Source organism: Pongo pygmaeus, chromosome 3, assembly GCF_028885625.2.
Source record: "Pongo pygmaeus isolate AG05252 chromosome 3, NHGRI_mPonPyg2-v2.0_pri, whole genome shotgun sequence".
NCBI classification, from domain to species: domain Eukaryota; kingdom Metazoa; phylum Chordata; class Mammalia; order Primates; family Hominidae; genus Pongo; species Pongo pygmaeus.
Window position 1 is genome coordinate 19,339,354 of NC_072376.2, and position 576,716 is coordinate 19,916,069.

At 37.1% G+C, this 576,716-nt stretch overlaps 3 protein-coding genes across 34 annotated transcripts in view; 2 read left to right on the forward strand and 1 right to left on the reverse strand.

Moving 5' to 3' along the window:
- The first annotated feature begins 11,145 nt into the window (after positions 1-11,145).
- SLIT2 (slit guidance ligand 2) lies at positions 11,146-379,580 on the forward strand. Of its 2 annotated transcripts, XM_054486451.2 has the most exons (37): positions 11,146-12,625; positions 15,303-15,374; positions 16,498-16,569; positions 27,414-27,485; positions 227,669-227,740; positions 240,191-240,262; positions 245,709-245,780; positions 248,341-248,504; positions 251,122-251,260; positions 270,139-270,210; positions 270,708-270,779; positions 278,489-278,560; positions 282,865-283,008; positions 283,119-283,282; positions 284,256-284,279; positions 288,073-288,223; positions 291,132-291,206; positions 292,720-292,863; positions 298,613-298,756; positions 300,624-300,790; positions 301,664-301,796; positions 305,079-305,147; positions 307,534-307,605; positions 308,109-308,180; positions 309,883-309,954; positions 312,853-313,016; positions 326,327-326,451; positions 326,583-326,680; positions 327,932-328,071; positions 348,753-348,846; positions 354,653-354,790; positions 355,368-355,608; positions 357,198-357,328; positions 368,971-369,125; positions 375,929-376,217; positions 376,463-376,674; positions 377,802-379,580. In XM_054486451.2, the coding sequence occupies exons 1-37, from the start codon at positions 12,447-12,449 to the stop codon at positions 378,041-378,043; spliced, it is 4,590 nt and encodes a 1,529-aa protein (XP_054342426.1). In that variant the 5' UTR covers positions 11,146-12,446; the 3' UTR covers positions 378,044-379,580. The 2 variants fall into 2 exon arrangements, with proteins under 2 accessions (XP_054342426.1, XP_054342427.1); XM_054486452.2 differs by lacking the exon at positions 284,256-284,279.
- A 76,132-nt stretch (positions 379,581-455,712) lies between these two features.
- On the forward strand, positions 455,713-512,194 carry PACRGL (parkin coregulated like). 27 transcript variants are annotated; one of them, XR_010126023.1, is made up of 13 exons: positions 455,729-455,925; positions 457,069-457,194; positions 457,451-457,531; positions 457,988-458,053; positions 459,749-459,816; positions 459,942-460,096; positions 463,096-463,163; positions 464,996-465,086; positions 468,136-468,270; positions 468,780-468,887; positions 478,324-478,404; positions 480,788-480,900; positions 511,855-512,194. XR_010126023.1 is itself a non-coding variant. In XM_063663566.1 (12 exons), exons 5-12 carry the CDS (start codon positions 459,765-459,767, stop codon positions 480,842-480,844), a joined length of 747 nt encoding a protein of 248 aa, XP_063519636.1. In that variant the 5' UTR covers positions 455,728-455,892; positions 457,069-457,194; positions 457,451-457,531; positions 457,964-458,053; positions 459,749-459,764; the 3' UTR covers positions 480,845-481,782. The 27 variants fall into 27 exon arrangements, 13 of the variants coding, with proteins under 13 accessions (XP_063519630.1, XP_063519633.1, XP_063519627.1 ...); XR_010126012.1 differs by having other exon boundaries at positions 455,742-455,925; positions 457,964-458,053; XR_010126017.1 differs by having other exon boundaries at positions 455,742-455,892; positions 457,964-458,053.
- KCNIP4 (potassium voltage-gated channel interacting protein 4) overlaps positions 482,030-576,716 on the reverse strand; it is a 1,227,081-nt gene continuing 1,132,394 nt past the window's right edge. For all 5 annotated transcript variants that reach the window (XM_063663554.1, XM_054486457.2, XM_054486456.2 and 2 more), the window contains 6 exons: positions 518,123-518,192; positions 508,938-509,008; positions 487,944-488,051; positions 485,998-486,102; positions 485,331-485,393; positions 482,030-483,450 (listed from right to left, as the gene is read on the reverse strand). In XM_063663554.1, coding sequence (XP_063519624.1) covers positions 483,403-483,450; positions 485,331-485,393; positions 485,998-486,102; positions 487,944-488,051; positions 508,938-509,008; positions 518,123-518,192 — 465 coding nt within the window. In that variant the 3' untranslated portion in view covers positions 482,030-483,402. The remainder of the gene's footprint in view (positions 483,451-485,330; positions 485,394-485,997; positions 486,103-487,943; positions 488,052-508,937; positions 509,009-518,122; positions 518,193-576,716) is intronic.

Sequence of the window (576,716 nt, forward strand, 5' to 3'; positions counted from 1 at the left end):
TGAAGTGATAACTCCCAAATCATTAAAAAACATTTTACTCTTTGTTATTATCAACATTCGAATAAAGAAAGCATCTAAAATATTTTGCTTCTTTGTTCCATATAAAATATTTTGCTTATTTATAAAATATTTTCTTCATTTTCAAAACATATAAAATAAAATATATAAAACATTTTCAAAACATATAAAATATTTTGCTTCATTTGTGCCATATGACAGTCTATGGCAATAAAATCATAGACTGTCATAGCTTGAACAACATTAGCAATTATATAGAGCATCCTCACTATTTCATAGATCAAGAGCCAAACATTCAGCTAGTGTAAATGACCTGCCCAAGTCCCCCAGCTAACTGAGAATGTTTATAGGAATAACCTCTAGTTGTGAGGAGTCCTAGGTAAAGATACATTCTCACTGAAAGCTGTTGGTCCATCTGTAAAATTCCTCCTCCCCCACATGACTGAACCACAGCTTTCTTTCTTGTTTATTTCTTTGTGCATATGTCTCCTTGAGGTCTCACAGCATGCTTCTGGTTCCCCTACTCTCACTCATAATGGCCAATATCCTTTTTCCCTTCTGGAAATCCTTCCTGTGCCCTGTGAAGAGTTCTTCTCTCATATATACACCCTCGTACACTCCTCACATTCTTCCCCATCAGTCTTATCCCCTTCCTCCAATTACTGCCACCTTCATATCTCAATCTTCCCACTTCTCTATAAATAGCCCCTTCTCTGGATCTTCCTTACCCCTCCCTCACAGCTCATAACCCAAAACCCATACTTATTAATCCTTAAGGACTTTTCCTTCCCCACCCCTCAGTATCTGTGTAGCAATCTTTAGCCCTCCATAGGGTTTAGGAATAACGCCTTTTAGTTTGTCTTGTTGTGATTTCAATTATGTTTTACCCTTAAAGTGTACAAATTTAGGTGCTTGGTTGTTTATCTTTTTAATTAAAAAAATTAAATTCACAAGAAGTCGCAAACAAATGTACAGGGAGGTCCCATGCACTCATCACTTAGCTTTCTCTGATGTTAACATCCTGCACAACAAGCGTACGATATCCAAACCAGAATACTGACACTGGTACAATCCACAGAGTTAATTCAGATTTTACTAGTTTACATGAATTCATTTGCGTGGTGTGTATGTGTGCGTGTGTGTGTGTGGCTCTGTGCAATTTTATCACATGTGTAGTTTCATGTAACCACCACCACAATCAAGATATTTATCTGTCATCCCACAAGGCTCCCTCATGCTACCCACTTTCAGTCACACCTACTCTCCTCAATGCATGTCCCTAGCCTTTTTCAAACACTAATCTATTTCTGCCTCTATAATATTGCATATGCATTTTAAAGTGTCAAGTTTTCTTCATGGATGGACCTTTTTTTTTATCATTACGTAATATTCCTTTCTGTAGCTACCTTACTTCTTTTTTTCTTTTTTTTGAGACAGAATCTCACTCTGTCACCCAGGTTGGAGTGCAGTGGTGCAATCTCAGCTCACCTCCTGAGTTCAAGCGATTCTCCTACCTCAGCCTCTCAAGTAGCTAGGACTATAGGCCTGTGCCACCACATCTGGCTAGCTTTTGTATTTTTTTTTTTATTTTAGTAGAGATGGGGTTTCACCATGTTGACTAGGCTGGTCTCGAACTCCTGACCTCAAGTGATCTACCCACCTTGGCCTCCAACCTGCCTTCTTTTAATTAATGTTTTTATGGTTTATATTTTTCATCCTTTTACTTTCTACTTACCTATATTGTATTTTCAGTGAGCTTCTTATAGCCAGTATAGAGTTGGGTCATGGCTCTTAATCTTTGCCAATCTATTTTTTTAATTGTTGTGCTTAGATCACTTACGTTTAATGTAAAAATGTATATGTTAAGGCTTAAGTTTGCCATTTAATTATTTGTTTTCTATTTTTCTCTGTGGTTTCCATTCTCTGTTTAAATTTATCTGGCCTTGTGAGAGTTATTTGAACAGCTTTTAGAATTCCATTTTGATTTATCTCTAGTGTCTTTCAGTGTATCTCTTTGTAAAAGTTCTTTTAGTTGTTGTTCTAAGCATACATTGTATATATGTAACTTATTACAGTCTAATAATGTTGATATTCTGCCAGACTGAGTGAAATGTGGACACTTGACTTCCCTTTCCACCCCTTGATTCTCATCTGTTTAAAATTGTCTTCAATATCTCTTCTACTTACATTAAGAACCACAAAGATGCTGTTATTATTTTGCTTCAACCATCAAACATAATTTAGAAAGCACAAGAGAAGGCAAATATATTGTATTTACTCATATATTTACGCTATCTATTCTTTTCCCTCCTGATATTCCAAGATTCCTTATTTTATCATTTCCTTTTGTCTTAGAGAACTTCCTTTAGCCATTTTCTTAGGATAGTTCTGGTAAGAAAAATTATCTTAGATTTTTTTTTAAATCAGACAATGACTTGATATCCTCTTCCAACATCCAGTTGGCATCAGTTGAACATCACCTGATTGTTTTTTCTCATTCAGGTTGTGAATTTTCTAGGTTCTTGGTACAACGAGTGATTTTTCTATTATATCTTGGACATTTTGGTTACTATGTTAGGAGACTTCTGCTCCTATTTAGACCTTCTATTTTTGATTGTACTCACCATTTTTAGGTTTAGCATGTAGGCTGTGGCCTACTTCTGTGGGCTTTAATTCCAATGACAGTTTAGTTTTGGAATTAAGTGACCAATTGACAGTCTAGTTTGGAATTGCTATCCTGGTTCTGCTGGGGCCCCTGCTTGATTCCTATTGGTGCTGCCTGCGGGGTCAGAAGAAATATCCTGGGTTATCTTCTGCCAGAGGGTAGGGGAGGGGCAGTGGAGAGCTATAAGAGCTGGGCCTAGGTCTCTCTATGACACTGAATGGAAGGCAGGGAGACACTGGGCTGGGACTAGGGGAACTCTGAAGCGGCTATTTAAGATAGATCTCAAACAGCTGGTCTCTTACATCTGGAGAAGGTGTTGGGCTCCTTACCAGGTCTTTCCTGGGCTTGCCCCTCCTAGCACTATGTGAGATAGAAAGAAAACTCAGGGAACTCACTTTATACTCATAAACTCCCTACTCAGTATTTCTTCTTCTCAGCTATTTGAGTCCTATTATCATTGTGTTCTGAATTACTTCCAGGGCATTCAGTCATAGATAGAAGGATGGAGCATGGAAACATGAGCTATGGCATCTTGTTCCAGAACTGAGCTTTCCAAGTGCATTTACTAATTTATGTATTTTAATCTTGGCAATTACTTTGAGGTAGATAATACACAATCTTTTATTTTCCACATATGACAGTTTAGGAAAGAAAAATTAAAATTAATAAGATCCTTGCAATGTCACCAAGGAAGGCAATATATATATAAGTGAATCACATACACAGCTGTACAAATGTGTGCCCATATATAGTAAAAAAAAAAAAAAGATAGTTATGACTGTGATCCTGAACAGACTTACAGCTATATTATCTACTTTAATCACAAAATAAAGCAATTCGGAATGAATGAAAAAGCTTTTAAAAGTCACTTTAATTTATACACTTTTTTTCAAATGTCATTATAAATCACATTTCATTTTTCATAATTTTTCATGGCATTGCTGGGGAATCTACTTAGAAACATTTTTCAGTTGTGTTATTTTATAATTACAATAAAGAAAAAACAGCTTTACGAATTGATTCTTCTTACAAAACAAGATATCCCTTGTTAACAAGATGCAAAGTAATTGAATTTACTAAAAAGTTAAACTTCTTTGTGTATATTTGGAGATTCTTCTTCATATAACGTTTTTTCTTAAATTCTCAGACATTTTAGAATTTCCATGTTTCGGTGGGAAATATTCCTTTGGTTTTATGTAACTAAGGAGAGTGTATATCAAATCTTGAAAGAGAAATGAAATAATCCTATTAACATGGAAAGAAAGGGATAAAAAGAGTTGGCTGAAGTCAGATTATATTCACTGCAGTGATTCTTGACTAAATGTATACATTTTTTGCATTCACTATCTTCAATTTAAAATAATCATCATAATGCAAATAGAAATGTTGATACTTTATTTTACAGTTCGTTTAATTAATTCGCATATACCTTTTCCATTTTATTACCAAACATTTCCTTTGATTCACGAATTAGTGAGTGTTCCAGTGCTATGGTCCATGGTTTCCTGGGTTTAGATTCTAGCTCTATCCTAGCCGGATGCCTTTAGCAGGTTACTTAACTTCAACCTTTCTGTCCCTCAACTTTCTCATCTCAAAGGTAATATAGTTTTCAAGGAAGATTAAATGAGAAAATAAAGGAAAACACTCAGGATAATGCCTGCACACAATAAATACTTAATAAATGTTACTTATTGTTATCTCCATTTTATACATGAGGACCATCTGGTTCAACCGATAAGCATAGCTCACATGCAAGAAATGGATATGCAGCATATCTTGTAGTAATTTATTTTGTATTAAAATGAAATGGATTTAAATTTTCTTTAAATGCTTTTGCAGAATTGCACTTCAGAGCTGAAGAAATAGGGAGAGCTGATAGATAATACTAGGAAGACCTTTACTGCTTGTCACAGAGCAACCACTTTGGAGCTCAGAACTCTTATCTTTACAGCATCCCTTTGAATATTAACATAACCCCTTAGCAAACTATGACCTCGTACATTGATAATCACATCTTTGGGCAAAGGCAGAGATCTACAAAATACAGGCAGCAGGCCAAATTGGACCCATTGCATGTTTTTGAATAGTTAGAAAGCTAAAAATGGCTTATAAAATACGAAATTTGCAATCCATTTGAAACACGTACTTTGAAACCTAATTAAATGTTATCCTTCTCCTCCAAATTCCATAATTCTCATTAGTAGACATGTCTGACCCCAAAATTATAAACAATTGTTATGTTTTTAATTACATCAGTAAGACACATGTGGAAATATGTTTTCTCTCTTTAATAGATTATGCATGTACATAATGGTCTTGATTTTTTTGCCTATTGGCCTATGAAGCCTAAAGTGCTTACTTACTAGCTGGTTCTTGACAGAAAAAGTTTTCCACCTCTTGTACTAAGATACTAATGAGACTCTTTGTATGAGAAAATGGCTTTTTGGCCATCACGGGGGCATTTACTTTGAACTATATTTTTCCAGTAGTGGTTATGAACTGCCTCTGTTAATCAGAGTTGATTTTTATCTACAATATATAATATTTAGCTTTGGGATTTGAAAATATTTATTTGAGTTTCTATTAGACTAGAGTACATTTCTTTGTAATTTTAGCCTGATACTATGACCCTATAGCAGGAAGCTCAACCTTTTGCAATCTAGCAGAAGAAGCCTGCAGGAGGTGTGAGAGGTTCCTTTCCTTTCCTTCCAAGTAACCCAGAAAGATTTTTCTTTTCTTCTGTGAAAATCCAGGATGCACATTATTAGACTTCATAGAGTCAAAAGATTAGGCCATTCAAAATCATTTACAACTATATTTCCTTCTCCTCGATGGTTAAAGGAAATCGACAACTTAACAATTTGTTTGAAACTCATAAAACTATTAAAATTTTTACTGTGTATTTTTGTTTGGGTGTTTTGATATTAAGGTATTTTTAACCTGCATCGAGTATTAACTATCTTTTGCTTTACTTTTCCCACTATCATTTTTCTATTATCAGCATATTCTCTTTTGTTCTTGCTGGAGTATCTTACACATTTAATACTCAAATGTCACTTTAAACCACTGCACTCTTTCCTCCCCTAATACATCTTTGTCCTCATTATATATAGAACAAGTCATTGCATGGTATACTCAAATCACAGAATTTGAAAGGTAGGGTATTACAATGTTTGTGAAACAGAGTTTGGGATTGAACTGGAATTCTAGTGCCTACTTTTCTGCTTGCTAGCTGCATGAACACAGCCAACTGAATGAATTCCTGTAAACCTCAATTTTCTTCACTATAAATCAAGGATAAAAATAGTATCCAAGTCAGAGGATTGCTGTGAAAATTAAAGAAGCTAAGATATATAAGGTGACCAGCCCAGTGTTTGGAACATGGACACTGCTTAATCAATATAGTTATATTATTACTAATAACAGAAGGATGGATTTATGATTCAACTGGTCTAATCCCAACAATGTATAAAGGAGGAAACTAAGGCGAGAGCTAAGCGGCATATCCAAAGCTACCCAAGCACTCCCACTTATCAGCAGATCAAGGTTTAGAACTTCTCCTTTTAATTTCACTGCATAATCAACAAGCAGTTATTCTGGCAGAGGGAAACCAACTTTACCTCTTCAAAGATTAGTTTATATTATGTGACACATATAGCACGAAACTAATTATATCTATCGCCACTCTTTTGTTCATGGGATACTGTAGGTCTGAGCAGGGCTTGATTATTGGAAGTTGATTTGTTCTCCTTGTAAAGTATCACCCTCAGCCCAGCTCTTCCCAGGACTCAATACAAGAAGTTATTGGATCATAGTAATAACTAAAGGAAATATGTTATCTATTCTCATAATACAAATATAATATTTTAGAAAATTGCAGATATTAATAGTAATAATGAAATACCCTTTATTTAATAAGCACCTAACTCTATGCCAGGCCCTGTGCTGTTAGATTGAAAAACAATATCTTAATTTTCACAATAATCATAAGAAATAGGAATCAATGCATCCATATAAAAGTGGTATTAAACTGGAAAAAATCCCTATAAATATAACAGATTTTTTAAAAGGGTTGAGACACATTCGGGCAGGTTGCTGATGTAATAATTAGGAAGCCCTTTCTACTTCTGAAAGCCATTTCCTTGGAAAATAAAACTAAAGTTTTACTGCCTCTGAGGAGCTGTACATCAAAATATTTTGGTGCCCCCTAGAGGTAATCAGTAATGTGCAATTGTCAACCCCCAGGAATGAGAAGCTGAAGACAATTCAGCAGGTGTTTTCTATTATTCTTTGCTGCTTCATTCTCCGTACCAATGTGTCTCAGATACAAACACAGAGCAGCTCTTGAGTAATGGATCTCAAATTTTAGTGAACATTCAAATCTCTTGGAGGGCTTGTGAGAACACAGCCTTCTGGCTTCTGTTCCCAGATTTCCTGATTCTGTGGGTTTGAGTTAGGGCCTGAGAAGTTGCATCTCCAACTACAGTCCCGGTTACTATGATGCTGTTGGTCCAGGGACCACATGCTGAGAACCACTCACCTAGAGAATCATCTCAAAGTCAAAGCTATGTCCAGAAGCAGGTCAGGTTTCAGCATTCTTGAAGTGCTGGTGCTAAGGACTCTAGCTCTTTACTGCTCCCTGTAGATGCCCTTAAGGAGTGTGTGCAGAGACATGACCATCTCCTGTATGAGGGTGATCATTCCTGAGACTCTACAGATTCCTTGATCCCCATGAGTTCCAGTGGATCTACAGATACAGTTGGGTGAAGAAGAATCAATTGAGAATTGAGATCAGAGAACTTAGGTTCTGGTTCCAGCTCTGCCATTTAATAAGCTGCGACTTGCATGAAGACCAACATCCTCTACTGTAAGGAGTGAAATAGCAACCATCACTGTGGATGTAACTCTATCAAATAGTTTGGAATTTAGTAGGCTTGAAACAAATTTTGGTTAAATCTTAATTTCCATTTTATTAGGGTTCCATGTCTACGTTTCTAATACAAAGATATTGTGAGAAATATCAGATAATTAAAATGAAAGAAATATCAAATAATTAAAATGAACACATATTGCAACAATGGAAAATAGTAACATGAAGGCAGTTAAATTCAAGGAATTAAGCTATAAGTTTCATGAATTTGATCAACGCAATTACTGTTACCTACCTTTGTTTAAAAAGACAGAGAACTATAATTTTTACTCTTCTTTATCTCTTTTTCATAAATTCTCTTTTCTTCCTCCCTTTTCCCGTATAACCCAACTTCACAACCTTTTTATTTCAAAAAAAAATGCAAAGTTTATTAGACATTTAATAACCTACACATTATTCCAATGCTTTTTATTTCTTTGCTGCACAGGTGATTGTCTACATTGTTTCCAAATTATTGTAGGAACTGGATTTTTTTTTTTTTTTTGCAAGATAATAGGAGACTCGGATATTGGCTATAGTGGATTCCACTTCTGCTTAATCCAGGTCAGGATTTATGGAGACCTCATGTGGTGACAAGAGGCACCACAGAAGGCTTTCTTCAGGCTGGGTTTAACAGTCAAAGAGAAACTCAGAAATTCATATTGGAGCAAAATAATCCATAAAGAATTAAGACCTAGAAGTTAATGTTACTGAAGCCTGCAAGGCCTTCAACAAACATCCTGCAGTAATACTAATGGAATAATACAGTAATATGTTAAAGGACAGGAGACCTGGTTGTTTATGTATGTATAAAATTCTCCTTATCAACTAAAAAGTTCATAACACAAAAAATAATAAGATATGCCTCTCAAGAATTAATTACAGTCTTTCTTTTTTCTGAATGAAATCCACTGAACATAGCTTCTTATTTAAATTGGCATCAAATTTAAAAAAGATGTTTCTGTAGGCATGTTGCTATGTATGTTAATTTCTCCTTGGTTTTACACAAAACAGAAAGTGATCAGAGATAGAATCAAACTTGAACTTATGTCTGTGAATTTCACGTATGCAACAATATCAATAATATTATTTATAAATATTTGGAATGCAGGACATGTTCTTGCAATTAAAATATAGAACAACAATTCTATGTGGTGCACAAAGTTGAACACAAATACCTCTTGTTGCTGACAAGATATTAAAGTTGTGAAATTAAATAAATTAATGTATCAGTAACCATATTTAACCACATAATTTACTGGTACACACTAAGGAAAATTCACTGAGGGTTGGGGGAGCTCCTTCCTCAATGACAGGTACTTGTTCTTTATCTCATTTTCCTTACAAGAAAATGTGACAAGGACTTCTTTTTTCTTCTTCTCAAGGAAGTTACATAACAGACCTTTAAGCTAAAATCTAGAAGGACAAATGAGTTAATAAATGTCAAATGTTTTTGAAGGTTTTAAAAGAATAGAGCAATATAAATCTGTGGCATTAAAATGAGTAATCCTAAGAGTTCCAATTCAGTTATGAGATGGTACCCTGCCTTTGGGCATGTCCTCGAAAAGGCTTACGTTTTCCAAGGCAGGCAAAATGAGGTAAGTAGGGGTAGCCATTATGAAAGGACATCTTAGAAAATGTTAACTAGGGAAAACGTTAATGAGGATATTGCAGAGATTTTAGGTTGAGCATACTCTTCAGTTAAAGAAATCGGTTACTTATAAGGAAACCTACTATGTGGCAGGCATAGATGCTGGAAATACAAAGAGTTGGACAGGTCTTGCTTTCAAGGAAGCTTCTAATAATTATACAAATGACTACTACAATATGAGGCTGGTATTAGGCGGGGACTTGCACAAATTCCAGGGAAAGCTTCTTAACGTGGAAATGGGAGGAAGAACAACAAGATGATGCGTATTAAATCCAAGAGAAGGAGTAGAGTCATTTAGATGTCATTTCAAACTTACAGTGACATTGGCTCTTGCTGTGGGGGGGAAAGGGGGCGAGAGAGGCAGCTGTTGCCAGACGTACGTCACACTAAAGAGACAAGATGAAACAAGGAAATTCTCTTTCAAAACATAGCGGGGGAAAAAAAAATATCCAGAACTGCCCTGAAATAAAGAAAACCTTCTGGTATAATGTGCGTTGCTAGGGATTTATTTTTTCCCCTCCTTTCTCTCATAAGAGAGTAAAAAATCACACAGATACGTTCAAGCCCTTAAGAGTTTTGTGAGCGTATTGAATATCCAAGACATCAACTGACCATGGTGTGGTTAAGTGTGTGTCTACAAAGGAAGGGTTAAACGGAAGGGGGTGGCTTGGAGATAGAAAGGCAAGCAAGAAGGTTTGAAAATGTTGTTTTCCAACTTGCAAAAACTGAACTTTTCAAGCTCCCCAAAATACACGTGTGTGTCTGTAAGCGCAGGCAGATCTATTTCGGTAAGATTTTTCTTAAATTTAAATCATAATTTCTCTGTTTCTGTCTCTCTGTCTCTTGCTGCGCTGCAAACAGTGAACAGCCCCCTTAAGGATCGCGTGGCAAAAGCTGCAGGAGAGGCACTGGCAGGGCTGTTTATTTATGAGCCGCGTTCAAAGCCGACCTCTCCCCATTCTCCCACTGCAAACGACTATCTCCGAGCCCAGGTCACCTCTGGGGCCAAGGAGTTGGGGGCTGGGGCTCGGGTGGCTCCTTCTTCGGGCAAAGTTTGCCCGCGCGTGGGAGCGAGGGGGCGAGCCAGGGCGCACGGGAACGCGCGCCGCCAGGCGCCGCCTCCGCCCAGCGCTGGCAGCCCTGGCCTCACCTCTCCCCTCTCCCCAGCGAGGTGCGGGCTCCCAGAGCTCAGCCAGGGGGCGGGCCTGGGCCTCGAGGGGCGGGGTCAGGGGGCGGGGGCTCGGGCGACTATATAAGGCCCGCGCCGGCTCAACTTCGGACTTGGTGTTATTTATTTGGGAAGCGCCCGGACGGCGGAGCTTGGCGGCGGTGGTGGTAGCTGCCGCAGACTGTGGTTAAAAAAAAGAAGGCGGCGGCGGCGGCGGCGGAGGCGGAGGCGGCGGCGGCGGAGGCGGAGGCAGCTGCGAGGGATGGGAGCGCCGAAGCGCCCAGGCGCAGGCCGGAGCTGCCGCGCTTTCTGGGCACGGCGGGAGTGCTGAGCAGAAAGGGGAGCGCCGGGGGCCCGCAGCCGGCTCCGGAGGCGCGGGCCGGGTTTTTGTTTGGCTACGCTGAGCGCCAGTCAGCCCCAGCGAACAACTCCAGTTACAACAACAACCCACCTTCCTTCCAGACAAGCGAGACTTGGGCTGCTGCGTCCGTCCTATTGTTTAGACACTTGCCAGGGGCTCCGGAGTCGGCAGAGCCACCGAGTCCCCGCTCTGAGTCGTCGCCCTCCCTCTCCCCCACCTCGCTCCCTGGAGCGGGAGGCCAGGAAAGCAGCGGGAGAGGGGAAGGGGCTGGAAGGAGAAGGACTACCCGGGACTGCGGCCGCCGCGTCAGGTGCAACGCCAGGAGCCGGGCGGCGTCGCCACGCCGGCAGGGGTACCGCCACTGTGGCCTTGGGGGACGGGATTCAAAGCCTGGGAAAAGTTGCTGCACTTTGAGAAGGAAGAACCACTAGTGGGAGACCGCCGGGGGCCCGCCGTGGCTCTGCGCCCTCCGGGACCCGGCTCTTGTTTCTTCCACCTTTGCCATCAGGTGTCTGCCCCGGAGCTGCGGCGTATCCGGGAGACGAGCGGGGTTGACACGCGCGCACACACGACTGCCATTCAGCTGCCGCCTGGCTCTGCCTGGAGTAGTGGATCCCACCCGCCCACCTGCCACCGAGCCATTCTCCAGTACGCCCCAGCAGGACGCTGACACCTCCAACCTTGGCCTTTGCCTTTCCACTCCTTCCGGTCTGCCTGGTTTTAAGTCCGCCCCCAGTCAGTCCCCACTCAGTCTTCGCAGCAGCTCTCGTCCTCCACTTGGCCTCTTGGAGTTCCTCGCCGGGGTGCTGACTAGCGGATATTTCTGCCCGGCTGCGGCGGCCCGACTGCCCTTTTGTCTTTTCTGCGTGACCTCGGGGCAGGTCCTGGTGCAGAGCGTCGCCAAGGACGCCGAGCGGGAGGCGGGATTGCCCAGACATCCTTCAGCGAAGTGCATGTGTGTTTGTAAACCATCCTTGGCTGTCGGGAGACCGCGAGGACCGGTCCAGGCTGCGGCGGAGCCGAGGGCTGGGGAGAGGCCGCGTGAGTGAGCAGAGTCTAGAGCCGTGCGCCCCCAGAACTGCGCGTCCGCCCTGTGCGCCCCCGCGCGCCATGCCCAGTTGCCCCGCGCGCTCCGCTACGGGCCTGCTGGGCTCCCGTGCCTTCTAGCTTCCGGAGTCCACTTTGATAGGGGCTAATACCTACTGAGCTCCCCTCTTCTGTCTCGTACCTTCGCCACTGGCATCGGATTTGCAGAAGCGTGCGTGGGATCAGAGGACTGCCCTCCCCCCCCACAACCGGCCCCTGCATCTTAGCGGCCGTTGGAAGCCCCAGCTCTTTTACCGCCAAGTTCATCCTTGGGAGACAGAAGACGCGTGATCTCCCCTCCGCTGCTCTTGGGGTCTCCTTGCAGCCCTGGCCAGGCCGATTCATCCTCAGGACCTAAAGTTGCCCAAGGAGCTCCCGCTCTGCCAGAGGAGGGTGGAGAGGGAGGTGGGAGGCGTGTGCCTGAGTGGGCTCTACTGCCTTGTTCCATATTATTTTGTGCACATTTCCCTTGGCACTCTGGGTTGCTAGCCCCGCCGGGCACTGGGCCTCAGACACTGCGCGGTTCTCTCGGAGCAGCAAGCTAAAGAAAGCCCCCAGTGCCGGCGAGGAAGGAGGCGGCGGGGAAAGATGCGCGGCGTTGGCTGGCAGATGCTGTCCCTGTCGCTGGGGTTAGTGCTGGCGATCCTGAACAAGGTGGCACCACAGGCGTGCCCGGCGCAGTGCTCCTGCTCGGGCAGCACAGTGGACTGTCACGGGTTGGCGCTGCGCAGCGTGCCCAGGAATATCCCCCGCAACACCGAGAGACTGTGAGTATGCGCTCTTCGTCTTCCCCTCTCCCCATCCGGGCCGCGCACCCCTGCCTCCACTGGAGGAACCTGCCAGCTCAGGGTCCTGTGCCTGGGGCAGCCCTCGCTAGCTTTCCCAGTGCGCATCCTGGGGTGGAGCTCTCCGGGAGGGCACTGGCCAGGGAAGGGCCACTGTCCAAGGAGGGGCGGGTCCGCTGGCAGCTGCGCTAGTTCTCCCTCCCCTGCTCTCGTCCCGCCACTCGCACTCCTTGCGGGCTAGTTCTCTGGGGCTGGGGAGCGGGTAGATAGGGGACAAGTACTGGAGGATGCCCGGGGCAAGTGAGACGCCACTTTGTTCTCCAGACTCCATAAACGGAGTCACCTTGCGATTGCCAGCACTCCAGGTCTGTTTCAGAGCCCAGTCCCCGCTCTTGTCGCAGGCTGGCGCGGAGGGGATAGCAGGGAGACTCAAAAGAGAAAAACTTGCCTTCCCCGATTTTGTGTCACCCTCCTCGGGGCGAAGGGTAGGAAGAAGGGGTCATGGAGTGCCTGGGGGTGCTTCTCACAGGTCGCGGGGAGAAGGGTGCCCCAAGACGGCGACACCTCGCATAGTAGCCGCGCGCAGCCCCCCCGCACCCCACTTCTGCGGGGAGGGGAAGACGGCGTCAGGCCCCTAGGGACTTGTCTCAGCGGGCGACTGCGAGGGAGGACCGTGTCCCATCCGTTAAGCGAAGTTAGCACTGGTTCTCCAGCGCGAACCAGCCCAGCCAGGTCTTACCACTGCGGCGACCCAGCGGCGCCTGGCCGCCCCCTCCGGCCCTTCCTGCTGAACCTCTGCGTTTCCATCCACCTTTCTGGCAGTTTCTGCGCCCCTTCACGTGGCAGCAGCTCCCCTGCCTTCCCCTCTTCGCGCTCCGTTGCCCGCAGACGTCCCCGCCTCCCTGTCTTTGCGAGTCTCTAATGAAGAAGTAAATGCAGACCCGGTGTTGATGGCCCACGCGCTCCTGATGGGGCGCTTCCAGAGTTCAGCGAAGTGGAGCATGGAGGCCGTTCTCTTTGTGAACGCCGAGGCCGCCGCCCCGCGCCAGTCCGGCTGCCCTAGGCACCTTCCGCTCTCGCGGTTGCGTGTGGGCCAGGAGTAAGCGAAGGGCGCGGGGCTAGGCCGGCAGGGGCCAGCGCGTCTGGACTGGTCCCGCGGCCTCTTTGCCCCCGGGGTGTAAGGGTTTCGGGCCGTGGAGAGGAGGAGCTCCGACCCGCACGTCTCCACCCGCGCAGCCCATTGCACTTCAAGTCGCCCTTCTTATCCAGCCCATTTCTCTGGCCCTTAGTTTTAAGGCCCAAGTTGAGCCCCCTTTTGCTTTGCAAATGGCTCTTCTACCCCCAGCCTCACCAGGTTACCCCTACTCCTTCCTCACCTCTCCAAGCTGGCCAAATCGGGGCTCTACTAGGGGTGCCTTGTCAGGATTCGATCCACATTTGTGTAGGGTGGTTGGTGGAGATTCATGTTATATCGAATAGCCCAACAATTTTAGGAACAAATGAATGGTACTCTGCTTAGCATGGAGAAGTGAGTTGAGTAGAAAGGAAGAGAAGCCACGCAGAATTCTGTTTTAGCACTTGTCATTTCATGCTATTCGGAACAGTTTAAAGTTTAAGCACGAGCATGTCTTACTCAACAAAAAGGGAATGCACTTGGGGAGGGGGGGTGCGTAGCAACTGAATTTCAGGTCCTTGAAAAAATATACATCCTTATGAGAGATGAACAAAAAGTTTCCAGAAAATAGTTTACTGGGTGCTGACTTGTAAAATTCTATCATTGAAACAGTTTGAATACAGATTTCAAACATGATGTCGTAGAGTCAAAGGTGATATAGAGCTTACTTCTATGAAGAGCGTTCAAACCGCAGCAAAGCCTGGTTTTACTTGAAATGATTGGAACCAGGGCAAGTTTAGATCTTGACCTGAAATGCCAGAAAAGGAGATCGTGACTCCTGAAGGAAAAGTGCTGCAGAAATCTGAACAAAAATGTCAGGGCCTGAATACTATTTCCACTCTTGCCCCTGTTAGTAGTTTTCACTTTACAATCACAGCGGGGTTCCCTGAGCTGCAAATGAAGAGTTAAGTTTTAATACAAACAGAATTGTTGGAAGGTAAATGCCTATAAATGCAAGTCTTTGAAGTGCAGTTGTTTTGATGGCACTAATTTTTTTCTGTGCCTTAGGAAGTTTCGCCACCATGCTACCTAAGGATAGTGTTCTGAATTTTTATAAAATTTCTTCCTGAATAGCATGAGAAAATTGGGCATTTAACCTCCTGAAGGGAACTTTTTTTTTTGGGGGGGTGGGTTGCCTAACAATTATAGTAAAATAGCAGAATACCTGTGAAATTAATATACAATCCTTATAGAAACAAAAATGGAAAGGACTCTCCCATACACACAACACAACAAACGAAAACTTTTTTGTGATAATGTAACCACTTCATTTTCTTGTCATATGCCAGCAAGAATGAACTTTGTAAATGTGTTGAGTCATTTTAAAAATATCCTTTTAAAGGTTATCCTCTTCTCCTTCCTACATACTTTGTATACTACTTTAGTAATTGAATTAACTTTTAGTTCTGATTTACTCTAAACTTTACTTGAAGCAGGTAAACATAGAAATAAAATGGAACTTTCACTTTCTGGTTTTTCTCTTAGGGATTTAAATGGAAATAACATCACAAGAATTACGAAGACAGATTTTGCTGGTCTTAGACATCTAAGAGTTCTGTAAGTGCATCCTCTGTATTTTTAAATAATTTTTTAAGGTTGCATATTTTGAATCATTACTAGTCTCAGTTTTTATAACTATTCTGATGACAGTAACATAAAAATTTTAAAAGGTCATGGTTTCCTTTTTTCTGTGTTTATCATTGTACTACAACATTTAATAAGAATTGGGACTTTTATTTTAAGGTTGGAAGCATGCCATAGAACCAATAATCCAGAAATGACCTCAGATCTTTGTTATACCATACCCTAAGCGCTTTATGCATATAAAAATATTGAATAATTGTTTTCACAAAATGAATAAGTAATAAGAAACATTTGATACTTTTAGGATTTGAAATTAATAAAATATTTAAGTGCATCTGTATTTTATTATTAATAACAAAAGGATTCTTATTTTTTGCGAAAATCTAATATCAAGCATTAAAATCAACCATTCAAATTTTCAGCAGAGTTTATAATGGTATGTTGGTCATATTTTGAGTTTTTTATATTTTGTGTCTTTGTAGCTTCTATAAAATTGTTGCAATATGATTACTTCTTTAATTAGTGGGTTAAATTAGCTGTGAGTAAACCACCACTTGAGAGTCAATGTAATGTTAAATTGTTCTCGCCCACAGGATTGTAAATATTGACATCCCAGTAGCCATACAGTTTTGACCATTGTGCATTCAGTGTTCTAAGTTTTAAGAGACACATTTTGGTCATTACAAATTATTCCAGTTGCTGATGTGTATCCATGTCAGAATTGAAGTATGTGTATGATGAATTACTGTATTTTGATTCTTTGGTTAAGTTGAAAACCAGTGTACCAAAGAAAGCTATCAAAGCTTCAGTGTCAAGGATTACTCTTCAGATACACTATTAGTTTAAGGGTCAGAGTTTTGACCAGTAAATCTCATGAGAAACTGCATTTGTATTAAGTTTTGTGATACAGATACTGCTATTTCCCTTCCATGAGTTCACTAAGATATATTATTATTAAATTTGATATTGGATCTCAAATCAGAGCAAAATTTAACTTTATAAAGGGAAAGAGTTTACAGGTTTTCAGTTGCTGAATTGAAATTTATTCAGATGGTGAGTGGTAACATTAAGAAGCATGTTATATTTTGCATTTCAGTCAGCTTATGGAGAATAAGATTAGCACCATTGAAAGAGGAGCATTCCAGGATCTTAAAGAACTAGAGAGACTGTAAGTATTTTCAATTCCAAAGTTATGACAACATAACTGTGTTTTTTAAAAATACTTAAATTTCAAGCATCATGTCTTCAATTTCATGTCTTAGGTTTTGAAATTTTGCAGAAAAAGGAGGATGAATGAGTGGTTTTCAGGCTAATTTATGACAAATAGAGTTCCTGAATAAAAAGTTCTAACTTGTAATTAAGCTCAAAAATACAGTTACTTTCCTGAGACGTATTTCCTTGATAATCATTGCTTTGGTACTTAAAGATGTACAAGCATTTCTTATTCTTCATTTGATTTGTTTTATTTGCTCATATAGGAAGAAAAGTGGTACTTTTATTTGCATTAATGGTGCATTAGGGAAGAGAGAAGTTTTGCTATTGTTATTTTCATTTTCATGGTGGTGCTTTGTGTGTCATCAGTGACATTTGATGAAATATTTTATATTTTACTGATAAAAATTTACTTTTTTATATTTAGCGTGGTGAACATTGTTATTGTTAATAATTACTTTTCACAGTTTTATTTTATTCTGCACTAGCTTTAAAAATATTTATTTTGGAAAAATAATCTAAACATTATGAAAGTAAGAACTGTGTTATCAAATTGTGGTCATTCAAAGTTGGTTTTCTTCCCAAGAAGATTAAATGTAGACTTCAGATTTTAAGATACGTTTTTTACATATTACTTGAGGACTTTAAAAATGTTTACAGTATATATCTGCAAAAGAAAAAACCTCTGTCTGAAATAATTAAGATAAATTACAGACTTTGTAATTTGAAGTATGAATTGTATGTCTTACATGTCTTGATTATTCAGGTTTGATATGTTTGCATTTTGAAGGCAAAGAAAAGCTCTAGTAAAAGAAGCAACAATTATTTTAATAAGTTTTCATGCCTGCCTTAATAGTCACTTTAAGTAAAAATATTTTTTTTCAAAAAATAATAAAATCTAATGTTCATTTTAGGCTTAACACATATTCAGGTTCACTGGGCAAAAGGGCAGAAGTTAATTCCCTGTAATTGTCCATACGTAGAAAAATGGTTTGTCCCCTTCCAAGATATTTATAAATATATAGACTATATTTTTATCACCTCAAGTAAAACACAGAAATCTCTACTTTACTATTGATCTTTCTCTATGTTAAATATTACAATACAAGGACTATAATTGTGGAATTCAAAATAAATTTAAAATCACTACTTTCAACTAATTTTAGAGGGAAATAAAAATTGGTAAACATTTGGTTGCGTTCATAACAAAGCTTATAAGTTCATAGCCTATCTCTAAATATATAAAAAATACTCTGAAAATATTTATTCTTTGATCTCCTCGATAGACTATATGATTAGCTAATTCGTAGTAAGTAACTTGCAAAGTTATTTTAATCTTTAAGAAAGCGTCAATATAATTCAAATGTTTGGTAAAATGAATAGATAATTTAAATTGTCATTTAAACTTTATGTTTTCAAGAATAACTTTTAGTCATTACAGGAAAGTATCTTGAGTTTGGTTGTTAACTTCCAAACCATTGAAGGAGTTTTGATGGCTTTTTATGCAGTCTGTTTTGGTTATATTGTTGTTTTAAATATTTTCAGGAACACTAGAACTAAACAAACTTTCTCATTCTTTTTCAAGTCACTTCAGAGTGTTGTCTGAACTTTCATCTTGAATAAATTAACTTTTCCTAAAACTTATTAACCAGATGCTATATGCTCTGAAATTTGATTAGAGTTGTAAGTAGGTACTATTTTTTGACTTTTACTTCCTCTGGGAATGTCACTTCATCTCAGAACAATTTTCTGTTCTACTAAGACTAAGTCAGATGTTTCAGAGTGGGAAGAGGATTTGTAATTCTGAATGAAAACTAATATATATGCAGGACTTCTTTAAATCACCCCAGCTGTTGGCCAAGAACAAATATTTCATATTTGTGAGGAAAAGCTGAGAAAATTCCTTTTGTTTACAACTGCCAAGTCCATCTGATGGAAGCACATTGTTATCTGACCGCCAATTCATCTCCTTGGGACTCTGGAATTCAAAACCATTTCTTAGGAACATTGTGGATACACTTTTCAAATATTTATTTTTTTAAAATACATTAAATGGCAAGGCAGGTTTGCTAAGGAATGCATTCAAGTTATTGTGAAACAAACTATTTTAAATTTTGTTCAGTGTATTGATTTAAAAAATAAATACTAAAAAAAAAAACAAAACTACCCAGAGAGTTCCACAATCAAACTGCTATGGCCTATGGTATATATCTTTATTTTAGTCAGTGTCATTAACACCAAAAAATTGCTTGCTTTTTCAAAAAGCTGCAAGAGACAATGTGAGAAACAAGAAGAAATCAATAAATTAACTTTTTATTACATATTGTGTAAATTTATATGGCTTTTAACAATTTAGTTGTGAAATTTAAAATTGGAACTCAATTATGAAAAAGGTATAAAATTAGATTTATGTTGTAGATCCCATTTATATACTGCATAGTGATTTAATTTTTATTCCTTGTATGAAGAACAAAATAAAATAAAAGCATTAATTTTATTCTTGTGTAATTTATGGTTTTAAGTTATTTTCATTTTAAAATGATAAAACAATTCTAAATTACATTTTGTGAATATTTCATAGTTATATGTTTTTCTTTTTATTTTATTTTTTGTTGATGGACTTTTAACTTGATCTATAGAAAAATCTGAAAACAGAACATAAAGATCTGTACCTTTTTAAAAATTCAGCTTTTTAATCTGCAAGAAACAGTCATGTTGTTGATTTGAATTTAATTGTAGCATGGAATGGCAAAGTCATTATTTGCGAATCAAAGCATTATAGCTATAAAAGATAGTTTTCACTTTCAAAGAGTGGATGAAATACAACATTTTCAGATAAACTGTCAAGAAGGAGTTAATAGTAAAATACCTCCTCCTTTCTTTCCTCCTCCTCTCCCTCCCTTCCTTCTTTTTTTCTTCCCTTTTCCTTTCTTTCTTCCTTACCTCTCTAACTAGCTCCTTCCCTCTCCTCCCCTCCATTCTCTTACAACATGAGATGACACATCATTGTCAGAATGTGGTTATGCATCACTGTAAAAGGAGGAAGTTGTAATCATGTCTGCATACCATGAGCACACATTATTTTCTGTTTTGACAGTTTGTTTCTGCACTCTCAGACCTAACATGTGCAGAGTCATATTTCCTAGAATGCTCTGTATTGCCAGCGGTACCTGTTTATCTGGGATGAAAATGAAGCCTTCAGAATGTGCCTTATATAGACTGTATTAGCAGGTCTCCTGTTGTTTAATTAAAAAATTTTTCAAATGAAATATACTCTACCTAGATGACCAGTTAATTCAATGGAAATTCGGATAAAAAAGGTCACAAATAAGCTGCAGTAAGAATCAGCACACTTAGGAAGTATATTTCTTTTATATACCTCAAGGAAGATACCTGTGTATATCTGCAATAAATTCTCCATGCAAAATTATTAATTTGAGATTTTTTTTGGATGCTGCATAATGTCCTAGAGGGTTAAAAAAATAACACTGGGACCCAGGAATGCTGTGGGCTTGTGTAAAATTCTCTTGTTCACACACTGTTTATGGGATTAGATACTACAGTCATTCACTTCTATTTTATGGCCTTTTAGGGGGACCCAGACCATGTCAGGGTTCCACTAGTGAAAATCATCTTCTTTTGAAAGTTCCTTGATAATACAAATGCAAAAGTATGAGAAAGTTTTTGAAATTTTTTTAGGGTTGTTATAGGACGTTTTATTATTTACTCCAAGACTGAAAAGTGAAATGCATATATGCCTAGGTTATGTTGGTAAGAATCAGTAGCATACTGTGAAAAGTCTTGGATATTAGGCTTTGTGTGAACACTGCAACCATCTTATACCCTTAAAATAAGAAAATTGTGGAAATAATAAAGGCAGGCATGTGGAGTGTTCATCTTTTCCCACCAATACTTGGTAAGTGTGTGCTTTTAAGACAAATATTGCTTTAACTTCTCCTAGTGTTAGTATAATTGGGTTTGAAATGACATTTTTTCCCACTAGCTTTGTCATTTGATACTCATTTATGCTTGAAAATGAGCTCTGAAAATATTATTATGATAAAGCCATGTAAGGAATCTTGAACAGTCAAGCTGTTAACTTAGACATTTAAAGTTTCCACCAAGTTGATAGAAAGAACATATTCTTTTTAAATTAGAAAAGTCTAAGTCCCTTTACAGTGGAGCCTACATTTGACTAAACAGTACATTCTAATGAGATGGTATGTAGAAGACATTTATTTTTTTAAGATGTTGCTGAATTAGTTCTCCCTGCATACACATACCACTCCTAAGCATGGGACAGACAGTGTGAGTGAGGCTGAGGAAGTATGATGTGGCAGGGTTTTTGTTGTAGGTCTTTACACATGAGTTCAAGTAGAGAATATGTTGTGGAACAGGTCTGAAAGAAAGCATCATTTATCCTCTGTTCATCAAGGATCTGGATATATTCTCTGTTTATCAAGGATTAGTCTCTTCTGACTAATCCGACAAGTTTATAGGCAACACATAACACATACCTTTTCTTAACAGAATGACAATCTAACGGTGCTAATCTCCTTGGAAAAGAATTCAAGCCCATCTCAAAAGAATTGTTTTCTGGTATCTTTCCACACAAGTTTAAAATCACAGCAGTCATTTTCTTGGAAAGTCTCTTTAAAGGACACGTCAAACTCTGTAACAAAGGCTGAGTATGCACATAGCATAAAATATAAATGTTCCAAAAGATATAATAGCCATTATATGCCAATGATGTTCACCTATTTGTAGCAATGTGGTCGATTTTAAATTAGGTTTACTGACGCTGGTCATAGAAAGCTTTAATCCCTGTGCACTGTTACAAGTTTAGCAGAACATTGAATCCATCTGAGAGAATTTCTCATGCAACAATTTTTATGGGCCTTGAAGTTGAACGGTGGTAAGAAGGCCCGTTTGCTCTTTGTGGACCATTTTATAAATTCTGAAGCAGTGAGGGTGTTTATTTTTCCCACATCTGTTTTGGGTCCTCTTTTGTGACAGTGTTTGCTGGATGCCATGTCCTTTATACCTCCCCTGAAATGAGTAGTTTAGTTTGCACTGTTACAATGTATTTGTGGAAGCAGCCAATGTCAAATATTTTACATTTAATTCCCTCTCTCATTTCTTTTGGATACCTTTCTGCTTGAATTGTGTCTTCTAGACTGAATTTCACAACTTCACATGGAAAGAGAGACATTTCTGCATGGACTTCATATATATTGCTGTTATCTTTTTTCAAACCAAGTGTTATCTGCTGGACTGGAAAGCATATTGATGAAAATGCTTTCAGAACGAAAGCTTGATAATAGGGCTGTGATTTGATCTCATCAATATTGCTTTATGATAATATTTACAGAAAATTATTTGGATGTCCTCTCTGCAATGTCCATACACTGAATACAGATGGACAGTTCTGGAGCATTGGCTCTTTGCTGCTGTTTGAGGTTCTAGAGTAAAAGCACAGAGTGTGGATTATCTAGAAATCCCTGTTCTTCAACATCTTATTTTATCTGCTGATGCTTGGTGTCTCATGGAATACCAGGCAAATACACATTGATTGTACTGTTAATTATGGTTTCTAACCAGATACAAGCTCCCCTTTCTCCTTTTAAAATCAGAAACGTTAGAAAAGAGTGATATCAGAAAACCTTTGGTTTTAATTCCACTGAGGGATCTTGATCACCTTGCTTCATCTTTCAAAACTTCAATTTCCTCATCTTTAAAACAGGGATAATGATTATATCTCATAGTGGCAATAAATAAGATAATGTACATAGCTTCACAAAATGCTGGGCACAAAACACTTAAATAACTATTATTCTGCATTTCAACATACCTCTCATATTTCTCAATTGCTGAGTTTAGGAATTATTTTATCTTAGCTGCTAAAGTGTATATATGATCCATTTGACTTTTTTACGACCATATTTACATTTTTAAAAAATGTTCTTCCTAACGTAGTATATGGTCAACAGAAGAGATGTGAAGAAAAGCTTAACAACCCTTCAATGGTTATTTCAGAGTGTTTCTCATAGTCTCTCTGAATATATAGAAAAATATCGGGAAGTAAGGGGATAAAAGAGGGAGCAGTATTTTGCTAATAAGTATTGACATCCCTAGCAAGGAATACAAGAGATTAAGTTATCATTGATATCACTGCTGAAAATGTAAACTTTATTTTATTTACATAATACAAAATAAATTTTAAAATCTGTGCTTTAAAAGTATTAAAATAAAAACATTTTTATAAGAGAAGTCAAAATTTACCTGAGAAGGTGGCAAAAGAGGGGGCTAAATAGTTTTATGCTTGATCATTCATGTGGGAGAAATAGGAGGTTAGAAATGGTAGGCTTTAAGGCAGCACTTATCAAACATTTATTACAGACCTAGCACGCTGCTAGAAACACCTTATATTTACATGTAAATATGGAGCACATATTTTACTGGCTTTGGTAAAACTGTTTTCGTATTATGTTTTGAATTAGATGGAAGGTTGTGAACATTAACTGAATTGAGGTGAAAGTTGCAAAAAGTAAGAGACTATAACCTCTGCTAAAGGACAAGAGTCACAGACGCAGCTGGCAGATAATAATTCAAAACAATGTTTGTCAATATGTTCAGGCTGCCCTTCAAATTGAGGTTGTTAAGAATCAGTATTTCAGAGGCCAGTGGTGTTTTGTGCAATGCAGAAAGATCATTCACTCTTCTGAAAGTCAAACTTCAAAAATAGGTGGTAGCACAGAGCAAACAGTTACTGGAATCCTTTCTCATCTTTGCCCTTGGAGAAAGTATCTCAGAGACATACATTACACACCTTTCTGAAACTGTGAATTGCCATCTAGAGAATTATCAAGCATTTCTGGGATGTTGTGGGCAGATTCCATCGAGGGGTGATGACACATGACTTAGATATCACTATATCTCTGTCTCTCCTTTGATACCATCGAGTGTCTGTTCTCTGAACAATGATAATTGACTCACCTGGTCTGTTTAACAAAGCTAATTTATGTTGGCTCCCATAAATAATCCTCTGTGATATCTTTAATTCACTACATGCTGTTTCCTGTTCTGGAACCATCAGATTTAACTTCAACTCATTTACATTAGAGATCTTATTCTGATACGATCATCTTCAAGCTGTTAAGCAAATTTCTGTCACAATTAGAAGCTAGGCTACTTTTTCTCTAGCTCTGTTTAGTAATTGTTATATACCTTAATAGTCTTTAAAATAACTTTAAATTTTAAATAAATGCTCTTTATTTTAAGGATTTGATTTCTGGTGATTGTATAAGCATCTATCCTTTAAAATTTTTCTTTAATATTTTGAAAGTTTTGCTTTTTATGTTAATGTTTGTATAACCATTTAACCTTAGTATGGATGGAAAAGAGAATAGAAAAAGTGGAGCCAAATGTGTATTGATACTGCTTTAATGACAATAAAAAGGAAACATATACTGTTTTGTTGTATCCATATTACAACATTACTTACTGTTATCTGTCTTTTTTGTGTGATACCACCTTGTCTTATCCTAAAAACAGAAATGTATCTGGTGGGTTTAGACATATAAAGATCACTCATAATAACTTTTGTGAAATAATTATAAAGTACTTCAATTCAGAGAAGAATGCTTCGTATATATTTTCAGTTTTTTTTCTGAAATTTAAAATACCTAATTTTCAACAGGTGTTTAAAACCATGAGCTGAACGTAGAGCTAGCTTTTTTAAAAAATAAAACTTTGTTTTATTTACAATTGCTTAGTTCATAGATATTTAAGAAATGGATCAAATAAATCTATGTTTTGCCTCAGGGAATATAGGTGAAAAGGAAAGCTTCAGCATTATATTATTCTGAATTATTGTTTAGGAATGTTTAGACTGTATTTTTTCCAGAGGAGTGATTCAGAGGGTATGTTTTAGTGTCACACCACCTTTATTCAGGCCCTAGCTTTATGCCTTTGAACTGTGCACTTCTCTCCAGAACAGCAGTGAGAATTGTACTTACTTATGGAGATGTGGTGAGGAGTGAATGAGATAACTTGTATAAACCTCTCAGAATAGTGACCATCACCTAGTAAGCTTATTACTTACACAGTGAATTAGAACACATGTTAGCTATTAGTTACACAGTGAATTAGGAACCACTGGGAATAAGAAAGGGATAATAATTAAGAAAAAAAAAACACTTCTTGTATCCAATCTGAAAAATCTGCTTTCTCACAATATATGAAACTATACTGATGTAGACCCGTTAACAAGAAAGCTGGTAGCAGCTGTTACTCGCTTATATCTCTGAATTTGTTTAAACACATTGAATTCTTTCCAGCTTCTAGGTGATGCTGAGAATCACATCACCAAGGATGTTGATGGAATGGAAAGGAGGAAACTACTGTCTGGGGCATGTGAAAGCAGGTTTGACAGCCAGAGAATGGCATCAAACCCAAGGCAGGTGCCTCAGGGAGGATGCCAGAGGAATGTTGGCTTAATATAAAATGTAAATGCTAGGGCCTTGCTGAAATATATCAAAATACTAAGAGAACAATCTGTTCTCATTCAGCATTTCCTAAGAACCTACTAAGGGCCAGAGATTAGGAAATGTTGACTGAGAGCAGGCTGCTCTCTTTGGCTTTTCATATGGTTCAAAACTTACTAAGTGCCAGGGAAGAAGGGAGGGAATACAAAGATTTAGTCTATGCTTGAAGAGCTCACAGTCTAGTGGGAAAGAGACCAGTACATGAATAAATAGTACACAGTGTAAGGGACTCTTGCTTATCAAATGCTGTGGGGACACAGCCAAGAGAAGCACTAACTTTTTGTAGGAGAATCAGGGGAAGGTTCACAGAGGATGTAAGAAAGCACCGTTTGGAGAAAAGGAGAAGCACTTCATAAAGAGAACTGCCTCTGCAGGGCCCAGAGGCTTGCTGAGAATGCTTGCTCTGGCTAGAGAATAACAAATGAGGCTGGTAAATCTCGTGGTTTGGATTACATCATGAGAGCTCATTCCTGGTGTTTTAGAAATTGGAATTGGCTCTTTGGACAATGGAGGTCCTTCCAAGAGTGGTTTCATTCCTAGAAAAAAATCTCATTACCACCATTGCAAATATTTGTAATATATTTTTAGAGGGAAATACAACAAGGTAATCTGCATTTCATTGAACTTGTATAATGCTAGACTCTGGAAGTAAACTTTCTTCAGAATCATACATAACAGAGAACAAATAAATGAAAGCTTTTGATTTGACTTTAGATTTTACCTTGTTATGTGCTTCATTTAAAAAATTAGCGTAAGTGGGAAGTAAATTCACTCCTTTACCACTAATTTTACTATTTGCCCCTACTTGTCTTGGCGTACTTTTTTTATTAGTATGCATTTTATTAAGGCCTGAGAATGTTTCTGTAGATGACCAGCTTCTTTCTGAGTTCACATAAAGTTATGGTGCCATCACTGCTTCATGGCATTCTTAGAATGGAAAGAGGTTCTGAAGTTTACCTGGTCTAGCTTCTCACTTACAGGATTTTAAAAAATTATATCATTTTCCAAAAAAAATTCATAGCCTCTGCTTGAATACATTTTGAGATAAGGAGTTGAGAGTTTCCATTTCTTAATAGCTAATTCTTAGAAAGGTCTCCTGTATAATCGAATTTCCTAGGAGTTACAATCAAAGGGCCCATTTCTGCCCTCTGGAGACTAAATAAGTGTAATTCTGCATCTACCCGATGACCTTGCAATATGTCAAGATTGATGTGCCCTCTTTTCCTGCCCCTTTTAATATTTATCTTTAAAACTTAAGAAATACCTCTGGTTTCCTCAGTGTGACATTACTTTCTGGAACTATATCCAGAAACTATACTATATAATATGCCTCTCCTCCTCTCGAGCTAGGCAGCTTGTAAGTCATTTGAGTGCAAAATGTTACATCAGCTCTTTATCATTTTATTTAGATTTGGGAAAAACAGAGAAATAGACAGTTATTTTAAATTAAATGTTATATTGTACACTGAAAACAGATGGGACTGGGATATGACTACATTAGAGATAGTATTTGCCCACTCTTTTCTTTAATAGGTGTGCATACCAAGCATCAGGGCTTAAATTCAGTTAGAGTTGCAATCACACTCTTTTCTAAAACATTTAAAACATTCCAAATTACTTAGACATTTTAAAACATTACTTAAACAGATTTGACGACACTGTTAGTTATAATACTGAGCCTTAAATTCAGTTAAGGGTTGGAAGCTGTGGGTTGAGGTTTGAGCTCTGGGTTGGTATTCTGATTTTGCCTATGGGACAAATCATGCTGACAATTTCTCACACCCCTTTTTTTTTTTCTTCCAACTAAATGAAAAGCTAAGAAAATTGAAATTCCCATCTCCCCACAATTCCTTGGCTGAGCTTGTAGGCCAATTGGGACTGTGTATGGATTATTTTAGACACCATTCACTGCGGTATTTCTGCTGGATGTTGAAGTCACCTACCTTAGGCGCCTAAGACTGAGTCTCAAAAATCCTTTATTATTGTGTATATTCTGGTTGACTGATGTTGCACAGGATTTCAGTTTAAAGTTTAGACCCCAGTAATCATCATCTTAGTAAGCACAATGGAAAACTGCATTAAAGAGTCATGTAACAAAAGGTGTAACCAACTTTTGATTTGCAATGCTTGAATTCTCTTGAATGTCATTTCATTCTTTTCTGAAATACAGGATGAGGCATGACACTACCAAATCACAGTCTCATTGTTGGGTATTTTCTATGTAACATAAGCTTTGTTTTTGTTTTGTCAAAAGGCGTTTAAACAGAAATCACCTTCAGCTGTTTCCTGAGTTGCTGTTTCTTGGGACTGCGAAGCTGTACAGGCTGTAAGTAGACGCAAATAGTTATTGTTGCTTTGGGTAGTACCTTGTGTTTTATTAAATGTATTTTGGATCTGTTTCTGTGTGCTTTCCTGGAATCTATTCATCAATAGATTATTCGATTAAAAGTTTGTGTTTTTTCTTTAGGAAATTTATGATTTGTTTTCTAGTGGTTCCAGTTGTTTTATTTGGTTAGGATTTAGCAGTTTATGTATGTGTTACGGAAATTGGATTATTATTATTATTTTTGGTAATGTGATGATGGCGAGATTTACCTACTTTTTAATGGAAATGTTTGATTAAGTTCTGAAGGGAGAAAATTGCTACTGTGCTTCCTCTTAAGAGGAAGTTGGCAGTGTGTTCTTGTAAAGTTGAGATTTTTAATGTCAGCTTTTTTGGTATTGTTTCTGGGCTCAAGTAGTAGTGTTTATTAGTCCGAAAATATTATTATAAGGTATTTAAAGAGGGCTGTAAATTTCCTCTTAAATGTTTCCTTTAAAGCCACAATTTCAGCCTCTGCAACATGAATGACTGTATGGCAAGGTTTTCATATCAAATACGTCATAGACTATTAAAGGAAGTAATTCCTTAAAGGAGCATAATGTGAGTATTAGGGGGAATCACTTTTTCCTCCCTGGAATGCTTTTGCACTGATCTAATGTGTAATAGTGAAAACACATTTTTGAAAGCATTTAAAATGAGATTTTCAGCCATATGAATGACTTTGTGCAGATGGGAGATAAGCTACAAAGTTTTGGAAAAATAAATGGCAATGATTATTGAGGTACATGCATGTTGTGAAAAAAACTGCTGGGATATATAGAGTAAATTGCTCCATTAGCCCCCACCTGGATGGTGGGTGTCCCATATGGTACTGTTTGTAGAGAAAGTGAGCATATTTCCTTTTTCTGAACTTGTCTTTGTAGCCTACTAGTTCAATGTGGTTATCAATTCCAGAAGTGGGAGGACTGTCCTCTCACACCCTTCACCCCCAGGAATAGCCAGGATCTTTGTTACGTCCTCCTGAAACCTTAACAACCTTAACTTACTATAGGGAGATATTCCCCAGCTGACATACCAGATCTCTCCAGAGGCTTTCCTGACTGTGTTCCTCTAAGGATAGCTAAAATCACCTGGTATTTTTCTCTTCTTTTTTGTGTTCCCTGCTGCACAATTGGACCAATTTAAGTAAATTTAAAAAATAAAATGAAGAAACCTCGGAATTGCGTTTTTAACAAAAATTATCTAATAACTATTTTTACTTAGGAAATAGGATGTAGGTTTGCTATAAAGATTATATGTGTGCATATCAGTAGATAATTCTATCTAAATATTTGGGCTTAGTTTCTAAAAAGGGCCATAGAGTTGGTTTTGATAGTATTTCACTTTCAGCTTTAGTTATTGGTAACTGAGGAGATTTTTAAGGAATCGACTTGGATTAATTGCCCCAGTTTAAGGTAGTTTAATCCATTGCAGAATCCCTCATCAGCAAATTATATTCTGCTTGACATTTTGCCCTCTTTGACAGTATCTCATAGCAGACCAAGAGATTTTCTTTTATGTTTTGTTATGATTTTATAACTTTATGCAGCTGCTGTATGAAAAAAGACTTGAAATCTTTAAGTGAATTAAAGAAACAGAATCCATAAACCTATGACAGCATTTCCTAATTAATTAAATGCGTGTTGGAAAATGGGGAAACAGGCAGCTAGAAAATGTGTTCAGATTTTTTTATGTGTCTTTCTGGCTCAAAGGATTTGTCCTGGGGACTAATAACAGCTAAAACAGTGTTTGTTAGGTGGAACTAGTTACAAGAGGGATGTGAATATTTTTATGTTTCAGAAGTTGTATAACTTGATGGCCTAGCACTCAATATTGACAAAGTGTATCCCTTAACATGAGATTTGACATCAGATTTAGGCACTGGATGTACATAGAAAACTAGAGGTGGAATTTTCATTTGCATCCTCACATCAGGAATCTTGAGTTAAGGAACTGTTGCTTCATCTGAATGAGACTTAGGTGAATTGTTAAGAGTGCTTTTTCTCTCGAGAGGATAAGTTATAAGCTGCATGTGACCACTTGTTTATGATGGTGATAATTAATTAAACAACTGCCATTGGAAGTCTTTAATAAACAAAGGAACACACGCTTGTGAAGCTCACTACTGGCTGGTGTAATTATGAAAAGCAAAGGTACAAGTTCACATTTTCTTCATATGATGCAGATGCCAAGTAGCTCACCTGAAACAAATATTCTAGCAGATGGGAAAATGTGCACAAACCTATATGCACAACATCCTTTATAATGCTCATTAAAAACATATTTTTTTTCACAAGAAGGACAAGTAACAGAACAAAGGATATGGAATTTTTGACAAATAATGGGGAAAAATGATAGGACAAGGAAAGTATTTGATAGTTGATATATATATGATTGTTTTATAAATATATGTAAAACAATATATAAGTATTCTATAAATATACAATATTTATAGAATATATATTTTGACATTTATATAATATATAATTATACATAATATATAATATATATTTATATGTAATATAATATATAATTAATTTATATATAATATTTATATATAATTTATATTTATATATAATATACATTTATATATATATTATATATATGTATATAGCAAGCCATAGTTGCCCCTACTGTCTAATGCAGTAGAGGCATACTATATGCAGAACTCATAAAAAAACAAATTTAGGATTTACTTCCTCTGTATAGGTTGTTCCGAGATACGAATTAATGTTTCAATTTCTTTATTTTCTTAGTTATTGTATACTTTATTCATACTTAACACTATGTTTTCCCAGGTATATCACTAATAAAAAAGGTTACTGGTTTAATACATAGTTTATACACTGAAGTTTGATTTTTCGCATTGTTTGCTTAGATTAAAGCTAGTTGGATATACTGCACATTGTGTTGCTTTTCTTTGAGCTTTGGAATAAATAATCACCATTTGACTAGTGGCTGAAAATAAGATGCCAGGGGAAGAAGCACACATGCTTTTCATGGACTCTAAATGCAATATAAAAGAAAAGGAGGGTATAATGTATATGAATTATGATTCGACACGCTTGGTTGCTGCTAGCGGCCAAATATGCTTTTCCTTTGCTGTCTGCTCCAATTTCTCTTTGGACGGGTTGAGAGAGCACTACATGTTCAGGTCAAGATGTTTGCTCAGAAATAGTAGTACAGTTGCAGCTGTGTTTGTTGGAGTAGGAGACTAGTTTAAATAGCATTACCATTTATCCAGTCCATTAACAGAACTCTGTAAAATAATACCAACTCTGCATAAACTACAGGACAGTGTAATAAAATTACAAGCACTTGTTGACAGATGGAAAGTGCAAGTAAAGGGAATCTAAAATAAGGGACGATAGGTTGGAGGTTAAAAAAAAAAATAAGCCAGCATGAAGTTTTCTTAACTTATAGACTCTATCTTCCCCCTTTGCTCCTCCTCCAAAATCAAGGTTGCATTTTTATTATGAACCTAAGAGTAGAGGAAATTATTTTTAAAGAAATCTGGAGCTGGTTAACTGAAGAAGAGATTGAAGGGAATTTTGAAACAGTTGATTATAATTGATTGAAATGTATGAGTACTAATACAAATCTTCCTGATAAGTGTAACCTTAAAAGAGGCTTAGGAGTAAGTGATTCACACTTTTTGATGAGTTTGCAACTACTAATCTGGACTCATTAAAGAGGAATTTCATTGGTAGTACTGCGGTTAGACATTTGGTTATAAATATTTGTTTTGTGGTTTTCGGTTTATTTCTTTGAGTATATTATATTTACTGAGACTTCTAACATAAGCTTAAGTATCCAAAGCACTTTTTAGAAACTCATTTTTCACTTTTATCTGCCAAACCAAACCAAAACTAAACAAACAAACAAAAAGAACTGCATCTGTCCCAGGGACTCATTTTCTCTACTTCTTTGAATAAAACCTTTTTATTTCTGGTTCTCAAGTGCCATTCATTATTCCCCAGTGAGTTTTGGAGCGACTAAATTATCTGACATTAGGAATGGTATTTTTAAGGCCAAGGACTCTCTTTATGGCCTAGTGAATACTTACCTGAGACAAATAGATTTTGACTGCTTAATTTCATTGGCCAGGTCATAATTCATTATCTGTCAGATAGGATCTCAGATTCTCAAAATTGCTTTTGATAACTATAATGAGACTTAAGAGGAAAACTTAATTTTTTTATTAAGATAATCAATTAATTTGTTCAGCATAACAAATATATATAATTAAGCTATCTTTATTTTCCTTTCCATCACTGCCACAGAAGGAGACTTAGCTTTTGTTTGTTTAATAGTTATAAGAGTAACACATGCTCATTGTAAAAAAGATCTAGGAAAATCAGAAAAAAAAATAGAAAATAGGAAGTAAACATTATCTATTATCTCACTACGCAGATATAGCCATTATTATACTTCTCAATTATTATCTTAGAATTATTTTTATGATTATATATATAAATGCTACTTAGACGTGTATGATGAAAACTTTTTTTAATATCCCCAGGGTCTAGTATAAGGCTTGACCTTTAGAAGCTCTCATCAAGTGTTTGATGTATTGAATTAAATCTCTGTTGGGTTCAGGGTTTGTAACTTGAATGAGCAAATAGTAACTCTGGGACAGCTTTATAAATAATGGAGAACCAAATTAAATTTAAAGGATAACTTGGTCAATTAAGTGTTTGATTCCCCTAGGTTTCTCAAACATTGAAGTGTTTCAGTAGACACAACACAATCAAAATGATCCATTTTTCACCTAAGCAAAATATACCTTAATTTAATAAAATGTTTTATAAAACTAACTCCCTAGTTCTTGGATGTCAGTTTAGTCTCATAGGTTTCTTGGAGTCAACCATGAAAGCAGGATACAACAGAGGAGCCCATGTACAAATTTCTCTTGAATTAATTTCTACCAGCTCTGATTAAAGTGTGGACTACTAGAGGTGTCAGGTGCCATAGTTTCCTGCTTCATTTTACTCTTGGCCTGTTTGGCCCCTGCCACAATAAATCCGACTGTGATTGTGCAGGAATTGCAGGTTACAGTTGCTACGGTTACTGTTGTTCAGCCAGACCCACATCATTACTCATCTAGCGTGCTGCCATGATAGCTACCGCTGATTTCTGTTGCTGAGACTGCCAAAGAGCTTCATGTGCTACGGGTGAAAGTTCCGTCGAAGGTGGCGTCTGTGATCTAATTTGGTGTAAGGAAACACTATCTGAATTATATACTGATACTTTGCTAAGGGGAACAGATTGACTCTGTATCGAGAGAGAAAACTTAGAAAAGGGTTCACTTTCAGTGATTAAAACACCAAGTCCTTCATTACTAAGGTAACTTTTTAATTACTTATTGGGCCCAAGGGACTCTGTTTTTGCCACTTAAAAAATAGAGGCATACAAGGAGTATTGCATTTAAAAAAATTACCACTATATAACCAAAACTTTATTTTCAAATAGATAGACAACAGACTTGATATATGGGTATCTGAACACAGCTCAAAATAGCCATTACCACTTGTCATGAAAGAAAGAAAAGTGCAAAGCCCTGAGCAGGACCTACTTTTATTTTATTTTTTAAATCAACATGTAATCCTGTGATTTAAACGTCCTAAATCCAATGAAGATTAAGATCATATTTGAGATTTTGCCAGATCTAGTGTTGATGGTTTTTACTTCAAAGGGATTACTAATAGACTTGTTGCTAAAGAAAGCTAACAATTGTCCGGTTTCTGCTGTTACCAACACACGGATTGGACCTTCAGAGTGTGAAATCTACAGCATAGCTCACAGAATAAGAAAATCAAATGCAAGAATGCAAGAAGGTTTTTGTGGGTTTTTTTTTTTTCACTCAGCTGTACTTATTTAAACGGCTGCTTTCACAAATGCAAATGTTTCTAACTCCACCAACAAGTACTCATGGACTGCCAACTTGAATTTGTAGAATACTATGATCGATGCTCAGAAGGGAAACTAACAAAATATGTGGCTCCATATAATATGTGGTATTTGTGGGCCTCAGCTGTTGCTAACAACTTACCTATACTGCGTGAATTAATGCCTAGAGAGTTCATTGAGAGTGATCAAATATGTGAATTTAAGTCTATCATGTTCATGTAAAAAATATATCATATACACATCATCAGGTAATATTTTAAAGTTTTTAAATAATGAAATTGCCACTACAATCTCAAGGTTACAATTTTGGGGACTGAAATTTACATAAACATTATTTCTAGGAATAAGGGTTGGTAGGGTTTTAGTTATATTTAGGTAATTTTAATGTATTTGTATTATGTTTTAAGACACTGAAATCAATTTACTTTCTATCTTAAGGGAGGTTGTGTAAAATGATAGTGTTTAAATGCCTACTCAGATATTTGCGGTTCTGTTAATTTTGGAAGTCAGTAGACAACCACATTGTTGAGTTTTCTTATCTGTAAGATGGGAAGGGTCACACTATTTACTTTCTGGGGATAGCACAGTAAAATTTAGATTCCGTATTCAAAAGAACATTGTAAATTTTCAAGTATGATAGAAATTATATTTATATTATTGTCATGCTTTCATTGCAAGCAAGATGGAAATAATAGTCACTCAGATGTCCTTGCAACTTGCCCTCAGTCAGCAAAGTTCCTGATACGATTGCACAGCCCTCTTGCATTTATCCTTACTGTAGTAACACATAAATATGTGTAGTCACATTAATTATCTTACCACAGCAAATTGACCTAAAATGTGCATTTGTACCATGTTATTTCTCTTTACTTGGCTGCAGAAGGTACATTAGGGCCAGGATATTCTTAATGAGATCTCTTCATGCTCTCCCAGTTGATGATTCATATAGTTTTAAAATTCATCTATAAAGTAAATTACAGATAGAAACAAAAAGACTGTGACTCAGGAACTATTTGTTAGTGCATATATTTAGATTGCTGTTTTAATGATGTGTTTTTCTGAATGACAAATGAAGGAAAAATACAAATGTTAGAAAATGCTGAGTAAACTCCTTAAACTATAGGTAAAGTATTCTGAAAGTTGTTCAGAAGATTTACATGTGTTGCTAAGGAACATTTTCACTACTAATAAAAATTTTGTTTTTAAAATAATATAAGATTAATCTGTTAGCCTTATAATACGTACATATGATTTGATCTATGGAACATTGTCATCTTTATATAAATTGCATAGGTGATTTTAAGTGTATTTTTAGGCTACTAATTATGTCAAAATCCAGTAAAAATTGCAAATCTTTTAGCACTTTAAATCTAAATAATGTTATATTATGAGACAAGTTTGAACCAGAAGTCATTTTGTTTTGTTCTTTTTTCCACAATTCCAGTACTTCTCAAAGTAGCATAGATATATATGGTGTATATCCACTCATTACATGTTACCTATAATAGAGTTGATTATAATCACTGAATTTTTTATGGAGGGTTAACCTTAAAATATTTTATAAATTTTGATATAAGAAACCTTTGGATGGAAGTTTTAAAAGAAACTAAATCTTAGAGAAGGAAGCAATGAAGAGTAAAAAGACCGGTCCTTGACAACACCCATGGCCTAGGGTACAGCATAGAGGTGTGAAATGTTATTAAGAGAACATCCGTGTCTCTTGAAACATCCCCCAAATGAAAGTTTATAGCAAAGTATGGCAACTTGATTTAAGTGTTTAAAACAAAACAAAACAAACAAACAAAAACTTAAAAGAGAAATAAGTAAATCTGGAAACAGAATTGGAAAAAATAGCTTTGCCCCATCATGATAGGTTTCTTCTACTAGTGAAAGATTAAAGCTCGAAGTATGTGAATAGCTGAGAACAGCACAGAGAAAGGTTGATTGCTTCCCCTCCGACAGTTCCAATTGATTGAAAAAAGCCTAATTTAAAGTTCTGTTTGTTCTATGTCTTAAACCATCAGAATTCTCTTTTGGGACCCGAGGAATGCTCTGGAGGAAAAAGAATCCAAGGATAAAAAGTCATTGCAAGCCAACAATTGTTCCTAATCCTCACAAAATGCTGGAGAAATTAAATTTATTCTTTATTGCTCAAAGTGTTACCTAGGTCACTGGGCGATGGGAAAATTGGACTGGAAGTCGAGTAGGCGCAAGCTTTGTTTTGTGTCTAGATGCTTAACCTTAGACACGACAAGGCATCTTAGAGTGTTGTGGGAACTTGGTTCAGAGCATTAACACCAAGACTTTTATTACCCCGGATTTATAATAGGCTGTGCTGTCAGGAGATGAAAATGTTGTGTTTACATTTCAGTGTTAAATGATCATTTAATTAACACCTAAGGGGAAAAAAAACTTGTGAAATTCTTAGCAGCTTTTATTGTTGGTTTCCTGGGAGGTTTTAATATCCAAGTTTCATTGAGAATTTTTTGTAAGTAAAGACACAAAAGACATTATAAACTTTTAAAGGAAGACAAACAGTTTAACCTTGACCCTTTAAAAAAATATTAATTTAAATTAAATTTTAAATCTGGTGTTCTTCTCATAAGTTTCTAGACTAATATATTAAAATACATTTTGATTGGACACTACTTTTGTGTAAACAGTATATAAATATTATTGAATTTACATTATACATTTTCTAGGGTAAAACATTTGAAATTACTAATTAGTTTATCTTAAGAAGTTTAAAATGTTTAGAACACTGACTTAAACATTTTGCATCTGTTAAACTACCACTGTAGTTACATTGTTTAGAATCTGCCTCAATGTAGGTATTCATATGCAAGCATATTCTATTGGTAAGTTATGTCATTATTCTATTATTTTTAATCATTAATTTGGATATAGCTACATCATGATGAAAGATATATATATATCTTTCATCATGATGTAGCTATATCCAAATTTATATACACACACACACACACACACACACACACACACACACACAATAGGGAAGAATAATGCCATTAACCTTAAAACTCAGATTCACTTAATTAGAAGTAACTAAAAGATTAGCTGTCATAAAATGCTTTTATTTACTCTTGCTCTTTTATGAGACAGTTAACCAAAAAGGAATGGTCTTGAGGCAGAGTGATAACATTTGGAAGATGTAATGTGTACTGTCAAGAGTAGCTGCATAGTTAGTAACACTTTAAGGATACCTTTCTAAAACTATCTTTAAAGTTTACATCTTTTTTATTCTCATTTTATCTGAATATGAAGCTTTATGTTCAAATATATGAAACTTAAAAAAATTTACCGGTTTACATGCTGTTAAAGTAAAATCTTTCTTAATTTTTCCAGAAATGAACATGTCATTATGATGTAGTCTTTTTCTAAATACACTGTTTATATTCACACTGAAACAGAAATGCTTATCTGGTTTTTTGTTGTTGTTGTTTAAATTCAAATGCCTCAGGATAAAACCCACTCTCTGTCTTATTCATGATAAAGAAGTGCATGGAAAATGGAATGTTGTTAAAATCTCTCAATAAAAAGCCCTGCTTTTAACTAAGGATTATACCCTCACTTACAAAACAGTACTGAGCATTATGTAGGCACTTTGTATGATGTTATATGCTCTACTTACTTCTATCAAGTTTCAACCTTTCTGCAAACTTTCCTCATTTTTTTTAACACACTTTGATCTTTTTCTTCCAAAAGAGACTTTTCTACCCAGCCTCTTGTCACAAAAACCCAGAAATAGGAATATTGCTTTAAACATTTTATCTTCTTTACCTAAGGACCAACCTTCTGGTTGAGTTAGTTGCAAGACAAAACAAACAAACAAAAACAAACACAAAACATTGTCCAGAAGTATAAAAGAGTGAAAGACAAGAGAAAGAGAGGAGTAACAAAACCTGGTTATTTAATATAATGGATAGCCAGGGTATTCTAAATGGTATAGTTTATCATACCAACTGATATTCCAAGCCAATCGGGTGATGCCAGTGGTGGGGGGCGGTGGGGGGAGGGCATGTGGAGGGGGAAGCGAGAGGTGGGCATACTGAGTGCTTAAGAAATGTACAGAGGAAGAATAAGTATTTAGGGAAATTATAGGAAATTCCATTTAACGTAGATAAATGTGTTTCTTTTATATTAAGGAAGTCAATGCTGTGCTTTTATACGAAGAAAGTCAGTGTTAAAATTTCATACATTCCTTTTTGGAAATCTCTGCTCAGAAACTAAAAAATATTTCAGTATTTATTTTAGATAAACTCTCCAGGCTTGCCTCTTAAAAAAATAGGAATAACTTCTAAATACAATCTGTGCTAACAAATATATTTGACACTTACTCTAAGTCATTTCATGTATTGAGGTTGGGAAATAAAATATCTAGAAATACTCTGTATTGTACTTGGCAGTGATTAGTTAAAATTAACCTCCCATTCATATCACACTCTTTCACTTGGCTTTGATGACCCACCCTAATGTAGTTCTGCATTACCTCTTCAACGTTATCATGCTATCACAGCAGATCTACGGCATCTCAAGCAAGCAGATTTTCCTGTGGCTGCCTGGAAATTCCCAGCATTATTTCTGGACTTCTTTCTTTCCTCCTTCCTCCTCATATAGGCCTCAGCTCCTCTACTAAAGCTTTCTCAATGGTTTTAGTTACCTCCACATGATCATTCATTATAATATGGTACAGACTATTGATTCTATGGTACAGTATAATGTGGTACAGACGATTGATTCAGACCGCCTGGGTTTGAATCACTGAATGTGTCATCTTGGGAATATCACTCAATTACCTGCCAAGTGCCTCAGTTTTTCCTTGTGTAAAATGAGGATACTAGGAGTATGTTTCTTATGGAAGTGTTGTGTGGAGTAAATTATTTCCTAAATGAACTGAGCTTACTTTGGTACTTGGCATATAATAAGTGGCATGTACTTACTTTTTTTGCTTCCTTTTATCATTAAAACTGTATCACTGTTTCCTGTCCCATATAATGGGTTGTCACATATAATTCTTTAATCGTAACCTGTGTGTTAACTTTGCCGAGATTCCTGTCTTATATTTGTCTTTGTTTCATATGTAGCATCTAGCCTAGTACAGGTTGGCTAATAAATATCTTTTTGATGGAATAGTTGGAAATTAAGCCTGAGAAAGACACTACCAATAGATTGAACTTGGGATGATATATGTTGAGGTGTGAAAAAAGCACTGAATCAGAAGTCAAAAGGCTTTTACAGCCGGGCAAGGTGGCTCACGCCTGTAATCCCAGCACTTTGGGAGGCCGAGGCGGCCATGAGGTCAGGAGATTGAGACCATCCTGGCTAACACAGTGAAACCCCATCTCTACTAAAAATACAAAAAATTAGCTGGGCGTGGTGGTGGGTGCCTATAGTCCCAGCTACTCGGGAGGCTGAGGCAGGAGAATGGCGTGAACCCGGGAGGTGGAGGTTGCAGTGAGCCGAGACTGCACCACTGCACTCCACCTGGGCGACAGAGTGAGACTCTGTCTCAAAAAAAAAAAAAAGAAAAAAAAACAAAACAAAAGGTTTTACTTGTTACATTCCTAGCTCTGCTGATCACTAGCTGCAGATGCTGAGCAAAGATACTGGCTTTTTTTTTGAGGATCAGTTTCTTTGTTTATATATAAGTATGTAGTAAGTCAGATAAGAGAGGGACCTTGCCTAATGTGTTCACCATCATATTACCAGAATTTAGCAGAAGGCCTCTAAGCCTCTAGGGAATGTGTGAAGATAATTGAGGGAAAGGAAGGAGATCAAAATACATCTAAGATGTGTTCTCTCTGTTTTTCAAAAATTTACAGGGAACTCTACACAGGCCCTGGAATAATTACGGTAGTGGAATTGTTCATGGTAGTAAACCAGGAATTAGATAATTAGGTTGTGGATAAGTGATTTGAGATTATTCTCTCTACTATTAGCTTACATTTTGAATGGCTTTGCTATTAAATGTGAATTGTTTGAAGGCTTATATTAAAAAAAATGTTTTTTTTTTTTTTTTGAGACGGAGTTTCCCTCTTGTTGCCCAGGCTGGAGTGCAATGGCGTGATCTTGGCTCACTGCAACCTCCGCCTCCCAGGTTCAAGTGATTCTCCCGCCTAAACCTCCTGAGTAGCTGGGATTACAGGCATGTGCCACGATGCCTGACTAATTTTTGTGTTTTTAGTAGAGACGGGGTTTCTCCATGTTGGTCAGGCTGGCCTCGAACTCCTGACCTCAGGTGATCCACCCGCCTCGGCCTCCCAAAGTGCTGGGATTACAGGCGTGTGCCACTGCACCCAGTCGGTTAAAAAAATGATTAAAGGAGATTTGATGCTTATGCCTTATTAAGTGGTGATCTTGATACTTGATAATCTCTCAATATGAGGTAAGTGGTGTACAACTGAGGTAGTTTTAATAATCACCTGTCTCTCAAACATCGCTAGTGGTGGCATGAAGAAATAAGTTAAAAATTAAACAGGGCAAATCAAGATAATATAATGGATTTGGTTAATAAAGGTTTATATGTTCATATTTGTGTTATAATATTTTTTGTAATAGGTTTGAAGCAGGGACCATCATTTTCTGTAATTCTCCCTAGGAAATGCATTGTGCACCCTGGACAATTAATTTTCCTGACCTTTTGAGGAGAACAGAATGTGTGGAACCTGAATACCCTGAAGGCAAAGGAATCTGGAGTCTGTTTCTAAGAGGAGAGCTTCCCTCTGAGTTGGTGTGGGTTTTCTTTCCCTCTCTTGAAGGGGAATGAATTCCACACCTAATGAATAGTTTCAAGGAAAGTTGTTAATCAGGTACTCCAAGTGACCACCCTGGATTTTTCTTTTATTACACAGGAACGTGAGGGAATGAGAAAGCAACATAGTTACATTTGATAAAAGGAAATACCCTTTCTCCTCTCCCCTCCCACCACACCATTCCTTGGAATTTAGTTGATGTGGGAAATTACTGCAGCAAATAATGTGTTTGAAAAAGCAAAGTTGTGTGAATGAGAATAACGCTTGTAGCTACAATAATTATGTTAAAAAATCACAAGGTATATCCATCATCATATTTCAGAGCAAGAGTTTTCATCTAACGAGGTTGGAAAAGAATTTTTCCTTAGTTCTTGTCATCTCCCAGGGAAGCATGACATGCAGGAATTACTGTTGTTACCAACATTATATTTTGTTCTTTTCTGATTCATCAGAACCTTTCTGTTGCCGTAAAATGGGAAACTTCACCAAAATCAGATGAAGAACTTCAAGTAAATGTGACAGAGGGGTAATAATGAACTATAAATATAATTGAATTTTATTCAGATGGACAAATGTTATTCTTTAATCCTTTCCCATTTAGAAGCCATACTCTAATTTAAAAAGAGAAAAGTGGTCTCTAATTTAAAAAGAGAAAAGTGGTTTAAAACAACAACATTAGAGTCCAGATATTTCTCTATTTTCTAAATTAAGCCACCTGGGTTGAAGAACACTATTCAAGTGTGGGTAAACATGTTTTGATAAAAAGTTTTGTTATTTCCAAATAACTATTATACCCCCAATCATCAGTGTGATATCTATTACCAGATACTCACTTGGGTTGTTTTTTTAAATAATATGATTCAGTTTTAGGTTTTTAAAAGTATAGTTCTTATCTTCAATTCTCAAGAATATGTAATACCTTTTATTTATTACTATACTAATTTTATATTATATTTCAAAGAAGTGATACCTACAGTGTGCACTCCAGTGGTTCAAGAGAAACGTGTTCTGTGGTCAAATGTGTTGGGAAATAATGAAAGTCATATCACCTGTGGTGGCTACAGTGTACACTTGTGTGTTAATCTTAAAGGCATACTACAATAAATAAATCTGTTTATCCTTTTAAAATTTGTTTTTCAAAGTTATTTAACTATAGAAGCCTCTCTTCTTTCTTAACTATTCCTATTTATTCTTGTTAATCCAGAGAGCAAAACCAGTCTTTAGCTTTTCCAAAGAATAGTTTCTTTTTATTACTTCTGATTGAGATTTTATTAAAGACCATTTAGGACATATGGGGTTGACATATATATATATATATATATATTTTTGTGGCAACGTTGTCACGTGTAAGACTTTTAATAGTGCATTGGCTTATAAATCTATTCTTTTCAATCCATCTTTGAAGGTGAACTTGGCATTCTGTTGTAGCCTTGAAAAATAGAAGAACTTAGCATATTTTCTAACAATTTCATTAACTTAGCACCACTATTTGCTTTAGGTATTTGTTTATATGTGTGTGTTGCCTGTGTGCATGCGCGCACGCACACACACACACACACACACACACAAAGCCATTCAACTACTATTTTAAGGACTTTAACATTTTATAGCTTAACTCTCTCTCTCTTCCCTGCCTCAGCCAACTGAAGCACCAGAAGTCCTTTGTGGAACACCTGCTGTGCACAGCATTCTTTAGCAACACAATGAGGTGTGCATCATCTAAGCTGGTGTGAACTTGCGGGAGTCTTTCTCACTCTATAGAGAGGGTGTTGGAGCCAAAAGCTTTTATGTACAATTCGGAGATGATTGGTGGACTTTGAAATCATTGCAAAACTAATTTGTTCAGTATTTTTGCCAAGACCAATCTTTCCAGTATTAGAAGACAAAATAACTTAGATATGAAGGTTTAGACACAGGAATAAAAACAAATGGAAGAAATGATTATAAATCTCCAAAGGCAACTTTTAAAAATACACTTGAATGATGCTTCTCACCAGGACACTTAATATTAGTCATTACTGAAAATTACCATCTCATCTCTTAGTTCCCCCCAGTAAGCTGCTTTGGGGCCACCAATTTTTATTTATCGTTAATATTGAGAGAAAAGATACAAAAGAAAACAGAATCATAAAATTAGAGTATGACTCAATCAAAACTATTTCAAAGCTTGATATTAAATAAACTATAAATAATTTACTTCAAATTATACCCAATATTTGTACACATATTTAATCTTCAGCTTTTACTGTGCCTAAAGATCTATTTTTAATTAGTTTCGGCTCCCTCTTCTTAAAGAAGCAGAATACCCAAACCCTCCCATTCCCCTTCCCTGATCTATTCTTCTTCTTTGGTTTCCATACCATGTATATATCATAGTGTGTATTTTGCTTATGTTGTCTGTCACTTCCAATTAATGTGGAAGCATTGTGAACGTAGACAGTAACAGTAGATGTACAAGAAATACAGGTTAAGTGAGTGAATGAGGGCCTTGCAACAACCTGCCAGAATTGGAATCCTAGCTCCAGTGTTTACTAGGTGGGCAACTTGCCGCCATTCAGAGAGTGCCACCACCCTGCCTGGAGAGTGGGGCCCCTTTCCTTGTGTTGCTGTGCAGTACCAAATGATGGACGCCTTCCCATATGCAGATGTTTTCACTTACTTTTTAGCATAGTGAATCCACAAACCTCTAGCCTAGGGACTTAAAAATGTGCTGCTTTAGCATATTATAGAAACTCTAGCATATTATAGAAACTGCTAATTCTTATATTGTCTTGATTAGCTTACTAACCAAATTATTAGCTAATAATTGTCATTATTAGCTTACTAACCAAATCCCTTCCATAGGTTATACATTCTGTGAGGGTTTGGACATACATATGCCACTCCCTTCACCACAGGGCAGTATTCACATGCACTGGGTGCTCAAATATTCGTAGGTTGAAGGAAAAGGGTAGGGAGAACAAAGGAACCACGGAATCATCCTTCATGGTAAATAAGCGAAAGACAGCATTTGAAGCATTATCTTTTTAATATCTTTGCATATGTTCTTTCTTGATAGTGTTTAAGTTTAAAAAGAATAGCCAAGTGCACTTGTTCAGTCAATATATCTAAGCACTTATGCATAGGGGACTTTTTGTACCAATTTCTTCACTGTAATATATTAATTCTGTTTACAGAATCCTGAAGAAAGGGCTGTCCTACAACACCTTTTATATTATTTGTCAGTTCTCTTCCAATATTTTTACCCATTTATGTGTGTGAGAGATTTTGTTTTGCTGAATTTGCAAATAAAACAATATTACTACAAAGTTGAAATTGTTAATGTAGTAGGAAACAAATGAGGCAGATGGTTTAGTCTCATCATTTTGTGTCTTTACATAGGTTGCTAAGGGATAGCTTACATCATTTAGTGTGCCTCCACAGTTCTTTGCCATTCTAGGGCATGTACTTCTGACATTTTTATTAGGCTTTTGTGTTTGGTCACTGTATTACATCCAGCAATTTATTCCTTTCCACTTAAATTGTCTTCCCTGTACAAGGGGTGGAGAAGAATTCAGTGTCTGCACATAAAAGGCCATTATCTTATCTTAGCAACTCCAGCCATTCACTCCTCTGTGAATCATGACAGCTCAGCTGGGAAATACAGAACTATATCATAAGAGGGCAAGATCATGGGAGTGAGACAATGATGAGGCCTATGACATTGGAAGGTGGTGAGTTCATCATCTGCAACAAAGATTAACAACCCTTTGCTGAGCCTGACCTGATAGGCCATTTAGTGGAAAGACCAAAGCTTGCATCCAGGAAGTGTGCTCTGCCTATGATCTTGATTTACCTGTAGCTTGTAAAGACTACGCAGGTGATCTCATTGTTATTTTTCTTGCCCCAAATCAGAACACCTCCTTTATCAGAAAACTGAGATAAGCACACTGACACTGATACTTCATATGTATTGCAGCAGGCAGGCTGTAGAGCAAATACGTAGAAACTTTTGCACTTTACTCTTTTATTTTTATTTTTTCTGAGACAGTGTCTTGCTCTGTTATCCAGGGAGTGCAGTGGTGTGATGTCAGCTCACTGCAACCTCTGCCTCCTGACTCAAGTGATCCTCCCGCCTAAACCTCCCAAGTAATTGGAACTGCAGGCACACATCACCACACCCAGCTGATTTTTGTATTTCTTGTAAAGATGGTGTTTCACCATGTTGCCCAGGCAGGTCTCAAACTCCTGGGCTCAAGCAGTCTACCTGCTTCAGCCTCCCAAAGTGCTGGGATTACAAGCATGAGCCACCATGGCCAACCTGCGTTACTCCTAATACAGTCTTCATTCTACAAAGAGAACTATTTTCTGACTGGAGGAAGTGGCGATAGTGAGGATGGAGTCAGTTGTGTAGCTCTCATAAAATGAGAACATGATCCAGAGGCTCTTCCAAGTGCCTTATTTCTATTAATAGTGCTTCATTCGTTTTTCAATAATTTGAAGGAGAACTAAATTACAGACGAGAAAACTGACACCCAAAGAGATGATGTAATGCCCACGTGGCAGGCTGGCATTTGAATACAGTGCAGTGTTCTTTACCATGTATATTAACTGTTCTGGGGATAAGAGGGTCTTTTAATTAAATAAAAACACTATACAATGTATAATCCTCATGGTAATCTCTTTTAAGTCCTCACCTCACTTTATGTATTGTTAATTGTGCATAGGTGCTTACAGGGAGCTTGTTATCTCCTCTCTCCTCCGCCCTCATTCCATCATTTTCCAAACTTGAAGTTTAATGTCACCCTTGGCTCCTTTTCCCTTCCTTAGCTCCACTTTCAACTTCTGTCAGTTCTACCTCCACAGTTGGTTCATCCGTCTTCTCCTTTCCCTCTCAGTAATTTGCTTCCTAACTGTACTTCCTGCTCCTGTATTTCTTAATCTATACAGTCCTCTGCCTAATGGCCAGAAATATCCTCCTAAAGTACAGCTAGGAGGCCAGGCGCGGTGGCTCATGCCTGTAATCCCAGCACTTTGTGAGGCCGAGGTGGGCGAATCACCTGAAGTCAGGAGTTCGAGACCAGCCTGACCAACATGGTGAAACTCTGTCTCTACTAAAAATACAAAAAATTAGCCAGGCGTAGTGGCGTGTGCCTACAGTCCCAGCTGCTCAGGACTGAGGTGAGAGAATCGCTTGAACCTGGGAGGCGAAGGTTGCAGTGAGCTGAGATCGTGCCATTGCACTCCAGCATGGGCAGCAGAGCGAGACTTCATCTCTAAGTAAATAAATATAGCTAAGATCACGTCCCTTGCCCAAAGATCATTTTGTATACAGGCACAGCAGTTTAGATTTAATAAAACATTTTTCCATGTATTACACTCAAAGGTACTCTGATAAATATGTATCACCATCTCAGTTTTATAGATGAAATAACTGAAGCCTAAAGTGGGTAACCCACTTACTAGCCCACCTTTCTAGGCCTAGTAAATAATAGAACCATTATTTTCCTGTAAACTTACCCAGCTGCTGTTATCTAAACTCCTACGCTGGCCTTCAGGTTCTCTAAGTGGTCTCAAGCTATTGTTCTTATTTCCTGGTGTTTTCTCACTGTACATGGACTCGAGGAGTGACTCAAGGAAGCTAGCTACTCTTGAGCCTATGGGCATGCCTCTGATATTTCTTCTGCCTTCTTCACCAGTAAACGTGTATTCACTGCCCAAGAACTAGATCCCGCCTTCTCTGCTCTACTGACCTACCTGATGAACCCAAGAAACTGTGACCCCATTTATGAAATCAATGCCACAGGCAAGCAATGCTCCCCATTAGGAAGCCTCTCACAGCGGAGAGTCTAGCAGAGAATATCCCTCTTCCCTGGAGTGTTTCTTCCTGCTCCTTCACTGCCTGACAACACCTCCCATCCCCTTTTTTGTTAATGGGCTGTCTTATACATCTCAAAGGAATGTTCTAACAGGGTTCATATTTATTTATCTCATTATCACCTTAGGTCTTGGTCCTTAGTTGGAACTTTTTTGTTGATGGAAAAACTGTACCTGATAAACTCAAATGTGTTTTTCTCCTGTGAGGCTTGTTTGGAGGGTGTGATCTGAGCCTATTCGCTCTTCAGTTGTGCCTAGAAGCATCTCTCCATTGTCTCCATAGTTTTATGTAACAATGATCGTATAGTGAGTATATCCCTATCTCTCTCCTTCTAGAATTCAAGCTACTGGTGGCAAATTCTAAGTATTTTTCATCTTTATGCTTCCCACAGCACGTAATATAGGGCTAATAAGCACATAGAGCTGGATAAATACTTGCTAAATAAATTCAATAAGATCTTCTCTTAAAAACAATTTTCTTTAAAAAAAACTATGTATTGATATTTAAGTTTTATAAAGACTTTTCATTCTTTTCCTCCAAGTCAAATTTCTTCTATTGAAACAGAAAACTTGCTTTTGAAATGAAACAAAATTTCAGTAACATGGTATCTGATTTTTAAACAGCCCATATAGTTGGAAATAAGAGTGTGTTTATGTGTGTAAATTGGTAAGTCGATAGAATTTCCAGGTAAACAATCATGGCTGTTATTGTATGCCATCACGTTTATTATGGAAACATATTATTGTAATTTATCTGGGAATTTAAAAAAATGGCATGTGAGTCAGCATGCTGTGGTACAGAGCCAAGTTTTTGTGGGCAAACAGGGTGGGATTCCGATCTTGGCTTCAGCAGTGTGGTGTGTAGGCCTCGGTTCCTCACCTGTGGATGGACGCTCCTTACCTCATTGGCTTGTTGTGAAGATTGAATGAGTCTGTGAGGTCAGTGAAGTGCTTACACTTAGTAAATTCTCAATAAATATTCGCTATGATGTTTTTTATTAGAAACACTGGCACATTACTGAGTGCATGTGCTCTGCACATGTGCATGACAATGAGGAAATTTCCCTTTAATTTCTGAAATGGTGGGTGATGATCTATACCCAGGATAATTTTTCTAGTAAATCAGCTTATTGGGGATGCCTATGGATAAAGCCCTTCACTTTTAAGGTATTCCCTTTAATTTAACAATAAGACATAAAACATTGAAGTATACAAAATAAATGGCTATGGTTAATGGATTACCTGCAAATAAATGACACCTGTCCAAATCTGGCTTCAATAATAAGGGAATTCATCACTTTACAAAAACAAGAAGTTCAGAGGTAGGTCAAGCCATGGCTCTTAGTTACTTTCTCCCTCTTCATTTCTCCAGCCTCACTGTCAGTGTCCAAAGGCTTTGCTCCTGGTGTCAAAACAGCCATCAGTGTGCCTTGTGCTTCCTGGTTCATAGTCAGTGAGACAGAGAGGGGAAGAAGGGAGGGCTAAAGAGAGCATAGGAGATATCGCCCCTCAGGGTGGACTTCAAGTCTCTTTTTTCAATTGAATTGAACCAACTTAGGTGAAGTTGCCAAAGAAAGGGCGTGCGTTGATTGATTTAAACTAGTTGAGATACGTCTCTAGACTTTTGCATGGTTGTGTAAGTGAATCAGGTCAGGACTCTAATAGGACAGAGAAAGGTGGGGCAGGGGGTGCTGATGGATGTGGGGAAGTAACCAACAATGTCCATACTCTCCAATTAAGAACTTAAATTTTAATGTTTCATCTGATTTTTGCCACAGGAATTTGGATCAGTTTTCTGTTACAGCATTTTTAATTTTTGTGAATAAAATGGAACCTCTTGCAATTTGGTTTCTTTGTGACTCATTTCCTCATAGAGGGATAATAAAACCCACATTTCCAGTTTTGAGATGACTATTAAAAAAAAATCTGTGTATGACCCAGTGCCAGCAAGCCCAGCTTGCTTTTTGAGTAGTTACTATTGTTGTTGCCATTGTTATTTTCTTGGTCAGGATGTCTTAATTTTATTTTGTCTCGTCTAGACTCCAGTTTTCTCTTCCCATATTTTTACATTATGAATCCACATAGGTGCCTTATCACCTCATCCAAGAAAAAAGCCCATGAAGGTGTGTTTTTTTTTTAACATTTTATAAATTATTTGCTCATACAATCTCATAGAGTTCTCACAGAAACCCTGTGGTGTAGATACTATCGTGCAATTTTAGAGATCTCTTTATCTTCCTCCTTTAAACTATGAGCTTCATGAGGACAGAGACTTTGTTTTGTTTGCTGTTGTATCCTTAGTATTCAAAATAGTATATTGCACAAGGTGGACTGGTAGATGCTCGATCAGTGTTTTCTGAAGAAAGGGAGAGAGGGGAGGAGGGAGGAGCCCTTTGTGACCTACAGAGGTTAGAGGGCTTTCCCAGTTTGTGACATTCTAGTTAAGTTATAAATCCTCATTCGTAGTGGGCCTCTGAGGCCTGTATACCCTGCCTCTCTACAGCTTCATCTTGCTTTCTTCACTCTCCTGTCTCTCTCTGTGCTCCAGCTGCACAGGCATATGCAGTTCCTACGATATGCCTCCCTCTGCACCTCCACAGGGTCTTTGCACATGCAGATTCTTTAGCCTGTGGAACTGCTTGCTCTACCTGCTCATCTCCCATTTGCCTCCCTACACCTGGCCATTCTCCCATATCCCTGCTTTATTCTGTTTAGATCCTTCATATTCCAGCTTGAACATCACTTTTCTGGGAACCCTTACCTAATCCCCCAGGTTAAACCACGTTCCCTTTATACATCCCCACAGCATCAGGATACTTTCCTCAACTGTTTTTTAATACAGTCAGCCTTTCATGTCTGTGGGTTCTCCATCTGTGGATTCAACCAACAGCAGATCAAAAATATTTGAAAAAATGAAAAAGAAATGAAAAATAACCATTAAAAAATACAAACAAAAAACTATACAATATAATAACAATTTGCATAGCATTTACATTACATTAGTTACTATAAGTAGTTTAGAGATGATTTAAAGTCTATGAGAGGATGTGTTAGGTTCTATTCAAATACTAGGCCATGTAAGGGACTTTGGCATTCTGAGAGTTTGGAATCCCTGTAGCCTAGAGCACGAGGTCCTGGAACCAGTGTCCCATGGATACCAAGGGACGACTGTATGTGTGTATTTGTGTGATTACTTACGAATACTCTTTCTTCACTAGAGCTTGAAAACGGATAGGTTTTCACTCATCATTGTTTTGCCAATGTCTGGCATATGGTGGTTGCTTGGTAAATATGTGTTGAATAAATGCCAAAAAATACTGTTTTGTCAGCCTATTTTCATTTTTTTTTCTGGTTACACTCATGATTTGCAGAAGAAAGGTTAGCATTTGTATTAATATCTTATTTTTTTCCGTATCATTTTTCATAATAACCTATATATCAGAAAATCATAAAGTCTGCAGAGACAGCTTCTGTGTCCCTAGCTTAAATTATTATGCCCGTTTCCTTCTTTTAGGGCTAAGCTTAAAATTTATCTTCACCGGCCTTTACTCAGTCAAGCTGGATTGGGTGTCCCTCCCAATCCAGGGGTGGCCCAGCATCCTGTTAATGTGGTCAGCACCCAACTATTTTTTTTTCACCTGGCTCTCCACTGAGCTTAAAATTAGAGACTGAATTTAGTTCGATATGTTTGCCCATTGCCCAGCGCAATGCCTGGCATATTAGACACCAGAGATACCTTTCCAAATGAATGAATTAATAAATGCATGTCTTGCACTTGTGTGATATTCCTCAGATATCTAAATCGTTCCTGGAAAAGCATTCAGTAAATAGTTGTAATGTCATTCAGTGCGTTCAGTGTGGTATGCACATTCTTCAAGGATTGTCCAAGTTAATCCACTTTTTAGTGATCTTATCACTGGAGTGCAGATTGCACACTACATACGAGTGTTTGGCTGAGGAGGAGGAGAATGGGGCCTGAAATCCAGCATGCACTCTGACCATTATGGTATGTCTGCCCCTAAGAAACCTCCTATTTTTTTTTTTTTTTATAGCAATGCTATGTGTAATTGCATGGTCCTAAATGTAGGAAGAAAAATGTTAAGAATTTTCTATTTAAGTTCTAGTCGCATTTCCTCTCAACTTTGAAATATCTCTATTTTAAAAATTGTATCGTATATTGGTACAATAATACTAATCTATATAAATAGAAGTAATTTATAAATGGTGAAGGCGTATGTTCAAAAAAGTTTTGCTGATGCAGTAATATGTGATCAAAACAATTATAGAAAACTTTGATTTAATCTCTAAGCCCAGTGCCATGGTGGTTTCCAAAAATAATTTACAGCTTCGTTTTGATCTCATTTTGAGATGCCTGAGGAAGGGGCTGAATGATCTTAGGGTAGAAACATCCCAGAGCTCCTGCGCACCTCTGTGTGTGTGTGTGCATGTGTGTGCATCAGTGAGTCCTGTGTGTATCAGGTGTTCCTGCGTATGTGCTGAAGAGGAGAATGGATAGACTATGGCTGGACTATGGCTGAGATTTGTCTTCAGGTTTGATGCAAATCCATCCCAATGCAGTCCATTTTAGGGAAAACAGATACACTAATTTCAAGATTCATTAGCCAGTTCTCCTTTCAGATGAGTAGTTAATGATGAATTCTCTTTTCCCCATTCATTGGCTTTCTCTAAATTGTAGATATGAAACAACCTCTTCATGTCTGCTCTGCCTCTGGGATAGAAATAATGAATTGTAGGTTTCTAATAAAAGAGACACGTTTTGTGTCAGAACATCTTGATTAGAATTGTTGCAGCCACTTACTCAACGTGTGACTATTTAGGAAAAATAATCATTCTGAGCTTTAGTATTTTCTTCTGTAAAATGAAAGTAATATTAATTAATTCATAGATTTGTTATAGCTACTTGGGAGGCTGAGGTGAGAGGATCGCTTGAGGACAGGAGTTTGAGAGTAGCTTCCTGGCTGATATAGTGAGACCTGTCTCAAAAGAAGAAGAAGAAGGAGAAGGAGAAGGAGTACTGAGAAGGAGAAGGAGAAGAAGGAGAAACACTCTGGCATAGTACTAGGTAGACAGTGTTTATGGAAGTTTTTTAGTTTTGAGCTTTAGAAGTCTTTTTTATTAGCAATGATAAAATCACAACTGTTTATGTGCTGTCTGATGTGATGGTTACTTTAAAACACATGTATTATTTCTCTATATCAAACTCGTTAAAATAAGATTATTTGGTTAGGAATTAGCTAATGTATTTGTCTGTCTTTTGAAGAGTGACAGCTTCCTAGCTTTTTCTTTTTTCTTTATTTTTTGGTCTACTTGAAGCTGCCATATTTATTATATGATTGAGTAAGGATACAGTGATAATGTATTATATGACCGAGTAATGATACAATGATAATGACTCCATCCCATGGTCTGAGTAATTTTGCAACATGTGGGTGCCACAGGACCGTAAAGCAAAAATCCATTCTGAATGGGGTATCTGCGAAGGCAACAGAGACTTCACTTTAAGTGGATTTCTGTAGTTTCCAAAGGGATGAGAGGGGGAAAAAAGTCTGTATAGAAAGAGGGGGGAATAAAGTCTGTATAGAAAGGATGACTTAGTTGACATGGTTAAAAGGTGTGCTCATTGACTGGGAAAAAGTTCATAAGTTTGCAGTATTAGGTTAAGGAAGGAAAGTCCATTCAAGCTATTTTAAAGACTCTGACATGCCAGGCTAAGAACTTCATTCAGACGTTATTTGATAGGCAGGGGTGATCTGATTAAGATCATGCCCTGGGAAGATTATGACTATGAATTGAAGGAAACAGACTGGAAGCCTAGAGATTAGTTACAAAAATAATACCATGGTCCAAAGTCATAATTCAGGGTGTAACTGTTAGGAAAAGAGGAAGGACATTTAAAAAGATATTTGCAATGAATAGCTGTTGTATATCGTATGGTGGGTTTGGGTGAAACTAGACTAAAATTTTTAATAAAGCCTAAATAAACAGCAATGAGCGCTGGTTCCCTCAGCGTTTTGTTTGAGGTACTAGTGATTGTCAAGTGAAGTTCTTAACACATAGTAACGTGAACTCGAATCAAGAAAGGAAGAGCATTACTATTTTTTCAGGGTTTAGAATCAATTCTTAGCTTTCTTCCTGAAACCATTTCCCATCTTCTACTATTTGAAGAACTAGAGGCATAGATGTATTAATGTGGCCTTTATTTTTCTTATGAGAATAAGAAGGATAATACACTTCTCATGCTGGAAACTACCTTATAAACTTAGGTGAAGAGACAGGTGTCAGATATATTATGTGACTTGCCCAAGATCGCCTGGCCCGTGGAGGGAGAACCTTCACTGGGCTCAGGGATGCGGGCTTCCTGTGTGAAGGTCCTCCCAAGACTCCGTGCTGCCTGGTCTTTACCTGGTCCACGGACACCAGTCCTTTTTTTCCTTCTTTTTTCTACCATTTAATGGTGTTTGCATTTGTCAATATTTAAAGACACCTACCTGAAATTCACAGAACCGTATATGATGGTTCTCATTTTTGTTTGTTTGTTTTTCATCTTTAGAAAGTACCCACGTATTGTCTGGGTGTGGTGGCTCATGCCTGTAATCCCAGCAGTTTGCGAGGCTGAGGAAGTTGGATCACTTGAGGCTAGGAGTTTGAGACTAGCCTGGCCAACATGACAAAACCCTGTCTCTACTAAAATTGCAAAAATTAGCTGGGCATGGTGGCACATGCCTGTAATCCCAGCTACATCATGAGGCTGACGCACAAGAATTGTTTGAACCCAGGAGACGGAGGTTGCAATGAGCCAAGATCACACCACTGCACTCCAGCCTGGATGACCGAGTGAGACTCTGTCTCAAAAAAACAAAAAAAAAACCAAAAAAAAACAAACAAACAAACTAAAAAAAACAAGAAAGCACCCACATAATAAAAATGTTGCGCTGGGCACTATATAAAGCCAGGTAAATATACAAAGGTCTCAGCCTCCACTGTGTATCATGTTTCATACACAGAAGATTATATCCTGAAATCACTGGAGTAAATGTCGAAGTATCAGAGTGTCAGTTTCTCCCCCATAAATTCTCCGGTTACACTTAGAAAGTTTTTTGTTTTGTTGTGTTTTGTGTTTAGTTTTGGCTAATAGTTTTGGCTCTAAGAGGAAGGAAAGGAAATTCACATTTTGTTTGACACTTTTACGAGAAGTTATATATGGCCTTTTAATTTATACATGTAAAATTAATTTGTAAAAGCAGCTATGATGTAATTTATGGATGAGAAAGCTGAAGATTGACTAGCCTTGTTAATGAAAGGTAGATAGCCGTGGTTGGAATTCATGTCTTCTGAGGTTCATAAAACAGGCCATCTTTTAAATTGAGAAGTGACATCATAATAGCAACATGGGCAACCTGAAAGGCAGTCAAAGAAAAACAAGGAGGGTATTAAAAGGTCTGAATGGTATATCACACGAGAATCAGTTGAAAAGACTTGCACTGTTTAGAAGAAAGAGATAAAATGAGGTGCTACTTAATCAAAAATTTTTAAACAACTGAGGTGTTATCCTTTCAAAGAAGTATCAAAGACTAGTTAGCTCAAAAAGATGAAAGTAATTTGATATTGGAAGTGACTTTCCTTTCCAAGGCCCATGTCAAGGGTTTGGGGCCAGGTATTTGGCAGGACTCCACTGTTGGGAAGATTGCAAAAGAACCTTGCCTTAAACATTTATAATTTTAACCTTTCTGCCACTGAATTCCTTTTAATAGTGAATCTGATACAAAATAATTACTTATAAAATAGATTAACTGGAATTTCTTTGCTTAAAGCAAGGATGATAAAGAGGCCCCTATTCTTGAAAGTTTTCCAGGGCCCCTCTCTGATACACTGTGAGTACAATGATTTTAATTTGAAAAGCTTTGTTGGTAAAAATGATTTCCAAATTCCATTCCTGTGGAAAGATGTTAATTTAACTTTAATTTGAACAAAGTCGACTTATGCTAACAACTCTTAATTTGGTCATGACTTTTGGAGGAAATCTTCACTCAGGTTTGGGCAGTGAAGTTACTGCTAAGATAGTTGCTCAAGTGAAGGGCAGATGACCATCAGCTATCTTAGTAGTAAGTCAGTCCAACCCAACTCATTTATTGCCAATTAATCCAGTCCCTGCCTCATGCCCCTGGAAAGGTACTTGGGCTTGCTGAGAAGTTATTCATCCTGATAAACTGAAATAAAACAAAGCAAACTCATAATATTTTCAGGATTTCAAGGAAATATATTGAAAGATTTTTGCTGTGCACAATGATTTATTTCTTTTAAAAATTTAAAATTGATTCTCTGCCGAAAAGGCATAATTATAAGGGAATCTATAATTGCAGCCTTCATTTCTCTTGAGTACTTTAAAAAAAAATAAGAAAGGAAAAATGGAAGGACAGATATTATTAAATAAAGTGTTACTAGCATCACATGCTCAAATTAACATGTTCTTTGCCACAGTGCTCTGAAGGAGATATTTGCACTTTATCTGTATGATGGCCAGTGCCATATATGAAATATATCCAATCCAAGAAAATGTCTGGGAGTCAGAAGTATGTTCAGACAAGTTTTCTATCATGTGTTGTCTACCAGCCTTTTACATACTGTAGATATTCTAGAAAGACTAACAAGCTAGACAAATTAATTTCTCCTTTTGTTATGCTTATGAGAATAAACTGATTAAACAGTTCTTATTCTCTCTGTGTAAATAGAGACATAATAGTTAACTTACTGCTTATTTTATTTTCCCACATACTTACAATAATTTCAAATGTTGAAAAATGCGGAGAGCAGAATATGGCATTAAGCAAAGAGAATAGAATGAAAAATAAAGCAGTGATCTGAACTAGAAAAAAAAGTTTTAAAAATGTAATTTTTTCAGTTACACAAAAGTTACCATGGCATTACCTTTCCTTTTGTGTCTGTTGGTGATTTAATTTAGTAGTTTTAGAAAATGCGTCTATTGCTGTATTTAAAAATTCTAATTACAGCAATTGGTAAAGAAGTTTCCAAGTACAAGGGGTATTTGTAGAGAACCTGTAGGACTGACAAGTGATTGACAGGTAAACAACCCCACTGTGGCCTTATATTCCATTCTGTGATGTTGGGCTATAGATACTACATAAGCCTCAGGAAGTAACCACCTTCCAATTTTTATTAAATGCTTGGCGTCGTGGATGTAAACAGTATTGTGCCTTAGTTGACTAAATGTGCCACTTTCTTTTACACCGCCACACCATCCTGACTCAGTGTGATGGAATATCTGTGAAAGGAACAAATGGGAACTTTTCTTTAATGCGTTTAACTGAATGTATCCTCCGAAAGAAAGCAAGTGCAGATTTCATCAAATAAATTGAAACCGTCTAAAAGTGAATGAAAGAGGATAGCATTTCTAACTTGAAATGTTCTGTTTATGACTTACTACTGCCAGTGTGAAATTGCCCTTTCTTCTCTGCTAATGCAAAGGCTGACAGCTCAGCATGCACACACACATTATGTTATGCGCAATCGGAAGCTCTTGAGCTTGTCCTTGAACATGCTTTACAGTTAATATATCTTGATTTTCAAAGTGCCATTTTTTCCCCTGTTTTGAACCCAGACTTTCTTTTCCTTGCTTCTTTACAAATAGTTTCCTTAATTCATATGCATTTCTTACTGTACTTCTTGGTACTCATTTCTTTTTTGAAAAATCTTTATAATAGCCTGCTTTAATAAAATATTTTAAAATAGTTAATAAAATTGGATGAATGCTGTCATCAACTGTGATTCTTTAAGAAATAGTTCATATGTTTACTAATAAATTCAAAATTAATGGATTTGCCTCATGTGAAACTTTGTTTTCCTGGATTTTAAAATGTGGAAGCAAGTCTTCTTTTTGTAACCATTTCATATTTTTAAGATGTTCTAATGATTGCCTCAGAGTCTAGAGGAAAAATCTTATGAGGGTTTTCCCCCCTTCCACTTGAATGCTAAGAACTTGGATGTTTTGAATGAGCTATTCGCCAGCAGATGAAAAGTCATTCCAGATAAATGAGAAACCAAGTACAGTAAAATCTGTGTTTTCTAACCAGCAAAATCTGGAAAATCATAATTTTTTGATTCCACAGGCAAAAATGTCAATCTAATAAATAGGCTAACTGAAATAGGGTTGGGTGACTGTGATGAAATTTAAGTTGTTAAGAGATGCAATATGCGTTCTTATTACTAATTTTTAAAAAAATCTCATGGGTTTTTGTGAACAAAAATGATATATTTGTGTAAATCATGGCATTTTCCTTCCTTTTCTAGACCATGAGGAAAAACAAATAAGAGGTAAAAAGAGGAGATCAACACATGAATTAACTCTGAGTTATCTGTAATGGATACCTTGTCTTCATAATGTATCTCATAAAAGTTTTAATACCAGTGTATTCCAAAGGTTTGCAAGTTATTTAGTACTTGGAACATGTTTTCCCATAGAAACAATGTTGCAAATATTGGTTCAGTTTCCAGGCCAGTGCACACAGCCTATTTAATCCATATGTATCTAAGAGACAGTAGCAATGTTTGCTTGAGTACTGGATCCTAAAGGCATATGTGCAGAAAACAGCATAGTGATGGGTATTTTCTGTTAGTTTTTTTTTTTTTTTTTTTTTTCTTTTTGAGACAGAATTTCCCTCTTGTTGCCCAGGCTGGAGTGCAATGGCGCAATCTCGGCTCACTGCAACCTCCACCTCCCAGATTCAAGACAGTCTCCTGCCTCAGCCTCCTGAGTAGCTGGGATTACAGGCATGTGCCACCATGCCCGGCTAATTTTTGTATTTTTAGTAGAGACGGGGTTTCTCCTTGTTGGTCAGGCTGGTCTTGAACTCCCGACCTCAGGTGATCCGCCTGCCTCAGCCTCCCAAAATGCTGGGATTACAGACATGAGCCATCGCTCCCAGCCCTATTTTCTGTTAATTTTATGGAAAGGAAATGGTCTTATAGGAATTTCCAGAAGGCACTAATTTTGATATTTGTCATTTTCTTTTGTGCCTCTTATTCAAAAGTCACCAGGGTTCTCTTGTGGACCTATGGGAACAGCAGGACCCAGAGTTTGCTATGTAACCTGCTCTTTAAAGGAAAAGTAATCTCCTTCAAGGGATTCCTGTAGGTTGGGGCATTTTGGTCCCTTTATTGCTCTGGACTTGTTGATAAGGCTTATTAACCTCAATGTTCTAAATGGTACAGTTAAAATGATTTACTAAGTCCAAGAAACACAATGAGGATATGACAGAAACATCTTGATATGTTGCTGGAGGTTTAAGAAAGTCTTGTTGCTTAGTTGTGATTTTTAATTTATTTCTTTGTTTTCCCCTTCAGAATGTCTTATTTCAATAAAAACTTTATAGTTTTTCACAGTAGCTCTCATAGCGATGGTGGCAGAGCCTTTGCTGAGCTGAGGCAATATCAGAGAGGTTGATAGTAAGCCCTTTGTTTGGAAATTGGAGATTGTAATTTATTGCATTATTTCTAATAATTGAAAAATTACCATTATTCATAGTTGTAATTTGACATTTATCTGTCATTAATTTTTGCAATATGTTTTTGTATATTGCAAAAATGCAGTTTGACAATGTCATTTGACATTTATCTCAGACTGTATGACTTTTTACAATATGTTTTCCCCAATATTTTATATATTTAAGCAAGCAGGGCCTGTATGATTTTCTTTGCTCTCGCCACACCAGTTGTATTCAAGCCAAAGACAATCCACCCAGTGGGTGATTTATAACATAGCTATTTTTTAAAGAGATATAAAGCGCTGTATTGCTTTATCAGGAAGAATATACAGACTTTTAAAAAACATTATTTCTAATATATTTATATATCAACAAGGATCAAAACAAATTTTGTTACCAGAACTTTATCTCAAACCACGTTTTTAGTGAAGAAATAGCTATTATACTTTCTTGTACAGTTTGTTCAAAAGAGGACATGTGTTTTGTCAACAAGGAAAGAAATCAATGCTATTTGTGATATTATATACCTCATTTGAATATTTTATCTATTTCACTAAATTGAAAATGAGTTCCTACTTTCTTTACCATATGCTGATTTTCATGATTTCTTTTTCTATAGAGAAGAATATAGCTGAGCAGATTTTTAAATGCAGTGTTGGCAGTGTTACAGGTCTTTAATTTTGTTGACATTGTTCATTTTGCCTTTTTTTGTTTTTTTTTTTTAGTTTTGTGATGTGAGGTGATGTGATGGTCAAAAATGTGGACTTTTTAAGGCCCGACAGGGGGAGCCAATTCCATATTCTATTGAGATTTCCTGGCATTATTGCAGTTGTCCATTTGTCACAGCCAAAATACTTTCTTTAGCCTTGGCTGTCCATAGGGCTCCATAACAGATACTCTTTGCTAAAAATAATACAGTATTTTATATTAATTATCTTTTAGTCATTAATATTGAAATTATTAATCTATTGAGATCATGCCTAGGAAACTGAAATAGGGTCATTATTTTAAAATGTATGATATCTTTATTCAAGGTAAAGTTAATCATATAAATATAACCTTTTCACAATAAAGATCAATGTAGAATATATGGAACATTTTAATGCTCACAAAAATTATTTAGTACAATATTTTATGATTAGATTAATAAACATGGGACCATCTCTTTTCAGATTTTTAAGGTAATCAAATTTATAAAATAATTAAAATCACATGACTCTATTATATGACTTTTTTAAAACCACATACCTTACTTTGAAAAAAGTAAAGATCCTAAACTAAGTTCAAGGTCTACCACAATGAATCATTTAGGGTGGTATTGAATTCCCATAACTGTTTGGTTCTGTGTTTTGTTCTCAATAAAGAAAGTGGAATGGTTTTACTTATTTGAATTATATAGGGTATATTTTATCAAAAGACATTCTAAGATTACCAAAACATTCAATATAATACATTTATCTTGACAAGGAGCATGGAATTATATGTGCAAGAACATTCATTTGTTTTCATAGTTTACAATATATAAAATTTTATAATTTCTGTGCATGTATCACTTTGTAAGCCTTAATTCCCTAGCTAGCTATATATCTATATGTTCTAAGATATAATATATGATGAGTGCATTTTAGTTGTCTTACACATGTAGACATGTGCAGACATGCACACACACACACAAATATAGACATCCTCTTTGTTTTTATTTCCTGTATATTCACTAACATGGTAATGGACATATATTATGTGATAAATTATATTGTGTGTTAAATAACTACCATAGATTACCTATTTTAAATTTCAAGAGAAATAAATCTCTGTTGCTAAAATCAAGCACTAGGCTTTTATGGAACTCTTCCTATTTTTTAAAAAACTTAACTTTGTTTCTGCTAGGGCTTCATTTGAATATGATTATGCTACCAGGAGCCTAAAATGCAATAGCATTTAATGAATTTTCAGTTTGATTTTGAAAAAAAATTGGATATGGTATCCATCGTTTTCTAATTTTAAAAAGTAATGTCATTAACCTTTGTGTTACCTTAACATATAGTACAGATTTTGCCTTATGCTAAAGACTTCATACAAGTTGGATAAATGAATGAATGAATGAGCAACTCTTTAAAGGCTATGCTCTCTTGAACAGTATATGTACCTGTTTTCTCATATATTCAATGAGATGCTAATTCTTTGCTTTATTCATATGGTTAATAGGGAAATCAAATAAGATATTGAAGAGCTTTAAAAATATATTTAAAAATTTTAAATTTTAAACTTATGAGCAATGATAACACTACATTTTTATGATTCAAAATGCTGGCTATTTGGGATACATCTTTATTTTTATCTTAAAGAGACAAGCATGTTACTGGCTATTTGAAACTTTCTGTATGAGAATGTCTCTCTTTTGTAATGCTGCAGTGAATCATGCTTGTAAGAATGGCCAGACAGACCTATGTTTGCTAACGTTAGATTCTTGTTATACCCAATTACCCTTTTGTTCTTCATGCCATTCTGAATGTCATTTTGCACCAATGGCCAGGCATTAATGGGGCATATTAACTCTATTGTACTTGCCACTTATGTAGTATTAGTTTCAGACTCCCTACTTTTAACTGAAGAGCTATGTAGTTAAATTATCATGTCATGAATTCCAATTCACTAGAAGAGCTAAGGAAGAAAACGCTATTGAAAGCTTTCCCAAGTAACATTTCTTTTGAATTGATGAGTCTTTAGACTAATGAGATATTAGTAGAGGAGGATGTATTTTCATTTGTAAATAAAATTGAGATTAAAAAAATGTTAAAGAGAACCATTTTAGAATAATCCTCTCTCTCCTGAGAAAAGTTGTCTTGACAACAGTACCATTTATAATTAGAAATGATGAATATTTTATTTCTCGAAGGAAAATTCTCCCTAACTATGCTAGACAGTGATCGGGCTAAATGTTCATCAGGCTCAATCATTTTTTGGTGCAAAAATATACTATCCATTTTTTGGCTCAGTAATGATCAAGCCTTGCCTTGTAGTTTATAAGGACTGGGTTTTCCTATGCATTTCTTAATAGTAACCTGTGAAATTAAGAAAAAGAGATCTTATTGACCTAATTTTATGGAAAGAGTATGTATCTAATAAGTGGCAAAAATAGAACTAGAGAAACGAAGATTAATTTTTTTGCTTTTCATCATTTTGCCAAAGGGGCAGAAACATGACACATTTCGGAGTTGTGCTTTCACTCATTTTCGAATCTATTCTTTCATATCATGGAATTTGTATTTCTTTCAATTTATAATATTTTATTTTCTTTGCCTATTATAAGTGAAGAATTGGCTTAAACTTAAGATATCTGATGTAGATTTCGGTCTTTCTCTAGTGTTCATGAAAATAAAGCCATTTAAACAAATGACTATTCAAATTAAAAGATGTGATGGAAACTTCATTTTGTGTCATCATTTATTCCATCAGTTATCCAGTGTTTGCTACATGCCAGGCAATGGAGGATGGAGAAGTTAAATAAAACATAATTTCTATGGGAGGGATGGAAGGACACATCTAGAAAGCAGTGACCAGCCTTCAGAGTATTGAAATTGAAATGGCTGCATGATGTCAGAGGCTAGAGCATTCACTTTGAGATAAAGGGTTCATGAGGACTGTGGGAGGAGATGGCACTTGAGATATGTCATGAAAAAGGGGGATATGTTTAAGGAGGGAGATTAAGGAGAGGGTGTAACATCCACCAGAGGAAATGACTGTGCAACCCAGTGTGGTCAGGGAGCAAGAGAGGAGAGCAATCGATTGGAGGATGCATTGGAATGTTAAATGGGGCTTGACTCTAGAAGGCCTTGGTGCAATTTTAAAGCAAACGTTTATCATCCAATAAAATCTATTTCCTTGAATTCAGTGGCTTAGTGAATTACACAATTGTTTGTATCTGACTGTATATGACGTGGAACTTTCATGATATAAATTTACGTTCTATCTTCACTTTTATGACTTTGTTAAAATCCATTCACTGATGAAATCTTATCCCATTATCTACACTAAATCTTATCCCATTATCTACATTACACTTTAAGTTTAAGACATATTTTATTATTAATTCAAATAATATACTTTTGAAACCTTTATTATCTATATCTGTGATGACCTCAAAGTTCAAGTAGTGTTACATGGAAAATGTTAGTTTTATGCTGTGCAAGACTTACTTTAATACAGATTCACTGTTTGGATTCCATTTGTAAAAGAGTAGAATTTAATTCAAGATTTCCTGTGGCTGGCTGGATTTAGAGAGCCACTGTCAGTGCCCTTACGAGCCAGGCACTTTGCAGATTACAAGGCGTTGAAACAAGGACTGAAACAAAGTGCAGTGGCTCTTTATATTTATATTTTACTTGTTTTATTGTTTTCATTGAAAAGGAATTTATTTATTAGCTTCCATTTATCATTAGAACACATTTCATCTTGGAGAAGCTCTGAGGTCTTAAAGCTAATATGGAATTACAGTTTTTTTTTTTTATTTTGAAGATCATATATGAATGACAGTACATTTCATAGAAATGAAAGACAGATGCCTCTTCCTGTCTTTCTTTCTTTTCCTCCTTTGTACCAACCTCTGTGTTAATAGAAAATGCCTTCTGGTGTGGCCATGAGCATGATGGTCTTCAGGAGCCCACACTCCACTGAATGGATAAACAAACAACAGTGACACAGCATCAGGCTTAAGTCAGAGGTAGGATCACCGTCTGTGTAGGCATATGTATGTGGTTTCTTCTTTCTGTCTATGTGGGTGCCTCATAGAAGAGTACATGAATGTAGCTCTTAAATAAAATTATATGCGCTGGGAGCTTAGGACTGAGGAAGAATATTCCAGCTAGATGGAATGGCAAAAATAAAGACATAGAACTACAAAGGTGAGTAGGTGATAAGTTCAAGGGAAATGATAGGAGATGAACCTTGGAAGGCTGGTCTGTGCCACGCTACATGAGGTGATAACTGAGTTTGAATCACACCTGCTAGGCTGGGAACAGCATGGAAAATATTTAAGCAATGTTGACACATGTTGAAATCTGTAAAATAGAAATATAATTACCATTTTGAGGGTGGGTTTGAGGGCCTAGAGGCTTATGTGATTTTCTCCTGCAGAGTTTTAGCTATGATAGCAGAGGAGGTGTTTTCTGCAGTATCTCTTGTGTCACAAAGAGTTCCTACCAGTGTATATTATTGTAAACTACTCAATACACATTTGTTCATTGGATGAATGATGCTACTTATCCCCCTACTCTTAATTAAAAGCTCAACTAGATAACTTTTTTAAAAGAAAAGAAAATGAAAGAAAGGAAGGAAAAAATAAGGTAAGAGAGAACTAAAAATTGGACTATAAGGCAGTGGAAATGGGTAATACAGAGTGTATTTGCAGAACTCGAAGATACATGATTGTGAAGGAAGGAGAGGAGTTGTAATAGACTATTACTTTGACTCCAGGGAAACACACCTCTCAATTTTCATGCCCTTGTGTAGTGCCTTTCCTTGAATCTGAGCTTGGCCATGTGACAAGCATTGGCCAATGAGACATTAGCAAGTGAGATGCAAGCAGAGGCTTGACAAATGCTTACATGTTAGAGATTGTCTTCTTGCTTGGAATACTTGTGGTTAGAATGCACCATCTTGGAACAGCTACCTTGCTATAAGGAAGCCCGAGAAGTGATACAAAGAGATGCACATGAAGGAAAATGGAGATGCAGAGCTTACATTCCCATCTGTGCTCCCAGCCAGTCCCAACACTCAGGCCATTTCGTAACTTCCAACCATCCCCTCACCCCCACCATACCATACAAAACGCAAAAACTGCCCACTCAAACCACCAAATTTTAAGAAAGAGTGATTGGTGGTTGTTATTTTAAGCTGCTATATTTTGGGGTAGTTTGTTACATAGCAAAGTATAACTTCAAAATGAATGAAGAATGGTTTTAATATATGCCAGGTTAATTAGTTGGTGGATTGTGACACCTTCATTTATCTAAGATCACAATGCAAGGAAGTAGTTTGGTTGCTAGTACACTAGACTGTGAATTCTTCAAAGAAAGAATATATATTTTTACTACATTTTGGCAAATAGGTATTCGAAAATATTTGCTGAATGTAATATTGAAAGCAAACCATGCTTATGATGCTATGCCATTTAGCTGCTGCTAAACGGATAACTCTCCATGTGGCTCTGCTTTTTATTTTCGCTTTTGGTTATCATGAACCCCTGTGACCCAACATACAGAATGGTAACAGGAGGTGTAAATACACACACACCCAACACAGACATATATACACCAAAAAAGAAGGGAAAATAAATGTTTGATGAACTGGAGATGGCTAGATCACAACACGTGGGAAAAATTAAGGTCTATGTCACCTGTTAAAAAACTGAAATTAATGAACAAATTTCTGTAACATAAGTCAGACATTCTTTCTATTAAATTTAAGCTAATTTATTTAGAACACCATGTATGGGAACCCCCTATTCAAACCCACAGCTTGTATACTTGGGTAAGAAAATGTGGGTTACCATTAGAATGAAAGGCAAGTGATGTATTTGGAGTTTAGTTATTACTTTCTTGTAAAAATGTGTAATTAAGCAATCCTGGCTGGGCATGGTGGCTCATGCCTATAAATCCCAGCATTTTGGGAGGCCGAGGCGGGCAGATCACTTGAGGTCAGGAGTTCGAGACCAGCCTGGCCAACATGGTGAAACCCCATCTCCACTAAAAATACAAAAATTAGCCGAGGATGGTGGTGCTCGCCTGTAATCCCAGCTACTTGGGAGGCTGAGGCAGGAGAATTGCTTGAACCTGGGAGGCAGAGGTTGCAGTGAGCTCTGCAGTGAGATAATGCCACTGCACTCCAGCCTGGGCGACAGAGTGAGACTGTCTCAAAATAATAATAATAATAATGATAATAATAATAATCCTAAAGAAGTTATGGTGCCCACATAGGGTAGCTTAAGGGTATGTTAGATTTTCAAAGCTGTAAGTTACTCCTATGAAGTTATGCATAATTCTTCCATCTTCATTGCTTCCAATTTGGTCAAGAAAGAAACCCTAGAATCTTGATCATTCTGGAAGAAAAGGGAGAAAAGGGTAAAGTGGTAAAATTGGTTAAATCATTGAAAGATAATGAAAGCCTTTAAAAAAAAATTCTGAAAGTGAAAGCAGCAGGGGGCAGTAGAACATTTTGAGTATGGAACATGGGGAGAAAGGGAACTGGTCAGTGGAGAAGGACGCTGGCGTCTCTGAAGAAATGTTTTCGTTTTATTTTTAAGTACACAGGACTATCTTTTGATCATTACATTTCCTGTTTTCATGATCCTGCAAGCTAGGGATAGTCACCTGTGGTCAATATTAATATCAAATGAAACCTGTCCATTTAGAAAAGTAGCTTATGCTCCTTTCCCAACATCAGTAAGTAGAATGTGCATCTGTGCATAATATATAGCAATTTATATTTTAATTCTCTTTTCTTCTTTTGTATAATGTGGCTTGAAAATCCTAAGATGCAGGGTAGAGGGACTCAAATTAGGAAGCTAGAGAATTATAAGCTAGGTAATCCATTGAGTATTAATTTTTCAATAGATTTATTTCCCTGCAATTTGAGGTCCTTATCCCACTGCATTTTCGTGTGCTATTTTTATTTTGTTTTGTTTTATCAAGTCAAAACAAACCAATTTTTATTTCGTGGAGAAATCTTGCCTCTGTGCCTTTGCCCAGACTGTACTTTTACATAGGATTTCCTTTCTTGTATATCCATGACTCCAAGTTATAATCAGTTCTTCAAAACTTATTTCAGATTCCAGATTATTGGTGACCACTTCTGGTATTTCCCCAACCAAAGAAAGCTGAATCCTCGCTTGCATTCTCCATAGCAGTATCCATGCACTTAATTATAGTACTCAATTTTCTATCTTAAAAAATATATATAAATAAATTTGTATTTTTCTTATAGGATTGTCAACTTCTTGAGTGCAGAAATTCATTTCTCTGATATACACAGCATCTACTACAGTTCCTTTCCTCCCTTCCCTTCCTTTTTACCTCCTTCTTTCCTTCCTTTGTTCCATGTCTCCCTCCCTCCACCCACTCTATTTCTTTCCCTCCCTCCCTCCCTCCCTCCCTCCCCTTCCCTCCCTTCCTCCCTCCCCCCCTCCTTCCTTCCTTCCTTCCTGCCTTCCTTTCTTCCTTCCTTCTTTCCCTGCCTCCCTCTCTCCACCCCCTCTATTTCTCTTCCTTCCTTCCTTAAACTAAGGGTCTTCTTGTCACTCAGGCAGGAGTGCAGTGGTGCCATCATAGCTCACTGCTGCCTTGAATTCCTGTACTCAAGCCATCCTCCTGCCTCAGCCTCCCACGTGGCTGGCACTGCAGGAGCACACCACCACACTCGGATAAATTCTTAATTTTTTTTCATAGAGACAGGATCTCACTTTGCAGTCCAAACTTGTCTCAAACCCCTGACTTCAAGTCCCTCCTTGGCCTCCTAAAGTATTGGAATTATAGGCATGAGCCATTGGGTTCAGCTAGTTTCTTATTCTTATTAGACATTTGATTAATACTTGTTCAATCTATATATGGGGTTACTCTTTTTGAATCTTATCTAAGCTGCATTAAGACATTCAAGACAATGGGGTGAAAGGACAGGAAACTAATATTTAGTAAGTGCTTAAGTGTATACCAGGGACTCTAATTCTTTGCATCTGTTCTTTTAAAATCCTATTAGCAACTGTTTAAAATAGGTAATATTATGTACATGCATTTAAGGACATGAATCTCACAGGCAGTAACTTGCCCAAGCTCACATGGATAGTGTGAGGCGGAACTGGGATTTGAGACCCATTGCCTCTCCCCTGAGCACCTCCAAAGCCAGTGTCGTTTTCACAACACAGCAGCTATTATCCATTTGGTGCTACACATTGCTTTAGGAACTGCTGATTCTACATTGAATAAAATACTCTACTGTCTTTGAAAGACTCACATGCCAGCAAGGAAGAGATTAATTATTATGATTTTTAGTGATAAGTGCTTTAAAAATGTCCTATGGCTACCAGGCCAGGGACCATTACCTGTGCCTGGCAAGAGACGCACTTCATGGAGAGGTGTAGCTTGGACTTGGGAAGTGATGGGGCCTTGAGGGATTAGCAGTTCACCAGGTAGAGATGCTAGAAAGGCCAAGGAAGGAGTCTACCATTCAGAAATGGGATGTCATAGCTCACTTGATCAGCTCAGTGGCTGGGAGTTTGTGTACATGGTAAAACGAGTGGAAAATGCCATCACCTCATTATGGGATCTCTAGAGTGCTCCAAAGTGCCAATAACCTGATGTATTAAATCACATGACAACAGAGGTTTATAGTATATAGATTAGATATCAGAGAAGTGATTTATACTGCAGTGGTAAGGTCAGACAGGAAATATAGGAGGGGAAACAATGTGATATAGAAAGCATGAGCTTTGAAGTCAAATACATGAAGCTTTGAATCTCAGCTCTTGACACTTTTCAGCTACATGATCTTGAAAAGTAATCCAGTTACTTTGAGTATCAGTCACTGCCTCTGTAAAATGGGGATATTAACTACTTCAAAGACTCTTGGTGGGACTAGAGAAGGAATGGAGTACTTAATAGAAGGTAGGTATTTAGTAAACAGAGGCTTATGTATACCCTTAATTTTTGTACATATGGGTATACTTATAAAAATGTTGGTAAAGCAATGCTGTTTCAAAGATCCTATTTTAAATATATCAATATATGAAGTAGTGTCAAGTTTCTAGTTGTACGTATGTACATACAAACAAACATATATTTACCTTTATTTTAATTTAGTGACATTCTGATGCTAAAAGGACATGGAAAGTTCACATGCTTTTCATTTTCTTATACTTACTTGGATGAAAAAGACTATGTCATTCTTCATTGAGTCTTATTTTGGAGGTTTTGAGAATAAGCTTAATTTTATGCCATTCCTAAGGTATTTTAGGATTCTGTCATCAGATTCATCATTATTATCATAATTAATTCAAAATTATAAATGATATGATTCTTCTTGTTTGTAAACCAGTTTCCTTGGTTTTTAGGTATGGTCAATTTAACAATGATACTGTTCCTGTTGTTGAAATAACGTTTACCAAAAGTTATATTCTAGATATTCTTAAATTAAAAGAGTAATATTCTTATTGCAATAAAGTTATTTTTATGTATTTCACAAACAACTTTATTGATTATTGAAAGTTTTTAAGTAAGAACACCAATTATAGCATCCTTTGCGCTAAAATCCTCTAGAGGCTCAGATTTTTACTTTTAGTTTTAGAATAAAACAGTGAAACCTCCTTCTGCTTTTAACAGATCTTTTTTTTTTCCTTTATCCACTCTCTTTTCTTCTTTTATAGCGTCCCTTTTTACCAATTATTTTCATTTCTCTTATTTTTTTAACTTACAACTTTTTATTAGAGCTTTTCCTCTGTCTTCAAATATGCTTAAGATTCTTCTGTCCTCAAAAAATAAAAATAAAAAAGAAGCAACAAATAAAATCCTCTTTACTTGTGTAAGATCCTATTTCTCTCCTCTCTCTAGCTAGACATCTTGATATACTTAATTTGCTATACTAATACCTGATCTTTAAATTAATTGATTGAAAATCCACTGTGATAATCTCACTCAGTGCCCTTTACCGTACTACTAAAGCTCCTTCTACTAACAATCTTTGGTAACCCTCTAGTCTCTCTTTTTTGTTGTTGTTGTTGTTGGTTTTTTTTTTTTTTTTTGAGATGGAATCTTGCTCTGTCACCCAGGCTGGGGTGCAGTGGCGCTATCTCGGCTCACTGCAAGCCCCGCCTCCTGGGTTCATGCCATTCTCCTGCCTCAGCCTCCCACGTAGCTGGGACTACAGGCGCCCGCCACCACGCCCAGCTAATTTTTCTGTATTTTTTTAGTAGAGACGGGGTTTCACCGCGTTAGCCAGGATGGTCTGGATCTCCTGACCTCGTGATCTGCCCGCCTCGGCCTCCCAAAGTGCTGGGATTACAGGCGTGAGCCACCGTACCCAGCCCCTCTAGTCTCTTATCAAATCTGGTGGTTTTATCTTCATCAGCTACTTTGGACAAAATTTACCACCATCTCCTTCTCATACATCACTATTTCCTCAAATTTCTTTCTTACTCTTTTTTAATTTTTCTCATTGTACACATGCTTTCTAGACACGCTTGCTAATTTTCAGGTTTTTAACTACCACCACCAGCTGGCAGCACTAGAGTTTATATCTCTGTCTCTTTTTACTATCTGTACAAACCTGGATGAAACATTAGCAACTCAAATTTAGTCAGCAAAAAACCATTATCTTTCTGTACGCAGTCTTCTCTTTCATCCTGCCAAGAATTTGTTCCTTCTGTATTTCTTTGCAGTTCATAGCACCATCATAACCCGAGTTTCCTAGGGCACCAACCTGGGTATCACACTGAGACTTTTCTCTTATCCCCACATTCAGTAAGCCTTCATCCCTGACAACTTTCCCTCTTAAGTGTCTCTTCTTCTCCTGTCCTGTTTAGCATCGTCCCAGGTTTGCCTTCTCTAGATTATTACATTGGTACTAAATGGGCTTGCTGGCTAGAGGTTATGTATGCTTCCTTTCAGTGACTTTGCCCCAATTGCTGCAGAGTACTCTCTCCCAAACCCACGCCCCTGCAGATCTTTATTCTGGAAGCTCTTTCATATTATTTGGTCTCATTCTGTAACTGAATTTCAAGTAAGTTTCCACTCATAAATCTTTAAATGAAGGGAATGTGGCTATTATTATCTGTGTTTTTAGAGCTTATCACAGTATAGATAATCCATAAATCCTTATGGATAAACTGAACTCAATTTTTTAAATTAATTAATTTATTTATTTTCAGAGACAGGCTCTTATTCTGTTGCCCAGGCTGAAGTGTAGTGGTGCAGTCATAGCTCATTACAGCTGTAAACTCCTGGGCTCAAGTGATCCTCCTGCCTCAGCCTGTCTAGTAGCTGGATTACAAGTTCATGTCACCACACTCAGCAAATTCTTTTTTAAATATTTTGTTGAAATGGAGGTCTTGCTATTTTGCCCAAGCTGGTCTCAAACTCTTGCCCTTATGCAGTCCTCCCACCTTGGCCTCCCAAAGCACTGGAATTTTAGGCGAGGGCCATGGTGCCAGGCCTGAACTCAATATTTTATACCAAAATAATTTTGATTTAAAAAACGTATGTGTGGGAAAAGTTGGGAGCAATTAGAAAACAGTTTTAAACTTTGTATCTAATTTTAAAACCATCCTCTTAAAATAAGATTATCCCTCAGATATTTGTGTTCACAGGTAAATATTTTAGCAATAACTTTTGAAAAATGTGATGAAACAATGTTGAATTTCTTTACATTTTTGTGTTTGAAAGTCAGTGTTATAAATGAAAAATTACATAATCGATGTAACAAGTTTAGTATAGGATTTGGTACACAGTAGATGGTAATTCTGATTTTTATTTAATATAGATTATTATGGAAATCTTTATGAAATTTTGCTACAAAAATGTTTGCATATGTGACCTTACTGGAAGTGAATAGTACTACTTTGGTTTAAAAGTTTTGTTCTTAAGAATAAGAACATTTTAGAGTTATAGAAAATAGTCCAGTCAATGATAATAGCTGTGTGTAACTATTCTAAGTGAGAATGGATTATTCTTTATAGAAGATTTGGTAAATTATACAGAATATTGAGCCTTTATTGTTTGTAAAATTAATTTAATTTTGTTTGAAATATACTCTATTAAGCCACTATAAATGTGTAACCAATAAGCTATCTGAATTAGTATTCAGATGAAAATATATTGAATTTCTCAGGGCTTTCAATATCAGTTCTATTTCTGTGAGCATTTTAGCTTTCTAATACAAGAAATGCAATTTGAATTGTTTACTGCTGCAAGCCACTGGTTATTTTCAGACATAATGGAATAATGGTGTTTAGTCACAATGTGGTATTTTCTAAAAGCACTTGAAATATTTCATAAGATTAGCTAAAGAATTTAGTCCTTTTTTTATGACCATGATAGTTTATGTCTGCAACCTGAGAAGTTTTTATTTTCAGAACAGTTTCTCAGAGTTTTATTTTAAAGAAAATGAAACTTTTTCTTATAAGATCAGATATCAGGTTTCCACTAACTGTGTTAAATATTTCGTTTTAAGTTACAGTATGGAAAATTTGAGTTACTCAGCCAACTCAACCAACTTAGGCATTTTATTGTGAACCAAGAGGAGTGTGAGATAATTATAATCAAAAACTATCATAAATACATGGTGTGATTGTAAATTTATTCTTTAGTGAAATACTGAGAACAGATTATTTTAGATTATCATTTTAAATTTATGTTCACAAAACATTTTCATGAATAATTCATATTGATAAAGTGTTATATATTTTGTAGTTATAAGTAAAATTAAAATATATATTAAAGAAAACATATGGCTGGGTGGAGTGGCTCATGCCTGTAATCCCAGCACTTTGGGAGGCTAAGGCAGGCAGATCACGAAGTCAGGAGATCGAGACCATCCTGGCCAAAATGGTAAAACCCCATATCTACTAAAAATACAAAAAAATTAGCTGGGTTTGTTGGCACGCGTCTGTAGTCCCAGCTACTTGGGAGGCTGAGGCAGGGAAATGGCTTGAACCCGGGAGGTGCAGGTTGCAGTGAGCTGAGATTGCGCCATTGCATTTCAGCCTGGCGATAGAGTGAGACTTTTTCTCAAAAAAAAAAAGAAAAAAAGAAAAGAAAACATATTTTAGAGTAGGGCTTTTAATTGATATTTTAGTTCTTTAAATGGCAAATATAAAATAGATTTTCTTGCTCTTATTATTATTTTATCCTAAAGTGATTTTCATGGGGTTTTGTCTATAAGAAATAGAAATAAATTTTATGCTGTGTGATTATGTCAGAATTTGACACAATAAAGATATATTTCAGTTGTATGATTGAGTTAACTGTTTCTAGGCTTGAGGGAGAATTTTGCTTGTAAACGGTATTAATTTGGTAAATCGCATTGTACTGTAGTCTCTTGTCACATTTGTTGGCTTTCTGTAAAAAGTGGCTGTATTAGTCTGTTTCTGCATTGCTATAAAGAAATACCTGAGACTTGGTAATTTATAAAAGAAAAGAGGTTTAATTGGCTCAGAGTTCTGCAAGCTGTAACAGAAGTATGGCACTAACATCTGGTTGGCTTTTGGTGAGGCCTCAGGAAGCTTACAGTCATAGCAGAAGGCAAAGCTGGAGCAGGCACATCACATGGTAAGAGAGAGAGTAAGAGAGAGTAAGAGAGAGGGAGGCAGATGCCATATGTTTGTAAACAACCAGCTCTCATGAGAAGTCAGAGCCAGAATCCACATCACCAAGGGGATGGTGCTAAGCCATTCATGAGGGATCCACCCCTGTCATCAAGTCACCTCCCACTAGGCCCCACCTCCCACACTGGAGGTCACATTTCAATGTGAGATTTGGAGGCAACCAACATCCAGACCACATGAGTGGCTTTCTGATTACTTTCTGCCTTCTTTTTTTCTTTTTTAGTATATCCACTTTACTGTTTGTATGTGTTAAAAGCAGTGGTCCCCAACCTTTTTGGCACCAGGGACTGGTTTTTGGAAGAAAGTTTTTCTGCGGAATGGGTGGGGGATTGTTTTGGGATGAAACTGTTCTGCGCTAGATTCTCATAAGGAGTGTGCAACCTAGATCCCTCGCAAGCACAGTTGGCAAAAGGATTTGTCCTCCTATGACGATCTTACGCGGCTGCTGATCTGAACACGAGGTGGCGCTCAGGCGCAATGCTCACTTGCCTGCTGCTCACTTCCTCCTGGGCAACCCGCTCCTCACAGGCCATGGATCAGCACTGGTCCAGGCCCAGGGGTTGGGGACCCCTGTGTTAAAGTCCATGTTCTTATAGCCATTTTTAAGATTACAAAGATAAATATTTTTATCTCTTATGACTGCAAATTGTATATCATAGACTGTTTCTCAATCCAGGAGCAATTAAAGTTGTACATTAGGTAATAAGCGTTTTTCTGCCAACCCCATATTAGGAATACGTGGTAATAAAACAGGACAACACAGAGTAAAGTACCTGTTTCTGGTGTCAGAAACAACTGACATATTCCAGCTCTCTATTTTTTGGCTGTGTTATCTTGGGCAACTTTCTGAGTTTTAATTTTCTTATCTGTGAAATATAAACAATTAATGAAATGAGATAATGTTAAGATCTGATAAGGATTAGAAACACCAAATGATAGCAAAGTACAAACAACCTTCTTTCCCACTTGGGAAACATATTTCACAGTTGTAGAGGTTTATGTATATATACACATACACACACTTACTCAACGGTTTGATATATTGAGTAAATGTATCTGTAGGTATTTACTGAGTTCCTGATTGCCAGGGTCTGTTCTAGGTTTCTGAGATACATGACTTAACAAAACAAAACCTCTGTCCTTGTTGAGCTTAGTATTTTAGAAAGCGAATATTTCAAGTTTTCCTTTCATGTCATTAATATTTATTTTAAAGCATTCTAGCAGTATTGGCTGTCTATATTCTTGGCTCACAATATATTCATATTCCCATGAACTAATGGGAAGAAGAAAAAAATAGGACAGGATAAAAGTTAGTTGTTTTTCATATGAAAAGAGGTCTTATGACTTTATTTAAAAAGACAAACAATATAAGGGAAATTGAAAAAATGATGTTAACAGAAAATTCACAAAGAACTGCAGATGGTCAATAAATTCATGGAAAGCTGCCCAAACGTACTAGTAATTAGGGAAATAATAAAAGCAAATAAAACCATGGATACCCTTTTTTCCTGCATAAAATTAGCAGAAGGGAAAAATGTTAATAATGCCTAGTGTTGTTAAAGGTGTGGGGAAAATAAGCACATTTCTACATAGGGATATGAATTGTAATTTTTTTGGAAAGCAATGTGTATTACCTAGTAAAATTAAAAATTATAAAAATGTGATCATACCCAAGGTTCTGCATTTTTAGTCATCTATCTTAGAGAGATGAAAGTACCAATATATGAAAGTGTGTCTTCAATACTGTGTATATTATTATTTGAAATGACAAAAAGCTAGGAATAAAACCTTAGAGTTTCTCAATAAAGAGACATTTCAAGACAGAAGTACCAATATATGAAGTTTTGCCCAGAAGGCATAATGTTTTCATCCATGCTTGTGAGAACAAGGACTGCAAAAAGTCATGAATATTCATCAACAACAGAGTAGTTCAACAAATTCTGATGAACTCAAAGTACACAGCATTAGGTAGATATTTCAAAGATAAACTAGAGTTGTTACCATTGACCTAGATGATAGATATCTGTGATATCTTAAGTGAGAAAAGCAAGTAGGCTTGTGATGTGCTTATTATAAGCCATTTGGTTTTAAATTTGAAGATACTTTATGAACATAGAAAAAGAAGGGGAAGAATGTGTATCAAATTGTAAATATTTTTCACTTCAATGTGGAGGTTGTTGAAGGGAGAAGGGAAGGAACACTTGACTTTCTTCTGTGTGATTTATTTATTTTCTCATTGATAAAATTATCATAAAGAAAAAACATAAGAAAGTTAAAATTTCAAGCTGTTAAAAATGTTCTATTTAGGGTAGCATTGGCATATGTCTTACAGTAAAGACAGTACAGAGTTCTACAGGAACTCTTTACATTAGGTAGTAGATGTTTAGTAAATATTTCTGTCACTCATTAATTGAAATATATTGAGAACTCTATAGCCATGGGCTTTTAATACATACACACACATAATCTATGATACATTTATTGTGTATTCTGTGTACTTATTACATATTAATTTATATTTATGATATTTTGAGGGCCATTACATCTAAGGTACCTTTATCTATACATGATTTTCCTACTTACTTTGCAGTTTTATTTTCTTGGTAGTGATAGTGAGCCAGGCAGGGATAGTAATACTCCACAATAAAGACACTTTCCTCTGGCCTCCTCCCAGATTCCAAAAATGTGAGCTAGGCAAAACATAAAGAACTTTATGCATTCATTCACTCCGTTATTCTAAGGTTTATTGCTTGCTAAGTCTTGTGGGAGGAAAAAAGATTTATTCAAAGAGATTTATTCAAAGGTCTTTTACCTACAAAGAGTTTACACTTCTGCAGGTTATAAACGTGTCATCAATTATTTGGCACTTAATTTTTATTCTTCAGCTTAGATTAAGGTTTTATTACATACTTATCAACTACTACACAAAAATCAAAACCCCTCCATAGTTAACTTTTAAATACATCCTCAGTAAAGGAGACAAGACAAGAAATTATTTCACAGGAAATATTTACAAAAATTATAGTCAAGACATAGGAGACAATTTAGATATGCTACACTATAAAAATGGCTACCATGGGTATTTTGCTTGTTGGATCCCAGTATATTTGGTCTTTATTTTAGTTTAACAGGTCTCACATAAAGTCATCTACTAAAAACACTTCCATGTAAAAAACTTTAAGTCCAGAATTCTAAGCAGAAAAAGAAAGCATTCTGATTAATTCACAGGAATCTCTGTGAAAGTATTGCCTTTTATTGTATTTATATATAAATATATTTTATATATTTGTAGTATATCTATATACTCATATGTGAGAAATATGATACCAGAAAAGCTACTATGAATTATTTTACCTATACATTAGTTGTTGGTACATTATGCATTTTTAATTCTTGTGAGTATATTTGGGTAGCATTATTATATTCCTGGCAAGGCTTGAGCTTTTTTTTTTTTTTTTTAATCTCCAGGGATTCTTCCTATTTTCTAATTCAGTTCATTGTTCTTGGTTTACTGTGAGCAAGGAAAGCAAATAATCAAGCTGGCTGAATTATGTTTAAAATAAGTATGAATAAACCCAGAAGGAGGACCTGCAGTATTCTATGTGTAAAACACATGGGATTAGTGGGAAAAAAATGTGTGAAATATTTTGACTGTTTGAAAGATTTAAAAAAAAATGTATCGTTTGGTTTACTTACTAGTTCACAGCCATATTTTGAAGAGTTAAAGTTGTCAGATGGTTTGCTTCTGGATGCATGACATACATAGGAGAGTAATATCTCCTTGAGTTTATTAACATGCTACAATTCATGAGACTTTTTCCCCACATACCTGTTTGTCACGCAATATTAATGATGTCACGGTATATTTACATTTAATTTATATAGACAAAAATGTTTCACTGTTGAACTCATATTTGTTAAAATGAAAGGAAAGAAAAAAAAACAAAACAGAGACTTCAATTTCCTATATTTTAAGGTACCAAAGCACTCAATCTTTAAGTAATAAGAATTACAGTAAGAGCCTAGAGCATAGCAAATTCCATAGGCAGTTTATTAAAATACGTTCAATTATCTGAAACTTTTGTAGTCCTTAGAAGGCACTGTGAGAATTAGAGGTGCATTAGCTGCAGTTTCAGTCAGACCTGAGTTTGAATCATTGCTCTTTTATTAGGTTCTCTAAAGTGAGTTATCTAAGGCTGAACCTCAGATTCTATGTCTGTAAAATGGGATTTAAGCACTGAACTTCTAAGTTTGTTATGAGGAATAAATGATCGTTGTCAAGTAGCTCTAGCCTAGGCCTAGGGTTTGTTCCTGTCAGTAACTGGTGGTTTCGTGCTTAGTTATCATATGCCAAAATTGTGTATAATGAGTTACTACTACAAAGGCCAAAGCTTGACCCTGGCTGTAAGAATGCATTTTTCAAAATCATTAAAAAAAATTCTCATTAGAGGATAAAAGAACAAATACTGAGAGAATCCTAAAGAATCTACATCTTCTTGTTGTGACTGATTCTCAACCAAAGGAAAAGGAATTTTAAATAAAGGATTTCCGTTGGATTTCTAGCCTCATAGAAGAAACATTTTCCAAAATGCTGATATGTTTTAATTTAATGATGTGCTATTTGGGGTCCATTTTTTGTACATTCATCATGATTCTAAAACTGAGTTTGGATGAAAAGCATGTAGTGCTTGCCTTGTTCTTACATCAGAAGAATTTTTTCTTTTGTCCATTTTATGCTTGTTTCCAAAGGCTTAAAATGAAAGCTTTGTTTCTGCAATAATGGCTTAGTGTAGGCTTACATTGTTGATCCCCTCAGTAGATGCAATGTAATCCACTTTGGTAATGTGAATTTTTAAACAATCATCGGCCTCTGCCATTAACCCTTCTCTACTAATGATAATACTCTACAAAAACTACAAAGAAACTCGGGCCTAGCTTAACATTAGACTTGGAGCGCACTTAGCTGAATTTGCATTTCTTATTTTAGCAGCAGTGAATTGCTGAGCATATGTTGAACTTCATCAATACCAAAAGTAGAATAGGTGATTGTGAAACTAATGTTCAAGTGCAAGCATTCAAACACAAACACGGGAAACTAGAAGAAAATAATGATGAAACGAATTAAAAGTGCTTTCCAGTCCAAAATTCCCCTTGAAGGGGCTTCGGCTGCTGTTGCTTTTTGCAATATTTTTTAACTTGACCTGTTGCTTTGCCTAGTTCATTGTAGTGCAAATGTCTCAAATAAAGCTGTACATGAGTCATTTTTTTTTTCCTTCTCAGTTCAGGCTACTTGGATAATAGCTCACTTTGAACACAAGCATGGGAACCTATTGAATGTTTCCTGCATAAAGCCTACAGAGCTTTGCTCAGTAGCTTGACATGTTTCTTTAGGAGAGAGAAATGGTAAATTAGCTAAGAGTAATTTTATTCCATGACTTATTTCCAAACTAACTTTGAGAACACATTTCCACTTAGTGTTTGGATTCCACTCTGGGGACTTAGAACTAAGGCTTCTTACGTATGGTTAAGTAATATATATGGTGGACGACTAAGTTAAGATGTTCCTTAGAGACTTACAGACATTTAAAGCTTTACCTAAAGTAGAGAGGACTTTACTGCAACTCCTATTGAAGCTGCAGTACTGTATGCCTTCAGGGCTGTGGATTTAATAAACAAAAGATCTGTCACCAAGCTTGGTTCACAGTAGGGGGTAGATGTAATTATATACTTTAAAGGGGAAAAGACTGTTGTTATTATTTTACATTTATTGAGTGCCAACATTTTGCAATGTGCTGTACCTAACATAGAATTAGATACAGTCCTTGCCCAGTGGACTATCTATTTAAATTAGACACAATCTAAATATTTCTCTTAAGTAGTTCCTGTGTTTTCAAATTTGTTACCCAGTGCATTGTATGAGTGTACAAAAGTATTATTGTACTTGCAAATGTTATTTAAAAGTATAAAGACTTTTAAAGACAGGTGGTGAAATAAGATGTGATTATTAGACTATAAAATTGCCCATGTTTTTCAGGTCTCTTCCTTTAACAATTATTATAAAACTAAATTTGAAATGAAAAGCAGGAAAAGTATTAAATTTAGAAAATGATGGATGCATCATATTGATTTTTACTTTGGAAAAAAATGGCAGTGTAACAATAATAGCACTTGTTTCTTGCTTAACTAGATTTGGAATTATATTTATTTGTGTGGCTTTTAAGTAATTCCAGTATGGAATTCCACAAGAGTCAAGATCACATTTTCTAGCAGAGTACATTGCACCTAATAGGCATTCAGTAAAAACTGTTAAAGAGTGAATGAAATGAGTTTGCAAATATATTTCCATCTTAGTTATCGTTTTCTCAGGACTCTTCTGATTTTAGAGTCGGAGGAGGCAGTGCTGGACTGGCTTTGGGCCAGCACTAAAAAACAAAACAACAAAAAACAAAACATCCCCAAACCAAAACACCTTCCTGGGAGTATCTTTGAATAGCCCTGGTTTGGAATGCATTCTTTCTAATAAAGATGTTTCTTGTCTCTCAGCAAGAAAAAGCATGACTACCCAGCAGATCTCCGAGGCCCGTGAGAGTCCTTAGAGCTGTCCTGATTCTCGTCAGTGATCAAAGGATCTTTTCACACTGGATTCCTGGTTTCCAGGGATGTAGTCACTGTACAGTGCAGTCAGTTTACTGGTCTGGTGTGTAGTCACACACAATTCTTACCATCTCTATTATAAGTCAGGCTGATATTAGGGGAAAATCTACAGATAAACATGAAGAAGAATCTGTAAGTTGATATATTTATGTATGTGTCCTGGATATTGTGACTATTTTATACCAACTGCTATATTCCCAGCCCCAACATTCTCATTCAGTTTCTTCTTGGTCTTAACAGCGCACATCAGTTCCCAGTTGCATGACTATAGCTATTCATTCAGCAGACGGAAACAAGGATCCTTGGTATCATGGTGGAATCACTCAGCTTTCAGTTTGACTCTCTGGACTCCCATTTACACTGTGTTATCTAAGTTACTCAACTTATTCTGAGCCCCAGCCTCCTTAGATGTAAAATGCAGAAAACAGTTGTACTGAACTTGTCTTCTGTTTGCTTATCACATACTCACTGTTCTCCCTGCCTCTTGTCTAAGATTGTGTTCCAGAAATGCATTTGTCATGTTCTCGTCACTGAATCTGATAGTCTCTTCAGCCCCTTCCCTTTCCTTATCCCCACTATTCCCTTTACTCATCCCTGTTTTGTCACTTAACGGAAGGATTTTCCTGGACAGTTTTAAGCTCCTTTCACTCTCCCCTCCTCTTTCACTAATATCACAAAGAGATTAAGTGTTAACTGTTACATTTTTGTACAGGATGTACAGGTCTGCATAGCCCACTCCAACCTCTATCTCAAGCTTTATGCCTTTCCTCTCCAACTCTGTGCTAGAAAGGTTCATCCTTCTGTTTTTGAGACAACTCCATCAAACACATAAAAGCTAAATTTAGGCCAGGTGCAGTAGCTCATGCCTGTAATCCCAGCACTTTGTGAGGTTGAGGCAAGCAGATCACTTAAGGCTAGGAATTCAAGACCAGCCTGGCCGACGTGGTGAAATCCTGTCTCTGCTAAAAATTAGCCAGATGTGGTGGTGCGCATCTGTAATCCAGCTACTTGAAAAGGAGGCGGAGGTTGTAGTGAGACTAGATTGCGCCACTGCACTGTAGCCTGGGCGACAGAACAAGACTCTGTCTCAAAAACAAAACAAAACAAAACAAAAAAACGAAAGCTAAATTTACCAGCTCTCCTCAAAACCAGTGTCTCCTCTTGCTTTTCCTGTTTCTGTTAATGATCCCAAATTTCTCCAAAGAAGCCCAGGCTACACATCACTCAGTCACTGGATAGTCAATTACCAAAGTTCTGCAGATTTTCCCACCGCACCATCTTTCATATTTGCCACTTCTCTTGTTTCCTCTGTGGCTGGCCCTCACTAACGTTTAGCTCCCCTGCTAGCAGGAAACTCTTCAGGGGCTATACCATTTCTAAGTCTTAAGTAAAAATAGGAGTATATGAGTAAATAAGGAGCCATAAAATTCAAGCTGGTGTGTAGGACCCCAGTGACTAGCTTCTGACCCAGTGGCCAAGAGATCTAAACACATAAAGATCACTTCCTGACTCTAGAGCTCAAGCAGGCTGCAGAAATGAGATGCCTTTCTGAGAGAATCCAGGAGAAGTACTGTGTAGTACTGGTTCACTGCTTTGGAACCATGCGGGAAAATTCATAAAGTGGGTAATGCATGGGAGCAAGTGCCTCTTTGTGTTCCTAGTTGGTGCCACTTTACGTTAGACCTTACCGCCTCATACCCAGATTTTTCTATTAGTCACTTTCATTTTGCATTCTCTCTCCCTGCAAATTATCTGCCAGAATCATTTTATTCAAATCTGATTCCTAAACTCCTGTTTAAACTTTATCAGTGGCTTGATCCTTCTGAAGAGACAGTGGTTCTCAAGTGTGGCTTTCAGACCGGTAGTGTGAACATCATCTGGGAATTGTTAGAAATGCAGACTCTCTGGCCCAGACCAGATCTGCTAAATAAGAATCCGGAGGGGTGGGGTCTTGCAGGTCCTGCTTTAACAAGACCTCCAGTTGATTCTGAGGCACTAACAACTCATTGAAAAGCAGTGCTTTAGCTAAGATAGTTATAAACATAGCTGGGCTTTTAGCATCCTACTCAGTGCAGGCCAGCCAGATTCCAGACTTGTATTTCCTGCTTTCCTCTGTCACCAGAACCTCCGTTTCATATGTGAACTGCCAAATCTGAGACAGGTTTCAGTCCATTTAAGAAGTGTATTTTGCCAAAGTTAACTACGTGCACCCATGACACAGCTTCAGGAGATCCTGATGACATGTGTCCAAGGTGGTCGGAGCACAGCTTGGCTTTAGACATTTTAGGGAGACATGAGACGTCAGTCAACACATGTAAGATGAACATTGGTTCGGTCCAGAAACGCAGGACAACTTGAAGCAGAAGAGGGACAACTCGAAGTGGGGAGGGGTCGTCAAGGTCATAGGTAGATAAGAGACAAATGGTTGTCTTGAGGCCCCCAAATTTATTTTCCTTTCACTCATAATTTAGCCCTTTGTGAAGGCAGACTCCTCTGTGCTTATCAGGTTTTTCATAATTTTGAGGTTTTTTTTTTTTTTTGCTTCTTTAATCCAGCCATTTTTTCACTGTCTGTGTTTATGCCTCACTTCCATGAATCTCTTCTGAAGTGAAATCCTATAGTATTTATACAATAGCAATACTATTTAAGAGTGGTCATGCATTATTCCCTTTGATCATTATACTTTATGTCTTATGCCCCAAAATAAGCTCTAGGAAAAGAAAGTCAGTGTCTCTGCCCCATTTTAATTCCCTGCACTGTCTAGCACAGGGCTTCTTTATAGGTTTCGATGATGAATTTCAGGACTATGGAGACTAATGGTATTGAACACTCTGGGCTCTTTATTACTCCTTGTCAATACAGCTTCACCTTCTAACCGCCAGCTCTTATGGACACTGTTTGTAAAAGGAGTCTTCTACATCAGTGGATTAGTTGAGTACTATTTTAAAAATGCTTCAGAGTTTGCAAAGTACCTTCATAGAAATATGTCATTAGATCCTCATCACAACCCTGTCATATAAGTGCTTTTATTATCTCCATTTTTGCAGACAAAGGAACTAAAACAGGTCATGTTTAAAAGTACTGCTCTCTGTGTGAGAGTGGAAAGACTATGGTGGTTAGAGCAGGAATCTCCTATCTAGGCAAAGATAGTAAAAATTTCAGTTCCTTTTGTAAACAATTTCAGCTAAAAAACGTATTGTAACCTTGGATATGCAGGGTATTTATTCGTATCAAGATTCCGATATCTTGCTTTCCAGGCAAAAGTAAACCAACCTTTTCAGTTAACTGTAGTTGAAGAGAAAAGAGTGGATTCTATCTTTGGATGAGGATGTTAACATTTAAAGGATTGGAAACAATGATCAGAATAAATGCTTATATGTGCACACATGTATATTTAACATTAATGGCAGAGCTTTAAATTGAATTGAAATCAATTTATTGAATGAATCAGATTCAAAAGACTTTATAAGAAATGTTATCATTAAGGCAAATACACATGGGTATCAGTCTAAATCTGATCTTTTTTTTTTTCCCGAGATTTTTCGCAAAGGAAGTGGAGGAAGAAAAGAGTAGAATATAACATATATAATACCGGCCTTCAGCCACAATGCTACTTACCCTTAACCGTCTAAGGAAAATAAATATATATTATGTTCCAATTCAGTTATCTGTAGCCTGTAGTTAGAGATAGAAAACATATCACATTGGGCAGAGTCTAAGATTGGCATAGGAAAAAGCAAACTTGTATAAGCTAAATCAAGTTATGTCACTTGAACTACCATAGATAGTTTCTGATTTTTCCTCTTTAAATATCCCCATGTGCCTTGCACAGTATATTGCTTATAGAATGTGTTCAATTTGTACTTACTAAATTATTTGATGTATACCTAAAACAAAATTTTTAATTTGGAAGTTCATAACATGATCCTGAAGGCACTTTGGACAATTTTTGATTAATGACAACTAAAAATTTTCCAGGCAGAGCACTTAAAAATAAACACTTACAAATGGGGAAGAAATAATAAGATTGTGAACACTTGCGGGGTAAAATCGAAAAGCAAGTCGAGAGCATAGGAGTGGAGAAACAGAGCTTACTGAAGTGTAAGGCTGGGCAGTCATCACAGCACAAGCAAACCAGACTGAGGACGGAATCGTGTGACACTTGAGATCCCTGCGATAGAGTCTTTGGAGCCTGGGCATGACACAACCAGCTTGCTATTTCGACGACCCCAGGGCATTGAGGCAATGTATTGGTGAGGTGCTGATGTTGTATTGGTGAGGTGCTGATGTTGTACTGATGAGGTGCTGATGTTGTATTGGTGAGGTGCTGCTGTTGTATTGGTGAGGTGCTGATGTTATATTGGTGAGATGCTGCTGTTGTATTGGTGAGGTGCTGCTGTTGTGTTGGTGAGGTGCCGATGTTGTGTTGGTGAGGTGCCGATGTATTGGTGAGGTGCCGATGTTGTATTGGTGAGGTGCCGATGTTGTATTGGTGAGGTGCTGCTGTTGTATTGGTGAGGTGCTGATGTTGTATTGGTGAGGTGCTTTGTTGTATTGGTGAGGTGCTGATGTTGTATTGGTGAGGTGCTGATGTTGTATTGGTGAGGTGCTGATGTTGTATTGGTGAGGTGCTGATGTTGTATTGGTGAGGTGCCGCTGTTGTGTTGGTGAGGTGCCGATGTTGTGTTGGTGAGGTGCCGATGTATTGGTGAGGTGCCGATGTTGTATTGGTGAGGTGCTGATGTTGTATTGGTGAGGTGCTGCTGTTGTATTGGTGAGGTGCTTTGTTGTATTGGTGAGGTGCTGATGTTGTATTGGTGAGGTGCTGATGTTGTATTGGTGAGGTGCTGATGTTGTATTGGTGAGGTGCTGATGTTGTATTGGTGAGGTGCTGATGTTGTATTGGTGAGGTGCTTTGTTGTATTGGTGAGGTGCTGATGTTGTATTGGTGAGGTGCTGATGTTGTATTGGTGAGGTGCTGATGTTGTATTGGTGAGGTGCTGATGTTGTATTGGTGAGGTGCTTTGTTGTATTGGTGAGGTGCTGATGTTGTATTGGTGAGGTGCTGATGTTGTATTGGTGAGGTGCTGCTCACCCCGACCAGGCCATTTCCCTGCTCTCTTTGCCACTGGTGTTAAAGCAGAGGAAGTGATTATAGAGATATCCTTTTAAAATTCTTCCTTAAAGTAACAGAACGATGTAACCAAAGGGTAAAAACCTGCAAGTCCCGAATCATTGCTGAAAATGGAATCAGGAATTGAAAAGACATGGGAAAGAGATCTGTTGTACAGCGTGATGACTATAGTTGATGACAATAAATTATTTTCTTGAAAAATGCAAAGACGGTGGATACTGCATTCTCACCACAGAATAACCATGTGATGTAGTTCGTGCCTTTGTTAACTAGCTAGATTTAACCATTCCATAATATATATACTTCAAAACATCATGTTGTAAATGATAAATATATGCACTCTTATACAAAGGACACAAAGGAACTGTTGAAGGTGGTGGATGTGTTCATTACTTTGATTGTGGTGATGGTAAACACAGATGTATGCATATGTCCAAACTCCCCAAATGTGCATCAGATTGGTGCAAAAGTGCCACTTTTAATGGCAAAAACTGCAATTATTTTTGCACCACCTAATATGCTAATTATATTTTGCTTTATGGTCTAGTTTTCAACTATATCTTAATAAAGCTGGAAAAGAAAAGCCATAGGAAATCAGGCAGGCTTTTTCTCACCCTCACCTCCTCTTCCTACTTCTCTCCCTTTCCTTTTTGCTTTCGCTTTTCTTCCTCTCCCTCCTAAGCTCTTTTTCCCTCCTACTTTCTACTTTCTCACCCCTCACCCTTTACTTCCTCTGCTTTTTTCTACCCTCATCTTATCTTTCACCATATGCAAAATCAAGCAATGGTGGAAGATGACTTTCAAACTACTCTCAAGTTGATCTCACTTCTGCTCAAGGGAACAGCCTAAACCCAGTAAGAAGACTCAGAACAATGCTCTTGGAGAAAAATATCTCTGGGACAGCTTTAGTTTTATGACCAACTCTGAGCCACTCAACTGTGGCCAATGACAAGATTAGTAGTAAATGCAAACCCACCACAATGTACTGTAGAAGGTCAGGGGTGGGGTGGGGGTGGGGGGTGGGTAAGATGGAATAAATCTTAAAAAAAAAAAAAAAAAGAATAGAAAGTAGAAAAAGGCTGGGCTTAATAAATGCCCTGGAAAATACCTGCAACATTAACAAATGCCCTTGAAAATACCTACACCATTCATTCTTAACATTCTTACAAATTTTTGCATCAGATTACCAAAAGAGCGCATACCTAATACATGTACTTATTTTAAAGCACTGCTTTTATGTAAGTATGATCAAATATTTTGCCCTAACTTCACCAAAGTTTGTTTTCAGAAACAGCCCTATCTAGAACATTTGAATTTTGTTTTTGCTAGAAAGGACACCATTCCTTCATCATACTGTTTGCTGTCTTTCATATAAATATCAAAACAATAAATACCTCTCTGAGTTCAAAGCCAGAAAAAAAAAGCTCTTGATGAGCTAGTGTTTCTTTTTTTATAGTTGACCATAATTTTATACATGCAATGTGACCAATAAATATTTGCTTCGTGGTGGAATACAGTGATGAAAGAAATATACTTTATTTAGCCCTCCTCTGTCAGCCAAAAATTTAATGCTTAGTTTTGTGTTAAATGGCAGTGGCTTTTCTCAGTTAAGTGTTTCTAGTATATTCTTGTTCACCCTGATTTACTATTTTAATGCTCTTTTATGATTTTCCTCTGTCTGTGCCCTTAAAAAATCTGTTTTGGAAGATGCTGGAGTATAAATAGCATAGAAAGTGAACTGCATATTCTGACATTTACAGTTCTAAGGATAATTCTATTTTAAGGATGATTCTGTCTGCAAGTAAAGTTATTAGATATCTATATACTATATATTTTAGACTAATTTTGATTGTCATATACCTTATCTCAGACTCTAGTGTGTCTTGTTTTTTTTTTTTGTTGTTTTTCTTCCCATAAAAACATGTCTCTTTTTACCCAAGAATGTGTAATGACTCAGTTTGACTTAGTTTATTATTAAATTGATGTTTCAAAGGGCATTTGATTCTTCTGAACCCTTCCATAGGCCCTAAATTTTCTTAATTGTACCAAATCCCATATGGATTTCTATACTCCAGAAAGTGTGGCTACCCATCTTGCTCATTTCCAACTTTGTGCTTTTATTTTTTCTGCTTCTTGTTGCATGTGCTTGCATTTTTTTTCCTTGGTTTTTCAACTACTCCACTTCTGCCTTGTCTTTCAAAGGCTAGCTTAAGACTAACCTCTTTTGGTAAGACTTACTTAATGAACTCTAAGTGACTCTTATTCTGAGTCTTCTTGGAATTATCTACTCAGTTTTTGTTCTATTAATTTGCCCTTGTTTGTTTGACATGTTGAAAGCATTCTGAAACCTTTTTTTTTTTTTTTTAAGTACATGAATGAGTTCTGGCTCCAGTTAGAAAATTTGATAATTGTTTCTTAGAATGTGTCTTCCTTTCCTTTTTTTATTTTCCCCAAACCACAGAGTTTAATGTGCTCATTAAATAATATTGGCTCCCTAATTCTTAGAAAGCATAGAATATTGATTATGTTTGTCGTAGCAAACATTTTATTAGGAAATAAGATAATTATTTTTGTAAAATTTAAATTTCATCTTAAAATTGTGAAAGTCATTTTTGTTGTAGTTATACATTAAAGCATCCCAAACAGCAGGTTTCTAAGCTAGTTTCTTTGTTTCCCTCCTATTATTCATATTCTTTCCAGATTGAGGCATATGGCTTTAATTATCAAGTATATGCTGAGGATATGCAGAGCTACAGCTTTTTTCCTGACTTTTCTAATGAAGCCAGTTCCTAACAGCAACATTTGCCAGAATATTTTGTTGTATTATGACATTAAACATGGGCCAGCAGAGGTCTGGCTAATTGAGAATGATACCTTTCCCCTTCCAACTGCTTATTTACTTTCCACGAAGCTAATTTAGTTCAGTTATAAAATGAAACCTCATAATCCAGTGTAAATGAGTTTGTTCACATAATATCAATTGCTAGGATGGGGGAAATCCTAAAAATAAATAAATAAAAATTCCAAAAAAGTTATTTTCAAAAAATTAATAAATGCAGCTTTGTTGCTTTTATTTACTACCTGCAAGACTGGAAATGACATAGAGTAATTGTTTTTCTTCCTTCTTTTAATAATTGGCAAGCATTATTTGTAATTAGTGGGTAAATTGCTTATAGGCAAAGACTTGCTAAAGAGCTTGAAAATCATAATTTTATTTCATTTCACTGGAAAATAGAATTATTTCTTATGTGAAGTGATAAAATTTTTTAAACTTTTATAACTCAAGTAATAAATATTACAGATATATTTTATGCTTATGATGTATGAAAACTTTAAAACTATTTGAAGCCATACACACTTGCCACCACTGTCCATTCCATTAATTATCGTCATCCATCTCCTTTGAATTACGGCACTCTGATTTCTGTCAAAGCAGAACCTGTGTTGCCTATTTCATACATGTTGAAAATCTAAATGTTGTTTGCAAATTTGGACCTTTGAATTTTGCTCTAATGGCTGCATACTAATTTTATGAGCAATGCCAATGACTATATGGAACATGATGCCTTTGGCTTTTAGAGCATATTCTACATCAATAAGTTATGCAATGGGAGAGTCAACAGGACTCCTGAGAATGCAGTGGTCATCAAAGTGTGTTCTAGGGAACGTAAGAGTTTCTTAGAACTACCCTACAAGGTTTCTGGGAGAAGAAGAAGGTTATTGGTCAAGTTAGAATGTCCATTTCAGTTCTTTGAATGTTTTTAAACAAAATACAGATTCAAATTGTAAGTAAATTTTGAATACCACTGAGTTCAATAACTTCTTTTGTAGATAAGAAATTATTCAAACAAGTAATTTGATGAATGACACACAGGAATATTTTGCTAATGCTTGAATTTGAGCAAGTACTATAAATTCTTAGAGGATTTATCTTTCATTGCAAGTCGAATAAAATTCGCTCCATAAAGATGTGGAATCTATTTTGATATTTTAATGTTAAATAATTAGTTTTTGAATTTAAAAGGTGGAAAAGTACCAAACTCCTAAAATTTGCTATAAGGTTCAAAAACGTTAGTTAATGTGCTCCATATTGTGTTTGTAGATTTTCTAATTTGTAGTCTTTATCTAGCTCTAATTGCCAGTTTTGCTGCAATAAAAAGAATAGAATAAGAGGTTTACAATTTGAAAAAAAAATTATATTTGAAAATTGAGTGTGGGTATGTGGGACTTCAAGAAAAATATTTTTTAAATGTTATTAGATTTTACTTATATCCTAAGCACTCTACTGTATATTGTGGATTTAAAAATGGAGTCAAATAAGGACTCTACAATTAAAGAATTCACAATTCAACAGAAGTGACAATTTAAATATAAACTGTGGTACGACGATGATGCTGTTGTAATGGATAAGTAACTTTCAACTGGGCCTTGAACTGAAAATGAGAATGTTCCAAAATAAATGTGTGTATGTACATGTGTGCACACGTGTGCACATGTCTGTGTGTCTGCATGTGGGAGCGTGGAAAGTAGGGAGAGAAGAGAAAGGCAGAAGAATGACAGACAGACAGAGATATTGATTAATTCATGATGATGTTAATCAAGTTATGGAAGCTGGAGAATAGGACAGAATATGGGGACATTTGAGTCACAGATATCTTCAGCTAACGAATGTCCACTAGATAGAAGATAGCTTAGCATTCAGGCAAGTAGTTAAGCTGTGGATAGTTACCTATTTATTCATTCATTCACTATATATTATAGGGTGTTAACTGTGCCTCAGGCATTGTAGTAGGAACAATATTAGGGAAGGAAATACGTAAGTGAAATGACATGGACTATTTCTCCAGGAAATTTACAGTCCATCAAGGAAACAAATATAAATAAACATTATAACTTAATTATTATAATAAGATGATTATATTAGAATAATTAGATGAAATAAGATATATAATTAAAATATATGATTTACAATCATGTTAGAATAATTTTAATTTTTATAATTCTAAATACCTCATTCTTATTAAATAAAGAGAATTGTTTTACCACAGGTGTTTGTTGAGAGTGTTTATTGCATAAGAGAAAATCAACGTATGTATACTGTCTAGAAGTCTTCACAAAGAAGGTAGCATTTGTGTGAGGATTGACAAATGATGTTGGAAGTCACTGCTAGCATACTAGTAAAATCATGGGACTAGAGTCTATTTAAATATACCAGTTAAGCATATATTTGGATTGGAAAGTGGATTTGGTCACATCTCTCAAAGTTAGGCTTTGAATCCTTGATAGCAAGTGCCCCTCTGGGTAACAGTCTAAGCTGATTTGATCATACGTGTCCATGATGTTTGATGTTTTCGTGGCACTGAAAATAATCAGACAGGTTCTAATAATTTGCTTAGGAATAATATGCTACCATCATAACCAGCCTCACCAGTTGATGATGCTGTTTTTCATTGTATCTCAACCTTCCTGAGAAGTACCATGGGCTAGTTTTCTGAGGCCTTTTTCTGCTCTCATGAGGGTTTTCTTGACCTGCGTGCTCTTTTCATGGCTTTGCCAAATTCTTTGGCTATATTAATTTTATCATTTTTTATTTTCTTCTTTGCTTCTTTTATTTCCTTTTTCTTTAGGTTTTCATTCCATTTTCTTATTGTTTTCCCATGTAAACCTTATACCATAGCACTGTATTACATACTTTCTCATTTTACACTTCCCTTACCACAAATTTAGCAGTATTGATTGTGCAAATCTAGCTGAGTGATCAATTTATTCTCTGATTTTTTTTCTTTATCAACTGGTATATAGATTTTTCTTTTCAACTAGTTTAGAATAAATCAATATTCCAGGAGGCAACATGGCTCAAATTAGAAGGTCCCACCAAACTCCTTTCCTGCATATAACTTATTGTTGGTTTAAGGTCTCCAAACGCCACGGAAATTTTAAATGTAATTGTGCAAAATATGAAATAAAAGTAGTGTATTAGGTGATAATGATGTGGTTGGTGTTAGACTAGCACTGTTGTGAATTACTCCTCACTATAACACAACATCAGTTTTGGATTTTGAAAGATTAGTTATTTTTCATTTTAGTGGTATGTTTGCAAGGAAAAATGAATTAATAGTTTTAAAGCATTTGGAAAGCATGAAGTGTCAAATACATAATAATTACATACTCTCAGAAGATAGATATTTATGTTTGTTAGCATATACACACCAATTCTAATTTCTCACACTTGGTTTTGGGGATTCTTTGATTTGGGAAGGGTATTTTTTTTTCCTATTTCCAGAAAATTGACAACATGGGGGGAACATGGATGTTATTAATTCATACCACAAAGTAAATCATTTAGAAGTTAAGGTGTCAAGTCATGGTCTTACAGAGTTAGAAAAATCTTGCAGATCATATACTTCATTACTTGTTAAGGAAAGAGACATCCTAATATATAGATAAATTCATTAAGTGGCTTAGCCAAAACTGGTTCCCATGTTTTTGTTAAAATTGGGTCTTTAATTGCAGCTCTCTTTAAGCCTCTGAGAAAGTCAGAAAACAAAACAACAGACAGACTTGCTGTAGATAATTAAATTTCTGTATCTAAGAAAATTCAGCGTTTTATTGAGGATGGACACATGACTCTGTGTTGTAAAGTGATTCTGCAAATTTGCCAAAAGCATTAGAGGCAATGTCCTGTTGTTATGCAGTCTCTTTTATGATACTAGACATGCCTTTTTGAATTTTCAGTAAATTTCAAAAAGATTTCTATGAATTCACATAGGAAAAAACAGAGAAATAAATTATGATGGCATAGGAAAATATTGATGCTATCTGTAGGTAAAAGAAATTTACATCAGAAAAACACATTTCCAATACATCTTCCAATTATTGCTATGAAGTGATATTCATTTACAAAAGAAGTCTTATTGATCTTCAGGAGTAAACTAGTGCAACAGTCCATAAGAATGTTGCATTCTTCCTGAGAAAAGGAAATTTTGTGTCTATATTGTTGTTATAATTTTCAACATCTATTTTGCTAAATACATTTGTTTTCAAATAGTAATTACAGATAATTATAGCTAACATTTCTTTAATACTGTGATGTCAGTCACTGTACTAAGGGATTTTCATGAGTTTGCTCACTAATATTTTTTACATCAATCTTTGCCATTAGATTTTTTAAATAAGAGCTTTCTTGAAGTATAATTCAAATGCCATAAAATTCAGCCTTTTAGAGTATGTAACTCGGTGGTTTTATTATATTCATAGAGTTGTGTAACCATCACCCCATCTCATTTTTCAACATTTGCATTATCTAACAAAAGAATCCCAGTACCCATTGCCAGTCACTTTTTACTCTTCTGACTCCTCCTGGCAACCATTTTCTGTCTCCATGTATTTGTCAATTGTGGATACTTTATGTCATTGCAATTGCACAATATGTGGCCTTTTGTGAATGGCTTCTTTCACTTAGCATGTATTTTCAATGTTCTTTCATGGTTTAGCATATATTGGTAAGTTATTCCTTTTTACTGCAGAATAATATTTCATTGCATGGATATACCTTACTTTGTTTATCCATTCACCAGTTAATGATCATTTGGGTTTTTTCCTCTTTTTAGCTGTGATGAATTATGCTGCTGTGAGCAGTCATGTTGAACTTTTGTGTAGAAGAAATTGTTTCCAATTATCTTGTGTATATACCTGGAAGTGTTACTTATTTCCTTTCCAGTCTGGATGTCATATATATGTGTGTTTGTGCACACACATACACATGCACACCCACACTTTTGCCTAATTGCCCTGGCAAGAACAGAACTTTTAGTAAAATGTGCAAGTGAAGTGGAAAGAGCAGATACCCATGTTTTATTCCTGTTATTTGGGGAGGACTATTTTTCATAGACACCAGGATCATGAGCCAGTTGATTTCCAAACCTGCCCTGGAGCTGGAAAGAGGGGAGTAGTAATAGACAAGTTAAAACAAAACAAAGGGCCAGGTGCGGTGGCTCACGCCTGTAATCCTAGCACTTGAGGTCAGGAGTTCAAGACCAGCCTGGCTAATGTGGTGAAACCCCATCTCTACTAAAAATAGAAAAATTAGCTGGGTGTTGTGGCAGGCGCCTATAATTCCACCTATTTGGGAGGCTGAGGCAGGAGAATTGCTTGAAACCTGAGTTGCAGTGAGCCAATGTTGCACCACTGCACTCCAGCCTGGGCAACAAAGTGAGACTCCTTCTCAAAAAAAAAACAAAAACAAAAACAAACTTGCTGTTTTTATTGATATTTAGCTATTTTATTTGAATAAATTATCCTCAGATTGTTGCATGACTGTAATTTTCAGAGATCTGAAAAAGTTGATTTTGATAATATTTGTCATTGCTTTTCTTGAGTAAAGGACTTCAAAATGGTTCTTACCTTACCATTCTGGACGTGGCATAAGTTTTTATGAGACATATTTTAGGGGCAGAAAAGGGAAAACTTAGTGTAAAGAGAGGTCTTATGTAAGTATTATTTTCTGTTTTTAAAAGATAAGACATAATATTTTCTGCAGAAATATTTCTTAACATATATTATCTCGTAATTTTCTTGAAAATTTTAGTATATTTAAGACTATCAGTTTGGAGTTACCACATGATGCAAGTTTTTTGTGCTTTAGAAATTATCCTTTTATTTGCAAGAAAAAGTAGCATATTTGGAGGAGAATACCCTTATACATATTGAAATGAAAGACGTTAAGCTTTATAGCATGCTTTTAAATTCTTCTGGGGGAAAAAAATCAATGGACTAATAATTGACTGAGACACCTTTTATGTTTTATTATGTGAGCTGAGAACTTGGATCTGTGCTAACTTTCTCGTTGTCAACACGCTCTATTTTTAAACAATAAGTTTCTTTGGGTGAAATAAACCTCAAGATAGAATTCAATTTCTTACTGCTAATCCAGAATATGCCCTTGAATCATTCTTTAAGCACTCTTTTTTTAAATCATTGTATGATTATGCTTATGTTTCACCTCCTTGTTTCTCCCTCTCCCTCCACTGGAAACAGATTGACTTTGTAGTACTCTGAAATTTGCTTTGCCAGTCACATTCTAGCAGCTGAAAATCAGCCTTGCTTACTTTGTTCTGAATAACTCTGAACCAGGAATTTAGCTTGTTTTTAAAATCTGTTAACTGACAGATGTTTCTCTATAGGCCCCTGTTGTCACACAGAACAAAGAGAAAGATGCTTTAGCCAGTTCAGTTTGCCAAGAAACTGATTTTTCAGTATTTGGTTCAGGCTTTGAGCCGTAGACAGTTCCTTTATTAATTTGTTTTGAGAAATAACACAGGTCAAGGATACGATGTTGTATTGCTTTTATTTTATGTGTAAAGGTAGCAATTATTTAGGAGAAAACATTATGAAAAATGGTTTTAGAAGAGAACTTTATTAGGGACTAGTTAGAAATGTTTGTCAATTGCATTTGCTTTGGATTGTTGCCTAATAGATAACAAGAAATAGGTACCTACTGCAAAGATTGGTGCCAATTGATGCAATTAGTTGTAGCTTTGAAGTAATTGTTCAGCAGTGTTTTCTAAGCTCACTGTGTTCTCCTTGATTAGTGAATGAGAGAATTCAGTAATTTGTTTATTGTGTTTTCCCTATGTCTCTACTTTAGATCATTTTTAAAATCATCATCCCATCTCTAGAGAGAAAATATAGTTATCCCTCACTAGAGAAATTAAATACTGAGGGAAAAGATTATGTTGCACTGGGTTGAACTTTGGAGGCCACAATCATGGTAATATGTAAGACTTTTGCACCCCCAAGAACTGTTTGCTTCCTTCGGGATGACATTGTCCCTGTTGAGTATGCTTGCCTTGGATTGTCTCTTTTAAAACTATGTTTTAAAAGTTCATGATTTCAAAATAGACAAATGGGATTGCATCAAACTAAGAAGATGACACAGCAAAGGAAACAGTTAACTAGAACTGAAATCCTTCTTGCCCTAGTATCTCAAAACTTACTTTAAAAGGTTGCCAATAAAGTATAATATAAAACTAATTTTTAAAATTGTTTAGGAGAGATATTTGCCATTAACTGAGTGGTTCCTTTTCTAATTGGTATGAACTCAGTTAAGACAAAGTACATAATCCTACACTCAGAGCTAAATCATTTCTGTTTTGTCCCCAAAATATCACCTTCCTTGAATTCATTGTAACTCCCTGAGGTAAAAAAGTCCATGTTGAATTTATCTTTATACTTCCATGCATTCTTTTTCATACTCTTTGTACCTCACTTTTTCATAGTATGGAGTCCAGGAATTAGACTGTCTGGGTTTGAATCCTCATTACACTTATTACTACTAGTATGGCAAATCAATTAAAATTCTAGAAGCCTCAGTTTCCTCATGTGTAAAATTAGGATGATAAAACCTCATAGAATAGAAAGGTAGTGCATGTGAAGTCTTGGCATAGAATCCAGCACACTAAAGTAAGGCGTTTCGTATATATAGTAATTAATAAATATGTTTCAGGGATCGAATAAATAAACTCAGAATCCTCTCATGCAGTGTCATCACCAGTTAAATAAATTAAATACTAGAACTTTCATCTTAGATATATGCAATGGTGTTCTTCCTGTGTAGTCCCAAAGGGCTAGAGAGAAAGCATAGTGTTATCAAAGCCCAGTGAGAGTTGGTGTTGAGGAATGGGGGTGCCACTGCCAGAAAGAATACATGACCAAGAAGCTGTCAGAGATCTCCCACCAGTGCCTCACACTGGATGGACCAAACTGGAAAACAGAGGACTGGGGAGTGTATTAGTCTGTTTTCATGCTGCTGATAAAAACATACCCAAGACTGGGTAATTTAGAAAGGAAAGAGGTTTAATTGACACAGTTCCACATGGCTGGAGAGGCCTCACAATCATGGTGGAAGGCAAGGAGAAGCAAAGTCACGTCTTACATGGATGGTGGCAGGCAAAGAGAGAGAGAGAGAACTTGTTCAGGAGAGCTCCTCTTTATAAAACCATCAGATCTTGTGAGACTTATTCACTATCACAAGAACAGTACAGGAAAGACCCACCACCATGATAAAGTTACCTCCCACTGGGTCCCTCCCAAGTCACGTGGGAATTTGGGAGCTACAATTCAAGATGAGATTTGAATGGGGACACAGCCAAACCATATCAGGGAGCTTGAGTGATTCATCTGCAGAGTCAGAATTATGGTGTACAAATCAGGACACCGAATGGAGACTGGAGCTGCAGGGTGAAGCCAAACAAAATCACCAGTGTGCATAGTCAGTGTCAATACTCTCTAGTTTTAACCACAGAAGTTAAATCAATATAAAGTAGAAATGAAATGGCATGGCTTATTATTCAATGAATGTTTGAAATGTTACAATGCCATATAATTGATTACCTTTTTGATGATATGTGTAAAAGAGGACCATAGTTGTTATTGAGCTTGTATTATGTAACAGGGTGGGATTAAAAAAATATATAAGTTGAAATATTGGAGCTGTGTACCCTTCCAAAAAATTGTTTTCAAGTTGGAGCACAAGATGGAAATATTGCTCCTTAAAACACAATTCAGGAGTCAACGAACCAGCACTGGGTCATCAGATCTCAGGGTGGAATAATATTTGTTGTTTGTGGCTGAGTGTACTAGATAGGGGTGATAAAACTGCTCAAGTATTCCTAGTCTCAAAGCAAAGTAGATTTGAGTATTTAGATGGGGCTATAACCATCAGATGGAAAAATCAGAGAAATATTACTGTCTAAGGACTCATAGGCCATAGTCGTAATACCATTAATAATAATATACAATTAATAATTAACAATAACTACCATTTATGGGGGACTACGTACATGCCTGACATGATGGTATACCTTTAGGTAATTTTATAACACGTGTGCTGCTAATGACAACTGATAGATGTAGAGAGGTAGAAAACTGAGTTTAGCCGACCAATATGTTATTCTTGTTATATCTAGGATAGGGATTTTCATGACAAAAACCTCAAAAGTTATATTCCAGGTGTGTAGGGTGATATAGTATAACTTCCCATTCCACAGTGACATTCTAGGACATCAAAGTGGGCACATAGCCCAAGCACCTTCATCAAAGTAACACAGTCTTTGTGTTGCGTTTCTAGCCACCTCTTCTCCCAGGAGAAGCCTCCCCAAATTTCCATTTTAATGAGCTGAAATTAGTTTTTCCTTTAATATGTGAAGACACACAATAACAAAGACTTGGAACCAACCCAAATGTCCATCAATGATAGACTGGATTAAGAAAATGTGGCACATATACATCATGGAATACTTTGCAGCCATAAAAAAGGATGAGTTCATGTCCTTTGTAGGGACATGGATGAAGCTGGAAACCATCCTTGTGAGCAAACTATCGCAAGGACAGAAAACCAAACACCGCATGTTCTCACTCATAGGTGGGAATTGAACAATGAGAACACTTGGACACAGGATGGGGAACATCACACACCGGGGCCTCTTGTGGGGTTGGGGGTAGGGAGGGATAGCATTAAGAGAAAAACCTAATGTAGATGATGAGTTAATGGGTGCAGCACACCAGCATGGCACATGTATACATATGTAACAAACCTGCACGTTGTGCACATCTACCCTAGAACTTAAAGTATAATAAAGAAAAAAAAAGTGAAATATGAAGACACAGAATATACAGGGAAGGCATAGACACAACTGAGCACCAGTTTGCACATGTTCCAAGTGTGAGAGGGGTGCCTGCAGCCCATGAACCTTTCAGTCACTTACCTTCCTCCCCAGTCATTACCATGGTCATTTGAACTGCATTTGCAACATTTTAATTTAAAAAATGTTGACACCATGTGGGAATTCCATATGATTTTCTAAACATTTTTAGTGCCTGATAAAATTTTTGTTTGGATTTGGCTCCTGAGAATACAGCTAAGAATTTTGTACTTTTCTTCAGGGGTCCAACTGCTTCCTATTCCTCTTATAAGAGTTTTCAAAGTATTTTATTAGAATTCTTTTAGTAAACTACTGCAATAGGAAGTAGTTACATATTTTTATCACTTTTTAGCAAAGGCTAGGTTAAGTAGTGTATTAGTCTGTTTTCACTCTGCCGATAAAGACATACCCCAGACTAGGTAATTTATACAGGAAAAAGGGTTTCATGGACTTACAGTTCCCCGTGGCTGGGGAGGCCTCACAATCGTGGTGGAAGGCAATGAGGAGCAAGTGACATCTTACATGGATGGCAGCAGGCAAAGAGAAAGCTTGTGTGGGGAAACTCCACCTTATAAAGCCATCAGATGTCATGAGATGTATTCACTATCACAAGAACAGCACAGGAAAGACCTGCCCCCGTGATTCAATTACCTCCCACTGGGTGCCTCCCAGTGGGATACCCAGCACAGTCAGTCCTTACCACATAAAGACCTGCCCCCGTGATTCAATTACCTCCCACTGGGTGCCTCCCAGTGGGATACCCAGCACAGTCAGTCCTTACCACATAAAGACCTGCCCCCGTGATTCAATTACCTCCCACAACATGTGGGAATTTAAAATGAGATTTGGTGGGGACACAGCCAAACCATATCAAATAGCAAAGAGCTTAAGTAATTGACACTGGATGAACTAGGTAGATAGTTATAGAGTCAGGACTGAAACTTAGATAACTTGACATTTAATTCAATTGTCTCTCTAGACTAGCTTAGTACTAAAAGGCAATACTGACACTCCACATAAACCAAGCCAAAATTGGGTCACTAAATAGTTTTAGGCTCATATATACATACTGAGTAAGAAGCATAGAGGTTGATCTCAACATGTAGCAGATGGCTTCTATATTCTTAAGAGATAAAACTTTGAGATTTTTCTTTTGCTTCTTGTGTGTTAAGAAGAACCAAAACACTTTAGAGGTCCCAGTCAATTTGTGTTTTAAAAGAAAAAAAAATGATGCCACTAAATATGCCAGATTTTTCAGTGGAACAAACCCTAAGTTCACAGCAATTGCTTGAAAGCTGCTTTAGAAATTAGTCGTAAATCCAAGGAAAAGGAAGGAAACCTGAAAAATGTCACTCATTTGAAAAGGGATGTTCATTTTTGATAAATTATTAGGTAATTTTTCAAGGATATCACTCACAAGTAAAGATTTTTTTGGTATATTTAAATGATTCATTTTCAGTCTCTCATACATTTTTAAATTGTTCTCATTCAAGTTGTCACATCCTGACAGGGTTTCTTATAAGGATTTCTCTTCCCTTGTGTTAGAATTACAGAGGATGAAAGTATTTTAAAATCTCTGTTGCTGAACAGGGACATGTGCTAGGCAGCCTACAATTGTCAGTTCTATTCCATAGGTACGTTAGTGGTCAGAATGACTTCTTTTTTGATGGCACAATTATGTTCACAATATTAGATTGAATTAAGCTGGTGACACAATCTGTCCCTAAAAGATTCAGAACATAATGCTTTGATGTTAGCTTTGTAACAGGGTATTCCCAGCATCACATTTAGTCAGAAATATGGAAAGTATATGTTAACATGATTTACATATCCTACTCTGGTGGAGTCTGACGGTAAATAACAGAAATGGGCAAGAAGCCATGCAGCAAGGCAAATTCACCTTTGTTTCTTGACACAAACAGTGAAGCTTATTTTGGGAATAATGACTATATCTGTTCAGGAAAATTGGGCTCATGAGCCTATTGTCAGAACATTTTTCAGAAAAGAGAAAAATGAATGTACTGCTGGGAGATAGCAGGGAGGGGTTCTTTTATTATATACACAATCTCTTCTTATGAGAACAAATACCAACAATCTATTATTGTTCCCTTAATTAGTAAATCATTACTGTGGGCTGGGCAGAGTGGTTCATGCCAGGAATCCCACCACTTTGGGAGGCCCAGGCAGGAGGATCACTTGAGTCCAGGAGGAGTTTGAGATCAGCCTGGGCAACATAGAGAGATCCCATCTCAACAAAAATAAATAAAAATTAGGTAGGCATGGTGGCGTGTGCCTGTAGTCCTAGCTACTTGGAAAGCTGAGGCAGGAGGATTGCTTGAGCTGAGGAATTTGAGATTATGGTGAGGTATGATCTCACTGCTGTATTCCAGCCTGCATGATAAAGTGAGACCCTCTCAAAAAAAAAAAAAGAAATTGTAATGATTAAATATTTAGAAAAAAAATCACATACACTGTACATTCTGTATGGATTACAAATATTTCTAGTATTGAAAAAAAGCCATTGTATGACTGAAACCATCTTAGTGCCAGGGGTGTACACAGTAATTGAACATACTCCCTGCCTTCCAGATACTCAGAATTTAATATCAAGAAAGGCACAGCAACAAGAATTTCAGGAGCAAAAGGGTATAGTACTAATAATGCTTGGGCTGTTTGGAGGAATCTTCAGAGGAAATGGTTAAAGAGACTCTTAGCAAATGAATTTCTATGTGATTTTCATATGGACTCTAGGGCAAAGGACATTCCCAGAAGGGATAGCAACAAGCACAAGTTTGAAATGTATGAAATGGCATTACTCTTTCTAGGTAACACAAGGGATTAGATGCGGCTGAAGCATAGATTGTTTTGAAGATATTAACAACATGTAAGTTTCTAATCCAAAGACAGGCCATGTTGTGATGATGAAATGGCCTGTAGACTCTCCTAGGATCTTGGATTTCTATCCTGAAGACCCCAAGTCATTGAAAGAAAGGGAAAGCAGTGTGATTAAAAAAAAAAAAAAGAAAAAAATCTAATTGAGTTTCAGAAACACCAATCTGGTTTTTACCACATTGTATATCATCGTATGTCTTTGTAGTATGGTACCTGACACATTGTCAAATTAATCTAAGGATCATTCTAATTGCCTTTAAGTATAGTAATTTGTTCATAGTTCATTACTAATCCCCTCCATCTATAATCTGAATACCTTTCCCATCAATCTTGCCTTCTCCAAAACTTTCTTTTCTACTTTATTCTCTTTCTCTTTTTAAAATTTTGATTTTTTTTCTGTTTTAAATTTATGTGGGAACGTAGTAGGTGTATATTTTTATGGGGTACATGAGATGTTTTGATACAGGCATGAAATGTGAAATAAGGACATGTTGGAGAATGGGGTATCCATCCCCTCAGGGATTTATTCTTTGAGTTACTACCCTTTCTTTCTCTTAATCTAAGTGTTTCCCTTCTGTACTACCTTCTTTACTTAATATTCTTCTAACCCTTGGGAAGAGAAGGAGAAATGATAACCACAAAAACAAAATCAAAAATCCCTGGACATAGTAATTTATGTGTGATCGTTCTTCATTTATGTATTATAATCCTTTTAAACCAAGGGAGTATCCGCATCTTGTTCATTCATTAAATATTTATTAAAAACCTTGTAGTGCTACTTCTCTTCTGGGTGTTTAGGACATATTAATGAACAAAATGATCCATGATACCTGCCCTCATAGAGTTTAATTTATGGCCAGAAGAGATAGACAAAAACGGTAACATAATAAGTTTTTTTTGGTTTTTTTTTGAGACAGAGTCTTGCTTTGTCGACCAAGCTGGAGTGCAGTGGCGCGATCTTGGCCCACTGCAAGCTCTGCCTCCCAGGTTTATTCCATTCTCCTGCCTCAGCCTCCCAAGTAGCTGGGACTACAGGTGCCCGCCAATACCCCCGGCTAATTTTTTGTATATTTTAGTAGAGATGGGGTTTCATTGTATTAGCCAGGATGGTCTTGATCTTCTGACCTCATGATCCACCCGCCTCAGCCTCCCAGAGTGCTGGGATTACAGGCGTGAGCCACCGTGCCCAGCCAATAAATTTTATAATATATTAGAACATGATAAGTTCTATGGGAAGAAAAAAAAAGAAAGAAGGAATGAGGAGGGTAGGGATGGTTGGTTTCAATTTCAAATAGATAGCTAGATAAGCCTTACTAAGAAGGTAAGATGAACAAATACAGAGAGATACAGATGCCTGGGGATGGACCAAAAAGACAGCCAGTGTAGGGGCCTTCAAAACAAGTTGCCCCTAGTACCCCAAATGCTGAGGACCTTGCACTTTGTAGGAGTATGTTGAAAGTATATTGAAATAAAGAGCAAGGGGTCACTGGCCTTCTGCTCAGAAGCATAGACTTTAGCAAAGGAGAGCTGAAGGAATTGCATTCCCCTTCAATACCCATGGAGAATGTGTCCTCTGTTGTGTAAGAAAGCATTGGATGAGATATTATACTGAGTCAATGTTTGTACCATAACACCTTATTTTTCCTTGCACAGACAGTAAAGCAACCACTAAGGGTGCTTAGGCAGCCCCACTTATTGTTTTGTTTACTGTAACTTTTAGTGTTCACCAATCACATCTTCAAGGGCATTTTAAATAGACTTGTTTTCAAATAGAGTGAAAGAAAATTTCCGCAAGGCATTTGTCATTCCCTATTTCCACATGAGCCAGGAGCAGCCAGGAGTGAGTGGAGAAATCCGTCTGCGAGTTAATCTAGTGGAACACCACTGAGCCTGATCATTTGACAGAAGTAATTATATCTAGGGGAAGTATTCAGGTCTCTGCTTTGCCGTAAACATCCTGCCCTCCTAAAACTGTGTGAGGTTGAAAAAGAACATCAACAAAACAGCCAATTAACTCACTATTGACAGATGCAAGTTTTTAGAGAATTAATCACTATTAACTAACTGTATTACATACTCATACTTAATACTAGAAATAATTATAGCTTCTTTAGGTATGAAGTAGATTTGTGTCTTTACTTCTAATTCTCTAATCATTCATTAATTTGCTGAATTTAGATTCTGTTTCAGTTAATGTTTGTCAAATAGGATGTTATAAATCTGCATGAAATTGCATTTGTGTCTAGATGGTTAACTTCCTAGAGTTTGTTCTTTTCTGGTAGTCAAAATCTATGATGAATTTATTAACAATGATATTAGGGTAAAAAAGTCATTGAACATATTTTGTGTTCAGTTCAGTGAGTTGAATTCAGTTGCTAGATTTCTTTGTATAACTGGGCAAATTAGGATGTAATTTTTAGAAAGTGTACAGTTTAGTATTACTAATAATTAATCATATTTCTAGGAAATTAGTGATTTCCCTTAAGTTTATATTCCACTGTGGGATAAAATAATATTAACATCTGTTTACCATTATATGCCAAATGTGGTTGATGATGTAGATTTCATAGATGATTTTACTAATAGACACATTAAAATAAAATAAAAGCAAATTTTCTAATAATTCCAGACAATATATTGATAAATACTAAAGTGAAAAAAATGAATTATAGTGTTGTTTATTTCAGTGTTGATATCTGGAATAATCAAAACCCATCATATATGTTAATAGGGTTTTACCACATCATTTTTCCCATACAGAATCTCACATAGCTTTACATTTGAGAAGAGGTGGAATTTGACTCATGCTATTTCTAAATCTGACCTTTATATCATAATAAATATTACCTAGGATAGAACTTATAGCATAAATCTAATTAATCTAGAATTTAGAATCTAAATTTGAATATGCTACTTTAAAATAAAAATATTGATTATTTATTCCTTTTTTAACCTCTTAAAATAGTTATCTTATAGTTATTTGATTTGATTCTGCCATTCATCGACTATCAGCACTTTTTTTTTTTTTTGCACAAATACGTGTTCTAATGTCGGTCCAGGAGCTGGAGATACAGGCATAAGCAACAGCACAGTTGACTAGCTGTGGATAGTGGTACATGATTAGAATCCTAAATGTGTAAGTCAGGAAACTAATAAGTCCATCCTTCCTTCCTTCCTTCCTTCCTTCCTTCCTTCCTTCCTTTCTTCCTTGATTTTCTTTCTTTTTTCTTTCATTCTTTCTTTTTTCCATTATTTTTGATGCATTATACTTCTACGTATTTTGAGATACATCTGAAATTTTGTTACATGCATAGAATGTGTAATAATCAATTCAGGATGTTTAGGGTATCCATCACCTAAATATTTGGGTCCATTTCCGTTCCTCTCTTCTAGCTATTTTAAAAGTACAGTACACTGTTGTTAGCTGCTAGCACTTATACTCTTCTATAAAAGGTTAGGATTTATTCTATCTATCTTATTGTATGTTTGTACCCATTAACCAACCTCTCTCTTCATCCCCCAACCCACTCATACACCCTTCCTTGTCTCTCATATCTATCATTCCACTCTCCATTCCTCCATGGGGTCAACATTTTTAGCTCCCACATATAAATGAGAACATGCAATATTTTTCTTTATCCCTGGCTTATTTCACTTGACATAATGATCTCCATTTTTATCCATGTTGCTGCAAATGACATGATTTCATTTTTTTATGGCCAAATAGTATTCTATTGTGTATGTATACCACGCTTTATTTATCCTTTCATAACCCTGTATTGCTGATAATCACTTAGGTCTTCATAAAACTTTTCTTTTTCTTGAGATTAAGTCTCACTCTGTCACCCAGGCTGGAGGGCACCGACAGCATCACGGCTTGCAGCAGCCTCAACCTCCTGGGCTTAAACAATCTTTCCATTTCAGCCTCCTGAGTAGCTAGGGCTACAGGCATGTGCCACTATGCTAAGCTAATTTTAATTTTTATATTTTTTTTTTGTAGAGACAAGATCTCACTATGTTGCTCAGGCTGGTCTGAAACTCCGGGGCTCAAGCTATCCTCCCTCTCCAGCCTCCCAAAGTTTTGGAATTACAGGCATGAGTCCTTAAAACTGGAAAAAAAAAAAATTGAATTGACACTCATTCAGTAATTTATTGTTGTTATTATTATTATTATTATTTTGGAGATGGAGTCTCACTCTGTTGTCAGGCTGGAGTGCAGTGGCATGATCTCAGCTCACTGTAACCTCCGCCTCCTAGGTTCAAGCAATTCTCCTGCCTCAGCCACTGCAGTAGCTGGGACTACAGATGTGCACCACCACACCCAGCTAATGTTTTGTATTTTAGTACAGATGAGGTTTCACCATGTTGGCCAGGATGGTCTCGATCTCCTGACCTCGTGATCCCCTCACCTTGGCCTCCCAAAGTGCTGGGATTACAGGCGTGAGCCGCCACACCCGGCCGCAAAGTATCCTTTTAAATACAGTTGAAAACACAAAGGGAAATGTGGTGTTTTTGCTACCGTGGCTTACAATCCAGGAGAGTAGACAGACACCTGATGAGACAGATACCCCTCTGATAAAGCTGGCAGTGATGTAAGTGCTGCAAAGAGAAAATGAGTTTCTCTGGGATTGGGGAAGTGAGAATTCATTTTGATTAGAGCAATTTGGGAAGAATTCTTGGATAAATTTTTTTAGGTATTATACACGATTTCATAGTCTTCTCCAAGATTTTGATATTTCTCTCTGTCTCTCTCTCTCTTTCATTCTCTCTGTCTTTCTGCCTGCATTGAAACACTGCTAGCAAAAATCTTGACATTGCCAGGGCATATAAGGTTTTAAATGAAAGGAATAGCCATCTGTTGTGACTGACTGAGGCAGGGAGAGTGGATAGGTAGTCAATATTTTCTCTTGCCTTTCCTTCTACTTCCAGCGTCTTCACACATGATTTGTATCATTTTCATGTCTCCCTCATTGATACCCTGGAATCTTTTGCTCTGTCCATTTTAGTGAACTGTTTTCTGAATGGTCACTGTTGAACTTCACTTAGTCAAATATGAGAACCTCTAATCATACTAAACTCTTTTATCCTCTGTGGGTTAAGAGACACTACTGATAACCCTAGCTTCTGAAAATCATTTTCTGTCTCATGAGAGTATCTTTCGGTTATTTTTTCTGCACTTTTCTTTTGTTTAAATATGAAAGACATTTTTCTCCTCTACTATAATGCATTTTTGGAAGAGAGCATGGTTAATTTTAAATTCTGTAATGCTTACCTTGCCACGTGTATGTATGTAATAGAAGCTCTATAAAGATACTGAGATTAATTTTGGGAGTGATTATATTGGTGATACCCACCATTAATTATTGATTGTAAAATGCATACATTATGTGGATAGAATTAAACTAATATTTTTATGAAATAATACAAATATCTATGTTTTAAATCAAATTAAATTTGATTTTAAGTTTGCGTCCTATGAGGCAGGTAAGAGATCAGATCTCAATCATTATGGCACACCTCCCCAAAAATAAAATCCTATGAGAATAGAGGATATTGGGTAGTACTCAGAAAATAATGGCAGGTCTTCTCTCTTTAGTGTGTCTTGGTCAGTGCTAATATATTTTTATCCACATCTCCTTGAAAACCTGTACTCTTTGGCTTTGTGCCTCAATTAGAGCACAGGAACTTTTGCCAAGGTTGAGAGCTTGAATGTCCAGGTCCAGCATCCTATTGCACACTTTTCCCTGCAGAAACCCTGCCATTCACTATGGGTACTTTAAAAATCTTTGGCTCTTTCCTGGTCTGGACTACTTTTTTTTCTTTCTTTTTTTTTTTTTTTTTTTTTTTGAGATAGAGTCTCACTCTGTCACCCAGGCTGCAGTGCAGTGATGCGATCTTGGCTCACTGCAACCTCCACCTCCCGGGATCAAGCGATTCTCCTGCCTCAGCTTCCTGAGTAGCTGGGACTACAGGCACACGCCACCATGCCTGGCTAATTTTTGTATTTTTAGTAGAGACGGGGATTCACCATGTTGGCCAGAATAGTCTTGATCTCCTGACCTCGTGATCCACCCACCTCGGCCTCCCAAAGTGCTGGGATTACAGGCATGAGCAACCACGCCTGGCCTGAAATACTTATTTCTATGTGACTCTTCTTGACCCCGTTTCTCCTATCTTCATGGAGCCAGTTTCCTGAAAAGAAGTACCTTGAAGCAAGATTTCTGTAGACAAATTCTGCATTTGCCCTTGTAATCCAAAGTTTCTCAACCTAGGCACTATTTATTTTTGTTGTTGTTGTTATTTTGGAGACAGAATCTTTCTCTGCCACCCAGGCTGGAGTGCAGTGGTATGACCATGGCTACTGCAGCCTCGAACTAGCTGACTCAAGCAATTCTCCCATCTCAGCCTCCCACGTAGCTGGAATGACAAGCACGCACCACTATGCCCTGCTAAATTTTAAAATATTTTTGTAGAGCTGGGAGCCTCCCTCTCTTGTCCATGCTGGTCTCCACCTCTTGGGCTCAAGCTATCCGTCTACCTCGGACTCCCAAAGTGTTGAGATTACAGGCATGAGCCATCACTCCAGGCCACTCTTGATATTTTGGACCAAATAATTCTTGTATATGAGAAGCTGTCCTGTTTAGATACCAGTAGCATCCCTCAATTGTAACAATAAGAAATGTCTCCAGAAATTGCCAAATATCCTCTGAGGGGCAAAATAACACCTGATTATGAACCATTGTTAAAATCTGAAGTTATTGAGATATGAAAGACTGTTAATAAATTATGCTGTAACAGATATAGTGTTGGATTATGTATTAGGGTTCTCTAGAGGGGCAGTACTAATAGCATACATGGATATATGAAAGGGAGTTTATTAAGGAGAAGTGGCTCACACAGTCACAAGGTAAAGTCCCACGATAGGCTGTCTGCAAGTCGAGAAGCAAGGAAGCCAGTGGTGGATCAGTCCAAGTCCCAAAACCTCAAAAGTCAGGAAGCTAACAATGCAGGCTTCAGTCTGTGGCCAAAGGCCTGAGAGCCCCTGGCTATCCACTGGTGTAGGTACAAGAGTCCTAAAGCTGAAGAACTTGGAGTCTGATATTCGAGGGCAGGAAGCATCCAGCATGGGAGAAAGATGAAGACTGGAAGGATCAGCAAGTCTGGTCCTTCCAGGTTCTTCTGCTGCTTTTATCCTAGCCACTCTGGCCCCTGATTAGATGGTACCCACCCGGATTGAGGGTGGGTCTGTCTCTCCCAGTCCACTGACTCAAATGTTAATCTCTTTTGGCAACACCCTCACAGACACACTCAGTAACAATACTTTGCATCCTTCATTAGGATCAAGTTGACACTCAGTATTAACCATCACAGATGATACCAATTATCCTTTGGAAAATATCAGAAAATGAGTCAGATTAGTAGCCAGATGGAAGATGGTAAAGGAAAGGAAGCGGATTGGCACTTAAGTGTCAGCAAGATGTTATTGCCATTTTACAGAGCACTGAGGGATTGTTTGCCATGGATGCTTCTCTGTTAGGTAAAGGAGGCAGGGCTCAAGCCCACATCTATTCAACCTTAGAATCCCAGGACTTTTCATGACACCATATACTGTTCCAGCTATGTAATTCACTTTGCCAAATATTTAAGTACATAATTAAGAAGACTGAATTCTTTTTTTTTAATTTGTATAAATTTACGGGTACAGTGCAGTTTGATTTCATGAGTCTATTGCATGGTGGTGAGGGAGAAGACTACATTATTTACCTTACTTAGTCCTGTGGCATTTTTTAGTGGGCACTGGGTTACAGGCATCAGTGTATTTCACCAAAGGTAAGTCAGAATATAAAACACCATCAGTTCATTCAGATATGAGTGGCAAATATGTCAGGAATCCTTAAGAGTTGTGCCTTTTATAAATTATGTGCATAGAAACATCCATCAGGCTTAGCTAAAAGCCCATGCTATTTACTACTTTGCTAAACTCCCATTCTTTTAAGCCAAGTTAGGCAACTGAGATAGAAGGTGAGAGAGCAGTGATGAAGCAGATATGATACCGTTTCAAAACTACACATTGTGTAATACGGCAGATGCAACAGAAGCAAAGGGTGAAATGAAGAGAAATAAAGCTCATAGATACCCAGGGACTTGGCTCTAGCATCTTTTTATGCTGTGTATAATGAACTTTGACTTTATTCTCTAACACACCAGAAAGCCATGGAAGAATTTTAAGCAATATCATTGTTTCATGAACAAATCTTTGTTTTAGGAAAACAAAACAAAACACTAGTACTGTTACAATTTAAACATTGAATGAAAGTCTGGATCCTGTTGGTATAATCTAATTTTAAAAAGGGTGTGTACCAACACCATAGCAGTGGTGACCATTTATGTATTTACGTATATATTTATTTTTGTATTTGACTAAAGTTTTTAATTTTAATTCATAAGTTTTCGGAGTTTAGTGAGCAACCAAATCACTTGTTAAAATGCTGAGTCTGATACATTGGGTTTAGATGAGGCCCAAGACTCATGTTTTTTGTTTGTTTGTTTTGTTTTGAGATGGAGTCTCACTCTGTTGCCCAGGCTGGAGTGCAGTGGCATGATCTTGGCTCATTGCAACCTCCACTTCCCAGGTTGAAGCAATTCTCCTGCCTCAGCCTCCCGAGTAGCTGGGACTACAGGCATGCGCCACCATGCCTGGCTAATTTTTTTTTTTTAATATATTTTTAGTAGAGATAGGGTTTCACCATGCTAGCCAGGGCTGGTCTCGAACTCCTGACCTCAGGCAATCCACCTGCCTTGGCCTCCCAAAGTGCTGGGATTACAGACGTGAGCCACTGCACCCGGCCCGACTCACATTTTTATCAAGCTTCCAGATGATGCCAATGCCTCTAGTTGGGCAAGGCTATGAGCTGCCAAGTTCTAATGACAGCCACTGTGCTAGACAAGGGGAGAATAAGGTAGTGGCATGTAGTATTGCAACTGTAATGCCAGGTGACTGGAATGTAAGTGCTCTGTCGTTAAGAGTTCGTTTGTCAACCTCTTGATCTTTAAATATCCTGTGTTGGTTTCATTCTGATTTCACACAGTGGCCTTCTGCAGCTCCGGGAGTTCATCCTCCCAGATTTAAGTTTTACAGAAAGAAATTACTTGGCACTTTCTTAGAAATCCCAGTGAGAAGCCTCATTGCATTTGTTCCAGTTAAGTCATATGGCTGCTTCTGAATCTAAACAAATCACTGTGGTGAGAAGACTGTGATGTTCTAATTAGCCTGACTCCACTTTGCCTTTTCCTAGAATCAGTAGTAGAGTTAACTCCATCTGAGGTGCTTGGACTGGTAATATGGAAATTGTGCCATTCCCAAAGAGAAAGTGAAGATGTTGAACTAAAAAGGTGATTGGATATCTATTACATACAGGAATTCGATGTGGACAAGAGTTTTCCATACTTTCTTGGTTTCTTAGGAAATGTTCATGGTACCCTCAGTCCAAAAGAAATGCCTGAGAGTTGATTTATTTGGCAGTTAGTTCCAAACAATGTAAGATTTACATCCTTACTATTAAGTAGCTGTTTGATAAAATAATACGTAAGGACTTGAAGAAAATTAATATTTTTGTTTCCATCTTATATAAACACAATCACTTCCTAATGAGGAAGTGCACACCTATTGGGCTCTACAGAACGTCTTGCCCTTAGATTGAGATTGGATACTGTCACCCTCATTTCCTGTTCTGCATGGATTTTCATGCAGTAGTTTCCTTTTTTATTCTAACGGTAACCACTAAACCCCAGATTTATAAAGATATGATGCTGTTGAAAGAAATGTCCTGTGGGCTCCACGTTTCCTGAAACTGCAAAGTATTTGAAGCTAGTTTTTGATGTGGACTTCAAAAAATGTTCAGTATAATTGTGTTTCCCTGAAAATGTTAAAGTATCATGAAAGCCCCATAAATTCCCCAAATTGCTTTTGTGCACAGATTGAGAACCATGATCTTAGGAATTTTGTATTTGAATTTCTTATTAGACATCTTTGTAGAGATGTAGAATAAAATGGTGACTCTATGGGTTCAGTTCTGATAAGAGATCTCGGCTGGTGAGGCATCTCAGCACAAAGGTCTGATGCCTTTGGCATCATGGCCTCTAGTGCTCTAGGCATGTACTGCACATCTTCCTGTCTCTTCAAAAGAAGAATAACATATGTCTACTCCACTACCACACAACTTTACAATGCGCTGTTTTATTTTTTGATCTGAATCTGTATAAGTAATATTCTACTTGGAGTAACTCATCCTAGTATTTGCATTCTACGTGTGCATTCGCATTTACAATAAACTGCAGTAAGAGTGATTTTTGTCCTAAGCTCTGGATAGTTCTGATATTGGCATAAATGACTAAGAGGTAGGTATCATGTACTTTTTGTTCAGATTGCAAACGCTCTGAAGTTTAAACCTTGTTCCTTAAAACTTAACCATTTGTAGAATAGCTCAATTAATAAGCACTGAGCAGAGCATACTTTTGATTCTGAAGTGATTTTTTTTCTTAAAGAAGTTGATATAGTATTTTCTCAGTGATTACGCTTTTCTCCTTGCTTTTTTTTTTTTAATGCTGAGTACAAAGATCCTCCAACCCAATTTTAAAAATAACTTATATGTAGTCTGGAAGCAGTAGATTTCCCAAAGCATGAGCAAATTCTATTTTACTGGAGTCAGTAATGTTTCAGTCTCTCAAGTCCATGTGTGAGATACAGTGAATCATCATCATCTTATCATTATAACACTATGGCTCATCTCATAAGATCCCTCATCATCTGATGGGCCTGTCATTTCTGCTTATTTTGCAGAATAATATGTTAGTCTCTTCCTAAAATCCAGAAAACAAATGGATTGAAAATATTAAGTACATCATTATTATGTAAATATTTAATTTTTGAAATAAAAATGTGGAAGCTAGTAACAATTGTTCAGTTACTAGGGAAATGCTAGTTAGATTTTTCTGTTTAAATATTCAAATTGTTGGGTTTGGTAGCTCATGCCTGTAATCCTAGCGCTTTGGAAGGCCAGAACAGGAGGATCACTTGAGGCCATGAGTTTGAGACAAGCTTGGGCAAGAAGTAAGACCCCATCTCTACAAAAAAAATTAAATATTTAAATAATTTCAACTTTTACCTATAAAAGGAATATATTAAAATGCGTATTGTTTCTATTAAATTCTCTTTTTAATAACTTTTAATACTGCAAACAAAATATTTGAAAAGTATTAGTACAGCATTGGCCATTGTTCACAGTAGATCTAGAACACACAACTTCATTGTACATGTTTTTGAGGGGTTTGATATAGTCTGTTTCTTTTTTTTTTTTTTTTTTTTGAGACGGAGTTTTCACCCTTGTCGCCCAGGCTGAAGTGCAATGGCACAGTCTCGGCTCACTGCAGCCTCCACCTCCTGGGTTCAAGCAATCTTCCTGCTTCAGCCTCCTGAGTAGCTGGGATTTCAGGCTCCCACCAACACGACTGGCTAATCTTTGTATTTTTAGTAGAAACGGGGTTTTGCCATGTTGGCCAGGCTGGTCTCAAACTCCTGACCTCAGGTGATCCACCCGCCCCGGCCTGCCAAAGTGCTGGAATTACAGGCATGAGCCACCACACCCGGCCTATAGTCTGCCTCATAAATGGCACAAATATTGCTTGGCTGTGGATGTGTAGATATGACATTATAATATATTAGGACATAGAAAGTAACTCTTTTTCTATTGCAATTCACCCGTCTTCATAAATTGGCTCTTTCTGGGCAGTGGGCAAGAAGAACCCACTGGGCAGTTACACTCTCACGACAATTCCCACCCTGATTCCTCTCTACCACAGACAGCTCTCCAGGTTACTCAATTATCATTACTGCCAGGTGACAACCTCCACTCACAAAGATGAGGACACTGACCATCCGAGTCACAAGATCAGTGAATGGGGAAGCAGGGGCACATGGAGGCGGGAAGAGTGGATGGGCAGTCCTGGGCAGCTCTGAAGTGGGACAGTATGAAAGGAAGGCCCTGGGCTTTGTCCCTGTGAGTACCTATCGTGTCACATAAACAATAGTGTGTTAATGGGGTGCTGAAAAAGTCTCTTGCTTAAGCAACTCAGTTTGTTTATGATTATGAATGTCAGCAGAGTTCTATAAATGACAATGCAGTTTATGTTTTGATGATTGTCTCTCTGATGGGGGCTGTTGATAGCTTTTCTTAGTTCTTGTCTTGGCATTTATTCTTGATTGGCATATGACAGTCATATTCCTGGGTTCTGTTGGTGTTTTTAAATCATGCACATACTTGAATTTCTCTTATAGAGTGAGAATGACATTTTATCTGCTGCTTGTTAAATAGATTCTCAGTTTATGCTGGCAAAGTGTCAGTGCTGTATGTCTCTATGTATGCAATTTTTCTTTTGTACAGTCATTTTTCTCTTAGCATTCTAAAGATTGATTGAACTCTTGTGTTATAGCAGTACTTAATGTGTCACTTACTGAACTTAAAATCATCACTGTAACTCAGTGCATAACGCTATTCATCATCTGTTGAACCTGTCACTCCTGCTGATTGTGCAGAGTAAAAGCCTCTTCTCACCTTTTATTTTTTTCTTATTATAACTGATATAGTTCATGCATTTTTCTTCATGTTTTAACTGATTTAATTTTTTTTCCAACCCAGATTAATACAGGTTAGAGACTAGAGGAGTTTGTTAATACTTAACAAATATTAATCACTAAGGCTAGATTTATTACATATAAATATGTCAAATTAGATAAACACTACTTAAAATTTTGGCTGTTGGAAAAATATTAACTTGTACCTTCACATTTATTAGGGCTCAAGGCATATTAAACTTTATAGCAGACTTTGGATGTTTTATCTTTTAAGAAATATTTGAGGCCGGGTGTAGTGACTCACGCCTGTAATCCCAGCACTTTGGGAGGCCGAGGCAGGCAGATCACGAGGTCAGGAGATTGAGATCACCCTGGCCAACATGGTGAAACCCCGTCTCTACTGAAAATACAAGAATTAGCTGGGCATGGTGGTATGCACCTGTAGTCCCAGCTACTCGGGAGGCTGAGGCGGGAGAATCGCTTGAACCCGGGAGGCAGAGGTTGCCATGAGCTGAGAGCGCGTCACTGCAATCCAGCCTGAAAACTGAGTGAGACTCCATCTCAAAAAAAAAATAAAATAAAATAATTTGACTTAGTGAACAAATTTGCAGTGAAACAGAAAAAATAATATAGGTTACACACCTTTATAAAATCTGTTGTATAATCATCTGGAGATGCAATTTGAATGCAGTAGTGTAACAGGGAGAAGCATCAGATGAATTCTCAGAGTATATCAATCTTGCCTTTGTTCTAGATTAGAGCCTGGTTTTTAGCTAGAGGTGCTATAGTAGGAAAAACAGGTTTGTATTGATTCAGATTGTGTGTGCATTCATAGCAGATGTGGAATTACGTATTTCTGCCAGATAATTATCACTTAGCAAAGGGTAAAACATTAGAACACCATGAAAGTTAAAGTTTTAACTTCACAGGAAAAAAAGGAGCTTTATTTTAAAGCATGATGAAAATTATAGTATTTATGCATAACTCAGTTATTTTGTTCTGAACTGAAAGAAGATACTTTCAAAAGACATCCCTAAAAAAACAAGTATAATGACCATAGTATGAAACTTAATTGTGATATAATAAAGCTTTTTACTGTATCCAGACATGTTACACAAATATTCTTTATGAATTACATAAACAGAAAGGCAGGAGCTAGTGCAAATAATGAAGAATATTTATTTAAAAAAAACAAAAAGCAATTATTTTATGTAGAACAGGCTGCATGCATTATTTATTACACTGTATTCAAAATATTTTACAACTCTGTTATGTGGAATTTTTCTTGCACTTGGAGAATACAGGTAAAGACATTAGAGGCTTATAGATCCTGAATGCAGCTGCAGATAGTGTCCCTTAAAAGAAGAAATGCAGGTGGTTTCCTATTTCCCACTCTTTTTTGTGCCAGACAAGGAAGTGACTTTCTTTAGAAAAGAGGATTATAATAGTCGTATCCTTAAATGAGGAAACTAGAACCAGATTTCTTTTTAGAACTTGCAGTGGGGATTAGAAGAAATGTTGCAATAAACTTTAGCTTATTCTAATCTCAGTTTATGAAGTTTTTGGTAACACTGCTCATTTAACATTGGAAAGAGATGGGATCTGCATAATAAAGTATACTTCCCATAACTTAAAAGTAATCATGTTCATTGCATAGGATAAAATGATCCCTTATTCCAAAACCAGAGGAAACTGCAAAAAAAGAGTGCTATGTTAGCAGTGATTTAAGTATCCTCTCAAAGTTTGCTAAAAATTTTTAAGGAATTTTTGCAATTTCCCTCAAATTAACTACCATGCAGGCATCAATTTGTCATTTTTGTATATTGCATTAAAGCATTTAATGCTAAATTAAGATGGAAAGGTAGTTTTTTTTTTCTTTTAACTTTTCCTTTCTGGAAAAAAAATCAAATATTTATTAACTGCTCTCTATTGTTGTCTTTCTCTTAGGAAGGTAATTTGTGGTCAGTGGAGCCCAGCAGGGAAGCTCCTTCTCCTCCAGATGGCAGTGACATTTGAGAAAACCTTGGAGGATTAAAGGCACTCTAGTGAGCACTCACTGCAAAGTCCTGACACAATTTGACAGTCCTAATCTGGGTCCTCAACTGATTGGATGACCAAGGGCACAAAATTTTCATCCAACTGTGCAATCACCAGGCACATTGTTAAGGGCACTAAAAACGTTCCAAAGTTTTGGTGACTGTTTTAAACAAAAATATATAAACCTTTTCTTCATGGCATGTTCTTGGAAAAGGTCTTGGAAGTACCTTGCATGTCTTTTAAAAACTGACTATATTTTTGCATGAATGAGCACAGCATGCTATAAATGTCTTTACTCTTTATTAAGTAGGGTTTGCAAACAATCTAAATGGTTAAATGGTAGAGGAAACTATAGAAATTGATCTCAGTGAGCAAAGCCTACCAAATCTAATTATATATTGTCACCATCTGCTGCAATATGATAACAGAATTAATACAATTACTTTGAGAATTTTGAAGAAAAAACTTTTGAAAAAAATGGACACGTGTGGCAAGTCTGCGTGTGTGTGTGTGTGTGTGTGTGAGAGAGAGAGAGAGAGAGAGAGAAGTAAGGGCAAGAAAAAAAATGCCATCTTAGCTGTTCTTTCTCTGTTTCTTTTTTACCTTTCCTTATTAAGTTATTGCTTAAAATGATTTGAAATATGTTCTCCTAATTTTCGTGTTGATTAAAGTTATCAAGTTTTGGTAAGGTGATTTTATTGGTTTGGAATTTTAATTATATCCACTGCAGCTTCTAAAATCACCATGGCAACAGGTGTGTAATTATCAACATTGCACATAGCTTCAATGTGTAATGCATTTCTTCTGGCTGAATGAATATTAAATCAAACTGCTTAACACCTCCTCTACTAGTAAACAGATAAGGCTTTGGCCATGGCTTGCAAATTGATCTTGCTTCTGTAGATTTCTATTACTTGCAGAGCCATTGAATGGGGTAATTTGTGCCTTTGAGGGTTTTCTGACTTTGCTAGAGCATGACAGAAAGTCCAGTTTTATTTCATTTAATGAGAAAAAAAACATGTTTAATTATTACTCACATTTCCATTTGTAGAATTCTTTCCAAGAGAATATTCTCCTTATTGTTTTCCATTGCAAGGTGTGTATTCAGGACAGATGAGATTTTTTTAAAAAAGACATTTTCTTAAGGAAAGCTTGCATTTTAAATGCTACTTTTCCTAGCAAATGCAGGTAGTCATTGTATGAAGCACATATGAAATGAAACCTTTGATTTAATACCAAACTATAGTCTACTGTCAACTCTAAGAAAACTGTATGATCCATAATTTTAAGTAAACCAAAATGTTACTTTGTTTCTAATGTTCCAGGTGGTCTTTTCAGACTGATTTCTACGTAGAAGTAGGCAAGAAAGTGATGTGATTATCTGATTATCAGCTTATCTTTATATGTCTCTGATTGTTATCAAGCTCAAAATTTTTCTTAAATAGCTATGGAAAGAGATAGCAGTTTACTACTACTACTATTATTATTAGGTCATCTAATGTAATTCAATTTATAAATCTGATGCATACATTTGACTGATAGGATACAGACTTATAAGGACCTAGCATTATAAAAAATATAATTTAAATACATAGATCAAATAGAGCTGTATATAATATTGTTAAATAGGGAACAAGATAAGTGATTATGAAGATGTATAGCTCTTTTAATCATTCAGTGTTTGTTTTTAGTGGACATTTTATTTTGGGATGCCATTCAGTAACTTGAAGTCATTAAATGAAGCATAATCAATATTAGAACAAAAGCCAGCATAAGAAGATTTATTTAAATTTGATTTATTTAGAATTTGGAGTCTGGTCACTAGAATTTTGAGGCTAGGGGATTCTATGAAAGGCTGTATGTAACCACCTTCTACTCTATTCCTTCCTCTCTACCCAGGCCAAATATCCCAGAATATGGTATTATTTAAGTATCATCAATTTTTAATTTTAGTGTGTTTCTATTTTCAAACTAAGACAGGTGCAAAAGTTGAGGTTACCAGCGGTACAAGATCAGATCACCTAGTTAGATATTAGTGCATAGTAAAATGTAGCCTAACACACTCTATTCATAATGTGGATTGACAACTAAGAAAAAAGTGAAGCTTTATTCACACAAATAGGTTAATATTCCTGCAATAGTGTCCAATGCATTTAAAGCCATTTAAAAGAACATAGAGAATACATTGATTATTTTTCTTAGCTTATTTCTCCAGTATTTCTCCTTGTATTATTTACTCTAGCTCATATTTAGACTTTTTGTTAATCTTAGAAAAAGGATAGACACACACAGTGTATTTCTGCAGACTCCCCTTTAATGGATCTCTGCCAGTGTTAGCCATTGTTTCAGTTGCTTGTGGCTGCTCAACTGTGCAAGGTTGCTTGGAAACGCTCCTTCTTCAGTGCAAAGCTCTCCGGCCACTTTCCATACCTCCCAGCCCAGGGCTTAAAGATTCAGGGACTCCAGCCACTGGTGTTTCTTTTTGAAATCTCCTTAGTAAACTAATGATCTTGTAAATGTAGAAAATAGAAAAATTGCTTCTCAGTCTGTAGGACATGCAAGTTTAAAACAAAACAAAACAAAAACTTTGAAAAAAATATGTATTTGTTACAAGTTAAAACAAATACAATTTTTCTTCTCTATTGAATTTGATTTAAAATTTTGTTAAACCAGCATTTTGTAATGTGTAATATTTTTGGCAAATATTTTAAATTAACATCTACCACTGTCTTTCAGCCTGGAAATTGTGTGCTATTCCCATCAAGGTTACATCATGTTTCCATTACTCCTTTAATTGGGGGGAAGTTTCAAAGTCAGATGCCTTGATTTGGAATTTTAATGCTTTTAACAAATTTTAAAGCAAGTACCACTATTAGGTAACAGAATATTATTATTACTCACTTTTTTCCTTGGTTAAATTTGTTTGTTAGTCCTAAGAGGCTTTGGGAATATAAAATGGATGTGATGTTTAATAATATCAATACAGTTGATTTTACTTGGCTCTGCTATTTTCTCTTTTCATATTATAACTTAATAACAACAACAAATTAGAGATATGCAATCTGCAGTTAGTTCAAGTTTCTAATTCTGGAGTATAAGATGGGGATATTATATCACTATGCATGAGTTAAATATATGCCACTACATAATACCTATATATCATTACTAGCTTTAAAAGAAAGATTATGTAAAAAGTGCTAGTAGGTAGTAGGTAGTCTTTTTCTTTTGTTACAAGTGCTTCGAAATTACTGGTTTGTGATATAGGACATGAAAAGAAAGACATACTCAGTGATGTTTGAAAGGCCTACTATTATCAGATACGGCTTACTTAAAATTAGTTATTAGACTCTGGTCTCTTAACACTTTTATTTCCCCCAATATACTTTGAAATTCCGATTTTCAGAAATCTTAATTGTACAATATTAATATTGCTACAGCCACAAACTTTGCTAGTCCTTTATTGGTAGATTACATAGACTACATAGGTTACTAGATCTTAAAGTTTATTAATAACATCATATCCATTCAAATTTATTTTAATACTTTTTCCTTATTTAAGGAATTACTTCAGGTGATACGTGGATTTTAATTGTTACAGAAATGCATTTTATGGTTATTTATAATATTCACTTTAATTTAAAGGCCTATAGGACCTGTGGTTGGATGACTGTATGTATTAATGTTGTTTTTAACATTAAGAACTTACATAATTGGTCAAGAAAATCAGACCTATCCCTTCATGTTCTCTTTCCTTCTGTACTTCATAAGCCTACGTGTCCCGTAGGATAGATTACTGGATCTGCTTGTCAATTGCTGATAGACATTTTTCACTTAAGGTAAGTTATATGTTAGACATCATAGAGTGATCGGACTGGTTTTATTACGTAGCATATTGGGAGCAAAGCAAAAGAATAAAGCAGATACACATTTCTGCATGTTGATGCATGTATCCACTGTATTTTTAATGCAAACTAATTAATTGTGGGCCAAAAGTTATAGTAATGAATAGAGGTCTGTTGTTCTCACTCACATCAGGCACGGAGTCTTACTTTCTTGTAAATTTAAATTGGTGAAGCAGGTAGAGTATCACAATAAGCTTAAAGTGGTTATTTTGAAAAAATTATCAAGAAAAATATTAAGGAAAAATTTGGGTGTCTACTCTTGTGAGACAATCTGTCTCTAAGGTGCTTTACATATTTTATGTCACTTAATCCAAGGAATCACCCTATGATTTAGGTAGCATTGTTCCTATTTTGAAGTTTGACGAACTCATGCACCTTGAGGTTAATTAAACTCAGGGTTGTCTTAATCATTTCTAATTTCAGTGAATATACTTTCTCCTTGGACATTTAACTTTCTAGTTAATGTGAAAAAAAGACAGTATTTCTGATAGCATATACAGTAGTCACTTTAGGGGCAGATAAACATAAGATGCCAGGGATTTGGATTGTTCAAGTCAATAGTGTCCTGAAGAATAATATATTCACTGTGTGAAGCAACAGCAACTAGATACAAAGTTTCTGTAAAATTCGGACAATCATTTTGAGTTCTTAACATAAATAGACAAGATTGATAGATAAAATGATATTTCAGTAGAAACCAGGAAAATATCCCAACTTCGAGAATCATTTCTTGCCAAGCCCACAGTAAGAGTTCTAAATATAAGTTAAAATATGTTCTCTGCCACCATGGAACTGGTACCCAACACATATCCCAATTATAAAACGTCTTTATACTATGGCAATTATGAAGGCAGAGTATAATATGGGAGCCTGAAAAGCTATACTAAAGAGGCGACTTTTGAATGGGGTCTGGAGGGATGTATTCACCAAGGAGTGAAAGGAGGAAAGGAACTTAAGTTGGTGAAAAAACACAGATGGATGTGTGAACAGCTCCACATGGCCAAAGAATGGTGTGTTTTGGTGTGTAGGGAGGGATTTCTGGTTAGCTCCATGAGCCAGTATTACAAAGGGCTTTGCATGGCATGAGAAGGTATTTGGATGCCACTTTGTTCAATACAGAGATCTACCAAGCACTTAAAAATTAGAGACAAATAATATTCAGATTCATATGTTGAAAAGATTGCATTTGTGCCAATGGAGAGGACATAGCAAAGGGAGCTAGATTAGAGTTAGCAGCGTCACTTAGGATGCCATTACCTTTGTCTAGGGATCTTAGACTCGACGTAAGCAAAGCTTAGGGCCTGAAACAAGCAGATAAAGGCTAGAGAAGAGGTGCTCAGAAACGCTGAATCAGTACATTTTGTTATACTTTAAAAATTGTTACAAGGCCAGTGGCTGCCACACAAGACATTAATCTTTTTTGTTTTTGCTTAAGGAATGAGTACAAATGTGGGGGCAGTAAGGAAAAAGGCAGCTCTGAGGTTTGCTGGAAGTTAGCTACCCTCATGTTTAGCAGACCTGTAAAGACTTGAAGCAGGAAGTAGGTTTATCGTGGTGAGAGGGAGATGGCTTGATAGAAGGAGGAAGTGAAATGAAATGGCTCTTCCCAAGAGTGAGAATGCATTTTAGAGAAGATGTGAAGATGATGCGGTTGTTGAGAAGAAGGAGTATTCAGTGAGCAGCACAGTGGAGAAAAGGTATGGTACCTAGGTGGGAAGATGAAAATGAAGGATTCCTCATTTTCTCTTCCAGCTCAGGTCATGTGACAGGACTCTGCTCACTCCCTCTTTACACTTTAATCTTCACTGAAAGATACATAGGGATAGGAAAACTTCCTAACATTCTCTCTTTTCCTCTGTATTAAGTCATTCCATTAACCAAAAAGTTCAACTAAATGCCTATTATCTGTCCCTTTTTAATTTTCTTTCTGCCCTGTAAAAAGCTGAATAGAGGAATGCTTATACGTTAGTGGAAGTTTTAGAAGTCTCTGAAAGTGAGAGGTAAGTCATTTGTCATTTTGGCTAGATCTTCCCCTAGGAACTTCTAAATGGTTTCATGACCTCATTTCATCCTAGATAAATGCAAGAGGGCTTTAATATGAGAAGAGCCTCAGGAATCCAACTTATAGATATAAGCCTTTCTTTTAACAGGTTACTTAGTAAATTAGTTTTCTTTGTACTGTGATTCATTAAGAACAATAACTTTGATTTCATTTCATACTTTACAGGAAGCATAGAGTGACTCAATAGTAGAAAAATTCAATAACATTTTAAAAAATTATTTAAATTAAATAAAATGGTATACATTAGAATTGTGAAAATTGTGTAAATTACATAAAAAATATGTGATTAAATTAAACCAGGATTTGTGGGGTGGCTGAATTAGATTTCTTAATAAAATTTATGAAAAACTGTACGTGGTACATACTATTCTTTCAGAAGCAATAATAATTGTAAGAGATTATTTTTTAAAAAATAGATACCATTTGTTGAGAGCTTACTAGGTGTCAGTCAGTGCTGTATCCACATTACATGTATGAATTCATTTAATTTTGAAAGTCAACCTGTGACTCACCCTGTGAGCTCACTCTGTGAGCCATCACCCTTGTTTTGCAAACAAACAAATTGAGGGGTAGAAATGAATCCATACTCTTATTTTATATCAGCCATATCTCTCAATAAATGCTAATCAGAGCTGATTAACAAATTATAATCAGCATGTTCAATATTTGGTATTTCATTTACCTTACAGGACATTCTTTGTTTTACAGAATTTTTTAAAAACCTTAGTAGAATTTTTTTTTTTAACTATTATTAAGGCTCCTTAGGTGAGTGGTTTTCAAACCATATCCTGAAGGTCTCCAGAAATTTCTTAGAGAATCTCATATCTTCTTCAGCCAGATTCACTTGAGGTATATTCATTTCATATATTAGGTTTTATTATTAGAGCTTTTCCCTCCTTCTCTTGCTCTGCCTCCCATGCATCCATCCACCCATCCACCCATCCACCCACCCATCCACCCATCCACCCACCCATCCACCCATCCACCCATCCACCCACCCATCCACCCACCCACCCACCCATCCACCCATCCACCCATCCACCCATCCACCCACCCATCCACCCATCCATCCACCCATCCAGCCACCCATCCACCCATCCACCCATCCATCCACCCATCCACCCATCCACCCACCCATCCACCCATCCACCCATCCACCCATCCATCCACCCATCCACCCATCCATCCACCCATCCATCCACCCATCCACCCATCCATCCACCCATCCATCCACCCATCCACCCATCCACCCATCCATCCACCCATCCATCCACCCATCCACCCATCCACCCATCCACCCATCCATCCACCCATCCACCCATCCACCCATCTACCCATCCATCAATGAGCTTGATTTTTTTAGCTTTAAATAACTAAAGCATGTACTACTAATAAAAAATAAAGCTAAAATTGGAGGACAGCATATTAAAATATTAGATTTCAGGATCTCTCTTGAGATTGTACACATCAGTTCATGAATGTTAGCAGTAGCATTAAATCCAAACTTATAAAATGTTAGTGATGAAGTAGCAGTGCGTTAAATATAGGCGGGTGCATTACTTTCAATTAAAAGTAATGGCAAAACCACAATTACTTTTGTACAAACCTAATATGTTGGCCTTTCCTGATCGAATGTATATTAGCTACTTTATACATAATGTTACAATGTATAACATTAAAATGGCATATTGAATTTTTAAAGTAGCTAATACCTTTAAAGATTCTACAACATAAAAACAATTTTGCATAAGAAATGTTAGATGTCTCTAAGTATATTTTATTTTTAATTTTTTATTTCTTTTTTCTCTTCCAAAGAAAAAACTCAGATTTATTGATGTATAATTTACATAAAAAGCATACGTATTTTTGGGGTGTACAGCCCAATGAGTTTCTGTGAATATATCCTAAATTTTTTTTAACAATCATATTCAGAAAGTTTAAATTCAAAAAAGTTTAAAATTATTTTCAACCTTAATTCAAAATACACCATTCATGATGTTTCCTGCTCATTTTGCTACACTGTATTAAGAAAGAATTTTCAAAATATGGCCGAGTTCTCTTGGTGAAAAGTACTTTCCAAGGAACAGCCTAATTAGCCCATGCTTTCCCTCCCGCTCCATCTTGTCCTCCTCTCCTGCGCTGTATAACCTTTTTCCTGAGGTAGGTGAGAGTGCCCAGGACAAAGGACACACTGATTTCTTTGGGAGATTTAAACCATGTTATCAAGGATGGTTCTGTCTGCCTAATTTGTAACTTTTGGTTGGGGCTTGGAGTTAGTTGGGGAGCAGAGAGTGGGTGAAGGCAGAGGAGAGAGCTCCATAACAGGAACACAGAGCAGCAAGGTCTCAAGGGAACCTGACAAGGGTACCTCGGAAGAGGCAGGCTCTCAGTGTGTCAACTTTTCATTGGTTCTATGGACTGTGGGGGAAAGCAAAGGGACAGCTTGTTTTTCATGGATTGATTTTCCAAGCAGCTTCATGAATTGTTACAACTTTGATCTGGGTTGCATACATTCAGTTAAATGGATGTTTGTATTAATATAAACATTAATTTTATATTATTTAATTAAATATTTGTGTTTAATTATATGAATTTTTATATTCTGTGCTTTTACTTTTTTGTATTTTTTTAAATAATGTGTATCTTCTTTTTAGCTCGCATAAATATGTTTATTCACTTAAAAAGTAAGGTTTTTATGTTTAAAACTATATTAAAACAAACGCACCAACATGGATTTATCCTGAAGGTTATTCTGGAAGGTTTTGCTTCATCCTAATCTCAAAGACTTTGCTTTGTTGTTTACTTTTTATAAATTAACATATTTTAGCCTAATACTTCTGTTCTAGAACTTAAATATTGGCTGTATTATTTTTCTTAATATTAAAATGTTTCCTTTAAAATTTATTTTCCAAGAGGAATGAAAATATTTTTTTAAAAAAGGGATTTTAATGTTTAAAAACTGCTTTGGGACTGGGTCTGTAGGTTCAGTACACCTTCTGAGACTGAAACAATAAGAGCACTCGTGGCTTATTGAACCATGATAATCAAAGCAACTGAATAACAATAAATACTAGAACTGGATTCTGCTTCTTATACCTAATTAAAAATATATATTGTTTTAAATGGGGAATTTATAGTGAATCTCTGAACAAGTAATATAGGCTAAACAATCTGACATTAAAATTAGAGAATACAAATATTTGTGATTTATGTCCTTTTCTTAATTTGAAACACGTGTGTGATATATAACATGTACAGGAAAAAATAAAAATAAGATTAAGCCAGAATGCCATTTTGAAAACAAAATACAACAAAGATATGTTCCATTAATCTACAGAGATAAACTATAGTAGTGTTTCTGCATTACCATAATTATTTCTGCAGAGCAGGAGAATAAGCAGAAGAGAATTTACATCTATGTTTGCTTAATATTGTTTCTGTCTTTAGGTTTCACTTCTCTCCCACGGTAATGTAAAAGTAGGACCACCTGTTTTCCATTGGGCATTCAGTTTGGGTAAATTCTTACAACACAGCAATGTATTTCTAATCAGAATTTTCTGGAAATCTGAGGGAAGTTAATTATAACAATAATATTTTTAAAAATCGCAGTCAATAAAATTAATTCCAGGAAGACCCCCTTCCTCCCCACCAAAAGAGAAATCTAGGAAGAAACATACACACTTCCTATGCAGATTTAAAAGCTTTGGGAATCAAGGTTATGAATAAAAAAATCATTTCACTTCCATAAGGATCCAGAAGGGAAATATTTAAATGTAAAATTTGATCTATAAAATCTAGGCAGCATGTATTTTCCTGCAACTATTTATAAGAGAACGGGGCATTGTAGAATAAAATTTGTAATAAGTGGAATTATTTCTGTCTTCGAAAGGATTGCTGTAAATCGTGGGAGGTGTAGAAAAACTGCTCCTGCTTAAAAAATTGCAAACGTGATTTTAAGCAATGTTTCTAAGTTTCTATTTTAAGTCAGCAATAGGAAAAGTTATTTTCTTGTATATATGTCAAAAAATATCAAATCAGAAAGGCCATCTACAATTGATTTTTCTACTTGAAAGGAACGAGGAAGGGAAAGTTGGTCTTTGCTCTTGTCCATCAGAGTATTATGCCTGCCAGCTTGTGTGCAAATGATTTATTCTGAAAAGCAGACTTTACACTTAGAGAAATACTGGGGTGGAGCATTTGTGCCCTGTGGAGTGTTTGGAAATGGAATAATGCGTCCACAAAGACAGCTTTCTGCATCCTTTCTGCCTGCACATATGAAAGGATAAGCATTAATTTCAATAATGGTTCAAGTAATTGAAAAAGGGCTTGCATTTCAGGATAGCTGGACAGTTCACCCATTAGCTTTCTACTGCAAAGAGGAAAAGAAAGCTGACCTGCCCATTTTAACATTTTAACAGATAATTAAGAATGATAAAATCTAAAGATGTCAAATAAAATGTAAAACTTAAAAGTCAGCCAGTAACCATACTCTAATAGTTTGTTTTCTAGTTCCTACTTTTCATGAACTCCAAAATCTTTTTATGCTTAATACCTTAACTGCCATTTGGTGTAATTATACTTAATTTTTTTTGTGTGTAAATCATTTTCCTGCTCTGGAGGTTATTTTTAGAAAAACTTGATCCATCTTTTCTCTCATTCACATATATTTGCAAACAGATAGTTTCTGTGAAAAGCCAGGTGTTTTCAGTGATCTAATAACTAATCTAATTACAGGCTTTGAATTTTAAACCCAAATATTCTTAACTTTTAACATAAAACTTTGGAGGTAAATTAAAGGCACTAGAAGGTCACAAAACCAGTATTAATTGTAGTATACTGTGAAGTTCCTCTTGGTTTACGTACTAATGTATAGAGGATTTTTGAAGACTCTTTTTACTCTTATCAGTTGACTCATGATTGTAGCATGTCTTATCTTCACAGATGAAACATTTCAGATGCACTGTATCAAATAAAATCATACTCCTTAGCATGATTTTTCAGATTATCCACAGTCTAGTCTCAATCTCTTTCCAGCTTTGACTCACTGCTTCATGCCCCCCAGTTGCCTAAACTCTATGTTATTTTGAGTGCGCTCGTTCTCCAAGTATTTCAAAGTTTCAGCACAGGTCCCAACTATTCAGGGCAGACATTTGAACATAAAAGTGTTTAACTGCTGGATATCAGTTCCAGTTTTTCATCACACATGCTGTTATTCCTAACATTCCCGTATCAGTTAAGAATGGTTCATGCAACAGAACATACAAGCCTGCTGTTGGTGTTTATATAAGAAAAAGTCCACAGGGAGGCGACTGGTTCAGAGGTAGTGTAACTCCTCAGGGATACCGTTAAGGACCCAGGATCTTTCTGCCTCTCAGCCGTATCATCTTTACTATGTGAACGTTTGTCCTCATGATGGTTGAAGCCTCAGTTGAAGGCTGCTGCACCTTCAACTCTCTGCCATGTTCCAGGCAAGGAAAAAAGAGATGTGGAATGGGGCATGAGTAACGGGCTGTAACCGATTGTCCTGTCCTTCCCCCCTCCCTCCCATCACTTCTTTCCTTTTTTCAGGAAATTACAAGCTTTCTCAGAGGCTGACGACAGCAGTCTTTGTTTCACATCTCATTGGCCAACACCCAGTCATGGCTGCCCCTACCTGGAAGATGGCTAAGGGAAAAAGAAATGCGAGTAGGGACTGGGCCAGTGAAAGAACAGTGCCTGCCACGCTGCTTTTCACTCGCACGCATCCCTCCACTTGAAATGCCCTTTCTCTTATCCTTTATGTGTGTTCATCTACATCTTGTGTGGAGGCTGTCCACTTTCTCCAGTTCTGGGTGAGCTCCTATGAGCTGCTCTTTGTATTTTCCTATGGGATATCATTTTTAGCCTTCATAATAAAAGGCAAAATGACTGTCATTAGCTTTATGTAGCTGTGTCTTAACACTGAGTTCAGAAATTTTGCTATATGAATTAGGAATCTTTCAGTGACAAGCATCAAAAAATTATGTTAATTAGTTTATCCCAGAATTTGTTGGTTCACTTAACTTGGAAGTCCAGGGAATCGCTGGCTTCAGGCATGTCTGGAAGCAGAAGCTGAAATGATATGCTCAGTGTTAACTCCTGTGCCTCTTGTCATTCTTAATCTCATCCATCCTTCCTCCCTCTCTTATTGCTCCTCTCTACTCCTCTTTGTCCTTCTTTCTCTTCCTCTCTTTCTCCTACTCTTTATTCTATATCCTTCTATTTTGCTCATTCTGAAACTGGTTCTCAACACTTTGTACAATGTATAAATGATAGGCATTTACAGCTCTTAGCTTACCTGACTTCTCATTATGCCAGAGTCAAGGAATTCCTTTCTACAAAATGCGTATATCAAATGTTTCTGGAAGGAATATGATTAGCCTTGGTTGGCCACATTTCTGTTTTTTGACCAATCCTACCATGGAGGAGAATAGAATAGTAATACTGGCTATGAATAGGTCCATTCTAGTTGCCCAGAAGTAGATGAGGCAGTGTATTTGATAATCTCACCCAAACCATATGTGTTGTTGGGAGAAAATTCTGGGAATGCAAAATAATAAGTACTTATCCCAGATCTCATTTTACCTGTCATCATTCATTGTATGTGCCTATCTCTATCTAAGTAATAGGAGCTCAGTAGGGAGATGAGGAAGTGAATGGATAAATGGGAGAGGGGAAGAACTGAGTTGACCTATAAGCAAAAGATGAAAATGGCAGTGTTTAGTGTTTTATGAGTTGTATTTAGATCATGAAATAATATTTTAGGGTTTTTTTAGTTTAGTTTTTTTTTTTTTTAATTTTTGAAACAGGGTCTCACTCTATCGCCCAGGCTTCAGTGCAGTGCTATGATCGCAGCTCACTGCAGCCTCAACCTCCTGGGCTCAAGTGATCCTCCAACCTCAGCCTCCCAAATAGCTGGGACTACAGGCACGCATCACCACCCCTGGCTAATTTTCTGATATTTTTATAGAGATAGTGTCTTCTTCTGTTGCCCAGGCTGCTCTCTATCTCCTGGGTTCAAGTGATCCTCTTTCTTCAGCTTCCCAAAGGGTTGAGATTACAGGCATGAACCACTGTACCCAGATGTTTTATGTTTTAAATTTATATAAATCCACAGTGGATACATCATTCAAATTACAAAAATAAGGAAATGCGGTACAAAATCATATTCAAAAAATGCATCTGCCATTGCTCCTTCAGAAAATAGTTATTGCTTGCTTACTCTGTGATAAGGCATTAATTACATGGTGCTTCATTTTTTTAGTGACAATAATTGAGATGCTTCTCTCTGTTCTTAGAGAACATCTTAAGCTGATAGAAAAACTAACAAATGGGGGATACATAGTTTGTAAGTAAAGTATATTTGGGGAACCTTTGTCTTTTTAAAGCAGGTAAAACTAATAGTGTGTTTTTAACTTCAGTGTATGGATGTAAGAAGCTTAAGAAAATGAATTCATATATTTAGCCTCATTTATTTTAAACCATTTATGGAGATATCTGATATATTTTTAAGTCTCCCAGAAAATATCCTAAGCATAAGCAAATAACTTCAAATAAAATGTTTATATTTGGACATACTAGTTCTCTGCTGTCATCTTGACTGATTCAGAAAAGTTCTGAAGTGAAAGATTTTAGCATTTATTTCTCCTGGCTTTCTTCCATCTGCCGGGAATAACTCAGTTCACTGAAGGCTTCTGACAGGTCCCTGACCTTGGCCCCTATCTTTGCCATCAGTGTTTGGGGTGAGGAGAGAATGGGCTTTGAGGATGGTTGCCTCTTTTTCACTGCTGCACCTCCTCATTATCTCTCCAGGAAGCAGGTTGATTCTGGCAGGCAAAGCTCACTGAGGCGGGATCCATTCAGTCCATTCTTACAGGGGTAATAGGGCTTGGGGCTCATTTCAGTCAGCCTTCCTTGGAAGAGAGAGGTCCCTTTCCTTTCCTTTTGAAGATTGATTGGTTTGCAAAGAAAGACAGATAACACCACTGTCATTCTCACTTTCTCTCTTTTTTCTGTTCTTGAAAACTCAATAGTTGTGTACAACAAGTCTTGCTAGACAAATTGTGCCTATGCTTTATGTTCTGTAAACATGATTCTTGAAGCTGAGAAACTTTTAATGGAACCCTTTAGCTACGCTGAAATTACTGATATAATCCAACTCTGTGTTAGTTTTCCTGATTTTTGAAATACTGTCAGAAGATGGCAAAAAAAAAAAAAAGAAAGAAACAGAAAAAAAGAAAAAAGAGAAAGAATGGGAAGTGGAGATGCAAAAGAATTTCTAAGACTAGACTAGTCATTTAACAGACTGACTCAGATGAAAGTTCTCAGTAGCCCTCTGGAAAGAGAAATTTCTAAACACACCTTTTTTTTTTGTTAAAGATAATTGAAAATAATTATGTGTGTGTGTATGGTAAACCACAACGATCTTTCTATATTTTAACACTTAAAGTAGATGAAGAGGTTAATGAGGAGGTTTCCCAGCAACAAGTTTAATTGTAGTCATGTAAAAATTACATAAACTCAACATAAAATTGGAACACCTATTCTGTGCAGGAATCTGAAAAAATTTAATTCTAAGTAATTCCTATAATTTAGACTCTCAGTGTAGTGGTGAGAATTTGAAAAAGTAAAGAATGCTCATGATAAAGTTTGACAGGTGCTCTGAAAGCAGTAAATATGAGGAATTAAGGCAACCTCTACTTTTGACATCATTTGCTCTGAGGAAGTATTGTATATCCTGACTTTAATTTTTTCAGGACCCTGTGCACTTACAGGATGACAGAAATGATATTTCTTCTCTCCTGAAATGGGGTTGATATTTACATGTCACACTGAGACATACAAAAAATACTATTCTGCTTAATTTATCAATAACAAGACCCTGTCCTCAATGATGGAGACAGAAAACAACTTTGCTAAGTTGCGCTATTTCAGCCACTACTTCTGGTTTTTATTGTTTTATTTCAGAGGAATTCAGTTGCAGTTGACTAAATCCTCAGTCAATTTAAAGTTCATATTTCATGTGAGGAATGTTTTTCTCTAAGTGAGTCCACATTCCTTTCTCTTTCTTTCCCAAGATGGTCCAGGAAGCAGGGCTGAATTCCCATGTCCTCATGATGAGAGACGGAGTTCCTTCTGGTTTGTGTGCTGTCTCTGTCCTCATTGATGTCCTCTGGGATATGGTTGCCTGGTATCTTGTGTTCTTGCCCACCGAGGTCTGGCCATTACAGGGTTGTAATGCTCATACATGCTGTTGAGGCAGAGGTTCCTTTTCCTCTGGTTTTTGAGATTTCCATAGCGGGGGTTGGTAAACTACAGCATACAAGGAAAACCCAGCTGCTGTGGGCTAAATCCAGCCATTTAGCTTGTTGGCTAAGGCTGTCAGTTTTCGTTCTACAACAGCAGTTGTGAATACTTGCAACAAAGACTGTATGTCCTGCAAAGTCTAAAGTATTTACTCTCAGGCCCTTACAGAAAATGTTTGCCAGCCCCTGATCTCTCTGAGTCCTTGGATTGCCCACTCTTTGTTTGTCCTTCCTCTTGGCATGTTTCATCTTTTCCAGAGTACACAGGAACCATTGGGTCTCCTGCACAGAAACTCAGGGCAGACAGAGTCACTGTCTAGGGACCTCCCCATCCCTCTCCTATGTCACTGCTTTGGCATCATGCTGTATATGAAAAGGTAGCAGGGGACCAGCCCTATCTCAGCCTGTCTATTGCTCACCATATCTGGGGGTATTTGAAGTTTCTGTGTTTTAGGTTTCCACCCTCTTGCCTGAAGGCCTTTGATATCTTCTTAGAGACTCATGTATCATTTTCAAGCTACCATTCTCCCTTGCAAATCTCATTTCTTCCTTCCTTGAAAGGCTTAGTATCTGGAAAGAACTTTCCTTGTGTGAATGATTCTTGAAGTGTTTTCTGTACCAGCAACCCCGCATCATATGAAAATTTGTTAAAAGTGAAAATATTTGGTCTCTACCCCAGACCAACTGAATAAGATTGTCAGAGGGAGAGGCCCAGCAAGCTGCATTTTAGCAAGCTCTTCGGGTGATTTGTGATCTGACAAAGTTTGAGAACCCCCTACCTTACATCATATCTGCCACTAAAACCAGATGATCTGAGTAGCCAGGTTTCCTGCTTGATGTGTGAAAGGGAGCTTTCAAAATATAGAAAACTCCTTTCCCTTTCCACAAAGATTGGCTTGAGTAGACTCAAAAATTCTGTTTTGAAAATAGAATATTTCAATCGATTATCTTTTTCTTTGCCTTTCTGGTCTACTAATTCAAATCCTCCCTGAGGTGGCCAATGCCTCTGGTTAAACAGAGATTGTATAGGAAGTGCTTTTAAAGAGAAACATCCAGTGATTTAGAATAAATGCTCTTCTATGCACTCATGATGCACATTTATCTAAATGGCAGAGTACATGCCTGAAACCAGCAACACTATTTGCTGAGTCAGAAATTTCAGCCTTAGCCTGTAAGTGAGAGAGAGACTCCGATACTGGAATCTCTTTAGATCTCCATGGACATTTCAAACTTAGCAAGTGTGAAAGGAAATTTACTGATTCTTTATCTTTCTCCTCAAATCATTCTCCATTTCCCAAATTCTTGACCTTGGTAAATGGCTATGGGGAAGTGACTATAAGTATTGATTTGGAAGTGGACTGATCTGGATTCAAACATCAATTTCATCATCCATTGACTTTGTGATCTTGAACAGCCAACGTTTCTAGCTATACATTTTCCTGTAAAACAGAGGAAGTCCCAAATCCCATGGGTAGTTTTTAAGCTTTGGAGAAAATGTATACCTGATATATGATATTTATTATCCTATGCTTGCCCATTCTCAACTCCACTTAGTGACCAAATCACTAGGCATCGTTGTGCATTGTCTTTCAGAAATGTCTTGAATTGATCATCGTATCCCCTTCCTTTCAACAGATTGCCACTTCTAATAAAGTTCATCTTCATTAGGGGATGGCATGGTTTCTTATTTCTTCTTCCTATCTCTAGTTGGGTCACTCCTTGGGAGAGCCACTTACAGTTTTGTGGGTTTGGGAGTGCACAAGAACACCACATCTAAGGGGCACCATTCGGATGTTACCCAGACCTTATAAAGGTCCCTCTGCACACTTACACTAATGCACCAACACACATTCTCACAGTCACACATGCACATGTTCTCACACAGTCGCTCATACACGAACACACACTGGCCTTGATACACACACAGACTTACACAAATGCACATCCTCATACAGACTCAGATACCACTCCACCACACACACACCCACTCACGTTCACACACACTTTTGAGTGTTGTGTATTATTACAACAAAACAGTAAATCATGTTTCTCCAATAGAAACAGTATATTAAAACATGTTGCTGTAACCATATTGAAGAAGGACTATCTTTCTTTAAATCTTTAAAGCACATGGAGGTGTCCTAGGGGCAGCCCTGCTCTCCACTCCCATCTTTTCTTCAACAATTGCTAGGATGATTCTATCTGAAGCCCCCACTTTTTCAGGCTTCCTGTGCCTAAGTTCCCATTTCAGCTCATGCAGACTGCATTTGTGGCCCTCTCACACAGCGCATGGTTATTTATGCCACCTGAGATGGAAAAATCCACTGTGATCATCACTGATAACCACCATTATACCTGGTCAAAAGGAGATGTGTAAGAATGTAAGAAGTTATTTTGCCTACTACATGAATAATTAATGCTCATGGCCTGTTTTCCATATGTATGGAAATGTAGAGAGATTCAGCCAAAAATACTGTACTATTGGATTTTTTTAATTTGGTGATTATCCATTTACCTATTTTAATTACAAGGAAGAACTCCAAAGAAATAGGAATGTTTTAGGAAGAACTTGATGGAATATGCCTAACTGCTTTTTAGGACTCTTCTGTGCAATATGTTTTTAACAAAAAGAGAGATTCCATTTATCCAGCATTATTTTCATCATTCTGTTGCTTCAAGTGGATGAGAGGGTTCTCTTATCTTTCTTATTCTTCACCCACTTTTAGAGTCTAACATCTTACGTTTACTGGGTACTCTTTGTAGGTACGACACATTATACCAGTTGGTTTTGAAGCCTTGGTTTCATTCGATTCTTCAGACCAGTCTTAGAGGTGGATTGATTTTATTTCCATTTCACAGGTGAGGAAGCAATTATTTTGAGAGGAATTTACCTGATATTAAGAGGTGCAGAAAAGGTAGAACATGGCTTCAAAACTAGTTTTGTCTGCTTTGTGAGCCTGTGATCTCTAGAAGCGTGATTATTGGACTTATCCTTTTTTTACCTCCTTAAATTTGACAAAAAACTAAAGTGAGAAAAAGAAACCCAAAGGGAAAAGGTAAAATACTGTTGAATAAAACCTGTTTTTGACTTTTTATTAAAAAGAAATGATTTTATATTATCTATTGTTAATTCTCTAATATCCAAAATTAACTTTGTCCTGTTTGTAAATTGTCTTTATAATTTATATCTTTTACTGTGTTCTATAGCATGGATCCTGCTAAATTCTGACTTTCATGCTGGGAAGGACCCTATTTTCCATTTTTATGATCTTTGTTGGTTTCTTTGCTCCGTTCTTCCAATTTTGCATATGAATTCTAGAAATAACCAGATAGGAGAAAGCAAAGCATAGACAAGGAGACTTTTAAGCCCACTCACAGCTTCAAGCATCATGATAACAAAATTGAAAGCAAGTGTATTGATTTGGGTGGTATTATATTTGTCTCTAGGGCTTGAAAAGACCTTTAATTTCTCTCTTTTTACACACCATTTTTTGTTGTTTACAAAGGAATAAATATCATATTTAATAAACCTAATGGAAAGAAGTTACCTTTAAGGAAACCAACAGATATGAGCATCATGTTGTGAGTGTGTTTACATTTACAAACATATTATTTTCTCATTACCTACTCAGTTATTTAGAAATCATAGGAGTTAGATGCTAAATGTCATTATATTTATATGTGAAGCAGCATTTCTAATCTCCAGTCACTTCTTTCAACTTACACATCTGACTTTGACCTCTCACTTCCCCATGGCATTTCAGAGTTGTTAGAGAATTTGTAATCAAAATTAGTTTGGCAGCTTAGAACTTATTGGAAGAAAAACATCACCTTATTCTGCCGCTATTATCATACTCAAGAAAACTGCTTTTTCACTTTGTTTAAACTGTATTTTTGACTTCTAGTAGATCAATTTCTCCGTATTTCAATTTACAATTATATGTAACATGAATCTCAGTTTTTGAAATACCTAATTCAATAATGTATGAAATGGTTTATAAAACAATTCTCCTATTTGCTTTGAAGGAAATTTTAAAGAGATTAAAATGCTTCCACTTTCACACACAAGTTTAACTCATAAGTTTAATGGTGACCAATATTATATTCTTGGTGTAAATCCTGTAATATTAAATATATATAAATTACACACAGTATGTGTGTGTTATTAATATGCACATGTATATGTGTTAGTGTTTAATAAAGTTGATTTCTACAAAATTTCTTAGAGCTTCCCTTAGCATTAATTTACTCACTTGATAAATATGTATTGAGTCCTTTTGATGTGCTAAACTCACTTCTATGGACCACAAATATATAAACGACTAAGTGAGACCCAATTCCATATCCTGCAGGAGCTCAGAATCTGCTGGTAGAAACATACAATTCAAGAGCAATGGTAATGCTATGTGGTGTTTCTCTGGTGTAGCACATGGAAGAGGCACAGTCCACCCCAGGGAAGGTTAAACAAGAAGCAGGAGTTAGCTTGGAATCACAGGGGGAAAGAAGATTTTCAGGGAGAGGAACAATGAGCAGCTTATAGAAGAAAGATGTAGTAGCAGAACCTGGTGATATTTTGTCTCTTAGAAATTGCTGTCATCTGTGAGAGACAGTGTGTGTAGTGGCTAAACCAATACAATTTAAACTGCCTAAGTGTGAATCTTGGCTCAGCCACTTTTGGATTGTGAGTTATTAGCATCACTTCCCTGTGCCTCATTTTCCCCATTTGTGTAAAAGTGGGTTTTAGAATAATGCCTACTTGATGAAGGTACAGGGAAAATTATATGCGATGATACATGCAGGGTGCCTGGAGGAATGAACACCAGGTATGAAGAGAGTCCTTGTATGTGTTTGCTAGGATTGCTATATCAAAGTACTATGAAGTGCATGGCTTAATAATAGAAATTTATTGAGTTACTTTTTCCTAGCCTGCTTATTATTTGTGTAAAGAGAAAGGCTTCTTAATGAATACATGAAGTAAAATTGTTCTTTAATCTTTTGCTTTCAGTTTTACCCTTACTGCTTAATGTGTTTAGACTTTTTATCTAGATTGTCATTTCTGTTCTTTGGCATTTAAATGGCCTGCTTTAAGCAGTCCAGACCTTTCTTTATTGCCTGAGAGTCAATAGTTTCCTGCTGACCATCTATCTGATAAGTTGAGTCTTCTGCTAATTGTGATCTCATAGCCTACTCCTTCTACTTTCTTCTTGTCCCTTCTCCCAGTTTTTCCAGTCTGTATTCTTTTTCCTCCTCTCTCCTTCTCTTCCCTTTCTCCTTCTTTCCTTCCTTTCCCTTCCTTTTGTCCCTATTTACTGCTTTGTCACTTATTTTCCTGTTTCTTCTGCAGCGGTAAACAGGAAATGCAGCTTCGGTTTGCTACTACATGTTGTTATAATAATACTCTGAAGAAATTAATGCATGATTTCTTCGCTGTGACAATATAAACTTATTAAAGACTTAAGTTCACTCAATACATTGATCATTTTTCTGATAACTCTAAAAACCACAAATGTCAATAAGTCACAGAGTTGAAACCTGTCAACATCACTACAGTTGTTAGATTTGTTGTTTAGCCTTTTTTATTATTGCTTTTTTTTTTCTTGCTTATAGTCTCATTGAAATTCTAGTTAGAAAGAATGGAGCAGTGAGATATGAAGAGACATTAATTAATTTTACATGGCATGTGTGTATGTGTATAAGTGGATTTTAAATAATTAGTCACAGTATGGTTTTTAAAATTTTTAGCTTAGTGATCTAGACCATTATCATCTTGGTTATTATGTTTTTAATGTTCAGATTGTAAGTGGATTAATAGTAGGGTGCACATTCATCCATGGAATAATTGTTGAAGGAAGAATGGTATCATCAGTCTTTTTGAGGAGTTTTGTTCGTCAAGTTCTGCCGTCTCACTGTAAATAATTGTAGAAATGGTACAATGGACGACTGATGAATTGGTAAAACATGGAGATTTCCTATAGCAAGGAATATGTACACCTGTCACTTAAAATCTATGATTTTCTTTTTTCTGGTTTATAAATAGAGGCCTGAAAATAGTTTATACTTAAAAATATCTTAATATGATAATTTTGTTGATTATGAATAAAGAGTATTTTATCTAAGTCGTATCACTTGAAGAGCAAGGGTTAGTAGAACCAGGCTCTGGATTTAGTTTTGTATTAACTAACAGTTTGATTTATGGCAAACCATTTAATCAGTCTTGACCTTCATTTTCTCATCATAAGTTGAAAGTGTTAACTTCTATGTTCCTTTAGGGCCCTTTAAATTTCATCAGTTGATATTTTAATATTTTTAACGACCTGGTCATTACAATAACATCTGCATATGAACCCATCAAAGGATCTAATTTTAGAGTTTAATTTTATACTTTGTAGATGTCTGAGGGAAAAAAAAAGGGACAGTGTCATACATAAAAATGTACTACATGCTTTCATTTTAAAAATATTTTATATCACTGTTCTTCAAATATTGAAGCATCAGGATCCCTTTATATTCTTAGAACTTGTACAGAACCACCACGAGCTTGTGATTATGTGCATTATAGATACCAAATTTAGCATTTTATAAATTTAAGCAGTACATTTAGAGATTTAGGAATTTATTCAAAAACAATAGACCCATTATATGTTAACATAAATAACATATCTATAAAATAAATAACAAATTTTTCAAAACAAAAAACAATGAGAATATCATTGTTTAACTTTTTTTTTTTTTTTTAATAAATCTCTTTAGTGTCTGGCTTCTTACAAGACACCTGGATTCTTCTCTCTGCTTTTACTGTATTCAGCTGTTGTAATATCACACAACATGGAACCTCTGGGAACTCCACTGTACAGTCATGAGAGATTGAGAATGAAAAAGGCAAATGACATTTCAGTATTGTTACAAAAATAGTTCTAACCTATAGGGGCCTGTTGAAAAGTGTCTCAGTGACCCCTAGATTACCCTGGAAATCACTTTGAGAACTACCATTCTATATTTTTTAAAATCAGATAATTCCATTGTAGAAAGCATGACTTCAAAATTCGAAGTTTTGATGTATCTTTCAGTTACTCAAAAATTCAACTTGACTTTTAATGTTGCAATGATGCCAAAATCCCCCGTCCATGCATCAGTTTATTTTTCTACTGCCTATTTGCATGATGGTTAAAAATATGGGTGAAATGATTTTCTTCCCCTTTAGCGCCTTCAAGAGACCTTATTTTTTCATATGCATCTTCTTTACTTGACTATAAACTCTGTAAGAAGAGGGAGAATTCCTGTGCAGCCATAAAAAAGGATGAGTTCATGTCCTTTGCAGGGACATGGATGAAGCTGGAAACCATCATTCTCAGCAAACTGTCACAAGGACAGAAAACCAAACACTGCATGTTCTCACTCATAGGTGGGAATTGAACAATGAGAACAATTGGACACAGGGCGGGGAACATCACACACCAGGGCCTGTCGTGGAGCGGGGGTTGGGAGAGGGATAGCTTTAGGAGAAATACCTAATGTAAATGACTAGTTAATGGGTACAGCAAACCAACGTGGAACGTGTATAACTATGTAACAGACCTGCACGTTGTGCACATGTGCCCTAGAACTTAAAGTATAATTTTAAAAAAGTAAAAAAAAAAAAAAAGAAGAGAAAGTATTCAATACTGTATCCTAATTTCTCAAGAAATATGTGTTAAATGACTGAATAAAATAGAAAAGATAAGAAGCAGCAAATGGAACATATTAACAATATTAACACATTTGAATAAAATGCCAATTCTTGAGAAAATTGGTATTAAATGTCTAAATCATTCTCAAATAGAAAAATGTTATCAAAATTTAATTTTACAGTTTGTATATGAATATATTATATTCTCTCAGGTACAATTGAAAGAAACCCACTGAAAGTGAATACATCTATTAAGATTAAAATTAAATGAACAAAACCTCTGACAATGTAGAAGTATATGGACTTGCCTGAAATGATGGAAATGCTTCTAAGTATATAAAATGGGAGGTATTCTCAGTATTATAAACTAATAATCATAAGCCCTACCCTCCCCTGTCAAGCAGAGTTATAAGTAGGGATCCATAGAAGACAAATAAAGAGCTGCTCATACTCCATTTGGAATTAGACCGCCTGGATTTTGGTGTTGATTGCATATGGCAGTCCCATCATAAACTTACTCAGCCCCTCTGGGCTTGTATATCCTCCCACAGAGAAACTTTGTAACAATGGAAACCTAAAATGTAACAGCTGTTTACTTACATTGAGGGAGTGAATTTCTCACTACACAAGGGGTTCAAGTCCAAGTAGGTAGGACAGTTTCCCAACTCTCAGTTTATTTCATTTGAAGGAGGTAGTTGGTTTCTCAGACTGCTCCTCTTAGTCCTGCCCATATCTAATAGGTGTGGTATCTGTAATGCTAAAAATTCATACAACGAGTAGCAAAAGTTGTGCCTAGAATTTATATGCATAGTTTGTAACATTATTTTAAAAATGAAGAATAAGGAAAAACTATATTGAAATCAATAATCACCATAATGGTGGTTTTAGAAAGTTGTTCTTGTGACCTAATAATGTGGTGAAGAGATTTTGATAAGTCCCTACACCCAGCGTGTGTGGATATAATGTCACTATGATACGTATTATTATACTGAGATGCAGAGATTCGTTTATAATTTGCAAATTAATTAATTATGGTTGGAAAATTTATTTTGGAAGCTGTGTCCCAGTGAGTATACAATTTTCCCAGAATCTCCTAAATGATAAAAGTGACTTATAAAAATCAGTTTTACAAAAGGTGGCACTGTTTAGTAACATATATTAGCATGTTTCACATAATAGAAAAAAATAATGTATTCTTTATTTGAGGAGCCAAGAAATCTATCAGCATGTAAACAGGATATGACATTCCTTGTTGCTAACTTAACAATGTGATTACAGTTTACATATTTCTTCGGATAGTGGTGCTTTACTAGTAAATGACTATTTATCCTTTTGATACACAAATAAGGGCTTATTTTATATGTAGATGCCATAAGGATTACTCATGGAGTTTCAGAAGATTTTGAGCTTTTTTTAATTAGGAAAATGATCAGACATACAAAAATATTGGAAGAATGTATCATCTAGATAGTTATCACATAAACTCAGTAGTTGCTAATATTGTGCCCTGTTTGATTCATCCGTACATTTATTTCATGAACCATTTGATCACCTGTATTTTCAGTAACTGGAAGGTTAATCTAAATATGGGATAACGACCACTTTGGAAAACAGTTAGCCAGTTTCTTACTAAGCTAAACATCTCTGTGCATTGGTATTTACTCAAACAAGTTGAAAACTCATACTACACAATCACCTGCATACATATATTTAAGGAGCTTTATACATAATTGCCAAATCTTGGAAGCAACTAATTTACCCTTCAGTATGTAAATGAATAAATAAACTGAGGTACATCTAAGCAATGGAATATTATTCAGTGCTAAAGACAAATGAACTCTGAAACCGTGGAAAGACATGGAGGGACCTTAAATTCGTATTAGTAAGTGAGAGAAATTAATCTGAAAAGGCTACATACTGTATGATTCCAACTCTCTGACAGAGTACAGAGGGGTTTTAGGCCAGTGAAACTATTCTGTATGATACTAAATAATGGTAGATGCATGTTACTGTAAATTTATCTAAATGCATAGAATGCACAACATTAAAAGTGATTCCTAATGTAAACTGTGAGCTTTGGGTGATAGTGATATGTGTCAACATAGACTCATCAGTTGTAATAAAGATACTACTCTGCATGGGGATATTGATGGCATAAGAAGCTCTGCACGTGTGGGGGCAGGAGGTATATGAGAACTCTGTAATGAACATAAACTGCTCTAAAATTAATAAAGATTATTAAAAATAACTTGACATTTATTATAACATTTTTGACAAGAATACTTTACAGATGATATTATGTACTTTATTTTATGTTACATTAGAGGATATATGTCACCTTATCCAACTATTAATGATAGTAAGTGTGAGCACTTGATGAATCATCTTAATACAACACATAAATATTGATGCTGATTTCAGTTTCTTTGGTAGCAATTTAAATATCTAATCTTCCAGTTATAATTTCCATAAGCAGTAGAAACTAGCCACTGTGAATGTGTGTTCTTTACTGACACAGACCTGCCTTTGACTATTTTGAGTGGTTGGCATTTTAAAGACTTCCAGCTGCGATAGAATGACAGGAATGGGGTTTACTCTCCTACTTTAACTAGAAAATTAATGAAAATATATGGAACAATAGTTTCAGAGATTGAACAATAATAGGCAGGACAGGAGAGAGATTTATGAGAGATGGGAAACAAGGTAAGCTCTGCGACTCACCAAGCTTACTATCGGCAAGGAATTTCAAAACAGTGCGGGGAAGGGGAGCCCAAACAGAGGTGTAGTATTTTTAAATAGAAGAGAAAGACTTCAAAGTTCAGGGAGGACGAGGCAGCTGGAATTTGAGGGGTAAAATAGCATAGAGGAAGAAACTACCTAGAGACAGCTCTGGAACACTGCAGAGGGGTTCAGTCAAGCGTTTGGGAGATTATTGATCTATGCTTGACTGTGATGAAACTAGGTAAGATGAGGGAATTAATCAATGTAAAGGAGTATGTAGAGCAACTTCAAGAGTTCATGCAGGAAGGGAATGACTTTGTTCTTACTGGCAATAGGACAAAACCCTTTTATGCAAGACAGCAGGTAGAGTCCTCAGAAAAGTATTACCTCGGTAGTATGGCCAAATTAGTCCCAGATCAAATGCTCTTCTGGACTTCCCTTAACAAACCTTATAAGCATTTCTCAAAATGAATAAACAAATCCAAATTACTTAGCTATATCCCAGAATATAGTCCTATAATATTTAAAAGGATAAACCAAAAGTCCCCAAATCAACATTGTACAAATTGCAATATCTTACATGCAATAAAAAATTACTAAACATGCAGGAAGCAGGAAACAAGACCCATAAACAGAGGAAGTAAAAATCAATAGAAAAAGTTTCATATAGCACTGAATAGAAGAATAAGAGACAAAGATGATAATTAGGTATTGAATTATACTCCACATGTAGGACATGGAGGAAAACATGAGCTTGATGAGGAGAAAAATGAAAGATAAGAAAAGATGCAAGTCAGGCTCAACAGATGAAAAATACATAAAAATTAAAAATACACTGTATGAGCAGTAATAGATAAACACTTTAGAAGAAAAAGTCAGTGACTTGAAGACATTACACTAGAAAATAAATAAAAATGAAGCAGAAAAAAAGTACTGAAAACAAAATGAACAAAGTATCTTCTGTGGGAAGATGTTATGATGGCATATCATACATGCAGTTGAGGTTCCAGGAAATAAGGGGGACAAGCAGAAAAATAATAAAATACGTGTAAAAATTTTTTCCAAATGTATTAACAATTACAAACCCCCAAACTAATAAACTCAATGAACAAGAAACAGAAGAAACATGAAGAAAACCGTAACCAAAGCACATCAAAATAAAATTGCTGGCTGGGTGTGATGGCTCACTCCTGTAATCCCAGCACTTTGGGAGGCCTAGGCGGGTGGATCACCTGAAGTCAGGAGCTCGAGACCAGCCTGGCCAACATGGCGAAACCCCGTCTCTACTAAAAATACAAAAATTAGCTGAGAGTGGTGGCAACGCCTGTAATCGTAGCTACTCGAGAGGCTGTTGTAAGAGAATCACTTGAACCCGGGACTCAGAGGTTGCAGTGAGCTGAGGTTGCGCCATTGGGCTCCAGCTTGGGTGACAGGTGAAACTCCATCTCAAAAAATAAAAAAAAAAGATAAAATTGCTGAAAACCAGTGATGAAGAGAATATTTTAAAAGCAGGCAGAGAAATCAATGCACATATCATACAGAATAATAAAGATAAGAATAGCAGATTTCTTGTCAGAAACTACACAAGCCAGAAGACAATGGAGTGACTATTAAGTAAATTTCTTGGTCAGCACAGTTTTAGCTGTATTTTACAAACTGTAATGTATTTTCGTTTTTGTGTTCAGTTTGAACAACTTCTGATTTCCCTTTTTTCATGTCTTCTCTGATCCATGGATAATTTAGAAATATGTTACTTACTTTTCCTGATACCCTTCTCTTGTTAGAAATCTCAATTTTCCAAAAATAGATAGCATGTAGTATAACCTGTATTGATTAAAGAAATTGCATAGTTTAAAATCTTTCTACCAAACAAACTAACAAAACTAACAAATGATGAGAAAACAAACTTCAAGGCTGTATGTCTTCATTGGTGGATTCTGCTAACATTTAAAGAAAGTATAATGTCAAGTCTACACAGATTTTTTTAGAAAATAGAAGAGGAGAGAATACTTCTCGATGTGTTTTATGATTCAAAAATCAGAAAAATTCATAACAAAAACAGAAAACTCCAGACCAATATCCTTCACAAATACATAATACATATGTATTTGTATAAATACATATGTATTTACGCATAAATACAAAATTGTATTTACGCATAAATACAAAACTGTATTTATTTATATATAAATACAAAACTCCTTTTTAAAAAATTAATAAATCAGTATATCAATAAATAAAAAATGTGATACCTCATGACCAAATAGGATTTATCCAAATAATGCAAGGTTGGCTTTAAGATTTGAAAAATCAAGCATTGAAATTCAACATATTAACAGATTTTTTTCAAAAGGAAAAAGGATTTGACTAAATTTAGGACCCATCCATGATCAAAGTTCTGAGCAAACTAGAAATAGAAGGGAACTTCTGCAAACTGACAAAGGGCATTATTGAAAAACATGTAGTTAACATCCTCCAATATGGTGAAATGCTTTTCCTCCAAGTTCAGGAACAAGACAAGGATGTGCACTCCTATCTAGCATTTTTCCAGATATCCTAGCCTGCCTAGTAAGTTTTTAAATAACTAATACAGCTTGAAAAAGAAGCAGTAGAGCCTTCTAACATGATTGTTTTTGTAGAAAATCTTGAGGAATTACCCAAAATCTGCTCAAACCTACAAGTGGGTTTACCAAGTTCGCAGTATGCAAGACTAATGTATAAAAAATATATTTTTTGTGTACTGGCAATGTACAATTGGTAATTAAAAATTTAAAAATCACCATTGACAATAGGATCAGAGAATATGAAATATATACACATAAATGTAATAGAATATATATTCAGTCTGAAAACTGAAAGCAGCATTGCTGAGAAAGGTTAGAAAAGTTTCAAATAAATAGAAAAATATAGCATACTATGAGTTGGAAGACTCAATACTGTATCAGTTCTGTACCAAGTGATCTATTGATTCAATGCACTTCCACTCAAAATATCCACAAGTTTTTCTGTGGAAATTGACAAACTAAGTATAAAATTGATATGGAGATGAAATACAAAGTTTGAATAGACAAAGTAATTTGAAAAAAATAGAATAAAGTTGGAGGATGTACAAAACTGATTTTAAGACTTAATGTAAAGCTACAGTACTCTACACAGTGTGACTCTGGCATAAGGTAGACATAGATTAGTGGTACAGAAAAGAGAGTCAAGAAATAGCTCATGTATGACCACATATATGGTTAGTCAATTTTCAAGAAATTACCAAAGTAATTAAATAAGGAAATAATAATCTTTTGAAATGATGTTGAATAATTGCCATCCACGTCTGAAAAATAAACCTTGATTCTAATGTCACACTATATCAAATATGGGTAGCTAAAACCATGCAACTTCTAGTAGAAATAATGGAAGAAAATCTTAACTTTGGTTATAGCAAAGATTTCTTAAATAGAACACAGAAAGCAGAAACATTAAACATTTGTTCTTTCCAAAAGACACAGGTTAAACAAAATAAAAGCCACAGACTGGGAGGAAGTGTTTTAAAAATACATATCTGATAAAGGATTTGTGTTCAGAATATGTAAAGAACTCTTTCAACTCAATGATGAAAAGATAAATGACTCAATAAACCAGTGGGCAAAATATTTGAACAGGTATTTCACCAAAGGAGATACAAACAAACACCTGAAAATATGTTTAACATACTACTCACTAGGAAAATGAAAGTTACAAATGCAATGAGATACCACTAAGCACACACTTGAATGGCTAAGCTTAAAAAGACTTCCAGTCTCCAGGGTTGGCAACCATGTGAAACAACTGGAACTCTCACATATCACTAAGGGGAATGCAAAAATGTTTCATTTATATTGGAAGACATTTCAGCAGTGTCTTATAAAATGAAACATATACTTCCTATATGACCAGTGTTACTATTCTTTTTTTTTTTTTTTTTTTTAGCTGGAGCCTCACTCTGTGTTGCCCAGGCTGGAGTACAGTGGCACAATCTCGGCTCGCTGCAACCTCCATCTCCCGGGTTCAAGTGATTCTCCTGTCTCAGCCTCCAGTGTAGCTGGGATTACAGGCGCTGGCCACCATGCCTGGCTAATTTTTTAGTATTTTTGATAGAGATGGGGTTTCACGATGTTGGCCAGGCTAGTTTCAAACTCCTGACCTCAAGTGATCCACCCACCTTGGCATCCCAAAGTGCTGGGATTACTGGCATGATCCACCACACCCAGCCAGTGTTACTATTCTTAAGTGTTTTCCCAACAGAAAATAAATTTTTGTTCACACCAAGGCTTATATGCAAATATTCAGAGCAGCTTTTTTTTAACAAAAAATAATAGTCAAAAACCAGAAAAGAACTCAGTTGTTCATTAGCTTTTTGCTGTGGTAAGCAAATGTGATATGTATGTACAATGGAATACTGCCTAGCAATTAATAAAAAACAACTATCAATACAGATAACTCTCAAAAGCATTATGTTATGTGAAAGCAGCTAGATGCAAAAGATCCCAGGCTGCATTTTCATGTATATAATATTCCAGGAAAATCAAAATTATTCTGATAAAAAACAAATCCCTGGTTGTCAAGGGTTGGAGAGAGATTAAGAGCAAACAGATGCAATGGAGCTTTTTGGGGTGACAGAAGCATTCTGCATCATGACAGTTTTAGTGGTTACATGACTTGTAAACTTAAAATTCATTAATTTTACTGCTCATAAATTATACCTCAGGAAAACCGACTAAAAATAAGATATAAGAATCTATCTTCAGACAAATCCTAACAATTATACTGACAGTTGTGTCACTAAGAATATTTCTCACTAATTGGTTCAGAGTTGTGGGCTGCTAAATGGATTAAAGCAAACCAAGAAAAGAGCCTAATATTATTTTAGAAAGGAACCGTTGAAAGATAATCCTGGAATATAGCCACATAAGGAGATTAGCACATACTCGCCAAAAATTTAAATCTTTTGCTATTTAATGAAATCAGGCCAAGCAGCAGCACTTGTCAGTAATTATACTGGTGGTGACAATTCATATGTATATGCTTTATGGTTTTGAAAGTAAGTTAAAATATGTAAGCTGAAAGACTCAAGGGCCTGAGACACATTCTGGCCATGGGAGCAAGTAAACAAAACATTTTCATGGGTGCGAGATAGATGGCATCAAAAATTGGAATGCCATTCAGAATGCAAAAGGACTTCCAAAATCCTACAGTCATTCTGCTGGTCTGTCTGCTTTTCCTGCTCCTACTTTCTGAGGATCTCTTCTTGGGTATCTTACAGTCTTAACTCACTGAGACCAGAGTTGCTAGACTAAGTAAGTCACTGTGATATAGAGGACCTCACTGGGGAGAGTTCTTGGATTAGATCACCTTTGCCAGGGTTAGGGGTTGTTTGGGGCCAAGAGTCCTCTCTGGTCTACACTGTTGTAACTAAAATCAAATGGCGAATGAACAAACAAGGAAACATACTAGCATTTTATAATCTACAAACTATTTGTAAATTATTTCATCTAATTCCTTTAACAGATATTATAAACTTTTCTTTAACAGTTGTGTATTTTCAGCTCTTTGCACAGTGAGCTAGTCTTGGTAGATGCTCAGCAAATATTTGTTAAATGAATTCATTAAGAGATTAATGAATGGATTGAGGGAGATGTGAATATATCAGTGATGTCCCCAAAAGTTGTATAGCTTGACCAAGTTCAGAGAGGTTGGCACATGTTAAAGGAAAGGCAGTGGAGGACAGTAAGCAATTAATTTTACAGGTTTTGCAGTCATATCTGCACCTTCACTTGCTGAGCCTCAGTTTATTTCATCTGTGAAATAAAGTCGGTTGCATTTCTCTTCAGGATTTTAAGAAGTTTTAGGTGAGAAAGGGTTGCTGTTTGCAAACCCAAGAGCGCATACCAGCACTTAGGAACTTCTCAATTAAAATTCAGGATCTCTGATTATAATTCCTGTGATTCTTGTCATTACACTCTGCTTCTGAAATATGAGTGTTCATTTTGTATATCAAAAGAAGAAAATGAACACAGTTTTCATCTTAGGAGAAATAAAACCATACAGTTTCTTTATTTCATGTTTCTTCTGCAAATTTTGCTTATTACTGTTTTTCTACTTGTGGTTGCTTATGTAATTCTCTTCTTTGATAACTGAATGGTGTATGTTTCCAAATTTAGTAAAATATAACTCATCTGGAAACTACATAACATTTAAATTCAACTAGTTATAACGGCCAAAGTCCAGGATGTGAAGAAAATAAGCAAAATACACTTTCACCTCCCCCCAACAAAAATGCCATAATGTGTATGATGTATGTATAAGTGTATAAAAGCTCATGCATTTGACTCATAGGAGAATAACTTGGGCTTTACTTAGAGCTTGTTGACTCTTTTTGCATGTAATTATATTAAGCTGAATGATCTGATTTTCCCACAAAGAGCAGATTAAAACTAGCCAATTAAAAGGAGGCAAGAGAATTGACAGCAGTGAGAATTAATAATAATTTCCCACAGGTATTACTCTTCAGTAACTTTACAATACAATGTTTATGGCTTCATCTAAGACGTAAAATATTAATTATGCTTAAAATGCTTCTTTAATAACGGGTTGTGTTTGTGTGACACAAGTGTGTCACACAAGTGACACATTGTATCTTCTTAAACTATCTTAAACATAAATAACTCAGAAAATATTCCTTTGTTCAGCAGCATTTGTGAAGCCCTGCAAATTGAGTTAGACTTGTTGAAATATGGATAATGATGATTCTGCAATAATACCAATGTGCAAGCCTCACTTTTTGATTTTTCAGAACATACTGAAATTCTATTATTCAGTCCTCAACCACTGATTTATTGAGAGCTATTTATATGTGTCATACAGTCCAGTCTCTCCTTAGCACAGATATTGGGACAGACTGATTCCAAGGCATACTCTAGAAATGGGAAAATATAAATGTTTAACAGAATAATCTGTGATTTATAACCTACAAGGAGCAAATAGCTATGTGATGCATGATGACCTCTCTTGTATGCAGACAGTTTTTGTTCTAACTGGAAGAACAGAATTGTAGCATTTTCTAAATAATGAAACATGCTCCCATGAACCACGGGGTATGTGGTGGGCTTTTATTATAGTTTTAACTTCTCAGCCTCTTATGCACATTTCCTTTGGGGGATTCCTCTCAGTATGATTTGCGGTAGAGATGGGGTGTGGCTTCAGCAGTGGTTATCAATGCTGTTCTCTTAGTATTTCCAGCTTTCTGTCTTACAAGATGGAATTACCTGACCGCCTTCTGGTAGGGTGAGCCTATGACTGCTGTGGGTCAGTGAGATGTGAACAGCAGTGATGGGGTTTTTACAGCTGGATTATCCGAGTGCTGGTGTGAGACCCACTAGAGCAGTACTTAACCTTTATTGTTGTTCTCAGTACTCCTTTACACTGTTAAACAGTTTTGAGGATTCTAAAAGGATGTAGTTTACGGTAGTTATATCTATTGATATTTATTGTATTGGAACTTGAAACAGAAATTATAAAAACATTTACTAAATTATTTAGAAGAGTAAAATAAACCCATTCCACATCAATGTCAGTAACATATTCATATAAAAATAATTACGTTCTCAAAAAAACAGTGAAAAGAATAGTATTGTTTACCATTTTTGGAAATCTTAATTTTTAACTCAAAAGAAGACAGCTAGATTTTCGTATCAGCTTCTGCATTCAATCTTGAAATATCTCAGTGTCATGAAGCCTCTGGAAAACTCCACTTTGTGTTAATTAGAAAGCGAATGGAGAAAGTGCCATGGGAAAATACTAGGTACAGCAGCAAAAGAGGCCAAAGAGATGTGGTAACATGAGAGGAACTTGGCCAGACAGTGCTGGTTCCCAGATAGAGGCCCACGGGCAACAAAAAGAGAGGCCTCTGAGAGCAAAGGATGGCTCCCAGCTGACACCAGCAAGACAATGAAGACCTCAGCCCTAGAACCACGTATAACTGAATTCTGCCAACAACCTAGATGGGCCTGGAAGTGGGTTCTCCCCTATGCCTCCAGTAGGGTATGCAGCTTTACTGACACCCTGATTTCAACCCTGTCTCTACAGCATTGTAAGGTAAGAAAGAGGTGTTGTTTTAAGCCGCTTCCACCCCAAAGCAAGCAATGTATAATAATTTATCATATTAATAAACTAAAAAAACAAAAAAACACATGTTCATTTCTATACATGTAGAAAAAGTATTTGACAAAACCCCAAATCCTTCCTTCATAAAAATCTTCATGAAACTAGGAAGTGAAGGGAATTTCCAAAAACTGATAATATGACATCTATGAAAACCCAACATAGAGCGTCATATTTGCTGGTAAAAAAACAATGCAAAGTTTTCTTAAATATGATATCAAAAGCACAGTCCTAAAAAACTAAACTGAAACATTGGACTTGATTAAAATTTAAAACTTCTACTCTTTGAATGACACTGTTAAAATTTAAGCCACAGACTACAATAAAATATTTGCATATCTTATATTTGATAAAAGACTTGTGTCCAGAATATATAAAGAATCTGCAAAACTCACAAATAAGAGCAAATAAGCCAAGGAAACTCAATGACTTGAGCTAAATTTTAAAATAGGGTTAGGTTATGGATTGAAAAACCAAGCTTAAAGGGAGAAGTGAATTATAAGGAAGAGGAGCAGCATTAAAAATATTAGGGAGATACGGCCAAGCATGGTGGCTCATGCCTGTAATCCCAGCACTTTGGGAGGCCGAGGCATGTGGATCACCTGAGGTCAGGAGCTTGAGACCAGCCTGGTCAACATGGCAAAACCCCATCTCTATTACAAATACAAAAATTAACCAGGCGTGGTGACGTGTGCCTGTAGTCCCAACTACTTGGGAGGCTGAGGGAGGAGAATCGCTTGAACCCAGGAGGCGGAGGTTTCAGTGAGTGGAGATCATGCTCCTGCACTCCAGCCTGGGTGACAGAGGGAGACTCCGTCTCAGGGAAAAAAAAAAAAATATATATATATATAAAAAATATATATATATAAAAAAATATATATATAACATATGTAAAATATATATAATATATAATATGTAAAATATATATAATATATAATATATTATATATTATATATAAAATATATACACACATATATGTATATATATGTCAAAAAATATATGTCAAAATATATATATGTATATAGGAGATATGAACAAAGTCAAAGTTTAAAAATTTATGGTTAGTTCACCATAGTTTGTGCTTAAAATATCTGTTCTTAGTCTTGTAATCCAGAAAGTTAATGGGTATTTGTGGTGGGTAGACATTACTATTTATTTTTCAAATGTGTGATAATCAAATGAGATCATTTCTCTGAGTTTATGACTGTAAATTGCCATTAGAGATATTATCATCACTAATATATTATTGTAATTATTATAGGGTATTATTATCATCAATATATTATTGTAATTATTATTATTGAAGAACTAATATATCATTATAAAAATGCAATAGAAACAGGCAAATAACTTCTAAATATTATTATGAAAATAGTTTTGAACTTGCAGATATCCGGGAATTCCTAGACTCCACTTTGAGGACTGCTACACCAGAAGTTGTTCTCTCTGACATGGTAACTAGATAGAGTGGCTGTCTCTTCTGGAGTGAACACAACGTGTGGCAGAGTTCCCAGCTAATGTATAATGGGACATTTAAAGAAAGTGAGAAATTAAGTTGTTGTGTGGTGTTTATTTTTTTTAACCACCGAGATTTTGAGAGTGTTTTGTGGCTACAGAATAATCTAGTTTTTCCTTTTATAGTTTCCAAAACAAAAATGGAAAGGGCCAGACACTCACTTTTTTGAAGCTTTAGCAACCAGAGGTGAGCATAAGACTTATCTGCAGCCAATTACATATTCCTATCTGGTATTTTGAATGAGGAGTAGATGTGAAGAGGAGGTACAGATGAGAGTTTATTCTAGTAGTTGTGGTAGCTGTAGAAACACCCAGGTACCAGTGGCAGCAAAGTCAGTTATCATTAGCAATGGAGGCTCTCTTGCCAGACATGTGTTAATGTCTGATATTTGACAAAACAAGTATCTTAGTTCTTACCTGCTTGTGACCTTGGTTTTCCAATCATCCAATAAATACTCTCCTTGCTTACATTATCCAGCTTTCTATTCTTTGCGTCTAAGAATCTCAGCTAGCTTTGTGCAGTCTGATAAATGAGGTTTTGCTCCATAAGAAGTTAAAATTCAGAACTCTCCAGGGGTCTCCAGACTTCTTTGATCATAGTCCCTATCAAGAAAGAATGTGTACATGTAACTCCAATATATTTCTCTGCTAGAGACTTGGATCACTTTTATAGGCCAGACAAGTCTTGCTGCATCGGAATACCTTAATCGAAAATGTAACCTCACTATTCCAATTAAATGCAAAGTCAGCTGTCTGATGGAAATGTAAAATATTGTATATAAGTAATATCCAAAAAAAATTGCCGTGCATTGAATAATTGGCACTATTGATTTTGCTTCACCAATAAGCATCTTAAAATATAAATTACAAACATGCGTGAGGCAAGTACTATCACAGAATTTTCAAGACTGATGCTTTGCAGTGGATGATAGGAAAAATAATACAGAGATAGCATTAGGATGCAAGCTGTATAGGCTTTGATATTTTCTGACAGAGGGGTTCTGGGGCATGGACTGAGTTCCTAAAACCACTAGTAGGTTGAGTTGAAACGTCATTTGAAAAATACATCACAAAGTTCCTATGGCACTGTAGGCCTACTGCATTGAAGAATGACTAGTTTCCTTTTTTGTTTTATTCTTCATTTAGAAGTAGTGCTGCTTTAATTGGCATTTTAAAATTAAAATTTATTAAAAGGAGTATGATTAAATGTAAAAGAAAATATCAACACATTATTTTTCAAACTCATTATTTTCAACATTTTAGAAAAAGATCTTATGTTTTTTTAAAAAATATATATATATACTAAGACAATTAGACTCTTCCCCAAATAACATAAAACAGTACCTTTGGTTTTTTACTTCATTGTAAATTATTGAAATTCATTACTTAATTGTATACTATGAAATTCTTTGAAAGTTCATGATTGCTTTCAAGTTGAATTTCAAGTTCATTGGAAAAAATACACAAAGTACCTGAATGCATAATCTTACATAATTTTTTCCAGAATTATACTTTTACAGTGCCCATAAATAATCCACTTAAAGATGGAAAACACACTGTGCCTCAGGGGAGTATGCAGACTAGTTGCTTTTATCAGAAATATCTATTTGACTCTAAAGGCCAAAGAGCCTTTTTGTAAAAACTGTTAGAATTGTTGGGGTAAATCCTTTTACCTATGTAAATTACAGAACTTGTTGCAGAATCATGTATGTGGTTCTCCGGGCTTCTCTGGTGGGTGATAACCTGGTAGTTTTTAAAAGTGCATCAGCCACAATGCACATAACCCATCTCAAAAGCATCTTGATATTCCTGATGCATGAAATAACTATTTTGAATGACTGGCAAAGTGTATGAGATGGAGATACAACAGTCAGGGAAATACACACGAACAGAAACCACCAAGAGGACTGCCAGCAATTTCATTGCACCAAGTGTTTATTCAACTGTGGAAAGATCATATTTGGCATAGAAAGTACATTCTTTACAGAAGCTGACTGCATTGTTCAACAGATAATTTGCCTTTATGGCTGATCCATTTAGACTTAAGCTGGAATTTTCATGACACAATTCATTTGCTGAAAGCATATTGTTGAAAATGTGAACACTTTGAAGTGCCAGGTTAAAAACATGTTTTAGCACGATTTCTGATTCAACCATACAATACTGGATGGTGGAATATTTGAGTAAATGATTGGCGACTTGGTTGTCTTTCTGAGTTGTAGGTTCTGATAGTTCCTAACTTGACTCATGTTGTCAGAAGAAGTTTCTGAATGAGATTATTTACAAAGATAGAGTTAGTAAACATGGCTTGAAATCTATATGGTTCTTTTCTTTGTTTTGAAGACAACTTAGTCTTCTTTTGAAAAAAAAAGTCCTCAAAATGGGTATCATTGATAGTACTAGTGTGCCATCTTCTAGAGGAAGAAACCAGGTGCCAGGTAAGAGAAGAATGTGGGATTTTCAACGATACCAGAAATCACTCATCAGTTCAGTGCAGAGTAGTATACCTATGCTCTTCAGGAGAAATTAATAGTATGCCAGTTGTTAGCATGAGAGATTTTTATATACGGTAATATGACACTTAATGATGGAGATACATTCTGAGAAATGCATCACTAGGCGATTTTGTCATTGTGTGACATCATAGAGGGTACTTACACAAACCTAGATGGAATAGCCCACTCTACACCTAGGCTATATGGAATAGCCTATTGCTCCTAGGCTTCAAACCTTTACAGCATGGCACTGTATGGAATACTGTAGGCAATTTTAACACAATGGTAAGTATTTGTGTATCTGAACATACCAAAATATAGAAAAGGTACGGTGAAAATATGGTGTAAAAAATTTTAAAAAAAGGTACACCTGTATAGGGTGCTTACTGTGAATGAAGTTTACAGGATTGGAAGTTGCATCGTTTATTCAATGAGTGAGTGATGAGTGAATGTGAAGGCCTAGGACATCACTGTACACTGCTGTAGACTGTATAAATATTATATACTTAGGCTACACTGAATTTAGTTACAGTTATTTTTCTGCAATAATAAATTAGCTCTAGCATACTGTAACTTTTACTTTACAAACTTTTAAATCATTTAAAATTTTTGACTCAAAATGACACAGCTTAAAACACAAGCACATTGTACAGCTGTACAAAATATTTTTCTTTCTTTCTATCTTTACTTTTATAAGTGCTTTTCTATTTTTTACATTTTTTTTTTACTTTTTAAAATTTTGTTAAAAACTACAACACAGGCCGGGCGCGGTGGCTCACGCCTGTAATCCCAGCACTTTGGGAGGCCGAGGCTAACATGGTGAAACCCCATCTCTACTAAAAGTACAAAAAATTAGCCGGGCGCAGTGGCGGGCGCCTGTAGTCCCAGCTACTGGGGAGGCTGAGGAAGGAGAATGGCGTGAACCCGGGAGGCGGAGCTTGCAGTGAGCCGAGATTGCGCCACTGCACTCCATCCTGGGCGACAGAGCAAGACTCCAACTCAAAAAAAATAAAAATAAAATAAAATAAAAATAAAAATAAAAAAAAACTACAACACAAACACATACATTAATCTAGCCCTACACAGGATCATCAATATCACCGTCTTCTCCCTCCATATCTTGTCCAGCTGGAAGGTCTTCAGAAGCAATAACACACAAAGAGCTGTCATCTCCTAGGATAACAATGCCTTCTTCTAGAGTACCTCCTGAAGAACCTGCTTGAGGCCGTGTTACAGTTAACTTTTCTTATTAGTAGGAGTACATGCTAAAATAATGATAAATAGTATAGTATAGTAAATATATAAACCAATAACCTAGTCATTTATTATCATTATTAAATATCATATGCTGTAAGTACATAATATTAGGCGCTAGATCCTTAGGTCACTGGTGGCACAGTAGGTTTGTTTACACCAGCATCACCACAGACACTTGAGTAGCGCATTACACTAAGTCACGGTGACTACCACATCACGAGGTGACAGGAATTTTTCAGGTCCATTACAATCTTATAGGACCATCACTGTATATGCGATCCATTATTGACTGAAACATCTGTATGTGGCTCATAACTGTATGATACTTAAAGATACATATCAGTACTTTCTTGCTGATACTGTTTGGATTTCTTCTGATCTCTTCCATTTTGAGAGCCTATGAAGCAGCAAACAGAAGCCTAATTACATTTCTGTTCTCCTCCCATTCCCCCCAGAATCCTGACCCTTGGGAATGGGATCTGGAGCCAGTGGGAAGCGTTCTCCAAATATGATAATGTGGTTATCTTCTGACAAGTGCTTGTTGCTAGTGAGCATTTTTTAATAAATAATTTTTGCTCTTGAATCTTAGAGATCTTTAATATCTTTAAAACCTTGACTAATTGATTTTTATCATATGTTCACTCTCTTGGTTGATTTAGAAAAAACACCAGGCTTGTTTTGAGGTTCACCTGACTCCACGGCATGTATTACGTGCATGTGTACCTAGGAATGGAAAATACATGACTAAGCCCTGTAAGTTATGAGCTTTCCAGACACTATAATTCAGGCTGGCATGCTTTCATCTTGCCCCTTCTTTCATACTTTTCTTTCTGCAAGAGCTTCCTACATAAGAGGATGAAGCCATTGTCATTTTATAGACTTGGAAAGCCTATGCTCATTACTGAAAATTCATGGTTTGTCAAGCTGAACTAGATTGGTTGTTTTGCCTTGCGAGCCACGTGCATTAACACTGGCTGTATTGCTGATCAGCGAGACTGAGGGCGGTATCTTTATTGGGATAGCTAGCAGTGCTGAATCAATCACGTCCTGTTGTGGTTGGATCTGTATGCAGATTGTTTTTGCACAGCATGACTTAATAAAAGATGGCCATGGTGGTATTATTTTATTATAATTATGATGACTTATTTGCATTAGCATCAGCCTCAATCACACAGTAAAAGAATATCTGGTGGCTGAACTAGGAAGTGTGAGAACCTCCATCATTTGACTACTTCAGATGGTGTATTCATGATCCTTGAATTAAAATCAGGCAGGTAAAAAGGGTTTTCAATGAAAAAAAACCATGAAAAAGGAGTTTGAAAATATATAACTACTAAGGAAAGGAAAATAAAGCTTTGAAAATTGGTATAGCATAAGCTTACATGGTATCATTTTGTCATTGAAAAAAATGTGTCTCTCAGTCTTTACTTAGAAATATGTATGGAACTTTATTTAAAAGTTTCCCTTAAATGTGAACTTATATAAAATCCTTGTTTAGAGTCTTTGTTAGGTTGCCATTTCAGAATAATAAGATTTTACCCCCATGCATGTGATCCAAAGCATTACACCTCTCCAAGCCACCTACTAATCTTGTCTATTCAAATGGGGTATTTTTTTCTAAATAGAAGACACCTCTATACTGTATCCTGCTATTCTTCCAACTGCAGGACCTCATGGAGCGAGATATCCAAACCTTTCTGAAGTACTTTACCTTCTACCTTTTTCATGCTACTCAGGATTGAATCAATTAGAAGCCAACAAAGCCATTCTGTGTTACTGTGCCTCCTGACTGTCAGCACACTGCACTGTGCATTTAGATAATTCTGCCAGAAGGCATTTTTATAAAAACAGCTTTCAAAATCTATTCTTGAAAAGACATTTGTATACTCATTATGCCATTCTATCATTTATCCATAGGGAGTTCTGTAAATAAAACACTGAAGTCTAATACTATAGTAGCTGATGGCAGTAATCTTGAACAGAGTAATTTCTTTTTCTTTATTTATCTCGATAGTGCACAGCTGGCTATGAAAAAATAATCACAAGGCTTTGTTGGTGGTGGTGGTGGCTGGCTTTTTTGGACAGTAAGCCATGATGACTCAGAGTCGCTGGTAGAAATAATTGCTTCTTATTTTTTGCATACACCTGTCCCAAACCTCTTTTACTCTAAGATAAACAAAATGGAAATAGATTTACCTTAAATAGATGACCATCCACATATTGCCGTTTTAATTACATAATTATGATTTCTCTATATCTTCTAAACGTTAAGCATTCGTGAGTGGGTGTTTTGCTATATGACAGAATTAGAAGGTAAATCCTGGGCCGAGATGTGAAGGACGAACAGAGCTTTGTTGCCCTCTCCCAGCATAAAGAGGAATACACACAGAGATTTGGAGGATGGAAAGGAACGTGTTTAGGGAAATGTAACTTCTTCAGATGGCTGTTTTGTCAGGTACCTGCAGGGGGCAGAGTTGCTGAAGGTTCAAATGCATAGGCAGGAACCTGATTGAGGGCATGGAACAAAGGATATGGATTTTATTCAATAGGATTAGGGACCATTGAGATATTTTCTTCAGGAGGTATATGATGTGATCTAATTTACCTGTTTTGAAGAGTGTTCCAGCAACAGTATGGAGGAGTGCTATTATTTAATTATCTTTCCTGGTCAGTTTAAATAATCATAGCATCATTGGCTGAAGTGCAAATAAATAGTATACCAAAAAAGCATTGGGCAAAATGCAAAGAAAATATATTACCTTTATAAGTAGCTAAATGCTAGCTCTTAACACAGATCATTATTTTTTAAAATTTAAACTACTCAACTGATCTCATATAGACCAATCTTTAGCTGTTAAAAATATGAATATTATAAGCTAACCCCTAACTTATACCTTTATTAAAACACAAGTATTGACAATTTTAAAAGAAAACTAACAGTAACAAAGACACACATTTTTTCAAGCAATTTATTATATGATGCTGAAATTTTTGAGAGACCTTAGACAATGATTTTTATTTACTAATGTTAAACATTACAATGTAAAACTAATATAAGTAAAATAATATTTTTAAAAGGTAGATCACAAGAATATACTATTAGTAGTAAATATTTAAAAGTACCCGCCCCAAACTACATTTCATTACTATATTCTGTCATCCAGGTGCATACCTTGGAAATGTTTTGGCACAGAGTATATAATAACAAAAACAAAATTGGATAATGGCTTTGTTCTACCTTTGTATCTCTGATTTTTTAACACAGCAGAATTTAATAAATGCTATGTGTCTGCATATAAACGTATGTGTGTATGTACTTAACAAACACCATGTAGGCCTTATTATGTGCCAGATACTGTCATCAGCACTTTTTTTCAGTTGTTCTCATATATTTAAAAGAATAAATGAAGGCACAGATGAAAATAAAGAAGATATGGTAATCATATAGCTCATTAATGTTCAGATATTTTTCTCCACTCCCACAAGATTGATCACTTTGTTGTCTGAATTGCCATGCTGTCTACAGACCCCTCATCTAGTTACAAAACTGGATGAAATGCGTTATGCTTGGTTGTTTTCATATACTTGTCATATAATCCTCATAATAATTCTGTTTCTGGGTGTTGTTATTACCAGAAAGGTTGATAATTTGCAAAATAAGTACAGATAAGTGAAAAGAACTTTCTTTAAAAAACCTAATCTTTTTTCTTATACCCCAGGGGAGAGGCAGGGCTAGAGAAAGAGCAATTCAGGGTCCTCTGAGTGTTCTCTTCATTGCAATACTCATAGAATTAATTGTGCTTTTTTCTCTTTTCTGGATTTTGTATATTGTATGTCTGACAAAACCACCCCTATTTATCTCTTTTTTTTACCCCTTTGTGTATGCATATGTGTTTTTTTTGTTCTCATATATATTTAAATATTTAAATATATACATCTAAAGATATACATATTAAATATACACACCTACTTTATAAATACATAAATTATATATATATTTGTAAATTTATATAAATTTTATTCCTGGTAAATATATAAGATTATTATTCAATCAAAATATGGAACATTAAATGATTAATTTACACATATTTTCCATAATATTAGTCATCTAATTATATATTACTCTTTGTTAAAACTTAAAAGGCCTGGAATTAAATCCTGGCTTGATGTATGCATTAAATGATTAATTAATTCATTTATTAGTTAAACTCATATTTTCTGAAGACCTGTTTCATGCTAGTGGGAGCCCCCAGAGTATCACAAGTTTAGTGGGTAAGACACCGTGTGTATTAAGAATTATTCAAGTGCTCTTGTGCAGGGACCTACCTAACTAACTTTCACAAAATCACTCAAATAATCTAAGGTTCATTGTCTTTGTTTCCGTTTGATAAAGTGAGGATAACAGTATTTGTCCTACTACCTAGGAACAGAGTTCTAATGCTAATTAAATAGGATAACAGATACTACAAAGCACTTCCTAAGCCTGATAGTGCTGTGTTGTATAAATGATTTAGTAGTTCACTGCTTCTCAAAGCTGATTATCTACTAGTTTGTTCTGCATAAGAAACTGAAGGCTGCTTCCCTGGAGTTTCTTCCAGGGAATGCTGCATTGTTTTCATGGGGTAAACCACACACGTCTGCCTTTTCTTCTACAATTTTGCAAGGCAGTTATAAATTGTCATAATCTTCTCTGTCAAGATGAGCATTTCAGGTGTATATACCTGTTTTATACATAATATAGTTTTAAATATCTGCAGTTTTAAATATCCTTTGATTATTCCTAAATTTTAATTTTTTAAATTAAGAGACTATTTTTAGAGCAGTTTACATTTACAGAAAAATAGAACAGTAAGTGTAGAGAGCTCCCATATACCCACTCTTCTCCCACACACAGTTTCAAGTTTGTTTTTTAATCACATGTAGTTTTCGGAATTGTACACATTATCCCAGATGTGATCTAGAACTAACTTTCTGTGATACTAAGTAGAGGGAGGAGTCAAAGATGGTACCCACGGTGTGCAGTGCCATTGGGACGTCAGTCATTTACTCATTTCAGTCTCCAGGAAAAAGTACAGACTTGAGTGAGTAGAGAATGATTTCAGTTTTTATTATGTTTGAGGCATCTGTGAGATACCCATGAAGTCAGGTACATGAGGTACCCGGTGTGAGATTGTGGCGCTCAGGAAAGAAAGCTCTTAACAAATGAAGTGTTGGTGGAGCTATTAGTGCAAAGACAGCTGAGATCCCTGAAAAGTGGGGTTGAGCAAGAGAACAAAAAGGACCCAAGAGAGAGCATAGAAAAAACTGAAGGAACAACAGAGGATGCAGATGTTTCAAGAAAAATCAGAGTTGTATTTGTTTGGTTTGGTTCTCTGCAGAGGCAAAATGAGGAAAAGGGTCTTTGCATTTGATTTGGCCTTACTGGCTTCAGTGGTCTTAGCAGGGCATTAACATCACAGGCTGAAGCTGGTTCAAGAGTCCTGAGACATCAAGAAATAGAGACAGTTGCTACAAGTGAGTTCAGAATTTGGAGTTTGAGAAAGAGAACAAGGTATCAGTGTTTGCAAATAGCACTGAAAATCAGGGAGGTAGAAGTAACTTTATGGCCAGAATCTTGGAAGATGCTTTATGTACTTTCAGCTGAACTCTCTTTTATCATCTCAGGTTTCCTCTAGGCACTTTCCTCTCTAGCTGCCAGACAACATGCTCTGATTTTTACTCAGTCATGTATTGTTTTTGTCTCCCCAATACTAGTAGAAATAAGCATCCCATCCATGTGTATATTGATTCTAGGTTTTAGTTCTTCTGTTTGAATGTATATTTCATTTGCTTATGTGTGGATTCTAGTGTCACTTATCAATTATAATTTCCATTAATCCTGGAATGTTTAATTATATTTTGTTTGACATTTGTGATATATTTTAACTCTGTATTTAGCTCAGTTGATAATGTCTATCCTTTGGACAATACAAAATTCTAATGATATTATAAATTCATTCAGTTATACTTCAAATTAATTGGACATTTAACCCATGAAAAACATATATATAAGACTGTCATTGAATTCAAAATATAGAACATTCAATAAAGGGTTAGTTTTAGGATGCTACAAGTGCACGATGATACAAGCGTACTTTGTGGTATTCAAGCAATCTTGTAAAACATGCCAAGCAGCTTAAATGAGCCTACTAATATAAAAAATATTCAATATGGTAAAAAAATTATAAAAAAGAATTATTTATATCAAATGTTGCACTAATGGGGTAAGTTAAACTTTATTCTTTTATGCTACGGCTGGATTATAAAATAATAGGAGTAGCATAATATAATTTTTCAAAATTATTTATATAAGAAAAATATTTCATTCAAGTTACAGAAGAATTTTAATTGAGATAAGATTATAATAAAAGTGCCTATACCACAGTCTTAAGTCTAGAACCAGTCAGAGTTTCAATCCTGGCTTTGTCATTTAGGAGCTATGTGTCCCTGGGCGAACCATAAGCTCTCTGATCCTCAGTTTCTGCATTTATATAATAGGGCTAATAATGGTAACTACTTCATAGGTATTTGTGAATTTTAATTAGGTTAATATATATAAAGTGATCAGAATAATAATTGAATATGCATTACTTGAATCTAATCTCTCCCCTATTTTTGTTTATTGACTTAGTCAACAAGTGTTCCTTGAGTGCCTATTGCATATCAGTCATTATAATATGGTCTTAATACTTAAAATGGTTACAGGCGTACCCTTGAGAAAGCTCACAGTCTGGTAGGTAAGAGTTATATCAAACAATTAATTGCTACAAGGAAAAAGTTACAGTGATATTTCACTATGTAAGAGGGTATCTCTCCTAGAACTTTATCGCAAAAACCACCCTTACTGAAGAGCTATAGTAAACGGAGATCAAAGAATGAAGGTTTTAGCCACCTGAGAAGGATAAGTTCCAGGGAATGTCCCAGGTAGACAGTAGAGTGTCTGAGCGTTCAGAAGATACATCAGAAAAATGATGGATGAGGATAATGATGTTGAAGATAAATGCACTGACTGAAGAGAAATACAGGTGTGATGTGAGGCAGGAGATGGAAAAGAGAATGATCTCCTAGAACCCAGAGTTCCTGTTAAGGATAGTGACTTACGTACCCTAAATCATTTTGGTTTTGTTATTGTTCTCCCACTATCATAAAGGTGACATTATTAGATTTGTATCTTTTAATGGAGGGGGACTTTCTACTTTATTGTGTGAATTTGGCTTAATGAGCATATGTATGAATCCTATAAGTCTTATTATGATGGTTATTCTGACTGATATGGTCAGAGTATGATATGGGGAAGATTAATTGAATGGTAAAAGTGGGTGTGGAGAAATGAGGAGGCAATTTAGTAATATAGAAGAGAGATTTTTAGCATCCTAGCATAGAAGGATGGCCATAGAAATGAAGAAAAGAAGATAGATTTTAGAATCCCTAGAAGACGTACTTGGTAAAATGTGATGATAGGTAGAAAAAGAGATGAGTATACTATGTTTTCAAGGTTTCTGGTTTACATAAATGAGATAGGAAATATAGGATGAGGTGTAGGCTTAGCTATAGGGGAGTTTATAAGTTGAGCATGAGGCTTTTTTTTTCAAATTAGTTCTTGATTACTCTAGAACTTAGAGCAAACTATGGACTGTCTACATAAATCTAGGAGTCATAAACACAGAGATGGAAATTGAAGACATAGAACTGGATTGAGTTATGGAGAAGGAAAGAATATGGAATAATAAAGAAAAGAGCTTAAGAGCACCTAGTACCCTAAGGAATGCGGGCATTTAATGATCAGTTAAAGAAGGAAGAACTAATAAAGGAAGCCAAAGAGGAATCCATGGGAATGTGGTGACTTAGATGTCTAGGAAAGAGATCAGAAGTTTGAGAAGAATTGAGAATTTCAGATAAACATGTGGATTGCCATGTGTTAGTATATCCCACCCAAGGGTGGTATCCATAAATTTTATACAGATATAACTCAACTCTGAGATTTTGCCATAGTGCTTAGAAGCTAAGATGATTTGTATCTATTTAGGGTTGTAGCTACTTAGGACATATGTAACAAAAGCTTGAAAATATAAACAAGTTTAGGTTAACGGTAAAGATACAGCTGCTTTGATGAACCACTTTATCTAAGTTGGTTGGTCTTTCACCATTATTCTCATCCATCATCTTCTGACTAAGGATAGAATTGAAATCAGAAAGCCTGATAGAAATGAATAAAGTCTAAGTTGTTGGTAAAAGGTGAATGATTTTCCTATCTCATCATGTCTCAATCATAACAAGGACACTGTCTTGAAAGAACGTTGTCTCTACATTCAGTTCTTGGGAAGAACTATAATTAATCATGTTGATCAGAGCTGGACATTTGTTGAAACAAGTTTTGCTAGCAAGCTAAAATATTGTACCTCCAAAGCAAGAGCCAGTTTGGCTTCTTCCTTTTTAACTATCTGGCTTCCTGCTTTGTGCTTCATTTGCTTCTCCTCCGCCTTTGGTGAATGATATTTTGCATCATGTCTCTCTTTGAGAGACAAAGCTTGTGAAGAGGGCTCTTCAGACACAAAACATGCGGATTCTGACCCCTTCATCCAGCAAATCTGCATGCTCAGCCACGCAGCTGGGTGGGTAGGTTCACTTACCTCTGTGAGCAGTTCCAAGACCTAGATTCGGAGTGGGAAGTAAAAGATCCCTTTCAACCTCAAGTCTAAACTACGTTCTACAAGTTGACATAATGAAGAGATTATGAATGGTGTTCCTGCCTGTGTATGATCCCAAATGGTGAGACCTTGACTAGGTTACCTAACCTCACAATTTTTCATCTAAAAATAGGAAATGAATAACACTGTCACAGGTTGGTAGTGAACACTGAACAAGTTAATACAGGGAAAGCATTTACGCAGTGCCTACAGCATCGCACTTAATAAATCTTAGTTTTTAAAAATTATTATTTTATCAAAGAGCGTTTTATGTCAGAGAGTCCTTAGATTTATTTTTAATTTTTTAAAATTTTTATTTAAAGTATTTTGTTTTATTCTTTTCTCATTTGATTGGCAATCCTTGAATATGTATTCCTCCTTTGCTCTAGGGGAAAGAGGGATAGTGGGAAGTGTGGACATTCTGAACCTCTAAGGGTAGTGGAAGAACAAGTGTCCTAAAGGTAACTGAGCAGATAAAAGGAAAAGACAGGAAGTTGGTCCTGGAAGTATGGGCAGAGTGAATATGTACCGTGCTAGAGTCATATAGCTGGGAAGACATGGAACCCAAATTTGAACCAAAGACTCAAAAGGCTCCGAAGTCTTACTCTTCCCCCAACACTATTATTCAGTTGTTTTCAGTGCACCTAAGAAAATTAAGTGGCAGTCATTTATTAAGCCAGAATAAAAAACAAAGTTGATTTATCTACGTGAAACTTGAATTACATCAACTAACTTAATTTTTTTGTTGGAGTAAAAACAAAGCTATAGAAGCAAAGATGAATTCATTGCTTATTTAAAAAACTAGCACTTGAAAATTTCATGTTTGTTATATTTCTTGTTGTAGTATTTTGTAAGTTATCTATATTCAGTTATTTAACTGAGTATATTACCTATTCAGCTAAAATAAATAAAAGGAATATAGTATTATTGTTATACTGGAGAAAATTTATTTATCTAGGTACAATGAATAACTTGGGGTGTTGATTTTAACATGTGCATTACCCAACTAATACAGCTTTTGTTTCCTTTATCACATTTTTCCATGCTTCCTACCCTACACAATTTGCCTCAAGTATTTAAATGTGGAAAAATAACAGGGGGTAATAAGGTAACATATTTTTTCAGCTAAAGCATGGTAAAAGATTTTGATTTTTTTAATAAAGAATTTTACTTTTTTAGTATTAAACAACAAAATATTGAGAGACCTAAGAAGGTAATAGAAGTTGAAGTACTTTATAAGCTCTAAATAGTGTATAGCTGTAAGATGATACTGCTATTAAAAAAATAAGCAATACTATTTATATAAAATTCTCAAATTTCTCAAGAGATATATCTAAATTATTTTCATTATAATAGTGCATTTAATAATCATTCATATCAAATTATATTTAGATCTAAAGTTTGTTGGTTAAACAAGTACATGTTTAAAATAGTTGAGCTTGTGAAAATGAAGTTTGGCTCTATTTAATCTTTTGGAATCCAGATGCAATTTGAAAATGGAAAGAAATCATATTAATTTAAAATATTGCTATGTTATACATTTTTTTAAGTTGATTCAGAAAATCCAAGTGCCATCAAATGAAAAATACATCTAGATTGTAACCATATTAATCTAGATATGTAATAAGGCAATGCTGCTTTTATTTTGCCTTACAATGAATCATTGCTCAGTATCATATATTGAAATATACTATTGGCAAACCATACACCAATTCCCAGCAGTTTTCACTGGAGACAGTGTTACAAGAGGCCATTGAATTTCACTTTTTTGAGCCTCCGTTGCTGGGGCATTGGTTGCTGGATTGTTATTCTGTTAGCATGATGAACTAATTGACCTAGCAGGGCTCCCTGTAGAATAACAGCTTCTGCTTAGTTCATCAGGAGTACAATTTGTTGTTCATTTCCTCTTCTAGTCCCATTGGGGAAATTGCATTGAGAAAAGACTACCTACTGGGAGTGTTCAGTGCTCATGACTGAATAAGTAACTTTATTTATGTATTTATGTATTTATTTATTTGGTACTGTCTTAATTAGCAAAGATGGAATGACTCTATTAGGCAAGAGTCGACTGTGTTTTTGATACAAATGAATAAGCTCTGTTAGCAAAGCATTTGATTCACAGAGACTTGTCATAGTCAGGGCCCCTTGCAGGTGCAGATCTTACATAAAATTTTAATTTGCTATGGTAGAGCAGTTTTCTGTTTTATAATTGTTATTCATTCAATGAAGACATTGAAGACAAGTTAATGGCTGTTAACTGGGCTTAAAAAAAAAAAAAAAAGCAAACACCCACAAGTTGGAAGTTTGGAAGATAGATTCATTGGGCCGCATAGAAACATGAAGTGTCAACTTTGCCTCAGTAAAGATGAATTATTTGTCTAAAGCAGCATCCAAATATGGACTTGAACAGTTTGTCATTAAATTTTGAAGCCTTTACAATTTTTTAGTTGCATCGTTGTTTCATTAGTGTGTGCATTCTTAGTCAACAACAGAGAACATACTATCAAATATAATGAAGAATGAAGTCTGATGATACATTTTACATTTTTTAAGAAGTTATTACTAGTTTCTATTGTGTCTTAGCAAATTCTTAAGTGTATTAAGCAGATGTTCTAGGCTATGATTTAAAAGTCCCCTAGATTACAATCTCACATATTTTCTAGAACACTGTTCAATTTGTTGCTTAGCCTGAGAGTAGAGGAAGAGTAGCATAGTCATTATAAACTCTTGCTCTGAAATAAGATATCTCTAATTCAAATCTCTGCTCTATCCCTCACTTGCTTTGTGACCCTGGACAAGCAGCTTAATTCTCTGAGTTTCATAAGGTTAAGTTTTGGATAACAAGTGTTACTGTAAGGGAAGCTCTTGGAAAAGTGCCTAACATGTAGGAACAGCTCAGTGGGTGTTAGCAGTTATTACATATATTTCCTAATAATCCAGTGCAAAACCTGGTGCAAGGTGTGTGCTCAAAAAAGTTCACCAATGAATGAATGCATGAATGAATGAACAAGGGGAAATCTTGCCCAGAAAACCCAGAATTATTAGAAATCCTTGTCTGTCCTACATATTTAAACAAAACAGCACATTTCTGTATACTTATAAAATTATACCCAAATGTAGAAAAGGCTCTAAATAGCTTGGAATCTGTATTTATATAGGAGAAACTTAATATCCACAAAATCATTACAGTATCTTGTAAAGAATTTGAGAGTTTACTCACAAGATCATATGAGTCCGGATGACTAGAAATAGCATTTAAAGGGTCTACCATTAATACAATATTGTGAAATACTGGTATTTTTTTTCTGGAGTATGATTTATAACATTTTTATGAACCTCTGTAAAAGATTTTATTTGTATATAAGTCTCTGATTTTTGAAGTGAGGGAGAAAAAGACTATTCTTGTGCTAAGTTTGTACATGTTCTATGCCAGATACTCTGAATTTAAAAAATACATATAACACATGATTTCTTTGTCCAAAAAGTTTATAATCTATCTACTTGGGTTGGCAGTTGTGATGCATAATAATCAGGACTTAACATATATACTACACTTCCTATTTTATATATATATATATATATAGCATTAAATAATATATCACATACTCTAAATCCATACATTAGGAATTTAAGAAAATAAGGAAATTTTCTTCAACCACTGAGTATGTCCTGCTTCCCTTTGGAGTGTATTTATGTGAAACTGTTGAAGTAAGATAATTGTCTTATTGGATTTCTTAGAATTCTCAGAAAGTTTTGAAATCTAGGAAAAAAGGTGAAAACACAGAATTTGTATTATGGGAGTTGTTTTATATTATACTAAGAAATAGGAGGACAGAAACATTTTTTTTCTTTTCATGATTGTTATTTAAGTAATAAGATGTGTGAGAGTGTAAAGCTTAGTGTCTGGCACATAATAATCTTTGTGCTTGCCATTCTTCACTCCTTTATAAATCCATGATTATCAACAGGAAAACATGGAGGCTATTGTGATTAAATTTAACCCAAATGGAAGGTGGTATTACTAGACTCAGTGGTCCATGGTGGCCATAATGAAGCTTCCGTAAGAGATGTTATTTGGAAACCAACCAGTGTGGCAAATTATTTCTGGTTTTGGCTAATTCTTCAAAAAAAAAAAAAAAATCTCCATTTGGGTTCTTTCTTTTAGAGGAATGTGGTATTTTTAAATTAATTTAATTTAAAAATTTTTCTCAATATTAGGACATAAGATGACTCAGAATGCACATATTCATATGATAGAAGAGTAATTTTTATCTTTTTAAAATATAGCAGCAGCAATAATATTCACAAACATTACCTTGGCTGTTCTTGGTCTTCTTAAAATTAGTAAGAAGTTGGGCACTGTGACTAGATCTGGACAATAGTATATGATGTGTGTCACTTCTGAGCTAATTCAGCCCTTGTATGATACTACAGTCTCTTTCCCTGCCTTGAGGAAATTATTATCTTCTCAATAATGGTCCCAGGTCAATAGATTTACACACGTAAACAACTGAATCTTCTTCTTTATCTCAGACCTACACAAAAATTAATTACATGTAGATTGAATGTTGAAAGATGAAAGACCAAACAATAATATTTCTTGCAGATATCATAGAATAGTTTCCAAATCCTTGGTTAGGCATTATTGTTTTTTATATAAGACACGTGAAACATCAATTATAAATGAAAAGATTGAGAAACTCAACTTTATTAAAGTTTAAAAACTTATCAACGGTACTATTTCCTGAATAGGAGTGGGAGAAGGGATCTGTAATATATGTAACCACTGAAGGATTTACATACAGATTCTCTATCTTTAAAACCTCTTGCAAATCAATAAGAAAAAAGCAAATAACCCAATAAAAACGAAAGAGAGGAACCGAATTATTGAATAGGCACTCAAAATGAGAATATACAAATGGCTCATAAATACATTAAAAAGTGCTCAACATTATTATCCATCAGGAAAATAATTAAAACCATAGTGACATACCATCACTTATCTATTACTATGACTGTTAAAACTTTCTTAAAAAATAAAATACACTGACATCACCAGTGTTAGAAAAGACCATACAACTACAAGGACTCTCAAACATTGCCACTGGGGGCATAAATCAGTACAATTAGTATGGAAAACTGTTTTGTAGTATATACTAAAATTAAACTTACTCATTCCCTATGGTCTAGCAATTCCACTTCTAGGTATACAGTGAACAAAAGCATCAATATTTGTATATCAAACAATGTACTGGATGTTAATTACAATGGTATTGTTTAAAGCCCAAATGGAAACAACATAACTGTCCTATCAACAATGAAATACAAAAAAATAAATTGGAGAATATTCGAACAATGGATTATCATATGACAATAAACAAATATTGCTACATACAGCAACACAAAGTCTTCCAGCATAATGCTGAACAAAAAAACATCCAGGCACATAATGGCTTCCTTTATATAAATTTTATTTCTTCAAAGTTCAAAAATGGCAGAACTAATCTGTAATAACCATCAAAGTTGCTTTTTCCTTTAGAGAGATAAATGACTGAAAAGAGTTATAGGGGAGGGAGTTGCTAGTAATGTTTTGTTTTCTTGCTGCAAAAACACAGATGAGTTCATTTTGTTAAGCTTCATTGAGCTGTATATGTATGATTTGTGCACTTTTAGGTTTATATATTATACTGTTCTAAAATTCAACACAGTCTCTAAGCAACTTATTTAAAACAGCTCTTTTGATAACTATACTAGAAACAGAAATACCGGTCAATATAATCTGGGAAAAATAATTATTTTTCAGTTCATGAAGAACAAAACTAGACTAACAAATGTTCTAGAAACGCCTGCCTTTTGTTATTCCTCCTTGACTTACCAAATGATATCTTCCCCCTCCCTGGCCCTGCCATCTCTTCGACTACCCTCCTTCAGCATTGCCACTTGGCAGGCATTTGTGAAGAACTTGACTTTGGAGTCTCAGTAGCTTAGTCCCAAACAAGCCAGCACAACGTCAGCAAACTCAATTGGCAGGAACATAAAAGTATCTTCAGAAGGCCAAGGGATATAATGTGAAATCTCTGTTTGCCTACCTTTTTTGTTTGAGTTAAGCTAAATGGAAGTGATTTCAGCAAAATATGAGATGTCTCAGGCTTTTGATTGAATTCTGGATGTGGAAGTAGCTAGGGAAAACTAAAAATTTTTTTGGAAAGTTCAAGCCCCTAAGTTTCCAATGAAAAATTTGCATAGTGGAGGAAAGCCAAGGACCAAAGATAATATCTACTGCACTGTGAAAGGCCTATTCTGTGATCAAAAGCAAAAATAAAACAAAACACTTTGATTGGCAGTGCTCAAGATAACCAAGTCTTTTCAAGCAGATGCTGTGATAGGGGAACCCATATAGAAAAGCAAAGAAAAAATGTGAGAACCGTGGTGATCAACAACTATTGTTATCTCCACCTGCATCAAAATAGTGATAAATGTAAGTAAATTATAAAGTTCCATACAAAATACCGTGAGTTGTATGCTTAATATTAACGGGTTTTACTCATTTGTTTAACAGAGGCTTATTAAACAGTTTTTTCATCTCAGCGATTAGATGGGCATGCAATATCCAGACCATCAGGCATCTAGCTCCAAGGACTCATAACCAGATGATAGGAGAAAGAAGCTGAGATTATAATACTGTGATAAAAACATTTATATAAAAATGTAGTTATTCTACCAGAAGAATGTAAACCACAGCCCCTAAGCCCTTGCCAAACCCCTTCTCAGACCTTGACCTTCCATTAATTTGTCTGTTTGAACCCTAGGATTTTGCACATTTTGATTTTTTGTTCTAGGTGAAAGCTTGAGAGTTCCTTGCCTCTACTCTGCCCAGATCTCAGCCCAAAGCCATCCCTGATCCCCTTTCCCCTGCAGGACGAAATTTCAGTTTGCTGACTCTCTGCTGTGCTCAAAGAACCTTCCTTTTTTGTGATTCTGTGCTTATTTTTTATTTAATTTTTTACCTCCTCCTAGTGCTACTGGATTACAAGTTACTTTGGGATCAAGGCCATTTCTATCTCACTCATTGTGGAAACCCAGCTTCTATCGCTCTAATAGCCCTTGAGTAAACGATGAGTGAGCTGCAGTCTGAGAAGCCTAGGGGACAGAATGACTCAGCTGCTTGGAGGAACCAAGAAAAGCTTGGAACAGAACAGAGTTTGCATCGCTGTGGCTCATGGTGTTGCTCTATAATACTTAAGTGACAGTTTTCTTATACAGACGCTTTGTCCTAGACAATATGTAAATGGAAAGAAAGAATACCATCTACTTCTAAATTAACAGCTCCTGGGGCTTCTTCTCCCGCCCCCACCTCCCATATGCACTTGTGCTCATATGCATTTGCATGTAATTTCTGTAGTACCACAGATCTGCTAAAGCCCATCAGAGACTGCAGCTCACAAAAGCTGCCATGTTTTTCCTTTTAATTTCCAACTTTTGTTTTAAGTTCAGGGGTACCATGTGCAGGATGTGCAGGTTGGTTACATAAATGCCATGGTGGTTTGCTGCAGAGATCATCCCATCATCTAGATATTAAGCCCAGTATCCATTAGCTAGTCTTCCTGATGCTCTCCTTCCTCTCACTTCTCGCCCTACAACAGTCCCCTGTGTGTGTTGTTCCCCACCGTGTGTCCATGTGTTCTCATTCAGCTCCCACTTATAAATGAGAACATGCAGTATTTAGTTTTCTGTTCCTGTGTTAGTTTGCTGAGGATAATGGCTTCTGGCTCCATCCATGTCCCTAAAAGGACATGATCTCATTCCCTTTTATGGCTGCATAGTATTCTATGGTGTATATGTACCACATTTTCTTTATCCAGTCTATCATTGATGGGCATTTAGGTTGATTCCATGTCTTTGTTAGTGTGAATAGGGCTTCAGTGAATATACATGACATGTATCTTTATAATAGAATGATTTATATTCCTTTGACTATTTACCCAGTCATGGGATTTCTGGGTCAAATGGTGTTTCTGCCTCTAGGTTTTTGAGGAATTACCACACTGTGTTCCACAATGGTTGAACTAATTTACATTCCCATCAACAATGTAAAACCATTCCTTTTTCTCCACAACCTCGCCAGCACCTGTGGTTTTTAACTTTTTAATAATAGTTGTTCTTACTGGTGGGAGATGATATCTCATTGTGGTTCTAATTTGCATTTCTCTAATGATCAGTGATGTTGGATTTTTTTTCATATGTTTGCTGGCCGCATGTATGTCTTCTTTTGAGAAGTGTCTGTTCATGTCCTTTGCCCACTTTTTAATGGGGTTGTTTTACTCTTGTAAGTTTTTTTAAGTTATTTATAGATGCTGGGTATTGGACCTTCATCAGATGAATGGATTGCAAAAAATTTCTCCCATTGAGTAGGCTGTCTGTTCACTCTGATGATAGTTTATTTTGCTGTGCAGAAGCTCTTTAGTTGAATTAGATCCCATTTGTCAAGTTTTGCTTTTGTTGCAATTGCTTTTGGCATCTTCGTCATGAAATCTTTGCCTGTGCCTATGTCCCAAGTGGTATTGCCTAGATTTAGGGTTTTTATAGTTTTGCGTTTCACATTTAAGTCTTGGTTTTTTTTCTTTTCTCTCTTTTTTTTTTTTTTTTTTTTTTTTTGAGACAGAGTCTCACTCTGTCACCCAGGCTGGAGTGCAGTGGCGCAATCTTGGTTCACTGCAACCTCCGCCTCCCAGGTTCAAGCAATTCTACTGCCTCAGCCTCCCAAGTAGCTGGGATTACAGGTACCTGCCACCATGCCCAGCTAATTTTTTGTTTTTTGTTTTTTGTATTGTTAGTAGAGATGGGGTTTCACCATGTTGCCCAGGCTGGTCTCGAACTCCTGACTTTAGGTGATCCGCCCACCTCGGCCTCTCAAAGTGCTGGGATTACAGGTGTGAGCCACTGCACCTGGCTCACATTTAAGTCTTTAATCCATCTTGAGTTTATTTTTGTATGTGGTGTAAGGAAGGGGTCCAGTTTCAATTTTCTGCATATGGCTTGCCTGCTCTCCCAATACCATTTATTAAATGGGGAATTATTTCCCCACTGCTTGTTTTTGTCAGGTTTGTTAAAGATCAGATGGTTGTAGGTGTGCAGTCTTATTTCTTGGTTCTCTATTCTGTTCTCTTGGTCTTGGAGTCTGTTCTTACACCAGTATCATGCTGTTTTGGTTACTATAGCCTTTTATAATTTGAAGCTAGGTAGCCTGATGCCTCCAGCTTTATTCATTTTGCTTAGGATTGTTGTGACTATGGGGCTCTTTTTTTGGTTCCATATGAATTTTAAAGTATTTTTTTCTAATTCTGTAAAGAATGTCAATGGTAGTTTAATAGGAATAGAATTAAATTTATAAATTGCTTTTGGCAGTATGGCCATTTTCATGATATTGATTCTTCCTATCCATGAGCATGGAATGTTTATTTGTTTATTTGTTTCATCTCTGATTTCTTTGAGCAGTGGTTTGTAGTTATCTTTGAAGAAGTCCTTCACTTCCCTTGTTAACTGTACTCCTAGGTATTTTATTCTTTTTGTGAAAAAGCCTGATGTTTTGAAGCACTGGCTTCCTCATTTTTTGTGTGCCCAGACACAGCTTGTCGAGGCACCGCATTCAGCTTCTATGTACCTTTAATTAACTAGCAATATTAGTAGATAACACTTACTATGCATCCAGCATATTGTTTCATTTAACAATGGTAACCAACTTACCATAAGAGAGGTCCACTTATCTTCCCAGTATATAGATGAGGACATTGCACTAGAGAGATGAATAACTTGGCAAACACCCACAGCTTTTAAGGATTGGAGCTGGACTTCAAAGCCAGGGAGTCTGGCTTCTGGGTCCTTGCTCTCATCCAAAACTCTAAACTGACACTCTAGAATCTTGGTGCATTTCAGGCTTTGCGTCTTACTAGGAAATAAGTATGATTATATTCATTTTATAGTCAAAGAAACTTGAGCTCAGCAAGGTACAGTGACTTGTTTTAGGTCACCTACATATTAGTCTGTGGTAGAGCTTCAAGATAACCCAGGTGAATCTTACTACAAAATCCATGATCTTTACACTACATTGGAATTCAAAGCATCTGGCACATAGTAGGTGCTCATCTCTGAAAAGGCAAAGCTGGAAAAAGGCAAATGCAGGGTGGACTGAGCCAATATGTTTTAAGATGTTTGGTTTTAGTGTGTCATGTTGACACAAGGAGTTTGAAAACTCTTCCGTGTGCACTTCCTTGCCAGCGCAGGAAAGTGAGGAAGGGAGGACAGCCACATAAGAGGAGAGTGTGGGAAGGCAAAAAGCTACCCTACTGCAAATGGAGAGTTGTGAGGAACCATCATTCATGTTCTGTCATACAACTGAGAGTTGTGAGAAACCATCATTAATATTCTTTCGTTTTATACTATTTTGGATATGGACTTTGGAAGACAATATTTTCAGGGTTATTATGACTCAGACCCAGTTTGTGCCATGGCCAAATGCAGGGATGCACACACACTTATATGTATGCATTTATATTTAACTCTTGAAAGACGGTCAAAAAGATGGTCATTTTCAGTTTGGTTAATTAAAAAAAAAAAAAGAATGCTGACGTTCTTGATTTTTCAATGTTTTTATCAAGAACAAATTTGCTGACTCTTGATTCTCACCTCTACTATACAGTAGGTTTGATGTATAGCTGAATAAAATGCAATATTTGTTATATGATTGATTTATTCTCTTAACTCATTAAGTGTAGTTTAGTGTAAATTAATCATCTTATGAGAGAAATGGTTTTTCCAGCAACAATTTACTGCATATTTTATTTTTATCCTCAACCTGTATCAGAACTGCTGATTTAATATAAAAGAAAATCCAAATTAATTGTTTTGTATGCTGTGATAAAATCTTTCATATTTATACTGTAAACTAACAGAGTAGATAGGCAAACACTATTTTGTCATGCAAGCATCATTTTATTTCAGATATCTGAGGCCTGATAAGTTACCTTATTACTAATAATTTTTTAAATAAAAACTTTATTGAGATAGAATTCATATAACATAAAAATCATGCTTTTAACTTATACAATTTAGTGATGTTATATTTTCATAGAGTTATGTAATCATCACCACTATCTAATTTTAAGACTATTTTCCATAACCCTAAAAAGAAATCTTCAGCCCATTAGCAATCATTATTGAAAGACAATTATTTTTCTATGGAATTGTCTTGAGACCTTTAGGAAAATCAATCAATCATGAATGTAAGGGCTTATTTCTGTACTATCACTTTCTTCTTCTTTTTCAAGTTTGTTTTGTCAATTCTGGGTCTTTTGAATTTACATGTGAACTTTAGGATTAAGATTGTCAATTTCTGCAAAAGCGTCACTTTACATTTTGATAGTGATTATATTGAAACTGTAAATCGGTTTGAGTAGTATTGGTATTGTAATAATAGTAAATCTCCTGATTCATGAAAATGGATGTTTTCCATTTATTTACTTTTTTCTAAGTGCTGCATCCGGTGTTTTGATTTCTCTGCTGTGATTTTGTTTTCATTCACCTTAAAGTATTACATAATTTTCTTTTGTTCTCTTCTCTTAAATCATTGCTTATTTAAGTATGTTGTTCAATTTCACATATTTGTGAATTTCCCAAATTTTCCTTTGTTATTTATTTCTAATTTTATTTCATTGTGTTAAAATAACATACTTCAATATTATTTCAATTCTTTTAAATTGAGACTTGTTCCGGAGATGTTCCAGGTGCATATGGAATTAATGTGTATTTTTATTGTTGTTGGGTAAAGTATTCTATAGATGTCTATTAGGTTTAGTTGATTTATAGTGTTGTTTGAGTTTCTATTTTGTTACTGATTTTCTTTCCAGGTGTTCCATTCATAGTTGAAAGTTGGCTTTGAAGTCTCCAACTATAATTTATAAATTGTTTATCTCTCATTTCAAGTGTGGCCACTTTTGCTTTTTATTTTGGAGCTCTGTTTTTACATGCCATGTTAATGATTTTCATGTCTGCCTAATGTATTGATCATTTTCTAATTATAAAATATACTTCTTTTTCTATTAACAGATTTTTTCCTATTACTAGTATAAATAACTCCAGCTTTCCTATGGGTACTCTTTACACAATAGGTATTTTTCCATCCTTTTATTTTCAATCTATTTGTGTTTTTGAATTTGAAGTCAGTATCTTTATATGACATCTAGGTATATCATGTTTTTGTTTTCTTTTTCCATTCTCTGAAGCTCTGCCTTTTGATTTCAGTATTTAATTCATGTACTTTAATTAGTAAAGTAATATTTGGTCCATTTAATTACTGACAAATTAGGATTTATGTCAGTCATTTTGTAATGAATTTGTCATGTTTTGCTATTTCAATTTGTTTTCCATATGTTTTATGTGTTTTTCTCTCTTATTGCTTCCATAGTCTTTTCTAATGTAAAATATGTATTTTCTAAGGTGCAATTTTAATTCCCTTGTTATGAAATTTGTTTTTATGTTTGTTTATTTTGCTTTGTTTGATTTTCTAGCTTCTGCTCTGCAGATTACAGTTAACATCTTCATTTATAATAATTGGGTTTGTTAAGTTAATTAAATACTAACTTGATTTCATTTGTATACAAAACGTGTTCCAATACAGCTTGTGTCCCCCTAGCTACTTTATGCTGTCATTGTTATACAGATTACATCCTTACCCATCATAGGTCTAACAAGGCAACTTGTAACTGTTGCTTTATGCAGTCGTTTTTTAAATTAGATGAAAAAAAGTTGTGAAAATATATTTATACTATCTTTTATATTTACCTATATGGTTACCTCTCTATTTTTTCATGTGGATTTGAATTACCCTCTAGTGTCCTTTTATTTCAGCCTGAATGACTCCTTATAGTATTTCTCTTATGGCATATCTGCTAGCAACAACTTTTTATTTTTTTTTATTTTTTTGTTTTGTTAAATACGGAAATATCCAAGCTTCTCCCTCAGTGTTTTGGAGGATAGTATTTTTCTGAATGTAGAATCCTTGCATGACATCTTCCCTCCCACCCTTGAAGAATTTCAAATATGTTATTTCATTGCCTTCTGACCTCCATGGTTTCGGATGAGAAGTAAACTATAATCTTCTTGAAGATCCCTTGTGAATGATGGTCCGCTTTTTTCTTACTGCTTTCAAGAGCCTCTCCTTGCCTTTGTCTTTCAACAGATTGGCTGTGATGGGTCTATGTGTGGACTTCATTGATTTCATCTTACTTGGTGTTTGTTGAACTTCTTGGATGTATAGATTTATATTTTTCATCAAATTTTGGAAGTTTTCAGCCAGTATTTATTTAAATATTTTTATTCTATTTTTTCCTCTCCTGTACTTATTGAATTCCCTTTATGCATATTTTTGCTCAGTAATGGTGTTCAGCAGAACTCAAAGATTAATGAATTTTGACTGAATACTTTATTTATATAAGTGTGCAGTGGAAGAAGGAAATATTTTGTTTGAGATAATAAGAAGTCTTTATACTGGCCGGGCACGGTGGCCCGCGCCTGTAATCCCAGCACTTTGGGAGGCCGAGGCGGGCAGATCACGAGGTCAGGAGATAGAGACCATCCTGGCTAGCATGGTGAAACCCCGCCTCTACTAAAAATACAAAAAAATTAGCCGGGCGTGGTGGCAGGTGCCTGTAGTCCCAGCTACTCAGGAGGCTGAGGCAGGAGAATTGTGTGAACCCGGGAGGCGGAGCTTGCAGTGAGCCCAGATCACGCCACTGCGCTCCAGCCTGGGTGACAGAAGGAGACTGCATCTCAAAAAAAAAAAAAAAGTGTTTATAAATATTTAGAATGCTGGGAGGTAAGTACAGCTTGGAGAAATGAATATTTAATGTTAAAATGTTTCAGTTACTATAATTATAGCAGATATAATTTTGATCACTTAACTAATTTTTTCAATATTACCAAATTTAATTCTTTACATAGGAATAACTACGGAAGCATTATTAATAGGTTAAGATCCATAAGGCAATTTGTAAATAAACCTATTTATCTCAAAGTTCCAGGTTGCTTTACTACAGCTTTATTATAGCTATCAGTATGTTTTGGCTGAGAGCAGGGTCAGTGCACTCTTTCCAGAGAGCATGAAAGCTTGAACCTTAGTAGTTCATATGTAGAGTGATGCTGTATTCCCATTTTATAGATGAGGAAACTGAAGCTCAAAGAGATTTAACATTTTTAACATAATTTTTGTTATGTGTATCAAAGATACATAAAATTATGTTCCAGACTGGTAGATTATAAATAGTTCGTGAGCGGGGTCTTTGACTTATTAAATTCTTATCCTCAGTTCCAAGAACATAATAGATACTCAGTTAGTGATGACACAGTATTAGAATCAACCAATTTTACAATATATCCTGGCCATTGTTGAGGCATTTATTTCCTAAACTCTAACTTTATGTGCATAAATCTTTGGAAAATGTATAAACATGATATTTGTATATTGAAAATGTCACTCTTGAATGTATTATTGTCATTCTTTCTGGATTCGTCCACTAGGGCTACCATAGCAAAATACCACAGACTGGGAAGCTTCAAGAACAGCATTTATTTTCTCATAGTTCTGGAGGCTGGAAATCCAAGTTCAAGGCACCAGCAGATTTGGTTTGACATTGGGTTCCTCGCTGTGGCTTGCAGTTGGCTGTCTTCTTGCTGTGTCCTCACATGTCCTTTTCTCTGTGCAAGCATTCTATACCATTCCTGTTGGATTAGGGCCACATACTTATTATCTCATTTAATATAGTTACCTCCTTAAAGGTCCTATCACCAAATACATTTACACTGGAGGCGAGAACTTCAACATATTAATTTTGGGGAGACACAATTTAATCCATAAAACCCTCTTTTGTATAATGATTCTGAGATACTGAGAAAAATACTCCATTTCAGGTATTTTTAAATGAAAAAAAAAATCGTATCAACTCCTGCCCTTTAACTTTCAAAGTTAAAATTCATGTTAGATGATTGTTTGTTTTAACAGTGCTTACTCTGATGTGCTTTTTAAAAGACTATAAGTCCCATTAATGAAGTTGAACATAAGCTTGAAAACAATTAAGAAATTTAAGAATGAGCTAAATTGTTCTCCAAAAAGGGGAAAACTACAATTCCTGCTCAACAAGTCTTTCATTCAGTTCTTCATTCAATTCACATTAGGCTCAATTGCAAAAATGTCCCTGTTCAGTTAAACAAGTTAAGCCTGATCTTAAGTGTATCTGACTTGCCTTCTATGTTCTTCCAGCCACAGGAAATTCCTCCATGCCAGTCTTTCAAAACTGCTATCAAATCTTTTTTTTTTTTCACTCAAGTGCGACACGTTTAAATGTGACCACAAGAACAAATGGAAAGAGATTGAAGCCTTGACTTCAAATGTGAGCTTTCCTCTTTACTAGTCAGTAAGGTATTGAGAAAGTTACTTGATCTCATCCTTCATTACCTTGTCTCTAGAATTAGGAGATCAGCATGTATGGTGATCATGGAAATTAAATAAAATTATATATCAGGGCCTATTGCATTTATTGTCTGAATCATCCTAATCCCCTTCTTCCTTTCTTAGTATTTCTTTGTTTGTTGATTTATTTTTGTCCATAGTCTCATGATTTGGAGATAGGGCTCCAGCTTTCTCTGCTAATGTATTTCCTACCCCTCTCTTCCTCTGTCAGTGACTGGAGAACTATCTTCTTCTGACATGCCCAGCGAGCTTCTACTTCAGGATTTCATATGCCTGCTTCCCGCAATCTTTTTTTTTTTGTTTAAATATATATATATGGATTCTTGCTCTGTCACCAGGCTGGAGTGCAGTGGCGCGATCTCAGCTCACTGCAGCCTCCGCCTCCTAGGTTCAAGCTATTCCCCTGCTTCAGCCTCCCGAGTAGCTGGGACTATAGGCGTACCACCACACCCAGCTAATTTTTTTACTTTTAGTAGAGAAGAGCTTTCACCATGTTGGCCAGGATGGTCTTGACCTCTTGAGCTTGTGATCTGCCCGCCTCAGCCTCCCAAAGTGCTGGGATTACAGGCTGCTTCCCACAATCTTAACCAGTCTTGCCTCATCTTCACATAGCCATCTCCTTCTTATCCCTTTGGTGTGTACAAAAATCACTTCTTCTTGTGGCCTTTATAAATCACTCACATCCTAAATGGCACATGTGTTCCTACTATGCTCCACTGTAGCCCATAACTATCTTTCACCTTGTTAAAATTTCAGCACTTTCCACTATATGAAATGATCTTAAGAGGTTGTCATGTCTCTCCTATAGTAGAGTGTACCACTGGAAGAGGCACAGACATTTTCTGTTTTAATGTTGATATGTAGTGGGGTCTGACCATCAGTATCAGTTGAATTGGCATGAGAATGGATGACTGTACATAGGAGGCCAAACAAATAAAAATTTTAAAACCGCTTATCTGACAGGTTCACGCTTTTTTCACTTCGGCTTTTGTTAGTTTTAATTCTCTGAAGTTATACATGGTTAGATAAAGTGGTCTACGAAAGTCCTGGGTGGTGATGGGACTAGAGACAAAGATTCAAAATGCATTATAGCAAATTTATATGTAGAAAAAAACACGTGGTTAATTAAGACTTGCTTTCTGTCATTTTATGAATGTATCTATATAAGGTCCTAGTTTTCTCCATTATACATAGCTGAAAGAAACACCAGTAATGAAACATTTTAGTATTATTCTCACTCCAAAAGCCTAGTTATACTGAGGGCGGCCACTAGATCTACTATGGGATACAATGAATATTTAATTTACTTTGATGAAAAGGTGTCATAAGAGCCTTTGACAACCCGCAGTGAAAACTTGAGGATGATTTTACTAACTCAAACCCGATAGCATATGTTGTGCAAACTAAGACATCAAAGACTTTTTAAAATACCTGGGAATTTCTTGGGAGAAGTAACTGCATATTCGGATTAAGAACAACTCTAAGTTGTCACATATTGAAATTTGTTTTTAATTACTGAAAAGTCATTTTCTTTTATTTCTGGCTCAGGTAAATAGTAGGAAAAATAACACACACATACACATACACAAATGATGTCAGATTAAAAGAGAGAAAACAAATGTGAAAGGATTATGGTGTGAACTGTTTGCTTTCCAGCATATTAACTCTACCCATGAACTCTAATCTCCCGCCCCACAGAAAAAAACTAATTATTGGAATTTTTTGATGAACAAGATATCAGAGTATGATACTTTCTGTTTCCCTTAAATGCATACCATTTTCTCTATTTTCATAATTTACCAGTTTCCCAGTAGATGGCACCATTGTGACTCACAATGTTGCTCCACCTTGTAAGGAAGTATTACACACACTTTCAATTTCAAAACATTTGTAAGTAGTGCAATATAGTAACACTTGCGGTGGTGTCTTAGAACACAAATACTTCTACAGTATCTGGAAGACATGTCAACTGTTGAAAGCCAATAAATATCACAAGAACCCCCATAATTCCTTTGTATATGTGTGATTGCATATCTTATAATTTTTATACATTTAAATTATTTTAATAAAAATGTGCTTACATACATGTACACACATATATGTATGTATGCTTATAAATGTCTAAAACTGTATAATTATTTAATGATTTTCTTACTACTCTTACTATTTCTTTCTACCTGGATTAATGTGACAAGCCACTCAGAGAAGCTGAAAATTCCCATGGGCTTCTCCAGTTGTTCTTGGGAATAGGGAGAATAGAACAGTGATTTCAGATCTGGAATACACTGGACTCCAACATCAGATTTTCTCTTTGCTGCCTGTATTACCTAAGGCAATTGACATAACCTCTCTGATATTCAATTTTCCCACCTTTAAAATGAGGAAAATGGCATATAGCTGGCTGTGTTGCTGTTAAGGGTAAGTTTTAAGCTGTGTGTGTGTGTGTGCGCACGTGCGTGCGTGCGTGCGTGTGTGTGTTGTAAAAATAAATACAGTGACTTATAGAGTAGAAGTTCAAAAATGCTGGCTGCATTGCGATTACAGCTTGCATTAAAGTTGAATATTAAGAACAGGAGAGATCGATGATGGTGTGTTTTATAACCTTCACACGGTTTTCTATATCGTAGGATAAGTCCTAGCTTTCAGAGATTTCCTTGCGCCTATGTCTACCCTTTCTTTTGGTCCTAGAAAAGGTCACAGATTTAAAGTAAGTCAATGTGGCACATTAACATGGCTCATGGGGGTTCTGTGCAGCTGTCTCTATGGGTTCTTGAAATAAAATAGGGCCAAACCAGGCACTTCAAATGGTAGATTTCAACAATAAATGATAACCACTGTCTCTAATATCCAAATCATTCCCTACTCATCCTTCTTTAGGCTCATAGTTCATTGCACTGTCTTCTTAAATAACTGCCCAAACACAACTCCACTTTTCTCACTTCTAATGCGTACATTTTTAGCAATAGGTTTTGGTTAGGGTCTTCTCTGTCCACATACTACAACTGTGAGTACATGACTGACCCACACTCTTAACTTGGTGCTATTGGATTGAGGCAGATGTTTAGTTCCAAGAAGCCTTTGAGAATCATGCTGTACTTACAGAAGCACTCACTATGCTTCCTTTTCCAAGTGATTAGTCTTTCACTATTAATTCATTCCACAAATATTGATGCAACACTGTGTATGCCAGTTACTATGCAGACACTAAGTTGTGTCCTCATGGTCCTTCAACTTTACCTGAAAATAATATATTTTATTTATTTAATCAATATTAGGTGTCAAGTGTTTTACAAACATTGCCTAATTTTATCCTTGTAGAACCCTAGGAACTAGGGGCCATAGATTAAAGATGTGGAAACTAAGACACAGAGAATAAAACATTTACAGAAGAAGAAGTGAAGGAAGGAGGGAAGGAAAAGGAGAGAGAAAGGGAGGGAGAGAAAGAAAAAAGGGAGGAAGAAACGGAGGAAGAGATTCAAATGTTGACACCCTAACCTCCAATGCAATGGTATTTAGAGGTGGGGTACTTGGGAGGCAATTTGATTTAGATGAGGTAATGGGCCGGGGGCTGTCATGATGAGATCGATGTCTTTATAAGAGGAGACACCAGAGAGCTTGTTCTTTCTGTCTGCTGTGTGAGGATACAGCAAGAAGAAAGCCAGGAAGAAAGCCCTTGCCAGAAACAGATCATGCTGGCACCCTAATCTTGGACTTCTTAGCCTCCAGAACTATGAGAGAATAAATTTCTGTTCTTAAAGCCACCCAGTCTGTGGTATTTTCTGATGGCATCCCTAACAAGTTAAAACACCATTTTTGATTTTATGAAACTGATACCTGGAGGTAGAATAGAGGGAATTAAAAGAAAAGGTAATTAGTAGTGTCAGCATTTTAGCCCAGATATTAAAATGGGGATGACCTTCAGGTTCCTAAATTTGATGAAAGATTTGGTGAAGGATGAGGGATGTCATTATTAAAAAATATGTATCAGACTTTCACCTTTTCCAAGAAGTAAGTCACAGCTTTCAGATCCCAGGTACATTTGAAAGTGACTTTAGTCTGATCTTTACATGCCACTTAGAATTCCCAGGCTTGCCAGTGGAACATTTTGTAGTAACATTTAGAAATATAAACTTTTCATTTCTTGCCTGCAGTGAAGAGAGCTGATTCACGATGAGTTCCCCTGTCCCTCCCTTCACCATATGTCTCTTCTTCATTGTTGATTTCCTGTTGACATTAAAAGGAGCAACATACGAAGGAGTTAGAAGGAAAGCTTTAAATTTAACGATAAACTTTTTTGAAAGCATGGATCAGATTTTTTTACAAAGCCATTTAAAATGCATTGTAAATCATTTCTTTCTTATTTTGTAGAGACTTGTTTTGGAAGTATCAATATTCCCTTCTCCCCAGCCCCCAAAAGATGAAGAAAAATATAAAAAGATTTATTTTTACAATGTAATGAGATGCGAGGGATCCTGTGAGCAGCTGATAAGTCTTGCAATTTACTAACATAGCCTATGAAATCCAGCTCTGATGTCAAGAGGCTCTAAGCATTTTGTAATTCTTAACAGAATGTTTTCTTTGCCTCCCTCCTTCTTCCCTTTCTCCATTTGACAGCACCTGTGCATGCGCGTGCAAGATTACTTTTCAGATCTGTGCTTTGATTTTTTGTTCATTTTTGTCAGAAAATTCAGCCTGTGCTTATTAGGGATCTACAGGAATTGTTTCCACATGGTTCTAATGGATGCATGGACAGAACACCTCCACAACATGTTGCTGTTGGCCCGATGCTCTGTCACTAGCAAGTAGATTTCGAGTTCATTTCTTGGCTCCTTTTTGTTCTTCCTCGATCCAAGTTCACACTGCATAATACGTTTTAATTGTCATCTCAATGAGATGACTGAAATTTATATATTGATATATCTGTATCACAAAAAATTGCAAATTGTGTGCATTGTCAACGTGAATTATTGATAGTATGCTATGAAAACAAAAATATTTTCTAATTTGTCTGACTTTTAGTAGAGAAGTCAAGATGAGATCATAATTAATCCAGGCTTGAATTAACATAGCTGGAATAGTTAACATGGGCATAGTCCCTCATCTGTCTTTGGCTATTTGGGGGAAAAGAAATACATGTTAAAGTGAAAATTAGTGGAGGAACTTTTAATTAGTCATACATTTTTACTCAGTTTCATACACAAGAATATTCGTTTTGGCCGTAGGAAATTGCCACTATTTAATCATTTTGATTGATCAAAAAAAGCTGACAATTTCAAATGGCGCAATACAGGTCATCATCCCTGCTTCCAGGAAGCTTACATCCTAATGTAACAGGTAAATAACAAATAATTAAGAGGGCTTTAGTGTAATGAGAGGCAGTGGGCAGAAGGGGGCATGAGAGGCTCTTTCAGATGGTCTGATCAGGGCAGGCCTCTCTGAGAAGACATTTGCACAGTGGCCTGAATGAGATGGAGCCAGACTGCCATAAAGGTGACTTTACCTCTGGGAGATCTGAGGCAGCAGCAAGACACGATTTTTGAGAAACAGAAAGGAGTCCAGCGTCTATGAAGGAAAGAAGGGTGGAAAATGAGAATGGAAATAGGAGGTTGGAGTGAAGTGGATGTGCAGAATACTCAGTATCATTCTGATTTTTTTTTCCTTATGGCACTATTAACTTTAGCCACTCTATTTAAAATTGCTTATTGTGGTGGGGGGTGGGAGGAGGTGGTTAGAAAATATGTTTAACCTATTCACTTGCCTTTATTTCTTGTTCCTTAAGTTTCTTTATGCTTTCTGTGACATCACTATCCCAATCTCTACTATGCTTCTGTCATCTGGTTTACCCCCATGTTTCTTTCATGCCTTCTCCCAGAGGAGTGGCTCACAGTTGGCATATACTAGACCCAAATTTTTAGAGTACAACCAAAGTAAATCCACGTACAGACATAGGGGAAGCATTGAGATTGGGGATGACCTTATTTTGTTTAATTTCTGGAAAACCAAGTTAATTGAGATAAAGGAGGCATATTTAAAAATCAGAAAAGGAGACTTAGGAAAATGGGAAGATTTAAATAGATACCCTTAGTGAACATAATACAAATACTCATTATTTACATTTTCTGCAACATCTCCGAATATTTACCAAAGAACTTATTAAAAAGTATACTATAATTTATAATTTCAGTAAATTATAAATTATAATTTATAATTTTAGTGTGACTAAATTAGAATTTGAGAAATACGAAGTTGAACGTGTTTACATAAATTTGTCATTTAGGATTTAAATTATATTTCAAGGTGGAAGAAGAGGGTGCTCCTGATTACAAATGGGGAAGTGGTAGAATTCTCACTGGCCACAAGAGGTCTGCCTTTGATTCTCACAATTCCACATGGGACCTTTCTCTGAAACCTTCAGTACTATGATTGGTATTTAAGGGTCAGACAGTAAACATTTGTATACCGAATGAAGGAATCAAATATTGAAGGTAGAACTTATAAACGTAATGCAAATATAAATGTTATATGTTAAAATTATCTTTATGAGTAAGGAAAATTCTAAGCTTACTCTGTATTTACACCACTAAGAATGGATGATTATGAGTTCATTTAAATGTCTGAGTTTTAAGTATCACTTTGCATTACATGTGTTTCCTCAAAGGAATGTAATTTTGGCTCATGTGATCAACTTGATATACGAATTTTATATGGTTAAAGAATCTATTGGCAATCTCTCTCTTCATTGGTTTACTTTTAAAGATTGATTCTTCTGGAAAAGGGAATATTTTAGATTGCTTCATAAAATTAGTAAATTAAATGTGTAAATGAAACCATTTGTTCATTGTCATGTTACTCAGAGTTGGCATAGAACATACATGGAACTAATGTTTTTATTGGCACACTCTTGCATCAACTACTGCCACCTTCCAGGAATGTTAAATTGATCAAGTTAGTACAAACTAGCCATAAAACACTTTTATCTGCTTATCAATTTCAAAGCACCTTAACTTCATGAAAATGACAAAGTTTTATTGTTCTCTGACAGGTCTTCCTTCTGAATTAGATTACTTACCCATCATAATACCTATGGAATTCCAGAATAAAATTCTAGTGTAGAAAAAATGTTTAAAGTAATTTGAGAAAATACGTCAAGAAGTTCAAATGATTCAAAAAGCCCATGAATTTTTCCATAAACTTCAAAAATACCAGGCATGTTATAACAGCTCATACAATAAAATTTCACATGTATGGGTTTTTCTCAAATACTGTAGTAACCATGTATTCACAGAACATACATATCATTTTCTATTTGTTGTCTAATTTTATTAAAATGCTTAGATTTGACAATCAAAATACAGAAATCTAGCATGATTCCATAGAATTCTATTTTCTAGTTGAATTTGTTTTAATGCCAAGTGTGTCACTAAGAAACAAAGTCAATGTGCACATCTGCTTTTGGGCATTTGTATATTTTTATAAATAGTCACAGAAGCATTTGTTAACATTCTGTGAGAGGCCCCCCTGCTTTCAGAGATTTACCAGGTGTTCATTACCTTTTGTTTTCATCTCTAGATATCCCTTAGTGGATATTTCTGTATTTATCAATCCACCACAGTACCGTGGTAACTCCAATTTTAAACTAACAATGAATGAGACTTCACTAATGTCAGATTTGCAAGTCCAAATAAAGTATGTCTATATATTTTTGGTTTACATATTTATTCTTTCTAAATGTTTCAGTTGATTGATAAGGCATAATTTGTTTCATGAAAACCCTTGTCTTTTTCCCAAAGGATGGTGTTTGCTTATTTTCCCTGAACTTTTGGTATGTTTTAAACAGTGTTGGAAGTTTATTATGAGTGCTCATGAAGTTTTAGTTTAGCTGTAGCAATTTCTGGATTGTTTTTGACCTTCAGACTTTGTGGATACACGCAAACCTTATTTTTTTTTATTAATGACTTTGTATTTAAACAGTAAGTTTTAATTTTTTCACGAAGTTTTATGCTTTGTCCTATTTTGTTGTATTTTTGCAGAGTTATCGTTACTGTTTTGTTTAAGGTTTTTTAAATGTCATTTTTAAAAAACTCATTGTCCACATTCCAGCCTGGGAGACTGGGAGACAGAGCGAGACACTATCAAAAAAAAAAAATTGTCCATTTCTCCTGAGCTTTCAACGAGTCTTTTTTTCTATAAATACCTTCCAAGTTTCTAATGGCTATTATTTATATGAGTGAAATAGTCTCAGAAAAAATAAGTTTATACATGTGTGTGGTGTATATCTACTGTAGAGAACAAGGATCCTGTTTAAAGAAATGTCATGTTGATTAGATACAATTTTAACTTGCTGGAAATTACTTTCTAAAAATATTATTTTCTAAATCTTCCTGTCCATAAATCAGTTTGTAAAGGGAAAAGCCACTCTTAATACATAGAAATTCCTTTTAGTGAGTTCGATTGTAAGCCCCTAGGAAATTCTTTAGTCTTTCAAATATCCAAAAAGTTAACAGATTTTATATGAACACTTTACATGAGAAAATGGTACTTTTGCTGAAAACTTAAAGTAGTAAATGAAGAAAACTCAAGTGTAGCATTATTTCCAGCTACTGCAGATTCCATGCTTTTTCATATGTCCCTTTCTCTGCCTGCCTCTCCCTCCTACACCAGTCCTTTGTATGACCATGAGTTTTTCAAGACTCTTCTGTACTATCCCTGACAATTCAGTTTGGGATTTGCTGTCACCTTAGGAGCTTCTCTGTAAACCTGTGATTTTTTTCCTATTAGACTAATGTGTGAATGAGTGTTTTGCTCAGTGCTCCCTTATAGACTGTGAGCTTCTTGAGAACAGGGATGCTGCCTTCTTCACCATTGCATCCTCAGTGTGTAGTGTGGTACCTAACCCATGGCAGCTGACTTTGGCTTAACCAACACATGCTTGAACGAAGCAGCTCCAAACCTGGAATGCGGAGGCAGTAGGGAAGGAAAGGATATCACCAGGACTGCTGGCAGATGAGCACAAAGTTGAGTACAACCTTCACTGTGTAGGAGGCAACATAGAAGGGGAAGATTTATAAATGATGTATACAAAAACAAATTCAAAGCTAGTAAAAGAATGAGTGGAGAGGCTGAGGAATCAGATTCTTTAGAAAATAGGGAGTTTTGTGTAAGAAAATGTGGTAGGGGTAAAACAGTTTTGCAAAATAGTCATATTCCACTAGATTTGGCAGCGTGTTATCCAATCAGAGATGACCTGAAAAGATGCACTGTGTAAGATGGTATTAATGAGAAAGGATCTAGAGTTTGACAGGTACGGCCATTTGCATGCTGATGATAACTAAAATTGTAAGGAACACATATTTAGAGTAGCTTTAGGTTTTGGAAATTGATTGAAGAAGGAAAGAAAAAGAAGGAGAACCTTAAACCGTAACTTAAGAAACAAGAGCTGGGCTCTATAGAGCAGGAAATGATACTTGGCTGAAAAGCTACAGATGTATAATAAAAAGATTACCTGTTATTTGATAATGATGATAAAAAATACAATGATAAGTAGTGCATATGGGCTAGCCTTAATTATTTCATTTAGACCCCAAAACCACTGTCTGGGGAAGATTTCATTGTTTTTCCCAGAGAAATCAACAGTTACAGAGAGGCAGGTAAATTGCCCAGGGTCTCAGAACTGGTAAATTTAAGAGTTAGGAGTAGAGTCCAGGTAGAGGCACTCCAGGATCTGAATCTTATCTGCCCTCTATAGTCTAAGCTTTAACCAAACACTATGTAACATTTATGGTATAGCTGTCCTGAGCTTAAGAAGTATGTTTAGCTCATTTGATCCTTAGAAAATCTGCAAGATAAGCAAATTTCAATTCTCAATTGAAAGGCAAAGACAAACTTAAAGAAAGCAGAGATTTTCCCGGAGAATCCACAGCCTGTAAATGGTTGTGATCTGGCCTGAACCAATAGCTTTTAGTTTTAATAACATCGCAGGTTCTATGAAACCATGCTATTTCCTTAGATGGTGCTCCTTCAGGAAAAGGATATTAATGTCAGTATTTTTATATAAAACGTTAAGAGTATATGTCTCTGTTAATGTACATATACATGTCCTGTAGCCTGTTAGGACCCTTTTTTTCATTTTCAAAGGTCATAGGAAAAATTATATTCTTACACAATAAGTCTGTATATCCAGAGAATCAAAGATATTTGGTGAAAAGTTTGTCACTATGGATTCTAAAAGTTGAAAGTGTATGGCTGCATTTTAAAAACCTATCTATATGATGTGCTGATGAGTATGGTATTTTGTGTCCAAAGTTAATTAGTAACAGCTGCAGGCCAGTGTTCTTGTAGGAGCTCTCATTTTTTCCAACATTGCTGGTGTCTTTGAACAAGTGAAGTGAAGTCACCCAGGGAAAGCTATGAATTTGCATTCTATTTTTTTTTTTTTGAAACCTTTCTAACAAAGGCTGATAATCACTACTGACAATAGTCTTCTAAAAACTTCCCAGTAATGATTAGATACTATGAATAGATTATTGCTTTTTCTCTCCAGGTCTTTTTTTCCCCAACTACATGTAGAATGTTATTTAAATTCATGTCTCTTAATCAATTGTTCTCTATACTTTTCACCATGCCTGTCTTCATTTCTAAGTCTTCTGACCTAAATTACAAACCTGAAGGACTTAGAGGAGAAGAAAACCCATTTTGAGTTCCTACCCCGTGATCCATACTGTGCTAATTACTTCTCAGTCATCTCATCCACACTACCACAATGCAAAGTCAGCACGTTCATAGTCGTTCACAGCAAAGAGAAAACTGAGGACTAAGTCTCACAGGGAGTAAAAGAAGTAGACATAAGCCCATGTTTGACTCTTAATGTCATGTGTTTGATCTCTGTACTTACAGCTCTTGGATTCAAATTTTAGTATGTATTTTTAAAGTGCATATTGTAAATGTAACCATGATCAGAAGTAATTGCTATTTTGCAGAGCACACACACGTACACAGAATATCAAGCATAAATATACAGAATAAAGGAAATGCCTGCATGCCTGCCACTCAGGGCGAGATGGAGCCCTGCCGTCATGCCACATGAGTCCCCTGGTGCCTCTTCTGTCATACCGCTCTTGTCTACGTAGGGGAAAACACTGTCTTGACTCATGCTAGTCACTTACTTGTTTTTCTTTTCCTCAAAATGTGTTTTGAAGTTTTTCATTATTGTGAACTAAGAAAACTTAGTTGTATTCGTGTGAGGGGAATTGATACTCAATAGGAAGATATGCCGAGATATACTTATTATATATTGTTTTCTGTTCTCACACTAAAAATGTTGGGTTCTATAATTTGGACTCAAAAGACCATTTCTAGGCCTTTGAGTGCCCCTAAGTGGCCATAATAGAAAATACAGTATTTTACAACTCTTGGATGATCTCTCCTTCCATCTAACAGGCCATCTAACCCTTTCCATTGGGTTCCTGGCCTGACTTCTGTAGTATTCTGCATCCTTTTTTCCATTAAACAAGGGCTTCCAGGACTATAATTTGACTCTGCTAATGGAAGGGCATTTGTACAGTATTAATTTTAAATGGGAAATTGCTGACACGTTAAAGTGGCATCTATCCTGCTCCCCACTTGAACTCCACTTTAGCCCTGGTCGCTGCAGTTGTCAGTATCAATTGGGGATTAGGAGGGGCTGTGGCCTGAGAGCTGCTGGCTAGCAAATCACATCACTTTTCCTCCATATTCACGGAGCTTTGTGTCTTAGGAAGTAAGTCCATTTGCTGTGGTTTTGTCATGAGCTGTCAGGTCCTCTATGGCACAGATGGACGTTTTGACTTTGACTTTCTTTTGAAGCTGCTTCATGGGGATCAGGCTGCCTCTTAAACACATGAAGTTTGTGGACATATCCTGGGCACACAGAGGTGCTTTTCAAAATAGACGGAAAGTAATTTAATATCATTAAAAGACTTGTTCTCAGTGGGAGTTTATCGGTTCCTTGCTTGATTCATAATCAAGGCAGAAATTATTTTTTCCATATGTTTCCATGAAGTTTCCTATGCAATCCCAATTTTTCTAAATGTTAAAATGTGGATTGTAATTTAAGTCATTATTCTATATTTGGAAAGACACTGTCTTTTCTAATGGTAAATTTAGTTCATTCACATTTCCAGCAAATATTTATGGAGGACCCTATTCTATTTCACAGTTATTGACATAAATGAAGCAAAAAGTTTTCTGTCTTCTTGGCACTTATATTTGATGGTGGAGAACCTAGAAGTAATGATTACGTGCATGAATAAATTTTTAAGAGGCAAATGAGATCATTTCAGATAACAGGAAGTAACAGGAAGTAAATAAAAGAGGGTCATGGGATGGAGTGGGAAAAGGGGAGAGCTATTTTAGATGGGAGGATCAGAGACAGCCTCTTTGAGAATTGGATATTTCAGCTGAGTCCCAAATGCAGAGAAGGAACAAAGAATCAACTGCATTTGAGAGAGAGAAATCAGGAAATGGAAAATCCCTGTGCCATAAATTTATATTGTTGTATCTCAGTAACAGAAATAGCAATGAGTGAAGAAGAGAGTAGTAAGAAATGAAGCTGGAGGGTTAAGAGGAACCAGGTCTACTCGATCTCTTTAGGCCATGCTTGGATTTCATCTGCTGGCAGAGGACATCAGTGGAGAGTATTAAAATCAATCTATCATGTTCTAAATAAATAAGGATAACAAATTATATTTTCATTTAGTGTTTTTGAATAAAAACTAAAATTAAGCTAACCAGGAAACATTTATATGAGTTTTTTTACAATTGTATAGAACATGAGATGTTGGCTGTATCATACTGAAAAAACACAGACTAAGCAGTCCAGAAAGTACATTGTAAGAATTACTGTTTTTAGATTAGTATACATGTCTTAAAAATTCTTTTTTTCTTACTTCTTTTCACATGTTCCGTGTTGTCATATATTACAGTAATAATTTTCAGATTTAGGGTGTATCTTACAAGCTAGACCATTGGAGTTGCAGGCTCATGCTCACCTATGTGAATTTGGTCCTAACATAATCACTTGCTGTTATGCCCTTGACTTTCTTGAGGGATATTCTAAGATGCTGCTGAGACATTTGCTCTTGTATTTATGTAGAAATGTTTTTGAGGACATTATGCACTGTTTTCTCATGTGGCCTCTCAGGCAGATGCACTCTCTACTGCAGCGTCGGGGAAAAAAATGTGTTTTTCCTGGATAGCTGGTATGTTTTAATATCAATGACCGAACATCTTTTCTCTTTGCCAAGAACACAACAAAATGTATAGTTCACCTCTTACTTGGGACAAGGCTTACTGTGAATGAATAACCCTTAACTTAACCTTCACCACAAGTTACTTACCTATTTATTTATGTATCTTGTTGTATAAAACACATTTCCTTAAACTACCTAGAATCATTTCTGCGTCCAATAACACATTGTATAAATACCATACAACTTGCTCATCCTCCTGCCCACGGGGCCTCGTAATTCTCATTACAGTTTACTGCTAACAACGACATCACACTTTCTATAGGCCTTTGCTTTCCTTAAAGCAGCAGGCCATGTGTATCCCAGGAGTGATACACACTTCCTTTTTACCACGGGCTCTACATTGAGATCCACATCTACATCTATACCATCGACACACACACTTGACACTCACTAACTCTTTTCTGTATGCCAAGTAACTGTCCAGAAGAAACCCAACTTTCTGTGTCTTAACAGACTGTTTGGTTGCTAAAGATGGCGATAGATCAAAATAGAAGCACTTAGTATTTGAACCATGTTACGTTGGCAGCCTGAGATCCAGTCTAAGGAATCTACACTTTCGTCATGTTTGTAATATTTTTCTCAGGCCCCAGAAATAATGTTAATGAATGGGTTTTCCTCTAACTCATATCATATCTTCTGCAAGGTCATTTCTAAAACAATACCTTACTATCAGAAAAAAATAATGCAATAAGGAGACACTTTTACTAATGGAAAAAAGTTGACTTTACGTGTCAAGAACATAGACTTTTTTGGAAGGGGATTGAGTAGGCAGGCAAGGTGGACTAGGAAAATTAGATGCTAGGAAGTAACAGTGTGCCTCTATATTTAAAGTAAATCTTTGTATTTTATTTTTATTTTTATTTTTTTAAAGACAGAGCAGCTATCCCCAGAGTAGCCTGCCTAGCAAAAGCAGGAATGGAAGGGCTGAACGCATCTTTTATGGAAGTCAGATAAATTTCATGCTCTTTAACATCGACTCTGACTGCAGGCCTTTCGCTGCAGTCTGGCTCCTTCCCCAGTGGGAACAAAAAAGGAAAAGTGATTAAAGTTCCCTCAGTAATAGACAGCAGGAGGCAGTGGTCTTGGCATCTTCTACAGAGGCAGAGAGAGCTTTAACAAGACTTGCGAGAGTTCTTTGAAGAAAAGAAGTTAAGACTGGAAGGGCTGGTCGAGGTCCACCATAACATTTGTTCATTTCCTCTACTTCATATAGCTTATTTGACTTCTTGGAATAGCGTCACCCTCTTCATTAAAATGTCCCTGATGAAAGGAGGAAAGTGAAGTTGAACTCCTGGCCGGGGCCAGGGTTCAGCATGCTCTACTGTGAGTAGGAGTGTTTGGAACTTGATTATTGTAAGACATTCCAACTGATAGAAATGATAACTAAATCTCTCTCTCTCTCTCTTTCTCTGTGTGTGTTTGTAAATCTCTCACTCTCTCTGTGTGTGTGCTTGTGTGTGTGTGAGATAGAGAGACAGACAGACACAAAATATGAATGAATGAAGGAAGGAAGGAAGGAAGGAATACAGAAGAGAAATTTTTCTGTACGTTAGGTGGCTGCGATTTTGCCTGGCCGGAACTGCCTTTGCCTTCAGTGAACTGGCTAGAGCTGCTCACTGCAACCCCTCCCCATCCCCTAGGACAAAACCACTGGACCTTTCTCTCTTTTTGTCTCTCTCTTTAAAAAGACAGAAAAGAAAATAAGGTTTGCAATCAGTATTCAGACATTCTTATGACTAATAGGATTAGGGGCGTTACAAAGGGATTTGAACAAGATAATTAGTTTACTGCTTAGTCCACAGTGAAGCAAGAAAAATCCTTCTGAGAAAAGGCAGACAAAATAGGTCAGAAAATGTGTGGGAAATGAGGTAAGACCTCTCAACAAGGACCATGATCAACTGGAATATTATGAAAGGACTCCTGAGCCTTCATTCATAGCTGCAGACTGTTTGCCTTTTTTTTTTTTTTAATACTTGGCCACCAGAGGTGTGAAGCTAAGTGACTTACTTAATTTTAGAGTTAATAGGTGTTGTTCCTGGACCCTGAGTATCCTGTTCCAAGTGCATAAATGCTGCCTTCAAAGTATTTCTCACAACGTGATGTAAGGGGAATGTTTTGGAAAATCTGAAGAGCTCTTATCGGGCATTTTACAAGCTGGAAAAAATTATACAATTAGGAGAACTCTTAAAAAACTGAAATTTTCTTGAATAGATTCATTACTTTAATTGCAAAAATAAATCTTGAAAACAGAAATGTGAGGGTGTGTTCTTTGCTTAATTAAAGTACTTAAGTGTTTGTGCTCTAATTTGCACAGTTTTCACTGCGGTAGAATATGCTTAAGAAGAATCATTTGAATTTTAAAAATTCACAAAGATGATATTTTTTTCCTTCGTAGCCACATTGCATTCTCACAGTTCCTCCTCCACTTCCTAAAAACTAGTGCTGTCAACTGTACTGTTGCTATCTGTGAGTTAAGGTATGCTTCCAAAGGAATGCTAGAAAAAATAATATCTTCAGACTCTGTGTATGTGGATACCACATACTTTATTTAGTTAGCTTCTGAATCTTACAGCAACCACCAGCCAGATGAAAGCCACTAGAAGCTGTTAGAATGCCTTTGGCTTGGTATGGGCACTGTGTTGACTTAAGACTGGTAGAGGAAACAGTCGGCATTTCTGCCTAATGAACTACCCAGCGACACAACAGAGGTGGCCTTTCATTATCTATCTGTGGGTGAAAGGTTAACTGACAAGAGAACTTGTTAGACACAAAAGCAATTAAACCCTATAATAACATATTGTTAACATATGACATAATGATTAACTTAAAGAAGCCCAGATATATGTTTTCAGATTCCCAGAATGTGGTGTGTTTATATTCCTGTCTCCCATTTAGAATGGTAGGCTGCACAGTGTTGGACAGGACACATTGCATATTCTTTTCATGTCACAATAAAACGTCATGTTATTTTCCTTCTGTAAATATACGAAGCTATTTTTTGCCATTGTATGCTGAGACCGTGGTTTAGTTTTAGGAAACAGTTTAAAACTAACCTCTTAAAAAGGGAATAGTAATTCAGGGCCATGTTCTATGGTTGGGCAAGTTACTCCCTGAACAAAGGTGCCCAACCAGCCAGTGAGTTTTTAACTCTGGTTTTCCCTCTGTTTGCAGAACCGTCTTTGCAATTTATCTGCCTCTTTGTAATTAACTCATACATGCTCTATATACTATGGTGGATTTTAAGTTATAGGTACTCATCTTTAATTACTGTGAGTGATACATGTGTTTAGAGGGTCAAGTTCCCTAAATGACTAATTCTGACTCCTCAAATATTTCTATTAATAGATGGCTTAGAAAGAGTTGTTTTTTTTTTTTAAGCTTCGCTTAGTGAAGACTCAGAACATAAAATATACTTATCTAAAATTTTAATTGAATTAAAAGGTTCTAGACTCCCTTGTGGATAAAGCTTCGTGTTTTGCATTTGGAGAAATACTCATATGAATAACAGTGTTTCTGACCTCCAGGGAATGGCCGTCGGGGGAAGGCAGATACCGACCCTAAAGGGTATGACACAGCACAGGCTGGGATGCATGCAGGGAGTGGGAAGAAGTGAAATACGAAAATGGGGAAGGAGGCTGGGCATGGTGGCTCACACCTGGAATCCCAGCACTTTGGGAGGCCAAGGCCGGCAGATCACGTGAGGTCGGGAGTTCTAGACCAGCCTGACCAACATGGAGAAACCCTGTCTCTACTAAAAATACAAAATTAGCTGGGCGTGGTGGCACATGCCTGTAATCCCAGCTACTCAGGAGGCTGAGGCAGGAGAATCACTTGAACCCGGGAGGCAGAGGTTGTAGTGAGCCAAGATCGCACCACTGCACTCCAGCCTGGGCGACGAGAGCAAAACTCCATCTCAAAAAAAGAAAAAGAAGAAGAAAATGGGGAAGGAATGGCTTTTGTAGTGTTTCAGGAAAATTGCACTTCACCATTAAAACAAGAAAAGAGTCTTACGACTAGAGGTAGATGAGCAGAAGCTCTGGGAAAATGTTGAGGGGTATGGGGACAGTGGAAAGTATTTTCAGTAAATGGTTGGATTGGATCATAGATAGATGGAAACTGGCAAGATTTAAGTGGAAATGTAGGTAGACGCTTTAATTGGGGGCTGAATCGCAGAGATTTGAAGAAATAAATTGGAACTAGAAAGTCTGTTTAGAAAGCTAATATGGTAGCCCAGGGGAAATGTGATAAGGCCTGACCAAGAGGAGTGACGGTTGAAATGCAAAGAAGTGTATGAAAGCAAGGTGCATGTCCAAGTTATCTAAATTCCAAAAATTGAGAACATATGGCATATAGAATTGTCTTCCACGTATTTGCTTACCACTGTACCATGAGAATATTTCCATATTATTCATTATTTATAGAATTATTAATTTAGTTACTGATGGTACTGACCTATATATATCATGTCTTCTATTAGTGGACATTTAACTTGTTTTATACATTTATTAAAATAAAAAGTTTTTTTGCTCATAAAAATGTTTGGCAACATTGCTCCTTATTTTCTTGGGCTAAATTCCTGAGATCATTCATTCATTATTTCACTCATTAGTTGTGAGAAAGTACTGTATGTGCAGCCCTTTGCTAGGGAAAGGATTATAAATGCTCCCTGAAGTGTAGGTGGCTACAATTTCTAGTTGGTATGACAACCAATGGTCCTTGCACACAGCAGATATTGATTGATCCCCTCCATTCAAGGCACTATCCTTAACTCCACTGGGAGAAAAATTAAAAACATATGGTCTTGGACTTCAAGGAGTTTGCAGTTTAGTAAGACAGTACAATTTAATAATGAAACGAGTATGGCTAAGAGAATACATGCTTAAGGCTTTCGAGATTAGTGTTAAAAAAATTGTAATTAAATGAGTGTAGTTCAAAGGATAGTGCTGTAAGATTTTAGAGAAGGGACTAAACATCATGGACTGGAGTGGTTGAGAAGGGCCACATTGAATTGGCTCTGGAAAAAACAGACATGCCTTCATTTAGTACAGGACAGGAAATTTCATCTAGTGCAGGCGAAGGAAATTTCATATGAAAAGAACATGAATAAAATCTTAAGAAATTTTCCTAGAAAGTTTTTATTTGAAGAATAACAGGGTGTTGACTCTAACTAGATCAGAGCATTCCAAATGAAGTCATAGGTATAAGCAAAATAGGTAAAAATGGATTGTGGCATGCCTAGAAGGTCAGGCTAAATATTAACTTTATCCTGTCATGAAAAGTCGACCAATGTAGATATTGTGCAGATAAATTTAACTTGCATTTGTGGGATGACTAGGAGTACATGTGAGGATTTATAGAGGTCTGAATTATAGAGTGAATTAAAGAGTTGAATACAAGATGGTTTTTGAATGAGTGAGTGAATGAGCTGATGTTTAGTGAGTGCCTGCTTTGTACTTAGTCAATTTTGTTACCTTGGAATCTTCTTGAATTTGGTAAACATCCAAAGGACAAAAGTCCAGATGTTGTAAGACGTCAGTTAAGTAGATTATCAGAAATAATTATTTTCCAGAGTAAAGGATTAAGAATCAAAATAATAAGATTACTCCCCTTGCACAAAATCTGCAGTAACTTCCCCCAAAGTCACACTACCTCTTTAAACATACAATCTAAGTAAAAACTATATGCTTGTTAGGCAAACATTGCTTCAGTACATGTACCTAGCCCGCTTCCTTCTACCGTATTTCCATGGCTAGGCCTCTAATGTATAGAAAATCTGGAGTCATCCCAGGTGAGGCCCACCAGGCCATGTGTTTTCCGGAATTTCCTAGATTTGAGGATGCTCTAAATTTTAAGACCACTGTAGTATGAAATCTGCAAGCATCAAAACTTATTACCCAGAGTGGCTTGCTTACTGGAAAATATTGCACTTTTTAGGGTATTTGTCTTCGATTTTATCAACATAAAACATCAAATTAATTCAAATCAAGTATTTAGATCGAGGTCTACAAACTGTAACCTAAAGTGAAATCCAGCCTTTTTCCTGGATTTGTCAATAAAGTTAAATTGGAACACAGCCACAATAATTTCTTCATGAGTAGTTGATGACTGCTTTCAAGGTACAACCATGAAGCGGAGAAATTGCTACAAAAGATATGGCCTGCAAAGTCTAGCATATTTATTGTCTGGCCCTTTTCAGAAAAAGTTTGCTGACCTTTGATTTAGGGGCAAAATAATTTTGTTGCACTCTTTTGGTCATGATCAATAATACTTAAATTGATGAGTAACAGCCTCCTTTGTAAAACTAGGCAAAGGCCAAAAACTAGAGGGAATGGAAAATGCAAACTATTGAATCACCACAGAGTTAGTTACAAGGATTAATGAGATAACATATGTAAAACATTTAGAAAATTGCTTGGAATGCAGTAAGCACTTAATAAATGTAAGCATTTTGTCTCATTCACTTAGTGATCTCATGTAATTTCTTGATTTTTAATTCTGTAATGACTCCCAAATTTATCTTTAGTCAGGACCTGCTCTCTAAAATCCAGACTCATATACGACTGCCTCCCCCGCGTCTCCATTTGGATGTCTGCTAGGCAGAATCTCCATCTTAACATGTGCAAAACTGAATTTCTGGTGCCATCTCCCAAGCTGGCTTCTCCTGCAAATTTCCTTCTCATGAATGTCATCTTCTCCTTGCTGAAGTCAAAAAACTAGGAGTCAGGCCAGATGCAGTGGCTCACACCTATATTCTTAATACTTTAGGAGGCCAAGGCCTGAGGATCACTTGAGCCCAGGAGTTTGAGACCAGCCTGGGCAACATAGGGAGACCCTGTCTCTACAAAAAAAATTAAAAATTATCTGCGTGTGGATGTGTGCCTCTGTGGTCCCAGCACCCAGAGAAGCTGGGGTGGGAGGATCACCTAAGCCAGGAAGGTAGAGGCTGCAGTGAGCCATGATCATACCACTGCATCCCAGCCTGGGTGACAGAGTGAGACCTTATCTTAAAAAAAACCCAAAACAGGCTGAGTGTGGTGGCTCTCGCCTGTAATCCCAGCACTTTGGGAGGCTGAGGCGGGCGGATCACGAGGTCAGGAGATTGAGACCATCCTGGCTAACATGGTGAAACCGTGTCTCTACTAAAAAATAAAAAAAAAATTAGCTGGGCATGGTGGCAGGCACCTGTAGTCCCAGCTACTTGGGAGGCTGAGGCAGGAGAATGGCGTGAACCCAAGAGGCAGAGCTTGCAGTGAGCTGAGATCACGCCACTGCACTCCAGCCTGGGTGACAGAGCGAGACTCTGTCTCAAAAAAAAAAGTAAAAACTAAGAGTTATCCTTGACTCCCCTCTTTACCTCATACCCCATGTCCAGTTCTGAAGCTAGTCCTGAATACTCTACATTCACAATATATCCAGAATCACTTCTCAACATCTCCATTGCCTGATTCAAGCTACCTATAGCACTCACCCCGTTTCTGGAATACTCTCTTTTCTGGTCTTTCTGCTTCCACTTTACCTCCCTTATGATTCTCCAAACAGTATCCAGGGTGATCCTGTTTAAAACATAAGTTAGACCACGTTACCACTCTGCTCATAACTCTGCAGTTGCCTCTGTATTAGTCCATTTTCATGCTGCTTATAAAGACATACCCAACACTGGGCAATTTACACAAGAAAAGTTTATTGGACTTACAGTTCCACATGGCTGGGGAGGCCTCACAATCATGGCAAAAGGCAAGGAGGAGTAAGTCACTTCTTACGTGAATGGCCGCAGGCAAAGAGAGAGTTTGTGTGGGGAAATTCCTATTTTTAAAACCATCAGATCTCGTGAGACCCATTCACAATCATGAAAAACAGGAAAGACCCACTCCCATGATTCAGTCGTCTCCCACTGGTTCCCTCCCATAACACATGGGAATTATGGGAGCTACAAGATGAGATTTGGGTGGGGACACAGAGCCAAACCATATCAGCCTCCAAGCAGCCTACTGGCTCCGACACCAGCCCCTACCTTAATCTTGGCTCCCACAATCTCCCTGACTTCCCTCTCTGATTTCATTTCCTGCTGTTAACACTCTGATCTCTCTGTTCAACAACACTTGTCCCCTTCCTGTTATCACAACATGTCAGGAATATTTCCACCCTGGGGCCTTTGCACTGGCCATTCGTTCTGTCTAGAATATTCTTCCCTAGCAATGTGCTACCTACTTAATGCGGTTTATGTGCCATTTTCCAGATGTCATCACTGCTGACAAGTCTATATAAAATTATATTCCTTCAACCCCTTATTTTATATTCACCTTCCCTGCTTTATTTCTCTCCATAGTTTCTTATTGTCTGACATACTATATTGTTTACTTATCTGCTGTTGTCTCTCTTCTCTCATTAGAATGTTAGCTCCATAAAGGCAAGTCTTAACAGCTATTTCCCCAGAAAATAGAGCAGGGCTTTGCACGTGAAATGTACTTAATAAATATTTCTTGGATGAGTTATTTCCCTTGTCATTTTCAGGAAACTTTAATTGAACATTTACTATGTTTTAAACACAGTGCCGAGGTATTAATTATATCTTACATGTAAGATACATAGAGGTGAAGTGCCTTGTTGTAGGCCATTGATTACTAGAGCTTTCATAACAAAGCACAATAAGCTTTGTAATGTAAACAAAATAAATTTATTGTCTCACAGTTCTGGAGTCTGAAGTCCAAGATTAAGGTGTCCACAGGGTTGTCTCCTTCTGAGGGCTTGGAGGAGGACTCTGTCCCATGCCTCTCTCTTAGCTGCTGGTGGTTTGCCAGCAATCTGTGGTCTTCCTTGGTTCATAGAAAAATAATTTCAATTTCTGCCTTCATCTTCATATGATGTTCTCTCTGTGGTATCTGGCTCTGTGTCCGAATTATCCCATTTTATAAGGACACTGATAATATCAGATTAAGGCCCACCCTAATGACCTTGTTTTAACTTGATTACTTCTGCAAAGACCCATTTAAATAAGGAGATATGGGGAGAGCAAGTCAAGTGTTGTGAATTGGGGGGTGTGAGGGGAGCACAATTCCATTTATAATAGCCATTGACTTCATTAATGGTAGGCCTTTGATTCAAACTTGGATTCTAAAACTCACAATCTACTAATATCTGAACCCATACAAAGATTTAGTAATATGTATTAAGTGCCTGCTTTGTGCTGTGAACTCCGTTAAGAACCATAGATAAATAGAGTTCAGCTCCTGCCCTTGAGGAACTCACCACATAGCAGGAGAAAAGGCCATCATAAAGTTAAGACCTATTGACTTAAAAGCACACAGAAAGAGGATCACTTGCCATTTTTAATTATATAAAGTTTTCCATCTATTAGGTTTATTTTGCCAAAGCCTTCTAATGAAATAGTTACACCATTTAATTTAAATTTCAGTGGGGTTGCCAGAAGTGCAATTAATTGTTAAAAGTTCCAACTATGAAATTTTGCTTTGGAAAGCAGTCTGCCATATCTTTATATACCATTAAATTTGATCATATGCTTGTCATCCTGGCAGAACATCTTGATATACTTGAAGAAACATAGTTAGGGGAAATAAAAAAAAATTGTCGGTACTAAACTGTAGGGTTTCCAAGTACAAATGTTAGCATGATTGGGTTATACCAATTCATCATTACGTTGCATTTCCCTGGAGTTGAAACTACATCTGGGCTTGGCAGGGATGCATTATCACCAGTCAGAGTGGGGACCATGTGTCAGTCTCTCAAAGAAGATATATGGTCTTGTGTACTATTAGGATTGGATATGCTTATGTTGCAGACTTTAAATCAATTTCTGAATCCTTTCTACAGATGTTGACTGCTGCAGGTCTGTAAATAGCATAGTATATTCTGAACTTCAGCTGATATACACAGCCCTAAAAAAAAAAAAAGCAACACTGAGATACACGGCAATAGAAAACAACACAATGAATAAAAATGGGACAGCTCCAAATTTGCTGAAATAATCTCATCTGTTTAATGACATTGTTTAAACAAAATTACCTCTGAATTTGAAGTTGCCATTTTCTCAGATCAGTGTGGAATTGTAGTAATGTTAAAATTCTAGAAGTTTCTTTTGTAATCTTTATTATTTGATATGTATTGGATTTATTTATAAGATGTCAATAGATTCCATTTCTTAAATATCCAACTAGAATGCATTTAATTGTTCTTTTAACATTTGCGAGTGTGGTGGGCATAATTTTTCAGAGACTCGCCTATTGAGGAGTCATCATACCCAAACACTGATGACCAGGCCTTTACAAAGCATTTTGGCCTTTATTTACATTCCGGGTACAAGATTTTTCACTGCAATTAAAACTGTAACCCCAACTCCACTGACATATCTTTCTGTTACCAAGACTTTTTATTCAGAGCCACATTTATTCAGGGATTAAATGAAAATGGCCGAAGCCTCCAAAAAAAAAAAAATTCCTTCATAAACAGCAAACTTCTAACTAATACCCAATGTGCTTTTAATATTGACTTTAAATCCTCTCTCAACCAGGAACTCGTGAAAACATGTGGTCAGTGTGGCAAAAGGGGACTGCTGGGTCCTGGTTTAGTTGACATTCTCTTTTTTTACAACCTGGATTTTATATCATTCACTGATGCCTTTCTTTAAGCTCATACGTTTCGTGCTTCTGGCACAGGTTACTGTTTTCTTAACATCAAATCTTTATGGCACTGGCAAAAAATTTTCAATCTCCTACTTAAATTTGATTCAACTATACAGTTTCACTATAGCCAACAGTTTGTCTAGATAAGCTTGCTTGCCCCCAGTGTGGATTTGCTGCAAAACAATGACTGCATTAAGCTGAGGAACGTGTTCCCTCATCCAATCTCTCTCTCTCTCTCTCGCCCCCCCACCTCTGTCTCTCTCTCTCTCTCTGTCTCTACCCAGCCATCCCAGATCCAGCCCGCACTTGCAAAAATACATACATAGACACAGTATACAAACACATACCCACAGTCAGCACCCTTTCTGTCTTTCTAAGGCTGTGATAGCCCTTGCGGTTTGCTCTGAAAGAGTCACTTCCAAGATCCAGAAAGGCTTTGTAAACATGGATCCTACCTGCACACAAGTCAGACTGTGATCATTCCCTTGTAGATTATCAAACATTCATCTACTATACAGCAGCCCAGAACTTTGTACTGTAACCATTTTATTCTCACTCTGTGAGGTCTATACAGTACTTTTACTGGAAAAAAACATTATCTGTGTAATTATCATGACCTATGCAAAATTTAGCCTAATAAGAGAGCCCAACACATATTTTTTAAAAGTAATTTTAATAAAACAAGAATATAGTAGCTACAATAAAAAATATTTAATCAAGGTATGAATAGATTGCTGTGTGAGAACAGAAAGAAAAATATAAATATTATAGTTGGGGGTAGGAGAGGAAAAAGGTTGGGAAAAGGCAAACTGGGTTCAAATGAGATCTTGGTGAGTTTCTGTTTCTCCACCAATGGAGAACAGATTGCGGTGGTGGGCAGGCAGGCAAGGGAGTGTGTACAAAGGCTCTTTGCCAGTGCTAGATGAGGGAGGCAGAGTGCGTTTAGAAAGCGGGACTGGTTGGCCGGGCGCGGTGGCTCACGCCTGTAATCCCAGCACTTTGGGAGGCCGAGGCGGGCGGATCATGAGGTCAGGAGATCGAGACCATCCTGGCTAACATGGTGAAACCCCATCTCTACTAAAAATACACAACAAAAAAATTAGCTGGGTGTGGTGGCGGGCGCCTGTAGTCCCAGCTACTTGGGAAGCTGAGTCGAGAGAATGGCATGAACCTGGAAGGCGGAGCTTGCAGTGAGTGGAGATTGCGCCACTGCACTCCAGCCTGGGCGACAGAGTGAGACTCAGTCTCAAAAAAAAAAGAAAGGGGGACCGGTTTTATGAAGGTTATGGAACAAGGAGGAAGCTATGATGTGAAACTCGGAAAGGAGCGAAATTATATTTTGTAGACTTTGAAAGCAGCGTAGGAATGTGGTGACCACATTTGTGTATTAAAAAGTTACTCTCAGTGAGTCACATGGAGGATGAGTTGGAGAGGGTGTGGACTGGAGCAGAGTTTTCATGTTCAGTGATGAGATTTACCTTGAGAGTAAAGAGGATAGACTTGGGAGGCCTTGCTGTATTGACAGCAAACTCTATGGAATTTTCCTTTCAATTGAAATGCTAAAGTTTCACATCTACTTAATGTGTTTCTACGGAGTGTTTAGATGTGTTTTAGATCGAGAGTTTTTCAGATGAGGAAGATGACTAAGTAAAATAAATGAAAGGGAAAATTTTGCTATTTCATAGTGAAATAGAAAAGGGCTTTTTTCCCCCCTTTTTCTAGTAGTTTAAAAGTGACTAGAATAAGTCACATGAATACAAATCTTAGAACTGAATAGAATTTTGTTTCTCATAGGTCATATCATGCCTGGGAAATCTCCAAGTTCTTTATGGCAATATATCAGGGAATGCAGTGACATTTTCAGCATATACTGTTGCCATTATTTGTGTGTGCATATGCATAGCTTTGGTGATTAGAAAGTCTTTTATTAAAAGATGAAGTGTGGAGTAGGGCACAAAGGATTCACTTTGTCTCATAAAAAGGCTACTGGAATTTTGACTTACATTTTACTGTGTGCAGACACAAGCAGATTGGACTTAATTTCTTTCCACATGAGAGATAGCTACGTTCTTGGAAGAGGCACAGGTTTACAATATTTCTCTGGGACAAAACCTTGAGGACTAAAAGTTCAAGGGATTGGTGCTTTAGGGGACAAGGCATGGAAATGATACATTTTCTCATAAACTTTAAATTCATTTTGGCCCAAGCAGATAACTTTTAGCTCAAGGCACTTGAGTTTATTAGTCATTCATTCATTCATCACAAGTTTATTGAACGATAGCTGAAGTATCAAGTCACCAGCTATTAGCAGAGGAGAAAATCTAAAAAAAAAAAAAAAGAGTAATTTAGAACTAGACCAGGAATGGCTTTATAACAATGATTACCTTGTATGGATTGAGCACTTACTAAGTACCAAGCGGTCTTAGGTGCTGAAAGTATTTATTTTAGAAATTATCCTGGAATGTTTGAGCATAACTATAGCCTTGAAAGTAAATGAGATAACTTAATAACCTCTGAAGAGCCTTATCATGTAATAATTTCCCTGGAGAAGAGGAACAAGATGTTAGATTGAAATGAATCACTCAGCATGGCATAAGAACCAGGAGACACAGCCAGAGATTCAAGGAGGAGAAAGGGGTCAAAATGACAGATGCTGGATTGAAAAGTCTACTGGTTTGGCAGGTACAATACCATTTGACTAGAAAGGAGAAAAGAAATACGAGTTAAACAAATGCTGGAAGGGGTCTGTATTAATGTGCACCCAAAGGAGGTTATCCTTGGAGAGGAGGGTACCTGGGACAAAGATTACTGTGTATATTATAGATATTAATACAGAGGTGGAAAGAAGGAAAGGCTCCTTCCTAGAGGGTTTCCATTTTCTGAGTTGAGAAGACAGACTTAACTTTCCTAGACTCGAGGCTAAGCATAGATTGGGACGCTTGAAAAGAATGATAAAACGAAGCATTGCCACCAATTGCCATTGTGGCAAATGGAAACGGATAAAAATAGGCCCATTTAAGGAGAATTATTGGGGCCCAGCTGAAAGTGAACACTCTAATGTGTAAGAATGTCATCTTGTTTTATTTGTATTCTCCTGTTTTGCTGAAGGTTGTTTCTTAAAAAAAAAAAAAAAAATCAATTTAATTGATATTCAGGTGTAACTCTCTTGTGGGTTTTACTGTAGTTGTAGTAGGTTTCCTAATAAGTGAAATTCCTTGTCTCCAGGCTTAGGGGTCACGCAAAGCTATGTTAGAATCCTGTCAAAAGCAGTAACTTGGGAAGCTTCATCAACTGTAAACAGAGAATATTTTGACCGTATCACAGTATTCGTTTTAGTAGTAATGCAGCAGTGGATAGCCCAGTGCAGTATCAGTGCAATAAATCCTTGCTATTGCCACTGTCATTTTTATAACTTTCTTTTAAAAACATAGTGCTTGCTTTTAAATTCCATTTTTAAGATAAAAATTCTTTAAAGTTTTCTTGGCCTGCCAGTTTCACAATTCTCCACCTCTACCTCCTGCTGCATTGCAACACCATTTAATTGTCAGATCCACTTATTCCAGGAAGCTTTCTCGAATACTGCAGGTCTACAGATCTCTGCATGTGCTGCCCAATGCCTTTGTCTCTGTTACATACTTTGCGACTTAATTGCATTCTGTCTAGAAACCCTAACCCATACTTTCTTTGTATTTATAATAATATCAGACCTTTTATTTGTACACATAATAAGTGTCTTCTCAATATCTCATGCATCAAATGGAGCTGCAATGGGGTGATTCAGTTGAGCCCTAGCTACACTGATCACAGTCTTGTCCTACTAACAGTCATGTCAGTTTCTGCCATTCCCCTCACCCCTCTCCTGGCCATTAATTCAGAGAGCTCTGCACCCAACCCTGTTATTAAATTATCTGCTATTAAAATGATAAATTGGTTTCTACTTCAGTAATTCAATGTGCTTGCAGACTACTCTTTCCAGTCTTGTTTTTATATTAATGTGTTACCTTAAATGGAGATGTTTCTTACATGAGCATCATATTTTCAAGAATTCATTATTTTATTAATTTGGATCCATTTAAAAAAAATCTTAAGTGATCTTTAAAAATCAAATGAATTTTCCACAAATACAAATTCTGTAGGGATGCTCATTAAAGAAGATGTTTAAAAGGATATATAGAGGGTCAGAAAACTGAATGAGAATTAGGCCTGTCTCCTCTTTGTTAGACATGGTCATTTCTGCTTCAGGGTATTGTTTTTATGCTGTAATCAGACTCAGTTTTTGCTGTTATTTCTTGATCCCCAGCACACTTTAGTACAGAGGATCTATTAGGGCTCCCTACTTTAGGAACCAGATAAAAGCATGTATCTGATCTTGTGGGTATGTGCATGTATATTTTTCCAAGAAAGGGTCCACAGATTTCAAGAGTATCCAAGGGTTCTAAGCTCTCTTTTTTCTCTTAAAATATAAGAACCATTGTGGTAGTGGAAAGGACTTTTTGATTCTATAACATTAAGCTCAAATACAAGTTTTACCAATTACTGCGTCTGCAACTTTGGACAAATGAAGCGACTGTCTTAATTGTGGTTTCCTTGAGTTCCTGAGAGTGTCAAGTGGGCTAAAAGAGGCAAAGTATGCAAAGCCCTGGCCCACAGTGGATGCATAATACATGTTACTGAGGCTTCTTCCTTCTTGCCTAAAACTTATCATTCCTACCAAAGCACTGTTCATTTCCTCTTGTTCATTCTCCATCAGAGATAGAAACCAGCTGTTCCCATCTCTGTGCACAACAACTGTCTGTGTGCTTAAAGTACTTAAGCACACCCTTACCCCCTTAACTACAGGTTAATTCCTTTGACCTTTCTTCGAAGACAGTTGTCAGATGGGAATTTTCTCAGTGGTTTGCCCACTTAAGGCAGTTTGTCTCTGGAGGCAAGCTGTTGAAGAGGGAAGCTGAGAATTGTTAACAACAGATCTCAGCCATGAGCTTGATTTATTCTATTTTTCCATGGGAGCCCATATTATCTCTACTTTGCGGTTAAGGGAAGGATCAGCTCAATGTGATGTTACATGGTTCCCATCCGGCCTGAACATCACTTCCACATAAAAATGGGGAGTAAGTCTGAGAAATCACCACTTTTTAAATGACAGATGATGTAGAAAAAAGAGAGAAGCAGCAATAGTAAGGGAAGCTTAAAGAAAGTGTTTGGAATTGTATCCAGATTTTCTAGTGTCTATAGCCAAGAAGAGCCAAAAATCAGTATTTGAGACTAACTTTTCAGATGTCTCTTTCCTTACTATCAAAATGAGTCAGGCAGTGTTTAAAAGCACAGGCTTGGCAATTTCAAAATTGCAAATTAAGGAGAAATAAAAGAAAATATCCATCACTGAAAAATAAATGGCTATGTCAGAGAACATCCCTCTGCATATCTCTCTGTTCAAATAATTAACTAAGTTTTAGGTACAGAATATTGCAATCCTGAGTTCAAGACCAGCTATTCACATTATTAACTATTAACTCTATGTACAGACAGATAATAGGAAACTTCATCAAAATAGATAGATGTTCAGAAAATCCCATGTACCCCAATGGTGTTGTAGCAAATGAGATAATGTAAATGATATTATGTTTATGAATGAAATGAAATTATATTTTTGTTTGGGATCTGATTTATTGTGAATATTTTCACTGAACAAAGGCAGCGGAGAAAGTGAAAGGCACAATCTAGGAATCCGTGCTATATGTGGATTGTGAGCAGGATAGAAACATCACAGAAGAGTGGCCCTGATCAATGCTTGCCTCCAGGGAGTACCTTGCAGAAGGGAGAGCGATTCTTCAGTAGGCCATCCTTTGGATGGAAAACATCAACCCTCTTCCTTGTTAGTCACACATTATCCATAAGTTTCTGACTTCCGCAGGCAATTAATAATGAAAATCCCTAAATCTCTTGGCAACAACTTTCAAGCCTAACAGTTTTCTTAGTCAGATGGGAAGGAAGCAGGATCTGCGAGGACCAGGGCAGACAGTGAGGAATTCCTGAGGCTGGTGAGCAAGGGACAAGGATCACACAGATGCAACTGCCTTCATAGAGGAGGTGGAGGATCTCACTGGGCTCTGCAGTGATCAGTCGTGAGGGATGCCCTGAGTTATAATAGCAGGAGTAGCTTTATTTCAAAAGAGGCCATTGTTAAAAGTCTGTTCAAGGTTACACTTATTTTAACATTGCTCTCCTTTTAATTTTAACGTCTTTTTTTGATACAAGGAGCAGGTTGTAGCCTGTGTTTCATGTAAGGAAAAGGGTTGCAAACTGTTTGAGAAGGTCATGAGACCTGCAGCCTGTCTGCAGGAGAGGGGATGGAGCGGAAGAGCTTGGCGTCCATATTGTCTGCGTTTGTCAAGGCCTGGCTAGGTTGAGGTTTCAGAAAAAAAGTAAAACCTAAAAGAGCCTCTCTCTGTTTCTCCTAAACACACGGACACACACAAGTGCACACATGAAAACAGTCAGTGAATGCAAAAGTAATTGCTTTGTGTTAGCAATAAATTGAGAATCATTGGAGTTTTTCAGCTACTTTACTCATTGTACATTTGAGGAGAAAGAAGGGAAGGAAAAGTAGTGTTAAGAGGTATTCACAGATTTTCCTCAGTAGAAAGATGTGGAAACTGAATCTGAAGAAAGAGAAAAGATTGGTTAAAAAGAAATGGATACTTCATAGGCTAGGATTTTACCAAGCCTGTATTTACATGGTAATACTTGGAGCTCAAAAAGTCCATGTGTCAGTCTATTTCTATCTACTTAACTGTCGTTCATTGTGTTTTTGAAACACTTAAGAAATATATTTATTTCCTAATCCTTCGAGATATTAACTCATATTGATATGCTAATAATGCCCTAATTTAAAGGTACTAAACATACTGATTGTTTGTTGAAAAGCCTGCACTTTTATATGACCCAATGGTAATTTAAAGCATCCCAAAGTAATATTATTATTATTTATGAATTTATTTTTTTTGGAGACAGAGCCTCGCTCTGTCACTCAGGCTGGAGTGCAGTGCACCAGGCTGGAGTGCAGCGGCACGATCTCGGGTCACTGCAAACTGTGCTTCCAGGTTCAAGTGATTCTTGTGCGTCAGCCTCCCAAGTGGCTGGGATTACCGACATGAGCCACTACACCCAGCTAATTTTTGTGTTTTTAATAAAGATGGGGTTTTGCCATGTTGGACAGGTTGGTCTTGAATTCCTGACCTCAGGTGATCCGCCCACCTCAGCCTCCCAAAGTTCTGGGATTACAGGCATGAGCCACTGCAGCTGGCCCCAAAGTATTATTATTATTTTATTTATTTATTTTATTTTGTGAGACAGGGTCTTGCTCTGTTGCCAGGCTGGAGTGCAGTGGTGCGATCTTGGCTCACTACAACCTCCGCCTCCCGGGTTCAAGTGATTCTCCTGCTTCAGCCTCCCGAGTAGCTGGGATTACAGGTGTACACCACCACACCCAGCTAATTTTTGTATTTTTATTAGAGACAGGGTTTCACCATGTTGGCCAGGATGGTCTCTCGATCTCTTGACCTCGTGATCCACCTGCCTCAGACTCCCAAAGTGCTGGGATTACAGTTACTTCTACTTCAGGAGTGACAGGAAAAAATATTCCAACCATTTCTAGAGGGACTTACATTTTTTTCCATTGAATTGTGAATGTTTGTTGCTTTTCTTGAAAATTAATTTTTTGTTATACTAATATTTCAATATTATTAAATAAATAATTCTACTACCAATTAAAAACAATTAAATCAGTTGTTTTCAATTAAAGTGATTATTTTTACTATGAAAATAGTAATAGTTATATGCTCAGGGACTGGAAGAAATCCAGGTAGGATTATTTGGAAACCTAGTTTCATTTTACTGTTTATGCTTACTATTTTTTACTTATGGGGATACTTTGCCCATGGGAAATTATTGAATGTTTTAATTGAGTTAGATTATTTAAAAACTGGAGACAATGTATTGGTTTTGTTCTATTCCACTGTTGTTTAATTGACAGAGAAAAAACAGGTTTTTTGGTTTTGTTTCGTTTTGATTTTTATGAGGGAGTCTCACTCTGTCGGGTAGGCTGGAGTGCAGTGGTGTAGTCTCGGCTCACTGCAACCTCCGCCTCCCAGGTTCAAGGGATTCTCCCGCCTCAGCCTCCTGAGCAGCTGGGATTACAGGCAAACACCACCACGCCCAGCTAATTTTTGTATTTTTAGTAGAGACAGGGTTTCACCATGTTGTTCAGGCTGGTCTCAAACTCCTGACCTCGTGATCCACCCGCCTCGGCCTCTCAAAGTTCTAGGATTACACGCATGAGCCACCGCGCCCGGCCAAAAAAACATTTTTTAATTTTTATTTGCTTAAAGAAATAGAACATCAACAGTATAAGTATTAGCTAGACTATTGAGGAATTAAAACTAACTGATAATTAGAAACTTTATGGGGAAAACTCAAGAGGTATGAAAGCTGGAGTACTTACATTAAAAAGTAATACTGTTGAAACTATTCGATTTATAACAGTTGCAAGGAAAATTAAAATACAGTGTGTAATCCACTGCAATGATTTCAAGATTGACAGCTCAGTGTTTTTTTTTTCCCCCCGATTACTGAAAACATTATTTAAAACATCTAACTTGCCAAGAGTATAGTTAGTAACTAAGGACCTGCATTCTTTTTTTCAGTGTCATTAACTTTAGTTTCCTAGTTAAAGGAAAATTACCTTTGATAATGTTATGAACTTGATCAAAATATAATTGAGTAACTTTGAATCTTCATGGTATTTTGATGATGCTTCTTTTATCTCCAGACAACCATTAGAGAATCAAGCACATTTCTGTCTCTCCATAGTAAAATGAGAACAGTGTTGCGTATCCTCTCTAAAGCTGTGACAAGAATGAATATTAAATCCTATTCCAACTGCCTTAGCCATGTGGATGCCCTATGGTTTGGGGCTACATTTTTTTATTGGGACATTAAAAACAGTTTTGCTTATATTGGAATTTTGTATTTTGTCACATCATAGATATTTGCAGTTCCATTCCATTTTATTCCACATGCATTTCCAATGGTATATAACTTTAATATCAGAAAAAGCCAATCCATGATTACCACTGAAGGAGAAGGGACCCTTACGTTCTGCCACAGAACACATGACTCACTCCAAATGGACGAGACCATATCCTATTTTTAAAGATCCACTCTACTGAAAAACTTTACCTAGCAATATTTCTGATGAAGGAAAACTTCAATCCAACTGGGTACACTATTTTTAACTATGCAGATAATACAAATAGTATATCTTTCCACCCTCTTCCAATTTTAGACAGCTTTTCTGTGAGTCAAAATGCTATGAAGAATTGCATAAGATATTTATTCATTAGGTGTATTTGGAAAAGCCATAGTATAAATCCAACACTTGGTTTGGAGTTATATCCCTTCGTATGTAACACAATGAAAGTTATGTTGTGGTACTTTTCAGTTAAGATCTAGTCAGTCCCAGCATCTGAATCCATGTTTAGGATGAAAAAGTTAACTTGAGTAACAAAGTAAAAAGAAAAAGGAGACCCTAGTATCTGGCTCAGAATGATCTATCTTACAACAAATGACAATATGCAAATTCAGTCAATCAGAAGGATAAGAACTTTATAATATACAGGTTTGTGGGTGTGTCTACAGACACATTGTTTTTAAACCTCCACTAAGGACTTTATTTTTCTTCAATATTATAAGTCACCCAGCAGCCCTAGCCAGGGACAGAGCTCACTGTTGTCCCAGTTCCAGCTCTGATGCTCTCTGAGCATCATCTCCGTTACACCTTCCTGAAGTTCATTCCACTGTCAGTAGCTGTCACTCAGTCACACTTAGTGATGTCACCGATGTAACATTTTCCATGGGGGATAAATAAAAACTTTACATTTCCCTCCCCAATGTTAATGTTATGACTTCTTTGGAATTAATCCACTGACTTCTTTTTCCTTCAACTTTCAGTCAGTTCCTACTAATTCCTTAAAGGATGTCTCCTTTGTTCCAGCTAATGCAGCTAAAAGGAAAGCTATAAGTCAGCAAAGGCTATATTGAATTCTTTGAAGATATAAAACATTTTCCAAAACCTTATAAAATGAAATGTATTCACACGTTGTTGGTTAATTTCCTACTAATGCACACATAACATATATGTTGGAGTTATTTCATCAGTGAATATCTCTCAAAAAGATATACTGAGACAGAAAACTCTGTTCAAATATGAGCCTTGAATCTACTGGGGCTAATTATCAGTGTAGAATGGCTAAGTAGAATTTGTGCATATATCATATTATGCAGTACCTTTGTAACAAATTGATTTAAGTGCCTTTTTGGAACAGTAGTTGGGCAGAATTGATTTGGTGGCTAGGAGATTGACTTACACAGCAAAATTGTGTCTAGGTTTATTCTGGCATCTAAATCGAGTTTCAAGCAAGTGGAAGGGTTGGTGGTGCTGGAATGCAGTTCTCCACCAATTTATATTGTGAAGTGCTATGACATACATTGTTAAAAGAGATTCAGTATAAGTATGATGAGTTAAAATACCCATTGACAGCTGGCAAAACAACCAAAGCATTTGAGTTATGTTAAAAATGTGAAAAGTAAATTTTGTGTCATTGAAATCATATGATCTCACATGGTCGAGGTAGAATTGATGAGATGTTTTAATTGCAAAACTTTTTGTTCCACAAGATAAAGAAGCATTTGTGCAAAGTGGATAAATAGGGATGGTGTGTTAAATGTGCATATTCAATGGATTTGTACTTTCTTCTCATTCAAACTCCAAGCATCTTTTTAAGCCAGAGCAAATCCAGCCTGTGTCATTTTGTTTAGCTTCCTGAGGGCAGGGACTTTGTTCTGTCTACCGGTGTCTCCCTATACTTGTTAAATGCTTGGGGCAAATGTGTTCATCTTTCTAAGCTTCCATTTCCTCGTCTGTGTGTTGGAGAATCGATTACTTCTTCTTAATGTTGTGAATATTAAATGAATAATAGGTGTAAAGCATTTAAAAATGTCTGAGAATAGAAGCACCTTCCTACTAATTGTATCAGAGAAATAAAATGGACAGTTTCAAAACTCTCTGCTTTAAAAACTGTACTCTTATTCCTTCTTTTGCACAAGTTGTTCTTTGTTGTATGTTCTGCATCTGCTATCTTTTCTCCTCTTATTCCATTCCTCTCTCACTTAGTCCCACTTTCTCCCCATCACCCTTTCTTTCTCTTTCGTCTTTGTTTCCTAGGATATGGACTGGGTATGGAAAGAAACCCCTGTCTTTCTTTCTTACTCCAACACAGCTCTCAGCCATTTCTTTGATTTCTCATATTGTGTTGAATGCTCTCTGCACTTCAGCCATTTTCCTTCTGCCTATCAAGGTGGTGTGCTTGGGAGAGCAGGCAGCCTGCATTGAGAAGCACTCTCTGCTGCTGTGGGAACCGAGGCCTTTCTGCTGACAGAGCAGGTGGCAGGGATGCTGGAATTGCAGGTGCTCACCCCCAAGACCTCCATTCATGAGGGCCCACCCAGGGTAGACCACCCAATTTAAAACCAGAAGTTGCCTTTCAGCTTTTGTATCTGTGCCCAACTCTCTTTTACATACAGTTCAGAAGTTACGATATCACGAAAATGTGACTTCAGTTCCCTCAAAATATCTGCTAGCTGCATAATCAAGGGTGGTTTGTGCATTTTGTGGAAAGATTAGCTTAAGATTGCCTTTCAAAAATTATAATATGACTTTTTACATTCAGAACATTATGATACATCCGGATATGGGTTTTGAACCTATTATCCTTCTTTGTAATTCAGAAACTGTATATGATGGATTTAAATTTTCTGAATTTAAGATGTATCTTAAAATAGCTTAATGCTTACTGGGATTGTTTAAAGTATTGATAATGACAGCAATATAATTCACAAATACTATGTTTAACTGTGAAAAAGCGTTTTCTATTTTATCTTAAATTGTACTTTGATAGATATAATTGGTGTGTAAAATTTTACCTAAATTGTAATGCATCTCCCAAAACCTTATTTGTTGGTATGTATTTCCACATTAAAATGGTAATATGTAACATTCATTGAATGTTATTAGTATGTGTAAGGCCCTGTGCTTAATATCTCATATAATTTTCCCAGCAGCCCTATGAAATGTGTTCTAAATGTTAATCTTAATTTATAGATTAGGAAATTGAAGCTTAGAGAAGTTTAAAAGAGAAAGAAAAACCGGCTCAAGGTCATAACACTAATAAATGACACAACTGGGATGAAACTCTTATATAATTAAAGCAAAGGCCCAGTCCTCAAGTTATCCCCAAAGTAGAAGGAGCAAACAGAAATAGGCAGTATTGCACACAGGCTAGCATCTATCAGGCAGTTATTCTATGCTGAGCACTTCACCAAGCATTGCACAAGCTCTAGTCGAACATGAGGCAGGCAGTTTTATTATGCCCGTTTTACAGATGAAGAGGTGTAGGTACGGAGAGGTTGAATGACTTACCCAAAAAGCCAGTAAGTGGCGGAGCCAGATGTGGATTCAGACACTCTGGTTTGAGTGACATGGATCTTAAACCCACACTGTACTCTCTTTGTTCACAGGAAGGCATATGATCTTAAGTCACATTGAATTAACATTGAAATGTACTAATTTCCACCCTTCATAACTGTGCTTCCCCTTTACTTTTTTAGAAATAGCTTCCCTGTAGGGAATTCTAAAGGATAGAAAGCACTGATGGTGAACACTTCTCCCAAGGCTTCAGTCTTCTCCCCAGTCTTCCCTGAGTTTCATGCTGCATAACCTGTGTGGTACCTGATTATTCTATGCAAGACTGTACTACGTATAACTAGTCTTTCTCTTGAACGAATACAAATATCTCTCTTTTATGTGAAACTCATTTTTTTCTAACACATACTCAGTTATTAGGATCTTCAAATGCGTGAAAATAATTCTTTTCCCTGATATATATTATTTACCTGGATATAGGAACAAAAAGAGTTTCATTAAGTAAATATACTTTTAATCAAATTAGGAATTTAATGTGTAATGACATTTACAAGTTGGCATACTCATTTACCATCCATATTTATATTTCTTTGCTTTTCTAAAGTTAAAATCTGGCAAATACTCATTTATCATTACTCAGTAGTTTCCAAAGTACTCCATGGAAGTACAGATTTATGATATTTCTTGGTCAGACTCTAAGAGAGGTTAAACCATGAAGGAAAATAAAATTACCAGTAATTAAATTTACAGGCAGGTTTGCCATCTAAAGCAAATTTATTGCTTCACAGTGAAACATAGTTTAGACACTTTCACATAAAGTGAATCCATTTTTACATGATATAGGTATTATACATTGCTGTTTCAATTTATATAATTAAAATTATATCATTGCACTCTAAGGTTAATGGGATACTCAACTGGAAGCCATACGTCATGGGCAATAAAATAGCAGCATTGCAGTATTGGCTCTTTTGTTAAAAGCTGATGCAGTATTTCAACACCATTACATTCTGCCTTTTAAAAATCTTTGTAACAAATAAGAAGCAAAGACATGCCAATTAAAAAAAAATGCTCTTTTTCTCTGTCTCTCTCTCTATTCCCCATTCCACTTCTTGTCTCTCATATGTACATATTCAAACACATACATGTTTAGGATATATACATTATATGTTATGGAAAATGTACATTCAACTCTATTATTAGCATGGATACACATATGTGGTGATAGACATGACAGGAAAACACATCAATTCCCATTTTGAAAACAGTTTTTTCTCAAATTCAAAACAAATTAAAAGGTTCCTATAGTCTGTTCAAATTCTAGCATGATCAAAAGAATGTATCATGCATTGCAGAGCTGTTGTGGATATATGGAGGTAGAATTAAGGGAAGAACAATATAATCTAATGTCTAGAGGTGAACCAGAACAGACAAGACTTCTAAGAGAAGTGTGGTATCTAAAAAGGGTTGAGACATCCAAGGTAGTAGGCATTCTTTGATAGTCATGCTCTAATAAATGGACTCTGATTACACTAAGAAATATTAGACCAAATACAAAAGTGCTGCAAAGGAACCAAAGAGAATAGTAAATATGCTAGTCCCCAGAGGAGATAGTTATTGATTTTAAAATTGCCTTACAGAGTCTGCTGCATTCATCAGCCAAGAAATAGATAAACAAAAATGTGTTATATTTATACAATGGAATATTATTGAGCGATAAAAATAAATGGAGTACAGATACATGGTACAACCTGGGGGTTAGAAAAGGGAGAACTGCTAATGAGTACACAGCTTTTTGGGGGGGTAATGAAAATGTCCTAAGATTATGGTGATGGTTGCACAACTCCATAAATAATCTAAAAATCTATTGAATTGTACAGTTTACACAGGTAAACTTTTTGGTATGTTAATTATATCTCAATAAAGCTGTTAAAGTCATTTGCAATAATTTTCTGTCTCTCGGCCATTTTCTTGTGAAGATTTGATGTTTTACAGTTTTATTTATGAAGTCTTTATTTCTAGGCATTTTTTCAACTGAAGTTGAATACATTTTTTATCATGATCAAGAATCATATTTTAGTTGAAGTCTGTAAATTCTAGAAGGAAGTCATAGTGATTGGCTATATTTATAGACCACTTTTACAAAGTCAGAATTGAGTATATACATCGACATGAAAAAATTGGGTTCAGGGGACAGAAAACAACAAGGCTTACTGTTCTCAAACAGTTCGATGTCGTGCTTTAGTTGTTCTTGCACAAAGATTCCTAAATCCTTTGTTATAATAGGTCTTGCGAAAGAAGGGTTCTCTTAATTTTTTGCTCTTACTGAGATTAACTGAAAACTTCTTAGTCCTCTAGTCAGTGTTTTAGAATCCCAACACAACCTCTTTTTTTCCTTCTAATTGTTAAATGCAGCAAATACTATTTTCTTAGCCCTCATCCCCAGCGATGTCACCCATAACCTTTGTCTCTTCTTTCCATTGTGGTCTCCTTTTTAGAAATAATTGTCCATTTCTTCTTACCAGACCATCCCCATCACTGTCCCTAAGAGCCAGCTTAATGCCCTCCTCTTTCAAAAGCATTTCCTGATTTGCATGTCACCTCACTCTTGTTAAATCCCATTGTTTTATTTACACATGCATTCCATGCATGTCGTCATGGGTTGATGTCTGCTCTTTACTCACATATGCATGGCTGATCTTCCTCAGTATATTGCACTCATTTTGATGAGAAAAGTAGGATCACATTTTTTATGTGTCTTCATAAATGAGTAATGCAATTCCTGACACAAATCATGGAGTCAGTTGTTCAGGAAATGATTATTTCCTGGTTAGTATCCATGCTGTGTTGAGTAAGTATGAAACTCACACATATCCCTGGACACAGTATTGAGAGAATTAAAGGATTTTAAAGTCCATCAGCCGAGACTGAGACTGAGACTATAGTTTAGGCTGAATAAAGGCTTTCGAAGACTGTTTACCACTTAAAATTCACGGTACTTACATTAACTTATATTAACACAACTTTGATATCACCTTTATCTTACCTGATTTCATTAAAGATATTTGGATCATGAAAAAAAAATATTTCTACCCTATCTTAGGGAACCAAAGAGCAAGTCATCATTGTTTTAATTTGCCAGAGTATTAGATGACATTTTCATATAATATTCCCTAAGAAAGACATCAAGTACCTGGTAAATAGGTAATTTTCTTGAGAATTGTAATGTCCATAAGTATAATACCAATTTTCTAATCATTGATGGGCATTTTAATTTCATGTTTTATTGACCACAACCAGGCATAGCATTAGACGTGGAGGATACAATGATGAATTTTTCACTGTTCCTAGGGAAATTTCAGCTCTTGTGGGATATGTCAACAAGGCAGCTAATGATTACAATCCAGTATGCTATCAGTTGAGTATAATATTCTACCAGGGTGCAAGGAAGGAAGACTACTCCAGTATTAACACATTTCAAAGAAAATTGCTGGAAAAGAGAATGTTCAAGCCCCGCCCCAAAGGATGAGTAGGAGGATTAACCAATTAAAGGACATCATGTGAATATTCCAAGCAGAGAGAGAAGGATGTACAAAGCCTTGGCAAGAAAAAAATGTATAGATATTAAAGATATTGTATATATAAACTTAAACTCTATTGCAAGGTCTTTTTTGATGATCATCTGCCATCCCCAACACTTCCAGCAGTAACAGAGTACATTTCCTCCTTTATTATTTCAGGACTTCCTATATTTTCTTACTGATTTTTATTTTAATCAGTGCAGTGGCATAATGATCACTTTACCTATCTACTTTTCCTTTCTGGATCTGAACTTCTTGAGAGCAGGGACTATGCTATTTTTATCTTTTCATTTCTAAGTGTGTTCGGCACATACTGACTTCATAAATAATTCTTGAAGTGAGCTAAATTGAATGAATGGAAGTGCAGAAAGTAAGATGGGCCAGTGCCTTTTTGTGCTCTGATGAAGCACTTCATACCTTCACAAGGAATATATCAGAGCATTTGATCTTCATGGGAACCATGACACAACAGTGTTTGGTATTATTTTTCCTAGTTAGAGAAAATGAAACATGAGTCAAAGAATCTCAGTAACTTGACTAAGATCACTTGGTCACCTGTTTTAATTTTTGTGGAGTGGAGCCAAGGATTTCTATTCAAAATTACCTGTTCTAGACCTGCCCCAGTACACATTATGCAAAAAAAAAGAGGTTTTAGAGTGACTTCTCAAAAAGAACGGCTTTGATGGTCACACAACAGTGTGAACGTACTTAACACCAGCGAACTGTACACTTCAAAGTGGGTGAAATGGTAAATTTCATGTTATAAAATAATGGACTTTCTTATCCAGCTCTCTCCTTTGTCCAGAGAGTTTATTTCTTGGCTTCAATGGGGCGTCCTAGTTTTTATTTTCTGTTGGCGTTTACAACTTCCAACTAGACGCAAATAAACAAATGTCATGTTTGTAAACCAAACAAAAGCTAGAAGGTACCATTTATCAGAGGAGTTCCAGTGGGTTACTAACATGGGTTTCAAAGACCATGGGCATAACAGTTACCAGGCAGACTTGTTAAAAATATAGATTCCTGGACCTCTTCCCTAGCGATTCTGCCTAATATTTCTGGAGAGGCGCTCAGAAGTCTATTTTTTAAAACAATGTCCCTAGATATTTTTTATGGTTGATCTTCAAATAACATTTTGAAACCACAGCTCCAGGATGATTGAACTGTAATATCAGAGAGCCAGACCTCTATAGAAGCTACCTCTTACCTCCTGTAAGAAGCAGTATAGCAGTGCTTCAGAATAGGAGTTTTGAGAAACAACAGAGCAAGTTCAAATCCCAGCTCCGCTGCTTACTAGCTGTATGACCACAGGTAAATAATGTAACCTCTCCAAACCCCAGTTCCTCATCTCCAAAATAAAAACAAGAGAATACATCCTGACTTGGTTATAGAAACAATAAAATGTGTTCCCTGGCAGTTAGTAGTCGCTCAATAAATGTTAGCTTTGAGTATTACCTTATTTTATCAGTTGTAAAGTGCATACTTTTTCACACTTCCATCTGTGGAATTTTACAGTTATTGTCAGTAAGTTATTGACACTTTTTATTAACAGCAAGAAGTGCTGGGATCAAGACATATTAGAGATTATATGAAAGAGATTATTATTACTGTGTTCAACAAAACTTCAGTTGCTGAGAACTAGAAGTTCCTGCGGGTTTCCAGTGGGAGGAAAAAAAAAAAACAATTTTGGTGTAGGAACAGCCCCAATAATCCCTAAAAAGAACTCATTCATACACCCAACAAAGAATGCCCAAAGTACTTATTCCATATTGAATTTTATTAAGATTTGCAAGAGGAAAGACATATGTAGAAGAGATGCACATAAATCAAGAAGCAGCAGTCAAGGTGGTGATAAAAACATACCCTGAAAGAAACAGAATTATCATAAAGCAATGATCACATCAGATATTATGCTATCAATAAATGCTTTTGAATACATGAGTGAGAAAATAGGAGTGAGGGTGAGAAAAGACCACAGCTGACTTTCTCACTTGCAAATATTAAAATCTTGAGTAAACTAAGCATAAGTTTCTTGGGGATAATAACCTGCAAATCTGAAATATATTGATGCATATCACCTGAAAGGAGATTTATGTATGCAGCGTGTAGTTCAGTTCCCACCATGATACAAAGACTTTAATCGGTGTTTCTGTCTCTGATCTGTTTATTGAGCTGTAGTCTCTTATCTCTAACATTTTATAAAACATTGCCATTCTCCTCTCCTGTGTTGCCTTGATACAATTATGTTTAAAAGTCCTCTCAGAAGTCCAGTTTTCTTTTCTAATTTCCCCTGATTATGTGTATAATGCCAGATTTGGTTACTTATCGGGCCTCAAACCACAGACTTCTACTTAACAGGAGTGTCCCTTGCCTTATATCCTGCAAATTGCCATGTTTTGTAATTTTTTTTTTTTTTTTTTGAGATGGAATCTTGCTCTGTCACCCAGGCTGGGGTGCAGTGGCACAATTTCGGCTCACTGCAACCTCTGCCTCCCAGTTTCAAGCGATTCTCCTGCCTCAGCCTCCCGAGTAGCTGAGATTACAAGTGCTTGCCACCATGACCGGCTAATTTTTGTATTTTTAGTAGAGACGAGTTTTCACCATGTTGGCCAGGCTGGTCTCGAACTCCTGACCTCAGGTGATCCACCCACCTCGGCCTCCCAAAGTGCTGAGATTACAGGCATGAGCCACTGCGCCTGGCCATAAATATTTTTTCTTTTTCTTTCCCTGCCTCTCTTGCGCAAACATTTGGCGATGGTTTACCACATGCCAGTAATTCTGCAGAAATAAGATGAGTTAACATCCCTGCCTTTGTTTATCTTATTGTCTAACAGGAGAGAAAGTTATTTAGGAAAGGAATTCAATTAAAACTATTTTTTTTCAAATTTATTTATTTTAAAAATTAACATAAATTTGTAGATATTGCAAACATGATGTTTTGAAGTATATATACATTGTGGAATGTTTAAATCAGCTGATTAACAAATCAATTCCTCACGTAGTCATCATTTCTGTACTGAGAACCTTATCCATTCTCTTTGCGTTTGTCAAGAATATGATATATTGTCATTAACTATAGTCACCCTGCTGTACAATAGATCTCTGGAACTTATTCCTCCTATGTAATTGTAAATAGATATTATTTGACCAACGTCTCCCCAACCCACTTCACCTTAACCGTCCCAGCCGCTGGTAGGCACCGTTTTACCCTCTACTTCTATGAGATCAGGTAGGCACCATTTTAACCTCTACTTCTATGAGATCAACTTTTTTAGAACGTGGAGGACATCATGTTAAGTGAAATAAGCCAGGTTCAGAAAGACAAATTCCACATGATCTCACTTGTATGTGGAACCTAAAAATGTCAACTTAAATTACAGAATTATACTAAATAACAGCACAAGTCACCTTAAGAGTTCAAAAGAGGGAACAAGGGACTCCCCAATAATGAAAATAATTATGCAATAATTTTATTATCTAATAATGTAAATACTAATTTATATTGTTAATACAAACCTTATTTGTAACTAGGTAAAACAATTCGAAGATATATTTAATATGAGTTCATCTTACAGATAAGCAAATGGAGAGAGAGGCTTAGTACTTTGCGCAGCATCACATAGTTGATAGGTTACGGAGATTTTAGTGCTAGGCTCAGTTGAGGAGTTAGTCTGCGTCTTGAACAATGTTTAACTCTCCATCTCATGGTGATAGGAAGTAGGTGCTTGAGGCAAAAAGAGAATGTGCAAAAGCTGAATGATATGGAAGATCATATAAAAGGTGAATTAAGAGCATGAAATTCATGAGTGAAGGAATGAGGTGGAAATAGAGTCACAGCAGGTATCAAGGAAGATCCTGAAGTAAGAGAATGAGAGTTTGCAGGTAACCCTAGGAAGGCCAGTGTGGCTGAACTAGAGAGAGTGAAAGAAAGGGTAAAAATAGATAAGGTCAAAAAGGGTGTGCCGACCAGATTTTGGGGGGAATTTGTAAACCTTTATGACACTTTGAGCTTTCCTTTGTAATGAGGCAAGATATCTGTAGTTTTCATCAGAAATGTGACAAGATGTGGCTCTAAGAAGGCAAGGGCAGAAGCAGAGAGATGGTTGGGAGACTATTAGGTAACTCAGACAAGATGAGATGGTAGGTGTGATCGGGGGACTAGAGGTGCAGGTAGGTCAGCTTCTGGATATATTTTGAAAACAGAGCTGAGAGGATTTGCTAGTGGTTTGGACACAGTTTGTAGAAGATTGTGATATGTCAGTGAGAACTCCAGAGTTTTTGGTCTGAATGTCGGTATGGATGGTGTGTCCTTAACTGAGATGAGAAGACTTCAGGAAGATGTGTTTTGATATAAACTCAAATCTGGAAATACAATTCTGGTACCAGTGTGGGAGATGCCTTGGAAAGAATCATAAGTCAAAACAGGGAGATCAGTTTGGAGTCTCAGTCGTCGATGAAGAGTGTTGATGTTTCTACCAGTGACCATGGCAGTGGAGAATGGACAAAGGGACTTGACCAGGGACAGTGCTGGGGTGGTTTTGGGAATGAATTGGATATAGCAGAAGGGGGAGGGTCTAAAATGGTAATCTACATGGTTTCATGACTGGCCAGTAAGACACTTCTCAGACTTGGCTCTGGGAGGCCTGTATCTTTCCAGTTGGTCAAATACCAGGAATTAACACCTTTCCTATTTGAAAATGCTTACATTCACCCTTCTTCATATCTTTTCTTTGGGATGAGCTTCAAAATGGGGAAGCCTTTCCAGCTCCCCTCATTTCTCTGTGATCTTAAAAAATGAATAAACCAGGTTTTCAAGTTTAAGGTGCTCAGTATTTTTAATTTCTTTGGAAAATTCCGTAGTGTCATGCCTGAGCATTTGCAATATCCTCTTAACAAAACTAACCTAGTTTTCCTGTCTTCAATCCTAACTCCCCAATATCCTGTGCATTGTTAGCATGCTTCCCTTTTCCAAACACTTTTTCCATTGTTATTTGCTTACTCAGCAAACTTGAATGGCTGTAAGCTCTCCCTGAGATGACCCCATGTTAACTTCCATTGAAGATTTTACATTTGCACCAGATGCTAACTCCTAACTTTATTACGTGGTGTTCTCTAAAAACATTGCCTACTTCACTGGAGACCCACTGACTCTCTGATACACTGATAACAGCTCTCTGCCCCTTTTCCCTGCCTGCTCTGAAACTCAATTTCCAGATTAATCTTCCTAAAAATCAACCCCAATCAAGCTATTTCCTTCCTCTGAAACACATTTTTACACTCTATTACCTAGTGATATAATTACAAACTCCTCCATCCCACTGACTCAGTAGTTCTGACTCATTTTGCTCATTCCACACAAGTCACAGAACAGTACACTCCCATCAGAAATGTCTCACATCGACTACAATGATCTTTGGGGAATTTAGCAGGTATACTCAGGAGCACATAAAAGAGTCTCCAAGTAGAATAATTATAACATGTATGAAACGATCACCTCTGTAGTCCCTACTATGTGCCAAGTCTTTTTTGAACATTTTAAAAGTATGAACTCATTGAATCCACCTAACAATCCTATGAAATATAAACTGTTATTGTTTCATTTTATAGATGAAGAAACTAAAGCACAGTGATGGTAAGCACTGTGACCTGAGGTCACATGACTAATACGTGGTAGAGCTAGAATTTAATATCAGATAATCTGGCCCTGAAGTCAGTGTTCTCAATTGCTCTGACAAGCTGCCTCCCTCCTTCAATTCCTGCTACCCACCACCTCCCACCTCTTTCCCCAGCATTGAAGGCTGAGAATTACCAAGCTTAATCAGTTTTAAACAAGTTTCACATAAGATCTCATTTTATTTGGAAGGTGGCCTGGGTCAACCAAGCCGCCAATGACTGTTCCTTCTTTGATCTGTCTCCTTGATTATCTTTCTCAGATACCACTCATAATTTACTTACCATAAACTATCTTCATTGACCTCAAACTGTGATATATATATATATATGTGTGTGTATATATCTATATGTATGTATCTATCTATCTATCTATATATATCACATCTCTCCAACTAGATTTAAAAAATTTTCAAGGCCGGGCGTGGTGGCTCACGCCTGTAATTCCAGCACTTTGGGAGGCCGAGGTGGGTGGATCACGAGGTCAGAAGATCGAGACCATCCTGGCTAACAAGGTGAAACCCCATCTGTACTAAAAATACAAAAAAAAATTAGCCGGGCATGGTGGCGGGTGCCTGTAGTGCCAGCTACTCGGGAGGCTGAGGCAGGAGAGAATGTCGTGAACCCGGGAGGTGGAGCTTGCAGTGAGCCGAGATGGCGTCACTGCACTCCAGCCTGGGAGACAGGGCAAGACTCCGTCTCAAAAAAAAAAAAAAAAAATTCAAAACCATAATCGTAATTAGCACTCCAAATTGCTCTTGATTTCCCAACTTCGTTAATGGTCCTCTCATCTAACTTCAAAGTGACCCCTGTGACCTCTCTGTCCCTTACCTAATCCATCTTTACTTGCAGTCTGCTTCTAAGTTTTTGTTCTTCATGCATCCCTAATATCACTCTTGGTCTTCTCAATTTTTTTTGTTTATAGTGTGGACATGCCTCATGCACTGTTCCAGAGTAAGGAAGCGATGAATTGATGGTTGATGGTTGCTTTAGGTTCTCACTGTCTTCTCCTCTGCTGTCATATAAGTCTTTATCTAGTCTTCCAAATTCAATGTAACTAAATTTGAACCTTTGACCCCATGTATCTGTCCTAAATTCCATTGCCAGTTTAGTTAATCTAAGGAAGAACCCGTGTCCTCCTCCCGACTATCACCTTCCTCTTCACATCATTGTCTGCTGAAATAAGGATGCATTCCCCGGTTGGTATGAAAAAATCTGAAACTCAATTTCCAGATTAATCTTCCAAAAAATCAACTCCAATCAAGCCATTTTCTTCCTCTGAAACACACTGTTACACTCTATTACCTGGTGATATAATTACAGACTCCTCCCTCGGCAGCTCCATCCCACTGACTCAGTAGTTCTGACTCATTTTGCTCATTCCACACAGTTCACAGAACAATACACTGCTGTCAGTAACGTCTCACTCAGCGCACCATTGATTTGTCCTTTCCACCCCTTCTCCTGTTATTCCACTGCATATGTTGTACCCTCTTAGGAAACCAGACCACAAATTACTGGCATAAAAAATGCAGTGTGTTTCCACCTCCATGCCCTGGTTTTTCCTGTTCCTCCCCTGCCCATCTGCTTTTATATGTTGACACATTCACATGATCTTTTTTTTTCTTATTCCAAGTGCTTTCTTGCTTTTTTTGACTGTCAGTAATTTTTTTTTTTTGAATTCACTTTATTCATCCTTCTGTTTGGCTGTTCGCCTCATCTTCTTTACTCGATTTGAAAATTCTTAAAGACAGGAAATTGGCCTTACCCAGCTCAGTAGCCCTTGCAACAGAGTAGATATTAAATAACAGTATGTTTGATTGCGATAACTGCTAACCTTCAGTTGGCTATATATAGAAAATATAGATCATTGTTCAAACATAGTCTAATGCATCATTTTGCAAATAACAATTAAGTTGGAGGCTAGGATGAGTTAGGGAAAAGCCTTCTAAATTTCAGACTATAGGAAGGACATACTGAGATTAAGTAGCTCCTGAAATCATCTTTAGAAATCCCTAAATCTTGACTAAATATTTACCTATGTTTTCCACATATGTATTTTAACAATTTGTCTCATTGTTTAGCATGAACACCTAACATCTCTGAAACTCAGTTTCCTTTCCTTTAAAACCAAGAAATAGTATGTATTTTACAAGGTGGTTATGAGGAACAAAGGAAATAAGAGTTTAAGTGAGGTAATAATTTCTGCTTAAAAAGCAACTATTGCATGTAGTAGGTACTAAAAATTTGTTAGTTTCTTCCTCCTGTCGTGGGTGCACATGGCCCACTTAACTGAAGGAGTCTGGGATCCACAATTAATCCTTGGCATCAGAGCTGAGACCCCATAGTGTGGCCTGTGGAACCATCTACTCAGGGGACAACCACACATAAACCATTAGCCTTAAGAGAATAAGGAGGCTCTGAGCAAGACACTCTCACACTTTTGCAGAACAAAAAAATTTCTATTATCAGGATTTAGCTATTTGATGCCCTAGGATTCTGTCAAGGTAATTTGAAGGACTAAAATCAAATTGAAAAGGAATGGCATTCTGACTGCGTTTCACAGTTTTTTCTACAAACCACCTAAAATCATCTCCCTGACTTTCTGCCCAGCCCGCTCTACTTCCATGACTCTAAGACAAAACTGTGCCTAGGGACTGAGCAGAACTGAGGCTATAGGTGGGGAATGACATAGCCTCAGCTGTTGCGAAGGGGAAGGCTGCAGAGCCTAGGAGCAGCCAAAGTCTGGAGCAAACACCTCTGCCATTTTTATTCATCTACAAACTCTTTGAGGCTTTTTTTTTGTCTTTGAAGTGGAAAATTAAAAGCGATTAGAAAACATGGAATTGGCGAAGACATAACAGTAGAAACACTACTAAATGGTTTTCAGGAGGCATTGTAAACAGATTCAAATTTTCTTGAATGCAAAGTTTTCCTCCTCATTTCTTATTACTTTCTTATTTTTGTGTCTCCTATCTCTCTTTGCTTTCTCTTTGTTCTGTAGCCTTCTCTGAACACTGTTTCTGTCATTAAGGCTTTTAAATATATATTGTTAAATATTCTTACCTTGATGTAATTAAGCAAAGGAAGGAAGTCAGTCTAAATCAATGGCAAACTGGAGAAATAAGCAATTTTTAAGGAAATGAAGGATTAATACTCTTAGGGATATACTGAAACTATTGAAAGCAGTAACACACTACATCACTAAGGAAGTGGATGGCTGCCTTAACTCCTACATAAGCACATTTTGTAAATTTATTGTTTGAAATAATTTGTTGTGCTACAGACCTTTACTCTTTAAATAGACTAGTATTTATTTTTTTTTTACAATTTGCTTGGCAAAACAACATTGAGGATATTGAGATATAAATGAAATTCTTCATTGCTTAAAACTTGGTGCTAATAAGGTCAAGACCACACACTAAATCTCTGTATCTGCCAGTTCTCTCTCTCTCTATTGCGCGGCCACAAATGTATGAACAAGAAACTCAGATCATAAGCAGCAGTGGGGGAGAGGATGTGGATGAGTCTGTCCAATATGCCTCCTCATATTGGAAAATGGCTCTGTTTTCATCTGATATGCACCTGTGGTTAGTAGCTTCGTATTTCTTTGTGAGCATCAGTTATCCTAGAATTTTAAAGATAATTTTAATACCATCATTGTTGCTTTAATAATTTATTTTGTTTGCTATTTCAACTCTACTACGTGGTAATATTACTTAAAACTAGATGAGAATTTTCTGCTTTCATTGATATTTCTTGCACGTATATTTATATTCTACTCGTTAAGGCTAATAATACTATGTGAGCTCATAGAATTGGCATTGGAATTCTCTGAAGGAAAAATAATGATCCATTTCATGAGACGAGCGATTTTTACAAACTGCTCTTTCCAGCTCAGAGTGCTTTGTTCAGTGATTAAAATGTATTTCTCAATTAAATTAAAATGCAAATATAGACAGTCTATGTTTATGATTGTAATAGAATTATTTAAAGCAGGTTTTATATCAACCTGCTATTAATATTTGATGCATAAACTGTTCGTTTTCTTGTTGGGCCGGTTCTGCCATGTTCTATTTTCAAGATTACTAGAAGTGCTATGAAAACTTAATCATACTGTCCAAGTTTTATCAGTTTTTACCCACTCTACTCTGGGAAATTAAGTAGACTGCTTTCTTATATACTTTATAAGTTATGCCAGGGGTGTTGGAGAAATATAAACTACTAAAACCTCAGAATCCCCTGAAACTGAATTATGAACAATTTACTATTCTTTAAAGAAATGTTTTTGTTACACAGATACGGAGTGACTCTTAAATTTACGAGTACCATATTTTATAGTTTCTCATGAAATTAAAGATCTAGAAGCATACTTCAAGAAGCCATTATTCCAACTTTTTAATTTATATTAGAAATATAAAATATTTATATTAGAAACTGCATATAATGCTATGGATTTAATTATGATCCTTTTAGGGTTTTCTTTTTCTTTCTGGTGTCCTATAACTTCTCAAACATTTGGATTAAAATAATCTTTAAATAATATTTTCTAACGTGATCCTTTTTGTTGTTGTTGTTTTTAGTGATCTCAGTGAAAACCAAATTCAGGCAATCCCAAGGAAAGCTTTCCGTGGGGCAGTTGACATAAAAAATTTGTAAGTATATATTTTTAAATTTATAGTGTTTTAAGTCATTATCTATTTTCAAAGTCAAGTTTATATTAAATAAAGTGTCAGAAAGAAATGGTGAAAGCCCTGTGTATATTTATGCTTGCGTAAGAGACCTTGTAACAGTAAGTTGTCAATTGTTTTCACAAGCTGTTTGACGAGATGCTCATTTAGAAGATGTCTGGAAACAAGCCATCATTAAATTCATTCTTTAATCCTTGTGATTAATCTTTAGAAACCTATGAAGTGATTTGATTCACAGATATTTGTGTTTTTTCCCCACTTTTTCTGTCAGCTTACTTCAGTAACTATGTTTTCAGTTGCTGTTGGTGTTTATTAGAAATAAAACTGTTAGTTTTATTGTTGGGCCAGTTCTGCCATGTTCCGTTTTCAAGATTAGTAGAAGTGCTATGAGAATATGGACTATTATTTTCTGGAAATAGTAGATAATATTTTCTTCTTAGAGACACCGGTAGCCAAGAGCTACAGCTTTTTCCAGAGTTTTAAGTTCACCCTTTGCATTAAATACCAAAAGCATGAGAATGACAAAATTATGTCTTTCCCTTTGTGTGAATGTATTTCTTACACTTTCCCTCATATCCTCATGAAAGAATGTATTTATAGCATCCTTTAAAAAAAAAGTGCATTTCTGTATTTTCCTTTGATAAATCTTTAGTCTGGTGTTTCAATTATAAGCATTTTTTAAAGTGCCTATATTTCTAAGGATGCATATCAGATTTAAGATCTCAATGACAATCATAATATCAATATCTCTCTAAATTTTAAAATACTATATTAGCTTCTAAAAATGATGGTTTCTGATAGGCTATGAATCCTAGGACATAAATGTTTTTCTTAGCTTTTACATTAGTTTGGAATGTAGGGGAGAAAAGCCCTTGTATGCTGAGATTAACTGTCACGAATTTAATATTTCTTAGCTAGTAATAAACAGGGCGGGCACTTTTTCAAGAATTAACTTATATTCAGAATTCTCCATGGTTGGATCCAATGCCTTTTTTTTTTTCCAGTAACAAAAGTAAGACAGATGTTTTCCCTTGTCAAAGAAGACAACTGTTTATAAAGCCACAGATTTTGGCCTCTATGTCTTCTCCTTAATGTAAATGATTTTTTTAACTTGCACTTTCTAAATGTACAGGTAAAGACAGACAACTACAGGCTTCTAAGGTATAAATGTATAAAGCCATTAAAACCATGGCTGTAAGGTTTTTATGGGTGCTCAATTTAATATGATTTTATTTGCTTTCTTTTTACTTTTTCTAGTTAGGGCTTCGAGAAGTCTTCAGGTAGACTCAATGATGCACAGTGTTCAAATCTACCTGGCACAGAACAGTGTGCAAGAATTCCTATGTAGCACTTAATTAAGTTGCCTTCAAGTAGCTGTAAAAGTACAGCAATAGCTACAGTTGACCATCCCTTAGTAATGCTATTTGCAATCTTACAGTAGTATTACCTCTAATTCCTTAAAACAGGTGGCTTTTAATCTTCTTAGTAAAGATATTCAGGGAATCCAAGTAAACAAGTGGCTCTCCTCCCACATTTAAGGATATGCATGGAAATAGGGACCAGTCATGATAGGATTCTTCTTTATATATTTTCTATTTATCCTTGAAACATGTGATTTCAAAAGTTTAGAGATAACAGAAGCTAGTCAGTGTTCTATCTAATGGGATGTTGATTTAGCAAAGTTTTCAAATCTTTTCTCCCCCACAGGCATAATTTTTTCTCAGAATTTAAAGATTTTTTATTATCATTTATGCAGTTAGATGAGTTTTTTTAAATTATTAATGCAGTTAGATGAGTTTAAGACTGAAGTCTCAGAACGTTTTGTTATTTTTTGGACTTGCAGATATGAGCAAATTAGTCAGCTTCATTAAGCCTTAGTTTTTACTTTTTTTTTTTTTTTTTTTTTTTTGAGATGGTGTCTCGCTCTCTCACCCAGGCTGGAGTGCAGTGGTACAATCTCAGCTCACTGCAACCTCCACCTCCTGGGTTCAAGCGATTCTTCTGCCTCAGCCTCCTGAGGAGCTGGGATTATAGGCACTCGCCACTCTGCCTGGCCAATTTTTTGTATTTAGTAGAGATGGGATTTCATCATGTCGGTCAGGCTGGTCTCGAACTCCTGACCTCAGGTGATCCACCCTCCTCAGCCTCCCAAAGTGCTGGGATTACAGGTGTGAGCCACTGTGCCTGGCCAGTTTTTACTTTTATAAAGTAAACAATAGTTATTTGGGTTTGGTATGGTTATTAGGGAAAGAAGATGTATGAAAGACCTTTCAAAACAGTAAAATGCTATGAAAATACACTATTTCATTTGCAAGTATTTGACTAATCAAATGCTAAAAGTTAACCCTAAAAAACGCATCGTAAGGGGAGACAGGAAAGTGTAACATGAAATGATTAGCAATATTGACTAGAATTGACTATTCTATTATGGGTCATTTTGACATGAAGTTACAAAATGGAAAAAGAAAATATACTAGCAAGTGCTAAATGAATATACACAAGACCTTGATTTGTGAACAAGGCATTAAAGGCTGTGGTGCTGAGGCAACAGACAAGTATCGCTTGAAGTTATCAGGGAATGGTTAGATTGGAAGAGTAAAACCATAGTGCAGTGGAGTCTGTGTGTGTGTGTGTGTGTGTGTGTGTGTAATGTAAGGGATGGAATGTGCCCAACCCCAATTTGTTTTTTTGTTTTGTTTTGTTTTTTTGAGACAGAGTCTCACTCTGTCACCCAGGCTGGAGTGCAGTGGCACAATCTCAGCTCACTGCAACCTCTGCCTCCCAGGTTCAAGCGATTCTCCCACCTCAGCCTCCTGAGTAGCTGGGATTATGGGTGCCCGCCACCACACCTGGCTAATTTTTGTATTTTTAGTAGAGATGGGGTTTCACCATGTTGGCCAAGCTGGTGTTGAACTTCTGACCTCAAATGATCCACGCGCTTTGGCCTCGCAAAATGCTGGGATTACGCGCCTGGCCGTCCCTGTTTTTTAAGGGCAAAACAGTATGTATCCTGAATAGCAGCAGTGGTAAGAATTACAGGGATCTGAATATGGGGGGAGCTGAGTATTGTAGCATCTACATTATTTCAACTTTGGAAGCTTATGTTTCTACAGAAGAAAAGGGGCTTCAGAAACTATGTGGATGATGAATGATGTTGATCAAAAGAACAATTTATTCCCACTATTCTCACTGCCTTCCATGTAACAATGTGAAAGACAATGAGGGAAATATTAAAATATCACAATGAATGTATAGGTTTATTTTATGAATTAGGATCACAGCTGCAATATTATAAAAATTTTACATTAAAAGGCATTTTCTAGGATTAAAAAATAGTTCAAACTACATTGTTCAAAAAAAGTTCCAACCTCTTGGGGTTTGTATGAAGTTTAGTTTTATCATGAAAACTTACAAAGGCTATCTGGTAAAATATATTATAACTGAGGGTAAATTTAATTCCTATTATTGTGAAACTGGTGAACATAGGTCATCGTCATGGCTCAATACATTTCCATTAATATTAGCATTATTAATAGTATTTGGTGTAAGAAGAAGGTACAGTACTTCATCCCATGTATCACGCTAGTATGTCCATTTACAAGTTGAAAAACCCTGCATGATGCCATTGTGGCTACTGTTCAGTTATTCATAGAGTAAAAGAGAAAAAAAGAAGCTGCTCAGGCCATATTTTGTGTAGCACTATGTAAAAGCCCAGTCTGATGCACTGTAACAGGTTTATGGGATTTACCACATTCAGGCCTTAGAGCAAATTCCAGTGTTCACAAGATTTTCACTAAAAGCATTTGCTTTAATCTTGTGGATTGGCTAAATATGCTCAAGGCGGTATCCCAACAATATGAAATTGATGCTGTGGAAATTTTGCAGATTAGCAGATCTCATTCCCCTTCCTCCAGGCAAGCCACACTAAAACTATTCTAAACAGATGGACAGTTATCTTGCTCTTAAACATCTCCAGGGAAGACTTCCCGTAACTTTTCTGCTTCTCTCTATTCATTTCTTAACTGGATTAAATTTTTTACATTTTATTTTGCTACCTTATTTTCTCCAGCCACAATTTAAACTACGTTTTCCCTTGACATTTTACACAGTGAGATATGCTGTGAGAATAACAAGATCATATGAAAATATCAACTAAATTATACTGTTTATAATGGTCACTGGTGGCACATTTCCGCAGGATTTACATTTGTGTTTTTAAACTCCCAAACCAAATATGAACTAAGGTATTGATAGCATATCATTATCAACTGATGCTTTACCAAAATATAACCAATATTTAGGAAAAATTGCTTTAGAAATGTGTATATATATGTATATATTTAAAAGCCTTAACACTGCTGCAGTAAAGCCTTTGCTGTCTTCTAAACAAATATTGAACGGGGTCATGTTACATCGTGCCACTGATTTGTTTTCAGGTATCTATTAGGCATTTCCATTAATTGATAATTTAGAAAAATGTTAAAATTAAATCTCACTTTACTGCCAAGAATTGTGAGCTTATTCTTGAAGAACTTATAGTACTTAATAAGTACCAGAATATTTCAAAAGTCTTTTGTTTTTATGATAAAACATTCTTAGTTATAGTTATCCTAGGATTAAAGAAAAAAGGTACAAATATATAAACTTTAAAATTACCTAGATCACTAGTTTTTAGTCACATCACAAAAACAAAATCTAATTTACTTTACTGTTAGTTTTTTAGTGAGTTCAATATAATCACTTAAATTAATTAAATTCGAAAAGGTCATATTTTAAATGTACTATGTGAAATAAACCACACCTGCTTTCTGCTGCTTTAATTTTGCAATACATCCACAAAGTGCATCCTCTATTCCAATCAAACTTTACTATTCTTTCTACATAAATAAATATATATCTTTCCAATTTGCTTGCATTATCTCAATTCCATTAACCCTATGTCTGTTATGAGTCTTATAATCCTTTTCCAGGAACAAAATGCTTCTTGGTAAAAAATATGTTGGGGAAAATATTTGTATTTATTCTTTTTTGTACATGCATTACTTTTTAGACAAGGTTTTAAGACACAAGATGATTCAGCATGATACTCTTTAGGTAAGCAAAAATATCTTTTGGAAAATAAATATATATATTCCTATGACATTTTAGGAAAGAAGTCACCCAATTTGGAATACATTATTTATTAGCATAAAACAATTTGGCAAACAGGATAGAGAGAGTTCATCTATGTCTTGTAACAGAGCTATTTACATTAGTTAGAAATTTTGTTTTTCTGCTGGAACTGTGTCATTTTCAAGTTTTGTATTGATGGCTCCATTAGAACCCATAGAAGGAAAACTCAGAGTTCTATCCCAGATACACAGAGATGCTTACATATTTCATCATATTTTTAATTTTTTTCTCATTTTAAATATCTGTTTTCTAGTTTTCACTGTCATCTACATAATTCCTAATGATAAGAGAGCAAGGGTTGCTCACTTGATATAGAATCAATATGTAACAAACAGAGAAAAGAGGGTATGTAAATTTTACCAGGCAAATGCAAGACCTCACTAGGTTTGTCATATAAGTTAAGTCATAATTGCAAAATGTCTTCTTTAATCTGTTAGTTTTTCTGTTTAGTTCATTGGATTTTATTTCAAATCCATTGGTATCAGATTGAAGCTGTACATGTCCATGCCCCTAGCTCCTTCCTGGAGTATTTTCAGTAAACCTGAAGCTGAAGACACTGCAAATGGTAGGTTGGTTTCTCATTTATAGGGATTGCTATCCTTATTCTTAAATTCCAGAGGTCTTCAGTGTGGTATAGAACCTTCTGAACACACCTGTAGGGAGGGCTTTTTACTTAGGTAGATAGTAAATTAAGGTAAGGTATTTTATTGCCTTTCTGAAATGAAACTTACCTTCATTTCCTATGTAACTAAATAAAAAGGGGTTGTCTCAGGCATTCATATATGTAAAAAAACTAGTAGCTCAGCAGATGTCCCCATCAGTACTATGGGAACTGTCCATGGTCCTGTATTTTGCCTGGTTGTCCTTCTGAAAGCACAATGAATTGTGATAATCCCCAACAACTATGATAAAGTTTGCTACCAATAACCTCTCCATCTTTGCATTTTGCTTTGTCTTCAGAGTGCTTTCAGCAGTTTTTCTTCAATAATGCATTTTGTTATGTAAAAATGTAATCTAACAATATTTCTTCATAAATGCCTTCTAGAACAAAACAAAATGACACAAAACACAAGACAGTCTGATTCAGTAATTGGGAATCCAATTCACATACTTACAAAATATGAATTGGCATAATCATGCCGTGGCTGCTATATCGTCTTATGAGACAGAATGGACCTTTGATTTTTCGCATCTTTCACACTGAACAGTACACTTTGTCACCTCTGAACTCTTATAGTAGCCTGCTAATTGAATTTTGACCTCTAGTTTATATTCTCATTAGATAATTTTAACAAGGTTGCCAGATTTTTTTTCATAAAACATTGTTTATTATCTATTACTACAAGGTTTGAAAGTATTCAGTTTATTTAAAAAGTTGTTTTAAAGTACCTTTGTTATAGACACTATGGCAAAGCCCTGGGAATAGAGCAGAATGTTGCCAGTTCTATAGTATCTATAGTATATTAGATACAGAAACTCTAGAACTAGGCAGAATGTTGCCTAGTTCTACAGTATCTATAGGAATTACAGACTCTTTCCTGAAAGAGCAGAGATGATTATTAAATGCTGTAACATCCAGTCTCTTTAAGCATTCTGACTAGTCCTAACATTCTGACTTTGATCCAGGCTCCTAGCTCCTTCTTCCCTTCAATCTATACAGAAGCTCTTTGCTCAAGCCAGAATGGCCTCTCTATTGCAGATATTCACTGTGAACATTGTAGTGCCTCTGCTCGCAACTATTATTTGATAGACCCATTACCTCCATAGGAAATACCTACTTTATTTTCTTTCTAATTAGATTCTATCCGTTTTTTAAGGATCTGAGGATTTTGGTTTTTTGGGGTTTTTTTTTTCCTTTCTTTCATGACTACATCAGCCTAGAGTAATCTCTGTCTTTTCTGACATTCTATAGTACTTTTCATCTGCTGGTCTCTTCCATAGTAATCATTGATTTAGCTGAAACCCCCATTTGGAGAACAAAAAGTTCCTGAGTCTTTTTCCTGAGTCACTACATATTGAGAGGCAGTTATGGCAATACATCTACATTCCAATGAAAACTTCACAGACTATTTGCTACATACCATGTATAACTTATTGAACTTCTGTGAGCCTCATAGTCTCAAAATCCAGATGATGCTAATTTCTCCTTCCCAAGTTATCATGAGGAATAATGAGATGACATATCTACAGACCCTGCCATATTCTATGAATTCATTAAACGTTAGCAATTATTATTATCATTTTCAGTTTCTACCACTTTTGATTAGTTCACTTACAATTCCCAGGACTTAATGTCAGTTTAGTTGTCCTCCCCTCAGTTGATGTTAAAGCAGGTTCCCTCCCCATCTCTACTACTGCTGTCTGTTGCTTCTTCCCCCCAGATTGACGAACATATAACTTTATACCTTAGGCTGTTCCTATAAAAACTGAGATTCTTTATTCCTGTGAGAAAAGCAAATTATTGCCTGAAAGATTGTGAAAGGATTAAATTCTCACATAATGTAAATTACTTTGGGGTCTTCAGAATGGTCGATACCTTAATTGCTTTCTTTACCAGTTCTGAAGTTAATACTGATGTGCTTTTATGCAGAGGTAAAGGATATAGTTGCTGAAACTTACGTCAAGGATGTACATGTATATGGATCAATTTTTATCCTTATACTCTATATCATAATTTATATCTGGGGCTACTCTTTAAAAGCCATGATTGGCATAAATATTGGTGTATATAGACATTTGTATTGACTTGAAGTTTATACATATATGGAAAGGAGGAGAAGAGACCACGCTCATATATGTACAGCTTTTTTATTCTTTTTCTCCCATGTAGTTTATATGTTTTATTTGGTTTCTTTACAATAGTGAAAAATTGTTATTCCCTCATATTGATTTTAGCCATTTCAATGTGTCTTAAGTCAACTAAATTTTTGGAGTTTTTTATCTTACACTAAGAATAATATGAACATGAAGTAAACTATTTCTAGCACCTTAAATGAAACAAAACAATACAAAATTGGAGCATAGTTATAATAATTTTGTTGAGACATTGAGAGATCCAGATTGACTTAGAAATTATTAAAGATTGTTATGTTCTATATTGTTAAGCACATTTTATGTGTCTTCTAATTCTTACCAAAAAAACCTATTAGTTATAAGAACTTATAACTTGGATGCTGCAGTAAAACATGAATTTGCTATGGGTAGGAACACACTAATTGAAATTACTGCAGTTTTATATAGTTATTAACCTAAGTGTTGTATATGTAATTCAAACTCAGTATGATATCCGTATTTTGAAAGAATAAAACAGGAAATTCTTTAGGAAAACCTAAATGATGGACTAGCATCTCTGTTTCAGGATGCCAAGTAAGCAAATGTTTAACCTTTTTGTCATTTAATATACCTACTTTTAAAACTTATATTTAGCAACATTGTATATTGTCCCCCATACCTAAAATAAATCAAAATTTGAAACTAGGATAAATTTTTTTTGTATTAAATAGAATCAGATGAGCTTCAGAACTTTTTGCACGTGAGGCATAGAGTGGTATCTCTTAATATATGGAGTCCATCGACACACTGCATTATGTGAGACTAAATTTACCAGGGCTGGTAAAAATCAAAATGAACTATCTAGAGTTATTCTAGGGCATCAGAAGATATACCTCCTACCATAAAAAAAAAAGAATGTTAATACCGAGAGATCATGAATTTTTTTTTTTTTTTTTTTTAAGACATGGAGTTTTGCTCTTGTTGCCCAGGTGGGAGGGCAATGTCATGAGTTGCGATTTTGGCTCACTCAACCTCCACCTCCTGGGTTCAAACAATTATCCTGCCTCTTCCCGTGTAGCTGGGATTACAGGTGCCCACCGCCACACCTGGCTAATTTTTGTATTTTTAGTAGAGATGGGGTTTCACCATGTTGGCCAGGCTGGTCTCAAACCCCTGACCTCGGGTGATCCGCCTGCCTCAGCCTCCCAAGTGCTGGGATTACAGGCATGAGCCACCACGCTCAGCCGAGATCATGAATGTTATTCTTGACCCCATCATTTCCATGAGATTAAAGCAGTTCTTCAAAACACAAATTTACTTGGACAGCAAAGAATCACATAGAGAGGTAATTTGGAATTTGAACAGAAGCCAAAGGGAAGATTGGAGTCAGCAAATAAGGGAGAAGACACAAAAGTATTTCTAAGTTAGGTCAGCCGAAGGTCTGAAATAAACCACTTACGATACTTCTGCCCTTAACATCCAACTGTCTTTAATGATCTGCAAATTTACACTATGTCTTAGTGAATAGTTGGAGCATAATGTTTTTTTTTTAAGAAGTGAAAAAGTCTCCTCTGGCTATTTTCTTAATTCAGAATAATTTCGTAGCACAATTGCAAATCACATCTAAAAAAGGCCAACCTGTCACTAAAGGTATGGCAGAGAACAGATCCTTTCCTGTTTACAGAAGCCAGAAGTACCCAGGGCTTGAAAGGTAGTGGAGAAGGGAGTGAGCAGGGTGAAACAAAAAGAGTGCAGCTAAGTAGTCCAGAAACCCTGAAATAAATTACGTTGTTGCATAGTTTTGACACTGTTTATCTTGAACCATATACAGACAAATGGAGGTCTGTTGGGAGAGATTTTCTCATGAGCAGTGATACGAGCACAACACTTTGTGTAAACCTTCCTTTGAATATCAAAAAATTGACAGATTAATGAAAGAATTATTCACTTGTTTAACTTGGATTGTCCCTTCATATGAGTAACTTCATGAAATACCTTCATGTTCAGGAAATATGTGGACTCAGATATAACAGTATTCAGAGAACTTTTAAGAAAAACCTCAGTCCTATGGAAGCCAAACATTCTTAAGGTTTTAGCACCAATAAGGGCTTAGATTTCTGTTAAGAATATGAAGAAGTGTATAACCATGAGCAATATTAAAGAACAATGAAATTACCAAAGTTTCCAGCAGCATCTCAACTTCTGCTCCTGTAAGGAAAGTAGTTGGCCTTCCATTCCTTGTAGGACAAGGTTTGCTGGAGTGCTTTCTGGCATGCTGGAGGTTCCCCTTTGTGTATTGTGTGCATGATTTAGAAGAAGCTGTGTCAGCATTGATTTATACATTGACAGCTAAGGATAATAAGATATGGGCAAACATACAACTCACCCTTTTACAGATTAACCTGGAGACTGCATTAGGCAAATTTGATAGCATTAAAAGATTTTGCCAATTTGTCTGGAAACAATTTCTCCTTTGTAGTGTGTCAGGGGTAACACTTCATGCCATTGTACTAATTTAAATGGCTTTGATAAATTGTTCAAGAGGTTAGAGAATAGTAGTGTAGATATATATATATATAGCACTGTAAAATAAAAAAGGCTATTAACTTAATTGTTAAATGAATTTAATCTGTAAAAATCAAAAGTGCTCAAGAATGTAAGTGTTTTCTTGGAACCACAGCAGCCATATTACATCATGAGACTTTAAATGTCTTCTTAGAAAATAAAATACTTCTGCATTACGTCTTAATAAGTAGAAATTATTTAGGCTATTATAGTAGCATGGATGTTAGCTATGATTTGGGGAAAACCTTAGTTTTATAAACTAAGGCTTATACAAGCAATAAAATTGTGTCTTCTTTGGCGTGCACCTTTGTTAATATTGCACATCCTAAATTGTACCATTTGCATGACATCAAGGTAGCCTTGTGTATGATTGTGTCCTCTACAGATCTTCTTATAAATGAGATGTATATTTCATGAGACTTTGTCTATATACATAATTTCTAAAGTAAGGAACTTGAAGAGGTCCCTCTGAAAGTCATTGGATTAAATCATTGCACCTTTATTCAGTAGTCTTGTGAGAGAAACAGCTATTTTATAGAAATGTTCAAACAGTTCTTTATGAACAGACCTCAAATATGAATTAGCCCTTTCAGTGAATGCTGAACTTGAAACAAGGACAGGATGCATTTGTATTACGATCATAATCTTACTCCTGTTCATCCACATTCTCTCACCCAGTGTGTGCAGAGCTGAAAGCTCGCCTCTTCCATGAAACATTTTGTTTCTATCTCAAGTGAAACATTAAAATACTTTTTTAACTGAAATAATAATATCTCTAACATTCAAGCTACTATATTTAAACAACAACTGCTTGTTCGGAAAAAAAAAGAGTGTGGTACAGATACAATATAGTACTTCACTGTTAATTTCAACCAAGTAGAAGGCTCAATATGAGCAAGAAAATTTTAATTCCAGAACAAGCAGCAGGAAAAGCAGACATAACCAAGTTTGGAGCATTCTTTTTTTGTACTGTGAATTTTAACTAATAAGTACTTAAGATATTGGAGAAGATTCATTTACTTCAATTATGGATTATTTAGAATTTCACTGATATAGCTTTTAGGCTTTTTACCATAGATACATGTAGTGTTTTTATGATGTGCCTGTAGTATATGTTTCTTAGTGGCTTTAACCAAAATTAGCATCTTTTTAAAAAGCAAAATTGTTATTTAATACTTAAAAATCTATTTTCTGGAGAGCGATATAATTCTGGAAGTTCCTTAACTCAAAAGTATGCTGTATTTACAATGCAGAGCATTTGCATATAATGATAAAGAATGTGAATTACTAGAATAGTGACACTTAATATAGAACAGTTACTAGCTTTCTAAAGTGTATTTCTGGTTGGGAATAAGAGCAAGCTATATGGGACATCAGTTCCCTTTCTCGATTTGGAGTTCTTGAAGGAAAACTGCTTTTAAAAGAAGGAAACCTAAAAGTAGTCTTGCTCTCTCATGCCAAGGATAGTGAAATTAACATGCAGCTGGGCTTCTCTGATAAATGGATTCTGTTAGGTCATTGAGGGGGTGCATGTGACATTAAGTGATTTACAGTCCTTTACCTTAATGAAATTGTTTCAGCAAGATGACGCTGAAAGCTCTTAATGGATAGCTTTTCTTGATGTAATGAAATTGCATTCCTATGGCATTTAATATAAGGTGCAGTTATTATTTACTGGAGCTTTCCAAGGGCTGCTATTTGCACAGACAGTTCAGAACAAAAAGAGATTTCAGTGGCGGCATAGAAGCGAGAATGGCTTATGACATTCGTAAGCAGATGAGTGTGTTTGTGAGGGCACTTCAGTGAGTGTGTCCAGGGTATCATAGACCCTTCAGGAAACTTCCCATCACCTACCCCAGCTACTGTCCATCCCTTCTACATATATTCTTCTAATCTTTTTAACAGGCAACTGGATTACAACCAGATCAGCTGTATTGAAGATGGGGCATTCAGGGCTCTCCGGGACCTGGAAGTGCTGTAAGTGCTGCTATTTCTCTTACTCTTTTAATGGGGGCTTTGTGTCTGGACAGGACTAATGTGGAAGCTTATCTGCTAGCTTAAAACCTTGTTGTCAAAATAGTCTCTCAAGAGATACCTTAAATAACTCATGGTGAATACAGAGAAGAGTCTAAATGTGTGTGTGCAAAACCTTGCGTACCATGTCTGTATGTTTAAGTAAAATTGTGTAAGGTCACTCAAATGTTCTTCTTATAAATATTTTTATAAGATTCATAGAATTTGTCATTGCTAAATATTGAGATAAAATCAACTTTGTAGGAAAAATAACATTTAAAAAATCCTCTTAGTAGCTGATATCTTGGAATAATTTGTTGTTTTAGGCAATGGAAACACAGTTTCTCATTAAAAAAATAAAATTTTTAACCAGCTGATTTAACATTATTTTTGTAAGAATACTTTGAAATCTGCTTCCTAAGGTTAATAAACCACCCATTAGATCCATTTTCAAGTCTTCACCACTGACTTTGTAATGTACAACACGCAGACTTGAATTATAATTGGCAACCTCCTTCTTTCCTCCCTGGGTAGACATGACTGACAAAATTGGTTAGAGGCAACTAAGTAACCTCTATTGACCAATGACTTAGTAATTTTAGTGAAATTACAAATTTTAATGAAAACTATGGTTACTAAAGCATTGCATGCCGCCTATACATTTTTTGAATTTTTTCAGCCAAAATTCACATTTGTAGGTTTTTTAATACACTTACAATTCCTCCACCAATTAAAATATTTTTCTCTGCTTTATTTCATCCTTGACAAAATTTAGTCGGAAATCTAAAATTGAATTAAATGTGAGGGTGTTTTTAGTCAATTTGTTAAAAGTTATAGAGAAATCATAAAATCCTTCCTTTTCCCCACAAAAAAAGAATTCATTACTTTATAAATCTAGTTTCAGGAATGGAATATAATTCTGAAAAACTAATCTTTCAGCTAAAATGGCTTATTTTATCAGTATTTTTATGTGGTTTTGGTTTTAATTGCAAGAAAATAGAATTTCCAGCTGTGTAATGTACTGTTATTAATTATTTTAAAAGATATGTATGTATGAATGAATTGATTGGGATAAAATGTGAACTATAAAAATATAGACTACTCTCTAACAACAGGAGAGGCCACCTTTGTTTCTATTGATAATGGTCTAAGTTTCTATTGGAAAAATATTCAAGTGCTTATCATATACATTTTAGCTTTAAGACCACTATTTAAATTGTATACCAGAACCATTTTTAATATATGAAACTCACTGATGGTATCTCAGAGTCAGAATAATTAGAATGATTTCACAGTAGTGGTCTCATGGCAAAACCATAGTCAGTGTCACTAAAATTCATAGATGAAGAGACTACCAAATTTAATCAAACAGAGCTGATCAAGCCAAAAATGTATTATTAAACCAATGTTCCTAACTAGAAATATGAATGATACCAATCATTTTATGCAAAGTTTGCTGACTATCTTGGATGAATTAAATCCCATAAATTACCTTGTTATTAAGTTTTCAGAAAACTTAAATTATTTTTAAATATGTAGTCTTCACTGTATTTATTCAATATATGTATATATACACATAAATGTATCGAATACCTACTGTGTATATTTTACAAGGTAGAGTGAACACTGTGCTAGGCACTGAAATCTTTTACCCACAAATACAATAACTACATTTGCTTATTTTCTATAAACTAATATCGTTGTCTTCAGAAGCAGTACATTTATGAAAACACAATCATCTCATATATTTTGATTGTCATGATTAATCAAAATATCTAAAAAGTGACTTTAGCAAGAATGAGGAAACACACCAAAGGTGACATTTTATGGTTCATGGAATTAAAATAGAAATCCAAAATCTTGAATACTCTTTTGAGGACCTTAATATATACATCTTAAAGAAGTATATATTGGTCAGAGTTTGTTTTTTGAAGAAATAATAAAAATTAGCATATGATAGACAATGTAAATTTCTTCTAAAAAGATTGAAATATTTTATATTAAAATTTTATAAAGTTGAGCAGACATTACTTTAAATGTTTTTTTTTTCAATCCTCACACTTTAAACAACCCCTAGAAAAATCAGTTGATAAATAAGGCAAAATTGGAGCACTGAAAAGACGAGAATTTATGAAGCCCAAATCACTTGTGAAATACAACAAAAGTTTACCTATTATAAATGTTTGGTCAAGAGCTTAAGAGAGTTTGCATGAAGAAGGGTTCTAGAAAGATGACTGTCTGTTTTGCTTATTTTTACCATTCGTGACTCTTTAGGATGTACTGTCTTACGTGGAAATAATGAAGGAACATTAACTTACACATTGCCTTAAATTTCAGATTCCAAGGGTTTTAGATTTTTTTAAATTTTAATCCCTTGAGCCATTTGTGAATGTATGACTATACTGAAGCTAGATGGGAGAAAATGAGGTAATCGCCCTCAGTCATTGATGAAAAGTATCAAATTAGGATATATATGAGTGTACAAGGAGTGAATACAGTCCAAGACGTCAAGTGAAAATCTAAGGTAGATGAAAGCAAGGAAGCAGTTTAACACTTGCACATTCATGGAGAACTGGTTTATTGTCAGATTCTGATTCGTAGGACTTAGAAATAACTGCATATTTTCTTAATATTTAGATACTATCTCAAAAATAACATTGGAAACTAAATCTCGATCAGTATTTTCCCTTCTTTGGACACTGTACTCAGAAATGAAATATATCCCTTGAATTGCTGCTTTTACATGTTTGTTTTTCTTTTTCACAGAATGGACATAATTTAATTTAATTTATTCATAGTGATTCATATCCACTAAATACCAAACTCTGCCAAACGATATGCATGGTGGTAAGGGAATAAGATGACTAAATCAAGATATAAGTGTGAGAGGTGCTCCATGATTATACAGGCTAATATTTATACATCAAAATGTCTTTTGTATTAGAATATTTACTCATTACAAAGAAAATCTTGAAGTTGAGCACAGAAATAGACTTACACATGGGAGAAAATGTTCACAACTAAATAATTACAAAATATAAATTTCCATTATTTCAGAATAGAAGTTAACCATAACCGTAACATACACAAGTAATCATACTTAACACTTATATTTATTATTAATTTTAAAGATAATTTTGTTGGTTCTGCATATTTTTCAGTCATTGGGTATCAGTATCAGTACTTCTTTCCAGCATCAGTACTGAATAAAATACTAAGATAATGTATTCCTTTAGTTGCATTACGTGATGTAACATTTTGAGAAAAGACTTCAAATTGATAACTGAAGTCTTTGGCATTCAATGAAAGTTTTCCTTTGCTTGGAGATATAAGAAACTGTTGTTCAAAATTAATGCATGTCTGCTCTGTGTGAAGTAGTTAAAACAATTTATTCCCAAAGTCATATTTCAGAATGCTATATACTGTAAAGATTTTAGCCATATTAAGTCAGCATAAATTTTGAGGATGGGAAAAGGGATCATTTGAAAGCAAATCCCATTGAGAAGTTTAACCTTTGCATTCAAACATCAGGATATATTTTAATGGCATTTGAAAAAGACATCTCATTTCACCTGCACATAGGAAAATGCTAAAAGCTCTTAGATAAACTGAGCCAACAAATCCAGTGCTCTGTAGGTCCCCCATAAAGTGGTTTATTTTTCGTGACTTAATTCAAATCACTTAGAATAGTTTTTATATAATTCAATACATTGCAAAACAAGGTAGTAAAGAGCGTCCATGCATGATCTGGGTCTCTAGCTGACGTGCCCTGTTTTACTGAAAAGTTTTTGTCAATCCCTTGACCTCTGAACGCACCATCGATAACCGCAGCCACCAACTGGCCCAGAGTGGCCTCAAAAATATATTTTGTGTAGCTCAAACATAAGTGGTCTACAGACTGTTTGAAATATTTTAATTAGTTGCCACTATTTAAACATTAGAAAGATCTAAAAATTTTTATCTCTAGCTTCTCTTGGAAAACCTGATTATTTGACAGCCCTCCCTTACAGCAGGTCAATAGTCCACCGGAGCTGAACATTATCTGCCACAAGAGAGACTATCATTGCTAGCTTACCATATTCTTCACCATCCCCAAATGTGTCTGCTTTCTTCCATCTCTCTTGCCCATCATTGTATATTTTTGCACGTGGCCTGCTTCTCTCATTTCTGTTCTCTGCTCAGGCCCTACAGTGAACTTGCAACCCCTAATTCAAATCCTTGTCCAGTATCAACTTCATCCAACAGGACCATTGATGCTCTTTCTCCTATCTCCTTCAGAGGGACTTGCCTTCTTTAGTCACCACCTCAATGTGTACCTTCAGTCTCTCCCAGTCTTAGAATTGCTTTCCATGTCTACACTTTACTTGTATACCCCTGGGATAACTTCTACCACTTTCTTATCACAACCAGATTTTTCTGAAGGGTGAAGAAAGCTCATATCTTAGCCTTATTAGTTTTTGTAATTTGTCCAGTTCATCTCCCCAGCTGAACCGTATGCTATTTTAGGACAGAATTTATGCCCGATTTATTTTTATAATACTCCATGTTACCATAAAATAATAGCCATTTGGGAAATATTTGTTGAATGAACGAGTAGTAATAGAAGTAGAAATAATCAATAATAATAATAATAAAACTAACAATGTTGCATTGGGGGAAAAGTAAGGATGATATTTATTTTGACAATAACTCTCTTCACCACACATATTCCTGGATCTGCTACCTCAAGAAACCATGATTGCTGCCACACAGCAGTAAACAAAGACCAATATGCTACTGCAACTAAAAACCATTAGAATGGATTAATCTTTTAACACGGTGCTACAGCAAGTTACTTCATCCCCACCTGATGCAAGTACCAGATATAGATATAGCTATTTCCACTCAAATTTCCGCAGTGGCTGATGTCTGCGGTAAATAATAGTTATCAGGACTCTGTTCCAAGGCCTGACAGGAATGATTCTGTATTGTTGCTATGAGAATTCAGTAAGAGAATATTAATTCAAATACGTTCATTGACTCATGGACACTAATTACACATAATGCCACTCTACGGAAATGTAATTGGGCATATTTTCCAACTGTAACTATCCCGTGTTTATTTCTTAACCAATATCATAAATAGACATGCATACCCAAGGTACATAAAGTAGAATGTAAATAGTCAAACATGCTATGAATGAAGCCATAAATTTGTAGTAAATGTTGAATAAAACAAAATGTACAGTAATATGTTAAATTATGAAAATTATTTATCAACTTATCTATAGGGTAGTGCATTCTCTATGTCATCTCTACCAGGTAGCTGTCCTGCGTAAGCATAGTACAAGATGTTTTCTCTATGTTAATATATAAAATGATCAATCAATTTTGTATCTAAAAATTCTAACTTTTCTTTTTAATTCTACAGCACTCTCAACAATAACAACATTACTAGACTTTCTGTGGCAAGTTTCAACCATATGCCTAAACTTAGGACTTTGTAAGTAGTCACAATATATGTAAAGGTCATATTAATCAATTAAAGCTTCCCCTTAAATAGCATGTTCAATAAGTGAAGGACGGGACCACTAGTTTACAAGGTAGACAAGGAAAACCCAACTTTGGAAAAGACTAGATAAGATATTTGTGGGAATGAGCTATTATTCTGGAAACTGGAAAGATTTCTTTTAACTGATATGCATTGTGGAAACTTTGGAGTTAAAGAAAAAAACAACATTTACTTTGAGCTATTGTGGAGGTCACATTTCATTAAGAAATGGAAGACTCCTTGATTGGCTGTCAGAAATGATAAATGGGAAATCTTTATGATTTTATTACTGTACTGCAAGCAGACCTAATAAAGCTAAACTGGTTCTCCAACATTCCTTATAACGTGGAATTATAGCATCGCTCTCTAGTACTTCTATAATTAAAGTTGTGTCAGCATTTATATTTAAAAAATATCTTTTTCGGGGTTACAGATGGACATTAAGATATTTTTGGTCTAATAAAGTATTGACTACAGCTATTTCTTTTCTCTTGAAGAAAAGGTAATCCTTAAAGCCCAGGGTAGGCTTTAAAATCTTTAAAGCCCAGGGTGGACTTTAAGTTATAGAATTTCAGAGGTAAATCTCATTTGAACTGAATTTCAGAATCACTTTGACCTAAAAAAATATATTACATATAACATGTAGGACATGATTGGAAGCAAAACCAAAGCATCAGATTTCTTGGAAAAAAAAGTGTTTTTAAGTTGGGTAAATATATTTTGATTAGATTTTCAAAATACTCCTCATTTTCTGATAGCTTGTAACTGGAAAATATTAATTTTCTTTTCTTAATAAAAATTTTGAATTACCAGCTTTTTAATGAACTAGGCAATACCAATTTTAATGTCATTTTTTTCTTACTGAAATCTAACTCTGTACGTAATAACACATCATTATAATTTCCTTGGAATATTATTTAGCAAAATAAAGGAATTCTAGAAGTATACAGACATAGCTAAATTTTGTATTCTTGGGGTATCAGAATAAGACTAATCTGACTGAATTAACAGCCCAGTTCACTCAAAACTATAATTTCCCATTAACTTCAGGTAATTTTTTTAAAAAAGAAATTGATCAAGCTTTCAGTCTTTGCAAAAACAAAGCCAACGAAATTGTAAAAACATGCATCTGAATTTTTGACAGTGTCCCTTATTTTCTTGTAGAAATTCATGAGTTTGTCTTACTAATCAGGTTTTTCAATTTTTACATTCTTTTCTCATTTCAAGTTTGTGCACACCTAATTGGAATTTTTGTAATGTGCTTGGTTTAGATGGAAATATTTCGAGTACAAGGATATGGAATGTGCCTCTGTGGCTTCCAAAGGAAAGAACTTCAACTTCCAAGCAAACCGAGCCAGGGGTCACCCATCTTTCCCAAAATGTAGCTTTTTGTTCTGTGGTATGCCTTCTAGTTTGGAAGCAAAGCATTGTGTTCCTTATCTACAAGCTCAAGGAGAATGCAAAGCAGCCATTTTACTTTAAATTCCTTTGCTTTGGTTGGGTCATTATTCTATAGTATCGTTGCTACTTAAAAATTCCATTTTTATAGTCTAATTATCTTTCTGGACTGAGTTCCATGTTTTAATATCCATTACTGTTATTGGGTTAGAATTGAACACATCAGCTTAAAAGGACTAAAATGGTATTACTGTGTCATGGATGGTTCTGGGAATGGTGCTTTGATTTATAGCTTTGGATGTCCTTTTCTTTAGTTTGAGAAAACATAAAAGCCAGTTTGAAGTCATTTACCTAATTTAGTGGATACATTTGTCTGATATTTTATTAATGGAGAAGTGTTATTTGCCACTTGGAAGCAATCCATGATCTTGTGTGGATCCTGCCAACATAGAGCGACTCACTTAATTCCTTCACTCCCAGCCATTTGTGCCTTTTAATTTCAGTCCCTGCTCTTTGAGGATAGGTCTCCAGGAGCCAAAGGAGCTAATTCCTTTTCTGTGATTAAACAACAAAAGAAGGAAATCAGAATAAGGATGTGAAAAAAGTGTTTTATATTGAATTATTATTCTGTCTTGTTCAGCAGAAAATGCAAGTGACCTGCTGAAAAGGTTTTATAAGCGGTTTCTATAGAGACTCATAATGGCAGGAATTATTGATATTTCAAACTGGGAGCCACAACTTTTACTAAGTTGCCCCTGGCCCAGTCTCCCCATTCTCCCACCCCACCCCCATTTGCTCTTAGGATGTTGGAACTGTGGAGCAATTTGCATTGGACTTGTTTTTTTCTCTTTCCTGTTTTAAATGAACATAAGTGAAATATGTTCGTTTAAAACATAATTTTATGGACATTTTCAAGCTTCTATAAATTGCTCAGTTCAGACTAAATGAAGAGAGACTTGATTCTGTGATTGGACATCAGTTTAATTTTTAGGAAAAATAATTATATTGGAATCTGCTTAGCTTTATCTACTTCTATGTTAAGAAATAAAGGTATATATTAATGAAATAACGACTTTCTGTTTTCTTGCTTCACACTTCTTTTCTTCTCATTTAGTCGACTGCATTCAAACAACCTGTATTGTGACTGCCACCTGGCCTGGCTCTCCGACTGGCTTCGCCAAAGGCCTCGGGTTGGTCTGTACACTCAGTGTATGGGCCCGTCCCACCTGAGAGGCCACAATGTAGCCGAGGTTCAAAAACGAGAATTTGTCTGCAGTGGTAAGGGAGAAGGAAGAGTGATATTGTTGTGTTCATCGTATCCTGTTATGTAACAGAATGTGAGGGCTGCATGGGTCAAAGGTTTCAGTATTGTTCACTAATGTGCAATTGTGCACTAATCACTCTACTGAGATCCTCTTTTTCAGTGAAAATATGTTCTGAGACCTTACTATATCGGTTGGCAAGTACTGGTTACTTGTATCTAAATTATGATAAAACACTTTTCAGTTTTCACTCCAGGGGAAATATGGAAAATCGCGAAATGATGATTCTACTTTTGATTTTTTATTTTCCCATTAAGTAACAATTTATAGATACTTTTATGTTAACAATTGAAAAGAAAATGATTAGCTAATCCTGAGTCCCTGCTATGAAATTCAAAGAGCAATTCAGCCACAGTTGCAAAGTAACAGAATACTTTTCATGCATACATGTATACTAATGGTTCAGTTTTACTTAAAACAAATATTAAATGACCAGCTTTAATAACAAACGTCTAAAAACAAAAATAAGACATAGGGTCAGGCACCATGGCCCACACCTGTAATCCCAGCATTTTGGGAGGCAGAGGTGGGCGGATCTCCAGAGGTCAAGAGTTCCAGACCAGCCTGACCAACATGGCGAAACCCCATCCTTACTAAAAATACAAAAACTAGCTGGGCATGGTGGTGCATGCCTGTAATTCTAGCTACTTGGGAGGCAGAGGCAGGAGAATCACTTGAATCTGGGAGATGGAGATTGCAGTGAGCTGAGATCACACCAGTGCACTCCAGCATGGGCGACAAGAGAGAAACTCCATTTCAAAAAATAGGCTGGGGCGTGGTGGCTCACGTCTGTAATCCCAGCACTTTGGGGGGCTGAGGCGGGCAGATCACGAGGTCCGCCTCGTTATAACTGTATAACAGTTATAACAACTGTATGAGAAATGTAATATTATCTCTATATTTGGAGATTCAAATGCTGTGAAAAAGAATAACCTTGCCGAAGTTTATATGGTTGAGTCCAGGGATCTCAACAGAGGTGGTTTGATTACATACATACACACACGAATGCACATGCACACACACACACACACACCCCCGCATACATAGTATCTTATTTGTGTATATATACACATATATAATATGTGTATATATAATATATGTATATATAATATGTGTATATAAACATATAATATGTGTATATATACATATAATATGTGTATATATATAATATGTGTATATATACATATATATGTGTATATATACATATTATATACATATATAATATGTATATATACACACATATAATATGTATATATATGTGTGTGTATATATATATATATAGGGTTGGTTCTGCTTCAGCTTCAGAACTATCTGTTCAAAATATAACAAAACAAAATTTTAAGAAACGTATAATGCATCATAAGTAGTTCACAGATTTTTAAAGGCGGGGTAGGGAGACATGACTAGTATTTGGTGCTATTAAATGGTTATATTTTAGACCCTTGTTTGTGTTTTTTCACATGTTTTATAACCTAAGCAAAATTTTTGTATAATATCATGGAATGTTCTCAATATGTCTGATTGCTTTTTTAAAAAATTAAATAATGAAATGACTAACAGTTCGTTACTAACCACTTTTTTCTCTCTTCACTTTTTCCTTTCTGTTTTCTAGATGAGGAAGAAGGCAAGTTCACATTTCTTTTTTAGACTGAGGATATTTTTGTAGTTTAAGAGCTTGTTTAGAGGGACAGGATTAGCAGCTGGCTTGCAGCCTCTTCCTGGCACATCACCACCACTAGGGCCCTTTTCCGGCAGGTTGGAAAGGGCAGTCCCCACTGTCTTCCAGAAACCATGCCTGTACAGATGCTTATTTAATACAACTGTGTTTATATTCTGTTGCTCACCTTTCAACCACTAATGTCTCATTTAAAAATTGTTCCAAATATTGAGTAATAAAAGTACATACAGGAAGGGAGCTACTTATACCAAAATTTTAAATTACCCGAACCCCCCAAAAGAATAATTTTTTATTAACAATAAGATGCCTTTATACAAATTATTATTATAATTTCAGAGAAATTGATAATTTTGAACCTATCGAGACATCAAATTCTGGATTATCTAATTTTTCTCCACATTTATTGGCATATGATTATTTAAGTTGAGCAACAATTATCTTCTGATGGAAGTATTACTGTTTTGTTTTCTTTTTTAAAAGAAATTACAAAGTAAATAAAGCCACATGAATTTGATAAAGACCAAGCTCTATTTAAGCTTATTAGGAATGAATATAAATTAGTCTGAAGTTGCTGGGTTTTTTGGAAATTAGAATAGTTTTGAATGTAATTCTGATTTTAAAACTGAATTTAGCTTTTCTCACAGTAGTTTTAAAAATTAGCAATTTTATGACCAGTTTTTAGAATCTCATTTACTTCCTCTCATTTGCTTTATTGACCTGAATATATAAATGCATGCCTCCTAAAATATATTTTAGAAATATAGGACCATTTTATGATCATGTATTTAAAGAGATTTATTTATGTGAAATGCTTTGTTACTTGAACTAAGTTTGTCTGTTTCACAATTATGATATTCAGGAGGAAAAATATAATTCCTGTTTATTTCTTTTTTAGGTCACCAGTCATTTATGGCTCCTTCTTGTAGCGTTTTGCACTGCCCTGCCGCCTGTACCTGTAGCAACAATATCGTAGACTGTCGTGGGAAAGGTCTCACTGAGATCCCCACAAATCTTCCAGAGACCATCACAGAAATGTATGTGCCTGAAATTCTTTCTTATCTCTCCATCTTCCCAGTGAACCAAACTTTGATTTTCTTTGGGAAATTCTGAGTTTATCAAAGGCACATCTGATCAATTGGCTTAGACAAATGTTCTCTTCAGAAATGTATTGATTCTTACTCTGATTGTTTAAAAACATACCATGTTAAAGTGGCTATGATGTTTTTTCTTCCACAGACAGAATTAAAAGGAATACATTTTTTAGGAAAAACAAGACAAACAGGATTGTTTATACCTGGTTCCACCCTTTGGGCCTGTACATCTGTGGTTGTCCATTTCTCAGTTTGGAGCAGTAGAAATATAAAAAGGGACCAAGCTGGGGTTAGTAAACCACAGAAACAATACAGTTAGGTGATGCTCTGCCTCCTTGAGAGCTCATGTTTTAAAAGTCAGTTTCACTCTTTTGTTTGAATTGATAGTTCAATGCAAAGTGAAGAAAGGATGATAACATAAAGTCAAATGTAAAGATTTTTTATATCGTGCATGTCTTAGCCTATTTGAAGCAGTGTCTACCTCCATTAAAAGTTAAATTCTTACGACAAACTGTTGCACATGTATTTTGTATGCAGCTGCTGAATATATTTCTATGTCCTCACCAAATATAAGTCATGTGGATAAAACAAGGTCACATAAGATGTAAAATGGAATGCTTTTACCATCTTGAAAAGTAAGCAGTAAGGAAAATTGTTACCTCAATATTCATTGAGAAATCCCCTTTTAACCACCCAGCCCGGTATATTATTACGTTATAGGCCAATTCTAAATTGTAACTAAATAAATTATCTTGGATTTTTTGGTTGAAATAATAGGAACAACTTCTTAGAATAGGCCTACATTGTATGCGAAAAAGTTGTTTTTTAAGTGCTCATTTTTAACCAATTTATTTAATTATGATAATAAAGTAACTTATCTAATGTACCTTATATGAGAATAATTTTAGTTCACAGGACTCACTGCCATTAGTTTAAAGTATCTACCATGTGCTTACTAGTGTGCTTAGAGCTTTGCAGTATAAGACATGAACCTCTGCAGGAATTCTAGACTCTGTGAAGATTTGACACTGAATAACATATAAACATAATAATATCATTCTCATCAAAATTTTAATTGATAGAACATTACTTTACCTCTAGAAGACATCTGTAAGTATTTTTTGGCTGAACCTTGAAAGAAGAATAAGTTATAACTTGGGAAGAGACAGATGACATTACTGAAAAAGAAACATTGGCAGCAAAGAACAGAGGCGGCAGTAAGCATTGTTTGAGAGATTGTAGTTGAACCTAATTAGAATAACAGGATAATGTTGAGGCATCATGAAAAATAATGCCCTAAAAAATACATCTCCATCTGATTTTAAAACTACAGGTTACTGAAGACGTTGACACTTGGTCGGAAGATATTAGATGTGATAAAGTAAAGAGTAGAACGACATACTAAATTTTCTCATAAGGGAACTATATAGTCATCTATGCAGGCACAAACATTTATTAAGTAACTATTTACTACCTAAAGGCACCATTAATTTTCCCGAGATCGTCCATCAAGTGGTTAGCAAATGTGACATGCAAATTGAAAACTATTAAATGAGATACACAGTGAAAAACATAATAGGAGATGAACACATCAAGTTCAAGGTCTTACAAAGGGCATGAAGTTGAGGGCAAGGTACGATGGTTAACTAGAGTCAGAAAGTTTTAGTTGGAACCCCAGGTTTACCTATCATTTACTATTTGTGAGACCACGGACAAGTTACTTATCCTCTGAGACCCTATATCCCATCTAAAACTAAGGGTGGTTGTCAGTTTGATGTGAAATAATTAACACACATAGAGCTATGTGTGCTTAGCATATAGTAATCATTCCATAAATGATAACTCAAGCATAGAAGTCTTTGTGTAGAAATAACACTGAGCTAGGGCTTGAAAGACAGGTAGTAAATGAAACTACAGAGATGAGGACAAGGCTTTCAGAATTAATGCAACATCATGAGCTAGGCAGTAGGAATGAAAGTACAAGATGTAATCAAATAGGAATTCAGCTTGCCTGATATTTGGTATATGAGATAGTACCAGGAAATAAGTTGTAAATATATATTGGAGTCAGTTCATGGATGGTCATGTTGATATAAGGATCTTGGATTTTATTTGGAATGCATTTGAGCATAGGAGTTTTAATCTGAGTTTTCTAGAATAATTGGTCTGATGGCTGTGTGCCAGTGATTTAACAAAAGGAGAGAATGCAAGGCAGAAGGCCTCTTCGGAGGCTATTTCTTTGGTCCAGTGGAGATGTCAGAAGAGTAGGAGCTAGTCAGTAATAGTAGGAATGGTGATGTGGAAACAGCTATGATAGCAAACATAGTAGCAGAATTCATGGAATTTGGCATTTGATGAGATAAAGGAGTAATGGAGAAAAGTAAACCAGACTCTGCCAGAGTTTCAAGTATGAGTGATGGGGAGGTTGTGGTTACATCATTGTGTATAAGAAAGTGAGAAGCGGGACCAAAACTGGAAATGAAGATGACAGTGAACTCAATTTGTGAAATACTTAAGGACCAGTGACACATTTAGAAGTACTAAAATTGGGCTGGGCGCAGTGGCTCACGCCTGTAATCCCAGCACTTTGGGAGGCCGAGGCGGGCAGATCACGAGGTCAGGAGATCCAGACCATCCTGGCTAACATGGTGAAACCCTGTCTCTACTAAAAAATACAACCAAAATTAGCCAGGTGTGGTGGTGGATGCCTGTAGTCTCATCTACTCGGGAGGCTGAGGCAGGAGAATGGCGTGAACCCCGGGGGACAGAGCTTGTAGTGAGCTGAGATAGCGCCACCGCATTCCAGCCTGGGTGACAGAGCTAGACTCTGTCTCAAAAAAAAAAAAGTACTAAAATAATACAGACTATAATATAATAATTTTGGAGTAAGCAAGACAAGGACCTGAGGCAAAAATTTGGAGTAATTAACAGAATAGAAAACAGTCAATATTTGAAACCATCAACTGTCTAATGAAAAGGAGAGTAAAAGAGGAGAAGCTCAAGAACCTAAATAAAAACAGCAGAGGGCTCTAATAAGTAAGGGAGGAAGAAACTTCTAGGAAAAATGATCTCCAGAGGCAAATATTGCTGCCAGTTAACCAAGCTGGGGTCTGAGAGAAGGTCTTGGAATTTGATCTGCATATTGTTCTTAGAAGGTTCCATTTTGATAGAGTGGTAGGTCAATGAGCCACCTTTCAGAGTGTTAAGAAAAGAAGTATTGATTAATATTCAAGAGAGTGGATCAGCCGCAGTTTGAATAGTTTGGCTGAGAAAGGATTTTTTGAAAAAGACAATTGTTGCTCTGTAATGGACAAATTTGGATTAATTCTAAGATGCAGAAACCTGTCATCATTAGAAAGTCAGAAAGAAAGAATGAGTTTAGAGAGAAACGAGAGTGTGAGAGTTATGTAAGATACATGTGGGAACAAGATCAATCTGGACACAGGAGCGAATTGGTCAAATCCATATCATAGGGAAGGGGAACAAAAAGCTGTTACAGGTTGACAAAAGGAGAAGAGTAAGATGGAGATATAACATATTCATATAGCGATATGAAACATTTAAAATGGTTTTCTTATGTAGTCTATTTTATTTCTTATGATCGTGATTTTCTTCTACTTTGTATGCTCTATAGATTTTGTATAATGGTGGGATTTAGTTGCATTAAAGTTATACTAAATAATATGTCCCGTGGACTTTGCCTAAATTGAGAAGGTGGTATATCAGGTAAAGCTACAATAAATTAAATTTATGAGGAGAGATGAAAACATGTGAAACTGCTGGTGAATTTTACTTCCCTGATGATTACATTATCAGCTTTATCAGTAGAGCATCTGGTAATAAATAATATTGATCCTCAACTCAACAAGATAATTCCATTTTCATTCATTATAGTGGCATAACTTACTAGCTTAGTAATTTATTTCTTTTATTACTCTTTTATTTTTTATAAGAACAAAGAACATCACTAAGATTATTAAATGTGGAAATATCTTTATAGATGGCAGGTTTTTATTCCATGATGAACTGAAAATTATAAACTCTCCCCATTTTATTCAAATATATTTTCATATCTGAATTTTACCATAAATTGTTGGTTGAGTTTATTTATTGCAAGTTATGAGATATTTCTTTCAATAATTTTGACTTGATTCTCCACTGTGTGATATGTCTTTATTCTTATAACTCTCATAATATAATTCTAATGAAAAGAAAGTATATGTATGCCATGTATGAGTGATCAACTGCCTATAAATCTAAGTAGAAAATAATGACTCATTTTTTCTGCTTTCTGTTTCCAACTACAAATTCATACTTCTGCTATTTGGTAACACAATTATTTGTTAAGCAATAGAAGGAAAATATTCCTTTAAAGTCAGAATTAGAATAATTTGGAGAAGGAATAATAGAAAGAGACTGACATTTATTGAATACTTGCAATGTTGGATTGCAGTTGGATCGCAATGTTGGCTTATGCACATTTGATCTTCTCAATGACCTGGTGATGGGGATATTTATGAAATTAAATAAAATAGTAAAACTAATGCAGAAGCACAGGTTAGATAAAGGCTGGTGGTTTTCTCCAACAGGCCTCATTATACTGATCATGTTATCACAGTGCAGAAGCTCCCCTCTTGTTTACAGGTTAGAATCTGCTTTTGACTGTCCCTAATTATCATATTTTGTAATTATATACTATTGTGTGTTTATTTTTAAATATCCATCTCTTCTACTAAAGTAAACGTTCTATGAAGGCAGGAACCAGTTCTGTTCTTATCACTGCTAAATACCCAGCAAAAAAAAATCTAGTACCTTGGCACATAGTGGGCACTTGATAAATATTTATTGGGTAAATGGAATAATTTAAAAATTAATCAGACATTTGGAACAGATTTGTCTCTGAAAAGATGAAGTTGTATTAACCAAGTTTAATAAACAGAAACAGAGGAACAGTCTATTATCTCCCTGTAGACAAATTGGTACTTTTTAAGCATAAAATCAGCAAGAGAAAAAGTAAATGAATAGAATTTTGAATAGCATGGGCTAAAATGGGTCTAGAATACTAAAAATTCATTAAATTTCCCTGTTCTGCATACTTACTTGGATTTCCACTCTTTAAATATTTCTGAGATTTTTTTTCTATTCTCGGCTGACCAACTCAGCATTTAATAGGTACTCTATTATGGAGCTATATTAATTTAACCATCTTACAGATATCTTAGACATCTTTCTCTACAGTCATATTCCCTCTCTAATGAAGCCTGTAGACATTTAACTCAAATCTTTCAAAGACTGAGAACTTTGTTTTTTAAAAAAAACTTGGGGAAAAAAAATAGAGGCTCAAAAAACTTAGAAATTTTGTAAAAACCTTCAATTGTGAGGTGGCTAAAATGGCTTCAATCATACATTTGCTTGACTTTCAAGCGCATGGTCCTTCCTTGATCAAGCTATAAAAGAGGTAGGCATAGCTTGGTCTTGTTGGAATATCATAAAAGGAAAAATTTTCAAAATCATGAAGAGAGAATGATTGATACTCCGACAAAAAGGACAAGAGAAATTTTAAGAAACTTACCTATGAAGAGAACGTAGAATGAACAGAGAGAAAGACAAGGCATTAAGATACAGGATTGTTTGCAAAACTAAGAGCTGTTTTATATTACTTTATATCTGTAACTATTACAATGTCATCTTTCCTATTCTCCGTTAAATGTTCTCTTATTTCCCTGAATCTTCTCCACACAGCACTTACCACAGTTTAACTTGTTATTTGAATAATGAAAACTCTCCTATTAAACTGCAGACTGCGTAAGGGTAGACCATGTCTTTCCCTCACCATTTCTGCCCCAATACTTAGCATACCATGGGTGGGGAAGACAGTGTTGGGAGCAGGGGAAGGAGATCTTGGACACACAATCCGGAGAGCTTGCAGGCCTCCATTCTTTATAGTAAAACAAACAAACAAAAAAACGGGCGTGCCGGATCACGCCTGTAATCTCAGCACTTTTAGAGGCGGAGGCGGGCAGATCACGAGGTCAGGAGATCAACACCGTCCTGGCCAAAATGGTGAAACCCGTCTCTACTAAAAATACAAAAAATTAGCCAGGTGTGGCAGTGCGCGCCTGTAGTCCCAGCTACTTGGGAGGCTGAGGCAGGAGAATTGCTTGAACCTGGGAGGCGGAGGCAGCAGTCAGCCGAGATGGCGCCACTGGACTCCAGCCTGGGTAACAGAGCGAGGCTCCGTCTCAAAAATAAATAAATAAAATAAAAAATAAAATGTGACAAAGCAATGTGGACTAATGAAGAAAATATAGAAGGGAAAAAAGTAGAACATATAATGTAAGCTAAACCTAGCTGTAAAAGGGAAAGCTGTTTGCTGCCTTGGGGTCATCCCAGCACTTTGCTGCGTTGAACTCTGCTAGTTGAAACCCATATTCTTCAATAGTTGCAATGCCTCCTGTGAATCTGTACATGATCTGGTCTACGGCAACACAATCATTAACAGCAAATTGATTCTGACTGTATCAAACCTTAAGAATTAATTACTTAGATCACCTTTTGAGGTATACAATTTTGAATGCGATGTGATAGATTGCTATGAAGTTGATATTTAGTTCTCTTCAATCTAGTTATATATTTCCTGTGGCATATTGCCTTTTCAAACCATTATACAGAAATTTCATAAATCATGGAGAATATTTAGTAAGAATGTAAGTTATAACAATTTGGTTTGTTGTGTTTGCTCCTACGTCCTCCTGCCTTTACTCTTTGCTGCCTTTTTCAGGGGCTCCAGCTCCATCCATGTTGCTGGAGAGGACATCATTTCATTCATTTTTATGGCTGTATATTCTACCGTGTCACATATGTTCCACATTTTCTTTATTCAATCAACCATTGATGGACACTTAGGTTAGTTCCATGGCTTTGCTATTGTGAATAGTGCTACGATAAACATATGAGTGAAAGTGTCTTATATAATGATTTATTTTCCTTTGGGTAGATACCCAGTAGTAGGATTGATAGGTCAAATAATAGTTTTATTTTTTGTTCTTTGAGAAATCTCTGTACTGTTTTCCATAGAGGTTGAATGTTGAACTAATTTGCATTCCTACCAACAGTGTATAAGCATTCCCTTTTCTCTGCATCCACACCATCATCTTACACAAGTCAGAATGGCTGTTAACAATTGCTATTATTTCTCTCATGATTAGTGATGTTGAGCATTTTTTTATGTTTGTTGGCTGCTTACATGTCTTCCTTTCAGAAATACTTGTTCATGTCGTTTGCACACATTTTAATGGGATTGTTTATTTTTTCTTGTTGAGTTGTTAGAGTTCCTTGTAGATTCTGGATATTAGTTCTTTGTTGTAGGTATATGTTGCAAATATAACTTTAAAAGTATCTTTTTCTGTTCATTTCTGTTAAGATAACTACCTCCCATATACACTTAAACTTTTTGCTTGCTATTTCTGCATTTGTCCCACTCAAAATATTGAATCCTTAATTTCTTAAATAATACTCAATTTTGAATCCACATATTTCAAAGTCATCTGACTTTGTTTTTTGTTGTTGTTGTTGTTTGTTTGTTTGTTTGTTTTTGAGACAGAGTCTCACTCTGTCACCCAGGCTGGAGTGCAGTGGCACCGTCTTGGCTTACTGCAAGCTCCGCCTCCTGGGTTCACGCCATTCTCCTGCCTCAGCCTCCTGAGTAGCTGGGACTACTGGCGCCCCCCAGCACGCCAAGCTAATTCTTTGTATTTTTAGTAGAGATGGGGTTTCACCGTGTTAGCCAGGATGGTCTCAATCTCCTGACCTCGTGATCTGCCCGCCTCAGCCTCCCAAAGTGCTGGGATTACAGGGACACCGCGCCCTGCCCAAAGTCATCTGACTTTTTATATGTAAAGATATGCAAGTTAGATTTGACCAACTTGCCTTGAGCCTATTATGTACTGGCTGATTTAAAATAATTATAAGTACTCATGAAATGAAGTATGAATTTTTGATTGATTAGCATGTATTTAGTAATATTTCAACCAGTAGAATATCTATCATGCTATGCAAGTAGTTTATTTTAATTATGCTAAATGTTAAAAAATACAGTACAAAATTTGACTAATTTTTTTACAGCACATATGGATGAACTTGACTACTATTCAGACAATATTGATAAAATAAGTAAGGCAAATGATACCACTTTTTAAATGTAACATGGTATGAAAGAAATAGTCAATATTCTGAGTTTGCCTTGTTAAATAACAAGTAGGTTGGCAATTTCAAAGTGCAATTGTTTTCACTTTGAAAGAATTTTATTGTTTCATTGTGAAAATATTTTAAAACATAAACATATTCAACTTAAGGATAATAAAATGTACTGGAAATCGGCATAATTTAGAAAATGTTATAAAAGTTAAAATTTGAGCAATTCTACTTTAGTTCATAATTTTATTAGAGCACTTCTTAACACATGGAGCACTTGTTAGCATTTTGCAGTTTTACACATTCCTGATATTATGGCTACTTCAAATCCACTCACAAATTAGCTAGCCTACAACATTACTTTTGCTTCACATTTTATGTTTTTATAACTTTGTGCTTTTCAGGCAAGCTAATATGAAAACACTCTCAATATTTTATGCCTGTTAGAAATATAGATGACATAGTACTTTTAAAAAGTGTCTTGTATCATACATAATAAAAACCTTCTTTATGATAAAAAAAATTTTCAAAAATGTTAAATTGTTTATTTCACTTAATTCCCATGGAAACACTATGTAGGAAACTCTACGTCCCCTAAAGATTAGGAAAATTCTTTTAATTTTTTTGTAGTGTAGAAGTTAATGGGTGCAGCACACCAGCATGGCACATGTATACATATGTAACTAACCTGCACATTGTGCACATGTACCCTAAAACTTAAAATATAATAATAATGAAAAAATTAAAAATAAATAAAAAAAATTCTCATGAAGACACCTGGGGCTAAATTACTTAAAACATTTTTAAAATTCCTTAATATTATTAAATATCCAATCATTATTTTAAAAAAAGAAAATAGTTTTGTTAGTTTTTAAAGTGAAAACCTGGTTTGAGATAAGAAGCTATCACGCCGATGTAGGCAATTAGAATTGTGTTCTCAAATTTTCTTCTGAGATCCTCACAATAGCAGAAACTACATATGTATCTCCTATGTACTATGAAAGTACTAGTTTTTCCTCTATCAAATATAACTTTCCTAGAAATGTCATTAAATAAACAATCCTAAGATTAAACAAGTCAGTATTATTTTATCTCTGATTCTGTGCTAATATATATGGTTAGAAAAACAAAATGCAATGATTCTTCTCTAAATTATTTTTTATGTGAGTTTAGTAGTCTTAATGTCATTGTATGTGAATTTTTTATGTAAACATCATTCATTATTATTTTTATTCTCTTGTGTTTTTGGATTATATTTTCCCAAGTTTTCATATTATGATTTCATCAGATGAGCCCAGAAAAACAGAAAATATTTTAGCTTCCTGCAGACACAGAGCACCTCATTACTCAGCATACAAAATAGTGTTCTACAATGTGTTTCCACAGAAGAAGCTTCTCATGTTAATTTTTTTTGGGGGGAGGGGGTTGAGATCTCACTCTGTCACCTAGGCTGGAGTGCAGTGGCGCGATCTCGGCTCACTGCAACTTCCGCCTCCAGGGCTCAAACAATCCTCCCACCTCAGCCTCCCATGTAGCTGGGACTACAAGTGCATGCCACTACACCTGGCTAATTTTTTGTCTTTTTGGTAGAGACGGGGTTTCACCTTGTTGCCTAGGTTGGTATTGAACTCCTGAGCTCAAGTGATCTGCCTGCCTCGGCCTTTCAAAGTGCTGGAATTACAAGTGTGAGCCACCACACCTGGCAGATTCTCATGTTAATTCTTAGTTATCAGTAGCCACACTCAGTGTACTCCTTATAGCAACTTTGGTAGCTCCACAGCAAAACAGTATAAAAAGAATTATGTAAAATACATGTATAGATGAAACCATGCATGTAGTTCTACAGGCCATTATTGAGTTCACTATTAATCATTTGAGTGTTTTCATCTATATTTTGGTAAAATTCCTAATTGTATATGCATATCTTGAGCAGTCTTTAATTGTCATTGAAGGAGTAATTGAAGAGAAAGAATTATACTATTGAAAGAATAGTAGAAAAAATTATCTTCAAAAGGCTTCATATATCCACTATGTGCAGAGAAACCATTTTCATGAAGACTTTGTGTTCATGATAAGAAAATTCTTCATTTGTATTCATTTTTTGCAACTTATTTCTTTCTTGTACCTAATTTCCCAAAAAGTTATTTAAGTAACATACGTTTTATACATACGTATACTCACACGCACACAAATGTTGTACATGTGTTTTTGTTAAACTGTGTGATAACTTAAGCAGAAAACTATATAATACCTTTCTCAAAAGAAAAATGTAGAAGATAGAATCAAACTTTTGTAATATTAGTTGAGAAGTAAAACTGAATATAATAACATTATAAATAAATTGGAGAAGAATAAATATTAAAATAAGCACAGAGATTAAAATGGTAAGGACAGACAGAAACTCCAACTGGTTTCTCTTAAAAAGTCCAAGGAATCTAGTGAGTACTATTGCAACACAAGAAGCACATGCAGAAAAGCAGCATTTTAAAAAAAGTACTTCTACATACTCAACAAAGATTTCTGAGTGCTTGCTCTGCATCAGGCATTATGGATGAAAGGGGACAGCCTCAACCTTCAAAATGTTTACGGTGCAGAGAATTGAAGCTTTACACAAACAGAATTTTAAACATGAGATAAGTAGTAAAATATGTGTGCACAGAAAACAAAGAGGGAGGGCTACCTTGATCTGCCTTGGAGAATCAAATAATCTTCAGGAATTAGGATGTGTTTTGCAGGCAGAGAACTTGGGGGCTTTTTTAGACATAAGAAGCTGCATGTGCAGAGTCCCAGGAAAATAATAGAGTAGTGTGTTTTTGGAAAAATTAAAATTTGCGGTTGTTAGAATATAAAGTGGAAGCCAAATCTTGAAGAAGAGACTGTCCTGATGGCAATAGAATATGAGGGAAATTTTCTAGCAAGGTAGTAGCATGATTAGATTTCTTTGATAGAAAAATCACTAACATGGAATGGAGGGTGGTTTGAAAGGAAGGAGCCCACTGAGGATGCACTAGCAACAGACTCTGTAAGGGATAATGAAGGCAGGCCTAGCAGCAGATAGTGATGGAAAGTTATTCCAGGAGGTGGCTCTAGTGCTCCTGCAGTTGATTCCCCTAAAACTTCTATGGGAAAAAAATGCAGGCCCCCTCAAATGTAAAATAAGACTCATGTAGCCTCTAACGTAAGACTGAAGACATCTGGGGCATAGTCACAATGTTATTTATTCTCATAATTAGTAAAAGTGTCATTTGCATTTTAGCAATTATGTTATAGATTGATGGTTAATCAGCTGGAATGACAGGTGAAAAATTATATGGTTCATATTTTACTAGTGATCAGCATTATTTAAATTTTAGGAAAAAGATGTTATACAATGTGGAGAATAACTCAGTGCAGAGGTGGAGAATAATGAGAACTACTGTCTGCTTATTGAATAATACTGTTAAACAAGTGATACAGAAAGATGATTTTTGTAATTTTTTAAAACTAAAATTATTAGCAAGCTGGAGAGTTAGCTCAGTGTCTAATTCATAGTAAGTGTCTAAAATTTTTAGTTATTAATGAGAAAACAACAAGACCTCTAAGTGTTTTTCTTTCTTGGGTTGATTTAAAAATATATATATGAAAACATAATGATAGTGACATATTCTCTCCCACCGAAATCTGTGGGCCATGTGCCTAAGCTCATTTTTTTCCCCTGAGTCTACACCATTTGGTTGCATCTGTTGAGTGTATCTTTGTATTTGAATATGTGTCCTTGTGAATACATGCATGAAAATTTTAACACTTATTCAAAAGGTGCACACGTAGATATTTTTGTCTTGCCTTAAATGCTTAAAGACCAAATGGAAAATGAGGTGTTTCTCTCCTATAAAAACACCAATTGAATTTACACTCAGGAGAATGTATTTTAGAATGACATCACAAAATGTAAAATAAAATTTAAAAATCAGTACTTTTGAGGAACAAGGAATCCCAAGACAGAAACTGATGAGAATCAATTAGTACTGACACAATCCTAAGGCAAAACTTCTAGCTGTATGCCTAGAAGTATCACTCTAGGGCCAATATTCACTAAGCTGCTGAAGATATTTATTAAATTTGCAAAGTTCTGGAAACTGCAATTACAGAACAAATAATGCTATACGCTAAAATATGTTGGATCATTTTATGTAGAAATATATGAAAGATTTTAATGACATGATTTACTGCTAAAGTTGGAAGTAACATTCCAAAAATAGAAAGTACTTACTTTACAATTATATGTAATAGGCAAGATAATCCTTAACATCAAAGAAAAGGAATATTGTCTTCCTCCTTTTCAAATGATGGGCCAATCTTACCTATGAGGAGAATGTGTTGGCTACAGTGGACAACTTAAGATTCAGAAGCTAGTCATTCGGCCTCCCCTTCCCTTACCCCATTAAGACTATGCTCTATTCTATGGCAGCTGCTTTTGCCATTTACGTTAAAAGCAGATGGAGAAAATGCGAAGAACTGTCAGTTTTATTGCCATGTATAATCAGCATCTGGGCTGTATGCTACAGACACAATCAATCCAAAGACATATTTTACTGGGTATTATAAAAACTTTTTGTGTTTCTAAGGCAGTCCCCAAATTACAGATAGTGCTATATTTTAATCCTGTTGATCGCAGAGATTGCAGCCAGTTATATTGTTTCAGCTTCAATGTGAATGATGTACGTGTGTATGTGTTTATTATACAGTTACTGAGTTATCTTCAAAACTGTACTGCTAATTTGTTTAAAAACATGATTTGGGACCATATATATTTATTTCACACTAGAAATCAAATCATGTGTGAGATTTATATATATACTTATATAATTATATGGTGTATGCGTGGGGGTGTGTGGGTATGTGTGGGGGTGTGACGTTGCAGTAGTCCCCCCTCTTCCACAGTTTTGCTCTACATGGTTTCCGTTACCCATGGTCAACCTCAGTCTGAAAACATTAATGTATTTTGAGAGAGACCACATTCACATAATATTTAATATAGCATATTGTAATAATTGTTGTATTTTATTATTATTGTTAATCTCTTTAAACTTGATCATAGGCATATAGGAAAAAAAGTGTATATAGGGTTCAGTACAATCTGCGGTTTCAGACATTCGGGGGGTCTTGGAATGCATCCCCTGTGGGTAAGGGGAGTCTACCGTATATGCTGTAGACTTTTTATTATTTAATATATTGTGCTATATATTATATTTTTGATTGCATATACATATTTTTATTATTTCACTATTTTTGTATAAGAAATAAAATACCATATTTTTTTCTACATCTCATGTAATTTTTAGAAAACATTTATGGTAAGTTCTATTCTCCCCGTTTTTCAGGAAGAGAAACTGAGACACAGCGAAAGAAAATAGCTTTTGTAAGGTCCAGAGAGCTAATCAGCTGCAGATCCAGAATTTAGTCCATGTCTATATAAGTGCAAAGTTCATACTTTTAATTGCTAAATGACAAACCTTGAAAAATTCTATGTATGTCTATAAAATGTAGAAATATCTCTTGAGGAGGGCTATTGAAGATTTGGCATGTGGATGTTATTTTATATAGTTTGTCAAAATAACACGATTTTAAAACATTGAAAATAATGTCTAAGAATTGAATGCTAGAGAGCTGAAAGTGTCATTTAAAGTGCTAATATTGTTTAATATCTTGTAAATGTCTTTAGAACTAGTTTTTTAATTGCCCAGTCATACACACTGCACGTTGTATACACTACTGATGTAAGATCTACTCACCAAAACCATTAGTGTATTTTATGTGTTACAGAGCCCATCAGTCCACAAGTGGCAGAATTAGACTTCATTGGGCTAAAAGATAGCTGCATGTAATTAACATATTCTGAGGGTCTTGTGTTTTAAAGCAGAGGGATATTTCACCATTTTTTATTTTCTATAATTTTTGAAATAGACACCAGAACGTGTTATATATTGTTTGTAGTTAATTCTTTAGGAATTTTAAAGTCATGAAGACATGTATAATGAGGTAGCAGTAATTAGAGAGCAAGAGAAAAAAATTGTAGAAGTGGAGACAGAATTGGGAAGAAGTCTTTTATTGGATAAACATACTTTTGAGTTATTTTTATTGGTGCAGTTAGAAAACTGTCTTCATCTTCTCATATATTGAGCATGTAACTAAAATTTCCTTCTACATTTGAAAGAGTAGTAAGAGCCATTGCTTTTGTTTCATGTGTGTATGTATGTAAACACACAAACACATACAGTGATAAAATGTTATGCAATCATTTACATAAATTATGTGGAGAAAAAGGTGTTGGCTCCTTTTACATGGAAAAGTCTTTCTTGTAGTATGTGATTTACAGTACTTTCTTCCCCTAATCACTTTCTAAATCTATTTTTACTTTGAAACTCAGGATATTGAATTTTCTCCGAAGGACTGACATTTGAAAATCTCTTAATTATGGTGGATTTTATCCATAGCGTGCAAATATATCTTAGCGATTATACTATCTATTTTTGTAATCCCAGAATGTTTTTAATTAGGTTCTTTATGGAACAATGGATTCAAATTTGCACTCTATAAAATTCAGCAGCTTCTATGCTATTAAAGCACATTACAGGACGGCAATGCTAGAAAATGTAAATTTTATTTGTCCTTTCTTTTTACCTCAACCTGAAAACTTTATTATTTCACTTCTTTATTTTTTATAATCTGATTTAAATATGTTTTCCTCTTTTTGTAGGACAAAGGACATCATTTGAGATGTGTGTTGGGTTTAGTTTATCAAATATATTCTGAAGTTCTTACAATGAAAAGGAAAACCCCTTTATTCTAAAGACCCAAAAGTTTGCAATAAGTACACATTAGTTTATTGTTTCTCCACTAAATAAGAGACAACAGACATTTTATAATATATTAAAATTTATTGTTTGACATCTGTCCATGGTAGAATATTTTCCTGCTTCAGAATCTGTCCCTCTGAATGAAGGATGCAATTACATTTTGCCTTAATGAACTGCTGAGACAATGCAATAAAAACCAATTCGCTGCTGAGTCAGTGTAAATAACAACGTAAACTCTGTTTCAAATACTTTTTTTGGAACAAGATTGAAAATAGATAAATGAATAAAAGTAAACAAATCCATGGTACCTGTCATTGTACAGCTTTCTGTGGTACATGTAAATGCAATAGTTTGCAATGTGAAGATCAAGTCCTTGGTACATTGCAATAACAAATGATTCATGCAGCATGACTCAAGTGTGTCTGAAGTATTGTTTTTGCATATAAAAATATAATGCCATTTTATCATGACTCCTCTTTGTTTTATAACTTTTGAGTTTGCAGCATTTTCAAAAAACAAGGCCTTATTTATTGTATAATTTGGGGGTTTTTTGGCGACAATCAGTGAAATTAGTTATAGATTAATTACAGAAATTATCATAACATATATTTGATTGTCATTAGAAAAATTAGTGATCATTACAAGTATTCTAGTTTGAGACTTTAAAATAATAAATGAATTTTAAAATTCCCAGGGAAAATCTTCAGTTATATTAAATTATAGATTAGTTTGGCCACATTTGTGAGTTAAGGTTATTGACGTTTCAGAAGTCTCTATGCTGAATATAGCATAAAAAAATACTTATATTGGAGAAATTCGTTTTGAAATCTAACTGCAAAATAAGATTATTTATCAATAAAACTTTCACAAATGTATGAACATCTCTGCTTTTTGATTATCATTGAATTCCAGTCATATAGCTTAATATTTTGTACAGAGTAGACATTAAATATTTATAGGGTGAATGAATGAATTAATGATTATTGGTTTCTCGAGATTATTTTCAAGAACCTGAAATAATATCTATGAAAAGTAGTATATGAACTAGCTTTGCATTCCTATTAAAAGAAATCTACTAGTAACTAACAATTATTAATTTTTTCTCATCATAGCACTGTTATTGTGAGCAAATCTTTAATACATTGAAATAATATTTAATTGACCAAGACATGAAGAGTCTTCCAGCCAACCAATATTATTCCATCTATAGCTCGTATTCTCTGTATTTTTATTGATTACATTTTAAGCTTAAAATTTTACTATAAGAATGAGTAAAGGCCAAAAAGAATTTCTCTTAACTGTCAATCAAAACATTCTAATCAGTAAAGTAACAGGCAAATGATTTACATGTCCTTCACTCTATTTAGAGCTTTTGAAAAAAAACTCCCTTTCTTATGACCTAGATAAATAATACAGAAGACAAATTCATGTTTCCATCATACAGTTTATTTACTGTTTTCTGGAGTAAATCCACCCATTAGGAGTCAAGAACCCAGTTAGCAGGGATATGTGAAAACGAATAGAATATAGTGGAATAAGAACAGAGGAGTTAAGAGGATGTCCTTGGGTATGTAGGAAAAGGCACAACTCATTATACCTAAGAAAATAAGGAAAGGATTTAAAAGGAGGCTATGCTTTCACTGTCTTAAAATAACTAAGCATTATTAATATCAGTACTAGTATAAAAGTATCACTAATATACGTGTCCAATAATAAGAAATAATTAAGGAAATAGGATATGTTTCGACAATGGAATATTATGAAGGCATTAAAAGTAATGTCTTACAAAATGTTTAATGATATAGCAATACATGTATGATATGTTATTGGGTGTAAAGACAATACACCCAATTCTATTTGTAGTAATACCTCAATTACATAGAATATGCTTAAAATTCTACATGCAGTAATACCTCAATTATATAAAATAAATATGCATAAATAAATATGCAAGCAAAAAAACGCTAAAGTAAAACTCCCTGATCTGAGTAGGGCATTACGGATTTAGTTTTTTTAACCGTATTTTTACATTTTCCAAGTACAGTAAGCACCAGGGAGATAGAGTGTCTCATCAAAGGGAAAAAAGATTGTTAGTAATATCAAATGTTACAGTGAGTTCAAGAGCAATGAACACTGAGGAAACCCATTGAATGGTGAAATAAAGAGGTGAGAGAATGAACCCTGATACTGTTGAAGAAAAACCAAAGCACCGTGAGAAGGGCTTTGAAATCAGAAAAGACCAAAATTTTGGCAATTTCGTTTAATGTCCTAGGTATAATTTGTTTGTTTTGATTTTATTTTCATTAAATGTTACGCGCGTGTGTGTGCATGTGTGTGTGTGTGTATGCGTTAAAGTATTACAAACATTCAATAAAAATGAATTAATGTATATGACACATATATGGTCAGTATGTTGTCATGATATTTATTCATATTTAAATATATACACGTATGTATACATATATATATACATATATATATATATGCATATATTTTTTCAAATCCAGGCAGGAAAGTGGAGGTCATGCTAGGTGAGCCTTATTTTCCTATTGAAAATGAATTCTATTTTTCTGTTGAAAAACAGAGGGATTTAATATAGAGAATAGACTAAACAGTTGCAGGAAGGTAACAGGGAAAAAACTGCTACCAACCCAGGGCTATAAGGACAGAAGAAGCTGGTATTTTAAAAAATTAGGAGGTGGCACCAACGGAAAGTAAAATTAGGAAGGAGACGAGACCACTGCTGTGGACATCCCCTGAGACAGAGAAGGGAAGAAATATCCTGGCTTCTCCTCCCTGCCAACCTTTCACCACCCTACCAGTGTCTGTCACTGGCAAATCTCACAATAGCCTGTTGGCAAGTGAGCCTGGGATATATGGTTCACTGGAGTCAGCTCTTTGGGAGACAGAGCAGAACAGAGGAGAAGGGGATGGGAAATGATCATAACGATGTTTCTTTGGAGAGAAAGGAGGCTGAGAAGCAACATTTTTTTGATAGACTAAAATATGTACCAAAAGACTTCATGAAATCTACTTATTTGTGCGTTTCATAACTAGGTGGGTAAAATCTTGTCTTTCTCTGTTAGCAGGACCATAGAATAGATGATATCAGTTATTTTCAACTCTGTGATTTTAGTATAACATAAAAATACTTCAGTTGTGCTCAAACGCACTTTGCTGCAGTGGTTTTTATGTGAAATATTCACAAAACGAATCCACAAAGTCTAGACTGTCTTACTGAAAATATCTGTAGCATATATGGATTTATAATTTAACATTTTGCTTCATAAGAATCTTCAAAATTAATTTTGTGAGTATAAAATTATTTTTTAACCTATAATATGCTTTCTGTAGAGGAAATAAAAGGTTTATAAAATTTAATATTCAACAGTAATTTTCTTTGTGGAGGAGTTATGATTGTATCTAAATATATAATAGATCTATTCAGTATTTCTACCTATTGCTCTAACTTATATTAAGGTAATTAAAATGTACTCCTAAGTTAGTTTCTTAAAGGTATTATTTCTTTCAAAGTCCAGAGTTAAATATTGATGGATATATAGTACTTAAAAATCTGAATATTTTAATTATTTTTATAATTGCCTTGTTTTTAATCCCAATTTGCTTCACATTTAGGGACAGAAAAATTAAATTTAGTACTTGTTTTTCAGGAAAAATATATCACTCATGAAGAACATCAGCTTTACTTCTTGACATGAATCCTGAGCTTGAATTAAACATGTCTGAAGGTTCACATTTCCATTTAAAAGTTGAATTTTTTTTTCATTGCAGACGTTTGGAACAGAACACAATCAAAGTCATCCCTCCTGGAGCTTTCTCACCATATAAAAAGCTTAGACGAATGTGAGTGAACAATATTCTACAATATATGTAATTTTAAAAATTATACAGGTCATGAGACCATGCAAAGAAACTTAAGTATGAGTATATAAGTGTTTGACAGCTTAAATATTAAGTGATGTGACTATCTGATTACTAGCTCTATAATAATATTTTAATCTTAATATCTGAACTATGTAATTTTTAAAGGTCTGTAATTTAGCATATTGATTCATACAAATATGAATGTTTATGGTCAATATATTTTGCATATAAACATATGTTCAGGTGTTCTATTGTCAAAAATAAGACATGGCATCTTATATGGGAAATTAGACAATGGTTATTTTAAAAAGTATGATTTCTTTTTTAAATTTCTGATCCTTCAGATGTTCAATGTTGCACATTTTGTACGTCTTGATAAGTACAAAACCAACATTTAAAAGCCATAGATAGCTTTTTCTGCAGTAAATCTCACTGACATTTGATTGAATGTAACCTAACCCTATTTCTCATCTTAGCGACCTGAGCAATAATCAGATCTCTGAACTTGCACCGGATGCTTTCCAAGGACTACGCTCTCTGAATTCACTGTAAGTATTCACTGTGTCACTGAAGGAAAGGAGAAGCTACAGCAAAGAGTGGCTATCTTTTTTAAATTGGAGTTTAAAAAAATGCTCTCAGGTTTTTATTATGAATAATGAATTATTAATAATGTTAATTATTATTAATCACTTCTGGATCCCATTATTTTTATGGAGGACTGCTACCCATCACTAAAATTAGCCCATTTTTAGGGGTGTATATTTTATAGTTTGATAATTTTGCTGTTAGGAGAGCAAGAGTTAGATCCCCTTTTTGACCATTTTTTTATTTCTTTTTTTTTTTTTTTTTTTGGCGGGCGGGGGACAGAGTCTCGCTCTGTCGCCCAGGCTGGAGTGCAGTGGCGCCATCTCGGCTCACTGCAAGCTTCACCTCCTGGGTTCATGCCATTCTCCTGCCTCAGCCTCCCGGTAGCTGGGACTACAGGCGCCTGCCACCACATCCAGCTAATTTTTTTTTGTATTTTTGGTAGAGACGGGATTTCACAGTTAGCCAGGATGGTCTGGATCTCCTGACCTCGTGATCCGCCCGCCTCGGCCTCCCAAAGTGCTGGGATTACAGGCATAAGCCACCGTGCCCGGCCCATTTTTTTATTTCTAAAAGAAAAAGAAAATATTTATTTTGGAAAGCATATAGCTAGTATCTGGGGACAGTATCAGTCTCCTTTGAAATGCTAGGCAAAGTCTTGCTGAGAACACTTGAAGATGACCACTGAGAGGAAACCTCCACTCTTTTTCATCACCTTAATACTTTCCTAAAAGAATAAGCTTTTAATCTCTCAAAGAACAAAGATTCTAAAATATGACAGCTTTTTAATGTCAAGAGAACCTTCGAAAGATAGCTATGTAAATTAAAGAAGTTTAAAAATAAATGTATGGCGGCTGTTATTAATATTACTTCACACTTGTAAAAAAATCTTCAAAAGTCCACCAAGTAAGCTTTAGATCAGATTTAAAAATTGGAAAGTGGAAGTCGGCACGTTTTTATTTTTTAAGAGCTGATACTCAGAGAAGGGTTCTTATTGATGTCAATTCCTGCCAAAATATTTCAGATATCAGAAGTCAGGGGTAGCCAATGAGAATGCCAAGATACACATGTGCGAGACCCAGATAAACCCCTGGAGTTTGTGGAACAACTTGCTGGCACTCTTTCCAATGGGAGAACTAGATCGGAGTGCTCATCTGGGCACAGGAGTGTTCAGGTTGCTATGTTAGTCTGTTAAAAAAAAAAAAAAACTACAGCTTTCTTTTTAAAAAGGAAAATGGAAAACTGTTACTTAAGTGGCAGTATCTGCTTGGGTTCACTTTTGCTTCTTTTTGTCTTGGAGGGTTTTGACTAGAAGAAGCACAAGATTAAAGGAACAATTGTTGGCAGAAAATATAGCGTGTAGTCATGTATTGCTCTCAGGCTGTACTGTCAGGTTCTAAAGTAACTAGGTTCAGTGTAAAACTCAGATCACCCGGTCAGATTGTGCATAAAGTACTGTTAGCACCATTCTGAACAGTAATACTATCCAGAGTAAACATTGACAACCTCCCCGTCATACAGAAGGACAAAAGGCAAATCAGCATGTCAGTTCCTGATTCTCCACAATTTTGATCCTCAAAGATAACCATTAAATGTCAAGAAGAAGAGAAATCAGTGGGAAATTCTTATTTACATCGGCTTGCTTGCAGAGTTTGATATTAAGCTCTTCCCTTAATAATGTTAATTGACACTTCTGTGGTTGTGAGAATTAAAAGAAAATATATAAAGATATTTAAAAGTACATTATAAATAGAACAGCTTATTATAATTTGTTACTTATCTCAATAAATTACATTATGTTTGTTGATAAACAGGGTTCCTGTAATTAATGATTATAAATTATGTAATCTAATAAACAATAAAATAGTGTGTTGTCACTCCTTTTGCTATTTGCTAACACATGTAAAATAACATGCTTGCTACATTGAAATCTAAGGCCTCATGATGAGAGCACTCACGCACACAGTTGTTTTAGAAGGCCATAGAAAAGCTTTATCTTTTCTTGTGGATAAAGTAAACTGCAGTTAAGTCAGAGAGTTAAGTCACTGGGGTTTTTCCAGTTCAAAAGGTAGCAACATGTGGAAGATTACAAACTGTTTGCCAAAAGTGGAATACCTGCATAATACTGTAAAACAGATAAACTGGAAAAGAATCAAATAACTGAGTTATTTTAGAGAAAGCCCACGTGTTATAACACGTATCATTTTCCTGGTCATGTTCACAGTTTGAGTTCACTTTCCAAAGATTAAGTTATTTTCCCCTCCATAAAATATATAACTACACATATTTGCAATAGCTCTTTTCTTCATTGAACCACAGTTAATATGTTCAAAAGAAATGTATTGGGCCTGATTATGTACTAGGCCCTAGTAGAGGGTCTAGAGATGCAGAGTGACCAGAACACTTAAAAATCCCTGCCTCATGGAGGAGACCAGTGATAAGCTGGCAAATGTACAGTATACATAAAATTTACCTATATTTATAGTATTACATCTATCTGTAGATGAAAATGCTATGAATAAAAGTGACAGAACAAGGGATAAGGATTGCTGTGGTTGGGGGGAAGCTAAAACCTTAAATAAGATGATCAACAAAGACCTGAAGATTTGAGCTATGGGAGTGAACTGTGTAGATAGTGCCGATATATAGAGGAAAGGCATTCAAGGCAGAGGCAACAGTTAAATACTAAGGACCTTTAGCAGGAGTATGCTAGATGTTTCAAGAATTAACAAAAAAATCACTGCTACTGGAGAGTAGTGGGTGCTTGAAACTGAAATGATGAAGAGAATGCAATTGTAACTACAGGTCTGGGACACTATAATTAGGGTGGGAGAGGAAAGCCAGTGAAAGCTAGATTTCCAGAAAAGAATTGTGCTGGAGATCATGATAGTAACCAGGAGTTAAAATCTTCCAGAAGGGAGCAGAGTACTTGGGAGTATGTAGTTTGCTACAAAAACCATGCAAGTACAAGGCAACACCTCTTTTTATTTAAATAAAAATTTTGCTTACAAGTTTTGCTTACACCTGATATTTTCATACCATGCCTTTCTAGAACTGTGCTCAAGAATATAGCCAGATTAATATAATCACTACATTTGCTAAATAAATACAACTATTTAAAGGTGATATGATGCCAAGCACCTCTACTGCATTCTACTTAAAAAATAAAAATTTCAGCCAGGCGTGGTGGCTCACACCTGTAATTCCAGCACTTTGGGAGGCCTAGGCAGGCAGATGACTTGAAGTCAGGAGTTCAAGACCAGCCTGGCCAACATGGTGAAACCCCGTCTCTACTGAAAATACAAAAATTAGCCAGACATGGTGGTGCATGCCTGTAATCCCAGCTACTCGGGAACCTGAGGCACGAGAATCTCTTGAACCCAGGATGCGAATGTTGTAGTGAGCCAAGATTGCACCACTGCACTCCAGCCTGGGCAACAAAGTGAGTCTCTGTCTCAAAAAAATAAATAAATAAATAAAAATTTCAAGTTCTTTGATCACCAAATTTGATCTCTTAGAGACAAGTGGACTTGATTTACCTAATGTTTTTTAAGGCCTCTCCTACTAAGAGATCCTATACTTTTTTTATTAACATTATCATTTATTTTTATTAAGTATTACATACAATTATAATGTTATATTAATATATTGTTACATAGTATAATATGCAATATATTAACAAAACAACAAACATTCATCATGTCGTTTTCAGGGATTTTAAAATTTCTTTCAGTGTGACATCAACAAGATTTCTATAATATTTAGTAATAATTTCTTAAGAATTCAGCATACTAGTATTTTTAGCATTGTCTGTAAACAGTTTTTATTGTTTTCTGCTTATTACTTGGAAACTTCCTTCTATAGTAACAAAACGTTTTAAGTGTAGTATCAATGTAGCATACTGCTAAGCATGTCACCTTTAGGACACTAGGTGGCTGTGTTCGAATGCTGGCTCTAGTACTTTCTAGTTAGAGACTGAGCTAGTTACTAAATTCCCTGGGTATTAGTTCTTCCATCTCTAAAATGAGGATGAAGTTACTTCCCTGCTGGCTTTGTTATAGAGTAAACATCAAGAGATAATACGTATGGCCGTGGCAAATTCATCTCTTGATACAAAGCAATTTGTATGTTTCTGGATCTCAATTATCCCAGAGAATCTTTCTTTATGCCCAAGATATATGATTTTTCTCTTTTCCCATTTTTTTCATTAGCCCTTTGTAAACTATTTTAATTAACTTACTCTAATTTCCTTGTTTCCTTAACTAGCTTCCAAATTCCACAGGTGTCTACAGTGGAAGACTTTAACACTGTACTTAAATTTCTGGCAACCTTTTCCTAAACTGCTGTTAACTCTCCTGCCCGGTATCTTGCATTTTACTACAGGTTTTCAATGAAAATTAAAAGGTAGCACCTCTGTTTTGTCCTCTGCTTTATCTTTACTGTACTCTTCTAAAAATCACTTAGAGTTATAATTTTCAAATGTATACATTTAAAAAAATTTATAATTTCCTTGACATTTTTTTGAATAATAAAGTATCTGCCCCTGACACCTTTTTCATTATAGTCATCTTATAGGTTGCTATTTTGGACATTTTTTTCTCTTCAGTAGGAGTTGTCTTCTGCCAGCTTTCTTTTTTGAGACGGAGTCTCGCACTGTCACCGAGGCTGGAGTACAATGGCGCAATCTTGGCTCACTGCAACCTCCGCCTCCCAGGTGCAACCGATTCTCCTGCCTCAGCTTCTCGTATAGCTGGGATTACAGGCACCAACCACCACACTCGGCTAATTTTTTGTATTTTTGGTAGAGACGGGGTTTCACTATGTTGGCCAGGCTGGTCTTGAACTCCTAAGCTGGTGATCCGGCCGCCTCGGCCTCCCAAAGTGCTGGGACTACAGGCATGAGCCACTGTGCCTGGTCTCTGCCAACTTTCAACAACAGCACAAGAGCTCAAACACTGGTCACCAGCTATTGCTGCCTCTTACTGTCCTAATGCTGAAACTCACAAGGGCTAAATTGTGTTTAACGTTCTTGGCCTTCCTTATAGCAGCAGGTACAAGAGCTACCTTAAAATTTCCCTATTGTTCCAAAAGACTAGTAAAAAAAAAAAAATCTCTATCAGAGTATTTGTATGTTGTACACATATAATAGTGCATATGTATATACTGTCTGTGGTATGCTGAACATACATCATGTATAAGAAACTGTAGAGAAGATACTCAGTCATTCTTGGTATTTGGATGATATTATCCACATCCCTCATGTATTGATTTTCTTTTCAGGTGATTCCACCTTTTTCTTTCAGTTTCTTTTAAAAATTTCTTTTCCTCCAACAGTGTAGGGCAAATTCTCACTGGCCTTCTCTTAGTTTATATCTTTATATGATGATATTTCTTTCCCTCATTTTTATAGATTTTGGCCCTATTTCCTGGGCTGTCATCCAACTTCTCTATCCTGGTCTTTGGATTTTTTTATATTTTAACTTATTTTCCTTGCTGTCATTTTGATCTAATTGCTATGTAAAATACTGTACCCAGCCCTAGTCCTGCTAAACCTTTTCGGAGAAATGTCATTCCCATTACATTGAGTATTTCTTTATTACTTTTATGGTTGATACTCCATATAGCAATAATTCCTGTACAGGTAGATTTCCTGCATCCTAGTGTAATTTCCTCCTTTTTTGCCGTTTACCCACTTTGTCTCATTAACAATAGCATCTGTTACTTTTTAACATAGTCTTAAAGAAAGCAATGATTTATTGGAAAAAATAATTCCACAATATAAATACAATGCATCTCCTAGCGTGTTCTCCTTTCATGCTATTTGGGCCAACCTTCAAAGCAAAAGTCTCAAGTGAACAACCTACTAAATTGTCCACCCCTTGATACTCATGCAGGTCCTCCACAATTTATATACCTCTTTGTTCCTTTCTAAATTGCAGTGGATTCACAATATCAGACTCTTTGACTATTCAAAATTACTCTTTTGAATTGCCCTTTGAAGCCATACCTTCTTTATCTCAGTCATATCAGTGCCTGAGACATGGGCAGATGATGGGCATTCAAAAAAGACAGATTCAATTGAATTGAGTACCAACCTTAGAATCTGGCAAAGTTACAGGCACATAGTAAGTGCACAATCTCTATTGTTGAGTGAATGAATTGGAAGATATTGAATTGAATATCCCAAACTGGTGCCATCTTAATCTACTCATTTGTGTTTCCTAATGCCCTCTCTTCTCTTAATCTTGACCTCAAAATATATATTTATTCATGCTTTACCTTTTCTAATTCCCTTTCTACCTTGTTCTGGACAATATAGAATCCTCTCTTTTGTTCTTTGATTTTTAAAATGGTTTCTTCTCTAATTGATTTACTTTTCTAAAGAAATCTACGTTTTCTACAAACAAAACTGCATGTTCTGTTTTATAGTTATATCATGGAATCTAAAGAGACAAATGGAATATCTCTTTACACTATAATAGCACGCGGCTTTATTTATTCCTTTGAGGATTTTCTTCACATTTTATAATATACCTTACTGCTCTCTGACATCTTGAAGGAGGAACAGCTTTTCTCTCACGTATTCATCTCTCTTGTATTGTTATTTTCTTCCTTTTCAAAAAGAGATTATATACTGCTGCCAAACATATCAATTATTTAGATTCGCATTTCAGCTTTTTCTTTATATGTTATGGCAGCCATTTATTTCCCAAAAGAATATCTCTATGATCTTTGAAAATGATATATGCTTATTTTAGAGATATATTAAAATACACAAAAATATGTAGATGTAAATTCAAATCACCTCTGGATGGCAAATCATCTGCCATCTAAATATATTTCCCTTTTATTTTGTGCATATATGTGTGTGTGTATATGTGTGTATATATATACATATACATATATATTTTTTTTTCTTTTTTTTTTTTTTTTTGAGACGGAGTCTCACTCTGTTGCCCAGGCTGGAGTGCAGTGGCGCGATCTGGGCTCATTGCAAGCTCCGCCTCCCGGGTTCACACCATTCTCCTGCCTCAGCCTCCCAAGTAGCTGGGACTACAGGTGCCCATCACCATGCCCGGCTAATTTTTTGTATTTTTAGTAGAGACGGGGTTTCACCGTGTTAGCCAGGATGGTCTCAATCTCCTGACCTCATGATCCGCCCGCCTCGGCCTCCCAAAGTGCTGGGATTACAGGCATGAGCCACTGTGCCCAGCCTGTATGTATATAATACTTTAACATGCTTCTTTTTTACTTAATGTTGTATCATGAGAACTTTTATGTCACTATATACTCTTCTATACTTGATTCTACACTTAGCATTCTTCTTTGTCATATACAGTGTGCTCTCATTACATAGGAACTGTGTATGCGTGTTCGCAGAGAAACAACTTGAAAGGAAACATTTCTATGAAACGGCAATGCAAGTGGAAATGATATATACATATATAAAATGTTCTTTATTTTTCTGTTTTCCAGATGTTCTACAGTAAGCATGTATCTGATCTGTAATCAGGCAAAAGACATTTGCAAATGAAGTTTGTTTACTCAGCTGTAACTTTTGTGATGTATTGATTGCCTACTAGCTTCCTGTATGCCTGAGTAAATATGTATTAGATGAATTTGTTATGCAGGTATGGTATCTAATTTTTTTCATTTAAAACATTTTTTTCAGTGTCCTCTATGGAAATAAAATCACAGAACTCCCCAAAAGTTTATTTGAAGGACTGTTTTCCTTACAGCTCCTGTAAGTATTTGACTGTTTTGGATCTCTCGAGCCTAATAATATATATTAGCCAGTTTGTTGTCTCATATTTTTATGGAGGCTTTGGAAAAATTTGACTCAAAATGATACAGTTTAACAAAATAGAAAAGAGTAGTCTAGTCAAGCTAGCATTCGTGATTATTTACTTGAAGACACAACTTTTGGAATAGTCCCCACACCATTTTATCTACACTATCATGAATGTATGCATTCTGGCTGCTCTATCATTTAAAGCTTCTACAATCCCTGTCTTTGTAAAACATCTGTTTTAATGTAACCAGTAGTTGGAACTGAGAAAAATATGGTGATGACTTTGGGAGGCCGAGGTGGGTGGATCACGAGGTCAGAAGATCCAGACCATCCTGGCTAACACGGTGAAACCCCATCTCTACTAACAAACAAAAAATTAGCCAGGCGTGGTGGTGGTGGGCGCCTGTAGTCCCAGCTACTTGGGAGGCTGAGGCAGGAGAATGGCGTGAACCAGGGAGATGGAGTTTGCAATGAGCAGAGATCGCGCCACTGCACTCCAGCCTGGGCGACAGAGCGAGACTCCGTCTCAAAAAAAAAAAAAAGATGTGGTGATATACTCAGCAACCTTTGTCCAAAGAATCTGCAGGAGCCACAGTGCTGCAATAACTTCCTCAAACAGATGGCGTGCGGTGAGCTGTAACACACAATAGTCCTCAGACTAAACCTTTAGAGAGAGAATTACCTGTAAATCAAAGACCACTCTGATTAGACAATAGATACTACTCATTTGTCTCAAAAGAAGTATTTACCATACATATTTGCAAAAAGCAGATTTAACACCATGTGTTTTAATGCATGCCCATATGAAAAGTAAAGTTGGAAAAAAATGCAAATATTAAAACTTGGTGGTTAATCATCAAATTCTATTCATATCATCAGAGGACCTCATTTGGGGCATACACTGGCCTATATGCTTTAGATACAAAGATAATTGTGTTGTAATTTTTTTCTTAGTAAATCTCCCTTAAAATCCTTATGCATACAATGTTATTTTCCCTCTGGAGTATATTTATTTCTTGGCATTTATTTGGTAACGATTTATTCCTAATCCCACAGTCTTCATATATATATATATATTCCTGAATTGATAAACTTATGTTCTTAAGTACATTCTATTATCCATGTCTTAAACTTTTTCACCATTATGCAGGAATGTATTTTACATTACACCTTAGCACACACACACACACACACACACACACACAAATGAATGAAATAAAATGCTAATGAAACAATAATGAACCTTATTATGTGTAGTGCTCTCTTTTCTATTCATCCCCACCCCAATTCTCTCTTTATTTTCTCAGTGCTACATAACCCAGTAAATTTATTTTACAATAGACCAATGAGTCATGAGAAATACTGATTTTGTAACTTAATGACTTTATTTGGGTTTCAAATTTTTCTAAGCTTTGCATTTCTGTTATTAAATATTGCTACTAATTTGATAAAATTATGCTATTCACAGTCTAGGTGTCTGTACACATTGTAGATATAGCTTGATGCTGTAACCAAGTATTGCCTACTTGTGACTCACCTCTTTGCCATTCTTCCACATTCCCCTAGAATTACTCTCCATTCCAGTTACTCACAATCACTCTTACTATCACTGCCCTATCTACTACCAATACATAAAGTGTCACCTTCTTTTTCTTTCCATGCACACTTATTGGTGGTTGATGTAACACACATGCTAATAAAATATGGAGATCTGTATAGATAAACCTTACTTCTAAAGCCATCTTTATAAAGTTTCATTTCTACACTAAGGCTCATTCTTAAGCCTGCCAGAGGGAAAGAATGGCATGATTATCTCTTTACAGCTAGCTGAGAACTTGGTAAAGTTAAGTGTCTTAGTTTTGGTTGGTCAGATATTAGAGAGAAGAGGCAGGGAAATAAAAGAAACAAAACAGATTGTTGTTTAATATTTATTTACTTTTCCTTGGGCCACACTGAGTCAAAGTGAGTACAAACTGCATAGATGCAAGATGATGTGAAACAACATCTTTCAGTTTCCTCAGGCTCCACACAATTTCATTGTCCTTGTTTGCTCTCTAACTGCTTCATTCAATTAGATTATTAATTAAAGAACAGGTCAGCATTACTTGAGTTGTGGCCCAGGAAGGAGAGGTATGGGGTTAATCAGCCCCTGTCACCCACCATTTCTTGAAGGCTTTTAAGAAGGTATTACATATACCAGAGGGAAGTTGAAAGCTTCAGCTCCTGATGGGGAATCAAAGAGCACAGCCAACTGAGTCACCGTGAGAAAGTCATCACTTTGCATGTTGCTCATGTAGCACCTTTAAAAAAATCAAGTAAAATGGAAATACCCCATGTTAACATAGAGATTGTTTTATTGTCAAAGGAGAAAATATTTTTTAGTATGTTAGATAACGAGGCATACCCAAACCACATGACACATATTTTTGAGCTGTTACAAATTTGTTAAAAGTTTTAAGTATCAAAGCACTGAACTAAATATAGCTAGATATAGCTTGATGCTGTGTCCAAGTATTGCCTACAGTTTCTCCCTCTTAAGGCAGGAATTTAAAAAAATTTCTCCATTCCCATGGAGAAAAATATTCTTTCTCTCCTTATATAAAAACACGCTTCAGACCATCGCCAAGGGGACCTTTTCACCTCTTCGGGCCATTCAAACTGTGTATGTATAAGTGATTTGGATCACATTTGATGACATTGTTTCCACTCTAAATGTAAGAGCTGAGTCCATTGCAAGTCATCTATGAAACTGTCCTGTATGTGTTTCCAAAGGCATTTGGTCCAGCACCCCTTTATTTGTGACTGCCATCTCAAGTGGCCAGTGAATCATCTCCATACCAACCCTATTGAGACCAGTGGTGCCTGTTAGGAATGGAGAAAAAGAATATTATTTAAAAAAATTGTCCTTCCTGAAGAGGGAGAAACTGTCATTGGACAAATAAGCAGGTCTGCATAAAACAGTTGACAAGACTGCATAGCATGGAATGACATTTTGAGGAACCCAGAGGGAGGAGTACTCTGTTGGGTGGAAGTTGAGTTCAGAAGGTGGTTGAGGAAAGTAGAGAGCAGAGTACATGCTGAAGAATAAACCTAAGCTCACACACAGTCACATCAAGAAGAATGATGTTTGCCAAAGTATAATCCATAAACCACAGTTCCACAGAATATTGATATAATATATAGGGGAAAAAAAGGAGTTTGTGGGGAATTATGTTAAAAAGTTAAACAGGTATTTATAATATAAGACTACAGCCTATACTAATGTACCATGTGACTCTCCAAGAGGATTGTAAAGTATTCATTCAACAACCGATATTTATTGAGCTCCCAGTATGTGCTGGGCAGTCTGGGAAAGGAAAGGAAATGAAATAGACATATGGATGATTTCCTATGGGGGTAGGGAGGCATATAGATGACAGTCAGCAGTAACGTAACAAGTTGTGTAGCATAAAAATATATATATACTTTAGAAAATAGAAAAAGTAGGTCAAAGTAAAAGGAATTGAGAGTGCTAGGGGTTGGGAAGGGATCAAAGACAGCCTGCATGTATTAAGGAGAGGGGTCCGGGAGGCTGGATTGAGAAGGCAGTATTAGAGCAAGCTTGACATCTGGGAGACAAACATTTCATACAGAGAATAGGAGAGCCTGGTGTGTTTAAGAAAGGCAAGGAGATCAGTGATTGGAGCTGAAACAGCCAGGAGGAGAGAACTGGGAAGATTGCAGAGTTCTGAAGAGTGGGCTACAGGTCAGGCTGTTGTGACGACTTAGATTTCTGCTCAGAGCCAACCGGGAGCTGTCGCATGGTTCTGAGAAAGGGGTGACATGATTTATTCCATGTTTAGAAGGATCACACTAGCTACTGTTTTGAGATTAGCCTGAACTACTTTTCCAGAGTGTCTTGAGGGATTAATAATGTCTTAGGGCATCTTTATGGTGTCCTTGCCAGTGGACGCTGGGTTTCACCCACCTTTGTGTACTATTCCACCTTTACATCTTCCAGAGGAAATACTTAATATTTGTATTGAATATATGTATAAGTACCATTAGATTTAGGTTCATTTGATCACATGATTTTTGCTTTATATGGTAAAACCCCACATCTGCAGCCTCTAATTCCTAAATTATTAAAGTTAAAATGTTAGTGTTGAGGTGAAAAGAAATATATTTCTTGACTGGGTTTTCTTAAAAAGCACAAAATCTTGCAGGTGAGTTAATGACATGCTACACTTTAATTCTACAACTATTTAATCAAACAGATTATTGAATGCCAACAAGATAAACTGCCTTCGGGTAGATGCTTTTCAGGATCTCCACAACTTGAACCTTCTCTCCCTATATGACAACAAGCTTCAGACCATCGCTAAGGGGACCTTTTCACCTCTTCGGGCCATTCAAACTATGTATGTATAAGTGATTTGGATCACATTTGATGACATTGTTTCCACTCTGAATGTAAGAGCTGAGTCCATTGCAAGTCATCTATAAAACTGTTCTGTATGTGTTTCCAAAGGCATTTGGCCCAGAACCCCTTTATTTGCGACTGCCATCTCAAGTGGCTAGCGGATTATCTCCATACCAACCCGATTGAGACCAGTGGTGCCCGTTGCACCAGCCCCCGCCGCCTGGCAAACAAAAGAATTGGACAGATCAAAAGCAAGAAATTCCGTTGTTCAGGTAATTTCTTCACGTGTTATTTCCCCTGTGACCAACAACAATGGTTACATGAGACCTAACAAAAGCAGCTGGCCTTCGGCTGATTAGTGAATACTGTAGAATCGTATTTCTTTTTTTTCTGCCCATGAATAATAAAATAAAGAGAACCGTAGACACAATTCAAATAATACTTCTATATGTAACATTTTAACACCATATAGAGCAGAAGAAACAGGCAATTGACCAAGTTAAATAGATGCCTAGAGACTTCGTAGTACCTTTCCAAAATTCAAACTTCACCAGAGCCTTTTAGCTAACTCAGAATACCTTTAAAGTATGTTAAGTCTCATGTTTGTGGTATTGACCAACCTCAAGTAATTAACTGTATTTTCATTTCTTCAGAAAGCGAATTGAGACTTGGTTACATGATTTGTTTGGGCTCAGAAGTACAGGGGCGCCAGGAGGGACTCCAGATCCCTTGCTTCTTATTCTGAATGCACTTTCTCAGTTTGCATTCTCTTATTTTGCATACAACTGTGAGGATGCATTTTTTCCAAAAGCTATTTTTTAAAATATTTTGGTAATATTGCATTTATTTCTAAAAAGCTAAATATGAATGCATTGTATTGATATTAAATGAAAGGCTGCCATCATTCTAATTTACTATTTGCTTTGGTCTAATATTTTCCTTTTTTATGATAGAATACTTTATATGTCTTTTTGGTAGTATGCTACCTAACTATTCCAGGCGTATTTCACATTCGGCAGTTAATTTCATACTAAAAAGCTAATATAAGAACCAAGCTGGTTATTGTCCATAATTATAGATGCATTTACTACTCACTGTACATTATTGTACTTCAGTCACAGCTGTGAATATACATTTTTCACTTAATTGTAGTAACTTTAGTCCATTCTTAATCTAATATAACTCATATCTCTGCTTGCTGACATTCAGGTGCATCTTCTATTTTTTTTCTCTTTTTTTATTTAGCTAAAGAACAGTATTTCATTCCAGGTAGGTTTTGCTCGGTAGTAGGACTAACTACAGACACCCTTTCCTCACCTTATAAAATATAGCTTCTAAAACTGATATGCATGCTTCTGAAAGTACAGTGGATACTCTATAGATAGATTGACTTATGCATATATCACTTGTAGCTGTTTCCTGAAATCCTGACCTTTGCATGCAGCTTCTGATGTTAAACATATATATTATTAAACTCCACCTTTTCTTCTCTTTCTTTTACTTTGGCGCATTATCTGAAATTTCTCACAGTAGCTAAAATGTTTGAAGCTATGGCTTTCTACTTAAATCATTTTCTCTCCTTACATTGTATATCTGATCTTCCAACCTGTTTTTAAAATATAGCTAATTGAGCTGGTTTTAAAGACAGAGATCTTTCTGATGGCAAAGAGCTAGTTCTACATGAAATCAGTTACAGACACACAGAATTTCATTTTCAATCATGAAAATTACTTTTTTTATAGATTCTTATATTTAAAAACTGCACTTATTGCTTTACTTTTGCTTCACTGTTTATAGAGAAACAGCAGCTCCCTGCTGATTTATATGCAGTTGTTTCTTATTTGTTTGTGACTTTACATTCTTCTATATCCAGAATTACAACGTAACTCCATAAAAAAGAATATTGATGTATGATGTGAAAGTATCAGAAGTTCATGGACACAAAATGCCTTGAATAATTTAGGCAGATGGATAAAATGTATCTAAGAAAAGTAATCGCAATGTTTTACCACTTCAATTGTAACACTATCAAGACTGATGATTCTAGAACTAGCTCTTTAAAATACGTTTCTTTACTTATTTTTCCTTGCCTGCCAATTGTGTAAAATGCCTCTTGACTTGTTTGTTTTAAACCATTATGTTAAGTATCGATTGGCCACATTCACCATCTCTTGGGTATATTCTAGACTATAAAAAATTTTAAGAGCTATAGATAAAAAGATATTTCTACAGCGTTAGTGTACAGTGTTAGTCTAACTTTCCATATTTTCTTAAGAACTCTGGGTTTAGTCTCTATTTTAAGGAGATATTTGTTAGCTTGCCATTATTGAATTACAGTTTGGATAATTTTATGGATTTAGTAGATTTGGTGATATGACTTATTTTGAGCTTGAATGATCAATAGCATTGTATATTATTATACTGGCTGCATAACAAGTAACATGTTGAAAAGAACAGTTGATTGGCCTTCATTGACAATGTTTAATATTAATTACTTTACCCAATTAAGTGGAAAGTAATCTGATAGCTATTATTTAACCAGAAAAAGCCATATTCTAAACACCAGACTACCTATAGAATAAAACATTAATATGATTTAAATCCTAAAATTATGGCAGTAATGTAATTGGTATCAAATTATTCAAACTATTTCATTTAAATATACTTAATAATTGATAAGTTTAATATTTCCAATTCACTAAACAAAGAACAAAAGTCAGATTGTTTTCATATATTCTGATATAGTTTTTGCCTGTTACTGACAGCAGCCAAAATAGCATTTGGAAATTATCTTTAATATCAAATATCGTGTCTTAAGTTTCAATTTATGATAATTTAATTTACATTCTTTAAACATAATAATTGTAGAAGCCAGGACTCAAAAGGATCATTTGGGCCTCCTCCCCTTTTTTCCAAAAATTTTAATTAAAATTTGAGTCCACCTAACAAGCCACCATAAAATAAGCATTATTACTCTTCCGTTGAATGCAGATTATTTGAATTGCAAGTCTAAGTGTACCTGTCACTTAGACTTTGTGCACTCTTATTTCATTTTGGAGTGAAGCTTAAATCATAAGACACCAGATCCTCAATAAATATCATGGCATTAACTGCCAAATGTAATGAAACCATTATATTCACCATCGCAAACTTCTTATGAGATTCTGATTCCATTTCCACTAAGAAACATTATTTATAAGTTGAAAAGTTCATTTAAAAGTGTACATCACAATATAAGGATTAATCCAAATGTTCTAATGATTGTCCTTGAGGATCTCCATGATTAATTTTTAATTCACTTTTACGTGTGTACCTCCCTACTACCGTTTTATATGGCACTGTATGTCTTACAGTGGTAAAAGAAAATCTGTCTTGCAGAGAGTTCATCTTTTTTTTTTTTTTTTTGGAGACGGAGTCTCGCTGTCTCCCAGGCTGGAGTGCAGTGGTGCTATCTCAGCTCACTGCAAGCTCCGCCTCCCGAGTTCACGCCATTCTCCTGCCTCAGCCTCCCCGAGTAGCTGGGACTACAGGCGCCCGCAACCACGCCCAGCTAATTTTTTGTATTTTTAGTGGAGACAGGTTTTCACCGTGTTAGTCAGGATGGTCTCGACCTCCTGACCTTGTGATCCGCCCGCCTTGGCCTCCTAAAGTGCTGGTATTACAGGCGTGAGCCACCGTGCCCGGCCTTGAGAGTTCATCTTTTAAAGGAATCGAGAACTTAATTTGCACTATGCATCTTTTATTACATTGGTTTTCTTGTGAGACCACCGTGCTTCAAAATATTAATTGTAAAATTTTACAAAGCATGACAATTCCCATCACATCATACTATTTTTTCAATAATTCCCATAATAAAGAAAGAAGGAAGAGAGCTTAGTTTTATAAATATGTATATTAATCTTAATTGAGATTACTCTTTCTTTCCTTCTTGGTGATCTTTACTTTTGCAGGAATTCACCATTTTGGCTGTAAGTAAAAGTGTCTGATCTGAAACATAATACCCTCCCTTTTCAATCCTGATGTACCTTCTTCTAGTCTTGATCTTTGGCACCTTTTTTTCAAGAAGAAACCACAGATCTTTTGAGCTTCTCTGTTGTCCTTGTAGCTCAGCTTCAACTTCTTCCTGGATGTTGTTCCCGAAAGCTGTTGTTTCCATTCTGCAGTTCTGAGGAATGGTGGAGGCACCTTTTCCGTATAGCCCCTTCTTTGTGTTTCCAGGAAATCATCGGTAGTAATACTCTTACTATGGTCATAAACATTCTGCGGGAAGAATGCATGTCATGTAAACAGTATTACGTTTCCAGAACGTCTGTAGCTTTTCTCCTCCTTCCCTCCATTTTCCTCTTGGTCTTACCTTTGGCCTAGTGGTTGGTGTAGTGATAATGTAGCGAGATTTTCTGTTGTGCTTGATCTAACCATGTGGTTGCGAGGTATGAGTAAAACATGGTTCCGTCAAGCACCATGGAACGTCACGCAGCTTTCTACAGCATGACAAGCTGCTGAGGCTTAAATCAGGATTTACCTGTCTCTTTCTACAAAATCAAAATGAAAAAAGAGGGCTTTTTAGGCATCTCCGAGATTATGTGAGAGGGAGAGAATAGTAAAAAGTCCATAGAAAATTTAAAAGCCTGAGTATATTTATTTGCCTTCTATTTATTTGCCTTGAAAGCCCTAATTTACAATGAGATATAGGATCATGTTTATTACTGGATATATTTTCAATTCTTGACTCAGAGAAAAAAAATAAACTTTTTAATAATATCCATTGTGTGACTAGCTGTGAAGTAGGCTAGAATGACTCAGAATTGGATCAGCAGAAAGTACAGCTGTGAAAAGCTCAACTTTATTAATGTTTTCCTGTCATGTGAATCTGGTCACTCTTTTTTCCAGAAAATTCCAAGCCTTTCTTTTAACCTTTCTCCTGACATCCATTGACCAAAATACCCCAAGTTGTCTCCCTGCTACATAATCTATAGTTATCTGACTTTTTTCTTCCTACAAACTAATAAATATTCTAACCTTTAGACTCAGTATCTTTTTTTTTGGTTTGAATTCTCAATAGGTACAGAAGATTATCGATCAAAATTAAGTGGAGACTGCTTTGCGGATTTGGCTTGCCCTGAAAAGTGTCGCTGTGAAGGAACCACAGTAGACTGCTCTAATCAAAAGCTCAACAAAATCCCGGAGCACATTCCCCAGTACACTGCAGAGTTGTAAGTTCATCCCCCAACAAAATTCTGGTTGGGATGGAGGGGATCAAAGCATTAAAGCATAGGAATGTTTGTCTTGCCATTTTTATTATTAATAATTGCATTAATTTTAATTAATATGCATTACAGTGGCATAACTCTTCTTGTACAAGAATATATTAGAGGCTACCTTCGTTCATCTTTCTAGCCAACCATACGATTAAGGACAGAAACTATTTTATCTCTCAAAATTCAGTAAGCACTTCATACTAATAACAATGAAATTTATTTGATGCTTATTTATTGGGTAGTATGTATTCCCAATTTGTTTTCTAAGTACTTAGTTTTTTAACGTGTTTAATCCTTATAACAACTAAATAAAGTAGTTTGAGAGCCTCCATTTTCAATCTGTGTAAACTATCAATAGATTCAAGGAGTCCGTCTTATCTAATTTACTACTTCATTGACTTACGGGCGGAAGGATTCAGTGATTATCAAGTATTAAAGTAGAAAGGATAGCTTTTTCTGAACAATGCAAGAAAAGCTGAAAAGGCAGAATATGATGACATTTACACTTAACAGCCTTAACATAGGACCTTGCACATAGTAAGTGCTAAAATGTTTGTTGGAGCACTTACAGATTCTATGCCCATGCATGGTTTGCCTTTACTGACTTTATTTATAAAAAGAGGACCTTTAATGTTAGTGTTCTAACAATTCAAGGAAAAAACTAGCAAAACCTCATCATTCTCTAAACATCTTAGCCATGTTTATGTATAGCACCATCTGGTATTTGTCATTTACTGCTTTGCAAAGTTCGTTGTCTGTTTGTTTGTATATAATCCTTCTGTCTTTAACTAGATTATAGCTCCTTGATGACAGGGATTGTGTGTTATTGTTTATCTCTCACTGTGCCTATACTCATGCCTGTACTTAATTAATTTTTAGCAATTTGAATAACTAAAAATAAAGTAACTTTTTTAAACTGTCAGCTTTCAAAGAGTTGACAGAAACCAACTATCTTGTAGTTATAGTGATTTTTTTTTTTTTTTTTTTTTACTCCTGTTAGTTGATGAAGCATTTCACAGCTCCAGGAATTTTAGAAATACGTGGAGACCATGCAACCAAGGCCCTGAACTTTATTTTTTATGGTCATATGGGGATTTATGCTTATTACCTATAATACTACAAACAAGTGCAAACAAGTGGTATCTTCCAGCACAATAGCACTTTTTTTTTTTTTTTTTTTTTGAGACTGAGTCTCACTCTCTCGCCCAGGCAGGAGTGCAGTGGCACAATCACAGCTCCCTGTAGCCTTGGCCTCCTGGGCACAAGGGATCCTCCCACCTCAGTCCCCCACCCCCATTCCCCGAAGAAGCTATGACCTCAGGCATGCACCACCACACCCAGCTAATTTTGTACTTTTTGTAGAGATGGGATTTTGCCCTATTGTCCAGGCTGGTCTTGAACTCCTGAGCTCAAGCAATCCTCCTGCCTCTGCCTCTCAAAGTGCCAGGGTTACAGGCATGAGACACTGCCCCTGGCCTAGCACTCTAAATAAGTTTGTTTGTCATGGAGGAATTATAGTGGAAACTAGCCTCCAATTTAGACTTCAGCAAATGTGTGTAGTGTAAGAGTTTATAATTTTTTTCATTATACAATAAAATCAGTACTGAGAATAAAATATTTGCAAGTCATGTATCTAATAAGACACATATTCAGAATATATACAGAACTCTTATAATTTAGATTAAAAGGTATTTTACTCAGCTAATGAATGGTTAAAATATTCATATTGACCTTTCTCCAAAGAACATATACAAATGTCCAATAAACACATGAAAAACTGCTCAATATCACTAGTTATTAGGGACATTCCAATCAAAACCACAATAAGATACCATTTTAGACCCACTGGAATGGCTAAAAAAAAAAAAAAAAAAGGAGAGTAACATAGTGGAAGAAATTGAAACCCTCATACATCGCTGGTCTGAATGTAAAGCTTCCATGGAAATCTTTTTTCTATTTCTCAGAGAGTTAATCACGATTTACCATGTGATCCAGCAATGCCACTCCTATGTATATGTCCAAAAAACGACAACATATATCCAGGCAGAAATGTGCACACCCTGTTCTTAAGCAGCATTATTTATAGCCTTCAAAGAATGGAAGCAACACAAATACCTCCTAACTGATAAATGGATAAACAAATGTGTCATGCCTATGTAATGAAATGTCATTCAGTCTTAAAAAATAATGAAGCACTGCCGTATGTTACAACAGGAATAAGACATTGCACAAAGCAAAAGAAGCCAGACAGAAAAGGCTACATCTTACATGATTCCATTTATACAAAATGCCCAGAATAGGAAAATTAATAAAAGCAAAAAGTAACCTGGTGGTTGCCAAGAACTGTGGGGGAACAGCCACCAGGAGTGACTGGTAATAAGTATGGGGTTTCTTTTGGGGGTAATGAAAATGTTCTGGAATTAGATAGCAAAGATGGTTGCACAACTGAATTGTACCACTTTTAAAGGGTAAATGTTCTGGCACGTGAATTGCATTCTAATAAAGCTGTAATTTTTGTTCTAATTGTGAAGCAAATGATTAGGGAAAAAGTCTAGAAATCCTTTTTAGTGGGGACGATAGTGGAAAAAATTAGAGAAAATTTGTTCTAGAGATTACTGAAAGCTGGTTTTGATCTTTGTTTTTTTTTTTTACTGTGTGCTTCCTAACATTTTATTTTGATGATTAAAATTTGAATAAAATGAGAAAAAATATCAGTACGTTCCACAAATCTTCTGTGATATATGTATTTCCTTTTATTTTCCTGGTGTCATTAAATAATGTTAGAATTCATTTTGAGAAATCAAATTTAATCCTGTCCTAACTATTGGTAATAAAACTTCTCTATTCCTTCTTTTTTCTTCAGGCGTCTCAATAATAATGAATTTACCGTGTTGGAAGCCACAGGAATCTTTAAGAAACTTCCTCAGTTACGTAAAATGTAAGTCACTTGTTAGCTATTTTTTTTATTTCTGTAGCATTTTTTGTGTTCATTTCAGTTAAGTTTCTTAGAAAATTAGAAAATATTAAAAATCCTGGGAAATTTCCCTATGATGTCGACCTGTGACATGAATTTAGGGTAATCTCTGCAAGGGACTTTTCTGTGTGTTCAACAGTGTCAATCACATTTTCTGTAGCAGAGCCTAAGCATCTTACTTTAACTCAGACAGCTGGTCTGTTATGTGGCCACAGCAGGAATCCAGCAATCTAAGCACATTAAAATGGGTTCAGTAATGTTTTGTAACTTCCTTTACTATTCCCCAAACCATGCTGTTATTTTTTTTTTCATGTCAACTATTGGACTTTTTTACTTCATTAAACTTTCATTAGAAGATAGTCAAAATTAATGATTGGTAAACTGGCTTGATAGCTTATCTGTGTTACTACATGTCCACAACTCATATTTTAAAATAAGTTCATAAGCTCAGCAGTTTCAGCAACACTCAGTGGGTTACTCCATGCCCCTGGGGAGGTGTGACAGGGAGACAGGACATAGGTCAATAGCATGGGACCAATGGAGCACCCTCACACATGCAGAAACATCAGCATCGGCTTGCTTTAGCTGTGTGTCCACATATGTAACTGGCCCATAGTCACATAGACTGTAAGTTACCAAACAGACTACTTGTACAGATGGCATCCATATTAGGCTACCTCCCAAATGGTTTCTGATATCTTAATTGCCCTCCTTTTTCACTGTTATGAAATGTACTTTCTTTTTAGCTATAAGATGATTTCCCATGCAACAAATATTTATTAAGAAGCTACTATGTACAATTCTCTCAGAGAAATTAAAATACGTGTAAAAATGATCCTTATTTGGGGGACACTCCTGGTCTTGGAGTGATCAGTGAGAAAGAGGAAGAAAAAGCCTATAGACGGTTGACCTCAACTAGATACTCTTGCCTTCTGGCAAGCATTGTAGTAGTTGGTATCATACGTAATACTGACAGTTAATTTGGTTGTTTCAACACATTATTACATGAGACATTCTTCTGGGAATAAACTCATATTCAAATACATTCCTGATGCTATATATAAAACGCTAACAAATTTTAGCCCATCTATCTCTACCTAGTTGCCTTCTTTTAGTCATTAATTCATTCGACAATTTTAATCAGGGATTTTTTTTGAAAAGTTTCTTGTTAGGTTTTCTAGATGGCATAAACGTTTGTGTAACCCAATACCTGATCTCAAGAATTTTATACTCCTGGGGCCCCTTGGAGAGTTTGACATGAGTCCCGCTGGCATTTTTTACCATAGACATTCCTTCTTAGTATTATTGTCCTTTTGTCTTGATGGTGTAAGGAAGTGGAATCTTTTCAGAGCCCTGGCAGTGCTGGGCAGTGAAAAGTTGGAAAATTTGGATCATTAGAAGAAAATGATCAACTGTGTTTCAATTCCCTCCTTATTAGAAATTATTTAAAATCTTTGTTCCAACAACTTTTATTTAGAAACTTTAGCAACAATAAGATCACAGATATTGAGGAAGGAGCATTTGAAGGAGCATCTGGTGTAAATGAAATACTTCTCACGAGTAATCGTTTGGAAAATGTGCAGCATAAGATGTTCAAGGGATTGGAAAGCCTCAAAACTTTGTAAGTATTTGTACTTGTATTGCAGTTCTTCTACCAAAGATTGCAGCTCATTGTTCATTATAATCCTGCGAGAGAGAAACACCTCCTACTTTTACCCACCCCACTACCTCTATCTCTTTCACATTCTCTCTGTTACACACACATACACACACTGCTACACACACACACACATATCGTGAATGCAAATGGTCCCTTACCCCAATATTCCTGCCTTCGATGTGTGTTACACACACATACACACACATGCGTGCATGTATTGTGAATGCAAATGGTCCCTTACCCCAATATACCTGTCTTTGATGTGTGTTACACACACACACACACACGTATTGTGAATGCAAGTGGTCCCTTACCCCAATATTCCTGCCTTCGATGTGTTGATAGCAGATGATTAGGGGCGTCCCCCATGGCTTCTGTCTCCTCTACAAAATAGATCATCCTTGTTCCAGTGCTTATATGGGTCTGACTACCCTGTCCTGCCTCAAAATGGTCATTTTATTTGTTTGTCTTCAAACACCTCTCTATACTATACTTCCTCTTGGCTCAATGACTGTAAGCTTTAGAATCTCCTTGAATCTCTGCAGTAGAATAATTCTAACAGCTTATCTGGAGACTACTGTTTTTTGTCCCTGCAAGGTCTCAGTGTAAAAGAAAGACAGGCTGGTGATACATCTTCCACTGTTTTTTCAAAGAAAACATGCTAAGAGTTATGTCTACTTGCTCAGGGGTAGGGTGTTTGGGGGAAAAAATTATATATGTTTCCAAAGAGTTGTTGTCCAAGAAATATGGGGATTAGATTGAGGTATTTCAATCAAAACTACTTAACAACACTTTTGTATTACTTGAATTTTTCACGTGGCACACACACACACACACATATACACACATATACATTGTATCTATAAAGTATATAATTATGTTTGACAGAAGCGGTAGCCTAAAAATTGGAAGAAAGACAAACCAAACTCTGAAGCCTTTAGAAGGCAGAAAGGAAAATATTCGTAACCAAGAAGCAGTCCTTGGTAATTGTAGTGGGGAGTCTGTCTCCCGCCAAATCCACAATCCTGCCCCGCGCAGCCTGTGAGAGCCATGTATGACCAGTGGGCTGAAGGCTGAGTCCATTGTCTGCTCTTTATCAGATACGGAGGGAGAAGGGCATTCCCACAGCCAGCGAGATGTATTTATAGCATCCCAAATCCAAATCCCCACCCCCAAAGCCCTCCCTGCACCTAAGAGCAGAAGTGCTTTCCTTGAGTTTTGCAGGAATAGCCTGAAACCTGACCACCCAGCAGGACCAGTCTGGGACCTGCTGACCCATCGCAAGGGCTAACTTGGTGCCCTTTCAAAATGATAGGCAAACATTCAGTCAGCCTTGTGATGAAAGAGATACTGAGGACCGGGCGTGATGGCTCATACCTGTAATCCCAGCACTTTGGGAGGCCAAGGTGGGCAGATCACGAGGTCAGGAGTTCGAGACCAGCCTGGCCAATATGATGACATCTGGTCTCTACTAAAAATACAAAAATTAGCCAGGCATGGTGGTACACGCCTGTAGCCCCAGCTACTTGGGAGGCTGAGGCAGAAGAATCACTTGATCCTGGGAGGTGGAGATTGCAGTGAGCCGAGATTGTGCCACTACACTCCAGCCTGGGTGACATAGTGAGATTCTGTCTCAAAAAAAAGAAAAGAAAAGAAAAGAAAGATACTGAGGAATATGTAGGAAGAGGATAGAAAAGAGACCACAGGTGGCTGCATCTAACCTTTTCCAGAGTTGTCTCAGGTAAAATACAATTATTGCAACAAGCAGAAGTCTCCCTTTTCACACAGCAGTTAAAAGACTTTCTTGATACTGGAACCTTCTCCTGGCAGGGAAGTACCTTGGAGTGGGAGGAAGGCAGTAGGCTGTAACTCCACCTGTACGCATGTGTTCAGGCAGCCATAATGAGCTTCCACAGACTGAATTGCTTACACAATAGAAACTGATTTTCTCATCATTCTGGAGGCTAGAAGTTCAAGACAGAGGTGCTGACAGGGTGGGTTTCTGATGAGGCCTCGCTTCTGGGCTTGTAGACAGTCACCTTCTCACTATTTCTTCAAATGAGTTTTCTTCTGTCCGCTCATAGGGAGAGAGAGTGAGCTGCCTGGTATCATTTTCTTCTTGTAAGGATGGCAGTCTATCAGAATGGGACCCACACAATCTCACTCAACCTTAATCACCTCCCTAAAGTGCCTCTTTCCAAATATAGTCATACATACATTCTGATAAATGTGTCATTAGGCAACGTTGCCGTTGTGCAAACATCCTAGAATGGACTTACACAAACCTAGATGGTGTGGCCTACCACACACCTAGGCTATATGGCACAGCCTATTGCTCCTGGGCTACAAACCTGTGCAGCATGTTACTGTACTGAATACTGTAGGCAATTGTTACTAACACAATGGAAAGTATTTGTGTATCTAAACAAACCTAAACAGAAAAGAACAGTAAAAAATATGGTACAAAATATTTAAAATACTACACCTGTGTAGGGCATTTAAGAATGGAGCTTGCAGAACTGGAAGTTTCTCTGGGTGAGTGAATGAGTGAGTGGTGAGTGAACGTGAGGGCATAGGACATTACTGTACACTAACATAGGCTTTATAAACACTGTACACGGCCTGATGCGGAGGCTCACACCTGTAATCCCAGCACTTTGGGAGGCTGAGGCGGGTGGATTACTTGAGGTCAGGAGTTCAGGACCAGCCTGGCCAATATGGTGAAACCCCATCTCTACTGAAAAATAGAAAAATTAGCCAGGCATAGTAGCAGGTACTTGTAATCCCAGCTACTCAGGAGGCTGAGACAGAAGAATTGTTTGAACCTGGGAGGCGGAGGTTGCAGTGAGCAGAGATCGCACCATTGCCCTCCAGCCTGGGTGACAAGAGTGAAACTCCATCGCAAAAAAAAAAAAAAAACAAAAACAAAAAAAAAAACAAAACACTGTACAACTGTACACTTAGGCTTCACTAAATTTATTTTTTAAATGTACAAACATTGTTCAGCTGTATAAATTTTTTTGCTCTTATATTTATGTAAGATTTTTTTTATTTTCTGTTATTTTCTTTATTCTTTTCTATTCTTTAAATTGTTTGATTTACTTACTTTTGCATTTTTAAACTGTTTTGTTAAAAACTAAGAAACAAGCACATACATTAGCCTAGGCCTGCCCAGTGTCAGGATAATCAATATATCAATATTACTGTCATTTCCCTCCACACCTTGTCCCAGTGGAAGGTCTTCAGGGGTAATAACATGCAAGGAGCTGTCATCTCCTAGGATAACAATGCCTTCTTCTGGAATAGCTCCGGAAGGACCTGCCTGAGGCTGTTTTATAGTTAACTTTTTGTTAATAAGTAGAAGTACACTCTAAAATAACGATAGTATAGTAAATACATAAACCAATAATATAGTTGTCTATTGTCATTATGGAGTATTATGTGCTGTACATAAGTGTTGTGCTATACTTTTATACAACTGGCAGCACGATAGGTTTATTTACACCAGTATCACCACGAACATATGAGTAATGTGTTGGGCTATGGCATTATGATGGCCATGACATCTCGAGGCAAAAGGAAATTTTCAGATTCCTTGCAATCTTATTGGACAACTTTCGTATAGCTCTGCTTGACCAAAATATTGTTCTGTGGTGCATGACTGTACACTCACATTTGGGGGTTAGGGCTTCAAAATGCGAATTTGAAGGGGACACGGTTCAATCCGAAACAGCACCTCAAGGAACTTATCAAAGTATTTCTTCTTGTTTTGTTTTTCATTCACAGGACTGCCCCTGTGAAAAGTTATCTAAATTCCACTTTCTCCTTTCATTATATTTCTGTGGATGTTTTTGAAGTGCTTACGTTTTAGCACCTGAGACAGATATTCACTGACTCCCTCCGTAATCTAATTATGTTCCAACGAGTGTCATAGAGCAGTTTAGAACCAAACTCAGGGTAGTCAGTCCTAGAATAGTTTTATCTGAACATACCTATTCTTGGTGTCTTTTGTCTTGGAGCTATGAAGATTTTGAGAGCACATTTCCATTCCCCCTAGGCTTCTTAACCCTAATAGGCCACTTACTAGTTCGTATACATATTTCAGCCAGTCATTGAATTCCTTGACAATACAGGTGAAATTTGTGCATATGTGTGCTTATGGATTTTTCTAGCAACAGAGATCAAACTTTTCTCTTTTTTTAAATTTTTATTTATTTATTTATTTATTTATTTATTTATTTATTTTTTGAGACGGAGTCTCGCTGTGTCGCCCAGGCTGGAGTGCTGTGATGCTATCTCGGTTCACTGCAAGCTCCGCCTCCCAGGTTCATGCCAGTCTCCTGCCTCAGCCTCCCGAGTAGCTGGGACTACAGGTGCACACCACCACGCTCGGCTAATTTTTTTGTATTTTTAGTAGAGACTGGGTTTCACTGTGTTAGCCAGGATGGTCTCGATCTCCTGACCTCGCGATCTGCCTGCCTCGGCCTCCCAAAGTGCTGGGATTACAAGCATGAGACACCGCACCTGGCCCTCAAACTTTTCTTCAACTTCCCCCAGGGGCATGTGACTCCAGCAAGATTAAGATCCAGTGCTCTTCATCATTTATGACAAAGGAAAGCGCTGATAGGAATGCTTTTCTGTTGTGCATTTGTTTTCTAACATAAAACGATCCCTTCATAAGGAAAGCATCATCTTTTCTTCTTATCTGTGACTTCGCAGACTGCAAATGTTTGTATTTCTTATTTATTATGGGGCAATCTAGAATTTTAAAGTGACACTTTGTTTCTTTATTTTTACCTGTCTTTTTCACATTCTTCAATATTTTAGTAGCCAACTTATGTTTAGAAAAATTAAGGAATACTTTAATTTTTCAGGAAATCTGAATACGATTTATGGCAACTATTCGTATACTCATAACTATTTTCACATGGGACTTTGAGCTTTTTGTTCAGTTTTTAAGCCAGACAAATAAATAATTAGCAAAGAATTGATAATTGAGCCAAAACTTTAGCAGTAACAAGGAAATGACAATAGTGTTAATCCTATTAATGACAATGACTAAAAAAAAAAAAAAGTATTTTTTTCATGGTAAACCTTTTTAAACTTTATTGTGGATATGGGATCTGTTACCGTTGCCTCTTTTTAAGTTCTCAACTTAAAACAATGAGCTAATTTTCATAAATGAAATTATTCGTGTAGTCTTTGTAGATATTCTGTCCATTTTGGCGCCCCCAGCCCATGTTTGACATTGACTCAGTCCCTGAGATGCCCTCAGTTCTTCATCTGCAGTGGCTATTGATTCTTTTTCCGCCTCCCTTCTGTTCAACCTCAAATGTAATACTGCCCTGAATACACAAATCACAGGGCTCCAAGGACTCAGAGAGCTGTAGGTGAATTAGGACATTATGCAATCATGCAAACATAATTGTAGCATCAAAGGAAAACATTCTTCCCTCATCGTGGAATTGTAAATCCATGCCTAGACTCACCGTGCCTTTTGTAACTGAGATTAATCATTGGCAACTCAAAGCATTTTATTCTTGCAAGATATTCCCAGTATATATTCATAGCAATATCTAATAGCAAGAGAACACTTTTAAAAAGTAGTAATGAATGCTACATATTTGCAAGGATCATTTTGATCCTCAGATAGGCAAAATTGATTGCCTGATGCTTTGTCTCCATAACAATGTCCTTTTTTTCCCCTCAGGATGTTGAGAAGCAATCGAATAACCTGTGTGGGGAATGACAGTTTCATAGGACTCAGTTCTGTGCGTTTGCTTTCTTTGTATGATAATCAAATTACTACAGTTGCACCAGGGGCATTTGATACTCTCCATTCTTTATCTACTCTGTAAGTATGAAAAATAGCCTTTATGTATTACTTGAGCCATTTATTATATTTGTTAATGTATTTAATGTATTATTAAGCATTTCATTAAAATGTGATCAAGGGTTTTAGGACTTAAAAAAGGACAAACTTATTCACATCAAATTTATTTAAATTTTTTTAAAAATATTACCTACTATCTTACATTAAATTTTAACAAAAAATTATAGTATTGTTCAGTGAATTATTTTTCATAGTGATATGATCAATGATGTAGCTTAATTCCAAATTTTAGAATTATTATAACTTGATAGTGCTGCATATAAAAGAAATGTTATAGATTTTTGCCAGTATTCTCACATTGGAGTATTTTCAGTATAAGTATTATAAAAGGAGAAGTGATAGAGTTATTGCCAGCAAACTTGGTCAAAAGGATCAGCTGGGCACAGTGGCTCACGTCTGTAATTCCAGCACTTTGGGAGGTTGAGGCGGGCGGATTACTTGAGGTCAGGAGTTCGAGACCAGCCTGGCCAACATGGCGAATCCCTGTCTTTACTAAAAATACAAAAAAAAATTAACCGGGCATGGTGACACGTGCCTGTAGCCCCAGCTACTCGGGAGGGTGAGGCAGGAGAATTGCTTGAACTGGGGAGGCGAAGGTGGCAGTGATCCAAGATCACGTCACTGCACTCCAGCCTGTATGACAGAGCGAGACTGCATCTCAAGGAAAAAAAAAAAAGAATCATTCGAAATGACAGGAAATATATTAGGATGACCAGATCAAAAATAAAAGCTGTTTACTAGAGGGGATCTACTATGATATTAGCAAAATATTGAAGAAATAGTTTGAGCCAATACAAGAGAATATTTTTGTAGACAGCTTAAAAATAAACAGTATTTGTAGGCCTATACACAGAATTCAAGAAATGTAAATAAATAAATAAATAAATAAAATTTAAAAGCAAAAAAAGCCACACACCTCCAAACAATGTATTTCAGGTCTCTTATATGTCAGTATCTAAAAAGCAGCATTTGAAATTATTAATGATCTAACTGATAAGATTTCTCAGTAATGGTGGCATGCAAATATACTAATCTAACTTAAAAGGAGGGGAATAAAGATAGAGAAAAAAAGTTCGTAGCTCAAGTCGGTGAAGAAATAATTTGAGAGAAGCATCCATCCATCAGTAAAGTACTTAATCCTCTTTTTGCATAAAATGTGACATTTTACATCAAGTGACTAATTTGCGCGTATTAAAGATGGCATGTTTATAAATAATGAGATTGTCAATAGGTTTATGCTGAAGTGGTGAGATGCCAAAAGTATTGAAATTTGTAGAAGTAAATTCATTTTTATAACTGGCATTTAATCAACTCAGCTGTCAGTTTAGATGGGAAACCTATTCTCTAGAGCAAATAAGAGATGGAAATCTTGAGATGACAAATTAATGAATTAGCTGTTGTCAGGTTAAACTCAATAATATAAGGTAATCAGCCTTCATCTTTATATTAAATTACTGCATTATCATTGCGAAGTTTGACAGCAAGTCAGATTTCTGACAAGTTTAAATTATTTCTAAATGAAATATCTATCAGGATCCACTGTATAAACCCCAAATTCTACCTTACCTTATTTTTTGCATGAAATCATGTGAAGGATTACCTTATGTAAAAGTGTTGTTACTGCTTAAGTTCCAAGCATAAATATTTTAGCAAAAAAAAAGTGCATCTCATATACTGCATGTGATTCTGAGTAAGAATGGGGACTGGGAATACAAAGAAGAAGGAATCATTCCAGCGGAAATAGTGTGGAGAAGGGTAGCTGGGGTTTTGAGAAGGAAGAAGATGAAACCCCAGACTAAACTGTGCATTGTTTGCCTGTGGCTCTTAGAAACCTCTTGGCCAATCCTTTTAACTGTAACTGCTACCTGGCTTGGTTGGGAGAGTGGCTGAGAAAGAAGAGAATTGTCACGGGAAATCCTCGATGTCAAAAACCATACTTCCTGAAAGAAATACCCATCCAGGATGTGGCCATTCAGGACTTCACTTGTGATGATGGTAAGAAATCCTTGTCAACTCTTTGATTGTCAGGCATTCACATGCTTGTTCCGATGCAGCTTTGCACAAATCTACAGCATAGTTCAGCTCAGCAAATAATGATCATGTATCTTTTGCTTTGTTGTTTGGGTTCTGTTTTAGTGCCGAGACACTTACTTTCTTAGACTTGCCTTCCACATTTGAGTCTACTTGATGTGCATTTCAGAACATTTTAGATTTTCTAGTTTCCAACTTGTGGTTGGTCTTATTTGTATAGCTTCATTTGAACTTTTCTTTGTGACCCTAGGCATGTTTTTTAGTACCTACCATTTTCAAAGGAGAAGAGAAATTAACTTACAGAAGTTTTAGTAAATCTGACAAAAATACTAGTTGTCACTTTTTAATGCTCTTTCTATATCATCACATTTGATTCTCATATAGCCCTATCAGGTACATACAACAAGTTCTATTATTATTGCCAATGAACAGAAAGCTAATTTGAGCTTTATAAATGAGGGACCTAAACTTTTGAGTTAATATATTCCCTTATGTCTCTTCATGTCTGTTTCCGTGCTGTTTCTCTATAATTCACTTTACATTTACATATTCTAATTAAAAATATAATTTGTACAAATAACTATTTCCATTGTATTGGTAATTGTAATTACAGTTTACAAATTGCAAGCCATTTTCCAGAATTCTTCACTAGGCAGTCTGAAAACAGTGCTATATAGAACTTATGGTATCAATTAGTAAATACTGAATATCCCGTAAATAAATGATTATGTAGCTTAAGACTCTTGTGTTTGTTAAGTTAATTTAAAGGCATAAAATCCCTTCTAGCACCTTCAAGACCACAAATCTTGGTTTTCCTGTATTTCCTCTGCGATTTAGGAAATGATGACAATAGTTGCTCCCCACTTTCTCGCTGTCCTACTGAATGTACTTGCTTGGATACAGTTGTCCGATGTAGCAACAAGGGTTTGAAGGTCTTGCCGAAAGGTATTCCAAGAGATGTCACAGAGTTGTAAGTAGAGCTTGTCTTTCTTTCCTTTTCTTTTTCCTTGATGATAAATGTTTCACACACCCAGAGGAATGGAGACCAAACAAAAGCCAGTTAATTATTATCCTGTAAAATGGTAAACAAGTAATGCAAAAGCTACTTTAGAGGCCCTTGGGAATTGCTGTGTGTGTGTGTGTGTGTGTGTGTGTGTGTGTGTTTATGCTATAAGATTTCTCAGTGCCTTTACTATGCTAAGGTGTACTATGACTCTTAAAGAAACAATGGTAAAATATAACGTATCTTTCACATTTATTTGTTCCTATACCCCTTTTCTCATGGAGCATCTTACAAGACTAATGGCCCATGGAATGCACTTTGGGAAATGCTTTATATTTAATTTACTTACAGTCTAGGATATTCTGTACAGGAAACTTTTTTTTTTTTTTACCTCTGTGACCCTTAGGAGAAAATTTTACCACATGGGATAAATAACTATCTGGTATATGGAAGAAACTAACATAATCTCTTCCCTTAAGAAGAGATGCTGCTTTTGGTGGCTTGAATCAAAGTCCTTCAGAACCTAAAGGGTATGGGACCAATTATCCTTGACATTTTCATAACTGATATTTAACCACAAATTATATGGCCAATATATACACATCTCGACCTTCTTCTGCACTGCCCATGCTGCCTTGGCTGCCTCATGCTACAATTGCAGAATGGAATTCATTAGAGAATATGCTGCCAGAATAATGATGCTTCCTTGCCCCATTCATTCCATTCCTTTGTCTCTAAACTAATGTCATATTCTGGATATCCTTGATCTGAATGCAGTTGAGTCACTTTGCCTGTTTATTTTTTATGTATTTGGAACTATGGATCAATAATGATTTAAACCCAAATGTAATTTATGCAGACATGTATCAGTTATTTGTGCAGATGCACACACGTATTCCAAATGAGCAGGTTTGACAAACTTTTGACAGTGTGCAACATAGGTAATGAGGTTCAAGGGCATGTCATTTCAATTTTTAAGGATCTTATTTTCAAATCACATGCAATTCTTTAAATCCTAAGTTTGATCCTGAATGGAACACTTAGAGGAAAAAGGCACAATCTTAGCACATGTGCACAGAACATGCCTCTTAGATTTGAACTGCTGTTAAGTGCTCAGGTCCTCTCTCACTACCAATCACATTGGTTAATCAACTGGAAGGACTGTTTTGTATGTACATGTGTGTAATTAGATATTTAATTCTTATGGTAATGTTTTTTATTTCAGAAGATCACATAGGGATATTCCGAAACCCTCCTCTGTGGGAAGGCTAGATGCATATAGAATATTCTGTGTCCACAGGACGGGGAACATCACACACCAGGGCCTGTCGTGGAGTCGGGGGATAGGGGAGGGATAGCATTAGGAGAAATACCTAATGTAAATGACAAGTTAATGGGTGCAGCAAACCAACATGGCACACGTATACATATGTAACAAACCTGCATGTTGTGCACATGTCCCCTAGAACTTAAAGTATAATAAAAAATAAAAATAAAATATAAAGCAGAGATAGTTAAAATAAAAAAATAAAGAATATTCTGTGTCCAAAGCATTAATTTTAGGAGTACACCAATGAAGAACTTACACTCAGACCACCTTTGATGCTAAATCCCTTCTTCTACAATTTTAACTGGACTATGTATTGGTCACTTTACTCTATTCCCATTAAGTAACTTTAAACATTTCTTACTAAGCTCCGTTGGGCATCCTGCTTGGTTTATGCCCTGTGCTATCTACAGCATACTTCAACTATTCAAAAAGTTGAATTTTCAATCTATTTTACTACAAATTATTAAAAGGTAGTCTTTTTTTCTAAAGAAAGTTTGTTATAGAGATGAGAAAAATATTAACTCATCTGTTGCGAATTCAAGTTTTACCCCCTAGAGAGCTTATTCTTGTAACCTTACCGAGTCAGCAGAATCCTTCTTAGCAGTAACATATATGCATGCATTAGAAGAATTTCATATGTGTATTACATTAAATAATTAAAGACTTTGGCAGAAATTAGTATTATTGGTGGGCTAGTTTGAACAAATGGTATCCATTATTTTTAATCAATTCCATATAACTTCCGCCTTAGATTATTTTACATATAAACATTCATAGCGCACATTCTGAATCTTTTTGACCTTCTGCTGTGTTTTCTGGAATAAAGGGAGAGTGCTGAACTATATAGGGTGATGCTTCCCTCTAGTGGTATCAAGAAAAACTTAAGTATATGAAAGAAAAAAATGGAGAGGGGTCGAAGAAGAAATATCAAGTCAGAAAATTTAGGTAGACATGATGATTCATAACATAGACCCAATTATTTATCAAACATTAATTATATTTTCTTATAACTAGTGCCTTTTATATCATTGTTTTTATTTTGAAATATTAGGAATAAATTATCATCCTAGGCAACTTCTCAGCTACTTCTATATCCAGAAAAAATACCAACTTCAACCTGGAATCTTGAAATGGACCACATTGGGTAGGAGGGGCCACGTGTTCAATGTCCCAGAAGTGTTTGTGGGCACATCTATAGCCAGATGGCCCCAGTTTCTGAATGACATTTGTACCCTTCACCATTTATGTTCTAGGAAAAACAGCCTTGGAAGGAGATGAAATTTATTTTCCTTATTGTGACATAATAGATATAACTTCAGGCATTCGACTATCTTTGTGTCCTGCCAGTTAGCCCAAAGCCTATTTTCTGATTATTCTTCTGATTCTAATAAGAAGGGGAAAGTTTACTTATATATGGTTATTTGATTATTGCTGTTACATATATATATATATGTAACTTAAACCTAATATGTTCAAATCCCCAAATATGCCTTTAATGTGTCCATTGTTATTCACTAAGTGTACTGACATATATTAAGGCAGCAATGAGTGGTCTTGGCCATAGCAGCAAGGTTTTGTTACTAGTTAATGAATTTCATGGTATTGTGTCCACATAAAAACAAGCAAACTGGAGGCTGACCAAAAGTATGGTTAATTGAATGAACCTCCTTGCTCGCACACAGATGGCTAAATGCTGGGCTTGCCTTGTTAGATAAACCACAAAGAACTGGACCCGTGGACAACTCTGCTTTTTTTTTCTTTACTTCTCTTAAATAATAATCCATGCTTGGAACATGACATCTTAAAGCAAAAATTGCCAAGGGGTTCCTTGCCTCAGTTAAGAGTGAAGTACTGTTTACTGATTTTATTCAAGGCCACCATTACTTTGTAATAAGATAATATCGTTCCATTGTTTTTAGGTATCTGGATGGGAACCAATTTACACTGGTTCCCAAGGAACTCTCCAACTACAAACATTTAACACTTATGTGAGTAACATATTGCACTTTTCTTTGACTTACTCTATTTCCAGAAAATGGGGATGGCAAGGGACAGAAGACATAGTGAACCTTTCAGATAATATAAATCATTCACAGTTAGATGCTTCCCTCCTTGCTCGTTGCAGTTCTGGACCCCTGGCTACATCTTCATTGAATATCAATCAGGCGATGGAGTGTCTTAGCAAGAGGTCCTCCTCTATTCAAAAAAGCACAAATACGACAAAGTCTGAGTAGTCAGAGAATTATGAAAATGTACAAACCTGCGGATTTTTATTGATAATGAATATGGGTTATTTTATGACAAACTAAGGAAGGAAAGATAGAAAACGATGTCTTTATTCTTGACTTTGAGCAAAAGATGGTAGGTGGTAATGACTTTCCCAAAAACATAAATGTAGTTTATTATGTTTGTTTCTTATACAAAGCATTATTAAATAAGTTATGGGTTTACAGTATTAAAATGTATTTTAGAAAATCCATATATATTCATGTAGTGTTTAAGTAAACTTGACAAAGATACTAACATTTTGAGTATAAATTTCAAAATTTTGATTTTTTAGCTTAAAATAACATCTCTTTTTTTATTAACGTAAACAACTTTTGACAACCCTTAAGTTGTAAATACAGGAAGATATTTAAATATACAAACATTTGATCTAGTTACATGCACAATGTTTAAAAATTGATACAATCTTTTACATATAATACTGTACTTTTAAAGTAGCCTTATTGGTAATTGAGAAAACTTTTCAGAACACAAAAAATCGGGAAAAAGATAGCAGATATTAATAGAAAGTACCGTATCATTTGTTTAAGTCTATCTGATTTTAGAGTAAATATTAGTAGCGTAAGAAGCAGATTACTAGTGTTCCTAGAATTAGAAGGTTTATTTCTAAGTGAATTCTACAAACCTAAGTAGCAAAAAATATTACATGCTCCAGTGTAAACTAGGTACATTGAAGCTAGTTAAAATTGCTGCTGATCACTTCCCTTGAAAGTATGGGTAAATCAAACACTTTTTAGAAAGTAAATAGGACTTTTTAAATGACAAATGATTAAATAATGGAAAAAGATATCCTCTAAGATGTCTTGTTCTGCTTCTAGTTATTTATTTGATAGCAGCAAGAACTGATTACATACATTTTGTTCTGTTAAATAAACCATTAAATTGCTGCAATTTCTAAAGGGTCACTTTAGCAGAATTGGGTCATTTGTGGGACAGCATGTGAATACTTTCAAGCCAGTTCGAAATGACAAATGAGGATTTGTGGATCCAGCTAGTGACTCATGATACAACTCTAGGCAAGTTACTTCTGCTAATACAGATACTTTTATTTTTAAAATTTAGGAATAGTTCTTCAGCAGTTAAAAATATGAGTATAAAGCTCCTCTCAGATTCTTAACATTTTCACAATTTCGTGGGTCCATTTTACTGACATTTTGATATTTTAATAAAGGAATAGATTATCCTCAGCTTTTCTGTATCTTCCATTTATTCATATATTTTGCATTTTGCTTCAGAAAAAAATTAGTGAATATATTTAGTTATAAATGGTGAATATATATTAGTATTACATATTGTATATATACATTTTAATATATTTTTACATATATAGTGTGTGTATATATACACTATATATATAATGAGAATAAGATCAAGTTCATGAAATGTAAATTACGACCCATAGCACAAACTATACATATAAATAGCCATTTAACATTGGTAAAAATTCAACGTCTCTCCCATTTGCTTAACATTCATTAAACAAATATTTATTGAGGACCTACTGTGTGACCATGACTCAGCCAGGGGCAGGAACACAGACGTTTTTATTGATGGCATTTTGAATGTAATTAATCAGGGGTTCTTTCAGTGATCAAATTTGAGTCTGTGTATCAGTGAACATATGTGTCAATGAGGGTAAAGTATGTGTATCTGATAGGACTTTTGATGATAAGGGTTTATTTCCCACGGGCAAAATTTTGTCTATTGCAAGTCACCTCCAAGGAAGCTCTCTGTAAAATATCAAAAGCCTTATGGAGATGGGAGCAGAGGGATAAGGGAAAATAAACTCTGCTCTGAAGCTGCTACTCTGAAGTGAACCAACCCCTTGCACGTACACTACATGCTAAAGCAATGCATATATATATATATATATATAATCCTAATTTCAAAACAGTGAGGTGTAAATAATCATGAATAACATTGCAGTCTACTCCAGTGGGTCATTCACTGTTTTATTGTTTTCAGATAACAGCTGAATGCTAACAATACTGCTATGACTATGAATAAGAAGACCCTTCTCCTTCTAAGAATCACTAATATTTTCATTTCTGTGGTTAATAGTGTACTCCATTTCTTTTTCTCTTTTAGAGACTTAAGTAACAACAGAATAAGCACGCTTTCTAATCAGAGCTTCAGCAACATGACCCAGCTCCTTACCTTGTGAGTGTGAAAGTGTGGTACTGAGTATTCATTAATTCATTAGACAAAAGGCAGTCTCTAGATGCTGGACATTGCTATTGAACAAGACAGTCTCTACCCTCAAGGAATGTTTCTATTGGGAGAAACAGACAAAACCACAATAGGTGAACAAATGTAGATATTAGAAAAAGTATTGCGTTCCATAAAAAAAAAAAAAACAAAGAATAATTTATGTTTATGGGGGGCTTAGGGGAGATCCCTAAGATAGGGAAAATCCACCTTAGGGAAGGGACAGCTGAGGCACCAAAGTTGGGCAGGAATAGGCAGAGGAAAGCATTCTAGGTTGTATTTAGGAAATAAGTATGTTGTGTTAGGGAGACAACACACAAAAAAATAACAATATATTGTGTTTTAACACTGTCAGTTAATAAGATGCTTTAATAAGCCTTAACTGCTTTATTTTGGAAGTATTTGGCCATTTTTGGAATTCTGAATAAAACAAATTGACATATTTATGCTTTCAGAATTCTTAGTTACAACCGTCTGAGATGTATTCCTCCTCGCACCTTTGATGGATTAAAGTCTCTTCGATTACTGTAAGCATCTTGTATTCAACAAAATATCTCTTTTCTCAGAGATCTGAGTTTGGGGTTGTCTTTTTAAGGATGTAACTGCTTTGTTGATTCTTGGTGCTTGAAGATACATGCATGAGGATTTATTATAAATTAGGAAATAGAAAAATCATTTCTTACAGTATCATTGTCCAACAGCTTTGCTTTGGACAATATAACTTCCTTTTTAGTAATACTGATTGTTGTTATAGTCATTTATTTGATTATATGTAACATTAAGACATATGGTTTATATAGTTTCAATTAACTTTGAAAGAAACTTTCAAAATTAATTTGAGAAACTTTCAAAATTAATTTCTTTAGAAATTACATAGTACATGAAAACATTTTTACTATAAAAATGTACTTTAAAATATGTGAAATAAAACATGATCCTTGATCCTACTCTTCTACCTCAGAATTAACAGTTTGATGTGCTCTCTGGTCCTTTTTCAGATGCATTTTTTTCTATTCTAATAGATGTATGCCCATGGCTATATAGCTTTTAAAAGCCACAAATATTAATAGGATCTGTTTTTGTTCTGCCATTGTCTATTTTTGTTTAACATATGCTTTTGAACATTTCTAATCTATCATATGTATGAATAAAAATATATAAGAATAGAATAGATATATATTTATACATATATATAACTCAACTGTTTAACTGGTAGAGACTGTTCTATTGGTGGGAGGAACCAGAACTGACTCAATTAGCCTCATCTTTACTATGATTTGGTTTAATTTCAAATTTTAATGAGTACTATACAGTACTCTAATGAACATCCTATACATTTCCTCTTGGTGCAAATGTGCTGGCATTTCAGCAAGAATTTAGGGTGTGTGGGAAGGTACTGTCAAGTATATTGGGAGGATTCCAAAAGTAACTGTCTTGTTATTCCCCAAAAAAAGACTTTGTCCATTTAGAAGTTTATTTTTCCACCAGCTATTTAATAGAGTACCTTTTTCAAAACACTCTTGCAAACATTGAATATTATTTATTCTTTTATTTTTGTCTATATGACAGATTGAAAGTTATTCTGCATTCCTGTCTTAATTTGCACTTCCAATTAGTAGAGCATTTGAGTATATTTTATTTGTTTACTAAGCACTTGTGCTTTTTATTCTAATGAGCTTGATCTATCATTTCCCCATTTTCTGTTGGATACTTTATATTTTCCTTATTAATGTAGGTATCTTTATGCATCTACTACTTGACTCTATGCTTGCTGGGATTTTTCTTAATGAAAGAATTAATCCTTATATCTTATATAAGTTGCAAATATATATTATTCTATTTCTTATGTGGAATATTTTATTGTTTGGATATATTTTATGTTGTCAAAAATTTCTGCCTCTTTTCCTTGATGGTTTCTGGATTTTATACTGAGCCTTTGAGAGCCTTCTTCACTCCACATTTATAAAAGGGAGATCTTCTTTATTTTCTTTTAATACATTTTTATTTTTACATTTAATTCTTCATTCTGGAATTTATTTTGCACACATAATGTGAGGTGGAAGTCGTTTGCTTTCTCAGGTATCCAGTTGTACCAAAACTGTTTATTTTATAGACCGTCTTTTCTGCACTGATTTAAAATGTTTATTATAAACTAAAGTCTCAGAATTTCTCTGGAGTCTATGATTTCAGAAATATAGGAAGTTTAATTTTTCTTTTTCTTTCTTTTAGTTCTCTGCATGGAAATGACATTTCTGTTGTGCCTGAAGGTGCTTTCAATGATCTTTCTGCATTATCACATCTGTGAGTACCTAGTTTATGAATATAGGTTTAGGGTCAAACCTTTCCTAATGAGTGATTAGGAGCATTCCTCTGCCAGTTATTTTATTGTAACATCAAAAGATGTAATTGGTTTCATCTTTAAAGAAAATGTGAAGATTTTCAAACGATATGATGCCCTCTACAAGATGGCTTTAATTTTCCCTTCTGGCTCTTAGTTTTCATTAGTCGAATTATCTTTGCTTAGCTAAACATGTCTCTTCTACAAATATGGCTCTCCAACTTTACTAGCCCATGCTTTTTCTCTCATTATTTTCTGATTCTAGAATATCAGCTCCCTTTCAATTGTCTATCCTAACCCTGCTTTTCTAAGTCATATCCCAAGTATCACCTTCTCTATGAAGCCTATCCTGATTTGCTCAAAATGGATTTACTTATTCAACTATGGCACCACGCAAAAATAAATTCAACATGGTTTGAGACTATAGTTTGGAAGTAAGACACAGCCAAATACTTAGATTGGGTGAAATGGCTTTTCCTTTGCGTTTTCTCTGATCACAACTTGTTTGTACCTCCATAGTTTTTGGAAGTACAATATAACCATTTGAAAATATGTGATAATTGGGGTTCAAAAAACTCATTTGGGTCAAATTCCATGATTTTATTATTACTAGGTGTAATGTTAAGATAATGGCAAACTTAGAAGGAAGTTCAGCCAGCAGCCTTAGGATCCAAAGCCTCCTTGGCTGATGCTGAGTTGGGTGCCTGGTGGCAACTATCTGCTTCAGCCTAAATAGCAATGTCAGTTGTGCCCCAGTTCCCTAGAAGAGATTGCCTGCCATATCCTCTCCTGCTTTTGCACTTCTCTCGAAAACCTACAAACTCCAAGAAGATACGAGTTTACAAAATTGAGAAAGGAATAATCATTTTTCACTCCAAAAATATACATATGATTGGAATTTTAAAATTTTCTGCCCAAAAGTCTATGTTTTTACATCTTCTTTGAATTGAATTGAAGATCCAGTAGTCAATCACATTATGTCTGCATTTGCCTTATAGAGTCTGTGTTATCAATTGACGTTTTGTACATCAGTCTATCAGACTGGTGCCTATTAATATTCCTTCCACTAAACTGCTGAAGTCCAGGAAGGCAGGGCCTTTACATTTTCGTGTTTGAGCCAAGAACCTACCTCTAAGCCACTCCTTTACAAACTCCATGGCTGCCACGTGCATGAGCTGCAATATGAAGGAAGCTACTAGCTCAGAGGTGCAGGGCTGCGGTGCCCTCAGGCAGAGAATGCAGGCTGAATGAGGAGGTAGCCGTTCTGCTAGTGTTATGGTCAGGCATCAGAAAAGGCTTCACACGAAAGGTGCTGCTTGAGCTGAGCAGAACTTCCCTTCTTGTTACCAGCCTCCTCCCGCAACAGTGAGAGCAAGTAGAGTCTTCCTTGTTCTGTGCCCTGCTCTGCCTTGCATTTCTTTTTTTTTCTTTATATATATATATATAAAGAAATTTTATATTTTAAATTTTATTATACTTTAAGTTCTAGTGTACATGTGCACAATGTGCAGGTTTGTTTGTGCCTTGTCTTTTACCCCCTAGAGCATAAAGAGCTCTGCTTTTTCACTTTTCCCACTTCCTCCCCTGTCACAGCAAGGACTTAAATGGTGACAGAGATGAGATAAAATGACTAAAAAACATCATTTTGCTCATTTTTAATTTGGAAAGGTTTGAATCTGACATACATATGCAGGTAACATTCACTACATTCTGATTCTTAAACGGGGCATTAAAACTTCCACAGTATCGAGTATTATGATTCCACACACATATTTCAGGGGCTACCTAAAAAAAATCAGATAACTATCCTGACAGTAGACCTACAAGGATTACTAGTTAGAAGCTAATTGTAAATCAGAAGTAAGCAGTTTTTAAATGCCATTGTATGCATCTATGGCTTCAATCCAAGCTTTATAAGGTTATGAGTCCAGGTCTCAGATTCTTAATCTGTAAAGTCAATTGTTAATTAAATGGACCTTATAAAGTTACTATTTAGGATAAAATGAAGTAATTCTTATAAATGGCTTATCCCAGCTCCTGCATATAGTAATAGTGCAATAAATGTTAGCTATTACCTTGATTACTTTCCTGTCACTACTTCTAATGAACAACTGTAAAATGAACGACCTTGAAAAGGGACAGACAGCACCCAGTGCGGGTCCAGCTCAGCTCTGGTGAGCTAGCTCTAGACATCTTCAGTATTTTATGTTCTTTCTTTGTACTTACCTGTCCTTTATCTGCATCATTATTCCCAACCTTTCTTTCTACTTAACTCTAACTATCCTACACAGTTTAGACTTTCTTAACCACTAAGACTCCCAGAAAAGTTAATCTGTTGTTCACCATCATCTTGTAAATACTTCTCCTACATCACTTCTAATGAAACTTCTTTGCATCTGTGAGTATATCCCAATGCTAATGCTAATCTCCTCTGCAGCAGGGGTTCTTTGGAGGTAAGAATAATGCATTATTTATATTTGGGTCCTCAGAACTTTGCATTGTGATTTAAGTCATCAGTAAATAATTGGTGAATGAAGTATTAATGCACTCAGGGTGTGCTTACACTCAATATAAACATGTCTCTGAAAATATTAGGAGACCTTCTAAAGCAACATGAGTGTTAACACCAGTGACAACTCACTAAATCCCAGTGCACATCATTCAGGAAAATGGGGAATCCCCAGTGTCTCTATTTTTTGCTAAATTGTTATCCTCAATAAATCTATGGGGATTTTCTACTGAGCATCACTTTGAATTCTTTTGCCCTTAGGAAATAACAATACTTCCATACTTGTGTGTGTGTGTGTGTGTATGTGTGTGTGTGTGTATGTGTGTGTGCTTTTGTGGTGTTGTTTTTCCAGAGCAATTGGAGCCAACCCTCTTTACTGTGATTGTAACATGCAGTGGTTATCCGACTGGGTGAAGTCGGAATATAAGGAGCCCGGAATTGCTCGTTGTGCTGGTCCTGGAGAAATGGCAGATAAACTTTTACTCACAACTCCCTCCAAAAAATTTACCTGTCAAGGTATGGTTTTTAATCATTTGTATTTCTTTTAAGAATTACTATCTTAAGTGAAAAAGAAAAAGACAACTAATTGTCAATCCAAAGGTATGGTTGAAATGCCCAGTAAATGATTATTTTTTCAGCCCATGCTTGGACAAGACAGAGCAGTTACCTAAGGTGCCCAAGTAAAGAATCAGGCTTTTCAAATAAATCTCAGAAATAGTCCATTGGTAATGACCAAGTTTTCTTGAAAGTGTATCAAAAAATGTAGAGTTCACAATTTCTGGAAATTCCTTTCATAGCCTCTAACAAGTCAAATGTTTTGCTTTTGCCCTGTCTGAACATGTGCCCTGCTCCTAGGGCTGCCAGGGCCCTGTGGCTTCCTCATACCAGGTAAGGAGAAACAGGCCCTTCCCAGTGTTCAGCCCAAACCTTCTGACTCGCCTTATGTGCTGCAGCCTTCCTGTGTTGATGTTCTTGTTTCTTGCTTGTTTGTATCCCTTTATTTTCCCTTTGTTTGATGTATTTGTGAATTTTAAATATTGTCAGAATAACAAATATTATTTTCCTTTTTTATTACAAGAATAATATATGTGCCTAAATAGAAAAATATGAAGAATAAGAAACAATTTATCTTCTGCAAAAAGAAATAAAATTAACCATTAGTCAGCATACCTGGAGATAACCACTACTAAAGTTGTGTAAATATTTCCACTGATGGTAGTCAACTATATGGATTTAGGTTCCTTATAAAAAGTGGGATAAAGTTTACTATTATTCTTAGATTGTGGGGTTTTTGGGGGGCTTTTGTTTTGTTTTGTTTGCTTGTTTGAGACGGAGTTTCCCTCTGTAGCCCGGGCTGGAGTGCAGTGGCACGATCTCAGCTCACTGCAACCTCCACCTCCCGGGTCCCGGTTCAAGCAATTCTCCTGCCTCAACCTCCTGAGTAGCTGGGATTACAGGCATGTGCCAACAGACCCAGCTAATTTTTGTATTTTTAGTAGAGACGGGGTTTCACCATGTTGGCCAGGCTGGTCTTGAACTCCTGACCTCGTGATCCACACTCCCCCCACCCCGGCCTCCCAAAGTGCCTGGATTACAGGTGTGAGCCACCACGCCTGGCCAGATTGTGTATATTTTAAGAAGGTCACTCATCATTATTAGATGGAGGAGAGAAATTCTTGAAAATGTTAAATGTCTAATCAGAAAATGTTGATTAAGCATGTTTTATGTGCAAAACTCAATCCTAGGTGTTATGGAGCATAGAGAACTTTATGGTATGGCCTTGCCTTCCATGATTTGAAAACCTAACTAAAAAGATAAGCTTTCAACATTTGAATATTTATGGAGGAAAAACATACTTAAGTAGGTAATACTGTGCCATGGGTTGCAGTGTGAGCTCTGAAGCCCAGCCTGGCTGGAGCCAAATTCCAGCTTCACTTTTTGGTACGAGATAACTGTAGTTTAATTACTTTACTAGTCTGTGCCTCGGTTTCCTCATTGTAAGCAAAGGTGGTGATGGTTACAGTCTGAAAGGATTTTGTTAAGATTAGATAATATAGATAAAAGACTGCCTCAAACACAGAAACATTCAATATGTTAGCTGCTGATTGTATTGTTATAACATTTCAAAACACCAAAAAAAGGTGATGTAGGACACTTCATGATTTATTAATAAAAAAGTAATTTTCAAATCCTATACACACCCTCAACGTTTTTAATTTGGCCTCTAATGTATTTCATGATGGTAAATGTTTGCAAAAGGTAATTTGCGGCACATTGTAAATATTGACATTTTAAAACAAAACTCATCTGTGATTATTTTTAAATGTATCTGGTGGGATCTAAATATCAGAGCTAATTTTATAAGAGGAAAAAAACAAGATCCTCCATAATATATTGCATTGTTTTTTTCTTAAACTGTATTTTCTCCTTGAATTCCTATTTTCAATACCTCAGAAAATCGTATCATTTTTTGCTCCAAAAAATATGTATATAATTGAAATTTTAAAATTTCCTGCCACCAAAAGGCTGTAAGTTTTTACATCTTCTTTGAATTGAATTATTGCTGTTAATACTAGTGCATCACTGATTGAAACTACATAATTATTTATCAATATTTTATTTTATTTAAAGTTGAAAGTGAAATTTTATTGCAGTGCCTCTCTGGGATTATGTGCATTGATTGCAAGAATTTTTGCAATAATTCTTCCTTTACGATCCTAGATCTTTATTGGGACAGTGTCCCGTGATAAGTTTCTGGTGGGCTGAGAAGTATATCATTCTTTTGTAAAGTGGGAGAGAGATGATTGTCAAAGGGGAGGCAAGGAAGGTGAAACTGGCATAAAACCTTCTACTCAGCACATTATTAGGCAAATTTCATGGGGAAGTTGACAAACTGCAAACTGATTCTGTTACACCTTTCTGTGCCCAGCGATACTCATACTTTATTTTCAATAATGCTAATGCTTATCTGTATTTCTTAAAGTTTATAATTCCCTGCAGCTATTTCTTGAAAAAAGATTATAACAGAAATCTGAGAAAAGTTGCATATTTGTATTCCACTCTTAGAGCATCACAGTTTACACTAATTTGTGAAATGCTCTTGGAAGTCCAAGATAAGTCCCCTGTCTCTCTCTCTCTCTCTCACCTTGGGTATCCCAATTCTCTGAGACCCAACAATACTGAAATTAGGCCAGTCATAACACTACAGTGGTCTCTAAGTGTTCAAGTGAAAGAAAGAGTCTCACATCTCTCACTTTAAATCAAAAGCTAGAAATTATTAACAACAACAACAACAAAAAGTGTAGCAAGGAAGGCCATGTTGAAAGCCGAGAGAGACCCAAAGCTAAGCCTCTTGTGCCGAACAGTAAGCCAAGTTGTGAATACAAAGCAAAAGTTCTTGAAGGAATCAGAAGTGTTATTCCAGCAAACAGACCAATGATAAGAAAATGAAACAGCCTTATTGCTGATATGGAGAAAGTGTTAGTGATCCAAATAGAAGACCAAACCAGCCACAGCATTCCCTTAAACAAAACCCTAACCTAGAGCAAGGCCCCAACTCTCTTTATTTTTATGAAGGCTCAGAGAAGTGAGGAAGCTGTAGAAGAAAAGTTGGAAGCTAGCAGAGGTTGATTCTTGAGGTTTAAGGAAACAAGCCTTCTCTGTAACATGAAAGTGCAAGGTGAAGCTCCAAGTACTGATGTGGAAGCTACAGCAAGTTACCCAGAGGATCTAAGATAATTGATGAAGGTGGTGACACTGTTAAACAACAGATTTTCAATGTAGATGAAACAGACTTTGTTGGAAGCAGATGTCATCTAGGACTTTCATAGCTAAAGAGGAGAAGTCAGTGCCTGGCTTCAAAGTTACAGAGGACAGGCTGACTCTCTTGTTAGGGGCTAAGAAGTTGAAGCCAATGCTCATTTACCATTCTGAAAATCCTAGAGCCCTTGATAATTACAGTAAATCTACTCTGCTTATGCTCTATAAATGGAACAACAGAGCCTAGATGAGAGCACATCTGTTTACAGCATGGTTTCCTGAATATTTTAAGCCCATTCTTGAGACCTATTGCTCAGAATGTTTTGTTTCAAAATATTACTGCTTCTTCACAGTGCACCTAGTCACCCAAGAGCTCTGATGGAAATACACAAGGAGAATGATGTTTATATGCCTGCTGATGCTATATCCATTCTGCAGCCCATGGATAAAGGAATAATTTTGATTTTCAAGTCTTATTTCAGAAATACGTTTTATAAGGCTACAGCAGCTGTACATAGTGGTTCTTCTGATGGATTTGGGCATAGTAAATTGAAATCCTTCTGGAAAAGATTCACCATTCTAGATGACATTAAGAACATTTGTGATTCATGGGAGGAGGGCAAAATATCAGTATTAACAGGAGTTTGGAAGAAGTTGATTCCAATCTGCATAGATGACTTTGAAGAGTTGAAAACTTCAACAGAGTAGGTAACTACAGATGTGGTAGAAATAGCAAGAGATTAGAATTAGAAGTGGAGCCTGAAGATGTGACTGAATTGCTGCAATCTCGTGATAAAACTTCAATGAATAGGGAGATGCTTCTTATGGATGAGCAAACAAAGTGGTTTATTGAGATGAAGTCCACTCCTGGTGAAGATGCTGTGAACATTGTTGAAATAGCCACAAAGGATTTAAAATATTATATAAACTTAGTTGATAACACAATGGCAGAGTTTGAGAGGATTGACTCCAATTTTGAAAAAATGTTCTACTGTGGATAAAAGGCTATCAAACAGCATCACGTACTACAGAGAAATATCTGGTGAAAGGAAGAGTCAATTGAGGCAGCAAAATTCATTGTTGTCTTATTTTAAGAAATTGCTACAGCCACCCCAACCTTCAGCAACCATTACCCTGATCACTCTCACCAGCCACTAACTCCAAGGAGAGAACCTTGGCTAGCAAAAAGATTACAACTAACTGAAGGCTCAGATGATCATTCACATTTTTTAGCAATAAAATATTTTATAATTAAGGTATTGCATTTCAACACACATTTAATATATAATAGTATAGTTAAAAATAACTTTTATATGCACTGACAAACCAAAAAATTTGTTTGACTGTCTTTATTGCAATATTCACTTTATTGCGGTAGTCTGGAACCAAACCCACAATATCTCCAAGGTCTGCCTGTACATACATTCATACCTACATACATCTTTGTGTAACTCAGTATTTATCTGACTAACTTGAGCTTTTTTTTCATTTAATGACTATAGAATCTCATGTACTTAATGTAGCATGAATGGAAATATGTTTGAGGGAAAATTAGCTCTTTTCAGCACTGCCCGATACAACTTTCTATAGTATTAGAAATGTTCCAAACCTGCACTATTCAATATGGTAGCCACTAGTTACATAGGGTTATAGAGCACTTACAATATGGCTAATGCAATTGAGAAAAATAATTGTTATTTTATTTTATTTACATTTAAACTGAAATATACATGCATGTCTAGTGGCTACCATAGTGGATAGTGTAGTTGCTACAAGAACTCAGAGGGATAATTTGTGTAAAAGAAGGAGGGCTGTGAAAGGTTGAATGACATAAGTGGACAAGCAGACAAGTGTGAGGATAATGCTACAGGTGGGCCTAACTATGGGAGCAGAGCTTGCACTGTAGGAAACTTCTGGACCTGTTCCAGGGCCACCAAAAACAGTTGAGCTGAAACTTGTTAATTGTCAGATGATATAAAGCCTAAATTTGTCATTTCAACTGTGGAAGTTCAGTTTAATATTCACTAAACCGTAAGATCAATAGATTGCACGTATTTCAAGGTATACCTTAAATAGCAAACAGCATGGGTGTAAGCCAGTTGGCAAGCAGTGTAGACATTCAAGACTCAATCAATATAGTCGCAGTTACGTTTAGAAGACTTTAAAGTTTACTCAGTTTTTCTGTAACTGAATTTTAGAGTGATAGGCACTGAAACTTACAGTGCCCTTTGCCAGCATTTGTCTCAGCATTTGTCAAACTATTTTGAAGTTTCATTGTCCTATTAATGAAGACTCTGCTAGTTCAAGGTTTATGACAGTTTAGACTGGATCGTTGCCAATACTACTACCACTACAAATAACAATAATAGCTAAGTTCCATTGAGTAGTTTACCTAATGCTGAGTACTTTACATAGATTTTTATCTCTTTTAATCTTTCCACCATTCTTATAGTGAAAACTATCATTTCCCCATTTGAGATATGAAAATATTGTATTTTAGAGTTATTAAGCAATTTTTAAAAAACATTCAGCTGCTGATTGGAGTCAGAATTTGAACCTTGACTCTGATTCCAAAGCTTACTGCTTAAGTGTATTTTATAGTTTTTAATAAAAGTATTTTCAAAATAAATTTTCAGTGTAAATAGGATTGCCACCCTATTATTGAAACATACTTAGAAAATGAAAATTCTGAATTACCCTCAAAAGCTTTACTAGAAATATTTACTTGTAAAAATGGATTGGTAGAAGGCCAAGTATTTTAATCTATTAATTAAAATAATTCAAGGAAATCCACTGAGTACTATACTATTAAGCATATGTGCTTTATGAGTTTTAAAGCAACAAAATCATGTTTCTTTAAATGTTTTATAATTGAGGTTTACATATTTTAACTTTCCCTCTAGTTATGCCAGTCTAATGTTTTTTTATTTTATTCATGAAAATTATATAAGTACAAACTCTCAATATTAAGGTTTGTCAATGTAGAATTTCAAAATGTAGCAGGAAGACAAATATTTTTAATTGAATGCATGTTTACATAGCTATATTTAAATACAATTTAAATGTTTCTTTCTGCTAGAGGATGCCATGCCATGCTGTTATTTTGAGTCATTAATTATTTTAATAAAGAAAAAAGTGTTTTCTTTGTGGTAAACTCTCATCGTTTTGATGCATAACAGAAATAAATGAACAGGAAGAAATTGATTATCAGATCATATTTAATTAATACCCAGATAGAGCATCCCTGAGTGGAAAGCAGATGGCCATGACTTGTCTTTATAACCCAAATGTCCTGTCCTCATCTTTTAAATATAAGATGACGTTAGAGTGATTAAGCCGTCTGCAATAAAACAGTTTTTGTCCTCTCCAGATAGTCATTGAGAAAGTCAGTGTGGAAAGTGGAACATTGTTAATTTCTAATATTCCCTTTATTTCTCTTGGTTCAGGAAGTTTTAGCTATGGAGGCAACTAAATTATTATTTTTTTATTTGAAAGACATTTATTAAATAATTACATATGCTAACAAGTGAACAGACTAATGGAGATGACTTACATGTGCCGAAGAGTGAACAGACTAATGGAGATGAATGATATATTTATTCATTCATTAAACAAATATTATTCAAGTTCGTACAATGTTCAAGGCACTGTGTCTAGGTGGTAAGAATACAACGATAAACAATTCGGAGTAAAACCTCTGTCCTCATGGACCTGATATTCTACTGATAGATACTTTTAAATAGATAATTCTAAAAAATGGTATGGAAGTCTGGTGATAGAAATATGTATAAGATGCTAATAATATATCCATACCGAATGACTATGGAATTGTAACTGATACTGTCAGGTCCAAGAGGCCAACAGGAAATTCTTCTTTTGAATCAAATGGAATATAACACAAAGAGGGGAGGAGGCCCAAAAGGGGAGGGGTCTGGTAGCCATGAGCTCAAAAGAAAGGCCGGGATATGGTGCTGAATGTACCTCATTACTTCATTTGTAAAGGCCAGCTGAAGGATCAAAGAAACCTGAAACATTGGCATAACACACGATAATCAACATTTAGCATGCTGTGGTTGATCTCTTCCTCTAATTTTATATGTTAGGAATCCTCTAGATTCTGGAATTCCTGTGAAAAATTTCAGAATTCTCAGCAATAATATTGTAATATTATTGTTTTTCTTAGCAAGATCGACATTTTCCATTTTGGATGAGTTTTTGATAGGCTTGAGTGAGAGCTTTTGTTCTGTGTCTTAAAATTATTGATATTGTCCTTAGTCGTTGAATTAAGTATGAAGGTGATTAAATAATTGAGCCCAACCTAAAGCAATGAAAAATTCGGTTTTGAAGCATTATTTAGATCAGTTTTGAAGCATCATTTAGAATAATAATTATTCAAAACTGATCAGTTAGATCAGTTTTGAAGCATTATTTAGAACTTGGTCGAATCTTTTTTACATTTTCAGATTTAGTATTACTAGTACATAGTTGTATCTTGGAAATTACCTTAGATTTTGGAGGTTTTGATTTGCTCATTGGCTAAAGAGAACATTCAGGTTTGGATATGGTAATCTGCTAAACGTACCATTTAAAAAAGAGGGGGCTCTTTTATTATACTTTTTAAAACTTGAAACACTGAGAAAAACTTAACAGATATTTATTTTAATAGGTAAAGAGAACTAGCAATTAATGCTCTGTTCTTATATGTTTTACATTCATATTCTCTCCAATGCAAAGATTTTATAAAATAATTATTGCCCTTTCCATTTAATTTTGGCTCAGGAAGTTCATTTAGTAGCACAAAGTCACATGTAAGTGTTGCGAATGGCCAAGCCTGGTAATCCAAAAGGTGTGGTAATTTAGCCTTTGTGTTTTTAGCTAATGATTTTTGCAATGCAAATTTACAGGATTTTAACCTCTGTCATCTGGAGATCGTCTCCACCCCTCCACTGAAACTAGAACCAGTATCTCCTATCTTGCCAATTTCAGTGGCTTCTTTTTACTTATATTTATTTGCTCTCTTTACATCTTCGACACTGGTGGCCACTTCTCCGTCCTCTACAATCTCTTGGCTTCCTCATTCCTTTTATTTTTTCACCCACTTTTTCATGTAGACATGTGGCGTTCTATCTTTAGCCCTATTAAATTATCAGTAGACTTCAATCCATGCCTTTAAATTTCTAGCCATGGCTTTTCTTAAGAACTTCACATTCATATTGCCATTCACTTAGTGGATTCTTCTCCCTTGATGGCTTGCAGATACTTAAAACACATATTCTAAGACATACATTTTCATTCCCCACATCCACTCTCTAATTGATACATGTATGTCTCTACTGCTAAACTGTAAGTTTTTGCAGAAATTCAGGCGTTTCACTTGTCTTTGGTCTCTTAAAATCTGGCCTAGTCCCTGGCACAATGTAGATGCTCAGTAAATATTTGATAAATTAATGATGGAATGTTGTTAACAAATATGCATTTGGTATTATTAATAACACTAGAGAAATGCCAGAATGTAATTGCAAGTGGAGTGTAAAAGCATTGGTTTTAAATAAAAACCTTCTTTTGGTTAATTATACCCAACATCAAATATCCCCAGGATGTTTTCCTGAGTTGCCTTTGATGTACTTCTGGCTTGATACAAGGGCAGTGCTAGAGTATTTTGCTATTTGACCCATGTTTCCAAGGGATGCCAGAATGAAGGCAGATTCTAGAATATAGCTAGAAGTTTTTGTCTGGAGCTTTTGGTAATAAATCAAAATGAGATACAGTACTCACTGGGTAGCAATAGTGGTGTCAGGTGCATAACTAGTGATTTTAGTCAAGTAAGCTAGTCTGCCTACAGGCTTTAATGGATCCGAGGTCCAACAGTTCTTCCATTAAAGATTAAAGTAACTGACAGAGACAGATTGTTAACCAAACTTTCTTCTCATTTTCCCTTTGAATTATTAAGCTAACCACACCTCCACACCTCCACCCTCCACCCATATAGCTAATACTATAGTGCTCTCTTAATCAAAACCAAATCTTAAATCAATCCAGTTCGCCTCGACTGTTCTCCTTCATTTCAGTGACGTTAGTAAACATCTTTACCCCTGAAGCTACATTTCCTTTCCCCTCCATGGCACACATCTCATGAAAGCTAATTTGTTAACAATGTGTTAACATTTCTTGGAACCAATTAGCTTTAGAAAGGAGAAAAGCTTAAAGATAGCACTTCTTTACCAAGCAGCAATGAAAGAACAAAGAGAACCTCTTCTGTTTCTTAAAGGTGTACTATTATTTCCAGTGCTTGTCGACACCTAATTTGTAAATCACAGTTGCATTCCTTAACAGCTTAAAGTCATTAACTCTCAGTGTTGTACCCGGTGCCCACTTCTGTTTCCCATGGGTTTCATAATAGTCCCTGTAGTTTCCCCAAATTTGAGCAGCTCCTAGCATATATAGAAGCCTCTCAGGGAGCCTGTGATGAATAGATAAACAGCAAGATCTAATTTGCCTTTGTCTGTGTTGAAATTTGGACAAACAAGAAAATGACTGCTTTTCTCCTTTTAAATAAAACACTTTTTGTTCCTCCTACCTACTCCAACTCTCTGGAAGTCTAAGAGTGTCAGTACTTGCCATAATTTTGTATTTGATCTCACTAGGTTCCCTGCTTGACATTCATTGACATCTTAAAACAACCTATTGGAATGGCTGCCGTTATCCTAATACCACACACTTAAGTAGTAAATCTGGGTTTAACCTGGGTTGGTGGATTTCAGATCCTATGCCCAAGATTGCTACATATTATGGACATCTTTTCACCTAGGACTAATCGAGTGTGGAAAATTCTGCCAAGTGTTGGCTTGCTTGTGGAGAGGGGTGCTTCTTCTCCCCCATTTTATGCTGACTTTATTTGGCATCTCTCTTTAGCTCTGATGTCATCTCCTTATTGTATAAACAGATTAAAGTTGTCATTCTCCTTGAATAAGAAGATTTCAGGAGAGGTGCTCTGAGAAAGTGTAGTGGATAGAAAATGAATCACAAGTTGGATGCAAATAGAAGACAGAAGATGGACTTAGAAGGGCAAAATATGGACAGGGAGATGAATGGGAGGAGAGCCAGATGCAAGGAATATCATTTCAAGAGATTAGACTATAGAAACAAGTGGATTTAGATAAACCAGGTAGATGTAAAAATCACATTCTGAAAAGGATTTTTGGTTAAGGAGAATTACAAGCTACATAAAATAGGAAAAGAAATTATATCATGTTTAGACCTTTAGAGATATGAGAAGATGCTGCTATGTGGAATTTGTTTGACTTACAAACATCTTTTGTATTACCCTTCACTCAAACTCAAGTACTAGAAATAAGAAATGATCGTTGAATAACTGGGTTTAAAAAGATATGAAAAACAAGAAGCAAATAGAATGATAGCTAACTTTACCATTGGTAAAGTTGGTAGTCATGAGCTTTACCAACCTGAAGAAGTTGGAACTCAGTATTTTGCTATGTTCCGAAACCCTATGCCACAATCAGTTCAGCAGGTTTAAGAAGTTGTTAAAAGAGTCCTGAGTATATGAGAATGCTTGTTATCTTGATTTTTTTTTTTTTAGCTAAACTGAACATATATGAGGGGGCGACAATCTCCCATAACAAATTCCAGATATGAGAATAATTCAGCATAATTATTTCTATGGAAAACCAAATTTGGTCTTGAATAAAATGCAAAGAAATTAGATAGTGATTATTAATCAGATATGGTCCAGTGGACATTTATTAAATAAATCCCCAGTATGTGGTAAAATGAATATGAACTACTTCAGCCAGGCAATGATGCTGCCAGTATACTTGATTAAATTCTTCAAAACGTATTCCATTTTCTTCCCTAAGACACTCTCTTAATTTCTCATCTAATTACTCAAAGATAATTTTTGGAACATGTCACATTCCACAGGATGAACTTACAAACTGCCAACCCTAAACTCCTTTTATTTAAACCATAGCCTTACAAGGTTGAAAGCACAGTAACAGGCCAAAAGACATTTTTTCTCAAGGCCTTGGGATGTGGCCAGATAAATGCTTATAGTCATTGCATTTGCTGACTTGCTGTTTTGCTGGCATACATTCCTCACCGTTTCATCCTACGCCTTTGTTCTGAATTAGGTTCTTTCCTGTAAACTATTAAGGGATCCGCTAGCAATGAGCTATTTTCTTTCCTCTTGCTGACTCATATATAAGTTTAGCAAACAAAACCATTTATTGTTAGGTATTATGCTAATTTAACTAACTGCTTTCACTGTCACCATTCATTTCTGCAGTGTGCTGAACAGCTAAGTTTTTTGCCCTTAATTGGTAAATAAATTGGGGAGGGTGGAGAGAAATTTAATTTCTATGGAGCTTACTTTACTTCAGAATTAATGCCAGCAGTTTCCCAGCTGTAATTTGATATAGAGACTCCTTTAGTTATTCTAGTTACCAAGACAAAATGTAAGGGACTTTAGCACTGGCACAGTCTCTCCTAGTGACTGAGGCATCACTAGAAGAAGTAAGCACCACCTCTTTCCCTTAATACGGTCATCCTAGGAACAGTCAACTTTCACCTAATGGTTAAAAACAAACAAACAAACAAAAAACAGAATTTCTATGTGGATACATTTCAAGAGTTTTTTAATGGATAGAAAAACTAAACACTGCAGGACACTATCATTTTCATGGATTTTAATTCAATACCATTACTTGAATATGTACTAGTATTTCCCAGGGTAAAGGATATGAAGAATGAATACAATGAATCTCTGTGGCCACCATATTTATTCAAGTTCTCTTATATACATGATTTCTTTCGGTAGGTCGACAACTCAAACGTGGGCTCTAATCTGTAGAATAATTTGATGCAGATAGTTTATGTGAGTAGAAGTTATATAGCTTTTTGGTGAAGGTACCTTAGAAGGTTAGAGCAGTAATGGTGGGGGTGCAGAGCTGCTCTGTAATTATCCAGATAACTTTGCTAGAAATTGCATGTGATAAAACATGCAATTAGAATTATTGCTGTTTGTTCCCATGAAGATAAAGAACTACAGAGAGATTATACTACAGAGTGAAATATAATTAATGTTGACAGTAAGAAATGTATGTGTTTTACAAAGATGTCAGTGTCCTTGTCAGACACATTTGTCAAAACGCATTGTGGTGAGCTCTCACACAGAATGCACAAAGTAGCATAGGTAGAACATAATTTTATTGAGGACAGTACAGTTTCCACATTGTTAGTCATTTGTCCAATAAGTATGTGTGAACAAAGGAAAATGGCTGTGGCTAAATATGCATTTAATCGAGACCTTGTACGCCTCTTGAAGTTTTTTAAAGATGTCTCCCAAAACATGAGATTGCAAGTAAAGATCATTTCAAAGATGTTTTCTTTTTGGAGAGGAAGATACAGAAACATCACCCATCACGTATTGTGCAAATGAACCAACAAATAAACCGAATCAAAAGGAAATGAGAGAGATTATAATGAAGCTTACACTTTTGGTTTATCTCCATATGCATAAAGTGGCACTGTTTTGTGTCTTCTATATGAAAGTCGTACTGCTGAGTCAATGTTACCTGGGCAGGTGCATTGTATTGTGTTTTTAATTATAGTGTTAAATTTCTACTTATTTATAAAATTTGCTCACCCCACGCCACACCCACACACATAGTCTTCTCTGGGACTAACAATAGGCATTTCCATGAAGCAGGAGGAGGTTAAAGTACAGACAATGGCCAAGAAACACATCCACATAAACTAGTCAGCCCATGAGGGGACTTTGTGACACTGGCACCATTAACATCAGATACCAACTCAGAGTCCCACACTGACCTCAGAGAGGCTCACAGTACATCCAATTGAGAAGACCTCCTGTTGCATTCTTGAACATCATAGGATGATGCTGATTTCTGGCTTGTCATGGATGAGAGACACATACAGATATGTGACCAATAATAATTTTATACGAAATTTACCATTATGTTAAGCCATACAAGTAATTATAAGTAAACTGGAAGAGCATCAGTTGCTCATATTTTTAAATTAATTTTCAGGTCCTGTGGATGTCAATATTCTAGCTAAATGTAACCCCTGCCTATCAAATCCGTGTAAAAATGATGGCACATGTAATAGTGATCCAGTTGACTTTTACCGATGCACCTGTCCATATGGTTTCAAGGTAAGTAAAAGCACTTTAAGAGTCACAGTTTGAAAACATAACTTTTCTTGGTGTGCCTTTATTATTCTACTCTGCTTTCTGTATGTGCCGAGAACTACTTTACTCGACTTTATTTGCCCCTTCTTCTCCAGGGGCAGGACTGTGATGTCCCGATTCATGCCTGCATCAGTAACCCATGTAAACATGGAGGAACTTGCCACTTAAAAGAAGGAGAAGAAGATGGATTCTGGTAGGTCATTACTCTATGATCATCTGTGTCTGAAGTATTGGAGCAAAGATAACTAAGCCAACACGCATTTTCCTTTTCAAATCAAAGAACAGTATTTTTCAAAGAATTCCAGAGAAAGGGCAATATGTATTGGTCCTTCTCAGAGATTTTGCAATATAAAAAATAAATGGAGACACCACAGCATTCTCAGCTCAGGATGCTACAAAATCAAAACTAATTTACAGACATACACATGTGCACATTATGGTTAATCAGGTCAGATTAGGGCAAGACAAATTATTAATATTGGCTCCATTATACTAATTAATAGCCAACTAGTCCCCTACTGCTAGTCATATATTCATCTGTTGTTTTGCTTATTGCTTTAACAGACAGTGTGTAATGACAAGATATAGGTCCCACTGAAACAGAAAATTAATGATTTATTTCCAAGACACAATGTAAGTAGACAGACTTGCTGTGAATGATTTTAATCTGGAGTTATTTAATCATATGGTACAATTACTTCAGATGTACTTCATGAATTATGAACTGGAGCTCTTTATTAAATGACACTAATAATGTCACATAAGAATGCTAATATAATACTAAAACTTGTTAGGATTTCACTTTTTGGAAGAAATAGACTTCACTGCTGCATTCTGTTATGAAGTTGTCTGTTATTCATCTAGACTTTACTCAAAAATTATTTGATGCATCCTCAAGATAGTTTTATGCCAGATGAAGGATTGTATTTAAGACAAAGAGAACATGCACATTTTGTAATTGCAAGGAAGACAAAATTTTGTTTTCGGATTATTTTTGTTTCAAAACATCAAGGACATTATACGTATGTTAGTAGATGTTGCAATTTTAAAAATCAGAACCAGTTCCTCTTCATTTATGAGCAAAGAAGCCTGAATTATTCTATTAGAACACAACTCAAGATTAAGATATCTAGGGCTGTAGAATAAAACTGCTTATGTTTTAGACCTGCAAATACAGTGGGTTTGTTGACTTTTAAGACCATGGAACCATTTGCCTTCTTGCAACCGGCGTAAATTTTATTTTTTGAACAGTTTCTGCTTTGGTGGATATTACCTTAAATTGATGTTTACAACATGTCATTTAAAAGCATTTTAAAAAATCAATTTCTGGTAGTTAAAAGCTCTGTGGTTGATGAGTGTAATTATGCTTTTTTCAATATTTAGACCACATGACTTTAAAATGCAACAAAAAGATGTTTTCTGCATTTTCTCCTCTGGTATTCAGGTGTATTTGTGCTGATGGATTTGAAGGAGAAAATTGTGAAGTCAACATTGATGACTGTGAAGATAATGACTGTGAAAATAATTCTACATGTGTCGATGGCATTAATAACTACACATGCCTTTGCCCACCTGAGTACACAGGTACAAATAACAGGAAATATTTTGCCTTCGATCAGTATATCTGTTTGAAAGCATCATTGGAACTATGTTATATATGTTTAGTAAATCTTTTTTTATTTGATAAATGGTAGGTTGTTTGAAAATCAGATGTAATGTAAATAACATAAGGACTTAAAGATAGTTTCAGCTAACCAAATAAAAGACCCAGGAATCTCTGTTCAAACACATGCATCTATTATGAAGCCATGCTATCCAGTAATAAAAGAAGCTATTGTGCTAAAGCTTTTAGTCCCACAATTAAATGGCATTTTTGTGCAAACCATTTTTCCTGTGCAAACCAACCCCCAGCACCTGTGTGAAAAGAGGGCATTTATTTAATAGCCAAAACATAATTAAGCTTTTGAGATCATTCATCTTCATACTTGTGTCTTTGCTAGTGAGTGTTTGCCTCTAGTAACCCATGTCCCTCAAAATAAAAGTCAGGAAGATATTGAGCACTTTGGATAGTCTTATAAGACTATCCCCTTTTTTCTAACACTGTTTCTTTGGATGACACATCTCATTAAGGTATTAATTGCTAAATTTCCTCCCTATTCAAACCAATTTGCTCTAAAGTCAACATCAAGTTTATGACTTGTCTGTTTTGTCAGAATTGATTTTTTATTTTTATTTTTTGTGGCTCTGAATTAGAAACTTCATAGATATGCTCTTTTTCCTTTAATAAATCACTTAACATTGACAAAGGAAAAACAAGAAAGTTGTACATTTTATTTGTAAGAAAAAAATGGAGAAGTAATTTTAGTCACTCTATTCAAAGTTACCGTTTTCATTTTCAGGGTGCATTTCATTTATTATATCTGTTTTCATATAATTTAATACATAGCGACAAAATCAAAGGATGAAATTACAATGCAGGTGACTGGAGTTAACATGTCACAACATGAAAGATGAACATACATCTGTATAATTAAATTTTCCCAGGGATTTGTTGGAAAATTATTAAAATGGAAGCTTTTATGGAATACCCAAACTGAACTTTACTAGGTACCTTTCTTGATGGGAAAATGCTAGGTAGAATAATGAGGCTCGGTTTTGGCAACCCAGATCTGTTTGAGTGACTCTGAAGGCTGCCTTTTCTAGGGTCTTATTTTTAATTCTTATTTTTTTGGCACCAATAAAGCACCCAATGTCATGTAAAGCAGTAATAGCATACTAAGTCTCCAGTAGAAATTTGAACATGCTATATTACCAAGTCTTCTAGTAGTTGTCCATGGCCCTTCGACTGCTTAGTGGGTGGAATTTTAGCATTATTTGATATTTTACATAAACAAAGAATAGCAAGTATATTCAACATGCACCTTTCTAGAGTATCTGGAAAGAATGTAAGTGTTACATAGCTTTGACTTTCACACTAATATTACCAATATTATCACACCTCAGAAACTTGACATTAGCCTGTGACCACAAATTCTGGAGCCCTTTGGGCTACCCTGAGAATTGAACTTCATTGGATGGGCTAATTTAGACTTGTCCAAGAAGCCCAATGTTTGCACTAAAATCTGCTACGTGGTACCTTCTTAGGATAGAATAATTCTCTTTTTCCATCATTTTCCTGATCACTATAGAAAGGGCTTAAGAACCCAGTTAATTTTGGAGGCCTCCTTAAACCAACCCACTGTCACTGCACCAGACAAATTGGACCCAAGCATTTCAAGCAAGCTTTGCCTAACCAATACCTTTCTAAGCACAGAACCAGGAATATATATATATATATATAAATATATATATATATATTTCCTGATGAAAACCTAGGCTTTGGAGCACAACTGCAATGAGGTTCTTATGTGTCTTTTTGACAATAAAATTTCTAGAAGGTGGTTGAGGACTCTTTTGAGTTGGTTTGGAGGAGTCCTCCTGCTTTGGGTTTAGATTTGCTATTCCTTATTCTTATCCATTTCTTTTGAGTCTTTGTCTTACCTGCTCACCCTTCATTTCCCCAGCTCCCTCCCTACACCTGCTCCTCTTGAACACATGTTTTCTCCTATTCTAAGTGTCAGTTCAGAGCAGTTTCCTTGGAGAAGTGTTTTGAAGCCTCACTTCCCCAACTATGTCAGATCTCTTTCTTTGAAACATATCATAAATACCTAAAGCTTAGCCAAACCATTTTTTAGCCAAAATGTGACATCTATAAAAGCTGTCATCTGGGAACTTGCCATGAATATCTGTCAAGAGCCATTTGGCTCTCCACAAGAACTGGGACTGTTTTAGTCTTTTTACTTATAACTATTGCAAATGTCAGTTTGCCTTAATTTGGGCAAAGAATCAACAAAAATACTAAACAGAAAGTGCATGGCGTACAGAACATGAAGATATGACCATTTTATCTTTGGAATGGGTCTTGTGGGCCATGAAGAGTTTGACAATTTGGCATGAGAGAAGATATCTAAATGGGGCAAATGTATAACTCATCTATTAATTGTAGTATTTTTGTGTACACATGAAATGAGCTCATTTACAAAATTTCAGACAACCATCTGCAGATTTTGAAATCATTGACACATAAGTGACCTTTAATTATGGGGAAGTATGAATGAGGCTCTAGAGTTTTATATCCTGCTTCATCCAAGTCTGCAGTTAAGGAGGAATTTTCTTATAATGTGATTATATGGTTTAAAATTTGAGTTTGGAATCTGGTTAATGAGCATGAGATCTGGGAGCAGAAGCCCTGCTATGCTCAGGGAATATAATAATGTTGTCAGTGTTTAAAAATCATCCTAGTAACAAGTTGCTTTTTCCTTTGAAAATTTTTTATTCTATATCCCGAAGGCATACAATGAGAAGTGAACTCTGTTTAATAAGAACAAATAATGCCTTACAGGAAAAAAGCTTGTAAATTATTATGGTGACAGTTTTTGTATTTGACACCTATGTCAAGAGTCAGAATGGACATTATGTCAATGGAAACAAATTCAGAGATCTGAGAGCAATCTGACAGAGAAGTTATGTGACGAACAGACTATAAAACATGACTAGAAATATTTAAAATAAAATGGGCCACCAATGGGGAATTTATTAAACATTATTTAAGCCCTGTGTGACCAAAATATCACAGTAAGTAGTTACTGATTTGTTAGAGGAGAAAATTCTCTGCTCTTTCCTGCTCCAGGGATTGATAGCATGAATTGTAAGGGCAAATACTGTTTTTCTGTTATTTAAATCTTGCTGTGACTTCACCACCCTAGTCACCAAAACCATTCTCCATATACTCCAGTTCATCATCTGTGCTTCCAGTTGTGTAATGCATGACTGCCAATTACTAGTATATTTTAGGTAAGATTAACTTTTGAAAAGTTGAATTCACTATGTATCTAAATTAACATCCCTATACTATTAAGAAAGTAGGACTTCAGAATTGTTAAACAAATAATTTTAAAATTAAATCTAAGGTTTTAATTGTAGCTTGAGAGATTTTGTTGGTTTTGATTTTTTGTTTGGTTATTTTTTTTAAATCATGATCATCTTCTTTCTAAAGACAAGACACTTCTTGGAGCTAAATTTCCAAGGAATTCCTGAAATAACATAAACCTAACACCTATACAAATAAAAACTATAAATATGGCACCCCTGTTTTTTAAAAAAATGGACACTTTTTTTAGGCTGTAGTGTTAACTTAGGTGTTTAATTCAAAAATGTGCTTTTGTATATTTCCCAGCAGTCAGAACCCTGGATCTGCTATATCAAGACTGTGTGTCTCAATGAACTCTTATTCTTACAGGACCACATACAAGTATGACACAGTTGATCACATTTTAAGCCCTTCTTTCACTTAATGGGATTACATAAATTCCATAAAATGAACATCTCCATGCAAATTGGGTGTGTAAAGCCTTAGAACACATTTTGTGGAAAATATTCAGACCACTTTAAATTTTCCATTGTGTACCCGTTTTCTCTTTGTTTTCCGAATCTCTGACGCCCATGCACAAGCCATTCAGTGTCCATCTTAAACAGTAAAACTGCTGGTTGTTCCATCACCTGGTTTAGACGCAGACCTCTAGCTCCCTGCGATGGCGTTTACCTTTTGCCTCATTTTCTCCATGTTTGTGCATGTGGCCCGGCTGTAGGTAAGAAATCCAAGCCTTGCTTCAGCTCACTCGCCCACCCCTGCTTCTCTGTTGTGAACGCTGCGCATTGGCTTCCTGTGCTCTGCTGTTGTATTGCAATGTAAAAAGTCTTTTGTCTCTTCTGTCTTTGTCGCTGCCAGCTGCTAATCTGAATGAGGTGGAAAAAGGTTAGTTGCCTTTTAAGTCTATTATGATTTTCATTTTAGTCTCCCTCTTTCTTGTAAAGTTACATAGATTTCACTGCGTGTACACGGTAAAAAGGAATGTTGACAAAATATAAAATCTGAAAACAATATGCCAAATCAGTCATTCAGATCTTTAATCTATGCATCGCTATGACAAACAGTATAAAATGGGCCTCTGAAATGCAATTTATCTATTGTTAGAAGACAATGAGTAGAAACTTTTTGAGTGGGAAGAAGGGGTGGCTAGAATAAGGGACTAATATAATTTTTTTTAATTTTCTACTTGTCTATATTCTTTCACTTCTTAAATATATCACAAACATATTATTTTTGGAATGAAAAACATAGGTTATTTAGTACTGTAGATAAGGCTGTAGACAGAAAAATTTTTAAGTAAGACTGTTCCCATAACTTTAAGCAAATATCTTTAGTGACATGTAACATGAAAAATATTTGAAGGTGTATACATTTATTGAAACACTTTATGAAATAAATATTATAAAGCCCAAGAAGTTGACCTATAAATTTGTGTTATAGGATGCCGTGACTACTAGGCAGTATGTTTAAGCATAAAAATGCCATATTTAATTATTGACATCAATATGGGCCACCCGGCTCCCAAAATACATCAGGGCCCAAGAAAGTGAGTCATAGAATTATTTAATTAATTAATTAATTTATTTATTTATTTATTGAGATGGAGTCTCACTCTGTCACCCAGGCTGGAGTGCAGTGGCGCAATCCCGGCTCACTGCAAGCTCCACCTCCCAGGTTCATGCCATTCTCCTGCCTCAGCCTCCCAAGTAGCTGGGACTACAGGCATCCACCACCACGCTTGGCTAATTTTTTGTATTTTTAGTAGAGACAGGGTTTCACTGTGTTAGCCAGGATGGTCTCGATCTCCTGACCTCATGATCCACCTGCCTCAATCTCCCCAAGTGCTGGGATTACAGGCGTGAGTGTGAGCCACCACACCTGGCCTGAGTCATAGAATTATAAGAGTGATAGCCACGCCTGGGAAATCATCATGGAATATTCATGAAATCTTATCTTAAAGACTCAGAGTTGTAACTAATCACATTGGATTTTTAATTATTCAGCTTACCAAAAGTCTTCAAGTACCAAATGCTGGCACAGTGTCCTAAAAGGAACACAATGTGTGCTTGTCTTGATAGCTCCAGTTGTATCTGAAGCATTCGCAGTCGGATTATGAGGATAATAAGGAAGTTATTATAGACTGGGCGCAGTGGCTTATGCCTGTAATCCCAGCATTTTGGGAGGCTGAGGCAGGTGGATCCTTTGAGCCCAGGAGTTTGAGACCAGCCTGGGCAACATGGTGAAACCCTGTCTCTACTAAAAATACAAAAATGAGCAGGACGTTGTGGCACACACTTGTAGTCCCAGCCACTTGGGAGGCTGAGGCAGGAGAATCGCTTGAACCTAGGAGGCAGAGGTTGCAGTGAGCCGAGATTGTGCCACTGCACTGCAGCCTGGGCAACAGAATGAGACTCGCTCTCAAAAAAAAAAAAAAAAAACAGAGGTTATTATATAGCAGGTCTCCCTGTCTTCTCTTGCTATGGGCTTCATTTCTTCTGTTGCATTGTTTGGATGATTTACTGTGTTTGCTGACTTACTCTTACAGTGTGCAGAGTTAAGTTGAAAACCATGAAAAAAAATGGTTTCGTATTTTAGAATGTAACAATATAACATGTGCTATTCTCTGTGGATTAATGCATCTAATACTTTCCTGGGTCAAATGGCATCTTTTATCTTTACAAGTACTAAGCAATTGATGACCTGGGTCAGGGATGTCTAAGGTCTGAGTCTATCTCAGAAACATAATAGCAATTATTCCATCACAGGAATATGTCCTTAAATTGTTGTGTATACTCTTAGAAACAATCTTGGCAGTACAAGTGTTTTAAATCGCCATGTGGTTTCATGTGTTGACTAAATTTCATGCTTATGTTTATAAAAGCTCCCTTTTATTTCCAAGAATTTGCTGCTGACTGAATTTGCTTTTAAAAGGAGTCAAATCATTCTCTATATTTTCAATTCAAAACTTAATTGGAAATAGAATTTCCATTTTTTTCTAGCACTTAATTTAATTCTTAAATTAAGAATTTAGCATTCTTAAATAAAAAGAATGTATATCATTAGTCGATACATTGTTAATTTAAAAGAACTCTGTAGTTTATGTGAACAACACAAAGGTGGGCAAAAACTTCTATGAAACAATGATAAACCACTTAGTCAAGGATGTGCACCTTGTAAGTAGAGGCCCAGATGCAAACCCATGTCTCATTGGCCCCAAAGCATGCACTTTGAGGTGGGGGCCTCTGCTGGAGCCTGTCCCTTCTGCCTTGCTGCCTTCTTCCAGGCACGGCTTCTTTTCTAGCTCACAATAGCTTATTTTTCATTCATGGTTTATGCCAAACAAGCTTTCCTTCTGCTCTCCTGCTGTCTCTTCAGCTCGCTATGCACAATTGTCCTTATGTAAGGAAAGCTGTACCCACAAAATTCAAGTGCAGCCAAGCCTTCTATTTTATCTAGATAGGAAAAAAGCACCGAATGAATGCCTGTACAATTAATGAATAAATTCCCCCGGAGAACTAGGCTACCTTTTATCCCATAAGGCAGGTGGTTAGTTTGTGTAGGTAAGGGGAAAAGTTGGGGTTTCTTATCCTGGCATGAATGTTTATAAACTCTGGGACACCTCCCAGTCTTTTATTTTTCTTCTGTGAAACAGGAATAATGATATCTGTCATATCATTCATATAGACATTTGAGAATAACATGTAACTGTGTATCGGAAAACACTTTGAATTGGTAAATGTCTATACTCCGGAAATATCGAAGGCTGCCCTGTAAGACAGGTTTAAATTTTGCATCATTTAATTCCAGCCATCATCACTACAGTGACATGGTTCAGATATATTTGATGCCATTCCTCATGGCAGAAGAATTCTTATGGGAATTCTTTATTCTAATTTTTTATAAAGAAAATTACCTAAGGTAAATTATGTATAGAATGGAAATTTCTCTCCCCATATTGTTCAGTATTGTCTGTCTTTATTATTATTGTTTCTAATTTTACTTTGTATGCTCACTTCATATAGAAAGATTTTATTTAGGGATAGGTCTTTGGTCCTCTTTGCTCCCATACACTACTTTGAAACATAAAGAAATACACAATGCTGAAGAGCTCTTGGATTTGGCTGAGTTGGATTTGTAGATTTTGTGTATATTTTTAGATTTTCATAATCTCTTAGCAACAGTGACTTCTGTTTTTAATTCTGCTTCGAGATGTGTAAGGTCTTTATATCAAGGTCATTATAGTTGCGGACACACTTGTGAGCCTCAAATAAGGGAAATGTAAGTTGCCGTCTGTTTTTACTAGAGAGAATACTTTGGCAGCCTAATGATACTGTGTGGTTTGTATTCATCCTCCAACCTTTCAAAACCTTCTTAAATGCACTTTAATCTCAAAAAAAGTTTTAAAGATCTTGTTTGCTCTTTAGTTAATAGGCAGTGCGCATTGAGCCCAGAACAACAATTTAGTCTAACCAAGTCTTATTCAATCTAATTTGAATTTATTTATTTTGAAAACAGTTAAATATTTTCTGAAGTTTCAGTAGCTGCTGGAATTGGCTATATTATTTAGCCTCAGAGTTCCAATAAGGAAGTGTTGAAAAACACTGCATTTTCTATTTGTTTATTTGGAGAGGTAAGTTTTTTTTTTTTTTTTCATTTAAAAATATACCAGATGCTTATTGAGAAAATATCTTATGCAGGACACCATGCTAAGTATTGAAAGTGATAGAAAAATCCATAAAACATTACCCTGATCTACTGAGCAAAAACTCTTTGGCTTTGATTCTTTACTGCAAGGTCGGATCAGTTCAAATATTTCTCCGTACATAACCATCACTTTTCATATCCCGAGAACATTAATAATATAATATAGCTACTTTACTAGTTTGTAAGTAAAGAAAAACACTCCTTCTGAATATGGACACCGACCAATCTCCCTGACAGACTCAAGCAACTCATTTCATACCACTTAGAGAACAAAAATAGGAATCGAAAACTGATTTTCCTTCTTTGAAACGTCTTAACACCTACGTTTATAGCATATTTTCTTGAACCTTCCTATTTCGAATTATGATAAACTTTTATCTCACAGGGTTTCTCTATGGCAGCGTTCCGATGATGTACGTGTACCATTTTGCAGCTATTGCACACAAAGATCACATCTGTTAATGGCTAATGTATCTTACTGGGCATCTGCCTGTGTTGCTGTGTTGTGGTGCCTGGGATTATAACCTTGAGTATGTAACAAATAGGGCCTGCCTGGTTTATGTAACAAATAGGGCCTGCCTGATTTAGCAAAAGAGGAGAAAATATATATACTTTTCTTTCAGGTCCAACTTAATGGAGCTGCCCTGGGATGACTCCCATAATCTCATCAGCTATATCCACCCTGTGCTATAGATCATCAATCTCTCTGCCACACTGCATGGTCTGTAGGAGGAGAGAGAATGTTTCTGTTTCTATAAATAAAGAACAAATGGGAAATGTGTACTTTTTAAAATCAGAATTGGATCGAATTTACAAAATTTGGTAATGATAAACATTCAGGTCCATTCATCTTAACTTTCCTCAAACATGCCACTTAAGTGCTGACAACTGCAATTTCTTGATAATGGAGCTCATACTCTCTATCCTCCATTGGAATGGTAATTGTTAGGCATAAAAATACAGTAGGGAAATCTGGAAGTGAACAGACTACCCATCTCGTCCAGCCTGCAAGGGCACACCTCGGGCTCACATCTCAGAAAACAAATCTGCTACCAGTTTTTTAATTCTCTCTTTGCTTCCTTACATTGTTCTTTATGTGATCTGGGTCTCTATTAACATTTAAAAAGCATTTGCTGCAAGAAGCAATCAAATAAGTGCTGTCTTTCCTATTTCTTAATCCAGCACCTAGTTTGTGCCAGACAATTTACTAATGAATGCAATGGGAATGGAGAGATACAAAAATATAAATATAAAGGTATCCCATGCTCTCAAGTAGCGTACTTCTAAGAAATTAAATCATATTTTTTATCTATTAGTTTGCGTATTTTGATATCTTCCCTTGCTGAGTTAATTCAAAGAGAATAAAATTAGTATATTTATTCAAATCTTTCTTGAGTTTGACTGATTACATTTAACACTAGAATTCTGGTCCAGTTATTCAGATTGCCATCCTAAATTTCTCCTTTATTATTATCAATATTATTAATTATTTCTTATAAAAAAACAGTTTGTTACAAGTTACCGTAGGAATAGAAATGGGCTGCAATATCAGCTCCAGTACCCTCGCCACCTCTTTCATACATCTATGATATCCAGAATGGACTCAGATTTTTATCTATTTCAAAGAGAGAAGAAGCTAATCTAGTTACATTAGCAGAAGGTAGCAACAGTAGCAAGAGTTATGTGTGCCAGCAACACCATGTACTGCTATCTAAAATTATTTTGTTGTAGACATGCCCAATTTTAATTTAAAAAGCTAACTTTGGGGAAAATTAAAGAGAGATACTCAACATCCATTTAGTGTAAAACAAATTAATATTTTTAACAGTGATTTGAGTTGGAAAATTTCAGAAATCTTAATCTAGGGACAAAATGACCCGCCTTTTTGATAAGCAGACTTCCACCTTTTTGATAAGCAGGCTTTGAGGACTAAATAAGCCTAGATAAGACATCCTATTGCCCAGATTTCTTGGTGGATAGAAAGTAGTTAATAGTCCAGCCAAGGCTGGGCTCAGTGGATCATGCCTATAATCCTGGCACTTTGGGAGGCCGAGGCAGGTGGATCACGAGGTCAGGAGTTTGAGACCAGCCTTGCCAATATGGTGAAACCTTGTCTCTACTAAAAATACAAAAAAAAATCAGCTGGGCGTGGTGGTGTGCGCCTGTAATCCCAGCTACTCAGGAGGCTGAGGGAGGAGAATTACTCAAACCCAGGGGGCAAAGGTTACACTGAGCTGAGATTGCACCACTGCACTTTAGCCTGGGTGACAGAGCAAGACTCCGTCTAGGGGAAAAAAAAAAAAAATAGCCCAGCCAACAATTCTTCAAAACTTTCCTGTCTGTAATTAAAACGGCTTATTTAGCAAAGAGAACAAATCTCTTTGGGGTAATAATGTATTTTGGAACTGTATAATATAGTTTTTAATAATAATTAAAAATAATAATTTCATTCAGCCCAGTTTCTAGGCCGGAATGCTACCCATATGTCAGTCATTAAGGAAACTTAACGGACAGTAGAAAATTAGATGTTGATCTTATTTCTCTAAATTTTCCATATAGGAACTTCTCCAGGGTAAAGCTTTGTCATACTCATCCTTCAATCATTTGCTAGATCTAGCACAAAAAATTTCTGCCAAGATGTGTAATGAAAATTACAGTAAAGCAGCTTTGTTGGTGAAGTAAAAAACCTCACCCTGAGAGAGTACATGTAAACTAATTATTATTATAAGTAAATTTATTTTTAAACTATTCTTACTCATTTCGGGAAACATTTATTGTTAACTCTCGTGGACCATATACTATCTTCGTTATTCATTCATTTGTCAAAAGATTACTATAGTTAAGGAATTTCAACAATGCTTAATGAGTTAAAGCAGTATTTTTTTAAAGAAAAAGTACATTTAAGAAATTTGACAGTATGTACAGGAAATGTAAATCAACTCAAATATCCTCCAAATATATATATAATATAATTATATATATTTAATATGTAATATATCACATATAATTTATTATATGTAATATATATTATGTATATATTATATGTTTTATATATATATATATATATTTGAGACAGTGTCTGGCCTAGACTGGAGTGCAGTGGCATGATCTCAGCTCACTGCAACCTCCGCCTCTCAGGTTCAAGCGATTCTCTTGCCTCAGCCTCCCAAGTAGCTGGGATTACAGATGTCGCCACCATGCCCAGCTATTTTTTGTATTTTTAGTAGAGACAGGGTTTCACCATGTTGACCTGAGGTGATCCACGCACCTCGGCCTCCTGAAGTGCTAGGATTACAGGCATGAGCCACTGTGCCCGGTTGATATAATGTAAAGTAATAAAACACTTTCAGGATTATTTTTATACTTAATGATAGTATATATATTATATATGTGTGTATATATATGTGTGTGTGTTTGTGTATATATATATACACATAAGTAGCTGTCAAAGTTCAAGATCATCTGCAAACTTAACATAAAGCTGATGGCACAGGCATTCAACTTACTTTCTCTTCTGCAAGACACAGTAGTCTGTGATTCTCTTGCCTTTGCCATCTCTAAGACCTTAAAGAGGAGAATTGTTGTTATTTGGATAGCCTGTCCTGCAAGCGCTAACTGCTAACACTAGCTCCCCTCCAACAGAGGAGTAAGTGATGATTGGTCCAAGTCAAGCACAACTCACAGTGCTTTGCAGAGAGACATCTGGCCACAGCAGCAAATGTAGAGCTAATCTACACTACTGTGCTCCACTTACATCTTGACTCTCTTGAAGCACAGGGAGCCTTGTCATGGACCACTCCTTCTCCTTTGTGCACCACTTATTACAGACTGATTGTTGGAGAAGCTCATAGTCCTAAAAGAAAACTTGAGACAAAAAAGAGGACAGCTACATGAAAAAAAATGAGAGGAAAGAGACGTAAAAATGAAAAAAAGAAAAAAAAAGAAAAAGAAAAAGGAAGAAATAGTGGTGTAAGTTGAAAGTTTTATTCCCCGCTGTAAACTTCCAGTGATTTGGAATTTACTACCTGTATTGTTTTGCTAGGGCTGCCATAACAAATTACTGCAAACTGGAGGCTTAAACAACAGAGTTTTATTGTCTTACAGTTCTGGAGGCTAGAGGTCTGAAATCAAGGTGTCGATTCCTGCCAAGGATTGTGAGGGAAATGTCTCTTCCAGGCATGTCTAGTTGGCTTCTCCCTGTTTTTCATATCATCTTCCCTCTATGCCTGTCTTTCTTGGTATCCAGGTTTCCCTTTTTGATAACACAAGCCATATTGGATTAGGGCCTATCCTAATGACTTTATTTTAACTTGATTTCCTCAGTAAAAACTCTATCTCAAAATAAGGTCACAACCTGAGGTACTAGAGGACTCAAACATATTTTGTTTTGAGGGGCACAATTGAATCCTCAACACCACATCACTGTATTTTAAACTCTGTTTGCACCAGAAAACCTGGTCTTCCTCCACTGTTCTCCATGTCACCAAAAGGTAATTCCCAATATACATACTCGAATCGTAGACGTTCTAGACAACTCCCTCTCTCTCTTTCCCCCATGCTTATTCAGTCCATCACAAAGTCCCATCTGTTTTGCTTCCTAAACACTACTTTGGGCCATGTATATCTCCACCCCACCCCTGCCCTGTACAAGTGGTCACCTCTCATGTGCACTTGTATCCCCACTTATGCAATCTGCCGTCCTCCACTGGAGACAGAGTTCTCTCTCTCTCTCTCTTTCTTTCTTTCTTTCCAGAATTTCGCTCTTCATTGCCCAGGCTAGTGTAGTGCAGTGGTGCGATCTCTGCTTACTGCAACCTCCACTTCCCGGGTTCAAGCAAGTCTCCTGTCTCAGCCTCCCAAATAGCTGGGATTATAGGCACCCACTACCACACCTGGCTAATTTTTGTATTTTTAGTAGAGATGAGGTTTCACCATGTTGGCCAGGCTGGTCTCAAACTCCTGACCTCAGGTGATCTGCTCGCCTTGGCCTCCCAAAGTGCTGGGATTACAGGCGTGAGCCACTGTGCCCGGCCAGAGTGCTCTTTTCAAAGTGCAGATGTCATCTGGCCATGCCCCGACTCAAAACCTTTCGGTGGGAGCCCATTATTCATAGAATGAAGACCTTCGACCCTGTGGCCCAGCCAGCCTCTGGGGCTCCTCTGGCACCATGTTTTCCCAGGCTCACTCCCCATCTCTCAGGGCTCCTGTTCTTCATGCTGCCTCCTGCTGAAGCCTCTGTCAGAGCTCTTCATTCTCCACTTCACCCTTGCCTCTGAGTCTCACCTCTTCAGAAGAATTTCTCCTGTCCTTCTTCAGAGGAAACAGTCCCTTTCTAGAGTCCCATAAAATGTTCCTACTTAGCATTCAGCACAGAGGCAATTTTATACATATAGTAGTCCCCTCGTTATCTGCGGGTGATACGTTCCAAGACCCTCAGTAGATGCCTGAAACCACAAATAGTACTGAAGCCAGTTGCTATCAATCAGAACATGTTTCTGTTCATGTCTTTCAACCCACACACTGAATCCCTCTTCATCCCAAGTAAGCCCTTAGCATGCATGGTGGCTATAACTTTTGCAGTTTGAGGTATGACAGCAAAACTAGTATGAATTTCTTTTTTCCTTGTTCACAACTTTGCAGAGATAGGAGATTCATTTTTGCTGTAGATCTTAGCAACCTCAGCATACAATTTTTCTTTCTTTCCTTATTAAGTTAAGAACTTTCACCTTTTCACTTAAAGGAAGCACTTGACAGTTTCCTTGGGCTTGTCCAAATTACCAACATCACTACTCTTGCACTTTGGGGCCATTATTAATTAAAATAAGGTTTCCTTGAATAGGATGACTGTGATACCACAACAATAGATTTGATAACTGAGACGGCTCATAAGTGACTGATGGGCAGGAGGCTTCTTCAGCCAGATACCCTGGATAGAGATGATTTACGTGCTGGGTGTGATGGAGCGGAATGGAACAGGATTTCACCAAGCTACTCAGAACTCATGCAATTCAAGACTTACGAATTGTTTATTTCTGGAATTTTCCATTTAATATGTTTTGGCCGCTGTTAACAGTGGGGAACTGAAACCACAGAAATCAAAACTGCCGATAAAGGGGGACTACTGTACTTGGGAAATTACTGAATTAATATCTTTCTCCTCCTCCTCTCATACATAAAAATGGTTTGTTGTTGTTGTTTACCATTATACTTCTAGCATTGATAGAGGTCCCCATACATAGTTGGGACTCAAAATATATGGTGATGTTAAAAATCTGATTTGCTGTTTTAATTATTTGAAAAAGCTATAGGCAGATCATTCTGTAAGTATCAGGGAAGAACTTTGTAGAATAGTTCTAAAACTATGTCAGTAAGTATGGTAACAAATTTAAACAAAAAGATAACTTAAGATACTAGGAAGGAAGTAGAAATGAAGGCAATAGGAAGGGCACCTTTGTGTTAAACAAGGAAGGAGCGTTAAAAACAGTTAGGTTTGGGCCGGGCACAGTGGCTCACACCTGTAATTCCAAGACTTTGGGAGGCTGAGGTGGGTGGATCACGAGGTCAAGAGATGAGACCATCCTGGCCAACATGGTGAAACCTCATCTCTACTAAAAGTACAAAATTTAGCTGGGCATGGTGGTGCACGCCTGTCGTCCCAGCTCCTGGGGAGGCTGAGACAGGAGAATCATTTGAACCCAGGAGGCAGAGGTTGCAGGGAGCCAAGATCATGCCACTGCACTCCAGCCTGGGCAACAGAGTGAGACTCTGTCTCAAAAAATAATAATAATAATAATAATAATAAAAAATAAAAAAAGTTAGGTTCATAGATTTAAAATGAAGCAGAAGGTAAGGCCAAACTCCAGGTATTATTTCCCATAAAAACCATCAATGTGCATTGAGGTTTCTTCCTCAATACAATAATACTCAATACAATATCGGTACCACAGGGGTCTCTGAACACATGCTGGCACTTTATTTTTACCGCTGAATGCAGTAATGTTATTTTGTACAGCTAAGCGTGATACTCCCTCTGGTAACTTGCTGTCTGCATTATCCATATCTTCAGAAGCATTTTCCTTTTTATTGAAAAAAAGGGATTTTTTTAGAGCCACAGTTAACCTTACACATCTTTAATTCCGGAACCTCAGTTTACAGATGTAGAACTGAGGCCGAGAACAATAAAATAGTTCTGCAACCAGTCAACTCTTGTATATTGCATACAACTGTAGAAGGCCATCCCAGACAGTAATACAACTAATCAAATGTCATTTTTCCCAATAAGAACAGTTACTTCCTGAGGTCTCTTTATGCTGATTCACTCTTCACTCCAGAGTATTATCAACTCTGATGATCCAGCTTTTTACTCTTCCACCTAGAAGGTGACCCATAACATGTATCATCCAAATCAGGGTAGTTATGTGAGTGCCCACGCACACTATTGACAATTACCTTGGGACAGCGGGTGTAAACCAGGACTGTTGTGCAAGCAAGGATGAATGGGCACATTACCACTCCATGAAATTTTTCAGAAGAGACACATTCACAGATGTTCAGTAAGTAGCATTTTATCTTCTCTTCAAGAGGGAGTCTGAAAAATCATTCCCATTTAGAAGAGTGGGTTTCACTTTTGGCATGCTCTTTCACAAGTTATAATAGTGTTACTGTAGAACTTGGTCATTTCTTGTCCTGTTGTGTCCCATATATAACCGACAGACAAAATCAGGAAGAGGTGATCTACGAAATAGACAAAACCCTATACCTGTAATCCCAGCACTTTGGGAGACCAAGGTGGGAGGACCACTTGAGGTCAGGAGTTTGAGACCAGCCTGCCCAACATGGTGAAACCCTGTCTCTACTTAAAATGCAAAAATTAGCTGGGCATGGTGGCATGTGCCTGTAATCCCAGCTACTCAGGAGGCTGAGGCAGGAGAATCACTTGAGCCTGGGAGGCAGAGGTTACAGTGAGCCAGGATCACGCCACTGCACTCCAGCCTGACTGACAGAGCAAGACTCTATCTCAAAAAAAAAAAAAAAAAAAAAAACCCTGTATCAAAAAGATTCCTGTTTACAACATGTAGCGCTTTTTCTTAAGAAAGTTCTGGCATTCGCAGATATTGGTTACCAGCAATATTTATTACCAGTTATAGTAGATCATTTACTAACCTCTCTTATCCTGAAGAGGTAACCATAGACCCCCTGATTGACCACTGTTTGTTTTCTCGCCAAAACATACACAACCAACATATATACATACACTCAGAATGCTTTAACCTCTTATCAACAAGAGATGAAAACTAGAATCATAAGGAAAATTAATTTGCTCATCTGATCAAAAGTGAAATCACAAATGCCAGGCAGTGACTGTGTTCCACACTATTGGGAAGTTTTAAGGGCCCATGGCTAAAAATAAATAAATAGGATTTCCTGGGATTTAGAGGAATGGATTGAAGCCAGATCATGGAGTCAAGGGTTGCCTAGGCTCCTATCTCTTGAGAGGCTCACGGGCACCAACATTTAACCTATATTCAACCACATTGCCCCAAACCACTCCAATGGATTGACTTATCTTTCTTGATGTCAGTTTAAACATATTAAGACCTGCTTATAGGGTAATCATTTACAACACTAACTGTATAGTCGAATAAAGAATATTTCCAGTTTTCCTTTCTGTCACCTCACACTTTATCATCTCTGGAAAGGAGGCAGCCATTGATAATATTATCTCAGGACCTGAGCCATCACAAAAGCAAACTCAATTCCCCTATTTTTTATTATTTTTCCACTAAGTCAGTACTAGCTCTGACTACACTTATAGTAAAAATAAAAACCAAGTAAAAATGGCATCATGTCCTCACAATACTATGAGGTTTGGGGGAACTTTTCAATATTGGTAACTAAAAATACATTAGCTGACTAATGTTAGTCATTTTATCTCTATTCTTCCTGGAAAACCAGTGCAGCTTTTAGCTGTCTAATTTCCTCTTACTGGTTGAGAAGTAGATATGCAGGCCAGTATTCGTCTAAGGAGCTTGCTCAGTTTCCCTTCTTATATTCAGCTCCTGGATCTCACCACTGTTGCACTCTTTTGAAAGCGGTCCTTCCCTGAAGTATAGCAGAATCCAGTATAATTAAGGAAAATTAAAGAAACAGTCCAATGAAAACATTCATGTTAATATTTAGTCAGGGAAAATTCACAGTAATGTTTAAAGAGAATAGCATAAGCTATGTTATTACTAATCATGAGTGAGTAATTAAGCAAAAAATTACACTAATCTCTAAAGGCTAGAATGAAATCTGAGTTGATTACAGGTCAACAAGATAGAGTTCTTGCCTTAAAAAGCATGATTCCTCCTTTTAATAACTATTATTTGAGTATGTCAGCATACCACACTCTGGAAAAAACACAAAAGCAAATGTGGCAAGAATTCTACTCTTAGTGATTTTACAGTCGAGAAAAGAGAGTCAGATAAACACCAGTAATATAAAATGCACACATAACAGTGCAACCCTAAAACCTTACTTTATATGCTTGTAATGAATATTAAGTGACTGCATATTTATACAGTGTTTAAAACTGTTTAGCATACAGTAGTAAGCATGATATAAATGCTCATTAAGTACATAAACAAATGTGTACCATATATATGCCATAAGATAGGCATAGTCAAACACGATATAAAATTAGAGATAGAGAAGAAATAGTTGAAAAGATCTGACATGATTCCATAAAGAAGGGGACATATAATGGATGAGAAAAGTGACAACAGAATTGTGAAAGGATGTTATTAAAGCAAAAGGAGAAACCATTAGCCCCGGCATGGAGTTGAAATAAATTCAGGAAATAGTAAACAGACCCAGGTGATATGAATGTCAGGTGGAAGATTGGTCTTTAAAGCAAGTTAGGCAGTAATTGGATTCAGAAAATGTTTTTGTAATATTTGTTAGCATTATAATGTTTGGTGATAATAAAGAAAATCAAATCTTTTTTTTTTTTTTTTGACTGCTCTTGTCACCCAGACTGGAGTGCAGTGGCACAATCTCGGCTCACGGCAACCTCTGCCTCCTGGGTTCAAGCGATTCTCCTGCCTCAGCCTCCCGAGTAGCTGGGATTACAGGCGCCTGCCACCACACCTGGCTAATTTTTGTATTTTTAGTAGAGACAGGGTTTCACCATGTTGGCCAGGCTGGTCTCAAACTCCTGACCTCAGGCAATCTGCCCACCTCAGCCTCCTAAGTACTGGGATTACAGGTGTGTGAGCCACCGTGTCTGGCCAAAAATCAAATCATTTTTGAAGTCATCAACCTTCCTTACTAAAGTCAGGTGTATAGCTATGTATGGTCACAAAGAAGTATCATATACAATCTCAATAATGATTATTGCTATTTTGCTACTCTTATAGAGATAAGGAATACTTGACATTGATGTAGTTTTTTATGTTCAAGTTGGCATGCTTAGTCTTAAAGCTGTTGATTAGAGATTTAACAATCTGGTTAGCTAACAGTTTCTTGGAACTTTGTCCTTGTTCACTCCTTTCCATTATCAAGTCTATGGAGTAATTCCTTGTAGACAAGGGTCAACTCTCAGTTTTATTTTTTAGAAATGAAATTCACTGTCTCTGTTCTTTCCCTAGCTCAAGACTTTCTCTGCTGGTAGATTAAGAACTGATTAGGAGCACAGTACATTACATTCATCCTTGTAGCTCCAGCCTCTAGCACAACATCATGTAGTAAATCCTTATGGACTGTGACTTAGATTGGATGAATTGGGTTGGATTGTATCAGAGTAAATAAAGAATAAAACATTTCCCTTTATTATAATTTTGAAACAGTTTCTTATTTAGGCATAAAGTGAAAAGTACATAAAATGACATTTATTATGTATCTCAAATGGACCTTCTTTACCATCAGTTTTTACAAACTGTCTTGGATAGATACTACTATGAACAGCCTATATCTCCATCAGATAGATTTGGTTAGAAACTGAAAGTGATTTCATGATAGTAGGCTGATAAAATATGATGAATGCATTTCATCAAGGTATCCAACTTAGAGTAATACTATTTGAAATCACAAGCCTTTAAATAAAACCTGTTTAAAAATAGTTCATCATGTGTATGGTGCTAAAAATCTTTTGTATCCCAGAAAACTTACAGAAGCAATATATGAGACTTTCAGTGCAATTAGTTCTTTTTAAGAGACAGATAAAAACTAATATCATACACCAGATTGATGTAATAACTAGATGAATACATTTATTAATTTGCATCATGGGAAAAGACTCGAAGTCTAAATAATATGCCACATTTAGTTGTCAAGCAATGATTTCTACCAACTAGCAGTGTGTTATTTTAAAAGGATCATCTTGTAACAAAGGGGTGCTGTTACAAGGTGCACACGCCTGAAATTTTAACCAATGCTGTTACAAATGACAGTTTTAGTAGTTTCCTGGAAATGAACAGCTGCCTATAGATGTGTCACTTTATTTGTCCATTTATTGCATATAAAACAATTCGAAAGTAGGAGTAAAGTAGAAAAGGTAAAAATAACTTAAAATGTATTATATAAGTTAATATATATTGTGTATATGAATACCTTTCCAGTCACCTTAATACTTTACGCCACAATTGGGAAAGTCTTGTAAATGAAAATTACATTTGGTCTAATGTATCTGAAATAATAACCGTGTTATTTGTATCAGAAGAAATTTTCTAAAGAAATCATCAGTCACGTGATTCAACAAAGTGTACCTAGAATCTGCGTGGTTATGCCTTCAGCTCTCATTTGTTGATAGAAGTTCTATTTCATGAGTTAGCTGACTTTCATGGAAAAAATATATGTTCCCTGTCTCTGGATTGAGTCTCCTTTTACTTTTTTCTTTATATGTCAGAGGATGTGGCTCTAAGAAGTATTCTGTTGAGCTGTGGCAATGATCCATAAGAAGAAAACCCAGTGTTTTTCTTTTAGACTTTTAAGACTGGAGACTATGAAGATTTGAGAATATTTTTTTCAAACATAAAACTATAGAATAAGCCAGGCATAAAAGGGTACATATGGAATTATTTCATTTATGTCCAGCTCAAAAACAGTCACAGCTAGCCTATGGTCTTGTCATGATAGTGATCCTCTTTGCAGGGACCAGGGGGAAGACTTCTGGGGTACTGGTACATGTGTTTCTAGATGTGGGTGCTGGTGACCTGAGTGGGTTCAGTTTGTGAATAATCATTAGCAATTTATTCATCCTTTGGGTCTATGCTATATATCAAGAAAAAAAATCCAAAATAAACAACACCATTGAAAAGCATTCAGATTTCCTTTTCCTAATTCCCATAGTATATTCTGAAGGTGCTCATATTAGTCACAGATCACAATAGTCCTGTTGTCCAAAATCACAACACTGCTTAGCAGCAGACCCAGAATTGGATAATGGACCACCTGGTTTCATGCCTTGTGGCTTTTGTTTTGGGCTTTTTGCTTTGTTTTGTTTTAAATCACAAGCTGCCCTAACCTCTAAGACCCATGACAATGACACAGTCTGCTGGCAGGAAGCCTGTTGACCTTTTTCTATGAGTTAACACTGTTTGCCCTGTTGCAGGTGAGTTGTGTGAGGAGAAGCTGGACTTCTGTGCCCAGGACCTGAACCCCTGCCAGCATGACTCAAAGTGCATCCTAACTCCAAAGGGATTCAAGTAAGTCAAAAGCTACCTTCTTGCTCACAGTTAGGGTAGGGGACCCATTATTTTAGGAGCCCTTCCTCTCCTTCATCCTTAGCTTCACACCTCTGCTCAGGATTAAAGGGACCTATTCACTAGTATCAATGACATTTTTTAAATGTCCATATACAATATGGACTTTTTTTTTTTTTTTTTTGAGATGGAATCTCACCCTGTCACCCAGCTGGAGTGCAGTGGCCTGATCTCTGCTCACTGCAAGCTCCGCCCCCCGGGTTCACGCCATTTTCCTGCCTCAGCCTCCCAAGTAGCTGGGACTACAGGCACCCGCCACCACGCCCAGCTAATTTTTTGTATTTTTAGTAGAGACGGGGTTTCACCGTGTTAGCCAGGATGGTCTGGATCTCCTGACCTCATGATCCGCCCGCCTTGGCCTCCCAAAGTGCTGGGATTACAGGCGTGAGCCACCACGCCCAGCCCCGGACTTTTTGTTTAGTACACTAAAGAAAAATGAAAAAGTGTTTCTTTTTCATCCATGATTTTTTTTGTGAAGTCACCTAAGGCAATGAGCAGCCTTTGAAAATGCTTACTTAAATTTATTTGAAGGCCCATCCAGTGACATTTGTAATGTCTTCTAGGTGCTTCGTTGTCTGAAGGTAAGTCTGTGGTAAAATAGAGAATTTGACTTCAATGTAATTGAAGATGTTACAGTTTGAAACAATAATTGGACTATCCAAGGTGAGAAAGATAGAGTGACCATATATCTCAGGCTGCCCCAGGGAGTCCCAGGCTATGCCTGTGATGATCACTATAGTTATTGATAGTGTCTCTTCCAACTTAAATATTTTTTGCATGGGGTGACAAAGCATTATAATCTCGCTAAGTGTACTCCCTTAAGTGAACACAGAACTTCAAAAATCACTTCCTTTTTCCTCCCCAGCAATATTCCTGAAATATGTTTGCTATCAAATTATGTGATTTCTTTGCCAGCATCCTGAAATATTTTAAGGGTCTTTCAACAGCAACTTCTCTTTTTAGAGCTGGCAGTAGTTTAGAGATCATCTAGTCTTCATTTAAACCTGAGGAAACCATGGCCCAGAGATGTTAGTTGACTGTGCAGAGATCTTAAGGTTATTTATTGGCAGAGCTAGAGCTAGGATTTATACTTTCCAGTTGGGTGATTTTTCTACTATATATTACCTATAAGAAGTTTTATAGTTTATTAACATTACAGTTGGTATTGTATAGCAAATAGGCTGGATTCTTAGGAATTACACAGTCGGGTACAGGGGTGAGCTGTGCTTTCATCAGACAGCTAGCAAATAGCATTATTTGTTCCTTCAAGCAATGTTTATTGAGTGCCTGCCATGGCCAGAGCACATGGTAATAATACCATCTTATGATTTTGTAGTCCTTTATAGCTATTCACCTTCACTTAATTCATCTTCTTAGAGAAATGACCCAAGCTCAATTGCCATAGAATTCAGAGAATTAACAATTACACAGGGTGGGATGAATTTTATAAGAGAAGATGGAATTTGAGCTGGATTGCTAAGATATTTATATTTACCGAACAGATCATCAGATATTTTAAGTAGGGTGGGAGAGTGGGGTCAGAATCGCCAGATCCCCACTGCTTTTCAAATATCAATCTAAATTAAATATTTATTTTCAAGCTTTCTTTTGACAATGTGCTTTTGCTTTAATTTGGCTTAAAATCCAAAAATGTAGAATATGTAGGTACAGTTGTAGCACCTGCTAATTCCCTACAATGTCTTTTTGAAAAAGGAAAGAATAAATTTGATTCTATTTTGCATTATATTTTAGTTTACAACCCTAGGCAAAAACCCAATGTTATTCCATTTTCACTTTATACCAAACTTTACATTATATTTTATTCAACCAAACACTGTAGGTAAGTTGTTTTTAGTCGTCATATCAATGATACGCTCACAATTTAATTTGGCAAGTTGAAAACACATCACTTACATAATAAATATCATTTCTTAGAGAAATTAGCAGTAAGGAAAGTTTTCCAGAACAGCTCATCTGCTGAACAGATTTCACAGTACTTTGTGCATTGTAAGTATAAGATAAAGTATTAGTAAGACTTAATTGAAACCATTAGAAAGTGAGTTTGTCTGCAAAAAGACTAACCCTTAATTAAATATCTCCTCTCACTATCAAATAAATTAGACACTCTTAAAAGTGCATTTTGCCGCATTATGGACTAACTGATTTGGAAACCCTCTGTTTTCCGTCATAATTTGTAAGCTTGTTTCATAGTTGTATGTATGTAGTTTAGCAGAAAACAGGTTAAGTCGGTGTGTGTGTGCTGTTACTTCCGACATTGTGGGAAAGGTAGCTGTGAAAAGAAAATAGACTTAAAAATCAAATGATGTGAAGCTGCTAAAGAAAATCTCTACTGACAAATGTTTAGACAAGTTATGCTATGTTACTTCAACTTCGTTTTCTTATTACTAAGCTAACAGAGCTGGTTTTACTTTTATTGCTTTATTATATACTTCATAAATCTCCCAAATTGCTTTGAGATATTTTTAGACTATGATATGCCATAAGCAGTATTTTCAAACATGCATCTTACATAGCCAGCTTTGGGCTTCTAAACAGTGTATTTTATATTCTTTGCTCCTTCCTCTCTCCTTGTCAGATAATAGAGTTGAAGGAATGTCATAGGTTTTATTGATAATACAAACTAAGGAATTCTTATTTAAATTTTTTCTTTCTGTTTTGAAACTCAGTCTGAGGAGCAAAAGAAAGACAAAAATGTTGGACATAATGTAACTCCAAGCTCTAATGGTCTTGAAAAATAGTGTTTGGAGAGAAGAGAATATAAAATAGCTCTTAGACAGCCGCTATGGTGGATGTGTGGTTCTCTTATCTTTCACTTTGATTTCTTTTTTCAGATAAATAATTCAGAGTGTTTCAAAGCATTTCTTCTTTCTTTTAATGCTTGGCACTTCAACAACTCTGCTCACATTAACATTGATGGAAGTTCTCTTCTCGGGCCTTGTCCATCTCTTTGAGAATGTATATGGCCACTTAGAGTCCATTTAACTTCAGACTTGTTGTTTACTTTGCTTTGCTATGATTTAGCATTAAAACCAACTGGCTGCAAAGCAAGCATGCTTATGCAGTGAGCTCATTTTATTTCTTAATTCATACATGCAGAGCTGAAAGTCTGTTTGCTACTCTTGGAGGCTATATACTCCCATTTGTTTTAATTCATCCGCTCTCCAGCAACTCTCAAATCCTGATTTTGCATTTTCAGACAAAACCTTAGGCATTCAGTAATGCCACATTCACTTGGGTGTTTTTAATTATCCTTACTTCAAATCTTAATAGCTTTGAAATAGAAAAGTGGATAATTAATACAGACTAAACCATAAAAGCTTTTATAGAATTATAAAGATGTATATAGAAAATTATTTTAAAAACCAGCCATTTATAGCACATGCATTATATATAAAAACTATACTAATTAATTTACAGATAGTTGCATTTAATCTTTAAATAAACCTGTGAGGTGGAATTATATACATATTAAAGATGATGAAAAGAACACTTACAGAGATTAAGTAATTTAGTCAATATTATATACACTTTATGCTAAGTGAAATAAGCCAGACATAGTAAGACAAATACCGGATGGTCTCACTTATATGTGGAATTTTAAAAGTCAAACTTATAGAAAAAGAGAGTAGAAGAGTGGTTACCAGGAATTGGGGTGGGGAAAATGGGAAGATGTTGGCCAATGGCACAAATTTTCAGTTACAGGATGAATAATAAGTTCTAGAGACCTAATATCACAGCATGGTCACCATAGTTAATACTGTATTATATACTTGAAATTTGCTCAGAGAGCAGATCTGAAATATTTTCACCACAAAAGGAAAAGGGTAACTATGGGAGGTGATAGGTATGTTAATTAGCTTGACTGTGGTAATTATTTCACAATGGATGTATGTATAAAACATCACCATGTACATCTTTAAAATATAAAGATTTTATTTTTCAATTATACCTCAATAAATCTGGAATAAAATAAAGTTGGTAACATACAATTAAGAATGAAGCCGGGGTACAGAAGCAGTTCTGTAAAACCTGAATTCTGCAAAGCCTGAATTCTGCAGAGCTAAGTTACAGTTTTCTCATATATACACATATATGTTTTATGATATATATATGAAGTTATATATATACATGAAGTGTGTATATGTGTATATATGAGAAGTTATATAGTATATATGAGAAGTTAAGTTATAGTTTTCTCATATATACACATATATATACTCATATATATACACATGTACATACACATATACATACACACGTGTATATACACATGTACATATATACGTACACATGTACATATATACACATATATGTGTATATATTTATACGTGTATATATGTGTGTATATATGAGAAAACTATGACCTAGCTCTGCAGAATTCAGGCTTTGCAATTATGTATATATATATGTATATATGTGTGTGTATGTATGTGTATATATGTATATATAAAGTCAGTGAACCCTCTGTTAAACTCAAATCAAAAACACTCTTGGAAGCCAATGTATAAGCCTAATAAATCACAACAGGAGAGTGTTGAGGAAAAGGTGGAGGGTAGAGGGAGGCTTCCAGAAGACCCCTCCTCATTGATGGCCATACCTGTAGGGATTCTATGGTCCCCTATAGGTCCACAATGCAGTTTGAAAACTGCTGCACGTGCCACACTGCCTTTCTTCATGCAGCTATAAAGTCCTGCATCCTTGGAATCATAACTAGAGATCCCAGTGGTCAGCACTAGAGAAGCACAGGTTTAAAGGGAGCCTGTGGAATGAATTATTCAACAGCATAGTGCAGTGGTTAGAAATACAAGCTTTCTTGTCGGATTGCTTGAGTTTGATTCCTGGCTGTGGCACTTAGAAGTTAAGTGTTTGGGGGCAAAGTACTTCACCTCTTTGTTCCTTAGTCTCCTCACCTGTAGAGTGGGTGAAATAATACCACCAATGTCACAGGACTGTGGAGAGGATTCAGTGAGTCCATAGATGCCACATGGTTAGGCCAGAGGAAGTGCTCAGTGAATGTCAGCTGTATTATTACTCCTGGTTCTTCACCATCAATGCAGCCGAGACCCTTTACCACCATGGTGAACAGGCTGGAAACTGTCTGTGGGATCGGCCCCGTGAATTTTCTATCAGTTCTTCTATCCTAACCCATTATATCAGTCCCGTTCTTCTATAATGAGTATCTGGATTCATTGTGAATTAGGGTATTTAGTATTAATATATTTGCTTTTCTTAAAGTAGTACCTTGTTCTGATGTATCTAGTCTCTATTGTAAAATTTAAAATGTTAATCATTTTTTAAAATATGTTTAATATTCCCAGTAAATTTTACAACATAGCACTTTTATAATCTCAATGATCAAATGGATTAGGCCAAACTGAAAATATAGGGCACTGTAAGCAAACAAAATGGGGAGAAAGAAAGGAAGGAAGAGGGAGGAGAGTGGGTGGGAGGGAGTGACCCTGCTACAATTATCCTGTTCTTATTTGGACTGTGGATGTTCACTATCATCAAGGAGATCAAATCACTATTTCTCTGGTAGATCACAGTGATAGAACATGGAATATACTGCAGAACAGTTCGATTTTCTAGGTATCCATTAATGTGGGGGCTCTAAGAGCTTATTCTAAATAAGTATTTTAAAGATAGTGCCATTGTGTCTAGATAAAATGCATTGTTTACTTATTTTGGCTCAGTTGGGTTTGAAACCATTACCTACTTGTTCCAACAGATGTGACTGCACACCAGGGTACGTAGGTGAACACTGCGACATCGATTTTGACGACTGCCAAGACAACAAGTGTAAAAACGGAGCCCACTGCACGGATGCAGTGAACGGCTATACGTGCATATGCCCCGAAGGTTACAGGTAAAAGCAGAAATGAATAAGACCTAGTGTTCAATAAGACCTAGCATAACAGGGTGACTATAATCAGTAGTAGTGTAATTGTACATTTTAAAATAACTAAAAGAGTATAACTGGATTGTTTGTAACACAAGGATAAATACTTGAGGGGATGGATACCCCATTTAACATGATGTGATTATTATGCATTATATGCCTGTATCAAAATACCTCATGTACCCCATAAATATATACACTTACTAGGGACCCACAAAAATTAAAATAAAAAAATTTTAAGACAAAAAAAGTAGAACTTACAGAAGCAAAGAGTAGAATGAGGGTTACCAAGGAGGAAGACAGGGATGGTGTTTGGGGAGATGTTGGGCAAAGGGTACAAAATGTCATTTAGACAGGATGAGTAAGTTTGGAATATCTATTGTACAGCACAGTGATGATATTGTTTAATAGTTAAGAATACTTGAAAACCGGAAAAACAAGGAAGTGTACATGTATAATATACAGTTATGTTATACAGCTCTCAATTCAGATTGGCAATTAAGTAAAATCATATTAACTTATTTTTTTTCTCCTTATTCTTCAGTGGCTTGTTCTGTGAGTTTTCTCCACCCATGGTCCTCCCTCGTACCAGCCCCTGTGATAATTTTGATTGTCAGAATGGAGCTCAGTGTATCGTCAGAATAAATGAGCCAATATGTCAGTGTTTGCCTGGCTATCAGGGAGAAAAGTGTGAAAAATTGGTCAGTGTGAATTTTATAAACAAAGAGTCTTACCTTCAGATTCCTTCAGCCAAGGTTCGGCCTCAGACAAACATCACACTTCAGGTAAGAGTTCTCTCTCTATGGAGAGATGATCTGATCTTAAAATTCAGCTTCAGAGAACAAACATTTGTGGTAGCTTCTGAATGATTGATAGTATGTCTCAAATAGACAGTTAAAAACAGAAAATGCTCCTTGTGGACAGCGTTAGTAATTTTTCTCTTCAACATTTGTATTTTCAAGACAAAATGAAAACCAAATATTTTATTCATTACTTGATAAGCAGACAGTACAAAATAATATGTCTCTTTGTTTTGTGCTCAGACAAAAACATTTTATTCATTTGCTTTTATGGCTCTGCAGTTCAGCCTCTGCACGGGGGAGGCTTTTCTTAGGAAATCTGCAGCTAGGAAGGGTGCAGGCGAGAAAGAACACCTGGATTCAACCACCAGTACCTTTTTTTTTTTTTTTTTTTTGAAACAGAGTCTTGCTCTGTCACCCAGGCTGGAGTTCGGTGGCACGATCTCAGCTCACTGCAAACTCCGTCTCCCAGGCTCAAGTGATTCTCCTGCCTCAGCCTCCCGAGTAGCTGGGATGACAGGCATGTGCCACCATGTCTGGCTAATTTTTTTGTATTTTTAGTAGAGACAGGGTTTCACCATGTTGGCCAGGATTGTGTTGAACTCCTAACCTCATGTGATCTACCCGCCTCGGCCTTCCAAAGTGCTGGGATTACAGGTGTGAGCCACTGCGCTCAGCCAACCAGCAACTTTTAACTCTTCGCCCAGAACTTTGAAGAATTGACATGAAATTAACAAACTCAAATTTTAAGTCTTTCCACCAACTCACTGTATACCTTTGAGCAAGTCATTCAGATCCCTATGGAAGAAGCTGCACTAGATTAAAGATAATAAATATAGTGTACATGGGGCAAGTTATGTCTACATATTTGTTTTATCTGATAAGCAAAATCATTTAATATATTTTTAATTCAAATGACTTTAGCCAGTTTCATGTAGACACCACCCCTTTTTCGGTTTACCCTGATACTCTAGTGAGGGACAGGGGATCCTTTTGAAGTCAGGAAGAAGAGAATCCTGGAAGGCATGATTCTCTACCTTCCAGTGTTTGCCCCACCAAATTGTTATGAGAACTGCACAGTGATGTTGGGGCTTAAGTCTTAACTTAGCTAATTAATCCTTTAAAAGCCAAAATGAACCAAAGAGCAGGATAAAAACAAAGATTTCCCCCTACACATGGCATAACTGTGAAGAATTTGTTTTTTTAATATGGGATATAAAAATCCGTCTTTGACAATGTAGTCATTTTTCACAGATGCTATAAATAAAGCTTATAACAGGAGCAAAAGGAGCAGTTTAGCGCAAATCTCCAGCAAAGAAAGTTCTAAGCACATCCAACATGTTTACTTGAGGATTTCTTATTGTTCTTTTTAAGTTTCTTTATGGATTTATTTGCAACAAAGCAATTTAAGAACAAGTCACCTTTCAAGTAATAATTTCAGCATTGTTTTCTCATAGCCATCAGGAAAACATAAACCATAGTAAAACCTCTTCACCTCACTTAGCAGTCTCTTTCTGATGAAATACGTTTGGTTGCCTACACATCCTAGTAATGCCAGGGTTACTTTCTACTAGATTGCCACAGATGAAGACAGCGGAATCCTCCTGTATAAGGGTGACAAAGACCATATCGCGGTAGAACTCTATCGGGGGCGTGTTCGTGCCAGCTATGATACCGGCTCTCACCCGGCTTCTGCCATTTACAGGTGAAGATCTCTCAGTTACGGGTAAAGGTGAAAAAAATTGCTTAATGAAGAACTGCTTCTCCTCTATTTTATTATGGAGAGGAGAGAGACTAGGTTGGCTCCAGCAGGTCTTAGGATGAGGGTATTAGTGAGAAACCTGGCAGGAACGGAGGGCATGCTCAAATTGGAGAGTGTGAGGAGGGATTTGTAAGGGGACTGCTATGCACAAAGAGGTGACTGGGATAGTACAGTAACCTGGGGCTGGAAACAAGGGATGCAGGGAGGTGTTGCTACCCATATGCCTGAAGGATCAAGAGGAGGGAGCAGTTATGGAAACTCATGCTCTGTAAAGGCTTTGTAGAGAGGCTTGCCTGCCAGAAGCCGTGACCTTTAATAGAGGTTTGCAGTAAGCTCTCAAGGAAACAACCAGCTTTTGAAATACACAACCTCACTCTCTTTCCTCCCAACAATCTCCTGTCTGTGTTCCCCACTGGCCACGCTGCATGCCAGGAAAGAAGGAATCTATAGACTCTAGTAATGTAGCTTGCACATGAGCTTCCTGGGGCTCAGAGCTGGGTAAAGAAAGTTGGAAGGGAGCTCCAGAGAATCAAATGAAGATATCCAGCACTGTGAGTAACTTCAGGTTGCCATTCATACCTCAGAGGTTTATTGAGCACTTGCTATGTGCCAGACCTGTCCTGAGCTTTAAGGGACAAAGCCCCTGCTCATTTGGAACTTACACAGAATAAGCAAATGGATTCATACAATGTTGTCATAGGGAATCTTGACCACCCATTTTGGAAGTTTTCTAATGATTAATGATATTAATAATATACCGGACACGTGAAATGGGTGGTATTTGTGGGGTATAATTTTTAGTCCTTATTGCATAAGACTATCAGAGCCCGTCTGTTGGAACCCAACACCAATTCCCTGACATCCTGCAGACTATTTAGCTAGTTAATTTTTTCACATGTAGAAATTCACCCTTTAGAGAAGGGATCACAAACTCCTAAGCAGTCAGTTTTTCCAGATAAGTAACATAAATGATTAAACAGGTCAAGTGCAAGAAAATAATATGCTCTCACCCTTTTATTCCGTAAAAGATCTAAATTTTTACATAAGTATTATTTTATTATAAATAGCCTTGATGTTGGCAATATAAAAGAAGTAGTTGTGACTGGAATGAACCAATAGTAAATATTTGTCAAAACAGGATTTCATCTACTCAGTTCTCCGTGGAGAAAATATGGACTTAGGTTTTTCCAGACTCTTGGCTTTTCAGGAAAAAGGCAGAAATATGGGGTTTTTTCAATATAAATTTTCTCTCCTTTAGATATCAGTGTGCATTTTTAATACTATATATAATGAACAAAACATATCTGTAGGTCAGACACACTTGGCAACAAACGAACAGGCACTGATTATGACATAAAGTGGAGACGCTGGCCTGCATGTTATTGATATTCTCATATGTATCAGTGTGCTTCAAAAGTCTTCACATCTTATTTGATGCTTCATAATAGTTCTGGGAAAGTACATGCCACTTGTAGCCATGAATGAAATTTGATATCCACCACTTGTGAATATTTGGAGCATGGAAACAAACACATAATTGTTGGTTTCCAAGTTGAATACAATACTGATTTTATCTCCAAATGGTGATGAATTAGTGCCAAGATTTTAGATATTACGAGGCCTTAAATTTTCTTGCCTCAATGTGTTTCAGCCCATAAAAAGATTTCAGAAATTTGTGGTTCATTTTTTTTATTTTTTTTTAATTTATTTTATGTAATGGTGCAGCACAGAACTCTCAGAAGCCATAGTAAAGGTTTTTGGTTTGGCTTATTAAAGCTAGCATTCATATCACATATGCCAAAATATTTCTAAATACTTTGTAGAAACCCAAGTGATTATATCCGAACCAAGGACCTACCATAACGAGTTTGTTTGAGTTTATGTTCATTGCCATTTCACCTAACAAAGGATGGAGTGTATCTTGTGACATTTATAAAGGGACTGTTATGTTGCATTTTCTTTTTTTTTTTTTTTTTTTTTTGGAGACAGAGTCTCACTCAGTCACCCAGGCTGGAGTGCAGTGTTGTGATCTTGGCTCACTGCAAGCTCCGCCTCCCGGGTTCATGCCATTCTCCTGCCTCGGCCTCCCAAGTATCTGGGACTACAGGTACCTGCCACTATGCCTGGCTAATCTTTTTTGTATTTTTAGTAGAGACGGGGTTTCACCGTGTCAGCCAGGATGGTCTCGATCTCCAACCTCGTGATCCGTCCATCTCATATTCTTTGTTAGGAGCTGCATGCCCATGTTTCTGCTGGTGGATCATCTAATAGAGATACAAAATGTGAGGCCTAGAGCAAATACAGCTTTAATTTAATTATTGCCTTTTGGCTTATGACCAAAAAAATTTTCTTGATTTTCCAATCCAGAAAAGCTATGACCTTATTTTTTAATAAAAGAGGCAACAATTACCAATAATTCAGATATATAGATATGTATAATACATTTTATTAACATATTAAATATAAAATAATATTTTTATGTTGAGAAAATTAATAATGTAAGAAAAAGGAAGAAAGGAAGGAAGCAATGAAGAAAAAAGAAGGAAGACAGGAAGGAAATGTAAGGAAGAACAAGTATCAAAGGAGATAAATATAAGCACTTACATTTTCATGTATTTGCACAAAGAAAAACTAGACACAGACAAAAAAGAAATAGAAACAAGACTTCCGCATGAATACCATTTTATATCTATTTGATTTTTGAGCCATTTCAATGTCATTACCACTCAAAAATATAATTGAGATAATAGAAAAAAGCAGCTGCTCTAGAGATAGTCGGGCTTGATTCAAGTCCAGCTCTGTTATCAACTAACTGTGTGTCTTGGACAGATTGCTTCAGCTCCCTGGGCCTCATCTGGCAAATGGGGATAACAAATAATAGTGTCCTTTTAGCGAGATTATGGTAAGAATTGTACGACATGATAAATGTAAAATATTTGCAACGATGCTTGGTAAACCATAAACAATGATGGCTACTGGTATCACAAATTCAGGATGTCCAAAACTGAGTTTATTTCATTTGCTTCACCCAAACCTGTGTTCCCATTGCATTCCTTCTTTCATTGAAAGGCATAACAGGTGCAATGGATCTACTCTTAATCCTCTCCTTTCCTTTACCTTCAATTTGCAGTTTTTCATAACTCTTAGCTCTGATACGGCTAATTTTTTGGCCTTTTTTCAAATGCCAGAAAATGCCAAGCAAGGCAACCTCTGTCCTGGGCCAGGCCTTTATTAAAATCTAAAATCTTTGACGAAAGATAGTACTTCTCCATCCCTGTAGTAAAATCTATCAATAACAGTGTTGCAATCAGCTGTCCCATAAGTTGCTAATAAATATTTTGTCTGGGTGAAGTACATTTTCAAATTTTGATTTGTTTCCACTTAAGTTCAGTTTTATTGCCATAATTCTGTGTTATATAAAATTTACTTTGGTAAAACATTGTTTTCCAAATTTTGCATTATTAAATATATTATTGGGCCTTGCACTTGGAAATAATTTTACACCTCAGGTGCATCATTTCAATTGCCTGTTTAATTCTCCACATTGAAGAAAATTGATTTTATTTTAGCAAAATGAAATCTGATAAAATGAGGGGAAAGTAATAATACACTTATTAATTCTATAGGGTATTTTTGGTTAAAATTTATTTTATATGTCAACTATTGTTTCATATAAATCAGTATGAAGACAATTATTTTATGAAATTATCTCTAGACTGGTAATTTGCTGCCCTTCAAAAAGACTTTCTTTTAATCTAGATAAGGGGAAACATTTTTTACAAAAGTTAATGAAAAATATGTGCTTCTTTCTTTAAATTTAAATTAATGTCATTTTCCAAACCAGACAGCCTCTTTGAAAACACAGCCAACTATATTAAAAGTTAAAAGACAGTAGTTAACATAGCTTGAAGTGTATTTAAGAAAACTCAAGATGTAGTAATTATTCTTTTAGCGCAGAAATAAAGTAGTATGCACATTTTCTAATCTTATCTGTTACATCCAGATAGAATATCATGGCTTCTTGTAGACATGCCTGCTGTTAACAGCACCAAGCATGCAGGCAGTAGTGTAGAACAGTTGTTTCCAAAAGTCTGCATTGGAATCACCTGAAAAACATGTTAAAATACAGGTGTTGGGCACCACCCCTAGTTTCTGATTCTGTAGGTCTTAGCTAGACCTGAGAATTTGCATTTTTAACAAGTTTCCAGAAGATCTTGTACTCCAGGGACTACACTTTGAGAACCCCTTGTGTAAAAGGAATATGTACTTTGAGAGCTGATTGTCTGCATCTCTTCTCATATCCAAGTTCTACAACATCATGCTTGATGCTCACATTGAAATCAGCCATGTTGGGAGTATTCCCACCACAAAAATCAGCAAACCCAAAAATCCAGGTTTTTGTTCCTGTTTTTTTTTAACAGTACCAGTTGTTAAACATTTGCCAACAACCTACTGCCTAAAGGACTGTAACCAGCAACGTAGATGAAATGAGCTGCCTAACAAGGGAATGGATTTGGAATATGGCGCACGGGCCTAATCTTTACAACACTTAGAGAATAGCATAAAGAGGGACTTAGTAATTGTATTAGCCCATTTTCACACTGCTGATAAAGACATACCCGAGACTGGGTAATTTATAAAGAAAAAGAGGTTTAATTGACTCACAGTTCCACATGGCGAGGGAGGCCTCACAGTCATAGCAGAAGGCGAAAGGAATGTCTTACATGGTGGCAGACAAGAGAGAATTGAGAACCAAGCGAAAGGGGAAAATTCCAATAAAACCATCACATCTCGTGAGACTCTTTCGCTACCATGATAACAGTATGGGGAAAACCGCCCCCATAATTCAGTTATCTCCCACTGGGTCCCTCCCACAACACGGGGAATTATGGGAACTACGATTCAAGATGAGATTTGGGTGTGGACACAGCCAAACCATATCAGTAATAGTGCCGTGAATGAATGGAAAAATGAATGGCAGCCTAAATTTAAGCAGTAGGTCCTCAGACAGGGCTACAGTATTAAATTTTTATTCTCAAGTAGGCTAATAATCTGCTGTCTTTCAAAGTGACTTTCTTTTCATCTAGAAAAACATAAACTTTTTTTAACAAAAGTTATTATTGAAAAATAAGTGCTTCTTTTTTTAGATTCAAATTAATGTCATTTTCCAAACCAGGTAGCTTCTTTGGAAACACAGCTAGCTACTGTTTAAAAATAAGAAAATCAGATGAACCACCTTACTATTGTACAAGTTTTCATATTTAGGCAACCTGCTCAAATTCAGGGGACTTTCTGTCACCTACTGTTACATTTGATTGGCTACATACACTCTGGTTTGCGCAATTTAGAGGCTTGCATTTCAACAAAAATACAAAAGAAACCCAACAAAGATTATCTCTGTATCTGAGAAGCTCAGTCTCATCAGGGAGACAGACAGTAGACAGAATCTATATGGTATTCTTGTTTCCAAGATGTTTATTCAGCCATTCTTGATATGCCATACGGAAAGTTTCCCCTGTTTACTAGCTTATAACCTTGGGCAAATTGCTTCATTTCTTTGTGCTTTATTTTCCTTATCTCAATAAATGCAATTAGATCTGCTTTTCATGTTTGGTTATGAGAATTGAATGAATGTAAAGCAACTAGCATCGTGCTTGGCACAGAGTCGGCTCACGATAGTGAGTAATGCTGATGATTCATGGATACTCTTCCTGCTCAGATATCCAGATATTGAAGAATAAATACCCAAGTGGGAATTTTATAGCCTGACATCTCACTGTACAGTATGTTCAAGTTTAGAGAAGCCTTTCTAGTTTAGTGAATTTTATTCACATTGATCTGTTTTAAAAGTACTGATTAAAATATTACTTGAAAAACTATTTTCTAAAGCTTTCTTTTGAAAAATTCTTATAAGTATATATAGATATCTTTTTGTTGTTGTTGTTGTTGTTTTGGAGACAGAGCCTTGCTCTGTCGCCCAGGCTGGAGTGCAGTGGTGCGATCTCGGCTCACTGCAAGCTCTGCCTCCCAGGTTCATGCCATCCTCCTGCCTCAGCCTCCTGAGTAGCTGGGACTACAGGCACCCACCACTATGCCTGGCTTTTTTTGTATTTTTAGTAGAGATGGGGTTTCAACCATGTTAGCCAGGATGGTCTCCATCTCCCGACCTTGTGATCGATCCACCCACCTCAGCCTCCCAAAGTGCTGGGATTACAAGCGTGAGCCACTGCACCCAGCGTACATAGATATCTTGAATCTCATTTGGCTTCCCATTCCTTTTGACTAAAGAGATAGGCAAGGATACTTTTTAGTATCACTCCCACTTCACAGGTGAAGTTATCATCAGCCCAGAGATACCAAAATGAGATGACCAGTTGAATTTGTTTGGTTTCCAGTTCCTATTCCAAAGAGCAGAATATGCCACCAGATACTTTAATTTTTTTTTCTTTTTTTTTTTTGAGATGGAGTCTTGCTCTGTTGCCCAGGCTAGAGGGCAGTGGTGCAATCTCAGCTCGCTGCAACCTCCACCTCCTGGGTTCAAGCGATTCTCTTGTCTCAGTCTCCAGAGTAGCTGGAATTACAGGCATGTGCCACCATGCCCAGCTAATTTTTGTATTTTTACTAGAGACGGGGTTTCACCATCTTGTCCAGGCTGGACTTGAACTCCTGACCTCGTGATCCACACGCCTTGGCCTCCCAAAGTGCTGGAATTATAGGTGTGAGCCACCGCACCCAGCCCAGATACTTTAAAATTTTAAGGCAAGAAGTTGAAGCACACATAAGGAAAAACAGTCTGTTTATTAAACTACAGAAATACATTATGTTTATCATTGTTAATGTGTTGTGTGTAAGCAAAGTAGAGAAAGACAATCAGAGACATTTTAAAGCCCCTTTTAAGCCCCAAGTTTCTGAATTATTTTTCTGTAGCAGACCGCAAACAGTTGGGGAACTGCTTTGTTTTCATGTATCAATTTCCAGTATATAAATTCAAGAAAACAAATCTCAGGAAACAGGTGAGCATAGTAAAACTAAACTTCATAGTAATAGTAATAAATGCAATTCAAATTCCCAGTGGAAAGGCTCAAAGTTAAGTGGTTCGCCTGTAGTTTTTGTGAGTCATAAAATACCTTGTTCCCTAGGGAGTGGTGAAAGAGAGTTTATCAATACTTATCAGAACCCAAAAGGATGCCATGCATTGCATGTGGGTATGTAGGAGACAGCTGCTATAGACTGAAAAGTGGATTATGGCTTTCTAGCTCAGGCAGTCTTACTATATAGCAACTGATGTGTCGATCACTGCTTTTATTTTATTTTATTTTATTTTATTTTATTTTATTTTTTGAGACAGAGTTTCACTTTGTTGCCCAGGCCAGACTGCAGTGGCACGGTCTCGGCTCACTGCAACCTCCGCCTCCCGGGTTCAAGCAATCCTCGTGCCTCAGCCTCCCACATAGCTGGGATTATAGGCACCCGCCACCACACCCGGCTGATTTTGTTTGTATTTTAGTAGAGACAGGGTTTCACGATATTGCCGAGGCTGGTCTCGAACTCCTGAGCTCAAGCAATCCGCCCATCTTGGCCTCCCAAAGTGCTAGGATTACAGGTGTGAGCCACCGCGCCTGGCCCACTGCTTTAATTTTAAACGAATGTGTAGACAAAGGATTCCTGGACATCCTCCAGTTTATCTCATGCTAGAAAAGACAGCATGAAACACCAAGTTAGAATGTTATTAACTCTGAAAAATTCTCTTTAGGTCCCATGTGTAAAATACCATCTTAAAAACCAAATTGGCCAGTCGTGGTGGTTTACATCTGTAATCTCAGCTCTTTGGGAGTCCAAGCCAGGAAGATCACTTGAGACCAGCCTGGGAAACATGGCAAGACCCTGTCTCTACAGAAAAATTTAAAAAGTAGCTGGGCATGTTGGCATGCAGCTGTGGTCCTAGGTACTTAGGAAGCTGAGGCAGCAGGATCACTTGAGTCCAGGAGGCTGAGGCTGCAGTCAGCCGTAATTATGTCACCATACTCCAGCCTGGCTGACAGAGTAAGGCTCTGTCTCAAAAAAAAAAGGAATCTAAAATCATGAACTTTACTGTACTTACCTGTTAAAAGGTCAAGATGAGGCTTCATTTAATTCCAGGGAGATATAAATGGAATTAATCTCAATGATAAGTCTTGTGAAGTTCTGGTGTGATCAGACTTTTAAAGCTTTTAGGGAGAGAAAATTATAGTCAGTCTATCTCACTCATAATCTCACTCATAATTGGGAAAATAAAATCCAAACTCAGTTTTTAAATCCATATAATTTATATGCATTCTTCAAACTCTCATTGTAAGATGATTACTTTTATTAACAATTCAGTGTTTTTTAGTAAATGAATCAAGTTTTGCTATCATACAAGGTAATTTACTATAGAACTTTATTCCCAGGCTATTTGGGACAGAAATCATGTATTAAAAGCTTGTTAGTGGTGAAAACACGTGCCATTTGTCTAGGAATAGGTATTCCTCAGGTTTTCGATTGTAAAAGTAGTACATAATCATTAAGAGCACATACACTTGAGCCGGACAACCTGGCTTCAGAACTGTTTAGCCACTAACTAGATGTGTCACCTTGGATGTCCTCAGTGCTCACCTCTTGTTGTGAAGCTTACATGAGGTAATACTTGTAAAGTTCTTAGTACCTGGCCCTTAGTATGTGATATATAATCCTTTGCTCTTACTATTTGCCCTTCTCTTAAAAGGAAGAAAAATCACCTAAGGTCACACTAACCAAAGATGACATGTCTAATGAGAGCTAGGACAAGCTGAGCAAGATTTATCTCTCAGCATTATCCTTGACGATACTGCCACTGAAACTTCCAACTATGTTTTATGAAATGAATTTTCAGAGGTCTTGTCTTAAACATACTTGAAGTGTAATGATTATCTATAGATATCATCTAGGAGTATTGCTAAAAACATTGATGTATGTTTTTCCTAATACAGCTCCCTTGTATTTACTTACCATATAGTTTCAGAAATAAATAATACATGGCTGATACTTTAAATTAGCTTACAATTAGCAAGAGTTTAAGACGTGTACTCCAAAAAAGAATAAAAAGGAACAGAGGAAGGAATAAAGGAGCAATAAGCAAAGTGAGTTGATGATGAAACTACCTACCTCCAAGTTCCCATCTGACACACTGCATTAGGGTGTTTAAAACCGTAAAGTGTGTTAACTTAAACCATACAATTGTACTGCATCAAACACCGTCATTGATGATGACATGCCTGAATTGACTGTCTAAGTCCAATATGTGACCAAGAATCCATTCCTTGGGAATATATGGGCCTTTTCTTTGCAATTTTAAAGAGAAATGGGGGCCTCATTATTAATATTTATTAAGGTTGATGTTGATAGGACATCCATATAAAACTACATGGAAAGTTGTATATAACCTCAAAGTAAAAAGGAATTGACTTCTACTCTATGTCTGTCTTTATTTTAATGTTTTACTTTAAAACTTTTAGTAACTTGATTAAGATATGCCCCCAAAGAAGTTATTATATTTCTGCCAGCCTTTAACATTATCTTACAATCAATATTTAAAATAAAGCTAAATTCTTTCCTAAAGAAGATTCAGAAATGGTATTGAATTATTTGTATCATAATGATCGTGGTTGGGTGGGGGGCTGATATGATAGTGATGGTGATACTAATATCTAACATTAATTTTTGCTATGCTAGGTATCTTTCAGTCATTTTACATAGTCCTCAAATTAACCATGGAAGGCAGAAATATTTATTAGCATTTACTGAAGAGAAAACTGAAATATATTAGTAATAAAGTAACTTATCTAAAACAAACACTTAATAAATGCAGGACCACGATTCAAATCCAGGATTATCTGACTATAGAGTCTATATGCTTAACCATTAGCCGATGTTACTACTTGGCATACCCTCTTAGAAGACAGTCATATTTAAAACCACTAATGGATGATGTGCAACTTTACTTAGAAAATAATTTTCTGGTCTATTTTTTCCTCTGCCAATTGTATTGATGTTAAGTGTTAGGATAATTAAATGTGTAAAAGGCAAAAATATTGATTGACATATCTAACATTTAATTTTATAAAGTTGTTATCTGAGACAGGCTATCAAAGATTCCTGCACACGTGGACTCTTCTAACCACTTAAACAGAAAGAATGTCAAATGTTTTCACAATTGTGCAGAATGATTTCTCTTGTTCTCAAATCAAAAAAACGTTTTATTATCTGTCAGCATACAATGGAATATGATTAGACTCCAGTGGTGAGAACCATGCAGAAATATGTTAATGCATTTTTCTATCATTCCCTAGACTTTGACATTTTACAAATTTAAATATCAGTGCCTAGAAATTTAAGCAGTCATCTTGTATTCAGAGTATTAAGTATTCACATTTAGGAATAATCTATCACATGCTCCCATGTTTCCATGTTGGAGCCTTTTTCAGTCTTCCCAGTATCCCAGCATGTTAGATCTTTAATAATCACCATTAACTTTTTGACGCCAACTTCCATTACGCCATGTTTTTCCTGTATCATGAAAGGTAAGTACATTCTTAACACTGCACTGTGTATTGGTCCTATTTCTTCTTTGGTCCTGTTTCATTGGTCTGGTTTGCTTTTTTCCCTGCTGTAACACCAGAGTTAGATATGCAACTACACTTTAAAACCATGTAACACATATTTACTAATTGCACTCAACTTCATCTTATTTTTTAATCCTAATTTTCCATTTCCTTTTCTTCATCTTTTTGTCTTTATTCACTTCATCAATTTCTATAAGCCCTTCCAAGGTTTTTAGAAGGTGACAGTAATAATTGTTAGGCCTGGCCCTTGAAAATTATAGAAAAGAATCCAGAGAGCCACTGTCATTGCAATATTTCCTAGATATCACTATGTTAAGCATTTTATTTAATCTGTTATTCCCATGTCTCCACTGAGCATAGATAGCTTCTTCACAGTAATATCAATTGATGAAAATGCACAGAAAGTAAGAGGATATTATTAACAAATTTTAAAAAGTATTGAGATCCCACCAAGTTGGTTCTCCTTGCATTTGTGTGTGTGTTTGATTCTGACAAGTCCTAATATACAGTTTTTTTTAAGAGCAGAAGCCAGCAGTTGCCTAAGGTCAATGTGTTAGGGTGTTTTTGGCACAGGCCTAGGTTCCTTGTCTTTTCAGTACAATTTGAAATAATAGTATCTTGGTAAATGGAACTTTTATGGAAGTTAAAAGCAAATGTATAAATTATCCTTTGGAATCGCTACATATTGAGAGAATGTGGCTGGATGATGATGAAATATAGTTATTTCTACTTCTCATCATAAAAAAACAAACTTATTTTGTATTCAGTTTCTGAGAAGCTGAAATCAATCACATCTCCCTGAAAATGCCTATTTTCGAAAAAAAATTCAACTACTGGTCTTTATCTTCATTAGTGTTAGATTGCCATCTCTTTTCCCAAGGAGCACTTATCAAAGTTTGTATTTTAACTACCTTGCTTTAATGAAAAGAAAATGGAAGAATCAGCCATTTTTTTTTTCCATTGTAGTGTGGAGACAATCAATGATGGAAACTTCCACATTGTGGAACTACTCGCCCTGGATCAGAGTCTCTCTTTGTCCGTGGATGGTGGGAACCCTAAAATCATCACTAACTTGTCAAAGCAGTCCACTCTGAATTTTGACTCTCCACTCTATGTAGGAGGTAAGCTGTCTTCCGAATTCAGTTGGTCCTCAAACCCTGTGGTTCTCATCATGGATGAATTCTGAAGTTTATTAATGCCTAGTGCATCAGTATTTGTCATTGACCAATAGTGATCAATCATTGAAAGATAGATAGCAAGGACAGAATAGAAAGATCTTTAGGTGGGTATTAAAGGATCATTTTATTATCCCATCTCTCATTCTAACTAAATGTGTCATCTGGGTAGAGAAGGACATTAATTAATATTTATTTTGTATCAATCACATATGCTAGGTGATTTATACATTATATAGTTTAATCTTATATTTGATCTGGTCTATGGAAAAGGAAAGTTGGTTAGAGGTTAAATCATACAATCAAGAAAATGATAAAAAAAAAAAAAAAAAAAAAAAAAGGTTAATGCAAACTGGAGAGTAGATGACCCCACCGCAACTCCCTTAAGGAGGCAAACCCTATCAGCTCAGTCAAATGTTACCATGCTGGAGCTTCTGCATTACCAGTTGCTAATTCATCTGGATGATAGGATAAGTATCACTGTAATCCAGTGACTGACTGAATGAATGAATGAACAAATTAAATGTGCAAATTATATAAGAGTAACAAGAAATAGTTCTGTTCCGCTAAGACCTTAAGGTGAATGAACAAGAGACAGGGTTGGAAAGGTAGGTTAGGACCTGAAATCATAGAGTGAAGACCCTGGGCTTCATGTTTAAGTGAAAAGAAGGCAGATGAGTGAATAAATGACAGACAGAGATATAAGCAAAGTTCTATAGGAGCCCATCGGTGAGGACCCGCAAAGGAGGGAGGTCCCAATCTTGCCTCTATTTGGAGGAACAAATATAAACTGGAGGCATAGAATTTCAAAATTCTGGTAAAAGAGCCAGAAAGCAGTTAATGCTGAATTGAGAAGCATTAGATTAAATTACATTGAATTTATTTGAATTGACTGATAAAACTAACTTATTTTACAGATAAATAAGTAAAAGCTTTGAACAGGTTAGTGTACAGTTTCATCACCATGACAGATATTTTCATGAGTTTCACATCATTTTCTGAAAAATAATAAACCTATGCTACACCATTATCTCAACCACTCAAAGCCTTCTTTTCAGTGCCTCTAAGTCTAGGGCATTTCTGTTTTAATAATTTCAGTAGTAGACAACACTTTGACAGAGGTCGATTATTTTAGAAACAGTTCGAAGTCTTTGGTTCAATTCTGTAAATATTTATTGAGTACTTACCACACACTAGGAACTAAGTAAATGGATACATAAAGGATACAAAGTTGAAGAAGAAATGTCCATTCTACTCCGGAAAAAGTCAGGAATGCAGAGGCATCTTCAAGTAATTATAATGCATTATAAATAAAGTATTGCATAGTGAGTCTACTCAGCAAGTTGACTGATCTGATTACTTCATGGGAATCACAGCAGGGAGTCTCATTGAAAAGCAAGTCTTCCATTCTTGCCAGCACTCCAGTTAACAGGGTTGCTTTTGGATGGGTGAAGCCAAGTCACAATTTGAGAGAAAATAAATTATATTTATTTTGAGAGAAATTTGAGAGAAAAATTTGAGAGAAAATAAATTAAATTATATTTATTGAGCACATGCTATGTGCCCAACACAGTGCTCCTTTTATAGCCTTAATGTGCAGAGACCTCAGGAAGTAGGTATGATTTTCTCTGTTTTGTAGTCCCTGAAAAGCAGTCTTAAGGATTTTATATAACTTGTCCAAGTTCACAAAGATATTATGTAGTAGACACCTCATTTAAGTCCAGGTCTGGCTGACTCCAGAGCCACCTGCATTGCCATTCACTTCTTCACATAAAGCAGAAAGGGAACAAATCTAAGTGTTGTGGCCTTTTGTTGTTTATTTATGGACTTTTCGTTCACTTGGTTTTATTATGCTCTCATTAGAATCCACTTCATTAAATCTTTCAAAGCCCCTTTAGAATGTAGTGCAAAACAAATTTTAAAAATACAGGGGCTGGGCATGGTGGCTCACACCCATGATCTCAGCACTTTGGGAGGCTGAGGAGGGAGGATCATGTGAGCCTGGGAGGTTGAGGCTGCAGTGAACCATAATTGCACCATTGCAGTACAGCCTGGGAAACAGAGCCAGACACTATCTCAAGAAAAAAAAAAAAAAATACAGGATGAGACTGTTTAAGTCAGAACAGCCCCCCACCCCCCCAGCCCCTGCCAAAAAAAAAAAACAAAGGAAAAAAAGTTTTAAACTCCAAAATGAAAAGTATTTATCCTTCTGAAGGCAGAGGGCCTGGAAGAATTCAAACAGCACCTCTGTCCACCCAGGCCTCAAGAAAACCACTTTCATCCCAGTCCCACTGCCAGTGATCACCATGGGCCCACTTTCTCCCCACTTAGAGTACAGTCTCAAGGGTGACTCAGATTTTCAAAGCACAAGGAACCTGTAAGACCACAGCCTTGAATGCTGTATGGCAAGGCATGAGAAGCAGAGGGAGAAAAGGAGAGCGAGGTAGCTAAGTTCCCTTTAAAAATGGTGACTACAGCCGGGCATGGTGGCTCACACCCGTAATCCCAGCACTTTGGGAGGCCAAGGCGGGCGGATCACGAGGTCAGGAGATTGAGAACATCCTGGTTAACACAGTGAAACCCCGTCTCCACTAAAAACTACAAAAAATTAGCCAGGCATGGTGGCGAGCACCTGTAGTCCCAGCTACTCGGGAGGCTGAGGCAGGAGAATGGCATGAACCCGGTAGGTGGAGCTTGCAGTGAGCCGAGATCGCACCACTGCACTACAGCCTAGGCAACAATGGGAGACTCCATCTCAAAAAAAAAAAAAAAAAAAAAAAATGATGACTACGATGAGATACCATCTCACACCAGTGAGAATGGCTATTATTAAAAGTCAAAAAATAACAGCTGCTGGCAAGGTTGTGGAGAGAAAGGAACACTTATACATTATTGGTGGAAATGTAAATTAATTCAGCCATTGTGGAAAACAGTGTGGTGATTCCTCAAAGACCTAAAAATAGAGCTACCATTCAACCCAGCAATCCCATGACTGAGCATATAGTCAAAGCAATCTCAATCATTCTATCATAAAGACACAGGCGTGCATATGTTCATTGCAGCACTATTCATAATGGCAAAGACATGGAATCAACCTAAATGCCCATCAATTCTAGACCGGATAAAGAAAATGTGGTACATATACACCATGAAATACCATGCAGCCACAAAAAAGAATTGAGCTAATGGCCTTGGCAGGAACATGGGTGGAGCTGGAGGCCGTTATCCTTAGCAAACTAACGCAGGAACAGAAAAACACATACTGCATGTTCTCACTTATAAGTGGGAGCCAAATGATGAAAACACAGGGACACAGAGAGGGGAACAACACACACTAGGGCCTAGCAGAGGGCGGAGGTTGGGAGGAGGGAGAGGACCAGGAAAAATCACTAATGGACATTAAGCTTAATTCCTGGGTGCCGAAATAGTCCGTACAACAAACCCCTTGTGACATGAGTTTACCTGGTTTGTTATACGGTAACACATATACACTGTTGGTGGGGAGCGTAACCCTCATATACCCCTGAACTTAAGATAAAAGTTAAAAACAAACAAACAAAAAAAACAGGGATGCTGCCCAAGGAGGATTGCCTGAAGGTGTTGCCTCAGCATCTGGGGAGAGGCAGCCCCTTGGTGAGTACATGGAGAGGCAGCTTAACCTACCCTTGGGTTATCAACTACCCATGATATGTGCTTTACTTGACACAATTATTTTTTTTTTTTTTCTGAGACGGAGTTTCGCTCTTGTTGCCCAGGCTGGAGTGCAATGGCGTGATTTTGGCTCACTGCAACTTCCGCCTCCCGAGTTCAAGTGATTCTCCTGCCTCAGCCTCCTGAATAGCTGGGATTACAGGTGCCCACCACCACACCCAGCTAATTTTGATATATTTTTAGTAGAGACGGGATTTTATCATGTTGGGCAGGCTGGTCTCAAACTCCTGACATCATGTGATCCACCCACCTCGGCCTCCCAAAGTGCTGGGATTACAGGCATGAGCCACTGCACTCGGCCGACACAAAATAATTTAATTTTCATGTTTTTCTGTCTATAGTCCAACTGAACCCTTATTACCTAATGGGGAAAAAAATCAATAAATAAGCCCCATGCATGGAAATCCATGTATATGCAACAAATGCCCTCCTTGCCCCGCCACAGGACACAGGACCTAGGCTTGATACTTGGTCTCTTTATTGCCATTTTGAGGCCTGTAGAAATAAGGCTAAAAGCTCTTTGCTAAGTTATCTGTTGGTTGATTGATTAATTGATTGATTGAATGACTTCCAACCAGGTCCATGGCGTAGAGGAAAGGCTTTAAAAAAATCATGGATCTGGCCGGGTGTGGTGGCTCATGCCTGTAATCCCAGCACTTTGGGAGGCCAAGGCGGGTGGATCACCTGAGGTCAGGAGTTTGAGACCAGCCTGACCAATATGGAGAAACCCCGTCTCTACTAAAATTACAAAATTAGCTGGGCGTGGTGGCGCATGCCTGTAATCCCAGCTTCTCAGGAGCCTAAGGCAGGAGAATCTCTTGAACCCAGGAGGCAGAGGTTGCGGTGAGCTGAGATCATGTCATTGCACTCCAGCCTGGGTGACAAGAGTGAAACTCTGTTTCAAAAAAAAAAGAAAAAAAATCATGGATCTACTTCTGTTTGTCAATGAAGACCTAGTTTCCTAGCTAGCACGTGAAAAGATTGACTCAGAATTCTTGATTTTATGATAGCCTATTAAAAGTCAAATATATGTATGATGTCTAAACATTTTCATTTACAAATTACTCTAGTCAAAGCTGGGCTTTTTCTAATTGTTAGCTTTGGAACAAAAAGGAACAGATTTACTAATTATTTCTCTGTCCTGTGGAACTTTGCCAATCTGTATTTATTCTTGACATGTGCACATATGTGTGTTGTGCCTATATCAAAATGAGCTATTAAAAATAGTTTTGGAAGAGTTCATTTTTAACCACTGAAAAAAGGACCATAAATGTGTGGTCATTAAAGTCCTTATGATGGATGGATATGGTAAAATTAGAAAAACTTACCCCAGGGCAAGGAATTTTCTGTCACCAGTCCTTTCCTGGAAATGGTAAGTTTCATCCTTTTGACCCTGCTCTAGAAAGCAACCCACAGCGAGAGGGACATAGACTAAAGGCCTGTACTCACAGAACTTCACAGCCAAGAGACTTCATTCAATACCTGTCAAAGTGTAACCATGGACTACCTGAATCACCTGAGCTGCATGTAGATATTTAGATTTCTGCACCTCTCCTGTTCCTACAGGATCAGAACCTCAGAAGGGGGAGAGAGAGGAGCCTGCAAAGCTGCCTTTGGGCATGCACTGCTGTTGGTTCTTACGTAAACAAACTTAGGACAACTTCTCTGCTCCATATGCTCATGGTATATAGATGACAATACTAAGCCCCAGAGAGAAGAAATAACTGCTCCAAGTGCACACAGAACCGGAAATCCTTACCGTCTAACCTAGTGGTTTCGTACACCTAGCTGTCTGACTTTGGCGCCTGCTTTGAATGCCAATGGATGAGTCATTTCCTATGAATGGGAAAGGAGAAGGTGGCATAAGTTCGGACCCAGAGTATGCTACAGTTCTTGGTCTTTAGAACCAACAAACCCCCTGAAGAGTGAGAAACTGGGTCTTCCTCAGCCTAGAACTTCCAGCCAGTAGTCCAGAGTTTAGGCACAGCTAAAGCATAACTGGGGGGTTGTGGGGACGTGGTGGTGGTGTAGCCAGCACTCTGAAAGCCTCCAGCACCCTCCCCCCTTCCCTGGATGGGTGCCTTCTGCAGGATGCCTTCCAGGGACTAAGGGTCTGGCTTAGGCGATGGAAAGATTCTTCCGTTTTGCCAAAATGAGTGTTACCAGATGACTGTTGCTAATGGAATGTATATATACAAAGATTGCAAATACTCTGTTTTTGAAGGGATTTCTTTTTTATTTCTGATTTCTTGGACTATGAAGTCTTCACTCTTAATTAGCAAGAAAGAAAAAATGATGTGAATGAGGTGCTGTCCTGAGAAGAATCAGGAGTGAGTTTTTAGGCATTGACATCATTGACCAAGCTCAGGGATGTTGCCAGGAGTGAGCTGGATTCATTGCTAACTTAGAATGTGGAAGGGGTGGGGTGATTGGTCACTGTGAACCCCAGCTCTCAGCTCCTGAAACCTGGTGGACCTAACCCTGACTCCAGAGATAGAGGAGGTTCTTCTCATCGGCCTAACTCTAACCTGAGCTCACTGGGTCACCTTGAGCATGTCATCAGGGCTTTCTGAGCCCTAGCCCCTTGTCTTTAAGATAAGGGGTAGAATTAGAGCACCACAAACTGACCTTTATAGAGCTCCAGACTTCCAGGAGTGTGTGCCTGGAGGTGGGGGGTGGAGGACAAACAGAGAGGGAGCATTCCCTTCCCCCAGTCTTGCCTTTAAGGACAGTAGCTCTGCCTCTAGGTTTTATATATTTGTGTACATGTAAAGTTTTCTTTGAAGCAAATTTTAAAGATTAACCACCAATGAACTAGGTATTTTATTCTAGTTGTGGATTAGAATTTCCTGGAGCATCTTCCAATACAGAACAAAACAAAAACACACATCTCTTCTCCACTTCACTGCCCTACCACCCTGCCCAAATATCCTGCCATAATAGGTTGGCAATGAGGTCCCAAGCATCAGTATTTCTGAGTAGCAAATGGCTGAGAAATCCCCAGAGAGCCTGACCTCTGACCTGGTGTTCCTCCCCAGGCATGCCAGGGAAGAGTAACGTGGCATCTCTGCGCCAGGCCCCTGGGCAGAATGGAACCAGCTTCCACGGCTGCATCCGGAACCTTTACATCAACAGTGAGCTGCAGGACTTCCAGAAGGTGCCGATGCAAACAGGCATTTTGCCTGGCTGTGAGCCATGCCACAAGAAGGTGTGTGCCCATGGCACATGCCAGCCCAGCAGCCAGGCAGGCTTCACCTGCGAGTGCCAGGAAGGATGGATGGGGCCCCTCTGTGACCAGCGGACCAATGACCCTTGCCTTGGAAATAAGTAAGTTCCTGCTGCTTGGGAGTTGAGCACACACCTGAAAGCCTCAAAGCCAAACTAAAGGAAGGAAGGAAAGAAGAAGGGGAGGGGACGGGAAGGGAGGGGAGGGGAGGGGAGGGGAGGTTTGTTAGGCGTTAGCACTCTGTCCCTTATATTTTCTCGATCATCCTCCATTCTTATATCACTTCTGTTCATTCTTACCTCCTCTTCTGAATGCATTCCCACTCCTGTGTTCCTCCTCCCTGTAGATGCGTGCATGGCACCTGCTTGCCCATCAATGCATTCTCCTACAGCTGTAAGTGCTTGGAGGGCCATGGAGGTGTCCTCTGTGATGAAGAGGAGGATCTGTTTAACCCGTGCCAGGCGATCAAGTGCAAGCATGGCAAGTGCAGGCTTTCAGGCCTGGGGCAGCCCTACTGTGAATGCAGCAGCGGATACACGGGGGACAGCTGTGATCGAGGTAAGCCAGCCCCACCGGGCACCTCATTCTCTTGGCAAAGCAAGAGGGGTCCCACGTCTTTGAAAAGAGAGGGAGAAAAAGTGAAAAAAAAAACCAACAAAAAAAAAACAGGAGCAACAGACACAGACAGAGGGGAGTGACAGGAGAGAATACTAGGTCTACGCACTGCTTGCAGTTGCTGCTATTGATTTATTTTCAAGTATTATGAAGGCACCAGCTGTGAAATGGCCTTAAACCTCCACCACAAGATTGTACACAGCCTTCAGATGCTTCTCACAAGTTGATTTGTTGTGAAAGAAATACTCCTTTTTACCTGATGGAGAAGCACATTTACTTTACTCCTGTCTTACCTTTACCGGCTGTTCTCATCCATATATATTATCAATTCATCTTCTGGCACAGAGAAGATGGTCCTCATAATTCTGCTCTAGTTTTAGTACAAAATGACCTTTCACCTTAGAATCGACTGATTTATCACAGCAAATCATGTGGGTGAGAGGAACGGAAACAGGCTGACTTCTTAGTTCACCTTCCTCCTTCTCCTTTATCTGCGTGATCAGAGCTCGCCTGGCCTCCAGCTGGCACGGATTTTGTTTTGTGTGTCAGAGGGACGAGACAAGAGGAACGTGCCCATGGAAGCTTTTAGCAGATGTCTCTTTTTTGAACTACATACTTTATACTGGGGTAATTTATGAAGTTAATGGAATGTTACTTGTATTAAGTAACAGATTGGATAATATTAAACTCCAGGTCTAATAAATAAAATTGCATACTCTCTGAAACTGCTCCCTGTGGTAAACAAAACCAGCTGTTAGTAGTGTAAAAACAGAAGATGTGTATTTTTTTTTCCTTTTTTGCAATGAAAGAAAATATTTAGGAATCCAATTTTCTTGTCACTGCAATAGCATTGTATTTATAGTCTACATATATAGCATTCACTTTGCTGAAGATAGAGACCAAAAAGAAGTATTTTTCAAAGAATAGGAGGCGTGCCACCAGCTAATAATATGTAAAGCAAGTTACGAAGGGGAAGCAAAGGCTTCGGAATTAAGTTGTGGATTCACAGTCACTCTGCATGACTTACAGTGACTGTTCTTAAAATGCTTGTGCTTTTTGTTCTTTTCTAGAAATCTCTTGTCGAGGGGAAAGGATAAGAGATTATTACCAAAAGCAGCAGGGCTATGCTGCTTGCCAAACAACCAAGAAGGTGTCCCGATTAGAGTGCAGAGGTGGGTGTGCAGGAGGGCAGTGCTGTGGACCGCTGAGGAGCAAGCGGCGGAAATACTCTTTCGAATGCACTGACGGCTCCTCCTTTGTGGACGAGGTTGAGAAGGTGGTGAAGTGCGGCTGTACGAGGTGTGTGTCCTAAACACACTCCCGGCAGCTGTGTCTTTGGAAAAGGTTGTATACTTCTTGACCATGTGGGACTAATGAATGCTTCATAGTGGAAATATTTGAAATATATTGTAAAATACAGAACAGACTTATTTTTATTATGAGAATAAAGACTTTTTTTCTGCATTTGGGAAAAAAAAAAAAAAAAGAAATGCTTGAACTAAAGCTTCCCCTATGCTGGAGAAGTATGAGGAAAGGTATATCTGGAGGCATTAGAACAGCGATGGGAACCATTGCAACTCGGGTCCGTCTTTGTAACATGCTGAAGACAAGCAGAAGCACATGCACGAGGGACAGCACATGCTGTGAAATTGCCCAGAGCGTAAAACCTGTGTACCCTCCTTCACATCAACCAAGTTCACTAGGACATACCAAGCACATGCATGTGAATGAGGATGCAAGGCAAGAGAACAGAACTCCAGAATTCACAGATAGAACAAATGGATGAGAAATATTTCATGCAAAATATAAAGTGTCCTGAGGATCTGGGTTCCATTCACGAGAGGAAATGAAAGTGCTAAAATAAATTTTATCTTCCTTTTAAATGTCAGCATGTCAGCAGAAGCAGCACACAAAAGTCTTTACCATTTTCCAGTATTAATTTTTTTGTAATATAAATGATAAAGGAGATGATAAAGAACCAATAGATTATTGATAAATAAATTAGTAATAATATGATTTTTTGTTTCTATGAGTTCTAAACAGCCCTATACAGTATTCAGTTTCCGTGAGAAATATTTATTGTATCAAAGTACATTGTACTTAACATTTTAGGCTATCCTTTTACTGTTCCTTGATGCTTTAATATATATTAATTTATAATTATCCTGATATTTTTGTACATTTTTCAAACTTAAAAATCAGGATTTTTTTTTTTTGGCAATAGTACTAACATAGGGTTTTATCTTGGGATAAATATGTGTTGGTCTGTTTGTTGACCTTGACATCTGATCACTGATGTCAATGACCTACTGGCCTCATTCAGGACACCTGCAGAGAGTATGCAAAGTCCAAGAGAGGAAAACACAAATCTGTATGTGAGATGGTCATTGTACAGAAAGAAGTGGCCCCTCTGCAACATGTCCTCACAGAAACGAAATGGTGTGTAGCAATCAACACTAGAAAGTAGACCTTTTGCAAATTAATATGTCCTTGACCTTTTTTGCCCTTTTCTGGGGGTGGGGTGGGGATAAAAAGACTGTCATGTCAAGAACTGTGACTTTTTTTCCCCTCAAACAATAAAACTCCTTTATTATCTTAATGCTCCCAAGTTAACATGTTTGCTGCTAAATTACAATGTAGAATTGATAATGATTTATAGTGAACTGTGCTCTTCCCTCATTAAAATCCCAGGGTGCCCTGTAAAGATGCAGATGTTTCTTCCCAAAAATTTCTTTTTTTACAAAGAAAATTAGATGTACATGTATAATTCAGTGTGCTTTGTCTTTCTCCAGACTAATATCAGTTACACTGCTGATGTTTGTAAATTAAACAGATATTTACTTCATTAACAGCTTGGTGGTTTTCTTAGAAATTGCACAATAGGCCACTCCTTAAGAATTTATTAATCAAAATGATACAGAAGGAATAAGGAAGAAAACCTATACCTTTTTGTTGCCCAAAAATTGGTTTGAGATTTACATGTTGTTATTTCTGGGGACTGATATTGGAATGGCCACATAAGAGAGATGGATATAAAAACATACTATTTGCCTGAAAAAAGGTATTCAATTATTTTTTTCAAAAAAATCGTAAGATGAAGTCTAACTAAGATGAAATGTTTTTGTTTTTGTTCTTCTTTGTTTCTCCCTCCCCAACAGAACCGGGTAGAAAACAATAAAAGACAGCCACTCTTAGGCCAGGGTTGGTAACATGAAGGTGTACTATCCAGGACAGAGAAACAACATTGTCTGGGAGTAATAATCCTCATCAACCATGATAAGATTTTGTCTTTGTTTCCCTGTAAACAAACAAAAAAAAACAACCATGCACACACACACACGCATACACACACACTCGGTCTCTCTCACAGACACAGACATCCAACTATTTATTCATTCTTGTTTAAAATGTCTACATTGTAATTATAGAAACAATTATATAGCTACTGTAAATTATTTATTCCCATTGATTGCTTCTTTTTTCCAAGGGGTTTAAATCATTCATTAAACAAAGAAACATCTGTGAAGATGACGTGATTTAGATTTGTGTTTATAGACATGTATTATCCATATAGCCACTGTTTTTTGAGTGCTTCTTATATGCCAGGTACTATGCTCAGGGTTTTCTATGAAATATCTCATTCATCTGTGTCAAAACATGAGATTATTGCACTTTCTGCTTTACACATGCATACAGGGCTCATAAACAGAGGAGGTGGATCCACCTCAGTCAGGTATTCCAGACCACATTGTCTGTAATTAAGGCAATGGCTTAGTAACTACTACCTCTACTTGGGGACTTTCAAGCCTTGGAGCCTTATTCCACAGCCCAATAATTTTTCCTTCTTGATTATGTAGGTTTAAGTAATCCAGACTAGAGACTTTACATTTGCTGTTTCATTTTTTAAGGAAAACAAAACTGAAACCTTCATAGCCTCCAGACTGTGTTCCAGACTGTGTTCTTTCTCCTTCCTGCTTATAAAGACACAAAATAAAATGATGGCTGTCTGGGATATGAGCTGAATTAGCAAGTTTCTTAGGGGATTGTTTGCCTTAAGATGTGACTACCTCCTGTGCATGCACCCTTTGAAAAAAAATCCAATAGTCAAATAATTACTAACAAACAAGATAAATTTAGGGTAATTATTCATATTATAAAACGTTCCTTACTTAGACGGTCTTGCCAATAGGATTACTTTAAATAGGAAACTATTCCAGAGCATATCCAACAGAACTCTATGCATTAAAACAAAAAAAAATTCATGCATTTTAGAATCAAAGCTACTACATGGAATAATGTGCATTGTAATCTGAAATGATAAAGTGGCTAAACATCTCTAATGTGTTTAATTTAAATTCTCACATGAATGAGGCACCATCAGGAAATGCCATGGGGGTCTGACATGTGTTTGATTTAAAATGTGTTCATTGAATAACAACCATCTCAATCATCTTTGGAATTTGTTTTCACTACAGATTTTCTGAAATTATTTCTAAGCTATATAGATGAACCCCTATTTTTAAATTGCTCTGAGAGTTTTCTTTTTTGGGTGATTTGCTTTGTCAGCAGCAATTCTTTCTGGAGAAATGATCAAAAGACTGTTGAAATTGATACAGTCCTTAAAGACCTCAAGCTTTACAGTGTCATCTACCTCATGGAGTGACCATTATTTCAAAAATAATGTTTGTAAGAAAGGAAGCTATACAAGGATAGGAAGCTTCATACAAAGTTTTACATACTTATCTTCATTTTTATTCCCATGTATTCAAAAATCAGTTAACAACACATCTATATTTCCTATCTCCTATCATGTGCAAGAAGCTACACTAAACTTTTGATAAACAGTTTCACATGAAACAGACATCACTTCAGCCGTTTTAGAGCTTACACTCTATGCAGTTGGGGTTGAAGTTGAAGTGGATAATAGATATTATACAAATGGTCACACTAATACATAATTCCAGATTGTGATAAGCATCCTGAAGGAAGTTATGGGATATTAGAAGAAAGAATAGCAGAGGAATCCAATCAAATAAGTGTAAGGAGGTTTGGGAATGCCTCTGTGAGGAAGTAACATTTAAACCGAGTCATGAAGGATCAAATAGAGTCTAGGATGGAGGCAGATGGAAGCTTGTGTAAGGATAGGGGTTGGGAGTTCACGCAGAGGGAGCAGCCTGTATGTAGGCCAGAGGAGAAAAAGAACTCATGTGGTCAAGGAAACAAAAGAATTTAGTGTGGCTGGTGTGAGGTATACAATTGCTTTTTGTGTGTAACACAACAGTGACCATTTTCAGGATTTCTTTACTCACCATATAGTCCGTATTTTTCTTCTGAGCATCTGTTTGCAGTGAGGTCTCAAAACATCAACAAGAAGGGATTTCCATTTTAAAATAGCAGCTATTTGGCTGTGCCTAATGTAGCTCCTCTAAACTTCCAAATGAAATATCTCTGAGGATATGGAAAATAGAAATACTTGAAGTAGCACTGAAAATTAAGAATAGTAGTGAATATTCATGAACTGAGGGCTGATAAAGCTGGATTGAAAAAAAAACAACCGCTGGCCAATTCATGCTTTGAATCTCATGTGCATTTTTCCTGCCCTGTTCATACCAAGACCAGAGACTCGGGAAATGAATCAACTGGAAACGTAGCAGAAAATACCTGTTCATTAGGTGTCAATTAAAATCTGAGTTTTAGTTACATCATGGTGACTGCATTGGGCTGGGAAACCCCAGCCTTCTGACCTCCAACCCACCCTCTGCTCTGTTGAATGAAAACAATGTATTCCTCTAGATTATTTGAAAACATATCTCTAACTCCCACTGTAAGATAAAATCCAAACTCTTTAGTTTGGTATCCCAGATTCCTCACAAAATGGTCTCAAATCGGCCCTCACTATGTGCTCTTAGATTGACAAATGCTAGGGAGGGATATTGTAAAGCAAATTCTGGGCTGGAATGGCCACCTTGTGGATATGAGATTCATCCACATACAGGTGGAGTTGAAGCTAAGAAAACGGGCAAGCTAAATTAGAAACACAACAGAATGAACTTAACCAGAAAACTAACCCCACTTTAGATGATCCATTTCTGGAATGAAGCAGTCCCAGAATAGAGAGAAAGACAGGGGAAGTTTTAATAAAGCAATGAGGTAGTCACTGGCTAGTTGTGGGTAAGGAATAATAGACTGTTCTCTTAATAAGTCTGATAACAAAAGAAGAAGAGGGAATGGCAGCTGGAAAAGTTGGTGAGGTCACAGGGTTGTCATTCAATGAATCAATAAGTATTGGTTTATCACCTATAGTAACAGCTTGTGAAGAAGTGGGGCAAGCACTTGAGGTATACTATGGGGATCATCCTGAGATCCAAGCTGAAAGAGCAAGACCAACCTAAGTCATCCCTTACATGAGCTTGTTGATCAGTGGATGTAAAAAGCAGAAGCCAGATACAGTGAGGTTGAGGAAACAGGATGCCTGAGAGTAAGAAGTCACAAAATCACTCAGAGTGAAGAGAGCAATGTATATGCAAGAATTCTTTACCAAATGGAGTTCTCCATTGCCTTCCTCCTCCCCTCACAAAGGGGATACAGCATTTCAAGGGCTTTGTCTAGAGATATTCAATTCAGCTGAGCAGAGGCATCACCATCGGCATTGGGAATTAGCTTTGTCATTGTGTCAATAAGTGGCCAGCTGAATTTACATTCAAAAGAGAACCAAAAATTAAAAAGCACACACAAGAAAACAGGGAGTGTAAGAAACAGCCACAGAGACCATTGTCTAGAAAATCTGCTATCATTAATCTTACTCTCCCTTCTTGAAGTGGCTAGAATTATTTTCATTGTTTTTTTCACATAGATGGTGGCAGAGAGATTAAGTGACTTGCCCAAGGTCACACAATCCAGGTCTCCTGACTCCAGCCATAATGCAATATTGATTTCACTGGAATTGAAAGGCAAACTCTATCAACAAGCCCGTGAGGTAAAGCTGGAGGAGTAAGTATTTCTCAAGGGGAGTTATTTTGGTTTGAAAAAATGCCCATGAATAGCACTCACTTTCCCAATAAAAATGCATTTTTTAATATCTCCCACTGGGTAAAGGAAAATAAATAGTGATTTTTACTGGAATTTGCTTCCAAAAAATGAAAACGGAGGGATGGGAATGTACATGGTTGCTTCAGTATTTTTGGTCATTGTTCTGGTCAGATATGCCTTGATTGAGTGGGCTGACCTGGAGCAATTGAATTCCATTGCTAAGATAGTCACAAGGACAGGACCAAACATGCCGTAGTCCAGTTATATCAGCTGCAAAGTCACATTCTTGGACTCAATCCAGCTCACAAGGTATTCTTTGTAAGGAAAAAAGACAAAGATAAAAAAACAACTATAGAGGAATTTCTATTTGAATGAGCATGTTTGATAATGTCCCTTAACCATAATCTCAGAGACCTGTGTTATCTCAGAAAGGAGAAAGATGAACATCTTTGAATTGCCTAATCTTGCACTTGCTTGATCCTGCTTGCTGTCTGCTCACAATATTACCATTCAATTACCTCCACCACTTTCAATTACATCTTACCTTCAATTACATCTCTACATTGATTTTTTCTTCCTATTATTTCTGCATTAGCCACAATTCTCCTCTGATGTTTGTCAACTCCCTTTCAGAGCTCCGAATGATCAGGAACACATTTCAGAATGACAGGTACAATACCCTGTTTGATTGGGAAATAAATCACTTATCATTTGGCAAAAAAGCACCTGCTGGTCTAACAGTTCAGTAAACGAAGTAGAAATCATTGTATCTCTGTTTCCTCATTTAAACTTGTTTTCCTTTTTTCCCTTTTCTTGTAAATGCTTCCATATTTTAGAAAATTGACACACAATTGTACCAATAAAAAAGACAGTTTGAGAATGAAGAAGTGCAGTATAGCAATTCACATCCTGCTCTTTCCCAACTGAACACACCCAGGAGGCACAAGACCCAGGCAGTGCAGCTGAGTCAAACCTAGGGCTGCTCCCCCAGACCCTGATGTACACACATACACACACATGCAGACACACACACACACACACACACACACACACACACACACAGGAATGTGGAATAATGTAGGAATAAAGGGAAAAAATTAAGTCACTCAAAGAATTGACTGATTTCCAAATCTAAAAGGGTAATAGTTACAGCTTTGCATAGTACTCTCATCTCCTTCACTTGAATTCTATTCCTTTTAAAAGCAGAATCTCAGTACACAGAAAACCAGTTTCAGTATGGCACCTGACCAGTGGGTCCATAATGGGAAAAACATTTTTGGCCTAAGAACATTGGGGGAGTTACCTTTCCAGGTTCCTTTTCTCACCCCAGCTTAGGTCTTACTTCTTTTACATTACAATGTAATAAAAGTGTGTATCCACACCATTTCTCAGGAGACACTAGCATGTCCTAGTCAGTCTCCTATCGACACTGTGATATATCTGCCAGAAGAACATCAGGACCAAAGGACTTATCCTGCCAGCTTCTGGGGCCTCTCCCAGTGGACAGTCCTCAGCTCTCAGCCAACTGTGGAATTACCTGGCTGAAGTAAAATCTTGCCCAACATCTTGCCCAATACCACACACCTTTCCTAGGGCAGTCTGATGCAGGGATATAAAGATCTGACCCTTCTCCCCAGTTTAGGACATTAATGAAGGGCTATCCCAGTTCACAGGTCCTCGTGGGATCAGCTGAAATCTTCTTTAACACAGCATCACAGCACAACTTTTCCTTCTGCCCAAGCCTACGTCCTTTCCTTCCATCCACAGGTGGTAACCTTCAGAGCACTCCCTCATAAACCTCATGCATGCAGCATCAGTATCCTAGGGAACACACCTGGAATCCACCTGTCTCTGAGTTACATAGAGAGCAGGAGACTGCAGTGAAGAAATGAGCTGTCCCTCTGAGATTCAGAAAGCAGCAAACTTATACTTCACAGGGAATTTGGGGACTTAATGGTAACATTTCTAAAATAAAATGTGATGATCAGGTGGCAGCCGCCTTGGATGAGACTGTGAGCCCTGAATATCTGAGACAGGTCTCAGTTATTTTAGAAAGTTTATTTTGCCAAGGTTGAGGGCACACCCCTGTGACACAGCCTCAGGAGGTCTTGACGACATATGCCCAAGGTGGTCAGAGAACAGCTGGGTTTTATACATTTTAGGGAGACATGAGACATCAATCAACATATGTAATATGAACATTGGCTTGGCCCAGAAAGGCAGGACAACTCAAAGCGGGGAGAGGGCTTCCAGATCATAGGTAGATAAGAGACAAATGATTGCATTCTTTTGTGTTTCTGATTAGCCTCTGCAAAGGAGGCAATTAGGTACGTATTTATCTCAATGCACAGAGGGGTGACTTTGAATAGAATGGGAAGCAGGTTTGCCTTCAACAGTTCCCAGCAAGACTTTTCCCTTTAGCTTGGTGATTTGGGGGCCCCAAGATTTATTGGCCTTTCGTATTTCCCCCCCTTTTCTTTTTTAAAATATTTGGAGAAAACATTTTAGAAGAAAATGAGTCTCTGGTCTCAGGTTTTGTCTGACTTCTCATAGCTAGGATAGTGTACTCCTAGACAGGTAGGTCCCAAGTTATTAGGAAAGATCATTTTTAGCAAGCTGTCTCATGTCCTATGAAGAGAAAATATGGGGAGAAAGGGAGAAAAACAACAAACAGAAGAACAATCCTGGAAAATTGATATAGGCCACATTACACTGAAATCCACACATCAGTAGGCAAGTATGAAAGGGGCTTATGTATGTAAATAGGTTGCTGTTATTTTCTTCTGAAGTTTAAGTTGTCCAGCTTCAGTTCACAGAGCTTTAAGAAAGCACAGGTTAGTTTTCAGTGACTCCAAATTAGGAAAATTGAGAGAGAAAAAGAAGGAAAAAATTGAAAACATGATTTTAAAGACTTATAGTCGAGAAAAATTAGAATTTAGTCCCAACTGTATAAAATAATAAAAATTGAAAAACATTAGGCAAGACTGGAATCTAACAACAGGTGTACTATAGTTTTTGAAACATAATTTTTCTCTCTCTAATTTCCCATTTTCACTCAAGACAAATCATGGTAGGACTAATTTGCTTTATTATACTTAGCCTAATTATTTGTCTACAGTGCAGCAAGAATAATTATTTTTATTATATAGGCTTTTAAATTGGCTTTGATGGAACTTTGTTCCATAGAAGGAATCTCAGATAAGACTTTTTAAAAGCTGAGCTGAGCCATGGGTTTGTACCATCAAATACCTATGAGTTGGGTGAATTCCTCTTATCTTGAGGTGCCAAGATAAACTTGGGGGCTCCTGGGCCTCTCAGAAAGTTACATTCTTTACTTATCACAGGTCAGGAACCCTGTACTGGGACTGTGTAGACAAGGTATGAGGCCAGTTTTCCCAAAGGGGCTTTTATTGGTTCTATAAGTCAAGTTTGATTCCTTAAAGGAAAGCACACCATTCCAATCAAAGCCTTGGAAATAACCAGCTTGTCCAATTGTGTACTGTTACAAATGAAAACAGATTCTTATTAACAGATTCTTATTCTTAGTAACTGTATTGCCCTAAGTTAAGAATACTCACAAATAGTTTCCAAATTTTGGAGAAATCAGGTAGAGAGAAACTTAGTTTATAGTTTAGATTTGAAACAAAAATTATAACAGTTCTTTCCCAAAACAAACCTTATTTCCCTGTGGACTAGACTGCCTAAAGCCAAAAGATTAGAAATTATGGTAATCTTACTAAATTCAAGATGTAGCTATATTCATTAAACCATTATTAATGTCTTCTTTATTTAAAATTACATAAACAAGGGTCATTCTGTTTTGGACTGGGTTTATAGTTTTGTAACGTGCCAAATTTTAACACCTTATAGTATTTGGCAGGGATAAATATAAAATTGCTTGATCAATAAATGCAAACAAAAATGTATGCTGGCAATTCTTAAGACATTTCTAATATTACTTTACCAATAATTTAAAGCTAGCTTATTTATTAAATATTTTACTTGTTATGTAAACTAGAAAAAGCATTTGACTAGTCTTTTCTTTTTCCCTGATGAGGTATTTGATTCAAGCACTTTTATTTTCTTAAGCCAATGAATTAGAGCTCTTTATATATTTTCAGTATTAAAATATTGTGTACAGAACATATAAATACATAGATGTATTAGGTATGTTGATAGAATTACATCTTATGGATTCAGAAAGACCTTCTTGTTTTTCCTTAGACTTTCAAATTCTTGATAACCTGCTTCATTACCCTAGGCAGTTGTCAGCTAAATAACCTAAACTTGCATATTAAAGGAAATAACTCAGGTGAAAATCAAATAGCAAAATTTACATCATAAGGTACAGAAAGAAAAAGTCTGTTGTGCTGGAGGGAAATTAAAATGAATTTAATTGCCAATTAAACATAAAATTATAGAAATTGTAAAGGCCTTTTAAATACACACACACACACACACACACACACACACACACACACACTCACATAGAGAAAAATCCTATAGTTTTTACTTCAGAACTTTAGGCATGAGATAAATATAAATTCACTGGCTTGCAAAAAAAGACCCTGCTGGACCCAAACAGTGGTTTTTATCTTAGTAGAGAAATAAGAGCTGATTTGAAACAGACAGAAAAGAAACTAGAGAAAAAGGGAACTTAGGAATTCTACAGTCTGTAGGTCGACCTTAGGGCTCTTTTTCCTTAATGTAAATGTGCACAAAGACCATATTGCTTCTATTTTACATTAAACTCTGGCAATTAGAGGTGCCATAAAACTTATAGAGTTCTTGAAAGAGGGTCATTCTCCTTTTTTTTTTTTTCCTTATTCTTAGGTTGTTTCCCACTTTTTTTTTTTTTTTTTTTTTTTTTTTTTGTTAAAGGAGGAACTGAGCTGTGGCCTAGGGTTTAAGTGTGGTGGATTGATATGTGCTGCTTTTGGGCAGGACTCCTCAGCGTGTCACCACTGAGTTGTTTCCACTCTCTTACATGTCTCAGTTTCTCTCTCCAGAGGTCTGTAACCTCTGAGAGGGATCAAAACGCTGAGTGATCAGCCCGTATATGCATTTCCTGGATTTCATGTGCGTCCGTGTAAAGAGACCACCAAACAGGCTTTGTGTGAGCAATAAAGCTTTTAATCACCCGGGTATAGGCGGGCTAAGTCCGAAAAGAAAGTCAGCGAAGGGAGATGGAGTGGGGCCGTTTTATAAGATTTGAGTAGGTAAAGGAAAATTACAGTCAAAGGGGGGTTGTTCTCTGGCGGGCAGGAGTGGGGGTCACAAGGTACTCAGTGGGGGAGCTTTTGAGCCAGCATGAGCCAGGAGAAGGAATTTCACAAGACAATGTCATCAGTTAAGGCAGGAACTGGCCATCTGGATGTGTATGTGCAGGTCACAGGGGATATGATGGCTTAGCTTGGGCTCAGAGGCCTGACATTCCTGTCTTCTTATATTAACAAGAAAAATAAAATGAAATAGTAGTAAAGTGTTGGGGTGGCGAAAATTTGGGGGGATGGTATGGAGCGATAACGAGCAATGTTTCTCAGGGCTGCTTCGAGTGGGATTAGGGATGGCGTGGAAACCTAGAGTGGGAGAGATTAAGCTGAAGTAAGATTTTATGGTAAGGGGTGATATTGTGGGACTGTCAGAAGAAACATTTGTCATTTAGAATTATTGGTGATTGCCTGGATATGGATTTGTGTGAATTGAAAAACTAAATGGAATAAGAGAAGGAGAAAAACAGGTATTAAAGGTCTAAGAATTGGGAGGACACAGGACATCTAATTAGAGAGTGCCTAAGGAGATTCAGCATAGTCCTGCCAGCAAAGATTATTTATTTACTTTAAGAGTTAAGACTGGCAGTTTGGGGATAGCACCAGGAGATATCAGCTGTGATGGCTTGGAGAAACAGTGTAAACCGGCAGTGTAAACAAGAGCAGGGCATGTATGAGTAGTTGAGAATGGTGAATAGAAGTATGACTAGACAGAAGATAGGATGACAAGATTTTTGGGGCACAGTCCAAGTTGGTCTGGTGTCTGGAATGAGACTGGGGCTTAATAAAAAGGAGCGTCCATACAGGAGCTCAAATGGGCTGTACCCTGTAGCATTCCAACGACAGGCCTGAATTCTGAGAAGGGAAAGTGGTAAAAGTATTGTCCAGTCCTTTTTAAGTTGGTGGCTGAGCTTGGTGAGGTGTGTTTTTAAAAGACCATTAGTCCTTTCTACCTTTCCTGAAGACTGAGGACCGTAAGGGATATAAAGGTTTCACTGAATACCAAGAGCCTGGGAAAATGCTTGGCTGACTTGAGTAATAAAGGCCGGTTTGCTATCGGACTGTATAGAGGTGGGAAGGCCAAACGGAGGAATTATGTCTGACAGAAGGGAAGAAATGACTGCAGTGGCCTTCTTAGACCCTATAGAAGAGGCCTCTACCCATCCAGTGAAAGTGTCTATCCAGACAAAGAGATATTTTAGTTTTCTGACTCGGGGCATGTGAATAAAGTCAATTTGCCAGTCCTGGGCAGGCTTGATGAGTAGGAAAGGGAGCTTGATGAGTAGGAAAGGGAGGAGGCCTGAACAATCCCTGAGGGGTAGTAGAATAGCAAATGGAACACTGAGAAGTGATTTCCTTCAGGATAGATATCCAGGATGGAAAGGAAATGAGAGGTTCTAAGAGACAGGCTAGTGGCTGGTAACCTACATGGAAGAGGTTATGAAATGACGACAGAATAGAATGGGCCTGTGAGGCTGGAAGGAGATATTTTCTTTGGTCTAAGAACCATTTGCCTTGTGTGGGAAGAGATTGATAGGTGGAAGTTTCAGCAGGGGAGTAGGTGGGAGTGACCGATGTGAAGGAGAAAAACTGGCCGTGAGGGACAGAAGTTGGAGAGCTAGCTGCTTGTCTAGCCACCTTATCAGCATAAGCGTTGTCTAGAGCAATGGGACCTGACACCTTTTGATGGCCTTTGCAGTGAATGACTCCAGCTTCCTTTGGAAGTAAAGCAGCCTTGAGCAGAGTTTTTATTAAAGAGGCATTAATGATGGAGGACCCTTGCGTAGTGAGAAAACCTCTTTCAGCCTATATAACAGCATGGTGGTGCAGAATATGAAAGGCATATTTAGAGCCACTATAAATATTGATGCGTAGTCCTTTTGCAAGAGTGAGGGCTTGAGTTAAGGCAACTAGTTTGGCTTGCTGAGAGGTAGTGGAGGGGGGCAGAGCGGTAGCCTCAATGATAGATGTGGAAAATACTATAGCATAGCCTGCCTTTGCTGGTGAGTGGCGATTAGGCCTGGCAGTACTGCCTTCAGTAAACTAAATGTGATCAGGGTGAGGAACAGGAAAGAAGGAAATATGGGGAAATGGGGTGAATGTCAGGTGGATCAGAGAGATACAGTCATGAGGGTCAGGTGTGGTATCAGGAATAATGTGGGAGGCCGGATTGAAGTCCGTGCCAGGAACAATGGTAATTGTGGGAGACTCAACAAAGAGTGAGTATAGCTAAAGGAGCGGGGGAGCAGAAAGTATATGTGTCAGGTATGAGGAAGAAAATAGATTTTGGAAGTTATGAGAAATATAGAGAGTGAGTTAAGCATAGTTTGTGATTTTTAGGGCCTCTGAAAGTATTAAAGCAGCGGCAGCCGCTGCATGGAGACATGAGGGCTAGGCTAAAACAGTAAGATCAAGTTGTTTGGACAGAAAGGCTACAGGGTGCAGTCCCGGCTCTTGTATAAGAATTCTGACCGCACTAACCGTGCCTAGGAAGGAAAGGAGTTGTTGTTTTGTAAGGGATTGAGGTTTGGGAGATTAGTCGGACACAGTCGGCAGGGAGAGCACGTGCGTTTTTATGAGAATTATGCCGAGATAGGTAACAGATGAGGATGAACTTTGGGCTTGACTGAAGTAATGGGGGCTGTCTGTGAAGCCTTGCGGCAGTACAGCCCAGGTAATTTGCTGAGCCTAATGGGTGTCAGGGTCAGTCCAAGTGAAAGCAAAGAGAGGCTGGGATGAAGGGTGCAAAGGAATGGTAAAGAAAGCATGTTTGAGATCCAGAACAGAATAATGGGTAGTAGAGGGAGGTATTGAGGATAGGAGAGTATATGGGTTTGGCACCACGGGGTGGATAGGCAAAACAATTTGGTTGATAAGGCGCAGATCCTGAACTAACCTGTAAGTCTTTTCTGGTTTTAGGACAGGTAAAATGGGGGAATTGTAAGGAGAGTTTATAGGCTTTAAAAGGCCATGCTGTAACAGGCGAGTGATAACAGACTTTAATCCTTTTAAAGCGTGCTGCGGGATGGGATATTGGCATTGAGTGGGGTAAGGGTGATTAGGTTTTAATGGGATGATAAGGGGTGCATGATTGGTCGCTAAGGAGGGAGTAGAGGTGTCTTATACTTGTGGGTTAAGGTGGGGAGACACAAGGGGAGGATGTGAAGGAGGCTTTGAACTGGGGGAAAAGGCGGCAGTGAGATGTGGCTGTAGCCCAGGAATAATCAGGGAAGCAGATAATTTAGTTAAAGTGTCTTGGCCTAATAAAGGAACTGGGCAGGTGAGGATAACTAAAAAGGAGTGCTTAAAAGAGTATTGTCTAAGTTGGCACCAGAGTTGGGGAGTTTTAAGAGGTTTAGATGCAATACCCACAACAGTTATGGAGGCAAGGGAAATAGGCCCTTGAAAAGAAGGTAATGTGGAGTGGGTAGCTTTCGTATTAATTAAGAAGGGGATGGACTTACCTTCCACTGTGAGGGTTACCTGAAGCTCGGCATCCGTGATGGTTTAGGGGGCTTCTGAGGCGATCGGGCAGCGTCAGTCTTCAGCCGCTAAGCTGAGAAGATCTGGAAAGGAGTTAGTCAGAGAACTCTTGGGCCAGAGTTCCAGGGGCTCTGAGAGTGGCTGCCAGGTGAGTTGAACAGTCAGATTTTCAGTGGGGTCCCACAAAGATGGGACGTGGCTTAGGAGGAATCCTGGGCTGGGGGCATTCCTTGGCCTGGTGGCCAGATTTCCAGCACTTGTAGCAAGCTCCTGGGGGAGGAGGTTCTGAGGAACACTTGGCTGCTACGGTTCGGGTGTTTGGAAGTTCTTGTGTGCTGGAGATGTGGCTGGGGTTTGTCTCACAGTGGAGGCAAGGAATTGCAACTTTTTTCTATTATTGTACACCTTGAAGGCAAGGTTAATTAAGTCCTTTTGTGGGGTTTGAGGGCCGGAATTTAATTTTTGGAGTTTTATTTAATGTCGGGAGTGGATTGGGTAATAAAATGTATATTGAGAATAAGACGGCCTTTTGACCTTTTAGGGTCTAGGGCTGTAAAGCATCTCAGGGTTGCCGCCAAACGAGCCATGAACTGGGCTGGGTTTTTCATATTTGATGAAAAAGAGCCTAAACGCTAACTGATTTGGGAGAGGTCGGATACAGAAAAAGGAGCATTAACCTTGACTATGCCTTTAGCTCCAGCCACCTTTTTAAGAGGAAATTGCTGGGCAGGTGGGGGAGGGCTAGTAGAGGAAAGAAACTGTAAGCCAGACCAGGTGTGAAGAGGGGAGGTGATAAAAGGATTATAGGATTATAGAAATTTATTCTCACAGGCCTGGAATCTGGAAAGTTCTGGGTCAAGGTGCTACCTGATTTGGTTTCAGATGGGGGCTCTCCTGACTTGCAGATGGTACCTTCTCACTACGTCTTCACATGGTGTTATGGGGTAAATGTTTATGCCCCCTCAAAGTTTATATGTTGGAATTATAACCCCCAAAATAGAAGGTGGGATGTTTTGGAGGTGATTAGGTCATGAGGGTGGAGTTCTCATGAATGGGATTAGTGCCCTTTTATTTATTTTATTTTTAATTTTTGTGGAGGCAGAGTCTTGCTGTGTTGCCAGGCTGGTCTGCAACTCCTGGCCTCAAGCAATCCTCCTGCCTTGGCGTCCCAAAGTGCTGGGATTACAGACTTGCCTCCTTTCCACCATGTGACGTGTAAGAAACTGGCAGTCTTTAACCTGTGAGGCATCACTAGAACCATACTATGCTGGTACTCTGATCTCAGACTTCTAGCTTCTAAAACTATAGAAATAAATTTCTATTGTTCATAAACCACCCAGTCTATGGCACTTTGTTATAGCAGTCTGAACTGACTAAGACTCATGGTCTTTGCTTGGCGCTTACACTTGGATTGGGGGAAAGTTGAGTGGTGGGGAGATATCTGTTCCATTTATTATAAGGCCAATAATCCCATCAAGAAGCCTCCACCCTCATGACATAATCTAACTCTAATTGCCTCCTATCCTAAGCTCTGATAAGGGACAGGCTGCCTCCTCAAGTAGGTCCCTGACCCCCGTTTTTCCTGACTGGGAGAAACCTCCTAGTAGGGGCCGACAGACACCTCATACAGGAGACCTCTCACTGGCATCTGGCACGTGACCCTCTGGAACAAAGCTTCCAGAGGAAGGAACAGGCAGCAATTTTTGCTGTTCTGCAGCCTCCGCTGGTGATACCCATAAAATTTATATTTCACATATAATTTTCATTGTCATGTATCATAAATTATTACTCTTTTGATTTCTTTCAAGCATTTAAGAATGTGAAAACCATTCTTAGCTCATAGGCCGTATAAAAATAGGCAGCAAGCCAAATTTGGCCCACAAGCCATAGTTTACCAACCCCTATGCTAGATAATTGAGAGCCAAAATAAATAAGCTATTGTGCTCTGTCCTGGAAGAACAAACAATCACGGTGGAGACTTGGGCATTCAATGAAGTAAATGTCCCATAAAATGGTAAGTACCATAACTGCAACAGGGAGCTATGGAAGACTAGAAAAATTTTAAAAAAAGAAGAAAAATATGCTAGAATGACAATTTAAATAAATAAATAAAAAGAAGAAGGAAAATAATTCAATTCAATGGAAATTTCCTGCCACTGCATCTTCTTACTGCTGTAGCTCTGGGATATCATGATATCTTGTAAAGGGCTGGTGCTCTGTAAACATTAATTGAATAAATTAATGCTTAATGAATTCATTAATTAATAAAAAATCTCAACGACCCTTCCTAGGGATTAAATAAACATAAATGAATACACTGGGATACAAGTCATTAAGTAATTGCTGCTTTGAGAAGAGAGACAGGTACTTAGGAAATTAATAATAGCATAGTGTGATAGGTATAGGTAACATAATTAGCAGTAGCAGAGAAAAGGGAGTGATAGAATCAGTTGGATCAAAGGGAATTAAAAGAGGATTTCTGGAGAAGGTGGCATTTAGTCGGGCAGAAGTTATGGGAAAAAGAAAATCCAAGTCATTATTCCGTTGTGGTACTGAGAAGAGCAGGTCATAGGTAGCTGGGGTTGGGAATGACAACTTGGAGAAGACAAATACTCACTCAAGGCTAACATAAAAGCTCTTCACCTGGGGATGCCAAACACAAAACAGATGGGCACACCCCAGGTGGTACTTGTAGGGAATTGTTAGCCACATTTCCCAAGCAAAATTAACTGACAAATAAGAGAGCTGTTGGCTTTCTATTGACCTTACCCTCCCTCAAGTTCTTACCCACACACCTGGCCACTGCTACCAAGTTGGAGCCTAGAAATTCAGTCTGAAGGAGTTGCAGAATACATTCAGTGCCTTTATGAAAGGGTGGAAAATTAATACAGTGAACATGAACTTCATATCTATCATTTCCAGAAATATTTCAGAAAAAAATATTTTTATTTCAATAGTTTTGGGGAAACAGTTGGTTTTTGGTTACATGGATAAGTTCTTTAGTGGTACTTTCTGACATCTTAGTGGATCATCACCCAAGCAGTATACATTGTACCCAATATGCAGTGTTTTATCCCTCACCTCCACCCCAACCTTCCTCTCTGCCCTGTTCCCAAAGTCCATTATATTATTATTATTATGCCTTTGTATCCTCATATCTTAACTCGCACTTATAAATGAGAACATATAACATTTGGTTTTCCATTCCTGAGTTGCCTCACTTAGAATAATGGCTCCAGCTCCATCCAAGTTGCTGCAAAAGACATTATTTCATTCCTTTTTATGGATGAGTAGTATTCCATGGTGTATATATACCACATTTTCTTTATCCACTCATTAGTTGATGGACACTTAAGTTGGTTCCATAAGTTTGCAATTATACTGCCATAAACGTGCATGTGCATGTGTATTTTTCATATAATCGCTTATTTTCCACTGGGTAGATACCCAATAGTGGGATTGCTGGATCAAATGGTAGTTCTATTTTTAGTTCTTTACGGAATCTCCATACTGTTTTCCATAATCGTTGTACTATTTTACATTCCCACCAGCAGTGTAAATGTGTTCCCTTTTCACCATATCTATGTCAACATATTTTATTTTTTGACTTTTTAATTATTGCTATTCTTGCAGGAGTAAGGTGGCATCTTATTGTGGTTTTAATTTGCATTTCCCTGTTAATTAGTGATGTTGAAATTTTTTTCACATGCTTGTTGGCTGTTTGTATATCTTCCTTTGAGAATTGTTTATTCATGTCCTTTCCCTGCTTTTTGGTGGGATTATTTATTTTTTTCTTACTGATTTGTTTGAGCTCCTTGTAGATTCTGGATATTGGTCCTTTGTTAAATGCATAGTTTGCAAATATTTTCCCCCATTCTATAGGTTGTCTGCTTACTCTGCTGATTATTTCTGTTGCTATGTAGAAGCTTTTTAGCTTAATTAGGTCCCATCAATTTATTTTTGTTTTTGTTGCATTTACTTTGGGTTCTTGGTCATGAACTCTGCCTAGGCCAATGTCTAGAAGAGTTTTTGCAATGTTATCTTTCCGAATTTTTATAGTTTTAAGTCTTAGGTTTAAGTCTTTGATCCATCTTGAGTTGATTTTTGTATTAGGTGAGAGATGAGGACCCCTCATTCTTCTACATGTAGCTTGCCAGTTTTCCCAGCACCATTTATTGAATAGGGTGTCATTTCCCCAGTTTATGTTTTTGTATGTTTTGTCAATGATCAGTTGGCTGTAAATATTTGGTTTTATTTCTGGATTCTCTATTCTGTTCAGTTGGTCTGCATGCCTATTTTTATACCAGTACCATGCTGTTTTGGTAACTATAGCCTTGTAGTATAGCTTGAAGTCAGGAAATATGATGCCTCCAGATTTGTTCTTTTTGCTTAGTATTGTTTTGGCTATGTGGGCTCTTTTTTGGTTCCATATGAATTTTAGGATTCTTTAGAAAATATATCTTTTAAATCCCTTTTGTCAAAAAATACCCAGATATAATAGAAAAATAAGACAGCTACCCTTTTAAAGTCATAGTCAAGTATGTAAGAAAGTAAAGGAAATTACCAAGGACCAAAACAAAAGAGGAAGCTGGAAAAATCTGTAACCATAGGTTCGCCTTTGTGTGGGTTTGAGATTTAAATTTACATTACCTCTCAATAATCAAAGTGATCCAAGGTTGATAGCCCTTAGGGGACCTGGCAGAAGCAAATGCAAATACTCTCTGGAGGATGAATACTAGAAATTGAAATATTAGCTAAAAATCCATAGTTATAGAATATAAAACACTGAAGGAAATAAGCCAGCATAAGTAAGATCAACAGGAATTTATCAGATATAAAATATCAATAAGTATATTTAAGTATTTAAAGAAATAAGAAAAAATTAAAATATGAGCCAGGAACAAGACCAAGTAGGTTTAAAAAAAGAATGAGAGAAATATGAAAAATATAATGGTTGGACTTAAGCATCTGTGAGTTAAAGAGCATATAGATACAACTGAAAAGAAAATTTAGGAACCAGAAAATAGATTTGAAGAAATTATTAATGCAGTAGAGGCCACGTATGGTGGCTCATGCCTATAATCCCAGTGCTTTGGACGGTCAAAGTGGGAGGACATCTTAAGGCCAGAAATTTGAGGTCAGCCTGGGTATTATAGCAAGATCCTGTATCTTAAAAAAAAATTAAAAATAATGAAATAAAGAGACAGAAATATTTCTTACAAGAAGAGGTGATAACAAATTGATGAAAGGATGAGAAAGTCTAATGTACATCTATTAAAGTTTCCAGGAAAAAAGATAGATGGAATTAGAAAGAGCAAATATTAAAAGAGATAATGGTTAAGAATTTTCCAGAATGGATCAAAAGTATGATGCTTTTAATAAGAATGATACAATGGACTTTGCGGTCATTGGGGGGAGAGTGGGAGGAGGCAAGGAATAATAATAATTAGTACTCACATGTTTGCTATTATTAGTTATGATTGTGTATTATAGTGGAAAGCACATAAAAGTTGGAGACAAACAGCTGTTTTCAAATTGAAGTATGTTTCCTATTAGTTGAGTGATCTTCTCTGTGTTAATATTTAGACTTTCTGATCCTCAATCCTTTCTCTAAAAATAGATGCTTGCAGTCTCTCTCATACTATGGTTTAATGATAAAACTAAGGTATTATTATATGTGCAACTCATGATAGTGTCAAGATTAAAACCAACACTCTGTAGACATCACATTTCGTGGCTCTACTTGCTTCATTTTTAGCTTTTATCTTGAAATGGTATTGATTTCTCTGAGCTTAAATTTCTTTATCTGAAAAAAATTAACAGTAACCTCTGCTTCATATGAATCATTAATTTATTCAATGTAGTGATTCAACACTCATTTGCTGAGGATGTACTCTGTGCCAAGCACTGTGCTTTGTTCTGGAGATACAAATATGATTATGTAAACTGACAGCTTGTGGGTTGGGAGAAGGATTAAATAAATTAAGCCATGTGAAATAATTAGTCCCATGCCTGTAGCTCAGAAAGCCCACATTCCAGGCTGAACCATCCATCCTTCCTTTCCCCGACTTGGTGTATCAGGCATTGTGTCCACTATCAGCAGATAAAATAAGTGAGGTACACGTCTCACTCTGAGGACTTAGGGAAATTGTGCCCCATGATTAAGAGGCAAGTCTGGATGCTGCCAGCCAAGTTCAAATTCTGGTTCCTCTATTTACTAACTGTAATTTAATTAGTTTCAATGATCAAACACAGAACCTAAGATGGATTTAGATGCAAGCAGTTCATTTAGGAGGTGATCCCATGAAGCCTATGAGAGAATAGAGAAGTGAGAGGGAGCATGAAAGAAAGATAATAGACTGTATATTAATGAGCAAGTTATTTCTAGGTGCATTTGGGGGTAATTCCCATGGGAGGACCTCTGACTTTGTGGAACACGTCTTAGAACTGTGCCACAGAGAGAGAAAAAGTCTTTGGTAATTTATCCACTAACTCATGCCCTTCATTGGTTAGGGCTTGCTCATTAGCCCCCACAAGCTGGCCAATCTTGCCCTATAATTGGAAATCTCTCATAAGCAGAGACTCCCAGAAATCGGTGTATACAGGAGCTTTCTGGTAGGATTAGGCCTGTAGATGGGGCACTGACAGATTCCCTTATGGCGATTTAATCTATCTAAGCCTATTTCCCCATGCTGTAAAGTAGTGAATAATTACTTACCTATATTACCTGTATTTCCTCTAATACTTGTAACTGCCAGTGCCTGGTGAAATCTGTTCTCCACTTCACCCGTAGAAGAGACTTGTGCTCAGCTAGACTACACTTTTCCAGCCTCCCTTTGTGTTAGGTGTGTCTGTGTGAAGAAGTTCTGGTCAGTGGAATGTAATGGGAGGATTGCGGGCCTCTTTCAGGTCTGGGAATTAAGATGTTGGGCATATCTTCTCCATGTCCTCTGTCCCTGTCTGCATGACTGAAACACACCCATGGCAGCTATCAAGCTCCAGATGTGGAGGATGATGTCCTGGAAGCGGCTGAGAGACTCAGACAAAAAGAGCTGGGTGTCTGAACAGCACATAGAGCACAGCTGTCACAGCCGACCTGGACCACTGGCATCAGAACCATTATAAGAGAGAGACATAAGATTCTGTGCCCTCTACATCATAATATTTGGGGTTCCTCTGTGACAGCACCTTTCCTACCCTCTCCAGTACACTTCTATATAGGTAGCTATGGGTAACAAATGAGATAACCCAAGAAAAGTGCTTAGAACAATGTTTGGCATCTGGTAAAGTTCTGTTAAATAATTAATTGTTATTATTACTGTTTGCTAAGGTCTGATCTTCTCAATGGTATCTGAACAACTTAAAGTCAGAGTTGGGCAGGAATGGAACTCCAAAGAAAATTAGAGGTTTTGCTATAAGAATTGCAGAAACTGGATTCTGAATAGTCCAAAATGCCAATGTTCATCCCACAGAATGATGACAATAATGCCTACAGTTTTGAGGGTCTACTTTGTGTTAGTCCCTGCATGAGAAGGTTCATCTATGTTATTTTATTCACTCCTACAGCATTCTTACAGGATAACTCTTAGCATCCATATTTTACTGTTGAAACAGAGACTCATGAAAATGTTAGAGCATTAATCTTAAGGCAATCATCATTAGGAAAAAAGAAAGAAAAGAAGCCCTCCTTCAATCAAGATTCTCACTGAACTCTGGGATATTTGAAAATGGAACTGACTTTTTAAAAGATAGAATAAATGACAAAGGTGCAGGGAGTGTCTGAGTCATCTGAGGGAATGTTAAGTAACATGCAGCATTTTAACTCCATTTGTCTGTCTCCTCTATACCTCCACTCTTCAGAGAGTCTAATCATTAATCACCCAGAGACTTTTTGTCTATACTCAGGCTGTCTTTACTGGGGAAGTAATGTATCTTGAATTTTTAAAGTCACAGTAATGGTCCCGAAACAAGGCCAGGGTACCAATTTTTACCATTATCCATACAGTCAACGTTTCTAGACTTACACAAGGTAGCAGTTTTCTCTCCTGGGTGATGACTTTATATAAATATGCATGCAAACAAAATCGGAGTTTACTTGGAGGAAGTTTCTGCAGGATCACTTCACAGACTCTGTATTTTTATTAAGGAGATATCCTGGGGCATGAAGCCAATTCTCAACATTGTGAATTTCCTGATATTCAGAACTAAGGGTATGTTTTTTCCAGAAAAAAAAAAAATGTACACCACATGGGTAGATTCCCAGCTAATCCTGTTCTCTCTCCAGACACCATTAACCATCCTCAGCTCCAACTCCCCTTTCTCTAATCCTCCTCTTCCTGGACTTGAACCAGCCCAGGGACAAATGGAGCAGCTGCCAAAGGAAGTGATCACTCCAGGCTTCTCAGCTTCCAGAAGCAAGGGATGTGAAAAAGGAGAAAACTTTCACTCTCAGGTACAGAGAACCAAGGTGAGTCCAGGGCCACTTTACGACTTACCATGGCCAACTTTATGGCAGTGGCCATGGCAAGGATTCTTTCCTTGACTGAACTTTAGTCAGCCTCCTTGGTGCACTCTTCTTGACTAGGTCTGGTCCTTGGTGTTCTGAGTGCATTTTAGCAAAAAATTCTAAGCCAGTTTATTGAAAATCGCCCCACCCTTGATAACCTATCAAGCTCCTCTTCCCTTTTCCCCTTTGATTTTTAATCAAGTTTCTCTTACCTTCATCTTTAATACCCAGCAAAGTTCCCATAAGTAATATTCCATCCACTTCATCATGCTGTATGTTGGCTATTAATCTCCAATAGTCCCTGTTGTATTCAGAGTAAAGTTCAGCCTCTCTACCCTATTACAAAAGTCTTGCCCCCTATTGCAATAGTTTTGAATTTTTGGCAAATGTAGTCTTTGCTTGGTCAAACTTTAGTCAGGCTCCTGAACCTTCTGCTAGGCATATTTGTATACTTCCTTATAAAATCCAGTTTTAGCAAAGAACTCTGCTAAGTGAGTTTGGCAAGAACCCCCTGCCGTGGATATATATCTGATATATATTTGATCATCCTCTATATTTGATCAGGTTGCTCATTCTCCACCATCCTGCAGGTGATGTCTGATCACCATGACTGCGGCCCATCTTCAGCAAGAATCGTGCTAGGTCAGTTCAGTCAGAATCACAATTACCCCGATGTTTCTTAGTAATATTCCATCCACTGGCCTACACCCTGCTCCCCGCTATACGTTCCCATATGTCCATGCTATATTTGGAGTTGAGCACAATCTCCCTCCCCTACTGCAAGACCCCATTGCAGTGGTCCCTATACCTATCATAAGGGCCCTGAATAGTCTTTTTAAATGTGCTTTCACAAATCATTGAATAAAACTTTCTTTAACAGGAGTCGTCAAAATATTTGGAAAAAATGTAATCAGAAGATCATTTTCTTGGTGATAAATGGTACTGCGGAGCAGGTTAGAAGTCACACAGCCAGGGTTCAAATCCCAGCCCTGCTGTAGCTAAGGCTGTGAAGTTGATTGAGTTACTCAAGCTTCTTTTGCATTGCTTTTCTCATCTGTAAACTGAAGATGAGGATGCCAGCTACCTTATAGGTAATTATGAGATGATCGATTAAAACACCTAAAGTGCTTAGAATGGTCCCTGTCACCCAAGTAAATGCTCTTAAATGGGCTTTATTTATTGTTTATTTTGTGATTACATTTAAGATTCTAGTACTTTCCTAGGTCAGTGACCTAGAAGTTTAGACATGCCTGTCATCCACTTTCCATTCTTAGCCAAGAAGGCTTCCTCAGAAACTAAAATCATGTCAGAGAAACACAAGAATAACACGTAACTTCCCAGTGCTCCTGAATAAGTATTGGGTCAAAACGAAATCAATATGGAAATTTAAAAATTCTTCAAATAGAATTACAATAATGACGGAACCTATCAAAACCTCTGGAATACAGCAAAGGCTGTGCTAAGAGGAAAGTTCATAGCTCTAAACGCCAATATCAAAAAGACTGAAAGAGCACAAACTGACATTTTAAGATGATACCTCAAGGAAGTAGAGAAACAAGAACAAAACAAGCCTACACTCAGCAGAAAAGGAAAATAACCAAGATCAGAGCAGAACTAAATGAAACTGAAAAAACAAAATAATACAAAAGATACATGAAACAAAAAGCTGGTTCTTTGAAAAGATAAATAAAATTGATAGACCATTAGCAAGATTTAGAAAGATTAAGAAAAGAAGAGATAAAATCCAAATAACCTCACTAACAAAACAGGAGATATTACAACTGGCACCACTGAAATACAAAAGATCATTCAAGGCTACTATGAACACCTTTATGCACATAAACTAGAAAACCTAGAAGAGATGGATAAATTCCTGGAAAAATATATAACCCTCCTAGCTTAAATCAGGAAGAATTAGATACCCTGAGCAGACCAATAACAAGCAGTGAGATTGAAATGGCAATTTAAAAATTACCAACAACAAAAAGTCTAGGACCAGATGGATTCACAGAAGAATCCTATGAGACATTCAAAGAAGAATTGGTACCAATACTTTGGACACTATTCCACAAGATAAAGAAGGAGCCCTCCCTAATTCATTCTATGAAGCCAGTATCACCCTAATACCAAAACCAGGAATGGACATAACCAAACAAAACAAAACAAAACAAAAAAACTACAGACCAATATATTTGGTGAACATAGATGCTAAAATTCTTAACAAAACACTAGCTAACCAAATCCAACAACATATCAAAACGATAATCCACCATGATCAAGTGGGTTTCATACCAGGGATGCAGGGATGGTTTAACATACACATGTCAATAAATGTAATACACCACATAAACAGAATTAAAAACAAAAATCACACGATCATCTCAATAGATGCCGAAAAAGCATTTGGCAAAACAGCATCCTTTTATGATTAAAACTGTCAGCAAAATCAACACACAAGGTACATGCCTCAATGTAATAAAAGCCATCTATGACCAACCCACAGCCAACATAATGCTGAATGGGGAAAAGTTGAAAGTATTCCCTCTGAGAACTAGAACAAGGCAAGGATACCCACTTTCACCACTATTCCTCAACATAGTACTGGAAGTCCTAGCCAGAGCAATTGGACGAGAGAAAGAAATAAAGGGCATCCAAATCAGTAAAGAAGAAGTCATGATATGACGTTTATCTTGAAAACACTAAAGACTCCTCCAGATAGCTCCTAGAACTGATAAAAGAATTCAGCAAAGTTTCTGGATACAAGATCAATGTACACAAATCAGTAGCTCTTCTATACACCAACAGTGACCAAGCAGAGAATCAAATCAAGAACTCAGCCCCTTTTAGAATAGCTGCAAAAAACAAACAAACAAACAAAAACTTAGGAATATACCTAACCAAGGAAATGAAAGGCCTCTACAAGGAAAACTACAAAACACTGCTGAAAGAAATCATAGATGACACAAACAAATGGAAACACATCCCATGCTTGTGGATGGATAGAATCAATATTGTGAAAATGGCCATACTGCCAAAAGCAATCTACAAATTAAATGCAATCCTCATTAAAATACCACTATAGTTCTTCACAGAATTAGGAAAAAAACAATTATAAAATTAATACGGAACCAAAAAAGAGCCCTCATAGCCAAAGCAAGACTAAGCAAAAGGAACAAATCTGGAGGCATCACACTGCCTGACTTCAAACTATGCTATAAGGCCATAGTCACCAAAACAGCATGGTACTGGTATAAAAATAGGCACATAGACCAATGGAACTGAATAGAGAACCCAGAAATAAACCCAAATACTTACAGCCAACTGATCTTTGACAAAGCAAACAAAAACATAAAATGGGGAAAGGACACCCTTTTCAACAAATGGTGCTGGTATAATTGGCTAGTCACATGGGGGAGAATGAAACTGGATCCTCATCTCTCACCTTATACAAAAATCAACTCAAGATGGATTAAAGACTTAAATCTAAGACTTGAAACTATAAAAATTCTAGAAGATAACATTGGAAAAATACTTCTAGACATTGGCTTTGGTAAAGATTTCATGATGAAGAACCCAAAATCAAACACAATAAAAACAACGATAAATAATTGGGACTTAATTAAACTAAAGAGCTTTTGCACAGCAAAAGGAACAGTCAGCAAAGTAAACCGACAACCCACAGAGTGGGAGAAATATCCAGAATCTACAATGAACTCAAACAAATCAGTAAGAAAAAAAGACAAACAATCCCATCAAAAAGTGGGCTAAGGACATGAATAGACAATTCTCAAAAGAAGATGTACAAATGACCAACAAACATATGAATAAATGCTCAACATCACTAATGATCAGGAGAATGCAAATAAAAACCACAATGCAATACCACCTTACTCCCACAAGAATGGCCATAATCAAATATCAAAAAACAGTAGATATTGGCATGGATGCAGTGAACAGAGAACACTTCTACATTGCTGGTGGGAATGTAAATTAGCACAACAACTATGGATAACAGTGTGGAGATTCCTTAAAGAATTAAAAGTAAAACTACCATTTGATCTAGCAATTCCACTACTGGGTATCTACCCAGAGAAAAATAAGTCATTATACAAAAAAGATACTTGCACATGCATGTTTATAGCAGCACAATTCACAATTGCAAAATCATGGAACCAACCTAAATGGCCATCAATCAGTGAGTGGATAAATAAACTGTGGCATATTTATATGATGGAATACTACTCAGCCATAAAAAGGAATGAATTAATGGCATTTCAGTGACCTGGATGAGACTGGAGACTATTATTCTAAGTGAAGTAACTCAGGAATGGAAAATCAAGCATTGTATGTTCTCGCTGATATGTGGGAGCTAAGCTATGAGGATGCAAAGGCATAAGAATGATACAGTGAATTTTAGGGACTTGGGGGAAGGGTGGGAAGGAATGAGAGAGAAAAGACTGCAAATATGGTGCAGTATATAATGCTTGGGCGATGGGTGCACAAAAATCTCACAAATTACCACTAAAGGACTTATGTAACCAAATACCATCTGTACCCCAATGACTTATGGAAAAAAAGTAAAAAAATAAATACATAAACAGCCAGTCATTTTACTTTAGGACAGGAATTTCTCATACAAGATCCTTTCTCATATAAAGTCTCTTTTTTACAACCTTCCTCACCACAAATACCTCTTTACCTTAATAACCTTTAAATTAAACCAAAGTCATTTTTCTTCTGTTAGAAAGTTATGGTTTGTAATTTAAATATTGCCATGTGAGTACTGTGAAGAAGGAGCAATAAAGAGGTTATCTACATACTGCAGAAGTTATCTCCCTTCAAGAGATTGCTTTGTTAGATTTCTTGCTAGGGCTTGTCTGATTAAGTGTGGGCTATTTTTAAATCCCTGGGGTAGGACTGTTTCGGCTAAAGTTACTGGTTAAAGATTTAAGTAGCTTTCCTGGGAGAAATAGGGCTATTGGAGAGAAAGATGAATTTAGAGGTTGGGTAAATATTGAGTAGCCACCCATCTTGGAAAGTATATTTAGCACCAAACAGGTGAAAATATACTCCAATTACCTTTCTCCTACCAGTCCCTAATATTGTCTAAATACTCCAATTTAGACATTACTTAGAACCGATAGGAGACTGGTAATAGGTCCCTTAAGTAATATAAACAAGTGTGATTGTTTTCTTTTGGAGTGAGGGTGTGCCATTTACCCCCATTACCCCACAGGATTTGAAGGACAGTTGCTCAGAGAAGGTTAGTGTAGAGCAGGCAGCTCTTGAACCCAAAAGGGAAATTTACGATTTTACTCGACACCTCCAGAATTGCGCTTCGCTTTGCCTTATTGATGACGATGTCTGATTTGGAAGCCAGCCAGAGCAGAGAGCCCCTTCAGCTCAAGGCCATCAGGGGTTGGGACTCTGTCCCAGGGGCCCTGGTCCTCAGGGCAGTTTCATTTTCAGTGGCCAAACTTCTGGCAGAGGGAGCAAGCTGTGTGGGGCTTTTTCCCATTTATCCCATTGGGGCAGTTTGCCTTCCAGTGGCCTAACCTTCTGCACAAACGGCAGGTACCTGGAGGAGTGTTCTTAGGGAAAACTAGAGGGGGATGGGGGTTTGTAAAGCAGCCAACAGTTGAGCCTGCCTCTTGTCCCTGCATTTTTCTTTATCCTTAGTCCTGTCCTCCTTATTCTTCTCTCAGTTATAAAAGACTGAGGAGGCTAATGTGGGGATTTTTTGCACAGGGGCCATGCTGCATTACACAAGAAAATTCAGTGTTTCTTTTTGAGAGTCTGAGGGTTAAATATATCCCAGTGCTTTAAAGTGCAGCCCAGGGGTGAGTCTGAGGGATGAATGAGCTTTTTCTCATGGTAGGACCAGGAAGAAAACATCTACTGGGGACACAAACTGCAATTTCTCTTGGGTTGTCCTGCTGAGGGAAAACGGCTCAACTCACATCTGCAGAGGACTCTGAGATGCACTTTCAAAAGGTGCATCTTACCTATTGGAAAGATGACACTAGGGCTTTATGCTGAATGAATCCTGGATGAGCTACTCCAGGTTAGTGTAGGTACAAATTATGCTGGGGAGCCAGCCCAGGTACAAGTTATGCTGGTGCTCAATCCAGCTACAAGGGGAAAGAATTGGGGAAAGAATTGAGGAAATACTCACCGTCCCTATGCTGTTTGAAATCATTTGGCTTAAGATTTCTGGACCAGGAGGGCCAGTAAACATCCCAGGAGAATTTAGAGTGAGAAAGAAGGGGTCTGATTTCCCTAAAACATGTGTAGGTTCACCGTGGTTAAGCTTCCACTACCAATCATACTACATGTAGGGATTGGGGACTTTTGATCAGAAAGGATAAGAGACAGCCTCTGCCCTTCCAGCAAGGCAGCCAAACCTGTTCACTCCCTGACCTTCAGGCTACACCAGGGAGTGGCCCTGGCAGGTGACCCTAAATTACCAGAGGGATACTAAAGTTTGTCTGCCAGAAGACTGAAAAGGAAAGCAAACTCTGAACTCTCACCCAATTGGGTAACAGTGGTCAGACATCTTTCCTCTAGAAGCTTCTGGTCCCCAAGCAGTGGCCCCAGCTGGGGACCTTTAATTGCCCCTGGGCTTGGATGCTGTCTACTGAGAGGTTGGAGTTGGAGAAAAGGGAGAGAGTAAGGGAAGACAGTCCCCAATCACTCACTGAGCAGTCCCTGAGCACTTCTAGGCACTCCCCGGATGGGCCACTGAAATGTCATGGGTGCGATTAGATGGGGCTGGCATTGGGGGTAGTGAAAGAATTTACCAAGACAGTCACAGGTAAAGAAAGGCAGATTTATTAGAGGGAAAGTACAAAGATACATTGCAAGTGTGCCACAGGAAGCACAGCAGAGAAGGGCTGTCTACAAAGAAGCAGAGGCTGGAGGGAAGTTTTACAGAGTCATGCTAGAGGGGCCTACATGCAGAATGAGGTCATGCTGCTGGGGCTATGTGTGGAGTGAGGTAGTTGTGCTAGCGGCTTTTCTGTGATTAGCTGTCTCTTGGAAGAATTGTTGGAAGAACAATTCTTGGAAGAATTGTTCCCCCCACCTTAGACTCCTTCCTTATTGCTGCTTACTTATTAGTACTCCATAATGGGGTAGTCCTTCATGAATGGTTTAGCACCATCCTCTTGGTGCTCTTATTTTGAAAGTGAGTGAGTCAACATGAAATCTGGTTGTTTAAAAGTGTGCAATGCCTTTTCCATCCCTCTCTCTTACTCCTACTCCAGCCATGTGAAGTGCTGGCTTACTTTTTGCCTTCCGTCATGGTTGTAAGTTTCCTAAGGCCTCCCGAGAAGCTGAGCAGGTGCCAGCATTATGGTTTCTGTACAGCCTATGAAACTGCGAGCCAATTAAACTCTTTTAAATAAATTACCCCATCTTGAGTATTTCTGTATAGCAATGCAAGAACAGATTAATACAGAAGCCTTACTATTTTCTTCTTCTATGTCCCTTTATAGAGCCGTCACTTGTAGAGGAATCTTCTCTTCATAGAAATTCAAGAGTAATAATGACCACTTCATGCCTATTCAACTGCTAACTCAATTAGATAATGTGATACTTAGAATTAATTCACTTCAAGGCTCTATTGTTGACTGTGTTTATCTCAATATGTTGTAAACATTTGCTATAAAGGTCTAGATTTAAGGGTAACGTGTTTCCACGGAGGAATATAAAACATATCTGGTGAGTTCAGATGATGTGTCTTGGAGTCTTCACCACCAACTGTTAGAGGACTGAGATCCCTGCAAGTGTCCCTCTTCAGCAATTTTTGGCAGTCTAGGAAGGAGCATAGTCCTCTCCACTTCCACCCTTTCAAGGTGCCACAAAACTGTAGCTCCATCTTTGCATCTCCTATCAATGCATAGCAGCTGAAGATGAAATGCTGTGCCTGGGGAGGGCTGCAGTTTTAGCCAGTGAGCCTACTCCATGCTTTAAAGGGCTCTGACAGCAAACCAAAAAGGAAGGTATATCAGTTTCTTCTCAGGTTTATAAAAAGAACTGTCTGGGGCTGGGTAATTTATACAAGAAAAAAGGTTTAATTGACTCACAGTTTTGCAGAGCTGGGAAGGCCTCAGGAAACTTACAATCATGGTGGAAGGGGAAACAAACACGTCCTTCTTCACATGGCAGCAGGAAGGAGAGGGTCCAAGCAAAAGGGGGAAAAGCCCCTTATATAACCATCAAATCTTGTGAGAACTCACTCACTATCATGAGAACAGCATGAGGGTAACCACCCCCATGATTCAATAACCTCCCACTAGTTCCTTCCATGACACATGGGTATTATGGGAATTACATTTCAAGATGAGATTTGGGTGAGGACACAGCCAAACCATATCAGGTGGAATTCTTCAAGTCTTCCCTATACCATCCCCTTGTTTCACTCACTCTCTCACTCACTCATCCATTGTTCATCCAGTCAAGCAGTATTTCCTGTAGCCCTCCTATGTACCATGGAAACACCAGCTGTGTGGCTACAGAGGCTATAACTTAGTGCCAACTTAAGACTATTGGTGTCTCACAGAAATTTTATACATTTATTCACCCATTATTGTAAACCCCTCATTACTGCTACAGTATAATTCTGAAGAAAGGTAAATGCAAGTCTCCCATACAAGTATAAAATAAACATATAACAGATATTTCATTTATAGCTTCCAACTGACAAGGCACAAATTTTCTTGAGCAGAACCCAGGGGGACAAAAAGGAACTGCTGCAAATTCGAGTGCAGGAGCTCTCACTGACAGTGTGGACTGACAGAAAGGGGTGAGGTCCCAAAGCCTTGCTTGCTTTCTCAATGGGGAAGCTCCTAGCCTGGGGCAAGGTCTGAGTAGGGGGCAGGGGTGCTGTGGGAGTGAAACTGATCTCACCAACTGCATGGGAGCTGGGTAAGGGCTGTCACTACTGGCTATCCCACACTTTCCTGGTGAACGATATAAAACAGCAGACACAGCCATAATTCCCTCTGAAACATAACTCTGTTGGCCTGAGAACCACCCACAAACCCCCACAGCAGCTGCAGCAAGCCCCGCTCAGGGTAAGTCTGAGCCCAGACCCACCTAACCCTGCCCCGACCTGATGGTATTTCATTACATAACCTGGTAGCCAAACACAAAAGACAGAAACTCTTGGGAGATTTATGGCCCTGCTCATCACCTGGGAAACCAAAATACTTACCCTGGCCAACTTAGAGTAAGCTTAGATCCCCCTACTACTACCACAACTGGTGCACCTCCTGATTGGCAGCCAACCAACTCAGGCCATTACAGCAACTCAGGATGGAACAATCCTGATCCCAGGAAGGAGAAAATAACAAGTAATTCTACCATCTGCAACATCTCAGCTAACCAGAGGTTCTGAGTGTGTCCAACATATAACCAACATTTGAGAAAACATATCTACAACCAAGGACTCTGACAGAGTCTACTTCACTCCCCTGCCACCTCCACCAGAGCAGGTGCTGGTATCCGTGGCTGGGAGACCTGAAGACAAATTACATCACAGGACGCTTTGTAGACATTCCACAGCACCAGCCCAGAACCTGGTATCCCCATTGGGTGGCTAGATCCAGAAGAGTAATAACAATCACTGAAATCCAGCTCTCAAAAAGCCCCATCCCTATGAGAAGGTAGGAGAGCACCACATCGAGGGATCACCCCATGGGACAAAATAATCTGAACAGCAGGCCTTGAGTTTCAGACCTTTCCGCTGAAATAGTCTACCCAAATGAGAAGGAACCAGAAAAGTAATTCTGATAATACGACAAAACAGGGTTGTAAAACACCACCAAAAGATTACACTAGTTACCCAGCAATGAATTCAAACCATGAAGAAATCTCTTAATTGCCAGGTAAAGAATTCAGAAGGTGGATTATTAAACTACTCAAGTTGATGCTAGAGAAAGGTGAAAACCAACTTACAGAAATTTAAAAAGCAATACAGGATAGGTATAAAAAATTCTCCAGGGAGAGAGATATCATAAAGAAAAAACAATTACAACTTCTGGAAATAAAAGATGCACTTAGAGAATTACAAAATACACTGGAAAGTTTAAAAAATAGACTAGAACAAATAGAAACCACGAAACCATTTCTCTCTCCTAGATATCTGGGCCTGTGATGGGAGGGGCTGCTACAAAAGCCTCTGAAATGCCCTGGGGACATTCTCCCCATTGCCTTTGCTATTAACATTTGGCTCCTCTTTACTTATGAAAATTTATGCAGCTGTCTTGAATTTCTCCTTAGAAAATGGGTTTTTGTTTTTGAACACATAAACAGGCTGTAAATTTTCCAAACTTTTACTTTGCAAGCAAGCATATCTTACCATGTTAGAGCAGGAGAGGAAGTGAAGGGGGAAGTGCTACATACTTTTAAACAACCAACTTTTGCTTCCCTTTTATAAGTTCTCTTTGCTTATGCAAACTAGCATAGGCTTTTAGAAGCAGCTGGGTCACATCTTGAACACTTTACTTCTTATAAATTTCTTCTACCAGATACCGTAAATCATCTCTCTCAAGTTCAAAGTTCCACAGATCCCTAGAGCATGCGCAGAATGCCACCAGTCTCTTTGCTAAAGCATAGCAAAAGTGACCTTTGCTCCAGTTCCCAATAATTTCCTTATCTCTGTCTGAGACTACTTAAGCCTGGAATTCATTGTCCATATCACTCACCATTTTGGTCAAAACCATTCAACAAGTCTCTATGAAGTTCCAAAACATTTTCCTCAACTTCCTATATTCTTCTGAGTTCTCAAAACTGTTACAACCTCTTCCCGTTACCCAGTTTCAAAGTTGCTTCCAAATTTTCAGTTGTCTTTACAGCAATGCCCACTCCTTGTACCAATTTCTGTATTTGTTCATTCTCACGCTGCTGTAAAAAACTGCCTAAGACTGGATAATTTATAAAGGACAGAGGTTTAATTGACTCATTGTTCCACAGGCTGTACAGAAAGCGTGGCTGGGAGGTCTCAGGAAACTTATAATCATGGCAGAAGGTAAAGGGGAAGCAAGCACATCTTACCATGCTGGAGTGGGAGAGAGAGCAAAGGGGGAAATGCTACACACTTTTGAACAACCAGATCTCATGAGAGCTCACTCATAATCATAAGAACAGCAAGGTGGAAGTCTGCCCTCATGATTCAATCACCTCCCACCTGGCCCCTCCCTTAACATGTGGGGATTAGAATTCAGCATGAGATTTGTGTGGGAACACAGAGAGGAAGATCATATCAATAACACAATACAAAAACAGGGTATTAAGGCAACAACTAGCATAATGAATAAAACAGTACCTCACATCTCAATACTAACATTGAATGTAAATGGCCTAAATGCTCCACTTAAAAGATACAGAATGGCGAAATGAATAAAAATCCACCAACCAAGTAACTGCTGTCTTCAAGAGACTCACCTAACACATGAGGACTCACATAAACTTAAGGCAAAGGGGTGGAAAAAAATATATTCCATACAAATGGAAATCAAAAGCAAGCAGGTGTAGCTATTCTTATATCAGACAAAACAGACTTTAAAGTGAAAACAGTTAAAAAGAGACAAGGTGGGACATTATATAATGATAAAAGGATTAGACTAACAGGAAAATATTACAATCATAAATATATGTGCACCTAACACTGGAGCTCCCAAATTTATAAAACCATCACTACTAGACCTAAGAAATGAGACAGACGGCAACACAATAATAGAGGGGGACTTCAGTGCTCCACTGACAGCACCAGATAGGTCATCAAGACAGAAAGTCAACAAAGAAACAATGGACTTGAACTATAGAACAAATAGTCTTAGCAGATATTTACAGAACATTCTATCAAACAACTGCAGAATATACATTCTTTTAATCAGCACATGAAAAATTCTCCAAGATACACCACATGAAATAAGTCTCAATACAGTGAAGAAAATCAAAATTATATCAAGTATCCTGTCAATCTACAGTGGAATAAAACTAAACATTAACTCTAAAAGGAACCTTCAAACTATATAAATACATGGAAATTGAATAATCTGCTCTTGAATGACCTTTGAGTCAACAATGAAATCAAGATGGAAATTAAAAAATTCTTTGAACTGAACAATAATAGTTACACAACTTATCAAAACCTCTGCAATACAGCAAAAGCAGTGCTAAGAGAAAAGACATAAAAAAGTCTGAAAGGGCACAAATAGAAAATCTAAGGTCACACCTCAAGGAACAAGAGAAACAGAACGAATCCAGCAGAAGAAAAGAAATACTCAAGATTAGAGCAGAATTAAATGAAAGTGAAACAACAAAATACAAAGGTAAATGAAATAAAAAGCTGGTTCTTTGAAAAGATAAACAAAATTAATAGACCATTAATGAGATTAAGCAAGAAGAGAGAAAACCTGAAAAAACTCACTTAGAAAGAAAATAGGAAATATTACAACTGATACCACAGAAATACAAAAGATTATTCAAGGCTGCTATGAACACCTTTTGTGTGTAAAAACTGAAAATCTAGAGGAGATTGATAAATTCCTGGAAATTGTAACCATCTTAGATTAAATCAGGAAGAAATAGAAACTCTGAACTGACCAATAACAAGTAGCAAGATTGAAACAGTAATAAAAAAAAATACCAACAAAAAAAGTCCAGGACCAGATGGAATCACAGCTGAATTCTATTAGGCATTCAAAGAAGAATTGATACCAATATTACTGAAAGTATTCCAAAAAACAGAAAAAGAGAAAATCTTCTCTAAATAATTCTATAAAGCCAGTATCACCCTAATACCGAAACCAGGAAAGGACATAACAAAAAAAAGAAAACTATAGACCAATATTCCTGAAGAACATAGATACAAAAATCCTCAACAAAATACTAACTGAATCCAACAGCACATTAAAAAGATAATACACCATGATGACGTGTGTTTCATACTAGGGATGCAGAAATGACTTATCATTTGCAAGTCAATACATGTGATACATCACATAAACAGAATTAGAAACAAATAGCATATGATCATCTCAATAGACACAGAAAAAACAAACAGTGGACAAAATCCAGCATCCTTTTGTAAATAAAATCCTCAGCAAAATTGGCAATAGAAGGGACATACCTCAAGGTGATACAAGCCATCTATGACAAACCCACAGCCAACATTATACTAAATGGGGATAATATGGTTTGGCTCTGTGTCCCCACCCAAATCTCATCTTGAATTGTAATTCCTACGTATTGAGGGAGGGACCTAGTGGGAGGTGAGTGGATCATGGAGGTGATTTCCCCCATGCTGTTCTCATGATAGCGAGTAAGTTCCCAGGAGATCTGATGGTTTGAAAGTGGCACTTTTTCCTTCATCCTGTCTCTCTCCTGCTGTTATGCAAGATGTGCCTTGCTTCTCCTTCACCTTCTGCCATGATTGTAAGTTTCCTGAGGCATCCCCAGCCACGAGGAACTGTGAGTCAATTAAATTTCTTTCCTTTATAAATTACCCAGTCTCAGGTAGTTCTTTACAGCAGTGTGAAAACTAATACAGAAAATTGGTACTGGGGGTGGGGCGCTGCTGTGAAGATAACCTGAAAATGTTAAAGCAATTTTGGAATGGGTTAACAAGCAAAGGCTGAAACAGTTTTGAGGGCTCAGAAGAAGACAAGAAGATGTGGGAAAGTTTGGAACTTCCTAGAGACTTGTTGAATGGTTTTGACCAAAATGCCGATAATGATATGGACAATGAATTCCAGGCTTAAGTGGTCTCAGATGTAGATAAGGAACTTACTGGGAACTGGAACAAAGGTCACCCTTGCTATGCTTGAGCAAAGAGACAGGTGGCGTTTTGCCCTGCCCTAGAGATCTGGATATGGAACTTTGAACTTGAGAAAAATGATTTAGGATATCTGACAGAAGAGGTGACCTGGCTTTTTCTGAAAGTGTACAGTTACATGTGTTCACAAAGAGATGATCTGAAATTGGAACTTATGTTTGAAAGGGAAGCAGAGCATAAAAGTTTGAAAAATTTGCAGCCTGACCATGCAATAGAAAAGAAAAACCCATTTTCTGGGGGGAAAATTCAAGCCAGCTTCAGAAAGTTGCATAAGTAACTAGGAGCTGAATGTTAATAGCCAAGACAATGGGGAAAATGTTCCCAGGGCATGTCAGAGATCTTTACGGCAGCCCTCCCATTACAGGCCTGGAGGCCTAGCAGGAAAAAAAGGTTTTATGGGTCTAGAGCCCCGCTGCTCTGTGCAACCTTGGGACTTGGTGCCCTGTGTCCCCCCCACTCTAGCTCCAGCCATGGCTAAAAGGGGCCAAGGTATAGCTCGGGCCATTGCTCCAGAGGATGCATGCCCCAAGCCTTGGCAGCTTCCACGTGGTGTTGGGCCTGCAGGTGCACAGAAGACAAAGGTTGAGGTTTAGAAGCCTCTGCCTAAATTTGATGGGATGCATGAAAACACCTGGATGTCCAGGTAAAATTCTGCTGCAGTGGTGGGACAGCCTCTACTAGAGTAAGGCAGAAGGGAAATGTGGGGTTGGAGCCCTCATACAGAGTCTCCACTGGGGCACTCTCTAGTGGAGCTGTGAGAAGAGGGCCACTCTCCTCCAAACCCCAGAATGGTAGATCCACTGACAGCTTTCACCTTGCACCTGGCAAAGCTACAGACACTCAATGCCAGCCTGTGAAAGCAGCCATGGGGCTCTACCCTGAAAAGCCACAGAAGCAGCGTGTCCAAGGCCTTGGGAGCCCACTCCTTGCATCAGCGTGCCCTGGATGTGAAACATGGAGTCAAAGGAGATTATTCTGGAGTCTTGAGTTAATAAGTGCCCTGCTGGGTTTTGGACTTGCATGGGGCCTGTGGACCCTTGATTTTGGCCAATTTCTCTCATTTGTAATGGGAACATTTACCCAATGTCTGTACCCCCATTGTATCTTCGAAATAACTAATTTGTTTTTTATTTTATAGGTTCATAGGCAGCAGGGAATTGCCTTGTCTCAGATGAGACTTTGGACTTGGACTTTTGCGTTAATGCAAAAATGAGTGAAGACTTTGGGGGACTGTTAGGAAGGCATGATTGGTTTTGAAATGTGAAAAGGAGATGAGATTTGTAAGGGGCCAGGGGTGGAATGATATGGTTTGGCTCTGTGTCTTCACCCAAAACTCATCTCAAAGTGCTGTTCTTGTGATAGTGAGTTAGTTCTAATGAGATCTGATGATTTAAAACTGGCATTTTCCCCTTTACACTCTCTTTCTCCTGCTGCCATGTAGATGTAAGATGTGCTTTGCTTCCTTTCTGCATTCTGCCATGATTGTAAGTTTCCTGAGGCCTCCCCAGCCATGCAGAACTGTGAGTCAATTAAACCTCTTTCCTTTATAAATTAGCCAGTCTCAGCTAGTTCTTTATAGCAGTGTGAAAATGGACTAATACAGGGGAAAAGTTGAAGGCATTCTCCCTGAGAACAAGAACAAGATAAAGATGCCCACTTTCACCACTTCTATTCAACATAGTACTGGAAGTCCTAGACAGAGCAATCGGAGAAGTGAAAGAAATAAAGGGCATCCAGATCGGTACAGAGGAAGTAAAACTGCCATAGTTTGCTGATTATATGGTTGTATACCTAGAAAACCCTAAAAACGAATCCCAAAAACTTCTAGATCTGATAGGTGAATTCAGCAAAGGTTCAGGGTACAAAAATCAATGTACAAAAATTAGTGTTGCTAGAGAAGTTCCTCTGAACCTGTAAAGCACCGGAAAAAAAAATTAGTAGCACTACTATACACCAACAATGACCAAATGGAGAATCAAATCAAGAACTCAATCTCTTTTACAATAGCTGCCAAAACAAACAAACAAAAACAAAACAAAACAAAAACTTAGGAATATACCTAACCAAGGAAGTGAAAGATCTCTACAAGGAAAACTACAAAACACTGCTGAAAGAAATCATTGATGACACAAACAAATGGAAATATATTTCATGCTCATGGATGGGTAGAATCAATATTGTGAAAATGACCATACTGCCAAAAGCAATCTACAGATTCAGTGCAATTCAAATCAGAGTACTATCATCATTCCTCATAGAACTAGATAAAACAATCCTAAAATTCACACGGAACCAAAAAGGAGCCTGCATAGCCAAAGCAAGCAAAAAGAACAAATCTGGAGGCATCACATTATCTGACTTCCCACTGTACTACAAGGGTATAGTTACCAAAACAGTATGGTACTGGTATAAAATAGGCATATATACTAATGGAACAGAATAGAGAATGCAGAAATAAACCCAAATACTTACAGCCAACTGATCTGTGACAAAGCAAACAAAAACATAAATTGGGGAAAGGACACCTTATTCAACAAATGGTGCTGGGATAATTGACAAGCCACATGTAGAAAAATGAAACTGGATCCTCATCCCTCACCATATACAAAAATCAACTCAATGTGGATAAAAGACTTAAATCTAAGACTTAAAACCCTAAAAATTCTAGAAGATACCATTGGAAGAACTCTTCTAGGCATTGGCTTAGGCAAAGAGTTCATAACCAAGAACCTAAAAGCAAATGCAACAAAAACAAAAATAAGTAGATGGGACCTAATTAAACTAAAAAGCTTCTTCACAGCAACAGAAATAATCAGCAAACAGACAACCCAAAGAATGGGAGAAAATATTTGCAAACCATGCATTCAACAAAGGACTAATGTCCAGAATCTACAAGGAACTCAAATCTGCAAGAAAAATCAAATAATCCCATCAAAATGTAGGCAAAGGACATGAATAGACAATTCTCAAAAGAAGATATACAAATGACCAACAAACATATGAAAAAATGCTCAACATCACGAATTATCAGGGAAATGGAAATTAATACCGCAATGGGATACCACCTTACTCCTGCAAGAAGGCCATAATTAAAAAATAAAAAAAAAATAGATGTGGGTGTGGATATGGTAATAAGGGGACATTTTCACACTGCTGATGGGAATGTAAACTAGTGCAACCACTATGGAAAACATGGAGATTCCTTAAAGAACTAAAAGTAGAACTAACATTTGATCCAGCAATCTCACTACTAGTATGTACCCAGAGGAAAAATAAGTAAGTCATTATATAAAAGGACACTTGCACACGTATGTTCATAGTGGCACAATTCACAATAGCAAAAATATGGAACCAGCCAAAATGCCCATCAACCAAGGAGCGCATAAAGAAAATTTGGTATATATACAGCATGGAATACTACTCATCCATTAAAAAGAAACAAAATAATAGCATTTGCCACAACCTGGATGGAGTCGGAGACCATTATTTGAAGTGAAGTAACTCACGAATGGAAAACCAAATATCGTGTGTTCTCATGTATAATTGGGAGATAAGCTATGAGGATGCAAAGGCATAAGAATGATATGATGCACTTTGGGACTCAGAGGGAAGAGTGGAAGGGGATTGATGGGTGAAAGACTATACATTGGGTATGGTGTAAACTGTTTGGTTAATGGGTACACCAAAATCTCAGAAAGCACCACTAAAGAAATTATCCAAGTAAGCAAAAATCACCTGTTCCCAAAAACTATTGAAATAAAACAAACAAAAAAAATTTTTTAAGATTCCATTCATGTGGGTTAATGACAAGACCCATAACATATTAAGCCAGCACATTTCAAGTGCTCCCTAGTCATGTGTGGCTTCCAGTTTTCATATTGGTGCAGATAAAGAACAGTTCCATAATTACGGAAAATTCCACTGGACAGTGCTGCTCTAGATAATGGTAGGTACTATAGAAAACAAGCTGGTAAAAATGTTCAGGGTGCATAAAGTCTGGGCAGGTTGGGGAGATTTGTGTTTACTTAGCAAGAATGGTGTTGCCATGGTTTCTCTAGGAAGGCAGCATTTGTGTTGAATGACAAAGAGTCATATTTGCAACCTAATGACAGATTTTTTAGGCTGATAGCTTGTGTTAAAGTTCTAAGGCAAAAAGAACTGGAGAATTGGAAGAATAGAAGGCAGGTAGACACAAGGACAAAAGGAAGATTCTAGAACTATAGGGCGTTTGCTTGTCACTCTAAAATTGGAAGCCAAGTTTTTCTTCCCCTTTTTCCGGAAGGGATCGCTTTGGTAAATCCTCCTGTCATGAACATGTAAGTCAGGGGTCTGTTCTCTCACTTTGTGGTAGCCTTGCCTTTTGATGAGGAAACCCTAATTCAAACACTGCAAACTAGAATGTGATATTTAATCATGTGAAAAGGCTGGTAGGGCAGATAGAGATAGTAGTTTTTCTGGTTAGGGTGGATTTTTCTGTGCTTAGACATTTGTGATTGTTAAGATACTTCTATTTTTTTTCTCCAGAGGTCAGGCATAGGGTTTTAAGGGCCTTGACCTTGGGAAGAAACTGTGAGGCAGAAGACTCTGATTTGAATAATACTGTAGACCAAGTTCTAAAGACAGACATGACCCAAAGAAAACCTGTGAGATGGAACCTGGGTAAGAAATGTTCAGAGAAATGAAGTCCAACAGCCATCTGAAAGTTTTCTGAGTTGTGAGCTATTCCCTTACCCTATTCTAAAGTCTTCAGTGATACACAGTATCAGCTTTATGTTAGCACTGCCTTTCTGAATAAAGTGTAGGATAAGGCAAACTAAGGAAGCCTAAAGCATTAGGAAGTGAAGTAAGGATGTGACCCAAGGTAATCAGGAAGAAATGTGGGAAGGACAATTTATAAGAAAATTCAAATGCAGATTCCCCTACAGATACTCAGCAATCCTGGGAGGAGACTAGATTTCCTGAAAGACAGAGGGCTACTCAGAAAGCTGTACAACATGAGGACACTTGAGTTACATAAAAATCATCACATTTACAATAACTAATGGAATACCTACTAGATCCCAGACACCATATTTATATACATTGTCTCACTTAATCTTCACAATAACCCTGTGGAATAAATACTGAATCTCTAATTTATAGAAAAGCAAATTAGCCACCATAATAATAATAAAAAAAAAAAACCCACGTCTCAGAGGCTTTCCCAAATAGAACTCGGTTTCCCACTCAGGTAAAACAACAACAAAAAGGGTGTTCTTCATCAGCATGTGTCAAAGGCGTTAGAACAAGAGCCACTTCATCTTGAATAGGGGCCATGTACAAGGACGCTGAAATCTGCTGGGCTGCATTTTCAGGAGGTTTAGGCATTCGTAGGCACAGGATGAGGTAAGAGGTCAGGACAAGATACAGGTCACAAAGACCTCACTGATAAAACAGGATGCAGTAAAGGAGCCAGCTGAAACCTGCCAAAACCAAGGTGGCAACGAAAGTGACCTGTGGTTGTCCTCACCACTAATTATATGCCCATTATAATGCATTAGCATGCTAAAAGACACTCCCACCAGGAGCCATGACAGTTGACGAATGCGATGGTAATGCCCGGAAGTATATGGTCTAAAAGGGAGAGGAACCCTCAGTTAAGGGAGGGGAATCCTCACCCCTTTCTGAAAAAACTCATGAATAATCCAAACCTTGTTTAGCATATAATCAGGAAATAACAATAAAAATAGCCAACCAGCAGCCCTCGTGATTGCTCTGTATGGAGTAGCTATTCTTTTGTTTCTTCTCTAATAAACTTGTTTTCACTTTACTCAATGAACTTACCCTGAATTATTTCCTGTGTGAAATCCAAGAACTTTCTCTTGGGGTCTGAATTGGGACCCCTTTGTGGTAACACATGGATTTCAAAGCCAGTGAGAAGCCAAGACCCAGGCTCCTTCTACCCTGTGGCTCCATCATTCTCTATAGACTTTGGTGACAATGTGTGTCTCCTTGGAGGAAGAAGAGGAAGCACAGAGCATGTCCAGGGAGGGCTTTATGGGACATCTGATTGGCTAGAACTCAGTCACATGGCCATACCTGCATGCAAGGGAAGCTGGGAAAGGAAATTTAGCTGTTTCCTGGGAGATAGAGGAAATGAATTTGGAAATAAGTAGCTAGTCTTTGCCTTGTTAGGAATTGTCCTGCTGGCTGGTCTAGGAATGTCAGAGGAGGGATTTAAAATGATTTTTTTGTTTGTTTGTTTTTATAGTCCATGAGACACTGTTTATGCACATAGAGTCTAGAATTTGGGAATTTTTAGATTTATCCTCCTTGATTCATTGATTTATAAGGCTTGGTTTCTAAACTGAACCTGAGGTAGAAGTAGGTTACCAAATGACATCTATGATAATAAGCGGATAGCGAACACTAGCTTTGGAGTCAAACATATCTGGTTTTCCTCATCACTAAAATGTAGAAAATGGTATGTGTCTTAGAACACTAAAATGTAGAAAATGGTATGTGTCTTAGAATGTAATTGTTAGAAATAAATGATACATGCAAAGTCCCCCAAAGTATGCCTGGTACATAGTACAAGCTCAATGAATAGTAGCTCTCTTAATGTGATTTTTCTAATGAGATAAATAAGAGTAAAATGAAATGAGGTTTGACCAACAAGAGAAAATCAGAGTATTTAATGCATAACTGTCTTAAGTTCTTGAAAAAATGGTAAGGAAGCTGATACATTAAATTCTGAGCAATGGAATGGCCCCAAAAGTGGATAATGTGATCATAGCTCACATACAGAAAATGAAAACATATCAGGTGTCCAGAGAAACCCAGAATTTCCTGACACTGAAACTTGAGAGAAATTTTATAAAAGAGACAATGGTTTAGGAAGTGAGTCACATTCTTAACCAAAGTAACCTCAAATGAGTAACAAATTTTCTAGAACTGTCTCTTGTTGTAATTTCCTTCAGGGACATACTACCAAAACCAAATTTGAAAAAAGCTCAGTTCTATAAGGGTCAACAAAATGAAGGCCAAGTAACCAGCTCTCTGATTATTTAACTTGACCAAAGAATAACATTCAAAGATCCACAGGAGTGAATGAACACATCCTTGGTGCCTGTGTCCCCCAAGAAGGGAATCAAACACCCCAGGATATGTGCAAAATAATCCAGGAAACAAGGGGAGACAATATTTACAACTTTCAGCAATATTTATTTTTCTGTCATACTTTTGTGTTTTTACTTGGTTCCCAAATGTATGTATTTTCCTAGTCAACATACATAAAATCAATTTAAAAATAAGTATATCCATAAATATCAAATATACTACAATATTTATTTAACTTATATCAGAAAACAGGAATAGCCAAAAGGTGGAAGCAACCCAAGTCCATATACAGATGAATAGAAAAGCGAGATGTATATAAAACATACAATGGAATACTATCAGCCTCAAAAAGGAAAGAATTTCTCATACATGCTTTAACATAGATGAACTTTGAAGACATTATGCTACATGAATAAGCCAGACCCAAAAGATCAATTATTGTATAATTCTACTTATATGAGGTACCCAGAAGGGTCAAATTCATAGAGACAAAAAATAGAATAGTGGTTACCAGCAGCTGGTAGAAGGCAGAAATGGGGAGTTATGTAATGGATACATAGACTCACTGGGGAAGATGAAAAAGTTCTGGAGATGGATAGAAGTGATGGTTGTACAACAATCTAAATGTATTTAATGCTACTGGATTACATACTTAAAATAGTTAAAATGTTAAATTTTATATTATGTATGTTTTACCACAATAAACAAAATTTAACTTTGAGAGACCTCTGCTTTAGTTTATCATCTGTGAATATTGAATTCCTTTTTTGTCACAGTTGAACTTTCAGTGAGAATTGAAGAACAGGCTACTAATGTCATAGGTCATGTGCTCTGACCAGAGCCTGCGAAGTTTTCATTTTTAAATTTTCTTTTGCCTTTGTGTGATACTATGATACATGGAAAAGGTACCCATATGAGAATAAAATAGACCCATGTTTGAATGGTGATGCCATCCCAGTTCTATTTTCCTCAGGGGGTGGGTGACCTTGATATTGATGTGGGTAATGCCCTAATCTGGGTGCTTGATGCCTAGTAGCTGCCCAGGTAGGTACTCACCTCACCTTTAGAGCTAACCTTAAGGAATCAGCTGCTTTGTCTCAGTGTCTGAGTCTCCAGTTTATTCATCTGTGGGCCAGCTCCTTCCCAGAGAAATCTATGTTCAGTGAAATTTGGTTAATGTAATTCATTTAAGGCAATCACATAGTCATTATATCAGGACTGTGCTCCAATCCCTAATTTTTTTGAGAAGTATATTTACATTAAGCAAAAATTAAACACAATGATAAGGAAATACCCAATTGCCTTCCTCACCCTGGAGTAAAATTCCCTAACCTACTGAAAAGAATGTAGATTGAACAGCAGCTGTCTGAATGCATTAGTGCTCTAATATGCAGTGGAAGTCACTGCAATACAGTGGCTTAGTGAACTACCTCTGATGTCCAGGGCCTGACTGTCAAACCTCAACTCTAGCGTATGTCTACCATGTGACCTTAGGCAGGTCAATTTGCCGATCTTAGTGTCTCAGTTTCCTCATCTACAAACAGTGTTCATGTCACAGGGTTACTATGAGGGTATAATGACTTCAATTATATCCAGTGATTAGAATCAGCACTTATTAAACACTCAGTAGCTATTAGCTATTATTATTGGTGGTTCTGTCCCATTTCCTATGTGCAGCACTTAAGCTGAAGATGAATTTCTTTTTGGTTTGAGATGCTGCTGTCTCCTCAAAAGAGAGATTCCAAACCCAACCAGAGCAGTGAGAGCATCCTCATCCCATGCTTTGGTTCCTATATCGGAAACACCTCCCTTCGCTGGTTTCCTACTGGATCATAAACCAAAACTACCTTCTTATTTTTCAGAATTCTTGACCAACTAAGTTGTCCCCTGACCACACAGACATCTGCTTCTCCTAGTTCACTCAGTGCTTCTAACCCTGCTCCCTACCACATGTGCTGTTAAGAATGACATGATGTAGGGGGCTCTTTCCATACCCAGCTCTCTGGACCACAATCTCCAAGCCACAGAACCAGGCTCTCTTCCTTTCCAAAGCTCACCCCCAACTTTCCACTTTGCTTTGTATGATGATTGTGGCTCAGCTCTGCACATGTGGACTCTGGATATGTTTCCAGCTTCTTGACTCTTCTTGGAATTGAATTGAAAGTTTATTTTACTTTGCTCTTTCATAATTTTTATTTTTCTGAGTTTGACAGTATATAGAGTCGCTTATTTTTTAAAGCTTCTAAATAACTCCTTGTTTTTTTTTTTGTTTTTGTTTTTTCCTATTGGAACCAGCATTAGGAGATACTTTCATATGAAATAAGAATTAAACTTAATGGTCCACTAACTGCTTTGGTGCTGGCTTCGTGCAGCTTCTCAGGTTGGGAATCCACTGGGCATTCACATCCAGCCAAGGGCCAGACCACAGTAGCTCAGTGAGATCTCTCTACCTTGCAGAAATGTTCAAATGTTGGAAGAGCCTTTTAAGAGTATCACATTTTCTTCAAAGTAGTAATAGCACTTCCTACATTTAAGCCTTCATAGTCTGTATTCTCAAACTCTGGGATTCTAAGAAGATAATTAATAAAGATTAAGAAGTTGTATGAAAGGAACTGGAAATTCAAATCCCAGTTACTAGCTGAGAAACACTGAGTAACTCTTTCTCCTTCCTCTTTATCCATCATATATATAAAGTGGGGATACGGATCTCTATGTCACAGGACCCTAGGAAAGATTAATGATAATATGAACCAGGTGCCCACAGCCATGAGTGGTCCATAAAAGGTGCTTAATCAATAATTATAATTATTAATATTTTCTATCTTTCAGGTAGGTGTAATTTATTTTCCTGTGATGAGTCTGCACTTTCTTTGCTTTTGACTGGCAATTTATGAGCTTAGTATCCTGACACTGGTTAGCTCATGCTGACCGAGAGCTCTGATCAACAGTTATAGATGTCTGTACTTGAAATCAAGAAAATAAATTATTTTGAGGGGTATGGTGGACCAAATATTTCACAAGATGAAGCCCACAGGTGAAAGATTACACAAGTGTGCGATGACAAGTAGGTATTATTAAAGAGGTGGGGTTTGGAGGTCAATGTCTGACCACCAGTGAGCCTGTGAACTGCTCTCAGATTTGGGCTCATCATCTGAGAAATGAAGATAATATATTCTGCCTTCCCCAGAGTTATTGTGATGACAAACATTTAGATAATACATAAAATTCCTAGCACTGGCCCAGGACACAGTAGGGTCACCACAAATGATCATTCTCAACTTTGCCTTTGTGGTAAAATGGTGGGAAGCACAGTTCCACCCCCACACTTGCTCACTAATGCACACACGCATGGGAAGGAGTTTTATTCCCGAGAATGACGGTGCCATATATCACTAATAGCGGGTGATTAGGTTAGACTGCAATCCTGAGTCCAAGGGATTCAGTGCCTGCTTCCAGAGATCTAATTAATCTCACAACTAAACAGGAGGCCACTCTTCAAATTACTTCAGAAAGCATTTTTCATTTTTTCCTTCTATGGGCATTATTAACTTTTAAAATGTACTTTGTTTTAGCTGAGTGCATCCCAGCCTCCTCTGCTAGCCACCACCTCGCCTCTTGTACTGATGGACTCCTCACATCCTCATGAAACTCGTTTTTGTGTCCATCAGCATTCAAAATCTCCCCTTTCTGACCTTGCAAGAAAAGTACTTCTAAGAGCTGGGGGAGGAGTGGGCTGGGAAAAAAGGCTCAGAATTATCCTGGCTGAATTTGGCATTTGCTACAATCTTTGATCTCGGATGCAGTAACGTGTGTCAGCCAGACCAAAGTCATTTTATATAGAGGTCTGCGTAAGCGAAGTGGAGGGACTTCATGGTTAATTGATTAAAATGGTCCAAAGAAGGTGTGAGATCAAAGGGCTGCTCACTGGTTTTATGTTTCCCTGGGGTCCCGCAGGCCAAGTGGGTGACACAAATGACCTTGGGCGTGAGAGTATTCAAATGCTGGTGTTTGTTTGTTTTATTCCAAAACACAATTTGTGTTTCCCAGGGTTTCCTGATGACAGGTTGTATTGTGGGCTCCCCATGGCCCTCATCTATGTTTAGGGGGGCCTCAAGTGGAACAGCAACCATGATCAGGAGGGCATGACCCTGTCATGCTGCCACCAGTGCCTCTTTCTGCCAAACCCCAAGAAAAAGACTCCATTACATTACTGGAAGGCGAAGACCACAATTTTCTCTTTATCTTTTTTTTTTCTTATTTCCAGTAAGCGTCAAGAAAATGTTGTTACAGTGCAGGATCAGTGCCTGGACCTGAGACAAAAGAGAGGCTAGAAAATGTCTCATTGTTCCCAACTGTCCTGATAAGAGCCACAGGAATCTGCTGGGCAAACGTGTTTATCAAAAGGCTCCAGGGATTAAAAACATAGCACAGAAGGAAGAAGTAATAGTAAGAGAGGATCTGCTGCCCAGAGAAGCATCATGAACTATCATTGGTGACACTGAGCATTAGCAATGGAATAACTGTTATCATTTATCAAGTTGCTGCAATTTATCAGGCACTAGCTAGTGCTAAGTGTAGCACATCCCTTGCAAATTCTCATTAATCTTACTTCCTAATAGACAGAACTGAGGCCAGAGACCATAAAGATCCCTTCAGATCACAGTCTGAGCTTGGATTTGAATTTGTGTTGTTCTGGCTCTGAAGTACACACCTCCATCATCCTGTGATGGGCCCAATTGTGTCCACCAAAAATTCATGGGTTGAAGCTCCAATCCCAAGTTCCTCAGAATGTGACTGCAATTACAGAGAAGGCTTTAAAGAGGTAATTAAGTTAGGAGGAGGTCCCTAGAGTGGTCCTACTTCATTACAACTGGCATCCTTAGAAGAAGAGAAAATTTGGACCAAACTGTTATAGAAGGAAGACCCTGTGAAGGCAGAGGGAAGACAACCGTCTACAAGCCAAGGAGAGAAGCCTCATGAGGAAGATATTGCCCCTGCTGAAATGTTGATCTTAGACTTCTAGCCTCCAGAACTTTGAGAAAGTAAGTTTCTGTTGCTAAGCCACCCAGTCTGTGGTCCTTTGTTATGGCAGCCCTGAGAAAACCTAATGCATACCCTTAGGCTATGTCTAATTTCCCAGAGAAATGACCCAGGAAGGCAGGTGCTTAAGAAATGCCCTTACATTTCCAACTTGCTGGGTGTAATACACAAATAATGCAGTTATCAAAGAATTATGTGTGTGCGGTTTTTTGGGGGGAGTGGTAATCGAGTACATTTCCTGCTGAAATAATATTGTTTTTTCTATGTGTGAAACATAGTAAGTGAGAATTTTACATCCTTTGAGAAGCCGTCTATAACCCCACAGCACCCAAATACTTTAGACGAGTCTTTGCTATCTGAATATCTGATGTATATCTCCTCCCTAGCACTTAGCACCACTCTCTGTAGTTACTAACTCTCTGCATCCTACACTGTAAATACCTTGAGATCTTGAATTTGTCTTTTTCAGCCTTATGTTCCCAGGAACAAGTAACAAGCTTTATTCAGTAGAGTTACATGAAACAATGAAGGTGGAAAGACAGACATATCTGAATGAGGACATACATTACCATGATTATCTAGTCAGATGCCACTGTCCTGCCAGTCAGCCCAAGATGACATTCCTAGAGTTAAGAACACAAAGAAAGCGCCCGGGTTACTAAATGAAGGAGCATGTTGATTTTTTATCTTGTTGGAAGAAATGACAATCTAGGTACTTAACACTCAGAAAGCAGGAAAAAAAAAAAAAAAAAAGGCAGTAAGCAGGCAGAAAGGAGCTGGGAGAAGGGAAGCCAGGCAACATGGCTGCCAAGGGCCCCAGTCCAAAGTGGGCAAGATGCGGGTGAGGGGATGACCAGGGTGGGTCCCTCAGCTTGGCAAGGCTGACACCAAAGCCCGTGCTAACACCCACCACTCTGTCATCTTCCAGGGCACTGTAATTTTAGAGACTTATATGCACCTCACACTTTTCCCTTTTCTTCTTTTCTCTTGCCCTTTTCTCTCTTTTTTCCTCCAATTTTGTCTTTTTATATCCCTTAGAATTTAGTGAACACTCTGATGGAAACACCAGCCTTCTACACTTGTGCTCAGATAAACTGTGGACTCTAGCTGTGTTGATGTAGAGTCTGGCATTTTCTACAAAGAGCAGGCTCCTTGTACGGGAAGAGAGCTATGAGTCCCCAAAGCAAAAGGCCCACCTTGCTTTTTCAACAGCCACACCAAACTTGTCCTGCTTTGCTAAAAACTACAGAGAGCTATGTGTTTTGTCTTAATAAAAGTGACCCTGTTCTTCTGTGTGAATCTTAAAGATCAGTGTTACAAGTTCTCAACAGCTGTCTGTGGGTGGGGTGTCAGCTAAGGAAGGGCTATTTTTAGATTTCAGTCAGGTAAATATACGAATAAGGTTACCACATAGTTTCTAGGATCCCTTTGCTTCTCACTTGGCTCTTGTTCCTCTGTTACCCAGGCTGGAACATTTGGACTGTGAATTTCACTATGACAGTCTGTATCTGTGATGGTTAATACTGAACTTGATTGGATTGAAGGGTACAAAGTATTGATCCTGGGTGTGTCTGTGAGGGTGTTGCCAAAGGAGATTAACATTTGAGACAGTGGGCTGGGAAAGGCAGACCCACCCTTAAGCTGGGTGGGCACCATCTAATTAGCTGCCAGCATGGCTATAATATAAAGCAGGCAGAAAAACATGAAAAGACTGGACTGGCCTAGCCTTCCAGCCTACATCTTTCTCCTGTGCTGGATGCTTCCTGCCCTTAAACATTGGACTCCAAGTTCTTCAGTTTTGGGACTCAGACTGGCTCTCCTTGTTCCTCAGCTTGCAGACAGCATATGGTGTGACCTTGTGATCATGTAAGTTAATACTTAATATACTCATATATATATATCCTATTAGTATATATATTAGTGTATATATATATCCTACCATATATATATGTATATATATATTTTATTAGTTCTTTCCCTCTAGAGAATCCAGACTAATACAGTATCTTCTCTTTTACAGTTTTAGAACCTGCCAAGGAAGGGTATGCAGAGTTTTGCAGTGCCTTTTACATGCTGTGCTAAATCCAATGCCCATGCCACATTCCTTTTCATTGATATAAAGGCAACTTGAAGATGGGATACTATTGACAAGGGGTCACAAGTACCCTCCACTCATTTCTCTATGCAGCCATCCCATGAACAGTCACTGCACAAGAACTCCATTGGCTCTGTTGGATGCCATGCTAAGAACAGGATGGACACCAAAGAGTAAAGCTCAACAGAACCAGATCCAAAGTAGCAAACAAGCCAGGGGTGGAGACTTCAAATCCTAAACAGTAATGCAAGGGTTCCACAGACATAAAATATCACAAACATAAGTCTTTAGAAGCAACTTTTGATTCTGTACCAAGAAAATGACATGGACAAGAAATAAAACATTTCATGATACAGTCAAGTTTAAAGCTGCTGTTTGTGTGGATCAGCAGAAGGAACATTTTTAACAGGGGTAATAGTAAATGGGCAAAGGAAGTCCAGCAATAAATAATTTTTTTTTCTTTTGAGATGGAGTCACCCAGGTTGGAGTGCAGTGGTGCCATCTTAGCTCACTGCAACCTCCGTCTCCTGGATTCAAGAGATTCTCCTGCCTCAGCCTCCTGACTAGCTGGAACTACAGGCGTGTGCCACCACACTTGGTTAATTTTTGTATTTTTAGTAGAGATGGGGTTTCTCCCTGTTGGCCAAGCTGGTCTCAAACTCCTGACCTCAAGTGATCCACTTGCCTCAGCCTCCCAAAGTGCTGGGATTACAGGTGTGAGCCACCATGTCCAGCCCAGCAAGAAATAATTCTGTCAGGAAAGAAGGATACTCAGATGAGAGGCTTATCTTAGTCTGTCTGGGCTGCTATAACACAACACCATGAACTGGGTAGCTTGTAAACAGCAGATATTTATTTCTGACTGTTCTAGAGGCTGGGAAGTCCAAAATCAAGGGAGACTTCATGTCTGAGGAGGGCCTGCTCCCTGGCTCATAGATGGTGCCTTCTTGCTGCATCTGCATGGTAAAAGGGGTGAGAATTTTGTAGTCCTTTTAAATAAGAGCATTAATCTCATTCATGAGGGCTCTACTTCCATGTCCTAATCATCCTCCAAAAGCCCCACCTCCTATTATCATCTCACTGGGGGTTAAGATTTCCACATATGTATTTTGGGGAGACAAAATATAGTAAAAGCAGAAGAAGATGAGGTGAAATGGTTCATGTAGTGGGCTGAATAGTGTGCCCCCCACCAAACTCATTCAAGTGAATCTCAGAAAGTGACCTTATTTGGAAAAAAAGGCTTTGCAAACTTAAGTAGTTAAGATGAGGTCATAATGGACTATAGTGGGCTCTAAATCCAATGAATGATATTATTGGGGGAAAAGAAAAGAAGAGAGGATACATAAAGAGACACAGGCAGAAGGCCATGTGGAGATGGAGGAAGAGATTTGAACAATGGGTCTACAAGCTCAGGAGTGCCAAGGGATGCTGGGAACCCCCAAGAGTTAGGAAGACTCAAGGAAGGATTCTTCCCTAGAGCCTCCAGATGGAGCATGGTCCTGCTGACACCTTGAGTCTAGCCTCAAAAGCTGAGACAAAATGAATTTATCCTGTTTTAAGCCCCCTGTTTGTAATAATTTATTATGGAAACCTTGGTAAACTAATGCAGTTAGGATCATGCAGATTAAGAGTCTCACTCTGTAGTTAGATGCACCAGGAGTTATATCACAGCTCTGCTACTTCCTAGCTGAGAAACTTTGGACAGGTCAACTTCTCCACACTTTAACTTCCTTAGCTATAATATGGATAGATAATACCTATCACATGTGGCTTCTGTGAGAATTAAATGAACTAAAATATACAATGTGCTTAACATTGTACCTGACACAGAGTAAGCACTCCACCCATGTTTCTTATAATCTCTACTCTCATTATTTTTAATAATATCACACTGAGTTTTCTCTGTATTTGAAGTACTGTGATGGATGCTACAGGCAATATGAAATTTAATAAGATATTTCTTACCCTTAAATTACTTTCTTAGTCAGCTCAGGCTACTATAAAAAGTACCATAGACTGGGTAGATTAACAACAGACATTTATTGCTCACAGTTTTGGAGGCTCAAAGTCCAAGATCAAAATGCTGGCAGATTTGGTTCCTGGTGGAGGCCAGATTCCTGGTTTGTAAATAGCCACCTTCTCACTTCCAGCTCACATGGCTTTTTCAATGCTTGGGCATATGGAGAGATAGGGAGAGAGGGAGAGAGGAGTGAGAGGAGAAAGAGGAGGGAGAGAGGGAGAGAAGAGAGGGACAGTGGACAAGAGGGAGAGAAGGAGAGAGGGAGACGAGGGAGATACCTCTGTCTTCATTATCTCATAAGGGCACAAATCCTATCATGCAAGTCACACCCTCATGACCTAATCTAAACCTGATCACCTGCCAAAGGCTTAAGTAGTTAAGATGAGGTCATAATGGACTATGGTGGGCTCTACATCCAAATACCATCCCATTGGCGGGTAGGGCTTCAACATATGAATTTGGGGAGTGGACACATTCAGCCCATAACAATTGCTAAAACTAAAAAGAATTCGATCATCCACACCTCAACAGGGCACTACAGTGAAAACTTCAACAGAATGTTATCTATTGATCTTTTACAATAAATGTTAGATTTTCTAAAATAAAACCCATAAAATGACATTTCCTTTTCTCTAACATTCTCACTTCTATTTTATGCAGGAGGCCGCAAGCATATGTAGACACTTGAGAGACCTCTTGTGTTAGAAAATGCAGGAAATGTTTGGCTCTAAGACTAGTTTTACTGGCAAAGAGCAAGTTGAGACACAGCTGAATACATCCAGTGGGGGAACCAAAAAAAAAAGTCTGGCAGGTCAGCATCACCCAGACCAGGTTGGATCTTGATCGGTTTCTTAGGGTCATTGTTCAACTCTTGCCAGACTGTGCCTTTACAGATAAAGTCAAACTAAATGTTTTAACAAGTGGTTAAAAAACTGAATTTTCAAACCTGTTAAGTCATTGCTTCTTCCCATCCGGAAGAGACTGGGAGGCAGCTCTCCTGTCAAAGTCTGGCTGGTGAATTCCTTGGGGTCGCGCTCACAGCGCACAGAGCTATTCATCATTTTAGCGAGCATCCTCAGAGGGGAGCAGCAGTGATTTACGTGCTACAGATAAATTATGATGCCTCTCATGATGTTATCATCATTTCGGCTCATGGATTTGAACACTTTTCTGGGAGAGGACTTTTTTCACCCTTTCTTAAATGATGAACAACCCCCAGACAGATTATATTGTAGTTGTCAAGTAAAAAGATATAGGTATGTTTTCTTAAACAGCTCAGCCACCACCGCTAGTCAGCCTAGCAACAGGAAAACATTGTCTACTGAGAGTTAACTGTTTATCCCACCTGGAAAAGATCAAACTTTCCTGGTCTTTTAGTCTTATTCTATTTAATGATACATTTTCTCCTGTAGTTTTGCCTGGCTATTTTTTTTCTAACAGGATATAAGCTAGATCAAGCAAAAAGCCTCCTTCTTTATTCCAATAAATTTGCAAAGTAGCACTGCTCAGATTTAACTTCATTTTAACTTGAATAGTTCCGGTCTCCCATTCTGTCCCGTGCCACAAGCCAGTGGATGGAACAAAGATTTTCCTCTCTTCAATGCTATCTTGTAAGATTCACATGGCTTCTGTGGATGGTGTGCTCTACCACGGTCTTGGGTACTAGAACATGCATTTCTAAAACCAGTATGGTAGCCCAAATAATACCTCCTTCTCAAATATGCCGTAATCCATAGAACCTGTGGAATGTGCTACCTGGCAGGAGGGAATTAAGGTTTCAGGTGGAATTAAGTTTGCTAGTCAGCCATCCTTGAGGTGAAAAGATGAGCCTGGATTATCCAGGTGGGCCCAGTGTAATCACAGGAATCCTTAAAAGTGGAAGAGAGAGGCAGGACTTTCCCTTTGGAGGGATGTGGTATGAGAAAGATTCTACTGACCATTACTGGCTTTGATGATGACAGGACAGCCACAAGCCAAGGAAAGTGAGCAGCCTCTAGTAGCTGCAAAAGGAAGGAAAATGGATTTTCCCTGAGAACATCCAGAAAGGAATGCAGCCCTGCCGATGCCTTGATTGCAGCCCAGTGAGAAACATTTCACGCTACTGACCCCCAGAACAGTAAAATAATGAATGTGTGTTGTTTTGAGCCACATGTTTGTGATAATTTGTTAAAGCAGAAATAGGAGACATAGCAGAAAAGGAAGCATAAGATTTTAATTTTCTTTCATTTTGAACAACCAGCGTAGCTTTGTTTGTGCTGCTATAACTAAATACCAATGACTGGGTAATGTATAAGGAACAGAAATTTATATTTTACAGTTCTGGAGGCTGAGAAGTCCAAGATCAAGGCACTGGCAGGTTCAGTTTTCTCATGAGGGCAGCTCCTCCGGAGGGGAGGAACGCTGTGTGTTCACATGGCAGAAGGGCAAGTGATTGAACTGTGTGAAGCTTTCTCTATAGGGGACTTAATACCATTCACAAGGGAGGAGCCCTAGCGGCCTCATTACCTCTTAAAGTCCCCATTGCTTAGTACTATCACATTGGCAATGCCTGCAGTTTGGCTGAACGAAATGTTTTGTGTTGGCTGAACGAATGATTTGTGTCCAAATATACCAAGGCAAACTCCCTCTCACTGTCAAAGTCACCGATTCCTCTTCAGTGCCCTGGCTTCTGAGTTCCCCTCTGTAGGGACTTCTCATTCTCCCTTCACTTGCACAACAGTTCACGACTAATATTCCTTGAGCTCCATTGAGCCAATCTGCTCACTTTTCCAGCTCAGCCCTTGCTCTGATTTTCTTAGTTGATCCATCAGTACTTCAAAAGGAAGCAGTAAGGTATTTCCCACTTCCTTAGCCTCATTCCTACTCTTTGCTTTATACTTGGTGTTCAAACCCTCAAAAATGCTTGGGGCTTCCAAATACATCATTTGTTTCATACAGTCATAACATGTGTGCTGATTGGGGGAGGGAGGCTGTTTGCTCTTTTAAGTGTGTGCTGGGAATGTTCGTGTTCTTTTGGTTCAGGTGACAAACTCATATTTGTCCTTAAAAAATTACACCATGGGCCGAGGGTGGTGGCTCACACCTGTAATCCCAGCACTTTGGGAGGCCGAGGTGGGCAGATCATCTGAGGTCAGGAGTTTGAGACCAGCCTGGCCAACATGGTGAAACCCCGTCTCTACTAAAAACACAAAAATTAGCCAGATGCAGTGGGGTGCACCTGTAGTCCCAGCTACTTGGGAGGCTGAGGCTGGAGAATTGCCTGAACTCAGGAGGTGGAGGTTCCAGTGAGCCAAGATCGTGCTACTGCATTCCAGCCTGGGTGACAGAGTGAGGCTCCGTCTCAGAAAAAAAAAAAAAAAAAAAAAAAAAAAAAAAAAATTACACCATGTAGTATATGTAGTACTCGCAGGAGAATTCTTTGATTTCTTAATGTTATTCAAATCTTCTACTTTTAAGCTTCTTTACTATGTTATTGGCACATTTATTGCTCACTGTATGTATAACTGTGCTTCCTCCTTTTCTGCCCTCGTTTTAGTGTCTACAACCTCATGTCTAAAAACAATGTGTATTACAGCAGGCTTTTATTCACTGTGTCATGAGTTAATGAATAGGTCGTATTTAAGAATTTTATCTTTGGAATTTTAAAGTAAGAAGGCATTTGCACTTACATTAAGGAGAAAATACATAATTTTCACATAGGAGAAAAGAGACTTCTGTCATAGTGCCCTGAAATATAGGAAGGCAAAACATCTTTATTTTTTAATAGTATATATTTTTCACGAATAAAGGTATCAGTATAGTGTTAGGAAAAAAATGTGTCTAAGTGTTTCCAGTTGTGAGGTTGGGGCTGAATTACTTAGTGTCTGGTATTCAATTCAGAGTAGATGTTTTATATGATTAAGATTTTATAATGTGTGTTGTTTAGTATAAAGAAAAGAGGAAAAACAAAGAATTCCTAAAGCTAGTTAATTACATTTAATGGAATCGCTTAAAATTATTGGCTTGTTAGACAGTAGATTTTGAGGAAAACATTACTGCTATTACATCCCCCCATCCACATATCTGTTAAAATCTCTTTGAAATGAACATAGGTTGAGAGGAAGAGGTTAAGGTCAAGTTTATATAACTGAATCATCTGACTAGATGATTATTTTGGCTGTCCTCATGATTGATTTTTCTGTGTCATTCAGAATTAATCGGGAGAAAACTCAGGTAATCAGATCAGCTGAGCCAAGCCTGGTTCGATGACCATATGTGACATGGCTAAGGAGTTATTTCTTCACATGCCATGTCCAGTGATCATCAACCAAAAGGGGAATCATTGGGTTTTCCTTTGGGACCTGTGATTAAGTGGAGAGAGGGGAACTCAGTTTTAGTTGCATTAGAGTCTAACGGAAACAGCAACTATGCACTTTGCAAATGGTCAAGACCACGGAACTTGTTTTCAGGATATTATTGGTTGATAATTTGAAACCAGAGTTCATGACTGCATTATTTTCAGTAAGGTAAATATTCCTAGAGATTCTAATTATTTTGTGAGTATCTCTTCATTAGAGAAGAAGAGTCCATGAATCACTAAGAAAATATTCTTACTAATATTATTTAAAAGAAATTCTGTATTAAAAGAGTTTGCAAAGATGTAAACCTTGACAGACGGGCACTAGGTTGTCAGATTTAGCAAATAAAAATATAGGACATTCAGTTAAACTTGAATTTCAGATAAACCGCAAGTTTTCAAGCACAAAGCTTTCCCATATATTGCATGAGACATACTTTTGCTGAAAACCATGTGGTTTATCTGATATTTAAATTTAGCTGGACATCTCCGTGTTATCTGGCAAACTTCACAGGTATCCTCTGGGATGTAATATCTTTAATGTCTTTAAACAACTGCAATTTTAGCAGCAAGTATGTGAAACCAACTAAATGTTCTTTTAATGACCATCTTTAATTATTTGATTGGAGGAGTTATAATTTAAAGATGATGAATATGGGTGAAAGCTCAAATGTGTTTACTAAAAAAGTTAGTAAGTATAGTTTGGAAAGAAGATGACACTAAGTAATGACTCTGGGAATTGTGCCGGAAAAATTTATAACAGTTGTATAGTACTTTGTATTCCGCTTGATGTATTAGATGGGATTACTGCCATACACTGAGAAGAAAAATATACCTTGTGGATATTTTGGTAGCTAAGATGATAGAATGAACTTGTTCAAGGAAATGTGGGAGTAGAAGAGGAAGCTTAGGGTTGGAGTTCATCAGAATAGCAATTACCCAAGCAGGTCAATTTTTTTAGGAAAATATATTTTGATAATTGAAGTCCAGGAGGAGACCACCTGGCTCATCCACAGTGACCTTCAAGATGTAAATACCCAAGTGATTTATGTCATTTTTAAACTCTGTATCTCCAGTTAATGGCTATTCTTTGGATTATTTGGGAGAAAAACAGCTGGTTCTTATAATTATTATTAAGGGATTTGGATCAATACAAAGAAGACACTCTGTTCTTTTAAACATTTCTTATGCAACATCATATACAACCCACTGCCTGCCCTCCCCCCTCCCCTGGCCCTCTGGCTATCATATCGCTCTCTGACTTTTAATCACAGACTCTGTCTATATAACTCTATAAAAGTCCAGCCAAAGAGCCAAATATTTAGCCAGTCCTCCGGATATTCTGTTCTCAGCATTTCAAATATCATTTTGTTGAAAAACATCTGGGTCCTTGGCCATGACAAAAACAGTTGTATCTTTCTTCATCAAGGATACTTGGCCTTATATAGCCAGAGAAATAAATTAACAGGACCAAAAGATGCCTAAAAGCATCATCTGAGGAATCTCTTGTTTCTAAACAGTTAACATCGAAATCAGGGTTTCTTAATAGCAACAGCGGCATGGTTGACATTTTGGACCAGATGATTCCTGGTTATGGGGGGCTGTTCTGCAAATGGATGGATATTTTGCAGCATCCCTGCAAAATAGATGCCAGAAGGACTTTTGCCTCCTAGTCGTGACAATGAAAGTGGTCTCCAGACATTCCCCAATACTCCCCGGGGAGAACAGTTGAAAACCACTAACCTAAAGTATCCAATTTCGATAGTCTTATCCAGTGCCAACCAGCCTAGAAGGTAGCTATTAGAAGCTGAATTTAGTTTAGAGAGAGTAACAGAGTGCCAAGAATGGACATGGGATAGGACAGCAGAGAGCAGAAGCATAAAGCCATAGAAATAACCAGAGCCAGCCGAGCGCGGTGGCTCCCACCTGTAATCTCAGCACTTTGGGAGGCCGAGGTGGGTGGATCACGAGGTCAAGAGATCGAGACCATTCTGGCCAACATGGTGAAACCTCGTCTCTACTAAAAGTACAAACATTAGCTGAGTGTGGTGGTGTGCGCCTGGGAGGCTGAGGCAGGAGAATCACTTGAACCTGGGAGGCAGAGGTTGCAGTGAGCCGAGATCATGCCACTGCACTCCAGCCTGGTGACAGAGCGAGACTCCATCTAAAAAAAAAAAAAAAAAAAAAAATAGCCATTTCTTTCATTTGTTCATTCTACACCCATTCATTCATTCATTTGTTCTTTTGACAGATACATATTGAAGGCATACCTAATAGAAGAAACTGTTCTAAAGTCTGGGTATTCAACAAGAAAGAAAACACAAATTTTATGTTCTCATGGAGCTTATATTCAAATGGAGTGTGGGGGACTTGAATAAGAAGGCATCTAAAGTACCTGGTGTTCACAGATGCTAAGATGAGAAGTAGTGCAAGAAAAAGAGAAAGGCTCATGAGGGAGGGTATCCCTCAGGGTCTGGTTAGGAAAACACCCAGCAATTTTAGGAGTAGAATGTTACAGAGGGAATGGGTTAATAAGGTATAGGAGGAACACAAAGGCTACAAAAGTGAAAAGAGAATGCAGAGATAACACAGAGATAGTAGCTTCAGAAAGTTGCTGCCACTCCCTCCCAGGGCTGGGGGTACAAAGGCAACAGGGTCAAGTTGTTAGAGCCTAGAAACTTAGTAAAGATTCCGGTGGCACTGGGATCCAGACCACTGAGGAGGTGGAGATGGCCCTGCCTGCCATTGTTTGTGGCTATGGAACTGAAGTTAAAAGTCCTGGAGCAACTGGGTGGCTGACCAACTGGGGATGGTATCTCTGAGGAACATGCTAAGACTGCTGCAGAAAGTTGGGAACACATCTGTTCACTGTAACCACCTGCTGAGCTGGCCTGACACCAGCAGGACCAGCAAGCCAACAAAAAAGAAGAAAATGTTCTCAGCAGCTCACCTGCCTCCCAGTCTGCTTCCAGCACCCTATTGGCAGAGTTTATTAGGGAGTCAGCAGCATAGGGGAAATGCTGTCTACAGAGACCCAGCGCCAGCATTACAAAGTAGAGTGTGAAAGGGAGGGTTGAGGCTGAGAAACACAGCTTCATAACCAGCGCAGGGAGGCTACTCTTTTATATAGGAGGCCCTTCAAGCCTACCCCACCCTGATTCGGAGAATGTCTGGGTCATTTTGCTCTGTGCATGAAAGTGCTTCAGGAGAATCATCCCCCACACCGTGAACTCCTTCACGGTGTGGGGGATATTACTTATCTTATCACAAAATGTGTATTAAGTGAATGAGTGAAATGATACCTTTGATATAATTCTTGTAGCATTAGTGACTTTTTCAGCTTGGGTAATTCTGATTGCTAGTATGTGTGCGTGTGTGTGTGTATGTATGTGTGTGTGTGTGTGTACTTGTTCGACATTCAATCTGATTTTAATAAATATTAACTAGGTGCCCACTAAGTGCAGAGCTCTGCATCAGATGCTACATGAGACCTAAAAGAATTAAACCTTGTCCCTAAAGGACTTAGAATATCGATTCTTGTGTATGCCATCTGGTGCATATCACTATTTTAAAAATGTCTTTTTTAAAAAAATTTCTTGAGGTCTTTTGAATCCTATTCTTCTCTGTTTTTAAAGATATTAGCGATGCACATCTCCTCCTACCCCACTTTAGTCCCCAGCTTTATCTCTTTTATGAACAAAATTAAATAGATTTCCTCCCAGAAGCAATCCTTTGGTAGAAAATTGTATAAAGAGAGAAATTAACTCTTTCAGACTCCCAGGGTGCTATTGCTAAATGTTCTATAAAACTCCTTCCTAATTACTACCTGGAGAGAGACTTGGCATCCGGAAAATAGCATCCAATATGTATGCATTTATTTTCCTCCTTGTTATGTCATGGGGGGACATGAGTGCAACACACCGAAGATAAAGAAGGCTAAGGGACGCTTGTTCATAAATAAGAATAAGATAAGGGTATAGGCTGGGGGATTTTAGTCTCCCAACATACTTTGAAGTTTTGGCTCCTTAGATAGCCCGAGCATGGATTCCTGCCTTCTGCTCCTGTAGAAGGTGAAGGGGGTGGAGGCTGCTGTGACTAGGGCTATGACACTAACTTTGGCTGTTAATGGTGGCCTTCCTTAGCCTATCTCCAAGAACATGGATACTACTACAAGTCATGTGCTGTTAACCAAGTATTTTGCCCCTTTCCTTCTGAAGTGGCACTCTATTAAACAGTAATATTTTCTTCCCTTGTTGCTTAAAATAAATGTTTTTAAGGCCTATGAATACTTTGGTCAATATTAGTGGTTTTTCATACTTCCTTCTGTAGGTTTTTAGGGAGAAATGCCTACACTGTTCTTTGAATTGCTTCATTATTGTTATTCCCCAGATCTTCTCCATGTATTAAAGATCCTAAGAATTTTAAGCTCAGACTTTTGCCTCTGTAAATATATTTTTTTAAATGGCTGCATAATATTACCGGTGGACATGATTCCTAACCATAGCTCTACTTTGCAGTCAGTCCATCCCCAAAAGACCATCATAGAACACACACTGAATGTTCTACATAGGTTGGGAAAAATCTAATGTTAAATATAATACAAAGAGACAACCAGTGATAAAGTTTAAATCCTGAGTCTCCAAGCACATTTTCTTTGAGGGATTCCTTTTTCTTTAGTTTGAGGTAAAAGACTCCAGCAGAAAGGATCTCTCTTGACATCCAAAAGCCCTACTAGTAATGCTCCTGGGTGTAGGTGTCATGAAAATGCAAAGGGTCTCTTACATGTGGTCAAAAACGTTTCAAAGCAGCTCAGCAGATGTATTAGGCTATAGTCGTTCTCCTCTCCTTAGCATTTGATCAAGATAAGCATTTCCAGTCAATGCTGATTGCATTTAGCCTGACCATGTTTTTGTACGTTTCAATGCTGATCCTATTTTCTCCTTTTAATCGTACAAATATATAAAAATAAAGAAAATAATTTTGCTAGCAGTTGAATTACAAAATGTGTTCAACACTCCATTAATAAAATCTCTATCTTGTTCAACATCTCCAGTAAATAGCCTTTATATATTGTCTTTCCTCTCTTCTCTTTGCCAGCTGACAATAGAAAACATTAGCTGGAGTTGAATGCGGGAAAGCAAAATAAAAGAGATAGTTATCCACTGCCATCTAGTGGCTAAAACCTAAAATTCAACCAAAGTTTTTGGATCTTTTTCTTCTAACATAGTGGAAAAATAAATATTGGAGCATATTTGCACATTTAAAAGTCTTAATTCTTTTAAATTTTTGAATAAAAATCTGAACAGGTAATAAACACATTAAAATTAAGTTTATTTTAACTCCACTACTCACATCTCAACAACAAGACAGGTAAGATCGTTCATGTGGAACAAAAAATGAAAGCAAGAATTGACAAGTACTGGGTTATCTTCCCAGGGAAGACAGCTAATGAGGAAGGTTTTACCCTAGTTTAGACCTTAATCAGAAAATTATAGATATCACTGATGGAGTCAACTTGTTAATTTACCTTCATTCTGCTGTTTGGAGCTATCTTATTTCCAGCACTAATAATCTCTTTCTTTAAACCAATGTGGGGGCCAAAGACCAAAGTCAGCCAATGCCTCTCAGCAGCAAACAAGTATTTTAGAGATTCTAGCATTGAAAGTTAGAGTTTGGGAACACAGATTAACCTTTTCACAGAGTTTTGATATTGCTATTCAAGGCTGCCCTACTAGACAACTAGAATTTACTCCAAATACGGAGAAATCAAGTGTACTATTCTCTAGAGAAACAGAACCAATTGTGTGTGTGTGTGTGTGTGTGTGTGTGAATGAGAGAGATATTTAAGAAATTGGCTCATGTGTTTATGGAGGGTGCCATGTCCAAAATTTGCAGAGCAGAGCCTCAGAGCCAATGCTGCGGTTCAAGTCTGAAGGCTGTCAGCTGTAGATTTCTCTCTTGCTTCAGGGAAGGTCATTCGTTTGTTCTATTCAGCCTTCAACTGACTGAGTGAAGACTACCCACCTTATGGAGGGCAATCTGCTTTACTCAAAGTCTACTGATGTAAATGTAAGTCCCACACCAAAACAGCCTCACAAAAACATCCAGAATAATGATTAACCAAGTATCTAGGCACCATGGCCCAGCCAAGTTGACACATAAAATTAACCATCACACAAGGTGAAATGTACAGAGTGTAAAATGAAAGATTTGGGAGAATTTGTGAAAAGTTTCAAAATGTGCTTTATCATTCACCTGAATAAAATGATTGCTTTATGTCAGAGGTTCTAAACAGTACCTGTCCTTACCACTGACACGTCAAACACCATCAGAGGTACTTGATCATATGACCCAAGTGGTACAGCAGCTTGGACAGCAGTCTGAAGCTGTTGCAGAGCCTTCTGTTGCTCTGGGCTCCACTCAAAACTAGTAGCTTTTAGGGTCTCTCGGTAAATGGGCTACGATAATGCACTCAAGTGTCAAATATGTTTTCTCCAACATCCAAAGAGGCCCACTGGGTGTTGTATCTCTTTTTTTTAGTTGTAAGAGAGAACAGATGCAACGTGTCTTCACCTATCTCAACATGCCCCACACCACTGGATCCCTACAAATTTGACTGCGGTGGAGGTACTTCAATTTTGCTCAGATTTATTTTCCACATTCTGACATGTAAATGTCTTCTCAATAAATATAGAGTAGTTGTTACTTCTTGCTCATTAGGTCCAATCATCATAATATCATCAGTGCAAATAACCAGTGTAACTTGTTATGCAAGGAAAAGACTATCTAACTCTCCATCAATTAAATTATGATGTATGGCAGGAGAGCCGATACACCCCTGAAGTGGGACAGTAAAGGTGTATTGCTGGCTTTGTCAGATGAAAGCAAACTGCTTCACCTAGTCTTCACAAATGGATATTGAGCATAAAAGCATTTGCCAGATCAATAGTTGCATACCAGGTACCAGGGAATGTGTTAATTTTCCCAAGCAATGAAACCACACCTGGTACAGTAGCTGTGCCTGAAGTCACCACCTGGTTTGGCTTTATGAAAATCCACCGTGCTTCTCCCAGTTTTACCAATTTTCTACACTGGTCAAATAGGTGAGTTGAGTGGAAATGGGATGGCAGTTACCACTTCCATATAATTTAAGTGCTTGCTGGTGGCATTCATCACTGACATCCTTCTAGGCATGTGATGCTGCTTTTGGCCTATTATTTTCCTAGGTAAAGGTTGTTCTAGTGGTTTTCCCTTGGCCTTTTCTACTACTTTTGTTGCCCTCACTTCACAGGCCAGGGAATGAATGTGAAAATTCTGCCAGTTTCTGAGAACGTCTGTTTAAATTATGCATCCCAGAAATGGGGAAATAATCACAGCATGGGTTCAGGGACTCACTGGAGCCACTGTGGGATAGATCTGAGCTAAAACTCCATTGATCACCTGACCTTCATAAGCCCCTATGCCAACTGGTAGACCACAGTGACATTTTGGTCTCCTGGACCTAGTGCCAATGTTTGCCAACTTCTCTACTAAAAAAAAAAAATCCAGTGTAGTCACATCTGTTCGTTTAAATTATGATTCCTTGTTGCTTAAAGGCTAACATAAAATTATACCCATTTATGCCTTCTTTTTTATAAACTGTGGTTTGACAGTCATCTATCTTGCCCCATGACTTGCTCTGACCAGTGTGGCCAGTCATCTATCTTGCCCCATGACTTGCTCTGACCAGTGTGGCATTAGCAAACATGGCAAAAGAAGAGCTTGTGAAGGGCTTTAAGACATTGGTGCTCATCCTCTTGGAACATTCCTTCTTGGAAGGAGGCTGGACTACCCTTAGATCACCATGCTGTAAGGAAACCCAAGCTCATTATGTGAAGCATGGAAGGGCACTAAGACAAGTAGCTTTGAGCTAGATGCAGCCAAGTGAAAATCCCTAGCCAACGCTGTATGGAAAGAAACCACATAGCAAGCTCAGCCCAAATTCCTGACCCATGGATCATGAAAAGTAATAAATCGCCATTGCTTTAAGCCACTAAGTTCTAGGGTGGTTTACTGTATGTAACAAGTAGATGAAACATGTTTTCCTTAGAGTTTTCCATATTAGTTTTCTAATCATTAGTTTTTCAATTGCTGTCTTAATTTTTCTTATCAATTTATTGTAGATTATGGGCAAGTTGTGGATACTTTCTGGGCTTCATTTGTCTGAACTTTAAAATAAGGGATCTCTGCTATTTGGCCCCGAGTATATCTTTCAACTCTAAAAGATGAAGTATGGAAGGTAAATATTATTTTTAATACACATTGTTTTAGAACATATCAGGTAATTTATTTGGATGATATGTTTTCTTTATCTTTCCCTTTATAATGACTGGCTTTAGTAAACCATACAATTAACTTTATAAATTTCCAAATAGTTACAGGCTTTCTGTAATTAGGACTTACAACAGCATACTCAGTTATGAGAGAATTCCTTTTTACCATATGAAATAGGATGAGATAAGAAATACTCAAATGGAAAATATCTCTGATCAACCTTCTCTTTGAGTATTTTAAATCTTTAGCTACATAGTAAAGTGCTTTAAAACTCCACCATAAAAAACTAATTAAAATTCTTCTATCTGAATTACAAAACTTCATGTTTGTGTTAAGAATTAAAACAATGCAGAGGTATAGAAAGAATAAAATTAATCTTTCTCCTGCTGTCTATTACACTCTTCAGAAGAAAGCGCTATTTTAAGCATTTCTCTAGACTCCTCGGTGGCACTAGATAGGTTAGATGCATTCATAGATAGACAAGTAGGGATGGATAGAGGCAGACACATGGATACTTAGGTAAATAGATATGTCTATATTTGTATGTTTATGTATAAAAATATACATCTATTTTAGTTTAGTTTTAATTTGATTTACAAATAGAAGTCCAATCCATACACATCACTCTACAACTTCCTTTTTTTCTCTCTTATTTATTTATTTTTTATTATTATTATTTTTTTGAGATGGAGTCTCGCTCTGTTGCCCAGGCTGCAGTGCAGTGGCGCAATCTCAGCTCACTGCAAGCTCCGCCTCCCAGGTTCACACCATTCTCCTGCCTCAGCCTCCTGAGTAGCTGGGACTACAGGCACCCGCCACCATGCCCAGCTAATTTTTTGTATTTTTAGTAGAGACAGGGTTTCACTGTGTTAGCCAGGATGGGCTCGATCCCCTGACCTCGTGATCCACCTGCCTCGGCCTCCCAAAGTGCTGGGATTACAGGCCTGAGCCACTGCAATGGGCCCTTTTTTTCTCTCTTAAAACAGATCATGGACATCAATGAAACCAATACATTCATCTCTCATTTATTCTTTTTAATAGATGTGTAATGCTCAATAATTATCCAATTATTCTCCCACTGATGGACATGAAAGTTATTTCCTTTATTGCCTGTCTTAGTGAGCTCAGGCTGCCCTACCAAAATAACATTGACTGGGTGGCTTACACACCAGAAATTCATATTCTCACAGTTCTGGAGGCTGGAAGTCTAAGATCAGGGTGCTAGCATGACCAAATCTTGGTAAGGGGGTCTCTTCCTGGCTTATAGAAGGCTACCTTCCTATTGTGTCCTCACTCAGCAGAGAGAGAGAGAGAGAGAGAGAGAACACACACAAACTCTAGTATGTTTTTGTATAAAAGCACTGATCCCATCATGGAAGCCTCACCCTCATAACCTAATCTCAATTATCTCCTAAGATCCCATGTTCAAATAACAACACATGAAAAAGTTTCATTGCACAACAATGAGAAAATATTTAACACTACTGGACTGTATACTTCAAAATGGATCTCATTCGGTAAATTTTATGTTATGTGTTTGTATTTTCTTACCATAGTTTAAAAAAGAAAAAGGATGCATTTCAAGCTTGCCTTTATAGAAGATTCTCTTCTCTAGAACTGAACCTATGGATTGAGTTAGGTTGAACTTACTGGAAAATAAACGACTGAAATTTAGTTAACTTATTCCTTTCACATAACAAGAAGTCAGGAAGAGAAGTGCAGTTTAGAAGTGGTTTGACAGCGACATGAAGTCCAAGTGCCCCAGGTTCCTCTTGCATTCTTGTTCCATCATCATTAGCATATGGCTTTTGTGTTTTTTGTCCATGTTTACTCTTGCATTCTAACATGGATAAAGAGTGAAGCCACAAGAAAGTATAGCACTTGCATTATAAGAAAAAAAAAACACTTTTTCATAAATCTGCAGCATACACTCATTTGTGATCGATCATGTGGCCAGACCTGTGTCACACTAACGACAATGGGAAGTATGTTTTTTATTTTTACTTTTAATATGTATGTATGTATTTTATTGTGTTTTATAGCTAAGTCACTGCCCTGAACAAATTGGGTTTCTGTTAGTAAGGAAGAAAAGGAGAACATATATAGGCAACTGGCTATACTTGTATATTGATGGAATGAAAAATGTTTATTTCAAAGACTCAGATGATTATCATAGAATTAGCCTCACATAAACTCCATAATCATCCATTTTTCTTGTTTTTCCTCTACTCTTTTATTCTACTCCATGCTCTTCCTTATTCTGCAGGATCACTTTCTCTTCCTTAACAGCATGCACTTAGCACAAAGCCCTATTGACAGGAGCTCACAAAAACTGACACTCATTATGTTCTTACTGGACACAATCTATGTCTCTTGGTTCAAATTAATCAAGTAAAAATCTGACTGTGTTGCCTGGGAATGAATTGTGTGCCCAATTCTGGCCCAATCAGCTCACCAAATATCCACTTCTGACGCCTCTTGCAGTTAGATTGGGGCATGTGACTAGCTCTGGTCAATGTCTGGGAGGCGGAAGTGATTTTGTGTTTCTCCTTTAATTTACCTTGGTATGCCCAGATGGTTTATGTTGGTTTCTTGACTAGAAAGAATTATATTCTTTAAAAACAAACACAAGTTGTCTTTATAAATTTCTTATTCTAAAAAAATAACCTATTTAAATTTATCTATCATGTTATTTGATCACTCACTAATTACTCAAATATCAAAATCTGAAATAGAATTAAATTTTAGAAAAATTTGATTACTTTTAATTTTTTAAATTAAGGACTGTTTAAAGTTCCATATACTATATTTTTTAATAACACCAACCCTGTGCATAAACCACATATCAATGAAGATAATATTTTGAGTGATTCCTTTGGTTTTTAAAAATAAACTTTTTTTTTTTGAGACTGAGTCCTGCTCTGTCACCAGGCTGGAGTGCAGTGGTGCGATCTTGGCTCACTGCAACCTCTGACTCCCTGGTTCAAGCGATGCTCCTGCCTCAGCCTCCTGATTAGCTGGGATTACAGGAACGCGCCACCATGCCCAGCTTATTTTTGTATTTTTTTTTTTAGTAGAGACAAGGTTTCACCATGTTGGCCAGGATGGTCTCCATCTCCTGACCTTGTGATCTGCCTACCTCGGCCTCCCAAAGTGCTAGGATCACAGGCATGAGCCACTGCATCCGGCCCCCTAAAAATAAACTCTTTAACAAAACACGTATACATACAGAAAAGTCCCCAAATCATGTATGTTCAGCTGTTGTATTTTTACAATGGAGACACATTCTTGTAACCAACATCCAGATTCTCAGAAGCCCCTTACTGCCCCTTCCTAGGCACTAACTCCACTGAAGATTTGCTCTGATGTTAACCATAAAACTATTTTCCTTAGTGAAATCATTATTTCAACTTCTTCACTTAACACAGGAAGAGATAAAGCCACCATTAGACCAATGTCTGTGTTGTCCATGTGTGGTAGGCAGAAAAACAGTCCCTCAAAGGTGTTAGCACCCTAGTCCACAGCTATATGTTACTTTGTATGGCAAAAAGGATTTTGCAAATGCAATTAATGCTGAAGTCTTTGAAATGGAAAGGCTACCTTGGATTATCCAGATGGGCCTAATCTAATGACATGAGTCGTCGGAAGTGAATGAGGAATATGGTGTCCTCTGGAATTTGAGAAAGGCCTTCAGCTTATAGCTAACAAGGAGGGGGAATGGCAGAATCACAAGCAGGTGAAACTGAATTCTGCCAGCAACTTGAACGAGCCTCTTTGAGCTCCTAGATAGAAATGCACATTGTGCACATGTACCCTAAAACCTAAAGTATAATAATAATAAAGAAAGAAAGAAAAAAAAAGAAATGCAGTGCTACTAACACCTTGGTTTTAGCCCTATGGACCCACGTTGGGCCTCCAGAACTGTAAAATAATAAACCTGCATTGTATTAAGCCATTAAGTATGATAATTTGTTAAAGCAATCACAGAAAACGAACACAACGTGGTCCCAGGACATTATTTCAATTTTCTCCACAGAAAGGCCAAAACTGCCTTCTGCTCAACTAGCTTCAAGAAATGATCCCATACTTAAGAGAGCAATGCTTTTGTTGTCTTTCCCAATGAAACTATTAATTAGCTAATCCAACAATCATTTACTGGGTACTTAACTGTGCACTTTGAATATACAGTCTGCTTTGAAGAAGAAATAGCAAAAATTATTCTGTTTTTCCGGGATAAGAAAATTCTTATATAATATTCTCAAAAGCCTGTTATATTTTGAACATTTTTTTCATTATCTTAAATCTATTTTAACAAAAGGCTCACTTTTGCAAAGTTTAGAGTTTTTAATAATTCTTGTTGTTATGTTGATTTTTACATATATTACTCTGAATCAAACCTGCAATGATGTCTTATATTTAATATTCTTATAAATTTTGCTCTTTTAACAATATTTTAAAGATTTTCTTTGACAAGTCCACACCCCCGGTTTAGAAGAATGAAACTTTTAGTGTGTCTTTTATGTATAAACTATTTGAGGTGTTTTCTCAGCATTTCTGGGTAATGGCAAAGATTTTCTCCCTCATGTGAGAAGGAAGAATGCTAGGAAAAAAAAAAAAAAAAAAAAAGCAGCGGCTCCAGATTTCCAACTACTCAATACTACAGTGAGAGTTGTTCTTTTTATGACTCCCACAATATGATAATTAATGAAACAAAAAGGGAATCTCAGCACCCCCCATGGGATTAATTATACACATATAATTTCAGAATGTTCTCGATATAAACATGTTTCAGCAATTGTGTGACTCTCAGATTGCATGGAAGTCTGCTTAAGGCTCACACCTGTAATCCCAGCACTTTGGGAGGCTGAGGCCGGCGGATCACGAGGTCAGGAGATCGAGACCATCCTGGCTAACACAGTGAAACTCCGTCTCTACTAAAGATACAAAAAATTAGTCAGGCATGGTGGCGGGCGCCTGTAGTCCCAGCTACTCCGGAGGCAGAAGCAGGAGAATGGCATGAACCCAGGAGGTGGAGCTTGCAGTGAGCCGAGATTGTTCCACTGCACGACAGCCTGGGTGACAGAGAGAGACTCTGTCTCGAAAACAAACAACAACAACAACAAAAACCAAGATCATATGTTCAAAGTCTGACATACTTGTCAACTAATTGATGTTTTACTCAAAAGAAATTATTTCTAGGTTTAATGTAACTTTTCAACAGAATACAATCATAACATACATTATGAAATGGATTAAAAGGCCCTGAAAAATTTTCAAGACTTGTGTTAGTTTGCTAGGACTGCTGTAATAAAGTACCACAAACTGGGTGGCTTAAACAATAAAAATGTATTGTCTTACGATTCTGGAGACCAGAAGTCTGATATGAAGGTGTTGGCAGGCTTGGTTCCTTTTGAGAATGAGAAATCTGTTCCATGTCACTCTCTTAGTGTCTGGTGGCTTGTTGGCAATATTTGGTGTTCCTTGGCTTCTGCTGTATCAACCGATCTCACATGGTGTTAGCTGCACACGGCCTCCCCACTGTGTGCCTAAATGTGTCCACATTTTCCCTTTTTATGAAGACACAAGTTATATTGAATAGGGATCCCACCCAACTCCAATATTACCTCATCTTAGCTTAACTAATTACATGAATGATGACCCTATTTCCAACTTAACGACACACTCTGAAGTACATGGGGTTAGGACTTCATATCAACTTGGGGGTGGCACAATTCAATCCATAATCAGAATTCATGCTCACAATATGTTCTTACTCTCAGTGCAATCTTTGACTTAATCTCTCTCAAATTATCATGTTATACCTTAATAGATAATGACATTCCCTTTCATTCTGATATTATGGTTTCTATAATAATTTAACAGTAATCATTCACTATCATCACAAATTCTCCCTCACACGTTTAAATCAGCACTTCTTAAACTGTAAAACACATTTCCTCCTCTGGTGAATCTCGGTAGAATGCAAATTTGGATTCAGTGGACCTGGGGTGGGACCTGAGATTCTGCCTTTCTTACAAACTCCCAGGTGGTGATAACAATGCTGACCCGAGAAGAGAATTGTGAGTAGCAATGATGCAGAGGTCTCCCTGCAAGCTACAGTTCAGAAATTTAAGCCTTCTAGAAAGAGAATCTTCAGAACAACCAAACCATTTTCCTCAGCAAAGGACTGTACCAGGTACTCTTAACTATCAATTTACAGGGAAGGAAACATGAACAGGTTTTTCACTATAACTTGACATTACTGTGGAGACTTGTCAAATCAAGGCTTTCATTTTTATTTTATTTTATTTTTTGGTCCTTTGGCAAATGACTTAGTGAAAGAAGACTCATTAGCCTGAGATCAGCAGAACAGAAATTAATTACTTAACATTTAAGGAACTGATTGAACAGTGGTTGATGTTTTGCTTTTTAATGGGCATAGGAGAAGTGCCATATCTTTCTTATCTACCTCTAACCATCAATTTAATTGGTTATACTGAGCTAAGTGGAATAAAATACTCATCAAACAGTATCTTATTCTGACTAACACCTCAGAATTTTTAAAAAATCTATAGTTGGGGGATGAGGAAAATAAAGAGATCTGGGTCAAAGGTTACAAAGTTTCATTTAGGCGGGATGGATAAGTCCTGGAGATATATTGTACAGCATAGTACTCTAGTTGACAATGCTGCATTGTACGCTTGAAATTTGGTAAAAGAGTAGATCTTAAATGTTCTCATTATACACACAAAATGGTAACTATGTGAGGTTACCAATAAATGGTAACTATGTGAGGTTACCATTTTGTGGATATATATAAATAATTAATTATATATTACATATAATAATATATATTATATAATTAAAATATATTCACAAAATGGTAACCTCATATAGTTACCATTAATATATCCACATAGTGAATATATATGTGGATATATTAATTCACCTGATTGCAGTCATCACTTTACAATGTATGTATATCAAAACATCATGTTGCATACCTTGATTTTTTTTTTTTTTTTTTTTGAGATGGAGTATCTCTCTGTCACCAGGCTGGAGTGCAGTGGTGCGATGTCAGCTCACTGCAACCTCCACCTCCTGAATTCAAGTGATTCTCATGCCTCAGCCTCCCAAGTAGCTGGGATTACAGGCACACACCACCACACCCAGCTAATTTTTGTATTTTTAGTAGAGACGGGGTTTCACCATGTTGGCCAGGATGGTCTCGATCTCCTGACCTCATGATCTGCCCACTTCAGCCTCCCAAAGTGCTGAGATTACAGGCGTGAGCCACTGCACCTGGCCATACACCTTAAATATTTACAATTTTTATTTATCAATTATACCTCAATAAAGTTGGCATCAATTCTATAAAATATTCTAAAATAGATTATAAACTAATGTCATAAAATATTTCTGTAAAAATAACATTTCCTGCTACCCCATGACATTTTTTTCCATGCAGACTGTAGCTGAACTATTTTATGCTTACTGCCTCAGGGAGGAGTTGTCATCATAAAAGTTCTCATGCTAAGAGTTGAATTCTTGACTTTGGACTTTCAAAAGTTAAGGTCAAGTCCAGCCATTATTTGGAAGAGCTAGAAGAATATGTCATCAGTCAGAGTCAAGGTCTAGATCTGAGAGCAAAGAGACAGTATGCCCTGTCCTTCCCATCCTCCATCCTCCCCCCAGGGCAATACCGCAGAGCTAATAAGCGCCTAGATACCCCTGAACCTAGGGTATAGGATGAGAAGAAATGGCCTTGTAGTGTGTCTAGACAAAAGACTCTACGGCAACCTCACAGGTTCCCATGGTTTCTACAAGGTAGAAACCAACAGCTGAATTTCTTTGGCTTCAGATTGGAAGACTAGACTACCTCCTGGATAGTTAAGAGGAGATTGGAATTAGCTCTCAATGAGAACCTGGAATGAAAAACACTTGAGCAATCTACATGAATGAAGGATAAATGACTGAGGACCAGAAAGACCAAAGTACGTATATCCCAGCAGATGACAACAGAGGACCAGATGCCACACTCTTCCAAGCCTCATCCTCTCAACACAATTCCAAGGAGAGAAAGGGTAAAGACATTTGTAAAAGAAATTGAATACTACTATGAACCATAAAGGAAGTTGTTAATTACACTGACTCTGTAGTCTGAGGTTCATACCCAATTCATGTCCTTTACATTTGGATTGATTCTCAAACATCTAATAGTTTGTTGTACAAACAGTATGTACTCTCTAGCTATTTGACGCATTTATTGACTTCATTCTATGTTTGCCCACCTGTCAGTGGCCATAGCTTTCTGTTCTGTCCAATACAGTAGCCACTAGCCATCTGTGGTTATTGAATATTTGAAATGTGGCTAGTATGGATTTAAATGTGCTATACATGTAAAATACACACGAACTTTTGAAGACTTAGCACAAATAACAAGAATGTAAAATATTACATTAATAATGTTTATATTTATTGCAAGTTGAAGTGATAGTATTTTGGACATATTGGGTTAATAAAAATATACCACTAAAATTACTTTCACATGATTCTTTCCACCTTTAAAAAATATGCCTACTAGGCAATTTAAAATTGTATTATGTGACTTGCATCACTTTTCTATTGGACAATGCTACCTTATATGCTCACTCATGTTGATTTCATTTGCTTTCACCTGAGGAGCCATTATCACTGCTTAATTTGTTCCACGTGCAAGCGGACACGCAATGACTTTATAATGATGATGTCTAACATTTCCTGACAAAGTGTGCTTTGTCAAATTGTACAAATTTCTTGTATCACATTTCTCAATGATAGGACTTGGGAATAATCATTGGAAATGATTGCTCTGTCTGTAATTTGTATAAAAAGGAAAAGATTTTCTTTACAAGAATTAAGACAATATTTTCTTAAAAATGCTTGGTGACTTAAATGTAAATAAATAAATAATGAATAATTTTTTCACAAGTCAATGAGAACCAGCACAATGAGAAAAAAATCGTCCTGAGTGGTTTACTTTGGTTAGATTTATTACCTAATTCATAATGTTATATAATATGGAGTAACAAAAATAGGACAATTTGAAGAAATTTTATTTATAAAGGTACAGGGTACCCCACAGACAGTACAGTAACCTAGAGATAGTAGCCTCTGAGATTTTGTGCCTAGAACTGAAGTTTGCCATTTAGAAAGTTTCTTAGTCTATTTGGGCTGCTATAGTGAAATACCGTACATTGGGTGGCTTATAAACAACAGAAATTGATTTCTCACGGTTCTGGAGGATGGAAAGTCCACATCAAAGTGTCAACAGATTCAGTGTCTGGTAAGGGACTACTTTCTGGTTCATAGATGAAATTGTTTCACTGTGTCCTCACATAGTGGAAGGAGTGAGGGTTCTGTCTCAGGCCTCTATTATTAGGGAACAAATTCCATTCACGAGTGTTCCAACCCTATGACTTCATCACCACCCAAAAGCCCCACCTCCAAATACCATCACCTTGGGAGTTAAAATTTCAATCTATGAATTTTGAAGGAACAGAAACAATCAGACTATAGCAGAAAGATGTGACCTTCACTTACGGGTATGACCAGCTTTAGGAAACCCCCTAAGGATAGAAGCAGGAGAATGAATACTCTGACTTCACTCTCCTCTAATTCTCTAATCTCCTATTAGTGTTCTTCAGTAGCCAAACCCAATCAGAAACCAGAGGGCACTGGAGCCTTGTTGATATAGTTTATGCCGATCAGCATCCCAGAGCAAATAACAGGACAAAGGGAAGAGTGTACCTATATGAGAGCAAACAGAAAATATATGGCATATTCTGTCTTTTCAGAATCATTTACCATATTGCTAGGCAAATAGGTCACCTTTTTTCCCTCATCACATTCTCTCTTAAATAGAAAATTAAACCTTAAAACCTGAATAGAAGACAAAAGTCCACAATCAGTGCTCTGTTTCTCACATATTGTGAGCTTTCCTCAGAAGGTATTACTCTTATCGCCCAACTCAGCGTCTATATATGCTGACGGCTCAAAAATCCATAGCTATGCCCAGTTCTCTTCACTGCCCTCTAGATGAGCAGATCCAACAGCATGCTAGTTAGGTCCCCCTGGATGCCTCACAGGCTTGTCAAAGTAGTGTATTCAAGAAAGCACCCACCACTTATTACATAATATCCTGATAGAGTTGCAATGCCAAGGAGCATGTTTTCTGTTCATTTTCTAAAATGATGACAGAAAGTTTAGAAGAGGCTGTTTTAATTGTGATTAGGAGAAGCTTATACTAATTGTGGTTATTATAAAGATCTGAAAAATCCGTATCATCGTCCGTGGTTCATACACCAACACATAGCATGAGACTTTTGCCACTTACGATGTCCTCCACGTTAGTCTTAATTTGCTTTCACCTGAATAATTGCACTAGCTAATACTTATTGAGTACTTCCTATGTGCCAGGTATTCAATTGTCCTCTTAAATTTAAGTCTCACAATTGGGGCTTGTAGGAGTTGTAATCCACAAGGACTCATAGCTGATAAGGGGTGGAGGTGAGTTTTAGATAGCTTAACTCCAGAACATATATGCTTGTCATTCCTCTGCGATACTGAATACAAATCATTCTTATAGTCCAGGGAGGAGGGGTTAAAAGGTCACGAACTGGGAGCTCTACTGAGTCTGACACTGGAGATGCTAGGAGTAAGGAAAATATAATAGGTCTTGAGGGAGCTGGAGATGAGAGATTATAAAGTAAAAGTAGCTGAAGATACAGGATATAAGATTTTTTTTAAAAAAATTTCTTTTTCTTTTTAAAAACGTTAGTTAAGCATTCATTGCGCTAGGCATTGGGGATAGAAAAGCAATAAAGACAATTTCAGTCTAGTGAGAAAGATAGGTAAATACATTACAAATTTTAAAACTTAGATTTGTATGCAAGGTTCACAGAACATTAGCGAAATTAGATATAGACAGAATTTATTCATTCATTTTATTCATTCAGAAGACAATTAGTTGAATACCCACTGCATTATGCTTGAAGCTGGAGAAATAAAAAGGGCAAAGTTAAAATCCTTATCCTGAGGAAACTCACAATCTAATGAAGATGCTTCTGGGGTGCTGGTCAAGTAGCAAGGATGGAGCTACAGGAACACAGAAGGATTACACAGCCTCGAGTGCTCAGACTATGCCAATTTAGTGTTACCTAAGCAAAAAGTTAGGGCTTTGGGTTGGCAACAATAGAGGATGCTAAAGAGGAGTGCAGTGGACAGGTCCACAGGGCTTGGACTTAACTATGACAACCCAAATTGTTGCTGGTGGAATGCAATACAAGGGAATATGCATTTTCTGCAGCATCAGTTTTGTTATGATGAGGAGCATAAAATCGTGCTTTTCACTATTAAATATTTTTACTATTAAAAATAATGTAGAGCACAAAATCGTGCTTTTTACTATTTAAATGCGGATATACTGTGAAGAATGCAATAGCATATGAGATTCATAAAATACGACAGGAAACGAATTTCCACAGCTAGGCTTATGAGTTAGCCAGATAGAACAGGAAACTACAAGAAAATCCCACAGCTGGGCATGCAGATGGCTTCGGCTCTCACCCCTGAAGACTCGGGTGGAGGAGTTCACAGTCTTCAGCTCTCCGAGTACTGAGGGTAAGATAGTTGAGGAACAATGAGTATTAAGTGTGCGAGAAAAGCGTTTAGGAGTTAAGCGCATGGACTGAAGAGAGGCTAGGGCGCAGGCGACTGGGAACCCGTCATCGTCCCTCTGCTCTCCGAACCTCTTATTCGAAAAACATCCTCCACCAGGTGCCCCTTTGTCGCCAGAGACAGCGCCTGTAGTTCGTGAGCTGCCCTATGAACGCCTGGCGCCTGGTTGCCTGGGCAACCCTCTTCCGGGGCGCCTCCGCGACCTCTTACCATTGGTTTAGACGACGCAGCGTGCGTCTGACGTCGTTGCGCGGCGCGACCAGGTTCAGGGGCGGGCCGCGCGGAGCCTCATTTCCCCGAACGCCGGCGCTCGGGGGCTGTAGCCGTAGTTGTTGGCCGACCGAGTGCCGGGCATAAGCCCCCCCGGTGGGGGGCAGCTGGTGTGCGGATCGCGGCGGGAGAGAGGCGCGGTAGGAACGGGTCCCCGGAGCCGTGAACCGCGGGTACGGGTGTCCTGTACGCGCTCTCGGCCAAGCCGGCTTGCTTCCTGATCTGTTGCTAGGGCCGCCTGACCCCGTTGCTAAGGACCCTTGAGATCGTGAGCGCTTGGAGTATACCCCTCCTTTCCTGGGGTAGAGGGTCAGTCGAAAGTAGCCTTAGTTAACCTTAATTGAAACTGGTAAACTCCTCCCTTGGCCCCTTTAAAAAATCTCTGTTTTTTCTTTATTTTTTTTCTGTGTCTTCCTCTTTTACTGACTTTGATAGCATCCTGGCCCTGGACTGGTCTTTAAGTATCTAGAAGTGAGTGTAGGAGGGGTGGCTGGGAAGGTGGAAAATAGATTCTAAGACCCCTAAGCAGATTCTGCGACCCTAATACTGGCCCTTTGAATTTACTTTATGGTAAAAAAGGGACTGGGGTAAGTGACTATTGGGCTCTGGGTCTTTTAGAATTTGACAGAGCTTTACAAATGGAACATGGTTTCCTTAGTGGGGCTCTTACTTACACGTTTGGAACTTTCTAGACCTGGATTACAAAGCAGGACTCTGCTGAGAATTGTTTTATTTCAATGGTCTTAAAGCTGAGTACGTGAGAAAGTACATACAGGGAAAGAAATAGGCTATATCAGCTGTCCAAACAATGATAGAAAGTACACTTTCCTACCATTGATACAGATACCGGCAGTCCCTTGTAGATAGATGACCTGTAGCAACCAAGGAAGCTTTAAGGGGAATGTGTGGCCTTCATAGGGTGGTTTGTTTGCTTTCTGATATTGTGACATAGTTTAGGTGTTCCAAGTTAAGTGGATTTGTGGATTCTAATATCTATAATTAGAATATTTATCTTGTTTTGTAAAAGAATGAGCGGTGACCTTGATAATATTTGTAACACAAAATAGTTCTTACAGCTTCGCTTCTCCCCATCACTGCCCCTTTACACCATCCTCTACGTGTTATTTAATGAAAAACCACTTGAAAGGGTTACCAAGGTTAAGATTTTTTTAAGCTTTCTTTTACAAACAACTCATGCTGCAGGCTTGTCAGTGGCATGCTTCCAGGTGGATATTATTTTAAAGAATTGACTACATTTCCCGTCGTCCCTTGGTGTCCGTGGAGAATTGGCTTCAGGACTCTCTCCCTCCCCCCAGTCTCTTTCAGATACCCAAATCCACCCATGCTAAAGTCCCCCAGTCTGCTCTCCGTATCCGTGGTTGGGTCAGTCTATAGATGTGGAACCTGCATATACGGAGAGCCAACTGTAATTTGTCCTTAAGGTAAAGGATAAAAATTTTAAGTGAAAAAGCAATTGTTTTGGAAAGAAATTCTCTAATACAGGATTTTGAAAGGGGATGTAGACGTGTTTGCATTACTGTATATTTAATGCTGAAAATTATATATTGTACATAAAAGTTGTCCTGTATACTCATAAACTGTAGAAGCTCAATTTTCTACCATGTTTAAAACTTTTTCAAATGAGTTTTGGTGACTTTTTGAACTCATTCAAAATATAATGCAACACCTTCCCATTAGTTTGTTACAGGAACAACTTTTTGACGTGAAGGAAGATAGAAATTTAGCTATAAAATTCCATCCAAAACTTCCACTGAATTGGTAGGTAGTATTGAAAAATGTGCATCATAATTTGATATGGGTGCCTATGCCTTTGTTATGTTTGTGGGTACGTGTCTTTGCTGTGCATCGCTTTTATCTGTTGCAGCTGTTAACAATTGATGATCAAGAGAAATTGGACTTCAGCTGGTCTTCAAGTTGATGTAGCCCAAGATGTTAAACCAAATTTTTTAAAAAGGAGAAAACATGTGGTCTCACTATTAGTAATAGTAATACTAAAGAACACTTTGTACCATTTTAAAGAAAATTATAATAATAGCTAAGACTCATGTGGCCCTTACTGTATGCCTCCCATTATAGAAATGTTGTTTTACATATATTCTTACTAGTCTTCATCAACAGTTAAAGTAGTTCCTGTAATTATGCCCAATTATAGAGTTGAGGAAACTGATGCATTTTTTTTTTTTTCAATAGAAACTTGTATTGTTCCCCCTCCAGGAGCTTCTCAAAACAGAAGTCAGGCACAATATTAAATACTTGTTGAATGATCACAGAAGTACACTAGTAGGTTAACATATTTAAAGCTTCTCTCTGCTTATTTTAGAATATTATCTGACAACTTCAATGAGATTTTAATTACCATAGTACTAGAAAATGCCCTGGGAATGGAGGTGAAGTGTGATACTGGGAAGTAAGTCATCTGCTGGTAGTGGGATGAGATAAATGAGATCAATGTATTAAATCAAGGAAATTGAAATTATTCAGTGTGCAGAAGCAAGCTTACATTTAGTTTATCTTTACATGGTATCAGACTTTAAGCTGGTACATCATGTTTGAGATATCTGGCTAAATTTTATAACATGGAGCTTTGTCCTCCTTTTGAGGATTTCTAACTTAAGTGGATTAAAAGCATTTCATGTGAGGAATCATTTTAAAAAGTATCCGTGTTTATCCTGAAGAAGAAAAAATGAAGGAGTTAAGAGTTAATGCAATCAAATATTTGAAAAGCTGTCATTTGGAGGTGGAAGAGGACTTTACCTGTGTTGTCCTAAGGGAAGATCTTACACTATACTTGAGAGGCAGTCGTTATTAAAGGCATTAAAGTGAGACGTGTGCTAATAGAATAACTAGATTGTCATGGAAGTGAGGGAACAGAGTAATCAAGTAGAAATAAGGACACAGGTTAGAAATCAGAATGCCATAGAAATACACATTTGAGAAACCAAGATCAGGAAAGGCTTCATGGAAGTTGGGAATGAAGCTTGGCCTAAAAATACCAGTAGGCACTTGGGTATATGAGTGTGTGTGTCTGTGTGTGTGTATTCCTTGCTAGAGATACAATTGTAGAAATTGATTGGATTAGCTGGAAACCTTGGGGTATGAACTAGAGTCCTCCATTAGCAGAAAAAAAGGAACTGTGTAAGGGAAAAGTGAACCAATATTCCCTGGGTGAGTAACTTGAGAGATAATTTCATTTGCTCCTCCAGAAAACCTTGATAGGCTTTTATTTCCTTCTTTAAACAGGTCAGGAAGTCGAGGTTTAGGGAGGTTAAATAATCTGCCTAAATTCATAAATTTCATAATTGGTAGAACTGAGATGCAGACCCATATTTGAGCCCAAAGCTCGCTCTTTCTCATCACATGTAGCATTGAGTGTAGGAAATGAAGGAAAAGGAGACAATGGTGTTTCTAAGTTTTTCAGCCTGAGGACCAGAAAACTGGTGGTACCCTGGGTTAACAAGGGGTTCATAACTTCAGTGTGACAACCTCAGTTTTAGTTACATTCTGTTTAAGGAGCTTGTGATACATTGGGTAGGAGAGTTCATTATGTCACTGGAAAAGTAGAGCTTGATGTGCACATGTGAACATTTGGAGCTTTGGAAATACAGAGGCCAGAGAAGATAGAGAAGATGATAGGGGATGTACCAACCACTCCTTTCAGAAATGTAGTCTGTGTTTTCTAATGTGGTCAGAGGATTGGAAGTGAGTTTCTAACAGTTTATTTTGACAATTTGAATGGAAAAAAAGTTGACTTTTGTACATCATTTCTTGGAGATGATTATTTTGCTGTTATTGATACTATTGAAGTTGATATAATTTCATGTTTTCTCATTAGTCTTTTCCAGTATGTTGCTCCATATCAACTTTTTTGTGTGTCTTTTACTGTATTGTATACTCTGTTCTGGTTTCGTCTTTGTATTGATAACGATTGCCCCTCCAAACAAATTTTGAAATCAACTTTCTTTTTTTAAACTGCAGAAGTGAAAGGGAAGCAATGCAGAAATCAGAGGGCTCTGGAGGTACACAGTTGAAAAACAGAGCAACAGGTACAGAGCTTTGGTTTTTAAGTGAAGAGGTCAAGTTTGTTAATGGCACTTTCTGTGCTACAGATGGATGCAGGGTGAACTTTATTGCTTGTACCTGGTTTTTATTGATGTTCTGTTTTGTCCAGGTAACTATGATCAAAGAACATCATCAAGCACACAGATAAAACACAGGAATGCAGTTCAGGGAAGCAAATCCTCATTGTCAACCAGTTCTCCAGAGTCTGCAAGAAAACTTCATCCTAGACCAAGTGATAAACTGAACCCTAAAACAATTAATCCAGTAGGTCCAAAACTGTTCCTAACTCAGTAGATTTTTTAAAGGCATTTCGCACAGTATTAAACAATTCTGGATGCTGTCTTGAGTTTTGTCCCTTTGCTAGTTTTGAGCTAACAATGAGAGAAGGGCATGTGGTTATTATGATGAAGAACTGAGATAATCAGTCACATGTGGGAGTGAGTATGGGGGTAAGGAGACATAGAAGTTAACCTGTTTGGGATATCGCGTTGTAGTGCATAGAAAATTGCACTTTAGCTTTAGATTTTATTTGCAGTGTTGTTTTACTTCCCCATATCAATTAATAAACTTGTGTTCAGTTGCCACAGAATGCTTTTCGTGCTTCCATAGTTGCATAAAGGTCTCTGACCGTTCCTCTGTATTCTGTAAATTAGTTCCACCCGAAATCCTAGTTGTAGTACTAACCTCCTTTGCCCTCTCCTAACAATTTAATGAGATTTAATAAACATGGGATTTATGCAGTAAAAATATTCAGAAGTGAACACACCTGTGCAACAACACCAGGTGTTATTTGCCCCATGCCCAGCTTTGGTAGGGTGAGATGTTAGTGATTTCAGCCTTCAAAGGGGATTGTGAGAGTGGCTGAAGCTCCTGACTGACTGTGGTGGTAGGTAGGGTATGGCAGTTACTTAAGGAAGCAAAGGTATAGTGAGCTCTCCAAGACAGAAGGAGTGTCCGACTGGATAAAAGCAAAGTGACAAATAGTTTGAGCGGCTATGTTCCTTTGCTTCTTTCTGTAATCTACAGTGTCAAGGAAATTGAATACCTGAAGAATGCCCTAATAATCTTGTTGCTCTTACTTCCTTTGCTTATGTTTAGTTGAGGGAGTTTACGGTGATGCTTCAATTTTCTTCCTCTCTTTAAAGAAGTACTTTTTGAATTAATAATATTTAGTGACCTTAGTCCTAAGTTTTAGTAAAAATCGAGGAAAGTTTTGGGAAATAGTTAAATAATTTTGACCCGAGAAAAGCATGTGTAAAGGCTACCAATATAAAACAAATGAGTTGGAAGTCAGAATAATGTTCACCTTTAGGGCGAAAGGTGGGTAGGGATTTGGGAGAGGCAGTGGAGGCATCTAGTGTGCTGGAAACTTTCAGATTTTTCAACTCAGTGTTGATAAACAGGTGTGTTCATTTTTTGTGAATTCACTATTGTGATTTATGCACATTAATATTTTAAATATTTGAGTTAAAAAATTTTTTGAAGTGCTAATTCAGTGTAGTATGGTATATAACATTAATGTAGAGTTGAAATATGGTCTGAAATTGTTAAAAATTGAATGGGATAACATTTTTCACTTTAGACTTGGTAAAATTTGGTTAAAATCGATAAAAGTAATCCATTCATAAAAAAATTCTGATTTTGTGGGACATGGAAGATGAAACCATGATTATCTCTAGAATAAAATTGAAAGGTAAAGAAAGGAATTGTTTAGCATTTCAATCAGAAATTTAGTCTCTGTGGGTATATTGAAAATTTAGGGATTATTTTCATGACCTGTAAGGGCCAAAAAGAAAGATCATTTGCTTGTAGATGGTAAAAGTAGAATATGTTGATAGTATAGTACTAATTTGTCTTAATTTTTCTCCAATATGTGTAGCACTTTTTCAGACAACTTTCTTATCTGGTATGCTTGTTACTTGAAAATAATTTTTAAAACTTGTATTTCTTTCGTAGCAGAAATTATAACTAGATGAGTGAAACATTCCTCTTGTGGTGAATTGTTACACATAACATGGATTGAATTTTGGAAATGAATCTTTTTTTTTTTTTTTTTGAGACGGAATCTCGCTCTGTCGCCAGGCTGGAGTGCAGTGGTGCGATCTTGGTTCACTGCAAACTCCGCCTCCCGGGTTCAAGCTATTCTCCTGCCTCAGCTTCCCGAGTAGCTGGGACTACAGGCACCCGCCACCATCCTGGCTAATTTTTTGTATTTTTAGTAGAGATGGGGTTTCACCGTGTTAGCCAGGATGGTCTCGATCTCCTGACCTCGTGATCCACCCGCCTCAGCCTCCCAAAGTGCTGGGATTACAGGCTTGAGCCACGGCGCCTGGCCAGATATGAATCTTTTATTATAATTTAATTTGAACTTATTTTCTCCTATGTGCTTTTACTCAAAACTCATGCTTTTCCAGAGGAAAAAAGAGCTGATTCTAAATTTTTAAGCACATTTTAAAACTACCATTGTGTGTGACTTAAAAAAAATTATCTAGTTATATCTTTAAAACAGGTCAATTTATATTTTGTAATTTAGACAACTGTTTTTCATTTGATTATATATTAAAAGTACCATGTGATAAAATATTTACTTTTTGTTCCTAAATCCTCTTTAAGTCTCTTATCAATTATATTGAAATTATTTATGCTGTGATTGTTTAACTGTTGCGATTGACCATCCCTTAAATCATCTTTGAGAGTAGGTATACAATCAAGCTATTCATATATAGCAAAACTGAAAGGTTATAAAGTTATATATCTAAGAAAATACATCCAGGCATATATTTGTGAGAATCTTCCCCATCTTCAATTCTCTCCCTCCTGCCCAGTGCAATCCTTTGTTTTTTATAGAAGCCTAAAGCCAGTTTGGAGAAGTGTGACTACCTACGCCATCTGTATTTGGCTGAAGGACAAAGTAGGAGATGTGCAGGTGGCAAAAAACAAATATGCTTTTCCTGTACTTAACACCCTTCTCCACAGAGTCCTCACCTTGAAAGGTCACGGTGGGGAAGAAGGTAGAAAGAACTGTCACTCCATATGTGGTTTCAGCCGTGTTCAAGCATTCTGAATCGTTAGGGGAGAAAAGAGATGTACCAAGTGTGGTTGTGGTATTCTAGTAGAGAGAGGATTGACAATTTTTCTCAATTGTGTTGCTGAGTAGAAACAGTGCGCTTTGATACCAGCTTGGCAGTTTGAGAAGCAAAATGGCTGTGTGCTTCCGACCTCAGAAGTATAGGTGATAGTAATATTTTCATTTTTTATTTTAGTTTGGTGAACAGTCACGAGCGCCTTCTGCATTTGCAGCTATTTACTCTAAAGGAGGTATTCCTTGCAGGTAAAATCAATACGATTTATAACTGACCAAATTATTCAAAATCATTGAATAAAATCAACACAATATTTAGTTTAAATGTATTGTAAGTTTTATTTACTAGTGAGGTTGAAATAAAGATGACTTTATTCACACTTTCTTTTGGACTGGTATAGATCCCTGGATGTTGTTGAAGAAAACCATTTTAATTCCAAAATACAGTTATTGGGATCTATGATAAACCATCAGTTAGTTTAAGAAATTTACTTGAACCCTTTTTCTAAAATAATCGATTTAAGCATTTGCAGGCTTGGGCAAGTTGCAAATTAAAAAATCCTATCTTGTTGGTAAAATGAAAGTTGTCAATTTAATGAAATTGTTTATATTTCATAATAAATACGTATGGCTGTTTTTGCTTCATTTTGGATATAATGCTTGCCACCTTTCTAGACAGATGTCAGAACTTTTTAAAAAAAAAATACAGACTATGGATAATGTATCATTTTACAATTTATTTCTATAAAGCATTTATTTCTTCAGAGTACATCCAGTTTTAGCCTGTTCTAGATGATAGAAAATTTTATTTTGATTATGGAAAGAATCACAACATTTATTTATTTTTGTTCCAAAATTCAAGAAATCTAGTTTTTAATGGTATTTTCCGATTTGGAGTGAAAAATAAGCTCAAGAAATACTCTTCAGTTTATTGTTATTTCATATTTAGATTCTGAATTGAAACCCTATTTAAAGGTTCTTAATTCTCTACTCCCCACCCCTCAAAAACTTGTTGTTGCAAAAATGTAAAAACAATATTACAGAGACGTCTTACTCTTATGAAAATAAGCCCAAAGGAGTCGAGAAGTCGAGAACATTACAAAGGAGTTCAAAGAAGCATTTAGGTTGATGGATTAAGTTCACTGTCATGATTGTGATGATAGTTCCTTGAGTGTGTTCGCACATAAAAACATACCAAATTGTATACCGTAAATATATACAGTTTATTGCATGTTAGTTATTCCTCAGTAAAGGCTGTAATCCCAGCACTTTGGGAGGCCAAGGCGGGTGGATCACCTGAGGTCAGGAGTTCGAGACCAGCCTGACCAACATGGAGGAACCCCATCTCTACTTAAAAAAAAACAAAAACAAAAACAAAAAAACAAAATTAGCCGGGTGTGGTGGTGCATGCCTGTAATCCCAGCTACTCGGGAGGCTTAGGCAGGAGAATTGCTTGAACCTGGGAGGCGGAGGTTGCGGTGAGCCAAGATTGCGCCATTACACTTGAGCCTGGGCAACAAGAGTGAAACTCCGTCTCAAAAAAAAAGCAGTTAAAAGAAGCAGAAATCCTAATTCAGGGGCCACCACTTTGTAATCTTGAATGGGCCATTTTACCTTCCTGGCCTCGGTTTTCTTCTCTTTAACAGAGGTGAAACTTGGTTTAGCCTTCAGATTATTAGTGTTAGGGTTACATGATCTATATGTGAAAAACAATGTTCCTTGTAAAACATTTTTAATAATTACTACATTTTGTTTGCATTTTTTCATTTCTGTAGATTACCTATTGTGTCATATCACTGAAAGATATCACCTGGAACATCTGTGTTAAGATTCACAGATAGCAACATGCTTAAGCACCAAAACTGTAACCGTAACACATGTGGGTCACTTTTGCTGTAAGACTAGGAATTTGTAGGATTATTGACATTGCTTTGTAAAATGTCCTTGTACTATCTTATAAAGTTATGGTATTCCTACATGTTACAAAATAAATCTGATACGGTTATACTGTATGTTAGATGATCCCTGCTTAATATAGAATTATATTTTTCTTGTTGCATTCACTGACTTTTATATTTTAGATTGGTACATGGTTCAGTAAAACACAGATTACAGTGGGAATGTCCTCCTGAAAGTCTTTCATTTGATCCGCTTCTTATTACTTTAGCTGAGGTAAATATGCCATCTCTTTTGAATATTTATCAGAAAATAAACATTAAAAATTGCATTAAATGCTACTTTGTAGCTCGTCAGTAAGTTTCATTGTATGCCTTTGAAAAACGAAGCACACAATAGGCATTGAAACACCACACACCCTTAGGAATGAATTATGATTCTTATATAGTTATTTGAAATTGATTAATCAGCTTTATAAACATGGAATTAGTCTGCATAGGGATTTGTAGATAACTAGATGAAATATTTGTACTTATTTCAAAAAAATATGTGGACTCATAATGAGGAGAGAGATTTTTTGGTACTAGTGAAATCAGGAAAACATCAGGGATTAAACTGAAAACTGTCAGTGGTAAGTGGTTCTATGTACAACCAATCGTGTTGACATGATGTGTTTCTTAGGGAATTGATACTACCTACCTAAATGTTCTTTTGGAGAACACTGCAGCTCTATGCTTGTACATTTCCAGTACATCATGGAGGTGGTTTTATAGACTATTAAAAAAAAAACTTTTGATAGCTTCCTTTATATAATTTAACATTTGTGTCAGGAAAAATGTTGGTGGAGTCTTAGCTTCAAGTGAATCATTGTTATCTTCTATGAATTTTATTCCTAGAGTTAGAATCAGAAGTAGAGAAGTGAATTAACCAGTTGTCTTGTATTTAAACTTTTAATTACTTGACTTTTTAAAAGTTAAGGATCATTTTGTTGTCATTAGTAAGAAACAAATGATTAGAGTTTGGGTGATATTAGTAATAAAACACCTGAGTTCTTTCAGTGATAGTTTTACTTAGATTAGTTGCTACTGTGTAACTGACTCTATAAACATGACAGTGCCTTTTTAGGTTAATATCATTTGCCTTTCTTATAAAACCAGTGGGGAGGACCAAGTGGGAGCAGAACAGAAAAATGTAATTTTGCCAATTGAGATTCCTTAATTAAAATGAAACATCAGAATCTCTAGTTCCTCATTTAATTCTCCAAATATGTTTACTCTCTTAAGAGTAAACTAACCAGTTACTAGCAAAAACTATGTTTTTATTTTTCTTAATTTATTGCTGAGTATTACAAGCAGTGTATTTTTATAGGTAGCCTATTTTGAAATTCAGTTTCGAGGTTGGCATTAAAGGTTAGGCTGGGTGCTGTGGCTCATGCCTGTAATCCCAGCACTTCAGGAGGCCAAGGCAGGAGGATCGCTTGAGCCCAGGAGTTTGAGACCAGCTTGACCTACATAGGGAGACCCTGTCTGTACAAAAAAGAAAAAAAAAAAAAATCACATTAGCCAGGCACAGTAGAGTGAGATGCTACCTCTCACAGTAGAGTGAGATGCTATCTCAAACACACACACACACAAAATTAGTTGTTTCCTTATTTTTTAAACCTTAAGCCTTTTATGCCAGGTAGCAAACCATGTTTTTTTTTTTTTTTTAGACTAATCAAAACTGGTGATAGCTTTGAAAGTGTAGTGTAGCTAATCATATTGTACAGGGAGTGCTTTAATTTGGGATATCCTTAAAGGGACTCTAACTTCTGCTTAAAGTCAGCCTTTTATATACCTATTGTCCAAATGTCAATGCTTTTCTTTCTGTATTGAGTAGATTTTTATCTTTCTCCTGGCCTCATTTACTAACAGATAAGTAGTGACAGAAGAACCACTGCTGAAATCCACTTCAGCTTTTAATCTAAGAGTTTTTATCTCGAAAATGAACAGGATACAGGACACTGCTATTTGATCCAAAATGACGCCCATGTGCTTGGCAGGATGGTTTTCAAAAGCATGACAGCTTCAAGGAAAGGAAATGTTCGATTACTATTTGGAAGCAGATATTTAGGTCTGAAGGACAAATTATTTGAGAATTGGTTTTTCTAAGCATGATTTTGCAGCTGATTATATTTCTTCATAGATAATTAGTCAAACTGAAGGAGTTTACTGTTGATTTTGTTTTGCTTTATCATTTTGAAAAAAGTCAGATGGCCCTTTTATCTTGACTCACTGTGATTGGTTAAATCATAAAAGAGTACTAGCTAATTGTTTCTAATGCATTTAGGGTGAAAGGCATAGTGAGATATGATCTACAGTTTTTTTAAATATTTCATACTGCATTTCAGTATTACAAATGACATTTAAAATCTTAACATGCCTTTAAAATGCATATAGTATGATACTTGCTTTCTAAATACGTTAATATACTTAAATATGAAGGAAATTTATTTTAGAAACTTATTAAGTCATAAAATCACTAAATGTAGGGGATCTTATAGCCATGCATTCATAAAGGAGTGGTTATAAACATAGACTAATTTGCTCTGCTTTCAGAAAGTGAGTGTACATAACAAAATCTTTTAATTATCTTAGTGAGTTTCCCTTCTTTTTGTCTGTATTTTCATTTACCTTTCCTTTTCCTCCTTCCATTTCCTGCTTTTTCCTTCCTTCCTATTTTATTTTCTCTTTCTTCTTATATTTTTTCTTGCCTTCCCTGTTTTCCATTTCTTTTCTTTTCCTTTTTTTTTTTTTCTTTTTCTTCTCCCTTCCTTCCCTTCTGTGGGTAGAGATTACTCCTGTCTCATGTACAGTTGGCCCTTCCCATCCATGGGTTCCACATCTAGGGTTTTAACCAGCTGCAAATCAAAACTATTAAAAAAAAATGCAAAAATAAAAAATACAAATAAAACAATACAATATAAAATTTATTGATGAAGCATTTCCATTGTAATAGGCATTATAAGTAATCTAGAGATTATTTAAAGTATATGGGAGTATGTGCACATGCTATGCTCTTTTATATATGAAGAACTTTAGTATCCACGGGTTTTGGTATCCATTGGAGGAGGGGCCCTGGAACCAGTCTCCTTTGGGATACCAAGGAACCCTTTGTCCCACAGTTTCTCAGTGTAATTGAAATTGTAATTGCTGAAATTATAATCATGATTAGGAAAACAATAATGAAATTTTTGATTTTTGTTTAAGCAAGTAAAGACTCAATTTTTCTGTTATTAGCATAATGAAATGGGTAGTAAATCATGTTTCCTCTTGGTCTTTGGCAGGGTCTGAGAGAGACTAAGCATCCATACACTTTTGTGTCAAAGGAGGGTTTTAGAGAATTACTTTTGGTCAAAGGTGCTCCTGAAAAAGCTATTCCTTTGCTACCTAGACTGATTCCTGTGCTAAAGGCAGCTCTGGTATGTCATTTATTTCATTGTACTTTATATTTGAAAACATGATATAAAAGAAAGCTGTAATATATTTAGAATATTGTATGCCTTTTTCCCTCCAAATTATATGCAAATTAGTCCTTTATCTGTGATTCTGACATATTTGCAGAATTAGGCAACTGTTACTCAGGGCCAGATAACTACATACCTGAAGACATCTTTAGAGGATGTAGTAAAGGTAAAAAGGGACATTTTAAGTAATTAGAGGAAGTAATGAACCCCAAATCAGTCTTTCTGTATGCTACATATATTGTAGTTAATGCTTCAGTCAGATGGAAAATTTGTTTTTTGCTTCTAGATGTCCTGTGTTGAAGGTTATTTTTAAAATTCTAGGTTTTGTTGACTATCTTCTGATTTTAGATGTTTAATCTTACCCTTTTCTCTACTTGCTTACCCTTTTTTCTAACCTATCTTTTCTTTCCTTTTCTCCTCTCTTCTCTGATGCCCATACACCCCCCAACTAACCAACCTTACAGGTCCATTCAGATGATGAAGTGTTTGAAAGAGGATTGAATGCTCTAGTTCAGCTAAGTGTCGTTGTTGGTCCTTCTCTAAACGACCATCTGAAGCATCTGCTTACAAGCGTAAGTACTGCAAAGATTAAATGATTGACTGTATGTATCATGCACCATCCGTATCTCTTCATGATTTAACAACTTCAAGTCTTCAACTCAAAACCTTAAAAATCTCATCATCCTTAGCAAAAAATATACAGATCGTTCATAAAACATTTTACTAATGGACAGTATTACTTTTATTTTTTTTTTAAATGGAAAGCACCTACATGAGCAGAGTTCAGGGTTATAATAAAAAGTAAACCATCCGGGCGTGGTGGCTCACACCTGTAATCCTAACACTTTGGAGGCTGAGGTGGGTGGATTGCCTGAGCTCAGGAGTTTGAGACCAGCCTGGGCAACATGGTGAAACCCCATCTCTACTAAAATACCAAATATTAGCCAAGCGTGGTGGCATGCACCTGTAGTCCCAGCTTCAGGTGGCTGAGGCAGGAGAATTGCTTGAACCTGGGAGGTGGAGGTTGTAGTGGGACAAGATTGTGACAGTGCATTCCAGCCTGGGTAACAGAGCGAGTCTGCACTTCAAAAAAAAAAACCAGAAGATGAATGGATAAAAGCTAATGAACAGTAAGATGGTATTATGCTCATGTTGATTAACTATGAATTTAAGTGGTGCCCATACACTGTCTTGTGTAATTAGATATTACCAAACATGTTTAAGTATTTTTGTTTTTCATTGTGATGTTTTAATGAATCTGTAAATTGCATTCAGGAAGAGACTTTCTCCTGATATGTGTAACTTTAATCTTTAATATAAATATTTACTGGGACCCTGTGCAGCTTATGAGGTTCCAAAGGCCACTCTTAGGTTTGCTGATTTGCCAGAAGGATCCATGGAACTCAGGAAAGCTGTTATTGCCTGTTACGGTTTCTTACAACACACACACAAAAAGATTAAAATCAGCAAAGGTAAGAGGCACATAAGGCAGGGTCCATGAGAGACCAGGCATGGAGTTTTCAGTTTTCTTCTCTTAGTGGAGTTATTCATGCAGTGTTTTTTTGTTTGTTTGTTTTAATTATACTTTAAGTTCTAGGGTACATGTGCATAACGTGCAGGTTTGTTACATATGTATACATGTGCCATGTTGGTGTGCTGAATCCAGTAACTCATCATTTACATTAAGTATATCTCCTAATGCTATCCCTCCCCCCACCCCACGACAGGCCCCGGTGTGTGATGTTCCCCTTCCTGTGTCCAAGTGTTCTCATTGTTCAATTCCCACCTATAAGTGAGAACATGCGGTGTTTGGTTTTCTGTCCTTGAGCTAGTTTGCTGAGAATGATGGTTTCCAGCTTCATCTGTGTCCCTACAAAGGACATGAACTCATCCTTTTTTATGGCTGCATAGTATTCCATGGTGTATATGTGCCACATTTTCTTAATCCAGTCTATCATTGATGGACATTTGGGTTGGTTCCAAGTCTTTGCTATTGTGAATAGTGCCGCAATAAACATACATGTGCATGTGTCTTTATAGCAACATGTTTTATAATCCTTTGGGTATATACCCAGTAATGGGATGGCTGGGTCAAATGGTATTTCTAGTTCTAGATCCTTGAGGAATCGCCACACTGTCTTCCACAATGGTTGAACTAGTTTACAGTCCTACCAACAGTGTAAAAGTGTTCCTGTTTCTCCACATCCTCTCCAGCACCTGTTGTTTCCTGACTTTTTAATGATCACCATTCTAACTGGTGTGAGATGGTATCATTGTGGTTTTGATTTTCATTTCTCTAATGGCCAGTGATGATGAGCATTTTTTCATGTGTCTGTTGCCTACATAAATGTCTTCTTTTGAGAAGTGTCTGTTCCTATCCTTCATCCAATTTTTGATGGGGTTGTTTTTTTCTTGTAAATTTGTTTGAGTTCTTTGTAGATTCTGGATGTTAGCCCTTTGTCAGATGAGTAGATTGCAAATATTTTTTCCCATTCTGTAGGTTGCCTGTTCACTCTGATGGTAGTTTCTTTTGCTGTGCAGACGTTCTTTAGTTTAATTAGATCTCATTTGTCAATTTTGGCTTTTGTTGCTATTGCTTTTGGTGTTTTAGGCATGAAGTCCTTGCCCATGCCTATGTCCTGAATGGTATTGCCTAGGTTTTCTTCTAGGGTTTTTATGGTTTTAGGTCTAACATTTAAGTCTTTAATCCATCTTGAATTAATTTTTGTATAAGGTGTAAGGAAGGGATCCAGTTTCAGCTTTCTACATATGGCTAGCCAGTTTTCCCAGCACCATTTATTAAATAGGGAATCCTTTCCCCATTGCTTGTTTTTCTCAGGTGTGTCAAAGATCAGATGGTTGTAGATGTGTGGTATTATTTCTGAGGCCTCTGTTCTGTTCCCTTGGTCGATATCTCTGTTTAGGTACCAGTACCATGCTGTTTTGGTTACTGTAGCCTTGTAGTATAGTTTGAAGTCAGGCAGCATGATGCCTCCAGCTTTGTTCTTTTGGCTTAGGATTGTCTTGGCAATGTGGGCTCTTTTTTGTTTCCATATGAACTTTAAAGTAGTTTTTTTCCAGTTCTGTGAAGAAAGTCATTGGTAGCTTGATGGGGATGGCATTGAATCTATAAATTACCTTGGGCAGTATGGCCATTTTCACGATATTGATTCTTCCTATCCATGAGCATGGAATCTTCCATTTGTTTGTGTCCTCTTTTATTTCCTTGAGCAGTGGTTTGTAGTTCTCCTTGAAGAGGTCCATCACATCCCTGGTAAGTTGGATTCCTAGGTATTTTATTCTCTTTGAAGCAGTTGTGATGGGAGTTCACTCATGATTTGGCTCTCTGTCTGTTATTGGTGTATAAGAATGCTTGTGATTTTTGCACATTGATTTTGTATCCTGAGACTTTGCTGAGTTGCTTAACAGCTTAAGGAGATTTTGGGCTGAGATGATGGGGTTTTCTAGATATACAATCATGTCATCTGCAAACAGGGACAATTCGACTTCCTCTTTTCCTAATTGAAGACCCTTTGTTTCTTTCTCCTGCCTAATTGCCCTGGCCAGAACTTCCAACACTATGTTGAATAGGAGTGGTGAGAGAGGGCATCCTTGTCTTGTGCCAGTTTTCAAAGGGAATGCTTCCAGTTTCTACTCATTCAGTATGATATTGATTGTCGGTTTGTCATAAATAGCTCTTAGTATTTTGAGATACGTCCCATCAATACCTAATCTATTGAGAGTTTTTAGCATGAAGTGTTGTTGATTTTGACAAAGGCCTTTTCTGCATCTATTGAGATAATCATATGGTTTTTGTCTTTGGTTCTGTTTACATGCTGGATTACGTTTATTGATTTGCATATGTTGAACCAGCCTTGCATCCCAGGGATGAAGCCCACTTGGTCATGGTGGATAAGCTTTTTGATGTGCTGCTGGATTCAATTTGCCAATAATTTATTGAGGATTTTTGCATTGATGTTCATCAGGGATATCAGTCTAAAATTCTCTTTTTTTGTTGTGTCTCTGCCAGGCTTTGGTATCAGGATGATGCTGGCCTCATAAAATGAGTTAGGGAGGATTCCGTCTTTTTTGTTGATTGGAATAGTTTCAGAAGGAATGGTACCAGTTCCTCCCTGTACCTCTGGTAGAATTCGGCTGTGAATCCATCTGGTCCTGGACTTTTTTGGTTGGTAAGCTATTAACTATTGCCTCAATTTCAGAGCCTGTTATTGGTCTATTCAGAGATTCAACTTCTTCCTGGTTTAGTCCTGGGAGGGCGTATGTGTCCAGGAATTCATCCATTTCTGCAAGATTTTCTAGTTTATTTGCATAGAGGTGTTTGTAGTATTCTCTGATGGTAGTTTGTATTTCTGTGGGATCAGTGGTGATATCCCCTTTATCATTTTTTATTGCGTCGATTTGATTCTTCTCTCTGTACTTCTTTATTAGTCTTGCTAGCGGTCTATCAATTTTGTTGATCTTTTCAAACAAAACCAGCTCCTGGATTCATTGATTTTTTTGAAGGGTTTTTTGTGTCTCTATCTCCTTCAGTTCTGCTCTGATCTTATTTCTTGCCTTCTGCTAGCTTTTGAATGTGTTTGCTCTTGCTTCTCTAGTTCTTTTAATTGTGATGTTAGGGTGTCAGTTTTAGATCTTTCCTGCTTTTCTCTTGTGGGCTTTGAGTGCTATAAATTTCCCTCTACACACTGCTTTAAATGTGTCCCAGAGATTCTGGTATGTTGTGTCTTTGTTCTCAGTGGTTTCAAAGAACATCTTTATTTCTGCCTTCATTTCGTTATGTATCCAGTAGTTATTCCAGAGCAGGTTGTTCAGTTTCCATGTAGTTGAGTGGTTTTGAGTGAGTTTCTTAATCCTGAGTTCTAGTTTGATTGCACTGTGGTCTGAGAGTTTGTTATAATTTCAGTTTTTTTACATTTGCTGAGGAGTGCTTTACTTCCAACTATATGGTCAATTTTGGAATAAGTGTGATGTGGTGCTGAGAAGAATGTATATTCTGTTGATTTGGGGTGGAGATTTCTGTAGATGTCTAATAGGTCCACTTGGTGCAGAGCTGAGTTCGATTCCTGGGTATCCTTGTTAACTTGCTGTCTCGTTGATCTGTCTAATGTTGACAGTGGGGTGTTAAAGTCTCCCATTATTATTGTGTGGGAGTCTAAATCTCTTTGTAGGTCTCTAAGGAATTGCTTTATGAATCTGGGTGCTCCTTTATTGGGTGCATATATATTTAGGATAGTTAGCTTTTCTTGTTAAATTGATCTATTTACCATTATGTAATGGCCTTCTTTGTCTCTTTTGATCTTTGTTGGTTTAAAGTCTTTTTTATCACAGACTAGGATTGCAACTTCTGCCTTTTTTTTGTTTTCCATTTGCTTGGTAGATTTTCCTCCATCCCTTTGTTTTGAGCCTATGTGTGTCTCTGCACGTGAGATGGGTCTCCTGAATACAGCACACTGATGGGTCTTGACTACCCAATTTGCCAGTTTGTGTCTTTTAATTGGAGCATTTAGCCCATTTACATTTAAGGTTAATATTGTTTTGTGTGAATTGGATCCTGTCATTATGATGTTAGCTGGTTATTTTGCTTGTTAGTTGATGCAGTTTCTTCCTAGCCTTGATGGTCTTTACAATTTGGCTTGTTTTTGCAGTGGCTGGTATCAGTTGTTCCTTTCCATGTTTAGTGTTTCCTTCAGGAGGTCTTGTAAGGCAGGCCTGGTGGTAACAAAATCTCTCAGCATTTGCTTGTCTGTAAAGGATTTTATTTCTCCTTCACTTATGAAGCTTAGTTTGGCTGGATATGAAGTTTTGGGTTGAAAATTCTTTTCTTTAAGAATGTTGAATATTGGCCCCCACTCTCTTCTGGCTTGTAGAGTTTCTGCCGAGAGGTCCGCTGTTAGTCTGATGGGCTTCCCTTTGTGGGTAACCCTACCTTTTCTTCTGGCTGCCCTTAACATTTTTTCCTTCATTTCAACCTTGGAGAATCTGACAATTATGTGTCTTGGAGTTGCTCTTCTCAAGGAGTATCTTGGTGGCATTCTCTGTATTTCCTGAATTTCAATGTTGGCCTGCCTTGCTAAGTTGGGAAAGTTCTCCTGGATAATATCCTGCAGAGTGTTTTCCAACTTGGTTCCATTCTCCCTGTCACTTTCAGGTACACCAGTCAGACGTAGATTTGGTCTTTTCACATAGTCCCATATTTCTTGGAGGCTTTATTCGTTTCTTTTTACTCTTTTTTCTCTAAACTTCACTTCTCGCTTCATTTCATTCAATTGATCTTCAATCACTGATACCCTTTCTTTCACTTGATCGAATCAGCTACTGAAGCTTGTGCATTCATCAGGTAGTTCTCATGCCATGGTGTTCAGCTCCATCAGGTCATTTAAGGTCCTCTCTACACTGGTTATTCTAGTTAGCCATTCGTCTAATCTTTTTTCAAGGTTTTTAGCTTCTTTGCAATGGGTTCAAACTTCCTCCTTTAGCTTGCAAAAGTTTGATCGTCTGAAGCCTTCTTCTGTCAGCTCATCAAAGTCATTCTCCATCCAGCTTAGTTCCATTGCTGGCGAGGAGTTGTGTTCCTTTGGAGGGGCAGAGGCGCTTTGATTTTTAGAATTTTCAGCTTTTGTGCTCTGTTTTTTCCCTATCTTTGTGGTTTTATCTATCTTTGGTCTTTGATGATGGTGACGTACAGATGGGGTTTTGGTGTGGATGTCCTTTCTGTTTGTTAGTTTTCCTTCTAACAGTCAGGACCCTCAGCTGCAGGTCTGTTGGAGTTTGCTGGAGGTCCATTCCAGATCTTGTTTTTTCTGGGTATCAGCAGTGGAGGCTGCAGAACAGTGAATATTGCTGAACAGCAAATGTTGCTGCCTGATCGTTCCTCTGGAAGTTTCGTCTTAGAGGGGTACCCGGCCGGGTGAGGTGTCAGTCTGCCCCTACTGGGGGGTGCCTCCCAGTTAGGCTACTCAGGGGTCAGGGACCCACTTGAGGAGGAGCAGTCTGTCCGTTCTCAGATCTCAAACTCCGTGCTGGGATAACCACTACTCTCTTTAAAGCTGTCAGACAGGGACATTTAAGTCTGCAGAGCTTTCTGCTGCCTTTTGTTTGGCTATGCCCTGTCCCCAGAGGTGGAGTCTACAGAGGCAGGCAGGCCTCCTTGAACTGCGGTGGGCTCCACCCAGTTTGAGCTTCCCAGCTGCTTTGTTTACCTACTCAAACCTTAGCAATGGCGGGCGCCCCTCTCCCAGCCTCGCTGCCACCTTGCAGTTCGATCACAGACTGCTGTGCTAGCAATGAGCGAGGCTCTGTGGGCATGGGACCCTCCGAGCCAGGCGCGGGATATAATCTCCTGGTGTGCCGTTTGCTAAGACCATTGGAAAAGTGCAGTATTAAGTTGGGAGTGACCTGATTTTCCAGGTGCTGTCTGTCACAGCTTTGCTTGGCTAGGAAAGGGAATTCCCTGATCCCTTGCGCTTCCCGGGTGAGGCGATGCCTCGCCCTGCTTCGGCTCACGCTTGGTGCGCTGCACCCACTGTCCTGCGCCCACTGTCCGACAAGCCCTAGTGAGATGAACCCGGTACCTCAGCTGGAAATGCAGAAATCACCTGTCTTCCGTGTTGCTCACACTGGGAGCTGTAGACTGGAACTCTTCTTATTCGGCCATCTTGGAACCGCCCCCTTCTTCATGCAGTGTTTACTTCTTCCAGCAACAATGTGTGGCAACCTGCATGGAGTATTGCCAACTAGAGAAGCTCATGTGAGCCTTAGTGTCCAGGGTTTTTATTGGTATCTGTCATGCAGGCAAGACTGCCTGCCTGTGTGGTTGACATTAGTCTACACCCTCTCTAGAAATTGAGCTAATACCCTGTGAACCAAAGTTCTCATCATAAATCACATTGTATAGACTACCTGGTGTCACCCGAAACTCCCATGTTGACAAGGATACCGTATCCGGGAGGACATTCCAAGAACTTAGAGGTTATCATTCAAGAGCTAGGGGCAAGGGCCAAACATGGGGCAAGGGCCAAACATTAGGCAAGGGAAATTCTATACCGCATACTGATAGAAAGATTAAAGACTTAGATAGGACCTCCCTGTCTGCATTCTTCTGTATTTCACAGCTGAGGTATGATTTTGATAATGGTTCCACTGTTTTTTCTTGGATCCATCCATATGAGAGATCCTAGAACTGTATTTTTAACTTCCTGTTCCACAACTAGTGTAATACACCCCAGGAACTACCTGGTTAACAGTATAAGAAGTAGGTGCGATGGTGACTCTATCAGGATAGGTATGCTCACAGGTGGTAGATGAAATTCCGTGAGGAGAAGACATAGTGAGAATAGACTCTCAAGCCTTGACATATGAGGAGTCTTATGACAGAAGAAAGAGAATCTTGGCAGATATTTGTAAGCTTCATGTCAGGGGGTGTGGCTGACCAACTACAGGAATTTCACACTAGTATACAAAGTGACTTGTTCAAATATGCAGTAGTTTAATAATAGTCTCTTGCACTCTGGCCTCCTGTTTTCTGCCAGGTATGCCAAGCAGTGAGACTATAATCCTGAGCAGAAACAGGCATGCTGTCAGTCCTTGTGGGGATTATTGGTTTTGGTTTTGGGTTTTTTTTGTTTTTGTTTTTGCAGGTGGGTGGGGGATGTAGAAATAAGCAGCAAGGACATCTGCTGAGAAAATTGGGATAGAGTCACGGGGATGTGATATGTAGAGAAAAGGAATCACACTGGATCCTTCTTCAAAGTCAGTCAAGCAAGGCTTCCTAAATAGTCTGTCAGTCCCACCTCCGATGGCAGAAAGAAAAGACCAGATTTAACAATTGTATACATTTGTTTTGTTTTCTAATCTTTCTGGTCAGTGGCATTTATCTTTGGTCACTTGCATTCCTCCTCAGAGGTCTGCTTTTCCTAGACAAGGACTGACTGTGAACGGGTATCTAGCTTTCCTGGGCTGCCAGCACTTTGGGAAGACCTAGACACCACCCTGACCATCAGATCCTGGTATTATATAAAGAGTTCTAGAAATAGGTTGTGTGAGGGTTAGTTCCTGGTCTGTTACCGCTCACTATGAGACAGACACCACTGAGGATGTCAATGAGGTGCTATTGGACCCCCTTCGTCCCTCACCCCCATCTTCCATACCTTTCAGCCTCAAAGCCTTAATTTTTATCTGGTTTATAGACTTCTACATTAGAAGTTTATTGGAAGAAAGGGTATTCTTGAAAAAGTTTTTCAAAACCAGTTACTGAAGCCCTGTATACAACTCATTTTTTCATTTATGCAAAATAAACTATACGTTTTCTGAGCTGCAAATGTATGGGACTTTAAAGAGGGAATAAATCACCTGAAAATCTTGCTTAAAAATGTAGATTCTGGGCTTCTGCCCTGGGATTCTGGTTAAGTATGGCGTGAGACCCAAGAATCTGCATTTTTAAACGGCATCTCAAGTGATTCTAATGCTGATGTCCCATGGATCTGCCTATAAATCCCTGTGCTATACAGGGTGTATACAGATTCAGCAGGGTAATGCAGTCTGAAGAAAGCAACTGGAAGACTGGAGAGGGACCCTGTCCATCCCCAGGGCATTCACTGTTATAAATTACTCATGTAAATCCTCCATCCTTTGTCCTCTCTTCCCTTTTTATTGCAGGAAAATGTGTGTTTTAGAGGCACAGCTTTCCATCATGGTCCTCAATGCTCTTGCAAATTACAAAATCATAAAATATGCTTTTTTATAGAAACCTTACTTCAGATAGCATACTGAAGCAGATTTTATAGGATTGGTTTTACCTGAAATAATGTAAATTTATTGTTTTTTAAAACAAATACAGAGGTACCTTATACATGTAAATTTCAGTGAGATGCTTCCTAAAAGAAGCCTTGAAATCTAAAACAAGGGGTGTTCCTGAAGATTTACTTATGCGTATGGTGAGCATTGTTAAGTTTAAAGTCATTTCGTTTCCCCCTAATCTTACTTTAAAAGCTTTCCAAGAGATTAATGGACAAGAAATTCAAAGAGCCAATCACCAGCGCATTACAAAAGCTAGAGCAACGTGGCGGAAGTGTAAGTAGAATATTATTCCTTAAGTCTTTTTTTTTTTTTTTTAACTTTTAGGTGTATTACTAAATTGACATATATATATATTTAACATATACTATCTCATTTCAGCCACAGGTAACTATGTGAGATTGACGCTGTTATTTTCCTTTTAGAACTCAAGAGTTTGTCTCTAGGTCACACTGTTCTCAAGCCCTGCGACTCAGACCAGACTCAGGTTGAGTAAATATAGGGCTTGTACACTTTCACAGTGCTTAATGTGGCACTCCGTGTGGCACAGTGGTACAGTTTTTTTCTTTAAAGTATTTTCAGTGGTTTAGTTTTGAGCATCGAAAAGTTCAGAAAACCAAATGATTAACTTATCTCATTGAGGAAAAAATACTTTTTTTCTCTTTCATTTGCTGCCTTTTCTGACTCAGACATCCAGATGATTGCACCATTCTTTCTGTAAGTGCGTGCATACCTCCATAGGTGTACACACACACACACACACACACGGACACATATGCACACACAGTGCTGGAATAGTTTATTCTAACTTTTCAAGGTACGAAAATATGGAGGATTTCATAACTGTATGGTGTCAAATTACTAGACTAATTGAATTTTCAGCATTTGAAGGAAGCATTCAGATAATCTCGTCTTAGAAATATTTCCATAAAAGCAGTCCTTGCTTTTGAAAATTTTGTTTAATCAGATCTTAATGATAGAATTGCATGTGACCATCTTAACACTGTATAACTTAGTTCCATTGTAGGTACTTCTAAAGGAATTAGTTATGAGAAAATCTACCTGATCATATACAATTTTAAAATGGCAGACATAAAGCTTTAGTGAAATACCTCATTTGACCAATCTCAATGAGTTGTTTGATTGATTATATTCTTTCCATGATGGATGCCTAGAATACAGTTGACAAGAGGAAGTAAGTGCCTAAGCCTACTAGATAATGAATTTCTTTGTTGTGTTTGGGTCGTAGGCAGAGCATTAGCATTCAGACACCTTGTTGAGGAGATGTGCAGAACTTTCCCCTAGTAATCCCATGTCTCCTCTGCAGCAAGGAAATTCTTGCTTGCTCTTCTGAGAATTTAAATGCAAAATATATTTCTCCTTTCTTCTTCTGTGGAGTGGAAGTGAACAAATGCTAAGTGATGATGCCACAGCTTTTCAGTGGGAAACGCTCCCTAGGTGATTTTCCATATCCTGTGGGCCAGTATGGGAAATGGGACAAGTAGAAAGGGACAGGCCAAGCATGTTAGATTTTGTGGTGGGAGTGGTGGGGGTGTGGAGGAGGAGATAGTATACGTGTAAATAAAGTTTAGAAATAGCACATTAAGATTTGGAAGGGGAACACAGAGCTGTAGTCGAGTAATCCAGGATCCCAGAAATATCAAATTCTTTTTTTACTACTCCATCTTACTAGCTTTGAATGTTGCTAATACAGAATTTTAAAAAAGATTTTGTAGCTACAAGGGCTGTTATTATTTTCTTCTGACTCCTCTTGTTTCCTCCTCCTTATGTCCTACATATTTTAATAATGATTGATGTAATTGGAATAGAAAATTTTCTATTGCAATTACATGCCAAAGACTTTCTCTTGGCTTAATTATTATTGTGCTAACTTCTGTTACTTTGTAATCCTTCATGAAATTAATGAATGCTCTTCTTTCTCTTCTAAGAGCTTAAAAGCTTATATATCTCTTTCTTCTTAAAATATTAGAAATTAAGTCTTTAAAAATGAGTGTTCTCAGATGTGGTTTCTCATTTCTTGGGACTTGTGTATATCAATGATGGAACTATTCAACTTCTGGGTACAGGAAAATATGTTACAGATAGTCACAGTGTTACTTTCTTAGAACTGATCTGCCTTAAATTGAAATCAGTTCATTCTTAGCCTGATTTGATTTTTTTCTAAGTGAAATGCACATTTATTTTGGGAAAGGCACAACACAAATCCTGATCTTTATTGATTGTGTGGGAACTTATTACGTGGCAGGTACTCTGCTGAGTACTTTTTAGACATGAAACTCATTTACTCTTCCTAGTCATCAGAGGGAGATTTTGTTGTTATCTCCCTCTAAAGATCATGGAACTTAGGCACAGAGAAGTAATTAGTCCAGGTTTGACAAATAAGTGACTAGTAGATGCTGAATTCAGATACTGGTAGTCTGGCTTCTAATTACTTCTCTAGTTAGATACTTCAAAAAAAGAGAAAGAAACAGCCTATATTTTATTTAACTCAGCAAAAAGTCCTTCTTATTTCATCATTTTGTTCTTACCCCTTTTTGTTTGAGTTTTGGATACTTTCTAGGCATATTCCTGCAAATATAATACCTATTAGGGGAACTCTGCATGATACTAATGATGCTCAATTTTTTTCTGTTGACAGGGAAGCCTTAGCATCATCAAATCTAAAATTCCAACATACTGCTCCATATGCTGTTGAAGAAGGGAGCCAACAAAAATTGTTTTTTCTACCTGGTGACGTGTCAAGCACTGACCGTGGGTACTCATTTATTTTATTCTTTTGTAAATCATGGCCACCATTCGTTATTTACTAGGTTAAGATTAATATACACTGAATCAAAGTTATTCATCAACAAAAAAGAACAGTTACTAATGGAAAGTTATTAAAATAAGTTCTATAAGAGTACAATTTTGAGGTTTATTTTTTGTATTTTTATTATTTGTGTGAAGAACCATTACTGAGTTTGCAAGATAAGATGTATTTGTATTTTCTAGTGTCTTTTTATTTATAACACTTTTTTGGCAATCAATCAATCAGTTTGTAGCTGTGCCCTTATTTTTATCGATAGTTTGCCAAAAAATTGTTTTAAAGAGAAAAGCGGTCTTGCTTTGTTGCCCAGACTGGAGTGCAGTGGCATAATCATAGCTCACCACAAGCCTCAAATTTTTGTGCTCAGATGATCCTTTCATCTCAGCCTCCTGATTAGCTGGGACTATAGGCTTGTGCCACCATGCCCAGCTAATTTTGAAATTTGCTTGTAGAGATGGGATCTCACTCTGTTGTCCAGGCTGGTCTCGAAGTCTGGTGAGTGATCCTCCCACAATGGACTTCCAAAGTGCTGGGATTACAGGCGTGAGCCACTGTGCCTGGCCCCATGAATACACTATTAATATTGTTTGTAAATATGTATTTTATAATGTACAATGCTTGGAAAATTTTCAGAGTATTCTAGTTTAAACAATTTTTTCTAATTCTGTAAATTCTATTACAAGTATGTTGTTTATTACAACTCATTACAACTACCTAAATTTTAGGTGTTAACTGTATTTAAGTAAATGTTATTTTTGCATTTCATAGCCAGAAAATACTACTGATGTTCACATAAAGATATTCAGCAATTAAAATGTTAAAACTTGTACATGCATTCATTGATTTTGTTGTGCTTATGTTTAGCAATTTTTAAGAAGCTTTTAAAACATAATATAGACATTATAGACATAGTTCAGAATTTTGATGTAATAGAAGCAATTCCTTCTGGCCTTGCTTTTACCTGTTTTCATTGCATTTAGCCCCATCCAGAGCTATCTGCCATCTAGAAAATACTGTAAGATTTAATTACAAAATTTTTTGGAAAAGACCTATAACATAGACAGTAGAGTTATAAACATTTTATTTTGCTTTTATTTTTTCTTTTTGAAATACAAAATGCGCACATTGAGTTTACACAAACACGCGATGGCAAATTTCAGTGTACATGTATTGTACTACTCTTAATTTCTACACTGGTGATAGCAGGGCAGCTTTCAACATCCTATCTCTACACCAGAATAGATACCTGATTTATTGTTGCAAAGACAGTTGCAAATTTCCTCCTTCTGTAGCCTCTTAGTCTTTGTGATATTTCTACAAAACAGGGACGATGTGTGTGTCTTTAGTAATGTGGCAACTTTACAGTTTTGGCTAAGATGATTAAAAATAAATAATCTGAATAATCCGGATTAGTATTAGTTGTTGAGCACTTATTTTCTACTAAATCTTGGTAGTAGTTGTCAATGTAATGGAACCACTGGTGCTTTCAAAGTGAATTTGCTTGCTGTTTGTTCCTAGTAGACAGTGGGGTAGTCTTTGTCCCTGAATGGCTTGTAATATAAACATGCTGTAAGGAAGTCAGGGGAAAGAGACAGATTTGGCCTTTAATGCTGTTAGGATTAGTTGTTATTAAGCATTACTATATACTGGAGGATAGATATCCCGACCCTTTGCATATGTCTGTAAACATCCTTGTTTGTTTTGTTTGATGCCTTCTCCTTCTTGAACTTCCACTTAATGATTGATACAATAATAGAAAACAGCCTGTAAGATAGAACAAATCCAAAATTACTATATAGGCCTTGGCTGTAATGTATTACGGAAAATTAAATGCTTATTAAAATAAGTTTTTTATTAGGTATATGCTGATAATAAACTAAATGTTTAAAAATGCCAGATAAAATTAATTTCTAACAGAAGGTGGGAAGGCCATAGAAACTGGAACTATGCGTTTTTTTAATTGTAGTAATCTTGTTTACTTAAAGTATGTAAATGGAATTACAGCATTCAAACATGAAAATTAATTTCTGGAAATTAAATGCAGATGTCACTATATTAGAAAACCATTCAAAATCCTAGGACTGAATACATACAAATGAGTAGCAAAAAACACTGATATTTTAAAATCACTGATATGTGAAAGCCTCAATAATCCCATGGCTAAGGAACCAATAAAACTATATGCCAGATTCTATTACTTTTGAATATTCACAGAGTATGAAATGAGTTAGAACATCCCGTGAACTCAGTGGCATTATGAAAAGGATGCAAATTTATAACTGAGAAACTCAAATCTTTTGGGGATTGCTTTATATTAAAACAAAGCTTGTTTGCATAATATGCTTCAGTGTCAAGCTGAGCAATCTATGCTAAAAGTGGTAGCTCCAACTTTAAGGGTGGTAGAATAGTTCACATTTGTCTGTTGGATTCAGGATCTATTTGACAAGTTAAATCACATTTTCAAAGAGCTGCATGGAGCGCATTATGTTTTCATCCTGTAAGGGAGAAACACAGAGCGATTAAATTCAGCATATCTGCAAGAAAAAGTACACTATTTTGCCCCTGAGTATTGCCTCCTCCCATCAACCACCTATGCCAAAAGCTCAAATATTGAGTGTTTGCAAATGTAAATGCCATTCTATCCATTTTCCACATAGATGACTACGAAGGACCCATTTTATATTTTGTGGAGTCTATTGACCAGGCATTAAACCACTTTACTTAAATCTTTACTTGGTATTAATAGAGAATATTTCCCAAATCATAATGCCAAAATGGAAACTACAGAGGCACAGAGGCGCAGAGGTAAGTCAAAGCAAATGAGAATTTTGGCATTCTATGTAGATCACAAGCCAAATCACACAGACTTTTATACAGGTACAAGGAAAATTGTGTGTGTGTGTGTATGAGCCAGCAGTTCATGAAGATTGGAGGCTGGCGCGTAGGAGGCAGGGTGGTGGATTAAGAGGTAACATGTTTGCAGTAATCATCTTTCTGTCTGCTAGTTATGGCTAAATCTGCATGGCCTGAAGGAGCCTTTAAAAATGAATGGTCTCTCAATTACAGAGAAAGAATTGGGAAGCAGAAACCACTGCTCAGTGGCTGTGTTCAGTTTAGCATATTCTTTAGAAATGAGTTAGGGGACAGACTTTGGGCATTATTGGAGCACTTGTCAGTTGCATGTGAATAGCACTTACTGAGCTGTTTATGGTAGTGGTAAATGGTGGCTGAACCAATAATGGCTTCCACTGCTAGAAACCAAGTAACAACATCACCATCAAGCAGCTTAATGTCAACCAAATTAATTCTCTCAAAGACCACTGCATCGAAATCCAAGTTGAGAAACAAGCAGACATCCAGAAATGTAAGAACAACAATTTAAAAATAAAGAGAAAAACTAAAGAAACAACAGATTTCTTTGTTTTCATGATTACTTGAAAAATTCTTTTTTTCTTTTTTTTATTTTTGAGGCAGAGTCTATTCCTGTTGCCCATCATTTTGGAGTGCAGTGGCACAATCATGGCTCGACTGGGATCAAGTGATCTTCCTGCCTCAGCCTCCCAAGTAGCTGAGACTTCAGCCACGTGCCACAGTGCCCAGCTAACTTAATTTTTTTTTTTGTAGAGATGGGGTCTTGCTATGTTGCCCACATTGGTCTCAAAATCCTGGCCTTAAGAAGTTACCTTCCCACCTCAGCCTCCCATAGTGCTGGGATTACAGTTGTGAGCTACTGTACCAGGCCTTAACAATTTTTAACTGTGGTTCTGCCCACACATCAAGTCAAATAATTCTAAGTAAGCTAACACTGGTTTCTTTGATAACAGGCTACTACCTGGAGTTCTCTTCAGAGAAAATTTTCCACTGTTTATTTTTTGTGACTGAGGACCATTAGTGAGTTCGGTCAAAGAGCCATTTCTTGTCCACATACACTGAAACAATGACTTTTCTCTCAGAAATCAGATAGAGCTTGGCCTGTTGTGACGCATACTTGGCTATCTAGGAATTCTAATGCTATGGAGGTACGATAGATAATATATGAGTTATGCTAAGTTTGGGCAAAGAGCAATTCAAATCTCATATGTTTTATCCTCCATGATGAATACTCTCTAAGGAATTTGGGAATCAAAAACACAGTACATATGCAACTTTTGTATCCCCAGGGTTTCCTCCATAGCCTGACTCAGTAGGCACTCTAAATGTTGCTTATGTAATTGGTGCCTGTTTTCAGAGTGTAGGCTTATGTTGCATGTTGTAGAAGTGGTAAACTTAGGCATATGACCTCTATATTTTGCCCAGTTCATGGTAGCTAGCTGCTAATACTCAGTTTAGCTGTTATGATAGCTGAATTGATAGTTATTACACTTTCATTACTTACTTTTTGGCAGCTTTCAATGAACTCATCTATGGTAACAACCCCATCTTTATTTTTGTCCATTTTCTGTTCAGGAAGAAAACAAAAAATTGTATTTAGACTTATCCCTTAATACCCTCACACCTGGACCAAATGAGCTGAAGCTGATAAAAAGAAAACCTAGCTGCTTATTTCATGTGGAGGAACTGTTTCAGAGCAGGAACCAGCAGTTTCTTAGAGATAAAAATGATAGGGCCAAATGCTTCTGGCTTTTCCCTTTTCAATATAATGTGGTGAAGATTTAGAGTCACTCTGTTCTAGGTAAAATCCCACTTTCTAGATATGACAGAGCTCGGGCAATTTGCTGAAACTTTCAGAGCTTGCTTTTTGTCTCATCTGTAAAATGGGATTAATGAGGATTTATAGGCTTCTTGTAAAAACTGAATGAAAACTTGTGAAACATGAGAACTGTTTACTGTTATATCTTGGATTTAGTGAATGTTCAATAAATGTAGTTATCAGCACTGTAAATTCAAAACCAAAGCTATTAAATTAATAGGATGGTAAATACTGTTTTGTTTCAGTAAAAATTATTTTCCTTTGCTTTCTTCTGAATCATCGTGGTGCGTGGCAAACATCAGGAAATTTTCTCCTAACTTCATGCCCTCTTGACTTCTGTCTTCATTCCTACCTGAAAAAATGTTTCGACGTGTTGTCTGGGAGCATCTTCTTTGAGGACAGGATATGTACATTTACCCATCATATCGTATATTGCTTTCATTATATCAAGCATTTCCTGAAAAGTAAAAGGCATTCATGTGAGGCTGCACACATGTATGAAGAAACCAGTCTAAGGAGCTCTGACAGATTTTTCCTACTCAATTTTAAATTGTTGACTTTTTGTTTGTTGGATTCTTTGTTAGACTGTTGGTTGTCCCAAAGGAAAAGCCAACAAACAGCTTTCTGCCTTAAGAGCAGAAGAATCAGAATTTAAGAATGAATTCTGATCTCTTGGTTTCAAAATGAGGCAAATTTCCATGTATCTACCATAGGCAGGAAAAGAATATTTTGGATTTCTACAGACTTTAAGTAGACTATGTTTATTTAATGGCATTATTATATATCTTATGTGTTGATCATCAGTTTCCATCTATTGAGAATCAAATATACTGCACACCATATATTGAGAAAAAACACCATTTAGAATTAGTGAAATTAATTGGTAAGTCTTAAAGTTCATTAGGGTTTTTGTTGTATTTTTCCTACTGTGGCTTTAACTTAAGTCACACGTGAAGACTAGTCAAAAAATTTTGACCCTAGGAAACACCTTGAAATTTTATTATTAACTTTTTCTCTAAAACAGTCTAATTTTTGCCTTACCATTTTCATTCTTATGAGAGTGAAAATAATATCTAATAACTTAAAAATTTAGATTTATTGTTGCACATTTGTTTCACATGAAAGATCTCTCAATTAGGTTGATAATACAGATCTAATATATATTTACTTTTAAGAGTATTCAATTCTATTATAAATGATAGAGTAATTGGTAAACAGGTGAAACCTTTTAAGATGTTTTAAGCATAGATAAGTAGCAAGTAGTTTGTTAGACACAGGCAGAATTCTTGAGATGTGTTAAAGAGAGGTAAGAATTGAAGAACAAGAGATACTTAAGGTATCCTAAATATCTGGGTAATAAATATTCATGATATAAAAATATACAAGAAGCACTAACTATTTAGGATATGTTCCATATACATGAACACTTAATAGCCATAAGGTCTTAATTTGGCACCCACTAGTGACACCTATTCTGGCCCCAGGTGTCATCTGTGCAAGAAACACAAATGAAACCCATTACTACTTATCAGGCTATACTTGTGACCTGGCACACTTGCACCTGTCTCTCTCCAGTAGTGCAAGTTCATGTCATTGGCTGTTGGCCCTGGGCACCTTTTGTCTGTGGGGCCTCTTGCTCAAAACTCAATTCTGGGGAAGGCTCGTGAGGCAAAGAGAGACAGGACATAGGCACACTGAGCATGCCCAGGATTTAGGGAGTGTGGTCTTTCAACCCCATTTGCATCCTATCCTGCGTGGTTAACTTACCCCTTCCCTTTCCCTTTACTTCTCGCTGTGTTTTAAATTGGTTTAATAAAATGTGTAATACGAGTATCTTAATTTGGTCTGTGGACCTTGTTTCCTGGATAGTATGCCTCAAAGTGCATTTGGAGACCCCACCGTTGCGTCAGGTCATTCCACAATCCCCATGATTGTAAAATTGCATTTCCTTATGGATCACATGCTGTGGGGAAAAGAAAGGCTTCAGGCTAAATATTGAAACATGGGTTGGATATATTTTCTTTGTATCTGATTCCAGCCATGACCTTTATTCCATTCATAGTATTTATTAAGATGCCAGCAGGAAACAAGGGTGTAATCTTTATGTGTTATATATTTACTTTGGAGCTTCACCATAAACTATTTCTATCCCAAATTTTTAATTATACATCTTTCTTCCACTATATAAAATATTTTGGATTTCCTCAAACTTTTCAAATTAATAATTGCAATTAATATTTTAAAGTTAAGAAATGAAAATGGTCCAAATTACTGCGATGTTGGTGAGGCATCCCTTACCTCTTTAGTGATGTAGCCATCTTTATTTATGTCATACAGATTAAATGCCCAATTGAGTTTTTCTTGTACTGTCCCTCGGAGCAAAATGGAAAGACCTTTGATGAAATCCTAAAAAGAAATAAAAATTCAATTTTATATGACATTTAAAAAAAAAAAAGCAAAGAAATGATGGAAGTAAGGGCTACAACCCTCTGGATTTTGAAGCATTTATTTAGCAAAATGATTGATATGTTATTGGTTGTCTATTTTTCAGACTTCTCTGTGGGCATAAATCACTCCTTAGTCTTAACATTTTCGTATTCCAATTGGAAAGTGAGTTAAATCAATGGTTATACTGGAAATTGTACCAATGGAAACCCACACAGCTAGAGGCTTGAGTATAAGTGGTACTGGCTTTCTACGGCAAGTGCACATGATTTACTAAAAGAATCTAATAATAGTTTTTTCAGAAAAATACAAGTGCACACATAACACACTTCAATGAAACAACGTTTGCTAATAAGAAATATGGCTGTCCATAAAAGATAAACCAATTGTGGTCTTTAATTAGAAATCCAGTTATAATTTACATGTGGACAGTGGGTAAGAGCATGGAGCTGGAGAGGACAGACTGCCTGGATTCACCCTCCAGCTGTATTACTGGATGGCTTTATGTCTTCAGGCAACTTAACATCCCTTTGCCTCAATTTTCATATCTGTAAAATGGAGCTAATAATAGTATCTACCTCTTCACAATTTTATGAGGATTAAAAAAGAGGCTGCTTATAACAGTCCTTAACAAGGACATTGGCTATGTAAGTTTTCGTTAAGTAAATGGAGCCCTCAGTTTGTATCCTGGTTAAGCTGGTTTGATTGCATTGCAGACTGGCCAGATTAACTTGATTAAATTCATTTAGATTTTTTTTTTTTGAGATGGAACCTTGCTCTGTTGCCCAGGGTGGAGTGCAGTGGCACGATCTTGGCTCGCTGCAACTTCCACCTCCCACCTCCCAGGTTCAAGCGATTCTTCTGCCTCAGCCTCCCGAGTAGCTGGGACTACAGGCACCTGCCACCATGCCTGACTAATTTTTGTATTTTTGGTAGAGATGGGGTTTCACCATGTTGGCCAGGTTGGTCTCGAACTCCTGACCTTGTGATCTGCCCACCTTGGCCTCTCAAAGTGCTGGGATTACAGGCATGAGCCACCACGCCCAGCCAGATTTGTTGTTGTTACGTACAGCAGGGTTAACGTTACAATATGCTGTATTCAGTTTATAATCCACTTTTAGGTAGGAATGAAAGCAGAGGGGAAATCCAAAAGTCTTCTGGGTGAATTTGCATCGTATCTCCCTTTCTCACATTCCTTCCTTTTATAGCTGTATTTCTGTCTGAATTTCTCAAAATGTTTTTTCTTTTTTTAATAAGTAACATCCATATAGTTCAACGTTTAAAAATTGTGTAAGTTGCCTGGTGAAAAATCTTTCTTCCCTTCCTGGACCCAGCCACCTGTTCCTTTTAGTCATAGACTACTGGAATAAATAGTTTGTATTTACTTCCAAGGAATTTTTGTGCATACACAAGTATAAGATATATTTGTTTTACTAGCTAAAAGACTTCTATACTTTTTTTTCCACTTAAGCATAAATCAGGGAAACAATTTGAGTTTCCATTGTATATGTAAATGCATCGTAGTTTATTTAACCAAATTGTTCTTTTACATTTTTTCTCATTGTTATTTCTAGGTATTTTAATATTTCTGTTGCTGTTGTAAATGAGATACTTTTTTCTATCATATATTCTAAATTAGTTGTTTGTATGTATGAAAGCCATTGATTTCTGTATGATAATTTTGTACCGTGTCAATTTGCTGACACCATACGTTGGTTTTCTTCTGGGTTTTCATGTATGCAATATTAGCTGCAAATGGAATTAATTTTACCTTTTTTTCCTAATTTTTATATGTTTACTTTTTTCTAATTATATGGCCTAATATCTATAGAACAATGTTACATAATGAAAATGATAATAGATATTCTTAGTTTTTTCTTGAACTTGAGAATATTTCAATTCACTTTTAAGCATGATACTTACTTTTATCATGGTAAAGAATTATACAACCATTCCACTTAAGCAAATTTATCAAGAATGGCCACTGACCTTTTTTGGCAAAAATGAAAAAGACAAAAACAGAAATAATTGTCAAATTCATATTGCAAGGGACCCTGAATAGCCCAGTCAATTTTAAGAAAGAAAAACAAACTTGGAGGACTCACACTGCCCAATATCGAAACTTAGTACAAAGTTACGTTAATCAAAACAGTGTGGTACTGGCATAAAGACAGATGTATAGAACAGTAGAATAGAATTGAGTCTAGATATAAACCAGCTGTGTGTGGCCAACTGATCTTCAATAATGGTGCCAAGACCATTCAATGGCTATGGAGAGAATAGTCTCAACATATGGTGCTGTGGCAACTGGATCACCATACTTAGTCTGCTTCCCATTGGCATGCAGGGTAGAATGTCAAGTGAGAGAAAAACAAGATTCCAAAGAAAGCCACAAGGAATTCTGATATTTGTCAGGCACAGAGAGGAGAAGCTGGCAAAGCATCTTGAAAAGAAGTTGCTAAAGAAGTGAGTCAGGAGAACAGAGCATTTCCCTAGGAAAGGATTGTTCATTTTGCTGCCAAGGTTGGAAAAATGTTCACCAGACCAGCAACATGGAGGTCACCAGCAAGTGATAGGGAACGGTCCAGTGGAGTAGGAGTGAAGAGTAATTTTTAATGAGGAGCACTTTGAATACTGAAGAGAAGAATCTAAAAAGAGTAAGTCAGAAATGGGCTGTGCTCCTGAGAAGGTGAGGAGGATCCAGAACACGGGTAGATGGGCCAACCTGAGAAGGGAGTTGATACATGAGACAGAAGGACCTGGTGTGGATGCCAGTAGCTGCTTTGCAGGTGGGAAGATGACTGTGTTTCTGTCCGATAGCTTTAGTGAGTGTGAGCTGTTTGAGAGTGAGGAGCCTGGTAGAAGAGGTAAGAATCTGAGGTTTGAGGAGAGAGGCAGAAGCTCTGATACTAAGCAATAAGGTGATATGCAAATTAGAGAAAGGGAGACCTCCCTCAAATTATTTCCCTGCCATATTTTAGAAAATTATTTATGATATAGAATGTAGTTCAATTAAAAGGTAATGACAGCCCTTGGAGGTGTGAGTGTACATCTTGCCCAACCAGCAGGCTGGGGATCATGGCTCATGCCTGTAATCCCAGCACTTTGGGTGGTGGAGGTGGGAGGGTTGTTTGAACCCATGAGTTTGAGAGCAGCCTGAGCAACGTAGCCAGATCCAAATTAACAGCAAGAACAACAAATTAACTGGGTATGGTGATGCACACCTGTTGTCCCAGCTACCTGGGCTGAGATGGGAATCGCTTGAGCCCAGAAGGTCGAGGCTATAGTAAACTATGATTGCACCACTGTGCTGCAGCCTGGATGACAGACCAAGACTCTGTCTCAAAAAAAAAAAAATCCTTAGCTTTTTCAGAAGGTATAAAATATAAGTTGCAGAACATAGAGCCTTATTCAAGGAAGATTGCTGAGCAGTTTTGAAAGGCTAGATGAGGTTGATTGTTATCAATGTAAACCATATTTTTTAAAAATTCACAACATAGTAATATGTCATTAATTGTAAGGGCAGCTGGCTACAGGGTCTTCGAAAACATGCTTAGAGTATTGGTTCTCAAAATATAATGTGCAACACAATCACCTGGGGAGCTTGCCAACAGATTTATGGGACCTACTCCAAGAATTATGATTCATTAGGTTGTGGGACCCTAAAATTTACATGTCTGACATGTTCCAAGGGGAAGCCTGTACTGCTTCCAGGGATCACACTTTGAGAACCACTGGCCTACAGCACTCATCACTGGCATTGACCTCACCACCACACAAAACAGCAGAGAAACAATGAAAGATTTAAAGATAGCACTTTTGGGGAATCCCCCCAAGATGGCTGCATAGGAACAGCTCCAGTCTACAGCTCCCAGCATGAACAACGCAGAAGACGGGTGATTTCTGCAATTCCAACTGAGGTACCAGGTTCATCTCACTGGGACTTGTTGGACAGTGGATGCAGCCCACAGAGTGTGAGCCGAAGCAGGGTGGGGCATCGCCTTACCCAGGAAGCACAAGGGGTTGGGGAATTCCCTTTCCTAGCCAAGGGAAGCCATGACAGATGGTACCTGGAGAATTGGGACACTCCCCCCCCAATACTGTGCTTTTCCAACAGTCTTAGCAAACGGCACACCAGGAGATTATATACCACACCTGGCTCAGAGGGTGTCACACCCACAGAGCCTTGCTCACTGCTAGCACAGAAGTCCAAGATCGAACTGCAAGGCAACAGTGAGGCTGGGGGAGGGGCGTCCACCATTGCTGAGACTTGACTAGGTAAAGCAGCCAGGAAGCTCAAACTAGGTGGAGCCCACTGCAGCTCAAGGAGGCCTGCCTGCCTCTGTAGACTCCACCTCTGGGGGCAGGTCATAGCTGAACAAAAGGCAGCAGAAACTTCTGCAGACTTAAACATCCCTGTCTGACAGCTTTGAAGAGAGTAGTGGTTCTCCCAGCAGGGAGTTTGAGATCTGAGAACAGACAGACTGCCTCCTCAACTGGGTCCCTGACCCCTGAGTAGCATAACTGGGAAACAGCTCCTAGTAGGGGCCGACTGACACCTCATACAGCCAGGTGCCCCTCTGAGACGAAGCTTCCAGAGGAAGGATCAGGCAGCAACATTTGCTGTTCTGCAGCCTCCGCTGGTGATACCCAGGCAAAGAGGGTCTGGAGTGGACCCTGGCAAACTGCAACAGACCTGCAGCTGAGGGTCCTGACTGTTAGAAGGAAAACTGACAAACAGAAGGGAATAGCATCAACATCAACAAAAAGGACATCCACACCAAAACCCCATCTTTAGGTCACCATCATCAAAGACCAAAGGTAGATAAAACCACAAAGATAGGGAGAAACCAGAGCAGAAAAGCTAAAAATTGCAAAAATCAGAGCACCTCTTCTCCTCCAAAGGAATGCACCTCCTCGCCAGCAACGGAACAAAGCTGGATGGAGAATGACTTTGACCAGTTGACAGAAGTAGGCCTCAAAAGATCAGTAATAACAAACTTCTCTGAGCTAAAGGAGGATGTTCGAACCCATCACAAAGGAGCTAAAAACCTTGAGAAAAGATTAGACGAATGGCTGACTAGAATAAACAACGTAGAGAAGACCTTAAATGACCTGATGGAGCTGAACACCATGGCACGAGAACTAGCTGATGCATTCACAAGCTTCAGTAGCCATTTTGATCAAGTGGAATAAAAGGTATCAGTGATTGAAGATCAAGTGAATGAAATGAAGCAAGAAGAGAAGTTCAGAGAAAAATGAGTTAAACAAACAAAGCCTCCAAGAAATATGGGACTGTGTGAAAAGGCCAAATCTACGTCTGATTGGTGTCCCTGAAAGTGACAGGGAGAATGGAACCAAGTTGGAAAACACCCTTCAGGATATTATCCAGGAGAACTTCCGCAACCTAGCAAGGCAGGCCAACATTCAAATTCAGGAAATACAGAGAATGCCACCAAGATACTCCTTGAGAAGAGCAATTCCAAGGCACATAAATTGTCAGATTCACCAAAGTTGAAATGAAGGAAAGAAAGTTAAGGGCAGCCAGAGAGGTCGGGTTACCCACAAAGGGAAGCCCATCAGACTAACAGCGGACCTCTCGGCAGAAACTCTACAAGCCAGAAGAGAGCGGGGGCCAATATTCAACATTCTTATAGAATTTTCAACCCAGAATTTCATATCCAGCCAAACTAAGCTTCGTAAGTGAAGGAGAAATAAAATCCTTTACAGACAAGCAAATGCTGAGAGATTTTGTCACCACCAGGCCTGCCTTACAAGAGCTCCTGAAGGAAACACTAAACATGGAAAGGAACAACTGATACCAGCCACTGCAAAAACAAGCCAAATTGTGAAGGCCATTGAGGCTAGGAAGAAACTGCGTCAACTAATGAGCAAAATAACCAGCTAACATCATAATGACAGGATCAAATTCACACATAATAATATTAACCTTAAATGTAAATGGGCTAAATGCTCCAATTAAAAGACACAAACTGGCAAATTGGGTAGTCAAGACCCATCAGTGTGCTGTATTCAGGAGACCCATCTCATCTGCAGAGACACATAGGCTCAAAATAAAGGGATGGAGGAAGATCTGCCAAGCAAATGAAAAACAAAACAGGGGTTGCAATCCTAGTCTCTGATAAAACAGACATTAAACCAACAAAGATCAAAAGAGACAAAGAAGGCTATTACATAATGGTAAATGGATCAATTCAACAAGAAGAGCTAACTATCCTAAATATATACGCACCCAATACAGGAGCACCCAGATTCATAAAGCAACTCCTTAGAGACCTATAAAGAGACTTAGACCCCCACACAATAATAATGGGAGACTTTAACACCCCACTGTCAACATTACACAGATCAATGAGACAGAAAGTTAACAAGGATATCCAGGACTTGAAATCAGCTCTGCACCTAGCGGACCTAATAGACATCTACAGAACTCTCCACCCCAAATCAACAGAATATACATTCTTCTCAGCACCACACTGCACTTATTCCAAAACTGACGACATAGTTGGAAGTAAAGCACTCCTCAGCAAATGCAAAAGAACAGAAATTATAACAAACTGTCTCTCAGACCACAATGCAATCAAATTAGAACTCAAGACTGAAACTCACTCAAAACTGCACAACTACTTGGAAACTGAACAACCTGCTCCTGAATGACTGCTGGGTAGATAATGAAATGAAGGCAGAAATAAAGACGCTCTTTGAAACCACTGAGAACAAAGACACAACGTACCAGAATCTCTGGGACACATTTAAAGCAGTATGTAGAGGGAAGTTTATAGCACTCAAAGCCCACAAGAGAAAGCAGGAAAGATCTAAAATCAACACCCTAACATCTCAATTAAAAGAACTAGAGAAGCAAGAGCAAACACATTCAAAAGCTAGCAGAAGGCAAGAAATAACTAAGATAAGAGCAGAACTGAAGGAGATAGAGACACAAAAAACCTTTCAAAAAAATCAATGAATCCAGGAGCTGGTTTTTTGAGAAGATCAACAAAATTGATAGACTGCTAGCAAGGCTAATGAAGAAAAGAGACAAGAATCAAATAGATGCAATAAAAAATGATAAAGGGGATATCACCACTGATCCCACAGTAATACAAACTACCATCAGAGAATACTATGAACACCTCTATGCAAATAAACTAGAAAATCTAGAAGAATGGATAAATTCCTGGACACATACACCCTCCCAAGACTAAACCAGTAAGAAGTTGAATCCCTGAATAGACCAATAACAGGCTCTGAAATTGAGGCAATAATTAATAGCCTACCAACCAAAAAAAAGTCCAGGACCAGATGGATTCACAGCTGAATTCTACCAGAGGTACAAAGAGGAGCTGGTACCATTTCTTCTGAAACTATTCCAATCAATAGAAAAAGAAGGAATCCTCCCTAACTCATTTTATGAGGCCAGCATCATCCTGATACCAAAGCCTGGCAGAGATGCAACAAAAAAGAATTTTAGACCAATATCCCTGATGAACATCGATGCAAAAATCCTCAATAAAATATTGGCAAACCGAATCCAGCAGCACATCAAAAAGCTTATCCACCATGATCAAGTGGGCTTCATCCCTGCGGTGCAAGGCCGGTTCAACATACACAAATCAGTAAATGTAATCCATCATATAAACAAAACCAAAGACAAAAACCACATGATTATCTCAACAGACGCAGAAGCCTTTGACAATATTCAGCAGCCATTCATGCTAAAAACTCTCAATAAACTAGGTATTGATGGGACGTATCTCAAAGTAATAAGAGCTATTTATGGCAAACCCACAGCCAATATCATACTGAATGGGCAAAAACTGGAAGCATTCCCTTTGAAAACTGGCACAAGACAGGGATGCCCTCTCTCACCACTCCTGTTGAACACAGTGTTGGAAGTTCTGGCCAGGGCAATCAGGCAGGAGAAAGAAATAAAGGGTATTCAATTAGGGAAAGAGGAAGTCAAATTTTCCCTATTTGCAGATGACATGATTGTATATTTAGAAAACCCCATTGTCTCAGCCCAAAATCTCCTTAAGCTGATAAGCAACTTAAGTGAAGTCTCAGGGTACAAAAATCAATGTGCAGAAATCACAGGCATTCATATACACCAATAACAGATAAACAGAGAGCAAAATCATGAGTGAACTCCCATTCAGAATTGCTTCAAAGATAATAAAATACCTAGGAATCCAACTTATAAGGGATGTGAAGGACCTCTTCAAGGAGAACTACAAACCACTGCTCAATGAAATAAAAGAGGACACAAACAAATGGAAGAACATTCCATGCTCATGGGTAAGAAGAATCCATATCATGAACATGGCCATACTGCCCAAGGTAATTTATAGATTCAGTGCTATCCCCATAAAGCTACCAATGACTTTCTTCACAAAATTGGAAAAAACTACTTTAAAGTTCATATGGAACCAAAAAAGAGCCCGCATTGCCAAGTCAGTCCTAAGCCAAAAGAACAAAGCTGGAGGCATCACACTGCCTGACTTCAAACTATACTACAAGGCTACAGTAACCAAAACAGCATGGTACTGGTACCAAAACAGAGATATAGACCAATGGAACAGAACAGAGCCCTTGGAAATAATACCACACATCTACAAGCATCTGATCTTTGACAGACCTGACAAAAACAAGAAATGGGGAAAGGATTCCCTATTTAATAAATGGTGCTAGGAAAAGTGGCTAGCCATATGTAGAAAGCTGAAACTGGATCCCTACCTTACACCTTATACAAAAATTAATTCGATGGATTAAAGACTTAAACGTTAGACCTAGAAGAAAAACGTTAAAACCCTAGAAGAAAACCTAGGCAATACCATTCAGGACATAGGCATGGGCAAGGACTTCATGCCTAAAGCACCAAAAGCAATGGCAACAAAAGCCAAAATTGACAAATGGGATCTAATTAAACTAAAGAGCTTCTGCACAGCAAAAGAAACTACCATCAGAGTGAACAGGCAACCTACAGAATGGGAGAAAATTTTTGCAATCTACCCATCTGACAAAGGGCTAATATCCAGAATCTACAAAGAACTTAAATTTACAAGAAAAAAAAAACCCCATCAAAAAGTGGGCAAAGGATATGAACAGACTCTTCTCAAAAGAAGACATTTGGAGAATGGAGCCAAGATGGCCGAATAGGAACAGCTCCAGTCTACAGCTCCCAGCGCGAGCGACGCAGAAGACGGGTGATTTCTGCATTTCCATCTGAGGTACCGTGTTCATCTCACTAGGGAGTGCCAGACAGTGGGCGCAGGTCAGTGGGTGAGTGCACCGTGCGCCAGCCGAAGCAGGGGCGAGGCATTGCCTCACTCGGGAAGCGCAAGGGGTCAGGGAGTTCCCCTTCCAGAGGTGACAGACGGCATCTGGAAAATCGGGCCACTCCCACCCGAATACTGTGCTTTTCCGACGGGCTTAGGAAACGGTGCCCCAGGAGAGTATAGCCCGCACCTGGCTCAGAGGGTCCTACGCCCACGGAGTCTCGCTGATTGCTAGCACAGCAGTCTGAGATCAAGCAGCAAGTCGGCAGCGAGGCTGGGGGAGGGGCGCCCGCCATTGCCCAGGCTCGCTTAGGTAAACAAAGCAGCCTGGAAGCTTGAACTGGGTGGAGCCCACCACAGCTCAAGGAGGCCTGCCTGCCTCTGTAGGCTCCACCTCTGGGGGCAGAGCACAGACAAACAAAAAGACAGCAGTAACCTCTGCAGACTTAAATGTCCCTGTCTGACAGCTGTGAGGAGAGCAGTGGTTCTCCCAGCACGCAGCTGGAGATCTGAGAACGGGCTGACTGCCTCCTCAAGTGGGTCCCTGACCCCTGACCCCCGAGCAGCCTAACTGGGAGGCACCCCCCAGCAGGGGCAGACTGACACCTCACACGGCCGGCCAGGTACTCCAACAGACCTGCAGCTGAGGGTTCTGTCTGTTAGAAGGAAAACTAACAGAAAGGACATCCACACCAAAAACCCATCTGTACATCACCATCATCAAAGACCAAAAGTAGATAAAACCACAAAGATGGGGAAAAAACAGAGCAGAAAAACTGGAAACTCTAAAAACCAGAGTACCTCTCCTCCTCCAAAGGAACGCAGTTCCTCACCAGCAACGGAACAAAGCTGGACGGAGAATGACTTTGACGAGCTGAGAGAAGAAGGCTTCAGACGATCAAATTACTCCGAGCTACGGGAGGATATTCAATCCAAAGGCAAAGAAGTTGAAAACTTTGAAAAAAATTTAGAAGAATGTATAACTAGAATAACCAATACAGAGAAGTGCTTAAAGGAGCTGATGGAGCTGAAAACCAAGGCTCGAGAACTACGTGAAGAATGCAGAAGCCTCAGGAGCCGATGCGATCAAATGGAAGAAAGGGTATCAGCCCTGGAAGATGAAATGAATGAAATGAAGCGAGAAGGGAAGTTTAGAGAAAAAAGAATAAAAAGAAACGAGCAAAGCCTCCAAGAAATGTGGGACTATGTGAAAAGACCAAATCTACGTCTGATTGGTGTACCTGAAAGTGACGGGGAGAATGGAAACAAGTTGGAAAACACTCTGCAGGATATTATCCAGGAGAACTTCCCCAATCTAGCAAGACAGGCCAACATTCAGATTCAGGAAATACAGAGAACGCCACAGAGATACTCCTCGAGAAGAGCAACTCCAAGACACATAATTGTCAGATTCACCAAAGTTGAAATGAAGGAAAAAATGTTAAGGGCAGCCAGAGAGAAAGGTCGGGTTACCATCAAAGGGAAGCCCATCAGACTAACAGCGGATCTCTCGGCAGAAACCCTACAAGCCAGAAGAGAGTGGGGGCCAATATTCAACATTCTTAAAGAAAAGAATTTTCAACCCAGAATTTCATATCCTGCCAAACTAAGCTTCATAAGTGAAGGAGAAATAAAATACTTTACAGACAAGCAAATGCTAAGAGCTTTTGTCACCACCAGGCCTGCCCTAAAAGAGCTCCTGAAGGAAGCGCTAAACATGGAAAGGCACAACCGGTACCAGCCACTGCAAAATCATACCGAAATGTAAAGACCATTGAGACTAGGAAGAGACTGCATCAACTAACGAGCAAAACATCGAGCTAACATCATAATGACAGGATCAAATTCACACATAACAATATTAACTTTAAATGTAAATGGACTAAATGGTCCAATTAAAAGACACAGACTGGCAAATTGGATAAAGACTCAAGACCCATCAGTGTGCTGTATTCAGGAAACCCATCTCACGTGCAGAGACACACATAGGTTCAAAATAAAAGGATGGAGGAAGATCTACCAAGCAAATGGAAAACAAAAAAAGGCAGGGGTTGCAATCCTAGTCTCTCATAAAACAGACTTTAAACCAACAAAGATCAAAAGAGACAAAGAAGGCCATTACATAATGGTAAAGGGATTAATTCAACAAGAAGAGCTAACTATCCTAAATATATATGCACCCAATACAGGAGCACCCAGATTCATAAAGCAAGTCCTGAGTGACCTACAAAGAGACTTAGACTCCCACACATTAATAATGGGAGACTTTAACACCCCACTGTCAACATTAGACAGATCAACGAGACAGAAAGTCAACAAGGATACCCAGGAATTGAACTCAGCTCTGCACCAAGCAGACCTAATAGACATCTACAGAACTCTCCACCCCAAATCAACAGAATATACATTTTTTTCAGCACCACACCACACCTATTCCAAAATTGACCATATCCTTGGAAGTAAAGCTCTCCTCAATAAATGTAAAAGAACAGAAATTGTAACAAACTGTCTCTCAGATCACAGTGCAATCAAGCTAGAACTCAGGATTAAGAATCTCACTCAAAACCGCTCAACTACGTGGAAACTGAACAACCTGCTCCTGAATGACTACTGGGTACATAACGAAATGAAGGCAGAAATAAAGATGTTCTTTGAAACCAACGAGAACCAAGACACAACATACCAGAATCTCTGGGATGCATTCAAAGCAGTGTGTAGAGGGAAATTTATAGCACTAAATGCCCACAAGAGAAAGCAGGAAAGATTCAAAATTGACACCCTAACATCACAATTAAAAGAACTAGAAAAGCAAGAGCAAACACATTCAAAAGCTAGCAGAAGGCAAGAAATAACTAAAATCAGAGCAGAACTGAAGGAAATAGAGACACAAAAAACCCTTCAAAAAATAAATGAATCCAGGAGCTGGTTTTTTGAAAGGATCAACAAAATTGATAGACCGCTAGCAAGATTAATAAAGAAAAAAAGAGAGAAGAATCAAATAGATGCAATAAAAAATGATAAAGGGGATATCACCACCGATCCCACAGAAATACAAACTACCATCAGAGAATATTACAAACACCTCTATGCAAATAAACTAGAAAATCTAGAAGAAATGGATAAATTCCTCAACACATACACCCTCCCAAGACTAAACCAAGAAGAAGTTCAATCTCTGAATAGACCAATAACAGGAGCTGAAATTATGGCAATAATCAATAGCTTACCAACCAAAAAAAGTCCAGGACCAGATGGGTTCACAGCCGAATTCTACCAGAGGTACAAGGAGGAGCTGGTACCATTCCTTCTGAAACTATTCCAATCAATAGAAAAAGAGGGAATCCTCCCTAACTCATTTTATGAGGCCAGCATCATCCTGATACCAAAGCCTGGCAGAGACACAACAAAAAAAGAGAATTTTAGACCAATATCCTTGATGAACATTGATGCAAAAATCCTCAATAAAATACTGGCAAACAGAATCCAGCAGCACATCAAAAAGCTTATCCACCATGATCAAGTGGGCTTCATCCCTGGGATGCAAGGCTGGTTCAATATACGCAAATCAATAAATGTAATCCAGCATATAAACAGAACCAAAGACAAAAACCACATGATTATCTCAATAGATGCAGAAAAGGCCTTTGACAAAATTCAACAACCCTTCATGCTAAAAACTCTCAATAAATTAGGAATTGATGGGACGTATCTCAAAATAATAAGAGCTATTTATGACAAACCCACAGCCAATATCATACTGAATGGGCAAAAACTGAAAGCATTCCCTTTGAAAACTGGCACAAGACAGGGATGCCGTCTCTCGCCACTTCTATTCAACATAGTGTTGGAAGTTCTGGCCAGGGCAATTAGGCAGGAGAAGGAAATCAAGGGTATTCAATTAGGAAAAGAGGAAGTCAAATTGTCCTTGTTTGCAGATGACATGATAGTATATCTAGAAAACCCCATTGTCTCAGCCCAAAATCTCCTTAAGCTGATAAGCAACTTCAGCAAAGTCTCAGGATACAAAATCAATGTGCAAAAATCACAAGCATTCTTATACATCAATAACAGACAAACAGACAGCCAAATCATGAGTGAACTCCCATTCACAATTGCTTCAAAGAGAATAAAATACCTAGGAATCCAACTTACAAGGGATGTGAAAGACCTCTTCAAGGAGAACTACAAACCACTGCTCAAGGAAATAAAAGAGGATACAAACAAATGGAAGAACATTCCATGCTCATGGGTAGGAAGAATCAATATCATGAAAATGGCCATCCTTCCCAAGGTAATTTACAGATTCAATGCCATCCCCATCAAGATACCAATGACTTTCTTCACAGAATTGGAAAAAACTACTTTAAAGTTCATATGGAACCAAAAAAGAGCCCGCATTGCCAAGTCAATCCTAAGCCAAAAGAACAAAGCTGGAGGCATCACACTACCTGACTTCAAACTATACTACAAGGCTACAGTAACCAAAACAGCATGGTACTGGTACCAAAACAGAGATATAGATCAATGGAACAGAACAGAGCCGTCAGAAATAATGCCACATATCTACAACCATCTGATCTTTGACAAACCTGAGAAAAACAAGAAATGGGGAAAGGATTCCCTATTTAATAAATGGTGCTGGGAAAACCGGCTAGCCATATGTAGAAAGCTGAAACTGGATCCCTTCCTTACACCTTATACAAAAATCAATTCAAGATGGATTAAAGACTTAAATGTTAGACCTAAAACCATAAAAACCCTAGAAGAAAACCTAGGCAATACCATTCAGGACATAGGCATGGGCAAGGACTTCATGTCTAAAACACCAAAAGCAATGGCAACAAAAGCCAAAATTGACAAATGGGATCTAATTAAACTAAAGAGCTTCTGCACAGCAAAGGAAACTACCATCAGAGTGAACAGGCAACCTACAAAATGGGAGAAAATTTTCGCAACCTACTCATCTGACAAAGGGCTAATATCCAGAATCTACAATGAACTCCAACAAATTTACAAGAAAAAAGCAAACAACCCCATCAAAAAGTGGGCGAAGGACATGAACAGACACTTCTCAAAAGAAGACATTTATGCAGCCAAAAGACACATGAAAAAATGCTCACCATCACTGGCCATCAGAGAAATGCAAATCAAAACCACAATGAGATACCATCTCACACCAGTTAGAATGGCGATCATTAAAAAGTCAGGAAACAACAGGTGCTGGAGAGGATGTGGAGAAATAGGAACACTTTTACACTGTTGGTGGGACTGTAAACTAGTTCAACCCTTGTGGAAGTCAGTGTGGCGATTCCTCAGGGATCTAGAACTAGAAATTCCATTCGACCCAGCCATCCCATTACTGGGTATATACCCAAAGGACTATAAATCATGCTGCTATAAAGACACATGCACACGTATGTTTATTGCCGCATTATTCACAATAGCAAAGACTTGGAACCAACCCAAATGTCCAACAATGATAGACTGGATTAAGAAAATGTGGCACATCTACACCATGGAATACTATGCAGCCATAAGAAATGATGAGTTCATGTCCTTTGTAGGGACATGGATGAAATTGGAAATCATCATTCTCAGTAAACTATCGCAAGAACAAAAAACCAAACACCGCATATTCTCACTCATAGGTGGGAATTGAACAATGAGAACACATGGACACAGGAAGGGGAACATCACACTTCAGGGACTGTTGTGGGTTGGGGGGAGGGGGGAGGGATAACATTGGGAGATATACCTAATGCTAGATGACGAGTTGGTGGGTGCAGTGCACCAGCATGGCACATGTATACATATGTAACTTACCTGCACATTGGGCACATGTACCATAAAACCTAAAGTATAATAATAATAATAATAATAATAATAATTACAATAAAAGAAAAAAAAAAAAAAGAAGACATTTATGCAGCCAAAAAACACATGAAAAAATGCTCATCATCACTGGCCATCAGAGAAATGCAAATCAAAACCACAATGAGATACCATCTCACACCAGTTAGGATGACGATCATTAAAAGGTCAGGAAACAACAGATGCTGGAGAGGATGTGGAGAAATAGGAACACTTTGACACTGTTGGTGGGATTGTAAACTAGTTCAGCCAATGTGGAAGACAATGGTGATTCCTCAAGGAGCTAGAACTAGAAATACTATTTGACCCAGCAATCCCATTACTGTGTATATACCCAAAGGATTATAAATCATGCTGCTATAAAGACACATGCACATGTATGTTTATTGCGTCCCTATTCACAATAGCAAAGACTTGGAACCAACCCAAATGTCCATCAATGATAGACTGGATTAAGAAAATGTGGCACATATGCACCATGGAATACTATGCATCCATAAAAAAAGGATGAGTTCTTGTCCTTTGTAGGGACATGGATGAAGCTGGAAACCATCATTCTGAGCAAACTATCGCAAGGACAGAAAACCAAACACCGCATGTTCTCACTCATAGGTGGGAATTGAACAATGAGAACACTTGGACACAGGAAGAGGAACATCACACACGGGGGCCTGATGAGGGGTCAGGGGGAGGGGGGAGGGATAGCATTAGGAGAAATAAATAATGTAAATGACGTGTTAATGGGTGCAGCACACCAACATGGCACATGTATACATATATAACAAACCTGCACATTGTGCACATGTACCCTAGAACTTAAAGTATAATAATAATAAAAAATAAAATAAAAATAAAGATAGCACTTTTAAGTCAAGTGTGAACTTGTGTTGTTTGCCTCCCTAGTAGGTCCCAAATTTCCATTTGGTGCTCCATGATGTTCTGTGGAAGTTCACTCTATTTCTGAGTCTAGTGATAGAGCCATGACCTGGGCAAAGTCAGGAAGCACATTTTATCCCTTTGGCCGGACAACTGGATTTGTGGTTGCCATTTGACTAAACCTAGTCCAAGTCTAAGAATGACTCCCCAGACTCAGACTCTTGCTAGGAATGGTAGAACAGAGATGTGCTGCTTTCCTTGCTCAACAGGAGCAATGAATCATGGAGCCAAGGAGCTGTGGCCTCTTCTTGCAGCCCTACAGGGTCCAACCTTTAGGTTGTAGCCAGCCCCATCTCTGGCCTTTTTGTTGCTGTGAACCAATGAAATTACCATTTTTTTTTTTTTTTGTCACTTAGTGTATCCTTTTCTAGTATTTGTGAACAAAAGTATCCTGATTCACATGGTGACATCTAATTCACATGTTCTTGAATACTGTATATCCTGAAACAATTTACATTAAAAGATAGCTATGGACTTAGAGCACCTCTCTCTTTTTATCCTGTGGGTTGATATCAGTAAAGAGTTACTCAAAACAGGAATGATATCTTTCCGTGCAAAAGAAAAATGAGAAACTTAATGTGGCTTATAAGATTTTTGCTCCATGCTTTTCTGAGTTGTAATTGAAGTCTCAAGTAGGAAGTGGCAAACTTAACAACAATTCTCAACGAGTACTTTGCACAATTACTTTACTTGTAAATGTGAAAGGAGGTTATATCTGTTCCCTAAAGTACAAAAAATGATAAAGGGTTGGGGAGGTCTGTACCGAATTCTGGTTTCCATTCTCTTATTATCAAGGCAAAAGGAGGAGAAAGGCATAGAGATTTGACTTTATAATAGCCTAGACTTGTTCAGTTGTGGATTCTCTTCATCTGCCAAACCTTTAATGAGTGCCTCAGTGCTGGCCACTATGCTGGGGACATTAATCCTCCTGACTCCCCTGACTCCCTGCCAACCAAAGACTGCTATGGTTTAGAATGATGCATTTGCATGTAGTTGCCTTACTGGGTAATGAGATGACCAATGTCATTATTAATTGGCTTTGTTAGAAAAATTCCCCCAACTAGTGTAAATTAGTTCAACCATTGTGGAAGACAGTGTAGCGATTCCTCAAGGATCTAGAACTAGAAATACCATTTGACCCAGCCATCCCATTACTGGGTATATACCCAAAGGATTATAAATCATTCTACTATAAAGACACATGCACATGTATGTGTATTGCAGCACTATTCACAATAGCAAAGACTTGGAACCAACCCAAATGTCCATCAATAATAGACTGGATAAAGAAAATGTGGCACATATACACCATGGAATACTATGCAGCCATAAAAAAGGATGAGTTCTTTGTGGGGAATGAAGCTGGAAACCGTCATTCTCAGCAAACTATCACAAGAACAGTAAACCAAACATAGCATGTTCTCACTCATAGCTCGGAATTGAACAATGAGAACACACGGACATAGGGAGGGGAACATCACACACCAGGGCATGTCGGAGGGTGGGGGCTAGGGGAGGGATAATATTAGCAGAAATACTTAATGTAGGTGATGGGTTGATGGGTGTAGCAAACCACCATGGCACATGTATACCTATGTAACAAAAGTGCACACTCTGCACATGTATCCCAGAACTTAAAGTATAATTAATAAAAAAACACAAAAATCCCCCAACTGATAACTGCCATAATTAACATCTAATAACTACTGAGCACATATTTGGTGCCAGACACAGAGCCAAGCCCTTTACTGACATTATGACTTTTTCGTTTTTACATTATCTTATTAAGTAGCTTTGATTGCTGATGTTTTAGCAGTAGGAACGCTAAGGTTAAGAGGGCTAAGTACTCAGCCTAGGGTCTCAGAGCCACTGGGTGGCAAAATGGAGATTAGATCCCATCATAGCAAATCCAGGGCCCCTCCTATCATATTTATTCTGCCTTTCAGGTTTAAGCAAATTAAATGGAAAACTCCCATTACCCTTTATCGTAGAATCAGATGGTCTCTCTACTGTACCTCTCAGTATGCTATTGCTATTATTCAAAATGTGTTCATTCCCTAACCATTTGTTTTCTAGAGATTTCCCAGGTAGCTAATCAATTTAGAAAAGTAACTGCAACAGCCTAGTTTTAAATTTGATTTTCATTCAAACTTTATTAATTTAGCCATTAGTTTTCCTTTAAAAGGAAAGGCATTTTACCAACATGCATATCATATATAATCATTACAACTAATTTGCCAAATTATAATCAACGTTCATTGCAATTACTGGTATTTTACATAAATATTATAAAAGCAACGTTATGCATGGTTCCATATCATTAACACCAGACTAAATTTACATTAAAATTGGATATAATGTGCCCTAGGAAATTGGTGGTATATTTCTGATACATAAGTAATTTCAAGTAATGGAATCACTAATAGTTTTTGCCTTACTCATCCTCTGGAAGCCAGCTATAAAAGTTTGTATTAGGTGAACTATATTAGGTAAAACCTTTGGCTTCTATATTATAGGTAAATGAAGACTGTGCTGGAATTAAACTTGTTTCTAAAGTGAAGCAAACACAAATACGACATTATCATGAAATGACCAAAGTTACTATCATGGAGTGACCTAAGCTGCCATTAGCAAAAGAAACATTGTGGAGACTGGTACCCAGGACACTCTTCCCCCAACCATCTCCTCTCCCTCCACTAACTGCTGCTTCTACATGCAGGATAAACCCGCCTGCCCCATCTTGACTTAGTTCATTCCCTCACCTTAGTTCATTCCTTTTCCACTCTCAGCTTTTATTTTTCTCTTCTCGGTGATATTTCTCACTTAAGTTATGGGAGATGACCTTTTGGTATTCCTGGCCCAGAATCTTCGCAATTGTGGTACCCAGTCTGCATGAGCATGCCTGCCCCTGTTCATCCTGCCCCTGTGGCAACTGGCTGGATGACATTGCAGAAAGCTGCACCCTATTTTTTTCATCTTGACTCCACAAAGCCATTTCACCCAGATAGCTGCCTACGCTTATATGAACTTTTCTTTTAAACATGACAGTTCTGTTGGAATACAATTCTACCAATTTTGTTTTAATTTCTTTTGAATTTGTTTCATGCTTCACCTCCAATACCTTTACTGGAGTTCAGGCTTTCATCAGCCCCTGTCTGCACTCTTGGAATACTTAGCTGCTAATTACACTCCATGTTTCCAGGAATGTAGCTTTGATAAATTAACATCCCTGCCAAAAATTCTACAAAGGCTCGTCATCTCCTACAAGATAGTCCAATCTCCTGCCTAAGACATGTCAGCTTCCGGCCTCTGTCTCCTTCCCCAACCTTCGCTCTTGGCTCTCTAATTGTGTATTCCATCTTCTTGATGATTTACTCATGTTTTTCCTTGGTTCCCAGGCCTGATGTACTCTGTCCAGCCTCTGCCCCACTGTCCATTGCTTCCCATCCCATCCCAAGCATTTGTTCTCTTAAGGAGCTCCCGACTGTCCTTTAGACAGTCCATCAATTGCACTGAGCAGGCCTCCCTGCTACAGCCCCTTTTGTGCCGGTACCATTTCCTTGCTGGCCTCATTCATCATCTGCTTCCCTTTATCAGAGCTCTCATCAAAATTTCTGCTCATATTTAAGATGCATCCTTCCTCACTTCCAAAAATAAATGCATCTTCCAAATTTTATATATATATATATATTCCATAAGTAAATATATATATATATATATTCCATAAGTAAATATATATGTATATATGGAAAAGAGAAACTGGAATCACAAAGCAAAATCTGTATAATGCTACTTCTGAGACCAATCACAACCAAATCAGAACGTAACAAATAAATGAGGTATACATTTTTCACATATTTTCCCTAACAAAAATAAAAGCCTTCACAGCTGATCAGAGTTCATGTTGGGTTTATTCTCCTAATATTTAAATCAATATACTACAATTTATGATCTGCTATGTACCATTTGAATCATATGAATTACATACATATATATATGAAATACATATATAAGCTATGTAAATATCTAGAGCATTTTATTTTACTAGATGCTTATACACAGTAGTTCATGAAGGAAATTAAATACTTTCTAGCCGGGCATGGTGGCACGGGCCTGTAATCCCAGCTACTCAGGAGGCTGAGGCAGGAGAATCGCTTGAACCTGGGAGGCAGAGGTTGCAGTGAGCTGAGACTGTGCCACTGCACTCCAGCCTTTATGACAGAGCAAGACTCTCTCTCAAAACAAACAACAAACAAACAAAAAAAAACGTTCTCTACAGATCACTTAAAGTTTGTAATTTAAATAGAGATTTCCTCGTAGAATTATCAGGCTGGTGAATGTAGTCTTTTTCTACATTTAATTTCTTGCCTGTGTGCCCCACTTATTGAGACTTCCATAACGGGACTTTTGACTTTATCATCTTTGTATTTCCAAGGTCTACCACAGCAACTGGCCCATAAGGAGGTGTCAGTAACTGTTAGTTAACTCATTTGCCTTCCAGGACTTTTCACATGAAGTTGAAGAAGTGGACTCTCCTTGTATGAGCCGATATAAAGCATTAGAAAATAAAGTAAATGCGGCTTGCAATTTGTACATCTTTTGAAAGATAATTTTTGGCAATTACATGAGAGAAAGGGAGTGTCCTTGGGCTTTATTTCCCCTGAGCAAAAATAATCATCACCAAACTCACATTTTCCCCCTAAAAAGACTAAATAGTCAAATGATATGAAAATAATCCAGGGCTTACCTCGAAACTCACAGCTCCATTGTGGTCCGTATCAAATGCATTGAACAGAAAGTGTGCATATGTTGTAGAGTCTGAAATGGTAAAAAGGGAGTATCATTAAGTCAGTGTTTCCATGTCCTACATGAGACTTGGATAGCAGTCCAAGCTTCCTTTGATCCAGAAGAATTAAGTCTGCCTGCTTTAGTTTGTGCTTTCTTCACAACTGCTTACCCTCTTTCTATAGAGGACTGGAGTTTGAGATTCACAGGAGTGAGCAACCTACATAGAGTCCATTGGTGACAAACATTCTCTATGAGTTTCTGGCTGGCAATGCTGTAGTCTTGGGTGATGAGATTAACACTGGGACAAGAAATGGTCCCATAGGTGGATGTGAAGATTGAGACTTGTCTGGAATTTGCTTAGTGTTTAGAAGAGACCATCTCTAGAAGGAAAGTACTAAAAATACTACCAATGAGACAGAGACGAGTTGCTATTATTAGTGTCTCTGTCATTATTAGAACTTTCCTCATTGTTACAACTCAGAAAATGATATTGGGAATTAGAGAGGGTGAAAAACATACCCAAAGTCACACAGTGAAGAAGGAGTAAATCTGGGACATGAACTTAGGTCTTTCTGACTCTGAGAACCAGGCTAGCCCACAGCCAGTACCAGGCTAGCCCACAGGCAGTAAAGTTGTCTGATGGATTGGGGTCAGTGGTGACTTGGGAAGTTTCTATGGCTGTGTTGGAAGGGGACTGGGTGGTCCTACATGTTCCTAGTTGTATGAAGTTGCATGAAGTAGGGAGCCCCTACTCTGTCTGGGTCCTGGGTGGGATTCAAGGATCTGGGTAATGATGGACAGGTATGTCTTCTGAAGTCTAACAGGTCTTCTTAGTTTGCTTCTGTTGGGTATTCTTCCCCTCTCATTTTTCCTTCCTTCCTCTCCTGTTTCTCCTTTGTCTCCTTAATCTCTGGGCTTTCTGCCATTTCATTTAAAAGTCTGTATTTTTTCCTTATTGTTTTCTGTTCTGAGTGCCTAGCTTTCATTCCTTAGGGTTTCTTTGCTTGACCCTTGATAAAATTTACATTATTATTTTCAGTGTTGCATCTCATGGGCTTTAGCCTTTTATCTTAACCTTTTTTGTCTTTTCAAAATAAAATGGTAACCTTTTAGCTCATTGGCTCTAGCCTTTTATCTTCTGTTTGAAATCTCATCTATTTCTATTTTATAACTTTTAACCTTTATTGGGTTTTAACTTATCATTGACTTACTTTTTACTTTATGAATTGCTTTTTATAGGCTGTCAAGAAGCTAAGTCATAGTAACAGGAGTACAGAATTGCCCTCCCCAGACAGACCTCCTCAGAGGTCATCTAAATTCCTCTCCTGGCTCTCAGGGCTCACAGCCTCCTTACAGGTTGTTTTTCCTGAATGCTTCAGTGTAGTAATTAACACTACTGAAGGCTATACATTTCATGAGGTAGACTATACACTCAATTTCTCAAAATGACAGTGGCATCTTCGCTCATCTCTCACCTTTTTAATATGCTATGAGGAACTACTAATCTTTAAACACAGGAATTACCAGCACCGTTTTCAGTTAACTAACCAAGCACCAAAATTGGGTCTAAATAACATGTAACACTGTGACATCTAGAGTGGATATCCATCCAGTATTGATAGATTGCAGGAAGAAATTCTTTTGCATATGGAGCCAGAGGTTTAATTACCATAAACTTAGTTCTGTTGTTGGGAAGCTCCATTATAGAGTTATCAAGAATTGGCAGCCTATTTCAACTTACAAAGTTGTTTTGCTCTCAACAGTACTTTTTCACAGACTTCTTGAACTATATAGTGCCCTCTGGAGATGTGAATTGATCGATGGTGTGTTAAACTGATTTTCGGAGGAGGAAAAAAAAAGAGATTTTGCATATTTTATAATGAGCTTCATTAAGCAAGTCTCTAGTTACCCTGTTTTTACAATCAGAGTAAATGCCTTTACCTTAGCAAGCAGTACTCACCGTGAATAATGACTCAAAACAAATGATGTTTGCTATTTTTTTAATCAAAAAGAAAAAAGATAACATGGGCATATGGTAATTACTATTCTTCTCAAATGGAGTTTTTCTAGCTTAAAGCTTGACATGTGGGAATTATGCTCTCAAGGTTTACACTAATGTGGTACAGAGGACATCCTGTTCTTCTAAATGTGCCTCGGCGGTTCTTTTAGAAGTTACAGCAGCTTCCCAGTCTGGACAATCTATGCACAGAGGTTTTGGTAATAGCATAGTGGAATCACACTTCCTGAATTTGAATCTCAGCTTCACCAAAGATTAAGTGCATGACCTCAAGCAAGTTGTTTTACCTTTGCGTGGCTCAGTTTCCTCATCTACAAAATGATAACAATATCAGTATGTACTTCATAGAGTTTTTTTTTTTTTTTTTTTTGAGACAAAGTGCTGCTCTTGTCCCTCAGGCTGGAGTGCGATGGCACGATCTCAGGTTACTGCAACCTCCACCTCCTTGGTTCAAGCCATTCTCCTGCCTCAGCCTCCTGAGTAGCTGGGATTACAGGCACCTGCCACCATGCCCGGCGAATTTTTGTATGTTTAGTAGAGACAGGGTTTCACCACGTTGGCCAGACTGGTCTCGAACTCCTGACCTCAGGTAATCTGCCTGCCTCGGCCTCCCAAAGTGCTGGGATTACAGGTGTGAGCCACCACGCCTGGCCTTCATAGAGATCTTATTAAGTTTAAATGACTCACTATTTGCAAAGTGTTTAGAAATAATCCTATATACTTATTAAAATTTCAATAAATATTAGCTATTATTATTTCCTAGGCAAGCCACTTTTATTTCAACTACCTTAAACACATGTGATCAAATCTTTTACAAATGTAACATCTTTTCACCTTAAATAACTTTCTGTTTTTGTAGGATTTCTGTTGTGTGTCTAGGTGACGAGTTCTAATTTAATGCAATTTTCCACTCAATAAAAGACAAGAAAATTATGTCCTAAAAAGCAATGGTCCTTCTGATGGAGTTTGGATTTCTTCTGGCAAGCACTTGAAGACAGTGGAAAGTTTTAAAGAAGAGGAGTGAAGCTACTTGCTTTGATTGGGTGAGAGAAAGAAGCAAAGGCATAGGAATGTCCAGCTAGGCAGAAAACTGGATAAAATGATGAAAAGAGAAACTGTCTACAAAAGCATCTATGGTTCTGGTTTTACTTGACTGTGTTCTTAAGTACTCAATAAATATTTGTTAAAAGAGTGAATAACTGACTTCTTGGAATCTAGATTTCAGTACGGTCCAGGGCTTAAAAGATATAATAACGATCTCCCTTCTCTGTCTATGTGACCTCTTTGTGATCACATTTCTTTACATAACAGAAACAGTTACTGAGTTTGTTAAGCTGAGATTGCCTCAGTTTCTTATAATTTTACTTGTGAAGCTGAAAAATAAATGTTGAGATTTTATAGTTGAGCAACAAAATTTACAGATTCTTAGGGTGGGAAGACATTTTGGATATTATTTAGCATTGTATTTACATTGAACAAAGGTAAAAATAGGGACTTTTAGTGACATACTGAGGTCACCTAGTTAGTTCATGGTGGAGTTGGCAATGAAATCAAGATATTCCTATACCATCTCTTAGAAAGCAAGGATACTAGAGTAGAAAAAAACTCTAGGATTCCTTTGGTGTGACTCCTACATTTTACAGAGGAACAACCTGAGGCTAAGAAAAGTAAACTACTCGAGGTTACATACCTTGGTGGTGGCAGTCTATCCACAAACTCTGAACTGTCTTAGTCCAAAGTTCTTAACCCAATTATATCGAGAACACAGTGAATATAGCAAATAACCCTAGAGTTCGTTCTTCATAGTATTTGAACAAACACACTTGATTATCATGCCCCAGGTTTGTAGAATGAAATCAATCTGGTTTATTTCTTTTTCCTATCCCACACCTCTACTCCCACTGAATTCAAGCACGAAGAATAGAATTAGCTTCATGTATTTGAATATACAATTCATGACATCGTTACTATGGTCAGACAAGTTCATACGCGTGAATAGTAGCTTCTGTCAATAAGCCCTCTGTAAATCACCCTGAAAATTGTTAGAAATACTGTCCTAGGACAAGAAGGATATTCAGTGGGTGAAGTCTTTTTTAAATTTTATTTTAATCTTTATATCTACAGAACTCATCTGACTCAAGTGCCTTGCATACAGTGGCTGCTTAATAAATGTTTATTGACAGATTATTCTGACTTGAGCTCATTTGTTCATTTATTCATTCATTCATTCATTCATTCAACAGCTGTTTATTATATATCTAGTGTAGACAACATAAGTGCATTCCTACAACATGAGCAAGAATAGCCCAGGAAACTATGATTTTTATGGGCTTTAAAAATGTTTAGTGAAATAAAAGCTTACACACTAAAGCTTCTGTTGTATGTGGAGTTTAAAAAGTTTTTGTGTAACCGTATAGGCAATAGCACCAACAAACCGTTTCCTCTCTGCTTGCCTTACAGTAGACATACTTTATCCCCTGCAAACAAGAGGCTTTTGTTCAATCCAGTTTTTTCTGACATCCAGCTCACCAAACAAGTTGGGTTTGATAAACTGTTTCACAAAGCGATAGAGAAAGCTAACAGCCTGACACAATACAAATTGCAGAGAGTTCTGTAGATAAGACAAAGCACTTTCCTGGAGGAAATGGTGAGATGTTGTGATTTATGGACCCATCAATGTTACTGTTCATAATGAGAAAACCTGTTGCATTCAGACCATCATCCTGAATAAAGGATGACTCCGTGGAAGTGTAAGGATGGCCATCACATGAATTCGCCTGCCATCAGAGATCACGTTCTTCCTTAGGACATTTTTCCTTTTCTGGCCTCATGTAAGAAACAATTTGTATGTATGATATTTTTAAAAATGCAAAGCAAATCATAATTCTTTAAAATATTTCATTTCCTTCAGCAATGCCTCATGTGGTCAGATTTCTGCATTCAATTAACATGAATAATCAAATAATTGTTAAGAGTGTAACAGTAATTTTTTCTCAAATCCCTAATCCCTTTGGATTTTGTGAGAGGAATCCTTTGCAAAATAGATGTGCTCTGTTTAAGAAGATGTTCTCTAATGCAGAAATGTTATTTTTCAAATAAAGATATAAATTTAATGTGGAGCTGTATCCAAGTTTAGTATGTAATAACTTGATTTCAAATGATCGAAAAATAACTTAAAGATTTTCATGTGCATTGGTGCTTTGATATTAATGACTATTAAGATGTTGGTAGGCACTCAGATAGATAGTAAATATAATTTTTCTTTAAAAAATCCGTGGGTTTTAAACAATTTAGAAAAATATGAGGTAGTTAATTCCCCAAATTAATCTCTCATTAATGCAGACAGTGAACTCATTATAATCTTGGCATCAGGTACTATAACCAATACCTGTCTGTGGTTTGTTAGAAGGGCTCTCCCCTCTGCACTGTAGTAATGAGATGGGGTGGGAGAGTTGTCATCCAAAGTATGTCCAAATTAATAACAGTCTTCCTGTGTTTTCTTAGAATTCTAATTTAATTCTTTTTTTTTTTTTCTAATTTAATTCTTTTAAAAGTCCATCGAAAACAAAAATTTGTTTTGACAAGTTAGGCACAAAATTGTTTTAAATCCACTAAACTAGCTAAAACCAAATGGATTAAAACCCCAAAGGAAATCTGACTTTTGTATGAAACAACTAATACTTAAGTGCTGTACACTTTTCAAAGAGCCTTTTATAGATATTATTCCACTGTACAGTGATAGCTACCATGTGAGGTGGGTGTCATTCATTCATTCATGCAAAAAGCATTTATCAAGTGCTATTACTTGTCAGCCACTGTCCCATGACCTGTGGATACAACAGTAAACAAAGTGGAGAAATCCTCTGTTCCCCTGGAGCTGACATTCTAGTGAAGAGAAAGACAGAAACAACAATAGTACAAGTGAAATATATATTATAGGATTGTCTCGAGTGCTGAAGAGAGACATAAAGCAGGGGAAGGGGATGGGGAATGTTCAAGGTGTTGTAATTTAAGATAGAGTGATCAGGGCAAGTCTCATTGAGAAGGTGGCATTGGCGTAAATGCAAAGGTGATGAGATATTGAGATAGATATTTGGGAGAAGAGAATTTCAGGCAGAGGGAACAGCAGGTTCAAAGGCCCAGGAGCAGCATCATGGCTGGTGTGCTGGTGGGATGGCAAGGGGGCCACTGTGGCTGGGTGGAGTAAGTTGAGTGGGAGAATGGTGGAGGATAAGGCAGAGAGGGGACAAGAGACAGTGGTCACCACTTGTAGGCCAATCTGTAGGTTGTGGCTTATGTTCTATGGAATGGTATGGTTTTGAGCAGAGCAGTAACATGATTTGCTTGCATTTTAACGGGATCACTGACTCATTTTAAGAGTAGACCATGGTTGGGGGAGGGGTCATCAGAATCAGAAAAGTCATTTTGGAGACTACTGTGTTTATTTTGGCAGGAGATAACGGTGGCTCCTTTAAATAGAAAGTAGTAAGAAAAAAAAAAAAAAGTGTTGGCAAGGTCAATGGCAAAGTCAACTCTGGCCATAATCACAGAGAGAAACAATTGTCCCCTATGTTGAGTAGACGTCAAAGTTGAAAGGAAGTACTAGATGGTTCCCTCCTGGCTTGAGATAAAACCTTCTTCCTGAACTCCTGATTCATGGACTCCACCATCCCATCCCATCACTATCTTTTTCCTCCAAATCTGAATCCTATTTATCTCTTTTCTTTTCTATCCTAAAGCCATTAACATCTCCTTCTTCACCAGCTTCTTCCCTGTGTATAAACAATGTCCAATCTTTTCTACATTAAAAGATAAAGTCTTCCACTGCTATCTGCCCAGCACTATGATCAGTTTCCTCCTCATCACTTCACTCTTCCAGCAAAGCTCTTTGTAAGTGCTGTCTCTATTGGTTGTCACTGTTTTCTTCTCATCGTCCTTTTCACCCTCTGCAATTTGGCTTCTGCGCTCCACTCCCTAGTACTTCATCCAGGGCACTTGGGCTGTCCTGATCATGTCCAACAATGACTCCCATATTGCCACATCCCAAAGAGACCTTCTGATCCTTACCTTACTGGACTTTATTGTTTCATTTCTGAACTATCAATCTCTCGTGTTTATATCCATACACGGTTCATTCTCCGTCTCCTTTGTGGATGCCTTTTCCTTATGGTTCTTGACATGTGTTCTGGAGTTTCATGCTGGCCTCATGGAGCTCACCACCTTTTATAATTCCCCCAGTAACCTCATCTGCATCATGGATTTAACCACTACTTCTTGATTAATAATTCTCAAATCTCTGTCTCTTTCTCTGACTTGTCCTCTGAGCCTCAGATTTGTACCAACTTCTTGTTGAGTCTAAATCCCCACAGGCACCTCAGATGTAATTTGTCCAAAACTGAGATTATCCTCCTACTCCTCCTGTAAAGAGTCACCTGGTGTCCATGATAGAATCCTGGAAGGTATCACAAACTCCTCTCTTCATCTCTTTATGCCACAGGAAGTTAGTTCATCACTAAATTCTTCTATTTTTGTCATCTAAATATGTCTGTAATCTGTCCCCACTTCTCAATTTCTCCTATGCATATCCTTGTTTAAAGACCTTATTGTATTGCCTCCTACAGTAGTAATCTTCTAATTAGTCTCCCTGTCTGCAGTATTGCTGACCTCAAGTTAATCTTCTACAGACCTATCAGTGAAATGTATCCCAAACACAAATCTGACTGTTACAGATCCCACTTAAACTTATCAGTGGCTTTGCATCACCTCAAGGATAAAGTCCCATTTCTTCATATGGCATCCTTGACTCTCTAGGACATTTCACCCTCCATTGTACACTCTCTACCCTAGCCACACCCAAATCCTGGCAATTTCCTGCAAATGCCCATCTTCAGTTCTATGCTCCGACCCTTTGTTTACACCCCATTTGCCTAAAATGTCATGTCCCTACTGCCTTTTAAAGCGGGAAGACATCATACTCAGAAGTGAACTTCTCCTGAGAGGTATAATAGGAGAGCGAAAGACTATATACTTTGGAAATGGATCAAACTCTCTGCACCTTAGTTTCCACGTGTGTATCTATAAAAAAAATGAGGATTATAGATAAGGTTGTTGGATGGTGAGGCATGCCAGGGACAGGCACATATTAGATGCTTTCTGAATGGCAACAACTTCAGCTCAGGTTCAACTCATCTGAAGAGTCTCTTTTTATGTCCTCTCTGTCCTGCAGCTAATTTAATCATGCCAGCACTGTGCTCTCAGAATATTATTTTTTAACTCCCATAATCACAGTTATACTTGACGCTGACATTGTCCATCTGCTACACTAGCTATAACATTCTTTTGGGCAGAGATTACATCCTATTCCTCTTAATTCCCCCTACGTGATCAGCACCTCATGCATGGCTAGGCACACCATAGGCTGTGGGACAGATATAAGTTGGGCATCTGTTAGATGATTGAAAGAAAAACTATAAGGTCCAATGGCAAGAATATCTTTTCACTCATCTCTAACATGCATGTATTATCATTATGCTATCCTTGTGTTTTCTTTCCAGTTAAAATAATATCTAGGATGGTTTTAATTTTCTCAGATGAGGGAGCACAGTAAAGAGTTACTGAAAGAAAGAGGAACAGCAGAAAATATACAAGAGGAGGCTGCAGAAAATCTAGGTTATAAACCAGATCTGCCACTGAGTCAATATGTGGCCCTGAGCAAACCATTTACCTTCTCTAATCCCCAGATTTCATATCTATAAATTGAGGATAATTACATTTGTCCGAGTTTTGAGAGTTGGGAGAATCAAGTGAGACCTACAATGCATGTGAATGAACTTTGTGGCATTTTTCAGCACCCTCATAATAGTCAGAAAACATTGTGCATTTGAGAGCCACAGTACTGGGCACACAGTAATAGTTGTATTAAACTAAATAGCAGGATATTTGATAATTTCTAAGTCACTGGCTTTTATGATACATTAAAAGTTATATGCACTTGCATGCTGTGCATTAATTCTTTTACATAACGATTAAAAATGTAGCATCATGCTATGAAAAATTAAACTAAACTCAACACTGCAAGCATAATTGTAACTCTGATAGTATGTTAACAAGTCCACATTTGTACTTACCTCCCTGTGGAAAGAACTGCGAGTAAATCTCTTTGAAGGTTTCTTCATTAACAACACCACTGGGGCATTCCTAGGGAAAGTGGCAGAGAAGCAATATGAGCAAAGTGTTCATAAAACTGAATTTTTTTGCACATTTTGAAACAGAACTGTCTACCATGCAAAGCTGCACCAAGAAAGTTAACCATTCATCCATTATTACAAAGGGAATAAAGGCACACTATAAACTTATCTTTGTTCCAGTTCTCACAGGAAAAAAAAGTAGATGTAAATATCTTTGCATATTGAGTATCAAAGTAGATGTAATGTATTCGGAAACACAGTGCTGCTTTTAAGAACATGTATGTTTATTATAAATAAAGTAAAAGGAAATTGCATTATTTTTCACACAGCAAGCATGTTGCAAGATGTTTATAATATGGTCTTTGGTGAATCTTGGTTTTGTCCTCTCAAGGTTTTCTGAACCCACATAATCTTCGATTCAATGGCAGAATTACTCTATTGGCATCTCCAGTGGCTCAAGAAGCTTCAACCAGTAATAGATACTAATGCTTGTTAACAGGATGTCTAGACATACCCAGGACATGGTTTTGTAACAAGTGACCTTGAGTGAGATAGAACCCCATGATATTTTTGAACTTCCGGAAAGGAGAGTCTGCAAAGAAATGGCCTGGCCTGGGCTTAATAGATCCCCACCTTTGTCCCTGGGTCAACTTATCAAAGAATGATGGACATTGATCTTGGGAACTACACCCATGTTGGACAACTGACCTGGAGGGGCCACAGGGCAAGGTTAGCCCTCTGAGAGTGGTTTTGGCATTTTTGCTAAAAAAAAGAAAAAAAGAAACTTAAATCTAAAGTGTCAGAAGGGGGCTGCCTTGGTGCAGAATGTAAGGTTTGAGCAAGCAAATTGTCCCTCAATCTCTGGAAATTCCTCAATTTTTTGGAGTTATAAGAACCAGTGTGGTTAAGAATGTTAGGCATAGAGGCCCCCTGAGTGGTGGAGACTGACAATCACATGATAGCCCAGAACTGAATCACGTGAGATATTAACTGTACGGTGATCCCTTGTTATCCATGGGGCATTGCTTCCAGGACCACCGCAGATACCAAAATCCATGCACACTCAAGTCCCACACTTGGCACTGCAGAACCTGCAAATAAGAGAAGTTGGTCCTTCCTATCCTGTATCTTTGATCTGCATTTGGCTGTGGATGCTGAAGCTACAAATTCAGAGGGGCGACTATATTTATTGACAAAAATCCACATATAAGTGGACCCACACACTTCCAACTAGTGTTCAAGAGTCAACTGTACATTGTAAGTGGAGAAGTGGTAAGCTCTGTTTAGTCTCTTTTAGTAGATTCTCATCAACAGTCCCATGTGATCAGAGCTCCCCTGACTCTAGTTGTCACAGCACTCCCACGCCACCTAACGTCCACCCAGGACTAAGTTCATTGGGGAAGGATGAATGGTGTGCTAACTCCCCAACAGGCCTGACTTTAGACATGAATATTATGTGTACTCTAAATTTGATACTGTTTCCAGCATCTCTATCAATCACCTATGGTAGTATTTAAAACATCATTTAACCTTTAAAATAACTGTTCCCTCACTAATAAACTTACTTTCTTAATTTGGTCTTTCTTTATTCCAATGAGTCAGTTACTCAACTGTAATGTGCTTCACCTGCAGAATTTTCTATTTTCTCATTTGTTGTTTTGAAAGGTAGGACCTTTGATACATAAACAATGTTAACTAACAGTTTCAATGTGAATTTGTGTTTACAGAGCTTCTCAATATGGTTTTATCCCATTTGTTAATGATAATCAGCTTAGGTAGGCAAAATAGCTCCATTCACAGAGGCAGAACTGGAGGTGCTGAGTGGCAAAGCACTTTGTTACACACTAAGCCAGTAGGGAAGCTGGAATGTGGGCTTGGGACTCTCCAGGTCATGACAAGGTTTCGTATTAGATGACCCCTGTGGAAATAATGATGACCTCAAGGACCTAAGAGAATTGGAGTAAAGAAAAAAACAACCAAAAACAAATGAGCAAGCAAGCAAGCAAGTGAACTGTGATGGTTGATTTTATGTGTTTAACTTGTCTGGGCCATAGTGTCCAAGTGTTTGGTCAAGCATTATTCTGGATAGTTCTGTAAGGGTGTTTTTGGGATTTATTACATTGATGCAAAAGTAATTGCCGCTTTTGCTATTACTTTCAATACATTTAAGCTGGTAGACTTTAAGTAAAGCAGATTGCCCTCCATAATGTGAGGGGCCCTCATTGAATCAGTTTAAGGCCTGAACAGAACAAAGACGGACCTTCCCAGTGAAAGAGTGTTTTTCAGACATCATCTGTAATATTGGCTTCCCCTGTTCACCAACACCCTGCCTTTGGACTTGAACTGTAACTGTTTTCTGAGGCTCCAGCTTGCCAGACCCCTTCATTAGATATCAAGCTGGCCAAGGCTCCACAAAGTGTGAGCCAATATCTTAATAAATCTCTTTATACTCACACATCCTATTAGTTCCGTTTCTCTGAAGGACCCTAATACATAAATGAATTAACAACCAATAGCTACAACTCCAAAAAGGAAAGAAGGTGGTATGTATACAGCCAGTCTCTCAAACATTTTGACTATCTATCTAGCTGACACCAATGGACCCATTTTAAGACTAAACACTTTGCAGTTAGACCCTCTCACACGCGGAAATTGTGATTTATTGGCTATTTAATGCTAAGCCATTTGCTTGGGATAGTGAGGAGAGAGTAAATACCTGGCTCTCTGCCATCAGGTGGCAAGCTTGTGCAAAGTTAGAGCTGGAAAGCTGCCTGGGAGTTAAAGTTGATGCTGATAAAGGAAGAGGACTGCAAGCAAAGGGACCTCTGCATCAACAAATTTATTAGCTGCCTTCAGTCTCTAGATACATTTGACAGATATAATGTGAAATGAATTTGTAAACTGACTATCTGATATGCATGTGTTTTATGTTTAATCACATATCTGTGTCAGAGGAAACCTTTTTTTCTGCCAAATGAAAACTGCTGGCCAAGTTTTCAGGGTGGAAAGTCTCACCAGATAAATTTGTTTTTATCCACCTTATATTCATTACATTAGTTTACATCTCTACAAACACATATTGTATGCCTATTATTCCAGGAGTCTTCTAGGAACTGGGACTGCTACAATAAACCAGTCAAAGGTCTTACCATCATGGAACCTTTATCCAACTAGAATAATAAAGACTGTCTTTGTTCAGGCTGCTTTAACAAAATTCCATAGACTAGGCAGCTTATAAACAATAGAAATTTATTTCTCATAGTACTGGAGGCTAGGAAGTGTAAGACCATAGGGTTAGCAGATTCAGTGCTTGATGAGGCCACATTCCTGGTTCATAGATGGCATCTTCTAGCTGTGTTCCCACATGGTGGAAGGGGTGAGCTAGCTCTGTGGGGTCTTTTACAAAAGGACACTCATCTCATTCATGAAGTCTCTGTCCACATGATCTAATCATCTCCCAAAGGCCCCACCAACTAATACTATCACATTGGGGGTTAGGATTTCAACATATGAGTTCTGAAGGGACACAAACATTCAGATCATAGCAAAGACCAAAAACTAGATAAATATTAAAAAATCAAATCCAAGAATGATGATCTTTTATTTATTCCCAGAGATTTTTTATTGAAACTAGTGCATTTTTTTAAACCTTCAGGTGAGAAAAGGATGCTAGTGATTTACAAGATGGTATACATTCTCTAACTTTTTCTTCACCTCTTTTGTGCAGTGATCTCTCCATAAAAGTGGTCTCTCTACTTCTCTATCAAGAATGAATTTGGCCAGGCTGCATGTGCAGCAAAGTGTAAACCATAAACAATGTGCTGTATTAGTTAACTCTTGCTGCTATAACAGTTAGGCCTTCAAATATCCCTTAATCAAAATGCTTGGGAACAGAAGTGTCTTGGATTTTAGATTTTTGGGGATTTGGAATATTCACATTACACTCAGCAGTTGTGTTAGTTCATTTTCACACTGCTGTAAAGAACTGCCCGAGTCTGGGTAATTTATAAAGGAAAGAGGTTAATTGACTCACAGGTCAGCATCCCTGGGGAGGCCTCAGGAAACTTACAATCATGATGGAAGGCAAAGGAGAAGGAAGGCACCTTCTTCACAAGGCAGCAAGAAGGAGAAGTGCTGAGTGAAAGGGAGGAGCCCCTTATAAAACCATCAGGCCTCGTGAGAAATCACCCACTATCACGAGAACAGCATGGGGGAAACTGCCTCCATGATTCAATTACTCCACCTGGTCCCTCCCTTGACACGTGGGGATTATGGGGATTACAATTCAAGATGAGATTTCGGTAGGGCACAAAGCATAACCATATCACCAGTTGAACATCCCTAACCTGAAAATCTGAAATACTCCAATGAGCATTTACTTTGAATGCCATCTTGTCCCTCAAAAAGTTTTGGATTTTACAGTATTTTGCTTTTTTGGATGAGGGATATTCAACCTGTATAACACATTTAAAAACCATGTAGTATATTTCTTATTCACATAACAATCTTGGGTGAGTGTACAGATCAATTGATGGTTCTTCTAGGGACAGAGGCTAATGAAGATTTGGTGACTTTAACATATGGTGCCAACAGTCTCTGTGACTGTGTCATCCAGAACGAGGAAAAGAACGCTGAAGACAGTACATGGAAGCTTTTTATGGGCCAGGTCTTAAAGTGGTATACATCATTTCTATTCTCATTTTTTGTTGTTAGAGATCACTTAATATGCCTACCCCAAACAAAATAAGAAGTCTGGTATGGCCAGGAAGAAGAAGAGAATGCAGATTTGGTAAAGAGTTTGGAATATCTATCCCTGTGGCATGTTTGAAAGATACTCCAAGTGTCTGTGTTCTGAAACAGTTCTCCCACTGATGCTTTATTTATTGATTTTTAGTTTTTATTTTTGTAAAGATGGGATCTCACTATGTTGCCCAGGCTGGATTTGAACTCCCTGCCACAAGCAATCCTGCCTTGGCCTCCCAAAGTGCTGGGATTACAGGTGTGAGCCCAGCCTCCCACTGATGTTGTAACACGAAGATTATCAAGTCATTTAGCAGTATAAGTTGTCTCCATTTCCCAGGTGTCATTTTTAAAGACTGTTTACTTGCTTCAAGTAAACAAGTACAATGAAGCTTAAATATCTGAGCATGAATTTTTTCATTAGATTTTTCTAAGGATCCAAGAAGCAGTAGGGTTCCCGGGTTTAGGAAAAGTGAGAAATGCCTCACTCATCCATCTTCTGAGAATTTGCTGTAAGCTCCCCCTACTAACCCTTATGGTTCTGTATTCTATTTTCTAATGAAATTTTGTCTGATTATTAGCAAATGATTATTCCATGAAAATATGCCCTCTATAGAAACAAAGTAAAGAAAATGAAAATCACCCATAATCTGACTGCTGTAAGAGTATATTGGTCATTTATCTAAACATATATACTGTAGAAATAAAGTTTTAATAAGACAAAATTATAGTATTTTATGTTCTTTAACTTTAGGAAATATCCTGAACATTTTTTACATCATGATTTTTAATGACTGTATAATAATGCATCCATTTAACTTACCATACTGTTGCATATTGAGGCGATTTTGGCATCATTGCACTACATAGGAATAATGATGTAATTAATATTCTATGCATCCATCTGTGACTGCACCTGTGGTTCCTTCTTTATGACTAATCCCAGAAGGAGAATCATAAGACCAACCAGTTTAAACCATTGAAAGCTCTTCCTATGCACTGTCATGGTGCGTTCCAGAAACGCTGCATCCATTTGTGCTGCCACCACTGCAACTTTATGAGAAAGTCTCACACTGAGAGGAGCTACCGACTAGAATCACATGGGAATTGGACACACACACACACACACACACACACACACACACACACACACACAAGAACAAACAGCAATAATTTGCTTCCCTCATGAATCCAATCGTCATTCTGAAAATTACCAGTGGACACTGAGGCGTTTGGACAGGTCCCTCCAAGGCATAAAGCAATTTGCCTGTTTTTCATGCAGACAGGGTTGCTGTGATGGCAGTCAGCCGGACCACATCACCACAATCACAACGGTTTATTGAGCATAAAATAAACAACTCCATTCTTTCTCATGCAGACCATTACTTTTAACATTTTCATCAACCCTGAAAGGTGGGTATTATTTAGACATGAGGACAATGAGCTTGGAGAGATGAAGTCACTTGTTTGAGTCACACAGGTTTTGACAGAGACATCTTTTTGCTCATTTATTCAATAAGTAGTTATTTAATGCCTTCTAAGTGTCAGCAAATAGTTCATATGCCTTTTACTATTCTGGGCACTGGGGATACAGGAATGAGTTTTTTAAATTCCATTTCTTTTTTGCTTTTGTGGAATATAACATTTAGTGGAATCAAACTCATAGCTCTGACTCCATGAATTGCAATGCTATCTTGCCTTCTGGATTATTACTTTTTCTTCTATTAGGACTGAAAACATAGTCTCCTGGAGAGTCATCTGTGGAAATCCTTCTTCTGGGAAGATGTACAAGGTGTGTTTGTACCCAGAGGCACCCATCACAGCTGCGTTGGAGAGAGGCATGTGCAAAGGGAAGCCATTTCAATCAAAATTGGGAGCACCGATTAAAATTTATTGTGTATTGTAGCTTGAGAGATTTGAGGAAAGCAATTTTTTTCTTTTCAGAAATCTTTGGTTTTAGTGCAACAAGAACCTCCCCACCTTCCTGTTTGCCACATACTCTTTACTGTTATTGTAAATGGCTAGACAGTAACGGGCTGAGGAAAATGTTCTGGCTTTTAGGACCAGGCAAATGAACTGCTCCATCCAGTATTTAGGAGCTGGAGGTCCCTGGTTCTGCTGGCTGGTATACTTATCTATGATGACCATTGCATTTCTTTTATTGCCTCTGAAACCCTTCACTGTGATATGATCACAACACAATAAAAGTGGAAAAACTTTTCTTGCAATGTAACTGCCATAGATTTGTCAGTTGGTGAAGAAACAGTCGCCTTTTGGGGCCTTACTGCTGTGTTCCCTGATGAGCCTTCTCAGTCCTCTCAGGCCATGTGGGGACGCATGTGAGGGTCAAGATTAGTTGTAGCTATGCAATGAATACTATGCTAGTACTAATATCAATTCTAATAAGGCAGTATTACTAGTGTAATAATCAGCATAAAGTAATACTTTATTGGTATTGATATTTTTTAATTATTAATGTGATGATGACAATGATGATACTGATGATATTAAGCTAATACACATGAGCACTTTTTATGTTCCAATCCTTGCATTAATGTTTTACATGGATTATCTCATGGGAATAGAAAGATGTTAGTATTAACTCCATTTTACAAATGAATGAACTGTCTTAGAGAGGGGCCACTACATTCCCAAATTAGAAAATAGCAGATCTAATCTATAGATCACAGAATCAGGAAACTTGAGTGTTTAAAACAACTTTAGAGGCCAGGCATGGTGGGTCATGCCTGTAATCCCAGTACTTTGGGAGACCAAGGTGGGTGGATCACCTGAAATCAGGAGTTTGAGACCAGCTTGGACAACATGGTGAAACCCTGTCTCTACTAAAAATACAAAAATTAGCCAGGCGTGGTGGCACATGCCTATAATCCAAGCTACCCAGCAGGCTGAGGCAGGAGAATCACTCGAATCTGGGAGATGGAGGTTGCAGTGAGCCGAGATCACGCCACTACACTCCAGCCTGGGTGACAGAGCAAAACTCCATCTCAAACAAACAAACAAACAAACATAAAGCAACTTTAGAGACAATTCAATTCAATGTCCTCATTTTGAAGGTGAGGGGATAGAGATTAAGGAGGTTATAGGAACTGACCATAGATACACAGGGGGCTGCTAAGCCTGACCTCGTGTCTAGGTTTCCTGAGGTCTAGGACTAAGCTTTGATACTGCAAATATCTTCGTGTCCATACAATAGCTGGTATTTTTTGTCAGGTACTATTATTTAGAGGAATCTAAATGCAGTGCTTATATTCTTGGGCTCTGGAGTTAAATAGAAGGCCTGGGTTGAACTCCTACTCTGCCACTTGGGAGCTGCTTCAGGCAAACTGTTTAATCTAAGTCTCATTGCTCTCCTCTGTGAAATTGGGACAGGCATTGACCTCAGAGAGCTGCCATGAGAATGAATAAGATACGCATATTATGCTATTATCCTAGCCCTCTACCTTAAACATCATATTTGGTCATTTAATATTAGCTGTTAGTACCATGGTAATAGTTTAGGATTTGGTAAGCAGAACTCCATCACGCAATGAGTCACTGTAACATCAATGCCAGTAGACCAAGGATAAATCATATTTATCAACGTGGTTGAATCTAGAATAACACAGGTCTGAAATGCAATCAGCTTATGAAGCAGATATGAATTATGCCTTCTATTCTAGTGTTATAAGTTGAATCACTCTATCTAATATCATCAGAATTTACCCTAAAAGAAAGGAATATTGTAATTGTAAATGATAGCAGAGGAGAATAAAGGCCACCATCATGGAAATAAATGTCAGTAGAAACCCAGGAGACTCTTATTTATTAATTTAAATGAAAGTTTTCCCCAGCAATGCTTACATGAGTATGTTTGAAATCATCATGGAAAGTGCTGGGAAGGGTGCTTTGGAGAAAGATCCATGTATGCATAGGAAATTGCTAAGAAACATATTTTGTGAGTGCTTCAAGAGTTCTTATACTTTCACCTCATAAGGAAACCTTTCAGCATTTCCTGGAAGGTTTTCAGAGCTCTGTTGAAATGCATGAGACATAGCTGCAGTGGTATGCAAATCACATGTATAATAACATCATATAATTATAATATTTTCCACTCCAATAATCTTTGCCCACTCTATTACTGAAATCTTCTCTTCCCCTAAATCATTCTGTTCTGATATGTGTCTTCTCCTCAAGATCAGAATTGTTATTAAACATTTAGAGACTTCTTCAAGATTAAAAAAAGAACTATAGTAAGACATTTCATAGGAAAAAACTAAACTAAAAGTGCTTGTGAAATAGTTATTTGGGGATCCTTTCATGATACCTGTAATGCCACATCTCTTAAGCATCTGTATATTTCACCAACTCTCACACCCACCTCTGGTGCTAAGGAGAACATACAAGGTAGTCTGCTCAGTCTATCAGTTAAAATAGTATTTAGCATGTAGTATGACAATTCAGAGATTCTCTGGCATTCTATAAATTGTAGGAGAATTTTCAAAATTTAAATGACACAATTCTACAACCTGTGCTGCTGATACCACCAGATTCTGTGGACTTCTCTGTTCTCTTTAGAGTTAGTAAATACAGGGCAGGGACTAACTTTTACGATGTTTAGAATAGGGAATACTAAAAATATTTATGCTGAATGAATAAATCTTCAGTCAGTTCTTAGCTTTTAATAAATTAGAAAATGAATTTGCTCTGATAATGTCCTTCAAAACTTGGGCCTAAATTTTTAGAACTCCTAAGACCAAGACCAAGACAGTCATGGGGGTTCCGATATCCCCATGATTGCCCACAATGACTATGATCGCAGAAATTAAGGGGAGATGGCTAGGATCAAGAAAAACCACTTCTTATTTCAACATAAAAAGCTTAACATAGTCAAAAATTGGACTCTAAAAAGCTCATTTAAAAATTATAGGATTAACCTTTCAGTTTGCAAAGCAGAAAAGCTGATCATTAAGAACTAGAGCTGGCTATAAATTTCTGTTCTAATATGCCTAGGTGTTTGAACTCCTAGCAACTCATTTATTCCTTCTTAGTCTAAATGTTCTCATCTGATATAACAGGTAAGTAATACTAACATCACAGGTCAGCAAAAGAAATGCAAATTAAAATAGACAATGGATGAAAGAAACCCAACCAATTTTAAAAACTGAATATACTCAACACGTTGGGTATTTTCTTGTTTCCAAAATCTGCATTAATTACCTTTTCCATTTCCTGAACACACTTCTGGGGTCAAAGTGGTTAAATATGAACTGCAGATTAAAAAAGAAACAGCCAATGGTGGGAAAAGGCTGACCTAGATACTATCCTTGGAAAAGGAATGAGAGCTGGGTGACCAAGATTCAATTCAGCTGCAAGGATGTGGGCACATTCTGAGCCCCGCGAGTTCTCAGGGTCACCCAGGATGAAGCAGAAATCCAAGGTGCTAGGCAAAGTTTCTCTCCCCTTCTAGTTCTGCCCTCTAACCATATGGAAGAAGGAAATTACATGAGATTTACAGCCAAAGAAAAAAAAAACTGGCTCAAGTTTCAGCTCTACTACTAACGAAGAAATAATTGAAAAGTTCTGCTTCGAGTCTTAGTCTTTAAAAATGGAGGAAAAAATAGCATCTTATAGTAAAGAAATGAGAACTAATTGGCATTATGTATATAAAGATTCCAGCATAATACTGAACATTCTACAAATTTTACTTATTTTTACTATTATCTTTTCAAGTAACTTAAGTTGGTTCTGCAAAAAGAGATTTTCCAAATTTTGTAGGAAAAGGCTTCCTGGGATTGGGCCCAATCCCTGAATCTTTAGTGGAATGCATGTAGAACTGTTTGATTTAGGGAGACTTTTAAAAGGATTTTCCCAACTTTATCCCGAAGACAGTGTCCATTTTTGTAAGGGTCTTTTAAAAATTATGACGTAGTTAAATTCTATAGGCACCCAAAACCATTTAGTGGAAAAAAAAGACAATGGTGCCCTGGGAGAAAGCCTATGTATCAGTTTTCTATTGCTGCATAAAAAATTACCATCAACTTAGTAACTCTAAACAACACAAATTTATCATCTCACACTTCTGTGGGATAAAAGAGTCTGACATGGCTTAGCTGTGTCCTCTGCTCAGTCTCCCACTTAAACTGGCTGTGGTTCTCATCTGGGCCTTGCAGTCCTCCTCTTCCAAGCTCACCGAGGTTGTTGGTAGAATTCAGCTTCTGTGGTTGTAGGACCCAGGTCCCTGTAACCTTGTGGCTGTTTACTGGGGGCTTCTCTCTCAGCTTCATTCCATCTTCAAACCAGCAAAGCAAAGGCCTGTTGAGTCCTTCTCACACTCTGATTCTCTCTGACTTCCCCTTTGGTAAAGGACTCGTGTGATTAGATCAAGCCCACAAAGATCATCTCTGTATCTTAAGGTCAACTGCCCTGAGACTTTAATTATATCTGCAAAATCTTATCACAGTAGTACCTTGATTAGTATTTGATTGAATAACCAAGAGACAGGGATCTTGAGTGGCTGCATTTAGATATCTATTAAGACCTACCGCAGCCTGCTTCTTCTGAACATCAGTTCATTTTGGTTTTCATAGCAGTTTTTGTTTAACAACAGTCTTTTTTTTTTACAATTATACTCACAAGTGTATCCACCACAACTCGCAACTATATTTCTTGGCACCTGCCATAGTTTAATGCGATTTGAAAGGACTATATTCTGTCAAGGCTTTAGAATCAGCAGTGTAAAGACCAGCTGTGAGGCCGAAATTCAATATTTTTATGAGTGCTAAGAATAGTATCCCATATGCTGAGTGTTCCCCATCTAGAACATGTCTGCCTATATCCAGAGCAGAAATAAATTTTTTTAGATTTTACTAATTGATTAGATCACTTTCAAGTTGGCATGATATCAGCCTGATGATATTGACCAAAAAAAAAAAAAAAACAAAAATACCGAGTAAAGAATTCTACTTAAAGGAAACATGCAGTGTTTCAATCAGAAAGAATAAAATAAAATACAGCAGGTACTCCATATCATAGCTGCAGCATCCACAGATTCAACTAACTGTGGCTTGAGAATATTTGAAAAAATAAAAATTAAAAATAAATAAAAAATAAGGCAGGTACAGTGGCTCACACCTGTAATCCCAGCACTTTGGGAGGCTGAAGTGGGTGGATCACCTGAGGTCAGGAGTTGGAGACCAGCCTGGCCAACATGGCGAAACCCCGTCTCTACTAAAAATACAAAAAATTAGCCAGGCATGGTGGTGCATGCCTGTAGTCCTGGCTACTCGGGAGGCTGAGACAGAAGAATTGCTTGAGCCCGGAAGGCGGAGATTGCAGTGAGCTGAGATCATGCCATTGCACTCCAGCCTGGGAGACAGAGCAAGACTCCATCATCTCAATAAATAAATAAATAAACAAACAATATAAATGAAAAACAATACAGTATAACAACTATTTACACAGCATTTCCATTGTATTAGTTATTATAAGTAATCTAGAGATGATTTAAAGTACATGGGAGGATGTATAGATTGTATGTAAATACTACACCATTTCATATAACGAGACTTAAGTATCCCCAGATTTTGGTATCCATGGGGGGGCGAGTTCTGAACCCAGTCCCTCAAGAATACAGAGAGATAACTGTATGGAGATGATGGTATACACATACGTTCATCTATATATACATGGTTGTATAAAGCCTTTTTTTTCCCTGAAGATTTACAAGAATCTGTTCTCTCCCAGTCTGATTTCTATCACCTACTGAATTGGCTAGATTCTGGCCCCTTAATAACTTCATTTAGACTATCATTTCTGGACTCCTTATGTGAGATTACACATTTTCCTCATGTGTAAACAATTTTTTATTGATCTTTTTTGTTACTTATAGTCAAAAGCATTCTAACATAAGCTACAACCTTCTTGTCCTTGTATTATACCTTTCTACAGAAAGAGAAAAAAAAAATGAGTTGAGTTTACAAGTTGCTGACAAGTTTGGTGAAATGTCTGCTGGAGAAATGTCATCTATAGATTACGGTGGTGGGTGCGCATATGCAGGTCCAGATTTTTGGAGAATGTCTTTTAAAGTCTATCCAAAGACACTCTGAGAAAGCATAGGAATTGGGGGTGAATAAAACTCACTTTTTTTTTTCTTTTTTTTTTTTTTGAGACGGAGTCTCATTCTGTCGCCCAGGCTGGAGTGCAGTGCTGCGATCTCGGCTCACCGCAAGCTCCGCCTCCTAGGTTCAAGTGATTCTCCCGCCTTGGCCTCCCGAGTAGCTGGGACTACAGGCACCCCCCACCAAGCTTGGCTAATTTTTTTGTATTTTTAGTAGAGATGGGGTTTCACTGTGTTAGCCAGGATGGTCTCGATCTCCTGACCTTGTGATCCACCCGGCTTGGCCTCCCAAAATGCTGGGATTACAGGCGTGAGCCACTGTGCCCAGCTGAATAAAACTAACTTTTAATGATCATTAGTGGTCTGCTGGGCACTGAGCCATGTGGTATAGGAGATACATGTTCTCATTAAATCCCTGAGAAGTGGAAGAGGTAGATGTTTTACCACACAATGTTTAAGAAATGAGCACAGGGAGGTTTAAAGAACTTTCCCAAGGTCAGTGGGACTGGGATTTGAACTTGAGTTTGACTACAAATCTTTCACATCTTCCTAAGCTTGAAAGGTGAGTGCACCTGCGAGGGGAAAAGTTAACTAAGGGGTAACTTTTATCCCTATGTCTTTCAATCCTATTAATCACTAAAACACAAAGTATTAGTCATTTGTTCAACATGTATTCATATACCAAGCACTTGACTACGCACAGGAGCATAATGGTGAATCAACAAGCATGGCCCTCATCCAAAGGAGCTTACTATGGAGGAAGCAGTCAGTATTCAAATACTGACATCAATAAATATCATATTGGAACCCTCAGGGCAAAACAGCATGAAAACTTGAATTGTTTTTTACAAATAAATTGAAATGTCCCAGGTGAGGGGATGGAGGACAGGACCTCAAGGTCTCTGGTCATCTGCTTTTGTGAGGCAGGTTCAGGACAGGTCAGATTCAGCTCTAAACACATTTTATTTTACATTTCTGGTCATCTGCTTTTGTGAGGCAGGTTCAGGACAGGTCAGATTCAGCTCTAAATACATTTTATTATACATTTTGTTCCCTTTTTTTTTTTTTTTTTTCTTCCCAGAGTTTCACTCTTGCCTCTCAGGCTGGAATACAATGGCACTATCTCGGCTCACTGCAACCTCCACCTCCCAGGTTCAAGTGATTCTTCTGCCTCAGCCTCCCAAATAGCTGGGATTACAGGTGCCCGCCACCACGCCCGGCTAATTTTTGTATTTTTAGTGGAGACAAGGTTTCACCGTGCTAATCTCAAACTCCTGACCTCAGGTGATCCGTCTACTTCAGCCTCCCAAAGTGCTGGGATTACAGGTGTGCGCCACCACACCTGGCCCCTTTCCCTTTCTTATTGCTATTCTGAGAAAAGACTAGTTTGTCCCTCTTGCACAAATTTTTCTCTCAGTGAGCTACCATTTCCAGGAGTAGCCCTGAGTCTCTGAAGTTAAAAAAAAAAAAAAAAGAAGAAGAAAAAAAAGTTTAGTCTGCTTAATTAAGTTCTTGTTGCAAAACTTTCTTAGTTATTACTCTCAGTTGTAGCTTTTGGAATTTAACAGCCCCTCGTTTATGAGCCACTCATATCACTTACTAGCCTGGAACTTTGAATAAGTTACTAAACTTCTTCAAGCTGGATTTTATCATCACTCATTTATGCAGGACGTATTTTTGAAATTGCTGCAATTGTTGCAAATACTTGAGAAGTTTCTACCCTCCTTTGCCTTCTAGTGCTTCTTCAGAGGCTATGAAGGGAACAATTATCAAGGGTCACAGTAGCTGCCTAAAAGGAACCTGTGTCTAGTACTTCAATGCTTCCGAGCTCTCAAGTGGGACAGTAAAACCTCTGTCTCCTCCCCCTGCCAGGCAAGATGACCCAAAAGGAAACTCCCGGGCCTGTTGACTCTGAGCAAGCTGGGGCAGAAAGCTTCCGAGGGCTCTCTGGAGCTCAGATGGCGCTCAGGGTGAGCTGGACCAAACATTCTTAGGGTTGTATTATCATATTGAGGCACAAGGGGGCAGTAGTGTCCTCCATGATAGCTAGAAAAGCAATTTCCAGTTCTTTTTCTTTAGGGATTGTTCTTTTCCTAAGCTTGGTGCCTGTCTGGGTAAATTTCTTTCAAGAAGGCTATTTCCTTTTTATGAACGGTGACAGCCTCATTCCTACATTAGATAATTTAAAAAATTAACTATTTCTGGGAATGGGGCCCAGAGACTCTGATCTGCATTTTGGATATTACATTTGGAGTATGTCAGTCTGAATTCACAATCACTTTTTTGGCAGTTGGGCCACCCTTAATTTAGTCACCAAAAACTTGTAGATCTTAGAAAACAAGTAAGCAAGACAACACCACTAAAGTTCCAAAGCTTGAGTCTGAAAACTTTCTGAAATGGTTAAGTGTAGTGGGCTCTGGAGTCAAAGCAGCTTGAGCCTACTTTGTTGCTTAACAGGGAAACATTTTAAACCTTTAAGATGAAAATAATGATACTACCCTATCTGAAGGTTATTATGAGGCTTAAATAAAGATAACCAATGCACAATGTCTAGCGTTGTGCCTGGATGTATAAACACCCACTACACATTCCCCATGGAGGGAATTATTTCTACAATGATGCTCGTTCTGAACCTGTTAGCTTTTGTCATGTTTTCATGTAATGTGGGATATTATGTTTATCCTTGTTAAATACCATCTGCTTATTTAATTTCAGAGGATTTTTAGAATACCACACCAATCTTCCACTTTCTTAGTTATTACTCTCAGTTTTGTAGCTTTTGGAATCTAACAGCCCCTTCCTTAGGAGCCACTCGTCACTTACTAGCCTGGAACTTTGAATAAGTTACTAAACTTCTTCAAGCTGGATTTTATCATCATTAATTAATGCAGGACGTGTTTTTGAAAGCATATTATATGTCAGAGGGTGTAAGAAGAAATGGAGCTAAAACAATCAAGACAGATGAAGTCCCTCCTGGAGTTTGATGACTATCAGAGAAGTCACACATAAAACAAAGTTCTGTGTAAATAATCATTCAGTTACAGTTGCAATAAGTGCTACAAACCAAGTATGGAAGGTCTAATTTATAGGGAAGACTTCCCTGAGGATGTGACATTTAAAGAGGGACCTGAAGGATGAGTAAAATCTAGCAGAAGATGTTGCTGGGGAAGAGGCAAAGGAACACTGTATACAAAAACCTGTCATGTGATCAGTGACTAAAGAGACGGCAAATGTGCCTGGGGAGTGCAGTCTGAGACAAGGTTGGTTAATTTGGGGCCTGCTAGTTACATTAAGAATCAAGGTCTTCGCCATTCATAAGACAGGTATCATGTACCTGTTTTTCAGAGCTCTGGAGAGAATTAAGACATGATTTACATCAAGTGCCCAGCACAATCCCAATCACATTCTAAATACTCAGCATCCCTCTCTTTTCTGTTTACTCTACCAGAATTGAATTTTTACCTCTGGTTTATTACTTATTCAGTACATAATTATTTAGCATCTTTTGTGTATCAGGCTCTCTGTTGTAAACTGAACAAACAAAAGGGGAAAAGCAGACATGGCCTTGCCTGTATAGAATCTCTCCACTGATGAGCTATTATGTTTTTGTGCATATGAATTTACTTCTAGGGAACGATAGTTTCAACATATATGGGGATTAAAATCTTGGGCGCCTATCTCCAAAAATTAAAAGTAAATAAAAGCAAGCAAGCAAGCACACAGAATAAACTCACATTGCCATGGATTACAATGTAAATAACTCAAGATTATGAACTTGTATGTAGGAGTTACTTCTGCATGTTTCTTTGCTTTTGCTAATGATTAATAACGACGAGGCCAGGCCAGACACAGTGATTCATGCCTGTAATCCCAGCATTTTGGAAAAACAAGGCAGGAGGATTGCTTGAGGCCAGGAGTCCAAGGCCATCCTGGGCAATATAGTGAGACCCAGTCTCTTAAAAAAAAAAAAAAATTAGCCAGGAGTGGTGACATACACCTTTTGTCCTAGCTACTCAGGAGGCTGAGGTGGGAGGACTGCTTGAGCCCAAGAGTTTGAGGCTGCAGTGAGCTATGAGCTATGATTGCTGCTGCACTCTAGCCTGGGCAACAGAGAGAGACTCTGTCTTCAAAATAAATAATTAAAAAGAATAATGATGATTGTTTTTACAGTATATTCTTGCACATGGTACAGATGGTTAGAATAAATCTCTGTACTACTGAAAGTGCTAATAAGGTCTCCATTATATTATCTTAGGGGCTAAGAATCCTTCAGGAGGGCAGAAAGACTCCCAGCTATTAGATGTATCTAAACTCCATATGGCTATGTTTACCCTGAAACTGAGGCAGTCTGTTATTCCTTTCTGTTTACCTGTTTTAATACATTGCATATTTATCTATTTAATATATACAAATGTTGTCTTCTGACAAAGGTCCAGAAATTCCAGGCATATAAAAGAGCTTCAAATCCCAACAATTCCTCCACATTCACTTTTCATTTCCATCTGCACATTTTTCATTTTTAGAGCTCATGGATGGTCTAGACATTTATTTGCAAATATTATGAAGGTATTATTTCAATCAGCAAGGGATTCTCTTCAAAACTTATATGAGCTTATGATAACAATTCTTATTCTCTCTAGTGCGGCATAAAGCTAAAGGTTTTATGTTTTTGCCCCATAAGGAAGGAAAAACAATGCATGTTTTTGTTTTTTTCTAGTATCTCACAGATATTTTCATTTCCTGGTTTACCAGTTGTTAACCTTAATGCACCCCAGAAGGAGATTAATATTTGGATTTAAATCGTGGGAGCTCTACTTTCAGTTTCTTGTTATCTTTGCTGGGAGATGAGAAGTCTGGGGTGGTTTATTCCCTATATAACCTCTCAAAATTGTACTATAGACCAACATACTGAGTAAGATAAGGAGCAATCCCTCCAGTACTTACAATGCTCATATGAAAATAGATGATTTTCTGAAAGAATTAGAATGCTATATTTTATTAATTGTTTCTAGTTAGACTTTAATTCCAACAACTAATATGTCCTTCTTTAAGAATGATTTCCTTAATTCTACCATTAGGAAATTATTTAATTCTACCATAATTATGTTTTATTTTTTTCCATTTTATGCCACTGTGTCAGGCACTGTCCATTTTATGGCATATTTGTGTCAGCTAAACAAATCTAGCTCATCGGTTCAGAATCAACAATGAACCAAATATTATTGTAGATTATATGTTAATACATAGGAGCACAGTTATTACATGTATAACTATTTCTCCATTTTGTGACCATTATAGAGTAATTATGAATAAATGAAGGCATGATTACTTTAGATCAAAACACAGGCAAAAAAAAAATGGATCTTCTTTGGGGAAATGTTTTATGCTATAGACTGAAAGTGTGTGTGGCCTCCAAATTCATATGTTGAAACCTAATCTCCATTATGATCATATTAGGAGGCAGGGTCTTTGGGAGGTGTATTAGTCCATTCTCAGGCTGCTGTAAAGAACTGTCCAAGACTGGGTAATTTATAAAGGAAGAGGTTTAATTGACTCACAGTTCCACAGGGCTATTGACGCCTCAGAAAACTTATAATCATGGCAGAAAGGGAAGAAAACATGTCCTTCTTCACATGGCAGCAGAAAGGAGAAGTGCCAGGCAAAGGGGAAAAGCCCCTTATAAAACCATCAGCTCTTGTGAGAACTCACTCACTATCATGAGAATAGCATGGGGGCAACTGCCCCCGTGATTCAATTACCTCCCACCGGATCCTTCCCAGAACACATGGGGATTATGGGAACTAAAATTCAAGATGAGATTTGGGTAGGGACAGAAAGCCTAACTGTATCAGGAAGTGATTAGGTCATAAGACTGAAGTTTTTAATGAATAGAATTAATGTTCTTATAAAAGAGGCCCCAAAGAGCTGCTGTGCCTCCTCCACCAAGCCCTAGTGACATAACGGAAATATGGTCTTCCATGAACCAGGAAGAGGGGGCTTTACCAGTCACCAAATCTGTCGGCACCTTGATCCTGGACTTCCCATCCTCCAGAAACATAAGAAATACATTTCTGTTGTCTATAAGCCACCCAGTTTATGGTAATTTGTGACAGTGGAGGTTGTAGATTACAGAAAAAAGGTACAGAGATGGATTAGTGCAGTTTATGACACCATGAAGTTTGAAGTTCCTGAGGGATATCCCAGAGAAGTTGGAAAACCAGTAATTAGAAAGGAGTTTGGAACTCAGGTCAGAAGTCTAAGCTTACAGCTATTGGTTTGTGCTCCTTTAGCATTATAGGTATAGAGATCTCCCAAGGAAAATACCTAGTGAAAAAATCAGGGAGCTGAATGCACAGCCTTGTGGGGAAGCTACATTTAAAAAACAGGAATGGGATGAGCAGTCCATGAAGAAGACCAGGAAAAAGTAGTCAGAGAGGTACAAGGAGAAGCTGTAGATTATATCAAAGGAACCAAGGAAGAAAAGACATTCAAGTAACTCAAGGCCCCCACTCCCAAACTCAGCAGAGACTTCAGTTAGGTCCAGAGAAGTCACAGGAGAAAGTGTTAGTAGCATAGACTCTGAAACAGGCTGTGTGGGCTTGAATCTAGTCTCCACTATTCACACTAGCTGTGTTTCTTAAATTCTTTGTGCAAGTTTATTAATTTATTTGTGCCTCACTTGCCTTATCTGTAAAATGGGACTAATAGTATACTTACCCCGTAGAGTTAATACAACCATAACATTGACCAATATTTGTAGAACCTTAAATTCTTAACTCATACTTACAATTAAATATATTTATTGAATTTCAATCAAGCAATTCGTAGATGTCAAGATTGGAAACTATTCAGTGGATTTGCAAATGAAATGTAGTTTTGACAAACACACAAATCAGTACAAGGAAAACTGGGGAAATCTGAATAAGATCAGTGGATTACATCAATGTGAGTAACCTGATTTAATATTGTACTACAGCTTTACAAGATGATACTACTGGGGGAAACGGTACCTGGTGACCTCCTTAGACTATTTCTTACTATTGCCTGACAATCTATTGTTATCTCAAAATAACAAGTTTAATTTAAAAATATTGGCTGCCATGGAAAATAAAGGTGGTCTTGACCTATGAAAGAACAATTTAAATGACATGATAGAGGCAGAAGCCAAGAGTTAAGAAATAAATGCAGATGAGGGCTTATATAGACTGAACTTAGACAACTCTTTTAGGAATTTTATATAAGAGTACAAGAATGAGATTTGCCAATAGTTAGAGAGAGCTGTGTGTGCATGTAAAAGTTGTTGTTATTGCTGATTTGGAATGAGTATGTCTTCTTATGCATTTTTTAAGGGTGAATGAGACTTGACTAGCATTATAAGATGTAAGGAGGCAGCTAGGAAAAGAGACAGGGAGGAGGAGGAAGGGAGGGAGGCAGATAAATTATAGATATAAAGAGGAATCAAGATATCATAGGAAGAGGGATTGAAAACACTAGGGAAATGGAACATTCTTTTCTTTTATACTGGAAGAATAAGTCAGCAAATAAATACCAAACAGGTGCCAGCTATACAATGGACTTCGTTCTAGGAGTTAAGCATGTGGTTTTGATTGAATAAGACAGATCAAATTCCTCTGTCCTGTGAGAAAATGAGACAGTTCTGTAGGTACATTTACTGCTGGAATCAGAAGAGCTGTAAGGATGTATAGGCATGTTACTGTAAATAGATGAGGAGACACTAGATCATGAAAAAGAGACAAGATTATCAAGCTGAGTGTAAAAATTGCTAATTAGTAGTGACTCTCATATCTGGATTTTTGTTCGTTTTTCCCCACAAGTAGTAGAGAAGTGGAAGACAAATCATTGTCTGACCCCAGAGTTTGGTGACCCCAGAGCCATATAGGTATGTGACAGGCTGGAAACTGGCTTCTCAGAATATACTGGTACCCTAATCTCTGGAACCTACCTTACAAGTCCCCCCTCCCCCACAGCCCCATACACAAAAAAAGAAATGAAAACAAAACAAAAATTTGCAGGTATAATTAGTTTAAGGATCTTTATAAGGAGAGATTATCCTGGATTATCCAAGTGGGCCCTTCAGGCCATCGCAATTGTCCTTACAGGAGAGAGGCAGAGAGATGTGACATACATACAGAGGAGGAAGGGATATGATGATGGAGCAGAGAGACATTTGAAGATGTTGACCTTGAAAATTACAGTGGTGCAGCCACAAGCCAAGGAATGGTGACAGCTGCTGGAAGAGGAAGGAAAAGATTCTCCCGCAGAATTTCTCAAGGGAGCATGGCCCTGCTAACACCTTGATTTTGGCTCAGTGATATTAATTTCAGACTTTTGACCTCTAGACTGTGAGAGAGTAAATTTTTGTTGTTTTAAGCCTTGCAGTTTGTAGTATGTTGCTACAGCTGCATTAGGAAACTAACACAGGCATGATCGTAGGACATGGATAAGGAAGTAGGGATGTTCAAGGGTATTTCAGGAAATCAACCATATAGTGCAGATTAGTATGGAACTTGTGAGACTAAGAAGGGCTGGTGATCCCAAAGGTCTTGCTTGCAGAATCAGTGAGCAGAATGTAGTGAGATTGAGGGCTTAAGACAGTTGAATGGATATAAGGTTGTGGTCAAAACGGTGAGACCATCATTTAGGATGTCAGGAATTAAGTAGTTTCAGGTAATAAAAAAGTCCAAGTGATATCCATCAGAGTGAAAAGTGGAATGGAAAAGAAAATAATGGCATTTAAAGAGTCAAAAAACACTGAAGCTCAGGTGAGTGGCTGGTAGGCAGGTCAATTCCATGGATATTACTGTCAAGCCAATGAACAAAGATTTTAAAGTCAGTGATCAAAGTCTGGAATGAATATGATACAGAAACTCTGCCAGTAATAACATGAGATGCCCTGATTCTGGTTCTCTGTGGCTCAGCTCTGTTAGACAATTTTCTTGCTTTAGGAACTGCCAATACTCCATTTAACATGATGCTGGTGAGGCTCTCAATCCCATTTCTATGGGCCACAGGGCTAGGTCAAATGATGCAGGCTTTTCCAGGAACAGTTCTCCATCCCCCAGGCCAAAATGATTGGTTCAGTGTCATGTGACTAAAACTAGTTCCTGCCTTGCTGGAGTTATTAGCATAGAGAAAAGGTGAGTAAAAGAGACAGCATCCTGATACACTGTTGGAGCCTCGATCCAGCCATGCCTGATGCTGTAAGTATTCCTATCTTAGGTATGTGAGTCAATAAACCTTTAACTTAAGATACTTTGAATGGGTTTTTGTTACATGTACTCAAAAATATCCTAATTTATACCAGAATGGTATCATTTTCTTGCTCCTTGTTCTTTTTTAAATTTTATTTTAATATTATTATACTTTAAGTTTTAGGGTACATGTGCACAATGTGCAGGTTAGTTACATATGTATACATGTGCCATGCTGGTGTGCTGCACCCATTAACTCGTCATTTAGCATTAGGTGTATCTCCTAATGCTATCCCTCCCTCCTCCCTCCACCCCACAACAGTCCCCAGAGTGTGATGTTCCCCTTCCTGTGTCCATGTGTTCTCATTGTTCAATTCCCACCTATGAGTGAGAATATGCAGTGTTGGGTTTTTTGTCCTTGTGATAGTTTACTGAGAATGATGATTTCCAATTTCATCCATGCCCCTAAAGGGACATGAACTCATCATTTTTTATGGCTGCATAGTATTCCACGGTGTATATGTGCCACATTTTCTTAATCCAGTCTATCATTGTTGGACATTTGAGTTGGTTCCAAGTCTTTGCTGTTGTGAATAGTGCCGCAATAAACATATGTGTGCATGTGTCTTTATAGCAGCATGATTTATAGCCCTTTGGGTATATACCCAGTAATAGGATGGCTGGGTCAAATGGTATTTCTAGTTCTAGATCCCTGAGGAATCACCACACTGACTTCCACAATGGCTGAACTAGTTTACAGTCCCACCAACAGTGTAAAAGTGTTCCTATTTCTCCATATCCTCTCCAGCACCTGTTGTTTCCTGACTTTTTAATGATTGCCATTCTAACTGGTGTGAGACGGTATCTCATTGTGGTTTTGATTTGCATTTCTCTGGTGGTCAGTGATGGTGAGCCTTTTTTCATGTGTTTTTTGGCTGCATAAATGTCTTCTTTGGAGAAGTGTCTGTTCATGTCCTTTGCCCACTTTTTGGTGGGGTTGTTTGTTTTTTTCTTGTAAATTTGTTTGAGTTCATTGTAGATTCTGGATATTAGCCCTTTGCCAGATGAGTAGGTTGCAAAAATTTTCTCCCATTTTGTAGGTTGCCTGTTCACTCTGATGGTAGTTTCTTTTGCTGTGCAGAAGCTCTTTAGTTTAATTAGATCCCATTTGTCAATTTTGGCTTTTGTTGCCATTGCTTTTGGTGTTTTAGACATGAAGTCCTTGCCCATGCCTATGTCCTGAATGGTAATGCCTAGGTTTTCTTCTAGGGTTTTTATGGTTTTAGGTCTAACGTTTAAGTCTTTAATCCATCTTGAATTAATTTTTGTATAAGGTGTAAGGAAGGGATCCAGTTTCAGCTTTCTATATATGGCTAGCCAGTTTTCCCAGCACCATTTATTAAATAGGGAATCCTTTCCCCATTGCTTGTTTTTTTCAGGTTTGTCAAAGACCAGTTAGTTGTAGATATGCAGCATTATTTCTGAGGGCTCTGTTCTGTTCCATTGATCTATATCTCTGTTTTGGTACCAGTACCATGCTGTTTTGGTTACTGTAGCCTTGTAGTATAGTTTGAAGTCAGGTAGCGTGATGCCTCCACTTTGTTCTTTTGGCTTAGAATTGACTTGGTGATGCGGGCTCTTTTTTGGTTCCATATGAACTTTATAGTAGTTTTTTCCAATTCTGTGAAGAAAGTCATTTGTAACTTGAAAAGAGATAAGAATCAAATAGACACAATAAAAAATGATAAAGGGGATATCACCACCGATCCCACAGAAATACAAACTACCATCAGAGAATACTACAAACACCTCTACGCAAATAAACTAGAAAATCTAGAAGAAACGGATAAATTCCTCGACACATACACCCTCCCAAGACTAAACCAGGAAGAAGTTGAATCTCTGAATAGACCAATAACAGGCTCTGAAATTGTGGCAATAATCAATAGCTTACCAACCAAAAAGAGTCCAGGACCAGATGGATTCACAGCCGAATTCTACCAGAGGTACAAGGAGGAACTGATACCATTCCTTCTGAAACTATTCCGATCAATAGAAAAAGAGGGAATCCTCCCTAACTCATTTTATGAGGCCAGCATCATCCTGATACCAAAGCTGGGCAGAGACACAATCAAAAAAGAGAATTTTAGACCAATATCCTTGATGAACATTGATGCAAAAATCCTCAGTAAAATACCGAAAGGCACTTCTACATGGCAACAGCAAGAGAAAATGAGGAAAATGCAAAAGCAGAAACCCCTGATAAAACTGTCAGATCTTGTGAGACTTATTCACTACCACGAGAACAATATGGGGGACAACACCCATTATTTAAATTAGCTCCCACTGGGTCCCTCCCACAACACATGGAAATTATGGGAGTACAATTCAAGATGAGATTTGGGTGGGGACACAGAGCCATAGAATATCAGTTGGTAACACACTGAACTAGGGCTCTACCATTAAGTAAGCACACAGAAATACAAAGTTCGAATAAGGATAAACAGGGAATATAAAAACTATTCTGCTTAATAGGAATTCAGATACCTCTTAATTTTTTTATATTATCTGCTAATTAAGAGTGAGTGATATTATTGGGAAACCATAAAGGATCCATTTCATCAGCACTGTTTTTTGTTTGGATGGTTGTTCGTTTTGAGCCCTTACATATGTCTGGCACTGGGTAGGCTCTGAGAATAGAATGGAAAAATGGCAGGCCTAGTTCCTGCCCCTACCCTTTGGTTCCTGTCAGGGTATTCTCCGAGGCATCACAGGGTTTATCCAGTTCACTCTTTAGTAAATGATAAAACTCACATTCAAACACTAGTGTCCTAAAACAATGTAAGTCTCTCTCTCCTAAATGAGCTCATTATTTTTGTTTTAGCCACCTCAGAGTAGAGTTTCTAATTCCTATCTAGCTTGCTGTTCAAATAACTGATAATTACTCCCAGAACATTAGTTTGCTTGTTCTGGCACATCACATTTGAGTGCCTCGTTTTTAATATAAGGCAAACTGAGGCAAAGGATGTTAAATGATCTTCACAGAGCAAGAGAGGCCACTTTTCACCCTCAGCCTAGTGTTTATTTGACTAAACCACACCGTGAAAGATAACAATCTATGAAGACAAAAATTACAAGGTTTAAAATCCTCTTTCCTTCTTCCTCAGACAACTGGGAAATAATATTCTTTAATAAGGTTGTGGTTATTGGACTAGCACAATAGCCAAATTCAGGATGACATTTTTTCTTAAAGGTTGGGACTTTCATTCTGGAAGTACTTTTAACTATTAAAGATTCCTCTTTCCTTGCCCCCCTCATTTTTCCGACATTCCCTCCTTTTTTTCTTGTATTATTTCATTACACAAATGATCATTTATTCCACACAAAGTTATGGAATATGTAGGGTGGGTATGCTGGATGCAAGGGATATAAAATTGGCACAGCATCTTTCTTGCTGTCAGTTGGCTCACAATTGAGTGGAAAGCAAAGATGCATTCAGTGAATCATTATGAAACACTGTGATGTGTGCTTATGGTTCATCACAGAAGGAGTTTTGGATCCTTACTGGGAAGAGGAGAATTAAGAGCTGGGTGACTACGAAAGATTTGTAGGGGAGAAAATGGCTGGAGAGATTTTGAAATAAGGGAAGGGCATTCCCCCATTCCAGCATGCAGAACTACCACTTGCAAAGGCAAATACGATTTTCTGCAGATCCTCCCCTAACCCCACCCCAGAATCTGGGGATATATATCATTGGGAAGAGATACAGTTTAATAGAGAGGAAACACTGTTGGACCACTCTCCCAACACCTGCTTCTCAAATGTGAGGCAGGGCTAGCAAAGCATCCCACATCAAGAGAGGATTAGGATGGGGGAAGAGGTAGAAGTCAGACAGGAAGAATGTGAAAGACAAGTACCAGTCCATGAGGCTGGACTGGTAGGTAGGACCAATTCTTAATTTTCTAAATGCATGCCACTTTCCCTACAGATCAATGACTGCTAGCACTTCCCTACTTGCTTTTCTTTGGCTTTTTTCTCATTTTGCTACTGCATGCTTCTTTGACTACTGCTGTCAACCTTGGGAATGGATTGATGACACGCTTGCTTCTCAAACAGCTCTGCAGATACCACTTAGGAAGCTGGTGTTCATGTTCTCAGACTGAGGAGGAGCAGTGTCCAAAATCAGTTATCTGGAATGGTGTGTGCTGATCCACCTAGCAATGAAATCAGATCTTTGGAGCTTGTTTGATAACATGTACATTGCTCAAGATACCCTGGTTCTAAGATCAGTGACGCTATTTCAGAGCACAATGGAGACAATACATTTTACATTTATTTAACGTGAATTTTGGAAGAATTTGATTAAAAATGCCACCTTTGGCTTTTTTTTATAAAGAAAATCACAACAAAGGATAGAAAGTAATTAATTATTTTTAAAACTGGTTAACCATATACAAAAATCAACTCAAGATGCATTAAAGACTGACATTGTAAGTCCCCAATCTATAAAACTCCTAAGACCTTGGTGGGAGGATCTCCATTTCTTGGTGGGAATGTAACTTGGTGCAGCCACTGTGGAAAGAAACTTGGAGATTTCTCAAAGGACTAAAAACAGAATTACAATTTGACCCAGGAATACCATTACTGGGTATGTACCCAGAGGAAAATAAATCGTTCTACTAAAAAGACACACGCACTCATACATTTATCGCAGCACTACTCACAATAGCAAAGGCATGGAATCAACCTAGGTACTTATCAATGGTGAATTGGGTAAAAATGTACATATACAGCATGCAGTATTCACAGCCATAAAAAGGAATGGAATCATGTCCTTTGCAGGAACATGGATGCAGCTGGAGGACATTATCCTAAGTAAACTGACACAGGAACAGAAAACCAAATACTGCATGTGCTCACTTATACAAGAGAGCTAAGCCTTGGGAACAAATGGACATAAAGATGAGAACAAGAGACACTAGGACTCCAAAAGAAGGAGGGAGAAAAGAGGACAAGGACTGAAAAACTTTCTGTTGAGTACTATGCTCAGTGTCTAGGTGTTGGGATCAATAGAAGCCTAAACCTCAGCAACACGCAATTACACCCTTGCAACAAATCTGCACATGTACCCCCTGAATCTAAAATAAAAATAAAAGCCAAAAAGGAAAGTAATTACTGATTTTAAATTTTATTATAGTCCTCTATATTTTTCCATATTTCTATAATGAGCATAGTGTTGTAGATAGAAACTTTATTAGAAAAAGAAGAAAATCATCACAACCATCAACAAACTTACCTGGGTAATTTCTATCCTGTTCCCTTATGAAAGTTGCAAAAATAAAAAAGACTATTTCTTGCTCATCTAGAATGTATGCTGTGCTTTATAATACATATGGCCACTTCCAATTTCTTGCAAGTGTTTTTTTAGACTCTGGGAATATAGTGGATGAGTTGAGAGAAAAGCTACCATTTGTTAAAGAGAAAACAGTATTAGACTACAAATTGGGGTAGGATACAGTTCTTTATCTTTCTTTTATCGATGATATAGCCTTGAACAACTCCCTTACCATCATAGCATCTGTTTTGTCAACACAAGATGGGCCCAATAAAGTATCTCCCATCTGCCAGACAGGATGACTGGAAAGAAGTATAAATATTTTGTAAGCTGTAAGGTGCTCTATCTTTGTAAGTTGTTTTTGAGGTGATTATTCTTAGTAATAAATAAAATACTGCTTAGAAACTCAATGTGGGCAGTCTTGGTCTAGGGACCTACTTATTGTGCAATTGGCAAAGGGGCCCTTCTGAGATGATGCATAGGCAGACAGTTTAGATACACATAACTAGAAATGGTCAAACTGTAGTATCTGTCCTTTCCCACCTTTTACATCTCAAAAAGCAGTTTTCATGTTTCATAATAAGGGCTTTTACATCTATAAATTCCCTTTCAAATGCCTACATCTCTCAACAAATTTGCTACCACCACAATTTATTTTTTAGATGGTTTTATTCAGATGAAAATAGTTTATTTGAGCACTTTGGAGTTGCTGTTTGAGAATGCTATATGAGTATTAAATACTGTATTATATTTCTGATGCTCTTTAAAGACTTTCTTTTCTGCCTGCAATTTAATTTTGTTTTTAGAGGTTTTTTTCTCTTCCTCTTCTCATATTGATTTTATTTTTGGCACTATTAAAAAGTGCTCAATTAACAACCTTTTTGGAATGAATCTAACTAAGTCTGTATCTCTATGTATATGCATATTTTTAAGTGCATTAACTTTTAGTATAAGACTTATGTAATGATTAATTTGCTCCTCAAATTCTAATTCTTATTGAATCAATAACCATTGTTCACAATTTTAAGTACATTTTATTGATTTTTGAACATTTAGGTCATTAGTAGTGAGATCAATGTTAGCCATAATTCACCTTTAAATTTCCAATGTTCAGGTTACTAAAAATCATTTGCTTTTATTTCCAGCATAATTTATTTTTAATTGAAATTCTTACTTGTGATTATTTTTCTTTTTAAAGCAACCATGTCTTCTTTATAACTGTCTGAGTGTCCAATTACATTTTCTTACTTATGAAGGTTTTTAATATCTAATCATATCTTACGTAATCAGTGGGCTATTGTGTAAAATAATAGTTCTTTTTCTCCTTTATAGGGATTTTACTACACACTTCCTTCCTCCCTATTTTTTTCTTTCCTGAACACCTTTCACCTGGTATTGTGATAGTTCATTTACTTGTATGTATTGCTCACTAGATGGTAAACTCTGCGGGGAAAGGAATTTTTTTGCATATCATGTTTACTACATTATTCCTGCATTTAGCATATGCCTAACAAATAGTAGTCTAGCAAGTATTTTAAATGAATTAATTAAGGAACTGTAAACTACAAGACACCAAGGAACAGATGTTCAAATAAATACATAAAGATATAATCTACACGACAATGAAAAGGTTATGTTAAAAGTAAAACCCTGAAGTGCATTAGAATAAATATTTAAAAATACTATCCAGGACATATAACAATTGCTATTTTTCTATTTAATGAGGTATATTTTGGATCCCAGTCAGCAAACAACTCTCTCTACCAAAAGGAGCTGACTGTAGCCCAGCCTATCTTTGCAGTTCATGGCAGAAGATGAGCAGAGAACACACATGGCTCAGGTCCAGAGTTAGCTCAGAGAAAATAGAAAGAAAATCCAATCTCAGCACAGTAAACATGTAGGAATTCAGCATCTCATAGAGGTTACTGAAAGCAAAGAATCAAAAATAATAAATGGTTATAAATAGTCCATGCTCTCAGAGAACTTTGAGTGCATAAACAAAACCTATAAATCTTAAACAAATGAAAATAAGGCTCTGGTTAATGAAACAAAACAAAACAGAAATGGCCTAGTGTAATTGTTAAGAAGAGGAGAAAAACATACCCCAAAGAATTCAGTATGTAGTTGGTGAATTCTGAGCAAACAAAAATGGAAAAGTACACCTTCTCAGCCACACAAAAGAAAAGACTTCTAAGGATTTAAATTAAGAGTATCACAGTGAGGAGGAAGGAGGAGTTGATTATTGGGCAAAATATTTTGCCTCTATCAAGGCTTGAGCTCATGAATAAAAGGTGTGCGAGGCCTCCTTCCATAGTGTGCATTCAGTCCTTCTCAAATAATCCATTCATTTCCACATTAAATTCTCAAGTAAAGAAATCAATCAAACAAAAAGAAACCTCCCACATGTGTTATTATAGTTTCTACCTGGACTATGTGGACAGGTCCTGTCTGTCTATAGCAGTTGCAATGCTATTGCCCAGAGTGGAAAAAAAGAAAAAGAAAAGGAGCTTCCCATAAGGTTTATTTCTTCATGTTAAAAACTCTTTTGCTAAAACCCTACCACACTAGCTTAGGAATCACATTTTTAGTAAATGTCACCAACATTTTAAAAATTTGGGGCCATTTTTATCCTCTAAGAAATCTCGAAGAGATCCAGAATTCATGTATTTAAAATTTGTCTCAGATAACAAATAAAAGAAAAATAAAGAAAATGAACAGCTTCACAGAAAAAAAAAGAAAGTTATTCCAGGTAAAGCCAAAACAATACAACTTTCTAAAAATAATATAGAAAAACAGCTTTATGACTTGAAAATAACACTAGCCATTAGTTATTAGTATTAGATTGCAAAAATAGCTACAAATGTCTCTCCTTCCTGGATCTATGCCCTTGGGCAGTCCACTTCCATATCTATGCTGGGCTTGGCCATGTGCCTGTCTTTGACCAATCACAAAATTGCTGCAATCAAAGGCCTCGAAACCACTAGGTAATTGAGGCTTGCCCTCTTTTGCTGTTCTCAGGACATACGCCATATGAAAAAGCACAGGTTAGTTTTCCTGGCTGCCAACCTGCCAACTATTAGATATTTATGAGACATCATCCTAGATCATCCAGGCTCCAGCTGATGTAGCTCAGATATTAGCTGAGCCATCAAAAGCAGAACTGTAAATCATGAGCTAAATCAATATTTGTTGTATTTAGTTCGTATATATGGGAAGGGTTTGTTACACAGGAAAAGCTAACTTTGTAGAAATTGGTACCTAGAAACGGGGTGCTATTATAACAAAACTTAAAATACAGTTATGTATCACTTAATGATGGAGATACTTTCTGAGAAATAGGCCATTAGGTGACTTCCATTTTGTGCAAATATCAGAAAGTATACTTACACAAACCTAGATAGTACACCGTACTACACATCTAGGCTATATGGTATAGCCTTTTGCTTCTAGACTGCAAACTCGTACTGCATGTAACTGTAACTGAATACTGTAGGTAGTTGTCCCAAAATGGTAAGTATTTGTGTATTTATACATATCTAAACATAGGAAAAGTACAATAAAAATGTGATATAAACAATAAAAAATGGTACCCTTGCACTTACCATGAATGGGAATTGCTCTGGGTGAATCAACAAATGAATAGTGAGTGAATGTGAAGGCCTGGGACATTGCTGTACACTACTGTAGACTTTATAAGTAGGCTACCCCAAATTTATTTAAAAAATATATATCTTCAATAATTAATTAGGTTACTGTGACTTTTCAAACTTTACAAACATTTTAATTTTTAAAAGCATTTAAACTCTTCTGTAATAACACAGCTTAAAACACATTGTACAGTTGTACAAAAATATTTTCTTTTCTCATTTTATAAGCTTTCTTAATTTTTAATTTTTTTTTTTTTACTTTTTAAACTTTTTTGTTAAAAACCATAACATAAACACCCTCACTGGCCTAGGCCTACACAGAATCAGGATCCCTATTATGACTGTCTTCCACTTCCACATCTTGTCCCACTGTAAGACCTTCTAGGGCAATAACTTATTCAAAAGAAGTTGACAAAGCCATAAGAAAACTGATTTAGCTGGCTGGAAAAAGGGAAAAATGGTCACCTGCAGTAACTTGGAGAACAGAAAACATATCAAATGAACCTACAGACCTTGACAAGTTGGTTTGTAGGCAGAATTTTCCAAGTGCCATTTGGATTATTTTGTTGCCTAAGATAAAGGAAGAAAAGAGAGAGAGAGAGATTAGCCAAAGAAAGATGGCTTATTTTGCAAGTAGAACTCAAAGAGAATAAGAAGGGACAAGAACTTGCTAGGTTGGAAAATAAATCTATTGCTCATCCCCAATCTTCTGTTTCGAAAATATTCTAAAATAAAGTATGTTCTGGGGTCAGATAAAAAGACATGTTATATACACAAGGCAAACTATAAAGATGACATTAGTTTTTTCATCATAAATAATGCAAGTTAGAAGACAATAGAACAAAATCTTTCCAAATACTGAAAGAATAAAAATATCAAACTAAAATTGCTTATCCAGTAAAGATATATTTCAAAAACAAAGACAAAATAGACATTTTTAGATGTCAACAGCTGAAAGACATAACTTACTACAAGAAATGTTGAAGAAAGTCATTCAAGCAGCAGAAAACTGATGTCAGTAGAAGCCTAGTTCTACACAAAGAATGAAGAGCAATGAGAGTAGTAATTACATGAGTAAATAAAATATTTGTCTTTATTATTTAAATATCCTTAAGAGATAACCAATTATTTAAAGCAAAAATAATGATGATTTGAGTTTTTACCATATATAAACATAAAATGTGTGAAACCAATCATACAGAAACCAGGAACAAAGAAATGGAAGTATACTGTTGTAAGATATTTTTATTGCACATGAAGAAATATAATATCATTTAATGACAGACTGTGAAAAGTTAAAGATGTTTGCTATAAACCCTAAAGCAACCACTAAAATAAAACAATCAAACTTTATAATTAATGTGATGCTTAAGTTTATATGTTAACTTGGCTGGGACATAATATCTAGATATTTGGTCATACTCTATTCTAGCTGTTCTCTGAAGGTATTCTTGAATGGGATTAACACCTAAATCTTTGAGTACAGTAGATTGCCTTCCATAATATGAGAGTTCATCCAATCAATTTAAAGCCTTAAGAAACAGATTGACCTCTCCTGAGAGAGAAGAAATTCTGCCATAAACTGTCTTTGGATGTGAACCACAACTATTGCCTGGGTCTTCACCCCACCAGCCTACCCTGCCCATATTGCACCTACTAATCTCACAGACATGTAAATCAGTTCCTTAAAATAAACTTCTATATATACATCTATACACGTTATTGATTACTTCTCTGGAGAAGGCTGACTAATACAACTAATAAAAATCAAGATAGAAGCTGGGTGCAATGGCTCACGCCTATAATCCCAGCACTTTGAGAAGCTAAGGCAGGTGGATCATCTGAAGTCAGGAGTTTGAGACCAGCCTGGCCAACATGGTGAAACCCTGTTTCTACTAAAAATACAAAAATTAGCCGAGTGTGGTGGAGGGCACCTGTAATCCCAGCTACTTGGGAGGCTGAGGCAGGAGAATTGCTTGAACCCAGGGGCGGAGGTTGCAGTGAGCCGAGATTGCACTCCAGCCTGGGCAACAGAACAAGACTCCATCTCAAAAAAACAAAAACAAAACAAAACAAAACCCAAAGCAAACAACAACAACAAAAACAAATAGCAATGCAACATATGTAAACCCAACCATATCAATAATCATCTCATACGCCAATGGGATAAATGCCACAAATAAAAGGCAATGATTGTCAGACTGATAAAAAGCAAGAGCTAATTATATGCTACCAACCTACTTTAAATATAGAGATAAAAATATGTTAAAAGGCTGAAAACATTAAACCACTCTGCATTAGTCAAAAGACAGTTGAAGTGGCAAATATTAGACAAAATAGATTTCAAAGCAAAAATATTGTCCATAATGAAGATATTTCTTAATAAATTCAAGAGCACAGAATAATCTTAAATATTTATAGATCTAATAATATAGATTCAACATATATGAATCAAAATATGATAAAATTACAAAAAGAAATAGATGCATCTAAACAGAGTCAGAAATTTCAACTTCCTTATCACAATATTTGATAGAATTTTAGAAATAAATTCAATGGGTTACAGGACACTTGAGCAGTACTATCCACCAACTTGAATGAAATAACCCAAATGTTGGTGAGGATGTAAATAAACTAAAACTTTCATGGACATCTAATGAAAAGAAAAACTAGTTGAAGTATCTCATAGAATAGTTTGGCAATATCTTAAAAAGTTAAAAAATATACCAACCCTGTGACTTAGACATTGAAAATATACACATTTACCCAGGGGAAAAAATAGTAAATATTTATACAAAAACCTGTACGTGAATGTTAACAGCAGCATTATTTGTAACATCTTTAAACTACAATCATCCTAAATGTTCATTTACAGGTGAACGGATAAACAGATTGTTGTATATACCTATAATGGAATAGTACTCAGCAACACAAAGAAATGAACAACAGTGATACAGAAAACAACATGAATGAATCTCAAAGGATTAAGACTAAGTGAAACATTCAGATTCTTATTTTATAAAATTTTAGAAACTGCAAATTAGTCATGCTGAGACAATGTAGATCAATGATTGTCTGTGAATGGGACTGGCAAGGAAGCGAACTAGGGAAAGATTAGAAACACAAGGGAATTTTTAAGAGTGATGGATGTTTTATTATTTTGATTGTATTGATGATTTCATGAATGGGTATATTCATATGTCAAAACTTTCAGGGTGTATACTTTAAAAATGTGTGGTTTACTGCAGCAGTCCCTAACCTTTGTGGCACCAGGGACCAGTTTTGTGGAAGACACTTTTTCCACAGATGGGGTGGGATGCTTTTGGGATGATTCAACCACATTACATTTATTGTGTACTTGATTTCTCTTATTATTACATTGTAATATATAATGAAATAATCATACAACTCACCATAATGTAGAATCAGTGGGAGCCCTGAGCTTGTTTTCCTGCAACTAGATGATCCCATCTGAGGGTGATAGGAGATAGTGACAGATCATCAGGCATTAGATTCTCATAAGGAGCACACAACCCAGATCCCTCATGATATGGTTTGGCTGTGTCCCCACCCAGATCTCATCTTGAACTGTAACTCCCACAATTCCCATGTGTTGTGGGAGGGACCCAGTGGAGGTAATTGAGTCACGGGAGTGAATCTTTCTCATGTTTTTCTCACAATAATGAATAAGTCTCATGAAATCTGATGGTTTTAAAAAGTAGATTTCCCCTGCACAAAGTCTCTCTCTTTGCCTGTTGCTATCCATGTAAGACATAACTTGCTCCTCCTTGCCTTCTGCCATGATCGTGAGGCCTCCCCGGCCATGTGGAAGTGTGAGCCCATTAAACCTCTTTTTCTTCCCAGTCTCGGGTATATCTTTATCAGCAATGTGAAAATGGACTGATACACCTCACATGAACAGGTCACAGTAGGGTTCATGCTCCTATGAGAATCTAATGCTGCTGCTGATTTGATATAAGTTGGAGTTCAGGCAGTAATGTGAGCAATTGGAAGTGGCTATAAATACAACTGAAGCTTCGCTTGCTTGCTGGCCACTCACATCCTGCTGGGTGGCCTGGTTCCTAACAAGCCGTAGACCAGTATCAGTCAGTTGTGGCCCAGGAGTTGGGGACCCCTGGCTTACTGTATGTCAATTATACCTCAATAAACTTAATAAAATTATGTACTCTATAATTCCACTTATATAAAAATAAACACAGGCAATAGTAAACTATATTGTTTATGGATGCAAACTTCGGATATTGAACTGTAAATCAAAGCAAAGTAGGGATAACCTTGAAAGTTAGGATACTGAATAACTCTAAGATGGATGGAAAGATTTATCATTGGGAATAACATCTGGATTCTAGTGAAGTTCTATTTCTTGATCTCTGTGTGGGTTATGTGATATTTGCCTAACAAAAAATTGTTTAAGCTGCACCTCTATTCATGTTGCATAGGCATATAAGGTGGAAAAGTGTGGCTTAGGGCATTCAGACCAGTCTTTACATGATCTAACAACACAACACTGATCTGCACATTCTCTAAGTGGGACATCTGAGTTTCATTTCTTTGAAATGTTCTTTAAAATTTTTGAGAAAAAGGTGTTAACAATTCTGCCACAAAGATTAAGACTGGATTTGGTTAATCTTCAGGAAAGCAGAAACTTGTTTGTAACTACTTGAAAATCCCTTTCTGGTATTTGAGCTTTGTGGAAGGGACTTTTGCAGTAATTTACAGCTTGATTTTAACCAGGTTGAACTTTAATTTAACCAGTTGATTGTGGTAAGTTATGATAAACAGCATGAAAAAGAAAAAAAAAACAATTTCTTCCATAACTGATAATGTACACACGCTGAGGAGAAAGTGGGACTCTGAATTCTTTTGGTGATTAGCCATTAAATCATAAAGAAGAGGCATCTTGTTTATGGAAAGATAGAAGCAAGATCTTCTTAGGTATGTGATCCTGGGCAGATGACTTTATTGTACTTCTGTGAAATGGTGCCTCAGCAACTACTTCTATTGTGGCTGTGAAAATCAAGTGGCTATAAATGTATTAAAATACATCCAAAGCCTATAGCACTAAATAATGTAGCAACTCTCAAGTTGCTTTTATTAATATCAGTTTTCATAGTTTTCATTCTAATTTGTCATAGTTTTCATTCTAATTTGTTTGCTGATTTCTTATCATTGTTCTCAGTAATGCAGTCTTTCTCTGAATCATAGTTAGTATTCTTGACCCAGTGACTCAAGTCAGCATGTCTAATTTCTTAAATCTGAATTGTCTGCAAGATTTCATCTTGATTCTACCTTTTGGGTTGCGCTCAACCCAGTGTACCAATTTCACAATATCTGCTAATTGGTACATTGTTGCCTACCATCTTTAAAATAGCCTGCTCTGTAACTCTAGTTTTTTTAAGGAAATCAAAACAATGCCATTATTATAAAAGTTAATGACATAGCATTAACAAATCAATTGTCACAGTGCTTATCCACTGCAAGTGTCCAATATATCTTACTAACTTTTCAGAGTTTAGTATTTCCACTGTTGAAGTTCTTTTTATTTTTCATAAGATGATTCACAACAGACACAGGGCTCAACATTACAGAAGAAATTGTATCAGTCTTTAACATCTTACCCATAAATAATGGCATTGTAAATACACACACACACGTCAATTATAATTGATATACCCTCATGCAAAAGCATTATTAAAATCTACAATATCGATATAATAATACCACCTACATCATTGAGTTCTGAGAATTCAATGAGTGCATACATGCAGAAAGCTTAAAATAAAGACTAGGAAAATGTGTCGGATGTTTTCTTCTTTGATCTTAAAGACAGAGATAAAATTTACATATTTTCTTAGTCGAAATCTAACTTAGTATATATCTATTAAGTTAATATTTACTCTGACTCTCAAACATTCTGAATCTCTTAGTGGCCAATCACTTGTCTAATGCCACCCAGTTGGAAGGAGCTAAAACTGCTTGTTTGTTTTTTATTTGCTTGTTTTTTGAGACAGGGTCTCACTCTGTTGCCCAGGCTGGAGTGCACTGATGTGATCACAGAACTGGTTTTTAACCACGTTTTGGGTAATAATACTTCACAAGAATGCTGGATGATTAAATGAAGTAGTGTGTGTAATGTGTTGGCTCATTGGACAGAACACTGGGTGCTGAGGGATCATATAGGAGGCTGACTCTGCCTAACTCTTCACCTTGTTTAATAATAACACTCTGGAAAGCTCATTTATCTATACTTGCCTTTAAAAGCAGACAAAGCATTTTTATTGCTTTTTTTTTTTTTTTTTACCACTTCCATAGCCTAAAAGAATCACTTTTGTTTTGAAGACTGTAATTTGCAGAGTAAAGAAGAAAGATGGAAATAACTAAGAAATAAAACCTCCAAAAGTTTAGGACCCCAAATAAAAATCATTTGAAATGCATATAAAATGCATAAAATAGGTACAATGAATAGTAATAGATGGAAAAAAACAGATTCCATCATAGGTTTGTTACTTGAATACTAAACCTTTTCAATAATTAGCTATTATAATATCCATATTCAAAAACAGAGCACTCAGTGCAGATCAAAATTCTAAAATAAACAACAGTTATTTTCCATTTTCTCTTGAGTAAGTTATGAAATGACCTCTATTGCTCTAATCTAGAAGATATGAAAACAGGCCCTCCGGCCCTAACTGACTCTGTGTTGTGTAATAATATTTCCCTTCACCAACCTTTACAATGAATATAAAAATTCAATTTCAGAGCTACAAGGTGGAAAGGGCTCAAGTGTCACCAGACTTTTCTAAGGGGATATTTTCTGTTTTTGTCTACATTTATATTTGACTCATTTAATGGAGGGAGGTAATAGGATTTTTCTATCTGCTATAGAAGCTATTTCAGAAGTACACAGATATAAGTTCAGAAAATATATTTTAAAATCACAAAAGAAAACAAAATGATATATTGGTTTTGAACCCTAGGGTCTTTCAACATAATAATCAAGCATGCCTGAGAATATCCAGCTGTGGCTTCAGAGAGAATAATATAATAGTACACCCTTGAGTCTACTGCAACAGTCTTCCATGGTATGGTAGGAAAAGAATCCTAGGATAGCTCCCAAGACTTACAAGATACACACCTCCTGGTGTGTATGCCCTGCGTAATCTCTGGGAATGTGAATTTAATGGATTTTACTCTGTGATTAAGTAAAGCTATGTACACTATACAGTTGACCTTAAGACAGAGAATTTATCCAGGTGGGTGTGACTTAATCACATGAGACCTTTAAAAGTAGAGCATTTTATCTGGCTGACTGAAGAAGAGGAAACCAGAAACGGAAAGCAGGAAAAGAATTTGCATCACTCTTGTTGGCTTAAAGGTAGAGGGGATAGAGAGCAAGGAAAGTGTGCAGTACTCCAGGAGCTAACAGCAGTCCCTGGCTGTGGGTCAGCAGAGAATTAGGAAACTCAGTAATACAGCCACAATAAACTGAAATTTGCCAGGAAGAATGATCTTAGACGTGGATTTTCCTCCAAAGTCTCCAGAAAAGAATTCAGCTTTGCCTATACCTGGATTTTGGTTTTGCAATTTCTTTGGAAGAGAACACAGCAATGGTGTGCTGGACTTGACCTACACAATTGTTAGCTAGTAAATCAGTGTTTTTAGCCTCTAAGTTGGTGATAATTTGCTACACAGCAATAGAAAACAAATTCACATGGCTTGGATCCTACCCAAATAGTTTTTATTATTTCATTAATTCATTTGTTCATCTCTATATTCATTTCTGAACACATTCATTAAGTGCCTATCATGTCCCTGCTCTAATCTTTATCACGAGTTTTTAACATACAAGACAATTTTATGACCCTTACCTTAAAGACTATGTTATCAGGATACTGGAATGTAACATTATTTACTCTTCCTAAACATTATCAAATACAGATACTGCAGATACTCTGAAAGTTGTGAAAGCTTTAAATAATTCAGTATGCAGTTTTGTGGCTCATATAGAAAGCTTGATGGGCCTTGTGAAAAGCTGTAGGCATTGCCCATGTCTAAAGGATGAAAGCAGTAGATGACAGTATTCTATCTAATTATGTTGGCTGTCTCACAGGCTTATTGAAATTTCCTTGGAGTGACATCAACAAGATGGCTATCTAGAAGCTCCTAGCATCCTTTCTTCTACAACACACACACACACACACACACACACACACACACACACACACACAAAACTATGAAGAATCAAGTACTTTTTGACCAAAATAACTAAAGGAGAGCTCTAGAGAATAGCAAAGAAGCAGCCGAAATCCTGTAGAGCATAGAAACCCAGGATGGCTGCATAGGGAAGGGAAGAAGACATCTCGCCTCCGCCACTCCATCCCCTCAGGTGGAATCAGCTCAGAACCAGGAAGGACTCCTTTCTGCAGGGAAAAATAAACAAGAGGACCCCAGCAATCCTGAGTGCCACTGCAGACACCTGCAGCCTTTGTTATCAGAGACTCCTACAATCCTCACAAGCTCTAAACTCAACTGAGGGAGCTCCCTAGAGTCATGCACTGAGCTATATTCAGAGAAGGTGACAACATTGTGCCCTGGCCTCACTTCTCCCCACTGCCCCCTGTCCCCTATCCTATTGTGTGTACTGCTACTGCACTACACCATTTTGGAACCAGAGACGCTACTAGAGTGCATCCTGCTCTGGGGTGAATACCCATTGCACCACCCTCCATCCCTGAGAGTTTGCTGCTATTGCAACATGCACACTCCATAGTGTGCCATACCTGAGCCAAGCTGCTACTGTGCCCTACTCCCTAGGGCCAATCTACTGTATAGCTGCTCCATCCTGCCCATTCTAGTTGCTGGGGCACCTCCACTTAAGGCCAACATCCAGTGATGGTCTGCCAGCAGGGGATTTCAGATATTCTGCACACCGGAGCCATCAACTGCACCTCACCTTCTAGCACTACAGGTGAGGCAGCTTCCTGAACCTAGAGACTCTAATAACTCTGGCATACCAGATTAGTTGTTTGCCCCAGCATCACAGCTGACACAGTGCCCTGCTCCCCAGGCATCTGGCAGCCCCACTAACCCACGTAGCCATGCTTTCTGGAGCTGAGAAGACATACTACCTGAAGTCCCAGGGAATCACAGCCTTGGCTGAGCTGTGCCACTTCCATCTCCAGGACAAAGAGCCACAGTTCCTGCATACCTGTAACTGGACTAACCTCCACCCATTTGAGCTGGTGAGCTGTCCCATCTTTCCAGGGAATGAAGTCATTGCTGTGCTGCTCCACCACCCTCAATCCCAGGCCCAAGCCACAATGGTGTCTTGCCATTCCTGAGTACTTGCTGTTACTGTACCCAGGCTCACAGAGCCTGGGCTTCTGTCATGTCCCACCATCCCAGGGTCCAAACTCCACACTATGTGCTATCTCATCCCTCAGATCCTGAGCTGCTTCTGTGACCTGTTGGTTCCAGGATCTGAATTGTAGCTGTGTACTGTTCCCTGAGGATTTAGTCTCTGGAACATCCCTTATTCTCCAGAGCTGCACCAGTGCTGTGCCCTGTTTCCCAGGGTCAGAACATAGCTATATTACAGCCTCCTGGGTTTAAGCTGCTAGAGTTTGTCTCAAAGCAATAGATCCCAGCTTTTTGGGAGAACTGCAGCCACTTGGGCCTGGGAATGTGAACCTGTGTCTCAAGTCCCAAGTGTTATAGTAATTTCACAGGACGCCCCACTGTGGGGGAAGATAAGAACAGAATGAGTCCCAAAGTCCTTGCCATAATAACATACATAGCCACCATTATTGCCATAAAGTCCTGTAGCCTAGACCACCAAGGTACCAAGGTATGTCAGTCATCACTGACATTAATCACAATTGAAGAAGCTGCATACAGGCTATATCACTGTGCCCACACAGAACTACAGCCACTGCACTTTGCCCAACCAGCACCCTCAGGCCCACCTTTGGTGAAAGCCTTCTACAAAAGTTACTCTGTAAAGTTTGTAAGAGGTAACTACACAATCAGATGTGTGGACATCAATGCAGGAACACAAGAAACATAGAAAACAAGGAAACATGACATAACCAAAGGAGCACAATAATTATCCAGTAACTGACCCCAATGAAATGGAAATTTACAAATTGCCTGAAGAGGAATTCATAATAATATTCTTTATTATTAGTGAGACACAAGAGAATACACATAGGCAATTCAATGAAATTAGGAATATAATTCATAATCTGAATGAGAAATTCAACAGAGAGATATAATAAAAAAGAACAGAAATCTTATAGCATGGAATACTATGCAGCCATCAAAAATGATGAGTTCATGTCCTTTGTAGGGACATGGATGAAACTGGAAACCATCATTCTCAGCAAACTATCGCAAGGACAAAAAACCAAACACCACATGTTCTCACTCATAGATGGGAATTGAACAATGAGAACACATGGACACAGGAAGGGGAACATCACACTCTGGGGACTGTTGTGGGGTGGGGGGAGGGGGGAGGGATAGCATTAGGAGATATACCTAATGCTAAATGGTGAGTTAATGGGTGCAGCACACCAGCATGGCACATGTATACATATGTAACTAACCTGCACATTGTGCACATGTACCCTAAAACTTAAAGTATAATAATAATAAAAAATAAAATAAAATAAAATAAAGTTTAAAAATACAATAGAAAGCTTCAATAGCAGACTAGAGCAAACAAAGGAAAGATTCTGTGAACTTGAAGATAGGTCATTTGTGACTTGGTCTGACTTAGAGGAAACAAAAGAAAAAGGAATGAAAAAGAGTGAAGATATTCTTTGGGACTTATGGGATATTATTAAGCAAATAAATATTTCCATTATGAGATTTTCAGGACAAGAGATTAAAAAATGGACAAAATGCTTATTTAATAAAATAGTGGCTGACAATTTCCCATTTTGGGAGAGATATGGACATTCAGATCCACTTAGCTCCAAGGTCCCCAAACATATATAACCCAAAGAGGTTCTCTCAAAGGCACATTATAATAAAACTGTCAAAACTGAAAGACAAAGAATTTTAAAAGAAGCAAGAGAAAACATCCAGTCACATACAAGGGAATCTCCATTAGAATATATCAGATTTCTCAACAGAAACTTTGCAGACAAGGAGACAACTGGATGATATATTCAAAGTGCTGAAAGAAAAACCTTTCAGCTACGGATGTTATACCCAGCAGAGCTATCCCTCAGAAATAAAAGAGGCATAAAATAATCATCCAGACAAGCAAAAGCTAAATCCATCACCACTGGACCCATTCTAAAAAAAAAAAAAAAAAAAGAAAAGAAAAAAAGGCATGATAATTACTATCATAAGTATATATGAAACTTATGAAACTGTAAAACTCACTAAAGGAAGAAAACGCATAGTCAAGTTCAGAATACTCCAATACTATAATGGTGGTATGTAAATTATACATCTGCTTAGTATGAAGATTAAAAGTCAAAATGGTCAAAATAACTACAGCACTACAGCTACAATAAGTTGTTAAGAAATATACAATACGAAAAGATGCATGACATCAAAAACATAAGTTGTAGGGGGTGGAGAGTAAAAGTCTAGAGTTTTTGTATGTGATAGAAGTTAAGCTGTTACCAGCTTAAAACAGCTGATTAAAACTATAAGATGTTTTATGTAAGCCTCATGGTAACTGCAAAACAAAAAAAATGGCAGATATACAAACAATAAAAAGAAAGGAATAAAAGCTTAATACTACAGAAAATTATAACACAATGATAGACAACAAGAGAGGAAGAAAGGATCGATGGAGCTACAAAACAACTGGAAAACAATAAAATGACAGTAAGTCCTTACCTATAAATGATAACCTTGAATGTAAATAGATTCAATCCTTTAATGAAAAGATGGAGTGGCTGAATGGATAAAGATACAATCCAATTACATGCTGCTTGTAAGAGACCCATAAAAGACACATGTAACTAAAAGAGAGCGAGAGTGGCTACAGTTATTTTTGATAAATCACACTTCAATTAAAAAAACTATCACAAGAGACAAAGAATGTAATTATTTAACGATATAGTGGTCTGACAATCAAGAAGACTTAAAAATTGCATATACATATGCATACGTATGCATATATATGCGCAAAATGTATACACACACACACACGTCTCCAACATTGGAACACTTGAATACATAATGTAAATAATTATAAACCTGAAGAGCAAAATAGATAGAAATACAATAATAGTAGGGAATTTTAATACTCTGCTTTCAGTAATGAATAGATCAACCAGATAGAAAATAAATGAGGATATAATGGACTCAAATTGCACTTTTGACCAAATGGACCAAACAGACATATACAAAACTTTCCATCTAATAGCTGCAGAATACACAACTTTTTTCACACATGGAATATTCTCCAAGATAGACCATATTTTAGGCTACAAAACAAGGTTTTAAAAATTTAAGAATATTGAAATCATACCTAGTATTGTTTCAGACCACAACAGAAATCAGTAACCAAGGGAATCTTGAAAAATTAACAAAAAATGTTGTTGTGGAAATTAAACAACATGCTTAAACAACAAATGGATTGAAGAGTAAATCAAAAGAGAAATTTTAAAAATATCTTGAGGCCGGCGTGGTGGCTCACGCCTGTAATCCGGCACTTTGGGAGGCCGAGGTGGGCGGACCGCAAGATCAGATCAAGACCATCCTGGCTAACACAGTGAAACCCCGTCTCTACTAAAATTACAAAAAATTAGCTGGGCATGGTTGCGGGCGCCTTTAGTCCCAGCTACTCGGGAGGCTGAGGCAGGAGAATGGCATGAATCCAGGAGGCAGAGCTTGCAGTGAGCAGAGATCGCTCTACTGCACTCCAGCCTGGGCTACAGAACGGGACTCCGTCTCAAAACACAAAAAACAAAAAAAAAATCTTGAGATAAATGACAATGAAATCACAACACACCAAAACCTATGGGATGCAGCAAAACCATTTCTAAGAGGAAAATTTATTGCAATAAATGCCTACATTAAAAAAGAAGAAAGATCTCAAATAGATAGTCTAACATTATACCTAAAGGAACTAGAAAAAGAAGAAGCTACACCAACAATTAGCAGAAGGAAGGGAATAATAAAAATCAGAATTGAAATAAATAAAATAGCCAGGTGCAGTGGGTCATACCTATAATTCTAGGACTTTGGGAGGCTAAGGTGGGTGGAATGCCCTGAGCTCAGGAGTTCAAGACCAGCCTGGGGAACATGGCAAAACCTCGTTCGTCTTTACCAAAAAATACAAAAAAAAAAAAAAAATTAGCTGGGTGTGATATCATGCGCCTGTAGTCCCAGCTACTTGGGAGATTGAGGTGGGGAGGATCACTTGAGCCTGGGAGGTGGAGGCTGCCATAAGCTGAGATTGTGCCACTTCTCTCCAGCCTGGGCAACAAAGTGGGACCCTATCTCAATGAAAGAGAAAGAAAGAGAGAAAGAAAGAGAGAGAGAGAGGGAGGAAGGAAGGAAGGAAAATGGAGAACAGAAAAACCATAGAAAGAATCGAGAATATATTTTTGAAAACAACAAATTCAATATGGAGGACATTTGATTTATGAGAAAAAGGAGGAAATTCTAGGGTCATGCTGAATGGGCTCTGATGTTGAGTCTGCCATTTTCTAGCTGTGTGACTCTAAGCAAGTTATTTAATATCTAAGCCTTATCTGTAAACTAAGGATAGTGATTACTTAATTCCCAAAGTTGTTGTGATGATCAAATGATATAAATTCAGTAAAATACTTACTAAAAGTGATGGGGTAGGATAGTAACTCAAGAGTAATAGTGATAGTGATACTAACGGTAACTAATATTAGTGAGCAATCATGATGTTCCCAAGACTGCACAAATTATTTTCCATGCTTTATCTCTCATTTCCTACGGTAAGTGCATCAGATAGGTACTGTTATTTTACCCATTTTGCAGATAAAAACCAAGGCACACAGTGATCCAGTAATTTGCTTATGGTCATGTAAATAAATTTGAACCCAATTTCTTGTTAGCACTCTCTTCTCCTTATAATGTTCTTTTGATCCCTTCAGTCAAAATAAGTAAAAATATTAATGTGTATGTTTTACCACACTGCTGTACTTTAGCATACAGTAGACATTGTGAACATTTTAAGGTCATAGGCTGAATTTCCTTCATAGAAAAGAAAGATTAGTTTCTTTCATATATATATTCTATATAGCTCTTTTTCTTCTAAAACCACATATCTACAACTGCCTTGGGATATCCTTACCTAATATCTTTGTTTCTTTTTCTCCTCTTTCTCAAAATCTTCTGCTTCTCTACTAGCTCTTTCTTCATTGTTTATTAAACATTTCTTGCCCTTAAGAAAGGACCTTTTGTTATACTCTCTTTCTACTTGATTGGGATATTAATCAGCACATACTGTGTTGCTAGTTTCAGAAACTTAATGTAACTTAGGAAAAGTAGAAATGTATTTATTTATGGAATAAAACAATTACAAGAAGAGCAGGTTTATAGTTGGGTAACAGAAACAACTGGATCAACATATATGAATGTCATAGGGAATGGAAACCTCATCTCTACCTTTTTCTGATATTCGACTTCATTTTCTCTGATTGCAGACCAGCTTCCTCTGTGTGGTGGTAAATCTAACTGACACAATTCCAGAGCCTCATAAATGAACAGTTTCTTCTAATGGCAGGAGCAGAGTCGTGATTCTGGTTCCAAAATTTCCCAAGAAGGGCTCTTATTGGTCTGATTTGGGTCCGTATCCCACATGCTTGCTGACAAGCAGGTAGTGGTAGGTCAGGTAAAATCCGTTTAGCTCCTGCTAAAGGCATGAGGATGGAGAATGGTAGGCAAAAGGAAGTTTTCAGACATCAGGAAAATACTAAGCAGAAAATATCACAGATGCTTCCTTCTTTTTTTTTTTTTTTTTTTTTAAAGAGGCAGGGTCTTTCTGTGTTGCTCAGACTGGTCTTGAACTCCTGGTGTCAAGAGATCTTCCCACCTGGGATTCCCAAAGTGCTAGTATTACAGGAATGAGCCACTGCACCTTTCTGCCTTCTCCTCTTAAAGTTGCTGTTCCCTTTAATACTCTTCTTCTGTTGACTAAATTTTGCCAAGCTTGGTAACTGTTCTGAGAAATTTCTTTGAATATTATACTTGTCATCTGTTATCTCTTCACCAAATATTTTTCCGTCTTTTTTTCTTATGCAGAATTTGAGGTTTGGGTTGGATATTTGAATATAGCAATATTTGACCATATTTATGAGAAATTACTTGAAACTCTGCTACATTCAGCATAGTGAAGAGTTGGTTTATAAAGCATCTGGCTTATGGGAGAAATTTTTTCCTTCAGTTTCTTTCCCAATAAATGCCATTTCTGCTAACTCTTGATTAGACTACAAACTGATCTCTGTAATATACAGACAAGTCCTATAAATCTGTCTTTAATGGTTCTCATTCAATTAAAGTCTTTTCATTGCTTAAATCTTTCTTTCCTCAGAGTAGTAGAAAAATTTCAAACTGAATGGATTTCAATTTCATCTCCTTACCTGGTTCAACAGTGGTATTTTGAGGTTGACTGGCTGCTCAAAAGAAATTTTTGTTCTTGAAGTCATGTAAATGTACTAGGGTATGTTTAATGTTGACCATATGAGTCAGTTTTTCCTAAGGCATGCTGTGCTTCAACAATATATAGATTCAAATCATCTACTGTTTCAAGAATTTGAAATACTACTATTTCTAAATTATGTTTTTAAATAATAATTCTGTTCCATTATTTCTAGTTTCCTTTGGGGGGGCTTTCTTTAATATATTCTTTGCCTGTTCTACATTTTAATTACTTTTTCCTTCTAATAACTTTTTAAAAATGAGTTTCTTTATTGTCACTTTGTGTTGTTGCCTTTTAAGTCCTCTATGCACCTTGCTGTATTTTTCCTTCCTTATATGTCTTCTAATTTTGCCTTTACCTTTTTTGAGTTTTATTTCTTTTACTTTTATTTCCTGAGATCTGCTAGTTTCCATTTAATGCATATTGCTGTTTCACCATCTCTCGTGTGCTTTTTTATTTCTGTACTATGTTCTTGCTTTACAGAGGCAACTACTTCAATGCATTTTACTCACTTGTTTTAAAATTTATCACAAAATATTTGACCATAGTTTTCATCTATTTTGTAGCAACTTGTTTTCTTTTCAGGATACTTTGCCATTTGATCTTATTTTTTTTAAATTTATTTTCCATAATATTATTCTATAGATCCTGTTCTTCCTCGCTTCTTGTTTTACTGCTTATTATCAAAGGACATGAATTTTCCCCACTAGCTATTTGTAACCAGTTTATATAGGGTGGGGTGGGAGGTAAAACAGAACCATGCTTAGGGCTAAAAATTACTCAATATGAACTAAAAATCTGAAAAACCTGAAAATACTAAGAAAACAATTTCAAAAGATATTAAATATCTGTAAAAAGTTTTCAAAGATATCTGGTTTGGTGAGTTAGTGTTTCGAATTATGGTAGTAAGCAGCAGAACTGGGTTTTGAAACAAGGGGTATGGATGTGGATTCTGCAATGTGTTTACCCAGGTATAAGACCAAATGAAACTAGCAAGTTAAACATAAACAAAACGACAGAGCCAACTGATATCCAACTAGTAACATTCATTTAATTTGATAAATTCTGTTTTGCTGCAATGAAATTGCCCCTCACAATGTGAATATAGATGAGAATTCTGCTCCATATGGAACAAACTCACATCATTGTGAGTTTACATGGTTCTGTCATCACTGTGGGCTGTGTGCTGAGTTAATTCTCTCATCATTTTTTGAACAACTATGAAACCTTCCTTTGTAGAGTTGCCTTTATGACATTTGTGACATTTGGCCAAGTCATTTAGACCAAGTATGTCATTTACATTTATACTTTGGTCATTTAGACCAAATATGTCATTTACACTTAATGTTAGTCTTCTTTATTTTCTCATTAGCTCATGTCAGTATAAATGGAACTACTTGACACCAACATAAACATTAGTGCAAAGACAAGTGTGAAGACCCTGTAATCACATGGCACTTTTCAGAAATATGAGGTCATCCAGTGATTCTACAAGAGGGGTTGGCAAACTGCAGCTTGTGGGCCACATCCAGTTTACCTCTATTTCCATGAGGCCCACAAGTTGAGAATACTTTTTACAATTTTAATTGTTAAAAAAACAGAATATGCCTCAGAGACATGTGTACTTCTCAAAGTCTAAAATACTTAGTATCTGGCCTTTTAACAGAAAAAGACTGCTGATCCCTGTCCTAGAATATACTTGTGTCATTTTTAAAAAAGGTTATTATGAAATGAAAGCACAAAATGAAAAGCATCTTTTAGAAAGCTTCAGGATACTTGGGAATACTTTTTAGAAAACAGGGAAGAAAACACATTTCTACCTGCTGAAAAATGTGGTCAGTAACTCATCCCTAATATTTGTGAGTTAAAAGCACAAACAGACCATTACGTGGGAGAGGCACAACAATTCTTGGCACTAAGATTAAATAGAAATCATTCCCAGGATTGTCATAAAGAGGACACTATGGAAGATAACGATGTCTTCACTGGTGCACCTACAGTACATCTAACAAGTTTCACAGGGCCCTTTTAAAAGACAATTTAAAATATAGCCTGATGACAACATTCCAAAAAACAATGTAGTAAAGGCAATTTTAGAGAACTTGAGAGTATGGGTCAGAGATTTTGATTTCTATTAATCTGGCTCCATGCAAGGCTAGATTGTAGACCCTGGACATATGAAGAAACTGGAAACCCTTAGGACAAATCTCTTTTTTTTTTTTTTTTTTTGGTAAAACTGTTGAATATATGAGTAGATACCCTGCTACACAACTAAAGGTCAGCTTTTCTATGTTGCCAGCTGAATTCATCATACCCATTTCACGTTATCATTACAGAAGAGAGTGACAATGCAAAATTCTGGAGATAAGATCAAACATATGAATAACAACATTTAAGGATGCCATGAAGGCTATTTGAGACAGGTCCTCTGTCCACGTGACGCAAAAATGACAGAGGACACATCAGACATAATTTGTCACAACCCAATGACATTCATGTCAGTAGGTGCTGAGATATAATCTGTCATGTTTTAGTTAGAGGAAACTATATGTAGCTCTTTTGATGGATTGATAAGTAGATTCATCCATCCTTGCACTTTGAAAGAACATAATTATTTGCATGTATTTATTTATAAACACAACCCTTTATATTTTATCAGTAAATGTCAAGAGTTGCCTGACTCGGTGCACTTTATGCTAGTTTAGCTAATTTGCTTAAATTGGGATGCCCAGAGCCCAAGTATATCCTCTTGCGTCCTGGGAAACCCACCCTTACCCTTTGTTAAAGGAGTAGCAGTTACATACGCTGGATGGATTGAGGAATTTCCCATTATTGATTAAAGGTCAACTATACTCTGGGTTCTATTAAATAGGTACACATGAAGTTAATTAAGACGAACTAGTTAAGACAGGTTCACCATTTGGAGCCACTCTCCCCCATCTCCACCTCAGCATGCAAATCTTTTTTTATGGAAGCTCTATTCAGCTTAGATATTTAAATCAGCTTTCAGTAACTTATCTACCATAACTGTTCACTTAGTTGTCTTCTCTCACTCTCAGCAAAATCAATGAACTAAAAAGATTAGGAACCGTCATTCTTTGTATTTCCAGCACCCAGCCCAGTGATGGTGTGAGGACACATCTTTTATTCCACACCTTCTATTCTCGGCACACCTTAAGCTAAAACAACTTGTGTTTCTGGCACAGCTATCAGAGACTTTCAGAGGTGACAAACTCATGCTCAATTATTTAGTTGCCTCATAATCTATATTCTTAGCAAATCATTGGGAATTGGAAACCACTCTGACAGATTAAGGCCAGGAAATTTTTTAAAGAAGAAATGCAAGAACTGGAAATTACATATGTGACCTTGTGTCATTCAGCCTGTGAATGGTGTGTGGGGTTAAAGTGTTGTTAGGGTTGGGATGGTAGAATATGTAAAGCTTTTGGAGAATGTTTTTTGTTACTGCTGTTTGACCTACTTCATTCCCTTCAGACTCCGAGAGGTCATAACACATGATATCAAGTGCAAGGTTAATAATGGAGAAAGTCGCATTCAGGAGTTTCTCTGCCTAGATGTGGAATTCGGGCTTACAGGTTATTTCTTTCTGTGTGTGTCTTTCTCTTCACTCTTGAAATAAGTTAAGAAATTCTCAATGACCTGAATATATGTTTTACCACCTTTCCTGGCCATCAACTGCATTATCAGGATGAATTTCAATTACTGTCATTCTGGAAGTCATAGGGTGCATTATCCTGTTTTCTATTATAGGGGTATTTGAGTAATAAACTTACTCTTTTGTAATATCATATAAAATTTTATTTTGACTGACATCTAAAAGCACGAAACCCCTCAAAGTTTGGCTTGCCTCATGGAGGTGAATGCAGCTGCAGCTCATCTCAGGAGTCTGCCCTTATATGAACTGCTTGTTCTTACCTTTCTACTCCTCAGCACGTTGAAACTCAGACCACACTCCTAAATGAGACATCCAAAGGCTCCCGCCTGCTGGAGTGCTGACAAGCATGCTGTTTAGGGCAGGTACTCAGAGGCAAAGTCAGAGAAACGTGATCTCTTCAGCAGCACGTTTTTGCACATGAACCTGTGTAAACTCAGCATGACTCACTCAGGCCAAGGTGAGCACTCTGATGTCTGTGAACAACTGCAGCAACTTGGCAACTGGGGCCAGTGTGCTTCCCTGTAGCACTCAGCAGAGACAGTTCAGGACTTGAAACAATTTTCCTCATTGCTGTTGTCACTGGAGAACAAAAACTGCAAAAGCGAGCCATTGTTCACACTGAAAGTCATTTTGTGGAGAAAATGAGAGGTTTGGACCAGTCTTTTTGTCCTTTATTGTATCGTCCCCTCTGGCATCCATTTATGGGTCTGATTTCATTTCTATTTTCATTTTGAGTCTTTTCTCTATAACCTCAGGTCAGAGACAATATCAAAGGCAATATGTTTTAGTGGGTTTATTTGTCTGAGTCAACAGAAAAAGAGAGAGGGAAGGGAAATGGAAGAGTACAGGGCAGGGGGGAGGAAGGGGGGAGAGAGAGAGAGACAAAGAGAGACCAACTGAGACTAAAGCTATGTCTGTATGAAAAGATGACTATAGTTGGATCTGGAATTCTGAATTTGCAACTAACACTGATGCCATTTACAATGTAAAAATCAGCTTTAGTCTTCCATGTGAATGTAGATATTACATCATAATCTCATAACATTTTATTCCATATACATGGTCACCAAGATGAACAGAAAGAGTTAGATCTGGGTGGTAAGAACTGGGAGAAAACCAGCCATGAGAATAAGATGGATTTTCTTTTGTCACAGAAATAGCAAATTTTTAAGTGTATTTGAAAGGATAAATACTTTTTTTTAACCTTTTGTAACATTTCACAAAACTTTTAAATCAAATTTCAACTGGAACTTTGGTCTGCTTTCCTTAAATGCAGCTGATTTCTTGGTAAATTCCATTGCATTTGATGCCTTCAGGGATTTGGGAAGTTAGCGTACTGGGGCGGAGGCATTAATGATACGTATGAAGTGGACAAAGGAAATGAACTCAGCATATGTGGGAAGTATAGCAAGTGTCCACTTGTGGCCGGTGTCACCAAAAATACCACCAAGGTAACTCAAGATAGTCAAAGTAATGAGGAAGAATTGTTCTTCAGTTAAGTTGTTAATAGGGAAACTTTTTAGAAGCCTAACTGGTCTAGTGATATTTGGTCCAGTTCTCAACCCTATCTTAGAGGCTTCCCTGTCTCATTTCCATAGGGAAAAAACTCCCACAATTATTAAATGGATAAATAAGTGCTTAAAAAGTGAAAAATAGGGAAATTCATGCTATCTGAACTAGTTTTTGCTTAAGTATGATATGGCCATGGCACCAAACTTCAGTGTGCATTTAGGATCACCTTAGATGCACGTTAAAACTATACATATACAGCCTAAGCTAATCCTAATTAACCTGCTTAAGTTGGTCTTGAGTGTGGCCTAGGAATTTCATTATAAACAAGTATCCCAGATGATTCTGATGCACATAAATGCATTCTGATGTGACTGTGTGTGCGTGTGTGTGTGTGTGTGTGTGTGTGCACGCGCACAGAGGGGAGATAATGGAAAGATTTCAAGTTAAAAATGGGTTTGGGTTACTTTGTGAAACAACTTGAATGGCATGCTAAGGAGTTTGTGTTTTTAAATAAAGAACAAATGTGATCAAATCTGCACTTTTAGAAGTACAACTCTGGTGACAGGGTGGTTTGAAGAGGGAGGGGAGAGGAGTCAAGGAGACTAGTTGAGAAGTTTTTCAAAAGATGAGCGCTTTCGCCAAATTCTTCACCACACATTGTGCAGGTAATAAATAAGACATGGTTCCTTTCCTGAAGTTGCTTATGATCTGGTAGGAAAAGATTCAATGAATGAGGCAGAGATGGAGAAGTCAGAGAAGTGGCTTGGATGGGCAGGTTGGGGCCGGACAGATTTTGCAGAGCTTTAAGAAGCAAAGGAAGAGCAGATTCCCAGAAAAGAATATACCCCAAGAGACAGGCCACTAAATTAGATGAGAGTTTGATGGTGCCGCTTTTTTCCCCCACTGGGGTGTCTGGACTCTACAGACTTACATAAATGAGCAGTGAGAAAATGTAAGTACAGATTATTGATTACTTTTGGGAACATGTTTGTGTAAAGAAAGAGCTAAAATAGCAGCTTGAAGATATCAAAGGCTAAGGAAAGGCAATTTTTGTGTTGTTTTGCTTTTGTTGTGAGTTTGTCATTCTTTATAGGGGAGATTGGAATATATTTCCAGGAAAAAGGGAAAGAAAATCTCAAAACTAGAGAAGTGAATGTTGGTGGGGCAAAGAGAAAGAGCAGAAATGAGACCAGGAGAGCGGGTGAGGTGAAGAATTCGGTATTGGGAAGGAAGAGACCAGAAAGCTGAAGAGGATGGATGGCTGCACGTGATACCTTTGAGACTGGGAGGAAGCAGCAGGAGAAAGAGAGAAAGAACAATGAGGGATATGAGTTAGACACTGGAGGTCGCCATTCACTAGTCACATTTCACCAAAGGCAGAGTCCAAGCTTAAACATATTTTTAATGTTGTAATATGCTTAGGGAAGGCTGGCCCCTTCCCGAATCCCAGAGGATGAACACGTGATTGATCTAAACACGGCATGGCTATCCCATTCTCTTCTATTGGAGTTCAGTTTGGGAATGGGCAAGTGACCAGCTTTAGGCCAAATATTAAGGAGATTTCTGCTGAGGGTACTTCTGGGAAGTATTTGCTTCATGATATATACATTTCCTCCCTTGAACTTGATAGTATAAAGGCATAATGCTTGGGATGAGGGAACCATCTTGGAACCATGAGGTGCAAACTAAGGACCTAAGTTAAATATTAAGGATAGGGGAGGAGAAGAAATCTGGGTCTAATGATAACCTTGAGGCAGTTTGGTATCTCTGGGACTGCGTACCTCCAATTTCTTGTTTGTGTGTGTGTGTGTAATCAAACAATAAAGAATATATATATGTTCTTGTTTAAATCACAACTATTTTAATTTTGTGATATTTCAGTTAAAAGTATACATAAGTGATGTTGGAAAACTTGGTCTCCATCTTTTTATTTTTTATTTTTTATTTTTATTTATTTTTTTTATTTTTATTTTTTTTTCTTTTATTATTATTATTATTATTACTATTATACTTTAGGTTTTATGGTACATGTGCGCAATGTGCAGGTAAGTTACATATGTATACATGTGCCATGCTGGTGCGCTGCACCCACCAACTCGTCATCCAGCATTAGGTATATCTCCCAATGCTATCCCTCCCCCCTCCCCCCACCCCACAACAGTCCCCAGAGTGTGATGTTCCCCTTCCTGTGTCCATGTGTTCTCATTGTTCAATTCCCACCTATGAGTGAGAATATGCGGTGTTTGGTTTTTTGTTCTTGCGATAGTTTACTGAGAATGATGATTTCCAATTTCATCCATGTCCCTACAAAGGACGTGAACTCATCATTTTTTATGGCTGCATAGTATTCCATGGTGTATATGTGCCACATTTTCTTAATCCAGTCTATCATTGTTGGACATTTGGGTTGGTTCCAAGTCTTTGCTATTGTGAATAATGCCGCAATAAACATACGTGAATCTCCATCTTTTTATTAAAGAGGTAGTCATTTGCCCAGAAGGATGGAGGCGCACCTGTGATTTAGGGTTGGGATGTGTGAAAAATATCTGAAGCTACCACTGAAGATACTGAGAATGGCAGGAAGCTAATGAAATAAATCAAAGAAAGGCAGCATAAAGCAGACCTCAAATAAAGTAGGACTGGATGTGGACAGAATGACTTTGCAACATTGCCAAACTGCAACAAAGGGGCAAAAAAGGATAGAGTCCTTGTTGAGGAGGGTTTAAAATTGGATACCAGAACACAGCATCAACCCAAAGTCAAAGGCACAAAAGTGTCATTGAGGGGAGCAAGGGCAGATTTAAATATTTTATGAAGGAGCAAAATTAGGATTAGGATTGGATAGTGCTTGGACAACTCATACAATATGTTTTTGCCTCAGTTTTGTCATTGCTAAAAAGTAAAATTAACAGCTAGTGCTTAGGTTTTTGTGAGGGTAAAATGGGATAATGTATAATTTATTTTACATGGTATCTAACATATTTTTAAGAACTCAACAAATGTGGTAATAATTAGATCCTGAACTTCTGTCAAAGCCAGGCATGGGGGCACTAAAGAAGCTCACACCATATCAGAAATAATGTCAAATAATGACTTCTAAGTACCTGCGATATATATATTTTTAAAATCAGCAAGATGTATAACAATTCTCACCATTAATACTAGTAAGTTTCTCCAAAGTTGAACTGAGGAAACAGGAAAAAATTGGCACAGAACATCCTGTGTATCTTAACAAGATAAATTCCAAATAAATTGCCCGTTGGCAGTACCCACTAATTATTTGCCGACAATTTTTCAGCCAGCACATGCTTTTTTATTTAGCTGGTCTTGCAAGCCACTGTAGTTGTAGTTGTTCATCTTGTCACAGGACTGGGTAGAAAGCCAAATGCAGAGGTATGAGCTGCCAAGTAACCCACTATCTGTGCAGCTGTGGGGAGGAAACAGAAAACCTCGAGACTTCTTGCTGCTTCCATTTTCCTAGTTTTTTTCTCTAGAACCTCACCCACATTGTATGGTGCTGGGACGGGACCCACAGCGTCAGTGTTTTCTATGAGTTTGTTAAAAATGCAGACTCCCAGGTCCCATCCCAGGAGAACTCAAACAGAATTTGCCTTTTGATAAGATGTCCAGATGATTTGTTTGCACATTAATGTTTGAGAACCACTGATATTTAGGACTTATCTGAAGCCACCTCACAGGATAGGCAAAGAATCACTGTTTCACCCAAAGGCCCTCTCATTTCCTTATCATCCCTTCATGATGCTGGATGTGGGGTTCTTAAGTGAGACCTCATCTTCACTAAATCTCTCATTGCTGTGCCCACTGAAGCCAGCCTTCAGTTACCAGGGAGCATTGCCTTAGACCACTTTAACCAGAGAGCAACAAGCTCAAGGAAATTGTATGAACTCGGGTGCTAGACATTCCTGGGTTTATTCTAGGCTCTGCCTCATACTAATTGACCTGGGACAAATTAACTCAACTCTGTGATTGCCCCTCTCCCTCCAAGAGCCTCTGCAGCCCTTTTTCGTAACTGTTGAACCTTTTCTGATGGCCATCACAGATGGGACCAAGGGAGTACACTAGGCGACATTAGAGGAGGATCCCTAATACAAGATTGGCCAATAAGCTTTGCTTTCTAGGACATCTGGATTTGGAAATCAGAATCCACTATTTGCCTTTCTCAGTGTTTGAGCAAAGAAGAATTATAGGACGACCTGGAGAAATTATTTCTCAGCAATGGGCTCAGAGATACAGAAAGAAACAAAGACAATATGGCTCTAGAAATATCAGTCTTCATTTCTGATAGTTTTCCAATTTTGGATCCTGCTGTCTACTAAAGTCTGCATTCTGCTTCTGGGTTCCATCCCTTTATTCATCTAGTAATTTATCTCTCTCTCTCGCCCACACTAAATTAAATTCCTTAAATCCACACAGTCCTGACAAAGCAATAAGCTTTAATGAATGGTAGTTAAAATGATTATTATTGCTACTACTGGATGATCAACTTAATCATTATTATTGTAATACCTCCTATATCAGCTGGTTTTCATTCAAACATAGTCACTGATAATTGATCCTCAAAATGGTAAGAGAACCAATCATCTGAATCACTAGGAAAAATAAGGAAATACTACTTTCATATATGTTTATGTATTCACTATTGCACTGATGTTCAAATAATTAATTTAAAATAGAATGATGTCTACCATAATTATAGAGCACAGTGGCAGCTGTCATTTAAGAGCACATTTTAGGCCTGAACCCCTGCACCATTGAGGGAAGGAATTGTCTCAGCCTTCAAGTCTATCATATCCCATATTATTACTCAGATATCACAGGACACCTAACTGACATCAGGAAGGCAAACTCAGTGACCCAGGAAACAAAACTGTTAAGTTATAAAATGATGTTAAGAATCCTTGATTCCACTTGCTGCTGTCATGCTCATATAATATACTCCCCTCCAAGCCCAGAGAGCCTTATCTCAGCTGGCAGCAATCTAGAAACCTACCTGTGACATTAATCAAAACATCTTATTGGAATGCTAACTTCTTGCAAAGTTCCAGCTCTTTTCATCAAAACCAATTATGTATGAAATGTTAGACATTGTCCAGTGGAAGATATATATTATCAATATTAATGATAAAAGTCACAACTAACATTTAGACGGTAGCATGTATCACACCCCTTTGAAAAATGCAACAGTATTTTCAGCTAGTCATCATTTTCTATGGTTTTGTAGTGAGACATGTGAGACTTTTGAGAGGTCAAATAACTTTCCCAAGATTCCCAGTTTGCCTGTTGCAAATTACACGTCTCTGACACATATGAATAGCTCTGTCCAGTGAACACTCTTAGAAATGCTCTTAGAAACCTTTAAGTAGGCTGGGAGTGGTGGCTCATGTCTGTAATCCCAGCATTTTTGGAGGCCAAGGCGGATGGATCACCTGAGGTCAGGAGTTCAAGACCAGTCTGGCCAACATGGTGAAACCCTGTCCCTACTAAAAACAAAATACAAAAATTAGTCAGGCGTGGTGGTGCACACCTGTAGTCCCAGCTACTTGTGGAGGCTGAGGCAGGAGAATCACTTGAACTTGGAAGGCAGAGGTTCCAGTGATCCGAGATTACACCACTGCACTCCAGCCTGGGCAACAGAGTAAGACTCCATTTCAAAAAAAAAAAAAAAAAAAAAAGAAACTTTAAGTAGAAGGCAGAGCCTTTCTCAACATGCTACACAATTAAAATGTCACATGTTCCTTTTCTGAGAGGTAGGGAGAACACTTTAGGGAGAAATTGTCCCTTCTTCAGAGATGTGGCTGGCAAAAAAGCAAAGGGAAGTCAGGACACTTTCCAAAAAAGCAAGCTACGTAGGGTGCAGACTGCGGGCAAGACAAAAGACCTCTCCAGCCATCCTGAAACATTAAACCCAATTTCCTTATCCCCAGTAGGTATCTGGCACAACTCGCATCATTACAATTTTCTAGTGTACTGAGCTGGGGAAATGTTTCCAAAGGAAACTGAGCAGTTACCAGAGGAAGAGTTGAAGACACTTTGCCAATTCTCTTTTCTTAAGGACTTAGTAACTCAGACTTTTCAAGGTAGGAAAGATTTTGCCTTTTGAAAATAACTAGAGTTTTTGTTACCTTGACAATTTTAAGCAACACTGAAAAAACTGTGGAGGTTGTAGAAACCATTTGAATTTTTTAATAGATTGTCATATACCTAATAATCAGGACTCTGGAATGGATTTCATCTTTTCTTATCAAAAGGGCTGCTCTCATGCTCAATCAGCTATTCTGTTTCTTTTTGAAACTGATTTTGTGTTAGCCATGGGGAGTCAGGCAGTGGATTGTCTAAATACTTTTATACGTAAACAAAAATTCATGCTTGATGTTCAGGTCAGTTTTACAGAGAGTTGTAATTTAGAGGCATTCAAAGGAGTTTAATGGAGAAGGGAACAAGTCAATATTCAATCCAAACATGAACCAACATTAAGTCGAGGAATCTTTCTGCTGAGAAAACAATGTCACAAAGGTTCAGCCAATCTCTGGGAGAGGAAGGAGGGTTCATAAAAGACTGCACAGTTTACATGTGTTGGTGGGAATTTAAATTTTAGTAATTCTTGATGC

What these genes read in the sequence shown, in the direction of transcription:
- SLIT2 (XM_054486451.2), top strand. Translation starts at nt 12,447, where the DNA reads ATGCGCGGCGTTGGCTGGCAGATGCTGTCCCTGTCGCTGGGGTTAGTG. An exon ending in TATAAAAAGCTTAGACGAAT is followed by an intron (nt 270,211 to 270,707) that starts GTGAGTGAACAA and finishes TTCTCATCTTAG; the next exon opens with CGACCTGAGCAATAATCAGA. An exon ending in GGGGGACAGCTGTGATCGAG is followed by an intron (nt 376,675 to 377,801) that starts GTAAGCCAGCCC and finishes GTTCTTTTCTAG; the next exon opens with AAATCTCTTGTCGAGGGGAA.
- PACRGL (XM_063663560.1), top strand. Translation starts at nt 459,765, where the DNA reads ATGCAGAAATCAGAGGGCTCTGGAGGTACACAGTTGAAAAACAGAGCA. An exon ending in TTCTTATTACTTTAGCTGAG is followed by an intron (nt 465,087 to 468,135) that starts GTAAATATGCCA and finishes GGTCTTTGGCAG; the next exon opens with GGTCTGAGAGAGACTAAGCA. An exon ending in TGAAGCATCTGCTTACAAGC is followed by an intron (nt 468,888 to 478,323) that starts GTAAGTACTGCA and finishes TTACTTTAAAAG; the next exon opens with CTTTCCAAGAGATTAATGGA.